Genomic DNA, 560673 nt, shown 5'->3' on the forward strand with positions numbered 1-560673 from the left:
ACCCTGACTCAGACTTCATTTCTCCTGGGTCCTCCCAATGTGAGGCCCATTTTACAAGTGAGTTCATTGCCTTAAATAAGATACCACAGCACCGTGGTACTAAAGTTGATGCATCTGATTCCAGGCCCTGTTTCCCTAAGACTCTGTGTCCTCCTGGTCACGCAATGATCCTTGACCTCGGAGTTAGGTTCTGTTACTGTCTCCATTTTGCAGATGAAGAAACTGAGGCTCCAGGGGAAAGAATTTGCTCCAAGTTATCCAGTAGTGGTAAAGCTACTTTAGAACCGGGTCTGTCTGCCATTGTGTACAGGAACAAACAGAGGCTCAGAGAAAGAACCTGCCATGGTCACACAGCAGTTGGTGGCTACCTAGGCCAGGGGTTGCTCCACCCTCATGTGACAGGCCACTCTCTGCCTTTTCTCAGGCCCACGAGTCCCAGTCAGAAGCCACAAACAGCAGGAATGCTGGGGTGGGGGTGGGGGGGCGGGTTGAGACGGGGGTGAGCTTGACCATGGGTGAGGCACTGCCCTGAGCTGACACTGTTTCCCCAACCACCCCAAACAGTCCTCTTGGATACCTTAGTGTCCAGCAGGAGTGCTTGGCCCAGACTCAGTCCCTGCACATGGTCCAGAGGGGAGACAGACCCTCAGATGGGCAGTGACCCAGAGAGATGACATCATGGGGGCCCAGAGGCAGGTCCTCATTAGATGAATATTTAACTGAGTACCTATCATGTGCTACACTGTAGATGCTGAGACACAGCAGGAACCAAACACATAGAAAATGCTGCCCTTAAGAGGCCTGCATGTTAGTGATAGCGAGAAATAAAATAAATGTTTAAAATTACTTGGCATATTAAATTTAAACCCACAATGAGATACCACTACACACCCACCAGAATAGGTAAAATTAAAACACCTGGCAATACCAAATGTTGGTAAGGATGCAGAGCAAGTGGAACTCCCATATACTGTTGATAGGAATCTAAAAATGGAACCACCACTTTGGAAAAACGTGGTAATTTCTTATAAAACTACACACACACCTACCCCATGACCCAGCAATTCCACTACTAGATATTTGTCCAAGTGAAACAAAATGAATATGTCTGTACAAAGACCTTTACAAGAATGTTCATAGCAGCTTTATTCACAATCCCCCAAAACTGGAAACAGTCCAGGTATCCATCAATAGACGAAGGATAATCAAACTGTGGTACATCCATCCAACAGAACCTACTCGGCAATGCAGAGAAATGGTCTACTGATAGCTGCCACAACACGGATGAACCTCAAAAACTGTGTTGAGGGAAAGAAGCCAGATGCAAAAGAATACGTACTGTATGATCCCATTTATAGGAAGTTCTGGACCAGGTCAGACTAATCTATGGTGACACACACAGAATCGTGGCTAACTCTGGAGGTGGGATGGAGATGCACTGGGAAGGGGCAGGAGGGAACTTTCAAAAGAGCTGAGAGTTATGTTCTGTATCTTGATAGGGGTTTAGGTTACACAGGTGTGTGTACTTATTGAAACTTATCAACTGCATACTTAAAATCTGTTTCATTATAGGTAACTTTTATCCCCTGAAAGACAAACAAACGAAAACAAATATTGATATAAATATTGTCAAGGGTTTAGGGATAAAGTGAACTTATGTCTGCAACTTACTAGGTTTCCCCCATTTTACTGATAGAATTGACATATAACATTATGTTAGCTTCAGGTGTACAACATAATGTTTCAATATTTGTACATATTGCAAAATGATCACAACACATCTAGTTAACATCCATGACCATACATAGTTACAAATTTTTTTTTCTTGTTATGAGAACTTTTACAATCTACTCTTAGCAACTTTCAAATGTACACTATGGCATTATTAACCATAGTCACCATACTGCACATTATATCCCCATGACTTATTTTATAATTGGAAATTTGGCGTCCTTCATTTGGTCCACACACTACCCCCCAGCTCTAGCAACCACCAATCTGTTCTCTGTATCTCTGAGCTCAGTTTTGGGGGTTTTTTTAGATCCCATATGTAAATGGTCCATGGAGATCATGTTCCATCCCTGTTGTTTCAAATGGCAAGATTTCTTTCTTTTTTATGAACAAAGAATATTCATTCATGGAATAATATTCCATTGTTGAGATATATATATATATATAGATAGATAGATAGATAGATAGATAACACTTTCTTTATCTACTCATCTATCAACAGACACTTAGGTTGTTTCCATATCTTGGCTATTGTAAATAATGCTGCAATGAGCATGAGGGTGCATATATTTTTTTGAATTAGTGTTTTTATTTTCTTCAGATATATACCCAGAAGTGGAATTGCTGGATCATATGTTGGTTCTATTTTTAATTTTTTGAGGAACTCCATACTGTTTTCCATAGTGGCTGCATCAATTTACCTTCCCACCAACAGTGCACAAGGGTTTCCTTTTTCCACATCCTTGCCAACACTTTTTATTTCTTGTCTTTTCAACAAGAGCCATTCTAACAGGTGTGAGGTGATATTTCATTGTAGTTTTGATTTGCATTTCCCTGATGATTAGTGATGTTGAGCACCTTTTCATATACCTGTTGGCCATCTGTATGTTGTCTTTGGAAAAATGTCTATTTAGATCCTCTGCCCATTTTTTAATGAGATTGTTTAGTTTTTTGCTATTGAGTTGTATGGGCTCTTCATATATTTTGGAAATTAACCCCTTATCGGATATATGATTTGCAAATATTTTCTCCCATTCAGTAGGTTGCCTTTTCATTTTGTTAATGGTTTCCTTTGCTGTGCAGAAGCTTTTTAGTTTGATGTAGTCCCACTTGTGTATTTTTGCTTTCGTTGCCTTTGCTTTTGGTGTCAAATCCAAAAAATCATTGCCAAGACCGACTTCAATGTTTAAGGAGTTTCATGGTTTCAGGACTTATGTTCAAATCTTTAATCTATTTTGAGTTGATTTCTGTGTATGGTGTAACATAGTGGTCCGGTTTTATTCTTTTGCATGTGGCTGTCAGTTTTCCAAACACATTTACTGAAGAGATTCCTATCCCCATTATGTCTTCTTGGCTCCTTTGTTGTAAATTAGTTGACCATATACATGTGGGTTTATTTCTGGGCTCTCTGTTCTGTTCCATTGATCTATGTGTCTGTTTATATGCCAATACCATACTGTTTTGATTACTATAGCTTTGTAACATAGTTTGAAATCAGGAAGTGTGATGACTCCAGCTTTGTTCTCCTTTCTCAAGATTGATTTGGATATTCACAGTCTTTTGTGGTTTCATACAAATTTTAGGATTGTTTGTTCTATTCTGTGAAAAATGCCATGGGAATTTTAACAAATTGCATTGAATCTGTAGATTGCTTTGGGTAGTATGGTCATTTTAACAATATTAATTCTTCCGATCCCTGAGCACAGAATAGCTTTCCATTTATTTGTGTCTTCTTCCATTTCTTTCATCAGTGTCTTATAGTTTTCAGTGTACAAGTCTTTCACCTCCTTTGTTAAATTTATTCATAAGTATTTTATTCTTATTGATGCAATTTTAAATGGAATTGTTTTCATAATTTCTCTTTCTGATAGTTATTATTGTTTAGAAATGCAACAGACTTTTGTATGTTGGCTTTGTATCCTGCAACTTTACTGAATTAGTTCTAAATTTTTTGGTGTAAGTCTTCAGGATTTTCTAAATATAATATCATGTCATCTGCAAACAGTGACAGTTTCACTTCTTCCTTTCCAATTTGAATGCCTTTTATTTCTTTCTCTTGTCTAATTGCTCTGGCTAGGACTGCCTATACTATGTTGAATAAAAGTGGCAAGAGTGGGCATCCTTGTCTTGTTCCTGATCCTAGAGGAAAAGCTTTCAGCTTTTCACCCTTGAGTATGATGCTAGCTGTGGGCTTGTCATATATGGCCTTTGTTATGTTGAGGTACGTTCCCTCTATACCCACTTTGTTGAGAGTTTTATCATAAATGGATGTTGGATTGCAACTTAGTCTGAAAAGCATCAAAAAGATAAAAATGATGGCTAGACAGATGGACAGATAGTGATCAAGCAAATGGAACAAGTGTTAAGTGTAGAATATAAACTGGTGGGTATATGGGTGGTCATTTCAAGCTTTCTGTATGCTTGAAAGTTTTCATAATAAAATGCTTAGAAAAATTATATAGCATATTAGAAGGTAATAACCGGTCTGGCAAAACATTAAGCAAGGCGTTGGGAGAGAGGATAGAGTGACTAGGGAGGGGGCTGCAATATTAAATAAGACCATACGGATGGCCTCCCTAAGGAGAACTTGGAAATGAGAGTGTGAGCCACGTAGAGATCTTGAGGAAGAATGTTCCAGACAAAGGAAACGGTAAGTACAGAAAGGCCCTGGGGCACAAGCATGTCTGGGATTCCCAGAATAGCAAGGAGACCAGTGTAGCTGAAGCTTAGGGGGCGAGGGTGAGTATAGATGAGGCCAGGGGAGCAGCTGGGAGCCAGACAGCCCAGGCCTCATGGGCCGCTGTTCAGTCTTTAACTTCTGCTTTGAATGAGTAGGGCGCAAGAATAGCATGACCCAACTCCTGTGTGCACAGGCTCGCGCGTCAGTTTAGTAGATCGAACTGAAGCAGGCAAGGCCAAAGCAAGATGATAGCAGTAGTCCAGCAAGAGATGGTGGTGGCTCTGGCCTGAGGGGCAGGGGTGGAAGTGGTAAGAAGTGGTCAGATTCTAGAGATATTTTGAATGTGGAACCAATAGGATTTGGTCATGGATTGGATGCGGGGGGTTGGGGGGGGGGGGAAGAAAGGAGTCAAAGATGATGGATGGGGGCAGGGAAGATTACAATTGCAGTACATTTTAGGGGAAGATCACGGGTTCATTTTAGGCAGGTCAAGTTTGAGATGTCTGCTGGACTTGAAGTTGAGACATGGAGTAGGCCAGGCCTTTGGAGTGACGGGGGAGAGGAGGAAGTAATGAGGAGATAAACCAGAGGACTAGAGGAGGAGTGTCAGCCCTGCTGACTGGTCAGGTAAAAGAAAGAGTGAGCACAGACTTTGGGATTGGGGGATGGGCCCCTCCCCCACTATAACCTCAGCACAGGGCTTAGTCTGACAAAAGAGAGGTGTAACCATTTCCCCAAGGCCAGGGCTGACCTGGTTCTTACAGCTGTTCTTAAAGGTTCTGATCACACTCAACCTCATGCCACTTTGTGAGATTTCTCCCTTTTGACACACACACAGCTCTAGATCAAGAGTCAGCAAACTAAGGCCCTCAGGCCAAATCTGTCTGTTTTGGCAAATAAAGTTTTACTAAGACTCAGCCATGTCCACTAGGGTTGTCTAAGGCTGCTTCCACCTAAGACAGAACTGAGTAATTGCCAGAGACCACATGGCCTGCAAAGTCGAAAACATTTACTATCTGGCCTTTTAAAGGGAAAGCTTGCCGACCCCTTCTCTCCCTCCTTCACTAGAACAGGTGCTGTTCTGTTATAGGAATACACAAAATATTTAATAAGACATTTAGGTGGGTCCCAATTTTTGGCTATTTTGAAAAGGCTCCAATAAACATATTTAACAGTGTTTCCTTGGGCTCATGTGCACACCCGCAAGTGAAATTCCTGGTTTGTAGGACACGGGCATCTTCAGTTTGGAGAGATTTTCCAAAATTGCTCTCCATTGTGGCTGAAATGATTTACACTCCCATTTGCACTATAAAGAGTTCCCCTTTTCCCATATTCCTCTAAAACTTGGTATCATGTACTATCAGACTATTAGTTAGCAATCTTTTATTGTTTGCAGATTTTTTTGGGTTTTCTGGCTGTGAAGGATAGTTTTGCTCCTTTCTTTTCCTTGTCTTGGTGCTCTGGCTGGAACCTCCAAACACTATTTCATTTTGTTTGATCACAAAATTCAAAATTTTGTTCCTGGCTTTAAAGGGAATCATGCTTAACATTTTACCCTATATTATATAAGTATGGTGTTTAACCATTAAGTATAATGTTTCCTGCGGGTTTGGGTTTTTTTATTTCGGGAGAACTCACCTAGAAAATCATCTGGCCTATTTGGTTTTTTGAGGTACATGGCTATTCAGTTTGTCTATTTTTTTTTAAATTAGTTTTGGCAAGTTGTCTTTTTCTAGAAAATTGTCCATTTCATCTAAGTTTTAAATTCAGTGGCATAAAGTTTATAATCTTATTTTTGTCATTTCTACATCTGTAATTATGTCTCTTTTGTACACTAACGTTTATTTTATTGGTCTTTTCAAAGATCCAACTTTGTTTTATGGTCCATACTAGTGTTTTTTTCTGTCATCAATATCTACTCTTCATTATTCTCTTCCTTCCGCTTTCTTTGGGTTTACAGTTATTTTAAAAATTCTTTTGACATTCAAATTTTCCATGTTTCTTCTTACTTAACTAAAAAGGCTGTAAATCTTTTTTTTTTTTAAGATTTTATTTTTCCTTTTTCTCCCCAAAGCCCTCTGGTACATAGTTGCATATATTTTTAGTTGTGGGTCCTTCTAGTTGTGGCATGTGGGGCGCAGCCTCAGCATGGCTGGATGAGCGGTGCCATGTCCACGCCCAGGATCCGAACTGGTAAAACACTGGGCCACTGAAGCGGAACACGTGAATTTAACCACTCGGCCACGGGACCAGCCCCAAGGCTATAAATCTTCTAAATGCTGCTTTAGTTGCCCCCCTCCCTGAGTTTTTATGTGTATTCTCATTTTCAGTTTGATCTAAATAGTCTTCATTTCCATATGATTTCATCTTTGAGTAAAATGTTTTTTACAAGTATGTTTAAATGTTCAAACATTTGGAGTTTACTTGGCTCTTGTCTGTGGTCAGAGAATATGGTCTGGATGAAATTGACTATTTGACATCTGTTGAGATTTGACTTGGGGTCTAGAAGGTCATTTTGTAAATGTTTCTTGTGTACCTGAAAGTAATGATATTAGGTTCAGGGTTCTATCAGGGTCCATTGATCAGGATTATTAACAGGATTAAAATCATCTATATCCTTTTTTGGGGGTGTTTGGTCTATAAGGTACTGAAAGAGGTCTTAAATCTCCCACTATGATGAAATATTTAGGCATTTCTCCTTGTACCCTTGTCACTTCTGCTTTATACATTTTCAGCCTTTTTTTTTTTTTTTTAGCCTCTAATATAGAAGTTATAGCTTCCTTTACCCCTAATAGTGTCTTCTGCCCTAAAGCCTATTTTGTCTGATTTTGCTATAGATATATCTTTTGGTTAGTTTTTCCCTAGTATATCTTTTTCTTTCTTTTTACTTTTGGTGCCCTTTGGTTTTAAAATGCCCTCTTGTAAACAGCATAGAGGTGCATTTTATTTTTCTTGGCCAATCTGATCATTTGTTTTAATAGGTGAACGTAAAGCACATTTTCTCCCTCTGGTTTTGTACCATTTATCTACTTCTTACTTTGCTTCCTTTTTCTCCTTTCCTGCCTTCTATTCTAATATCCTTTACTAACCTTTTCTCTTTCTTGCACTGGCAGTTATACTTTCTATTTGTAATCTTTTAATGATCCCTCTTAAGTCTTTGAAATACATACTTGACTTTACAAAGGCCAACAATTATCAATATCTTTATCCTCCCCTCAAGTAAACCAAGCTGCTTAGAACTGACTCCCCTCTCCAGTCTTACTGTTACTGTCTTCCAGGGGCCTGGTTTTGGACTCCACAAATCATCACTCTTCACGTTCCAATGAAGTGCCTGTTTAGATCTCCTTTTACGTTTATCAGTTTAGTTGCTCACCATTTTTCCATCTAATTTCTTCTTTTTGGAGTTCTGTAACTTTACTACAAAGTGCCTAGATACCGATTTTATTTTTATTTATCCTGCTCTGGATTTTATGAGAATCCTCGTCTTTAATCAATTTAGAAGCTCCTCAGGAACTGCCTCTCCCACAGTCTCTTCTCTCCTTCTGGAACTCTGATTGGCCCTGTGAGTTCTTTTCACTTTACCATTCCTGTCACTCCCTCTTTTATACGTTTCACCACCTTGTCACTCTGGTTAATTGCTTCTAATCTATCCTCCAGCTCAGTGATTTTCTCTTCTGCTGGGTCTAATCTGCTTTCTTGCCTTATCCTTTGAGACTTTAATTTCAATAGCTCTATTTTTCAATTCTAGAAATTCCCTTCTAAAACCTGTGTTCCTTTTTAGTGCCTTGCTCTTTCACGTTTTAATCCCCGCTACCCTACCTTCTTCCTTCTCTAACATAAGCTCCACGAAGGCGAGGAGGACTTTTGGTTCACTGCTGTCATCCCCAGTGCCTCCTACCGTCCCTGGAACAGACTCAGAGCGCGCGCTGTCAGATGAATTTAGTGACAGCGGGAACAGAAGGATGCTGAGCCGCAAGCTGGGTGGACTCTCCCCACCGCTGGAGCTGGGAGCCCGCTCGCCCAACGGCTCGCCGGCTTTCCAGCCTCCGCTCAGTCCCGGCCTGGGTAGAAGGGACGCGCAGGCCATGACGTCAAGGGACTGTGACGCCTGAAAGCCCCCGCCCCTCCGCGGCGCGGGGTCGGGAATCCAGGCTCTGCGCCCTGACATCACGGTCCGGGCGGGCGGGTTTTGCGTCGGCCCAATAGGAGCGGCGCGCCGGCCTCCCCTTTAAGGAATGTTGTGACCTGACGTCACCCGGGCTAGTTACCTCCCCGAGCCGCCGCCGCCGCCGGGCTCAGCGCGAGCCCAGAGCCCTTGAGTGCGAGGCGCGGAGCCCCCGGAGCCCCCGAACCGCAGCCACATCCCCGAGCCGCGCGCCCCGGAGCCCCGGCCTGCGCGCCCCGCCGGGCCGGCGCGATGCCCTCCGACCGGCCTTTCAAGCAACGGCGGAGCTTCGGTGAGGCCCGGAGGGCGATGTGCGAGCGCGGGGTGGGGGCGCTGGGGTGGTGGGGGAGGGCGACCGACCCGACTGCTGTAGGTGACGTCAGCCCCATGACGTCAGGCTCCGGCCGCCCCCTGGGCTGGGAGGCAGGGTCAGGCCTGGGCCCAGGCCTCCGCCTCCCAACCTGGTTCTGTGCCGGGGCTGGGGGGCCGACTGCCCGGGGGGCGGGGGCTGTGGGGAGGCGGGGCGGGGCCTCACCGCACGACCGCTGTCCGCAGCCGACCGCTGTAAGGAGGTGCAGCAGATCCGCGACCAGCACCCCAGCAAGATCCCGGTGAGTCCCACCGCCCCCTCCCATCCCTGCTCAGCCCCAGGCCCCGTGCCCCACCTCAGGCTGACGCGTCCCACCCCACCCTGCTCCCAGGTGATCATCGAGCGCTACAAGGGTGAGAAACAGCTGCCCGTTCTGGACAAGACCAAGTTCCTGGTCCCGGACCATGTCAACATGAGCGAGTTGGTCAAGATCATCCGGTGCGCGGGCAGCAGCTGTCAGAGGGGAACTTGGGTCCTGCTGGGGTCGGGCAGGGGGCTGGGTCCTTCTGAGAAGGTTGGGAAAGGTCAAGGTCAGGGCTGGGGTCAGCGTCAGGTAAGAGCCTCTAGAAGGGGCTGGGATGGCGAGGCGGGTCAGGGCTACACCGGCCTAGCAGCCAGGCCGCTCACAGTCGGCATGCCCTCCTGCCCACCTCAGGCGTCGCCTGCAGCTGAACCCCACGCAGGCCTTCTTCCTGCTGGTGAACCAGCACAGCATGGTGAGCGTGTCCACACCCATCGCCGACATCTATGAGCAGGAGAAGGATGATGACGGCTTCCTCTACATGGTCTACGCCTCCCAGGAAACCTTCGGCTTCTGAGCTCGCAGTAGGGGGGGTTGGCCTGGGAGTGGGGGGCCCTGTCAGGCTCTGCCCAGGTAGCACCTGGCTCCTGAAGCGAGCTGCCTCTGCCCCTGCTGGGCTGGGCAGGGATGCGCCTCCTAGCCAGGGGCACCAACCATGCCTACTCTGCCCCTGGGTGGATCCTGGGCTAGTCATGTTAGGATTGCTCCTCTGGGTGCTGGCTGGGATGGGGGAGGGTGGGGAGCAACCCCCAGCACCCCTGCTGTGTGGTTTGTCTTTTTTTTAGGCCCCTGCCTGTCTGCCCATCTGTCCCTCCCCAACCTGAGGCACTACCCCCTGCCTGGACCCGCCCACCCCTGAAGGACTGGCCCCTGGCTCACCCGTCTTGACATGGTGTATGGATCTGTGGTTATTGTCCCTCTGCAGAATAAAGATTGCTCAGGCCTGCCTGGCCCTTTGCCTCTGGTTGCGTGGGGACTGGGGAGGGCTGCTGATGGGGCTGTCCCACATCATTCTTAGCTCGCCAGTACACAGACTTGAGTTTTGTGGACTCAGGGCTCCTTCTGGAAACTGACACCAGTGTGTGGTGTACCACAGCCATATTAGGGGCCAAGTCTACCCTTCCAGAGTACAGTGTGGTCCCAGAGTAGACTTCTTCATAACAAAAAACATTTATTAAGTAGCCACAAGCTAACAAACCCTGCTCACCTGCTTCTTCCCCTTTCCTGCCTGGGAGGGGGCTCCTTGGTGTGCAGAGTCACAAAGAGGGGGTCCAAGTGGAAGTGCTCCTGGCTACTCCCCACAGGCCTTGATGCCAGCCTTGGCTCCCCTCTGGTGCCGGAGATTCATGACCCTGGACTTGAAGAAGCTCATCTGCCCGAGGACTCGCCTGATGGCAGCTCTGGCTGGAGGGCTTGGCCCAGCTTCGGGCCTTTCACCCCCTGAAGTCTGTGCAGCCCTGTGCCCAGCCAGGCCTACTTGAGCACAAGCATGGCCTCCGTGCCGTCCTTGGCTGTCAAGTAGAGACCATGTGTGAGGTAGTACTCCCGCCGCAGGAAGGCGTAGAAGTAATCGGAGATGAGCAGGATCTGGGCAGAGAGAGAGGGTATGAGAAGCTTTGAGGTACCTCTGCCTAAACCCTGGGTCCCTGAGGGGCAAGGCAGGTGTTGGGGAGAGCCTGCCCAGGGACCCGCACCTCAGAGCCACACTTGACCCTGCAAGGACTCACTAGCACTTGTACTGCCCTCCCTCCCCTACCATGGTCTACACCTCCAACCCAAGTCCTGCCCTCTGAACTCCAAACTGGTGCCCCTCCACCCCAACCAAGCCCCTTGTCAAACCTGCTTCTCCCACTGGAAACCTATGCCCCATTTTCTGTCCAGGTGTTCAGGCCACAGAATCAACTGACACTTCTTCCATACACAAAGCCACCACGTCCTGTCAGTTCTACCTCCTAAACTCTCAACTCCACTCATTTCTATCCATCCCCACAGCTACCACCATGGACAAAGCTACTGTCATCTGAACAACAGCAGTCTCTTCTCTGGGCTCCCTGCTCTCACCCCCCACCCCAGTGTTTTCCCTAGCAGCTGGAGAGCTTTTCAAACAAATCTGGTCCTGTTACTTCCCTGTTTAAAGTCCTCTAAAGGCTTCCTACGGCTCTTAGGGTGAAGATCCCTCCCTGAGACTCCCAGGCCTTGCACCTGGTCCCTGCCCATGGACGTGCACCACCCTCTCCCCTACTCCACCTCACTGGGCTCTAGCCACACTGGCCTTTTCCCTCCCGCTGCAGGATCTTTGCTGTTTCCTCTGCCTGGGATAGTCTCTCCCCTTTCATTTAGTCAACATTTGCTTGCCATTCAGGTCTCAGAAAGGATCATTTCCTGAGAGAAGCCCTCTCTTACCCCTCAGATTGGGTCTTGGCCCCATTAACCTCTATTTGGTAGCACAAACTCATCCAAATTGCAGTTTTACATTCATCTGTGTGACTGCCTGATGACTGTGGCTTCTCCCCTGGACTGGACAGGATCCCTGAGTGGTTCTGCCACCATGGTATCTATGCCCAGCTCAGTCTGTTTTTCCCATCTGGGCCACAGAATCCAAAGGACCCTAGCAGCCCAGCCCACCTTCCCTCTCACTGAGTTCCAGAGGGCAGCAGGGATTTGCCAAGGTCCCCCACATGATGGACCTGCAGTCTTACACTCCCATTCATCCCAAGCTCCCAAGACCTCCATCCAGTGCCTGGAGCAGGAAGGGTATGGCCCAGCCCCACTGAAGGATGAGGAGAGAGGGGCTCACCACTGCAGACACCACCAGCTCTCAGGCACTTAAAGGCCTCTCCGACTGTCATCACCAACACCTCTCGGCACAGATGGGGAGACAGAAGCCCAGAGCAGGGGGAGCACCTGGCTAGGGTCTTGGAGCAGACCAGAGGTTGAGCTGAGCCTGGGATCTCGACTCCCAGAACCCTGTCCTGGGCAGTCTCTCTCACACAGTCTTCCCTCTTTCAGAGGGAAGCCCCTAGCTGGTTTCAGGCTGGCTGAGACAACCTCTTCTGACCCTGAGGTTTTCCATTTGGGCTGGGAAGGAGAGCACAGAGTGGCCTGGAGGAGGAGCTCAGGACCAACACCAGTGATGGCCCCTTGACAAGGACACCACAAGAGTCCATCTGGAAGGCTTGATGATCCCCATCTTACAGATGAGGAAATTGAGGTTCAAGGAGTTCAGCACGTGGACTAAGGCTATATTGGGAGAACTGGACTAGTGGCCATGACCTTGCAAGGCCATGCACAGGGGGCCCAGTCTGCCAAAGGGCACAGAACTCGGCCACTGACAGTATCAGTAGAGCAGACCGAGACCAGGGAGCCCCTGAGGCATTGCCCCACAGCTGCCCGTGGGAGGCGGCTATCACAGCAAAGCCTGCAGCCCCTTTCTCACCCACGCCAAAGATGCCCAGTCTGGGGAGTGGGAGCCTGGAGCCATGGCTGAGCGGGTGGGGGCTCATCTCCGAGCCCGGTCAGATGAGGGGCAGGTGCAAAGTCACAATTCACAACAAAATAAAATGAGCCAACTCCCATGTAACACACAATCAGCTGGACAAGTAGTAGAAAGTCAAAATACTAGGTATTAGGTTGAACCATATGAAATTGCCATTTTTGTAGATCAAAAATGGTTGAGTATTGACAATTTCATATGGTTCAATCTAATATAAAATGGAAAAAAATACAAATAGTAGATTAGGCATGTTATTTAGAAGTACTAGAACAACAACTCTAAGACTTTAGGGAGATATTCTTTTTCTTTATAAGCCTTAACTTTGTAAATTATGTACATGTATTACATTTATTAAAAAATCCAATTAAAAACAATCAGCCAATAAATGATTGAATAAATAAATGGGGGAGAATTTCTTTTGGAATCCTTACAGAAGAATTCCAAATAATATATGTAGATAATCCCCTCCAGGAGGTGGAGCTTAATTCTTGCCTGCTCCCTACCTCCCGCCCACCCTGGGCTCGACTTAAGGGACTCACTTCCAAAGAACCAAGCAGAGAAAGAGAAAATCATAGCTCTACACTGGAGAAGCCCGGCAAACACTCTCTTAACCAGAGGATGAAGGGTAACATTAGCATGAACTCATGTGGCTAACTAGCATGTACTTCCTGAGCGTTCCAAAAACCCAAAACCCGGTCTCATGATGAGAAAAACATTAGACAAACCCAAAATGGGGACACTCTACAGGACACCTGGACAGGGCTCCTCCAGACTCTCCAGGCCATGAGAAATTAGAAAGACTGAGAAAGCAAGCAGAGGACACAGGGGAGACATGACAACTAAATGGAATGTGGTGCCCTGGACTGGATCCTGAAAGAGAAAGAAGACATTACAGGGAAAACTGGTGAAATCCACATCAAGTCTGGAGTTTATTTAATAGTAATGTGTCAGGGTCAGTTTCTTGGTTTTGACAAATGGTACCAAGGTAATATAAGATGTTAACAATGCAGGAAACTGGGTGTGGGGCATATGGGAACTCTGTACTATCTAAAATTATTCCAAAATTTAAAAGTTTTTAAAAAAGCAATGCACTCTTATTATATGCAACAACATGGATGAACCTCCAAAAGGTTTTGCTGAGTGAAAGGCGGCTTTGGGAAATGTACATGTAAGATTTGTGTTTTTCATTGCATGTAAATTTCACATAAGAAAAATATAAATAAGTATTGAGTTCTGGTTAATGATATACATGCTGAAATATTTAGCAGGAAATGTACTGATGTCTGCACTTCACTTTGAAATACATTAAAAAAATAAGATGGATTGAGGGATGGGTACTTTGTGATCACACAAGTACAGTAAAATGTTAACGGTAGAGTCTAGGTGGTAAGTATGTGGGTGTTCAATGTTAAATCTTTCAACTTTGCTGTCTGTGTGAAAATTTTCATAATAAAGTGTCAGGAGAGGGTGGCGTGGAGGGAAAGAGCCCTGTGTGCTGGCTTGGTCTGTTTGGAACCGAAGGTCACTAGTCCTCAGTGGTTGAACTGGTCCTGTCCCCAGGGAAACGGCATCTTGTGGATACCGGGCTGGCCCAGAGGCGTGGCTCTTTCAGAGGAAAGCCCCTAGCTGGTTCCAGGCTGGCTGAGACAAACTTTTCTGACCCTGAGGCTTTCCATTTGGGCTGAGGAGAGGGGATTTCCCAGAGGTCCTGGGATTTAACCAACACAGCAGCTGCAGACCCAGGGTCCTGTGCCCAGTCTGGGCAAGGGAAGTTGGACAAGGGGCAGTGGAAATAGCATAGGTGAGGTAGTGGCTGTGTGACCCTGTGTAAGTCACTTCCCCCTCCCTAAGCCACATTTTCCTTACCCATAAAATGAGTGGTAAACTCTAGTTTATTACTCACAATGGTGGCTCCCTTAGTCCCTGCTCTGTCCCTCTCTGCTTTCAGAGACCTGAAGAGCAGTGTGTTCTTTAAAGTTGCTCTCACTAACTGTGGCTGAGCCCCTCAGCCTCTCTCCTGTCATCGACCACCAAGTCCTGCCAATTCCCCTCCTCAGACGTCCCACTCAGCTCCCTTTTCTCCCTCCCACTGCCATCTCTTGCTGGGAGGCCTCACTCATCCCTCCTGGCCCCCAGCAGTCAGTTATGTGACCTCTGAAGTGAAGTCATTTCCCGTTGGCCTACCAAATGGAGTGACATCTGCTCCAGCTCTGTGGCTCCAGACCCAGCACAGGGCTGGCGCTCTGAGTAGTTCGCCAGTCCCCACCCCCTTGGCACTGCCCCAGTGAGGGTTCAGTTGGACCACATTCCTCTCATTGGCAGCCAGAAGGCTCCAAGACTCCCCTTTTGGCCACAATGAAGATATAATGGAGCAGCTGATAAAAGGGTGGCCAGGGACAGAGAGGCATAGATCAGAAGTGGAATGAAACAGTCAGAATACGCTCCATTACAGGGTGGGATAGAAGAGACAGAGAAAACAACATCTGAGTATCTGCCCTGGGCCAGGCCCTTTAATGAAAAGCATATCATTGAGTCTTCACGACACCCTGGGGTAGGGTTTATAAGCCTCACTTAGAGATGAGCCAATGCAGAGGTTAAGAGTCCTGCCCAGGGTCACAAGAGAATAAGCGGAGCGTTGGGCTGCAGTGCCCATCCTGCCTGTCTGAGGCCCAAACCCCAGTCCTTCCTGTCACCCTACAACTCCTCTCAGTTAAAGATGCTGGGAGGTGGGGGTGCAAGGGGCTGCGTGCACACGTGCCGAGTTCTGCCACAGATCCATGCTAACGCTTTGTATACACTAACACTCCTGTCAAGGCTGTACTCCCCAGTTCACAGCTCTATCCCTTAGCCAAGATGAGAGAGAGTTTTGTGGGAAAAGGCAAAACAAGCATCTCAGATATCTGAGCCAGTGAAGGCCGTGAATTCAGTGCGTCTAGAAGCTGCGGGGCTCAGGACAGCAGACACAGCCAACACTGAGCTCTGGGCTGCAGATTTCTGGAGAAACAGATGCCGTCACCCCAGGCATGTCCTAGGTCCCCAGGTCTCTTGCTTGTGTTGGAGATGCTGACACTTGACAGCCAGCTCGCACTTGGGGGAACTCATGTGTAGTCACCATTGGCAAAGTACAGCGTCCTCTGCCCATGCTGCCTGGGGATCTAGGAAACTGGGAGCAAGAGGGACTGACAGCCGACTTGGGGAGCTGGACAGGGCTTTGGCGTGCCAAACTCACAGGCTGAATGGACACAGCACGGAGGAGACGGCTGAAGAACAGAGCTCCAGCCTCCAGCTCTAAAGAGGCAAAACAACAGGCAAATCTCTGGAACTGCACCTCGGGGTCTGGACGGTCACAAGGCAAGATCAAAGCCAGCTATGACGGCAATTATCTATGTGGCTCTTTTCAATTCATAGACGTTTTCCTCACCCAACTCCATACCGAGTCCTTAGGATCACCCTGCTAAGGCTGAGGAAACCGAGGCTACCACCCCCTCTTGCCAGGTTTCAACAGCCTCCTCCCTGGCGCTCGAGATCCCAGCTCACAGCCCTCACCTCTTCCCTTCCTGGCAGAGGGAGGTTTCCAGAGCATGAATCTGATCACAGTTGTCCTCAGCTTAAAACCAAAAGCTCAGCCTGGTCCTCAGCATAACGAGGCCCATGCAGGCCATGTGGCTCTGACCATCACTGTCCTGAAATGGCCTCATTTCCTATCAGGTAGCATGTGCCAGTTCTACAGAATGACCTTCCACACTCGCTCACTCGCTTTCTCTCACCCCCAGGTCTCACTGAGAACCTGGTTAGATCCTACGTCCCTCTGGCTCCACTTACAGGCTGCCTCCCCCAGAGGCTTCTGCATTTACCCCATGCACAGCACCACCATGCTGCCTGGCCCTACCTGTTTCCTTCTCTCTTCCACAGAATGTGGGCTCCTTGGAAGCAGGGCTGTGTCTCATTGAGCCCTAGCAGAGTGCCTGGCACATAGCAGGCATCTAATTAATATTTGCAAATAAATAAATTAGGCTCAAGGAGTTATGTGACTTGCTTAAGGCCAGTGAGCCAGGACACATGGGACTGGGAGTCGCTGTGGAGTTCGGGTCTCCAAAGCCCAGGCCTTCCTGCTGGCCTTGTCCCCCTGTATTTAACCCGGCTTTTCTTGTCACTCTGGCTGTGGGGGGAGGAGAGGGGTGGAGAAGGGCCTATGAGAGACAAGCTTGGGATGCTGAGCACTGAGCTCAAGGTTTGAGGATAGGAGAGACAAAGGAGTGAACTAATAAGACCTTGACAAAATGCCACCGGTTAAGGAAAAGCAAAGGAAATATGTAAACCCAGTTGGACAAGGACAAGGGGTCCAACCTGGGTCACAGGCACCTCACTTCAGGAAAAACAAATCTTTCCACACACAGACCCACGACTTTGAAGCCAGGCCACAGACAACCCACGGAAATAAACCTGAAATGGGCCCCTATCTGTCCAGAAATGGGGGCTATAAACCTCTCCAGCACTGACGATCTGCCCAACATGTCCCCAAATATTTCCTCACTAGTCCTATTCCCCAGAATGACACATCCGGCCAGTTGACAGGCAATTTCAGGAGAGAAGACCGTGGTTTCATTAGTGCTGGAATGAAAAAGCAAGTCCTGAGCAGGACCCAACATGCCAGAGAGTTGGTGCCCAGAGCCCAGGGCTCCAGGCCTCCCTGGAGACAGAAAGCAGAATGGCCAAAGCAGGGCCAGCCCAGGATCTACAGTCTGCAGCATAAGGAGGGGAGTCAGGGCTGGCCTCCCACAGCGAAGAGGTAGCAGCTTGTGGAGTATTCCAGGCCCTGCTGGGGAGGGCAGACGGAGGGTCTCCAGGGAGTCCGTTTTGGACACAGACACAGAGGAGGAATGGGGCTCTCAGCACCAGCCACAGGGGTAGGAGGAGAAGGGGGCTCTGGCTCTGATCACATGGGAACCCAGCAGGACCTGCCACAGGCCCAGCTCTGACCAAAACAGACACTGGAACTGGGAGGTTAGGGTATACAAGGTTATGTGAAATCACTGCTCATAAAATGTGGTTTCTGATCCCAGCTCATTTCATTTATTCATCAATAGACAGTCGCTGAATATTCTTCTTGGTGCTGGGGACGGTCGTGAACAAAACAGACCTGGGGCTGCCCTAAGGGAACCCACAGTCTACTGCGAGGACGTGATAAACAAGGGCACGAACAAACAGACCACTGTACAGCTGTGTGACTTGCAAGCCTCAGCTTCCTCATTCTATCATGAGATGACAATAATAATGCCTCCATCAAAGGGCTGCCATGGGGATTAAGTGAATTCTTTATCATAATAAAAAAAATAGGCAAACATCTTAAAGGGCTGTCAGTAGCTCTTTCCATCAAGTGCGGTGAGCCCACACAGGTGGGACGCAATAAAGAGCTCGCTCTCTCACGTATGGACAAGGAAAGGTCACCAAGGTGTTTCATTAAAAGAAAAAAAGTCAGACTTTCATTGTGATGCCAACAATAAAACATACACACAAATAAAACTCTTTCTCCATGAGCATATGAGTAAATGTAAACGCGCAGGGAAAGGTCCAGAAGGCTGCACAAGCACATGATCCAGAAGATTAAAGGGATCATATGGGCCTGGTCCTTAGGAAGCTCTCTTTAAAAATGAGCCACTATTAATTATAATTTTAGGGAAATATTGCTGTATGTTCCCTGTTTTTAAGTTGAATGGGGGTGAGTAGGACATCTTACTATACTCTTTAAAAAAGCTAAATTTAAACCCAATCCTTTTTAATTATATGCAATCCTTGATGACCATTTTTCTTCTGCTGGTCACTGACTTGCAGAGGAAAAAAGGTTTAAAAAAAAAAGAGGAGTGGGATTGTTCTCTTTCCCTCGGTTTCCGGGACTGAATGTTTCCCTGGGAATTTGCTCTGGGTGTTTGAACAGCGTGTTGCTCGTGCTTTTTCCCATGTCAACATCTGAATAACGGCAACAGGACCCACACATGACGTCCAACCCTCTCAACCCTCTGAGAGGTGGGGTTTTCATCCCCGTTTTCAAGAAAACTGCAACCCAGAGAAGTTCAATCACCTGCTGAAGGTCACACGGTGAGGAAGTGGAGGGGCCCTCAATAACCAATCTCAATCCTGCCTTCTCTCTCTCCAACGTGTGTGTGACACTCCCCCCCCCCCCCCATGCACCTATGGATGGTTTACTGTTGTCATTTCCTGGTTACTGACTCTGAGGCACAATTATAATTAGCAAATGATCCATGCCACATGTTGAAAAATACTTAATAGCCCCGGGGAAAGGATGAGGCCTAAGTCACTGGCTTACTTGCTGGTATAACTAATAATCTACCAATAATTTGTTCTATAATAAGGTATGGCACTGCCCAACTCAAACAGAGCAGGACTTAAAATCTACAGGTCAAGATGTTCTCTACATTCAGCTGATTTAGCAAGGATGGGCCCGGCTCTGGATACCTGCTGAAAAGCCATACTCATCTGGTGTCCAGGACAGCTCTGAGCTGTCTTGCCCAGGGATGGATGAATGAGGACCAAGTGGCTATAAAGCACCATCCCAGCTAGAAGAGCTGGCTGTGGGACTGAGAACACTTCCCAAATGCCACACATCTCAATGGCAGTGCGGACTATAGGTCAAAAAGAAGCAGGGGCTGGCTTGGGCTGTGGAGGACATGCGGGGTTTCACTGGCCACAGAGACCAGGTTCTAACAAAAGTTGGAGAAGGGTTGGGGACAGAACTGTCACTCACTGACCTTAGCCAGTAGGGGTGACTTGGCCCCCCATCCTGCCTACCTTCAAAACCATCTCCCTTCCCCTCTTACTCTCCAAGTCTGAAAGGCCCAGCTCCTACTCCTCATTCCCTAGGGCTTTTCCTGACCACTCACAAAAGGCAAGGTGACCTCATTCCCTCTAGATTCCTCCAGCGGTTACTCTCTGCACATCTGGCCATTAGTCACATGATGTTCTCCCTGGCCATCTTTGGTCCATTCATTCATTCAACAAATATTTGCTAAACAACTGCTCTGTGCCAAGCACAGATCTGGTAGTTAGGGACCCTACAGCAGGTAGGACAGGCAGATCTCTGCCTTCATGAAGCACACAGGCTAGTGGGAGAAGTAAAGAGAGAAGTAAGTAAACAATCTAAAGTTACGAACTGGGTAAGTGCTATGAAGGAAACAAATAGAGGGCTAAGAAAGGGACAGTGAGGCAGGGGAATCTCATGGAAGACTTCTTTGAGGAGGTGACATTTAACTTCCTGAAATTCTAAATGTCTCATATTTGCACTCTGGCTCCCAACAGGTGTGAGGGCAGGGGCAGTATAACCCTCATGAGGGGGGACACTCTTCTGCTTCAGTCAATGCTCCAGCATAGTGATATGACTTGAGTGACTGCCTGGTGAGTAAATGCCCCCATCTGACACACCCCTTTAGTGATCTGGCAGTGACAGTCACAAAGCCCAAAGCCAGCAGTCCCAGGAAGCATTTGACCTGACAGAGTTGTCTCTGGCTCAGAGCCACAGAGTCCAGACCCGAGGAGGCCGATGACACAGGCGTGCTGGATGCCTGAACAAGCTGCCAGCTTATGGGCACTTGGACCACTGCTTGGAGGCCTGGAGGTTGGTATGACCTGTCGGAAGGGCAACTTGGCAATATCTGCCAAAATGTACAAGCAGAAAATCCCACCACCTGAAATGTATCCTAAGAAAATACTGGCATGTGTATACAAGAGCATATGGAGGGACACACAAGGCTCTTCCATTTATAACAGCAAAACAACCAGAAGCAACCTTAACGTCCATCAATAGGGGCTTGGCTAGTCAAATAAATTACAACACATCCTACGATGGGACATCAGAGCTATTAAACAAATGGTCTCAAGATGAGATCACTAAGTGAAAAACAGCAGAGTAGGATGTCTTCTTCTTCTTCTTTTTTTTTTTTGGTGAGGAAGATTGGCCCTGAGCTAACATCTGTTGCCAATCTTCCTCTTTTTGCTTGAGGAAGATTGTCATTGAGCTAGCATCAGTGCTAATCTTCCTCTATTTTTGTATGTGGGACACTGCCACAGCATGGCTTGATGAGTGGTATGTAGGTCCATGCTCAGGATCTGAACCTGCAAACCCTGGGCCGCCAAGCAGAGTGTGTGAACTTAACCACTAAGCCATCAGGCTGGCACTCGTTTTTTATAAAGGACTATTTTTGTTGTTGTTGTTGTTGAGGGAAGATTCGCCCTGAGCTAAGATCCATGCTGATTTTCCTCTATTTTTTAGTATACAGGCCGCCAGCACAGCATGGCCACTAACAGAAGGGTGTAGATCCACACCTGGGAACTGAACCCTGGCTGCTGAAGTGGAATGTGCCAAAGTTAACCACTAGGCCACGAGGGCTGGCCCTGTCATTTCTTTATATAAATAAAAAAGCTATTTATGAGTGCATATGTATTTAGAGCTGTCTGTAAATGCACAGAGGAAGTCTGCAAAGACACACACCAAACTGATCCCAACGACCACATCTGTACTAGGTGGGAAGGGATGGGGGCCTAAGTGGAGCTTTGATTTTCATTCCTTATGCTTCTATTTTGTTTGACTTCTTTTTCCTAGCAATAATGAATTCATGTGTTACTTGTATGACTAAAAATACATTTTAAAAAGAGATTCAGAAAAAAAGTAAAAGACAATGCCAACAGTTAGGCTACTTTTTCTCTATAGCTCAGCCACTAACACACTCCGTCTTCTCGGCCTTTGGTTCCCACTCCCAGCCCCATTCTCCTTTTCCAAACAATTCAGTTTCTCCTGCCTTAGATGGCACCTGACCATTTGCAAACATCTCCCATGCTGTTTACAGAGATCCTTTGCTCATAAAGGCAGCCATATAAAAAACCTGCTATCTGGCCAGTTCCATGAATGCTTCATAATCACTGCAATTGTACTCCTGACCCACACTTGACACTCATGGCCTGACAACAGGCTGTGGACTATTTCAGTGGGGCTCGCCAACCTCCTCAGAGGCCAAGGGCAAGCCCAATGCCTTCACATGCCAGTCACCACTTTCAAGGGAAAAGGGGATTTCAGCAATAGAGAACAATCTTTTGGACTCCTTCAAGATACTAAGTTGAATCCTGCAGGTTTCTGTTTGCATGGAACACAGGTAGGAGGTGCTGAGCATCCACCATCAATAACCCCTGTGTGGTCAGGGAATAGACCCTCTAGCTTGGTCCCACCCAGGTTACAGGGCCCTGCATCTCTCTTCCTGCTATTCACAAACCAAGATAAATAGCTGGACTGGACATTAATTGTCCAGAAATGTCCATGCAGGAAATACCAGACCCATCATTCATTGAAAAAGCCCTATCTCGCTGCTTCTTTCCCAGCAACTAACCCTGGAGGCAAGACTCTCCCTGGGGATTATGGCTGGCATCACTACTCTTTCCAGCTAGCCTTGCTTCCCATACAGTCCATTACGCACAGGAAATGCCAGGCTGTGCCAACAGCAATTGAAATGGTAAACAGGACAAGTGATTCTCATAAGACCTCGACAATGAGGACAGAGCTGACCTGAGAGAACGTAGCAGAGGGGACGAGGAAAGTCTGCTAGACCACCTGCAACAGAATCTCTGGGAGAGGAATCAGGGAATCTACTTTTTTTTTTTAAACAAAGTCATGTAATTTTAACAGTCACAACATTAACTACAGGATTTAAAACATATTAACAGGGAATCTGGATTTTTAACACCCTCCCCCTAGTGATTCTGATGCTGAGAACCAGTGCTCTATGGTACCAAGGGAGAGGCTCTCCCGGGGTCAGAGGAAGGTTGGAGCTCCTTGCAGGTACTTCTCATTCTGTGACCCCCTCCCCACATGCCAGCCTTCTCTCCACTACTCCCAGCTGTCTAATTTGCACTCCAGACTTACCCAAAGGCTAGACCAAACTATTTCTCATCTCCCTGCCTTTGCTCCTGCAGTGCAGTTGGCAGTGTCTCCTCCCCTTGCTGCCCTCCCCGCCGCCACAGGGTGCACTCACTCTAGGTGCCACACAGCCCAGACACTGTTCCAGAAAGAGGGTGGCCTCAGAAACTGAGCCTTCCCTGAATTTGGTTCTTGGTTTCTCCAATGACCTTGGGCAAGAGACAACCTCTGTGAACCTCGGTTCCCATTTGTAAAACATGGCTAACACTGTCTCACAAGCTTGCTGTGAGAATTCAGTGAGGTGATGGCTCAGTACGGTGCCCAATAAACTGTTAGCCAAATTCAGTTTTCCCCGCTGCTCTTACTTCTCTACCTGACTGAGAGCTACTTGAGTGGAGGAATTGTCCCTTTAGTCATGTTCGAACACCTATTTTGCAGAACCCAGGGCCTAAGTCGAAAGTCTGAGGCTACGAAAAGAATCCCTGTCTCCATGCTGTCCTTGACTCTTACCTGCCCAACGTTGAAGGTCAGTGTGATGGCATAAAAGAAATTGGAGTTGGCACTTCCTGCATAAATCCAGAGGTGCCACAGGACAGGGAAGAGCAGGGAGCAGACGATAATGATGCAGGCAAGGACAAAGATGTTTCGCAGAACTGCAAAAACAGATGGTCATAGTTAGCCCAATGCTGATTCTCTTTGAGACCCTTTCTTGCTGTGATGGCCCCACATGATGGAGAGGCCCAGGGAGAGCCTGGTGTAGCTCAAAGGCAGAGCCCCTACCCCCATACTCAGATGCACCAGGGTGTCAAGGGGAAAACCTGAGACCCTTGGCAATGGCTCCCCATGCCCAAAGCTAGTGGGAGGTCCTAGATTTGGACTCTGTATCTCCCACTGTGGCCTTGGCTGGCCAAAGATGGCAATGCTGTGAATGCCTCTGGGCACTGCAATGGGGGCATTTTAGCAAGACACTGCCCTCTACCCTCTAACCTCGGAGTGTCCAAGAGTAACTCCTCCCCTTTCCCCAAGCAGGGTGCTGCTTGGCCACCTCAGATCATGGATGGGAATGGCAGCATGAACTCACGCACATTAGGGCCCCCCAGTGAGTCTCTGCAGTGCCACAGCCCCAGGTCTGAGGAACAAGTTTTCCATTCTCCTTAATTCATGTCTGAGGTCCCCTGCCTTGCTCTTCAAATGTCCCTCACTCTTCCTTAGATGATTTAAAAATCTTTTTGACACCCTCCTTCTCTAATATCACTCCCCACTCACACAGGGAATGTGGAATCCCACCGGGGAGAAAGCTCTCCCTGAGGCCCCAGGGAGGACCTGCTACACAGCGTGGCCCACGGGCAGGCAGCCGGAGTGCAGCTGAGGGGAAGGCAGCACATGGTGGGGCACAGACGTGGCCTCAGAGAGACCCTGGTTAAAATCTCTACTGTGCCAGCAAGGTTCTCTGAGTCTCAGCTTCCCCATCTCTAAAATAGGGCTACAATGCCTATTTCATAGGAGTGTTACATGAATTAAACAAGATGTATGAAAAACCTCACACAGATGTATTACAGATGTGTGTTTTCAACTGCTGCTGTAACAAGTTACCACAAACTTAGTGGCTTAAACAATATAATTTATTATCTTACAGTTCTGGAGGTCAGAAGTCCAAAATGGGTCTCACATGCTAAAATCAAGGTATTTGCAGGGCTGCATCCCTCGGGAGGCCCTGCGGGAGAATCCGTTTGCTCACCTTTGCAGCATGTAGAGGCTGCCTGCATTCTTGACTCATGACCCCCTTCCATCTTCAACCAGCAATGTCAATTAGGTCCTTCTCACTCTGACCTCCTCTTTCACCTCCCTCTTCCACTTTCTTTTTTAAAGTAGACTCTAGTTTTTCGAGCAGTTTTAGGTTCACAGAAAAATTCAGCGGAAGGTACAGAGACTTCCCATAACCACCTGTCCCCACCTCTTCCACTTCTAAGGGCCTCTGCGATTACACTGGGCCCACTGGATAACCCAGGATAATCTCCCCACCTGAAGGTCATTTTGCCATGTAAGGTGATACTTCACAGGTTCTGGGCATTATGATGTGACCATCTTTGGGATGGCGAGGAGAGGCATTATTCCGCCTACCACATGGTGCTATTTTTTCCCCCTTTTAATTCAACAGCTTCTATCTGACAATAGGATTATCTGCTATTTTCATTTCTTTCTTTACACTTTATTGTATTTTTTTTAAGATTTAAAAAATTTTTCCTTTTTCTCCCCAAATCCCCCAGGTACATAGTTGTATATTTTTAGTTGTGGGTCCCTCTAGTTGTGGCATGTGGGATGCCCCCTCAGCATGGCTTGATGAGTGGTGCCATGTCCACGCCCAGGATCCAAACAGGTGAAACCCGGGGCCGCCGAAGCAGAGCGTGAAAACCACCACTTGGCCACGGGGCCAGCCCCTAAACTTTATTGTATTTTTAAATAAGCTAATAAATACTATTTAAAATACATTAATTAAAAGAATACCTTTTTAAGAAAAATTTAGCACTGGGTCTGGGTCCCAGCAGACACTTTATGAATAGAAGTTCCCTTCCTCCCTCTGATCCTGACCTTCAGGAAATCCCTTCTCCTATCAGAGTTTTGAGAGATTTAAGCGATGGGGAAACTCCCGGACCTTAAGGCCACTTGTCTCATTTGTACGACGACTTGGTTGAAATGCTATACAGGGGGCTCATGCATTGGAAGGAGGACTGCATCACACACACTATTCTCAATTCTGGTTGTAAAATAAAATCACTTGGGGAGCACCACCCAGACTAAGGAAATCAGAGTCTCTAGAGGTGGTGCCCAGGTGGCTACATGAGTTTCTAAAAGCTTCCCCAGTGATTCCAATAGGCAGCCAAGGGTACAACCCACTGGGTTACAGCTGTAGATCCTCGCCAAATAAGAGGCCAGACCAGTCTGCAACAGAGATTCCACTGGTCTTCAGAGTTCTTGTTAAAGCTGAATGTTTTCAACTTAAGATTCGTTCCTTTTTTTTTTAAAGATTGGCACCTGAGCTAACAACTGTTGCCAATCTTCTTCTTTTTTTTAATTCTTCTCCCCAGAGCCCCCCCAGTACACAGTTGTAGATTCTAGTTGTGAGTGCCTCTGGTTGTGCTGTGTGGCATGCTGCCTCAGCGTCACCCAATGAGCAGTCTGCACCCGGGATTTGAACCGGTGAAACCGTGGGCCACCGAAGCAGAGTACACGAACTTAACCACTCAACCACAGGGCCAGCCCCTAAGATTCATTCTCTATTGAGAAATGATAGGTGTCTTTTTGTTGCTGGTTGTTGTTAAAAAGTCCTTTCTTTTACAAAATGGGGACAAATGGCTGGTAGTTGATTGTTTCAATGTCTTCAGCAAAACAAAAAGTTTGGCAATTCTGCCACTAGAATTTTTTGAAATGCTAGTGGTCTAGGAAAGCCCACAATTTGGAAACACTGGGCTGGAGGGCTTGCAAGGTCCTCTTTTCCAATCTGAAATTTCCACGATTCTAGGTTTTCAAAGATGAGATTAAAACTCTGACTCAAGCCAGCCTGAGACCGATCTGGGAAGCCTTGTCCTTGCAAAAGGGATTTTGCACTGAGAATTATTATTATTAAATAATGTTACAACCTCAAGAAAAGAGAACAAATCTATTTCCCATTCCTCCACTCTAACATCACTATTTACATTTCTCAGTGGTTCTTTCTGATCCCCTGGAAATTATTTGCTGAAAAGAATATACACTATTCCTAAAATAAAACTCTTGCGCCTGACAGCCTAGGTTGGTCTTTGTTCCGTGCCTCTAGCCACTTTGGATTTCAGACCAGGTGATAAGAAGGTGAGCAAGTGCACAGAGACTGAGAGAGGCTCACAGCAGCTCCAGGGTGCAATCACGAAGAACGCAAAGATACATTCCCATGTGCCTGAGGAACGTCCCCAATGTCCAGTTGGCTTCTGGCCGGTGGTGACCTTTGCAGGACTTGAGAGCTGCTACTCACTCTTGCTGGCCGACAGGCCAGAGGATTAAAGCTATACGCCAGAACAGATGGAGCTAGGGAGCCGGGGCACAGGACAGCTTGTTCCAGGCACCAGGAGGTGTCAGAGATGTCAGAGATGACCAGGGCCTAATGAGACGAAAGGGTTCACCCTTCACCAGACTTGCTAGGCCAAATGGAATCAGATTCCCCACTATGTTCACTGGGTGGCTTACCCAATCTCTGGCTCCACTAACGACAAACTGAAACTTCAGGCAAGTCACCTTACCTCTCTGAGCCTCAGGCATTCAGAAATAAAATTCCAGTTGCAGAATTCAGTCTCATCGAGAGGGGCAGGGACACAGAGGGGATTTAGGGACTTCAAAGGTTGTGACAACGTTCCCTTTCTTAAACTAGGTGCTAGGTACATGGCAATTTATTGTATTATTATTCTTTAAAATGTATATATTTTTTTATCAATTTTTTAATCTTTATACAACAGTTAATAAAAGCAAAATAAAACACACAAAATCCAGCCCTTTGGTAACTGGCTCTTTCAGCTGGACCACTTCGGGTTGGCACCGGTTCTGCCAGCAGGCTGTTCCCTAACACCGCAATTGTGTGTCTGTATGACTCATCCTGGCCCCAAACATCACAGAGTCACGGCGTCTGGGGCCCTTACTCAGGGAAGGGCCCACGTGCCTCTTCCCATCCCCACTGAACAGGATAGGAAAACAAAAAGGTGAATGTGTGAGCAGGCATGTTATCACCAGTAACTAATGTTTAAACTGAATTCTTAACCCCATGAAAAGTCTGAATATATTCAACCCAGACTTAAATACTTCTAAAGAGTCTCTAGTCATAGGTCTACAGGACTAGGCTGAAGACGCTCCTGGCTGAATTAATGACTCACAGTTGTCATGTCCCAAATAAACACTCTGAGCATGAGTATTCCCTGCCACAGGAGCGGGGCATCACGGGGTGGCAGCCAATGCTCTGTGCAGGACCTTGAGACGAGCTGAGTTTGCCCAGCCAGCCGGCAACAGCACCTATTAAGTCATCCAGGTCTCTGGAAAGCCCAACCATACTTCTTGTGCCTCATCACCCCAGAGGGCATAAAATAGCTTAATAGCTTAAGTCTTGAAAAATATGTTTATTCTAATGACTCTGAACAACTCTGGCTACCAAGCCTGAAGCTTTCATCGTGACACCATGCAGGAGACCCCCTGCACAATTCTGACTGACAATAACTGCAGCGCTACTTACATTTATTCTCTCTCGCACTTAAAACACCCATGAAAGATATTCTCCCCATTTGAAAGATTAAAAAATAGGAGGCTCAGAAAGGTTAAATGATTTGCCTAAAAACCTGTGGCTAATAATGGGAAAGCCAGGGTTCAGACTCAGGTCAGTCTGGCTCCAGACTGTGTCCAGCAATATGGGATGAAGGATATTACCCGAGGGAGAGAGATGCCCTACGTGGGATAGACAGCTAAGAAAAAACAACTCTACCTTTCAGGAAAGATGGTCAATGTCCCCAAGACCCACCCTGCCACAAACTGGGGTATGTTCACATTTGGTGGCCTCGTGACTTGTCACTGCCACTCTGCCAAGGGGCCCCAAGCTGACTCTGAGCCTGCTGGACTGGGTGATTCTTGTCTGTGCAATGAGGATGTCACTTCCTCCTCCCAGTCAGGCTGGATTCATCACTGCCCTGCCAGGCCATCACCTGTAAGATTGGCCTGCCCACTCAGCTGTTTACCTTCACTCAGAGGCCCACTCCTACAGGTAGGTTTCTTTCTGGCAGCTGGTCAGTTTCACTTCCTGGTTGACACCCAGACAGCCCAAAACAACAACAAAGACTCATTCCTCTGAAGCCTGCCCTCCCTGAGTTCTTTCCTGACACCTTGCTGTGCACTCACTATAGGCGAGGAAAGTTCAACAGCTCCCTTCCCATTTTAGTGACAGAATCAAGTGGTGTTGGGCCACTGACATTGCCTCTTTATTAGGGAGGTTTAAAAAAACCCATCCACAAACATCTGCCGAGTTGTTCTGTGTGTCAGGTTTGATCCTGGTTGTTGGGGACACAAAGGCAAGTGAGTCATGAGCCTACCCTAAGGGAGCTCACAAACACTGCAAAGAACCCACAGAGAAGGCGAAGAGCCCAACCGAGGGAAACACTGGGGGCCTGGGAAGCACAGCTCGATCACCACCAGGCCGTCTTCTGAGGAGGGGATGGTTAGAGTGTGAAGGGTCTTCAGACAGGTCTGCAGGAGGTATAGTGTTGCCCCCCTGTCTTCTATGGACCTTTGGGTGCAGCACTGGGAACTGGGTTAAAGTCCAGGTCCAGCAGTGCACTGTCCAATACAGTAGCCTCTAGCCATGTGTGGCTTCCTAAATTTAAATTAATTTAAATCAAAAATTCAGCTTCTCAGTCACACTAATGGCTACTCTATTGGACTGTGCAGATATAGGACATTTCCATCATTACAGAGTCTTATCGGACAGCACTGGTAGAGGCTCACAGATCTGGATTCCAATACCAGCCCTTCCACCGACCAGTCAGGTGACCTTGAACACATGGCTCTACCTTTCTCTACCTCAGTTTTCTCATCTGTAAAATGGCATACTTTCCTCAAAGGCTGGTGTGAAGATACAATGAGCTAATGCATGTAGTGTTCTTAGAGCCACAGTGACCAGGTACGCAGTTAGTGCTCAATAAACGGTAGTTATTTTCATTATCATCACTAGCCCATAGCACCTAGGAGGCAGATATAATACCTCCTGTCACTGCCTCTCTCCTGGTGCTGCTAGCACCACAGGTGTCCAGCAAATGCCTATAAATTCCTTTTTCCCTAGCTGTTTCATCCAGGGGCCTGGCTGACACAAATCTGCCACCAGGGGGTTAGAGGCAAGAGTACTTACATCTGTAGAGATGGTTCCACACAGGGAAGAAGGCCATGTAGAGGGCCACATCCCCCACCGTCGGGTAGGACTTGAAGATAGAGATGATAGCAATCTGGATGAACATGAAGAAGATAGGGTGCTCCCTGTTGTAGGGCAGGGCAGACAGACAGACAGAGAAAGATCAGTCAGGAACCAGGCCCACCCCAGAGACTCCTGACCCCATCCCTCAAACCCAAAAATACTCTCCAGGGGACTTCAGGCTCTGCTGCCCATGAGACATGGGGCCAAGCCAAGTAGCAAAGCAGAAAACTATGGGGACCCAGCGATGCCCAGAGGTGGTAAGGAGGGCCCAGCAAACACAAGAGAAACAGCCCACAGAGACATTTCCCATCAACCCCCTCCTCTAGCTCCAGGCCTGCCCCCAGGAGCCACCGAGGAAGAAAACAAATGAAGTCAGCTTCTTTATGACTAGGCTTAAATGACTGCTTGTCAGAGTAATGAGGCAGCCTCCCTTGCCAGAGGCCCCTCTGACAACTGGACCCAGGACTTGAAGTGTCTCCTTGCTGATGTTTTTTTCTCTGACAATAGGGTCAGTGGGGTCTATGATGAGCTCCTTTCCAGAAAAACTGAGAGCTGCATGCAGCTTTTCAGCTCTTAAGGGCTGGAATTGGAATTCTTGTTACCTTAAACTAGTAACAGTGGCTACCATTTCCTGACCCTCACTCTGTCCTAGGTTCTGTGTTAGTCTCTCTTCTTGCATCATTGCATGAGATCCTCACTACACCCCAACTACCCCGCGAGGTAGGCAGTACTGTCATCTGCACTTTGCAGATGAGGCAATGAGGTTCAGAGAAGTGAGTTAGTAAGCAATGGAGTTGTTTGTCTCCAGAACTCCTAAGCACCGCCAATACTGTTCTGAGTGCCTAGCATGATCACAGCTCTGATCAGGGAGGCCGGACAGAGCTCAGTCTCCAGCGCTCCTCCGAGAGCGGACCAAGTGCTAAAGGGAAGCCAACAGGAAGAGGCCAGATCTACACCTTCCTCAGCTATACCTAAACAACATGCACATGACCTACTTCTGCACAGTACCTGGATGCCCAACTCATGAAGGTTTTCTTCATAGGTTAACGGCATTGTCTTGCAGGTCAAAGGTCAGGGTGACTCAATGGGTATAAATCTGAGATGTGAGAAAAATAGATACACACCCAAACACTCTAGCACTACTACACTGCAAACGCCTCAGAAATGCAGCATGGCAAAGGCACGCAGTCCTGTAGCCTCTAAGAAGGGTCCAGTTAACTAACTGAGCATCTTCCTAAAGACAATCTAAGTCATTTGCTTTGGGCTTTTCAGGTAGCTGGTAACAGCTGCAACACTTCTATGAAAAGGTCAGTGAAAACGAAGTGCCAATAAACATGGAGCCCAGAACCTCCTGCAACACTGCCTGGGGAGAGGTGGCCCAAAGGGCCGTGTTCCCACAAAGCTGGCACTGGAAGCAAACAGTGCAGGCACTGGAGAGTTAGAGGAACTTCATATCCAGGCACAGGAGGGAAGCAGAGGGGGAGGTCAGGTATCTTCATATCCTCTGTCCCCACAACTCTGAGGCCCTTGCCTGGGGAGGGAGGGGGTGTCACATGATGGTGGTGCTATTGTCTACACAGGAGCTATCTGTGGCCTTTCACATGCAGACACTGGAAACTGCTGGAAAGCTAGCTATACAGAGTGAGGAAAGATGCTGTGGGCTCCCTGCTTCTCTCAGCCCAGTGGCTAGGCCTGACCAGAACGAGGGCTGGGAATGTGGACCACAGACAGCCAGAGAGCTCAGCTGGGCAAGGCTGCCAAGGTTCTGGAGCCTGCCAGGCCAAGGAAAGATGATTTTCTGTCAGACGCCAGGCCAAGGCTGTGTCATCGGAAGAAAGCATCAGCTCCGAGCTTTTACAGAATGGGAACGAGGTGCACTGGTTCACTGGCCACAGAGAAAGGCAGAAAGGTTAGCGCAGAGAACTCGAGCTATTGAAATCTAAATCAAACTCTCTTCCAGCTTCCCTGGACCATCCAGGCATATCTGTACCTGTCAGGGCCTGTTTTCCCTTCTCAGAAGCAAGGATAATAGAACCATTTCCAGGGGCTACTACAAGTTATCTCTATCAGAAGCGTGGCATAGCGCAGAGGGCTAAGCATAGATTCTGGGGCCAGACAAACCTGGGTCTGAATCTCCACCTCCATTGCTTACTAGCTGTTTGACTTTGGGGAAATCATTCCACCTCTCTGAACATCAATTTCTTCAACTATAAAATGAGAGTGATGAGAGTAAAATAATGCCTACTGGAAGGGTTAGGTATGAATACATTTCAGGAAGCTTACAAAGTTGTCTGGGATGGAGCCAGGCTCAACACATGTTAGCTCTCTTATACTGCAGAAGAGAGCTCTACAGACAGCCCTTTTGAGGGAAATTGATCAGAAGATTAAACAGAGGGGCAGGTAGACAGCCTTCCAACTAACACATCCTGAGTCCCCTTGGGCAAACTGTCACTGGGCTGCTGACAGCGGACACCCAACAAGATCCACTTTTTCCAAAGACAGGCCCCAACTCCAACCGCTGCTCTTACCCAAAATAGTTTGAGTGGGCTCAGCAGCAGTGTGGGCACAAGTACCCCAAAGTGAGGCCAGGGGAAATATCAGCGTGCTCCAAAGCACCCTCCCTACAGCCTGCACTCATGTGTGACTCCGTTGCTGGCTATGGCCACTGGCACCTGAGGCAAGTGAGGGGCAGGGTTCCCTGGGCCAAGATGGCATAAACCTGACAGCAGATGCCCCCAGTTTGAAGGGCACCTGTAAAGCTACAAACGGCTCTGTGGACAAGGAAGCAGCAGGTCCAACCACTTACTTTAGCTTTATGGCTAAGGGGATGGTGTAGAAGAAGACGTTGATCTGAAACACACACACAAAGAAGAGGCTGAAGTGCTCAAACATCTCCGCAAAGAAGTACCAGAAAAGACCAATGTTTGGAGTGAGATCTGGAACAGAAAGTCTGGAATAAAGAAAACAAAAGGAGAGAAAAAAAGAGAGGGAAGTTATAAATCATCTGCTTTGATCTGATTTTCTCCCGAAGACTGTGGTCACTACGGGGCAGCCAAGGATGATCCCCCAGAGAGGCATGTGAGGGATGTGAGGGGCTCTCCAGTACCCTGGATACAGGTAACTAGCAAAAACAAGGGGAAGAGACACAGAGAATGGTAACCCATAATAAACATTAGCCGAGCCAAACTCTGACATGCCTCAAAGATCTGAAATGAGGCAGAGATTCACGCTAGAAATCAAAAGACCAGACCCTCTTTTACTGCCTAAGACATATACATTTAAAATTAGGAAATAGTACTGTAACAGGAAGAATGGGTTTAAATAAACAATATCTATTTGGGACTTTCCAAAGACTTGCCTCGAGGAACAAGCTCAAAGATTCTGCTCCTCCCCATTCTTGCTCCACATCCCCACAGCAAGAGCCAGAAGACTGAGCACCTGACACTGCAGTGAGACTTCTGGGGGCTTGAGGAACAAGCAGTAGGTTCTGGCTAGGATCTCAGACCTCATTTGAGAAAAAAGAGTTTAACTGGAAAACTTTTTGTCTAGCTGTATCAAATAAAGTTTGGCTACAATTCTGACATCTAAAAATTTACATTATTTTTTATTTAAAAAATATGGAGTTTAAACTGATGTCAATTCACAATTTAAAAAGGGAACAAACGGAGAAGGGAGAAACAGGCAATGGCTCATGGTCAGATTTCAGTGACCAATGCCTCCACCCAGGGCGAGTCTTTGCCTCCTGGTGTAACTACATTCCCTTTTCTGTGAAATGAAGTGAAGAACACAACCTATGGCCCAGCAGAAAACTAGGAAAAGCTTTTTACCAGACATTACGAACTCCTACCCAAGGCAGAGCATGAAGAGCTGAAAGTTACTTGGTCATTGTTATGCTCAGCCAAAATTTAACAGAAATTGGGGGTCCAGAATCAAAAAGGGGATCTGCCACTCCAGCTTCCTTCCCCACCCTGACAGGTCTGTCTATCACCCCACTGGGCTGTGAGTTCCCTGAGGCTTGCACAGTGACCATCCCCCTCAGCATACCACACAGAGAGCATCTAGAAATGTCTGCAGAATTCACACTGCAAACCCATTTCAATTTTCTCTAAAAGTTTGACACATGACAGGTGGCTTTATGTTAAAACTGTCAGAGACCCTCTTGCAGTAGAGGAATATATCCATTCCTGTTTGGGACTGAACCAAAACCTCTCAGGCAGCGGCTGGTAGGCACTTTGGATGTTCCTAGAGAGTGCTCTTTAATCTCACTAGTGCAAAGGTAGTCTCTAAACCAGTGGTTCTCAAAGTGTGTTCCCTGGACCAGCAGCATCAGCATCACCAGAAAACTTTTAGAAATGCAAATTCTTGGTCCGTACCCCACACTTTCTTAATCAAAAATTCAAGAGGTGGGGCCCAGCAATCTGGGTGTTAACAAGCCGTGCATGTGATTCTGATGCACACTAAAATTTGAGGACCACTGTGTCTAGATGCTTCCCTGTGGTCGCTGGCCCTGATTCCAGCTGGAGCTGTGAAAACAAAATTAGTTTCCAAAGTTTTCTAATGAGGTCATTACTTACATGAAGCCATATACTGCAGGGATGAAATCCCAGGAGCTAAGAAGGAAGAAGGAGAGGCAAACAATTACCACTAGGCTTCCCATGTACATCATGGCATACTCCCAAAAGAAGATCCAAAAGGCTTTGCTCTTCACTTTCACAGGTATGTACTGCCGCTAGGAGAGAAGGCAAAATGGTACATTTAGGGACGTCAAGATAGAGAGCAGTCATCAACTTAAACTTCAAGATCCCTCCTGCAAAACATAGGACGCAGAAAAGTTGAAAATCAAAGGACTGAAAAGATATGCTAGATAAACACTAACCAAAAGAAAACTAGTTTGGTTACACTGTTATCAGATAAAATAGAATTTAATGAAAAAAGTCTTGCAGAGATAAAGATGCTCCATAATGATAAAGAGTTCAATTCATCCAGAAGACATAACAGTTCTAAACTTGTATGTATCTAATAACACAGTCTCAAAATACATAAAACGAATATGAACAGAGCTACCAAGGAAAAAACAGACAAATCCATCATCTCTAGTAACTGACGGATCAAACAGGGAAAAATCAGCAACCAAGTAGGAAATACGAATAGCATACTTGATAAGTTTGATCTCATAAAATCTTATAAAACATAATATATGAAACAGTGCACCTAATAACTGGAGAATTCACATTCATTTTAAGTATTTTGGGGGCATTTATAAAAACTTACCACACATCTAAATCAGGTCATAAAGCAACATCAACAAACTTCAAGGAGTCTATATCATACAAACCCCATTCTCTGACCATAAGGCAATTTATCAAAATCACTAATAAAAAGATAACCTAAAAATACATTAAGAAAACTTTAAACCTTTTTCCAAATATGTCAGAAGCCTAATAAAAAATGATAATAGAAAATTTTGATGTTAGAAATTAATGGTTACAAAATACCTCATATCACTATTTGTGTAATGTAGATAAAAGAGTACTCTGAGGGAAAAATACAGCCTTATAAACTTATATTTGAAAAGAAGACTGAAAATAAATAAGCTAAACATCTGTTTTAAGATATTAGAACAACAGAATAAACCCCAAAAGAAGGAAGGAAATAATAAAAGAGGAGAATTTGTTGAAATGGAAAACAAAGTCACCATAACAGGAAGCAAAAAAGCCAAAAGCTGGCTCTTAGAAATGACTACAGAGATTGCTGAGTCTCTGAGAAGACTGGTCAAGAAAAAAGAGAAGGGGCCAGTCCCGTGGTGCAGTGGTTAAGGTCAGTGTGCTCTTCTTTGGTGGTCCGGTGTTCGTGGGTTCGGGTCCGGGGCACAGACCTACACCACTTGTCAGCCATACTGTGGCAGCCACCCACATGCAAAATAGAGGAAGACTGGCACAGATGTTAGCTCATGGCTAACCTTCCTCAAAGCCAAAAACAAGAGGAAGATTGGCAACAGACATTAGCTCAGGGTGACTCTTCCTCAGCAAAATAAGTAAGTAAGTAAATAAATAGAAAGAGAATAAATAATATTAAGAATATAAAAGGGGACATAACTAAGGAAGCATCAGGGTTAAGAAATACAATAAAAAACTTACGCCAATGTGTTTAAAAAACTGAGGTGAAATGGAAACATTCTATGAAAAATATAATTTAAATGATTCAATTAAAATGCCAGTGTCATAAAAAAAACAGTAAAAGGTGGAGATCAAAGGAGATGACAATGAAATATAATACATGATCCTTGACTGGATCCTGAACCCCACCTCTCCCCTAAAATGCTATAAAGGTCATGTATATATTGGGGAATTTGCATTTGGAGTGTATACATTAGATAATATTAATCTATGAAAGTTAAACTTCTTGGGTGTGCATTAATAGTATTGTGGTTATGTGGAAAATGCTCTATTTCTTAAGAGTTACCTGCTGACTATTTATGGTTGATATGTCTTATTGTCTGTAACTTCCTTGCAAATGAGTCAGGAAAAAAAAGAAAAAAATCTATATATCTACATAGATATTGGGCCAGCCCTAGTGGCCTAGTGGTTAAGTTCGGCATGCTCTGCTTTGGCAGCCTGGGTGCAGACCTACACCACTCTGTTAGTGGCCATGCTGTGCTGGTGGCCCACATACTAAAAAGTAGAAGAACACTGGCATGGATTTTGGCTCAGGGCGAATCTTCCTTAGCAAAAAAAAAGGTATCATTATATTAGTTTCTAACTTGTCTGAAAGTATGAAATAAAAAGTTAGGGGGAAAAAACTAATTCAAGAAGAAATAGAAAATTTGAATGGTCCTGTAATCATTTAAGAAATCAAATTAGTAATGAAAACTTTTCCCATAAAGAAAAGAGCAGGCCCAGCCAGTTTTACAGGAAAGTTCTACCAACATTTAAGAAGCAGGTGAGTCTAATCTTACATTAACTCTTACACAGCAAATATTATAAGCTTGATACCAAAACCACTTACCAACACAAATACAAAAATGAAAAATGAAATATTATCTAATATAATTCAGCAACACAAGATCATGATAAAGTTGGGTTATGACCAGCTTGGGTTTATTCCAAAAATTCAAGGTTAGTTCAACATAAGAAAAGCTATTATATATGTATCATAAACAGCTTAAAGAAATCATTAGTTTCTAGATGTATGCAGCAACTAGTCATGATAAAAACAACAAACAATAAAAGAATTCAGTGAAGTAGCAGGATATAAAATTAATATACAAATAGTCTTCAGATGCACAAATAGGAAACAATTAGAGGACACAATGGTACAGAAAACCACACTGACAATAACACCAAGGAAAATAAAACTTAGAAGTAAATTTAACAGGAAATGTGTATAATCTATTAAAGGAAATTTTAAAACACTCCTGAAAGACACTAAAGTAGACTTGGACAAATGGATAGATATCCTCTGTTCTTGTTTAGGATGATTCAGCATTATACAGACGTCAGTTGCTAAATTAATTTATGAATTCAATGCAATAATGCAATCTAATTACAATGCAAGCTATTTTATGGAATTATACAAGATGACATTAAAGTTCATAAGGAAAAACAAAGCTGAAAGAATAGCTAGGAAAGCAGTGATAAGGAAAGATCATGAAGGGGAGACTGGCACTATCTGACGTTGAAATATACTATAAAACCCCTATAATTAGAACAATACAATACTGGCACATAAACAGACAAGTAGACTTCTGGAATAAAACAGAAAGTCCACCATTGGACCAGAATCCTTACGGAAATTTGGTGCATGACAAAGGTGGCACATCACTAGGCTAAAGAGGGCTTTTTAATAAATGGTGCCGGGCAGCTAGGTAACCATTTGGAAAAAGAAAAAATCAGATCTATGTCTCACACCATTCATAAGGAATTAAACCCCAAATGAATTAGAGATATAAATATTTTTTTAAATGAAACCATGAAGTACTAGAAAAAAAATAGTAAATTCCTCTTTAACTTTGAATGTAGGGAAAAGCTCAAAATCCAGAAGCATTAAAAGAAAAGACTGATTAAATTTGATTACATAAAAACAAAAAGTTTTGCATAACAAAAAACCTATAAATAAAACGAAAATATATGTCCACACAAAAACTTGTATGCAAATGTTCTCAGCAGCATTATTCATAATAACCAAAGAGCTGAAACAACCTAAATACCTATCAATTGGTGAAAGGATAAATGAAATATGGTATATCCATACAATGGAATATTATTTGGCAATAAAAAAGAATACAGTACTAACACATGCTACAACATGGATGAACCTTGAAAACATCATGCTAAGTGAAAGAAGCATGGGTATTATAACAATAAGCATACCTAACACCCTTGGTTTCTAAATAGCATTCTCCAATAAAAGGAACCAGGAGTCCTTGAAGAAGTATTTGATTCCCGGGATGGGGCATGGAAAATACAAGATGAGCCTGAAATATCTTGTGGTACCAGAAAGAAAGAAAAGGCTCAAAACAGATGGGGCTTGTCAAAAGAACACAGGAGCCAATCAGAAGGAGCTCCTAACGGTCAAAGCCATAAAAGTTTGAGTAATACGCTAATAATAACATGGGATTCTTTTTAGGTGAAATCCACATAACATATACTTAACTATTTTAAAGTGTGCAATTCAGTGAACCATTCTGGTCATGTATAACTCATAGGTTCTTTAACAGTTGTCTTGAAAGAAGTTTGAGGTAGATGACGGTTAGCGCCTCCAATACAATCTCGCCGCAAAGAAAGCAAGTTCCAGACCACATTCTGGCACACTTAGTGACGTTTATTAAACAAATATTCATCAGCAAGCAGCACAAAACAGTTCACACAAACTATTCTAGAGCTTGATTAAGTTCCAGCTCTCTCCTTTTAGCTGTTCCAGTCACTACTTGCAAGAAAGGTTCACTCAAGGGAGAAGTGACAATATCCGAAAGGCAATGTTCTCTTGCCCTTGGAGTCACGTCAGGCAACCAGAAATCCTCCTAACTGAAGGCTAGACCAAGGATCAGTTAGAAATTAAGCCTTAGGCACCATCTCCAAGGGAAAAAGTTACAGGCCTTCCTAGATTCTTATTTCCTCTTCATGAAGTATGGGAAGAGTCTCTAAACTATTTTAGTCAATTCCACTTCTTTTGGATACTTCAGTTTCACCAATGAGAGCCTACTTCTAATATTCATTTTGTCATAAGACGCTAATCTCACCAATAAAAATCCAATCTGCTTCTGACATTCACTATGCTAAACAGCAAAGGCATGGATCAAGCTATACAGAGCTGAAGCAGAGATGGTAGCCATCTATGGAGTATGGCCTTTCTGATATAAAGCTAGGTGACCACCATGGAGTGTGGCCACTTCATTACAGTACTCACTGCCCCTTGAGTTGAGGCTGAAACTAACTGACACATATATAATATCAGATAGTCTATGCAGAAGTATTTTAAAATAAATTATAGACATCATAACTCCCTGGTAAAGACTTTAAGGAGAATAGGTCAGTCAAGAGATTGAGATTAGAGATAACATTACTGCTAACAGATATGAGGGGAAAGGAACCTGATCAACCCTATGGCTCCTCTCTAAACTTGCACCCACATAGCTCTACTCTTACCTCTCTTTAAAACTGTGCTGTCCCCTAGCCACATGTGGCTATTTAAATTAATGGAAATTAATTAAAATACAAAATTCAGTTCCTCAGTCTCACTAGCACACTTCAAGTTCTCAATAGCCACATGTGGCTTGTGACTACTGTATTGATAATATACAGATATAGAACATTTCCATCAACACAAAAAGTTCTATTGACAATGCTGCTCTAAAAGAACAAAGTTTCAAGAGAATAGTACATTTCTGGGGATGGAAAATAATTCAACAAAGAGGAGGCACCCCACAGATAAATTCAAAGAGGAAGGCACTTAGGTTCTGAGTTCCCTTCTAGAGTTCTACCTGCCTTTGATCATGTTGATCTCTCCTTCCTGAAAAATACTGCCATCTAGCATGGAAGGAAGGGGGGGAGGGAGGGAGGGGAGGCAGGGAACCACAGCCTAGGGGAGGAGAAAGAAAAACCTTGAAAGTAACCAGTCTGTTTTGTTTTGTTTTCCCCTTCCTCCTGACTAATGATATTTAAAAAGAAACTCGGGGAGAAATGAAAAAGACAGGCATGAAGCACTGAATCAGGCCGACTGTTCAAAGCAGCTCTCTTAGGAGTGTCCTAAGCACACCAGGAGATGAGGCTTCACTCTTCCCAAATCACTTCAGCAGAGCCAGCCCGGTGGCCCACTGGTTAAGGTTCTGAGGGCTCCACTTCAGCAGCCCGCGTTTGCGGGTTCAGACAGATCCCGGGTGCAGACCTACTCCACTTGTCAGCCATGCTGTGGAGGCATCCCACATACAAAGTAGAGGAAGATTGGCAACGGACGTTAGTTCAGGGACAATCTTCCTCAAACACAGACACACACAAAATCCCATTAGCAGCCCCCAAGTTTTGGTTTGCTACCATGTTCTTGGAGCTTTATTGGACCAAAATAGTGTTTCTGTCAAAGTTTGAGTGGAAAATGACTTTTTCTTTTCCCTGGCAAATTTGTGGTTATAAAATGTGACTAAATTTTAGTATAATTTTTGTTTTTAAGAATTGGTCTTGGAGTCAGGTTTGCTTTTGGAAACAGAGCTCTGAAAATATAACGTGGAATATTTACTGAGTCTACCTATAAAAACCAGACTTGCACTGAATCTTTCAGGACTACTCCTGTTACATAAAGTGAGGCACGCTTGAAATTGTTAAAAAAAAAGAAACTCAAGCAATCCTTTGATGGCTTGTTTATTTACAAACCCTAGAGCCAAACTTAATCTAGAAGTCCATATTGCAAATTTCCCAGTGAACAGATAAGTATTCATTTTATCTACCTCTTTTACTCAATAGCAAATGCTGACTTAAAATTAAAAGTATGTAAGTAGAAGAGCTGGAAGAATGGTGCCTTAAACATTTTGATCAATTCTTTAAGCTTTTTTTTGTAAAATAAAATACAGAAAATGACATAAGACAAATATGTAGCTTAGTGAATGGTTATAAGGCAAATATCCTTATAATCACTACCTGGGACAAAAGAAAGGAATTTCCAGCAACTCCCCAAGTCTCTCTCTCTGCCCTATCCCAACCACAATCCCCTTTTCCCTCCAAAGTAACCATTTATCCTGGCTTTTATGGCAATCACTTCCTTGCATTTCTCCATGGTTTCCCACCTAAATGTGCAGCCCATTAGACCATAGTTTAAGTCTTGACAATTAAAAAAAAATTTGATTCAACTTTCTCCACCCTACCCTACTCCCACCCATCATGGCTTTTTTTCCCCTTACAATTAATCTGTTGAAGAACTCGACAGTATTTAACTTACAGAACCTCCCACAATCGGGTTTTGCTAATTATATCCTTTGTCTTCAATATTTCTTGCAAATTGGCAGTTGGATTCAGAGGCTGCAATTTTGGATTTGGTCCCTTTGGCAAAACTTTGGAGGCAGTGTGTTCTTTCATCAGGAGGCATGATTTTTGTTTGTTTTTGAAATTAGTTGCTATTACTGCTCACTGCCTAGATCAACTGGGGTTGCAAAATGATGCTATCCTATCATTTTGTTTTCATTCGTAAACTGGAATAATTTTATAAAGAGATGCTTCCCCTCATCTACCATATGGTTATCTAGTGGTGCGGGAAAGGCAGGACAAATGCTTAATTTTTTCCTTTTATTTATCCAGTTTTCAAGATAACGAATTGGTTCCCTGTCAATTCTCGTAATTTGAACAATTACGTTTCTTTTTAAATATCATTATGAATGCTGAGACTTAAATATATTTATAGGTTTCAATCCACTGCAATTCTTACTCTAATGAAGCTCTAACTGTCCATCTTTGGTCAGTGGGAGCCTCTTCAAGTTGGATCCTGAGTCCTTTTGAGATGACCCTAGTAGCCTTTGATAACTTCCTTGTCATCTGGTGTCACAATGTTCCAGGATCATCCTATACATTTCCTGCCCTAAACCTAGCATCAGCCATTTCTCTAAGAAACCTCAGTTTCTTTCAATGGGTAAATGATATTTTAAGATCACAGCCTGGGCCCCAAGGATGCTCTCTGATACTGGGTTGGTCAAAGTTTCTAGATCTTTTAGTGGACATAAACAGAAACACACATACATACATATTCAAATACCTATAGGGGCCAGGCAGGTAACAAATGAGTAATGTGTGATAGAGATGAAGCACAGGGATTGTGGTAAACCGAAGAGGGTATGCCCTGTCTAAAGGAGCCAGATCTTCCAATTTTTCAAAAGAAGCCAGAAATATAAATTTTTAACATGAATTTTCAAACTGTTGACAACTAATTTAATAGAATTAAACACTAGGGTCAAATAAATCACATCTGTTGGCCAGATGTCGTCCATGGGCTATGTGTACTCTCAATTGGAAAAATTTAACCAGTAGTTTATAAACCTGAAGTCACATCATTGCTAATATACAAAAATATTTAGGGAAATAGAATTCTCAGACTGCTTCAGGAAAAGCCAAACTATAGTAAGGAAGGAGAGCAATGTATAATTATTTCCCTCCCCCCAACTCTCTAAAATACTAGGGAGAAAAGCATTTTCTATATAGAAACCATCTTCTTTCTAGGACAGGGTGTGAAAAGGAAAAAGTTATCAGAATAAACTCTTAAAGAAACTCTTTCAATAAAGGCTTAAAGAAAGAAACTCTCTCAATAAAGGGTTAAAGAAAGAAACTCTTAACAAAAGTTTTTATACCTAAGTTCTTGGAGTCTCAGGATGAGACCCATTGCAAATGCATATCATGCCCTTATCCTCATTTTTACCTGTTCTAAAATGAAAGGAAGCTAACAGCATTTCCGCCTCTGCCTTGGCCCCCTCCTGGAAACAGCAGAGACAACAGAATGCAGCTGGGGAAAGAAAAAGATGTGAAAATTCTAAATAAGGCCCCAAGGAAGGTGTGGGGAAGGCCCAGTTATCAAGAAAGACCGAGTTGGATTTGGCTCCTTTGGGGCAAGCTAGTATCATGTGACTTGCCCCAAGCTCCAGAAAGTATAGAAATTACAGGGTTAACCTTTTCAGTTCAAAGACAAGAGAAGGTCAGATTGGACCAAAACAAACACCAGAAGAGCACTAACAAGGTATTTTCCCCCGGTTTCTGTTACTGTCTTTCAAAGAAAATAAGGACCTCAAACCATCTAAAGGGCTCCAAGCCTTTAGGAATCCCAAGCAAAAGGAAGGAGGAAACTAGAAACTTCCCTGGCAGCACCACGAGCCTCCCTCCACCAGCCTCATAGCTTCAGCCTCAAGGTCCTGTGCACTTGGGGTATTCTTCACTGTAGCCTCATGGTCTTGTGCATGTTAGGGCTATTTTATTCTGCATGTTATCAGATCATAACATTTTAAGCTTCTTTCTAATTAAGAGTAAAGTTGGGGGAGGGGACCAGATGGGCTCAAACTACCGTTCTCATAAGTGACTCACCAGGGAGCCAGATGCAGCATGCCCTGCCTTTGATCCTGAAGCCTTCCTGTGTCTCATGTAGGAAAGAGAAAAACAGCTTTGCCTCTGGCACTGATCAGACAGTAGCTTGTCCACCACCTGCCTTTTATACCCTCTAGAAATTCCACCACAGGCAGGTTTGTAACGTCAGAGGAGGAAGTACGAACTAACTTTTAAGTTCCTCTGACTCTAGAAAATGAATTATTTTATTTTCCCCTCAAGACTCCACGTACCTCCAGACTTGTGACCATATCCTTTCTATGAACATTTGAATACTAACAACCACAGCTAGTATCTACTGAGCTCTTTTCATAGTCTGTTCTAAATACTTGACATATATTAACTCTTTGCAGTAGCTATTGTCTTATCCCCATTTTATTTATTTTTTTTTTGAGGAAGATTAGCCCTGAGCTAACATCTGCCAATCCTCCTCTTTTTTCTGAGAAAGACTGGCCCTGAGCTAACATCTGTGCCTATCTTCCTCTACTTTTATATGTGGGACGCCTACCACAGCATGGCTTGCCACGTGGTGCCATGTCCGCACCCGGGATCCGAACCAGCGAATACCCTGGGCTGCCGAAGCAGAATATGTGCACTTAACCGCTAAACCACCAGGCCGTCCCCTCTTATCCCCATTTTAAAGATGAGGAAATTGAGGCATAGAGAAGTTAAGTAGTCATTTGCCCAGGGTCACAAAGCTAATAACTAGCCAAGCCAAGACAACTTCAGAGCCTATATTCTATTTCCTTTCTTTTTATTATAAAATTTTTCAAACACACAGAAAAGTTGAAAGAATAATACAATAATCAACCATAGATTTCTTGCCTAGAATAAATGTTAACACTTTCCCATATTTTTTATCTGTTTGTATAAATTTTCCTGTGTGCATAAACTTTCTACATATGATGACACTTCTCCCCAAAACACTTCCATGTGCAACAACTAAAAATAAAGACATTCTCCTATATACGATGATACTATTATCACATCCAAGAACTTAATTCTCTATCATCTTCTAATATGGAATCTATCTTCGAAACATTCTAAATCTCTCCTAAACATCCTTTATAGCTGTTTTTTCCAAACCAGAATCCAATCAAGCTTCACTCATTCCATTAGGTTATTATGTCTCTTTAGCTTAGAACAGTCCCTCCACTTTTTCTTTTTCATGACTTTTTAAAGAGAACCAGACCAGCTGTCATATAGACCGTCCTACCTCCTGGTTGTTTTATTGTTTCCTCATGGTGTCATTTATCTCGTTCCTTTGCTCCTGTACTTCCTAATAACTGGAAGTCAGACCCAAAGCTTAATTAAGGTCAACATTTTGGGTAAGATTACTCTGGAGTTGATGTGTACTTTGCACTGCGTCATCATCATGTCAGACTGCTCCACTGCAAGTTGTGCTGAGTTGGATTACTTGGTTAAGGTGGTGACTGCCAGAGCACTCCTTTGTAAAGACAGACTTTCCCGGGGCCGGCCTGGTGGTGCAGCAGTTAAGTTCGCAGGTTCTGCTTCTCGGCGGCCCGGGGTTTGCTGGTTGGGATCCCGGGTATGGACATGGCACCACTTGGCATGCCATGCTGTGGTAGCGTCCCACATATAAAAGTAGAGGAAGATGGGCACAGATGTTAGCTCAGGGCCAGGCTTACTCAGCAAAAAGAGGAGGACTGGCAGTAGGTAGCTCAGGGCTAATCTTCCTCAAAAAAAAAAAAGACAGACTTCCCTTTGCTATTAGCAAAGAATTTAGAGGTGGGAGGAGGGGTAATATTTTGGCACCATGCAAATGCAAATATCCTGTTCTTTCAAAACCTTTCACCTAATGATTTTAGCATCCATTCATGATCTTTGCTAGATATAATAATTTCACTGGTGATTTGCTATTCTGTCACTCCTTCTACATTTATAAGCTGGCATTTTTCTGTAAAAAAGAGCTTTCCTTCTTCACCTATGGAAGAAGTCTGGCTCCTTTTTAAAAGGCAGGGTGATAGCTTAGTTCTTTCCTTTTAATTATTGAGTTTTCAGAGTAAGAAATTGGTAACAAAGCCATCTAATGATAGCATATGTATTTTTTTTCTCTCCTCACCCCTTTTCTGAGCATCACTATGGACACATGGATTATTTATTCAGTGTTTTCTAATTACTTGTAGTCGTTATGCTTTTGATGCTCAGAATGTCCTCAATTTAGCCAACAGGGGCCCCTCTGGGCTGGTTCCATTGTTCTTTTGACATAGTACCATTAGTCTTCGAGGACTGCTTTGTTTCCATCTTAACAAGACATCCCGGTCAAGCCTGTGCTCTTCTGTACTGCACTATACAGCCTTTCCTAGAGGGAAGAATGTGCCCACGGAGGGCTCGAAAAAACTCTGAGGAAAATATAATGTCAAGAGCAGATGTATCACTTCCTTGTGGTTATCAAATCCATTTTGATTTAGGGGTTCAAAGGATTTTTAAGATTTTCAGGTCCAGCTACCTGTGCTGATGCTTACAGCTTTGCTAAGACTCCCCAACAAATGGCCATTCGGCCAGCAGGCTAAACAGTGTGAATCACAGGGAACTTACCTCACTCCCATGCTGTCACAGAACTGCCTTAGACTGAGCTGCTTGTATCTCCCACCACTAGTTCTCGCTTCTCTCCTTGGAGCCCACAGATCTCTGAGAAACTCAGCCCTAAAGGATAATTTCCTTTTCTGTTCCCTCTCTCATATTTACACAGGTGGGTTTATTTCCTGGATGGGACTAGACTGATTTTCCAAATGCCCTACCATGACTCACAAGACCCTACTGCCTTTCAGGCCACTTCATATACTTACATAAAAACACACAAATACAGTATGGGCTGGGATTTTAATTTCTTTTTTTTAAATTAAAAAAAAAATTTTTTTTTTATTTTTACCTTTTTGCTGAGGAAGATAAGCCCTGAACTAACATCTGCTGGCAATCGTCCTCTTTTTTTTTTTTTCGCTCGAGGAAGATTAGCCCTGAGCTAACATCCATGTCCATCTTCCTCGACTTTATATGTGGGTCACCTGCCACAGTATGGCTGACGAGTGGTTTACGTCCGCACCTGGGATCTGAACCGGTGAACTCAGACTACTGAAGAAGAGCACGCCAAACTTAACCACTACTCCAGGGGGCCGGCCCTTGGGATTTTAATTTCTATATAAACAAGATCCTTAAGTTCATCTCGAACTCTTCCCAGTCCTGTTCCCCACATATAGATAACTGCCAAGCACAGCCTATTCTACCTCCTGGAATTCTGAATCTAGTCTCTCCTCTCTCCATTTCCCCTGACACTGGTTTGGGCTCCCACTCAACCCCTCTGACTCGATCTAATATGATGGTCTAACCTTTCCCCACCTTAGCTCCTCCTCACTCTGATCCACCCCACAGGCTGCCGCCAGAGCAGTCCTCCTGCTCAACAACCTTCAATTGCTTTACAGCTGCAGAGTCCAGCATGGTGCCAAGCACACTGGAGGTGCTCAGTAATTACTGGTAGAGGGAGGGACTGACTAAAACAACTGGCTAAGCTGCTTGATTTCATGACTCAGTTGTACTGCCCACTGTCATCAGGAGGAAATTTCTTGAGTTTTAAACAAAAGCTATTTTACAAAAAGCAGTATTTAGAAATGAGCTTCACAAAACATTTTTAAATTTGTGGTTACTTCATGTGTATCAATAAATATATTTTAATAGTATTTATTTGATAAATAACTGCACAAAACACTCTGGTTGCATACATTCTCCCTAGTGCTCAGACTTTCAAGGAATAAACTGTAAATATGAAGTAAGAAAGAAAAAACAAACAGCATATTGTTATGTGGAAAAATGCTTAGATTCATCAAGAATCTGGAAAGAAAATCAAAGCAAAATAACTTCACGGTATGATGATACATTTATTAAACAAGCAATCAGAAATCAAATTTGAAAAGCCAGTGTTGGCAGCCTGGGAGGAAGTTCACTTCGCTTTAGACACTGATGATGGCACTGCAAATTGGCTCAGGCTTCTGGTGAACAATCGGGTCTTGCATAACAACTATAAAACTTCTCACACCTTTGGGTTCAATGATTCACAAGGAGGAATATACCTTAAGGAAGTAACTCTTTAAAGAAAAACAAATTTCTACACTATTTATATTAGTGACAACTAGGGCATATCTCAAATACCCTAAATAGGAGAAAGACCAAGCTAACCATTTATTACTGTGTATATCAACACCAAGATATATTACAAAGTCACTGAAAATGACAAGCACGTGACCTATTTCAATAAATGGAGGTATACACTTGGTTTGAGCAACAGGGTCTATAATTAAGAACAAGAGCTCTGAAATCAGACATTTCTTGGTTTGAATCCTGGCACTGCCACCTGTACGCTGTCAAGAAATGTTTCTCTTCTAAGAATGGATTTACCACGTGGCAGTTTTTTGCTCTTGAAGAGATGTATGTATTTTTATTTGAGTAGAAAAGAGAGATGGTTAGAGACCAGGCTCTTGCATCAGACTGCCTGAGTTCAGATCTCAGCCCTGTCACTTGCTGGCCCTGTGACCTTCGGCAAGTGACTAAACCACTTAACATTCCAGCTGCAATTCATGTGTCTAAGATGGCTAATATTAGACTGATACATGGCTAATAATATGACCCACCCCATAAGGTTCTTACGAGGTTGAAATGAGGTGATGCCTGTAGAGTGCTTAGCATTGTGCCTGACATGTAGTAAGTTCTCAGTAAATGTCACCAATTTGTATCCTTCAATTAATATTTATTAATCACCCACTATGGTCCAAGCATTGTATCAGGTGCACCCAGGACATTTAATCCCTACAAGAATCTTACAAAGTGAATGTTATTATACAGAAAATTTAAAAAAATAGGCTCAGGGTTGGGGGAGGTGTCTATGTATATTAGGTGTGAAAAAGAGAATGCAAGATGGTTGGTAGTTCCCAACTACAAATATGTAAAATGAAATACACTTATACATTTGCAATGATATGCACAATTAGAACTTAACGATCATTAAGTCCATTTTGTTTAAAGTTAGTCAAGTTTCTTTGTTTGTGTTTTTAATTAGAAGCAAGCAAGTATGAGTTGGGGACCCAGTGCCATTGCTTTTATTAACCCGTGCCCTTCCTTCCCCCAAGCAGGGACCATGCCTGGTTTTAAATGTCACTTGAGTGCTGGCTTACCTGAGAGCAAGTGCTTACCTGGAGGAGATAGAGGAGTCCTGGGACAAACAAGGTGAGTGGGTACAGAGACTGGTATGTTGCTAAGGCAAGAAAAATAGCACTGAGGAAGGCACTACCTGTAAAAAGAAATAAATGTATGGAATAATCCAGCCTCATCAATCAGGATTAGACTCAGCAAGTCCCCAAAACAAGAAACTTTCCAGAACTGCTCAAACAATCACCTGCCAAATGTCTACCAGTACACAAGGTGCTAAGCAAATGCACACAGAGTGAGAGCTTCTTGGCTTGATTTCTAATGAAAGGAAAGCAAGGAAGTCAAAACCATTTACTTTTGGCAACCTGAGACACTCCAGGTATATTTCTTGAAAAACTTTCAGACATGGAAAGATTTTTCAAAACTTCAGCCCAAAGATGAATAAAGGGATCAAGTCTATTGGCATCCAGGCCTATTTAACTTATTAATTGATATAGCCTACAAGTTATTGCTTATGCTATTCAGAGCTGTGAAACTTATCCCTTTGCATGTTGCCACACTCCATCACTATTTTTATAACATTCCTTCCCTAGGTACTCTTTAGGTTATATATTTATTATTTTTTTCAAATTAAAGCATATTAATTTTTATTAATAATGCATGTCCCCATTCTTTATATAAAATTGACCACTACAGAATCATTAAACATGATGTTATAAAGAATTTGCAATGACGTTGAAAGATGCTTATAGCATCCTATTAAGTGAAGGTTATAAAAGACATATATACTATGATCCATTTAAAAATATATGCAAACACATTTCTTAAAAAAGACTAAAAGGTTAGGCCAGAAAATTCACAGTGGTTATCTCTGGGTGGTGAGATTATGGATGATTTTTCATTTTTGCTTCTCTGTATTTTCTAAACTTTCTATAGTGAACATGGTTTGTTTTCATCATAAAAAAAAACCTGATTTATATTTTTTAAAAAATAGCCACTCCCCCAGAGCAATCAGGCAAGAAAAAGGAATAAAAGGAATCCAAATAGGGAGGGAAGAAGTGAAACTCTCGCTGTTTGCAGACGACATGATCTTATATATAGAAAACCCCAAAGAATCCATCGGAAAACTGTTAGAAGTAATCAACAACTACAGCAAAGTGGCAGGGTATAAAATCAACTTGCATAAATCAGTAGCATTTCTATACTCCAGTAATGAACCAACAGAAAAAGAACTCAAGAATACAATACCATTCACAATCACAACAAAAAGAATAAAATACCTTGGGGTAAATTTAACTAAGGAAGTGAAGGACCTATATAATGAAAATTACAAGGCCTTTCTGAGAGAATTGGATGATGACATAAGGAGATGGAAAGACATTCCATGTACATGGATTGGAAGAATAAACATAGTTAAAATGTCCATTCTACCTAAAGCAATCTACAGATTCAACGCCATCCCAATCAGAATCTCAATGACATTCTTTACAGAATTAGAACAAAGAATCCTAAAATTCATATGGGGCAACAAAAGACCCCGAATTGCTAAAGCAATCCTGAGAAAAAAGAACAAAACGGGAGGCATCACAATCCCTGACTTCAAAACATACTACAAAGCTACAGTAATCAAAACAGCATGGTACTGGTACAAAAACAGGTGCACAGATCAATGGAACAAAATTGAAAGCCCAGAAATAAAACCACACATCTATGGACAGCTTATCTTTGACAAAGGAGCTGAGGGCATACAATGGAGAAAAGAAAGTCTTTTCAACAAATGGTGCTGGGAAAACTGGAAAGCCACATGTAAAAGAATGAAAATTGACCATTCTTTTTCACCATTCACCAAAATAAACTCAAAATGGATTAAAGACCTAAAGGTGAGACCTGAAACCATAAGGCTTCTAGAAGAAAACGTAGGCAGTACACTCTTTGACATCAGTATTAAAAGGATCTTTTCGGACACCATGCCTTCTCAGAGAAGGGAAACAATAGAAAGAATAAACAAATGGGACTTCATCAGATTAAAGAGCTTTTTCAAGGCAAATGAAAACAGGATTGAAACAAAAAAACAACCCACTAACTGGGAAAAAATATTTGCAAGTCATATATCTGACAAAGGCTTAATATCCTTAATATATAAAGAACTCTCGCAACTCAATCACAAAACATCAAACAACCCAATCAAAAAATGGGCTGGAGACATGAACAGACATTTCTCCAAAGAAGATATACTGATGGCCAATAGGCACATGAAAAGATGCTCATCGTCGCTGATCATCAGGGAAATGCAAATCAAAACTACACTAAGATATCACCTTACACCCGTTAGAATGACAAAAATATCTAAAACTAATAGCAACAAATGTTGGAGAGGTTGCGGAGAAAAAGGAACCCTCATACACTGCTGGTGGGAATGCAAACTGGTGCAGCCACTATGGAAAACAGTATGGAGATTCCTCAAAAAACTAAAAATAGAACTACCATACGATCCAGCCATCCCACTACTGGGTATTTATCCAAAGAGCCTGAAGTCAGCAATCCCAAAAGTCCTGTGCACCCCAATGTTTATTGCAGCACTGTTTACAATAGCCAAGACGTGCAAGCAACCTAAGTGCCCATCAACAGATGAATGGATAAAGAAGATGTGGTACATATATACAATGGAATACTACTCAGCTGCAAAACAGAACAAAATCATTCCATTTGCAATAACATGGATGGACCTTGAGAGAATTATGTTAAGTGAAATAAGCCAGCAAGAGAAAGATAATCTGTGTATGACTCCACTCATATGAGGAATTTAAAACTATGGACCAAGAACAGTTTAGTGGATACCAGGCGAAAGGTGGGGTGGGGGGTGGGCACAAAGGGTGAAGTGGTGCACCTACAACATGACTGACAAACATTAATGTACAATTGAAATTTCACAAGATTGTAACCTATCAATAATTCAATAAAAAAAAAAACTGAAAAAAAAAAATAGCCACTCCCTTTCAAATGGCATAAGACAATGAAGTAACCTAAAAGCAAGTACCTTAAAAGCAAGGCTAGAGAACCCTAGTTTACAACAGAGGTTTCAAAGTGGCCCAGAATTAGGGTGCAATTGATGATCCAAGGCGGGTGTCTTACAACGGTAGTGTTTCATAAAATGGCAGTACCCATGGTCACTCTTATTAATGTGGGGTCAACTGTTTACCAAAAATAACAGACATCCTCTCAATAATGTTTCATAAAAGGAGGAACTAGTCACTCCACTCAGTCCAAGGAATTTTACCCTCTCCCAGCTCAGCTCCAGAGACAACAGAAGGAGATGTTCCATAGGATCACTTGCCCACCAAAATGGTCTATATACTTGAAACATCTAAGAGCCTTCTTAGAAGAAGGAGGGTCATGAATATGACTACTTCATAGGACATGGAGTGGAACGGAAAGAACTTTGAGTGTTCCATCCCTCAAACCAAGGAAACTCACCAGCTAGGAATAATTCATGGTTGAAAGAAAGTGGAAAGAAGGCAGAGAAAGGAGGAAGCTGGAAGTAAAAGACCAAGGACAGAATTCTATGGGGTGGGCTGTCTTGCCATGTTGATTACTACCAGGCATGATGTCCTATAGCCAGGGTACTTGTAAACATGACTGAGCAGGGACAGGGTCATGCCAAGCCAAGCTGATCCACCAGCAGAGGCCCCCACACACCTGCTGAGCTGCAGACACCTATAACCAGAACCAGGTCAACTCTGAGATAGGGAGATGGCAGTGGTGGGAAAGCAGCTGTTCTGGAGCCCAACAGCTAGGGTGGGCTCAGGAGTCCTTGACTTGGCCAAAAATCTGAATGACATTTTGTGGAAAACTGGCTAAGAGAGGTAAAAACTGCAAAGAATTTTTAAAGTTAACATGGCTTTCCACAGATACTGGGTGTGGGAGAGAAAGGAGGCCCATGTGTCTATTACCAGAGGAGGGAGGCTAATGTTCTGCCTCCATCCATTCTTAAAAATGTGGTGAAAACAAACACATGACTTTCACCTCTCTTCCCCAGGAGACACCAGGGAGTGAAATAAACATAGCCACCTTCTGCCCTAATTGCCTGAGATCAGCAATTACTCGTCAGGAGTAGCTGACTATTTATAAGGCCCAAGAGAGAAGAAAGGGCTCATTAGCCTAATAGAATGGACTTGTGAGTTTTAGAATACTTGTTCCCAAGATGAGGAAGAAGCAGTCTGCCTGCCTTGGATGGAATCATTAGGAAGGAAAAATTCCTTTCTGCTATTCTCTCTGTCAGTAAATGGCATTAATATGCCCCTGGACACCCCAGCTGTGCTTTCACCCTCTTCCTCCACACTCCTTACACCAGTCACATGCTCTGTTGATCCACCTCTGAAGCATTCGTCACTGCAGTTCTCACTCTCACCAAGAGTTTCAGCAGCCTCTTCCTTCTCCTCCTCAATGGTCTCCCCAAACCCCTCCCATCTAGTCCATTCTCCACAAAAGCACCAGAAGGATCCTTCTAAAACAGTTTAGATTGTGACAAGGTCCTCTTTAAAGACTTCTGATGGTTCTATTTCATCTATCAAATTAAGTCCAAACTCCAAAAGCAAACAAGACCCTTCACAATCTGGGTCTTTTTTCTCCAGCCTCACCTCTTACCACTCTGCTACACATACCCTGTCCCCCAGCTATATTGGATCATTCCCTCGTTTTTGAAAACATCATGCCCTTTCATTCTTCCATGTCTGTTCTCAGGCTATTCATCCTGTCTAAGCTGTCCTTCTCTGCCGGCTTTGTAGTAGAGACCCACCCTTCAGTGGCCAGGTCTCATGTCACTTCCTCCATGAGGCCTAAGCAGAGTTGATAACAATAGTGATTAGAGCTACATTTATCGATCACATACTAGGTACAAGGGACCTATCCTCTGTATCCTCTGCATCAAGAACAGTGCCTGACTCAAAAAAGGCCCCCATTAAATATCACAACAACCTCGTGAAAGCTCTATTCTTTACCCATTTTTATTCTATCCATTTTACAGATGAAGAAACCAAGGCACAGAAACAGAAAGGTTAAGTAATGTACCCAAACCCACTCTGCTGATTCCAGTGCCTATTCTCTTAACTCATTCAATACTGATACTGTCTTATAATAATTTGCTAATGTTTCTCTCTCTCCCCATTTGTCCATGAGTTTCTCAAGGGCAATAATCCTCTCTTAACTTTGAATCTCTACCACCTGGCATACGTGTGAATGAATGAATGAATATCATTCAGTGATACATATTAAATTCTTTAAAAAACGCAAGCATATTAAAGGAAACCAATGTTCTTTTTTTAATTGAGATATAATTGACATATAACATTATATTAGTTTAAGGTGCACAACATACTGATTTGATATTTGTATATACTGCTAAATGATCACCATAATAAGTCTAGTTGAAACCAATGTTACTGAGGAAGGAAAACTTATGAAGTATAAAACACAGGGTAATGAAACATGGGCAAAGCACAAAATAAATCTGACTCTTGAAAAAAACAGAACCTGCAGCATAGCAGCTGAGGACTTGTTATGGCAGGGGGCCGGGCACAGAGAATGCTCTCTGTGGAGTACACTATCCTCGGATGGCTGAGGCCTGCAGTCCGGGGGCAGAAACATAGTGCTCCAACAGTCAGGAGCCTGGTATGTGGGATGCTGGGGCAGGTGTGGATGGAGCACATGCACAGTCTGATCAAAAGTGAGGGGGAGTATGGAGGCACACAAGACACTCAGAGAGGGCTGAGATGTTTGGAAAAAAGCTAGAAGGGGCAAGAAGAATGGGTTAGGAAGGCAGAAGGAGGATGATATATGCTTGGGGCAGAGTCAGGGGAGATAAAGAAAAGTAAAAGGTGGCTTCAAATATTTTAGACAAACTGTTCAATAAGCAAACATTTCTGGAGTGCCCGCTCTATGCCAAGTCTGTGCTGGGTGCCAAGGAGACTGGTGACTCAGACAGTCTCTGTCCTCAGGGAGCTCCCGGTAAACAACGACAAAACACAGGAGGAAAGTACAAAGGAAGCATACCTGGCCCATTAGGGCAGGCTGACAGCTGAGTTATGAACAATGAGGAGGTAAGCCAGCAGTCCAAAGGAACAGCATGTACACAGGCAGGAAGGTGAGAGAGAGAATGGTGTGCTGGGGGTGGGGGGCTGGGAACTGTAATTAGCTCAACATGGCAAAAACAGGGTGAGAATTAGGAGGAATGACTAGAAGAGGGCACAGAAGGGGCTCTTGCGGATGTTGGTAACATTCTGTTTCGTTCTTTCTTTCTTTCTTTTTTGGTGAGGAAGATTCACTCTGAGCTAACATCTGTTGCCAATCTTCCTCTTTTTTTTTGCTTGAGTAAGATTAGCCCTAAGCTAACATCTGTGCCAATCTTCCTCTACTTTATATGTGGGTTGCTGCCACAGCATGGCTTGACAGTGGTGTAGGTCTCAGCCCAGGATCTGAACCCACAAACCTGGCCCACCAAAGCGGAGTGCAATGGACTTAACCTCTATGCCACAGGGCCAGCACCAGCATTGTGTTTCTTAATTTGTGTGCTGGTTACTCAAAACCAAACAAATGGTTTTGGTTACAAGACCAAAACAAATTAACATTTTGTGAAAATTCATTGGACTATCCACGAATGATTTGTGCATCTGTATATATGTTATACTTCAAATAAAAAGCAATCTACAGCTACACATAAAAGAATGAAACTACACTGCTATCTTACATCATACAAAAAATTAACTCAAAATAGTTTAAAGACTTAAATGTAAAACCTGAAACCATAAAACTTCTAAAAGAAAACATAGGCAGTACGATCTTTGACATTGATCCTAGCAATATCTTTTCGGATATGTCTCTTCAGGCGAGGAAACCAAAAGCAAAAATAAACAAATGGGACTACATCTAACTGAAAAGCTTCTGCACAACAAAGGAAATCGTAACAAAATGAAAAGACAACCTACCAAATGGGAGAAGATATTTGGAAATCATATATCTGATAAGGGGTTAACATCCAAAACAAAAAAAGAACTCATACAATTCAACGACAAAAAAACACAATTCAGTTAAAAGAAAGGCAGAGGATCTAAACAGACATTTTTCCAAAGAACACATAAAGATAGCCAACAGGCACACAAAAAGATGTTCAACACGACTAGTTATTGAGGAAACGCAAATCAAAACCACAATGAGATATCACCTCACACCTATTAGAATAACTATTATCAAAAAGAAAAGAAATAACAAGCGTAGAAAATGATGCGGAGAAAAGGGAATCCTCATACACCTTTGGTGGGAATGTAAATTGGTGTAGCCACTTTGGAAAACAGTATGGAGATTCCTCAAAAAATTAAGAATAGAACTACCATATGATCCAGTTATTCCACTTCTGGGTATTTACCCAAAGAATAGAAAACACTAATTCGAAAAGACATCTGCTCCCCTATTTCACTGCAGCATCATAAACAATAGCCAAGACATGGAAACAACCTAAGTGCCCCTTGACAGAAGAATGGATAAAGAAGATGTGGTGTATAGATATATACAATGGAATACTATTCGGCTATAAAAAAGATGAAATCTTGCCATTTGCAACAACGTAGCTGGACCTTGAGAGTACTACGCTAAGTGAAATAAGTCAGACAGAGGAAGATGAATACAGTATGACTTAACTCATATGTGGAATATAAAAAACAAAACAAAATAAAAACAAATGAACAAATTCATAGAAGCAGACAACAGACTGGTAGTTACCAGAGGGGTAGGGGGCTGGGAGTGGGCAAAATGGGTAAAGGGGGTCAACTGTATGGTGACGAATGGAAACTAGACTTTGGTGGTGAGCATGCTGTAGTATATACAGATGTCAAATTATAATATTGTACAACTGAAACTTACATAATGTTATAAACCAATGTTACCTCAAAAAAATTATAATCTAAAAAGTCTCTGCAAGCAGGTATGTAGGGGTCATATGATGGAGGGCTTAGCTTGCACAGTCATCCAAAAACATCTACCCACAGGCCTAGGTATGACATTTCAAATAATGCCTGAAATGGCAGCCTCATTTGGGCAAGAGGTAGAGCATACTCCTCATCTAACCAGGAGGAAGTATGCCAAGAGGACTCTGAGTTTTACCAAAAAAAGATGTAACCTACCTTTTATCTGCTAGTAGAGCCCAGATACTCACACGCTAAGTTTTCTGTACAAGCCCCAGTCTTCAGCCTTATCACGAGACCATTAAAGTAAATCAATCAAATGTATACATTCACTGGCTATAGTATCAGGGAATTTCATCATCTACCCAATCTAGCTTTGAATATGTTTTCCAACTGTCTATTTGTGTCAGGGTAGGGGCCAAAACAAGCCTAGGCAGGACCTGGGGTAACACTCTGCCTCCAGGGACTGCACCTTGAAGTGATCTGGGCCTGGGTGGGTGGCATAGCTACAGGATAGAGTAGGAATGCAGATGAGGTGGGGCCGTGAATGCTTGTTCAACATCTATATTTCAAGTGGAATGAGCAGAGGCTAGGTCATAGACAGTGACCTGTGCTGAGACAAGCAGTGGGACAGAGTGGAATGTGGTCAAAAGGACTCAGGTCCTAAAGGACACTCAGAAGAGAAAGTTGCGCTAGGGCCTGAGCAACAAGCAAGATTGCTGGGGAGGAGGAGATGATGCTGGGGCCTGGCCCAATGTACTACACTCCTTGCCAAGTGCTCTTTTAACAAGGCAGGCTCTCTCAGACTAGTCCATCCATATCAACGATAATGATGATAATTTACTGAGCACATTCTCTGTTCCAGCCAGGACTGCAAGCACTTTAGACATATTTAAGTCATTTAGTCCCTCCAATAACTCCATAAAGTGGGTACTATTACTATCCCCATTTTACAGATACGGAAACGGAAGGACAGAGAGTTTATTTGCCTAGGGTCACAAAACCAGTGAATAACAGTAATAGGATGTGAACCCAGACAGTCTCATTCCAGACCCTGTACTCTTTTATCTGCATCACTACGCTACCTTCTTGATGTCAATCTTTGGCTGTGCCATAAAAATCACAATAAGCAGAGCGACTATTTGTTGAGCGGGTTCTGCTAAGGAAGCATACTAAGCATTTTATAGTTCTCATTTTCCTCCACTAATCCACGAGGTAGATATTATCTCTGTGATCAAACTGAAGCTCTTGAGGCTGTGTGATTTGCATGAGGCTACAGAACTGGTAACCTGAACTGGCAGGTTTTGAAGCTGGGTTGATCTAATGAAACCCCAGGCTGCTTGGTCCTAGTGTCCTTGGGTCCTTGTCCTCTACAACTCTCTTCAAGGGCAGGGCTTTACCCTAGAGGAACCCGATATGAAGTGATGGGCTCATCAGGCCTCAGGATCATCACTCTGACATTGCTCTTCTAGGACTGGGTGCCAAGAAGAAAACTTCTCATTCTAACCTTCTCCTAGTCGTCCCCAGACGGCTCAGGGAGACCCCATCAATCCTGAGGGATCTTTTAAAAAGGAGGATATTATTGAGAGTGACAAGCAGTACCACCATTTATTGAGCACTTAGTACATGACCCTACACCATGCTAAGTGTTTTACATGCACCATCTCATCCATTCTTTATATTCACCCTATGCAGCAGGGACTGTTTCAATCCTCATGTTACAGATAAGGAAACTGAGGCCCAGAACAGTTACGTGACTTGCTCAAGGTGATAGAGCCAGGAAATGGTGGAGCCGGGATTAGCTACCCGATCTGTCTGACATCAGAGCAGCCTGAGCTCTTAATCACTCTGGACTGCCTCTGATAGTACTGGGATCCTTCTTTTTCCATGGGAAGCAAGTCCTGTCACTCAGGCCTCTTTTGATGGAAGAAGAGGAGTTGGAAGGGTCCTTAGGTGGCAAAACTCAAAAATTCCTACTCTGGGACATCTCATTGTTGACAAACACCAACAGTGAACAAGCAGGAGTACCTATTAACATCTGTTTGTTTTCCTTTTTAAAGCCTAATGAAGACTACTTCACAGGGATGGAATATTTTAATTAGCTCACTGAAAGGCAGAGTACCCCTTGACCAAAGCACCAACCTTTGAAGTGAAACCCAAGCTACCCCACTAAACTAAAATCAACCCTGCCCACAGACCTGTGTTTCCTGGCCAACACCCCAACAAGGACATTACAAAACAATGGCCTGGGCCTTGTCCTGGCATGCAGCTCTCAGTGTGTCCCAGGCAACCCTCGGCTGCCACAGAGGAAGCCAAGGGAGAGTAAGTAGAAGGAGTCAAGGGGACAAAGCAAACAAAGCCACTCCCTCCTGTGGGGCACCTGCTCCATGGAAGTCTGGGGAGAGAGTTGCCAGGTTTACTTCCGCTGTCCCTATCTTTTTATTAAGCAAGTTAATTTATTTTTAATTATGTGCTCATTGAAGAAAATTTGGGAAAAAAACAAATATGAAAAGGAAAGATGGGGCTGGCCCAGTGGCACAGCGGTTAAGTGCACACGTTCCACTTCAGTGGCCCGGGGTTCACAGGTTCGGATCCCGGATGAGGTCATGGCACCGCTTGGCAAGCCACGCTGTGGTATGTGTCCCACATATAAAGTAGAGGAAGATGGACACGGATGTTAGCTCAGGGCCAGTCTTCCTCAGCAAAAAGAGGAGGATTGGCAGCAGATGTTAGCTCAGGGCTAATCTTCCTCAAAAAGAAAAAAAAAATCGAAAAGGAAAGAAAAATCACTCATGAACTCACTCTACAGAAACAAGTATTACTCTTTTGGAATCTATTTTCTATCTAATTTTACTGTTTTAACATAGTTCAGACTACATTTTATTAAAATATACAATTTTGTATTCTGCTTTACAAATGTATTCTCACATAATTTACAATTATTTTTAAACATCATGTGCATGGGTAAACTGTATTTTATTTAACGACATGGGCAAACCATGTTTTACTTAGCCATTCCTCTCTCTATTTTGAAGTATTTTCCGATTTTTCTGGTCATTATAATAATCCTGCAATTAATGACTTTGCACCATAAAGTTTTGTCTGTATTTCTGCATTACTTTAGGATGAGTTCTCAAAAGTAGAATTAATCAAAAGTACAAACATTTTAAGACTACTGCCAAACTGCTTCCCAAGAGGACTGTACTCATTGATAAGTCGACTTGCCATGGGGGGAATACCTATTTGATAGAACCTTTGCCAGCACTGAGATTTATCTTCTAAAATCTTTGCCAATCTAACAGGGGGAAAAAAAAAACCATTTCTTTGTTATTTCAGTTTGCTTTTCTTTAATGATTATCTATGTAGTTGAATATTTTTTCATATATTTTAGTCATTTATATTCCTTCCTTTGTGAATTCTTCCAACTGTTTTCTTCTTTAAATAAAAAGTGAATTATTCCCTTATTAATTTTATTAAATATCTAATTATGTGGTACAAATGTCAAATGTAGAAATAGGACTTGCAGATTTCATAACTGAACTAACTTTACTGTATACACTATTAGTAGGGATTACTAATACACTCCAAGAGTTAGAGTAGTTCAGAGACCTAACTAAAACAGAATTCTTCAAATATTTTAATAGATTAGAAATGTAATTTGCGATGGTCTCTATTTACAGGTGTCAACAATGAAACATAACTTACATGTCCAGCAAAAGTGAAAGCCTGGGACCCCATGACAAATATACCTGAGGAATGGAAGTGGAGGTGGGGCAAGGTGATGAAAGACTTACTTCTCATTTTATATGTTTGAATTTCTTTCATTCTTACCAAGTACTTGAACTACTCCTAAAATTAAGAAAAATTAAATTTAGATTTAAAGAAACTGACAAATATGTGACCAATGTCATACATGATTCACATGAAATAAGTGATAAGAGTTCAACAAAATTGTGTGTATAACATTACAAAAATGTCTATGAATTTATTCGACAGAAATCTAGAATAATATAATAATAAAAACATTTGCCCTGTGGAACCAAAAACAACGTAGCTGCAAAAGAGATACACATAACTTCTTTACATGTTTTTCCCCTAAACAAAACCTCTCCATTGATTAAAGGGTTGTACAAAAGATGTTTTTAAAATGGCACACTTCGTTTTTGTGTGAGATGCCTACTGCACACACCTTCAGAGGCCATGTCTTCAGTCTTTCTATCTTTGTGCCCAGCCGTTTTAAAGGTGACATTTCCAAAGGCCAATACTCATAGTTCCTCTGCCAGGCTGCAGCATATATTTCTTTATTTTAATAGACACCTTGATAAATCAGTCTACCTGAGCCTGCTACTCTGGAAATACAGACTGAGGCAGGGAGTATTCTCAGACGGCAAAGAGTCTTTACTATTTCAGAGTTGTTTCTGATGAAATGATCACAATCTTCAGAAAAAGACAATTCGGTTTATGCAATATCTAGTCATTTTAAGTAACCTGATAATAAGTTAAGCTAAAGGGTCTACAGAAAGACCACCCACAGCCACTCTAAGAGAAACAACGTCTAATGAAGACCTAAATCATTCCCATGTGCCACTCTAAACTGTAAGTAAAAGGTTCTATGTATGACTTTTGATTCTTTATTTCCCGAGTGTGCAAACTATTCAGCAACAATTTAGGGAAATAAGAACTTTCATACAACTTCTTACGGGAGTATAAATTGGTAAAACGCTTAAAGGCAATTTAGCAAAAAATTTCAGTAATCTTAAAGAAGGTGCACACCCAGTGTCACAATAATTCTATTTCTAGGACTTTACTGTAAGAAAATAACTGGGGGCCGGCCCCATGGCCAAGTGGTTAAGTTCACGCACTCCGCTGCAGTGGCCCAGGGTTTCGCTGGTTCGGATCCTGGGTGCGGACATGGCACCACTCATCAGGCCATGGTGAGGCGGTGTCCCACATGCCACAACTAGAAGGACCCACAACTAAAATATACAGCTATGTACTGGGGGGATTTGGGGAGAAAAAGCAGAAAAAATAAAATGAAGATTAGCAACCATTGTTAGCTCAGGTGCCAATCTTTAAAAACAAAAAAAAAAAGAAAAAAGAAAACTGAACATGGGTGTGAAAATTACTGTATATTACAAAATTAATTGTAGTATTATTTTAATAGCTTAAAACTGGAAAATTACCTAAATATTTAACAGTAGAAGTTGGTTAAAGAACTTCTCTACATTCATCCATACAACAGAATAGTATGCAACCATTTAAAATGATAGACTAGGGGCCGGCCTGGTGGCGTAGTGGTTGAGTTCACATGTTCCACTTCAGTGGCCTAGAGCTCACAGGTTCGGATCCCAGGCATGGACCCAGCACCGCTCATCAAGCAACACTGTGGCAGCATCCCACGTAACACAGAGGAAGATTGGTATAGATGTTAGCTCAGCAACAATCTTCCTCAAGCAAAAAGAGGAAGATTGGCAACAGATGTTAGTCCAGGGCCAATCTTCCTCACAAAAAAAAAAAAAAATAAAATAAAATGACAAACTAGATGTTTACTGATATATGTGGTAGACTGTATTATTGGCCCCAATTCTCCACCCCTCCCTATGTCTACACCCTTTGCCATGTAACTTTGCAGTACCCTCCCATTGTGGACAGGATGGAAGTCTCCACCCCTGGCCTCAGCCATGTGTTATGTTTTGATCAGTGGGATTCTAGGACATGTGATGCAACCAGAAACTTCAAAAGCGCATGCCTGATTGGGCTTACTCAGAGTTGTACCTCTGCCATCGCTATGAGAAGAACATGGCTAAATTCGTCTCCTGGTCCAGGAGGATGACAGACTTGTGGAAAGGAGCCCACCCTAGATTAGCCAACTCCTGCCAGCCACTGTTGCATGAATGAGCCCCAATAAAACCAACAAGCTGCCTAGCCACCTAGATCAGCTGACTTACATAAGCCAAGTAAATGTTTATTGTTCTTTTAAGCCTCTAAGTTTTGGAGCGGTTTGTTAAATAACATTTTTGTGGCAATAGTTATTGATATAATATTTAAAAGCCTGAAAGAAAAATGGGGGGGGGGGGGGCGCAATCTGGAAATACATACCCCAAATGCTAATAAACTTCCAGTTAAAAATGGTAGATTAATCACATGTGTATCATCTCTTCCTCCAAAACCTCACTAAAATGACAATAAAGGAATAAAACTGGTCTTAAACCACAAAGAACAGGACAGGAGATTATAGCAAAATAAATTTTAACACAATAGTAGAAACATAAAGCAGATGGAAGAGGGGTAAATGACTTAGCAATATGGAAGAAATTACAGCTCAATGGCCTCCAGAAAGGAATACCAATAAAAATCAGGCCAACTCACCACAAAGAGCTTCTGAGAAATTTAGCACCTTGAAGGCATCAGGTACTGTGGAAGGTGGGGGTAAGGTACAGAGATGAAAAGCAAGCTACAAGTTTGTATTCAGACCAGTCAGAACCTCAGGTCTCATCTCAACCATGTGCAGCCAGGTGACTACCCCTGGATACCCCATCCTTACAACTTTCTACTCCATCCCCAGAGACTACAGTTTTGAAGAAAATTAAAGAGGCACAGGTCTAGGGGATACTAAGCCCAGTAATGGGCTGAAGAAAAGTGTGAGCTGAAAAGTAATGAGATTAAATAAATGTTAGTGCCTCACTCTTAAATAACAGACAGCCAAGGATCAGCACAAATAAGAGAAAAATCTTCCCATATAAAAGATAGAGCCCAAAACAAACAGGAAAAAAAAGCGGGGGGGAACCAGGAAGATAAAGAGACTATACTTAGAACAGATGGAAACTGAAAAAAAATACTCAGAGTAATAAGAAAGGACATTGTGGTAATAAAATAATAATAGGATGTATCAAAGAAACAACTGGAGACCCAGAAAGAACTTAAAAATATAATATAAAAGTAAAAAATTCAGGGGCCAGCCCAGTGGCACAGCAGTTAAGTGCACACGTTCCGCTGTGGTAGCCTGGGATTCACTGGTTCAGATCCCGGGTGCGGACATGGCACCACTCGGCAAGCCATGCTGTGGTATGCATCCCACATAAAAGGTGGAGGAAGATGGGCATGGATGTTAGCTCAGGACCAGGTTTCCTCGGCAGAAGGAGGAGAATTGGCAGCAGATGTTAGCTCAGGGCTAATCTTCCCCAAAAAAATAAAAATAAAGAAAACAAAAATAAAAAATTCAATGAAAGGGTTGGAAGATAAAAACAATGAAATATTCCAGAAAAAGTAAAAAAGATGGAAAAATAAATAGAAAATAAAATATGCAAATCAGATCAATCAAGAAAGTCCAATATCTAATGTATGTCCCAAACAAGAAGACAGAGAAAAGAGAATTTGAAAAATAGTACAGAAACACTTTCCAGAACTAAAGGACTCTAGTCTCTCTATTAAAAGTGCCTACCAAGTGTCCAGCATAATGAATGAAACAAAGACTCAGGTCAAGACACAGCATCACAAAATTTCAAAACACTGAGGATAAAAAAATCCTAAATCTTTCAGAGAGAAAAATTAGGTTACACATAATGGCATCAAACTGCTCAATAGCAACCAGGATGCTAGCAGACCATGAAGCACTGCCTTCAAAATTTTGAAGAAAATTTTGAAGAAAAAGTTTTTCCAGTCTAGAATTATATACCTTGCCCCAACTATTAATTTGGTGCTAAACGGGAACAAAGACTTTTTTCAGACCTGGAATGACTCATAATACATATCTCATACACATATCTAATGTATGTCCCAAACAAGAAGACAGAGAAAAGAGAATACACTCTTTCTTAGAAAACTACTAAAGTAAGTACTTTAGCAAAACAGAGGAAAGAAATGAATAAAGGAGAGAAGGAACCCAGGAAAGAAGGCATACAACACAGGAGAATTATAAACGGAAGTCCCAGCATGACAGCTTTGCACCAGGCCCAGACAACAACCAGCACAGACTGGGTCAGGAAGGAGGATGCGTGAGGGAGGTCTCCAGAAAAATAATGGAACTGATAGACTATTTGATGAATTTAAGCATTTGTTAAAAACTATTGTTAGGCAACTGACAGATCTACAGCAGAGCAACTGGGGGAAAAATACTGGTTGGTACAAAGCCTAAGAAAAAAACCAAACAAGCAAAATAAAAAAGACAATTATTAACCCTGGGAAAAATAAAAGGTTGTAGAAGAAAGAAAAAGTAATCATAGTTGCTACTTTGCCCAGTAGTGAATAATACATACATAGTGTCATAAAATATAGGTACTGACTACTGATTTAATCAAAACCGTGACTTGACTTCTCTAGGAAACTTGGGTAAAGGGAAGTGAAGATATGGGTACAAAAGAGCTAAATCTTTATCTCCCGTAATGGAAATGCAATAGATAATGTTTAAAATTTATAATTCATGAAATAGCAATATGAAGTCTTATTTAGAAATATGGAAATAAATACTAGCAAAAGCCAGAAAGTAGTTCTTTTGGAGAAGTTGAACGAGGGCTGGGAAGACAGAGGCAGAAGGCTGCCATTCTCACTATAAGCCTTTGTTTGTTTGTTTGTTTGTTTGAACTATATTAATAGTGACTCTCTGAGTGGTAGAATTTCAGGATGTTTTAATTAATTTTTTTCTCTTGTCTTAGCTAAATTTCCTATAATAAACATATTACTACTGTAATTTTAAAAAATGTTTTTAAGTGTTACATTGGTTTTTTAAAAAATCTACAGCATAAAGTTTTACAAAACCCTACACAAATCAGGGACTGCGTTTTGTACCTTCCTTTGGGGCCTTACCTTTTATCGTAGTCAAAATGAAGAAAGCAATGAGGGTGTTGTTGATGGCACAGGTAGACTTGGCAACACAAGACAAGACCGTGTAGGGATTTAAGAGATAGCTGGGGAAAAACACACATATTTGTTATTAGTAATCCTGGTCAAAGGACCAGGGAGTCCAGGCCACCACAGTCAGGAAGTTCAAGAGATTTACTAGAAGCATACTCAAGGGAAGCCAACTTCTTAGAAATGAGTTCTCCTACATAAAAGAGAATGGAGTTGGGTTGAGGCCAATGAGTAAAAGACACTGAACATTCACTGCCTACTCTGTGCTATGCATTTCATGAAAAACCGTCATATTTAATCATCACAGAGATCCTGTAAACTAGCAATAACATGATTCCCGTTCTGCAGATGAGGAAACTGCGACTCACTGGTTAAGGAATTTGCCAAGGTTTCACAAGTTAATAAATACATCCCAAATCAGGCTTTTCTGGCTTTAAAACCAATGTTCTTTCTACTACTAGAGACTTCAAAAATGATGAAAATTCTACCAATTCCCACAGAGTCATATATTTTAAGAATGGCTACAGTTGGCTCTGAAAACCAGGAAAGTGCTTTTTCCTCAATCAGGTTTCTAAACTCTGACAGAGGCTACTCCCATTCGAGAGGTCAGAGTAGCTTAGGTTTAGCCCTTTTGGTAGTCAAGCTGCATCTACCATGCCAGACCCCAAGGACAGAATAAGTACCTGCTGAATTCAGCAAGTTAGCTGCCATAGAACTTCACAGGACATCTTGAACTTCCACTGGGAATGAATGAAGCTGAAACACCTAGTCTTTTCCTCAAGTAGGAAGGAATTGACTGAGAAAATGAATTTGAAATGCTAAGTAGGAAAATCTTATATAGTCATAATGGATTATTATTTGTATTTATTTCTATCCTGCTTCCACAAAAGATGTGAGGCAGCTCAAATGAGAACAGATGAAAAATAACAGCAGAACAAAAAGAGAAATAAAGAATCTAGACCAGGGAAAACATAAATAAAAGGAAAAACTAAAGGCCACAGAAAGAAGACCAAATGGATCTTCCACAGCATTGTTATAATCAGCTTCAAATCTGGCTCTGAGTTTCCTGGCAGACAAAGTGAAAAGGGAAACCAGTTACATAATTCTGATTATCAGATAGGAAGAAATATACCAGTGTCTCAGGGAGAGATTATAATTATTATTCACAAAGAAAGACCTTAAATTCAATACCTCCCAGGGCTGTAAGATTAGCAGTTCTAAAGCCAAAGGCCCAGAAATTGTTGGTGTTTTCTTTTCAGCAATTACAGAAAGGCTTGTTACACAACCCTTTAAAGAAATGGCTGCTGCTATTACAAAACTACCCCCAAGAGACATATGAGTCCATAAGGGATTCATAATGTTGCTAACCCTCTGGTTCTATTATTTCCACCAATATTTCTGAAATACATAGATAGGAACTGATACCTCAAAATTGTTTGGTGAGAGGGGGAAAAAAGCTATTTGTAAATAGCAGGTGTTATTCAAGAAGCAGCTGCATAGCCACCTATCTGGAATACTGAATGGGAGATTCACACACAAAGCAGAGGGTTGAATAAACTGTCCTCATAAGCCTCCTTCTAATTCTGAAGTTCTAAAGTCATGTTTTTCCACAAGGAAACTTGTCTGTCCTGTTTACTGCATATCCCTAGAAATTAGTATATTATTAATATTTAATGACTATGAGTTGACCAAATAATTATTTACATTTACCTATCTGAGGAATACAAACAGGAATAACCTGAAAGAATTAAACTTACTGGCAGCACTGAGTATTCATAGGGAATTTTTTCATAGAGCCTCAACAAGTTTCAATCTCCCATACTGGTCACCTAGCTAGGATGGGTCTGTTTGGCACTTTACTTTAGTTTCTGAACCACAAAGGGGGACTAAATCATACATAAAACATAGGAGCTGCTTGAAAGAACAGCCACATAAAGATCAGAATTTTATTCAATCCATATATCACAACTGAAGAACTTCTTTTTAGAAACGCTGGTTACAAGTAGGCTGGAGCCCAGATCAGCATCGAGGGAAAAAGCCTTTGTGAAGGGCTGATTGTGCATGTCCCTGTGTGGGGCTTTGTCCCAACAGAAACAGAATGGCTCTGTCTCTTTTGCTGGCCAGAACCCCAGTTGTGCAACAGAACTACAGCAAATACTTGATGACTAAGACTGCAAATCTCCAAAAATACAACAAACAACATGAGAAAGTCTCATCAGATTTTCCTCGCATTCGCTGGCACTGAGCCCTGTTTTGTCAGAGAATACTTACAACAGGGCCACTTTCAGAGGGATGTAACGCATTTCCATAGGGGTTCGGATGAGTTCGGCCACATCTGGGGCATACTGGTCTAGTTCTAGGAGGAGTTTCTGCTTTTTAAACTGGAAAAAAATGACAAAACACATGAAACAAATTACTTCCCATTGCTTTTAGAATGAAGACAAAGTCCTGCCAAGGCCCACGTGGCCAGACCTGGCCTGGCCCCACCTCTCCCAGCTCATCTCACACCCACTCTCCTCACTTCTCACTTTCTGGGTTCGAGCGCTACAAACATGCCGCGTCCCTCCTGCTCCCAGGACTTTGCGTCTAACCTGAAACAACCTCTTCTCTTTCCCTTGTTAACTCCCATATAGTCTTTAGATCTCAGTTACATCATCACTTCCCAGGAAGGCACACTCAGCCCCCACCCCTCCCCTGGGTAAAGTCTCCCCATAATATACATTCTTTCACAGCACTGTCCACAATTACAACTTTTTAACTTATTTATGTGACCAATACTTGTCTTCCTCACTAGACTATGACTTCCATGAGGACAGGGACCATGTTATTTGCTGATACCTGGCACAGTGAGCAAACAATAAATATTTGCTGGATAAGTGGCAAAGTTCTTAGCCATTTTGAAGAGTTATCATCAGGGGCCTAAGGACTCCAAAGTTCAATCAGCAAAGTGAAATATTTTCATGCAAAGTAGAATGATCCCCTGAATGTCATAGTACCCTGGGTTCTCTTCTGAGCTCTCGTTTCAAGCTTTTGACTTCCACAGAGGAAGTGGGCAATGGGCATGATAAGAAGGAAGGGGAGGGCTGGGTATGGCTGGACAGCTGGACAGTTAAGAGGGAGTGAGATGGGGTGGAAAGCTCTTGCCTTCCCCTGATTTGTCCTAACAAGTTCATGGGTGTGTTCCAGAATGAAAAAACGTTAGGCAATCCTATAAGCAAACATGGGTCAGAATATAGATGGGAAAAGCTTCTGAACCCAAAATGGGTAGCCCTGCTTATTTAATGATCAGAGAATCTTATTTAGACAGTATAAAATCAACACTGCGCCCTATTATAAAACAGAGTAATTCGGGGAAACCAAAGTAGCAAGTGCTTAACTATTTGTGTGTGATTAAAGATTTAATGATGAAAAAAGCAGATGACAACAGAACATATAGTGCATTGCACTATTTACATAAAGTTAAAAGCAAGCAAAATAATATTATATGTAATTTAGGGATATTTACAAATGTAGTAAAAGTTAAGGTCATGTGTGGGAATGATAAGCTGGTGAGAGGGGGAATAAGGAGATGAAACTGTCAGAGAGGCAACTATATGTGGAATGTTTTATTTTTTAAGCTGAAATAGGTTCACAGTATGTATTATTCTTTATATATTTTTGCATGTCTTAGGTATTGCAGAATTTTAAAAAAATTTAAATTAAAAAAAAAATTTTTAAAGAACCATCTTTCAGTTTCAAAGAAAATCAAGGAGTCATCACCAGAATACAGGTAACCCCAGATTTCTTGTATAGGTTTAGGTAGAGGCTTAATCAGAAAAGCTGAACAAACTTCAAAAACCTCCCTTTGAGCATCTCTGAGAGTCCAAGTGGTGGGAATTATCATCAGTGAGATTTATGCTGCCATTCACAGCTGGGATTGTTTAACTAAAAGGACAAAGTATAAACTAAGGTGCTTTTATCAGAGAGAAGGGGGCTAGCTCCGCAAACAAAGCACTTAGTGAGGACAGCTGCAGCAGCGGTAGAAGCATGGAGGCCCCACTAGCTAAGGGGTCTGGAGGGTGAGATCCACAAAGAAGGCTGCTAAAAGGAAACAGGGAGTTCATCCCCGAGCAGCCAGAGAGACAGGTGGGAATGCAGACTCAATCCCCAGGCTGGCAGCCAGCCAGCAGGACTACAGTAAGAGACGGAGGCAACTAAAGAGGGATGTGTAGACCCTGGGCAAAGGTGACACTGTGCCAGCAGTGAAAGAAAAGTACTTCCTCATAACCTCAATCTTCCAAAATACTTTAAATCAGAAAGATTTTATGAAAGGAGTGTCTCCAGGAGAGAAGGACAGTCAGGGCAACAATCTTGATTCTCTGCTACCTCTCTTTTTGTCTCCCCTAATCTCACCAGCACAGCTGCCATAATGCCCGGCCTCACAGGCTCAACACTGACTCAGCTCCCCTAAGCATAGGCAAAATCCCTTTAAAAATTCCCACTGCATCCAGTTAGAGACAGGAAAGTGGCTAAAAATCTGAGGAAAATTAAACACACGCAGGCACACATCAAGAAAATATTAGAAGTATAAAAATAAATGAGGTTAAGGAGTACAACTTAAAATCCAAAGACAAGTATTTCTAGATATATTCAGCAGCCTTGACAATGACGAGACTTAAAGCCATCACAGGAGAGCTTAAAAGTGACTTAAAGGGTAATTACTTGGATGTTACCTTTGTGATCGTTAATCAGCTTGTACACAGATGCTTATATGCTTTTCCATGTGTGCTATATTTCAGTAGAAATTTTTGAATTAAAAAAAGTCTCTGGAGTGGAGTTTTCCCTCCCTTTTATCCCCCCCCATGCAGCCCTTTCCTTATCCCTTGCAAGATTTGGTTTTTCAAGGACATAATTCTCCTACTTCAAATAAAGAGCTTTTTCTAATCACTGAAATTGTGTCTACACCCATTTGCATCCTCAAAACCTATGGTGCCAGGGTGAGGGTGGAGGGGGTGAACACTCCCCCACCTCCGCATCTCCAACTGTTAGCCTCAGCACTTGCCAAATTCAGGAGCCTATCCTCCAAATTCATAAACCTCTAATCACATTAAGGGGATACAGGTTTTTATCACTCCCAGTCAAACTACCTGCAGCTTTACAAGACGAATTCTGAATCCAAATAGGAAGCACAAACTCAGATAAGGACAGACTAGACTTGGTTGCTTTTGTCAAGTGAGGTACAGGTAAAATGTCCTGAGAATCAACAGGTCAAAATCAATCAGCATTCATATTCCACAGGCTAAGACCTGGAGAGGAGGTGGGGATGCAGTCTCCTCTCTGCACCATAGTTTTCCAGGATGTATTTGCGTGTAGACACACTTTCACTAGCAGGGATGAAAAGTCTCAAATGCCAGCAAGACTGACATGCTTCCAGACTATATGATATGGGCCCATTCTGACCAAGTGGGAAAGATTCTGAGGAAGATCTGCTGATATTCTGTTTAAATCAATAGTGGTGTATTAGCATCATCAAAATCTGCCATTTAGAAAGAGTTAGTTTTCGACACAGTGTAAATAAAACTCTTATTCTGACCAAGAAACCTTAGGTTCCAATAGGCTGAATTCTGAGGATGGAAAAACAAAACTATGCCAAATTTTAATTCAGTCTTAACAGAATTCAGTGATAACAGAATATTTTGGTATGCTAAAAAACAGAGTATTGACAACAGCTCATTTGGTTTTCTCTCGCTCTTTAAGTCACACAAAGAATAAAACAAAAATCTCTATGTTTCCATATAAACTCAGAAATAACTAAGAAATGAATTAAGATGATTGGTGCTGTAAATTAAAGGTATCTCTCCTATTGACACTGAAGCCTCACTTTGTTAGGAAACTAACTGAAACCTAGCTGCATTACGCCCTCATAAGCTTCCCCCACCATTAATAGTTGTTTTAACTGGAGTATATTTGTGATGTTTTTATGACAGTTGAACAGAAAAAAAAAATTGAGTACACACGAGGTTAGCATCTTTAATCAACTTTCATTAAAACACATTTCAGTTTTAAATCTTGGTCGAGAAGATCTGGCTGCTTGTGTTCTTAACGAAAGCTACCAATCCCCCTTAGATATTCACATATGCCATGTATATATACACACACATATATGTGCACCCCCACACACGCACACACACACATTAGTGGGTACAGACATGGATCTATTTTTTCCTCCAGTGTTTTATATTGAAAAATTTCAAACTACAGAGAAGTTAAAAGAACAATTCAATAAAACACCTAGATCCATCAATTGTTAACATTTTGCCACATTTTCTTTATCTCTACACACATACACAAACATGCACACTTTTCATTCTGAGCCATTTAAAAGTAAGCTGCAGATATCATAAAAATCACCCCAAAATATTTTAGCATACAACTTCAAAGAACAAAGATTGTGGTTTACATATACAATCTATCTTGGAGAAGAAAATAACCAATGCTAATTTATCTCTGAATTCCTTTGTTTATGAATCTCATGCCCAGTTATTTCATCTCTGGCCTTCTAGGGAATCCTGTTAAAGCATTTCACCTCAGCCCCTAAAATTCTCTTTTCTTTTCTCTTTCAGCTTTCTTGAAATATAATTGACATATAACATTGTGTAAGTTGAAAGTGTACAATGTGACGATTTGATATACATATATATTGCAAAATGGTTACCACAATAAGGTTAGTTAATGCATCCATCACCTTACGTAATTATCTTTTGTGCGTGTGTATGGTGAGAGCATTTACGATCTACTCTCTCAGCAACTTTCAAAGACACAATACAATATTATTAACTAGAGTCACTATGCTGTATATTAGATCGCTAGAACTTACTCATCTTAATAATTGGAAGTTTGTACCCTTGACCAACATCTCCCCATTTCCCCCACCCCCGGCCCCCGGCAATAATCAATCTACTCTGTGTTTCTATGAATTTGACTTTTTTAGAGTCCACATATAAGTTAGATCCTGCAGTATTTGTTTCTCTCTATCTGACTTATTTCACTACGCATAATGCCCTCAAGGTTCATCTTGTCACAAATGCTGCATTAGTTTAAGATGTATACTCCCTGGTCTTAGCAATACTAAATCTCTAAAATGTAGTTTTTAATCCTTTAGGGGATGAATCAAGGACTCTTTGAGCACTGATAACAACCATGGACTACTTGGAAAAAATGACATATGCACATACACATACAATTTTCTATACCATTTCAAGTTTTTATAGACCTGTTAAGGCTATAAATGGACCCCAAGCTAGTAACCCTCAGTCTAGATATTTTAAAAATCCTTTGGAGGTCTAAAATTCTAGAATTCACCTTTGTTCGAATTCAGTTTTATTTGTTACTGATGACCAGTGCCACAGAATGGCAGACTGCTATTTCTGGTTCTATTACTTGGTAACAGACGTGAAAATGAACTACAAACAGATAACATGAATAGGATGCAGCCTTCTCTCACCCCAGTCTAAATCCTCTCAGTGGCTCCCAGCCAGTCAAGTAGGACTGCAGCCAATTTTTTAAATAACATGGATAGTACACATGGTTAATCTATTAACTCTCTCAGAACCCAGGAAAATGAGAATGGCCCCACTATACAATTCCCTTTGGCTATTACGTATGGATTAAAACTAAAGTTTACATCAATACTTTCAACAGGCATTTAATACATGCCAAATTTTCCAGAGTGCTCTCTGCAGGGAAACAGAAACTACATTAGGAATCCAATTTTACTTCGGATAGGCATAACACGGTGAGTTAAAAGCTGTATTCTTTTCCCTTTGGAAAGAAAACTAGTGAAAGGAATGGAAGATTTTTAAGGGTGCTCATTAATATAGGTGTAGTTCAATGCCATTTGTTCTAGAAAGCCTGAACTTGCACAGTGAGTGGATATCAAGCTACATAGATTAAGCTGATCTTTTGCGTGTGTGTGTGTGAGGAAGATTGGCCCTGAGCTAACATCTGTTGCCAATCTTCCTCCTTTGTTTTTATTCCCCAAAGCCACAGTACATTGTTGTCTATCCTAGTTGCAAGTTATTCTGGTTCTTCTATGCGGGATGCTGCCATAGCATGGCCTGACAAATGGTGTGTAGGCCTGGGCCCAGGAACCCTGGGCAGCCAAAGCAGAGCACATGAACTTAACCACTTGGCCATGGGGCCAGCCCCTAAGCTGACCTTTCTGTATCTATTAGTAAAGCTGTCTTGCAGGTTTGGGTTTGGCCATTCCAGGGCTGGCTGAACAAGCCAGAAGTTTCACTCCCACTTCTTAGTATTTTAAAACAGTTGGATACTTAAGTCATGACCTTTGATTCTTTGTAACAACAGAGACCAGCAGGCTACCAAATTCCATCAGTTTTGTCCCACCCACTGGCTACTCACCACAACTTTATTGAAGTCCTGAATTGCAAAATACAGGGCAATGGCAGTGAGTGCATCAGTTATCTGTCAAGAGAAAGAGAAACAACAGGAAATGAAATGAACCTAATTAGTGTAGGAGTAATGGAATGCTGCCAGGGCCTGAAGTTTTTGGATGGTGACAGACTATCCAGTACTAAACTCTAACAGTCGGGCAGAACCTCAACCCTCACTTTGACTACCCAAAGATAAAGCCTTTTCAGGGAGGTCTGACTGGAAAACCCTGAGGATTAGGATTCATCTAGATTTACACCAGTTCGTCGTTCCACATCTGTTCTGTAAATTGCAGGTTACTTAAGTTTTCTGTAAAATGGGAATAATACTCACTGCTTTGGAGGCCTGACATATGTCAAGTGCCTCGCACACAGTAAATCCTCAATAAACAGCAGCCATTATAATTATTAAGGAAGGCCTCAGTGGACCTCCTACTTGACCTAGATTATGAACCCTAGATTATGCAAGTGTTTCAAATTACTACGTCCTCAAAACAGCCCTGTCATCTCAATTTTGAAGGTTCTTGCCCCTGAAAGTCTCATCAGGCCCAAGTCCTCTTCACAGAATCTCTTGGCAGAATGCTTAGAAAATTCAGGATGCCCTCTCCACTGGCACCACAATTAAAGTCACTCATAGAATCCTGGAGCTAGAAAATTCAACACTACACAGTCTATACATCAAAACTTAAAAGTATAAGGAACTGGAGCTGCTCAGATGTCAGAGACTACTCCTCACACTTCTATAATGCTATCACAGTTCCATGAATTCAAATTAAAGATAAGTTTTTGCTTTTATAGTCTGAGAAACTCCTGAGCGTCTAAAATAGATTTTATTCTTAAAAACAAAAAGATAAAAGACTGTAACATTAAGAATATATACATATTGATTTTATGTGGGAGGTTACTTACCATAAATACCAATTCCGCATAGTCAATCAGGAAATGAAAGAGGTATATTATTAATGGAGTCTGTGGGAAAAAAGGGAAACAAACAAATTAAGTTAAATCTTATCATTACCAGTTCCCAGATGAGGGATGGAGAGGAGGCTAGTCCGTTAGCAAAAGTCTCTTTCTTTCCTAGAATACCATTCTCTGCTAGTTGGACAGGGTGTGTAGGAGGGAGAATAATTTAGTATCGCTGGATCACTTTGTTTCACTGCACTATCTGCTGAATTAAGTAAACAGAATAAACAAAATCAGATATGCATTAAATATCTGTTGAAGAACCGTTAACGCACTCAAGGTCTGAGATGAATTTTAGTCCTATGACAGACATAATAGTCAAGGGGAACTCCATAGTGGACCAAGATTGCTGAACTCATAAAATAAACTGGGAAATGTTTCCCCTTCTTCTGTTTTCTGAGACATTTTATACGATGAATGTCATTTCTTCCTCAAAGAGTTGGGAAAATTCATTCACTGTGAAGCCCTCTCAGCCTGGGTTTTCTTTGAGAGAAGATTTTTTATTACAGATTCAATTTCTTTCACTATTCAGATTTGCTATTTTTTCTTTGCCAGTTTAGGTAAGTTGTGGTTTTCTAGAAATTTATTCATTTCCTATAAAGTTTCAAATTTTTTAGCACAAATTTGTTTATAATATTTTATTTTTTAGTGTCTGTAGGAACTATAGTGATGTTCCCTTTCATTCCCAATATTGGTAATTTGTACCTTCCCTTTTTTTATCTTGACAAATTTTGCCAGAGATTTCTTAATTTTATTACTCTTTCAAAGAACCAACTTTGAGCTTTGCTGATTATTATACTTTTGTTTTCTTTTTTTTTAAGATTTTACTTTTTTCCCTTTTTCTCCCCAAAGCCCCCCAGTACATAGTTGTATATTCTTCGTTGTGGGTCCTTCTAGTTGTGGCACGTGGGACGCTGCCTCAGCGTGGTTTGATGAGCAGTGCCATGTCCGCGCCCAGGATTCGAACCAAGGAAACACTGGGCCGCCTGCAGCGGAGCGCATGAACCCAACCACTCGGCCACGGGGCCAGCCCCTATACTTTTGTTTTCTATTTCATTAATTTCTGAACTTTACAATACAATATACAATTCTTCTTTCAACCTTTTCTGGGGATAATTGTTTTTTCTTTTTCTAATCATACCTAAATCAGTGATTTTCAGTCTTTCTTCTTTCCAAATATATTCACTTAAGACAATTATTTTTCCTCTGAGTATGGTTTTAGCTGCATCACACAAGTTTTGATATGTTGTTTCTTCAAAATCACTCAGTTCATTTATTTTATTTATTTATTTATTTATTCTGAGGAAGATTAGCCCTGAGCTAACTACTGCCAGTCCTCTTCTTTTTGCTGAGGAAGACTGGCCCTGAGCTAACATCTGTGCCCATCTTCCTCTACTTTCTATGTGGGACGCTACCACAGCATGGCGTGCCAAGCGGTGCCATGTCAGCACCCGCGATCCGAGCTGGTGAACCCCGGGCTGCTGGGAAGTGGAACATGTGAACTTAACCACTGCACCACCAGGCCGGCCCCCATCAGGTTCAAGATATTACATTTCCACTGAGATTTCTTCTTTAATTAAGACTACTTTAAAATGTAGTGTTTAATTTCCAATTATTTGTAAGTTTTCTTTTTATTTTTTCTATTTATTTGTAAATTTTTATTTATTTGTAAGTTTTATTTCTGTAATTTATTTCTAGCTTAACTCTACTGTGGTCATAGAAAATACTCGGTATGATTTCAATCATTTAAAATGTGGGGAGACATGGGGCCGGCCCTATGGCCAAGTGGTTAAGTTCGCACACTCTGCTGTGGCGGCCCAGGGTTTCACTGGTTCGGATCCTGTGTGCAGACATGGCAGCACTCATCAGGCCACGCTGAGGCAGCATCCCACATGTCACAACTAGAAGGACCCACAACTAAAAATATACAACTATGTACTGGGGGCCTTTGGGGAGAAAAAGGAAAAATAAAATCTTTAAAAAAATAAAAAACAAAATAAAATGTGTTGAGACTTGCTTTATGGGCCATCATATGGTCAGTTTTGGTAAATGCTCCATGTACACTTAAAAAGAATGTGCATACTACAACAACATGGATGGACCTTGAGGGTATTATGTTGAGTGAAATAAGCCAGACAGAGAAAGACGACCTCTGTATGACTCCACTCATAGGTGGTAGTTAACATATAGACAAAGAGAACTGATCGGTGGTTACCAGGGGAAAGTGGGGGGGTGGGGGGAGGGCACAAAGGGTGAAGTGGTGCACCTACAACATGACTAATAAAAATGTACAACTGTAATTTCACAAGGTTGTTAACTATCATAATCTTAATTTAAAAAAAGAATGTGCATACTAACATTTACGGGTGTAACATTCTATATATGACATTTACATTAAGTATGTTAATGATTTATTCAAATCTATACCCTTATTGATTTTTTGGTCTGTTAGTTGTATCAGTGACTGAAAACGGTTTGTTAAAAACCTCCCTCTATGACTGTGGATTTGTCTCTTTTTCCTTTTAGTTATCTCATTTTGGCTTTATATATTTTAAAGCTATGTAGTTAGATGCATTTATATGTAGAATTACTATATCTTCACAGTTAATTGATGTATTATCATCATAAAATAATCCTCTTTACCTCAAGTAAAATTTGTTACCTTAAAGTCTTCTTTACCTATTGTTAGTATAGCTACACCAGCTTCTTTGGATTAATGTTTGCATGATATATCTTTTCCTATATTTTTTCTTTCTACTTTTTTTGTGTTCTTGTATGTAAGATGTGTTTCTTAAAAGCAACATATAATTATTTTTCTTTAACCCAATCTGACAATTGTTATCTTTTATTTGGATTTTTAGTCTATTTACAGTTAATATAATTACTGACACATTTGTGTTTAAGTTTATGATCTTACTATTTCACTTTACATTTGTCCATTTTCTCTATACTATATTCTCTCCCTTCTTGCTTGATTCTGCATTATTTTTTATTATTCCATTTTCCCCTCTATTAGCTTGTTGGTTATACATTTAGCTACTATTTTTTAGTAATTAACTTACAGATTATGACACACATCTTTGACTTCAGAGTATAATAAAAATGATTACTTTTACCACTTTCTAGACAACATAAGGACCTTTGAGCACTAACTCCATATAGCTACTCCCAGCCTTTTCTGTTATTGTTGTTATAGCTTTAATTATACATATATTTTAAATCCACAAGACATTATCATTATTGTTTTATATAGTCAATATTTATTTAGATTTACCCATTTATTTACCTTTTTCACTGTTATTTATTCCTTCCTATATTCCATGACATTGTGGAGGATCATAATCCTTCTGCCTTTTGTATTTTTTTAAATGCAAGTCTGCTGGCAGCAAATTCAATTTTTATTTGCCTGGAAATGTCTTTATTTTGGCTTCAATTCTGAGAGATATTTTCACTTAGTATAGAATTCTGTGTTGGCAGATGTTTTCTTTCTGGGTTCCGCCATTTTTGTTGAAAAGTTAGTTTCCATCTTACATTTCTTCAAAGATAATTACCCCCTTTTAGCTGTTTTTAATCTATCTTTGGTTTTGAGAAGTTTTCTTATGATGTACGTTTTTCTTTTTTCTTTTTTTTTAAAGCTTTTATTTATTTTTTGCTGAGGAAGATTCTCCTTGAGCTAACATCCATGCCAATCTTCCTCTATTTTTCAGTATGTGGGCCACCAGCACAGCATGTCCGCTAACAGAGCCATATAGGTCTACATCTGGGAAGTGAACCCAGGCCACTGAAGTGGAGCATGCTGAACTTAACCACTAGGCCACCAGGGGTGGCCTCTGTATGTTTTTCTTTGAATTTATCCTGCTTGGGTTTATAGAGTTTCTTGAATTGTAATATTTCATAAATTTTGAAAAAATTTTCAGCCACAAATCTCTTCAAATATTGTTTTTGCCTCATTATGTCTCTTCTCCCATTCTGGAACTCCATGTATATGTATGTTAAACCTTTTTATTGTATCTCATAGATCTCTTAATTTTTTCTATGTTTTCTATCCTTTTCTCTCCAAGCTGCAGTCTGGATATTTTCTACAGACCTATCTTCCAGATCACTAATCCTCTCTTTAGCATTGTGTAGTCTGCTGTTAAACCTGTCTATCTCATTCTTAATTTGTTATTATGTTTTCTAGTTCTAGAATTTATATTTGATTCATTTTTACATATTCCAGTTCCCTGGTGAAATTCTCTATATTGTCACCTATCTTTTTTAACATGTTAATCATTGTTCAGTTTTCTTTTTTTTTGTGCTGAGGAAGATTTGCTCTGAGCTAACATCTGTTGCCAATCTTCCTCTTTTTGTATGTGAGCTGCAGCAACAGGATGACCACTGACAGATGAGTGGCATAGGTCCTTGCTCAGGAATGAAACCCAGGCCACCGAAGTGGAGTGCACTGAACTTAACCACTAGGTCTCCAGGGCTGGTCCTATTCACAGTTTTGGGTTTTTTTAAAAGATTTTATTTTTCCTTTTTCTCCCCAAAGCCCCCCGGTACATAGTTGTATATTTTCAGTTGTGGGTTTTTCTAGTTGCGGCATGTGGGATGCTGCCTCAGCATGGCCTGATGAGCAGTGCCATGTTCGCGCCCAGGATCTGAACCAGCAAAACCCTGGGTCACCAAACCAGAGAACGCAAACTTAAACACTCGGCCACAGGGCCGGCCCCTATTCACAGTTTGTTTGTTTGTTTTTAAAGATTTTATTTTTTTCCTTTTTCTCCCCAAAGCCCCCCGGTACATAGTTGTATATTCTTCGTTGTGGGTCCTTCTAGTTGTGGCATGTGGGACGCTGCCTCAGCATGGTCTGATGAGCAGTGCCGTGTCCGTGCCCAGGATTCGAACCAACGAAACACTGGGCTGCCTGCAGCGGAGCGTGCAAACCCAACCACTCGGCCACGGGGCCAGCCCCCTATTCACAGTTTTTTAAAGTCCAAGTTTGATAACTCCAATGTCTGGATTACCTGTGAATCTGTTTTTATTGGCTTTTTTTTTTTTCCTGAGGAAGATTTGCCCTGAGCTAACATCTGTTGCCAATCTTCTTCTTTTTGTATGTGAGCCACTGTAACAGCATTACCACTGACAGATGACTGGTATAGGTTCACACCTGGGAACCAAACCCAGGCAACTAAAGTGGAGCACGCTGAACTTAACCACTAGGCCACCAGGGCTGGCCCTTTAGTGCCTATTTTTATCTGTCTTTTATTATGAGTGGTAATTTTTTATTGAATAATGGACATCGTGTATGAAAAATAGTAGAGGTTCTGGATGAAGCTATTTTCTTCCAGAAAGGATTTCTTGAAGCTTCTGGTAAGCAATTAGAACAGAATTGTTTCACTTTAATCTATTAGGGGTTTAGCTAATTAGAAGCTGGATTCAGTCTTTGTTAAGATAGTCTATATGCGATCTACTTTTATTCCTGGAGAGCAGTCTTTCAGAAGACCCAACTAGAAGCCAAGTCCTTTACCAGAGCCCTGCCACCTCAGTTGTCCATGCACTCGAATTTGTATTTCCCCAGCACCATGACACTGCCAATAGCTCTGCTCAGCTCCTTAGCCTCTTACCAGCCAATTTCTGTTCTCTTTCTCTGCCTCTCAGCCTGTGCCACTTACACATTGGTAAATGCATCAAGCAGAAAGCAGCTGAGACTGTTAGCCTCTCTTTCTACACTTTCCTATCTGGGATCTCAGCCCCTCAAGTCCTGGCTATCTTGGTACTTTCCAGTGACATTTTTTGTATTCATCCTGCTTTGCTAGTTGTTCTAGGCAGGAGGGTTGGTCTGTTGTTACAAGCCAGTTCGCCAAGATAGCCAGAAGGAAAGTGCATGACTCGGTTTTAGTGAGCCCATGCTGGTGTCTCAAGAGCACCTCTTCCCAACTCCTAACCACATGCAAAAATGTGTCCTACAATATTGTAAAGGTCATTGACAAGCTTCTTAGTAAGAATAAGCTGGCATGGTAGAAAGAACAAGGTTTTGGGATCAGACTCAGGTTTAAAACTAGGTTCTACCTATGTATCTCTGGGCAAGTTGTTTTGCCCTCTAAGCCTTAGTTTCCTCAACTATAAAATAAGAATAGTTACCTATTTCATAGGGTTCTTGGGAGGATTAAGTGATAATAAGCACAAAGTATTTAGCACAGTGCCTAGCACACAGTAAACCTCAATATATTAGCTACCTGAGACCAACTTTTTAACTCTTTTTATAAACAGGGGCATCAGCTTTGCCTTTCAAAGTTCTAAAAGGATTAAATTTGTACAACTATCTAGTAATAGATTCTTTTTTGCATTTATCTTTGTCAGTAAGAAGTAGTAACTTGATATTTATATTACCAATAGCCTGCTTTTTTCAAAGTGTTTTGATGCTTCAGATAGTTTAGAATGGCACTAAATAGGTCTCAGAAATGACAGAACAAACAGTTCTCAAAAAGCCTATCAGTGAATGGGCTGATTTCCATAATGAACTAACATGTACACAGTAGTTAATTGCATATCATGCTATTACAGAACGTTACACACTGAATATAATTTGTCTTTATGCTACGTCTCCATTTGGATGACCACGCCTAGTCAGGGTAGGGTATCTATGGATAAACTCACAATTTTACTACCAGTACTTGGGTAAACACGGAAACAGAAACATCTGTTGAAGGCAGTCATAAAATCTAACCTGTGGTTGCTAAATTCCTCTTTCCTCTCTTGTGCAGAATTTTCTTCTCCACTTTCTCTAAGAACTAGATAATAAAATCTGCTGACGATTAAGAAACAATGCAAAGTAATGATGAACTTTCTCTTCAAAAGAGTTCTTTCATTTGGCTTGACATCATCTTATTTCTTTATATTTTATTACTCAGAGAAACCATATTAAAATATAGGTAGCTCTTGATTTATGAACGCCTAGCTTACAAACAAATTAGCTCATATTCAGGAATGGGGAACAAGAGACTCTTGAGTTTGAAGTCCTTGTCACTGTTTTCAGGGGAAGCAAGTGTTCTTGCCTCTTAATCCAGAGTTCTTAAAGGTTAACAGTCCTAAAGGGGTTATCTTCTACAGGTATAGAAAGTTAACATGCTTTTGGTAGCTAGAAATTACTACCTCATGCCTTTATCCCCCTTTACACACACACACACGTGCACAAGATGAGGAGTGAGAATGTGTTCTAGGCTCCTTCATTGTATCCAGGATGCATTTTCCCAAAGAAACAACATTTTAAACAATGGTGAAGTGATTAGATATGGCTCTTCCATTTATTCATTCAATATATTCTTTCTGCAAGGACTATTTCACATCTTCCCCTCTCCTCAACTTCCAACTTTCCTCCCTGCTTCTCACTTTCAGCCAACAACCGCATTTCTTACCTCACTGAGAAAACAGAAGCAATGAGAATCACCTTTCCCAGTACCTAGCTGACCAACTTTCTCTTATTAACAACAGATGAGCTTCCTTTCTTCCTATCTAAAAGCCAAATCCTCCCCCATCCCACAACTAGAAGGATCTGCAACTAAGATATACAACTATGTACCAGGGCGGGGTTTGGGAAATAAAGCAGAAAAATAAATAAATAAAAATTAAAAAATGAAAAATAAATAAGATAAAATAAAAGACAAATCCTGGGGCCTGCCCAGTGGTGCAGAGGTTAAGTGCGCATGTTCTGCTTCGGCAGCCCAGGGTTCACCCATTTGGATCCCGGGTGGGGACATGGCACCGCTTGGCATGCCATGCTGCGGTAGGTGTCCCAAGTATAAAATAGAGGAAGATGGGCATGGATGTTAGCTCAGGGCCAGTCTTCCTCAGCAAAAAGAGGAGTTAGCTCAGGGCTGATCTTCCTCAAAAAAATAATAATAATAATAATAATAATAAATAAAGTCCTACATAATCTAGCCCCTACCTTCTTCTCACAGCTTATCTCTATTAGTCACCTCTTTGCTCATTCTGCCTTAGCAACACTGGCCATCTTTCTGCAACTCACAAATGCAAAGCTCATTCCCAAATCAGGGCCATCATATGGATTGCTAGCTTCATTTAGATCTCTTATTCAAATTTCACTTCCTCAGAGTGCCTTCCCTGAACACACGATCTAAAATAGCGACACACACAACTGTCACTCTTTATTCCTTTACCCAGTTTTATTTTTGTACATGTACTTACCACTTAACTAAAGTCTCATTTTTTTAAGCTTCAGCTTTACAGAGGTATAACTGGTATAAGATAAGCTGCACATTTTTGAAGTGTATAATTTGGTCAATTTTGACCTATTATACATCCATGAAACTATCACCACCATGAAGAAAGTGAACATACACACCATTCCCAAAAGTTTATCAATTTTACTGTTCACTCCAAAGAACCAACTTTGTTTCAGTGATTTTCACTATTGTTTTTCTGTTTTTCATTTGTTTCTGCTCAGATTTTTATTTCTTTTATTCTGCTTACTTTGAATTTATCTTTGTTTTCTAGTTTCTTAAGGCAGAAACCAAAGTCATCAATTTGAGACCTTTCTTCTTTTCTTATATAGGCATTCAACACCATAAAGGTCCCCTAAGTGCTGCTTTAGCGACATCCCACATATTTTGATAGGTTATGTTTTCATTTTCACTCAGTTCAAAATACTTTCTAATTTCCCTTCTGATTTCTTCTTTGATCCATGGGTTATTTAGGAATATGTTACTCAGTTTTCAAATATTTGGGGATTTTCCAGATATCTTTCTGGTATCTTTTTTTTTTTTTATTGAGTTGATAGGTTACAAACTTGTAAAATTTCAGTTGTACATTATTGACTGTCAGTTGTGTTGCAGGTGTACCACTCCACCCCCTGTGCCCACCCCCCACCCCACCTTTCCCCTGGTAGCCACCAATCTGTTCTCTCTATCTACATTTTAAATTCCTCATATGAGTGGAGTCATACAGAGATTGTCCTTCTCTAACTGGCTTATTTCACTTAACATAATTCCCTCAAAGTCCATCCATGTTATTGCAAATGGAATGATTTTGTTCTGTTTTACCTACGTCTTCTTTATCCATTCATCTGTTGATGGGCACTTAGGTTGCTTCCATGTCTCGGCTATTGTAAATAATGCTGCAATAAACATTGGGGTGCATAGAACTTTAGGAATTGCTGACTTCAAGCTCTTTGGATAGATACCCAGTAGTGGAATACCTGGGTCGTATGGTAGTTCTATTTTTAATTTTCTGAGGAATCTCCATACTGTTTTCCATAGTGGCTGCACCAGTTTGCATTCCCACCAGCAGTGTATGAGAGTTCCTTTTTCTCCACAACCTCTCCAACATTTGTTGCTATTAGTTTTAGATATTTTTGTCATTCTAATGGGTGTAAGGTGATATCTTAGTGTAGTTTTGATTTGCATTTCCCTGATGATCAGCGATAATGAGCATCTTTTCATGTGCCTATTGGCCATCTGTATATCTTCTTTGGAGAAATGTCTGTTCACATGTCTCCAGACCATTTTTTGATCGGGTTGTTTGATTTTTTGTTGTTGAGTTGTGTGAGTTCTTTATACATTATGGATATTAAGCCTTTGTCAGATATATGACTTGCAAATATTTTTTCCCAGTTAGTGGGTTGTTTTTTTGTTTCAATCCTGTTTTCATTTGCCTTGAAGAAGCTCTTTAGTCTGATGAAGTCCCATTTGTTAATTCTTTCTATTGTTTTCCTTCTCTGAGAAGACATGGTGTCCGAAAAGATCCTTTTAATACTGATGTCAAAGAGTGTACTGCCTACGTTTTCTTCTAGAAGCCTTATGGTTTCAGGTCTCACCTTTAGGTCTTTGATTCATTTTGAATTTATTTTGGTGAATGGTGAGAAAGAATGGTCAATTTTCATTCTTTTACATGTGGCTTTCCAGTTTTCCCAGCACCATTTGTTGAAAAGACTTTCTTTTCTGCATTGTATGCCCTCAGCTCCTTTGTTGAAGATTAGCTGTCCACAGATGTGTGGTTTTATTTCTGGGCTTTCAATTCTGTTCCATTGATCTGTGCACCTGTTTTTGTACCAGTACCATGCTGTTTTGATTACTGTAGCTTTGTAGTATGTTTTGAAGTCAGGGATTGTGATGCCTCCAGCTGTGTTCTTTTTTCTCAGGATTGCTTTAGAAATTCAGGGTCTTGTGTTGCCCCATATGAATTTTAGGATTCTTTGTTCTGATTCTGTAAAGAATGTCATTGAGATTCTGATTGGGATAGCATTGAATCTGTAGATTGCTTTAGGTAGAATGGACATTTTAACTACGTTTATTCTTCCAATCCATGTACATGGAATGTCTTTCCATCTCCTTATGTCATCATCCAATTCTCTGAGAAAGGCCTTGTAATTTTCATTGTATAGGTCCTTCACTGCCTTAGTTAAATTTATCCCGAGGTATTTTATTCTTTTTGTTGTGATTGTGAATGGTATTGTGTTCTTGAGTTCTTTTTCTGTTAGCTCTTTATTAGAATATAGAAATGCTACTGATTTATGCAAATTGATTTTATACCCTGCAACTTTGCTGTAGTTGTTGATTACTTCTAAGAGTTTTCCAATGGATTCTTTGGGGTTTTCTATATATAAGATCATGTCGTCTGCAAACAGCAAGAGTTTCACTTCTTCCCTCCCTATTTGGATTCCTTTTATTCCTTTTGCTTGCCTGATTGCTCTAGTCAGGACCTCCAGTACTATGTTAAATAAGAGTGGTGGTAGAGGGCATCCTTTTCTCGTTCCTGTTTTCAAGGGGATGGCACTCAGTTTTTGCCCATTGAGTATGATGTTGGCTGTGGGTTTGTCATATATGGCCTTTATTATGTTGAGGTAGTCCCCTTCTATGCCCATTTTGTTCAGAGTTTTTATCATAAATGGCTGTTGGATCTTGTCAAATGCTTTCTCTGCATCTATTGAGATGATCATGTGGTTTTTATTCCTCAGTTTGTTGATGTGGTGTATCACGTTGATTGATTTGCGGATGTTGAACCATCCCTGTGTCCCTGGTATGAATCCCACTTGATCATGATGTATGATCCTTTTGATGAGTTGCTGAATTCTGGTTGCCAAAATTTTGTTGAGAATTTTTGCATCTATGTTCATCAGCGATATTGGCCTGCAGTTCTCTTTTTTCATGGTGTCCTTGTCAGGCTTTGGTATCAGCGTGATGTTGGCCTCCTAGAATGTGTTAGGAAGTGTTCCATCCTCCCTAACTTTTTGGAATAGCTTGAAAAGGATAGGTATTAAATCCTCTCTGAAAGTTTGGTAGAATTCCCCAGGAAAGCCATCTGGTCCTGGGGTTTTATTCTTTGGGATGTTTTTGATTGCTGTTTCAATCTCTTTCCTTGTGATTGGTCTGTTCAAATTGTCTGCTTCTTCTTGAGTGAGCTTTGGGAGATTGTAGGAGTCCCAGAATTTATCCATTTCCTCCAGGTTATCCATTTTGTTGGCATATAATTTTTCATAGTATTCTCTTATAATCCATTGTATTTCTGCAGTCTGTTGTTATTTCTTCTCTTTAATTTCTGATTTTGTTTATTTGAGCTTTCTCCCTTTTTTTCTTTGCAAGTCTGGCTAGGGGTTTGTCAATTTTATTTATCTTCTCAAAGAACCAGCTCTTTGTTTCATTGATCCTTTCTACCACCTTTTTCATTTCAAAAGCATTTATTTCTGCTCTGATTTTTATTATTTCTCTCCTTCTGCTGACTTTGGGCTTTGTTTGTTCTTCTTTCTCTAATTCAGTTAGGTGTAGTTTAAGATTGCTTATTTGGGATTTTTCTTGTTTGTTAAGATGTGTCTGTATTGCAATGAATTTTCCTCTTAATACAGCTTTTGCTGTATCCCATATGAGTTGGTATGGCATGTTATCATTTTCATTTGTCTCCAGGTATTTTTTTATTTCTTCTTTAATTTCTTCAATGATCCATTGCTTGTTCAGTAGCGTATTGTTTACTCTCCACATCCTTGTCCCTTTCTCAGCTTTTTTCTTGTAATTAATTTCTAGCCTTATAGCATTATGATCGGAGAAGACGCTTGTTATTATTTCAATTTTTTTAAATTTGTAGAGGTTTGCCTTGTTTCCCAACATATGGTCTATCCTTGAGAATGTTCCATGTGCACTTGAGAAGAATGTGTATTCTGCTGTTTTAGGATGAAGCATTCTATAAATGTCTATTAAGTCCACTTGTTTTAGTTTTTCATTTAGCTCCACTATTTCCTTGTTGATTTTCTGTCTGGATGATCGGTCCATTGATGTGAGTGGGGTGTTGAGGTCCCCTGCTATTATTGTGTTGTTTTTAACATCTTCCTTTAGGTCTGTTAATAGTTGCTTTAGGAACTTTGGTGCTCCTGTGTTGGGTGCATAGATATTTATAAGCATTATTTCTTCTTGAGGAAGTGTCCCTTTGATCATTATATATTGTCCCTCTGTGTCTCTCTTTACCTGCCTTATTTTGAAATCTGTTTTGTCTGAATAAGTATTGCAACAGCTGCTTTCTTTTGCTTGCTATTAGCTTGAAGTATTGTCTTCCACCCCTTCACTCTGAGCCTGTGTTTGTCCTTGGGGCTGAGGTGTGTTTCCTAGAGGCAACAAATTGTTGCATCTTGTTCTTTAATCCATTTTGCTACTCTGTGTCTTTTTATTGGAGAGTTCAATCCGTTTACATTGAGGGTGATTATTGTCTGGTAACAATTTTTTATTTAATTCCACTGTGGTCAGAGAATATATTTTGTATGACTTCAATCCTTTTAAATTTATTGAATCTTGTTTTATGGCCCAGAATACGGTCTATCTTGCAAATGTTCCATGTATATTTGAAAAGCTTATGTGTTTTGCTGTTGTTGGATGAATGTTCTATAAATGTCAATGAGATCAAGGTGGTTGATAGTGTTATTCAAGTCTTCTATATCCTTGTTATTTTCTGTCCACTTGTTCTATCAATCACTGAGAAAGGGATATTGAAATCTCTGATTCTAATTATGAATTTGCCTGTTTCTCCTTGCAGCTCTATTGGTCTTCATATATTTTGAAACTCTGTTGTTAGGTACATAAACATTTAGAATTATTTTGTTCTCTTGATGAACTGACAGCTTTATTATGATGAAATGACCTTCCTTATCCTTGGTGATATTCTTTGCTCTGAAACCTGTTTCTTTTTTACTAACTTACTGTCTGTTTCTCTGAGAAATATACGTACCATGGGGCCAGGGACTGTACCTTGTTCTGTATCCCTAGTGCCTTGCAGCATAGCTGGCATTTGGTACCTACTTAACAAATTTTTATTAAAAAAAAGAGAGAAGAAAGGGAGGGACTGGAATACACAGGCAGATATAGAGCTAGGCACTAGGAATAAGTGATGAAAAGGTGCCAATACTTGTTCTGAGGAGCATATATCATAATGGATAAAACAAGTACAGAGGCAATTTCAAGAGTGTGATATGACCCATGAAAAGGATAAGCACAAGATGCTTTGAAGATACAGGAGGAACACCTAACCTAATCTAAGGTGATGAGGGATGGCTTCCTGGAAGAGGTAAAACTTAAGCTAATATCTGAACAGTAGAACCAACAACAAAAAGAGGGAAGAATGGAACTCCGTAAGGAGATGATAGGAGCAAACACACAAAGGTAATAGAAAATATGGTGCTGAAGCATAATGAAAGTATGTCAGAACTCTCTCATGGGGAAAACATACTGCCCAAGGTCCACAGCACACTAAGCCTTCATGGCTAATGGGCTACTCTTTGGTATGCCCACACAATCTGTTCTCAGTAATTGAATTGTGTGCTTATTAAGAGTCTCATAAATTACTCCCAACCTGTTTCTGCTGGTAGTTCTTGTTACTGTCCTTCAATTAGATAGTAATACAAAGATAATGAAATATCAATGCAAAAGACAGTTGTTATCACCATGAAAACTAAGTTGAAAGCTTTCAAAAAACTTTCAAAAAACTTTTTCAAAAAAGCTTTCAAAAAACTAGATAACCAAAAAAAGACTGTTCTCAAAGTAGGTATGAGGGAGACAACTGTAAAAATTAGGGACTAAATTATCAAATTAGAAGACTTCTACTTTTTTTCTTTTTTGAGAAGATTAGTCCTGAGCTAACTACTGCCAATCCTCCTCTTTTTGCTGAGGAAGACTGGCCCTGAGCTAACATCCATGCCCATCTTCCTCTACTTTATACGTGAGTTGCCTACCACAGCATGGCTTGCCCAGCAGTGCCATGTCCACACTCGGGATCTGAACCGGCAAACCCCAGGCCGCCGAAGCAGAACGTGCGAACTTAATCACTGTGCCACCGGGCCGGCCCCAGAAGACTTCTACTTTAAAATGAGATGGGCAATAAGAATTGGAAGGGGAGATGGGGCTGGCCCCGTGGCCGAGTGGTTAAGTTCGCGCGCTCCGCTGCAGGCGGCCCAGTGTTTCGTTGGTTCGAATCCTGGGCGCGGACATGGCACTGCTCATCAGACCACGCTGAGGCAGCGTCCCACATGCCACAACTAGAAGAATCCACAACGAAGAATACACAACTATGTACCGGGGGGCATTGGGGAGAAAAAGGAAAAAATAAAATCTTTAAAAAAAAAAAAAAAAAAAAAGAATTGGAAGGGGAGAATGGGAAGAAATGTGGTTGATGTGGTGAGCAGGGCCCACAGGGCTTTATACCTCCTAATCTAATGTGTTTGGATTTTATCCTGAGGTCAGTGGCAAGCATTCAAAGGGACTGAGCAGGACAGTGACAAAACCAGATTCACATTTCAGAAAGATGGCTCTGAGCAAAGTAAGGAGTAAAGGGGCAAGACAGAATGCAGAAAGAACTGGCAGGAAGCTGTTGCAGTAACCCAAGAAAGAGATGATGGTGACCTAAGAGTGATTTTATTATTCTTAAGAACTAATTTTATGAGTTAAAAAGGCTTTTGTGGGCTTTCTAAGAAACCAACATTGCCGCCACAGTTTTCATGGAAAAGCATGTCCCAAAGAACCAATTACATGCCAATTAGCATTCATGGACTGGGAACTGTTTACAATTTATTTGCCATTAAAAATGGTAACTTTTACAGAAGTCTCATCTGCTTCCCCAAATTACAATCTTAATCTGGATCCTTTCCACTGCAATTGTGAAATTTCCTTCTTATGTGAAGGACATCTAAAAAAGGGCTGTTTCTAAATATGATTTTCAAAATTAGATCTTTTTAAATGTTCATACTAAACAAAGGTTAGGCTTTGGTATCTGTGACTATAAATTACTCTTAGTACCCAGAAAAGAAAACAAGAACACTTACTTCATGAAATACTGCTCCAGAATATGGCGACACTCCCAAGTCCAACAGTGAGAGGCCTTCAACCACTGAAAAGTAAGACATCCAAGTTCACTCTTACTTTAAAGACATATGCAGATGGCCATAAACCAAAGTGTTAGATACTGCCAGGACCAACAAAGGCCTTACAGTTTATCTAACCTCTCTACCTCATCCCCAGGAAGTGGCTTTAACTGTTGATTTGAACATTTCAGATAATGGGAAACTTTCTTCCATACACAGTATCCCTTTCCATTGTAAGGCAGCACTCATTATGAGTAGGATCATGGATTGGATCTTGGACCAGAAAAAAGACAGTGGAACAACTGGAAAAATCCTAATAAGGTCTGTAGTTAATAGTACTGTTATCAATGTTAATTTTCTGGTGTAAGTCATTGTACTATGGTTATATAGGATGTTATTAGAAGAAGGTGGGTGAAGGGTAAACAGGAACTCTATTTACTATGTTCGCAACTGTTTTGAAAATCTAAAATTATTTGAAAATTTAAAGTTAAAATAAAAAAGTATACTACAGAAATATATTTACTGAAGGAAAGATGTCCACGAAATACTCTTAAATGAAAAGCAGGTCATAATACAGCATGTAAAACATGATGGAATGCGGCTGGCCTGGGGTGCAGCGGTTAAGTTTGCACATTCTGCTTCAGCGGCCCGGGGTTCGCCAATTCGAATCCTGGGTGTGGACCTACGCACTGCTTGTTAAGCTATGCTGTGGCAGGCCTCCCACATAAAATAGAGGAAGATGGGCACAGATGCAAAAAGAGGTTTGGTGGCAGATGTTAGCTCAGGGCTAATCTTCCTCAAAAAGACCAGAAAAATCACTGAATTTTATTTTAAATATTTGTAAGCATTTATTCATTTAATTATTTGAGAGAGAACGAATATGTGTTAATGAGAAATGTCTCAAAATAGACATAAAACATAAACATTAAATAAAATAAATAAACATAAACAAAAAATGTCAACAGTGACCATCTCTGGGTGATAAGATTACAGAAGATGTTTAGTTTCTTTTATCTTTTCTTCGTTTTCTCAACCTTTAGCAGTGAGCATGTATTATTTTATAATTATTAAAAAGAAATAGGAAAATTAATTTTAAAAGAAAGTGAGTGACAAAGGACAAGAAAAAAGATAAAGCCACAAAAACCTAAAAAGTGTAAAAGCTTATAAATGCAAAAAATATCTCAGAAATATACAGAAGAAACTGTTCCCTCCAGCAAGAGAGCTAGGTGGTTATAGGAAAGTGGTGGAAAGTCACCTTTAAATTATATAGCCTTTTGCACCTTTGATTTTTGATGAGTGACTGAATTACCAACTCAAAAATTTTTTTTAAAAAAATCAAAGTTACAAAGCTTGCTCAAAATAAACTATATATTTGTAATGAGTGGGCCATAAATATGGCTTTAAACTTTATAGAGCTACCTTAGAAGTAAACCTAATCAGTTACACAATTCATGGTGGCTATAAAATAAAACATGGCCCATTGCTCCAGACAATTGTGCTGGTCCTTATACTAGAATCAGAAAGAAACTCCCCTCAAGGAGCCACATCAAGAAGCTGCAGTGTGACACAACCATTAAACTCTCCACTCTAAAAGTTCTACCAGAGACCCAAGGAGATGATTCATCAGGCCACTTCACAAAGCAGCTCTGAGTCTAAGCCAATGGCATCCTACCACAGAGCAGTAAAAGCAACTCTACAGAGGACCAGTAAGATGCTGTCCAGGAACATCACTCTCTACTGGTTTGATCCAGAGGGAGAGTCTTGATTTTAATAGCTAGAGGAACAGACTGCACACCTTTCAGGCAATTGTCTAAAATACAGTTTCTCTCAGATACGCTTTTGCTAGATATTGTACACCGTTGAATTCGTTAATGTGTTCTCTGGCAAGTGGCTGGAATGTGGTCTCACATTCCACATTACTTAATAGATAATTGATCCGGGGGAAGAGTCAACCTCATGTAAAAACATTTTTGCAAAACCCAAAAACCATCATTTACTACTACCATCTATAACATTAAAAAGTATAGGAGGAGCATAAGCTCACAATATTTTTACTTGAATACGTTTAGCTTTATGATAAACTTCTCACAATGTTCTTTTCTTGGTGCACATGATTGAAAACTCTGGCATGGTCTGCAGGGCCTTTGGGGACATCTGAGCTATAGAGTACCAAAATCTTCTAGACTATAATAGTGAAGCCACTCTATGTATAAAAGAATAATCAGGGCCCCCAAATTCTACTATATATAATAACGTTCTAATAATATTTTGCTGGAGACATTTTAATGTAGGTTTCACAAAATGCCTGTTTGGGGAAAAAAACAAACCAAAAAACCCCTCAATTTAAAAAAAACAAAGAATCCATAGCTTTAAGCCATTCTTTTTCCTAGAGTACCCCCACCCCAAAATAAAACCTGTGAAAAGTACACCAGAGCAACTGAACAACATTTCTGCCTCACGAGACTATTATCCAATAATTAATGGGGTTTTAAAAAGTTTTTTGCTGAGGAAGACTGGCCTTAAGCTAACATCTTTGCCAATCTTTCCTCTTTTTGCTTGAGGAAGATTGTCCCTGAGCTAACACCTGTGCCAGTCTTTCTGTATTTTGTATGTGGGATGCTGCCACAGCATGCTTGATGAGCGGAGTATAGGACCATGCCCAGGATCTGAACCAACCAACCCCAGGCCGCCAAAGTGAAACACGTGAACTCAACCACTATGCCACTAGGCTGGCCCCAATTAATGGTTTAGAATAGTTGACCATAGGGGCCGGACCAGTAGCACAGTGGTTAAGTTCAAAGGTTCCACTTCGGTGGCCCAGGGTTCACCGGTTCGGATCCCAAGTGCGGACATGGCACCGCTTGGCAAGCCATGCTGTGGTAGGCATCCCACATACTAAAAAAAAAAAAAAAGTAGAGGAAAATGGGCACAGACGTTAGCTCAGAGCCAGTATTCCTCAGCAAAAAGGGGAGGATTGGCAGCAGATGTTAGCTCAGGGCTAATCTTCCTAAAAAAAAAAAAAGAATACTTGACCATAAAAGCTAATTAATGATGACCAACAATTCTAAAACATGTTGTTTTTTTTTTATAAAGTCTCTCAACTCTTAACTGATAAATCCTACGGAGCAAGAATTCTTAGTTACCTTGATGTACCTTTCCTATGGATGATAACAAAAGCATATCATCTAGTATAAGACAAACAATGTCTTTCAGCTTCCGATATCAAGAAGGGCATGCATTAAACTTTTTCAAAAGAAGTAGTATTCTTATATTTCTAGCCCAGAGGTCCCAAGAAACAGTATCATCCCAGTAGCAATGAACACATCTAGCACCCAGATCCTGGTTTCTAAACAACATTCTCCAATAAAAGAAATCAGGGCTCCTGGAGAAGCGGCTGATTCCAGGGATGGCGCAAGGTAAATATAAGATACGCCTGGAGCATCTTGTGATTCCAGAAACTAATGAAGTGCTTAAAAAAAAAGAAGTTGGGAGGGAGGTATGTCAAAAGGACAAAGGAGTCAACCTGAAAGGGGTCCCAATGAAATAGTTTGAGTAATAAAATAAACACCCATGAGTCCATACTGATATAAATAAATGACTGAACAAATAAATAAATAAGAAAGGACAACTCTTGCTTATAGAAGAATTCCAATTAATAAATGAGAAGGAATGAAGAAAATAGAAAAGTCACCATTAAAACACCACAGTAATGACTGCAGCAAGCAAGATCAACCTATAAATGCAAAAAGCAGTAGGCAAAAACTTAAAGAGAAACAGGATATTTACAGACCCCAAAGTATATCCCTCAAATGTTTACTAATTAAAAAGGGAAAATAGTAATTTTACAGTGGAGAAACCAGGCAGATACTACCTTAACCAAGAGATTAAGATTAACATCACCGGGGGGCCGGCCCCGTGGCTGAGTGGTTAAGTTCGTGCGCCCTGCTTTGGTGGCCCAGGGTTTCACCAGTTTGAATCCTGGGCACAGACATGGCACTGCTCATCAAGCCGTGCTGAGGCAGCATCCATGTACCACAACTAGAAGGACCCACAACTAAATATACACAATTAGGCACCAGGGGGCTTTGGGGAGAAAAAGGAAAAATAAAATCTTTAAAAAAAAAAAAAAAGATTAACATCACCAGTAATAAGACTTTTCAATGGGCTGCACCCCCGGTCCAATGCATCGAGAGGGTCACATCACTTCAGTGGGATTCTTCCCCCAAATCCATTACCTCAATCTAACTATGAGAAAACATTAGACAAACCCAAACTGAGGGACATTCTACAAAATACCTGACCAGTACACTTCAAAAGTGTCAAGGTCATAAAAGACAAGGAAAAGCTAAGGAACCATCACAGATTGGAGAAGAATAAGGAAACACAACAACTAAATACAATATAGGATCCTGAATCAAATCCTGGAATAGAAATAAAACAGTGGAAAAAATGGGAAAATCTGAATAACAACTATAGTTTAGTTAATGGTATTTTATCAATGTTATTCTCTTAGTTTTGATCACTGTACCATGATTATGCAGGATGTTAACATTTGGGGAAGGTGGGTGAAGGGTTTACAGGATCTCTTTGTACTATCTTTGCAAATATTCTGTAAGTCTAAAATCATTTCAAATAAAAAGCTAAAAAAGAAAAGGAGGCCAGCCCTGTGGCCAAGTGGTTGAGTTCATGCACTCCGCTTTGGCAGCCCAGAGTTTCACCTGTTGGGTTCCTGGGCGTGGAACTAGCACCACTCATCAAGCCATGCTGAGGCGGTGTCCCACATGGCAGAACTAGAAGGACCTACAACTAGAATATACAACTATGTACCGGTGGGGATTTGGGGAGAAAAAGCAAAAAAAAGACAAAGAAGATTGGCAACAGTTGTTAGCTCAGGTGCCAATCTTTAAAAAAATAAATAAATAAAATAAAATCGTCAAAGCCATAGTGAATTGCCACATACCACACTATTCCAAGTGTTAGTCTTAAAATATGATCATAAAAAAATAAAAGCTAAAAAAAACAAACAAAAAAGTACTGGTATCCAGTCTCTGGATCCAGCTGCCAATTTGCAGGAAATACAGAGGACACAAGAACATTTTATACTGTCCGATGAATACACAATCATGAAAATCCAAACTATGGGAAACTCTACAGGTCAAACAGTCTGGGTTCACCAGATAAGTAAAACAGAAAAGGATGGGATAAACAGGGACCTTAAAGATTAAGGGAGACTTAAAAGACATATAAAAACTTTTTTTAGGGGCTGGCCTCGTGGCTGAGGTGGCAGCTCACATGCCACAACGAGAAGGACCCACGACTAAAAAATATATATAACTATGTACTGGGGAGATTTGGGGAGAAAACGCAGAAAAAAAACCCAAAAACTTTTTTAAGGGCAGGACTAAGCTATAGTGTCTAGGGATGCTCATTTGGCTAATAAAACAAAAAAAAATGCAAAGATGTCATTATTACAAAAGTCAGGATAATGGTTCCTTATGAAGGGGGTAAGGGAACTATGATTGAGATGGGGCATATGGAAAAGTTTAACAATAAAAGGTTTTTGTTCTTTTATGTAGTGCTATCAGGAGTGTTCCTCCTGACCCTGACTCTCATAGCTGCACAGGAGGTGGGTTTCTAAAAAAGCCCAAACTAATAGCTTGGGATCTACCCTCAACTCAAGAAGCTAAGCCCATACTAACTTCTAATCTTTAGGTCAAAGGCTGAGGAAATGCCAAAGTATCACAGAAAGGTTCCAAAATGATTCCTGATGGATTTCTACACAAGATAGTATACAGTAAACTCTGGTGGAACAACCATGCCTAAAGATTGCTAGCTAGTCACATAAAACATTATCAACTATGTGTCTTTGGGCAGGTGACAACCTCTCTTTGCTTAAATTTTCTCATCTATAAAATCAAGTTAACAATAGTATTTATATCACAGGGCCATAGTAGAGATTAAATTAGTTTTTTAACATACCTAAAGTGCCTGGAACAGTGCCTGGCATGTAGAAAGCATTACAGCATTGTTAATTATTACTATTTTTACTGGACAGAAAAGCACATGCTTATATTTTGTCAAGTAGGAAATCTGTATACATTTTAATTAGACTATCAAACTGATGGGTCTGTAGAAATGAGTGACACAAAAAAGATCTCTTCCTATCATAATGGATATCTGTTATTTTCACCGCCCAACATCAATTTCCCCCTCTTCTGGTAAGAGCACTCTAGTTTTCCTATGGAATACCTCCCTCTTCCATGGTTTGGGAGGTTGCCCCCTCTCCAAAGAGGAAGATATAGATACATGACCCAGACTGACCACAGTTATTGATTTAAGAATTGGTGTATTACCCAAATAAGTTCAATGTGGCTCAATTCCAAGGCTTTTGTTGTGCTTATTAAGAAGAGTCACCCTCTTTCCACTGGACTTGACACCGTGAGCATTTAAAAGGTGGAGGCTATTAGTGGCTAATCTTGCCAATACCTGGGAAGAGCCTTCCTGAATGCAGTCAATGCTAAGATGGAAAAAGAATTAATCCTGAGGAAATCATTGAGTCTCTGGATCCAGCTAGGCCTGAAGTCAGGACCTACCCTTGGATAGTTCCATTATGTAGGCCAATAAGCTCACTTTTTATTATAATTTGGACAGTTTGAGTTGGATTCTGTCATCTTCACATAAAAAAATTGACAACCCATTTAAAACCCTTCGGATATTTGGAGACAAGAACCATCCCCTCCAAGTGTACAACTTCTCACTTATTCCCATGGAAAATCAGTCCATGATTACAGCCAATCAAAATCTATTTGGATCCAAGGCCCTTCATCCAAAGAACTGGTCACTCAAAAAACTCAAAATGTCATGTGAAACCAGAAGGACTCCTACTTCAATATTTTTAAATGTCTGCCTTTTAGAATTTAACACAATCATCTGCTTTTTAAAATATCCCATCTTAAAATATACCTTGAAGACAAGTGATACTTATAGACGTTGTACCCCTCTCTCCCAAATGGGACAAATAGTTATCCTGACTTAACCAGATCCAGGTGGGTGATTACCACATCGCTCTCTCTAGCTGAAACTGGCTCCCAAGCTCCAGGCCTAAACCTTTGAATATCATACTATCACCTTATACACACAGCAAACGCTCACTGCTGTCCTTTCTGACTCATCTATTTCAGCCAATATCACCACTGTTCTCCCTATTATTTAAACTCAAAATATTAAAATTAGTCATTTTAGCTTTGATTATTGTACTAAGAGCTTCAACATGGATTATCTTATTTAATGGGGTATATATTATAACTTCATATTTTACAGATAAGAAAACTGATGTTAGAGGTCACATAGATAGTGAGTGGCAGAGGCAGAGAAAGATTCAAGCCCATTTTGAGATCCCAGACCCTGTGCTCTTAATCACTGTCCCACATTGCCTTATCTTTGGATCCTTTACCCTGTCTATCCTATAAGTAACCAGATCTTAGGTTTTCTTTTTTTCAGTACTTATTCAACAGTAACTATACAACTACTCTATGCCAGGCACAAAGGATTCAGGAATGAATAAAACAGTCCTGGGCTTCATGGAGCTCACAGTACAGTGGAGAAACTGGATATGAACAAATATGATATAAAATAAGAAATGCTCTTAATAGAGGTATGTATAACGTGCTAAGACAACAGAAGAAGGAAGGCCTAATACTGTCTTGTGTTTTCTAGTATCCAGAAGAAAGCAGGAACCAAGTGGCTTCAACAAACAATTCAGTTTGTTCAACAAATAATTCTATGCAAATATTATACGCAAAGATATCAAGTCTAAGCTCTCACCATCACACATATGAATTACTACTACCTTTATTACCATTTGTTAACTGGGAAACTTGGCGAAATTACTTAACTCCTCTAAATTTCAGTTTCATCATCTGTAAAATGGGGAAAATAGCACCATCTAACACACAAAAAAACTGGAGGACAGGGGCCAGCCTAGTGGCGCAGCAGTTAAGTGCGCATGTTCTGCTTCGGTGGCCTGGGGTTTGCCGGTTTGGATCCCGGGTGCGGACATGGCATGGCTTGGCACGCCATGCTGTGGTAGGCATCCCACATATAAAGTAGGGGAAGATGGGCACGAATGTTAGCTCAGGGCCAGTCTTCCTCAGCAAAAGGAGGAGGATTGACAGCAGATGTTAGCTCAGGGCTAATCTTCCTCAAAAAAGAAAAAAGAAAAACTGGAGGATAAAATGAGATTTACCACAGTCTCTGATACATAGTAAGTATTTTTAGAAATTTTAGTGCTAATTACTCACAAAACACCCATTCATCATGCCATTCCCCATTGCAAAATGTCTACGGGATAATATCAAAACTCTAGCATTTAAAGTTCAAGGACACAAAGGGGACTTTTGGGGTGCTGGGAATGTTCTGTTTCTTGATCTGCATGCTGGCTCCATGGGTACACACAGTTTGTGAAAATTCACTGAGCTCTACACTTATTATACATGCATGGTATATTTATTGTACTTCAGTAAAAAAGCTTTTAAAAAAATCTTCAAACTTTGGCCCTAACCTAACCCCCCCCTCCATTACTCCCTACTTTGGACATTTCATACCCTTCAATATTTCTTGATCCTGTTTACCTTCTGCTACCTGGAACTCCTCTTTCTCTAATCTCGCTTTCCAAACTCTACATCCTTCAAGAGTTAGCTCAAATCCCTCATCCTTAGGAAACAGGAAAAGAAAAGGACACTTTCTTCAGGGTCAGAACTCCAAGGAACGAGATGTACACAGGAAGTACACTTTTCACACATGATTATAACTGTCTCTCTCTCCCACAAGCCTGTGGATCTTTCAGCCCAAACTCTTGTCTCATTGTAAGCGCTGGTATAAAACAATGTTTGAGGAAGGAGGTAAAGAAGAAGAAACAGCGGGAAAAGCTGCACTGCAAGTCCTAGACTGAGAACAGGCGTCTAAACACAGTCACACCCTCTCCTCGCTTAGTCCAGATTAGTCCCCTCACTCGAGCCCCCGACTCACACACCATCCTACACCCCAGAGAGCACCACTTGCGACCCCGGAGCAAATCCCAATCCCCTCCACAAATCCCACTCCACCCACAACGCCCTTTTCTTATCCCGACCCTTCCTCGGACCACGCCCCTCGGCTCAGGACCGGAGTGGGACACACCCCCTCAGATCCCCGCCCCTCGGGCGATGGGGCCCGCAGGGCCCAAATCGCTCGACACGGTCCCACGCCCCCTCCCCTCAGCAGCCCCGCCCTCAGGCCCCGCCCTCTCTGAGCACGCCAGAGCGGTCAGTTCCCTCAGAATCTTGAGTTTGCGGCTACTACCCGCGCCTTCCATTCACGTAAGCCCAGAGAGCACGGGCGGAGCCTAGCCGCCTGCTTGAGCCAGTGACCTCACCTCTCTTCCAAGAGCTCAGTGGGGACACCACCTCCACGCGCTCGGAGATGAACTCGGCCAGACTGGAGCGGAACAAGGCCGCCCGCACGGTCACGGCCACCACCAGCACCAGGGCCAAGGGAGCCGCCATGATAGCTGGGGCGGGCGCGCAGGCCAGGAGGGAAAGGCGAAGCGGAAGAGCCTCGCGACCTGTGCGCCACCCTCTGTAGTTCCAAGCGCCGGCGCGCCTCGCTGCTGTCCCTGGAGCTGCCAGACTAAGGACTACCACTCCCAGTAAGCCTTGCGGCGAAACCAGGCGGAACGACGGAAAGCAAGGCGTCTCAAACTTGTTGCAAAAGGTTGGGTGACGCGTCCTAGATAGCAGGTGAGTTGTAAAAGCGCTCAGGGGCTGAAGTCTTGCTGACATTTGACAAGTGAAGGTAGTTATCTTCCTAGGATTGTGAGCGAGTTTTAAAAAGATGTTAATTTTACTCTTGTGTGTATGTTTTTAATGTTAAGGTATTTCCCTTTTATGTTTTTAAAGTGTTAAATATGTACTCGTTTAATTTGTTCTACAGTTGTTTATTGAACGCCAACTATATTCCAGGCAGTATACTGGGTTCTGAGGGTACATTTTGGAGTAGTAAACAGATTTATTAGCTCGGCGGCCTTGAACAGGTTGCTTAACCCTTCTGTGCCTCAGGTCCCTTATCTGAATATGTGCTTGCTGGTTGTTGGCTCGTACAGGCTCACTAGAAACGATAGAGGAATGCTTAGGAATTTTGCCAGTCGCTTTTAAACGCAGCCATTATCAAAAATTAAATTATTTAAACTTACAATTAAATACGTTATATTAAAAACAAAGTAATAAATACTCAAAGCTCATCATTTCCTAATTATTTTACTACACTTTTATCTGTGCTCTTGAGGTTATTTACCACTGCTATAAGACTATGGCAAAGACTGTATAATGGTGTGCTACTGCCCTTCACTTCTCAAATCGGCTTTCAGTGACGTCAGGTTGGTAGCTTGAAATCCCTCCCCATGGGAATGTTTACACCACAGAAATCAGCAAACACTACAAATCAGGGTTTTGGAGTTTGGAGAGCCCATTGATAAACATTAAGTAGCACGCCACTTCATTAGTTAGTGTATGAAAAGTGCTTATGGTGAGTGCTTAAATATTAGCTATAAAAATTAAATAAATATATAAGGAGATTTCAGATCTGTGAATAAAATGAAACAGGTTGCATGATCAGGAATAACTTGGGGGAAGAGCGGTAGTAACACTGGAGAGGGTGGTCAAGGAAGACTTCAGGAAGAGGTGACATTTGAGCTGAGATTAAAAGATGAGAAACTAACCACAGCTTCCAACCAAAAGGAATAGACTCCGAGTCAGGAAATAGCAGGGTGTGTTTGAGAAAGGAAACAAATATGATCCAAGTGGAGAGAGTAGTAGAAGTTGTGGGTGGAGAGGCAGATAGTGGCTAATCAGGTAGGGACCTGTTCTCCATGGTTGGGGATTTGAGCTTTATTGAAAGTGCAATCCCTGTGCCACTGGAGCATTTTAAGCCAGAAAGTGATGTGGTCAGGTGTTCATTTTTAACAGATCACTATATCCCCAGGAACTATGCTGGGTGTTTGAGAATATTGGAGTGACAAAGTTGCACCCCCTGCCTTTATGGAACTTGGAGAATAGTTGAAGAGATGTGATAGTCTTAAGAATAACACAAATAAAACTAAAATCACAAATCATGGTGAGAGAAGGAAAAAGGGGAGGAGGATGGTAGGAGAATGTGAAAATCAGCTCTGGACCTGATAGCATTCTTGACCAGTGGGAGGGGCAGGTCTCCCTTGGGAGAGAGGATAATGAAGGAATAGAGAGAGGCGCTCTCATCCTTTGAGCTCTGCTCTGCCGAGCACTGTGCCATACTTTTTTTGTTTGTTTGTTTTGAGGAAGATTAGCTCTGAGCTAACATCTGCCGCCAATCCTCTTCTTTTTACTGAGGAAGCCTGGCCCTGAGCTAACGTCCGTGCCCATCTACCTGTACTTTATATGTGGGACGCCTACCACAGCATGGCTTGACGAGCGGTGCCATGTCCACACCCAGGATCCAAACTGGCAAACTCCTGGCCGCGGAAGCGGGACATGCGAACTTAATCGCTGCACCACTAGGCCGGCCTGGAACCTGTATTCTTAATCTCTCCAGTTTATTCTGTTGCTGGTGGTTTAGGAGCCATACTTTGAAAAACATTACCCTGAAGGCATAGGTATCCAGTAGTTTATGCAACAAAAAGACGAAAATAGTAATAATAGCTAGCAAGTATTGAGTGCTTACAATGTGTTAAGTATTATTTTAAGTGCTTTACATGTTTTAGTCTCTCTTAATATATATACTATTACAGGTACTATAATTTCCCCATCACCACATACACATAAAGAAACTGAGGCAGAAACAGATTTAGTAATTTGTCTAAAGTCCCACAGCTAGTAAATGACATAACCAGGATCTGAATGTTAGCTGCAGACATTATGGTTAAGCTGCTCTGCCTGAGAAAATGAGAGGAATTTGGGTTGGGTTGGATTGAGTTGGGTTGGGTTGTTTTGTTGTTGTAGCTAAGAAGGAAGGGTAGAGAACTAAAAGGAGGGAGATAATAAAGGAGCAAGCCAGGTGATTTCTCTCCTGAGAAGCCAGAGATTCCAGATGGTAAGTGGGTTGTCTAGGAGGAAGAAATTGAGGCTCTGAGATATTAAGTAACCGGCTTTAAGCCACAAACCTGGGTAGTTTTTCCTTTAGCATTTATTGAACACCTACCATTGCCACGTCCTGCACTAGGCTGTGGAGATACAGTCTATCCAGCACATTTGTTTTATTCCAAATAGCAAACTGATTCTGGCCATCTTTAACACAAAGGAAACTAACTAGGAGGCTATGAGGGAGCTTACAGCGCCAAAGAGAAGTCTGAGGAACCAGACTTGGAATAGTGATGACCCAGGTCGGCAACAACACAGGGCCTGGGTGGCAGGAACTACCTGTCAAGTCAACCAGGTACCACCGCTGGAATGAGTGAACTCCAGCCAGTTTTTAATGGCCTTGCCTCATGCCATTCAGTAGTCAAAGTTCTTGGAAAGAGCATGAGATTGGTTGAGATGAGGTCCCCTACCTGCCTCTTGGCTGTGTGTAGGGCAGCAAGAGAAGAGGATCTGTGAGTAGTCGGATGATGAATTTACTATGCTTGCCTTAGGGCAGAACACCCTGAAGGCCATTGAGTGAAGTCATTTGAGTGAAGGCAAAGGGTGATTGGATGCTGGATGGGGAAAAAGGGCAAATATCCACTAACAGTGATGAGAAAGATACAGTCCCTCCCATATTGGAGTTTATAGTCTAGCAGGAAGTTACACAAAATAGAAGTGAGCAGACAAATAAAATAGATGTTGTGATTAGCCCTATGAGGGCAACAGACCAGAAGCAATGATAATGAATAATGGAGGATCTACTATAGACTGGATTGGGTAATCAAGTAAAGTCTGTCTGAGGAGGTGATGTTTAAGCTGAGACCTAAAGGATGAGAAGGAGCCAATGATGTAAAGAATTGGCAATGGTGAATGGCGAGTATGGGGAGGGGGTAATTGAGGTTACCATGAACTTGCAGTGAGGGAGGCCAGTGTGGAATGAAGTGAGCAAGAGGTGAGACTTGCAGAAGTAGGCAAGGGTCAAGTGGCCTTTGTAGACCACGATGCAAAGTTGGATTTTTATTCTAAGAGCAATGGGAAGTCCACTAAAGGGTTTCGAGTAGAGTTAGAACATGATCACAATTTAGATTTAAAAAATTCCCCTCTGGCTCCTGGGTGAGTAATGGATTGGAGGAAGCGAGGGTGGCAGCAGGGAGACCAGTCAGCCAGGTGAGAGAAGATGGTGGCTTGGACCAGGGTGGTAGAGAGAAGTGGGTGGATTCAAGAGATATTTTGGAGGTAGCATTGATCAAATGCTTCCTGAATCCCCCTATATCTTGTCCCTGGTACTCAGACCCTGGCTCCTGTAAAGGTCTGATGGACAGTTCTCTGAGACTTTCACTAACAGACATTTGACAGACAGAAACTTAGAGCAACAATCTCAGGTTGACAAGTATACAAAATCTTTAAACACAGCTCAAGGCTTTTTTCCTTCCTGGCTTCCACCATTATGAATGACACAAGTAACCAGCCAGGCAAGGAAGTTCATGACATAGCAACTGTTTCTGCCTAAACAAATAGTCATAGAGGTCCTTCCTTCACCCTGGGAAAGCAACAGTACCTAAGCCAGAAATTCTTGAAAAACTAACCAAAACGTATGAGAATACACCAGATAATTATCTTTGTCTACAGATTTGAACCCACTTTGGCAATGGCAAAACAACAGACTTTTAAAAAATTTACAATTCCTTGGATTATGCAAAGAGAAATCAACCCAAACATAGATTTGCAAGATTTGGCCTGGGTGAGAAGGAAAGAACTCAAGAAAATCAGCAAAAGAAACACGAGAACAGAGTGAAAAAAGTCAGGGTTGCTATAATAGCAAAAAGAAGGATTAAAGATACAGCTTTGGCTTGATCTGTACAGGTTTTTCACCAGAAGACAATAAACTTTTAAAATAAACAGTAACATCTCAACAAATGGGGGTGAGTGGAAGGCAGTGTCATGTAGGGAAAAATAATTAAAGGCATCCTTAAGATTGAAAAAGTAGGAAAGGGCTGATCTAGTTCACTGTACAGATTGGGAAACTATGGCCCAGAGAAGAGCAGTGCCTGGCCCAGGGTCACACAGCAAGTCAGTGGTGGCACTAGACCCAGAAACTAGGTTTGTCATCATCTGTCTCCTACACCAGCTATCTCTTGTTCTTGGGCTGGGTTTCCGGTGAGGCCCACTGGGAGACTCATACCAGCTCCTTCCTCGGCTCTAGGACCCAGATATTGTAAGGACCCAAAAGGAACCAGAGATCTGGCCTTACCTAATGCCTGAGGAAAGGTTTCCGGGACCCTGTGCCTCCAGCTCTCTCAATTTCCTTCCTGTCCCCTACCCACAAAGGCCCACCGTTGCATAAGCCATCCTGTTAGGAAAACAAGACCAAGATGTAAACCAGGCCTACAACCTGAAGGCTAAAGATTGGCTCCCCCTCCCCAGCCTCCTCTCTCTGAACCCTTCTCCCTCCTCCAGAGCCACACCCTCCACAACTATGCCTCCAGAACCCTCATGCCCTCCCCACAAATACACATAAACTTCCCTGCTCTGGAAAAGGAGACAAGTGTAGTGGGCTTTGTTTATTGCTTCCTGGCATTCATTCTCCCCTTCCTAGTAGGACCCTGAATTCTCAGCCATGTGTTTTGGGTGGAGTTTTTTGTTTTTTTTTTTAAGATTTTATTTTTTTCCTTTTTCTCCCCAAAGCCCCCCGGTACATAGTTGTATATTCTTCGTTGTGGGTCCTTCTAGTTGTGGCATGTGGGACGCTGCCTCAGCATGGTTTGATGAGCAGTGCCATGTCCGCGCCCAGGATTCAAATCAACGAAACACTGGGCCGCCTGCAGCGGAGCGCGCGAACTTAACCACTCGGCCACGGGACCAGCCCCTTGAGTGGAATTGACTTCAACCCCATTTCCAGGAATGGGCCCTAAATGGCTTAAATTAATCAATACATTCCAAATCCCTAGCCACGGTGATTGGTTCAGGGATGAGCAAACCAGGTCAATCAGAGCCAACAACACTCAATTCTAGAATTTTGGATTGAGCCATTTGGGGAAATGGGCCTTTCCTTTTCTTTCTACTAGGTTGGAGCTTGGAAGCACCCAGACCTAGGAGCAGCTGGTAGCTTATACGTACAAGACAAGATAAGGCAAGGCCAACGCCAAGGCCTAATTGATTCTATTGGTAAAGATACAATAAGCCACTTTTCAATTTAAGCAGTTTGTTACTTACATAGACAGCAAGAAGAACAAGCCAGCTCCCTGTGATCCTTGTTCCACACACCGAAAAGGATGGCACTGAAACAAAAGGGGCTGAATAATTGCAACACGAGTTGTGGGTACCCTGTTAAAGAGGAGCCAGTTCTAGACTGCAGTAAACAGGTTTTATGTTCTGTAGCTCCATCATGAGTAGGGTGGGGCAGAAAGTCTTTTAATCAGAAACTGGGAAGCAATAAAACTGTCTCATGACAGTCTCCCAGGGGAGATAGGAAGGCAAGTAGAAAATAGCCTCAATGCCTTACAAGCCTCCCATCTTCTCATGTTCTCGGATGATCACAAGGCATTCTGCCAAGGCTCAGATAAGCTTTTCAAACCTTTGCGTGTGTGGCCTGTATGAACGAATATATGCAGAGTCACCAGGGTGCCAAGGCAGAGCTGTTCCCCTACATTGTCATGTGGTCACAAAGAGACAGCCTGTCAAGAATTAAGCCAACTTCCAGGAAGTGTTTTGGGGAAATTAGAAAAGATTGGATCTTAGTTCCATTATTGAAGCCACTAGATCAAGCCTTGCCTGAAGGTAATTATTGCTAAACATTTCAATCAAATTCCTTTTCTAGTTTAATCCAGTTTGAGTTGGGTCTTAGTTACTTGCAACCAAAAGCTCTTAACCAATACAACAGGAGATGGAACTCAGCCTCCCAAAGGACTCTCATATACTTTCGTAGTTTCAATTATTGTTTATATATTGATGACTCTCAGATATTTATTTCCAGCCCAGATTTCTCTTGTTGAGATTCAGACATATGATCAAACTACCTCCTAGACGTCACCACCAGGGATATCCCAAAGTCACGTTAAACTCCAAATGTCTAAAACTCAGCTCATGATCTTCCTTCCAACAACTTACTCTTCCTCCTTAATTGCTTATCCCTGTGAATGGCACCACCAGTCTTTCAGTTGCTCAGCCAAAGACCTGGAAATCAGCCCTAACACCTCCCACTTACTCTTCCCTTGTATACAATCCACTTTCAAGCTTTGACCTAAATATCAGGCAAATCCACCTACTCCTCTGCATCTTCACTGCCACCACCCTGGTCTAAGCCACCAGCATTTCGCACCTACGTGTCTGCTATACTCTCCTGACTGGTCTCCTGCTGCCACCCTCCATTCTCCAACCCGTTCTCCATGCCTGACACCCATTGTTGAATGAATGAATGAATGAACAAATATCATTAACCTCTCACTAAAAACCCTTCATGGCTTTCCTTTGTACTTAGTTTAAGAACCAAAGTCCCTAAGATGGCTCAACAGGACCAGCATGATCTATCCCCTACCTTCCTCCCTAAGATGGCTCAACAGGACCAGCATGATCTATCCCCTACCTTCCTCCCTTCCTTCATCCCCTACTTTTCTGCACTATTTGCACCTGAGGAAGTAAACTATCAATAGTCATTCGCTTGGTACATTCTACTTTGTACGCCCCACCTGCTACCTCCAACAGCACCTGTCCTCACTGGGCAAAGTCCTACTTCTCCTTCAAGGCCCATTCTTAAAATTCCTTTCTTTTCTTTTCTTTCCTTTCCTTTTTTTTTTTTTTTTTTTTTTTTGAGGAAGATTAGCCCTGAGCTAACTGCTGCCAGTCCCCCTCTTTGTGCCGAGGAAGACTGGCCCTGAGCTAACATCTGTGCCCATCTTCCTCTACTTTATATGTGGGATGCCCGCCACAGCATGGCTTGACAAGTGGTGCCATGTCCACACCCACCATCGGAACTGGCAAACCCCAGGCCGCTGAAGTGGAATGTGTGAACTGAACTGCTGTGCCACCGGGCTGGCCCCTAAAATTCCTTTCTTTATGAAGACTTTGATTCCATCAGGGAGTCTGTTCTTTCTCTATGCTCCCCAAACCCTCAGCAGCTGCCTCTAACCTGCACTTAGTAATCTCTATCTGATAATTCTGTTATCTGAAGTTCTTGGGAGTCTGATTCCTCTGTTTGTTGTGTCTACTGAAGCTTACTCATGGTGGATTGTTTCCTTGTGTACTTCATCAGTTGCTTCCTTGTGGATTATTAGCTAATGTTTGGAAGAGCCTTATATATTGGAATTCTGTGTAGCCTACAATGGGGGGATGGGGAGATCCAGAGAGGATTTGCATTTGCTTCTGCTAGGCATCTAAGAGATGGTTTTGGAATAGGTCTCCTTTTATGTTAATTTCTCCGCCCTGTGGGTTCCCAGCTGTGCAGCTGATATAAATACGAACCCAAGACTCGAGGGCAGGCATGTGGTTTCTAATTCTCAGGAGGTAGTTTCTTTTCTCCGCCCAGAGACCGGGTCAAGATGGACGCATATCCTTTTTGTCTCCTTTGCTAGTAGTCAGATGTTTGTTTTTCCCTAGTCTACTGTTTCATTGGGTGTAGCCCTTAAAGGGTCCTAGATTCATCAAGGGTCTCAGTTCCAACCCCTAACTTCATGTAAGCCCAAGCCTTTATCTCCCCAAATGTCTGTTAAAACCCAAAGTGTTGCAGGTTCGGTTGTACCTTTAAAAGGATGTTTGTTGTTTTTATTTCCAGCATTTTCATGTGTTACGTAGCAGGAAGTTCCAGATATTGTCAGAACAGGAAGTCCAACTCAATACTTAGTAGATAAAATTGTCACTGTCTGTTTACTTGTCTATTTTCTTCAGGAGTATCAAGCTCTGGGAGGTCAGGGACTAGGTCTGACTCATCTCTGGGTCAAGACACCAGCCCAAGACCTGGCACACAGTAAATAGTGCATTTCTTGATACCAGACCTTCACTCAAACACCTCTAGTGTTGGCAGACTCACTTTCTCCCAAAGTAGCCTTTCCTTTGGAGAGGGTTGTGTTACCTGGGTGACTGCCTGGCTCCTGGGGGACAGCCTGCCCCTCATTTGTGTTCATCCTTCCCAACACTCAACTTGTCTACTCAGATTCTGCAGAGCGGGGCTCAGGGCCTGGATGATCTCAGTAATAACTGGGACTTTGAGCTTTAATTCAGGAGAAAGTACATGGGTCAATTCTAGGTGTAAACCTAAAGCTCTCATGCACCATTGGTAGAAGTTTGGATGGGCACAATATTTTGAGAGTGCAATTTGACACCATCTATTGAAATTTGAAATATGTATACTTGCAGTTCACTTCTCTGAATCTATTCTATTCATACAAGAATAGTTAGTGTAGCATTGTTTGTGGCACAAAAAATTGAAAACCACCCAAATGTCCATCAATAAGTGATCAACTAAATAAGCTATCTACAGTCATACAATGGGAAATTGTAAGACTTTTTTTTTTTTTTTGGTGAGTAAGATTGGCCCTGAGCTAACATCTGTGCCAACCTTCCTCTGTTTTGTATGTGGGACACTGCCATAGCATGGCTTGATGAGCAATGTGTAGGTCCGTGCCTGGGAGCCGAACCTGCGAACCCCGGGCAGCTGAAGCTAAGTGGAGCGCAGGAACTTAACCGCTATGCCACTGAGCCAGCTCCAGTATTTTTTTTTTTTTTTAGGAAGATTAGCCCTGAGCTAACTGCTGCCAATCCTCCCCTTTTTGCTGAGGAAGACTGGCCCTGAGCTAACATCTGTGCCCATCTTCCTTTGCTTTATATGTGGGATGCGGGCCACAGCATGGCTTGACAAGTGTGCTATGTCTGCACCCAGGATCCAACCATTGAACCCCGGGCTGCCGAAGCGGAACATGCAAACTTAACTGCTGTGCCACTGGGCCGGCCCCTCCAGTTTTTTTTTTTGATGAGGTAGATCTACGTGTATTGGCGTAGGTAGAACTCCAAGTCATATTGTTCAGTGAAAAATGTGAGTCTGCGGGGTGGTGTATATGATATATTTATGTAGAACCAAACAAACCTACAAACAGTATAAATTGGTACATCCTGAAGGCTGTTTGGCAATATCTATCAACTTTAAAAATGCTATTTAAACTTTTAAAATAACCTCAACTGACTAATCTCCACTAATAGATATTCATCTCACAAATAAATTTGCGAAATTATAGATGAAAATATTAATTGCAGCATTGTTTGTAATAATAACATTTTGGACACAGCCTTTCTTTCCCTAGGGGGCTGGATAAATATCATGCATAAATGGGATAAATGCATAAATGGGATACTATGCAAATGTGAAAAAGAATGAGGCTGCTTTCCATACTGATAAGGGTGGTAAGATAAACTGTAGAGTGAAAAAAACAAGGTATAGAACAGTGTCTCTCTGTGAAACGTACATATATGTATATATACATTGGGTTTTAAAGGCTCAGAATATCTCTGGGAGGAATCACAGGAAACTGGAACTGAAGGTGGTCTCCAAGGAGACCAGGTGGCTGGGAACAGGGGAGTGAGGGCCACTTGATTTCCACTGTGGTCCCTATTGAACCTTTGGAATTTTGAACTATCTCCTTGTAATTAAGTAATAGAAATTTTAAAGTATAATTCTAAAACTAGAAGCAAAAAGCCCTGTGAAACAAAACCCTTTCTATATGTATGTACATATGTTGTGTACAAAAAGGAAAGGAGGATACACTCCAAATTAGGGGCAGTTGTGGAAGATCCCTGGGATTGGACAAGGGGTGATCAAGGGTGACGTTGATTTCATTTTGATTGTTTGAATTTTATGTTTGTAATTTTTAAAAAATTAGGAATTTGGGGCTGGCCCGGTGACGCAGCAGCTAAGTTTGCATGTTCCAGTTCGTTGGCCTGGGGCTTGCCAGTTCAGATCCCGGGTACAGACCTATGTGCTGCTTGTCAAGCCATGCTGTGGCAGGAGTCCCATATATAAAGCAGAGGAAGATGGGCACAGATGTTAACTCAGGGCCAGTCTTCCTCAGCAAAAAGAGGAGGATTGGTGGCAGATGTTAGCTCAGGGCTAATCTTCCTCAAAAAAAAAAAAAAAAATTAGGAAGGTTACTTGGATTTTATACAATATTTATGTAAACTGTTGCATCTTTTAAATTATGTTTTAATTTTTAAAAATAGACTTCAGGTGGCTAGAATACAACCACTCCAGGCAAAAGAGTGAGGCTGACCCTCTTCCTTCTGAGAGAAGGATTCATGTCATGCCCTTTGTTCCACCTGCCTTCCCCAAGGACACCCTGGCTCAGAAAGAGGCACCTAGGCTACTCGGGGCATCATTCCAAAGAGCCTCGCCTGTCACCTTTCACCCACTTAGCTCCCTGTCCCCAGTGTTCTGGGCTGAGAACCAGAGCCGATTGACCATGGGGTTGTGTTTCCACAGGGCCTATCAATGTGAGGTCGAGTAGGGCCAGCCCAGGAAAACTGGGTCATCTGCTCCGACCTCCACTTCTCTGTCCTTCCCCTTCAATGCCCCGCCACCCTTTCCCCACCTCCCAATCTGTGTTTCTCTCTCAGTCTATTCAGTGGAGAGAAGTCATCTGAAAAGCCCATTCGACTAGATGTATGGGGATTTAGTGTTCCCCGCTCTTGACTAGTTATATTTGAGGAGGCATCTAAAGGGGCAGTGCTTAACTGTGAGGAAGGACGCGATAATGGTGGAATTTCTAGCACCAGTGAGGATCCTGAGGCAAAAGGGCCTTGCTTTCCCTCATAAGTCATGTTGCTAGGCAATGCCATATAGCACTTAAGAGCTGGATGGGCTTTCAAGCCAGGCTGACAGGATTCATATCCCACTCTTTTACTTAGTAGCCGGCAAACCTTGGGCAGGTAACTCAAACTCTCTGAACCTCAGTTTCCAAACCTACAAGATGGGGATATTACGAGAAGCTCACTTACAGGACCTTTGTGAAGCTGCAATGAGATATTACATGAAAACATAGAAACGTAGAAAGCAATCAATAAATGTTAGCCATGATTACTATTACTTGTACAAATACTTTTTTTTAAAGGAAAGAGCTAAAAAGCTTTGAAGGCCCCTGCAGAAGAAATATTAAATCTGGCAAGTCAATAAGTCACCTGGATATAGAGCAAAGAGGTATTAGTCACCAACTTTCTTTCTTTCTTTCTTTCACCAGCATTCTAATCCAACCCAAGTCAGGAACAGCTGTCATGACAGAAGAAGTTTTTGAGCAAAAGTCTAAGGAAAATGATGTTCTGACCAAAATCTTGACAACTTCATTTGAAAGATGGAAAACATCTGACCTGGGGTTATGAACTGCTGAGCTTGCCTTGCTCACATGAATTGGTCAATGTTGATTTTGTGTATGTAGGTCAGTGGTCACATTGTATTTTCTCAACTAAATTGAGTAAGTATATTTCAATGTTGCCTTTTTTTTCTTCTTAAGGCAACTTTGAGGTATAATGAGTTTTGACAAATATATTCACTCATGTAAACAATCACACAATCCAAATATAGAACATTTCTATCGCTCCAGAGAGTTCCCTCGTTCCCCTCTATAGTCAGTCCTTCCACTCATCCCCAGGCAGCTGTTGATCTGCTGTCAGTGTACATTACTTTTGCCTGTTCTAGAAGTTCACAAAAATGGCATCATATGGCATGTACTCTTTTGCGTCTGCTTGCTTCTGTTCAGCGTGGTATTTTGAGGTTCATCCATATTTGTTGCCGGTATTAGTAGTTTACTCCATTTTTATTGCTGAATAGTAGTCCATTCGATGAATATAACACAATTCTGTTAACTTTATATACTAGATTTTGAGAGAATAAAGGTTGGCTGAGTTTAGACTCTAGAAGGAGAGGGGGAAGAGGTAGGAGCTGGAAATCAAAGCCTCAAGTTCGTGTTCTGTCCTTTCCCTCATGCATTCTGTTACCCTGGGCAAGTCCTTCCCACTCATCCGGGTTTCCGTCTCCTCAAATGTAAACTCAGGGCACTAGATGATCTCTAGATAATCATTCCTTGCAGTTCCATTACAGGGGGAAGGGTTTCTTTCTCTACAAAAGGCACATTTTTTAAGGCTCACAGGTAAGGTTCTGCCCCCAGGAGCTTAGAGTAGACCCAGTGAATTCCTCTGGCAGAAAGGGATGGCAAACTCCACAGAAACCAGATAAGCAAATTGAGAGTAAGCAGGGAGGCCCCTGGCAAGTCCGGGAATTGATCAATAAATATTTACACGCTATTCAGAGCTTCTATCCCTGGATTTTCTGCCAAAAGCTCTTGGTGGTAAACTCTTGGCTGGAATCAAGGGAGTCAGGCCAGGAGGATTTTTATGGAGTAGGAGGGATTCTGAGAAACTCAGAGAGCAGGCCATAGTGAAGGGCTGAGGCTGCCACTCGGCCTAGAGGGTAGGGTGGGTAGAACCAAGGGAAAGGGCAGCAGGAAGAGCTTGATCCAGGGAATGGATCAGAATCTTTCAGAGACACCATTGAGTCCAAACGCTCCCATAACCCAGATAAACCCCAGGGCCCCACATGGCTCAGGCTTAGCACCTTCAATGTCACATTCAAGAACTGTAGTATAAAGGGCAAATTGGAGGAGATCATATATACATATACATACTTGTATATGCAGAGAATATTTATGACAATTCACACAAGAAACTGGTAGCAGCATTTGCCCCTGGGGAGTGGAAATTGATTGGAGGGTACAGGGGATGGAAATGGGAAGGAAACCTATATCCTTTTGTTCTCTGGGATTTTGAATCATATGCATTTTAACCTATTCAAAAATGAATAAAAATGTACTAAATCCAAGAACAATAGTCCAACTCCAAAAACTAATTTAAAATGAATCTAATATTTGTAACTCTTGAAAAACATCAAAGGGTCTCTAATCCATGTCAACACTCTTTAGAATCTCCTTTGTTCTCACTAATCCTTTCACGCCCCACTGCTGCCTCTCAGTGTCCCTCACTCACCAAACTTGTCACTGTCCATCAAAAACTGTCCCTAGGGGCCAGCCTGGTGGCGCAGTAGTTAAGTGCACACGTTCCACTTCGGCAGCCTGGGGTTCGCCACTTCAGATCCTGGGTGGGGACATGGCACCATTTGGCAAGTCATGCTGTGGTAGGCGTCCCACATACAAAGTAGAGGAAGATGGGCACGGATGTTAGCTCAGGGCCAGTCTTCCTCAGGAAAAAGAGGAGGATTGGCAACGGATGTTAGCTCAGGCTAACCTTCTCAAAAAACAACAACAAAATACTGTCCCTCTAGGCCTTTTCCCCCAAGCCTAGCTTTTTTTCTTTCCTTCCCTCTTTCCTCTCACCTCTCCATCCTGTCTCTGTCACCCTGTTATCCAAGTTCTATATCTCCAAAGCCTAGAAAGCAGTCAGACAAGACAAAGTTCTCCTTAGAAAAGCTCTCCTTAGGGGCAGAAAAAAGGTGAGCAGGCAAAGGAGTCGCCATCATGCCCCCATTGTATAGACAGAGAAACAGAGGCCCACGGAGGGACATAGTCACATAGCAAGTCAGAAGCAGAGCCAAGGCAAGGGTGCAGGGCTCCTGATTTGAAATCATATTTCAGGCCTTTCAACCCCTTTGCCCCAAGCTTCTATTCATCCTTCCAAGCCTAGCTAAGGTGTCTTCTCTTCCAGGAAGCCTTCCTTGAATCTTTTTTTGTGGAGGGAGAGGTTACTTCTTCCCAAAGAGATCTTGGAGAGCTTCCTGGAGGAAGTGCTATCCCTCGACTTCAACTATATGACTTTGGCAAAAGAAAAAATGATATTTCCCAGTTATAACACTATTTACTATGCTTCACAGAACTATTTGCCCTAAGACAAAATGTACTACAGTATGTTAGTAACTCAAGCTGCCTCAATTTTCATGCAAGAAACTTTCTTTGACATGTGTGTAGTAGTTTTCCATTGCTGTGTAATAAACCTCCACAAACTTAGGTGCTCAAGATATACCATTTATTAGCTCACAGTTCTATAAATCAGAAGTCCAGGCACAGCTCCTCTGGGTTCTTTGCTCAGGGACCCACAAGGCTGAAATCAAGGTGTTGGCCAGCTGTGTCCTCATCTGGAGACTCAACCTGGGAAAGATTGGCTTCCAGGCTCCCTCAGGTTGTTGGCAGAATTCATTTTCTTGCGGCCATATTACTGAGATCCCCATTTTCTTGTTCTCTGTCGGTCAGGGAGCACTTTCAGCTGCTGCTGCTGCTGCTTTTTTTTTTTGCTGAGGAAGATTTGCCCTGAGCTAACAACTGCTGCCAATCTTCCTCTTCTTTTGCTTGAGGAAGATTAGCCCTGAGCTAACATCTGTGCCAATCTTCCTCTATTTTGTATGTGGGTCACCACCACAGCATGGCTGACAAGTGGTGTAGGTCTGCACCCAGTATAGAAACCTGCGAACCTGGGCCACCAAAGCAGAGCATGCCGAACTTAACCACTGCGCCACAGGGCCGGCCCCACACACTTAGCTTCTAGAGGCCCTCCTTGGGTCCTTGCCATGTGGCCATCTGCACAACATGGCAGTTTGTCCCTTTAAGGCCAACATGGGAATGCCTGCTGCTCCAGAAAATGATTTAATGTTGGGTAAAAATGCTGTACATTTTTCACACATAGGCTTTATCATTTTTATGCTATTTATTATTGACATACAATATTTATTATGCACATACAATATTTCTATACAGTTGAATATATAGAAACGTGCACAGACACTTAATAGCACTGTGATCTTGAGCCTCAGCAACCTGAGCCTCAATTGCCTCATCTGTAAAATGGGGATAACAACAATGTCCATCTTGGAGAGTTACAGGCACATCATAAATGCTCAATAAATATAAGCTGCTGATTATATTAGTCCTGAAGACTAGAGAGGGTCTAGACACAGGGAGATTAAGTGAGTGAAGGATGGGGTTCCCTAGGAGGAAGAAAGTACAAGAGCAAAATCCTGGAAGCAGGAAAGCTGGTGGTGGTTTGGAGTGTGATCATTGGTAGAGGGGGTGTGTGTGTTGACAGAGAATGCCAAAAGCTTGGGTGGGGGCAGCTTCAAGCACAGCACTTACTGAATGCTTACTGTGTACCAGGTACATGAGAGGGGGCCTGGCCAGTAGTAGTATTTTCAGCCTGAAGGTGGTGGGGAGCCAAGGAAGAGCAGAGATCAGGAAAGGGCAGCGGTCTGAGCTTCAGGGAGTCCATTTGCGCTACAACAGTGGCTGGTCCAGCACGAGGGAAACTCACTGTCCACGCTCTCCTCTCCAGTCTCAAAGCTTGAGGGATGCAACCATTTTCCTTTAAAAGTTCGAAACGTGGGGATTCATGCAGGACACTCACAGCAGAGCAGCTCACTCGGGTACTTGTTCATACTCACAAACATACCCACATGTTTATCACATGGAGCCCCAAAGTCACCACCCCACCCTCACACCATGGGCAAATGGACTAAAACTAAGCTAGGCATTTGGCTTCCTGCACTCATCTCCTCTTCCTGAAATGAATCCTGTCCTGACCATCACCTCCTCATGGTCAGGGGCATTAAGCACAGTTCACCCAAACAAACTCGGATGCCTGGAGGTTGGGGCTGGAGGTACTATTTAGGAAGCACAGAACCAGCCATTTTGCAGATAGGGAAACTGAGGCTCAGACAAAGAAAGTGACTTGCCCAGGGCCAGGCAGTGAGGCCAGGATTGATAGAACCAGGATTGAAATCTGGATTTACTGACAGTCAGACAAGGGTCTCTTTCATGGTGTATACGCATGCCCCCCAACCCCCACCCCCACCGTTATCCTCAATTCAGGCATCTCTGGGTTGAACAACAAAGCTTTTTGAATAGGAATTCAGGAGCTATGGCCCCTTGTTAATGTATAAACCCATCTCTTGGGGGAATTTGGGGATCGTGTCTGCCCTAGTTGGCTTTACCAATGAAATTTCTTCCCCTCTCTGTCTCAGTTTCTTCATCAATAAAATGGGAAGAATAATATTACCTACTACATACATTATGGGATTGTTGTGAAGACTAAATGAGTTATCAACACAGGTAAGCACTTAGAATAGTACCTGGCATATAGAAATCTCAATAGTTTCTTCACTAAAATTATTTGTTTAACTCTAGATCTAGGGCTAGTGGGGGGTAGGAGGAGAGCTCTGCTTCCAGAGTGATCAGAACTTGCTGGTTTTGACTCAGATTCCAAGCTACCCACTGGGCTTCATCTCAGCCTTGCCCTCTAGCTTAGGGGCTAAAGGGGAGGGGGGGGTGGTGAGACAGTTCTCCAGCAGGTTCATACCTTCAAGTACACGGAAGGCCTGTGAGGGACACACCCAGGCTGACACATCTTTACCCTTTGAAGTGGGGGGCCCCAAGTCATCGGGGAGCCCCCAGGGTTTGGTGAGGCCAAGCCCAAGTCCCAGACAGGAATAGAAGGGTGACCTCTTGACCTCCAATCCTGGGAGCCATAAAATTGGGCAAGTGCTTACATCTGGGCAGGGATTGGATGGATTAACCCCATGGATGTGAGCTCATGAGCACATGGGTGTATATTTGTACATGGATGCCTTCATGTGTATGCATAGATGTCCATGCATATCCATGTGTGTACATAGGAGTGGCATCCTATGTCTGATTGGAAATGGGATTCTAGGATTACCCCCAGTATGGTGCCCACTGCCCCTTTTTACAGCCCCCAGGTCCAGGCCAAGGTCCCAGAATACTAAGCCCGCTCCCCAGGACCAGGGTCAGTAGATGGCTCTGCTACTCTATAATCCTAAGCACGTACCTTGACCTCCCTCTGCCTCAGTTTCTCTACCTATAAAGTGAGGAGTTTGGATGAATTGAGGTCTAGGTCTTCTCCAGCCCTGATAATAAATCTCTGCAGTGTAGAGGGATGGGTCCCCAGGGTTTCAGGAAGGGACTCCACTGGGCTCCAGCCCCCTACTTCCATAGGTACCTCTGACTCTACAGAGAAATGGAAGACTGGGATCTGACCTAGCAGTCTGTACATGGGGTTCAGCTAAGGCTGGGAGCAGAATCCAGGTCATTTAGGGTATCAGAGTTTATGTCAGGAGCCCCCATCCCTGGGCTCAGGGAACCAGAACTCTATGTCCAATAAAAAACCTCCTGTCCCAGGATAGAGGGTCCAGCTGTCAACTCTTGTACAAGCCAACCTTCTTGAGCTGTAACTGCTGATTTGATTAGAGTCTACTCGCTATCAGGCCCAGCAGGCTGGGTGGGGGAGTATATGGACAAAGATTCTGCCCTTGGGATGCCAACTATCCACTTGGGAAGACACATACACACCCACAATTGGTCATCTTCATTTACTGTTTATTGAATAAATAAATGACTGTCCATCAAGATAGCTCTGGACACATGGCTGGGGACAGGGAAGGCTACCTAGAAGAAGGGGTGAGTAGAATCTTGAAGACAGGAAAGATCTGAATTCACAAAGGCCTGAAGAGGGCTTTCCAGGCGGGGGAAAGAGCTTGAGCAAAAGTGTGGATGTGGGAGAGTGTTGAAGGGGCAAAGAGGAGTTTGACCTTAGCACAAGGTGCATGTGGGAGAAGAAGGGAAGATGAAACTGGAGAGAACTGGGGCTGCGTCATGGAAGGCCATGAATGCTGTGTGAGGAGTGTGGTACTTTGGGAGACACAGAAGGTTTTAAGCAGACAAGTGGTGTGACAGGAGAGGTGTATTAATGATTATACAGTTAAGTCAGCAAAGAGGTCAAGAGAGGGTAGCAGGAAGCAAATGTGATGGGCATAGGCTCAGGGTTGCATGAAATGAGGACACTTTAGGGACACCATTCCAAAACACTGCTCTCTCCTCCCCCGAGCAGCCTCTGGATATTATTTCCCGTCTCCTTCTCCTAGCTGCTAGGGCTGAGGAGTCCCTCTGGGGTTTCAGACTAGGCTGGGACAGGATTTTGTCACCAAAGCATGAAGCTCTGGCCTACCTCACTCCCTGTCTCCTGTTGGGCCAGATGGGCAGTTCTCAGACCCACCCTCACCAGTCCTGCTGTACTGAGACAGGACTCAGAACCTCTGAGATTCTGAGGATGTATATTTGTGGCCTCTCCCTGGGCATTTCCCAGGCCACTGGGGGAGCTGGGGGTTTAGAGCATGGGATTGGCAGAATCCTGACAGCAGAGTGTTTGAAAGAAGCTCTAGAAGGAAGCTTGGATATGTTAAGTTTGACAGAAAAGGAAATTGAGGCCCAGAGAGGTAAGACGACTTTCTTGAGGTCACATAGCAAGTTTGGGGCAGTCAGGACTGGGCCCAGGTCCCCCTGGGGGTGCTGAAGCACTCTGGGATTTAGGCAATCTGGTGCATGTAGAGTAGAGAGGGCTGGGGCCAGGAACTATGGGTTCAAATCCTGGCTCTGCCATTTACTATAGCTTTGTGACATTAGGAAGTCACTTAGGCTCTCTGAGTCTGTTTCCTTAACTGGAAAATGGAGATAATACTCACTTTTGGGGGTTGTTGTGAAGATCAAGACACATAAAACATGGGGCCGGCCTGTGGCTGAGTGGTTAAGTTGGTGCACACCACTTGGGCAGACTGGGGTTTCGCTGGTTTGGATCCTGGGCACCGGCACAGCACCGCTCATCAGGCCATGCTGAGGTGGCGTCCCACATAGCACAGCCAGAAGGACCTAGATCTAGAATATACAACTATGTACTGGGGGCTTTGGGAAGAAGAAGAAGAGAAAAAAAGGAAGATTGGCAACACATGTTAGCTCAGGTGCCAATCTTTAAAAAAAAAACCAACCACATATAAAGTGCTATAGCACAGTGTCTGGTACTGGGTAACTTCAATAAATGTCCGTTAGTGGTCTGGCTGCGGCAATAGTAGGTACTCAATAAATGTTGAATGCATTATTGAATATGAATCCACATACTAACAGTGAGATTTGTGATCCTCAGTTTCCCCGTGTGAAAATCGAGACTAATAACTGATCCCTGTCCTGTCACTTTTCTGTCCAGCCCCGGTAGCAACGTGGATCAAATAAGGTGTGTAAATATTCCAGTACAGAACGGTCTCTAGGTCAATGTTTATTCAGCCCAAAGCAATTCCTCTCCACGTCCTACTCTGCAAAATTTCCCGTCAGCCTAACCAACTCTACATATCCAGGTGCTCCCGCGGAACCAGGAAAAAGGGATGTCGCTCACCTCTCAAGTCTGCCTAGCTAAGGAAAAATAGGGTGGGAAAGCAGAGAACGTGTTGGGGGTGAGGAGGTGAGAGAGAAAAAGGAGGGAGAGCAGGGAGAAAGGAGGTGCGTGGACGTGGTGTGGAGTTGAGAAAAGGGTACAGACTGGGGTACTTGGATATAGGATGACGGTGAAAGGATATGGGGGGACAGTGGGAGAGGTGAGGGAGCTGGGATATGTGGAGGGAGTGCAGGAAGATGGGGATCCCGTGGGAAGGAGTGGGGACGCTCCTCACTGAGAGGTCTGGGGGTCGCCCTGGGGCAGGGGGTCCAAGCTCCCAGCAGTCGCCTCTCGCGGCGGTCCCCGGAGGCTCGGAGCCGGGCTCCGGGGCAGGAGCCACTAGCCGGCGAACCGTGGATGGGGCAGGGAGGGGGGATCCGCAGCCTGGGATTGGCCGCCGCTCCGCCGGCCGGTGACGCGGGGCGGGCGGGCCCCTTTGTGACGTCACAATCAGCTGTTTGAACGTTCCAATTTGTGCAGTGAGCCCAGCAGCAGCCGCTGCACAGACTCAAAGCCCGGCGGGCGAGCGCAGCAGCCCGGAGCGTCCGGCCCGCAGCCCCGCCGCCTCCCCGCCCAGCCCCCGCGATGCGCCCCGGCCTGTGATCAGCCGCCGATCCTGGGACGCTCCGCCGCACAACTACCTCAGCGCCACCCTTCCCGCCGCCCCGCCCTCGCCCTCGCCCCCAGGTGAGTCCGGAGCAGCTCCGGCCGGGGGGGGGCTCCCCGCGCCCCGGGACACGCCCCGCGCCCCCTGCTCCCGGGTCTTTGTCTGTTTTTGCCGGCGGCCGCCGAGGCTGCGTTCGGGTCTCCCGATTGGCTGCCGCACGCCGGTAGACCATGACGTCTCCCTATTTGCATATGACATTGAGACGTCACCAAGGCCGGCACCGCCTTCCTTCCCCCCTCCCCGCTCGGGTCGCTTGTCCTCCGGTGACCCGGTGGGCGCTGGGTCGGGGCTGGGCCCTTGGGTGAGGGACGCTGAAAGGCAGCGGGACTGGAGGGGCCTTGGCAGTTTCCTTGGCTACTTCAGCGGCTGGGGCAGGTCTCTGATCCCCTGGTTTCTCCTTGCGACTTGAGAGGGGTTCGGGCGGCGCTGCTGGGTCTAGGTTGAGGGGGTTGTCCCGAGTTCAGGGGCGGCTTGGAGCTTCAGCTCCGAGGTCTTTGGGGGAGCGCCAGATGGTGGTGGAATCCCCTTCCTCGGGCTCCCGGCTCTGCACCGCCGGGACTAACATAATAACATCCTCCTAATCCCTGACATGTGTGCAGCGCCTTAGCTAATATCACTCCCAGCCCCAAAAGGAGGAGTCTTAGACCTCATTTCATGGAAGGGGAAACTGAGGCCCAGAGAGAAGTGGCTTACTCGAGGTCATGCATCCAATTAGAGTTATAACTACTGAGTGAGTGACAGATGCATTAGCCACAGGCACATACCTACTAGGAGCTCAACACTAGTAACAAGTTACAAATCCTTGTCCACTGGGGACTCTACTTTGGGCTCAACATCATCCAAATTTGATAGGGCTGGTAGGTCTCCTCACTCCTGGATCTTTTTCCAGGTCTGGAGACTGGGTCCCCTTTTGTGGCCCTGATCCTAACTCTGTACCTTGGAGTCCCAGAGCCCAATAAAATTGCTGCCTCCCAGCTGTTTTGACCACAGGAAGGTGAGTCACTGGTTGCATCAGGGTGTCTCCAGGGCTGATGTAGGAGTGGGGTGGGAGGTACAAGTTCCCTTCTGTTTGGCTGTTCATCACCTCCCTGACCCCCAGGGTTGTCAGCTAGGAAGGACTGAACTGGCCTAGTGATGGTGTTTACAAGGCTTGTGCTGCCCCTCTCTCTGCTCACAGAGGGCCCAGAGAAGGAGTAGGAGAAAGAGAGCTTCTGACTTCCCCAGTGGATGGGCCCAGAGGCTAGACGAGGAGCCCCATCCCAGCCTGGGTTTTGCTCAAAGATGGGTTGAGGTAGTGGTGGCTTGGGGCTCAAGTGCTATTCCGGGCACGACTGCTGTAGTTATTAAAGGGAATGGTTCTCCCTGGAGCAGAGCTGGGAATGTGAGAACCAGGAAGCTGGCAGGGCTGGGAAAGAAAATCTGAGAGGCTCCCCCAGTGGTCATGAGTGGGCAGGCCCTGGCTGGCTGGTGCTGCTGTTACTCCTGGCTCTGTGGATGACTTGCTGTGTGACCTCAGGCAGGAAGCTTCCCCCCACTGAGCCTCCCTTACCTCAATCTGTAATTTGAGGAGGCCTGGAGAGGCTCTGGCACACAGTGGGTACTCTGGTAAGTGCATTATGAATCTTGGTGCCAGGAACCCCAGACCCTTTATAAAAGGGGTGGGCAGAGGGGCTCTGTGGGGGGGTCAGTAACTTGATCAAGGTCTGATTGCTGTCTGACCTCCTTATCTCCCCTGCATCATTATATTTTGGGGGATTGTTTGCTGAGGCTTTCCTGACTGTGTACACTCAGGACTGGATTCTCAGTGACCTGGGGCTAGGCCTGCTCTGCCACCATCTAGCTGTTTGTCTTTGGACAGACTTATATCCTCTGATCTGAAGTTGTAAAGTGGGCCGGGTGAATATCATGGTCCCTGAAAACAGCTCTTGACTTCCCTTTCATCTTCTCAATGAAGTAGTAGGTCCGTGGAAGGAGGCTGTGCCTCAACAAGTCCTCAAACTTCCCTTCCTTCAGGAGAGGCCAAGCTTGCTGGATTTTTGGTAACTGAGTCACTAACTCCTGTGGCTACAGATGGGTTGGGATGTGTGGCATGTGCTGGGCAGGCACTAGTTGGGGGTGGCCCAAACTTCCCTAATCCCTGTAGATCTGCCACCAGGGCCAGCACCGTGGGAGTGCTTCCTTCTGGAGTCCACTGTGGTTCTGCAAGTGTGGAAATACTCTCAGGGTATGGAGGTTAGGTGATTCTGTGTCAAGTGTGAAAACATTCCCAGGGAATGAGAGAGGTAGCAATGAGCATAGAAATACCTGAGGTGGGTTAGCATTAAGAGTAGAATGCCTCCAGGGAATGGAAGTGTGGACAAGCCCCCCAGGAGTTCTATAGGAAGGGTGGAAACATCCCTAGAGGAAGGTGACAAGGGGCTCAGTAGCAAAACTGTCAATCATCTTCAGGGGACAGATGTGGAGGGCCAAGCTTTAGGGACATCCAGGGGGTCTGGCCAGGAGCTCCTAGCCCAGGTCTAGTCCTGTGCTAGGCTGTGAGGTGGGGAGAGGGGCAGATCGAGAGCCACCTTCTTAGTGTCTCCATGGAGCAGGGGGTCTCCTTACTCATCTTCACCCAGGGAAGGGCTGATTGAGGGTTTAAGTCCTGGTCCAACCCTCAGTGCTCATCCTTAAGGGCTCCTAGGGTCTGATAGCTCCCTCCCTCCCTCATCACCTCCCACTGACCTGCTGTCTCCCTGGGGCCAGGCAACCTGATCCTCCTCCCAGCCAGGATGCTGCCCTTGAGCAGGAGTTTACGACTAGGGGGGCAGAGGGGGAAGGGCCTGTGGGAATAGGATCTTTGAACTTTGTCTGTCAGACATGACTGAGGGCTTTGCGATCACATGGTGAGACGGTAGCAGTTCTGTGGGATTTCTGCTAGGCAGCACTTTTCAAACCACCCAGGCTCGAGTAGTGGTTCTAATCTCTGGGGTCAAGGACTGCTGTTTAGGAAATCATGATGAAAACCATGGTCCTTCTTTGCATAACAATACACAGGGACAATGGCCTCTCGCCACCAGGTTAAAAATGCCTAATCCAGACAGACATCCAGCTATGGATTATAGTGGTTATGGCTGCTGCCTCTAGAATCTGACTGCATGGGTTCAAATCCTACCTCTGTATCTTACTAGCTGTGAGACTTTGGGCAAGTTACCTTACCTCTCTGAGACTCAGTTTCTTTATCTGTAAAAGAGAGATAATAATTATACTCACTTCCTAGAGTTGTTGTGAGGATTACATGGGGTAATATAGGTAAAGCGATTAGTATAGTACCTGGCACATGAATGTTCGCTGTATTATGATAATGATGATAAATAATCACAATATTGGGCAATTTCTTTCTTGCTTGGATAACTCCTATTTACCCTTCAAGGTCCAGCTTGGATGCCCAATCCTCTGGAAACCTTCCCTGACAGAGTCTGGTCATATATATCACTCCTTCCATGTCCCTAGAGCATGGAATAATATTAATAACTAGTTGATTAGTTTACTGACTTCTTACTCTGAGTCCAGGTACTATTCTAAGCACTTTGTGTTTAGCTTATTTAATTCTTATAAGGACCCAGAGGAGGGTACCATTATCATTGCCATGTGACAGACGAGAAATCTAAAGCACAGATAAGTTAAATAACTTCCTAAGGCCACATAGAAAACAGAAAAGCCTGAGGGCAGGCTTAGCTACCAGAAAGTGCATAGGTGGCAAAGCGTCCCCACACGTCCCTGCTGTACTCTTGTCACTGCTCTGGGGGCTGGGGGTGGTATCCGGAAGTCAGGAGTGGGGGTAAACTTCAGTCAGTGGTGGCCCTGACTACTCTCTACACCTCCCAGGTTTCTGCACTGCCATAGGGCGCCCCCCTGAGGCCGCTTCACTTCCCCACCATGTTCCAGCGCCTCACTAGCCTTTTCTTCAGCAACCCCCAGCCCACTGAGGACCCTGACTGCCCCGGAGCCTTCGTCTCCGAGGAGGATGAAGTGGATGGCTGGCTCATCATTGACTTGCCGGGTGAGGCCTGAGTCAGGGACCAGGACTCTGACTCCTGGGTCTGTGAAGTAAGGGCAGGTGGCCGAGCAGCAAAGGGGAAGGGAGCTGCTTGGGGATTGGGGAGTTCCCTCAGGCCTACTGGGCAATCTGGGGCTGAGGCAGTGACACTGGAGGTGGGGTAACAGGGTCCCATCCCATGCAAGCCGGGGGATCTCTGGGCGGCACAGTGTTGGGACCCACACTTCACGTACCCTCGGGAAGCAGGTCGAGACTCCTGGCCTGTGGGTGCCCCTTGGGCGCAGCGGGCAGAGCAGCGGGTCTGACTAACGATACTCTTTCTCTCCCCGCCCCCCTGTGTCCGGTGTGTGTGTGTCCCTCCCCGCTGCACCCCCTCCTCCATATGGCTCCCCCTCCCGCACTCCATAGACAGCTACGCGGCTCCACCCAGCCCTGGGGCCGCCCCTGCCCCCGCAGGCCGCCCTCCGCCCGCGCCCTCCTTGATGGACGAGAGCTGGTTTGTTACCCCTCCCGCCTGTTTTACTGCAGAGGGTCCCGGACTTGGGCCCGCCCGCCTCCAGAGCAGCCCCCTGGAGGACCTCCTCATCGAGCACCCCAGCATGTCCGTTTACGTCACCGGCAGCACCATAGTGCTGGAGCCCGGGCCCCCTTCCCCGCACCCCGACGCTGCCCTGCCTGACGGTGATCTTAGCGATGGGTGAGCCGGCCGGGGGCGGAGCCTGGAGGCCTAGAGAGGCGTATCTCGGAGGCGCGGGTCCTGCCCCGCACTGAGGGGGCGGGACCCTCAGGGGCGTCTCTTAGTGGCAAAGGGCGGGCCTATGGCCAGGGACAGGGCTGGGAGCGGGGGACTGGGGCGGGGCTCTGAGCTACTGAGAGGCGTGGCTTCGTGGCTGGGGCGGGGTTTGGGGGAGAGGCAGTTGAGAGGCTTGGGATGGGTTTGGAGGCTGGAGGAAGGAAGCCAGAGCGTCGAGGGGGTCGGGTTTCTAGAGGCTTGTACAAAAGGCAAGAAGAGCGGAGGCTTCCCTGGGGTCTGGCTTACCTGTGGCCAGGGCTAGGAGGAAGGGCCGGCGCGCTATGAATAGAGACTGGCACTGCTCCAGGCGAGGGTGCGGGGACAGGGTGGGAGGCTCCAGTGCTCTTCTCCGCCCTCCGACTGTCTGGCTCTGACCGAGCCCTGCTTTGTCCCCGCAGGGAGTTGGCGCCTGCCCGCCGAGAGACCCGGGCCCTGCACCACGCCGCCGCCCCTCTGCCGGCGCGGGCTGCGCTGCTGGAGAAGGGGGGCCAGGCGCGGCGGCTGCAGCGGGCCCGGCAGCGGGCCGAGCGCCACGCGCTGAGCGCCAAGGTGGTGCAACGGCAGAACCGCGCCCGCGAGAGCCGCCCGCGCCGCCCCAAGCACCAGGGCAGCTTCGTCTACCAGCCGTGCCAGCGCCAGTTCAACTACTGAGCGTCCGCTGGCCGCACCACAGCCCCCTCGCCGACGCCTGACCCCTGTCGGGCCCCTCCGCCGCAGCCAGTGCGCTGCTCGAGGGGCGCCCGAGGCCCGCCTCAGGCTGGACATCACAACCTTCCTCTTTCTTAAGTGTGTGAGGTGGGGTGATAGCCCCCCTCTCCCTCAATGTCCCCACCTCTGATCCTCTAATCTGCCTCTGAATCCCCCCCTGTCTTTCACCCTTCCTCCTCTGGCCGCCATGCCCAGCATCTAATCCTCCATTTCCCCTACCCCGACACTCCATTCTTCCTTCTCTGGTCCGCGTCCCGCATCCCGCATCCCGCCCTCTGCCCTGACATTCCCCTTCATCCTTGCCCCCTAGTCCTCTACCTCTGGCCCACTCCTGATTCTCAGTCTTTCTTCCAGTCCCAGATCTGGCTCATTCCCTACCTTCAACTCCCACTTTACGAGCCACACCCTATCTCATGTTTGGCACTACACTCATTCCTTCTCCCTTATTATTCATTCCCAGTAATTCCCTCCCAAATGGGGGGGGGGGGGGCGGGGGGCGGGGAGGAGAGACACTGAAACTAAAGGGTTCTGCCTTTAGTCTCCCCCTTCCCTCTCCCCTGGGGGCTGGGCTCCTTGGAGTTGCTTAGGCATGAAAAGGTGATGTACGTGGAAGAGGTCTGTGAGATGTGAGCTAGAGGGAGAAGGTGGAGGGAATCAAGGGAAAGAGACAGCCTACTGGAGAGGTAGACAGGACAGACAGGTTGAGAAGCTATAAGGAGCAGGGCACCATGGGAGCTGGCACTGTGCTTGCTCAGAGAGGCCAAACTCTGCTCTCAGGCTGAAGCCTAGAGTCTACCCCCACTTCCCTTTCCTATAATTCCACCTCCCAAATCTCTTCCTGAAATCCAACCCTCTGCAGGCCCTTGAGTCTGAAGGGCTTAGTTAGTATCTTGCTGCCCCATCCACAACATGTCATCCCAGGAGTAGAGGCTGGGCAAGGCCCTGCCATCCTGGCCATCTGTTCACATGCCCAAGGTGCTAGAACTAGCTTAGGAGAGATGCAGGTCAGAGGGCTTCTAGGCAGGGGAAGTGCACACCCCAGAGTAAGAATGCAGAGGAATGATGCTGTGGAGGTGAAGCCATCCCAAGACTGACAGCTCAGTCTTCATCTTGCTCTAGCCTTGTATTTCACACCCTGCCCAGGATGGCTAATAAACATTCTTGGGTAGGAGGCCAGGAGCCCCACTGTCCCAATCCCCAAATAGTCCTTATCCAGGTTCAGGGCCTTCAGGGGCCTCTGCTCATTTTCTCCCTCAGGGCTCTCTTCCTTTCTACGCTGTGGGAGAAATGGGTGCCCTATAGTTCCCCTCCCCTCCCCCTCCAGTAAGTACTTGGAGAAGGGAACCCGAATCCCTGGGTGAGACAGAGGGGTCGGGGCAGCCAGCTTTCCCCTTCTCATGGTGAGACTGAATTTTGGGCTCAGACACCAGCAACAGCCTCTTGGGATGCCCGGAGTTGCTTCCCTTTTCCTCTTTCTAACAGTCCTTTTCTAGTGTGTGCTCTTCTTCCCTGAAACTTTTAAGATTTCCTGTTACATACTAACATAAGTCTTCCCCCTCACCCCAATTCCAGGTTTCCAGCTGCCTTCCCTGACCCTAGAGCCCCAAGCCTCATGTGGGGTGTGTGGGCAAGGCAGGGGGTAGCCCCATGAATACTGGGATGGGGACAGAGGAAGCCCTGTTGGAGTCTCCTATGCAAGGGAGTAAGCCAAATTTACACTAAAAGCAGATCAAAGTCCCCACACCAGTCCACTAGGGTCCCAGTAGCTGACAACCTTGCTCCTCTCCCCAAGGTTCTCCTTCAGCTAGGACCTAGTCACTTTTATTCTTCCAGCCAACCCTTGGTCGTTTCACAGCCAGCTTAAGGTCTTCAGCACTTCCAAGAACTGAAACTCCCTCCAATTCTTCCTGCCTATTCCTTTACTGCCAGCTTGGGCCTAGGCTCAGTCCTGGGCAGTGCCCAGGATCCTTCTGGTGCAGGAAGAGTGAGACATAGTGCATTTGGCTCAAATTTCAAAGGGCCTCTCCCTTACCCATATTTCTGGAGTCTCCTGTAGTTCTAGAACCCTCCAATCTCATCACCAGGCTAGTTGCAAGGCTCATGTTTTTGTACTTTCCTATAGATTCTGTAGCATTGAGTGTGGCAGTATTTTAATTGTGTATAGATTTCTAAGAACCAACACTACTCAGTCTCCTGCTAGTCTGACTCCTGAAGCATCAGAACTTGTCATACTGTACTGACTGTGTATGTGCCTTTCACCTTGAGCATGCTTCAGGATATATTTTTTTAAACCACAGAACTTGAATACATGAGGGAACCAGAATTCACAAAGTCCTATGCAACCTTAGACAGGAGGGGGTTAGAGAGTCTGTCTTGACTGATGTTTTCAGAGACCCTGGAGAAGTCTGTTCCAGTTTGTGAGTATTAGTTAATGTCAATACTACCAGCACTTTGCCAAAACTGAGTATGTCAGAGGGACTCCTGTTTCTAGAAAGAGTCCCAATTACATCAAAGGGCAACTTAGAGTAATTCCCCAATCTGTCTGAGTGCTCTCTTCAAGCTGGGTGTCACTTTTCAGCCTTTGCCAGTCTGGCCCCAGCAGGGTAACACGTGTGTATGAATGCAGTTTGCTGATGTTCTGGAGTATGCCTGCTCCCCAGCCCCCACCTGGAACCCTGATGAATTTGTTCTGACCCATAATGTCTTAGGTGAAACGAGGACCCCACCAGAGCTCTTGGATGCCTCCTCAGATCCATGTGGCTTTATGTGAGGGAACTGAATGCAGACATACCTTAGCCCCTTATATTTTCCCTCTTGCCCTGCCACGTAGTTCCAAATGGAACCAACAAGTTGAGTGCATCCCTCTTGGGTGTTTTGTGTTGAGATTGGCTGAAATGAGGAGACTCTGGTTGACCGTGTTGTGACATGTCAACAGACTCAAGGACACAACCACCTCGACTTGGTCATGTGGCATGCCTGTGTATGTGTGTAACAGGATTCTGATTGTTAAACTGTAATGTTATCCTCTATGGGAGAAAAAAATTAATATAAAGAAAAATAAAAATCTATTTAAAGCACATTATGCTTTCTGTTTGAGTAGAGCTGAAGTAGAAGCATGCTGCAATGTCAAGCATAGTACTGGCATAGGGTAGTATTATTAGGCTGGCTTTGGTTCTGGTTGTGTGTGTCATACAGGGAAGGAAAAGGGTAGATAAGCTTGCTGGGAACAAAGGCAGACAATGTTGGGTCTGACTCATAAATAACTACTTTTAGAGGATCCTTATAAGACATATGTACACTAAGACAGTTGAAATAGAGATGAGAATAAGAGCATGACAGAATCACCGACTCATCCTTTTTGTCTCACGCATTGGGTTATGGCAAGGGCAGAGTCACTGCAGGGGAAGGGATGGAATATATATCCAGCTGTAGGAGACGCTGCAGAAAGCTGACGCCCAGACAAAGACAGGGCCCCAAATGTTGGAGTCCCCTGAAGTTTCGGGAGGGGAGTAGGGGCAGAAGCAGCTGGTTTGGAGACTACAAATTTTTAGGTAAGAATTGAGCCAGGAAAGGGAAAAAACCTGGTCATGTTGATGAGAAGTCACCCTTAAGCCTGATGCAGATGAGAAACAGGGCAGCCAAAGAGTGGAATATAGTGGACATCTCTGAAGTACAGAACACAAAATGACCGCTTCTATTTGGGAACTACCCCCTCTAACCACAGAACTGGACTGAAGGTGGAAAGCTGACTTAAACTGGGCTAGATTCTTGATGCTGTTACAAAGAATCTTGCTGGTCAGTCTGGGCTTATCTCCTGAATGGAGGTGTAAACACAGTTGTTTTGGAGCAACCCATCACATGCATGGAGAAGCAGAAATATGAGGTGGAAAAAAAGTGCTATTTGGGTTGCTGATGGCTTCCAGTCCCTAGAAAATCCTGGGTGGCCTTTGATCCTCTCTAAGTTGATTCTGTTATCTGCAGCAAAAGAAATTTGACTAATGTATACCAAAGTGCCCAGTAGACTGCTGAAAAGGGCTAGTTTCTTTAAAGCCAAGAATGAGTTGAGTGAACAAACGTGCATTTTTCTCAACTTGCCAGGTGCATCTCAGGTGCAATGAGGACAAGACGGGATTCTAATTCACAAAGAAGGCTGTTCCTATTCATTTATGGTCCAAAGAGCGAGCTTGCTCACCCAATGATCCCTTACCAATAACATAACGTTTATGTTCTAGGACAAAGACATTTATTTAACACATTCAGTATTTCACATTGTACAAACCCTTAGATTCTCTTTATTCACTGGTCCATTTCTACAACAAATACATCCAAAACACTATATAATAAAATTATTTACAACATTTCCAAATGAGAAGATTCCTTTTGCTCCCACTACTGCTATTCACACACAGTACTTCCACAGCACAATACATCATTAGAAGATCTAAAAATGCTCACCCTGTACTCTAGGCTGCTTAGGAAATGTGAAAACTAATAACATAATCGCATTAGCTCCTCTCAATACATGGTAACATTTTAGAAACCTTGAACTTCATCTTGCAACACCAAGGGGGTTCAACAACTCTGCTTTCCCCATTGCACTTTACGAAACAGGTTGCAGGGACTAGGAAAAGGGCCACATTGTTAAAATGACTAACTGTACAGAAATGGATTTTAAAAAGTCACAGCTCAAAATTGCTCTTTGTAAAATTCACACACATTTACAAGTATCAAGTCGCTGTCCAGCTTGTTTACTTGGACTTTCTTCGCTTGGATTGCACCGCACTGGTTATGTCTGTGGGGGAAAGGAAGGACATGTTCAGCTGAGGCAACTCCTTGCAGCAATGCCTTTTAGATAGTCCACAAGAACCACGGCTGACCTAAGGAGAGCCCTATTGGACTCTGCATCAGTCTCCAGGCCTCAGAAGGGGCACTCAGTATGGAGAGGTTATCAGGCTTCTGCGGGAAGAAGGTATGGCCCTGTACATGAGGGCCTACGATCGGGGAAATGTGATACAGGTGGTGAGAGGTGAAGTGCACATACCCGGCTGAAAAAGTGGGAGGGGAGAGCTTCTTTAGCTGGGCAGTTGACACCACAATCTCTATCACCAGTTCCTAGTACCCGATGAAATGATGGATAGACTGACAGTGCTTTTGGTGAGAAATCAAGAGTGATGGCTACCAGGAAGTGAATAAATTGTGCCAGAGTGCAAAAAACCAGCCTGTGGATCCTTTTTGAAGCCAGGCCATTGTGTTGCTGTAAGGAACTCTTTGCCATGCTACAAAGTCTCTAAATAACATGACTGCGACCCTTGGTCAAGTGTCTACTGTAGCTTAGCCCGGTATATCAAGGCTGTGGATACATGCAGGCATTGAAGCAATTCAGAGCAAGCTACAGCCAGCTCTGAGCCCAGGTGAGCCTGAGGGCTTCATGGAAGAGGTGGGAACTAAGTGTGTTTTAATTACTCTAATTCCTCTTGTATTTTCATTGTCTTAATCAACTTAATCTTATCCCGTATTTAAACCATGGTTCTCAAAAACTTTTCCACAGAAACATCTTCTGCAGCAGAGTACAAGGAATAGCTTGAAGCTCTCCAAATGTAAATATTTCCTTAAAATCTCATACTGATCTTAAAAATTCACCCTCATTCTTCCTGCTGCTCCACAGTAGATATTTTGGTTTTAATATGAAAACAGTGTTTTTTTCTTCTTCTTCTTCTCCTCAAAGCTCCCCAGTATATAGTTGTATATTCTAGTTGTGAGTGACTCTGGTTGTGCTATGTGGGATGGCACCTCAGCATGGCCTGATGAGCGGTGCCATGTCCGTGCCCAGGATTCAAACCAGTGAAACCCTGGGCCACCAAAGCGGAGAGCGTGCACGAACTTAACCACTCGGGCACAGGACCGGCCCCCACAGTGTTTTAAAATTACTTTCCATCATGGGGGCCAGCCCCGTGGCGCAGTGGTTAAGTTCGCACGTTCTGCTTCTCAGCGGCCCAGGGTTCGCCGGTTAGGATCCCAGGTGTGGACATGGCACAGCTTGGCAAGCCATGCTGTGGTAGGCGTCCCACATGTAAAGCAGAGGAAGATAGGCACCGATGTTAACTCAGGGCCAGTCTTCCTCAGCAAAAAGAGGAGGATTGGCAGTAGTTAGTTCAGGGCTAATCTTCCTCCAAAAAAAAAAAAAATTACGTCCCATTAGGAGAAAAAAATGTTTTCTAACACATTAATGTGTAAGATAAATCAGACCTATCCATTTCTGGAAACTAGGCTGAATTTTCTGATGATGCATTCTATGTTCAATGTTCTAAGCAATTTTTCTTCTCTCTTTTGTATCATAAGTATTTTGAGAGCCCAGACTCAAAATGTAGATGCAAAAAGAAAAATTTTACTGCTCTACTAGCTACAGGAATTACTAAGAAGTGAGGCCTTGATGACTTTTCAAGAAGTGACCTGTACAATGTTTCTGAGCTTCTACTAGTGGAAATTTCAATATGCTTATCTTCTTGTTGAGAGGACATACTGCTTGTGCCATGTGGTAGAATCAGTCTCTCTGATTTACTCATTAGTCTTCTGCTACTCAGAGGGTAGTTAATCTGACAGGATGTTGATAACGGTGTTCTTTATTTTAATTCCATATAAATAAACTAAGAGTCTTATACAGCCCACAACTCCCCATAATTAACTCTTTACGTCTAACTCTCAAGCTGCATTTTCACTGTAGCAAATCTGTCATTTGCAGTAAAACTATATATAGAATTTTGACTGAGAGTTCATCCTTAGAAAAATAACTGTTAATAGGTCAACTTTGGGAACTTCTCCTTTGTTGTGATAGGAAGGATCAAGTGGGCTGAGAAACACATATATGGCTGCAAAAAGAGGTGGGGAGTCGGGGGAACAAGCAACCTCAGGCTCTTCCCCCCTCCTTCCTTGCTTGTTCCCATCTGTCACTGCTCCAAAGCACCCAATAATCTGGCAGGCTGCCTCTGCTTCTGCGGATGAATCAACGAGTGGGGCCATGAGTAAACAAGTGATTTATGCTAGACACTGCAAAAAAATAATCTTTTAGATACCAGTGGGAGGTAGGAGTGGTGGTGTAGGGTGTACTTTTATATTTCTATGAGGGAAAAAACCATATCAACCTGATTTTGAAATGTCTTGTCACTTTCCCTGGATAAATCTAGCCCATCTGGGTCACAGAGCAAAGTCACTTTTGATGTCTTTATAAATATGTCTGAAAAAATGAGTTTTTTGTTTTTATGGTTCAATTTTATACTTCCTCCAAAATGTTACCACTCCACTGAACACATTGAGAATCCAGAGACAAACTCTTTAAGGTAAGGAATTCTAGGGAAGTAATATAGTGGCTGATAGAACATTCAGGGTATACTTCAGGCCTGTTCCTAAAGGCTGCCTAGCTTATCTGACTATGCATAATCCCACTCCCAAGCCCCCATAATAACACCATACTGGGAAAAAAAAATCACATATTGTTGAAAAATTCTCAGTTTTTTATTTTATTTTATTTTGAGGAAGATTAGCCCTGAGCTAACTGCTGCCAATCCTCCTCTTTTTGCTGAGGAAGACTGGCCCTGAGCTAACATCCGTGCCCATCTTCCTCTACTTTATACGTGGGACGCCTGCCACAGCATGGTGTGCCAAGCGGTGCCATGTCCTCACCCGGGATCCGAACCGGCGAACCCCAGCCCGCCGAAGCAGAACGTGTGCACTTTACCACTGTGCCACCAGGCCGGCCCCAATTCTCAGTTTTTTAAACCATCAAGGATTTTACAAATTAATGTCTTCACGGATATACAAACAGTCCAAAGACTAATAGTGTAGTTACATCATTTATATTAATATTTTAGAACAAACTATATGGTAAAGAACTGGGTCAATAGTCTTTCAGGTGGTGGTCCACGTATGTCCTTGGGGAACATTTAAATTTATAATTTGATAAGGGCATTTTTTCAGCCTGGTTGCCTCAGGTTGACTTTAAGCAAATTTGGTCAAATCTATAGTATAAGGTTCTATTAAATCTTCTAGTATCTTCCTTTACCTTCCGAGGAATTTAAAAAATTGACCTTGACCTTGCTCACTTCATTGTGCTTTCTACTCTATTACTTCTAGCCAGAATTTCTATTTAATTGTAAAGAAGTCTGGAAATTTCCTTTCAAAATTTGCATGGTAGGCTTGTAAATAATGCTACAAGAGTGCAGTTTCAGACAGTTATTATTCAGGGTTCTCCCATAAGATGTATGTAATTGTGCTCATTTGCCTTTCCACAAGAATAAGACTTCTGTTTTAAGTATATCTGTATACTGTTTTTTTTTTAAAGATTTTATTTTTTTCCTTTTTCTCCCCAAAGCCCCTAGTACATAGTTGTATATTCTTCGTTGTGGGTCCTTCTAGTTGTGGCATGTGGGACACTGCCTCAGCATGGTTTGATGAGCGGTGCCATGTCCGCGCCCAGGATTCGAACCAACAAAACACTGGGCTGCCTGCAGTGGAGCGCGCGAACTTAACCACTCGGCCACGGGGCCAGCCCCTGTATACTCTTGTTTTTTGACTGTTGCTTCTCAAGGCACTGGCTGTGGGCAGGGTAGAGCTATCACCCCACTTTGCTGTCAGAGGCATCTTAGGGCACCCTAGGGACACCGACTGCTGCTGCTGATTACAGGTTGCTCTGAACTTCCCTTCTATTAGCATATCTTCCCTGGTTTCAAACTTACACATTGAACTTCATGTTTTAAACTACGGATCCTTTTTCCCAGTTGAAAATATAACGACTATTATAAATATGAGAGTGAATAAAGAATAACAAGAGAAACTAGAAAAATCATTTCTGTTTTAATAGGGAACTCATCCTCTCAGGAAGCAGAACTACTCATTTGCATATTTGTAAACAACACATCTGATCAAGTGCAATTTTAAGAAGATATTCACTGATTTGTGGGAGCCAATTTCTGTGTCTGTAATTAAAAGTGTGTGTGGGGGACCCAACCAACCCAAAACAAAACAACAGATTGCAGGGGCGGGCCTGGTGGTGCAGTGGTTAAGTGTGCATGCTCCACTTCGGTGGCCCAGGGTTCGCCGGTTCAGATCCCGGGTGCGGACATGGCACCACTTGTCAGGCCATGCTGTGGTAGGCATCCCACATATAAAGTAGAGGAAGATGGGCATGGATGTTAGCTCAGGGCCAGTCTTCCTCAGCAAAAAGAGGAGGATTGGCAGCAGATGTTAGCTCAGGGCTAATCTTCCTCAAAAAAAAAAACCCAACAGATTGCAGTGACCCATCAACCATGTCGGCCTCTCTGGACTTGCCCAGAAATCATCTAGCCCACCTGCTCCAACTGGCAGTCTAGCAGGCCTTGGCCAGCATGACGTAAGCAAACTCTGTTCTCACAGCAGGAGCATGATTAATGTCACTGGTTCCCCAACAATACAAAAGTAGCAATACTTTTCATTATATACTCTTATTATACTTCTCAGCTTTCAAGATTCTCATGGAAAAAAAGAATGTTTTTGATTTTGTTTGTGCATATATGATCAAAATCTTATGAGTGCAAAACGGCAAAACCTTTTTCCTCCCTCAAAACTTTAAGAAGTACTGAAGCAGGAAGATGTTTCAGGTGCCCAGCTTGACATATGTCTCCAAGTTTGAGGTGCATAAATTTTAGAAACTAGGCTGATGTTTTGTAATCACTCCCTGGGTATGAGTTGAAATACAATCACTGAAGTTATTTTATGACTTTGGCTCACTTTTTGGATACAACATAGCAGGCCAAATAATATGCATATTTATTCTTTATTTTGGACCCAAGAGGTCTAACACTTAAAAACTAAAACAGCTATAGCACTCATTTCTGATTTAAAAGGTAACATACCCTAGGACAGTTAAGGACTGACAGCCTGAGGGCTTGAGGCTAATGTGGAGATCTATACATGACTGTGATTCCTGGGCTCTGGCCAGAGCTCTGCCATCCTCTAGGAAGACACTTACCCAGCACCCCTCCATGCAAGATCACAAAGCCTGGGAGTCATTATTTCCTCTCCTAAGTCAGTTGCTAAGACTGAAAGTGTAGATGGGGCAGGCCTTCCAACATGACCACCACCACCTGGGACAATGTCCAGTTTAAGTATACAGGTCTATTCCCCAGCCTCCTCCTAAAATAGGTTCCAGCTTTCCATCTTTTCTTGGCTGGCAGTTCACTACAGAGTGGCTCTAATTTGGGCATCTCTTCTAACTATCCCAGCTGTTCCTTAGATGAATTCTTTCTGGTGCACTGTAAATGACACCTTTAGTATCTTGAGGCTCTGGGCTCAGGCCAAGTTTCCAAAAATCTGGTGTGTCACATCTCTAAAGGCCAACGCTTTTTTACTGTTTGAAAGGTAAATAAACAGAAGCCTAGAAGACCTTGATCCTTTGGGAAAGTGAGGGGCTAAGAGAATACAGAGGATTGAGGGGAAGCAGAATTTCCCATAGAACTCCAGGAATCTTCCCTTTTGTTCTCCAGGTTTAGTACTCAATATATTGAAAGGTGTGCTCCTTCCAAACAAGTTTCTACCTAGGAGATGATTCCCAGAGACGAGGAAGAAGTTGTTGGTTTCATTTCTTTATCCAAGGAGGGGATACCTAAGAGGACCCTCCCTGTGGTGTACATGGTACGCCTGCAGAGGAAAGAAGGCCCCTCTCAACTTCTCCCCTCACTCTCTGGTGGGCTGAGGTAAGGTGACTTCTACACCTCTGCTTTACCAATGTATGATCTACGGACTGTGGCCTACTCCCAAGGGCTCTTGTGAGGCATCATGAAATTCCTGCCCAGAAACATGACCTGCCAACGACAGCTGAGTTCTCAGATCAGTGTCTGGTGTCTAGTGTTGGTGCACCCACAACCTGCCCTGGTCCTTCAGGCTGGTGTCCCAAGTGGTACTTGACTGTGTGTCTCAGCAGCCCTGCTGATATCAGGCACTTTGCCAGGATCCCAGCCCTTGCCCAATCTGAGCTATTCAAGCTCAGCACATTTCCTGAGAGGATGAAGTATCATACCCTTCTTCAGATCTGGGCCTTTGCATATGCTGTACCTTTTGCCTAGAAACTCCATTCAACCCTCATAGCGTGGATAACGCCTCCTCATTCTTTAGGTCTCAGCTTAAACATCATTTTGTCCAGAAAGCTTTGGCAGAGGAGCAAAGCATCCCAGCTATATGCTCCTACAGTACCATGTAATTTTGCTACCATAGCTTTAACATTTAACACTGTATTAGAGTCTGTTCTTCCGGCTAGCACGTAATTGAGGTGATGAAGACAGAGACTCTATCTATCTTTCCACTATTGTATCCCCAGAGCCTGGCATGTAGTAAGTACTTAATAAATAGTTGATAGATGGTTATTAATTTAATAATTATTGATTATATACCTCTTTGTATTGGGCATCATTCTAGGCATCAGAGATACAGTGGTGAGCAACACCAGACAGCTCCTGCTCTAATAGATGTCTATGTTAATTACCTATCACATATGTAGAGATAAAGCTACAAACGTGGTGTTATGAAGGAGAACACGATGCTATGATTTCTCATAGCAGTGACAACGAAGCTAAGTAGGGAGAGTAGAAAGTTAATGAAGTGCAGAGAGGAAGAAAGAGGGAAGAAAGCTTCCTGCAACAGGCATAACATATATAGGCTTGTGATAAGAGGGATGAGGATGGCATGTCTGAGTTGCTGAGGGAAGTCAGATGAGGCTTGGAGAGGGTGGCAGGGCCAGACCACATAAAATCCTGTGGTCCATGTTGATGCTTTTAGAGTTTAACCCTAATTACAATGGCAAATCATTGAGTTTTAAGCTAGGACAATAGTGAAGATGGGGAAAAACGCATGAATTTGGGCCATCTGAGATAAAATCAGCAGCTTTTTGTGATGGATTAGATGTGAGGGTAAGGGACAGAGGTGCCAAGGAGGACTTGCCCAATGGACAGATGGTGGTGCCATTCACTGAGATGGGGAACGATGGTGAGGACCACATACTGGGGGTGAAAAATCACAAGTCTAATTTCAGACATGTTGAGTTTGAGGTCCTCTTAAGGATGTACATGCAGTTGTCTAAGATCTCTAGAGGTCTGTACTAAAAATACAAATTCAGGAGTCATCTGTGAAAGGCTGTAATTAAATAACGGGGGCATGAATAAGATCAGTTAGGGAGAAAATATAAGTTGAAGAGAAAGGGCAACTCAGGATTGAAGTTTGAGGAAAGCCAACGTCTAATGGCTGGGTACAGAGACTGAGAAGGAACAGCCAGAAAATTATGGAGAGTTCTAGGTTACAGAAGCCAAGGGCAGGTTAATTCAAAAAGGAGATGGCAGTCAATAAAGAAGAGAAAACTGGTAGTGTAAGGTTCTTGAGAAGGTCACAGAAGGTGGGATCAAAGGCACAAGTGGGGGAACTGGCCTTAGACTTGAAGAGGGACAGCTGCTCTGTTATAGTGGGAGCAAAGGAGGACACTGGTAGATTTATGTCTTGGTAGTGAGAGTTGAGGGAGTTCTATTTTCTCTGTGAAGAGGTGAGAGTCTCTGCTGAGAGAGAGGCAAGAAAAGAGGGTCAGGGGGTTTAAAAAGAATAGAGAATGGGAAGAAGAGTTGACCACAGAAACACGTCTTCTCCTGCTGTGATAAGGATCCTATTCTTCTATTTGACCCACAAATAGCACCCACATCCCACTGCTAACCTTTAGTAGAGCTGGAGGCTGAAGCAGGCCGAGAGGATCGCTTACGATGTCCATTTTCCACACTTTCAGAAGCGGCAGTTGGCTCTTCAGTTCGGGAGTTTCTTCGGCTTGGGGTTTTTGACTTTTCAATTATCTCTTTGGGCTCACTGCTGACAGAGGGAAGCACAAAGTATCCAAGGAGGTGAGAGAACCAAGTCACAAAAAAAGGGCTTTTCAGATAGAGTTTCATTTATAAGGCAGCAGATTAAGAACTACATAGTTATTCTGGAGAGAAAATATTCCACCCTGGGACAATGAGCACAATTAACTGTCTACATAACTGACAATTTAAAAGTGAGTCTAGTTTGTTTCAATAGTAAAAATAAAATACTAAAGCATAACGCTGGTGAAATTGTGGAAAAACAGGTAGAAAACATTAAGAACTTGGACCAAAACTCCCAAACTTCCTCACCTGTCTTCCTAAGATAATAATATTCCCATTCAAAAATTAACAGTACCTAAAATCTAGGAAATTACTAACATATGCTGACATTTACTATGAGCCTGGTATAGTCAGATAATGGCATGATACAAGTCACATTATAGAACATACATGGGAATATATTCACAATACACTGCTGGGTATATTGATTGCCCCTACCTCGATCCCCTTTTTTTAGTATGTAAAGATTTAAACTGGTAACATCCAGTATTGTTGAGGGCATAGGGGCAAAAACTCCTGATGGAGTGTAAACTGTGTAATCCAATGGTTCTCAACAGGAGGCAGTTTTACCTTGTAGGGGACATTTAGCAATATCCAGAGACAGTTTTGATTGTCATGACTAGGGGTGAGGGATGCTACTTGCATCTTTTGGGTAGAGGTCAGGGAAGCTACTAAACATTCCATAATGCATAAGACAGCCTCCCCCACCCCCCAAAAAGAATTATTTGATCCAAACTATCAATAATGCTGAGGCTGTGAAACAGTGGTGTGATCCTCTGGCTCAGCAATTTCACTTCTAGGTGCCTAAGAAAACAAATCTTTTCACAGAGCTCTAATTACACACAAGGATGTCAAAGCATTTTATTTTTACTAATCAAGACAGACCTAAATGCTTAACGATAGTAGATAAGTTAACTAAATCGTGGCACATCCATATGCAGTGATGAAAAAAATCATGTTACATAAGGGTATTTAATGATAAAAACTGTTGATGAGACATTGTGGGAAAAAAGTTACCAACATTATGAATAGTATAATCCCATTTTCATTACAATATATGAGTGTATATGTAACCACAAATGAATGAATGAGTGTGAGATATATATGTATGTGTATAATGTACAGTGTTTACATATAGATATAACACTGTATCTAGTGTTCACATATAAAACATTCCATCTCTATCTGTACATATGCTCTGTGAAAAGGACCAGAAGAAGATCAACTAAAATATACACAGTGAATATTGTTGAGTCACAGGAATACTGGTTTACTGGTGAGTAATTTTCTTCTTTGTAATTCTCTGATCTGAATTTCAAGTTTTCTTTTTTTTAAAACTTAATTTTAGTGAGGTAAGATTGGTTTATAACATTATATAAATTTCAGGTATACATCATTATAAACTTTTGTGTAGGCCACATCATGTTCACCACCCAAAGTCTAGTTGCCATCTGTCACTGTACACATGTGGCCTTTCACCCCTTTTGCCCTTCTCCTTCTCCCTCTGGTAACCACCAATTTATTCTCTGTCTATGTGTTTGTTTCTTGTTGCTGTTGTTTTATCTTCCACACGAGTGAAATCATATGGTATTTATCTACAGATGATATTTCTAGAGAGGTAACAATGTAGTAAAGACTAGACTAGCTATTGCTGGTTTTGAAGATGAAGTGGGCCATGAGCCAAAAAATGTTGGAAGCCTCTAAAAGCTGGAGAAGTCAAGTTTTCTTTAATAAATTTCTTACTACTTTCATGGTTCAAAAAATGCATGTTAAAATCATTAGGAAAAAAAGAAGCTGATTAAACTTGCTTGTAAGGCATGGAACTGAAACAAAAGTAACGCAACAAAACAAGAAAACAACTGGTCAAAGTGATGCCTCTTCTGGGAAGTCTTCCATGACCTCACTCCCTAAGTGGAGTTGTCTCTTCTGTCTTTTGGGTTCACAGTCTGTATCTGGCGTTCTAGAGCACCCATCAGACTGTACAGCATGTTTTATTTTAATATCTTGTGCTTCCACTAGATTGTGAGCTCTTTAAGGGCATGAACCATGGCCTGACTATCAACTATCCCTACTCCTCCACTGCTCACTCATGCCAGAGGAGCCTTTGCTACTGGCACTATGGCTGGGAATCTGGCCACACTGTTCATTACCCTAGCTTTATGTCTACCAAATACCCAATAAACCAAGGCAAGTCAAGGAGAGGTGAGACAGGAGCTGGGGTGGATTTACGAGTCAGGGGGATTTACACATCCTTTTAGAGGTGGTGAGGATGGCTTTCTGGCTAGGAGCCCAGAAAATGGTCAAAGCTTCTGAGGAAGTAAGATTCCTAATGAAGGTACCTCTTTCTCCTGGCAAAACAAAAGCCACAGCAATACTGTCCTGCTATTTATATGGTCAATGCTCAGGCAGGTCTGGAAACAAACACCCACAGGGTATTTTTGGTCTGATTATCTTCCTTCTCTAGCCACATAGTTGTATATGCTTGAGAAATGCAAATGAATTCAAATATTAGCCCAATCCAAATAAAACTAGACAGGCAGAGTAGTGTAGTAGGAATAACAATGAATTTGGAGTCAGAAGAACAGGGGTCAAGTCTTAGCTATGCATTTACTGGCCATGATATTTAATTTTCTCTATGCTTTCTTATTTTATTTTTGCTGAGGAAGATTAGCCCTGACCTAACACCTGTGCCAACCTTCCTCTACTTTATATGTGGGTTGCAGCCACAGCATGGCTGACAAGTGGTGTAGGTCTGCGCCTGGGATCTGAACCTGTGAACCCAGGCTGCCAAAGTGGAACGTGCCGTACTTAACTATTACGCCACAGGGCCAGCCCCTCCATGCTTCAGATTCTTGTTCTATAAATCCCCATCTTTTGTGCCACAATACGTTAAGTGTAAGGGCTCTGGAGTCAGAAGGTCTGGGTTTGAATCTCACCTTCACTATTTATTAAATCTGTGGTTTTAGGCAATTTAGTTAACCTCTGTGAGCTTTAGGTTCCTTATCTGTAAGACAGAATTTACTTTCCTAATAGATACTGTGAAAATTAAACGACATAATACATCTAGGGGACTTGGAGGCCAGCACATGGCATGCAATAGCATTCAAATAAACGTTGGCTATTATTACCACCTCACAGGGCTGAAAGAGGATTAAATGAGAAAATGACTGTGAAGGTATTTTACAAACTAAGTTGATGTACAAATATGATAAATTCTTTAAAATGTTATCTAGTGCATTCCTACACTAAAAAAGGAATGACTTTTGGAAAATAATACTACTCTTCTCCTTGGGGCAAATGAGGCTGAAGCCACAGTTCTATTTATATTTTGTTAGGTTATGTGGGGCAGCATAGTATAACAGAAAAGGTGTGGTTTTTGGCATGAGACCCTGCCTGTCTTTCTCTCTCACTTGCCTTGAGGATCAAACAGATACACTTCAGAAGGTATTGCAAGGACTACTATTAATGACAATAAGAGCAACAGCTCCTATATTGAACATTTACTATTTTCTCACTATACTGAGTGCTGAACATGTTATCTCATTGTTTTCAAAACCACCACAAAATGGTAGAAACTCAGCCACCAAGTTTTATTCAGAAATGTTACCTCTGAGGGCTTAGGACTCATGACAGCTCCCTGCTTCAGCAGGAAAAACAGACTGGTAGAAAGAGTGAAGGGAAAGGACAAGGTGAGGAGAGGTTTAAAGGCTGAGAAAGCTGACACTCTTCAAATAGGCTTATGCCGTATTCATGCTAATTCTGCAGAAATGATCATCTTACCTTTGTCCAGAGACTATGGCAGCATTTGCCTCGAGTTCTGTAAAAAATACAAAGGACAGAAATGAGATGTGGGAGCTTCTGGTGTACAGGTCCACAGGAAGAAGCTAGGTGTCTACACAAACTCTGAATGCCCTATTTAGGCTAACGTGTCTCCACACCCAGGAAGATCCTCACCCTACATGGTATAGAGACAGAGTTGGCACGGACACAACTCAGTTGTCTGGGGCATAAGACACTTACTCAGTCTATTTTTATTTCTACTCTGCACTGTGAAATAATCCTGTTTGGATCAACAGAACTAAATTCACACTGCCTGGTTCATATTTCACCCAGCTATAACTAGGTTATTAAAATAAACCTCTTCCTCTCATATAGAAGAGATTGTTTTCATTCTTAGAATATCTCCACCCTCTTGACATTATTTTTTTAAAGACAGTAATCTTCAAACATGTCTTAAACATATATTTAGGATGCATTCTCCTCCGAAGGACTTCCTCATTAAGTTTTAGAGGGCAGACTGCTTTGCTTTGAGATGTCGCCTACAGACCCTGTTATGTTCTCTCTTTTGCAACTTCCCAGCAATGCCGTCTAAGAAAGCAAAATCTCAGTAATTTGTCTAGCAGGGTTTTGCTTAAATGAGCATCCTATGGGTTTACTAGGCACTTCTTTCTCAGCAACAACAGAAAAAATCTTCTTCCTCCATTATATATCTTTAGGTAGTTCCATCTTTTCCAAAAGACCTTCCCTGATGCACCAGATAGCAGTGATCTCTCCTGCCTCTGGCCTACCACAGCCCTGTGCCTGTACCTGTCCCCACTTTTAGGGAATTCAACACCTTAGACTCAGTGTACATGTCTAACCTACCCTACTGATTACACGGTAACCTCCTTGAAGGCAGTGAAGTCAGAGTGTCTTGGTTAAAAGTTTGACCTCATTGTTAGTCAGGTGACCTTGGGGAAATTACTTGACCTATCTGTGCTCAAAGCTGCATCTAAAAAATGGGGATAACCACTTTACCCACTTCGAAGTTAAGAAGATTAAGTGAAATAACATAAAAAATTTAGCACAGGGGCCAGCCCCGTGGCTGAGTGGTTGGGTTCGCGCGTTCTGCTTCGGTGACCCAGGGTTTCACCAGTTTGAGTCCTGGGCGCGGACATGGCACTGCTCATCTAGCCATGCTGAGGCGGCATCCAACAGGCCACAACTAGAGGGACCCACAACTAAAAATACACAACTATGTGCTGGGAGCCTTTGGGGAGAAAAAGGAAAAATAAAATCTTAAAAAAAAAAAAAATTAGTACAGCACCTGGTGCTCAGTAGGAACTCAATGTTAGCTATTATTATGATTGCTATGATGTGCACATTGATGCAGCCTTCCTGTGAGGAGGCTGGACCACTCTGCCTTCAATGTAAGATGCCGGCAGAAAAGAATACTTGCTTCTCACTTGCTATTTAGCTTCCCACATCTAACTCATAAAACCTGGAAACCCCTTCGCAAGAAACAGATACCAGCTCACTGAGTCTCTGCTGCCTTGCTGGCTCTGCTGGAGCAAAGAAACTCAGGTAATATGTGCTCAAAAATGAAAAGGGCTCAAGTCAAAAGAGACTGATAACAAAAAAATCTTGATTAGTTTGCTCTTTTGAACAAAATTCAATGCTTTTGAAAATTTTAACACTATCACAGCCAATTCGTATAAAGGAATTTGGTGAGGGCAATTAGTGACGTAGGGGGTATTTTAAGGAGATTCACTTAAGCCAAACTTTTTAAAGGAACAGGACTCTTCGGCCAACTATGCTGAGAAGGAGGACATATGAGATGGTAAAGCCCATTTTCTGGAGAAAGGAGCTGGGGCAGGAAATGGAATTCCACTCCCCCTTCTAGTTGTTCCTTTTCTCACCAAAAATGAGTTTTACCATCTGATCCTTTCTCTGAATAATTTGCTCCATGCTCCCCTTCTCAGATACTAGCACGATGTCAGGCATCATGTGAGCAGTTGGTAGCAAAGGAAGAATCTGGGTAGCTGAAATGGTTTTTGCTTATCCATTTTTTCCAGAGGACTGTTTTTACCCAAAAAATGTGTCGTGGAAAGTACTATCCATCACACAGGACACAGCACCCTGAAGCAGGTTTTAAAATAATCACAAGTTATACCTTACTTTTATGGCTTAGACTCACAAAATTAAATACGGTTGTACTGTTGGTTTTTTTCTTACTAATTTTGTCAACTGTGTGAATTGTACTGTCAGTGAGATTCTAACTTCCTTGTGGAAAGCAGTCATGCCTTGCTTTTTTTTTGTACCCTTCAATGACCTACAATGACAAAGAGCCAGGCAAGACTAAACTGTAACATATCTATGATATTTATCTGCTTTAGCAGTTTAATTTATGAAGGCAGCGTGCTGTTATTTGCCATCAAGATCCTCATGTGCTCAGAGCTGACCCAGCATCCTACAGCAGTTACTTGTCAGATTACCATGGACTCCATCTTTCAGAAACACCATCCCTAGTGCTATTTACAATATCTTGGTCATGGGAAGAAACTGAATGCCATCCAGAGATGACTGAAATGACTCTAACTCCCTGGAGGGACAGCTGCCTCACTGTAGCAGAGGTTCTCAGAACAAGCCTCCACTCCTGTCATAATGCAATTATTATCTTGGTGCAGTAACGCTTGCCACTCCAGTGAGTTATCATATACTAGTCAGTCAGCTGCCAGCTATGGGTGCCAGGGTCATGGAACAGGGCAAACTCTGCAATGGAAACCATCCACGGCTGGGTGGTAGACAGACAATGGGCACCGAGATGCCCTTCTTGAGTTCCCTGGCTGACACTAGGAATGTGTAAGAAGCAAGCTAGTCAGGGGGAAAATAACCTCAAATAGTACTGCACAAGCTCTGCCACTCAACTGAAGTCTGCGCTGAAGCAAATAGGTAAGACGGTTTCAGCCACTTCCCGGCACACTGAGGACAGCAGTAGTTCCTTCACATTTAACCCATTCCACTCTGAGAAGTTTTTCTAAAGTGTGCCTTACCTGGTCTGGCAACAGACCCCTGCAGTGCTGTAGCTGGAGTTTCCTTTGGGACTAAACTCTGTGAAGGGGCTAAGACAAGAAAAAAAATACAGGCCTTTTACTTTCTTTTCTAAACAAAACAGAAAGCATTGACTGAATCAAGGGCTAAGTAACTGGTGAAATACACATACTCTTAGAGAGTAGTACTTAAATTTGGCTTTGAAAGTACATTTCAAAACTTTTGATTTAAAAATTATCTATTATAACACTTAGTGAGAAAGAATACCACTAGGGATACTTGTTTCTCCTTTTTGTGTGTACAAAAATCAAGGAAGGAGGTAGCCATGAGGACAACAGCACCTGTAATTTTTGCTTCTTGGGGTCAAGTGCTGTCCAGTACTCTAAAAAATCCCAAAGCATACCTTAGTAGGCAACCCAAACCACTTTCGGAGGAACAATTACACAGTTGACCTTAGCGTTTAAAAAACTATGTCTCATCCCTCCAAAGACTAGTCCTTGAGACCTAAAATGAAGCATAATTTATTTTGTACTTTTCTACAGCACCTGGCAAGAGTGATGGACATAAAGCAGGTATATAATTCACACTTAATGAATAAATAAATTCAATATGTTACTTAACAAACAGTTACCAAGGGGTAAGGCACTTACTAGGGACAAGGCACTGTGCCAAGCACCCTTAGAGATCAAATCACATCCTTCTTTCCCATCAGGAACTCAGTCTAGTATTAAAGATAAGATATGGTATAACACATATGGTACACTGGAGTGCACTGTGATGTTATATGAAGGAGATTCGTAAGGTATCAAGTGTTACAGGACTCCAAAACAAGGGAGAACAATTCTAGGTTAAGAAATCTGAAGGTACATTAAAGGGAGAAACATCAGAATTAGGCTTTGAAGGACAGAGAGAACTTAGGCTCTTGAAGAGGAATGGAATAGAATACACAATGTACTCCAGAATGGAAACTTATTGGATCACACAGTAAGGATTAAGGACACAGATATGCCACAATCACTCAAGGGTATGTCCTCCCATCTTGACACTTCAGTCTAACATGCTAAATCAACTGTGCAAAAGTAAGTTTTACCCTCTTGAGGAGATTATGAATTTTGTAGGTTTCTCTCCATGTGTAGTCAATAATCCATTTGTGTTAAGAATTTATTTTGGATGCATATCTGATAAAGCGTAAAATGATATTTAACTTCTACTTTTTTTAACTCCAGTACTGGTTTTTCACATTTTCAAGGTAAAAGTACAGCAGCCCTTGAAAAAGAATGGAATTATCTTAACTAAAACTGAGAATTTTTTCCAACTGTTGGTTCATCTCCCCAAGTCTCACATATTTCTCTAGGATTATATACATCCAGAAAAAAATATTTTTGAATTGCTTCATCATTTTTCTCTTGGTACCTGAGGGGAAGGTTCTCTGAAAGGAAGTAGAGTGGAAACATTTAATAGCAGAGAGTATTATTTTAGTCACATCAGGTTTCTTTTTAATTCTTAGGGCTCACCTACATCAACACAACTGGAACAACAAACCTAAAGCACCCAGCTCTGTGAAGCCTGTCTGCTGCAAGGGCAGTGAACTCCTTGAGGGCCTTTATCCCTTCCTGTATCTCTAGCATTCAAGTGAAGAGGCAGAGAGAAGGGAAATTAACCTTTCCAGAGTTCTGTGTGAGGCAGCGTGTGGCCACTTTACGGTAAGCTCGCTCACTGAATCTTCATATAAATTCTGGGAGATAGGAATTACAATCTCCATTTTACAGGTGAAGTACATGGCTTACGAGAGGTTAAAGACTTTATCCAACTGTGATTGATAACCAGTGGAGCTAGAATTTGAACTCTGATCTTACCCGGAAGCTTGTGTTCTTTCTGCCCCTCCTCCTGGGTGCTTACCACTCAGTGGTAGGCACTGGAAGCATTTTAGCTGCATAAACAAGATAGGCACTATTAACTGGCCTAGGATATAGCAAAGGTCCTTCCCAGCTTTGGCAGTGTGTGACTGATCCCATTCTAGGGAAACAGAACTTCTGTACCATTTAAGCCTCACAGAAGGAAGAACGTGAGTGTGAAGGCGTAAGGGAAGGAAGGGAGGAGTAAGGACACCTACGCTCCATCAGTAGCCCACCTTAACAGTACAAGGAAACAATCTGAACCACACATACATGAATGGAATGGTGTAATTCACAGAAAGACTGCATCAAAAAGAAACTGGTAATAACAAACTTTTACCATTTGTTGAACGATTACAACATTCTAGTCCTGTGCTAAGCATGTTATATGCATTATCTCATTGAATTCTTACAACCACTATTGAACTCATATTACAAAGGAGGAAACTGAAGTTTGGAGTAGCTAAGTAACTTGCCTAAGTCCATACAGCTGGTAAATGCTGGTGCTGTGATATCAACCCAAGTCTATCTGTCTCTCAACCACTTTGCTCCTCCAGTGTCTATTATCATGAAACCTGGTTTTCTGGAAAGCTCTCCTCTGGAGTAGCCAGTCAGTATGGAAGAGTCCCTGGGATAGAGTACAATGAGGAAGGGGCTATGAGAACCCTGCTCTGAACTGTTGAGAGCAAGTCTTTGTCATGGTGAGGAGAACCTGCAGAAGCTGCTGTTCACATTTAAGAGACAATGTCAAACTGTAGGTTCATAGTATAGACTTTGAACAAATACTGAACTTCTCTGAGCTTCAATCTTCTCACCCATAGAATGGGGTTAGGGCTACCTGATATGGTTGGTATGAAGATGATGTAAAATAACATATGTAAAAATGCTTACTTGTAAAATGAAAAACTTTATATAAATGAAAGGTGTATCACTTCAGGACCTGAGGGAGAACCATGTTAATGAATGTAAACTTAATATGAGATTTTAAAAGTATATTTCCCAGTGTACTTCCAATAAACAAAACTACTACTATTGCCATTTAGCCCATTCTTCTTCCTCCAAGTAGAAAAGGAGCCATGCTTTCTCTTGTGGGATAGGTCATCAAAAAACTGACATTAGGAGATGATGCCAGGCCCCGAGTACATACCTATGCTGGGCAGAAGCTCTGGATGGGATCCCACCTTCTCCTCCACTAGGCCACCCGCAAGTGGCTCAGATGCTATGCCAACATGATTGTTTTTTGTGGTCGGCGCCGCGGAGATGAGCTCAGAGGGTACCAGAGTGGTTACTATTGAGCGTACACTGGTGGGGAGAGTACCGCCAGGTAAGCTGGGTCCTGCTGAGGTGGAGCCCGGGCCCACAGGGCTAGAGGTCATTTTTAGCAGAGTGGGTGCTGGGGGTGTTGGGGTTTTACTGTCCAGCTCTGTGGATAATTGCTCTGTTCCCATGAGCCCTGGAGCTGTGGTCTCTAGCCCTTGGCCTTCAGTCTCTCCATCTGCACCATATTGCTCTTCCCCTTTCTCAAGAGAGCCTGTAACTTTCTTACACGCCTTGGTCAGCAAAATCTGGCCGATTTTGTCCACTTTTCCTTTGCCCTTACTAGATGAGACTGGGCTTCGCCGGTTGACAGAGGAGCCTGGACTATTAGTCAAAAGGGGAGAAACCATTGTGGTTGACTGTGAAGAGGGCAGAGTGCTCTGATCTGCTGAGGTGCTCACCTGAGGACTGACCTCATCTGGATTCAATTCTTTCACTTGCTGGACAGGGGGATGAGGAGGGACAACTGGAGAAGTTGTACAAGGAGGGGAAGGAAGCTGGACAGGGGTGGCTCGTGAATTAAGGACCAGGGGTCGACCTGTCTGTATGTTTGGAGCAGGACTACTGGAGGGGACATTAGGTGGTACAGGAGCAGAAGAAAACTTTATGTTCTGAGGTATGTGTAAAGGGCCAACAACTGCAACAGAGGGAGGCATCAAGCCAGAGCTGGTTGTCAGTGGGGCTGCAGGAATTGTGCTTGGCTGTGATCCTTTCATTACCTGAATTATTGAGGATGAATTGATAAAGACAGGTGTAATAAACTGAGGCCGGGCATTAGACTGAGCAGCTGACTGTCCCTCAGAAACCATAACCTTGCTACCCACATTGGGCATTGTGACGACTGTTGACATTAATGCAGACTGCAGGTGAGTTGGCAGAGCTGCTGATGTGTTAGCTGAAGTTGTGATGGGATTGGAAGTTACGAAAACAGTTATCTGATTTGGGGGCAAGGGAGTAGAAATGGAGGAAGAGCTGACAGGTCTTGGCATTACTGGAGGGATGCTTGGTGCAACATTAGAACTGACCTCACTCAATTCTGGATGCACAAGGGTTGAACACGGCTCATTACTGTGAGGTAAATTTAGGGAATTAGAGGGTTCTTTAGAAGAAGACGGATCCTGCAGTGTGGGAATGACAGATGCTTTTTTCAGGTCTTCCCCAGAAACTATTGGAGGTGTTACTTCCAAATCTGTAAGCCCAGGAGGTTTAATGGTCACATTAGGAGCTCCGGAGTTGTCAAGAAGTTGACTTAACGATGTTGGTGCTTCCCTCATAGCAGGAGACACCAAATTTTTGTTCTCTTCGACACCTGTAAGTTTGTTAGGATCCGAAGGTTGATCCTTTTTGGATTGATCTTCAGGGATAACCATTTTAACTTCTTGAGCAGGGACTGCTTTTAGCTCAATGTTTACCTGCTCCTTCCTACCCTGGGAATTCTGGCAATCGCTGTCCTGAGGCACATTCAAGCTCTCCTTGTTATCCTCAAGAACACCTCCCACTGCAGCCACAGGCATGGTAGGATTCTGAGGATTCAGCCCACAGTTGTTAGGGAAGCTCCCAGGTACAGGGGGATTGGCCAAGGGAGTAGGACTGACCAATACGTTTCTTGGCAACTCCACGTTCTGCAACAGGGCTGCATTTGTTTGAGAGGCCAGGGTAAGTTTAGGGGCTTTTGAATTTTGTCTCCCAGGACTTGGGGTAGTTTTCCTACTGGAACCAGGACTAGACCTGCGACTGTTGCTTGGACTTGCCCGTTTTGTTGCTCCAGTATTAGACTGCTTTCCGGAATTCACCACCACAGAATCTAATTTGTGAGTTTGTGGGGCAGCAAAATTGGAAGGATTATTCATGGTAAGATTTGAAGGTGCTTGCCCGATGGCCTTCAAGGTTGTTGGATTTAAGCCCTGTTGATCAAAGCCTCTGTTTAAATTTGGCCTAGGAGGTAAAGGAATATTAATCTGTGGGGGGAAGAGTCCTGCTATGGAGGCATTGAGTCTTTCTGGTGATAGACTGATTTCTGAAGGTTCTGTGCTGGGTGGGCGGTTGTTAGGTGTCTGAGGATAATAGGGCCTGGGGCTGGCTCTGTTTGGTGTTTTAGGCCTAGATGTTTGGGTTGGAGCAGCCACATTTGGAAAGTGGTGGCCATGAGAGCTGGGCAGAGAATTTACAGAGGGTTGCTGGGGAGTTGCACCTTGAGTTGCTGAAAGGGGTGATGGTCCAGGTTTTGGCCCTGTCATCATTAACTGATTCTGGGAAACCACTAAATGTGAAGGCATGTTATTTGGGCCTCCTGACACAGATGGTACTTCACTGCCACTCGCTTCAGGGAGTGAGGACATCTCTCCCAGTGGTGAGCTGGAAGGATTCTGGGGGTTCTCTTGGTATATCATTTTCCTTGAATTGCTTCCCAAAGGAGTATTCACAGGCATTGGCATTCTTTGTTTATCAGGTGACGGCGGCACAGAGGCAGGTGCTTGCAAACTGACCATGACAGGCACACTGCCACTCTGTTGCATGGGCATTCTTTGGGAATCTGGGTTCAGGGGGCCCCTTGGGGGATGAACATTTTGGGAGACTGGAAGCCTAACTGATTTGGGGTCCTGTTGCATCATAAGCATCATCATCATTTGTTGCTGCTGCTGCTGTTGTTGCTGCTGCTGAGACTGTGGTTGATTGGGAGGTGGTGGCTGCTGCTGCTGCGGTGGCAGTTGTGGTTGTGGTTGCTGCTGTGGTGGCTGTGGTGGGGGTGCCACATGCTGCATGAGCTGAGGAGGCATCTGCTGATGTGGCCTCTGTTCAACTGGTTGAGAAGGATAACCTAAAACGAGCCCCCAAAATCAGGGAAGTTAGATTTTCAGCAAAAAAGCTTTGCTACCTTTAGAGTATAGCCAAGCAATACTCATCTAGGTGGCACAGACTGTGCACAAACAGCTCAGGCATGCCTGCTCCCAGGGGGGAAGGGGCAGCCCCTCATTATTTGACATAAGCAGATGCTTAAGCAAAAACTGCTTGAGGAAGCAAAAAGCAAAGCATCAAGAACCTGGAGCTCCTCAGTCTTCAGGGTCTGAATGAGATATTACTGTACTAAGACTCTAACAGATAGACACTGTGCTATGTACTGAAAATGGCCAAGTTTATACCAGCCAAAGGTTCAGATGAAATGAGAAAAACTCCATCACCAGCAAGAAACTGACCACCCAGCACTGGGGTCTCATTCAGGCATAATAAATATTTCACTGTACTCGTGAATGAAGTAAAGCATTTAGGATTCACTTTTTCTGTTAGCAAAGATTAATTTTTTTAAGACTTGGTTTTGTTGAAAACACGAGCATTGAAGACAGGCTTTTTATTCTTTCAACAGAAGTAAAAAATAAATTCTAGGGTTTAATTCCTTAAGAAAGAGAGATTTAAAATTACTCCAATCCATTGGCTACACACACCATGCTGCATCCTTCAGGGGATGCAAGTGGATGCATCACCTGCATTCAGCTTGAGGCAATCCAATTGAATTAAACTGCCTCTCCAATGTAAACCAGTTTAATAAATAGTAGGAGCTAATGAGCTGATGTACACATTGTAAATAAAATGAAGTTTTTATGGCTACACTGAAGTTTTTATGGATATTAATTTCCATTTACTTTCTTACATGTAAAATTGTATTTGGATAAATATTTTCTATGAATCCACAGTTGGAGAATAAGTAAGCCAGAAGCAGAGCCCTCAGGAATAAAAAATAATTTCAGGAAAAGAACTCTGAGGGACAATATCTTACAGATTTGCAGAAGGCAACATCTCAAACGATTCTTTCTTTTGTGAAGATTTTACTTGGCATTTTAGAACTCAAACCTTATACAATCAGTGGAAAGGATGGAAAGATCATTAAATTAACCAAGAATAAAGGTGGTTCAGTAGGAAAAAGTGGGCATATAGCTGGGATACAATTTTATAAACTAGATTTATTCCATCGTTGCATGAAAAGTACATTAGAAAAGTTTTAAAGATAAAACATACCAAAGAGAGCAGAATAGACATTACAGCAACCTTTTGAAAGTAACAGTTAAAGGCATGGTTGCCATAAAGGTTCCAGAAGCTGGAGGTAGCGGTCCAAAGGGCACTAATGATAAGAAGACAGACTGGGGTTACCGTGACAGAATGGTGGTAAGGGAGAGCCAGGACACACACAGTGCCTATAACATTATGAAAAAACAAATTTATTAATCAAGGGATGCAAACTCATAAGCCTTCAGGGGCCAGGCTGGTAGCAAAGAAGAGAAGTGGGCTGGTATAAGACAGTAGTAGTCCTGTGGACATAGCCAAACTGTAGTGGATGCTCTGTCCAAAGGCATTTAAGTTCAGGTTTTTGTTTGGTTTAAGACACTGCATGACAATTCAAACACATTATAGGCCAAATTCAGCCTGTAGGATCCCAGTTTGCAAACTGCAGAAGGGAAGCAATAATGTGCAAGGGCCCCTGGGATTCATATAAGAAAAATTCAGATGTGTCGGAGTGAAGAAGGTACCTCCCAGTTCATAATGCCTTCTGGACATACCCGCCAGAGACTGGTGACCTCCCAGCCTCAATTGCGCTGCTGCCAACTCACTGATAGGAACTGTAGTGTGCCCGAACAATTTTTAAAATAACACAAAGTACTGACATCATGATGGGTTTACCGTTTTTTTTTTGATTCACTTTTAAAATACACAAATTAAGGGTGGATTAAAGTTTATCCCTAAAATAACATCACTCTCACTTACATGCCAAAAAGGAGGTGGAATAACTTGTGAGGAAGAAACAAAACATAATACTTTATACACACAGGGGAAAGTGGCCTAACTGTGACAGGCTTGTGTGTCTTGAACTGTGTCACAGGTGAATAAGGTTACAAATCTTGGCTCAGGCCAAGAGTAACCTGGTATAGAGACATTGTGGCACCTGGCCTTAGTTCTGTAATACCTAGGGTGGAATGAATGAATTTTAGGAGCTTTTTCCTTCCCAATATAATTTTTCAACACTTAGAGGATAATATTATTTTATAAGCAGAGAGGAGTACAACATAGGGAGCTTCAACAATATTGGTCCTATTTATTATTAAGCTGGGTGGTAGGTACATGAGTGTCTCTTTTATGATTCTTTATGTATTTTTTATGTTTAAAGACTCATAATAAAACTTTTTTTAAAAAATATTATTTATACCCTGTTTTCTGCTTTGAGAAAGCCCCAGTAGGAAAGGCTGCAGGTAAGGCAGGCAAGCAGGATTAGAGCGAAAGCATCTTTCCATTTAATCTTATTCCATTTTGATACCAACAAGAACCTTGACACTGATAAGAATAAAGAGGCATTTGACATTTCAGTCTGATTTTATGAGGACTTAAAGTAAGGAAGACTAATTTGAGCAGAATATATATATGTGTATATATATATACACACACACACACACACACACATACATCCCTTCAGAAGTTATATTTGAAATTTTTAACAATATCAAGGCAAAGTTTCCAAATATTAGACACATTAAATTGCTAAAGTAGCCTCGTTAGGAAACAAAATAAAATACCACTGTATCCTTGAAGAGAAGCTTTATAATGCATATAAACAATGACAAGTGTATAATCTTTAGCTAACATTTTATCACCTGGTGGTCTGTTTGAAAATTCTGGCAGTTTAGGGCCTGAGCTGTCCAAGTTAATTCCTTGTTCTCCAGGCAATGGCTGCTGATCGGCCTCCTCCAGACCAGCTGGGCGAGTATCTGGGGTGCTAAAAAATAAATTACACATTTGAGAGCAAGTTGTATAGTTTACACACCAAAACTTAGCTTAACCCCTCCCCTATTTCTGAAGAACTAAAATCTACTTGCATTCTCATCTTACCATTACTTACATCTCTCTAGTTTGATAAAATATTCAATATTTGGCATAAAAATAATCTAGAAATTTCATTAAATGTTGAAATCCACTTAATCTAATAGCATGGCTATTTATTCAAAGTGTTTTTTACAAATTTCTGATACAATGATTTTCATGTAATCATCCATCCCTTAGATGTTTTAAGATCTGATCATAGTTTGGGCTATCAATATTATAAAGCACTGTTTCTGTGAAACCACACTATCTTTGGTGTAGCTATCAAATTCAACCAGGGAGTCTAGACTGTTTCTTTCTTGTGGATATTACAGTGATAGCTCCAACAATTCACAAAACTTTGCAAGAAGTTGTAGGTTGCCTGATGAAAATGGTATTCAGAGAACAAAGAAAGATGGAGAATACCAGAAAAACCTAATTAATTTTGTTGCAGAATAAGTATTTGCAGACAACCCCAAAGCTTTCATTTTTACCTGGGTGTATCTTAGAATTTTTAGTGGGGAAGAAAAAGGAAGAAAACATTATCTAACAGCCATATTCCGCCATATTCCCAAAGAACCAGAATGCTCACATCCCTCATTTTGTTTGTAATCTTACTCCTAGCTGCACCTTTCTTTCCTACCTTTAGTTTCCCTTTGCCCTAATCTTGGTCACCTACTTTTAGACAGTATTTTATCTCATCATTTTCTATGTAGTTTCATAAGCCTTACCTTAATCCATTTAAAAAGCCATACCACAGGGAAATTTAGAACCTGAAGCAGGTCCTTAGCACATCCAGATGCCTATATCGATTTGCTCCTTATATGACTTCCCTCTCACTTCAAATTATAGGCAAGGATTCTGTGGTTTTCTTTACTTTCAAGAACTATACTGCTAAAAAAATCTCAGATATCTGGTGCAGCCACCTCATGTTATGGATGAGAAAACAAAGACCCAGAGAGGTATAAGAGATATGCCACAGGTTCCACAGTGAACTAGTGTTAGAGCTAGGAGCAGGTGCTCTTCCTATCAAACCTACTCTCTCCCTTTCCTACAAGCCTTGATACTATATAAGGCCCTTTAAACAATCTGTAGCCTCAACAAGTAAGCAATCTCCCTCAGGGTTAGGGAAGACAGCAAAAATACATACTAACGGTAACTGAATAACCTTGCAATTATACTCCTAAACTACTGGGAGGAATGCATATCACCACGAAAAATGTTATTCCCACAGGTTGATGGCAAAGAATTTAACTTAGAAAGAGCTACTGCAAAAATCAGATAATTAAAGGGCTTATTCAGTCTAAATTCAGGACATTATAGGTGGTTAATTATAGTTATTGACTTTTAATGTATAAGATTCAAGAAGCAGTAACTGAGTATGATATAATATTAGAGTACAATCAAAGAAATGTTGTGGGAAGGCTGGGAGAAAGGTAGTTGGTTTTGTTTTGAACATTTATGCTTGCTTAACTAAAGCTCCCCTATTCTTTTCTATAGTTGTAGCAATTTATTTCAATTAACCCCTTTTACATTCATTAGTTACTATTCTCTGTTAATAAATGTCTCTGAATTCCAGTTTTATGATTAAAGGCAGAAAATCCAGTTCAATCAATACTCCTTCTGGAAATATTTTATCAAAGCCCAAAACATGACTTAAATTAACACTTAGCTTCAGGAAATGAAATATTTAATTGCCCTTCCTGCTGTGATCTTGCAAAAGAACTCACCTGGAGAGCCTTTACTGAAAGGGTAACTGATTTAAAAGATCCAATCATCTGAGCATGAGGTTTTAAGCTTCTAGGGATGATAAAGAGCCTTTAAAGGAAAGGCACCCGTACAAAAAACCATTTCTATTTGAGAGACAGCAGGGAGTCTCTATCAGCAGTTTTCATTTCCAAAACACATTTTGTCTTCTCTGGTTCCCCAATGGCCACTATAAGCCTGAAGTGCTTTGCGGAGTTGCACTGTGGTAGCACAGGCTACTATTCAGGCTCTCAGTGCCACAACCCCCGAGACTACAGACATAAGAGACATATATCAGTCAATTGCAATGTATAAACCTTGTTTGGATCCTTATTTGAACAAACTGTAAAAAAAGTTAATTTGAGATAATCAGGGAAATTTGAACACTGTCTGGAAATGTGAGAATATGAAGTAAGAATTTTTCTAGGTGTACTAATGGTATTGTGTGCTCTCAAAAAACCAAACTGTTCTTATCTTTCAGAAGTACATACTGAAATATTTAAAGTGAATTTGCTTTAAAATAATCAAGAGGATAACAGTGACAGCCTGGGTGAAGGCAAGATAGGCTATGAGTTGATAATTATTAAACCAGGTGGATAGCATTATACTATTGTAACTTTATATATGTTTAAAATTTTCCATCCAAAAATGTTGTCCACATAGAAATAAATGAATAACATTTGAGCCAAAACTATAACAACCTACTTTAGATCCTGCTGACTATTTTTCTTCTTCCGAGGGGGTTTCTTCTTCTTCGGTTTATTTGCGTTGGTATTATTTTGTTTATTGTTTACCCCAAAATGGCCTGCAGAGATGTCACTCTGCAATAAGTTGACCAACAATGGGCTTGTTAGCGTGACATCCTTATTGACCGGGAAGCCTGGATTCTGACCACAGGACATCTGATTTCCATTGGGTGCTCCACTGAAAGGTGCATTGAAAGGCATCCCATGGCCTGAGAAGTGGTTTCCCGAGGCATTGTTTCCCTGCATGGCCTGCACGTGGGGGGGGACGATGTTGGTTTGTTGCATGCTAACGTCTGGTATCATCTGAGACAAGCTGACATCATTATTTGCTGTAGTAGCAGGATCACCATGCTGCTGGGCCATGTGTGGACTGGGCCCTGGTGGCCGCAAGACCTGCCCCTGGATCCCCATAACCTGAGATGGACTGTTGTTCACAGGCCCTTGCTGGGGCAGCATCTGTCCTGACATCTGTCCCGTAAACTGCACCATGTTTCCTTGCATGTTTGGAGTTGGTCCCCTCATTATCTGTGCTGGTCCCGGCATGACATTGGATTGGTTCTGAGTGTTAAACTGTTGCTTATTCCCCTGCATCTGATTGGTCATGATCTGTTCTATCATTGGGTTCTGTTGGAGCAATACTTGGCCCTGAGGCCCCATCATCTGGTTATGTGGCGCCATCATTTGTGCGCCCTGCTGGGGAAGCATCTGCTTGGGTGGGGTCATCCTTTGGGGCGAGGGCCCAAGATTTTGGCTCTGAGGGTTCACCATCATCTGGCCCTGTGGCATAAGCTGGGCCCTTGAAAGGATCATAGGGTTCTGAGGGTTCAAGGTTCCTTGTTGCTGGACCATCTGCCCCTGGGAGGGCACGATCTGCTGGTGCATGCTCATCAGCTGAGATGGTGGGCCCTGCTGGGGCTGGCCTTGCATGTTGCCCAGGTTCACCTGAGGAACCCCAGAACTACCAGCCTGCTGGTTGTTCATGTTGCCATGAATTCCCATGAGGCTGGGCTGCATCATATTTGGTGGCCCATGGGACACCTGCATCTGGTTTTGAGGAGGACCAGCTCCTTGACCACCTTAAAAAAAAAAAAGGCACAGTTTCAGAAAGAAATACTATTATCTTATTGGTATTAAGATACTAAAATTACTTTAATTAGAAAAGCACCCACCACCCATATATCCACTGACCAACATAAACAAATGTACTGTGCTTGACATACTTTCTGTGGGTTTTTTAAAATATGGAGATGTGACTGTGAGAAAATTGTTTACATTCTTGATGACCATATAATAGAGAATGAGAAACTGTTTCTTCATTCCTATTTGGTAACTTAAAGACAACATTTTGAAGATCAATAAAGTTTACCTTCTTTCAGATTAAATAAAGAGAAAGGCAGCATCTCATTGTTTAAAAACGACTTGTAGCTACCTTAAGATGAAGAAAATTAATGAAAAGGACGGTAGGCTAATGAAATAAGCTCTACTTTAGAGGAGGTGAAGGAAACAAAGAATGTGATGGATCTTCTTAGGAAAACCTCAACAAGCTGAGAAGACATTTAAAAATGCTTCTTGGAAAACTAATAATGACTCTCAAAGGTTATGTGTGTGCTATCTGGATGCTGCACTTTAAAGAAAAGAACACCTAATACTTCCTAAAGATAGGTCTCCTCTGCCCCAATGTGGTTGAAAACCATATAATACTGATCTGGAAGCTGAGCCTCTGCTGGGAGTAAACTGATAGACAACCCAGAAGCTGCGGACAAAGGATAGTTAACAAGGGATGTTAAAACTGCAGTGAACCTCCCCTGTGGCAGTCCCTGGTGGACTACATGGGACATGTTCTATTCTTCCCAGTTATTTCTAATTTAGACAAAGGACACTGCCTGGCTTGCAGTGTTTACTTATGGCTGAGTCTTTGGGATTTTCCTAGAGCTACTTGCATTACCTCCCCCTTTTTACTGAATAACCATTCTAGCTTATTTTATCTCTGTTTTATTTTTCACTTTTAAATGGGAACTAGAAAGTGGCAACCACAATGAAGTTATAAGGCTAGTCTATGCCCTAGCCAGGGAGGCAAGGGACAAAATGTCCCTTGTTCACACTATCCGGAGTTTTTTTAAACCAGCCTTATAAACCCTTAACTTGAACTCCATGACCACTATATACTAGACTCTATATACTCTAAATATACCACTGTATATTCATTCAATCAAAAATTTATTTATTGAGTACCTAATATGTATAAGGCACTTTTGGTGCTGCAGTATTAGCAATAAATAAGATAGATCAAACCCCTGACTCCGTGGAGTCTAGTTGGAAAGAGACAATAACAAACAGACAAGTATTTTTCAGAAGGAAGTTAAAGCTAACAAGAGAAATAAAGTAGGGTAAGAGAACAGAAAATGACAGACAAGAGTAGAGCTATCTTAGATGGGATAAATGGGGAAATCAAAATAATATGTGCATGTGGAAGGCACCATATAAAAATACAAACTAGCTGTGCTTTGGGGAGGAACTATGAATGGTTTTATCACTGTTTTAAAACTTCTTATAGAAAACATGAAGTCACATAACTCAGGAATGAAGTGTTGCATTAGCAGACAGGGAAAATCAAGCAGTTTGTCCTATCCTTCTCTCACCCTTCAGGGGGTCGTTTACATTTTTTTTTTATTATTAATTAGGATTTTTCTTGTTCCTTAGCGATTTACAATTAAAGTTGGAACCACATAACTAAATTAAGTCCAAGCAGGGATGGGAATTCAGAAAATATTTGCGCTACCTCAGTCCAAGATGCCTGAATGAGAAAGCGTAAGAGGATTAGTCACATGGTACCCAAGCAACCAGAAACATGAGGTTTGGGCTTATACAATATTGCTTTACAAATATTTTTCAGCCATCTGCTCTATCCTATTCCTCCTCCAAAATTTCTTCTTATATACAATACACTGTTGGCATTAAATCTGTACTGACTGAAGGCTGGTGTTCAAACACCACAATGTAAACCAGAATTCAGATACTCGGCATAAACAAAGCTAACATGTACTATATAGAGATTTAAAAAACTGTAGTTGTCCAAAATGCCATATGCCTCCATGCCTTTTTTCCTATAGTTCCCTTTGCCAGAAACACCTATTGCCCTTTTATGAACTCAGGGGTCAGAAAACTATGTCCCATGGGCCAAATCAAGCCCCTTGCCAGCTTGTAAATAAACAGTGTTTGGACTATTGCCATGCTCATTTGTTTACCTATTGTCTGTGGCTACTTTTGCACTATAACAGCAGAGTTAAATAGTGGCAACAGAGATCATATAACCTGCAAAGCCTAAAATATTTATTATCTGGTCCTTTACAGAAAAAAAATTGAGGACCCCTGCCCTAACTGAAGTTTCACCTCCTTTCTTTAGGTGTTTCCAGGTTCCTGAGACATTTTACTTACTTTTGAAATATCAGTTATTACTCTGAAAGAATACTTACGGGTTTGAAATTAAGCAGAGGGACCAGGACTTACATTTATCTGTATCTCTTTGTCGCCTATCACGGTTTCTACCACACAATGCTCAGTAAATGCTCGCTGAATAAATCACAGAAAACAAACCTGCATGCTGGACGTTTTGATTTGCTTGCAGCTGAGGGGCTCCTGAATTCCCAGGGGTGGTTGCTGTGGTCGAAGGCACCTGACCTTGCATAAAGTTCGGATTGGCCTGTCCTGCTGAGAAGCCAGGTGGGAGGCGTTTAGGCATTCCTTAATAGAAAACAATGAGTAAGGCAGTTACCTAGAAAATTTATACTCTTGCTTAGATGTGGAATGAATAAGGAAGGATGAGCTGCATGAAGTCTTCACTGGCTTAGCTCTCTCTGTCACACTGGTAGGATCTTTAATAATAAGGTTGGGAAAGATGGTTAAAAAAATCAACACAATCTCTTACATGAGCATTGTCAAAATGAAAAAGAAATACTAAAAAATTTACGCTTAGAACATGCCAAGGAAAAGATGGCAATCTGCTCCCTAAATGTGATCTGAGGCCACGTCACAGCAAGGTTTAGGGCTCACTTTTCTCTGTAATACAATGGACCCCCAAACTTTACATACTTTAACACAGGCACCAAAGGAATACACTAAATTCTCTCATATTCAAACAGATTGATAAGAAATACTACAAAACAAAGAGCTGGGTCCTGATATTAAGGATAGGTGATTTTTTTCCATTGAGGGAAATGGACAACCACCTCCAAAATTTACCCCCAATATTGTGCTTGTCTCTTTGGAAGAGACAGGAGATTAGAAACAATTCAGAAGAACTTCAAAGCGAAGATATATTAAATTTACCATTACAACTTCCCCTCATAAAGTTTGCTGCAATTCTGACAGCTATGGTACCAAAAACTGTGCTCTAATGGAATCTTACTGAAGTGTTACTTCCTTTTATAGGAAAGTTTATTTCAGAAAACAAATCTGTAAGAAGGAGAATCTCAGAACCCACTCATTGTTTATAATGTAGGCCTTGATGTGGCCAGATCACCTAGGCGAGCACATCATCTGCTCTATGAAAGCATCAAGACCTAAAGCTCACTTAAAAATTTTTTGTGTTAGTCCATTTATTTTTTTAAGGGCCAAATTTTCAATGTCCTGAAAAATGCTTTGTAGACAAATATGCATTTGTCTTTTCTTTAGCAGTGACACGTCCCCATTTGCAAGCTTCCATTGTAATCAAATCAGTAATCACATTTGCGGGGGGACTACCCAGCTTCCACTGATCCAGGACTAGATGCCTAGAACAGTGAAGTTTGGAGCTGAAGCATTCTTGCATTTTCTAAAAACTTCTTAGGATTCAAATATCAGAGCCTGCATGTCAGTAAAATTAATTACAAGAGAGTGAAAAGACTGATGAGCAACTTAATTTCACCAGAAACCATGGGAACATGCCTTTGCTATGTTGCACTAAAGATGCAAGGTTTTTTTCTGAGTAGGCAATGGGTGTCTTTTGGTGGGGGTTATGTTTATCAGATGACAGTATTACTGACACTCTCTATACCTTACTGAAAAGCTCCAAGCACATTCATGTGCACTAGATCAATGATTAATAAGAATAAATAATAAACATGGAGATGGATAAGTTTTACTGTAATCGTTTTACCTCTCACACATTAAGCTCCATTGCTTTTTCTTCATACAAGAGGCACCTTACAAAATAAATAAATAAATCTCCTTTAGGTATAACTGGTGGAATTCCCTCTCTAAGGAGCAGGCATTGACATTATAAAACTATAAAAGTCAATGATTTCTGAACTTATTCCCCTTTAATACTGTAATCAAATTTAACAAATACCATGCTTATTATTTTACTAACTAGGATTATCAAAATAGAAAACTACAAGGGCCTTTTTCCCAATAAGACCCTGCATTTATCTTTTCATTTTTGCTCTATTGCATAATCTTAAATTTTTTCAACAGCTGAGCAGTTAAGTTGTTAATAAAATGCATTTTTCTTCTGGACATTTTAATTACTAGTACAAGATCAAGCAAAAGTAATTTGAAAAACAAATGAACATCTCTATATTGAATTTTACCTGCACTTTTATCCAGAGGGCTAGCTTAAATGTAACCAGTAAGATGCTGCGTAATATATCAAGTTAATAATGGATCAAGTTAACTAAGTTATATCAAATGTCACCACTATATCCACAAAACCAAATAATCACATCCTTATTGCACTCCCTCCATTAACTCTAAAAATTGAAGTTCTACTAAGATCTATCTCCAGTAAATCTATCAACACAAACAGCTTCAGTGTTCCTCACCTCCTAGGCCTGGATGTAAACTCTGTGGCCCCTGGTTTGGTGGTTGCTGCTGCATCACCATGAAGTTAGGTGGCACGTTTCCCTGTTGAACCATAGGATTCCGACCCGGAGAGCTGACGGGCTGCTGAAATCCCTGGGGAAGTGGGTTATTTTGAGGTGGCCTTGGTCCCATCTGCTGCTGAGTTTGGTTAACCGTTGGGGAGGATGCAGGGGATCCCTGCTGGAAGGAGGAGGGTGAGGAGGCAGGAGACTTGTTGGTGAGGTGGGGCTGCTGCAGGGGGGTTGGGACCCTGGAGGGCCCTCCCTGCAAGCTCTTCATCTGAGGAGCTGTGAACTGGCCTGGGTTGCTCATTTGAGCAAAGTTTGTATGGGCTTGTGAGGCTTGCTGGCTGCCAAAGGGATATGGAGGGGGAGGGTGGGAAGGTGTCTGTACCGTGGCTAAGGATGGTCTTGCCTGGAGTTGCTGTTGCATTGGACCAGGCAAGGGAGCCTTCTTCCACCCTTGGTTTGCAGTCATTGTGCCCAGAGAACCCTGGGCTGGAGGAGGCTGAAGGGCTCCGGAAGGCAGCTGGTTCCAGCCTGGAGGAACAGGCACCTGAGTTGGGGCAGTAAACTGGGGTCGAATTCCCTGTGGCTGTTGCTGCTGATGTTGCTGTGGGGGTCTTGCCTGCAACTGTTGCTGCTGCTGCTGCTGCTGCTGCTGCTGCTGTTGTTGTTGTTGTTGCTGCTGCTGCTGCAGCTGGGGAAAATTAGCTGGGTTCATTTGTCTGTTCACAGGGACAGGCTGCATTGGGTGGTGTGGGGGAGCTAAAGATCCTGAGGGATGACTCTGCTGCTGTATATGGAGCCCAGAAAGGAGTGGATCCATTGCATCTGTTTAAAGACAGTCAACAAAGCAATAATTAACTTACTGCAACCTAGGTCCTAAAGCAGTAGTCTTGGCAATTCTGCAAATATAGAATAAAATCTGCTGGTACCATTCAAGGAAATGTTCATGAGTACCTTTTATAAGCAAAGCAACATACCAAGATGATAGAAAGATGGGTCTTGTCTAAAAAGAGCTTATGGTTCAAAAGTAGATACAAGAGATAAACACAAAATGTGGAGAGTGATATTTTCCAAAGCATATTCTGGGGAGCTATGTTTATTAGTGTTATTAAGAAAACAGAGTAAAACAAAACGTAGTCAATTAGGTTTAGGAAACCCTGGGCCTAACAACATTAGATAGGTTTCTTCACTGAAGGACTTTCAGTGCCTCCAATATGTTCATTTTGAATCTCCAGGAGATTCAAAAGATAAAGTATGATGTATATACCAAATTTACTTGACTACAGAATTTTCCATTGTAGGGTGTCTTGCAGGGCTAAGTAGGCCAAGGAACAGATTTTTAGGAACATTGGGATAAAACTGCTAAGAGAATAATGAGAAATTCTGAGAAGGAAACGATGACTTTTAACTTGAGTAAATTAGGGTAGATTTGTGAAGAAGGTTGCATTTAAGTTGGGCAGTTAGGAATTTGGCATCAGAGAGAGCTGAATTTTCTAATGATCTGTACAGGGAGTCCCAGCCTCTTCAATCCTCAAAGACTGGAGGTCATTACCTGACTGAGAAGCTGGGCGAGGAGTCCTGGGCTGCAGCTCTGAATTAGGGCCTGGTGCCATCATGGAAGATGACACGTTTCCACCCTGGGGTATCATAACAGTGGCAGGGCTGGTCATCCTTATTAATCCTACAGAAAAAAAAAAAAAATCCCTAGAATAGACTCCTGGAATTGGTACAATGTTTGTTTTTAATAAAATATTTCAAGAATATGAAAAGGCATAGAAAATTTCTGTACCCATCACTTTGTTTAAATCTAAAAGTTTTAGGGGTCATCCTGTGGCTGAGTGGTTAAGTTCACATGCTCCACTTCGGTGGCCCAGAGTTCCGCTGGTTTGGATCCTGGGTGCAGACATGGACCGCCCATCAAGCCATGTTGAGGTAGCGTCCCATATAGCACAACCAGAAGGGCCTACAACTAGAATATACAACTATGTACTCTGGGGCTTTGGGGAGAAGAAGAAGAAAAAAAAAGAAGATTGGCAACAGATGTTAGCTCAGATGCCAATCTTTAAAAAACAAAAAACTAAAAGTTTTGCCTAATCTCCATCAGATAACAAATGTAGACACACCAGAAGCCTGCTCCCCCTTCTCAATCTTATTTCATTCCCTTCCTTTTATCTTATAATTGAGGTTAACAGTTCCACACATACTTATTTATCTTTTCTACTTATGTAGGTAAACTGCATCACATTTTTCGTATGCATTTGATCTTGTACAAGTGGCACCATACTGTATTTTTCTTCAGTTTCGTTTTTCACTTAATATTATTTTTTGAGATTCATTCATCTTGACTGCTATAACAGTGCTCCATTTTTATGGAACCCACACATCCATTCTTCTGCTGATGAATATTAAGGGTGCCTGCCTCCAACTTTTCATCCTTAGAATTTTCCAATGTCATGTTTTTGTCATGTGTTCTTGCGGACATGTTAGAGTGTCTTTAGACTATATGCTTAGAATTACTATGTTTCAAAGTACAAGCATCTTCAGTTTTACTAGATATTAGTAAACTGCTCTCAAAAGTGGTCATACCAACTTGCAGTCTGATAACTCTTCTTGCTCCAAATCTAATTTCTGATACTGTTAGATTTTTTAGGATTCAGCATCTATGTTAATAAGTGAAAATAGCCTATAATTATCCTTTTTTCCTGTTCCTTACAAATTAAAGATCAAGATTAAAATAACTTCAAAATGAGTTGGAAAGCATCTTTCCTCTTTTTCAATGCTCTGGAAGAATATGCGTATCTGTTCTTTAAACACTTAGTAAAACTCACCCGTAAAACCATCTGGGCCTATTGGCTATACTAACTGATTCATAGGGAGACAGATTTTTAATTATTTCAATTTCTTAAGTAGTTACAGATTTGTCAAGTTTCTGATGTCTTATTAAGTCAATTTTGGTTAAATTATATTTTCAAGAAAACTGTTACTTTGCCAATGCTTTAAAATTTATTAGCAGTTATTCATGGGATACTCTTTTTATCTATTCTTTTTTTAAATTGAGATATAATTCACATACTACAAAATACACCCTTTTAAAATGTACACTCTTTTTCATTCTTCACATTGTTTGTGACTCTCTTTTTTTACTGGTCTTACCAGCTTCATCAATTTTAGTTATCTTTTGAAAGAAACATCTTTTGGTTTTGCTGGTCTGTTCTGTTTTCTTTTTTCAATTTATACTTTACTTATCTCTACTCTTATTTCCTTCCTTCTAAATTACTACTCTCTTGTTCTTTTTCTCAATTCTGAAGTCAGACACTTAGCTTAGCTTGTTAATTTTCAGTTTATGTTCTGCTCTAATATAAGTATCTAAGGGCTTAAATTTTCTTCCAAGTGCTGTATTAACAACATCTCACAAATTTTGATATGTACTATTCTCATTATCCCATTCTAAATATTTTCTGGCACATTTGTATGGTGACAGATGGGAACTAGACTTTTGCTGGTGAACATGATGTACTCTATACAGAAGTTGAAATATAATGATGTATACCTGAAATTTATATGTTATAAACCAATGTTACCTCAATAAAAAACAAACATTTCCTAATGTCCATCATAACTACTTTTTAAAAAAAATCACTGGGTATTTAGAATATATTTTTAAATTTCTAAAAATATGGGATATTTTGGTTAGGTTTTGTTTTTTTTTTTGCCACTGATTTAATTACACTGTGGTCAGAGGCCATGATCTGTGTGATACTAATATTTGATATTTACTGAAACTTGCTTTGGGAATAACACATCGTCAATTTGTATAAATGTTCCATTCATGCTCAAAAAGATTAAGAATTCTTGAATTATTAGCGCATAATTTCTCTATATATCTATTATATCAAACTATTTTAATTATATTATTCAAGGTTTTTTTATCCTTACTAATTTTTTATAAGCTCAATCCATCAATTACTAACAGAGATATGTTAAAAATCTCCCCTAAGATTTGTATCTCCATGTAATTCTGTCCATTTTTGTCTCACATATTTTGAGGGTAGGTTATTAAGTATGTACATAAAAGTTTAGCTCTCTTCCTGGTGAATTTTTCCTTTTACTTCATAGAGTGGCCCTATGTAGCCCTCAGTAATGCTTTTTATCTTGAATTCTGTTCTAATAAAAATATTGTTATACCCCCTTTTCTCAGTTAATATTCACCTGGATTATCTATGAACTGAGTCCTTATATTTTATGTGTTTCCTGTAAGAGTACATAGCTAAATCAGAGATTATTATTCAATCTGATTAATCACTTTTTTAATCAGTGTTCATAATCCATTTACCTTTATTGTTAATTACTGGCATATTTTTAATTTATCTTATTGTTTTGTAACACCGCTTTTTATTCTTCTTTTTCTATGCTTTTTCCTGTTTTTCTGTGCTGTTTTCCTATTTTTCCTGAATTTTATTGGATTGATTTTTTCATCATGCCCTTCCTTTCTACTCCTCCACTACTAATTCAGAAGTTATACATTCTATTTCTATTATTTTAGTGATATCTTTAAAATATCAACAGACATACATGACAAAGTCTAAAGAAAATATATAATCTTTATTATTATTAAATAAGTCAGTGCTGGTTTAGATTTACTCCATGTTTACCAATTATTTAGCTCACTATTCCTTCTTACATGTTACTTCTTCCATCTTAGGTTCAATTTTCTTCTTCCTGAAGTACATCCTTGAGCAGTTCACTTAGCAAGGGTCTGTTAATGGTAAATTCTCTAAGTCTCTTTAAAAAGGTCTTTATTTCATACCACTCTTTTTTGTATGTGTGAGGAAGATTGTCCCTGAGCTAATATCTGTGCCTCTCTTCCCCTATTTTGTATGTGGGATGCCACCACAGAATGGCTTGATGAGCAATGTGTAGGTTGGCACCTGGGATCCAAACCTGCAAACCCCAGGCTGCCGAAGTAGAGTGCACGAACTTAACCACTATGCCCCTGGGCTTGCCCTTCATACCACTCTTAATAGTATAGCTAGGTTGTCAATTATTTTCTCATCACTTTGAAAATATTATTCCAATGTTTCCTGGCTTCCAATGTTGCTCTTGAGAATCAGCTGTGGTCTGATAGTCTTTCCTACGTAAATAATTGGTTTTTTGTTTCGAGTTGCTTTTAACATTCCCTTTGTTTTCCATGTTCTATAGTTTTACAATTTTGTGTCTAGATGTGAATTAATTTTTATTTATAGTGCTTAGGATTACTGGGCTTCTGAATCTGAAGACTCATGTCTTTTATCAATTCTGAAAAAATTTCAGCCTTTTCTCTTAGACTATCATCTCTTCTCAATTTCTTGACCTTCTTTTTCTAGAACTCTTTTCAGACATATGTTAAACTTTCTTATTTTACCCTTCACATCTCTTGACCTCTTTCATATTTCCATTTCTTTACTTCTTCTCTGCTGCATTCTGGGTAATTTCTTCAAATTCACTTTCCAATTTGGCCGTCTAATTTGCTGAATGTTACTCACTTCAATAAATTTTTAATTTCTGTAAGTTCTGTTTTTATTCCCCCAAATTCTCTATGTTTTGATAGTGTCTTGTTCTCTTCTTATGATTTTCATAATTTTAAACACCCTGATATTTCTATTATCTAGAATTCTGAAGGGAGGGAGTCTAATTGTAAATTTCATAAATTTGGAGAATAAGCTCATTTATAGTAGGCTTTAACTATGAGAAGTCTGCAATGGCTTGGGTTGAGAATGTGCCACTCCAAAGTTTCAACAATTATTACCAGTCTAGAACCATTTAATGACTTAGCTTGGCTCTTCCTGGGTCACTTCAATAATATATTAAATGTCCACCATGCAAGAGGGTAGAAAAGACAATTCCACAACCACCACTTCCCCCACCTCTCAACTAGAGAGCTCAGGCCAAGAGAGACAAGTTTTCTGTCTCCTTGTGCCAGAGGGTGAAAATTTTCTAATCTATTCTCACTGAAAATTCTGGTTTTGTGAGTGATTCTGAATTATAACTTTCTTCTTTATATGGACCCAAGGCAAGGTTACATATTTTATCCTTTCCTGGTCATTAAAACTCAAATCCTTTGGCGCCTACAGAATCTCATTTATTTACTGCTATTTCAATTTTCATCTTTGACTTCTTTTTTGCCCTGGGGATTTTCCTTACTTTCTTACAAGCTCAGCTGTGCATTAAATGTTATATTTTATCCAGCATTTTTAAGTTTTTTGTAGATAGAGAGGGCAATAAGGTAAATGTTTATTTGCTGAAAATGGATGTGTTTCTCAGGAATCCCATACTATTTTTCAAATAGGGTAATTAGACAGTAGTCCTTAGGAGATAAGAAAAAACAGGTTTTACTCTCTAAAATGAGTTTTCTTTCTCCAGAAATGTTCAAGTACATGTTCACTACACTACTCAGTAGTGATAATATAAAATACATTCCAGCACTATGTGAGAATTGGACTAGATCCATGGGGGGCAATTTTGTCCTCCAGGGTACATCTGACAATGTCTGCAGACGTTTTTGTTTGGCACAAAGTGGGGGAAAGGGTGGTGGTGCTACTGGCATTTGTAGGTAGAGGCCAGGCATGCTGCTAAACATCCCACAATGCACAGGACGGCTCTCCAAAGCAAAAAATTATTGGCCTGAAACATCAACAGTGATGAAGTTGAGAAACTATGACTAAATGACTACTATAGTAAAGTACAGTCCCACTAATCTTGGGACTCTATAAGGCTACAAAAAAAAAAGACTATGGATTTGGTTTTAATTATAAAAGAGTTTTACTTGTAAGTCAACTTTCTGTTGCCAATGCTAAGAGAAGAAAGTAGTGCTAAGAATAATTGACAATCTAAGACATTCTACACACACAATTCCAAAGTCATTTATTATTGTTTTAGAGGATAGTTAAGGCCTCTTTCCCTAGAAAAATTTCTGTTTAGTTTAACCTACTATTAAATTTTGTTTGCATCCATCGTTGTAACCGACAACAGAGAAAATATTTCTAAAGTATGTTTGGCGGTAAAGAAAGATACCTGGGGGTTAAAATGTTACTGTGGCTATAGATCCATTATTTTTGAAACTATACACTGCATATATTTATCACAGTGTCCTTCATTAAATACCAGTCTAACCCAATTCCAACCTAAAACTTTCATGTTTCCTATGTTGATAATGAACTATATCACTATAATTTACACTCACTTCCCAGAGACGCTTAGTGTATATGCCTGCTATTTGCCAGATGCTAGCCTAGGAGAGCTTGCAATTAGTGTGCTGATATCAGTTTAACAGAGTCCTAACATTTTAAGGCTGGAAGGGATCTATAGCATTGTTTCCAGGACATAACTAAATATGTTTACAGGCAACTAAGGCCAGTAAATATTAAGTCATTTGTCCAGGAGCTGAGACTAGAACCAGATTTCCTGACTCTCATCCTAGGTCTATTCATTCTTTCACTAACTATATGCAAGTGGGTTAGGCCCTTCCCACTCTCCTTCTGGCCCTGGTTCTTCAGTAGTGGCAACAGTGTCACCAATACTCTCTCATCAAGCTGCCTTTAACACCAAATGCTCAAACTTCTGTGAAACACTTTATCTGCTTACTCCCTACTATAGATACCAGGTTGGGTATTTTACATCTACTATGTGGTACTCCACAATAGCCCAACAGCACAGGTCCTGACATATAATAGGAACTCAGTAAATGTTTGCTTCAATGGCTCAGGGCTCATCCATTTTCAAGCATGAGCTCAAAATATTTTAGGCATTATTATTTCATTTTATCAGTGAAGAAACTTGCTCAGAGAGGCACAGTGACTAGCTTAAGGTAACCAGTAAATGGCAGTGCCAGGATGAAAACCTAGTTCCAATTCTATACAGCCAAGTCTTCAGCTACAGTTCAGAGCAATGGCTTTATAAATTGAGCTTCTCCATTCTGTTGCGTTTCTTCAACAGCTACTGTGGTGGGTGCGGAGGTGAATGATTGGGTATAGTTTCAGGTGCTAACTCTGCTTCAACCACAGCAGCTGTACCTCCCTGCTTTATTTGAATAAAAGGTCCTGCAGCAGAAAAAGTTTGAAAGCCACTAGTGTATTGAAAAGAGCATTGAGCTGGGGTTAGATCTGTGATATTAGCCTACTGTTACTTGCCTCTGGCAAACTGCCTCCTTTCTGTCAGCTCCACAGCTTCCTTAGCTTTAAATGACAGAGACAACTCAATTCTAATGTTCTATGCTTCAAAGAATATTGAATTCAATCGACAGAGAAGAAATGTCAGGATTACTAGAAAAATTAGCAAATAATTTATAACTCTCTCAAATTCTAAATACATAAAAACACATATTTCCCCCATACTTCTACAGATTCCACATAAGCACGCAAGAACTCTCAGCTCACAGATTCTCAGCCTTGGAGAAAGTGAAAGTTGGAAAGCTACATTCTCCATTATGCTATAAACACCTGAAGGGAGAAAATGTTTTATTCCTTTCTACTTCCAACCCTTAGCCTAGGTCCTGTCATACAACAAGAACTCAGCAAATGTTTGCTGCATGGCTCAGTGCTTTAAGCAGGAGCCCAAAAGACTGCAAAGACTATATGCTTCATCCTCTGTGATTCTAGCCTCCCAAGAGTGATTCACATTTTGCTTTCCTGAAACAGTAAACAGAGACGTGCCAGGAACCCCCAACTATCTTGCAGAACCCAAATGATCATACATTAGGAAATAAAGCCAAAGGAAAGTAGCAAAATGTTATGCAATTGAGTGTGAGATCTCACCTGGACCACCTGCCATGGGAAACCCTGGCTCCATTCTAACTGAATTTCCGGCTCCTATGGGTCCATTCATTCTTACATCTTGGCTTCGGTTCTGAGCCAAAGCCAGGTTGATAGCACCTTCCCCTGAAAATGACAGACAGGTAATAAAAAGGAAATCATCAGAATAAGATGCAAATTTTGTTTAAAAACAGGTACACAAAAGCTTTAGTTTTCAGTGTTTTTGAAGAATTACGGTATGTTTACCACCACAAAAAGGGCAGGTTCAATACTATATGGGTCTTTCTTCAAATTCATTTGAGTAGGTTTACTTCCATGAGGCACAAGAGAACGTAATTCTCACAATATAGCAGATAGGCAATCATTAATGATATGTCGCATCAGTAGAGAGCTAGAAACTCAATATTTACTTTCAACCAGCTCATCAAGCGTGTGTGTGTGGGGGCGGGGGATGTCTATGTGCGTGACAACAAAGAAAACTCTCAAAATCCTAGACTATCTTTTGGGAATTTACAGTCAGAAGGTAGAGATATAAGTAGGCTTAATGGAGAAAGAACATATGATGATATGGGGACATTGTAACACTTGTGAGCAAAACATAAATAGATATCTAGCAGAGAAATTCATGCAATGGAGAGTAGACAGGTTGCTACTAATCTACTGCTAAGACGTCTGATGAAAAGACCAACATTTGTATTGGGTTTTTAAAAGTTACAAAATTTTATCTCATTTGAACCTCTCAATAGCCTAGTAGGTAATGTCACTAGAAGTGTTCCACTTGAGTAGACCCTAAACTTAGAGGCAACTTAAATTTTACTTGGTCTAATGATAAAAGTTCTCTGAAACAAGTTTTGGGGTGCTCCCTGCACTTAATCCAAAATTTTGACTACTGTTACTCTGGAAGACAGCACCACCTTGTGGACAGATTTTTAGCCTGTGGCCTGAGGAGTTGAAAGGCTGCATTCATTGGAGTTCTTCCTTACTGTGGGGTCCTGCTTTACAGAGTCAGATGATAAAGCAGAAAGCTAATGAGGGCACAACAGTTACCTCTGTCTTGTCACTGCTCTAGGTCAGCTTTCTGTACTAAGTATTTTAAATAGGCAGGTAGTTTGTTATAGGGAACAAACATCCTGCCAGCGAGGAATCAATCACCAGGGGCCATAAGATGCTCTAAGTTGCCTATGGGAGTCAGGAGTAAAGAGAAAGAGAATACAGATCTTGAGGGTTTCCACTAAAAGGAAGGAACTATTAAGATATCAAACTTGCTAAGACATTCTAACCACAAAGAGTATTATATCAGATCATGTCACTTCTCTGCTTAAAACTGCTCCATTGTTTCCCAATGTTTTAGAAATAAAAGCCAAACTCCTTAAAAGAGTACACAAAGCCTCAAATTTGTCTATCTAGCCCAGGGCTGTTCAACAGAAATAATACAAGCCACACACGTAAATTTAAATTTTCTAGAAGCTGCAGTAAAAAGGTAAAAAGAAACAAGTGAAATTAATTGTAATACATTTTATTTAACCCAGTATAGCCAATATATTATTTCAACATATAATTAATATAAAAATTATTAATGAGATACTTTACATTCCTTTTGGGGACCGCTAAGTCTTCAAAATCCAGTATGTATACTTACAGTGCATGCCAGTTTGGACTAGCCACATTTCCAGCGCTCAACAGCCACATATGGCTGCTGGCTACCATCTTGTGACCCTTGCCTATCTCTCTAATCTCAACTCACACTATTTTCTCCTTCAAGAACAAAGATTCAGCCTCAGTGGAATTTTTTTAAGTTTTTTAGGCAGACAAAGCTGCTTCTTACCTCAAAGCCTTTGCATGTGTTATTCCCTCTGCCTAGAACAGTTCTCTTGCACTCTTCACATAAGCCAACTTCTCAATTTTCATGTACTCTTCTTTTTGGGGGAGGGGGGGCCAGTCATACTGTCTTACAACGTCATGTAAATTTCAGGTGTATCTAATTATATTTCAGTTTCCATATAGATTGCATCATGTTTACCACCAATAGTCCAGTTTTTATCCATCACCATACACATGTGCCCTTTACCTCTTTTGCCCTCCCCACATCCCCCCTCCTCTGGTAGCTACTAATCTATTCTCCTTATCTATCTTCCACGTATGAGTGAAATCATACAGTGTTTGTCTTTCTCTGACTTATTTTCCTCAGCATGATAACCTCAAGGTCCAATCATGTTGTCGCAAATGACGCAATTTTGTCTTTTTTTATGGCTGAGTAAAAGACTGCTGGATATATATACCACACCTTCTTTATCCATTCATCTGTTGATGGCCACTTGGGTTGCTTCCACTTCTTGGCTATTGTTAATACTCTGATGAACATAGGGGTGCATCTATCTTTTTGAATTGTTGATTTCATGTTCTTTGGATGAATACCCAGCAGTGGGATAGCTGGATCATACGGTATTTCTATTTTTAATTTTTTGAGAAATCTCCATACTGTTTTCCACAGTGGCTGCATCAGTTTGCACTCCCACCAGCAGTGTAGGAGGGTTCCCTATTCTCCACATCCTCTCCAACACTTGTTATTTCTTGTCTTGTTAATTATCCATTCTGATGGGTGTGAGGTGATATCTCATTGTAGTTTTGATTTGCATTTACCTAATAATTAGTGATGTTGAGCATCTTTTCCATGTGCTTCTAGGCCGTCTGTCTCTCTTCTCTGGAAAAATGTCTGTTCATATCCTCTGCCCATTTTTTGACTAGGTTATTCACTTCTTTGTTGTTGAGCTGTATGAGTTCTCTATATATTTTGGAAACTAACTGGTTGTCAGATATATGATTTGTAATCTTTTCTCCCAGTTGGTGCATTGTTTTTTTATTTTGTTGATGGTTTCCTTTGCTATGCAGAAGATTTTTAGTCTGATATAGTCCCATTTGTTTATTTTTTTCCTGAGGAAGGTTTGCTCCAAGCTAACGTCTGTGGCCAATCTTCCTCTTTTTGCTTGAGGAAGATCTGCCCTGAGCTAACATCTGTATCAATCTTCTCCTATTTTGTACGTGGGTCACCAGCACAGCATGGCCACCAATGAGTGGTACAGGTCCTTTCATGCCCGGGAACTGAACCTGGGTCACCAAAGTGGAGCGCACCAAACTTAACCACTAAGTGACAGAGTCGACCCTGTTTATTTTTTCTTTTGTTTCCCTTGCATGAGTAGACATGGTATTCGAAAAGATACTGCTAAGACCAATGTCAAAGAGTGTACTGTCTACATTTTGTTCTAAGAGTTTTATGGTTTCAGGTCTCACATTCAAGTCTTTAATTCATTTTTTTTTTAAAGATTTTATTTTTTTCCCTTTTCTCCCCAAAGCCCCCCAGTACATAGTTGTATATTCTTCGTTGTGGGTCCTTCTAGTTGTGGCATGTGGGACACTGCCTCAGCGTGGTTTGATGAGCAGTGCCATGTCCGCGCCCAGGATTTGAACCAACGAAACACTGGGCCGCCTGCAGCGGGGCGCATGAACTTAACCACTTGGCCATGGGGCCAGCCCCTCAAGTCTTTAATTCATTTTGAGTTAATTTTTATGTATGGTGTAAGATAATGGTTTACTTTCATTCTTTTGCGTGTGGCTGTTCAGTTTTCCCAACACCATTTCTTGAAGAGACTTTTTTTTTTAAAGATTTTATTTTTCCTTTTTCTCCCCAAAGCCCCCCCAGTACATAGTTGTGTATTTTTAGTTGTAGGTCCTTCCAGCTGTGGCATGTGGGATGCTGCCTAAGCATGGCTTGATGAGTGGTGCCATGTCCGTGCCCAGGATGTGAACCAGTGAAACCTTAGGCCACCAAAGCAGAGTACGTGAACTTAACCAGTGGGCCACAGGGCCGGCTCCTTGAAGAGACTTTCTTTTCACCATTATATGTTCTTGGCTTCTTTGTCAATGATTAGCTGTCCATAGATGTGTGCTTTTATTTCTGGGCTTTCAATTCTGTTCCACTGATGTGTGTGTCTGTTTTTGTGCCAGTACTGTTAAATTAAAACATGCTATTTTAATTACTATAGCTTTGTAGTATATTTTGAAGTAAGGGAGGGTGATACCTTCAGCTTTGTTGTGTTTTCCCAGGATTGCTTTAGCTATTTGGGGTCTTTTATTGTTCCATATAAATTTTAGGATTCTTTGTTTTATTTCCGTGAAGAAATGTCATTCTGTTTGGGATTGCACTGAATCTGTAGGTTGCTTTAGGTAATGTGGACATTTTAACTATGTTTATTCTTCCAATCTATGAGCATGGAATATCTTTCCATTTGTTTGTGTCTTCTCTGATTTCTTTCAATAATGTCTTATAATTTTCATTGTACATGTATTTCACCTGCTTGGTTAAATTTATTTCTAGATATTTGATTCTTTTGTTGCGATTGTAAATGGGATTGTATTTTGACTTCTCTTTCTGCTAGTTCGTTGTTAGCGTTTAGAAATGTAACTGATTTTTGTATGTGGGTTTTGTACCCTGCAACTTTACTGTATTTGTTGATTATTTCTAATAGTTCTTTGGTGAATTCTTTAGGGTTTTCTATACGTGGAATCATGTCACCTGTAAATAGTGACTGTTTCCCTTCTGCCTTTCCAATTTGGATCCCTTTTATTTCTTGTTCTTGCCTAATTGCTCTGGCTAAAACTTTCAGCACTATGTTGAATAAGAGTGGCGAGAGTTGGCATCCTTGTCTTGTTCCTGTTCTCAAAGGGATGGCTTTCCATTTTTTACCATTTAGTAAGATGGCTGTGGGTTTGTCATATAAGGCCTTCATTATCTTGAGGTACTTTCCTTCTGTACCCATTTTATCGAGGATTTTTATCATAAATGGTTGTTGGAGCTTGTCAAATGCTTTCTCTGCATCCAAATGTTTTCCCTGCATCTATTGAGATTATCATGGGATTTTTATTCTTTATTTTGTTAATGTGGTGTATCACAGTGATTGATTTGCAGATGCTGAACCATCCCTGCATCCCTGTAATAAATCCCACTTCATTGTAGTGTATGATTCTTTTAATGTATTGTTGCATTTGATTCGCTAATATTTTGTTGTTGATTTTTGCATCTATCTTCATCAGTGATATTAGTCTTCAAGTTTCCTTTTTTGTGTTGTTCTTATCTGGTTTTGGTATCAGGGTAATGCTGGCCCCACAGAATGAATTCAGAAGCATCCCATGCTCTTCAATATCTCAGGATAGTTTGAGAAGGACACGTATTTAATCATCTTTGAATTATTTGGTAGAAGTCACCAGAGAAGCCTTCTGGTCCTGGACTTTTGTTTTTTTGGAGGTTTATGATTACTGTTTCAATCTCTACTTGTGATTGGTCTATTCAGATTCTCTATTTCTTCTTGATTCAGTTTTGGGAGGTTGTATGAGTCTAAGAATTTATGCATTTCTTCTAGGTTACCCAATTTGTTGGCATATAGCTTTTCATAGTATTCTCTTATAATCCTTTGCATTTCTGTGATATCTGTTGTAATTTCTCCTCTTTCATTTCTGATTTTGAGTCTTCTTTCTTTTTTTCTTAGTGAGTCTGCCTAAGGGTTTGTCAATTTTATTTATCTTCTCAAAAGTACCAGCTCTTAGTTTCATGGATCCTTTCTATTGATTTTTAGTCTCTATTTAATTTATTTCTATCCTGATTTTTTATTATTTCCCTCCTTCTGTTGACTTTTGGCTTTCTCTGTTTTTTTTTTTCTAGTTCTGTTAGATGTAGTTTAAGATTATTTATTCAAGACTTTTCTTGTTTGTTGAGACAGGCCTGTACTGCTATAAATTTCCCTCTTAGTACTGCTTTTGCTGCATCCCATAACAGCTGGTATGTTGTGTTATCATTTTCATTTGTCTCCAGGCATTTTTTGATCTCTCCTTTGATTTCTTCGTTGATCCAATGGTTGTTCAGTGGCATGTTGTTTAGTCTCCACATATATGTGACTTTCCCAGCTTTTTTCTTGTAGTTGATTTCTAGTTTCATACCATTGTGACGGGAAAAGATGCTTGATATGATTTCAATCTTCTTAAATTGAGGCTTGCTTTGATTCCCAGCATGTGATCCATCTTCGAGAATTTTCCAATGTGCACTTGAGAAGAATGTATATTCTGTTGTTTTTGGATAGAATGTTCTACATTTATCTATTAAGTTTCATTTAAGTCCATTGTTTCCTTGTTGACTTTCTGTCTGGATGATCTATCTATTGACGTAAGTGGGGTGTTAAGGTCCCCTACTATTATTGTGTTGCTGTCAATTTCTCCCTTTAGGTCTTTTAATAGTTGCTTTATATACTTTGGTGCTTCTGTGTTAGGTGCATATATATTCATAAGTGTTATGTTTTCTTGTTGGAATGTCCCCCTTTTATCATTATATAACGCCCATCTTTGTCTCTTGTCATCTTTTTTATCTTCAAGTCTGTTTTGTCTGATATAAGTACAGCTACACCAGCTTTCTTTTGCTTGCCACTTGCCTGGAGTATTGTCTTCCATCCCTTCACTCTGAGCCTGAGATTGTCTTTAGAGCTGTGTTTCCTGGAGGCAGCATATTTTTGGGTCTTGTTTTTTAATCCAGCCAGCCACTCTGTCTCTTTTGATTGGTGAATTTAATCCACTTACATTTAAGTGATTATTGATATGTGAGGGCCTAATACTGCCATTTTATCTATTGTTTTCCAGTTGTTCTGTATTTCCATTGTTTCTTTTTCCTTGTATTTCTGCCTGCCATTTCAGTTTGGCAGTTTTCTGTGATGCTTTTCTCTATTTCCTCTTTATTTATGCTTTGTGACTCTGCTCTGATCTTTTGTTTTGTCGTTACTATGAGGTTTGAGCATAAGATCTCATAGGTGAGACAGACCTTTTTCTGATAGCCATTTCATCCATTTCTTCTTCCTCTTCTATATTTTTGTTGTCATAAATTCTTCTTTTTGTGTTGTGAACTAACTATATTGGTTATAGTTATTTTTGATGCTTTCTCTCTTTTATAATTAAGTTTTACTAACCTATTCTGATATATAGCTGCAATTTTCTGACTATGTCTATCTCCTTGCTCAAGGTTTTGTAAACCTCTGGTTTTTAGTTTCAGATGGGAGGGCTCCTTTCAACATTTCTTGTAAGGCAGGTCTAGTGATAATGAACTCCCTCAGCTTTTGTTTGTCTCAGAAAGTTTTTATTTCTCTGTCATAGTTTCACTGGATAGAGTATTCTTGGCTGCCAGCTTTTATTTTTCAGTATTTTGAATATATCATTCTACTCTCTCCTAGCCTGAAAGGTTTCTGCTGAGAAATCCACTGGAAGCCTGATGGGGATTCCTTTGTAGGTTATTTTCTTCTGTCTTGCTGCCCTTAATGTTTTCTTTGTCATTGACTTTTGACAGTTTTAACATTATACACCTTGGAGAAGGTGTTTTTGCATTGAGGTAATGAGTTCTATTAGCTTCATGTATTTGCATGTCCAGTTCAGGTTTGGGAAGTTCTCGGCTATCATTTCTTTGAACAAGCTCTCTGCTCCTTTCTCCCTCTCTTTTCCTTCTGGGATACCTATGATCCTTACATTACTTTTCCTAACTGAGTTGGGTATTTCTCAAAGAATTTCTCCATCTTTTAAAAATCTCAGTTCCCTCTCCTCCTTCACCTGACTCATTTCTAGGTTTCTATCCTCAAGCTAATTCTCTCCTCCATATGTCTGCTCTATTTTTTATGCTTTCTATATTATTTTTCATCTTATTTATTTTGTTCTTCATCTCTATAGTTTGTTTGGCTTTTTTCTAGATTTTCAGTCTCTCTGGCAAAGTAATCCTTCTGTTCATTAATTCTGTTCCTGAGCTCATTGAACTGTCTTTCTGTGTTTCCTGGTAACTCACTGAGTTTCTTTATGACAGCTATTTTGAATTCTCTGTCAGTCAGATTGTAGTCTTCTGTGACTTCAAGTTTGGTTTCTGGAGAGCTGTCCTCCTCCTGTTCTACCGTGTTGCTGTAGTTCTTCATGGTGTTTAATGAACTGACCATCTGCTGATGCATTTGCGATAGTAACCACCTTTTTTATTTGGATACAGCTTTGATCACTTTGGTTCTGCGCTGCTTCTGATTGTTTCTGAGAGCCTACACTTTCCTCTCTCCACTGCCTCTGCCAGGGGCATTGTCAGTGCCTTCCTTGTGCCACTTGTGCCTGTGAGGCTGCTGGTACCTTCATTTTAGTCTCAAGTGTCGCCACTGGGGTAACCAAGCTGTGAGCACTTCTACTGCTTCCAGGGTCACCTCGGTCTTGTGTTCTTCCAGTGGCTCTCCATAGGCTTGGATGCTGCTGCCCCATGCACCACCTGTGCTGTTCCTGGATTGTCTAGGGGTGCTAGTTGTACCAGTGCCAGGGGTATTGGGTTTACAGGTGTCTCTGTCACTGCCAGGGGCCTGGGGACCTGAAGAATTGTGCACAGCCCCTGCTGTTGGTGGAGCTTTGTGTTGGGGATGCTGCCACTGGGGGCTGGGGCACTGATTCTGCTGTAGTTTCTGGAGCCTCTGGTTGCAAGTTCCACCTGCCACTGCTTGGGGGGAGCAGGGGCTAAGCAGGAAGAGGTTTTTGTTGCTGCTTAATATGCAGCCTTTGGTCTCTAACGCTAGCCGATGTGTGCCCCACCCAAGCTGGGAAAAGCCAAGTTTTGTATACTATCCCCACCGTTGGAAGGACCTGGCCACTGCTGGGGGAGGTGGAGGAGGCATGCACGCTGAATCTGCTGGGAGCCGGGCAAGGAGCAATCCAATCTTCCCTCTGTCCCCACCGGGACTGCTCACAGGCGCGCAGGCTAAGTCCTCTAGGAGACTGGCAGGTAGTGAGCCAGCCCACCTTCTCTGTCCCTGCCAGGACTACTGGCAGGTCACTTTTCATGTACTCTTAAGTGTCACATGCCCAAAAGGCCTCCTCCAACCCTCTTATCCAAGGTTAGGTCACCCTTAACGGTAAATCTTGTTATTTTTTCAGAGCACATCCCATGTAATTACTTATTCATTCATTTGTTTTCTTGTCTACCTCCCCCATCACTATAAACGGGTAACCGTAAGTCTGCTCCAGTTCCTCTATATCTGTTGTCCCAGGATAGTTATTAATAGCACCCTTTTACTCCTAATTTAGATGATAAGTTACATGGCTATCTTGATTATATCCTTTATACATAGAACAGTGCCCGGTACTTGGTAGGTACTCATTAGCTGTTTATTGAATATATGATGAATAGTCATCTTATAACCTTACAAAGAATTATAGGCATTTTTCTATATTATAAATGCATTCCTGGAAAACCTAACATTCTGTAAAACCTTACACTGAAAATAAGAGGTTTCATAGGAAAAACAGTTTTGAGGCAAACTCAAAACCTATGCAGCTTTGTAACCAGAACTCTTAACAAAAACACTAATTGTGGAGGCAACACACCAAAAACACTAGAGTGGAAATGCCTGGTTAAAGGTGCTGAGATTGGAGCTCTGAGGCAGTGGGGCTGCCATGAAGGCAGGCACAGGAGGAAGTGAAACTTGTCATAAGCCAAGACCCATGCAAGTCTAAGGGTGCACTTCTGGGGAAGGTGCCAGAGTACTATAAGTCCTCATTCTTAACTTTCTTAAAATAAAGCTGAAAGGACTCCCACCTATGCAGCAGCTGATCTAAAGGCTTTTTTTTTTTTTCTTGTGGTAATTATCCTTCTGTTCCCACTATTTCAGCTCCCCTTGCCTAGGAAAAATCACATATGAATAAACACTATTTCCACATCATACTGCTATTATTCCCCTATTTGCCAACTGCATATAAGCTAACTGGTGTTAAAGAAACCCACGTAGAGAACACTACTGACTCCAAAACTTGCCTATTAGGGGTTGGCAAACTATGGCCTGTGGGCCAAATCTAGCTTGCTGCCTGTTTATTTAAATAAAGTATTATTGGAACACAGGCATGTTCATTCATTTACATGTTGCCTGTGGCTATTTTTCTGCTACAATGGTAGAGTTGAGTTGTGACAGAGATCTTATGGCCCACAAAGCCAAAAAAATTTATTCTCTGGTCCTTTACAGGAAACGTTTGCAGATTCCTGCTTTAAATCACCATGAATTTACAGAGAGGTCACAAAATGTCCTCAAAAAATCTGTCTCCCCAACTCCCTGACTAAAACTCAAAAAAGGAAGGGTACAGAGAGTATTCTTCAATGGAGAATAGACTGCTGGGGGAACAGCCTGTCCCTGCACCCCTGCAGCAGACGCCATGACAGTGGCAACATCTCCTCTTATAATATATGAAGGCATGAGCCTGTCACCCGTTTCACAAAAGCAACAGCTGCTGCCACCACTTGTACTTCTGCCTGAATTCCCAGGGAGTGTGGAGAGAGAAAAGCAGATCACCTGGGACATCTAAGTGTATCTTAAAAGTTAAAGAGCTCTTTTCTCTAATGTAGTAATTACTGCCACATGTGAATTTCATAATTTCTTGAAATACGTGTAATCCATTTTGCTGCCTTGCTGGTACTTATGTTTTAATTTATGGCTATAACAATAAAGGGGAGCCAGCATCTTACCCTTTTAAGAACTTGTAGGAAGTAGGTCTCATCAAGAGAAGAAATTGGTGTTTCCTTTCTCCAGTGGAAAACATCACCTCTTACGGTTCCAAAGCCCTTTTAACTCAGGTAAATAAGTAACAGAGACTATAAAACGTTTGGGGTTTTTAAGAAACCCCTTATGTGTTTCTCATAAGAGAACACCTGTTCTTATGTGCTTATAAAGTATAATTAACCTATAAAGTGTTATTATATACAATAGGTGACTTCCACTCTTCCCAAAAGTTCAACTTATATCATATAGATTGCTGTGAATTAATTTTACTTTTCTGAGTCCCTTGAGAAAATCCAACATTTTTCAAAATAAATTGGTTATTGTAAGCCATTATTCCCTCATTTGTCAAATGATGGAATTGACCCCATTTCTCAATCTACATATAACCCTCTCTAAATAATCTTTATTTGTCTGTTGGTATTGCTCCTTCTGGAGGAGAGCAACCTAAAATCCTAACTGCACAAAATGTGTCTCACCCCTATATACCAAATCTTGGCTCCTGAGGTTTTATGGAACATTCAGGTTGTAAGTAAGCAGAGAGTCAGGAGGCCTAGGCCCATCAGTGGAAGGGAAGGCTGGAATCGCTGGTTGCCACCTTGTATGCATCAACACAGGAAGGAAAGAGAGGGTTTTAGTTCACTGGGCACCCAGAGACAGAACCTCCTTTGTGCTCCCCCACACGTGGTACTTACATCTCTCACAGGTTTGTCGCCCTCACCATGCTCATGAGTTTCTTTTGAGTTCATAATGGCAAGGATCATATTGTATTTATCATTGTATTCTGAGTGCTGAAGCAAAGTGGTGCTATTATATATGTGCTTCCCTTACTCTCATTTAACATATGTTTACTAAAGAACATGTATAGGCAAGCAGAGATACAAGAATGTGCAAAACAAGACATGGTCCCTGCCCTACGAGAGCTTTCTTGCAGTCTATGGAACAAAACAATAATCAAATAATTGCTCTAATCAACGTGTTAGATAAATATCTGAGGGGAAAAAAACCAGACTTTTGTGAGAGCACAAAACAAAGGACTCTGACTTAGTCAAGGAGTTCAGAAAATACACCCTCAAGAAGATTTAAGCTGACTACTGAAGACTGAGTAGGTGTTAACTGATGGAAGGGGGAATGGCAGGGGACAATATTCCAACCACACCCATGCAAAGGACCTGTGCCAAGAGGAAGAAATGCATATTCAAAGAACCAAAAGAAAGCTGTAGAGGCTGGAACATTGACAGAAAGGAGGAGAGTTGTACAAGATAAGGCTGGATGAGAAAGGGAGAGGTCAGATCATGTGAGGCCGGAGGTCATGATAAGGAGTTTGGTCTTTATTCTGTGAACAATAGCAAGTCATAAACAGGGGTTTTAGGGGGTGTGTGTGTGTGTGTGTGTGTAGCATATTTTCATTTTGAAAAGATTACTCTGGCAAAATACTTGAAAAATGAATACTACTACAAAAGGATTGTTCAGGCCCTCCTAATCTGCTAGATGAATAAAGAAATAAATACTACAGCTTATTTGGTGGAAGGAAGCAATTGAAATTAGATACTTTTTAAAAGACAAATCAGTTCCTGGTCAGAGTGCCAGTAAAATCAAAGTGTGACAGACTGATAGCCAAAATCAGCCAAGGGAATGCAGTCCAAGGCTACAAATGCTGAAGCATCAGGACCCCATCAGAGCCTCAATCCCTCTTCACCCTAAGGTGCTGCAATGTGAAGCAGAGGCTATGAGTTACTAGGCATTCTGAAACATAAGAGGAGAAGAACAGACAAAGCAAGACAGAAAAGCATCCTACATTCTACTATTCTTATTATTTGGGTTCAGATGGGCACCTTCAATCTGAACGGAGAGAATCCCCAGATCCCGAAGCTGCTGGTTGTTGCTCTGAGCTAGGATCCGTAGCCGCTCCGCTGCTTCCCGGGGGATGTTGAATGTTACACGCACGCTGTTCCAGGGTTCCACCTTCTGTACCTTTAGCTTGCTGGATTCTTGGTCATGAAAGAAAGAGAATAATATTAGTAATCTCTTAGTTACCAGAAGACACAGAATGAATAACAACAACAAAAATTAAAAGAATAAGGCAGAGCACCAGCTTGGAGTAGCTGAGAGAACTCGCTTTGGCATTACATAGACCTCAAATCTAATCCCAACTTTACCACTTAGCATCTTGGTGACCATGAATAAGCTGTTTAACCTTTCTGAAACTTAACCTTTCTCTTCTCTAAAACCATGAAAAAACTACTTCATGAGACTGTGAGTGCTAAACGAGATAATATATGCCAAAAACCTAGCAGAGGACCTGATACACTGTAGACACTGGATAAATGGAAAGCAGTAAGATGGAGTAAGGAATGTAAGAGAGAGAGATAAGTTTAAATTAATAGAATAATGTATACTTCTGGACTCAGTTCAATGTATGTGAACTGAGAAGCTGAAAACACTTAAGTCTCACATTTTAAGTGAAATTCTATAAAAATTCAATTGTCAGATATGTCAATTGTAGGATATTAGGGAATCTGCAGCTACAATCCACCAAACTTACTTAAAGAAAGAGCACTAAAAAGGAAAATAAATTTACTTATAAAATGTTAAGCAGTTTTATCTCTTCAAATGAAATATTTGAAATTTTAATACTCATATTTAAATATTCACTACGCATCTCTGCGGAAGATATAAGTCAGGAAGCAAACATTTCCCATGTCCTATAAATGCTTCAATTGAAGGAGAGCTTAAGCCTGGATTCATGTCTGTGATTTTTAAATCCTTTCCTACTTTAAGCAAGAGTAGAATTTCCACTGAAGCACACCAAACTGAGGGGAAAAAGAACACAAATTTGACAAGTAAGCTTCAGTTAGGATATGAAAACATTACGTTTCAACAAGTCTGAAAAGTCAGTGCAAACTTCAGGATGTTTTTAAAAGAAGATACAAAAGTTAATTGAAGAGTTAGTGTTGTTTGTAATCATATTTTTCAGATAGAAAGCAAATCTCAGGTCCAGTTAGCTGATAAAAAAAACTTTTTTTCAACAACCCCAGACAAAATAATTTTCCCTTTTGTTACAAACTCAACTAGATTAAATCTTTTGTATCCTTTATTCAGTTATACATTCCAATATCAAGGAAATGGTCATATAAGCATATCTGTTCTCAAAATAAGAAATATCTATGGAGAGGGCAAAGTGCCTACTTATTGCCGAAAGCCCCTTCCAGTCCAAAAACATTATACATTGAAGATTAACCTATCCAGACATGGAGTTCACTTGCTCTAACGTGGAAGAAAGAGACCACTTACTAACAGTAGTGAGATAATATAATCAAAGAAATTTAGAAAGGACCAAGTTTATTTTACAGGTCAGGAACCTGAAGCCCAGAAAGCCTAAGTGCTTTGCCCAGAATCCTGTGGCTACCTAGCAACATCAGAGATAGCATTAAAGTCCAGCTCTGATTCTTAAGTCAGTTTCCTTTCCATGACACTTATGCCTCTAAAGAGCAAAAGGCAGGAAGCTTGGGATCCTGGTTCCACAGAGTATAGATGCTACAGGGCTTCTTCCCAATCTGAAGAGTACTGGAATCTTGTATATGGTCTAGACAAATATGAAATTTGCTTATGGCATATTACCTACTTGTGAAAAAAATCCTTGTCTATAACACAGCTATATATTATCAAAAGTTCTTTTAACTTCCATCATATTTGATAAGATTTGACTTAAAATACTTTTTGGACCAAGAATATAATCTGATAACACCATTAAGTCTAGGTTTAATAATTTATTTAAAAGCCATAAATAGACTGATTCAGCAATTTAAAAACAAGAAGAAATGTGACTAATTAAGAGTAGTGAACAATTTCAAGCCCAGCTAGGCCCTTACAATATGATACATTATGACTATGATTACCACAACAATGATGATGATAACCACAACTTTAACACATAAAATTATCTAATACTACGCTAAATAATCCCTAACCATAAAGAAGTCTTATACAATGCAGTAAAAAAGCCCTTGAAAACAATGACAGCTTTCCTCCTGACATTAAATCTCGAAGAAAAAACCCTCAAAACCTAAAAAAGCTAACTAGCACCTGATCAAATCAGGTTTTGTGATAAAAGGATAAAATCTAGGCCTTGTACTACGTCTGAAGGGATTAGATAATTGTGCTAACTAGAAAAGATGGAGAATATCTAAACAATGTTCAAAAACACAAATGCCCAAAAGTCCAAGACAGGCAATCTAAATGTGCGAAGAGGCCAGATGGGAAATGAGGTGAGGGTCTGCCTTCAGTGGCAGCTGCTACTCAGCACTATCTGGGACAGACGAAGAGCTCGATGTTATCAGATCTTTCCATTTTTAAAGACAAATCCAAAATCTGGAGTTTTTATGTAAAATATCTAAATTTTTAAAGCATTGGCAATGAAATTCAAACATTAAAAAAACCAAACAACTAAAGCAGACCAGACACATGGCTGCAAGCTGGATCCAGCAGGCTATCAGTTAATAATCTCTGACCTAAAATTTAAGAGAACTGGGGCCAGCCTGGTGGTGCAGCGGTTAAGTTCCCACCTTCCGCTTCGGCGGCCTGGGGTTCACCAGATCAGATCCCGGGTGTGGACATGGCATCACTTGGCACACCATGCTGTGGTAGGCGTCCCACATATAAAGTAAAGGAAGGTGGGCATGGATGTTAGCTCAGGGCCAGTCTTCCTCAGCAAAAAGAGGAGGACAGGCAGCAGTTAGCTCAGGGCTAATCTTCCTCAAAAAAAAAAAAAAATTAAAATTTAAGAGAACAAATTTCAAGTCCACTTTAAGTAGAACCATGGAATAAAAGCGTTTCGTAAGCTGTAAGGGGCCTTAAAGATCCAGTCTAACCTCTTTATTTTACAGGTAAGGAAAACGAAGACCAGAGAGTTAAAAACAATAAATACATTTGGGTCTTGAGAATTACTCCTATCCACTAGAGCAGATTATTTAAAGATTACTGTGTCAAGCAATACTTTATGTTCAATTTCTCCAGGTACTTAAAAGAAACACAACAGCATTTCTATTTTAAAAAATCCTAAAATTCCAACTTTGCAATTAAAATCAGCCTTTTAACCCAGTATAGCAAAGTTTTACTTTGTAAAACTCAAGATAACCATAGAAGGGCAAACTCTTCAAAAAGAGTAACAAAAGAAGGAAAAAATAATTAAAGCAAATTACCCATGTGTAACAAATTGGGCACATTCTCCAATATTGTGTCCAATTTCCATTTGAAGTCTTTATCATCTATATTTCCTTTGAAGGCCACAAAGATTGTGGAATCCTCCAAAATACTATCGCTTTTTGTGTCATCATCTTCTAGTCCAGAATCAAAATCCATCTCTGAGTCTTCCACTGTTGATGAACATAAGGAAGTATAGATGTCTTCTAAGTTTGGAAGGTCATCCAAAACCATGGTGGATATTATTCCAGAAGCATATATTCCAAGTGGACAGTAAGAAAACCTTGAGAAGATACAAAAAGCATTATAATGCATAATTATACAATCAATAATGTATAATCCATAGTTCTGTGAACTGTAATTTATTTGTCAAGTAATAAGGAAATAGCCTAATAATTAAGAAATACAGAGAGAATAAACTATTTTAATTAAGATATTCTATAATAATTAGTTCTTAAAGATACTAGAAATTTTTTAAAAAGCACCAGTTTTAAATAAAATTCCTTTTATTATGGTATAATGCTTATATCTATTATGTTTTATGCTACCTTTTGTAAGCCTAGACTATGGGGAGGAGGGGAAGAGATCACAAGAAAATAAAACAAGTATTTTCTGAGAATTAATTTACATAAGGCTTTAGTTGACCCCACAGAACAAGGGGCTCTCCAAGACTCCCCTTACTTCTGTCCTGACAAAGCTTCACAGGAGCCAAGGTTTCTAAAGCCCTCCTCCTTCTCTAACCTGCAAAGCACAACTTGACCCAACTAAAAGCATTGTGGAGGACTATTGAAAATCCTCAAGTCTTTCATGAGGACCATTTTAAACAACTTTTAAAGGGTTATTAATAGTGGTATGGCTGAAAATAATCAGAAACAAAGCAAACATTTAAAACTACTTTTATGAAAGGGAAATAGGTGGTTAACACACGTTTGCAGAGGCAAAGAAATATATTTAGGACAGGACTAAATTACTTTTTAACTTTTAGATCTAGAGAAGTCACATTTTCTGCTACTTTCAGTTATTTTGCCTACCTAAGAGTGCACATGTCAAAGATCACACCATGTGGCCATTTCCTCCACTAGCTTTGGGACTGAAGATCAGATACTTAATCCAAAAGAGAATGAATGAACATTAATTTTTGGTATTTGTGTTAAGCAAGAATGGTGTGGAAACATAAGAACCTCACAAAAATTTTCTAATTTTAAAAAAGTCCCTACATAAAATATAATTACAATTATGTTGTTTTTTAAAAAATGGATAAGAAAAAAGGACTGTAAATAAATCCACTAAAATGCAAACAATGACTCTGCTAGGTTGGTAAAATTGCTGGTAAGTTTTCTTTTGCTATTTTCCAAGTATGCTATAAGTCATTAGGGAAATACAAAACTAAATATGCTGTAATATAGTTATATTACTTGCATAAATGGAAAAAAAATCAACTTTAAAAAATGGTTTAACTTTTCTTTTTTAAATAGTCACTAAACTTCAACACCAAAGCCTCTCCAAAAACAATCTAAGTAATCTTAGGGGGAAAAAATTCCTCGGTTATAAATAAATATGGAAAAAAGCTTTTATACTTGAGCAGATAACCTTTTTTTTTTTTTTAGAGATTTTATTTTTCCTTTTTCTCCTAAAGCCCCCTAATACACAGCTGTGTATTTTTAGTTGTGGGTCCCTCTAGTTGTGGCATGTGGGACGCCGCCTCAGCATGGCTTGATGAGCAGTGCCATGTCCACACCCAGGATCCAAACCGGCAAAACCCTGGGCCAGCAAAGCGGAGCGCGCAAACTTAACCACTTGGCCACGCGGCTGGCCCCATGAGCAGATAACCTCACAGTCTGGCAATGATAACCTTTTCTAGTACTGTGACTGCTACAAAAGAACAGTGTGATTTGGGTGGTTAAGAAACAACAGCATTCAGAAAATCCGTTATAAGTATCACTGCCTTTAGTCAATTGCCATCTGCATTTTACAGATTTTAAAGAACTTTAGACGTAAATAAACAAAACTAAAACATTTTTAGGACTTAAAATCTGCTTCCCAGCAGGAATAAGATTGCTGAAACTGCCTGAAAAACTATAGCTATTTAGCAGCTGTTCCAAAGTTGGAACAACTGCAAGAAGAGAATTTAAAATTTAAAATATGTTTTCCAAAAGAATCTTTAACTGGAAAGAAGGAAACCAACTAAAAAACCTGGACTTTGGTAGTCTTCTAAATAGGTCGTTGGTCATGCCATGAAGGCTGTGCATCCAGATTTGGAAAACCCTCTACTGACAGACACAACAAGTCAGCTAATTCAAACTCAGGTATTAGCAGCTTAACAGTACTATGGGTACTACATAGGTGCTTAAAAAACCAAGAAATTGAAAGTCAGTCTATGAGAAAAATTGCTGGCCTTCTCTTCAAAAAAGTTTTTAAAGAAACTTATAGACAACATATTCACCGAGATAATGTCCACTTAAAATCTAGTCTTTAATAAAGAATTTATTATCAAGATAACTGACTAATCCTTGAGTAAATGCAGTTCAGTGAACTACTCTTGGAGAGAGAAAACACATTACAGTTGACTAGGTCAAGAAAGTCATTTGCTGGGGCAGGCCTGGTGGCTGAGTGGTTAAGTTCCCATGCTCCACTTCGGCGACCCCGGGTTTCCACCGGTTCGGATCCTGAGCATGGACCTAGCACCGCTCATCAAGCCATGCTGAGGCAGTGTCCCACACAGCAGAACTAGAAGGACCTACAGCTAGAATATACAACTACGTACTGGGGTGCTTTGGGGAGAAGGAGGGGAAAAAAAAAAAAGATTGGCAACAGATGTTAACTCAGGGCCAATCTTAAAAAGAAAAAAAAAACCCAAGAAAGTCATTTGCTCACTTATGGTCATCTATCATAAAAGAGCAGGTGCTGTCTCTCTGGGTTTGATAAGATTAACCACAGGTTATCTTGTAATGTTCCAGATTACATATGGATTTCACTTCTTATTGGGGCTCTTTTGATTTATTCTACCTTTCCAATCTATTTCCAATGAAATAGATTTCCAAATGAAATCATTTCAGAGTAAATATTTCAGGGTAGCCAAAGAGCTCTAGTTGATGAAGGAAAGCTCTTTTTTATAGAACAATGCCAACTTAAATGTAAAAAGAAAGATATCATTAGAAAAATCACAATTTTGCAATCGCTAATAATTCAGGCAACCATCAGTAATAAGGATAAAACATTATGTGAAAAATTGACAGACAACTGGATATTCACATGATGTGAAAGTATCATCCCAGATATTTGTTGCTTAGCAAAGGGAAAACTAACTTCACAGTGGAAGGATCTGACTATCACTACCTGAATTCAATGATCCAACCTTAGCATCATTAACAGAAAAACAACCAGAAATTAGGTACAATATTAACTCCACCTATGAAATATTCTTGTCAAAAATGCTGAACCTGAATCTAAGAAGTTTTTAACAGGAGACAGAGGAACAACTTAAACACCACCACGAAGAAATAACTGGACCAATCTAGAGGATTTCTACAGCCAATTGGCTTGGCCTCTTCAATAACTCTGGTCAGGGGGAAGAAAAAGGTGGGTAAAACTGTTCTCCATTAGAAGAAATTTAAGACACTTAAAAATCTAATGCAGTGTATGGTCCTTTATTGGGTCTTGGTTTGGAAAAAAGATGCAAAGCACATTTTTTAGGATAATTAGGGAATTATTGTTAATTTTCTTAGATGTGATAGTAATGGCGTTGTGGTTATACATGTCAATGTTCCCACTGTTTCTTAAGAGATGCATACTGAAGCATTTAGGGGTGAAATGTCATGATGTCTGTAATTGACTTAAAATAATTCAGGAAAAAAACAGATTAAGCAAATATGACAAAATGTTAATGATGGTTAAATATAAGTGATGGGTATATCGGTGTTCATTATACTTCTATTTGTACTATAATTTTACATTGTTTGAAATTGTTCATATTAAAAAGTTAACAGGATCAAGTGGGATTTATTCCAGGGAAGCAGGGATGGTTCAGCATCTGCAAATCAATCAATGTGATACACCACATTAACAAAATGAAGAATAAAAATCACATAATCATCTCAATAGATAGAGAGAAAGCATCTGACAAGATCCAACGTCCATTTATGATAAAACCCTCAATAAAATGTGTATAAAAGGAAAGTACCTCTATATAATAAAGGCCATATATGACAAACCCACAGCCAACATCCTCCTCAACAGTGAAAAAGTGAAAGCCATCCCTCTGAGAACAGGAAAAAGACAAGGTTGCCCAGTCTCACCATTCTTATTCAACATAGTACTGGAAGTTTTAGCCAGAGCAATTAGGCAAGAAAAAGAAATAAAAGGGATCCAAATTGGAAAGGCAGATGGAAAACAGTCACTATTTGTGGATGACATGATTCTATTCATAGAAAACCCTAAAGAATCCACCAAAAAACTATTAGAAATAATCAACAAATACAGAAAAGTTGCAGGGTACAAAACCAACATAAAAAAATCAGTTGTATTTCTATATACTAATAACAAATTAGCAGAAAAAGAAATCAAGAATACAATCCCATTTACAATCGCAACAAAAAGAATCAAATACCTAGGAATAAATTTAACCATGGAGATGAAAGACCTATACAGTGAAAACTGTAAGACATTATTGAAATAAATCAAAGAAGATATAAACAAATGGAAAGATACTCCATGCTCATGGATTAGAAGAACAAAAAATATAAGTTAAAATATTCACCTTACCTAAAGCAACCTACAGATTCAATCCCAATCAGAATCCCAATCCATTCTTCGTGGAAACAGAACAAAGAATCCTAAAATTTATATGGAACAACATAAGACCCTGAATAGCCAAAACAAACCTGATAAAAAAGAACAAAGTTGGAAGTGCCACACTCCTTGAATTCAAAATATACTACAAAGTTATAGTAATTAAAACAGCATGGTATTGGCACAAAAACAGACACACACATTAATGGAACAGAATTGAAAGCCCAGAAATAAAACCACACATCTATGGACAGCTAATGTTTGACAAAGGAGCCAAGAACATACAATGGAAAAAGGAAAGGCTCTTCAAGAAAAGGTGCTGGGAAAACTGGACAGGCACATGCAAAAGAACGAAAGTAAACCATAATCTTACACAATACAAAAAAATTAACTCAAAATGGATTAAAGAGTTGAATGTAAGACCTGAAACCATAAAACTCCTAGAAGAAAATGCAGGCGCACACTCTCTGACGTGAGTCTTAGCAGTATCTTTTCAAATACCATGTCTACTCAGGCAAGGGAAACAAAAGAAAAAATAAACAAATGGGACCACATCAGACTGAAAAGCTTCTGCATAGCAAAGGAAACCATCAACAAAACGAAAAAACAACCCACCAACTGGGAGAAAATATTTGCAAATCATACATCCAGTCAGGGGTTAATCTCCAAAATATATAAAGAACTCATACAACTCAACAACAAAAAAAGAAAAACCCAATCAAAAAATGGGCAGTGGATATGAACAGATATTTTTCCAGAGAAGATATACAGATGGCCAACAGGAACATTAAGATGTTTTACATCACTAATTATTAGGGAAATGCAAATAAAAATTACAGAAAGATATCACCTCACATCCATCAGAATGGCTATAATTAACAAGACAAGAAATAATAAGTGTTGGAGGGGTTGTGGAGAAATGGGAACTCCCATATACTGCTGGTGGGAAAGCAAACTGCTGCTGCCACTATGGAAAACAGTAGGCAGATTTCTCAAAAAATTAAAAATAGAAATACCATATGATCCAGCTACCCCACCACTATTTGTCAAAGAACATAAAATCAACAATTCAAAAAAATTTATGCACACCTATGTTCTTCCCAGTGTTATTCATGATAACCAAAACATAGAAGCAACCCAAATACCCATCAACAGATGAATGGATAAAGAAGATGTGGTATATATACACAAAAGTCTATTACTCATCCATAAAAAAAGACAAAATTGTGCCATTTATGATAACATGGATGGACCTTGAGGGTATTATGCTAAGCAAAATAAGTCAGACAGAGAAAGACAAATACCATATGCTTTCACTCATATGTGGAAGATAAACACATACACAGATAAGGAGAACAAATTAGTGATTACCAGAGGAAAAGGGGATGAGGGGAAGATGAAAGGGTTAAAGGAGTATATATGTATGGTAATGGATTAAAAACTAGACTATCTGTGGTGAACATGATGTAGTCTATACAGAAACTGAAATATAGTTATGTACACCTGCAATTTATATAATGTTATAAGCTAATATGATCTCAATAAAAAAAAAAGTTAAAAAAAAAAAAAAAGAAAGAAAAAGCAAGCATATCAGCAACATAGCATTGCTCCAAGGTAAAACTCCAGCAGACATCAGGAAGGCTTAGAAGCTTACTTATGAACATCTTTCAAATCACAGTAGGACTAAAAATACACAAACAGGGGACAGCCCCATAGCCTAGTGGTTAAGTTTGGCATACTCTGCTTCAGTGGCCCAGGTTCAGTTCCCGGGAGCGGACCTACATCATTCATCTGTGGCCATGCTACGGCAGTGACCCACATACAAAACACAGCAAGATTAGCAGAGATGTTAGCAAAGAGTGAATCTTCCTCAAGCAAAAAGAAAAAGAGGAAGATTGGCAACAGATGGTAGCTCAGGGTGAATCTTCCTCAGCAAAAATAAATAAACAAACATATAACCATACAATAAATATATTTAAATATATATTTATTTATAAATATATAAATTTGTATATCATATATATATTCAGCTACCTACACCAGTCCTTTCTCTTCAGATTTAAATATATAAATATATATGTAAGATATATAAATATATACAGATCCTTCTCGACTTATGATGGAGTTACACCCCAATAAACCCAGCCTAAGTTGAAAATATTGTAAGTTGAAAATGTATTTAATACACCTAACCTACTGAACATTGTAGCTTAGCCTAGCCTGACTTAAATGTGCTCAGAACACTTACATTAGCCTACAGTTGGGCAAAATCATTTAAAGCAAAGCCTAGAATAAAGTGTTGACTATCTCATGTAATTTACTGAATACTGGACTGAAAGTGAAAAACAGAATGGCTGTATGGGTACAGAATGGTTGTAAATATATCAGTTGTTTACCCTCATGATTGCGTGGCTGACTAGGAGCTACAGTCACTGCCACTGTCCAGTATCAGGAGAGAAGAGCATATTGCATATCACTAGCCTGGGAAAAGATCAAAACTCAAAGTATGGTTTCTTTGAATTTAATATAAATATATATTTATATATAATATATAAAAACTATAATACATTAAATTTATAATAAACTTATAAATATATAAATTATATTTATATAAATATTTAAATATATAAATCTGAAGAGAAAGGACTGGTGCAGGTAGCTGAATAATGGGTAGAAGACTGTCACAGGCTATTCAGATTATCTGTCTTGGCTGCCATTTAAGCAAAAGGCAAGACAGTGTTATCTACATCAGAAATCACAAACTCACATACCTACAGGGGTCAGGCAAGTAAAACAAATAAGAGAACAACACTGGATACTGAATGCATTTGCACATACGTAGGAACGGTCTGGGCAATGGGAAACTTGCATACCCTTCTACGCTGAGCAGCCACTACTTTGCTCCAGCTTACGACTTTGTTTTTGGAGGGATGGGATGAGTTGTGCAGGCCCAGGAATAAGAGATACTCTGAATTTTAAGAAAAGACTAAAATCCATATATTTAGTGAAATCTCCAGATTCTGAAATAGATTCACATTTTTGGAAAATACTCTATGGGCAAAATGAAACACATTGCAGTTGCATATGGCCCACACGGCATCAGTTTTCAATTTCTAATTAAGTCTGACAATCCGGGTAAGACTCACATGACTGATCAGTACAACACGAGGCCCAAGTCAACTATGCTAGGTTTGGTGTGTGCTGGAGGAGATCAAATATTTAAAATGCATTTAAATGTTATGATCTGCCTCTTCAGAGGTCTGTGGACTCCCTGAGAGAAAGAAAAAGGGACGAAGGTCTTAACTCAGAGGAAGAGAAGGCACTCAACTTAGTGAAGTTTCAGTTTCATTAAATATGCTGATGTCTCCCAGAACTGCCTGAAGGACTATCTTCTTCAACAAAATGCCAAATGATGAAGGCAACAGAATTTTTTATTTGCTGTATAACTTTGGTAGAGTCATTCCATTGCTTGGAATTAAGTTGAGCTGTATCCACTCTCTCACATAAGATTTCACTCACCAAAATGTCTTTCTTAATTTTTATCATTTATCCAGGTAATCTTCTAAGTCCAAACAAGCTGGCATTTTTAGGGCCTGTATTTCAAGGTAGCAGCCAGATAAAAATTCTAAAAAAAAAGGAAAAATAAAGTTACAATACTATACAGAAATTACAGAGGTGATCTATCCTTGCAACAGAAATCAATGCAAATATCACAAGTTATAAAATCAACTTAGACATCTGCAGACTTAAAAATCAGTTTTCATTATGTCTAGAAAGAATATCTTTTTTCTAAGATCTTAAACCACTTATCAACAAGCATTCAGAGAGTACAGAAGCAAAATTCAGGGACATATACCAGCTTCACTGAAGAATCATAAAACTGGGAGCTTAAGCCTTAGAGCCCTCCATATATATACCTTTATGTCAAATTAAAATGAATTAACATCATGCTGCCCTGTTGGCAGATACTTGGAACCAAAACCAAAATATTTTGTACACACACTAAATACAAGACCCCTTTCTTCTAAGAGATTTCAAAATTCATTGAAAATTCATTCATCAAGTATAGATTTAATTTACCTGTTTTATCTATAATATATAGACATTTTATTTTTCATCAAATTTTCAATTTAAGTTCTAAAGTATTCTTAAATGTACATATAGAAATTATAAATGAAAAGAGCCTAATTTTGGCATGCTTCAGAAAAAATTTCCTACTTAAAAGACATCGTAGACTGATATTATTAACTTGGCTATTATAGTTTCACATTATTGCCAAATATTGATTTTATAAATCTCAAAATTTTAGATGGATATATGTACTAGGTATTAATAAATAATTATTAGGGAAAAAACTATCCCTTAATTTTTTTTAATTCAAGAAAACGCCAATTTTTTTAAGTCTCCATGAAATATTAATAAAAATTAACCTTTAAGAAAGGCCATAAAGACTATATCAATAAACCCAAAAAGTAACAATAGGATAGTCAAATACCCTGATGCCAACGCACTGAAATTATAAATCTAAGATAAAATCAGGAAACAAAGGCCTTTCTGCCTTACAACAACAACAAAACCCTTGCACTGGGGTTAAAAAAGAAATCGAAATTGCAAAATTTCTAGAAAATTATACCTAGGAAAATACTACATATTGGAACCTAAAGAATACAGCCAAACAGTAAAGAAGAAAATTCACAGCCATAAATACCTACCCCAGAAAAAAAAGAGAAAGAAATGAGTTAAACATCTGATTCAAAAAGTTAGGAAAAAATCCAATAAAGTGAACTGAAAGAAAGCAAAACTAAAGAATTAATACAGATAAAAGCAGAAATTAATCAGAAAACAGAAAAACAGCAGAATTAGTAAATCCAACAATTGGTACACTGGGGGAAAAATCAATAAAATAGTTAAACCACTACTTAATCTACTAAGTAAAAAGGAAGAAAGTCCAAATATATAAAATAAAAAGGAAGCCATAGAAACAAAGGAAATTAAAGGACCATAGAGACACATCTATGTAAATATGATGCCCCCAAAAGTACCACACACAGATTTAATGGAAACACTATTAATCTTTTAGAGAGCAAATAAGTCTAGTGATCTGAAACTGTTCTTTTTGAATGCAAAAGAAACAAAAAAACTTTCCACAAAAAGAAAGAGAACATCCCAATTCTCCTTATGAAGCACATATAACATGAATATCAAATGCTGATACAAACTGCAGGCAGAAAGCTACAGATCAATCTCTCCTATATTGCTCAATCTCTCTTACACTGATGCAAGATTCTAAATCAAACTTTAAATAGAATACAACAGTACATTAAAAGAATAATAATGCATCATGATCAAGTGGAATCTGTTCTAGGAATGCAAGGAAGGCTCAGTATCAGTAAAGTAAGGTATGAAGTCATCTGATCATCACCACAGATATTAAAAAGTCATTTGATAAAATGCAACAACCCTTCTTGTTTTTTTGTTTTTTGTGGGTTTTTTGGGTAAAGATTTTATTTTTCCTTTTTCTCCCAAAGCCCCCTGGTACATAGTTGTGTGTTTTTAGTTGTGGGTCCTTCTAGGTGTGGCATGTGGGACGCCGCCTCAGCATGGCTTGATGAACAGTGCCATGTCCATGCCCAGGATCCGAACCGGGGAAACCCTGGGCCGCCAAAGCGGAGCACGCAAACTTAACTACTCGGCCATGGGCTGGCCCCAACAACAACCCTTCTTGATTAAAAAAACAAAACAAAAAAAACCTCAAACAGGACTATACAACATTTCCTTAACATGACAAAACATATCTCTTCAGCCCAACAGTCAGCAGCTTGCTTAATGGGGCAAGACTAGAGGTATTTGTCACCTACAGTTGGGAAGAAGATAGATACCTATGATGTATCACTAAATATTACACTAGAGGTATAAAGTCAGTGAAATTAAACAAGAGTAACAAAGGTATAAAAATTGGAAAGAAGGATGTAAAACTACCACTATTTGCAGATGATATAATTGTGTTCTTGAAAATCTTAGAAAATCAACCAGGAAAACAGCAAAATTAAGAAAATTCAGGGGCCGGCTCCGTGGCGGAGTGGTTAAGTTCGCGCGCTCCGCTGCGGCGGCCCAGGGTTTGGATCCTGGGCGCGGACATGGCACCGCTCGTCAGGCCACGTTAAGACGGCGTCCCACATCCCATAACTAGAAGGACCTGCAACTAAGATATACAACTGTGTGCAGCGGGGATTTGGGGAGATAAAGCAGAAAAAAAAAAAAGATTGGCAACAGTTGTTAGCCCAGGTGCCAATCTTAAAAAAAAAAAAAAGAAAATTCAGCAAAGTAGTATGGTACAAAATTAATATACAGAAAACAATAGCTTTTATTACATATGCAATCAATCAGCAGTAGGTGGAAAAAAGATCTCATTTACAATAGCAACAAAGAAGATTAAATATCGAGGAGCGAATTAAAAAGAAATGTAGAGCTATAAGAAGAAAATTTAAAAACACTAATGAAGTATACAAATACAAAAAAAAACCTGAACAAATAGAATGACACACCAAATTCTTGGAGAAAAAGATTCATAAATATCCATTCTCCCTCATTTATAACTTAACAATCTCAATAAAAATGCCAACTTCTTTTTTTAAATAGATAAGCTTACTCTAAAATTCATATGGAAACAAGTAAGAAGAGTCTGGAAAACTCTGAAAAATAAGAGTAGTGAAAGGGATGAGTCCTATGAGATGTCAAAACATAAAGTCTCAATAATTAAAGCTGTGTAGTACTGGCATATATGAGAAACCAATGGAACAGATCAGAAATTCCAAAAACTGATCGAAACGTATATGAAATTTTAGTGTCTCATTAAAGGTGGGGAAAAATGGATTTTTCACTAATTGGGACTTAGGTAGCCATCTAGGAAAAAAAATAAGATTAGAGCTATACCTCATATTGAGATAACTCCAAATGGACCCCAAACTTTAATGTAACAAATGAAACCCTACAAGTATTAAATGAAAGTACAGAAGAAATGTTCATAACCTTGGAGTGGAAAGATTTTTCTAACTATGATCCAAAATCTAAAGCCATAAAAGACAAGACTGATAAATTCAAATACATAAAAGTCAAAGAATTCTGCAAGGCAAAAAAAACACCATAAGTAAAAAAGGGAAAAAAAGACAAAGTAAGAAAAAATATTTGCAACTGTATCATGGATAAAAGAGCAAATCTCCAACATATAAACATATTATAGAAAAAAACATATTTATAGGTGTGTGTATGTATATGTCTGTATATATATAGATATATAAAATAAAACAATTTGGACAAATTATTATGTCCAAAAATGGATATAGGATATCATCAGAAAATTCACAGAAAAGGAACTACAAATGAACTTTAAATATATGAAAAGATGTTCAACCTACTATGTAAGAAGAAAAAAATTTTTTTCACTCATCAGATTAGCAAAAATCCAAAAATGTGATAACATATTGTCTTGGCAAAGTACGGGAAAAAAGGTATTCTCATTCATTGCTAGCAGTAGTGCAAACTGCTGTAACATCAGCAATTAAGTAAGATCTGTCAAAATTACAATTATATATACCATTCACCCAGCAATCTCACTTCTGCCTGGTGATCCTTACAGATACACCTGCCCCCATACAGCAGGACATATATACAAGGTTATTCACTAAAGTATTGTTTGTAATAGCAAGATAGGAAATTATCCAGATGTACATCAACAGAGATTGATTAAATTAAGTGTGTCCAATAAAAGTGAAATGCAGACAGAATAAGGATGCTTGCTATGTACTCATATGGAAAGATGTCCGAGATGTACTGTTGAGTGGAAAAAACAGGGAGTAAAACAAGGACCACAGTATGCTACTTTCTGTGGGAAAAGAGGAGAAAAAATATTTTATATATGCTAGTATTATAGTAGTCTAGAAAGAAATACAAGAAACCATTAAAAATGGTTATCTTCAAGGTAAACTTTAAAAAAATCATGTTATACCAGAAGGCAAAGAAGTACTCAGACCAATGGGGAGCATGTCACAAGGACACAGAAGCCAGTCTGAATGGTTTCCTACCGGCAAATTTGAGTATCAAAAATAATAATGACTAAAGTTGATAATAATATGAATAAATAAGAATCCATGAATCCATAGTAATAGCTCAAAGAGAGAGAGAGAGTATAAAAAAGGCTGTCATCTGCCACCACTTGAGATGACTACTACATCAACTCCTCACTCTAAAGATTGACAATTAAAGAGAAAGAATTAAGCAATTTACTTTGTCTTTTTAGAAGGGTTCATCCTCAGTAGAGAGGGAAAGCTCTCCTTTACAGAAGAATCCCAGTTAATAAATGTAGAAGAAAAGGAAGAATTTTTAAAAATCACCATTTTGCAACCTCCAATGAAATAAATGATTCTGGCAAAGATGATCAAAGGATGCTAAAAATCATTTGGTGAAAACTGCTGGGGCACAGAAGATTCCCACGGTGCCAAAGGATTATTCCACAGATTACTTCCTAATTGCAAAGAGAAAAACGAGTACATTTGCATTGGAGATATCTAACAGTCACCAGCTTAACCCAGTGATCAAACTCAGCAACAATTAGAATGAGATCTGTCATTTATGCCTCCTGATGTGATGTAACCTGAAGTCCAAGGCATCATCTGTGCTGCGTTATTACCAAAAATGTCTAAACAAGTCTTTAAACCTAATTTCTCCCTTATAGGAAATTCAGGGGATAGAGCAACAAGAAAAATTACAACAGAAATTTTTACAAGAAAAAAATTAGAAGTAGTAGTAATTGATCACATGAAGAAATAATCATATCTAGAATGTGGGACTTGCTATCACAAAACTGATCTGACCTCTTCAAAACCCAAAATCTTGGGGGAAAGATTAGGGGTAGGATATAGTTCTAGATTAAAAAAGACTGAAGAGACATAACAACCAAATGCAATGCACGAACATTACTTAGACCTGTTTTGAATAAAACAGCTATAAAATAATTTTTAGATAGTTAGGAAAAACTGAATGTGAAGTGAGTAACAGAAGATACTAGGGCATTAAAAAATTTTTTCTTGTGGACCATCCCGGTGGTGTGGTGGTTAAGTTCGTGCACTCTGCTTCGGCAGCCCTGGTTTCACAGGTTTGGATCCTGGGTTTGGATCCTGGGTGCGGACCTAGCACCACTTGTCAAGCCACACTGTGGTGGCATTCCACATAAAATAGAGGAAGATGGGCACAGATGTTAGCTCAGGGCCAATCTTCCTCATACACACACAAAATTTTTCTTGGGTGTGGTAATGTTATTTGTGATTATGTAGAGAATGCCCTTATTCTTAGGAGACACATGCTGAAATATTTAGGGATAAAGTGTCATAATGTCTGCAACTTATTTTCAAAGTATTCAGCAAAGACAGACTGGTAGATAGACAGATGATACAGTAAAATATCATTATATTATTTTCTCAACTTTTCTGTATATTTGAAATTTTTCAAATCAAAAAGTTGCGGGGGAGGGTAGTATAAATAAGACCCACGGGAGCTGAGGGTGGGATCAAGACTTCTCACTGTATATCTGTTTTATAATGTTTTGATTTTTGAACCATGTAAATGTACTATCTATTGAAAACAAAAGCCAGCTAACTACCACCCTCTTAAACCCTTAGCAGTAATTATAATATTTCTACCCTTAGCCCATCGCAGACATGCAACAACAAAAATATCCTCTGCTTTCTATCTCCTTGTCTTGAGGGGAGCTCCTCTGACCATATTTCCCCCATGAGTCGTCTGCCAGTAAGATAAGAACCTGGACCACATCATTACCAGGTACTGAGCCACTGCTACCACCTCCAAAAATATTCCCTTAGGCTAGTCTCCCACACTTGTCCCCCAACCCTGTCACACCCCACCCTCCCTTACCTCCACACTCTGTTGTTCACACAAACACTGTTCCTCCCCATTCACTCCCCTCCCATCCCACAGTTGGCTCCTTCAACAATGCTCTTATCAGTATCATGGTCTCCCTTGCTCACCTATTCTTCAGGTACACAAAGTTCACCAGCTGCCTCTCCCTCACCCACTCTGGCTCACAAACTTGAAGTTTAAGAGCTAGAAAGGAATTTACAAATAATTAGTCTAACTCCTCCACTCTCAAAGAAACCTAGACAGTGGTATTGTGGCTTGACTGCAGTTACAGACTAAGATTGCGGCAGGATCAGGACTAAATCTTGACTAGCCTCAAGTTCAGTGCTCCTTCCACCATATACCAAACTTTCTTCTCACCAGGGTGACTCTGCCCAACTCATACACAGTGCACAATTAGTGGGAACATCAGAATCAAGCGATCCAGTCTATTTCAGGCCAATACTCACTAATTAGAACTGCCCTAACTACTCCAAAATGACTGAGGTCAGAATACCTGAGATCAAACGAGTATATGCTTTGAAAGAACAGTGGCTCTCAACTTTGGCTACACATTGTAATTATTTGGGAAACTTTTAAAAATAATAATGCCTGGGTCATACTAGGTCTGTCCTGTGGCCTGAGCCTTGAGTATTTAAACACTATCCAGGTGGTTCTAATATGCAGCCAAAGTTTAGAACCACACTTTTCACACATTATTTAATTTGCCTTTAGATGAGGTAACCGAGTCCGGTAGGGAATGTGGCTTAAGAATTTGCCCCAAGAAAGCAATGAAGAAGAAACAAAAGCTTTTTCTTTTCTTTTGCTTATTATAAACTTTGGTTGTTTCTTTAAAATTTTTTGTTTTTAACATAAGTGATATAAGATTGTACTGTTGGTGAAAAAATCAAAGAAAACATACGGAATCTAAAAGTGAACTATACCACCCTGAGTTCCAGCTTGTTTTCTTCTATGTCTGTGACCTTGGAGTCTCTTAAACCCTTCTTAGCTTCCATGTTATCATGTAGAAAATGAGGGGCTAACATACTTTCCAGATGTAGGGACACTATGACTATTTTAAACCTTGGCTATTTGGCTTTGGTGTTATATTTCCCCGAGAAACTGGAAATCATTTGGTGCAAGATCTTTAACTCTTCCTTCTTCCACTAGTGGTTGTTCTCTACTCTTCTTTCATCTTCCTCCTTTCAAAAAGTTAACCCAAAGCTGGGAGTTAAAATGGAGGGGACCTGACAATGCCTGGTTCATTTCTATCATCACCTTCACCCTGATTTTTCATTGGTATGCTTTAGGAAACACTGAGAGTCAAAGTTATTAACAGCATTGGAAACTAGGACTGCTGCTCAAAGAACTCTTGGACTCATACATGACTTTTCTGTCAAAGAGCAGAAATGGGGCTTGAGATACAACCATACAGTGGGGCCAGCCCAGTGGCTCAGCAGTTAAGTGCGCACGTTGCGCTTCGGTGGCCCGGGGTTCGCCAGTTTGGATCCCAGGTGCGGACATGGCACTACTTGGCAAGCCATGCTGTGGTAGGTGTCCCACATATAAAGTAGAGGAAGATGGGCACGGATGTTAGCTCAGGGCCAGTCTTTCTCAGCAAAAAGAGGAGGATTGGCAGCAGATATTAGCTCAGGGCTAATCTTCCTCAAACAACAACAACAACAATACAGCCAGGCAGAACAGAAATCAGGCTGGCCTCAGATTTCTGCTTTGCGAGACCAGAAGACAATGGCAAAGTAATAAAGAATTAGGAGTGGAAAATAATGTGACCTAATAATTCTGCCTCCTCCCTGGCCAAGTTATCACTCAGTGTAAAATCAACATAAAGATATTTTCAGATGAAAGTATACCAATCAAGTACTTTTCAAAAAAATATTATCTGAATAATAATTAACCAAAACAAAAGACCTTGAGAATAGGAAGAAAGAGATGAAATCAGTTAAACATAGGGCTAAATTTAAATAATTGTTATAAATACGATTAGCACCAAATGCTACTTTTAAAAAGTAATTTGTGAAAAGGAAGATCTATAAGGTACAAAATAAAGATGAACTATTATTAGCCATCATCATCATCATGAGTACTATGAAGAATTTTGCTAATATGTTCTATCATTAATTTAATGAGTTAAACCCCCTATTAAGAGAGTTTTAGACTAGGTCAAGGAGCACTGTTCTATTCTAGATATCTCATATAATGGGAACCACACAATAGTGGTCTTTTGTGACCGCCTTCTTTCACTTAGCATAATTTTTTCAAGGTGTTGTAGCAAATAACAATATTTCATTTTTTAAATTACCAAATAATATCCCTTTGAATGGAAATATCACAATTTATTTACCTATTCATTCATCAGCTGAGAGATATTTGGGTTGTTTCCACTTTTCACTATTATGAAAAATGCTTCTATGAATATTTGTGTACAAGTTTTTGTGTGGACATATGTTTTCCTTTCTCCTGGGTGAATATATATATATATATATATATATATACACACACACTCGCCTGGGTAATATACATCTAGTATATACAATATAGCTGGGTAATATGTTATCTCTCTAGTTAACCTTCTGAGAAATTGCCAGACTATTTTCCAAAGCAGTCACCATTTTACATTCCCACAAGCAGTGTATAAGGGTTCCAATTTCTCTACATCCCCAGCCACACTTGTTATTATCTTTCTGATTATGGCCATGCTAGTGGGTGTGAAGTGGTATCTCATTGTGGTTTTGATTTGCATTTCCCGACAGCTAATGGTGTTGAGCATATTTTCATATGTTTATCGGCCAGTGGCATAATTTCTTTGGAGAAATATCTATTCAAATCCGTTGCCAATTTTTTTTTTAGATTTTATTTTTTTCCTTTTTCTCCCCAAAGCCCCCTGGTACATAGTTGTATATACTTCGTTGTGGGTCCTTCTAGCTGTGGCATGTGGGATGCTGCCCCAGCGTGGTTTAGATGAGCAGTGCCATGTCCTCGCCCAGGATTTGAACCAACGAAAGGCTGGGCCACCTGCAGCAGAGTGCGCGAACTTAACTACTCGGCCACGGGGCCAGCCCCTCCTTTGCCAATTTTTTAATTGGGATATTTGTCTTTATCATTGAGTTGTAGGAGTTCTTGATATATTTTAGATACAAATCCCTTATCAGATATATGATTTGCAAATACTGTCTTTCATCTTGTGGGTTGTTGTGGGTGATTTTTCTTTTTATTTATTTCACATCTATGAATAAATGTTGTGCCCTATTTCTTGGGGGGTGATTTTGTTTCATAGTTTGGGACAAATTGGTTGAACATTTGGAAAAATTTTTATTAAATTTTCACTTCACAATTGTCTTAGTCTGTTTGAGCTGCTATAACAAAATACCACAGACCTGGTGGCTTGTAAACAACAAAAATTTATTTCTCACAGTTTTGGAGGCTGAGAAGTCCAAGATCACTGTGCCAGTATGGTCAGGTTCTGGTAAAGATGCTCTTCTAAGATGTAGACTGTTGACTTTTTGCTGTGTTCTCACATGGTGGAAGGGGCTAGGGAGCTCTTTGTGTTTTCTCTTCTAAGAGCACTAATCCCATTCATGAGGACTCCACTCGCAAGACCTAAGCACCTCCCAAAAGGCCCACCTCCTAATACCATCACATTGGACAATAGGATTTCAACATATGAATTTGGGGGGGGGGGGCAAACTTTCAGACCATAGCAACAATGTGTACTCAAAAATTCTGGCTAATGAGTTAAACTTAAATAAAAAAATAAAATCATAATACTACAATCATATACTGGTTACATATTCAAACATATTGATCAGGACCAGCCCGGTGGCATAGTAGATAAGTTTGCAGGTTCTGCTTCAGCAGCCCAAGGTTCATGGGTTCAGATCTTGGGCGTGGACTTACACACTTCTCCTCAAGCCATGCTGTGGCAATGTCCCACACACAAAATAGAGGAAGATTGGCACAGATGTTTGCTCAGGGACAATCTTCCTCATCAAAAAACAAAAACAAACATACTTATCAGCTCATGAACTGAAAAGCTAAAGCAAAATATAGATTTCATTATATAATTACATTATTATTTTGCAGGTCAAAGTAGACAGGAGTAAAAGGCAAAATACATGTTCAGGATTATATTTGTAAATAACAAAAGGTTAACAAACTTAATATTTAAAGCACTGTTAAAAATTAAGGAAAACATCATCCCAACAGAAAAACTGACCCCCAAAATAGACAATTCATAAAATCAGAAATAAAGATCATCAATAAATAAATGAAACGTCTGTTACGTTTCATAAGTAATAAAGAAGAACAAAATGAAATATGCCTTTCTTCCAACATCAAGCTGGCAAAGATTCTTAAAACAAAATACTCAATTGTGGCAAAGGTATAATGAAATGGATTAACATTCACATTTTTCTTAAAACTGTTCATCTCCTTAACATCTTAACATCTAGGACTCTAATCTAATGAAATAATCAAAGATGTGGTTAGGGGGTGATGTCAGCATCATGGCAGAGTGAGGTCTCTCAGAAATCTTCCCCTCCAATATACAATGAAAAAACATTCATACTCCAACAGAGGACATCCAAACTCAACACAAAAAATGTTGGAGAGATCCATGCAGCCATACACCAGAGGGCAGAGAGGCTGGAGCCCCCCTCGGACGTGGAACAGGGTAAGAGAAATCTTTGCTCCCTCCCCTAAAGACTGTGATCTGGATGCGGGAGGCCTCCTAGAAGGACGGGACGTTTGTTTTCAGGGACATCAAGGACTCCCTAGGGCCCTTGCAGCCTAGAGGGAAGCCCTCTACCATGACAAAAGCTTTTGCAAGGGGTGACCTCATCAAACCAACATCCCAGGAGAGCAGAGGGAGAAAACTCCAAGAGCACGCAGGAGAAAGTGCCCCTCCACCCAGCCGCTCAGGCGGCTCTAACCCCTAGGATTTCACCTGAAAGCAGATGGCTCAGAATATGGGACTCTTGACCCCTACCCAGTGGCGATAGGTGGTAACTGCGACCTAATAATGCCAGGATGTGAAAAAACAGAGCCTCTGGCAATATCAAACACTCTATTAGATCTCCAGATCAGAGAGAAAATGACAAGTACCCAGAAATCAGTCCTGAGGATGCAGGAATATGTAATCTAAATGACAAAGCATTCAAAACAGCTATCATCAAAAAACTCAATGACATAAAAGAGAATGCAGAGAAACAATTCAATGAGTTCAGGAGTTACTTCACACAAGAGATTGAAACTATAAAGAAGAATCAATCAGAAATATTAGAGATGAAAGACACAATGGAAGAGATAAAACAAAATATGGATTCCCTGAACACTCGAGCAGACACCACAGAGGAGCGTATCAGCATAATCGAAGATAGACATGTTAAAATGATCCAGATAGAGGAGAGAGAACTAAAACTAAAACCAAATGAAGAAAGTCTCCAAGAAATAGCCAACTCAATTAGGAAATGCAACATAAGAACTATAGGTATTCAAGAAGGAGAAGAGAAGGAGAACGGAGTAGAAAGATTGTTCAAAGAAATAATAGCAGAGAATTTCCAAAACCTGGGGAAGGAAATACATGTGGAAGAGGCTGCCAGATCTCCTAAACATGTCAATGTAAAAAGACCTACTGCAAGGGATATAGTAGTGAAATTGGTAAAAGAGAATGACAAAGAAAGAATATTAAGGGCAGCAAGGCAGAAGAAAATAACGTACAAAGGAACCCCCATCAGGTTTTCAGTGCATTTCTCTGCAGAAACCTTACAGACTAGGAGAAACTGGAATGACACATTCAAATCATTGAAGGACAAAAACTTTCAGCCAAGAATACTCTATCCAGCGAAAATAGCCTTCAGATATGATGGAGAAATAAAAACTTTCCCAGACAAACATAAGCTAAGAGAGTTCGTAGCTGTGATACACAGCCCCCCCGCCCCCAGAAATCCTCAAGAAGGCATTCATACCTGAAAAAGAAAAAAAAAGGGAGAAAAGGGTTACAAAGCATGGAGTAAGGAGTTAAATAGGTAGACAGAATCAGAGCAGGATAGCAAATACTCAAGTATAGCATTAAAGACAAAGGGAAGGGAAACACCAAAAACAAAGATAATCTTGTCATTTTAACCACAAACTCATAACACAAGAATGGAATAAGATGTGAGAAAAATGACTGAGGAGGGGAAGAAGAAAGAGATTGAATCGGTTTAGTCTAAGGAAATAGGAGGCCATCAGAAAAGGGACTATCTTATCCATGAGATCTTGAATACAAACCTCAGGATAACCACTAAACAAAAAAGCAGAACAGAGACACAAATAATAAATAAGGAGAAAACAAAGAAACACAACATAAAACACTACATAACTCGACTGGTAGACCAAAATACACAAGACAAAAAACAAAGGAAATGCAGGAGAACAGGAAAATGAGTGATAAAATGACAGCATTAAACCCTCATATATCGATAATCACCATAAACGTAAATGGGTTGAATTCTCCAATCAAAAGACACAGAATGACAAGATGGATTAAAGAACAAGACCCAACAATACGCTGCCTCCAGGAAACACATCTCAGCTCCAGTGACAAACACCGGCTCAGAGTGAAGGGGTGACAGATGATACTCCAAACTAATGGCAAACAAAAGAAAGGTGTTGCAATACTTAGACAAAGTAGACTTCAGAATAAGACAAGCAAAGAGAGTGTGGCAGGCCCCATGGCCGAGTGGTTAAGTTCGAGTGCTCTGCTTTTGCAGCCCAGGGTTTCACCGGTTCAGATCCTGGGCACAGACATGGTAGCACTCCTCAAGCTATGCTGAGGTGGCATCCCACATACCACAACTAGAAGGACCCACAACTAAAAATATACAACTATGTACCAGGGGACTTTGGGGAGAAAAAGGAAAAATAAAATCTTTAAAAAGAAAAATCCTCAACAAAATATTGGCAACCCATATACAGCAATACATCAAAAAGATCATACATCATGATCAAGTGGGGTTTATTCCAAGGACACAGGGATGGTTTAACATCTGCAAATCAATCAATGTGATATACCACATTAACAAAATGAGGAATAAAACCCACATGATCATCTCAACAGATGCAGAGAAAGCATTTGAGAAGAACCAACAGCCATTTATGATAAAAACTCTTAACAAAATGGAGATAGAAGGAAATTACCTCAACATAATAAAGGCCATATATGACAAGCCCATAGCTAACATCATACTCAATGAGGAAAAACTGAACGCCATCCCTCTGAGAACAGGAACAAGACAAGGATGCCCACTATCACTACTCTTACTCAACATAATTCTGGACGTTTTGGCCAGAGGAATTAGGCAAGAGAAAGGAATAAAAGGAATCCAAATAGGGAGTGAAGAAGTGAAACTCTCACTGTTTGCAGATGACATGATCTTATATATAGAAAACCCTAGAGAATCCATCAGAAAACTGTTGGAAATAATTAACAACTACAGTAAAGCTGTGGGGTACAAAATCAACTTACAAAATCAGTTGCATTTCTGTACTCTAATAACGAACTTACAGAAAGAGAACTCAAGAATACAATTCCATTTACAATTGCAAAAAATAGTCTAAGGTACCTAGGAATAAATTTAACTAAGGAGGCAAAGTACTTATACAATGAAAACGATAAGACATTATTTAAGAAAAAGATAATGACATAAAGAGATGGAAAGAGATTCCATGCACATGGATTGGAAGAATAAACATAGTTAAAAATGTCCATACTACTCAAAGCAATCTATAGATTCAATGCAATCCCAATCAGAATTCCAATGACACTCTTCACAGAAATAGAGCAAAGAATCCTAAAATTCATTTGGGGGAACCAAAGACCCTGAATTGCTAAAGCAATACTGAGAAAAAAGAATAAAGCTGGAGGCATCACAATCCCTGACATCAAAATGCATTACACAGCCACAGTAATCAAAACAGCATGGTACTGGTACAAAAACAGGCACACAGATCAGTGGAACAGAACTGAAAGCCCAGAAATAAAACTGCACATATGTGGATAGCTAATCTTTCACAAAGGTGCCAAAAACATACAATGGAGAAAAGACAGTTTCTTCAATAAATGGTGTTGAGAAAACTAGACAGCCACATGCAAAAGAATGAAAGTAGACCATTATCTAATGCCATGCACAAAAATAAACTCAAAATGGATCAAAGACTTGAAGATAAGTGCTGAAACCATACAACTCCTGGAAGATAATATCAGTAGTACACTCTTTGACATCAAATTTAAGAGGATCTTTTCGAATACCATGTCTTCTCAGACAAGGGAAACAAAAAATAAACAAGTGAGAGTTCATCAGACTAATGAACTTCCACAGGGCAAAAGAAACTAGGATCAAAATTAAAAGACAACCACCAATTGGGAGAAAATTTTTGTAAATCATATACCCGATAAGGGATTAATCTCCATACTATATAAGGAACTCACACAACTGAACAACAAACAAATAAACAGCCCAATCAAAAAATGGGCAGAGGATACAAACAGACATTTTTCCAAAAAAGATATAGATGGCCAATAAACACATGAAAAGATGTTCAACATCACTAATCATCAGGGAAATGCAAATCAAAACTACTAAGATACCACCTTACACCTGTTAAAATGGCTATAACCACTAAGACTAAAAATAATAAATGTTAGGGTGTGGAGAGAAGGGAACCCTCATCCACTGCTGGTGGGAATGCAAACTGATGCAGCCACTCTGGAAAACAATATGGAGATTCCTCAAAAAACTAAAAATAGAACTACCATACGATCCAGCTATCCCACTACTGGCTATCTACCCAAACAACTTGAAATCAACAATCCAAAGTAACACATGCACCCCTACATTCATCACAGCACTATTCACAACAGCCAAGACAAGGAAACTATCCAAGTGCCCATCGACTGATGATTAGATAAAGAAGATGTGGTATATATATACAATACAATGCTACTCAGCCAGAAAAAAAGATGAATTCATCCTACTTGCAATAACATGGAAAGACCTGGAGGGAATTATGCTTAGTGAAATAAGCCAGACTGAGAACGACAAACACCAGATGATTTCACTCATATGTGGAATATAAACAAGCACATAGACAAAGAAAACAGTTCAGTGGTTACCAGGGGAAGGGGGTAAGGGGGTGGACACAGGGGGTGAAGGGGAGCACCTACGTGGTGACAGACAAGAAATAATGTACAACTGAAATTTCACGATGTAAACTATTATGACCTCAAATTTAAAAAAAATACACACACACACAAAATACATGATTAAAAATTTATATACAAAGATGTTCATCAAAATATTATTAACAGTAAAAAATGGGAAGCTAGCTCATGGTTCAACAATAACAGAAGTGGGTAAACAATTTAAATGTACTTGAATATTGCTTCTGCATTAAAATTCATGTTTCCAAAAATATTTAACATCATTAGAAATGCTCATATTTTAAAAAGTATATAAAACTGTATTCATTATTTCAATTTTCTTATTGTGTCTGTATATTTATACATACATAGGGAAAAAGCCAAAGGAAACTCAAAAATAAGACAAACCACCCAACTAAAAATGGGCAATAGATTTTTTTGTGGGGCGCAAAAGACTTGAAAGACACTTTACAGTAAGCACATGAAAAGATGCTCAACATTATCAATCAGGAAAATGGAAATTAAAGCCACAAAGAAATAACACACCTACCATAATGGCTAAAATTAAAAAATATCAAATGTAGGCAAGGATGTAGAGCAACTGGAATTCTCATATTGGCGGGAATGTAAAAAGGTACAATTTGTCAGCTTCTTATAAAGTTAAGTATATACTTACCATAGGACCCAGAAATCTCACTCCTAGGTATTTACCCCAAATAAATGAAAACATGTCTACACAAAGACTTGCCTATGAAAGTTAACAGCAACTCTATTTATAATAGCCTCAAACTGAAAGTAATCTGGAAACAACCTAAATGTCCATCAATTAGTAAATGGATAAATTGTAGTATATCCCTACAATAGAATACTGCCCAACAATAAAAAGGATCAACTATTAAAAGTTCTTAACCAGTGGAAGGAGAAGATTTTGTCCCCAAGGGGACATCTGGTAATGTCTGGAGACATTTTTGATTCTTCCAACCGGGAAGGAGAGTGCCAATAACATCTAGTGGATAGAAGTCAGGGACGCTGCTAAATATCTTACAAAGCACAGGACAGTCTCCAAAACAAATTATCCAGCCCAAAATGTCCTCAGTGCCAAAGTTGAAAAACTCTGAATTACTATATATCCAACAACATGGATGAATCTCAAAAACTTCATGGTGATCAAAAGGATCCAGACATTTCTATGCCATTCTAGAACAGGCAAAACTAACCTCAGTAATAGAAACCAGATGTGTACTTGCCTGGAACTAGGGTGGGGATTAATTACAAAGGGGCCAATGTACCTTTGGAGTTAAAATGTTCTATATTTTGATTGTGGGGATATACACATCTGCCAGAATGAAAACTGTACACTTAAAATGAGTGCACTTTACTGTATGTAAATTATACAAACAAGACTGGTAAAAAATAAACTGTTGAAGCTGGGTGAAAGGTACACGGCGGTTCAGGATAGTATTCTACTTTTGTATCTGTCTCAATTTCCGTAACAAAATGTTTTTAAAAAATACATGTATAAACACAAAATGATTCAGGGAGAGGCCTTATTTGAATTTGTCAAAAAAAATACTCAAGATTAAAATCTCACTGTGGGAATGACCTTTACATCTCTGTTCTTGAAGGGGAGAGAGGGTGATGTGAAAGAGAGAGGGAAGAAAGAGATACAGTTTGATAGGGGGAAGGTAAAGAAAATTTCACAAGCTCCTTTCTCACCCCCTGTAATGTGCTACCTAGTCCCAGCCTGGCACTAAGCCATACCTTCTGTGATACATGGACTTCTAAGATGACCATCAATCATTCCAGCCTTCTGATATTCACGACCTTGTGTATTATCCTCCCTCCTGAGTGTGGGCTGGCCTAGTGACTTGCTTCTAACCAACAGAACATGGGAAGGGAATGGGATGTCACTTTCATGATTAGGTTATAAAAGATTGTGACTTCCATCTCCCTAGAAAACTCTCTCTATTGCCTTCTCAGCTTGCCATGTTGGAGAGGCCAGATGGCAAGGAACTGAGAGCAGCCTCCAGCAAACAGCAAGTAAAAAATCAAGGCCCTTAACACATCCCTTGAGGAAGTAAATTCTGCCAACAACCAAGTGAGCTTGGAAGCAGTTCCTTCTTCAGTCAAGCATTGAGATGAGATTTCAGCCTGTTTGACTGCTGCCGATAAGAGACCCTGAAACAGATGACCCACCTAAGCTGTGCCCAGATTCCTGACCCATGGAAACCGTGCCATAATAAACGCATATTGTTTTAAGTTGCTAAATTTCTGGTAATTTGTTATGCAACAATAGATAACTAACACACCCTCTTTGGAAATCCTGCTGAATATTCACCTCCTTTAAAACTGTCTCGCAGTTTCTTGAATAGTTAGATACACCATACAACCCAGCAATCCCACTGCGAGGGATTTACCAAAAAATAAATGAAAACATGTCTACACAAAGACTTGTACAAAAATGTTTATAGCAGCTTTATTCACAATCATCAAAACTGGAAACAACCCAAATGTCCATTACAGGTGAATGGATAGACAAATATGTTATATTCACATAACAAAACACTACTTGGCATTAAAAAGGAATGAACTACTGATACATGAAATAACATGGATAAATATCAAAATCATTGTGCTGAGTGAAAGAAGTTAGACACAAAAGAGGACATAATGTATGAACGTGTTCATATAAAATTGTAGAAAATGCAAAGCGTGGTGGTGCTGCGAGGGACAGACTGCAAAGGAGCATAAGGAAACTTTTTAGGGAGATGAAAATTTTCTGTATCTTGGTTGTGGAGGCTGTTTCATAATAAATACTATAAACCAATAAATAAATCTGTCAAAACTCATCGAAACATGTTTCACTTATAAATGGATACAGTTTATTGTATGTAAATTATACCTCATTAAACTGACCCAAAAATCACATTGTCAAGCCTTCTTTAATTACATCAAATGCAGCTGATTCCATTATTCTATCTCAGTCCTCAAACAGTATTCTGTAGACAAATTACCCAAACTGCAGAGAATCCAGGGCTTCTTAAATTCTACAGTAGCTAAAACTCACCCAACGCTGTTATGCACCAGGCACCGTTCTAAGCGCTTTGCGTTATTAACTCAGTTAGCCCCCAACAACCTCATGAAATAGATTCTATTACCCCCATTTTACAAATGAGGAAACTGAGGCACAGAGAAGTACTTGCTTCCGGTCACACAGCTAGTAAGTGACAAAGTCATGACTCAAGCCCAGGCAGTCAGATTCTAGGGGCTGGGCTCTTTACTACCACCCCACTGCTTATCTCAGACCACTGGTAAATGCATACTCTCAGCTTACTAGAGACTGACAGGCTCATTCACTCATTCAACAAATATTTAAGCTTGCAATATATGCCAGGTATTGTTCTAAACGCTAAAGAGAGAACGGTGAAGAAAATATAGACACGTACCTGTTTTTATGGAGCTTACATTCTAGTAAGAACTTAGGTTTAAAGTGCAAGATTCTTAAATCAAAATAGTCATCCCCTTATTTATATATTTATCCAAATATTTATGCAAAACAAAGTCAAAAGTTGCCCAGTGGCCAGATCTGCTTAAATCAGTTAGAGCAGTGGTTCCCAAACTAGTCTGCACTTTAGAATCACCTAGGGATCTTTTAAAAATTCTAAAGCCCAGACCATACCCCCAGACCAATTAAATCACAATCTAAGTAGGGGGAAGGGAGGGACACAAGGCATCAGTAGTTTGCCGGGTTCCATAGGTGATTCCAATGTGAAGAAGACAAGTTTGGGAAATCACTGAACTAGAGTTTTTATCTATCTGAATAATGATAAAGTTCATTCATGGTGACATAGAAATAAGTAGATGAATGAGAAAAAAACTATATACACTTGCCCTTTTCTGAATCAGAGACTTGCAAGGTAGCTTTGTTTTTTTCCCAATGTTCTGAATTCTGAGAACATCAGAAAGTGGGCCAAATAATTATTTTCCTTCTTGGATTTATCCATGCCTCCATTACTCTCCAGGATCATGGACAACTGAGATATTCACCTTTTCATCTTTTATTGGTACTTTCCATGTGACCAATAAAGAATTCTTCCATATTACATATATCCAATATAACTGATAAAGACATGACTCAACTGCTTTTCTATTGAGCAGATCTTATTTAATTCAGTCGCTTTGGGTCCAATCCACATGCCAAATGCAGTTTGCCAAAGTAAAATGTCCTATGGACAGTGAGATCAAAATGCCTTTTTTCTTAAAAAGTAAAGTCTATTTCTAATTCAATCCTTTGCTTAAGTTGAAACTAAGTCTTTTACAAATCAAATTTGCATTTGTATTCTACAGAATCAACAGACCTGTTTAAGAACTCTGACCACTCTCAGAAAAGAGTTAGAAGCTCAGTAGGACCCCTCTCCATTCCATCCAGCACCTAAGCAGAAAGGAAAAAGGGCAAAAAGGAAGAAGAGAAACATCAGAAGAAAAGACTAGATATATTACCTCAATAAACTTATTCGAAGTAAATTTTTGTGACTGGCCAAATTTGTCCTCTCTACCTTTCTTTCTGCTAATTTCACTCTAGAAAGAGTTGTAAAAGACATGAGATTATCTAGTCTTAAACCCAGTGGTTTTTTTTAACAAGGAAAGCTTATGATAATCACTAAGGAAGCTTTTTCAAAATACATTAGAAGTGGTTACACAGGGTGTTCATTTTATAACTCATTATCTTTATGACTTGTGCACTTTGCATAATGTGTGTTATACTCCAATTGACAAATATTAAAAAACAGATATATGTGTCCTAGGCAGAACCCCTGAAGGATTCTAATTAAGTAGGGAGCAGAAACAGAGTTCCACCGAGGTTACAAGATTTGCCCTAGGTCACACGTATAGTTAGCTATAGACTTAGTCCTTCCTGTCACTTTCGTACTCTTCCTGTAATAAAACTGTAAATATGCTAATATTATATTTTTTAACATTTACTCTCCTACTTATACTCTGAAAAAAATTTTATTACAAACGACAACTGCAAAAAACAAAAAAGCAAACAAATAAATGGAAAACACAGATGTCCTGGGTTCACAACTGTGCACCATTGCAGCTGCTGCATCATCCACATAAGGAAATTAAATAAAGCCTAATGTCCATGCAAAGATTCCCTAACTTTGGTATCCATTTTTTATAATGTTTTCAATACAGACAAATGTCAAATGACGAGCAGTAAAATCAACTGAGTACATCCTGAGAATAGACTAGCATTATTTGTGATAACAAAACACAGGGTGACAGAATGGAAAGAGAGCTAGGCTGAACATGGCAGGGTGAGTATACCCTCAGTTCTAGTCATGATCTTCCAATAAAGATGTTGTATGATTTGGGGCAGGACACAATCTCTCTGGCCTAAGATTCCTAAATTATAAAATAAGAGGATGAATCACTAAAAGCCAGAGCTAAATAAAATCTCAGGCACCTTCTCGGTTTAAGAAAACTCAAGGACTATTTATCAAGAAATTTAATTATTATTCTATATGCTTTCACTTTACCTCTATTGAAATGTTTTAAGCAGCTTTGTAAAACAAGAATCCTAGAATTCCTATGGTATCTGCCTCAAAAGCACAAGCTTATTTTTCAGCTTGTGCCACAGACAAATCTCCTAGATTTATTGTCTAGGTGCAAAACCTCTTCCTCCAAAGACAGCTAATAATAACATTCTCAATACTTTACCATCACCCTGAGAATCTTTTGCATCAGTTTTTTTTAAAATGGAAAATATGTGTATAGAAGTCCCTCATAATTTCTAATCTCCTGTAATTTGAATACTTTCAATGGATGCATTTGTTCAACCACTCTTTACCAACTGCCTACTTTGTACCAGGCACTCTGCTATGCACTTTCCTGCTCCTAAGGTTACTACATAAGAAACAAAAAATTTGTGGAATGGGTAATTTAAATAACATTTTCATGAATGCCTAAATCATACAGAACTTAAAAAATTAAGTTGGCGTTTTAACCATATAGCCTTAAATGTTTCAGGATAATTTACAAGGCATTTAAAAGTGAATAAACAGCTAAATATGAACTGTCAAAGACCACTGTCATGGCACGACTAACATAGGAATCAATTCCATCCTCCCTACACTCTCTCATGAGGTTCTTATAAAAGTATTACATGCTTCCTGTTCCCAAGTCCAGGGCTCCAAGGGAAAATTTATGCAAACCTGCAGGCAAATCACAGAAACTTAGTGCCCTGAAAGAATCAAGAGAATGCCTGTCAAGGAGCTTGGCATTTCAATACTGTAACAGCCCTGGTTTGCTCTTGGTAGGGATAACAGACAATTTAAGAGACTACAGAATATTAACATTAACTTTTAAATTTCAACCCTGACATTTTAGTATAAGAAACAAAAGATTAATTAATGAAATATGAAATTTGAGATGATTATTATTTTTTTTAAGGAAGATTAGCCCTGAGCTAACTACTGCTGATCCTCCTCTTTTTGCTGAGGAAGACTGGCCCTGAGCTAACATCCATCCCCATCTTCCTCTACCTTTATATGTGGGACGCCTACCACAGCATGGCTTTTGCCAAGCAGTGCCATGTCTGCACCCAGGATCGAACTGGCAAACCCCGGGCCGCTGAGAAGCAGAATGTGCGAACTTAACCACTGGGCCACCGGGCCGGCCCATGAAATTTGAGATTCTTAAAACTACTCATTCTAACACAGATATATAGAGTTAATAATGTAATCTAGCACATTATAAACCAACAGAGTAAATCAGAAGCTCCACGAGATTTTTTCCATCTTGTTAGATACCACACGGTAGGTGGATAAAGTCAAATGTAGAGAAAAACTACTTTATACATCATGTTCTAATTATGAACACGACCATGTTCTTTCAATCATAATCAAGCTACAGTCAAAAAGCAATACAAAGTTTGGAGTACCAGTCTTTTAATCCATGCTCTAAATATACAAATGACATTGAGAAGTTGACCAAATCCTACAATCTAGGGATCAACAAAAAATCCCCTAAAAATAAGGATGAGAATCTGAGCAGAGTAAGAACTAAAGCCCCTGGAAATCATCTGGTCCAATACTCTCATGGAAAAGATAGAAAAATTAAGGCCCGAGCGAATAATTTGTTCAAAGCTTCTTAGTGTTAGGGAAGTCTTTCATTTCATATGTGACACTTCTTTGCAAATTAAATACTTCATTTTAAAAGCACTAGAAAAGTATGTTATATAATGATAATGAATGTTGTCTTGCAATAAGACAATGATGGAAGACAAATTTAAAGAACAATGGCTTTCTTCCTCTATTAAGCTTCCAACAAGAGTTAAATCGTGACATCTGGGCTGTAAGTTAGAGAAGTCCTTGGATCATCATTCTAAGAGTCTGCGAGTGTTTCTTCTTCTGCATGGTCTTAATATATTCATAATGACAGTGTTGGCAGGTTTTCTTTTTTTTTGCTTTATGCACTTATAATTGTCACTTTTTAAATCAAACACTGAAGTCCTAAGACCAGCTTTCAAGTCCTGTAGCCACCATTCACCATTACTGATGAACACGATGAATACATTTAGGAAACCTGCAGACAGAACTGTATTAGGTGAATACACTAATATTTTCAAACACAGGTATAGCATTCAAACTTACTTAAAACAACTAAAAATGCACTTTCTTCAAAGTTCAAAAGAGATTATTTAAAAATTAGAAAATCTAATACTATGCTTATCCCCAAACAATGAAGAGAGAATTTTTTGATCAGAAGAGGAAATTCAATGGCAAGATAAACAAGTTCACTTACATTAAAAAAATAAATACATAAGTCTCTGCCCAAATTGCAAAAAAAGAGAAAACAAAACTAAGGTTAAAATTAATAACAATAAAACAAAATAAAGAAATAAAACTTAGAAGAATTATTAACTTCAGTGGGGTGGTGATAAGCAAGACATGAACCCAGAAGTCATAAAGAAAAAGATCAACAGACATGATTAGATGAAAATTAAAATAGTCTTGAGCCGGCCTGTGGCCTAGTGGTAAAGTTTGGTACACTCCGCTCCAGCGGCCTGGATTCAGTTCCTGAGCATGGACCTATGCCACTTGTCAAGCCATGCTGTGGCAACAACCCACATACAAAATAGAGGAAGACTGGCACACATGTTAGCTCAGGGTGAATCTTCCTCAGCAAAAAAATAATTGAAATAGTCTATATGTCAAAAGAAACCGCAAAGTCAAAAGCCAAACGATAGATTGGGAAAATACATTTGCACCATGAGACAAAAAAGCGGTTAATATCCCAAATACACAAAAGCACCTACAAATTGATTAAAAAGTAAAAAATTAACAACCCAAGAGAAAAATAAGTAAAGGATTAGAAAAGTCGATTTGCAGAATAGGGAATGCAAATATCCAATGAATGTATGCAACTTATTAATGGTCAAGGAAATGAAAATTAAAATAAGAAAACACTTTTCACCTAGCTGATTGGCAAAAACTAAAAAGATGCCTATTATCCAGTGCCAGTGGGAATAAGAACTGCAACAACCTTTATGGAAAACAACCTGGCAGTTCATAATACTGAAATAAGCTTATCTTTTAATCCATATTTGGGAATATATCCTACAGAAGTAAAAGCTCTATTTCTTAAAGGTATATGCACAAGGATGTTACTGTTTGTAACGGGGGAAAAAAAATCAGAAACAGCCTGAATGCCCAGTGAGAGAAACCTATGTAAATGGACTATTATGCAGCAAGAAAAAAACTGAATTAGATATCTGTTTAATGATATAGAAGAAAACATATGATACCCTATAAAGTAAAAAAACAGAAGTTGTAGAATAATGTGTATGGCATCATGAGAATCATAAAACACAGAAAATAAATCACTATGTACATCTGCGTTTCTAAGAGCATAGAGAAAAATATGGAAAAATCACACTAAGCTATTACATTTGGGTAGTTTGGAGGATAGGAACTGGAGAGGAGGAGATGGTTGGCTTTTCTGCATGCACCTCAAATGATGGTCAACTTATTTCCATTAGCCTGTACTGCTTTTGTGGTTTGAAAGGAAAATCTATCTGAGTATACTAGAACAGAAAAGAAATGGAATAAGAAAAAAATCTATACCAAGAATGACAGAAAAACTAAGTTATTTAAAATTAATAAAGAATTGGTGTATAAAAGACAGCCAGAAACATTCAGAGGACAAGGAATAAAAATAAATTCTGGGTGCTTTTTTTTTTGAGGAAGATTAGCCCTGAGCTAACATCTGCTGCCAATCCTCCTCTTTTTGCTGAGGAAGACTGGCCCTGAGCTAACGTCTGTGCCCATCTTCCTCTACTTTATATGTGGGACGCCTACCACAGCATGGTGTGCCAAGCGGTGCCATGTCCGCACCCAGGATCCAAACCGGAGAACTCCAGGCCGCCGAGAAGCAAAAGGTGCAAACTAAATCACTGCGTTACCAGGCCGGCCCCTGGGTGCTTTTTATGTGGGCATGTAAAACAACTTCTACGAATTCAATATTTACCTCTACTTCAAAAAGAAAAATAAAAGAAGTTTTTGATTCAACTGTTCTATGTTTTTTAGGCTTATCTGCTTAGAATGGTTTTTTAAAAAAGCAAATACAACTCATCATGAAATTCTGTCAAATTCCCCCATTATATATTCTCAATCTGTATCTTTTTTTGGTAAAATTATATTTGATTTTACCTATATTTTGAAACTTGAAATTTATCTTTTATAACAATGCAGCATTCTTTGTTACACATAAAATTTTTAAATGCATAGTACAAACTTAAAAGGAAAATACCAAATTTACACTGAACAAATTATCAAATGATATGCAAATTAGTTTAAACAAGATTGAAAAAAATGCTCACCACTGATAAGAATAAAAAACATATTTGCTAGTCACAAAGTAAAAAAAATGCAACTTCACTATGGAGAGATCTGGCAGTCATAATCTTAACCCTGTGATCGAAGTTATCACCAATATTGAGACAACCAGACATTTATGTACCTCGTGATATGAGGCAATGTGAAGAATAAGTACTTTTGCCCAAATGTTTAACTAGAATCTAATCAAGCCTTTACAATCTAATTCTTTAGAATCTAATCAAGTCTTTCAACCTTCCAGTTTAGGGACATACAAGGAATAAAACAATCAGATAAATCCAGAATCTGGGCTATTCAACAAGAAAACTACTCTAGGGGCCATTCCATGGCTGAGTGGTTAAAGTTCCACGAGCTCTGCTTTGGTGGCCTGGGTTTGCAGGTTTGAATCCCAGGTGGACCTAGTCCACTCATCAGCCATGCTGTGGAGGCATCCCACATACAAAAAATGGAGGAACAATGGCACAGATGTTAGCTCACGGCTAATCTTCCTCAAGCAAAAAAAAGAAGAAGATTGGCAATGGATGTTAGCTCAGGGTGAATCTACCTCACCAAAAACCAACCAAACAAACTGCTCTGGTTTAAACAAATCAATGCCATGGGAAAAAAAAGGTGAGGGAGTAGACATGAAAATTGTTCTAGGTTAAAAAGACCATAAAAATAATAACATGCAAATGCAACGCATGGTCCTTAATTTGATTCCACTTCAAACAAGTCAGCTATAAAAGTCATCTTGGAGACAACTGGAAAACTTAAATACACCACTTAATGTTAGATAATATCAAGCAATTATTGATAATTCTGTTAGATGTGATAATGGCATTATGATTATAAAGGAGAACCTCCTTATGTGTAAGAGATGCATGCTAAAGTATTTAAAGGCATAGTATCATGATGTCTTTATTTTGAAAAGGTTTAACATAATAAGTATATTACTAAGCAATGGCAACATGATGAATATAGATGGTGGGCATAAGGGTGTTCACTGTACTGTTTCTGGGGGCTTTTTTGGGATATGTTCAAAATTTTTCATAATAAAACATTAAAAATATCAAAAAAATCCATAAAACCGTGAGGTACCACTATTAAAATGGAAGAAAAAAATTATAAAATCCAACATTAACTACTGGCTAGTGGGAATATAAACTAGTAGTTGTTCTAAAAACACAACATGGCTAAAAAGTGATACCCTCAGACCTAACTGAATCATTTTAGGCAATATATTCTAAGAAACAGTTGGGGGAGAAATTTATAAAAAGATGTCATAGCGGTATAACTTAGAATTGCAAACCAAAAATAAAAACAAACTGGAAATCACCCAAATGCCAAATACTAGAGTATTTAAACTTTGGTCACTATGCATTCATTAAAAATGATAACTATACAGACAAGTGGAAAAGTGCGTCAATATATTGCCATTTGAAAAGGATACAAAAAATTGTATGAATTAAACTTGTAAAGATTATAAGCATATGATAATGACTAGGAAGTTAGGTGTTTATTTCTCTGTAATATTTAAATACAATTTAAAACATTTCATGAGGACATACGCTCTTAGAGAAAATATGAACAATGCAAATATAGAATGAGGAAGAAGTGCCTAGGCACAAATAAGGAAAAGCACCTGAGGACTACCGTTGACCACAATTTGAGTGAGTATTCACAATTTGCATATAGTCCTATTGTGGACAAAAGTCAACATAACCATCATTAAAAGGACACAGAAAAAGAACATGTCATTGGCTTAGACAGTGCATAATCTTCCTCAATTCTTTCCATTAGTCAGATGTTTCAAAAAGAAACTGAAATCAGAGTTCAGAGAAAAACCAAGGGGTAAAAAATAGGATGGAAAAGAGGTGATTCTGGAGAAAGATATGAAAGAAAATGAAGAATAATATGATTATTACTACTGAAATCCATGGAGAGGCTTTGGAATAGAGACCATGAAAAGTTGCTCGATCTCAACGCCACAGATGACTCACCAAGAAGCTAATAAAACCCACAAAGTTTGTTGTTGTGGAGTTTTGGTTTTTTTTATATAAGAAGGATTTCTTGACTGGTGAAAAGTTACTGGCATAGGCAAATGAGGGAAGCTGGGTGTGTTAAATCATCGACCAACTGTTTTCTTCAGGGTGTCTACTTATCCATGATCAACTAATCACAGAATCTCCCTAAAGCTTGAATTAGTTATCCACCATTTCGAAATTCTGCAGTGCCATCCTGTTTCCACACACTACCCACTCAGCAACACTTAAATGTCCTAGTTCTGGCACATAGGGCCCCAACAAACTACTCTGGCCGTTATCTCCCCACAACTCTTGTGCATGACAGCAAACCAGACTTCTCACTATTTCATTCCTTATGCTTTCCTTACGTCCATGATTCCCTTGGTTCTTCTCTCAACTTAATTCGTTGCAATCTTATCTTTCCTTTTATTTAGTAAATTCTAATTTAATACCTCTGTATCATTTCTGTATCATGCCACCTGTTATGGGTTGAACTGTGTCCCCCAAAAGTCTTAACCCCCAGTATCACAGAATGTGACCTGATTTGGAAATAGGGTCACTGCAGATGTAATTAGGTAAGATGAGGTCTTAACTCATCTTAAGTGGGGTAGACCCTGAATCCAACATGACTGGTGTCAGAAGAACAGGCAAATTTGTACACTGAGATACACAGGGAGACTGCTTTGCGACAACAGAGGCAGAGACTGGAGTGATGCAGCTGCAAACCAAGAAATGCCAAGAACTGGTGGAAGCTAGAAAGAGGCAAGGAAGGATTCTACCCAAAGTCTCAGAAAGAATACAGGCCTGCTGACACCTTGAATTCAGGTTCTAGACTCAAGAACTGTGAGAGAATAAATTTTGTTTTAAGTCACCCAGTTTGCAGTAGTTTGTTACAGCAGCTCTAGGAACGTAACACACCATATTTTCCATGAAGCCTTCCCTGATCCTCCAAGTGGAAGTGATCTCTCTTCTAAATTCCCATAGCACTATCTCATTTAAAAGACAGTTTTCCCTCTTTTTATTTATGTTCACATCACTTCCCCAGATGAATTCGTTTCCTGAAAGGCAGAAACTAATTACTCACCAACTGTACAGACCTCTCAACACTGGTAGGCAGTCAACATACACTGACTATAATAATCAAAGTTTTCTCCATACTTAATTATTCCAATCTGCATGCTTCTGAATGAGTCATCTCCACACCCACTGAAGAGTTACACACAACCTAAAAGAACTCAGTTGAAGGCTCATTTTCTTTAGGAAGCATTCCTAGATTCAAATTTACTTATACTAGTTACAGCAATATATTTCACAGTGATATATGCGTGTTTGTATATACACAAACAGTACTGCTGTTAACTAATATCCACAATGGGGAAGAATGTTTATTTAACAAATTCATTATTTAGGGTCTATTGGTCTGTCTCTTATTAAGTGTAGTCAGATCCTTGTTTACCTAAAACTCTTCCCACCTTTACTGGTATACAGCAGTTAACCACAGTGTCTTTGAATTTCTACAAGTGTTTGAATTTCTTAATTCTATATATTATAGAAGGGACACAGCCTTATTTCCACATAACATTTAAAATTATGGTAAGGGACTTAACCTAATGAACAATTTCCCTGAGTAAAATCCAAAACAGGAACCTGATTCACAAATTTGCAACTATTTCTTCCTGTGAAAGACTGCTGCTGTCTGGTCTTTAGAAAATGTACATAAATGGTACTACGGAACTAATATTAAACAGGTTCAATATCAGTAAAGGAGCTGATGAATGGGAACTTTTGTGGCCTCTGTGTGTGTTCTGGGGGGGAGTTTGCAGCTGGTTAATGCTAAATACAAACCTAAATACCTATTTAAAGTATGAACGCCCTCTGAATTTGGTGTTCATTAATATTATTAACTGAAATAGTTTTTTTCCAGCTTTATTGAGATATAATTGACATATAACATTGTGTAAGTTTAAGGTGTACAACAAGATGGATATGCAAATATATCGCAAAGTGATTACCACAATAAAGTTAGTTAACATATCCATCACCTCATACAATTACCATTTTTGTGTGTATGTGATGAGAACATTTAAGATTTACTCTCCCAGCAACTTTCAAGTATATAATACAGTATTGTTAACTAGTCACCATGCTGTACATTAGAACCTTAGAACTTATTCATCTTATAACTGGAAGTTTATACCCTCTGACCAACATCTCCCCATTTCGCCTACCTCCCAGATCCTGGCAACCACCAATCTATTCTCTCTTTCTATGAGTTTGGCTTTTTAACTAACATAGTTAATATTAACTGATCATTAATATTCTAACTGACATAGAATATACAACTCTTCAGAAGATAAAGAAGACGCGGTTCTGGTCTTTTGCTTTATAGGATTTATATATAAAATATAGCTTATTACCAAATTCTAGGGCTGCATTACTCCCTTCAACAAAGCCATAGTACTCCCTTTATGTACATATCTCTATATACCCCTAATCATTTATTAATTAACTCAGCAAATGTTTACTGAGCTCCTAGGCAGCCACCTAAGTCCTTTCTAGAACAAGGTGAAGTAAAAAAAGATTAAAATTAAAAAACATAATAAATGTGCCAGACAACACAATAGGTAGACATTGAAGCCAAAGGGAAGAAGAAAGTGACAGACACAGGCCCAGCCCTGAAGGAGCACTCAATATAGTGAGGAAGGAGAGTAAACTAGCTCCATGTCTCTCCTTTCTTCCCATGTTGTTCTTACACTTCATGAGCAGGCTTACTTTCTTAATGTATAGCTCTCATTATGTCACCATAAGGCTAAAAACTTTTGATGACTCCTCATTACTTAGTCAATCAAGTCCAAACTTCCCAGCTTGGAAATAAAAAGAATTCAAAGTCTTCCATGATTCAGTTTTACAGTATGCAGAGACTAAGAACACAGGGTTTGGAATTAGACTGCCTGGACTCAAACTCTTTCTCCATTATCGTTAGCTCTATTCCTCAGTTTCTTTATCTATAAAAAGGGATAAAAAATAAAGAGGCAGCCCTGATGGCCTCGCAGTTAAAGTTTAGCATGCTCCACTTCAGTGGCCCGGGTTCGGTTCCCAGGTGTGGAATCATACCACTCGTCTGTCAGTAGCCATGCTGTGGCAGCAGCTCACATAGAAGAACTACAAGAATTTACAACTATACACAACTATGTACTGGGGCTTTTGAGGGAAGAAAAAGAAGAGAAAGGAAGAAGATTGGCAACAGATGTTAGCTTAGGGCAAATCTTTCCCTGCAAAAAAAAAAAAAGAGAGAAGGGATAGGGGCTGGGCCCATGGCCTAGGGGTTAAGTCTTTGGCATACTCCACTTCAGCAGCCCAGGTTCACTTTCCAGGCATGGACCTACACCATTCATTGGCAGCCATGTTGTGGCAGCGACCCACATACAAAATAGAGGAAGATTGGCACAGGTGTTAGCTCAGGGCAAATCTTCCTCAGCAATAAATAAATAAATAATCCTATTTTTAAAAAATAGTGCCTATCTCACAGGGTTGTTGTAAGGATTAAATGAAATACTACTTATAAAATACTTGGCACATTATCTGGCAAATAGTATGCAGGCAAAAAATGTGAGCTACTACAATAATTATTATTGCTGTTGTTGTTCAATCTCTATTTCTAGCCTTAATTCCAACAACCGCCTTGTAACAATCCTGTTCTCCAGCCAAAATGGACTCTACTATCTCCTAAACACCCACCTGTACAATCATGCTTTCACTCAGCTGGAAAATACTGCCTCATCTCTAAGTATTAAGATCCTAACTATTTTTGGCAGCCCCACTCAATGGTCACCTCTTTCAGGTACCATTCTCTGATATCTCAGCTCCATCACACATTACATATACCTCACATGACACTTAAACCCTGGCTAGATTCATCTTTGTATCCTGTAGAGTTCTAGCCCAATGTACATAGTAGGTCCCAACAAATATATGACAAATGAATGAATTCCTATATTTCCTCTCTCTCAACTACTCTCTTGGAGAATAGCTCTAAATCACACGTAAAAAGACCTCTTCTGTAATATTTCATAAGGCTGGCCAACTAGTTTTTGTTTCTATCACCAATGTGGTAACTTCTAATGTCCCAGCACATAGTAGATGCCTAAATCTTCAGTGATCTGAACTGAATTTCGTCTCATGTTTTAATTTCAATTATCATTTTATTCATTATAATCAACTATGACTCAGCCTTAGAAATAAATTTTAGTTTTTACCTGCTTATAAACTCATCTGTCAATTTCTGGCTATCTTGACCCTATCCCAATATGTCTACTTGACAGCCCAGGTTCAACTCCCTGGCGTGGACTGACACCACTCGTTGGCAGCCATGCTGTGGCAGTGACCCACACACAAAATAGAGGAAGACTGGCACAACATGTTAGCTCAGGGCAAATCTTCCTCAGCAATAAACTTAAAAAATAAATAAATAAAAAGAAAATCCTATTTTTTAAAAATGGTTTAAAAGAGAGATTGGTTTAGGAGAGATACTGGTTTAGGAGAGATAATATTTAAAACCTCAGTAAAGTAAGAACCAGAAAATCAAATGCCTATAGGGCAACAAAAGTAAATAAGCGAAGCAAGAGAGTAGTGAGAACCACACAGAGAACTAGGAAGCACACATCCCAGCTAAAAGCTATTGTACTGCTATGAGAGAATATGGGCTTGGTGTTGACAGATCTTCCAATATTTCACAGTAAGTGAGAAACTCAGAAATTTGTGTAAACTTTTAAGACATTAAAAATATTGTCTGAGCCAAACAAAACATGTCTGCAGGTCAAATCCAACTACAGGCTGCCAGTTTGCATCCTTTGCTACAGAAGTTCTCTGCAAAAGAAGTGATGGGGTGGAAGGAGTTCCACTGCAGCAGACAGTCTAAGGCAGCATCTAAAATCAAGCAGCAACTTGGAAGCATCTCCTGCAACACTTAGCCTAGCTCTCAATCAATCTGTTTTGACCTGAAAACCAAATTAACTCTACAGTTGTGTTGACCATACTGAGCCTCTACTTTGTGCCTCGTGCTGAGAATCAGAAATGAACAAGAGTGCTAAATAACAGCTGACATTATTGAGCATTTTCTAGGTGCCACACTCTTTTACTCAAGTTAGATGAATTAACTCAATCCTCGCAACAACTCTATGAGATAGATATTATTATTTTTATTTTAAAGATGAGGAAACTGAGGCACAAAACGGTTATGGAACTTGTCCAAGGTCACACAATTAGCAAGGAGCAGACCTGGAATCGGCACCTTCGATAGACTCCACCAGAAAGAACTCACAACTTGAAAATAAATGCCATTCAATAAACGGTACTGGGATAGTTAATTATACATAGGAAAAAAATAAAATGGGACCTTACCTCTCACCAGACACAAGAGTCAATTCTAGATAGATTAGAGATCTAAACATCAAAGGCAAAGAAGTAGAGATTCAAGAAGATAATATAAAGAATAACTTCAAAATCCTGGGGGAGAAGCTTGATAAATTTCACTTTATTAAAATTCAAAACTTCTTTTCAACAAAAGACAAAGAAATTAAAAAGATTAGCAACAAACTGGGAAATATCTGTATATACGTATAACCAATAAAGGATTAATAATCTGAAAATAAAGAAATCTTTGGGAAAAAACAACCCAAAAGAAAAATGGCAAAACAAGCCCCAGCACGGTCTAAGCTGTGAAAACCTGGCCTTACCACAGGTGCCACACAGCAGACCCCAGAACAGTAGATCTTGGCATCACTGACCAACATAAAATATTCAGGGGTCTATGTCATGTTGCAGGTGCATACAGCATGCGGGACCCAGCTAGGACAGAGTCAAGATGATTATTCTCTATCATGTTGGAACTGGACGGTAAATCAGAAGCCAAACATCCAATATTCAGACACATAGATGATCAATTGGCAAATGTTTTTGGTAAAGGGCCAGATAGTAAATATTTCCAGTTTTATGAGCTACATATTCTCTGTCACAACTACTCAACTCTGCCATTAGTAGAAAGAAAAGAGCCAAAGACAAGATGTAAATGAATGAGTGTACCTGTGTTGCAATAAAACTTTATTTACATAAATAGGGGGTGGGCCAGATTTGACTCATGGCCATAGTATCCAAACGTTACATAGTTATGACTTTTCCTACACTCTAGGAATACTTTCCAGGTCTTTCCCTACCTTTTATGTCTGCTGATACTTACCTCTGATTTCCTTAAGCAAAAACTATACCACACTTGACAGTATTGCAATGGTTTCCAAAAGTCTATTACTCTACCAAAAAATATCTTCTCCTTTATTATCTGTGACAATTCTCACATTTTCCTTTCACTTTTGTTAAACTTCTTTGACAGCTACCATCCCAAACTAGAAATCTAAAAAATTCCCTCTCTCTCTCTCATCATTCACAATGTCAGTTATATTAATACCTGAAAAGCCTAACTGTTCAATAGTCACAGCCTCTGCCTTAGTTCAGGCCCTCATTAATTCGTCCCTACTCTCCAGTCCACCCTTCTTCCAAAGAACTTCAATTTATCTACTAAAAACTAAACCTCACCATACATCAACTCCTTGAAAACCTTGAATACCTTCCTATCAGTTAATGATTCAGTCAAAACTCCTTAGCAAGGTCTTTCACAACCAGGTTCCACACAACCTTCCCAATCTCATCTCTGATCACTCTTTTCACGCGCGCACGCACACACACACGCTCCAGTCACATTCAATTACATTCCCTGAAAATGCATGCCTTTACCTGGAAAGCTCTTCTCTCCAATCTACACCTAGCAAACTCCTCTGCCTTTCAGAATGCATCTCAAGTGTCACCCCTTCACAAAACCTTCCCATTCCTAGAGCAAAGACATGCCCACCTCTGTATCCTTAGAACCCTTGATAACTCTCCTTTGGCATTTTCCATCCTGAACTATCACTGTTTACATGTCCACGTCTCTTATGAGACTGAATATCCAAAGCGAAACCTGCCATAAAGACTTTGAACCCCCAGATCCTAGCATAATACTTGACATGCAGTAGATGTCTTAGCGCAGAGTAAATATCTGTTAAATGGAAGACACGCTTGGCGGTAGGAGTAGGATTTCTTAACCTGGGATTCAAAGACAGGAGTCCACAGAATTCGGGGTGGGGGAGAGGGGGTCCATAAACTTGGAAAAAAAATTACCTCTTTATTTTCACTAACCTCTAACTGAAAGTTACCATTTTCTTCAAATATGAATGTAGGCAACAAACCATTCTAGTATTAGCAGTATCTGTGACTCTGTCACAATAATCACAGATATCTTTATATTATACTACAGTTGATGCAGATTATCTTAAAATATTATTTATGCTCATCGCATCTTTAAAATTGTACTTATTAGACCCATCGCTAAATCTGATTTCTTATTGTGCTGATAAAGAAGTATGTCTATATTACTGTATTACAATTTGTATATTTTGGTAACTGTATTTCAATATAATTGGTTTTCTTTGTAATCCAGTGTATTTTGTTTCACACAATTAAAAATATTCTGAGAGGCCCATAAGCTTCTCTAGATGCTAAAGGGCCCCATGGCACAGACACGGTTAGGCCTTCCTGCATTAGAAAGATCCAGAACAAATGGATCATGTTGCTGTATATATGTATGGCATATACGTATTGAATATACTGTATACTGAACCTTATTGCTATGAAGTTCTCATAACCTTTTTGTTGAAAGTCCTTTTTGATTATATGGGAGTCCTGGAACTACTATATCATGACTGATTTGCAGTTTCCCTCAGAATTCTCCCATTAGCCCATATGAACTTTGAACTCTTCTCTATGATGATCAAACTTCAATTAAAGTTTGATCATGATAGAGATCTTGCGTCTCTATCATTGTACACTGTTATCTCTCTAGCTTTTTGTGTCCCTTTGCTGTATAGTAAACACCTAGAAGAGAAGGGGCATCTTTTAAAACTCTAGAAAGTGAGAAGTCACAAGGGTCCTGAAGATAATTTCTTTGCACAAATGGAGGTGAGCTAGAAATTATCAAATAGCTGGTTACCTATACTTTTTTGTTTCCCCCTTAGTCTTTGTACTGACAAACTTATTACAAAAACAAAATAATTAATAGTTCTTTGATATATGCTACCAAGCTTGACTTCTTAACACTTTTTTCCGGTTAGCAAATTGCTCTAGGGCAGTGTATGGAATGAGGAGGCAGCAGACCTGAGTTAGAATACCTGCTCTGCCACTAACTTGTAAGATCTTGAAAAGTCAACTTTTCCTTTCTAGGTCTCAACCAAAATCACTACACAATCTGAAATTGTTACATGATCTCTAAGACCCTTGTAGTTTTTATACATTTATTTCTCTTCATCATTCTTACTGGCTTCAACAACGCCTTTCTGATGACCTCCCCAGGTGACCCTGCTCTTAAAACAGTGGGCTGTCCCCTTCCTGGGAAGACACCTTGGGTCACCGCCCACAAACAGCCCAGTCCCTCCTTTTAAAGACACACAAACTCCCTAAGTTGATGGAGGCGCTCTCTCTTCTTGCCAATCAGTTCCACTCTCTGCACCCCTTTTGCTGACCAGCTCCTGCATCCAAACCTCAGTCCCCCTTTTCCCTCCTCCTCTTCAAAGCCTTCCTTTTTTCTGTTGCTGTCCCCAGTAGGGACTGGAGGATCCTGGGGGCACATATGTCCTCAGTCCCTTGGGAGTTATACGGACTTGCAATCTAGCCTGCGACTCCGACGACTGCCCCAATCTGATACCTGCGTCGGTACCTAAAGGGCCCCCATTTCTAATCAATACCCTCCCCCCAACCACCAAAGAGCTGTCCCAGCCCTGACAGCTTGAGCGTGGGTCCCACGCCCCTCCGGGTCCTACCTGCCTTGGGGTCCTGAACACCGCCCACTGCCTAACCCAGCTCCAGGTCCTGGTCCCCCAGCCCCATGGACCCAGATCACGGTTCCGTTTGGACCCAGTGTCCCTTCTCCGCGACCCCCGCCACGACCCCACGTCCGGCTCCCGCCAGTACCTAGGGCCTGGAGCACCACCCCATGCAGACCCCGGCCGGCCTTGCACTCCCTCAGCGCCCCAGACCCCGCGTCCCGCACCCTCCCCAACCCTGGCCGGGCCCCGGCTCCCTCCAGCGCCCCCGCCCGCAGGCCCCGGGCCCGCTCCCCAACATGGCGACGGGGACACGAGCGCGGCGGGCGGGGCGGCTCCGGGCCGGGCCCGCACTGGGGCCGTGCTCCACGGTCGGCCGGCGCCATTTTCCCGCGCCGGGCCCGGGCGGCACCTCCTTCCAGCGGAGCCAGCCAGGCTGAGACCGTGGACGGCCGGCGGGCCCACCCCTTACGGGCCCGCGTCGCCGTCACCTCACCTGAGCGCGGCCCCAGCCCTCCCGGGCGGGCCTCGGAGAGCCGGCCGGGGCCGTGCGTGCCCGCGGCCCTCCGTGTGTCTGTCCGTCCGTCCTCGCGTGCGCCCGTCTGTCCGGCCGTCGGCACCCGGCCGCCCGCAGCCCGACCCGGCAGGGCCTCGGGGAGCCGGCGGGGAGGGGGATGGGCCGGACCGGGCCGGGGAGGGAGGGGGAGGGAGGGAGAGAGGGAGGGAGCGCGGGAGGGGCGGGGCGGGGCGGATCCAGGGGGCGGGGCCCTGGGTCACGTGACCAAACGTCCCCGGGAGCGCGGGGCCGAGCGCGCGCCCGCTCACTTGGACGCAGAGCGGTTAGTACCGGCGTCCAGTGGATCTCTGTATGCTTCCTAGCACTGTGATATCGTCAGTCACTTCTATCCCCACTTCGGAAGCTCTTCACGGCTCTATAGGAGCCCTCTGGCTGAGTGTCCTTGGGCGAGTCAACTCTCCAAGCTTCAGTTTACCCGTCTGAAATATGGGAATAATAATAGTGCTTTGTGAAGAGGAAATGATGGCATGGAAAGCGCTTGACACAGAGCCTGACAAATAGTGTCTAATAACGTTAATGGTGATAAAGATAGCCTTTATTATTAAGTCCTTCTCTACTTTTCCCATTACCAGCACGCTAGGAAGTTCAGTAGGTGCTCAATAAATATAATTCTTGCGTGAACAAGGGAGTACGGCCCCTCCCCTCTCCCCAAATGTGGGGAAGCTTCCCCGGCACTCGACTTGATACCTGTCATACAGGCCAGGATTCAGATCTGGCTTTCACTCTTGATAGCTGTGTGATTTTCTTTTGCCTCTGAACCTCAACTTCCTCACCTGTAAAATGGGAGTTAATGGTCTGTTGGGAGCATCACAGAAGATAGAAGATGAGCAGGTGGATTGTAAACTGCCCAGCTCAGGCATACTGGTCTCATCTAAAAAAAGGAGTCTAGAGTCCTTTACTTCCATAAATATTGAGCACACACTGGGTGCTTGGACTTGTGCAGTAGCATCCATGGCCGTTTCACATCCTTCCTGGTTCTCTCCGATCTATTCTTCACCCTGCTGTCAGAGTAATGATTCTAAGTCAGAAATCTGGTTATGTCCCTCTTCTATTTAAAACTATTTGATGGCTCCACATTGCTCTTAAGACAAAGGCCAAATAAATCTCTTACTGTTGCCCCTCCCACATCTCCAGACTTGTTTCAGGGCCCTTTTCGCCTCTCTCGGGGCTGTAACTACAGTCATCTTTTTCATATATTATACTTCCTCCCTTCTCAGGATGCTTGCACATGCTGATCCCTCTGCCTGAAATGCTCTCTTCCCTTAGAGATAACTCAACAGCCTCCAGATCCCAGCTCCAACATGAATACCCCAAGGACACCCTCTTCCACCTCTCCTCAGGCAGGCTCTCTTACTTGTTCTCAACAGGAGGCGTTAGGTTGTTTACTCCCTATCTTTGCCACTAGATTGTGGACTCCATAAGGAAGGAGAATTTATCCATCTTGTTCGCCGCTGTTTCCTCAGCACATAGCACAGTGCCTGGCACAGAGTAGGTGCCCAGTAAGTATTTGTTGTGTCTGTGAATCCTTGGCACTGTGCTGGGTGCTGGGTCCAAAAGGGCAGAGAAAAATTAAGAGAACCACAGGCGGCCACAAGGGGGCACCTCAGACCTTTGAGCCTATGAAATTGACACCAAAAGGATTTACTAGAGGGGAAGAAAAGGTTTTTTTTAAAGCTTTTTCTTTTAACTTTTAAAAAGTGAGGCATAATTTACATATTGAAAAATGCAAACATCTTAAGTGCATATCTAATAAATGTTTACCTATGTTCTTGTGTTACCACCTGCCAGATCAAGTTACAGAGCTATCAAACCAGAAAGTTTCTTTTTGTCTCCTGACGCATGTCCCCTCACAGTCAGTACTTGCTCTCCCAGAGGTAACCACTATTCTGACTTCTAGCACCATAGATCAACTTTGACAGTTCTTGAACTTCATGTAAATATATAAGCATATATTCTTGTATTAGCCTGAAAATCTGATATACCCAAAGAATGACTCATAGGATAATGATCCAATTAATGAATTATTTGATTAATTAATTAATCTGAAAGACTGAATGAGAAACTCTGTTTATTTCATCCTGCAGAGACAAGGGTCCTGCCAGCCATCCCAGAGGCTGAGATGACATATCCACACACCTCCAAGGCTCACAAAAATTTCTAGAGATGAGAAAGCTCTGAAAGATTCTAGAAACTCAACAACAACAAAAATCCAATTTAAAAATGGAGAAAAGACTTGAATAGACATTTCTCCAGAGAAGACATACAGATGATCAATAAGCACATGAAAAGACATTCAACATCACTAGTCATTAGGGCAATGCAAATCAAAACCACAATGAGAGCATTTCATATCCATTAGGATAGCTATTATATTTTAAAAAACACACACACATAAAATCACCAGTGTTGGTGTGAGGATATGGAGTAATTGGAACCTTTATGCATTGCTGGTGGGAATATAAATGGTGCACCAGCTGTGGAAAACAGTTTAGTGCCTCCTCAAAAGGTTAAACATAGAATTACCATCTGATCCAGCAGTTCCACTTCTGGATATTTACCCCAAAAAAGTAGAAGCAGGGACTCGAAGTGTTATTTGTATGCCCATGTTCCTAGCAGCATTATTCACCATAGCCAAAACATGGAAGCAACCCAAGTGTATATAGACAGATGCATGGATAAACAAAATGTAGTGTATATATACAACGGAATATTATTCAACCTTAGAAAGGAAGGACACCCTGACACAGGCTACAACATGGACGAAGCTTGAAGACTCTATGCTAAGTAAAATAAGCCAGTCACAAAAGGACAAATATGATATGATTCCTCTTATATGAGTTTCCTAGAGTAGTCCAATTCACAGAGACAGAAAGTAGAATAGTGATTGCCAAGGGCTAGAGGGAGGGAGGAATGGAAAGCTACTGTTTGATGGGTACAGAGTTTCAGCTGGAGACGATGAAAAAGTTTTGGAGATAGATAGTAGTGATGGTTGTATAACAATGTGAATATACTTAATGCCACAGAGCTGTACACTTAAAAAGGGCTAAAATGGCAAACTTCATGTTATGCATATTTTACCACTGTCAACCTACAAAAACAGAAACCAATTTAAGAGACAAAGCATTTATTTGGGATCAAAGAATTGCAATTCGGGGAGCACAGATTCAGATAGAAACCCAAATAGCATCCCAGTGACAGGAGAGGGGCTTAGGGTTTTTATGGGAAAAGAGAGGATGAGGTGAGTTGTCTTAAAGAAAGGTTCATTGGTGCTAGATGAGGTGAGACTAGGTTTGTACTTCATAGATTGGCCTGAGGGTCAATCATCAAGCAAAAGTCTACACCGGTACTTCATTATTTGGTTAGTGATCTGGTTATTAGCAAAGTCCAGTTCCATCAGTCCTTATAGACAGGATATTCTTGTCCTTACTGACTTCTTGGAATGTTGGCAGTTTGGTCCAGTTTGGAAGATAAAACAAGACATGCAAGGCAATTCCTCTGACATGGCTCCTCTGGCTCTATTTTAATACCACTCCACTCATGTCATCTTGCACACCACAATTTAAAAAAAAAATGCCAGAACCTGAGCCACCATCCTCATTTTTTCACCTTATTATCCATGTCCTTACCCAAAAGGTCACAGATTTTCCTGGGATTAGCAAGGATGCAGGGAGCTTGGAGACAGGGGCCCGCTTGGACACGTACACATCTTGTGGGTGAAAATAGCAGGAGCACAGGCAACACAAATATTTGTTGCCCACAGGAAGGCAGCAAAGGAACAGAAACAGGACAAGAACTGGCACTAAGTCCAGCATAGCGATTATGAGGTTGGGGTCTGAAGCCAAGATACTCAAGTTCAGATTCTACGTCTGCCATTTATTAGCTATGTGACCTTGGGGAAAATCCACTTCGTTCTTACACAGATGAGGAAACTGAGACCAAAAGGAGAAAAATGACTTGTCCGGCAGGGTCCAAAGTACTTTCTCCTTTGTTTGTTTTTAAATCCTTACATGGTTTTCATTTTGTTTCGTGTCCCTAATATACTGTAAGCTCCCCAAAGAAGGTATTTTTGTAATATTATCACTTGTAATACAACCTAACTTTTCAGTGCTTCAGTTGCCTCATCCGTAAGGTGCTGATGATAATAAGGGCACCTTCCAGAGGAGGATTAGTTAAATGAATTAGTAGGGAATTAAGTGAATTGGTAGATATAAAATGTTTAGAAGAGTACCTAGCACTTATGAAGACTCAATAAGCAGCAGGTTAACACAGGCCTGTGAAGAGGTTCTCAGGCTGTTTCACAGAATATTTTGAGCAAGAAAAACAGTCCTAAGACATTCATGATTGTTATGGATCCAGAATTTGGTTAAAAAAAAAAAAGAAGAAGAAAATCAGTTGTTCTTTGATATGAACAATAATATTAGCATTTACTGAACTTCTGCTTTCATGTTTGTCCAAATGGGCTTAAGCTTTGCAGTGATAAGACTGATTGTGAATACTTGAACCATGTCTTTAAGAACAGCATCAGACAGGAAAAAAGAAAGTAAGAACAAAACCATCTAGAGAGCATCAACATTCTACTGTCTGTGGGGTTCATCACAATAGTGCCAAACAAGGTTACCACATTTAGTTGGCAAGTTGTGTCTTGCAGGAGGACATCACCTCTAGGTGGGCACTGTTCACTGGTAGACGATGCAATTTATAACTTCGTTGTGACAATTTACCACTAGATGGCAGTAAAGTGCCTCATTATTACAAAATCAGGTCACAATTTTCAGACAACAGGAAATAAAGTGCCTTGAAGAGGGGACACTTCTGCTTTGTATAAAGGCTTAATATGGACAAGCAATGGCTTGCTTTTAGGAAAAAAGATTGAAAAATAGAAATAGAGTGATAACTACACAACTGAAAAAAATTGAAGAGTATCAAGGAATGACCAAAAAGAAAAAAAAAGGAGAAATATTCTTAGGACTTAAAAATGTGCGTTCAAAAATATTCTGAAATTTTAAAATTTTTTATTGGAGTATAACATAAACACATAAAATTACACAAATCATAAGGGTAAATAAAGCCTGATGAATTTTCACAAAGTGAACATCTAACCAACACAAATTAAGAAATGGAACATTACCAGCTCCACAAAAGCCTCTTTATGCTCCCTTTCCAGTCATTACCAAGACTCCTGAGAGTAAACAGTATCCTGACTTCTAACTCCGTAGATTAGGCTCCCCAGGTATTAACTTTATGTGAATGGAATCATACAGAATGTATTCTTTTGAGTCTGGCTTCTTTTGCTCAATTTTATGTTCTGGAGATTCATTTATATTGTTGCATGTAGTTGTAGCTTGTTCCTTTTCATTGCTGTGTAGCATTTCATTATTTGAATATATCACAATTTATCCATTTTACTGCTGAGGCGCATTTAGGTTTCCACTTTAGGTCTAGTTTTAACAGTACTACTGTGAACATTCTTGTACAGATCTTTGGATGAACATTACAATGCTGGGTCATAGGGTTTGCATATCAGAGTATGTCAGCTCTAGTTGATATTGCCAAATCCCATGTCTTTTTTTTTTGGACAGCCTTATTGAGATATAATTCACATACCATACAATTCACTCAAAGTATGTAATTCAATGGTTTTTGATATAGTCACAGATAGGTGCAACCATCACCACAGTCAATTTTTTAGAATATTTCCGTCACCTCAAAGAGAAACTGCACTCTTTAAATATTGCCCTCCTCCCAACCCCTCATTCTCTCATCCCTAAATAACTACTAATTTGCTTTCTGTCTCTATAGATTTGCCTATTCTGGATATTTCATATACATGGAATCACACAATACATGACCTTTTGTGTCTAGCTTCTTTCACTTCACGTACTGTCTTCAAGGTTCATCTGTGTTGTAGCATGTGTAAGTATTTTGTTCCTTTTAATGGCTGAATAACATTCCATTTTACAAATATACCATATTTTGTTTATCCACTCATCCATTGATGGACCTTTGGGTTGTTTTCACCTTTTGGTTTTTTTGTGGTTGTTGTTGTTTTGTTTTTTTAAAGATTTAATTTTTTCCTTTTTCTCCCCAAAGCCCCCCCGGTACACATAGTTGTATATTCTTTGTTGTGAGTCTTTCTAGTTGTGGCATGTGGGACGCTGCCTCAGCGTGGTTTGATGAGCAGCGCCATGTCTGCACCCAGGATTCGAACCAACGAAACACTGGGCCGCCTGCAGCAGAGCGCGTGAACTTAACCACTCAGCCATGGGGCCAGCCCCTCACCTTTTGGTTTTTGTGAACAGTGCTGCTATGATCATTTATGTTCGAGTTTTTGTTTGAACACCTGTTTTCAGCCCTTTGGGGTATCTATCTGGAAGTGGAATTGCTGGGTCATATGCTAATTCTATGTTTATCTTATTAAAGAAATGATAAAAATGATTAAAAATGTAATGATTTAATGATAAAAATCACTTAAAATGATTTTTAAAATTATTATTATAGGGGCTGGCCCATCAGTGCAGCAGTTAAGTGCACATGTTCTGCTTCGGTGGCCCAGGGTTTGCTGGTTCGGATCCTGATTGCGGATATGGCACCACTTGGCAAGCCACGCTGTGGTAGGTGTCCCACATATAAAGTGGAGGAAGATGGGCAAGGATGTTAGCTCAGGGCAAGTCTTCCTCAGCAAAAAGAGGAGGATTGGTGGCAGATGTTAGCTCAGAGCTAATCTTCCTCAAAAAAAAAAAAATTATTATTATAGCCAACCTAGTGGGTGTGAAGTGGTATCTCGTGTTTTTGATCTACATTTCCCTAGTGACTTATGATATTGAACTTATGATATCAGAGACTTATTGGCAATTTGTATACCTTCTTTGGAGAAACGTCTATATAAGTCCTTTGCCCATAATTTAATTGTGCTGTTGAACTGTAAGTGTTCTCTATATTTTCTGGGTACTAGACCCTTGCCAGATTTGTGATTACAAATATTTTTCTCGTTTTTGGGGTTGTCTTTTCACTCTCTTGATAGTGTCCTTTGATGCACAAAAGTTTTCAATTTTGATGCAGTCCATTTCATCTAGTTTTTCTTTTGTTGCTGGTGCTTCCTTTGGTGTCATATCTAAGAAACCATTGCCAAATCCAAAGTCATGAGAATTTACTCCTATGTTTCTTTCTAAGAGTTTTATAGTTTTACTCTTACATTTAGGTCTTTGATCCATTGTGAGTTACTTTTTGTACATGGTGTGGGTAACAGTCAAACTTCATTCTTTTGTATGTGGATGTACAGTTGTACCAGCACCATTTGTTGAAGAGACTACTTTTTTCTCTCAGTGATCTTGGCACCCTTGTCAAAAATCAATTGATCATAGATATATGGGTTTATTTCTGGATTCTCAATTCTGTTCCATTGATATGTTTATCCTTATGCCAATATTATACTATAATCAAAAATATCCAATTTAAGAAGCAAGTAGTTACAGCTTTGAGTTATTTGAGGCCTGAGGGAATATCATGAAAACTAAATTTCCAAGCTTCTTATTTCTTCATTTCATAGTCAGCAAAAGTTAGGTTCTCAATGCAAGGTGAATTTTGTTTTCTATGGTAGATCCAGGTAGTACAATCTAAATAAAGTAAAAGTGATTACGAATTTAAAGTCCAGGAGAGCAAGGACCTTGTCTGTCTTGTTCATCAGTGTCCCCATTGCTTCGGTCAGTGCATGGCATGGAGTAGACACTTAAGAAAATATTTGTGGAATAAAATATGGTATTTCACGTGCTGAGCAATGAAACAGATTTTCCTAGATATCAGAATTTTGTTTTAATATATAAGAATTGTTCCAGTGAAGAAATCTTTATTCAAAGCTGTCATTATTTGTATATTTAAGAAAGGAAATGATCCCAAGGAGCCATGTGATGCCCCCAAAGCATGCTGAATGGAAGGTCCTGTAACTCCACAGAGTCTAGGAGAGTTGGTACGACCACAGACATGGCTCAAGCACCTAAAGCTGTCAGAGCAAGGATATTCAAAGTTGCATTGGAAACCACCCAAATATCCACTAATAGGAAACTGGTTAAATCCTTCAATGAACTATGATACATCATTATAAATAATTAGGTAGATCCATATATATTGATATTGACATGAAAAAATGCCCACGTTATATTGGTAGTAAAGTAATGCTATAAGTAAAAAAAAAAAGGGAGGGTGTTATAGACAGTGTGAATAATATAATCCCATTTTTATTTTTAAATGGAATGTTATAGCTACATAAAAAAGGAGTTAGAGGAGTATATACTACATTATTGATAGTGAGATTTTTCGAAAGTTGAGATTTTGAGGTCATGGATCATCTACATTATATATTTATGTAATGTTTGATATTTAAATAACTGTTACATCTGTAACCACATAAAATAATAAAGTTTGTTTGTTTTTGAGGAAGATTAGCCCTGAGCTGACTGCTGCCAATCCTCCTCTTTTTGCCAAGGAAGACTGGCCCTGAGCCAACATCCATGCCCATCCTCCTCTACTTTATACGTGGGATGCCTACCGCTGCATGGCTTTTGCCAAGCGGTGCCATGTCCGCACCTGGGATCCGAACCGGTGAACCCTGGGCTGCCAAAAAGCAGAACGTGCGAACCCAACCGCTGCACCACCAGGCCAGCCCTAAAGTTTGTTTTTTTTTTTTAAAGAAGAGAGGGACATGATCTTTGGAGTCAAACAGACTACTTTTGAATTATGGATCTGCCAACTATTAACTGGGTGTCCTTAATCAAGTTAGTTCACGTATCTGAACCACAATTTCCCCATGCATAAATTGGAGAAATTAATACCAGCTTCATAAGCTTCATAAGGATGTTCTATCTACCTCATCAGTTTCCTCTCATACCATTGTCCTCTCAGTATGCTATAGAATAGGGGTCAGCAAACAACTGCCCTTAGGCCATATTGGGCCCTGTTTTTGTTAAATGAGGTTTTCTGGAAACACAGACACAGCCATTTATTTACATATTGTTTGTGGCTGCCTTTGTAACAGCAAAGTTGAGTATTTACTACAAGGACCATATGGCCTCAAAGCACGAAATATTTACTGTATGGCCGTTCCAGGAAAAATTTGTCAATCTCTGCTCTAGGAAGAATACACTGGCATTTTTCCACCTCCTAAAACGTAACACATTCCTTCTCATCACAGGACCTTTGCACATATTGTTCCCTTTAGCTAAAATGACATTCCCACAGCCCCCATCTAATCTTTTTCTGTGAATCCTACTCATCCTCATCACCTCCTTGGGGAGGACTTTGCTGATCCCATCGCACCTGTGAACTAGATGAACTTTTCTGCTCATAGCATCCCTTATAGAGCTTATCATGATGGCAATTACCTAATTATCTGTGTCCTTATTTCTTTAAGGTTTGATTCCCCTGTAGACTGTAAATCCATAAAAGATTGTCTGTCTTGTTCATTGCTGAATCTCTAGTGCCTAGCAAAGTACCTGGAACATAATGGCTGGATATGTGCATGCATGAATGACATAGTCTCTAAAAGGTATTTATCGTCTGACGTATACTATATACACAGTATACTCTGTAACAAATAGTTCACCTAGTAGATGTGCAAGTGGTTTAAAGCACAGTTTAGGAGTTGGACATTCTGAGATGGAATTCTACTTCTTCCATTTAATACATGAGGAACCTTAGACAAGTCCCTTAACCTCTTTTTGCCAATTTCTCATCTGTAAAAGGGGAATAATATTAGTACCTTTCTCATGAGGTTTGTAATGAAGATTAAATAAGATTATCCACGTAAAGTGTTTAGCATAGAGCTTGGCACACTTTAAGTGTTCAAAAATGCTATCTGTAATTATAATTATTCTTCTTATTTATTTTTATTAATGAAACTCTTGGATAGATGGCAGATATTATTACAACCCCCACAAAGTTGACACCTGCTTGTGCTGGAGTCAGGGCTACTGGGACAGGGTGAGCCAACACCTCCTCTCTCACTTCCACTCCCAACACAGCCAAACACAAAAGAAGCCAGAGCCATGGTTAAGCAATATTCTTTCTTTAATTCCCCTTTGCAAATGGAAGCCCCTGAGCTGGTCCCCACCCCCACCCCTACCTCATACCCTGGGGCTCCCCAGATGCAAGGCCCCCGCCTCAAGCTGGAGGGAGAGCACTCTCTCCCCAGGATGGTCCATTAAAAAAAATCCTAGTCATTTAAGAAATGAGGCTGGGGACAGGAGAAGGGAGCTGGAAGATGAGGCCAAGGTCAGGCCAGACTGGAGATGCTGGGGTTGTGAGGACCCTTGAGAAGGATTTGCAAGCACATCCCTAAGCTCAGGGCCAGCGTGGCTGAGGGAAAGGAGGCAGACAGACAGATAGTCTGACTCCTCAAGGTCCCGCCTGCCTGGTTGTGGACACTGACATTCACCACCACCACTACCACCACTACCACCACCACCAGCCTCCAGATGGAGAATTTTCCAGTTACTCTGGGATAGGGTTTGCTAAGCATCCCCTCTGGCCCCTGAGCTGGGGCATCCCTGGGGTCCACCTGAGACCAAACCTGGGAGAAGGAGGGACTCTAGGAACATGCAAAGGGGGGGAGCAGAGACTCCCACCCCACCCCACTGCTCTACAGGATGGTGGCTCCAGCTGCATCTGGGCTCCGAGGATCCTTCACACCGATGATGAAGTTGTTGGTTCTCCGGCTGCCATGGACCCAGGATAAGACATCTACCTTCTCCACATGGTGACCCCTGGCTTCCAGGAACTCAATCTCTTCCTCTGTGAACTCACCTGAAAACCATCCCCCAAATTATACACATTCAGAGTGTTCCCAGCACTTGTTAGGAGTCCTTTGGTCAGACCTGAGTCCTGGTCCTGGGTGCTCCACTGAGGAGCTGTATGACCTTGGGCAAATTGCTTTACCTCTCTGAGCCTCAGTCTCCTCATGTATAAAATGGGGGTTATACAAGAACCTAGTATAAGAAGTTGTTGCAGGGATTAAAGACAATAATACACAGAAAGCACCGAGCTCAAAGCCTTGCATACAGTAAGTTATCAATAATATACGATCATTCTTAATATTAGAAAAAGGGCTTTGGGGTCTTATCGCTGAAGCTGCAATCCTTACTTGCCAGGATTACTGCACAGCCCACTAACTGGTCCTTCTGCTTCCAATCCTGCCTTCCTTACAGCTTATTCATACAGCAGCCAAAGGGATCCTTATAAACCATTAGTCAGACCATGTCACTTCCCCCACTCAAAACCCTCTGATATCTTTGATGACTCTTAGAATAAAATCCAAAGTCCTTACCATGGCTCCTAAGGTCACACATCATCTGGTATCTTGCTACCTCTCTAAACTTGTCTCATCACTTTCTTCCACTCTCTCCCTTGCTTAACTCTGCTCTAGCCTCCTTGCTGTCCCTCAAGTAGGCCAAACATGCTCCTACCTCAGGGCCTTTGCATTTGCTGTTCTCTCTGCCTGGAATGCTCTCCTCCTAGACAGTCTCAAACTGGCTCCCTGACTTCATTCCAGTCTTCAGAGAGAACTTCCCTGACCACTATCTAAAACAGCAGCCCCTGTTATCCTTACCTTGCTTTGTTTTCTTTCAAAGTACTTAACGCTACCTGTGTTTGTTTATTTATTTAGTGTGTCTCCCTCTGCTAGACTATAAGCTTTTTTTTTGAGGAAGATTAGTCCTTAGCTAACTGCCAATCCTCCTCTTTTTGCTGAGGAAGATTGGCCCTAAGCTAACATCCATGCCCACCTTCCTCTATTTTATATGTGGCACACCTGCCACAGCATGGCTTGATAAGTGGTGCGTAGGTCCATGCCTAGCATCAGGACTAGCGAACTCTGGGCCGCCAAAGGGGAGCACACAAACTTAACCGCTGCGCCACGGGCCGGCCCTTAGATTATAAGCTTTTTGAAGGCAGGAATGTTGTCTTGTTCACTATTGATCCCCAGTTCCTAGAACAGGGTGAGGACATAGTAAGTGAGGCAAGTATTTAGCGGATAAATGAACACATCCCCATCCTCTTGCATAAATTCAGGTCCTCATCATCTCTTGCCTGAACCATTATCCCAAGTGCTTCCTGTATTTCCCCTGCTTAAGTTCTCCTTCTTTCAATCCACCTCCCCTACATGAAACAAATCAGGTCATATCCCTCCCCTACTCAGTTGGATAAAGTCCACCCTTCTTAACACAACCACCATGATAAACCCTGCAATCTCATTTCCCACTTCTCCTCAACAAAGATGTGGTCTTATTTCGCTAAATGGGGTGATTTGGTAGTTCTTGAGATAAAGGCACAAGAATAGCATTAAATCACCGAGTTGGAAATGTATTCGCTTTGTGGTTCACTTTCAATCCGTTCGATAATAGTAAGGACTAAGTTTCGGTCTGGTCTCTAACATTTCTAATCTTTAACAGAGACAGCAGACTTCAGAGCCTTCTGGGAGCAACACTGTCTAACTAAAACCTAAAAACATTTGATTTTTTTATAGCTACTTATTATCTATTTAATGGCAAATTATGCTGTTTTTCCATTTGTGATTATAAGATTTACTTTTAAAATACATTTAGATTAAAAAGGAAGTCCATTTAGAGGCACACATTACGTAAATAATGGTTTAGATGGTGTGCAAATGTGGCAAAAGTCAGGAAGGTGCTGGATAAATTCTGAGGTTTGGGAAACAATGTCTCTAGTCCAGCTGGACTCCTGGCTGCTCTCTGAGCCATTCTTTCTGGCTTTTGCCTAGGCTGTTCCCCTTGTCCAGAACATTCTTTACCTCCATGTGCCAAATTCCTGCTCATACTTCAAGGCCAGCCAGTTGTCACCTCCTCCATTGAGCTTCCCAGAGCCCTCAGGTGGATAACTTTCCCTTCGCCAAGCCTCCTCTCCTCATATCCCTGTGTTAGACTGTGAGCCCCTCAGAGAAAGGCTAGGATGAGCCGCCCCCCTCCAAATAACTTAGCACAGAGCCTCACATTCAATAGAGACCAAAAGATATTAGTTGAGCAAAATCCTTTTTGCTGAGGAAGATTCACCCTGAGCTGACATCTGTTGCCAATTTTCGTCTTTTTGTATGTTAGCCACCACCACAGCAGGGCCACTGAGAGACAAGCGGTACTGTAGGTCCACAGCTGGACACCGAGTCCAGGCTGCCGAAGTTGAGCACACTAAACCTAATCACTAGGCCACCAGGGCTGGCCTGCACAATTCATTTTTAAGGACTTAGCCTCATCATCCATCAGCTGGGATCCAAAGTGTCACTGGCCAACTACAGAGTGTGACTGCTGAGGATGTAGGTCTGTGGCTTCTAACATGCTTCAGTCCAAGAGATATCAAGAGCCATACAGTAAAGAATTGAGTCTTCGGTATCAGTCAAGTATATGTTCTAATTGCAGTTCTGCCATTTACTGGTTGATCTTTGACTACTTTATAACCTCGGTGGGTGTCAGTTTCTTTATCTGTAAAATGGGGAGAACAATACTGAGCAAGCAAGGACCATGTCTCATTCAATTCTGTATCCCCTGTGGACTAGCATAATACGTTGTCTATTGTAATAAAAACTCCTCAAAGGTGCACATACTTTCCCAGTTACGAAGTTAAGCTCCGTCCAAAATTAAGTACTTGTCCTTGTTAGAGGAAAGTCCTTCTCCTCACCATAATCTATAAGGTCCGTGATCTGGCCCCTGCCAGCCTCTCTGATCTCATCTCACTCTCACTCACCCTGGTCTCATTTCCACTCCCAAAACACGCCAAGCCCATTCCTGCCCTGAGTTCTTTGCATTTGTTCCCTTGGCCTACAAAGCCTTCCCCAGTTTTTTGCATGGTGGGCTCTTTCTCACTCTTCAGATCTCAGTTTAAATGTCACCAAAAAGAAGCCTTCCCCAGTCATCAAGTCAGTCCTATGCATCATCCTGCTTTATTGCTCTGCAGATCATTTCTTTTATTTTCTCCTACTTCTTTCTTTATTTTCCTGTCTGCCTGTAAATGTGGTATCCTCAGCAACTAGGATAATGCCTAGTTCACAGGAGGTATTCAATGCAAATTGCTGAATGAATGGTTTGCAAAATGAACAACTATATCTTATTTTACAAATGAGAAAAACAAGGCTCAGAGTGGAGACATGAATTTCCCAAGGCCACGCAGCAAGGAAATGGCAGGACTGGTTCCAATCCCCAGATCTTTCACTGTTCCAATAGGAGTTGGTTGAAAGAAATCGAACTTTCACTGGCAGGGAGTTGATGCTGGTTGAGGCAGGGGCACCCTAGGGAGGAGCCCCTTTCTCCGCCCGGCCCTGTGCCCACCCCATGGGGATCTCTGCTCTGCACTCACTGTCCACCTGCAGGAGGTTGGACTGCAGGTCCGGGTGCAGGCGGCCACGGGCCAGGCTGTCACTCAGGTTCCGGTTTAAGGTCAGGACATTCAGCAGAACCTGTGGGCAGCCAAGGGGCAGAAGTCAGGGCTGTCCCAGAGGTAGGGGTTCAGGACTCTGTAGCCCTTACCCATGGTCCAGATTCTTTAGTCTTTAGAACCCTTATACGAGGGGTGTCATCCGAGCCTCTCAACAGCTCAAGACAGGCAAGCCTGTGATGACTGTCCTCACTTCACAGAGGGGAAACCGAGGGCCAGAGAACTAAAGTGATTCACTCCAGAGTTTAGAGTGAGCCAGGAAAGCGGCACCACTAGCATACAGTCTCCTTTAATCCATTCCAGGGCTCTCCTCCCTCCTGCCTGACCAGGTCAGGGTTAATAGCTGGGGGTGGTCCAGGGTACAATGTGGGGACTTGTAGCTTAGTGGTTAGGACGATGGGTAGGCTCTGGAACCAAACTGCCTGCCCATTCTCAATTCTACTGGCCCTGCGATTTCCCCTGCAACCTGGGAAGACAGGGAGCTTCAGGGCTCCCTTTTTGCTAAGAAACAGAGCAATCCATGTCCCCAGTGCCGAGCATGGGCCTGGCACAAAGCAGCCTCAGCCCATGTTTGCTGAGAGGATGAGAACAGGCCAGAGGCATAAGAGGCACCGGCAGCCCAGGCCACAGTTTGGCTCCCGGCCACAAAAGGCCTCCTAAGGCGGAAACTTCACCTGGGTCAGGCCGCTGAGGCCCCGGGCAGCTCCATTGGCTCCCAGGGCGAGGTAGGTCCCACAGAGCCCCTCCGCTGGCCGGACCACAGTGGGCAGCAGGAAAGACAATGGCCGCTTCCCTGGCTGCACCGAGTTCTCCTATTGTCAGAGGATAGAAAACACAAGGGAGATAAGAGGTGGGGCGAGACAGGAAAGGGCTACCCCATCACTCTTCCAACCTCTCTCTCTAGCGTCTTCCATAGGCCCAGTTTTCATGGGAGATGAGCCCCTTCCTAAGCCACAGTTTGCTGTCTGTGAAATAGGCAGGGTCCCTGGATAACTGGGGTGGAGAGTTGACCCACCAAGCTATGGGGCTGCTATGGGGCTACCATGGGTGGCAGGAGAGGGGACCAAGACAAGAAAGATGGCTATGGGGAAGAACAGGATAATCCCCACGCTGGTCACCTCTATCTGTCTTTGTCCTGCTGGGGCCCTGGCTTGCAGGGTGTAGAGTACTGGCCTCCAAGTAGACAATAACTCCTATCTCTCTCCTTGGGTCTCCCTTTAGTGCCACAAAATAGGGCTGAGCCCCATCAGCTGAGCATCACACAGTCATAGACTACTAATGCTATAAAATGCCCAAAGCATCAAATGGGAGTCAATTATCCCCAATGCCCCAACTGAGGCCCAGAGAGGGGGTCAAGACTTTCCCCAGGTCACACAGTGAGACAGCGATAGAATGGGACAAGGTTTCTTTGGACCCGCCAGGCTCCAAGCCCCAGACTTGAGCTGAGGATGAAGTGGACAACTTGTTTAAGTTCCTTTTCTTTATAATAGAACTTGCTAGAGGAACTAGGGAGGGAGGGGCAGCCATACTTCCTAGCCTCAAGGTCCCCAGGGGAAAAGGAAAGCAAGGCCCTACCAGGCTGGGCGCGGAGTGGTTAGCAGTCCTGTTGGGCCAGGAGAAGTCCAACATCTGGCTGTTGAGCAGGATCCCTGAGGGGGTGATGAGGCCGCTGCCAAAGGGTCGGTTCAGGGAGCTGCAGGCCGAGGTTGGAGCCAGGTGAGTGTCAAGGCAGCCCTCACTCTCATCCAACTCCCACCTCCTTCCTTGTCCAGATGATCCCTTGTGCCAGGTTCTGAGTCTGAGCTGGCATACCTGACCATGGCCACAATGAAGTCATCAGGGCCCATGATCAGCACCTGGGCAGCAGTGGGAGCCCCGTCCAGCTCGTAGACAGGCAGGAGGGGGGCAGGGGCCGCCTGGGAGTCATTGATGTGGCCCCGGAGGTAGGCAGCCTCCACCTTGCTGAAAAGACAAGGGGTAGGAGGTGAACACACAACAGGCTCTCATTATGCCCCACTTACCACACTTTGTGATGTCTGTTTGTGCAATTATCTGATTAACATCCACCTCCTGCACTGAACGACTAGGTCTATGAGAGCAGAAGCTCACTTGTTCCCAGCAAATAGGAAATATCTAGGAAATAGTTGCTGAGCAGAACAAATTTATTCAGGTGTTATTCAGATTCACTTCTAGAGCCAATTTTTAATTTATTTTATGTTTAAATCAAGAATTTTTTAGTTACTTGATTTTACTCAATTCTTTCTATAAAGTAGCTAGGACATAGTAGATGCTCAGAAAACACTTGTTTGGAATGAACAAATTGAATTCATTTAACTTAATGTTTGTAGTCCAGAACTAAAGTTTTATTAAGAGTTTAGTCAAGGGAGGGTTTTGTATACAGGGATCTTTACTTGCTATTAGAATTATTTTTTTAAGTCACAGGAGGACTTGGCACATAGTAAGTGCTTAATAACTATTTATTGGATGAATTAGTTGAATGAATTTAATATAGGGGGGTGTGTGTGTGTGTTTCAGAGCTAAATTTGTATTGATCTTGAAAACAACATGCAATTCTCCAGACTTCTTAAAGTTCAACTGAGGGTTTCTTACCTAATAACTCTTAGTTCAGTTACTCTAATTGATTAGAGAATGACAAGTTACCAAGGATTACTGAAGACATTCACTCCATTTCCAACCACAAAGGCTGGTGACCACACAGAGAAGGCACAGAGGGCTTTGTTTCATGTGGTTTGGATCAGTGGGTTGCGGGGGAGGCTTGGTTTTTAGCCTTCATCCGTGGGGCCTTGAGCTGGTTATCGTTTTCAGTTGCTTCATTTGTGCTTTTCAATTATAAGCTTCTCATTTAGTCTCAACATTTCCAACTTAATTCATAGAGGGTTGTTTGAGTAGCAATATAAATTTGCATTAACTCTATTTTTGGCTTCTGATTTTTCCTTAGCTGGCCTTTAAGACAGTTATAGGAGCAGTTAAATAGTAACCATTCTTACACTTATTGCCAATTAATAATAATAATGATATTGGTTGAACACTTATTATGTGCCAGACAATGTCCTAAGTGCTTTGGATGCATTTAGTCCTCACCATGACCTCTTGAGGCTGGCACCATTATTGTCAAGCCCCCTTGCAAAAACTGAGACTTAGAGAGTAAAAATGACTTGCCCAGGCTGCACAGCTAGTGGATGGTGAAGCTGGGATTTGAAATGAGTCAGTCTGACCAGAGTCCACAGTCTTCCTACTGTGTTATGTTGCTAATGTAGATACAGTAAAATCAAAATCCCAACCACCTCCAGTATTTGCTTGGAGACTGTTATTATTGATATTACACTTTCTTTTCCCACTCAAAAGGGGAAACAGATGGGTCCATATAGGAGTCAAAAAAATTTGAGAGCCAGGTGAAGTTGACCAACTCATTGTACAAATGGGGAAATTGAGATACAAGGAGAGGCAACCACTGTGGCACACTGTGAGTTGGGGCTGAGTTGAAATTGACTTGGGACTTCAGGCTTTATTGTTCCACTAGCTGCTTTTCACCTGTTCTTTCCCCCATATCCTGCACCACCTCTGCAGTCCCCAGGGTCTTGCCCTAGGACCCACCTGAGCATGTCATCCATGCTCTCGGTGATGGTAGAATCGTAGACGGGATCTCCCAGTCTGCTGGCCAGGGCTAATGCGATCTTCAGGGTCTAAAAACAGAGCTGGGGTGTGGAAGAGGCTGCCAGGCCCCTCCCAGCACCCACACCCAGGATCCTCATGTGTGAGAAGACTTGGAGGTGACTTAGTCCTGCACCACGGCAGCACCCCATCCCCTCACTTCCAGTGTCCCCAGACCCAGGGTAGGGTGGAGGAATCAGCTTTACCTCTGCCACCCAGTGAAGAGCCTGTTCCCGGGACACCAGGCTGGTTAGATTGAAGCCCTCGAGGATGTTGAGAGCACTGATGAGGGCAGGGCCCGTGTGCGGGGGTGGGGGACTGAGAACTAGGTGGCCTGAAAGGACAGGAAATGAGAGATGGCAGGGGAGGGGTCAAGGCATCTCTACATCCCACCATCACACAGACTGAGACCATTGCACTGGACTCCCTCATCAGATAGGGAAACTGCACTGAGAGGCAAAGTGTTGAGAGGCAAAGGGACCCACCCAAGTTCATATGCAGAGTCAAGGGCAGGGCCAGGACTCAACCCAGAAAACTGGCCTTTAGTGTCCTCTTCCATGTGAGGAAACTAAGGCTCAAGAGGATCGTGAATTGCCCAGAGTCACACTGCAGTCCATTGGCAGAGCAGAGACAGGTGTCAAGATGTCCAGATTCCTGGTCCACCATGTGCCTTTCAGCTCCTCCCACAGACCAGCATACTTTTCAAGGCCCCTGATGGTCCCACCCAGAAAATTTCTTGGGAGCAGCAACCTCCTCTTTCTATTTGAGGCCCCTGTTATTAGATGTTTGGACATCAAAGGAATAATAATAATACCCGACACATAACACTAACATTAATTAATTCATTTAATCCTCACAATGGGTACTGTTATAATCCCCATTTTACAGGTGAGGAAACTGAGGCACAGAGAGGCAGCTAGTCCAAGGTTACAGGAGGCAAAGGGAACCCAGAGTACTCAAGGTACTGGCATTGCCAAGAGAACCCAGGCTAGGAAAGGGAGATGGAAAATCAAGTACACACTGAGTGTTTTTGAAATCAAATACATTCAGTGCCCACTCTGATCAGGGCAACTCTAACATCATATCTCATCAAATCCTCATGGGTACCCTGAGAGGCAGGTACTATTATTATCTCATTTTAAGGAGGGAACCAGGGCTCAGAGTGGGAAGTAATTTGTTCAAGGTGAATGGCACAGCTAGTACTCAAACCCAAGTCTTCCTGGCTCCAAAGCTATGCTTTTCCTCTGTTCCATATACCACCACCTCTGGCAGAGGAATCAGGCTGGAGATTGAGGCCTGGAAACCTGAACTCAGAGGTGGCTTCTCCTGGGGCTTGAGGTGATTTGGGCCTCCAAGAGGGGAGGGAACCGGAGAATCTTCTGAGGGACCCTGGAAGCTACCATTTTGGGTTCAGCAAACATGGATTTCAACCATGTCATAAGCTTGGCTTTCTGGGTTCCTCATTGATTCTGAGTTTGGCAGGTTAAGTTCCATTCCCTCTCTGGGCCTCAGTTTCCTTTTGGCACAATGAGCGGCGGGTCTATGACTGTCTTGAAAGGTTTGCTCTAACCTGAAGCTTAGATGGACTTTGGTCTTACAAATTCTTCTTAGGAAGTACAGAGCAGTGAGAGTGGGGCTGAGGAGGGGGCTGAGGAAACACAGTGCCCAAATCAAGAAAATTTATGGCCAGAACCCCAATTTCCAGGACTGAGTCTTTGACCAGACCTCCCTCCCCATATCCTAAATACTGGGGGAGCTGACCCCATGACTATTTCAGAAGGTAGGCTGGCTCTGGCTTGCTTCAACAATTGGCTGCCCAGGCAGCTCATTGCCTCACTTTCTCTCCTGTGAAATGGGGAGGAGTCTCTAGGCCAAAAGGATGTGGCCATGGACTGGGAGGCTTTTCTTGAGTGGGGACCCTGGGAGATAGGGGAGAGGTCACCTCTGTACACGCCACACACGGGCTTCTCCACGAGGGCACTGTAGTTGCTGAAGTCCTCCTCAGTTATGACACCCCCTGCGTGCTGAGCCTGGAGGGGAGAGAATGACCCCACCACTGCTGTGAGCCACAGACCACACTCTGAGCATGTGGTACAATAGGGCTTGGCCTATTGTATACATTTGGATCACAGACAGATCAGATGTTTATCATTTTTGTGCCTTCTGCAACTCCCATTATAGCCTTTAAGGACCCCATCAGCCCTGGATACTCCAGAAAAAAGGAATAGGGAAAAGCACTAACACCGAGCACCTACTATGAGCCTGACATTGCACTGGGTACATTCTATGAATGACTTAATAGAATTCATAGGGTTTTCAAGGCCCTTGGTGATCTGGCCCCTGCCTACCTCTCCTACCTCGTATCCTGCTATTCCCCAATGAACTCTGTACTGCCACCCAGAGTGACCTGCAGTTCCTAAACTCATGACTCCGTGTCCTTGCATGTACTGCTCTCTCTGCCTATATAAAAGGAAGATTTTCCACTTATAGCAGCACTTGCCTATACGATATCAAAACTGAATTCTGCATTTCTCTACAACCAACTAAAGCCACTCTAAAACCATGAACTCTGGATGACCCTGGTAAGAATGACCCTTACTAGATGTAACCAAGCACTCTATTGACCAATGAACCAATCTTGTACAAACTGATGGGCTCATTCCATCCTATCCAGCACACTAATTTTCAATCATAAATTAGCACAGCTACTAGGAATGTTCTCCCTTTTTTTAGTATTTTTTAGTACTTGAAACCCCTGACTTTTAATCTACCCTCAGTGAACTACACATTGAATTTTTTGGCTGGTGTGTGTTCCTTTATCTGACAAGTTAATAAACTCAACTCTGGGTTTTTTTTCTTTTAAAGCTCTGATGGAATTTGTTAGCATCTCCTTCATCCCCTTCTCCACCTGCAGGAGAGGATACATGACCCAGGTCTGGCTAATCAGAGCATTCCTTTTCCATGCCACAGGGATTGGTTTGGGAATAGTCATGAGAACTATGACAGGCTCACGAATATAACCTTGAGGCTTTTGCTGGAACTACTGGAATGAGTAATGCTCTTTCTTTAGGATGGCTTTCTGGAAGGATGGCTGGTAGGGAGCAGGTGTGGAAAGGATCTGACAGAGAGTGAATTCAAACAGAGGGAGGTAGAGTCATGAGACAGAAAGAGAGACAGACAAAGTCCTGACAATGTGATTGGAGCCCCTGGACCCACCAGATCTAAAGCCAGTACTCTGCTGGCCCTTCCAGTTAAGCCCATATCCATATCTATCACCATATCCATACCTCCAGTGCCCAGCACAGGGTCTGGCACAGAGCAGGCACTTGTGAGTGTAGAATGAATGACAGACCTATTTAATTCCCACAACTGTATGGCAGAGATAGATATAATCATCTCCAATGAACAGATGGGAGAACCACTGAGTTGGTCTGTGTATCCTTATCTTGAACATAATTATCCGTTAGGAGTTTTGAACTATTGGCAACAGTTCTCAGAACTCATTACTGTCTCAGACCAAGACTCTTTGGGGTTGGTTGGTAAGCCCTTTTATCAATCTTCCCAGTCCAGATGGTCACCAGTGAAGGAGGTGTTTTCCCTAGTCCTAGAAAACTCAAGGGCAGGGTGGGATTGTGGACTTGGAGAAGCTACAGCTGATTCTGGGTCTCTGCCAGGCCTGGGAGGGACAGGACAGGCCCCTGGACAGGTTGGCACCAGCCCTGGTGAGCCCAAAGGTACTTTTCTCAATCAAGACAGAACAGTTCCATCACCCCAGGAGGTTCTCTGCACTGCATCCCAGTCAACCCCTCCCTTCTCCAATAACCACTGATCTGCTTTCCATCTCCAGAGGTTAGTTTTGTCTATTCTAGAATTTCAAGTAAGTAGAATCTCCAGTAAATATATGTTAAAAGAAAGACAGGGAAGGAAGGGGGAAGAGGACGTCCCTGCAGTAGGGTCCTTCAGGGCATGGGGGCTCCCTACACGCTCACCTCAGCCACCATCTCTAGCGTGAGGTTGCCACCGGCGTAGAAGGCAGCAGGGCCGGAGGTGCCGAGTGTATCCAGCACCGAGGCCAGGTCAGGCCGACGCAGCAGTGAACCAGGTAGTGGCGGGTGGCCTGAAGGCAGGAACATCTCTTGGAAGCGCTCCGAAGCATTGGGAGGTGGCTGTTCAGCCAGGGCGCGGGCTGCGGGCAGAGGGGAGGCTGGGCATGGGGGTGACAGGACTGGACTGGAGGGCTGAGATGCGCAATAGGTGGGGTGGATGACGGCTGAGTGGTGGGCCCTAAGGGCCCTGGCCCCCCAGGAGCCTATTATGGGGGAGGCAGGGGTGTATATGGGCCCCTCCCAGATCCCCTCATTTGAGGCTGCCTCCTGGTGGGTAACAGTGATGGTGGGATAGGGTGGTAAGGGGATCTGAGGAGCAAACTGGAAGAGAGGGCTTTCTGGCCTGGGCCCCAAATCTCAGAGGTTCCCTCTCCCCTCTCCATCAACCTCATGCCTTTCCCCCGACCCCCAGGCCCCACTGACCTAGATCATGGGTCACGTTGAAGCCATCTTGGGCCACAGCTGCTGCGAAGGCCAGGACTTGGGACCATGGCAGCCTGGGGGGGCCGGAGAGCAGGGGGTGGAGGAGGTCCTGGGGGAAGGAGGAGGGGTCTTGGGGGGAGGGGGGTTCCTAGGAAGGAGATTCCTGGCAAGGGAAGGGGATATTAGCCGGGGGGTGGAGAGTTGGGAAGGGAAGAATCCAGGAAGACAGGAGAAGGCCACCCAAGGAGGGGTACAGGCAGGGGCCCCTGGTCCCTAAGGGGAGGGTCTTTACCTGCCATAGAGCTGGTGAGCTTCGTGTAGCCCCTTCACCATTCCGGGGACCCCCACCAAGAGCCCAGGCTGGGCAAGGCGGGCAGGCGAGGGAGAGAGGAGACCAGGTCACTGGAAGGGGGGGGCTGGGCTGAACTCTGCAGAGCCCCAAGCCAGGGATGGGGGGCTGGCACAGGGGAGAGACACAGGCCAAGTATCCCAGAGGAGGGACAAGTAGTCCCCAGCAGGCATCCCTCCCATCTCCCTGACTTCCTATCAGCAAATGCAGAAAGGCCTCCTTTATCTATCACAGTTGAGGGATTTATAAATTAAGCAAACTCTTTTAAGAGCCAAGGCATAACCAATTTAGATGGAAACCTGTCTACATTGGATTATACCTACGCCTGCCTTTTAAAATAGAGCACAAGGGACTTTCATTTAACCTTTTCGTTATCACACCACCATTACTCCTGAGCTGTGATAAGCCACGTTTGGCTTTTACCACTGTACTAAATATCTACTTTTCCAAGTTATTCTATTTCTTCCTTTGCTCTCAGTGGATAGTGGGTTTGCCTCGAGCAGTTCCTCTCTAATATTATGTTGTGGGCTGGAAAAGTTACAGTCAACAGGCTCAGAGTGAGATGTGTGTTTTAGTGCAGCTACTTCACGACATCTCAGGCTGCTCAGCAGCCTGTTTTCCTCCTTCCTACGTGCCAGATAGGCAAGGTTGCCAGAGAGGTAAGGTGTTGCTGTCATTGCCTGTTATCAACCGTCCAGACTTTGTGGTTCATTATTTATTTTGGGGGCTACCTGTCTCCTTCATAGCCTAAGACCATCCTGCTTAACTCTTCTCCTCACCTCCATAGTAAATACTCAGCAAAGTAATGCTTGGGTTAGTAAAAGGGCAGTGAAGGGAGATACCCCTGGACCCTCTTTTCTCACCAGGGCCCCCACCTTGGTCTCCCAGGATCTCTGCAAGGCCTCTTCCCTGAGAGCCCCTGGTGCAGACTCCCGGAAATCAATTAGGTGGCTCTCATTTCGTCGGATGTCATGTATCAGCATCACGCCCCCACTGGGAGAGAGACAGAAAGGGGAGGTTGATAATATGTTACCCCTCTGAACAATTAACCTGCCACCCCTGAACTCCCAACAGTGATGGCTGTAGGCTCAGTTTGTCATCACAGCTCCGTTCCCAGCAGTGATTCAGAGAGTCAGCCACCTTATGAGGGTAGAGAGTGAAATCGAGAGGGTTGGGGACCCAGAGTTCATGGACCTCTTCCAGCCTGTCACTGGAGACTTTAATCCCTAATTAGGGAAAACCCAGAGACTGGGAAAGCAGGATGTTCTGCCCCCACCCCCGCAAGACCATAGCTGGACTGCTGCCAGCTTCCTGCACCTGCTGCCTTGATATGCCCCCGCTCCCTCTCCCAGGACTGAAATTATATAAGGACAGACTGTGCAAAACCAAAAGGGGAATTTCTTTGGTAGGGCCTAGAGGGCTGGTCTTGCAGGAGCCAAGATATGGACTTCGTCTGCTTGTCCCTTTTCTGTGGCTTGTTTCCATCCGAGATGGGGGTTGCATCTTAGATGGTTGGTCTGTGGCCAAGTAACATAATAAGGAAAGCAGGACAGATAAACAGTAGGGAATGGTGGATACTATGGCAAAGTGGACAGCACAAGCCCCATCATGGGAAGCAACTTCTATTCAGCACCAGATAACTGCAGCCATGTGGGAATGTGGAATGAGACCAGTGTTACCGGGTCTCTCCAGGTTCAAGAGATGTTAGAAATCTGGATTTTCATGGAAGTTCTCAACTTTTTAACACTAGCAAACAAACTTTTAAAAATTTAAGTGTGCAAACCAAACCAATCTGTGCGCTGGGTATAGCCCCATGGGTGGCCAGTTTGTAACCTCCGTTTTAACAGTTCTTTGCCTGGAGTGTATTTTTGGAGGATATAGGGTCCAAAGCTTTCATCAGACTCACGGGGATTTGTTGTAGAGATTTGTAAACCCTAAAAGTTTAAGTATCATTGCCCTAATGACCCTATACCCCCAACTTTGCACCTCCCTTTACAGTTTACAAAATCCTTTTCCCAGTTAAAAAAAAAAAAAAAGCTTCTGAAAACAACTCCTCTGACTCCACATAAAGAAAAAGGAGTGAAATTGGGTGTAGAAAGAGAAAATGCAAGGAGTTGAGGCCCAGCTGCCCCTCTCTCAAACTTAGAGTCCTCCCCATGGACACAGACCAGGACACAGAAGTAGGCCTGGGGGACCTCAACCTCCACAGCCGGGAACTCCTTACCCGCCCAGGCCAGAGCTGTGTGGTGCCACAATCCCCAAACACAGGGCTGCTGCCACAGCCGCATCCACAGAAGATCCTTGTTTACCGAGCACTTCGATGCCGAGTGATGTGCAACGGGCCGCATCGGTCACCACGGCACCCTGGTGGAAGATCTGGGAGGGGAAAGGGGACTAAGTTGGGGCAGGAGGAGGCCCCTGTTAAACCCAGAACCTCCACAGGGGACGGGGGTGGCAGCCCTGCCGTCTTGTCCTCTCGACTCTCCCCTACGACTATTCCCTCATTACCCCAAATGCTCCTACCTGATCGGGCCCTTCCTCGCCCACGTCACCGCCCTCTCCCCTTTCCATTTCCTGGCCCCTCTCCCTCCCTCAGCCATTCCCCAATTCCCACGGTCTCCTCAAGCTCTTCCTTGCTTCCTCCTCCCCCCCTCACCTGAGGGTCCCCGAAGTAGATCTGCATGACGAGCGCCACAGTGACACCCGTGGCAAAGGTGAGGCAGGCTGTGACGATGACCGTGAGCCCGTCCTGGCGGCAGGAGCACTCCGCCGCTGCCGCGGAGAACGGGTCTTTGCGCGTCTCCCTCAAAGGCGACCCGTCCTGGCTGCCCATCTCCGAGGAGGACGACGGCAGCCGCTGCAGCCTTGCCGACTTCAGGAAGGAGTCCGGGTCTGCGGGCGGCTAGGGGTCGGTCTGGGTGCCTGTTACCTGGCCCTGCCCGCCCTCCAGGCAGGGCTATTCCGGGTCCCCCCCTCCCCCCACCCCTGTCAAACAAACCCCCCTCAACAGCACTGCTCACCTTTCAGCGTCTCCCGACACACCCCAGGGCATCGGGCTGGGAAGACAGGGACGCCCAGCTGGGCAGCAGGGCCAGCTGGATTCCCGCCCCAAGGCCAATTTTCCCGGGACCCAGGACCCAGGGCTGAGAACACTTCCTGGAGAGGCGGGAGTTGGACCCTCCCTGGAAACCAGATCCTGCCCTAGCTGGGGCCCCAGCCTTCTGTGCAAGGAGGCAGCTACCTAAACTAAGCGGACAGTCTCTGGCTTCCAACCTTCCTTGGGTTATCCATTCATTCATTCAACAAATACGGAGGGCCTGCCATGTGTCTGGCTCTATGCTAGACGCTAGGGAAAAGGAACAGACAGTTCCTGCCCCCGTGGGGTTCACAGACCAGTGGAAGAAAAAGGTAATGAACAAGTAAACAGATAAATCATTACAAGTTGTGGCAGGTGCTATGAAGAAAAAGAAGAATGAAATGATGGAGAATGACAGTGTGAATTGGGGGCTGCTTAGCTGGGGAAATGAGGCAAGGCTTCTTAGTGGAGGTGACTTTTAAAGCTAAGAACTAAGGGATGAGAAGGAGACAGCCACATGTCGAGCAAGGGGTAAGTGAGTAGAGTGTTCCAAAAAGAAGAAACAGCAGGTGTAAAGGCCATAATGTAGGAATGAGCTTGGTGCATTAGAAAAAAAATAACCAAGCCTGAGTGGTGCTGGTGTAGCGAACAAGGGGAAAGAGCAGTGGGAATGAGGCAAGGCCAGATGCACTGGGCCCCGTGGGCCTAGTGAGAAGCTTGGATTTTACCCTAAGAGCCAGGGGAAGCCACTGGAGAGTTTTAAGCAAGAAGTTGAAGCCATCTGTTTTGTGTTTTAAAAAGATCCCTCTGGTTGCTATCTGGAGAATGGATCTGAGGATGTAAGAGTGCACGCAGGGGAGACCTGAAGCCTCTTTCTTGCTGTGTGACTATGGACAAGTCACTTCAAGTCATGAGCTTCACTTTCCTCACCCTAATAATGGAGCTAATCCCTAACTGGCCAGATGGGTACAAGGACTCCATGAGGCGATGTATACTGGGCACCCTGTAGGTGTGCACTCAAAGTTATTTCCATTCCTTTTCCACCTTGGCCAGAGCTGAGACACTCTTCCATCTTAAAATTTCCCTCCTCTAGGTTATCTTAGCCTTGAAACTAGGTCTCTGAATGGCCTAAAGGTCCTGGCTGTTTGTGAACAGTAAAGAAATAGCCTGGTAACTTGACCTTAATGTACTCACAATGTGTTTTTAAAAGTTCATTCATTCCATAAATATTTTTTGAGCACCTGCTGCTATGCGCTAAGAGTATAACCTCTTTAAAAGTCTGTGGGATAATATTAAAAATTGACTGTTATGTTTTCCTATTTAAAATACTATGTGGTTCACCAATGCCAACATCATAAAAATCCAAGTTCCTTGACCCTCGATGATACACACTCCCCTCTTTTGTCTAAATAAGAAATCATAATGTCCATATATATGGATAAAATGCTGATATATGCAAGAAATCTTCAGAAATTATTTAAGGTGCTTACTTTTGGGAAAAGATATTGAAGATGGGAATGAGATGGGGTGGGAAAACTTTTTGTTTGAAATTTTTACTACTTATATATATGTCTTTTGTTTTTTTTAAGTTTTCTTTTTGGTGAGGAAGATTCGCCCTGAGCTAACATCTGTGCCAATCTTCCTCTATTTTGTATGTGGGTAGTTGCCACAGCATGACCACCAATGAGTGGTGTAGGTCTGGGCCTGGGATCCAAACCTGGGCTGCTGAAGTGAAGCACAACAAACTCAACCACTAGGCCACGGGGTTAGCCCCAATACATATATTTTTAAATAAAAAGGACAAATCGTGGGGAGCTATGAATGGAGAAGGGGACTTTCACTTTTCCTCGCTTTTTTTTCTTTTTTTTTACCATGCACATGTAATTTGTTTTTAAACTTTTGTTTAAAAAAAGAAACTTGTGTTCTGGAAGCCTCCTTCAGTTGATCATGCTTGCTTCTAACCCTCACCACCAGCAACACAAAGTCTGTAAATAAAACTAGAATTCATTCAGCAAACAGAGGTTAAATACCTACTGTGGGCACAGAACTCTCCTTGGCCTCTAGAGGTTTCAAAAGAAGTACAGGAAATGGTTTTGAACTTATATTTATTGATGCTGACTATATACCAGGTACTTTACATTCATTCCCTCATTGAAGTATTCCCATAACTTTATGAGATAGGCCTACTCTGTCCATTTTTAGATGAGGAAACTGGGGCTGAGAAAGGTGATAATTGCCTGCTTTAGATCGTAAGATGAATAAAGGGCAGAACCAAGAGTCTATGTAACTTGAAAACCTCCTTTCCATAGCTCCACATGGCATCAGGAGCTATTTCCACCCTCAAAAACCAAACTTACAAGCTAATTCTAGTTGATATTTCCAGCTACTTGTCCTTCAATCTGTTTTCTCCAATCAGATATGAAGAACCAGGAAGTGAAGGTCATATGGCCCCAGGAGAGTAGGATGTATTCAAGACTTTTTATTCCACCGATCAATAATTAAGTTATTCATTTATTTAACAAAAATATTTACTGAGTACCCTACTGTGTAAGTGCTGAGAAAATAATACCTTTGATTTTACTGATATGTAAGAGCAACAGCAGGACACTGGGAAAAGGTTAGTTCGGGATCAGAAGAAAAGTCTTTTGGGAGAAAGATGATGAGTTTAATTTTGGCTATTCTGAATTTGTGGGACACCAGCAGGAGTTGTCTGGAGGCTGCTGGCCTAGAAGGCATCTAATCTTTATCTGCTTAGACAACATTCCTCATTCAGTTTTCTTGTAGAGAACACTATCTCCCCTCTCATTCTTCATTCTCTCATTCCTGACCAGAGTAAGTATATGACCTAGGCCTAACCAATGAGAACAGGCACCTCTATATAGTGATTTGTTCAGGGACAGGCACATGACCAGCACCAGGTCAATGAGACTCAAACTTTGTTCTTTTGCTAGAACTATTGGAAAAGAGAAAGGCTTTCTTTCTGTCTAGGTTGCTAAGGTGATAAGATGTAAGCCTGTTGTTGCTGGGGGCATCTTTCCCCCATAAGATAGGAGGCTTTCTGAAGATGAAGCCCATAAAAAGGAAGGCAAAGCAAAAGATGGAGAAAAGCCAATTCCTTTTTAGGCACCTCGATACAGCTACGCCTGAAGCCCCACATCCCTGAACTTTTCAGTAATGCTATCGAATAAAACTCTCTTTTTAGATATAGCTCAGTTTTAGCCGAGTTTATGACAAAAGAACCCTGAACAGAGTTGACTTGGCAAGTCTAGAGCTCAGGAGAGAGAGCTTAGCAGGAGACTGAGGTTATCCCTGGCTTGCTTACTCCCTTAAGGGGAGAATCACTGAAGATTTTTGAATGAGGCAGTGGCATGATCAGAAGTGCAGGCTGTGGATGGATTGGGATTAAGGGGGTGAGGGAGAGGCAAGAGGCAGGAAGAGTACTAGAAGCCTATGGGTGATAAAGGTAAGAGAGGATGATGGCTTAGTCTACAGTGGTGATCACAGAGATGGTGAGATGGAATTTGAAAGATACTTAGGAAGGAGAGACAGAGCATCTGATCCTAGTCTGGAAGTAAGAAGAAGGAGGGGAATCATGGGTGGCTCTTGGTCTTCTACCTTGGAGACTGGATGAATGGCAGTGTCATTAATTGAGAATGACACTGGGGGAAGAACAGGTATATGGGGAGGAGATGATGAGTTCAGCAGAGAACATCCTGAAAGTAAGGCATCTGCAAGACATCTAGAAGCAGATGCCTGGGAGAGAGAGGAACATGTAGGTCTGGAGCTCAGAAGAGAGGAAAGAAAGTACTTCCCTAGCCTTGGAGTGGTTACCATCTAGCTCTGTTTTCCACAGAGCCTGCTGCAGGGTGCCTGGCATTTGGTTCTGGGGAATGGCAGGCTAGAGGCTAGCTGGGCACAACCAAGGTCCTGGATAAGAGGATGGGACAGTGCCACTAGGAAGAACCACCAGGTTGAGAATATAGGAGGCCGTCTTAGACAACGGGCTGGTCCAGCTGGGCCAAAGGAGCCTTGGGGCTTGGAAGTAGTGCTGGGAGAGATGGCATTGAAATGACTACATAGGTATGATGGCAAGGTTCTTGGAACCTTAGTGTACAACCTTGGCATTAGGTACAGGTTCCTAGAAACTCAGCTGACCAAGGTCTCTGCTGGATTTTTGTACAGCTGAGGGCAGAGCTTGTGTTAACTCCCCAAGGTACTCTCTGAGGTTTGTGAACTTCCTTCCCTGCCATTCTTTCATCCTGAGATCTTCTCTCTCATTCGTTTATTCATTCAACATTTTTTATTGAGTGCTTAGCACTGTGCGGGATGGTAGAGAAAGGACAGTGAACAAAACAGTCATGACCTCACCCTCATAGGACTTACAGACATGGAATAATCACATGATTGCACAAATAAACACAAGTTTTGATAAATGCTAAAACATTTATAGGGGACAAGGAGAAAACATGTCAGGGTTTCCAATCTCTAGGTTAGGAGAGAGAGGCATTCCCAGTTGAGCTGAAAGAAGAAACTAAGGCCCAGATCAGGGTAGCTGTGCCCATTGTCACACAGTGAGTTAGGGCAGTGCTGGGACCAGAAGTGGCACTTCTGACCCCTGAAAGGACTTGGTTTCAGGCTGGTATCCACCAGGCTACATATTCCCACTTCTCTCTCTTGCCTCCTGATTCCAGGGCTACTCCCTCTGGAAAAGTAGTTCTGATCTGCAGCTTTGACATGCGATGCCCATAAACCTCCCCACTCTTCCCTTGCTCCTCCTTCCAGGTAGGGTACAGTCTAGTCAGCTTGGCAGGGGCTGCTGGTCAAGGCCAGAAGACTGGAAAGTTGTGGAGGGGGAAAGAATTTGGGATTGTCAGGCTGGAAATAGCTACAGAAGGGCCAGGCTAGAGAGGGCTGGGCCAGAGAAACAGATCTGCCAGGCTAGTAAGGGATAGAGCTCAAGTGTAGGCACTGGGAGCAAGAGAGAGTGAAACAGAAGGATGCTCTAATGCCAGGAAGTGACGTTGAGGGAAAGAGGGATGGAGGATGGAGGATGAAGAATGGAGGGGAGGATACTGCTGGACCACATGGATAGCAGAGGGAGCACTAGGGAAGAAATGCTCAGAGAGCTCTTGGCCCTCAGGTCTCCCTCAAGCCCTGTCTCCTCCCTCTCTACTCCCACACCTTGCAGTCCCTGCAGAGGACCGAGGAGAACACAGTAAAATTCTGGAGCCTGCATCCTAGGGGGCAGGGTACCTTACTAATATCCTGGCCTGATCTATGGCTCCTCTATGGCTCCGGGAGGGGTGAGGTAATCCACAGGACAGCTAAGGCACTCTGTCCCCAAGGACTTTGAGAGGTCATGCAGTCCATCCCCCTGTCTCCCAATAGCCATCACTCACAAACAGATGGGAATCATATTCTCTTTACCCCTCCCTGGACATGAAGAGATTCTCAGCTTCTCCCCATGGTCTCTCCTTCCCACAATCCCTGGCTGTGGGGAAGTTCTTCTCAAGACCTAGCCTCTATCCATCCTGCTGCAGTCCTATCCTGCTCTCTGTCACTAGAAAAGGCCTCTTCTGAGTGGTCACAGCTGTTCCTTAAGATCTTCCCTCCAACATTCCTTCTTTATTAGTTGGTTCTTCCCAAGCAGTAACCCCAATCCCTCCTACTGCAGTCCTTGGCATGTTCTCCCTTGTCGCATCCTAAGCCTCCAAGGCAGAAATACATTCCCAACCCCACCAGATAATTAACAGAGACAAGGGAGGAGAAGGGAGAGGTTCAGGAGGAAGGGGATGAATTAGGGAGATGGAGGGTGGAGGTGATGCTCCGCGCAGATGAAGGAGGACCGGGGACGTCCCAGGGGACAGGGACGGAGCCAGCGGGCCTCACCGGTATCGGGGTCTCCCAGGAAGGCATCCTCGTCCTTGCGGCCCCTCAGAGGGGCCGCGGGCGCCGGCTCATCCTCCGGTAGCCGCGGGAAGCTGGTGATGCTCATGTAGTCCACGGGCGAGTAGGCGCCCAGGGCGCTCTCCTGACTGGCCTCGTTCTCCGCCGCCATCCTCGCCCGCGCCCCCCAGCAGCGCAGCGCTTGCCGGAAGTGGTGCGGCGGGGGCGAGGGAGGGGGGAGTTGGAGAGGGCGGGGCCTGGGCTCTTGGGCCGCCGGGAGGGGGCGCCTCACCCCACCCTAGCGAGTGTCCGGGTCTGACTCGCCCCTGCCTGCTTAGCGCTGTCAGCCTGCAGTGGGTGCGCGGGTGGGGGTGGGTGTGGATGGAAAGGCTGGAGGGCAGGTCGGGGTCGCGCAGTGGGGGGTAAAAGGAGAAGAGCGCGCTGCAAGAGCAACCGTAGTGACCCGGGGCACCTTATGCAGCCCAGGGGACAAACCTCTTCCTCCTTCCAGTTTGAGCTAGAATCCTCCTCAGACCTCAGACCCCCTCCTTGGCCCACAGACTCTTCCACTGACCGCAAACCTTTCCTCGACCCCAGATCCTCTCTCTGATCCCAAATTTCTTGGACCCCAGACCCCTCTTTCGACTTCAGACTCTGACTTCACCTCCCACCCTCAGAACCTGCTTCCTCCTCAGACTGCTTCTTCACTTCAATACCTCTCCTCGAACGTCAGATCCCACCCTGGACCTCTGACTCATCTGACTCATCTGACTCCTCTTTCCATCAAAACCCCTTCTTGGACCCCTGACCTATCAGCATAGGACGGTGAGTCCAAATTTGAGCATGTGTTAGAATCTTTAAAAGCAGATTCCCAGATTCCACACTAGAGATCATGATTTAGTAGGCTAGGATGGGGTGGGGGGGAGGGCAGTCTCTGGAACCTGAATATTTACCATTATTTTAAGAGTTTTTGATGTAGTTCTGGAAAGGACACTTTGAGAAAGAAATAATGGTGGTGATGGTATGGCAGGAGTGGGTGGGATGGAAAAAGGTAAAAGGGTAGTGAGTGGGGAGTGTGTCTCTGGTAGTCTAGGTCTCTGAGTTCTATTCCCTGTGCCACTTAGAAACTGTGTGATCTTGGGCAAGATACTTAATCTCCTTGAGTATCGGTTTCCTCATTTGTAAAATAGAGAGAATAATAGTATCCATCTCAGAGGGTTGTTGTGGGGATTAAATAACACGTGGAAAGCTCTTAGTATAGGGCTTGATACCTACTCACTAAATGCCACAATCATTATTATCATTATTATTATTTCCTTAATCTCGTGGATTCTCATCTGGTCCAACCTGATCCATCTTCCTCCCACTCTGAGGAATTCCAACTACACTATAGCTTGCACTACTACTCCATCTCCAAACATGGGGAGGGGTTCCCTCTCTTATGAGACCTCTTGTCCAAATTTCCATTGCATAGTCCACAGGCAGAGAGAGGGGGCTGGTAAAGCTCCAGGTATATATCTCCTTCTCCAACCCCAGGCTCCAGGCCCAGAGATGACCTGGACTGCTGGAAAATCTGCTATGGGCCTAGCAGCTGCAGAGACACCTGTAGACAGGAGGGGGCAGCAGTGTGTTGGGAACAGCTCTACTGCTTGGGAGAAGGGCTGGGGAGAAGGGAGAGGGGGGTAGGGCTGCCCAGAGCTGTGTGTGTGAGGTGGGAAGAAGACCATCAGTATGTGGGACTGTGTGCCCATTTTGTGTGTTTTCTTCCCCACAGAGAGGTTCCTATCTTAGTGAGGTCCGTAGGGCTTATTATGCTTCAATGAAGTCTGATCACCCAAGTAGGGCCTGTCACAACAAAATGAGGTCTGTGCCCCTTCATGGTGTCCATTCCCTCAGTGTAGTGAGAGGGTCCTCAGTGGGGTTTGAGTCCTTTCAGTGGGGTTGACGTCTCTTAGGAAAGTATAAACCTTCTGTATCTCCTGGGAGGAAGTCCATGTCCCCTCAGTAGGGTCAGTGACCTTCAATGCCATTCATGTCTTATTAGCAGGGTCCACAACCCTTCAGTGAAATGTGAGACGTCTCAGCAAGATCTGTGCTCCCTTAGTGAAGTCCATGTGCCTTTAGTGAAGTGTGTGTCCCTTCAGTGTGGTTAATACCTCCTCACTGGGGTCCATGTCCACTCCATGGGGTCCATACCCCTTCAATGAGCCCGGAGACCATCCCCTCAGGACTGGGTTGACTCTGGATCATATGTCTGACCATGGGGAGATTTTTTTTTTCAGTTTAGGGTGTGCTGGGCTTGTGGTTAGCTGAACAACGAAACAAGGGAGCAGGTGGGAAGGGAGTCTAGGCCAGATGGGGCCACAAGCCCTGTGTAGACTTCTGAAGGTGTGGGCTTTCTGCTTCAGGCCTCAGAATCACTCTTGGAGTTAGATATTTAAGGATCCTTCCTGCCTTGACAGCCATTCTGTGAACTCATGGATGGGGTGGGCCCCTTCTTGGTGGCAAGAGCAGATGGGAGATAGAGGGTCCTGCCTGGCCTCTCATTTCTGGAGTGGAAGGGATAAAGGGAAGCCAGAGGTAATTGAGCCCAGGTGTGGCAGGTGGGAGGGGTCTCTTGGTGAAGTAAAGAGACTGGGAAGGAAAGAAGAGTATGAATGATTCTTCCTGTTTGCATAGACTTTGATATTTACATAATCCTTACAGCCTGATGAGATAAAAAGACCTGGAATCGGGAGACCTAGGTTTGGCCCTAACTTGGTGGTTGTTTGCTTTGTGACCTTGCACAAATTTTCTCCTTTCCCTGAGTTTACCATTTGTGCAGTGAGGAGGTGGGTTTATTAGCAAAGACCTGAAGGCTCCTCCTAGTCTTCACTTAATAAGTCTTATACTCGAGCTCTGGAGGGAGAGGGAAGACATATGCTCGGGGGTGGGAGAAAATCTGAGCTGGGCCCAAGATTAGCAGAGAGGAGGTCCTGTCCCCAGGCCATGCCCTCAAAGTCCACGGGAGGAGTTTTTCCTAAGGACAAAGGTGAGAGGTTTACTCAGAATGGAAGGATAGTTCCTAGAGGGGAAGAGTCTGAAAAGAACCCTACTCCATCTGGCTTTCCAACTCGGTGGGGTGACAGGTTTGTGCAATCAGACCACGGGGTGGTTCCGCGATGGGCCTGACCCAACTCTTCTCATCGAGCCAGCTCTTTCCTGCTCGAGACCCCACCCCACCCTGGTCACTCCATGGTCCTGCCTCCTCTCCTGTCACATCCAGCCCCGCCACTCCCCGTCACTCCATGGGCCCACCTCCTCTCCTGTCACGCCTGGCCCCGCCCCTTCTGCTTTCCCTCTAACGGCCCCTCCCGTTCCGCAAGTCAGCTGGGCCCCTACGCGCCAGGCAATGCTCGACTTTTTCCTATCTGTGTCTTTGCTAACCTTGGTCCCGCCCCGACCGGGCATGGCCCCGCCCCTCCTGCCCACCGAGACCTGACTAAGCTCCGCCCCTACCCGCCCCTGAGGCCCCGCCCCTCGGCCGGCCTGTTTTCCCCGCCTGTGCACCCGCCGCAACCGCAAAGGCGGCTGCTGTGCAGGTCAACTCGACGCGATGGGGCTTCCCGAGGAGCGGGGCCGGAGCGGCGGCGGCGGCGGCGGCGGTGGCAGCGGGGCCCGGGAGGAAGCGGGAGCCCGGAGCCGGGGGCGGCGCTGGTCTCCGCCGCCGGAGGTCAGCCGTTCGGCGCACGTCCCCTCGTTGCAGCGCTACCGACAGCTGCACCAGCGCTCTGTGGAGGAGCCGCGAGGTGAGGCCGGGCCTGGGGGCTCAGCGCGGAGGGGAGGAGAGCTTCCAGCGGAGCGAGGAGTCGCCGGCCTCCCCTGAGGAGACAGGGGTTCCCTGGGGGAGTTGAGTCCTTGAGGAAGTGGAGGTTCGGCGAGGGAAGAATCGCCGTTCTTTGAGGAGAGGGAAAAGGGGTGCTGGAGGAGATGGGGGTTCTCGGAGGAGGAGGCTCCTGTGAGGAGACGAGGGTCCCTAGGAGCTGCGGAGTTCCCTGACCACTTGGGGGTTTCATGGCACGTGGTTGCCGTGAGGAAGTGGGGCTTCCGTGGGGGAGAGTAGAAGTTTCATGAGAAGAGAAGGAGAGTTCCTAAGGTGAAAACAGGGGTTCCCAGGGGCGAGGGGGCGCCCTGAGGGCAGGAGGGCCGCCAGAAGAACTTTCTCTGCCCCCTTGTGCACCGACTCAGCCGCTGCCTCCCGACACCTTTAGCCAGTGAATTCGTCTCCACTGTTGAGGGGCAGCAGCCGGTCTAGTCCCCATCCTGGGGTCCCCACAATTAGTAATGGAGTCCCAGATCTTTTTTTTCTTACTGTTTCAATTTTTTTTTTGCCTGGGAAACATTGGCCCTGAGCTAACATCTGTTGTTGCCAATCTTCCTCTCTCTCTTTTTTTTCTCCCCAAAGTCCCAGTACATAGTTGTATATTCTGGTAGTAAGTCCTTCTAGTTCTGCTGTGTGAGCCCCTGCCACAGCATGGCTATTGACAGGCAACGGTGTGTTTCTGCACCTGGGCACCCAACCCGGCAGTTGAAGCAGAGCCCTAAACTTTAACCTATAGGCCTCAGGGCTGGCTCCCAGATCTATTTTTAACATTTCACAAGTCCCAATGGAAATTACCCAGTATAAGACTGAACAAGTCACTAAAATGTTTTTTTTTTAATTTAATCTGGGATTGTAATAACTCAGAAATTCTGATAGATAGTTCCTTGTCTTTAAGAATATGCAAGGAAAATTCCCTACACTTGGGGGGCCAGCACGTGGCCTAGTGGTGCCCAGGTTTGGTTTGTCAGGGACCTATACCACTTGTTGGTGGCCATGCTATGGCAAAGACCCATGTACAAAATAGAGGAACATTGGCAACAGATGTTAGCTCAGGGCGAATCTTCCTCACCAAAAAAAAAAAAGCAAAAACCCGTACCATTACCCTCAGACTGAGTAAGGGGTCGAAACTGTACCTAGTTTGGAAGGCAGCATGATGTTTGCCAGTGGGACAAGCACAGGCCATTAATCAAACCCAGAAAGGTATAGATTTAGATCCTGGCTCTACCACTCATTTACTGTGCAGTCTTAGGCAGATTTTAAAAGCTGCCTGAGATTCTTTTTCTTCATTTATGAGATAGGGATAATAATACTTGCCTCGTAGCTTTGTATGATGACTAACGGAATCAGTAAAGTGTGCCTTATAGTGTTGCACAGCAGGCATTTAATATATGGTGATTAGTAACAATAAGAACAACGTGGATGAAGCAATTACTAAGTAATGCAAGACAGGATTGAATCAAGTATACAATGGTTGATTGCTGCAGGCAGTTTCCAAGTATGAGTCCTCAGGTCTCTTTTCCCTCTCTTCCCTCTGTATTTTCTCCTGTCATGAGTTCATCTGTTTCCCAGGGGTGAACTATTACTGCCACAATAATAACTCCTATCTATATATTTAGCTCTGTACCCAGGATTTCAATTATGCTCTGGTCCTAAATTTCATTGATCTGTAGACCATTTTATTCACACGCCTTGATGTTATATCATATTTAACATGACTGTGGCTGGGATTTACCAATTTTCTCTCCCAAACCCTCCCTCATCCTTAATTTTCTAATCCCTGTCAATGGCACCATTCCCAAACTGTAAACCTCTTTCATCATTCTTTCCTCTAATAAGATCTATCTATCATTTATAGATGATCTATAATAATAAGATATGATCTATAGTAATATGATCTAGCTATGATTTAAGATCATTTGTAGATAGATCTTATCTGTATATCTTATTATGTATAGATTGCTTACTGCTTACTAATCACAAATAATCCTGTTTGGTTTAATGTACAGACTGTTATCATCTCCATTTTACAGAGAAGGAAACTGAGGCTCAGAGACGTTAACTTGCACAAGGTCACAAAGCTACTTAGCAGTGGAGCTGGAATTTGAACCGAGGTAGTCTTCACTGAAGAACCTATACTCCTAATAGCTGTGCTGTTCCTCTTCCCTGACCCTGCAGTCTGCCTTTCATCAAATTCTGTCAAATACTCTGCAAATTTCTCTCAGATTACGTTTTCTTCCATTCTCACAGACGCTTTTAACTCAAGGAAGCAGCCTCTCTAATTGGTTCCCTAGTCTCATCAATCTTCAATCGCTCTGGTAGATTTACCTAAACACTATTAGATTGATATTCTGGAAACACTGCTTTCATATGTTACTTCAGAAACTTGCAGTAGTTCCCTATTTCCTCCAGTTTCAAATAAAAATCCTGCCTTTCTTTCCAGTCTCTGGATAAGTACCCCACCCCACCTTTCTATCCTTATCTGCTGCTCCTCTCTACCACACCTCTCATTCTAGACAGGTCATTCTCACTGATATACTGGAAATGCAGAAGTCCCTTTCCCACCTGCTTGCCTTTGCCCCTTTCCTTCTGCTCCTCTCTACCTAGTCAAACCCCACCAATTCCACAGAGCGTTCCCTGATCATCCCAGTCATGCTCATCTTTCCCTCTTCTGAACTTCTTTAGTACTTAGAATGTGTGCCAACAAAGCATCTCAATTTCAACACCTCCACCAAAAAAAACCCGAAAAACAAAACAAAGTGATCATAAAACTCAGGTTTTCTTCACTCCTTGTTGATGGACATAAATGTGGTTTATAAATAGTTTTACATAATCTATGCCCACTATTGTCACTTAAAAATATTTTTGAGTAGACACACATACTTAATGTAGTTGTAACAACATGGACTTTAGAGTCAGATCTGATTTTGTATTCTGGTTTCTAGCCACGTGGTCCTTAGGAGAGTTTCCTGAGCTTCAGTTTTCTCAACTATAAAATTAGGATAATTAACGTGTATTTCATAGGGCCATATAAAGATTACATGAGATTAGCTCAGTCCCTGGGACATGAAAGGCATTCACTAAAATGCCAGTTGTGTTTGCTTTCTCTTTAATGGTATTTAGTATTCTATTGTATTACTACTAGCATTACAATATTATTAGTACTAGTTTTCATCAGTTTTTTTATTGTTGGGCTTTTGAGTTGTTTCCAGTTTCACTATTTTTTAATTTTCTTTTTCTTTTATTTGAGGAAGATTAGCCCTGAGCGAACATCTGCTACCAATCCTCCTCTTTTTGCTAAGGAGGACTGGCCCTGAGCTAACATCCGTGCCCATCTTCTCTACTTTATATGTGGGACACCTGCCACAGCATGGCCCAACAAGTGGTGCACAGGTCCACACCCGGGATCCGAACCTGTGAACCCTGGGCCGCCGAAACGGAACGTGCAAATTTAACCGCTGTGCCACGGGGCTGGCCCCTCCAATTTCACTTTTATAAATAGTGTTGCTATAAACATCTCTTTAGTAATCTTTTTTTTTCCTTTGGGATTATTTTCTTGGTATAGGTTCCCCAAAGCTGAATTAGCACATGAAAGGGTATAAAAAATTTATGGCTCTTGTCAGGCATTGTCCTGCTATCCACTAAGATTGTGTTGATTTCTTATAATGCCATTATTATATAAAAATATCTGTTTTTCCAGGGCCACTTAGGCATTGGCTTTAATCTTTCTTTTAATCTTTGCTAGTTTCATCTTTCACCTAGTTTGCTAGGTGTATAATGGCACCTTGGGGTTGATTTAATTTGGATTTCTTTAATTGATTGCAATGTGATTTAGCTTTCAATTATATTCTGTTTTGTATATTGAAAAATATTTCATGTGTTAATCTTATCTCTCCAACTAGATTGTATCAACTAAATCATGTAATCTTGAGCAAGTCACTTTACCTCTATGAATTTGGTTTCTTATCAGTAAAATGAGGAGGTGATAATCTCGAAAGTTCCTTCCATTGTTATGGTTCTAAGGGTCTCTCTCCCCTCTAGCTGCTGATCCAGTACTGAGAATATCCTAAGTACTCGGCAGTTGCATGTTTATCTGCTGAGTACGTTTTCTCCACTTTAGCCAGGCACATATTTCAAGACTGTAAATCTGATCATGTCCCTCTGCTGCTTGAAATTCTGCAATGACTTTCCATTGCTCTTAGGACAAATACCAAATTCCTTATCATTCCCAGAAGGATTGCATGATCTGCCCAGTTTATGCATCAGTTCCTGCTATTCTTCCTCTTATTTTCAGTGCTTCAGCCTCAAGCGCTAACATATACCCTTGGTTCCTTCCTATCCCGTAGTACTCTCTTTCCTGGTAGGGGAGTGGAGAAAAACTCCTATTCATCTCTCAGATTTTAGCAAAAATATCTTTCTCAGGAAAGTCCAAATCTTGAGTTAGTAACTGTGTAACCTTGGGCAAGTTATTTAACCTCTCTGAATCTTGATTTTCAAATCAATAAAATGAGAGTAAACATAAAGCCTACCTCCTAGGATTGTGGTAAGGCCTAAATGAGATAATACATATAAAGAGTTTAAAGCAACATCTGGCACAGAGCACGTAACACTTGGGCAAGTAATAGTAGGGGAAAGAGCTGCTCCCTAAATAATTACTAGAGTGAATGAACAAATTAAGAGATAGAAATGGTCATGGAAGGCTCTGTGTGTAAATTATTTCTTCCTTTCACTAATTAATTCATTAAAAAATTTGCTTATTGCTTACAATGTGCTAGGCCTTATGATAGACATAGGCTATGATTTGAATAGATGGTGAAAAATGGAGTGGTAGTTTTGAGTAGGGAAGGCAGAAATTTGAATCAAGATTCAGCTCAGGGGAATAGAAGGTGAGTTGGGAGAGTGGTGAGTGATAAGATTAGACAGGTAGAGGAGAGACCCAGGTGATGGGTCCCAGAGTACAGGGCAGAGAAGTTGTGAGTTGGTTCTGTGCATAGACTGGTAAGCCATCTGAAGATAAATATTTCTGAGAAGCTTAGTGATGTCTTTGCTTCCCCTTCTGTTGCAGAGTTTTGGGGAGACATTGCCAAGGAGTTTTATTGGAAGACCCCATGTCCTGGCCCATTCCTCCAGTACAACTTTGATGTGACTAAAGGGAAAATCTTCATTGAGTGGATGAAAGGAGCAACAACAAACATCTGCTACAATGTGCTGGATCGAATTGTCCATGAGAAAAAACTTGGCGATAAAGTTGCTTTTTACTGGTAAAAACATCTATCTTATAGTCTGTGATAGATAAAAAGAAACCCTTCACATTTAAATAGTGTTTCATAGTTCACAAACTACTTTAAAATCCATTAACTCATTTGATGCTTGCAACAACCCAGTAGAGTAAGCAGAGTATTGTTAACTTAATGTCTCAAGTGAGGAAAAATACCTCAAGAAGGTTAAATGGCTTTATGTCACATAAATAATATGTGAGAGAACTGACATCCAACTCTAGTGTTCTTGGCTTGTAGTTGGAGAGGAAAGAGGGGAGAGGGTAAATGGAAGAGAATAGGAATGAGTAGCTTGGCTTTCTTATTCTTGCTTTGGGAGGAAAATGGGTATTGGGTTTTTCACTACCACCACCACTGTTAGCATCATTGCCTTTTACTGAGCTGTATACCAGACACTGTGCTCAAGTGCTTAACAAATATTATCTCATTTGATGCTCACAACAACTAAGATTGCACTATTTATTTTCCTCATTTTACATCTGTGATAACTGAAATTCTAAGACGTTAAGTGACTTTTCTGAAGTCGTACAGCTGGCAAGAAGCAGAGCTGAGATTCAAACTCAGGTAGTATAATTCCAGAGCTTACACTCTTAACCCTGACACTACGTATACTATCCCTCTGATTCCTTACACTAGCCTCTCAACAGCTTTGCAAAATGGGTTTCCTTAGCTCCATTTTACAGGTGAAGAAATGAAGCACAGAAGGGTTACAGAATGAGTAAGGTAGAGCCAGGATTCAAACCTAAGTCTGTCTGACTCCTTGTTTGTAATGCTAGGCTGTGCTGCCTCCCCAGTGGGAATTTTCTAACACCCCTTCCTCCTGGCAACATAGCTCTATAGGAGGTATTAATATACTGAACCCAAATAGGACCTTGAAGTTTCAGATATTGGGTGTTGCTTCTGCCACCATGCATGAGCATTCTGAGAATTTGATCCTATTTCTTTTTAAGTGGGCCAATAGGAGCAGTTTGGATGTTTTATGGAAGAGTTAAATTCATGCTCATTCAAAATTTGCCCAATTATGACATATTAAGAAGAAGCCTAACCTGAGAGAGAGGAAATTTAGGCTGTCATTTCAACTGTGCCATTCACTTGCTATGTAACTGCAGGCAAGGTATTTAACTCTCTGTGAGTCAATTTCCTCTTCCATAAAATGGGGATAATAATTCTCCCTAGATTGTTAGGAGAACCAAATGAGACAATGTTGTGAAAGTATTTATTTATTGGAAAACACTATACAAATGTGAAACATTGCCATTGTTCAATTTGAGATCACTTTGCCACTGAAACTCATGGTCTATATGTCTGTTGGAACTTTCTTTAGCTCCTGCCCTGGGACTTTATGCTTGAGCTCCAGCGAATACCTGGGCCCACCTCCTAGGTTCCTTAGGGATCAGAAAACCTTTACAGATCTGCAAAGGAGATTTGTTCCCTGGTTTGAAAATAATTCAGGTACATGATGAAAGACTGAGAAAACACAGGCGAGAGTTGTTCAATCATTAGAGATTGCTGCAGAACTCTGAGAGGCCCTTCTTTCTAGTTCCCCTACTGTCCACACCTGAACAGGCTTTAGAGAGCCTCTCTTTCCTCATTTGTAAAATGAGGGGAGTAGAATAGACCAGTGTCATCCAAAGGATGCTCTAGGAACTACTAGTTACTAGAGATATTAGTAGGGGCTTCTTAATTCATGAAACAAATGAGTCTGGGAAACAGTACATAATAAATTGCCTTTTGTGGGATTCCTAATGTATGCTAACGTAGTAAAGTCTCCAAGAAGTCCTATGGTAAAGACATCTGATTAATTTTGTTTAACATGGGATTCCAAAATTTATTTGAGCCCCAAACACTTTTTGCAGCAGTCGTTAACATCATAAAAAGCAGTATTCCATGGAACACCAATTTGGGAAACACTGGATTAGATAATCTCTAAACTTACTTCTAGTACAATATTCTGCAACTTCATAACAAGCCATACTCACTCCATTTTTACAGTGGTCAACCAACTGACAAGAATTTTTAAAGATACTGGGTGCTCATCCCTATATTAGGTGTAATGGATACAAGGGTAGAGGAATGGGAGACAAGTTCCACAGAGGTCATTATTATTCAATTCTTTTGTTTACAGTAAAGCAAAAGTAAGCTACAAATAAATAAGAAAGTAAAGTGCAGATACGCCAGATTTATGGTTACTTTCCTTTGTTTTTTTTTTTTTTTTAAAGATTTTATTTTTTTCCTTTTTCTCCCCCCGGTACATACTTGTATATTCTTCATTGTGGGTCCTTCTAGTTTTGGCATGTGGGACACTGCCTCAGCGTGGTTTGATGAGCAGTGCCATGTCCGCACCCAGGATTCGAACCAACGAAACACTGGGCTGCCTGCAGCGGAGCGTGCGAACTTAACCACTCAGCCACGGGTCCAGCCCCTCCCTTTGTTTTTTTTGAACAGATGTTTTATTGAACATAAAATCCATAAATAGATCCTCACAAATGTGGCCAATTGATATTTTATTGTGGTAAAATACACATAAAGTTCGTCACCTGAACACTTTTAAAGTGTACAATTCAGAAGAATTTAGCTCATTTGCCAATTGATTTTTGACAAAGGTGCAAAGAGAATTCCATACAGAACAGATTGTCTTTTCCATTTGTTTTTAAATAAGATGCTTATACTACTATTTCGTCATCTTTTTTGTTTTTTAGAAAGTATTGACTTCCTATTATGATAGATGAGAATTTAATTCTTGTATACGCCTCCAACTTCTTTCTCTCGTCTTCCCAATATAATTATAGCTCTGTTTTTTAGTTAATTTAGAATCAGTGTTTATGTAAGAGTAATATATTATGATTGCATTTCCTTTTATGTATAGATTTTTGTTTTCTCTGAAACATTGCCTGCAATTTTTCTTGCACTATTTGCCTTTATCATAAATTCAATATTTCACAAACTGTCCATCATACCATTTATTCTGTGAAGTCCTCCTTTTCCCCCAAAGTCCTTTGTCTTGGAGCCCACCTTCTTCCTGCTCTAATTTTTATTGGTGTTTTTAAAAATGACATTTTTCAGTGATTTGCTCTGGTTGATATACTTCTTATGAGCCACAGTATGACTTTCTTTTCAACCTAAACCGTGTCATTTAGATAGCTGTAGTGGCCTTAGCAAACCACATTTGTAGCTCAGTCCATGTTTTGAGGCGTATCTTCTACATGTACTGAAATAGTCCACAAAGTAAATAGTGCTCTTAGGAAAGTTCTCCAGTTAGCCAGAACAGAACCATAGTAAGGAAGAATTCGACCTTTTACTTTTGGCTTGACACACTGTAAATGTTCATGGAATAATAGTATTTTTAGAACTTGAAGTGATTGTTTAGAGTCCATTCAGGCCAACTCTCTTTACAGATGGGTAGATTAAGGGCCAGGGAGGCTAAGTGATTTGCTTAAGGGTCATATACCTGCTTGGAGACAGAGCTGAGACTAATCTCCAGATATCCTCACTCCTAGTCAACTACTCTTTTCACCACATGATACTACTTCATTATTCTAGTTGTCCAACACTTGACTGTGAAGTTGAAAAGAGAAATTAGCTATATTAGCCATTAAAAATATCAGATAAAATGTGTTGTCAGGTTTAAATGGCCCAGACTTTGGTCTCGTGGAATTTACATTCTATTTGGGAAAACCAAATAAGCTTGTATAAAACAGCCTGAAAGCAAGTATGGGCCAAACTGCAAAGAGCCACTTACGCAAATAGTTCATAGAAGGGAGAAAGCATTGTAGGGAGGCAGTATAACAAAAATTAGAATAGGTTTTGGTGTCAAACTAACCTAATCTGAGTCCTGTTTCTGCCACTAACTAGCTATATGATTTTGTACAAGTTACTTCATGTCTTTGAACTTCAGTTTTCTCAACTGTAAAATGTGGCTAAAAATAGTTTTTATCTCATGGAGTTGTCAATTGAAGAGGATTGAATAGGATAACAAATCCGTGTGTCCAATTCCTGGCACATTGAAAGCACTCAATAAATATTAGCCACCATTATTATTATATCGGGACAGTGAGAAGACCAAGTCTGTCTGGAGTAAAGGGTTTATACGGGGAACAATTTATTCATTCAATAAATACTTAATGAGAACTTATTATGTACCAGGCACTATTCTGAACAAAGAAAGTCCCTGATCTCATAGAGGTTATATTCCAGCTTGAGGAGACAGATGATAAACAAACAAACTAATAAATACATGACAAGTAGTGATAAGTGCTATAGAAAAATACAGAGCACTGTAAGAGAAAAGAGAATGATAATGAAAAGTGGGGATTGATAAGGGAAGAACTCCCTGATAAAGGTGACATTTGAGCAGAGATATGAAGGAAATGGAGCGTGCCATGTAGATAAGTTGGGTTGGGAAGGGGAAATATTCCAGGTGCATGGAAGAGCTAATGCAAAGACCCTGAGGTGGGCGTGTGCTGCTGCCTGATGTGTTTGAAGACCAGCTAGGAAGTTAGTGTAGCCGAAACAGTGTGCACTAGAGAAAGAGAGAGTAGTAGGGAATGAGGTCAGCAGGGCACTAGATCGTGTAGAACCTTGAAAGTCAATATAGACTTTTTTGAGTTTTATTCACAGTGAAATAGGGAACCACTGGACAATCTTGAGCATAGGAGTGACAATGATTTGACTTTTACTTAGTATCTGTCTTTTGTGTGGAGGATAGACTGCAGAAGGGCAAGAGTAGAAGCAGGGAGACAAATTAGGAGGCTATTATAGAAATCCAGGTATGCAGTGATGGTGATTTAGACCATAGTAGTAGCTTGAACATGGTTAGAAGTGGTCAAAATCTGGAACTATTTTGAGTGAAGAGCTCGTGGAATTTGCTGACTTGGATTGGATGTGGCAAGTGAGAGAAGGAGCAATCAAGGTTGTCTTCAACAGTGGCTAAGGTCCAGGAATGGGAGATCTTGACTATTTTTAGAGACATATGAAAGGATTTTATGCAGGGGAATGATGTTCTCACAGTTTGGCTTAAGAAGATTAATCTGGATACATATGGATGTGGGAGTGTGAAGCCAGAGAGCTGGGAGTTTGTTATTCAGGGTAGAGATGCCTGAACTGGGATACTGCTGGTGGGAAAGGAATGGAAAGATGAAATTTTAGAGTAATTTAGAGGAAAGAAGCCAACATTGGTAATTGGATGTGTAGATGGTGGGGAGAAAGTGAGAAAGAATCAAGGGTCCTCTTAGTCTATGTAACACATTACCTCTTTCAAAGGCACATGTTCATCTGGTTCAAGGGCTTATAATTTGTCCTCCAAACAAAACTTTGGTTTCACCCATGCACTCTTCCCCCTAGTGTGGCAGGTAGAGGCATTAATGGGGATTTATGTGTATATGTGTGAGAAGATGATCAGTGACAAAGTTACTAGAATCGTCATTCAGGGAGAGAAAGGCAGTGAGGGATATTAGGGGTAGCTCACGGAGTGAGGGCTGGCTAGTTGAAGGGACACTGGGTGACAGTAGGGGGTTTGGGGAATTAGTTAACGAGTTTATGGGGAAAGGGTGGAAAGAGTGGTTGATGGCTATTATTCTGGTGATATATAGCAGCTGCTCAATATCGAGGTTCTCGGAGAGGACCCCAGTCTCCAAAGCCCAATAAATTTGGTGTAGTCCATTCCTTCCACTGTTTGCTTTGGATTGCTTATGGCTGTCCTTATCTCTGCCCCATCTCACCCCTCATCCTCAGCTGAAATCACCTGGTCTCTCCACAGGCTCTGGCTTTCATTCAATTCTTCCTTAGAAACTGGAGCTTCTGAGAAGCAGGTGACTTATCTTAGGATGGAAGCTCTGCTCTCAGGATCCCCGTATGCCTCTGAGTATGAATTCCAGAGTGTGATATTTAGAACTTTCCAGATCCCTGTAGATTATGTGTGAGTGTGTGTATTTGAGAAGGTAGGGATGGTTGGGAAGGTGAGACAAGCCCACGTTCTGACAAGGAGAAGACTGTCAAGGTGACATGAGCCCTAAAGTGTGTTGTCCTAGCATTCGTGACCAAGAACTCTGTTAATTATCTAGGTCCTGTCTTGAAGTTTATTTCAATGATATGGGAAGGGAGGAACTTTTTGTCCTTCATCTATATCTTCACTGGTTTCACAACAGTATATTTACTGATTAAAATGCTTGGTATGGAAAAACACTCATTTGAGAAAGAAGATGGCCTTCTTCTTCTCAGACCATTCTCAGGCTTCAGACCATTCTCTTCCCGTCTCTGAGCCTCCCCTTTGTGAGAGTGGTGGGAGATGAACTACAGATACACTGCAAGGTCCCTTCCAGGTCTGATATTTCAGGATTCTATGATTGTGTCTGAAGAGGAAATGGTTTTAGAAGTTGTGTTGCAATCTGCAGTGATTTTATGGCACTCAGTAGGCAGGCTGGGTTTCTGTTGACATAGTGAAAGAAAGAGAGGATTTTAGATTTGGGGTGAAGGAGCTGAGGAAGAGTCTGTTTCCCTTGCCTGGGAGCAGTACTGTCGCTGGTATGATGGGAGATATGTGGGAAATAACTGTTGCTGGGAACAGTCTTTCTCCATTTGAATCAGGTGGGCAGATTATGAAGCAGGGCTGGAGGATTTCGTGTCTAAGGTGGATCTCTAATCTGCTTCTCTCATTTCTTCCTGAGTTTCGTGACCGTTGATGCCTTTAAGAACCCCTGCCTAAAGTGGTAACTCCAACTCACTAGTCACTTTTTGAAAGTAGGTGGGATATGAATAATAAATGTATAATAATAATAATATTATATATTAATATATTATTATATATACTAACATATGTAATAATAAGTATATAATAAATGGGGACTGTCTTGAAGCCTGATTCAGTGTCCTGAGCTCCATGTCAGCTACTTGAGTTTGTGTCTGGGCTGACTTCTTATACTCATGTGTTCAGTAAATACTTAAGGAGGAGAATGACTTTAGATAATCCCTTTTCTGAGCCTTCTTTTTTCCCACCTGTAAACTGTGGTTGGTGAACAGGATACTTGCTAAAGTTACTTCTGGCAGTGACATTCAGAATAGTTGTCACAACTGTAAGGAACTGCAGTGACAGGCAGCTGGGAGAGGTTGAGGGAAGGGGAAGAATCCAGTACCAGCCTGCTGACCTTTGAAGATAGCAAATAGTCAGGTAGGAGCGTGAGTTCTTGCCTTAGGAAGCCTCACAGTTATAGCAGTAATTACAGAAGGCACAGAGCCAAGGATGGGCCTTCCCCCTTTCCCTAGATTTGGGATGGGAGAGACTGGGCCCTAGTAATGATCCCCACTTTCTGATACTTTGAACCTCTATCTGAGAATTTGAGACTCTCAGTTCTAGTCCTTTAAAGTCATTTGGTCCGCTTCCTATACAAAGCGGAAATTGTAGTCCCAATATCTCCATCCCCAACAATCTCCGTAAGTGATCATTCTGATTCTAGAGCACTACCAAGATGACAGAGTTCATTCACTACCTGTCCCATTGTTGAGCAGCTCTGTTACCACATTCTTAGATATATTGCCTCACTAGAACTTTCTCCGCATTCTGTCCTCTTCCCTTGGTCTTAGTTTTATGTTCTGGGACCACATAGAATGATCTTTTTTTTCCCATAAGACATCCCTTCAGATATTTGAGGACAGTTATTATATCCCTTTGCTAGGCTGAATGCAGAATTATAGAAATTTAAATCTAGAAGATGCCATTAAGATCATTTAGTTCAGTAATTTTCAATTTTTTTTAAAGTATTAGAATCCTTTTATTCAAATAAAATTAACAGGAGTAGGCTCTGGACTCTGCTTGGATTTCAGTCCCTACTCTAACACTTATTAGTTGGGCAAGTTGCCTCACCTCTTTAAACCTCAGTTTTCCCATCTGTAAAATGGAAATAATAATAGTTCCTATGACATAGATTGTTGTGAGGAGTATGGAATAATTTGCATAAAGGGCTTAGTGCTTTGCAAACAATGTGTTCGCTATTTTTTTTTTTTTTTTGAGGAAGATTAGCCCTGAGCTAACTACTGCCAATCCTCCTCTTTTTGCTGAGGAAGACTGGCCCTGAGCTAACATCCGTCCCCATCTTCCTCTGCTTGATGCGTGGGATGCCTACCACAGCATGGCTTTTGCCAAGTGGTGCCATGTCCGCACCCGGGATCTGAACCAGCGAACCCCGGGCCGCCGAGAAGCAGAATGTGCGAACTTAACTGTTGCACCACTAGGCCAGCCCCTGTGTTCGCTATTTTTATTGTTATGCCAAAGCCCCATACCTAAAACAGGTAAGAGCAGCGCTGATCTGGTTGAAGCATGGATGGGAGGACCGGAGCCCCATTCAGTTGGCTTCTTCACTTTGTCACTGTGGTCCCTATGAGGTATGTGTGTGAGATCTCTAGGGATTTACAAAACTTATTTTGAAAACCCCTGATCTAGTCCAGTGTTCTTGTGTTATGGATGAAGACATACTGAGTTCACATTCCCAGGTCCTTGTATGCTGTGGTTTCGTCATCCTTCATCATCCATGTCAGTCTCCTCTAGACATACTCTAGTTGGTTAATATCTCATTAACTATTCTAGATATGGTCTGCCTTAGACAGGGAACTATTACCATTCTTTGCTCTGACTGTACATATCTAAGAGTACATTAGCCCCATTGACAGCCACACTTTACCACTCAACTTACAATCTCCCATAATACCTAAGGCTTTTCTGTTTATTCTAATAATAAACTATATCTCCTCTGTGCTGTACTTGTATATTTGTTCCCTTGTTTTTTTGAACCTGGGTATGGCTCATAACAACACTTGACAGATGAGGAACTTGAGGCTCAGAGAGTGGAAGTGACTTGGTCAGAGTCACATAGCAGTTGTAACTTGTTCTGGACAGATAACGCTTACATTCTTACACTGTGCTTCTATTTAGCTTCTTTGACAATTTGTCGCTTGTCTAGTAAATAGTTTACTTAGAGGGTTTAGGGCTGGCTTTAGAAATGTTGACTATAATTTATAATTATAGTTTATAAGCCTAAAGACATTAAAGGGCAAACCTCAAAGAAATAATATCCTTTCCTGTGCTCATTCATCCATTCATTAAACAATTTTTTTTACTGAATATCTACTATATATAGTCTGTATACTACTTGGAGAATAGTGGGTGGGGACTATGGGGCAATAGCAAGGGGCCCAGTAAGGGGTCACTGACAATAGTTCAGGCAAGATATGATAAGAGGGATAATGGTAGAGGTCGTGAAGAGTGGTCAGATTTTGGAATATTTTGAAGGCAGAGCCAATAGGATTTGCTGATAAACTTGATGTGGGGTATAAGAGAATGGAGTCAAAAATATCTCAAAGATTTTTTGGGGGGCCGGCCCAGTGGCGCAGTGGTTAACTGCGCATGTTCTGCTTCTCGCTGCCCGGGGTTCGCCAGTTCGGATCCTGGGTGCGGACATGGCACTGCTTGGCACACCATGCTGTGCTAGGTGTCCCACATATAAAGTAGAGGAAGATGGGCACGGATGTTAGCTCAGGGCCAGTCTTCCTCAGCAAAAAGAGGAGGATTGGCAGCAGTTAGCTCAGGGCTAGTCTTCCAAAATAAAATATATATATAGATATATATTTTTTTTTTTCGTCTGAGCAACTGGAAAATGGAATTTCCATTAGTTGAGTTGGAAAAGAAACTGGAAAGAGAAGCTTTTGCGAAGGATCATACACAGAGGTATAAAATTGCAGTTGTGACAAGTGCTAGGGAGCCAATGATGTATTTCTAAATAGAGGTATGACATATCAGTTACATTTTGAAAAGATCACTCTCTTGATCAGTTATATACTTAAAAAAACAAGAAGCCTAGCCTGAGGGTCTGCAGGCAGAGATCCTAACCATTGCTTTGTGACCTTAGATAAGTGATGACACCCTTCTGAGCCTCAGTTTCCCAACCTTGCAAATGGAGATAGCAATCTTGTCCTGCCAATCTCAAAAGATTGCTATGAGGATTAGCTAAGATGAAAGATGAGAAAACTCACTGAAAAGATTTATTACTGTGAGGTGCTGCTAATACCCATACATATCACACATGTCCAAGGGCTTTGTTAGGTAGAGGGACTCAAGACTGGCAGCCACATATGACTTTTCTATCCTTTCCAAAATGCCCTTCTTTCCTCTGATGAACACTTAGCCTCTTTTTTCAAACTTGGCTCAAAATCTGTAATTTCTAGGAAGTGTTTCATGATTGAGCACACAAGTTATTTATTTTTCCATTCCTTTGGTAATTTCCTATTCCTGCATTTTCTTTTCTCTTTGATCACTGTTCCCAAGATGGACCTTAGGTGGTGGGTGGTTTAGATCTTTCTAATTAAAGATTTTAAGCTTATGAAAGTAAGGTCTAGCTTCTTATTCCCTTCCTTTTGTGATATGGCAAGGAGTAGGCACTGATTGTCAGGTGGCCATTTTGGCAAAGATCTTCCATTTCCATTCCTCCATGGTGTGGGATTTTAGTAGGTAAAAAGTTTTGAGGTAGAGGAGGGGCCTTTGGTCTGGGAGCATCTCTGGCTTTTCTTTACCTACAGAATAAAATTTAAACTAAGCATTTGGGACCCTATATATGAGTCCTCCCTACTCTGTATTATCAATCTTTAATTTAAAGTTTTGAAACATTCTTAAATTTATGGAAGAGTTACAAGTACAGCTGTTTCTCAGTTACCGGGGCCTGCGCTTAGGTACAGACGGGAGAGTAGAGCCAACATGCCAGTTGGGCCAGGAGCTGGGTTTTTCGTAAAATCTATGTGACCCCACAGAGACCCTACAAGAAATTCCGCCTGGACCAAGAGATGAAGCTGATCAGCGAATACGGTCTCTGGAACAAACGTTTGGTCTGGAGGGTCAACTTTACTCTGGCCAAGATCTGTAAGGCTCCCTGTGAGCTGCTGATGCAAGCTTCTGTTGAAGGCAACACCCTGCTACGGTGACTCGTCTGCATCCCGGTGCTTGGCAAGGGCGAGATGAAGCTGGATTACATCCTGGGCCTGAAGATCAAGGATTTTTTGGAGAGGTCCTTAGGCTTGGCTTGTCCAAGTCCACCCACCACATCGAGTGTTGGTCTGCCAGTGCCGTATCAGGGTCTGCAAGCAGGTGGTAAACATCCAGTTCTTCACTGTCCACCTGGACTCCCAGAAGCACATTTATCGACTCCTCCCTCTGCCCTCCACACTGGGAGGCCTCATGAAGAGGAAGAACACCAAGAGAGGCTAGGGTGGGGCTAGAGCTGGCAAAGAAGAGAGGAGGACTAAGCCCGCCTATCTCTTCCTGGACTGGTGGATCGTCTAATTTTCCAGTCAGATAATAAAACAGGATCAGCGCTTTAAAGAAAAAAGACAAGTTGCAAGTACAATACAAATAGCTTTTTTTCCTGAACCATTTGAGAGTAGGCTGCAGACCCCTGAATACTTCAGTGTGTACTGTATTTCCAACAAAGACTTTCTCCTATATAACTATAATACAACTATCAAAATCAGGAAATCAATATTAATACATCACTGCCATTGAATCCTCAGACTCCACTGGTTTTGCCAATTGTCCCAATAATGTCCTTTATAACAGAATGATCCAGTTCAGAATCACACATGACATGTAGTTGTCATGTCTTTTTAGTCTCCTTCAGTCTAGAATAGTTCCTTAGTCTTTACTTGACTTTTATGGCCTGACATTCTATCTTTTTAATCTTACAGCCAACAAAATGCAGCTAAGGTCTAAACTGAATTGGTTGCTATTTCGTTTTATATCAATGATGGAGATTTTTAAAAATTGCATGAATATTTCAGCATGGAATCCCAAAGAGTTGCCAATTTAAAATTTCATGAAGTAAGGATATTTTTGCAACTGCAAATATCAACTTCTGTCACTATCACTGAATTAAAAATAAAGATAATTTAACTGCACAAGAACAGGCAGGACAGGGGCCCTCCTGGTGGCGCAAAGGTTAAAATCATGTATTCTGCTTCTGCGGCCCAGGTTCCCTGATTCGGATCCTGGTGCGGACCTATGCACTGCTTATCAAGCCATGCTGTGGCAGGCATCCCACATATAAAGTAGAGGAAGATGGGCACAGATGTTAGCTCAGGGCCAATCTTCCTCAGCAAAAAGAACAAGGATTGGTGGTGGATGTTAGCTCAGGGCTAATCTTTCTCAAAAAATAAAAAATAAAAAAAAGAATAGGCAGGACATAATAGCATAAAATATAGTCCTTTATATAAAATAAATTTGGCTTTATGAAAAAACGCCACAGATATATGAAAAATTATTTAGGATTGGCATTGGCCTATAGACTGGCCTGTGCTTTTCAGCTTCTGCATCTAAGCTAACATTGTTCCCCTCTCCCTGAACTGGTCTGTGTTCCTTATCTGGGCCAGTCTAAATCCTGCTGCTGCTTTTTTTTTTTTTTTTGAAGGAGATTAGTCCTGAGCTAACTACTGCCAGTCTTCCTCTTTTTGCTGAGGAAGACTGGCCCTGAGTTAGCATCCATGCCCATCTTCCTCTATTTTATACGTGGGACGCCTACCACAGCATGGCTTTTGCCAAGGGGTGCCATGTCCACACCTGGGATCCAAACTGGTAAACCCTGGGTCACTGAGAAGCGGAACGTGCGAACACTGCGCCACTGGGCCGGCCCCAAAATCCTGCTTATTCTTTAAGAACCATTTGAAATGCCATCTTCTTTGTGAAGGTTTTCCTAATTCTCACTTTCCAACACTCTTGCTCTCAGCTAGGATGAATAATAAAATCCAGACCTAGAAAGCACATTTAATGAAATATTCTCCTCACTTACAGCTGAGGCCCAGAGAAATGAAATAATTTGTAAAAGGTCTCATGTGAGAAATAGCAAAGCTTGACCTGAAATCCAGTCTTTCTGACTTCCAATCCAGAGCTCTTTCCCTGTCCATTCATTTCCCTGTCATTACAGCATTCCAGCCTCAGGGGCTGAGAGAGCATCAGCTGGAACTAAAGGTGGCCCTAGAAAACATGTGTATGGTGATGTGTGGCAACTAGACCTGCAGTGGTGAACACAAGATAGATTATACAAAAGTTGAAATCTAATGATGTACACTTGAAAATTTATATAATGTCATAAACCAATGTGACCTCAATAAAAAAGAAAAAGAAAAAAAAAAAGTTGCCCTAGAGGAACAGCATAGCTGAGGTGGATCAGTTAAGGTAGGGCCAGATTCTGGAGGAATCCGGGACACAGGGTCATACTGTATGACCTTGATGCATTAGGGAGCTTGGAAGTTCAAAACAGAAAGGACAAAAGAATATTATAGAACTTTAGACCTAGAAGGGCCTCAGACATCTGTTATGGCTTTTGGGACATAAGGCTTTGAGAACAGCCCTCATCTAAGGTTCTAAGGTCTGGTCCATTTATTAAAAGCCTTATGGTTTTACTAGCTGGGAGAGTCATTATTTTATTTAAATAAAATAAATAAGACCCTGAAGATCTTTACCCTGGAACACATGACAGACTTGTTTTTGCAGGAAACATTTCTATAGCATATCAACACCTGCATTTCTGAAAATGATTTTTGATTAGGTGCCCTTTTTTTTTTTTCCTTTAGGAAGATTAGCCCTGAGCTAACGTCTGCTGCCAATCCTCCTCTTTTTGCTGAGGAAGACTGGCCCTGAGCTAACATCCATGCCCATCTTTCTCTACTGTATATGTGGGACGCCTACCACAGCATGGCTTGCCAAGTGGTGCCATGTCTGCACCCGGGATTTGAACCAGTGAACCCAGGGCCACTGAAGCGGAACGTACGCACTTAACTGCTGTGCCACTGGGCTGGCCCCAGGGGGCTCATTTTTGAAACAGGTGTTTGTTTCTCTTTTTTTTTGTTGAGGAAGATTGGCAACAGATGTTAGCTCAGGGTGAGAAAGATTGGCCCTGCGCTAACATCTGTGGCAATCTTCCTCTATTTTGATTGTGGGACACCGCTACAGCATGGCTTGATGAGCGGTGCATAGGTTCGTGCCTGGGGATCCAAACCCACAAGTCGTGGGCCGATGAAGTGGAGCACTCAAACTTAACCGCTACGCCACTGGGCTGGCCCAAGTGTTTGTTTCTTTTTGACCATGATGTTTTAATACATGGAAATCTATCCAAATGAACAGTCACACAGGCCTCTTGTTGAACTTTAGTTTCAACTACACTTGAGGATGACGGTCTTATCTATTTTAAGTCAGAGAATGCAAGTGTGACATCCAAAACTGATAGAAACCTAATTTTATGTGTATGGATAGCCATGCTCTCTAGACAACCCACTAGCTTCTAGCAGTAAGTTTTTTGTTGTTATTGTTAGATTTTGTCTTTTTTAAAAATTGTGTTAAAATACATATAACATAAAATTTACATGTTAACCATTTTTAAGTGTGCAGTTCAGTGGTTTAAAATACATTCACACTGTTGTGTAACCATCACCACCATCTATCTCCAGAACTCTTCTCATCTTGTAAATCTGAAATTCTCTACTTATATTTTTTATTTTCCGTCTCCCCAAACCCCCCAGTACATAGCTGTACATTCCAGTTGTAGGTCCTTCTAGTTCTGCCATGTGGGACAGTGCCTCAGCATGGCTTGATGAAGTGCTACATCTGCGCCCAGGATCCAAACTGACGAAACCCTGGGCCACTAAAGCAGAGCATGTGAATAACCACTTGGCCATGGGGCCAGCCCTGAAATTCTATACCTATTAAGCAATAAGTCCCCATTCTCCCCTCCCCCTAGCCCCTGGCAACCATCACTTCACTTTCTGTCTCTATGATTTTGACTACTCCATGTACCTCATATAAATGGAATCATACAATATTTATCATTTTGTGACTGGCTTATTTTGCTTAGCATAGTATCCTCAAGGTTCATCCATGTTGTAGCACATATCAGAATTTCCTTTTTAAGGTTGCATAATATTCCACTATTTGTCTAAACCACATTTTGCTTATCCCTTCATCGGTCGATGGACACTTGGGTTACTTCCATGTTTTAGCTATTGTGAATAATGCTGCTATGAACGAATGTACAAATATCTCTTCGAGACTCTGCTCGCAATTCTTTTGGGTATATACCTCAAAGTAGGATGCTGGGTCATACAATAATTTTATTTTTAATTTTTTCAGGAACCTCCATACTGTTTTCCATAGCACTGCACCATTTTACATTCTCACCAACAGTACACAAGGGTTCCAATTTCTCCACATCCTCACTAACACTTGTTGTTTCCTGTTTGTTTTTTTTTTAAAGATTTTACTGTTTTCCTTTTTCTCCCCAAAGCCCCCCGGTACATAGTTGTATATTCTTCATTGTGGGTCCTTCTAGTTGTGGCATGTGGGACGCCACCTCAGTGTGGTTTGATGAGCAGTGCCATGTATGTGCCCAGAATTTGAACCAACGAAACACTGGGCCGCCTGCAGCGGAGCACGCAAACTTAACCACTTGGCCACGGGGCCAGCCCCGTTTTCTGTTTTTTTCATAGTAACCATCCTAATGAATATTTTTGATTTGCATTTCCCTAATGATTAGCAAAGTTGAGCATCTTTTCATGTGCTTATTGGCCATTCATATATCTTCTTTGGAGAAATGTCTATTCAGGTCTTTGGCCTTATTTTTTGTGTGTGTGAGGAAGATTGGCCCTGAGCTAACATCTGTTGCCAATCTTCCTCTTTTCACTTGAGGAAAATTGTTGCTGAGCTAACATTTGTGCTAATCTTCCTCTATTTTATGTGGGATGCCACCACAGCGTGGCTTGATGAGTGTTGCTAGGTTCACACCCAGGGTCCTAACCTGCAAGCCCTGGGCCACCGAATCGGAATACGCAGACTTAACTGCTGTGCCACCAGGCCAGCCCCAAATCTTTGGCCATTTTTGAATTGGGTTGGTTGGGTTTTTTTAAGGAAGGTTGGCCCTGAGCTAACATCTATGCCCATCTTCCCCTATTTTGTATGTGGGACACCTGCCACAGCATAGCTTGATAAGCGGTATGTAGGTCCACACCTGGCATCCAAACTGGCAAACCCCAGGCTCCCAAAGCAGAGTGCACGAACTTAACCACTACGTCACTGGGTTGGCCCCTGGTTGTTTTTTTGTTGTTGAGTTTTAGGAGTTCTCTGTGTATTCTGGATATTAATCCCTTATGAGATATATGATTTGCACATATTTTTTCTCATTCTGTGGGTTGCCCTTTTACTCTGTGGATAGTATCTTTTGATGTACAAAATTTTTAATTTTCGTGAAGTCCAATTTGTCTGTTTTTTCTTTTGTTACCTGTGTCTTTGGTGTCATATCAAAGAAATCATTGCCAAATCCAATGTTGTAAAGCTTTTGTCCTAGGTTTTCCTCTAGGACTTTATTGTATTAGGTCTTACATTTAGGTCCTTGATCCATTTTGTGTTAATTTTTGTATATGCTGTTAGGTAAGGGTCCAGCTTATGGATAGCCATGCTCCAAGAACAATCCACTAGCTTCTAGCAGTAGGTTTTTTTTTTTAAGATTTTATTTTTCTTTTTTCTCCCCAAAGCCCCCTGGTACATAGTTGTATATTTTAGTCGTGGGTCCTTCTAGTTGTGGCATGTGGGATGCCACCTCAGCATGGCTTGATGAGCAGTGTCATGTCCATACCCAGGAGTCGAACTGGGGAAACCCTGGGTCCCCGAAGCAGAGCATGTGAACTTAACCACTCTGCCATGGGGCCAGCCCTAGCAGTAGGTTTTTTAAAAATCATTTTTATAGATATTTATAATACTAGGTGCTTAGGATATACCAATAAACAAGAGAAATCTGGTCCTTGTCCTCATGGGACTCGCAGTCTATTGGGGACAAGGTTTTTACCTGTGAGCTGGAATTTTATTTAGGAAAGAAACGTTGGGGACGGTGTGTTTTCCTTATTTCTAGGGAGGGGGTATGTGTCTCTAGGAGCAAAGGGATGTACAAGTGCTCCTGTGACACTTGAGCACTGCCAAGTACTGTGAACGTAGACATATGCCGACTTCCTTGCCTGAGGTTTTGGGACTTTCAAGAAGTTCTGAGGATATTGATGAGATTGTGGTTGGTATGGTCTTGACCACAGGCTAAAGCTCAAAGTATATGGGAATCTCCTCCTCTGCTTCTCACAGTGCTCCTGGAGATTCTTAGGAGAAAAGCTTTTCCATGTTCATTTAGGTATGCTCCAAATTGGTACAGTGGAACAAACACTAGCCTGGATTCAGAAACCTGGGACCTAGTTTCAGGTTTGTCCTTACCCCACTCCTCGCCCCCCCTACCATGTGGCAAGCCACTTCCTCTGAATTTCTTGTATCTTTAAAATAGAGATAATAATATCTGCTCTACCTACAGCTAAAGTAGCTGTGAGGATCAGGTGAGGGAATATCCTCTAAAGCGGTTTTGTACTGTACTCGTGGAAGGAATTAGCTGGATTCTTATTTGATCTACACAAAAACCATGTGAGGCAGGCATGTCCGGTTTCATTACTTTTATTTGGTCTCTACCTCAGCTAAGTTTGTTCTTTTGTACCCCCATGTAAGTAAAACCTCTTGTCTCTGAAACTGACTTTTAGGGCCCATTCTCCTGCCTCTGAAAGGGAGAAATGAGAATCAAGGAGTCTAAGACACATTAGAGATTATCCAGTCTAACACCAACCTTCCTCCTCCTCCTGACTCCCTCCTCCCATCATATACTTTACAGAGAAAGAAACTGAGGCTAGAGAAAGGGGAAAATTTGTGCAAATTCATACACTGAATTAGGGGTAAACAATAAATCTAGGTCTGGTGACTCCAAATAATTACCTGAGGATCTTGTTAATAATCCCAATTCCTAGACCCCATCCCGCCTATTGAATCAGAATCTCCAAAGGATAAGACTTCTGACTTGTATTTTTATAACCTCCTCAGATGATTCTTATGTGGTGGGCAATGGCAGGGTACCTTTAAAAAATAATTATTTAGATCAGTAGTCTTAACTTTTAAAATCACATACCTACAAGAATTTTGAAAAATTATGTAACTCTCCACACATTTTAAAGTTCACACTTAAACATTTTATCATAAGATTAAATAATTGCAGGAATCTAATTTCCAATGTATTTTATGTTGTATACATGTATATATTTTATATATCTCTTTCACAACCTTGGAACTGCAAATTTAGCTCATATAATTTATAGAAAATGTCTACCATATAACCTAATTTGCACAGCCAGTTCTCACTGTAAACATAATCAGCTGAATGAGATTTACTCTCTGTTAGAAAATGCCTAACTTCTTTTTCAATTAAAATAAATACGTCAGTTTATCACCCTGTGATAACTATTTAACTTCTGAATTACAATTCTAAGAGAAATAAGGCAAATGGTTTGTCATGAGTTTGTCACCTGGATGAATTAAGATGTTACTCCTTTCAATATTGATTTCTTACAGGAGCTCTCTGATTTGCTTACTTGGGGCTCTCCCCCTGAAGTTATACTTCTCAAATTGTCCCTTTGTGTGGCACTCTGGAAGTTTTTTTTACCCTATCATTATACAGGCATATTAAGATTTGGGATAAGAGAGAGAGATGGCATTTTTTTTTTACAAAGTGAGAGAAGAGTATTTGTGAAAGAGGAAGTGGGAAAGGAGAACCAACACAGACAGATCAATTGTTAGAAAAGATTACTTACAGAAGTTGAGAATCTGGACACTTATTCTCTTAAAACTTTTCCTGCGCAGGTACCCGCAGGAATAGAGTACCCTAGCTTGAAAATTAATTATTTAAACTATGCTATCTACCTAAATAACAAAGAACCATTGTAACGAATATTTTTGCATGTGTCTGTTATACTCGGGAGACCTGATGTACATGTAAAATGGTGACTCTGGCTCTTCTTCCTGCTTTCTTTTTCTGCTCCAGGCATATTCCTGTTTTAGGCAGCATGCCAATGCTGTGATAATAAAAGATCTGAGAGGGCTGCCCTCATTCACTTGTTTTGGGTAAGGCTAGCATGTGGCACATGATGGTAGGAACGAGTGTGTATGATTTCCCTCTTGTAAGTAGGCAAAAAGGTAGTGGGAAAGGGATTGCCTTCAGTACTGGCCCAGTCTGCCTGCTTCACAGAGAAGAGGTGCAGAATCCAACTGGCTGGCATCAAAGCCACCTTGGCCAAAGGGAGCAGGCACAAGGTCCCTGGATCAAGGCCTGAAAATAGCTGACAGGAGGACAGGGTGCAATAATAGTCCAGATTGCAAAGCACAAGTCCCGTAGCCTTAGCCTCAGATCCAGGGGCTTCTTCCAGTCTCTCCCATGGCATAGAGTCCAGGACAGAGCCCAGGGTAGGGGCTCAAGAAACTCTCCTTTTTTTTTGCAGGGAAAGATTCGCCCTGAGCTAACATCTGTTGCCAGTTTTCCTCTTTTTTTTCCTCTCTTCAAAGACCCAGTGCATGGTTGTATATTCTGGTTGTAAGTCCTTCTACTTCTTCTACGTGAGCTGCCTCCACAACATGGCAACTGACAGATGGGTGGTGTGGTTCCACAACTGGGAGGTGAACCCGGACCATCGAAGCAGTGAGAGCGCTGAACTTTAACCACTAGACCATCAGGGCTGGCTCAAGAAACTCTTCTTGATATGTCTCCAAATCTATTCTACAAGTTTTAAACACTCTTTTCCTCTTGTATCTACCATTTCCCCCTGCCTGTCTAGCATCTGTCTTCTTTGTTTGTATCCTCTATAATCCTCTCTTTCCTTCCATGCTTTCTCACTCTGATCAGCCTGGATCTGGCTGGTCCTAAGAGCAGAGAAGTTTGTTCATTCATTCATTCTTTTATCCATTCATTTCATAATTCTGTATTAAGTTTCTACTGTGTGTAAAACTTTGTGCTAGGCACTGAGGAGGAAACAGATGAAAAGATATCCTGTTTGCCTTTAAGGAACTAACAATCCAGTGAGGGAAACAGATGTATACATATGACTAGAATGCTAAAAATAAAATAACTAAGTGTCAAGTCTTCAGGCAAATAGGAAGTGATAATATGAATGAATGAATAAATGAATGAATGAACAGTATGAATGACTGAATAGTGGTAACAGACAATCTTTTTGGAAAGGAAGATTGTAAAGATGTCTTTTTTTCCCAAATTAATCTATATGTTTATTGCAATTCCAATCAAAATCACAAGCTTTTTAAAATTTGAGCTATAGTTCATACCATACAATTTACCCATTTAAAGTGTGCAATTCAATGATTTTTGTTATATTCACAGAGTTAGGCAACCATCATCAAAATCAATTTTAGAACACTTTCACCACTCCAAAAAGAAACCCCATATTCATTAGCAGTCACTCCTCATTTTCCTCCAACTTTTCCCCACCTCAGTCCTAGGCAACCACTAATCTACTTTCTGTCTCTATGGCTTTGCCTATTCTGGACATTTCATATAAATGGAATCATACAATATGTGGCCTTCTGTGTTTAGCTTCTTTCACTTAGCATAATCTTCTCAAGGTTCATCCATGTTATAGCATGTATCAGCACTTCATTCCTTTTTATGCTGAATAATATTCCGTTATATGGATATACCACATTTTGTTTATCCTTTCTTCAAATGATGGGCATTTGGGTTGTTTTCACTTTTTGGTATTATGAATAATGCTGCTATGAACATTTGTATATGAGTTTTGTATGGATGTATGTTTTCAATTCTCTTGGGTGATTACAGCTGCACTAAAATCCATCCTGTGGTGGACTTCAACCCCACAGTTCTCAGGACTCCTGCACTTTGATCTTCTTCCTTATGCTAATTCTGGCTTTGGAAAAAACATCTCCCTTTTGGAGGCCATGTCATTTAGGAGGAGAATGCCCTGAACTAGAGACATCTAGACTCTAGTACTAGCCACAGGTGACTTATTTAAAATAATTAAAATTAAATACAATTAAAAATTCCTCTGCCACATTTCAAGTGTTCAACAGCTGTATATGTGGCTTGTGGCTACCATACTGGATAGCACTGCTTTAGAATAATGCTGCTACTAATGTGCTAAGTAACCTCGAGCCATCCCTTCCCATCTGTGCATTCTGTTTCTTATCTGTAAATAAGGGTGATGGACATCAAAAACTCTGTTTTCCTCTGGCGTTCTAAGTGATTTGTGATTCAGTCTTTGGGGTGTGCATCCTCCCACCTCCTCCTTCAGCTGTTCTCCCTCCTCACCATGACTAGGCCAAGAATACCCAGAGGGAACATTAGGCTGCTAATTGGTCAAGTTATGTTGCTCCCACTCCCTGTTCCCTTGATAAAAGGGAAAGTGACTTGAGGGTATACTTACATCTGGGTGCCTCACATTTGTGCATGTTTTATGGATCATAGCACACATTATTTCTTAATTTTACAGAATCAAAGAATCTCAAAGTTGGAAGGGCCTTAAAGGTCATCTCAAACTTCAGTGAACATGAATCACATGGGTTGCTTATAAAATGAAAATTCAAAGGACCCCAATTCCTGGAGAATGATTTAGTACGTGTCAGGGTTTCCATGGCCCAGCCTGCACAATCCTATGCTGTAGCTTTGTGGGGCGGGACCTTGGAATTTGCATAATTAACACTGTTTGACCACTTTGAGACACAGTGGTCTTGCTTGGTACTAACCATGTTGTGGAGTCTGCTCTTCAGTATCCCTGCAAATCTCAGGTTCTACATGATATCTTCAGAGTTAGGGAGCTCCCGAAGGAGTAGCTTCCATCGTTGGACAGCTCTGACAGAAAGGCTTTCCTTAGGTTGGACTCTCACATTTGCCCTAGCTCTTCCATTTATAGTTACATAACACTAGTCTGCTTCTTTCTTATAATAATCCTTCAAGTTCATTCACTTATTCAGCAAGTATTTATTGAGCACCGACTATATACAAGGTTCTTTGCAAGGCACTGGGGATTCAGCAGTGAACAAGACCAAACTGGTCTCTGCCTTCAGAAGACTTATAGTCTAGTAGGGGAGACAGCCAATTAGCAATAAATAAATAAATAATAAAAGAATTATAGCTTGAGGAAAATGCTATAAAAAAATAAATAGTGTTGTGATGAAGAATGTCAGGAAGAGCTGATGCTACTTAAGGTGGTCAGGGAATGCTTCACTAGGGAAGTGATATTTAAATTGAGATCAGAAACATGAGGAAAAGCAAACCATTCAAAGAGTTGGGGAAAGATAGTAAAAGAACATGGCATGCACTATCAGGCAGAAGACTAATGTGTTTGAAGCCTATTAAGCAGAATGGGACAATGGCACAAGAGTTGGAGAGGAAACAAGGCATAGTAGAAGTTTGGATTTTCTTCTATATGCAATGAAAGCCACTAAAGGGTTTTAAGCAGGAGATGATGTAGCTTGGTCTATGTTTTAAATAGATCATTCTGGATTGGAAGGGGGCAAGAGTGAAGTGTGAGACCAGTTTGGGGCCATTGTGGTCATCCAGGCAAGAGATGACGGTGGCTTGAATTAGGCAACAAAGATACATATATTTGAGACTTGCTATCATGTCTCTTGATATCGTCTCTTCTCCAGGCTAAACAGCTGAGTTCAGTGTTCCTCTCATAATAAGTTTGACTCATCTTCTCATCTGGGTATTTCTTCTCTGGAAGGCCTAACCCACCAGGTTAGATCCTGCCCTCTGATACTTCTGTGAAAAATCCAGTTTTCCTCATTTATTTTTTTCCTCAGCTGTTTCCTCCTATCCTGTGCCTTACTTTTCTGCGAGTTTAGGGAACTAAAATCTCCAATCAAATTACTATCCCTCTCATGTAAAGCGGGGAGCCCCAGTCTTGCCTGTCATTAATCAGTTATCAGTTTTTCAATGATTTGACCATGAACCTTAAGTATTTATTATGCCAACTGTGCTTAGAGGAGACAGAGAAGAAGACATGATCCCTCCAAGAGCCCGGGGTGTAATGGGAAAGATAAGGCCCCAATAGATGTAATGCAAGGTAGAACCAATAGAGCAAAAAGAAAGCGAGATAAAGGGCCTTGAGAGGAAGAGGGAACTTTCAGCTTTCGAGTAGGTGGGGAAAAAGAGAAACCAGGGAAGACTTCATGGAAGATGTTCATTTGGAGCACCTGGGCCCTGGGGGGGGGGGTGCTCTTTTATATGGAGTGCTCAAGGATGACCTCACTGAGAAACCAACATTTGAGCAATAACTCAAAGATAGGGAATAAGCCATGTAGCTATCTAGGAGAAGAATGCTCCAAGTAGAGGGCAAAAGTTCTGAGGTTAAGTGTGCTTGGTGTTTTTGCCAAACAGTTAGGTCATGTGGCTGGAGCAGAGGCAGAGGGAGAGGACGAGAGAATAAGAATATATGAGAACAGAAAAGTAATTGAGGGTCTAGATCGTACAGGAACTATCAGGCCATTGTGAGGACTTTTACTTTTATTCAAAATGATAGGGGAAAATGTCTGAGCATTTTGAGCAGAGGAGTGACATGGTCTGACTTATCTAATGGTGATTTTGGACTAGGATGGTAGAAGTAGATGTGAAGAGTAGTCTAATTCTAAATATATATATATATATATAGAATCAATAATGGATTACAGTAAATTTGGAGAGTGTAAGAGCAAGGTAGTTGAAGTCTTCCTAGAGGAAGAAGATGAGACCGTAAACCCTGGGTTGTCCCATACCATATACCGTCCAGGTTAAAGGGAAGTAGTTTGGTCTACACCAAGGGTTCCTAATCAGTAGCCCACCAGCTAAATCTCTCTTTAATAGTTTTGTTTGCCCACAGTGTTTAAAACTTTTAAAAATTAGTTGTCAACACTTAAAAATTCAGAAATAGATTCTAGGCCTCTTTAAGAAAAACTGAAAAAAATGGTAACTGAGCCCTTATTCCCCGAGGGCAAAAGTTGGCAGGAGTTAAGTTTAAGTACTAGATGCCTCCTTTTGCCAGAGCATGTATTCTCCAGTTTTCCAGTTCCTGCACCTCTCTATTTTCCCCCTAAAACTGAAACTAAGTGTCATTGCAGTATGGCTCTTTTCTTATGGAAAAGTTAAGAGAAAAGTGAACTATTTCTTGACTCTATTGAATTTTTCTTTCACATGGTTCACTTGACTCATTTATGTTACCTGCCCGGACCCCGTCAATTTTTGAGTTTGCAGCTCTCAGTGTAGAGGAAAGAAGCCTGGACCCTGAGTCCTGGTCCCTGCTCTGCCACACCCTATCCTGTGACCTCAAGCACAGCAAATGGCCTCTTTTGATCTCTTTGGAGTCAGGAGACTAAATTGGATATTCTTTTAAAAACTGTAACAACTTAGAGTGCTTGGAATTTTGCAGTAGATGGTACTCTGTTCCCTCCCCCATTGCAACCAGCCAAGGGCCCCCTCCTGGTGTGTATGTCAGAGAAAGAAGACACTGGAAGGAGTAAGGTACCTATATCAATAATGTATAACTTGAGCTCCAGAGCCAGGGAGAGGAATGTACACTGTGTGGTTTTTGTGCATATATGTAACTGCAAGTGGGCTCAAGTATGCTGTTCTCGTATAGGTTTGTGCTTATCTGTTCCTGTGCCCCTTCTATGTATCCGGCTCTATTCTAGGTGCTAGGGATGTAGCATTGAACAAGACAGAGAAGGTCTCTGTTATCATGGAGCTTATATTCCAGTGAAAGACACAGATAATATACAGTAAATAAAATACATGAGATAAATTTCAAATGATTCTGGAGGGTCAAACTGTGCACATAGGTGGATATATAAATGCAGTGCATATACTTGTAGATGGACCCATGTTTGAGTCTTGGGTCCATATAGTTATACTTATTTGTGCCTATGTGTGCAAATGGGCAGCTTTTATGCCTACAATATTTTGTGTTTTAGTATATGTGATTTTATGCATGTGAATGCACACAAGTGAGGTGGTACGTGGAGACATGAGTGCATGAGTGCATGGTTATAATGCCAGCATTTAGCTGTAACTGGAGATGTTCTGAAGTTCCTGTGGCACTCATCAGTGGGCCAGTTAAGGAAATGGCATTTTATGCCTCTGGCATTCAGGGCCCTTTGCCAGCTTCCTCTCTCCCTGTTCCTTCCCACTTTAGAGAGCTCTCTGCGCTTGGCTCCTCTCAGCCCTAGGAGGGCTAAGCCAAGGAAAGGATAGTAACTGACTCATTGAGCCAAGAACTGGAAAGAAGCTGATAATCTGTGTAACCTCCAAAAGTCTGGCTTCCCTACTAGTCCCTGTCCTTTACACTATGAGGGGAAAGAGTCCTGACTTGAAATTAGAGGACCTGAGGATCTATTCTTGGCTCTGCCACTTATTATTGTGTGACCTTGGCCAAGCTACTACATCTCTCGGGGTTTTAGTTACTTCCTTCATAAGTACTCTGGGTAGTAAGGAAGGAGGGGGAGCGCAATGACCTGTAGTAGTTAGGGAGGGCTGTAAGGCTGGTGCCTGAAGGAGGAGGGAAGGCATTCTGAGAAGGGGCAATGGCATGATCAAAAGTGTGGAGGCAGGCTTTGTGTGTAAGGGAAGCCAGGAGGAACCCACTTAGAAAAAAATTTAAACTTCTTACCCTTGCCTACAAGGCCTTATATGATCTGGCTGCTGCCTACCTCTCATTCTTACCTTCCTTCTTGTTTACTATGCTCCAGCCATACTGTCTTCCTTTCTGTTCATTGAATAGGCCAAGCTCTTTACCACCTCAGTGCCTTTCCAGTGTTCTCTCTGCACAGGATACTCTTCCCAAGAATTCCTATAGTTGCCTACTTCTCATTACTCAGGTCTTAGCTCAAATATCACCTCCCCAAGGAGAGACCTTCCCTGACCATCTTATTTAAAGAAGTCATCCTCTAGTGTCTATAGATATTTAAAATGCACATACACTTTGACCTAACAATTTCACTCGTAGTAATTCATCCTACAGAGATATTTGCAAGTGAGTAAAATTACATATGAATAAAGATATTTATTGAAGCATTTATTTGTTAAGTAAATTATAGCATGTATAAACAATGGAACCATTATGCAGATGACAAAGAAAAGGAAACAGCACTATAAGTCTTGATGGAGAATGATATCAAGGTGTATTGTTAAATTTAAAAAAAGCAAGATGATCAAGCTCTATACTTAAGATTTATGGAGTTTATTGGATGTATATTATACTCAATAAAAAATATACAGAATAGTGTGTATTGTATGTCATCATGTGTTTAGAAAAAATGAGAATATGTAAACATAAATGCATGTATATATATGCTTGTCTAATAGGCCTGTCCTGTAGTTGAGTAGCTCTTTCCCACCTCTGTCCACCTGGGCTTATTTGGGGACTGTGAGGTGCTTATCTCTCTTCTGAGCAGCATTAAAATTCAATTTTTTAAATTCAATTTTTAAATTTCCATCTTCCGTGATATCCCAAAGACCTTATGAAAGATGCTAACAGTGTAGCCTTCTTCCAAAGTGATTATCTTGGTCACTCCGCACTAGTTCAGTTACCCTACACCCTCCATCCTACTAGGAGTGGCCCTGTTTGCATATTGTCTATTTCTGGAAAGTTGCACAACATTGTAGTAACAGTTGTTGCCGGTAGGCAGGGTGATTGGGGAATAAGGGTGGGAGGGACACTTCTTATTACATATCTTTTCATGCAGTGCCATTTTTATGTATTAGTAATTCAAAAAATAATAAAATTGAAAAAAAAAACACTGAGGGGAATGTTCTTATAGTTAAGTCTTTATATACTGTCATGAAAGTTCCTTAAGATGTCCCTTTTTTTTTTTCTCTGAGGAAGATTCACCCTGAGCCAACATCTGTGCCAATATTCCTCCATTTTGTATGTAGTCGCTACCACAGCATGGCCACTGACGAGTGGTGTAGGTCCGCACCGGGAACTAAACCCAGGCCACCAAAGCAGAGTGTGCCAAACCCAACCATGAGGCCACAGGGCTGGCCCCAAGGTGTCTTTTTAAAAAGTGTTTCTCCTCTGTCATTCATGATTATATCATTCTTTATCTCCTTCATAATACTTATCATAATCTGAAATTATCTTGGTTGTATTTGTTACTTGTGTATTTCCTGCACTATCATTGGAATATAAGCTCCATGTTGTCAGGGATCTTGCTTATCTTGTTCATCAGTGCCTTATTTCTATACATGTATAGAGCACATAGTAGTTGTTGAATAAGCAAATGAACAAATGAAGGAATGACTGAAGGAAACCAGCCTGAAGCCTGAGGAGGAGTGCGAGGCAAGGCCGAGGAGGTAGACAGAAATCAGCTGATAGAGGGTGGTGACTTGGGTACAAGTGATCTAGAGAGCCCCCTTTGAATAATACCAATGCAGCCTTGACACTGTGCTTAGGAAGAATCACATCTGTGATATCATTTCTCCTTAACACATCCCTAGGATGGAAGAGAAGGGTCCGTCATCCCATTTTATCAACCTAAATGAGGCTCAGAGATGGACACTGCATTTTCCAATGACACACAGCTTGTGTATAAAGAATACTTTGAAAGGCCAAAAGTATCTGGTCGGCTCAAGGTGTGGTGGCAGATGGCAAATGACCTTCACAGGACATTTCCAGGCCTTGGTGTTACTGAATGGATTTTATGACTCTTCCTATTTGTTGTTTGGGGAAGAAGTTATACTCCTTAATGACTGGTTCTTTCTGATGTATCTCAGGGAGGGCAATGAGCCAGAGGAGACCACCCAGATCACATACCGTGAACTTTTGGTCCAAGTGTGTCAGTTCAGCAATGTTCTCCGAAAACAGGGTGAGTGTTGGGATATGAGAAGGGGACTGGAGGGTCTGGCCTTGGGGTATCTGAGGACTTGGGGAAGGTAGATAAGGAATGAAAGGATTCTGGTAACAGGGGAACAGAAAAGGTCAGCTGGGAGGGTGGTAGCTGGATGAGAGGGAGCGAGTAGCAGCAGGAAGGGTCCATGGTCGATGGTCTGTGTCCTTTACCTGCAGGCATTCGGAAGGGTGACCGAGTGGCCATCTACATGCCCATGATACTGGAGCTTGTGGTGGCCATGCTGGCGTGTGCCCGCCTTGGGGCTCTGCACTCCATTGTGGTAGGAATTTGGGCTGGAAAAAGGGGCCTGGTGGGGGATGGGGCTCTGGAGAAGTAGGTTGGGCCTGGATGATGGAGGATCTTAAGAACCAGACTAAGGAGTTTAGAATGTTTGTGTCATAGGTTCCATATCAGTTACCCAGTTTCTTCTAGGACCCTGGCTTAGAGACCCTGAAGGTTTTATGAGTGACTCCTTTCCTTGTTCATGCAATCCCTGGGTCTTCCTCTCCTTCAGTCTTTCTTCCCTTTCCTAGTTTGCAGGCTTCTCTGCAGAGTCTCTGTGTGAACGGATTCTGGATTCCAGCTGCAGCCTTCTCATCACTACAGGTGACTAATTCTCTCACCCCTTCTCCAGAACCCCCACACCGCAAGTCTTGATCTCCAATCAGCTAGTTGGTATTTGGGACTGCTCAGCATAGAGGGTAGGAACTGCTTACCCTTTTTCTCCTGGTTGCACCTTGGTTGAGCTTCTGTCAGCTCAAATCAGCTAGAAGAACCAGAGTCAAGAGACCTACTCAGGAAGGGCTCCATGAATATTGTGCTCACTAGGGTTAAGGGGCTAGGAGTGTGGTGACTTCCTAAGGCCTGGAATGTCTGTTGCTCCCCAAAGATGCCTTCTACAGGGGGGAAAAGCTTGTGAACCTGAAGGAGCTGGCTGACGAGGCCCTGGAGAAATGTCGGGAAAAGTAAGTGTGTTTGGCTGGTTGGGTAATGCTCTGGGTTAACTGGACCTTTCCCCAGTGCCAAGTTCCCTTTGTCCCCCCTACCATAGATGGACATGGGCGGGTCCTGCCAAATTCTCTCTTGAGCCAACCAGCCCACCACTTCAGGCTTTTCTTTCCTCCAGGGGTTTCCCAGTGATATGCTGCATTGTGGTCAAGCACCTGGGGCGGGAAGAGCTGGGCACAGGTGACTCTCCCAGTCAGTCTCCCCCAATTAAGAGGCCATGCCGGGATATACAGGTGAGTCTGTTACTGCTGTGCCCTCCTCTGGGCTCAAATTGGCTCCCTCTTCCTTCCCAGGAAGTTCCTGATGTCTTTCTTTGCTTCCTGAATGCTGAGGATCTGGGAGCAATCCCAGGAATGCCTCCTCTGGCAGGGCTGGCTGGGAGTTGGGGGACTTTGACCTTGAATGTAGATAGGAAGCCCCTTGCCTTGGGAACTTAGTGTGAGAGATTGTGAGGGAGACTCCCGTGTTGGTTAAGGTATCTTGATAGGCACAAGGGACCCTCAGGGCTTGGACTTGGATTAGAAATGGGCTGACCTGGGTGACTATATGTAGTCATCTTGATTACCGGGTTGTAATCTTCATTACTGGGCTACCTGTGTATTCCCACCATGGAAGGTCCAGGATTTTGGCCCTCAAGATATGGGCCCTTGTTAGCTTTAGATCCAGTGCTCCTGGTGGAAATAGTGGAAAAGCCCAATGGTGGCCTCCCGGTCAAACAGGCATGAGAATGAAAGCTCCAGCATCCAGAAGGACAGTGTTCCTGAGCTTCTGTGACATAAGGAGCCTTGAGTAGTCTTAGGGCTAGAGAAGCTGACGGGAGACCCCAGTCGGCATTAGGGGTTCTGAGTGTACAGGGGCTGGGAATAGGATCAGGAAAATGGAGGCTGGGACGACCAGTGAGAAGGGAGCCTGAGGGAAAGGAGGCAACCAGAGGTTTGGGGCACACTGACTCTTCCATCCCACTCCCCTACACTCAGACCCTGCTCACTTCCCTTTCCGTGGGCTCTTGACAGGGTAAGCCGAAAGAGAAACCCACGCGCATCTGGCCCCAGGTATCCTCCTCTGCCATGGGCACTGCTTCCCTGTTTGCTTGACAGTGTGTCCAACTGCTCTTTGCCTGTTTTCCCCATTGTGGTGGCTGCCAGACCTAACCCCCTTCTCTCTGTTCCTGGGTCCTTTGCCATCTAAGTCACTCTAAAGGGTAGTGAAACCTAATGCCTGTTGCTACCTCTCTGAACTGGCATAGATTGTAGATCTCAGAGAGGTAGCAACAGACATCACATTTCATTCCTGCTGTTGCTCAGGACCTTTGTGGAGAGAGGACCAAGAAACCTGTCAGAAAGTTTTTACTGTGTGCTTAGCTGGGGTGGAGCCAGGAGAGACAGGAGGAAGAGCAGGCAGAGGAGGTACAGACCTTGACTTTGGAAATGCACCATGAAGTTGGGGAGTTAGATGTGTATTACAAATGAAAACCTAAGTTTTATATAGGACAGCAGAGAAGATTCCTAAATACGTTTATATACTACTTTGGGATTTATAAACTACATATGAACTCTGATATAATTAAGTGCTAAATTGAAGAAAAGTTACATTGCACGTGGTTCTAAGAAGGGAGATCCCCAAGAAGGGACTCAAAACAGATTAGTATAGAGGAGAGACTGGGCTTGGAATCCAGAGACCAATTTTTACCTGTATGACCTTGAATAAGTCACCTCTTCTCTCTGGGTTTCAGTTTCCTTGTTAGTAATAGAGAGATGATAATATATGCTTAAAAGGAAACCACTTCCTTCACCAAAACAAACCATAAAATCCACTATTCCTCTGAGTTTTACCACCCTCCATAGGGTGTCTTACTCTAAATCTGCTAGGATTAACCTCTTAGGCTAATGGTAATTATAATCCCCTTTTCGTTATTCTCATTAGCGTGATGGAGACAGATCTGATTCCCAGGAGACACTGCTTTCCTTTTAAAACTCAGACAGGGACCTAAGACTTTTCTCTTGAAAGAAGTAACAAACTTAGTGGTTAGAGTGTAGGCAATGGACCCAGACTACTTGGGTTCAATTCCTAGCTCTGTCAACTGCTGCTGTGGGAGCTTGGGCAAGTTACTTAAGTTCTCTTGCCTCAGTTTCCCCTCTGTAAAGTAAAGATAATAATTGTACCTACCTGATAGGGTTTTGTCAATATAGTAAAGTGTTCGGCACGTAGTAACTACACCATAAATGTTATCTTTTATTACTTTTAACATAGGAGACAGATTGGCATTTTTAAAAGGGAAACCAGAAAAGAAATAGAATCGTGTAATTCTTAATACCGGAGACTCTTGGGCCACAAGCTCCTGGATTTTTGTTTCCTGGAGGTAAAAGCAATCAGTTACCAAAAAAACAAAGACCATAAAAATAGGCTTACAAAGTCTAGGTTTGTTGGTCTGAGAATTGCAATCAAAGCTGCAGAAATCTTGTCAGAGCTCCAGACCCCCTTAGGCTATCTTAAAATAGCTCTACCTTCTTAAGCTATCTTCAAGGGAGAATCTGGCACATTTGCAGGTGTCCTGTTCAACCATATCACCTATGAGCTTCCTCAAGTTCTTCTCTCACACGTGGCAGCTGTCCTCCCTGAGGCTATCCTGGTTCAAGGACAAAGGCCAACTTCTCAACTCTCATTTCAGAAAATTAAAACCTTTTCCTGGTTCAGAGCTCTGGGCCCTCACAGGCACACACCTAATTCACAATCAAAGTTTGCACCACTAATTAAGCTCACCCTGCTTCCTGGTGCTGGTTATTGGTGCCACACCTGGAGTACTCCCCACCCTTCTTACCCACACACCCACAGAGGAAACAGTTTTACAAGATTACGGGAGTTCCCTCATTGCCACGGTGTAACTATGCCTTGCCCTTACATATACCTACTGCCTTTTCTATGACGATTCACACCAGTGCTATAGACCAGCACCATTTGCCCAAAGCAATATTGACATACTTCTGCTTAAATACATTAATGCCCTCATCTCAAGTAGATCATTTGGCAGGAAAAAAAAAGTGTCCACGTGACAATGTGTGTGTAGATCCATATGGCTATTCCACTAAAAAATAGGGTGTATTTTTATGTTTTCTAGCTGTGGGCAGCTTCTCTCTCTTCTTTCTTTTTCTTCTTTTTATTTTTAATGGTGCCTCACTTGACCTGGGCTAGTCATTCTTCTGATGCTTACGCGCCAGAAACTTAAAATTCTCTAGGGTAAGGAGCAGATAATACAGAAAGAGGGGTGTGGTTGGAGAGTTATTTCATAAGGTATGTGTCTAACACTTTGGGTTTTTTTTTATTTGTTTGGTTGTTTTATGAGAAAGATTAGCCCTGAGCTAACATCTGCCACCAGTCCTCTTTTTTGGCTGAGGAAGACTGGCCCTGAGCTAACATCCGTGCCCATCTTCCTGTACTTTATATGTGGGACGCCTGCCACAGCATAGCTTGACAAGCATTGCATAGGTCTGCACCCAGGATCCAGGCTGGCGAACCCCGGGCCACCGAGGCAGAGCATGCGAACTTAACCGCTGCACCACCCACCCAGCCCCCTCACTTTGGGGTTTTTTTAACCAAAGATGCACACAATAAATTAGCATATAGCCATATAATGGGAATAAGATGTTTCTCTTACACTATAATGTCTACCTGCCAGCCAGGGCCATTGAACATACAAGAAGCTAATGAATGTAAAAGGGCTTTGTGACAGCTAAAGCAAACCCCAAACAGTTCCCATCATCACACCCTTAAATTCATCTCCCAGGGGAGTTCAGTGGAACTGAACTAGCTTCTATGCTTCCTGACATTCATCAGTCTTCCCTACCCCCCAGGACAATCCAAGGCTTAATGTTTACTAGGTAGTACCTTTCTTTTTTGATGTTCTCCAAATCCTGTGAGACCATTAGGGCAAGAATGACTATCCTTGGGGTGGGCCCAGTGGCACAGCGATTAAGTTCACATGTTCTGCTTCCGCAGCCTGGGGTTTGCTGGTTCAGATCCCAGGTGCGGACCTATACATCGCTTGTCAAGCCATGCTGTGGCAGGCGTCCCACATATAAAGTAAAGGAAAATGGGCATGGATGTTAGCTCAGGGCCAGTCTTCCTCAGCAAAAAAGAGGAGGATTGGTGGCAGATGTTAGCTCAGGGCTAATCTTCCTCAAAAAAAGAATGACTATCCTCATTTTAAAAAGAAGTGAATTGAGGTAAAGTGACTTACCCAAGGTCATATATAGCTAGGAAGTAGCAGAACTGGGATTGAAATCCAGTGAACTTGTCCAGTTTTTGGACAAATTCAGGGACTCCAACTTCACTTGGCAAAGAGTAGAGTCAGAAAACTGGTTGTTCAAAGAGGTGATATAACCAGCAAAGTAAACCAGTTTCAAGGAGAGTTTAGAAAGATTTCAGGATGACAGACCCAGAAGTAGTTGTGAAAGGCACTCCAATATAGGGGGACATCTCTCTACTGGGAGAAATCCACCTTGGTCCTTCTCCACTGACGTAAAGCAAGGCTTCCTGCTGAATGGAACTCAAGCAGATATTTTTATGGGAAACCCATTGGTACCAGTGGTGTAAAGGCAGGGGCAGAGCTAGGGTAGGAACCTCCAGATGTGGATGAGGTCTGGACATGCAGGAAAAGGTGCTTGGACCAAGATCTGTTGACTTCTTTTGCTACTAACAGGGCCAGGTGCCCACCTCACCTGCAGGCTCTGACTAATTTTGCATTTCTGAATTGTGTGGTGTTTGCATCCCTGCTGATGAGCCACTAGTCCCATAAGTACATATGTGTGTATGCAGGCCTGTGTGTGCATATTCATTCATCCAACAAAAATTTACTGAGTGCCTTTTGAGTGCCAGGCATTTTGTTAGGTGTTGGGGATATAGGAAAAAAATAAAAGACACATGCCACTGCACTCATAGAGATCACTATCTAGTTGGGAAGACAGTAATCAAGCAAACAACTAAATAAAACAACTGGAAATATGTTCTGTGTGGGAAAGCAATATGGTGCTGTGATCAAGAATAATAGTGAGGATGGGAGTGGGAATCTACCAGATGCTGTTCAGGGAAAGCCTTTCCAAGAAGGTGACATTTAAGCTTAGAATTGAAGGATGAGAAAAGAACAACCAAAGGACCCTCCTCAGTCTGAATCCAGGTGAGGGGAGCTCTGCAGCAGGGTGCTGGGACTACCCAGAAAGCCTGCTATTCTGTTTTCGTTCTCTCTGCCCCATTCCACCCTTTCCAGGGTCCTCCTTCCTCCCAGCACTTCCGTCAGGAGTCCCATCCCAGCCCCTCCAGGTGCCAGGGAGGAGTTTCTCCTGACCCCATCTTGAGCTGTTGAGTTCTTCCCTGCCCATTCTTGTCTTCCTCCCCCTGCAGATCTCCTGGAACCAGGGGGTTGACTTTTGGTGGCATGAACTCATGAAAGAGGCAGGGGATGAGTGTGAGCCTGAGTGGTGTGATGCTGAGGACCCACTCTTCATCCTGTACACCAGTGGCTCCACAGGCAAACCCAAGGCAAGTATGTGTGTTTGTGTACTGTGTAGGGGTGAGAAATGAGTTTCTGAGGAAGCATGTAATGACATGAATTTTACTCTGCAACCCTGAGTTTCAGAAAAGTCACATTACCTTTTCTAAATCAAATTAAGACATAAATCCTTAATCACTAGATGGTGAGGCCCAGGATGAGACAGTTCAGGTGGGGACTTTCATGGTGCCCAGAAAAAGAGAAAAGGATCAGTCCATTGGTTAACATTGATGTCCCTTGCTCATGCTCACATGGTTTGATTGAAGGAAAGGTGCCATGTCAACTCAAGGCCAAGGGTAGGCACAAGGAGTCCTTTGTATTCCTAGACTATAGCTCTTAGAGTTCAGTTCCTTCCACATGCGACACTATTAACATCTAGACCCTCCTAGGGCACAGTGTGGGAGCCATAAACACTTAAGAAAACTCTTGACTCCTCCATTGACTTGAAAGATATATTACTCTACCTTCCACTCACTGCACCCCTAAATTCTTCTCTCCACTTGCTTTGGAATATCCCTCATTGGGCCTTTAGAAACACAATTTTGGCCTCTCTTTCCTTGAGGTGGGGTATTGATGGAGTAAGCAAAGAAGATTCTTTTTTTTTTTTCCATTCCCACTCTGTCAATGTATAATTGAGTGTGTGTGTGCAAATACATAACAAAGACACTATTAGATGTGAGTGTCCTAGAAGTGTTTGTGCGTGAGAGTGATGTGGGTGGCTCAGAAATACCATCTTAGGGTATGGGTGTGAATGATGGACTGACTATACATGTGTGTGAGTGTGAGATGGGAACATGGAGAAAAGTGGATGGAAGGGAGACGGATGTTACAAAAGGGGTGCTGGCAGGGCCAGAATCCCTGAGGAAGATCTTCCTCTAGCTCTGCCCAGCCTGCATCTGGTGGTCAGTGGGGGTGAGACCAAGGCCCCAACCTGAGGTCCTATTTTTCCCCAGGGTGTGGTACACACAGTTGGGGGCTACATGCTCTATGTGGCCACAACCTTCAAGTACGTGTTTGACTTCCACGCGGAGGATGTGTTCTGGTGCACAGCAGACATTGGCTGGATCACTGGCCATTCCTATGTCACCTATGGGCCACTGGCCAACGGTGCTACCAGTGTTTTGGTAAGAAGGGAACTGGGACCCATGGCTGCCTGGCCTACTTAGGGGATAGACAAGATGATCCTGGGTGACTACCTCCCAAGGCCACTTGGTCTAGAGGCAGGGGGACTTACATAATGACCTGTTTCCTAGAGAAAGAGGAGTTCTGAGAGGGTTGTGTATCATGATTGGGAAGGTCTCTTGGATTGTCTGGTAAGGGAATGAAGACACTGGTTTGTCAGAAAGGGCAAGATACTGAGCCTGAGGGTACAGGAGGGGAATGGAGGAACTATTGGGAAGGACCGGGAATGACCAGCCTTCACTGGGGTCAGTTTGAGGGGATCCCCACATACCCGGATGTGAGCCGCCTGTGGAGTATCGTGGACAAGTACAAGGTGACCAAGTTCTACACAGCACCCACAGCTATCCGCCTGCTCATGAAGTTTGGAGATGAGCCTGTCACCAAGTGAGACCCCTCCCCAGCTGCTGCCCCATGGGTGTCCCTCAGAGCTGGGTGCTGGCCTTTTTGCACAGTCTTTTCCATTCCATTGTTCCAACTCCCAGGCCTGGAATAGGGGAGGGGGCAGGAGAAGAGCCTGGGCATGTCTTCCTGGTTCCCAGTGGTTCTCAGAGCCTTCCTCTCTTTCCACTCCCCTGCCCAAGGCATAGCCGGGCATCCTTACAGGTGCTAGGCACAGTGGGTGAACCAATCAACCCTGAGGCCTGGCTTTGGTACCACCAGGTGGTAGGTGCCCAGCGCTGCCCTATCGTGGACACCTTCTGGCAGACAGAGACAGTGAGTAAGGGGTTCAGAAGGATGGGGCTCAGGGACAGTATAGGAAGACTGACTCAAATTTCTGATCTCTGACTTCCACAGGGTGGCCATATGCTGACACCCCTCCCTGGTGCCACACCAATGAAGCCTGGTTCTGCTGTGAGTGAGGCTCCCTTGGCTGGTCCTGGCCTAGGCAGTAGTAGAGTCTTGGGGCATTTGGCCTAGGTAGAGGGTGGGGGACTGGACTGATATGTGTGAGGAATTTGAAGCTCTAGGGCTCCTTGGGAGAGGTAGAGAGTTGAGTCAGAGTTGCCTCATTCCTCTCCTTGGATCCTGTCTCCTGTTTGCTTCTAGACCTTCCCGTTCTTTGGTGTAGCTCCTGCAATCCTGAATGAGTCTGGGGAAGAGCTGGAAGGTGAAGCTGAAGGTTATCTGGTGAGGCCCTGGCCCTTGGGGGTTTTTGAGGAGGAGGTGGGAAGGGTCCACCAAGGGGTACTGTACTTGTTTCAGAGTTTAGAACCTAATCTCTCCTGGTAGCTGCTTGTGGCAAAAATTCAAGGGTTGAAGGTTATCGTCTGGTCTGCGGAGAGACCCTGGGGGGAATCCTTCAGATACTTTGCCTGCCTCTCTGCGTCTTGGCCCATGTGGCTCTTAAGGGCTCTGCTCAAAGATTCCTGATGGTGCCTTTTTGGGTCTGGAAGACATAGTCCCAACTCTTCCTTTGCAAACATTCTAGTGTGAAAGGAGGCTTCATAAACATAGTGGAAAATCATAATAGGCTCTGGAGTCAACCTGCCTGGGTTCAAATCCTGGCTCTGCCTCTTCTGTGACCTCATGTAAGTTACCTAACCCCTCTGAACCTAAATTTTCTCATTTATAAAATAGAGTTATAATAGTACCTTTGTCTCCTAAAATTAGATAATCCATGTGAAGGGTTTGGCACAGAACCTAACAGTTAGTGCTTGATAAATGTTAGTTGTTGTTGTGATTGTTATATTAGTACTTATAAAGAGATCATCAGTTCCCACCCTCCACCCCACTTCATTTTTACTGATAGTAAGTTAGTAACAATGGCAGGACTTGAATCCAGGCCTTCTGACGCTTAGCCTAGAATTCCATCCATCCCATCAGTCTGCTGCCATAGGACATTATTGATTGGGGCAATAACTATTTACTAATGTGTAGGTCCGATATTTTTATATGACTATTTTCATTTGCATCAAACTGGATCTGCTTTCCTGAAGGATTACCCAAAAGGAGACAAACTTACTAAATGCTTATCACTAATAGAATATTGTGCTAGGCAACTTCCACATAATATTAATTCTCACAATCACTTTGGGAGGTAGAGATGATTTTCTCTGGTTTACAGATGAAAATTCTGAAGCTCAGAGAGGTAAAGTTACTTACCTGAGGTCACACAGCTAGTAAGTGGCAGAGCTTGGATTCCAAGGCTAGATTGTTTATCTCCAAGGCCTGTACTTTGTCTTACTTTTCAGGAATGGCATTCAGGCCATTTCTCCTCAGTTTGAGAAAAGCTCTGATTGTCTTCCAGTGAGACAGCATAGAGGATGTAACTACTGTGCCTTCCTCACTCCTCAGGTGTTCAAGCAGCCCTGGCCAGGAATCATGCGCACAGTCTATGGGAACCATGAACGCTTTGAGACCACCTACTTTAAGAAGTTTCCTGGCTACTATGTGACAGGAGATGGTGAGCCTTGGCTAGCTCCTTCCCACACCTTTCACCAAGACACGTACTTTCCCCTTTCATTTTCAAGAAGAGTTGGCTAGGGGTGAAGAAAAACAGAGAGGGGAACGTCCTATGTGTCCTGTGTGTCAGTGTCTAATATCCAGCAGAGCTACAGAGAAGACTGTAAGAGAAGAAATGAGTGTTGCAAGAAGGGCTCAGCATAGTGCCATCTGAGATTTGATGTATGAGGAAAAAGGTTCTTGTTTCTATTGCTCCTGTGCTAAAAGAGATGGGGCATATGGCAGTGTGTATCACTGTCATGTGTGTCCGCATGTCTGGTGTCTGTGTTTGCCCATGGCCCATCCACCAATCCATTCATTCATTAATATTTATTGAATGCCTATTACATCCAGGTACTGATCTAAGCACAGGGGATATTACCATGAATAAGGTAGACAAGGGTCTTTGCTCTCATGGGGCTTACATTCAAGAGACAATAAACAGCAAACAAGTAAATAAGCTTATCTTAGGTAGTGATAAGTGCTGTGAAGAAAAATAAACAGAGTAATGGGATAAAGAGTGTCTGCAGGGATGGCTACCATACATGAGATGACAGAAGTCTTCTTTGAAGTGACTTTTGACCAGAAGAGTGAGAAGGAGCCAGGCATAGGAATATATGGAGTAAGAGTGAGTGTTCTGTGCAGAGACACAAACTTGAAATATCTGAGGAACAGACTGAAGCCTGTGTGGCTGGAGTGCAGTGAGCAAAGGGAAGAATGTTACATGAAGTTGGAGAGGTAGATAATATAGGGCCTTGTGGGCCATGGTAAGGAGTTTGGATTTTATCCAGTGTACAATGGGAGACCTTTAGGGGTTTTAAGCAGAGAAGTGATAACTGATTTACTCTTTAGAAAATAACTTTGCCTTATTTATTTATATTCCATCACTTCTGCCAAATTCTATTGACCATACAGACTAACCCTAGCACAATGAGAAAGACGACTATACAAGGTTACGAATACTAGGAGTTGGAGATCAGTGTGGCCATCTGGGAGCCTGGCTACCACAATGGGCAAGAAGAGAAGCAGGAATACTTGTTAGGAGGCTATTGCCGTGGGTGTGGAAGTCTGGTAAATGGATCATGTGGATCATGTATCCTACTGTGGGGTATTTATTATGTTGTACATTTCTTCTCTTCCCAGGCTGCCGGCGAGATCAGGATGGCTATTACTGGATCACTGGCAGAATTGATGACATGCTGAATGTATCTGGTGAGGGCCAGGGACCATTTTCCCTTATTAGCCCTGTTCTCCCAGCAACTCCTAGCCAAAGCCTTCCAAGAGAGCCAGGGTGTCCTGTGGCCAGACCATACTTGGAGTGAGGCATTCAGTTCTAGGCCCAGGTTTTGGAGGAAGAGTGATAAACAGTGGAATGTGCCTAGAGGAGGGAAACTGGTATGGTGGGGCAACTGTTATGTTGAGCTATGAATGAAGGGCCTTCCCCATTTGACCAGACCAGGACTGCCCTGTAGGCACAGATGGAACAGGGGTCAAGGCAGAGGCTGGGATCTCTCTCATGGCACTTCCTTTCCCTTGACAAGGACACCTGCTGAGCACGGCCGAAGTGGAATCAGCACTTGTGGAACATGAGGCTGTTGCCGAGGCAGCCGTAGTCAGCCACCCTCATCCTGTGAAGGGCGAATGCCTCTACTGTTTTGTCACTCTGTGTGATGGCCACACCTTTAGCCCCACCCTCACAGAGGAGCTCAAGAAGCAGAGTAAGGAAGCCTCCCTGGGCAGGGGCTGCAGGGTCTGTCCTGATGGTCCAGTTACCACAGCAGGTTGGGTGGGGGTGCTGGAGTGAGCTGCTTCCCAAACCACAAACAGATCCCAGGGGGCCTTGGGGCTGATTGTCCTCTTCCCAGTCAGTCTCCACTAGTCTCTCCACCAGGAAAATAATGGCTGACATTTATAGAATCCTTTCTCTCTGCTATCATTGAGCTAAGTAATTTAAATGCATTAATCCATTTAATCCCTATAATCAAGATCTAAGAAATAGATCTTATTTTTATCTTCCTTCTAAAGATGCAGAAATTGAGGCTCAGAGAAGTTAAATCACTTGCCCAAGGCCACACTGCTAGTAAAGTGGGATTTCAACTCAAGCAGGCCATTCTAGAGCTTGAGTTCCATGAAAGTAGATTAAGATAAAATAATAGTAAGTAAAGAGACAGTGTGTTAAAAAGAAAGACAGACAGGCAGTGAGCCTGAGACTAATTCTGTGGCTAGGGACTTGAAAGGGAAATGAGTGGGGAACAAAGCTATCTGTACCTTGGATTTTGGGAGCCTAGCTAAGGGTACTGAAGAAATGCTTAATGATTTGTTGGTTACAGTTAGAGAAAAGATTGGCCCCATTGCCACACCGGATTACATCCAGAATGCACCTGGCTTGCCTAAAACCCGCTCAGGTATGTTCAGAGGCCCCAAGGGTTTGGGAAAGGGATTGGCCAAAGCCCAGTGGTTGTGGAATGTGTGTGGATGGAAGCCTTTGGCAGGGCTGGAGGGGGTCAGTGCTGTCACCAGGTAACCAGAAGCCTGTGGTCTCCCAGGGAAAATCATGAGGCGGGTGCTTCGGAAGATCGCTCAGAATGACCATGACCTGGGGGACATGTCTACTGTGGCTGATCCATCTGTCATCCGCCAGCTCTTCACTCACCGCTGCCTGACCATCCAGTGAACAAGATCCTGCCTTTACTCAGGATTCTCCCTGCTTGGCTTTCCAAAGTTTTGCCCACCCTCCCTGTCCCTATCCAGGAGCTCTGAGGGCCAGTGCTGACCCATACCACCTCCCTCGACCAACTGTCTGAGACCAAGGACCAGCTTTGCCCCTGGGAGGAGGCAACTTACTGTGACTTCCAGGCAGATGGGACAGGACCCAGTTCAGACTCAGGTTGCTGTGCCCCTAGACTGCAAAGAGCCCTTGGAGCCCAGAATAGGGACCTGAAGGTCACGTTCCCAACACAAGTTAAATGTTCAGAGGGCAAGTTGAGGGCCTAGACTGAAAAAGGGAGGCAGCTCTGTAATCCTATGTCACCTCTCAGGAAGCACCAGTACTTATCTTGGACATGCACTTGCTCTTAGAAATGCCTGTTTGTGAGTCCTGGAACAATTGATTATTATTTTTTTAAACACTTTGCTGCTTCTGTTCTGGATCTGAATTCCCTTTTGTGCCAGGTGGCAGTGCTTGTCTGCCCATTTGCTCCAAGAGCTATGCAGGCAGGCTCAGTTTCCAGATCATCTGCTGCTTTGCAGGAGTAAATATGTTTTGTTCGTAGGGCCAGAGGAGCCTGTCTTCCTTGTCCTCTGTTCCCACCCTCCCCAAAAGAAGAGTACTGCCCATGAGGGACACTCTCAGATGAAACTCTCTCTTCTTGCCCCGGTCATGCTCAAGCTCTGTGGTTGTAGGAATAAAGTCTGTGACCTCAAGAAGGCAGTGACTTGTTTTGTTAGGTATCTTACAGGCTGTATACTTGCTAGCTGCTCTGATTTGTGTCAGGGCTGGGAAGGGGAGTGGTTTTACCCAGGAATACCCCAATATCCTCTTTCTAGAACTTTTGGTTTGGGTGGAGCCAGACAGGGTTTCACACATAGGCCCTTTGACAAGCTCCTGAGCTAAGCAGGAAAGCAACTGAAGCCAGTTCACATTTGTGATGTCCCATCATGGTTGCCCTCCCTCCCCAGCTGCTGCCAGGAACCCTCTTTTCTCCCTATGATCCTGTGGGAGCATTACTGAATGACTAAGGATTAGAACTTCAGGGTCCTATCCATAGAGTCTGGGGCTAGGGAGACTCTAATTATAGCCAAGTCACTGCCCCTGCTCCAATCCACCTTAAGTGGGCTGACCCAGATTATAGCTTCTCCCTCCCCTAAATGCACAGAACAAGGAATCACAGAGTCAGCAATGTAGTTTTATTTAAGGCAGAGGTGGGGAAAGGCTATGCCCCTCCACTCCCCTCCTCCTACCCCTCAGTCCTATTCCAAGTCAGACAGTGGAACCTACTGAAAAGGCTGAAGAGGAGCTGACTGGAGGGTGGCAGGGTTATGAACCCTTACCTCAGATCAACTTCCCTCCAGCTGTACCCACATCCCCTGAGGATTTAGGGGCCTCTAAATCTCACCTAAGGGAAACACAGCTTTGCTGGTTCTCAGATGGGAGAGCTGGGGGAAGGTACCCAGCATTCACCTCCATGAAGACCGTGGAGATCTCTAGAAGAGACCTGCCCTCCCAAGGTTTGGGGAGGGCAGCCCCTCATGAGGGTTAGGAGAGGAATGACAAGTAGGAATAGAAGGCCTCTTGAGCGAAGTTCCAGAAGGCCTGGCTGTGCCCTCACACAGGGTATGGGTTGTCTAGGACTGCCACTCCTGCTGCCACACCACCATCTGCATGCACGATGGCTTTGGTTCGAAGCAGGTGTCCCACGTGCTTGTTCATCACCAATGTCTTTCCCTGCCTATAGAAATGAGGGCAGAAGACACACAACTCCGTCACCTGGACTCAGCCCCCAAACCCAGGACTTTCCCTGGTCCCAGCTGAGCAATGGGTGACTGACTACACCTAGAATGTGCTAGGATTTTAGAATCAGATTTGGGTTTGCATCCTAGCTTGGAAATTACTAACTTTGTGTCTTTGAGCAAGTCACTCAGCCTTTCTAAATATCAATTTCCTCAACTTAAAATAGGGATAATAAGGGCCGGCCCTGTGGCTGAGTGGTTAAGTTCGCACGCTCTGTTTTGGTGGCCGAGGGTTTCACTAGTTTGGATCCTGGGCGTGGACCTAGCACCGCTCATCAGGCCATGCTGAAGTGGCGTCTCACATAGCACAGCCAGAAGGACCTACAACTAGAATATACAACTATGTACTGGGGGGCTTTTGGGAGAAGAAGAAGAAAAAAAGGAAGATTGGCAATAGATGTTAGCTCAGGTGCCAATCTTTGAAAAAAAAAAAAGAATAAAATAGGGATAATACCTCTCACTTTACAAGATGGTCACAAGGATTAAATAAAGCAGGAAAAGCACTTAGCATGATGCCAGGCTCACATTTCATGTTCTGTAGCTGTAAATTTCCTTCTTTACATCTTTCTCAAGATGGCTGTGGTATGGGGGGGTGGGAGTTGGGGAGGAAGCGGCAGGGAGAGATGCTGCAAGTGGTTAGAGGGGAAGACTAGAGAGAGAGCAGGCTCTGGTGGGGAGCACGGTAGGATCTGGTATTCCTACCTTGCCCTGACTTTGGAGTGAGTCTTTTGCAGAGAGTGGTATGAGGGACCAGGAACTGTTCCTTACAAATTCCCAAGTCTTCCTCTCTTCCTGATACTTTAGTGCTCAAACCCAAACCCAGGAGCCACTCAGCTTTTCTTTTCTTTTTTTTTTTGTTTAAAGATTTTATTTTATTTTCCTTTTTCTCTCAAAGCTCCCTGGTACATAGTGGTGTAGTGTTTAGTTGTGGGTCCTTCTAGTTGTGGCATGTGGAACGCCACCTCAGCATGGCTTGATGAGCTGTGCCATGTCCGCGCCCAGGATTCGAACTGGTGAAACCCTGGGCCACCGAAGCAGAGTGTGTGAACTTAACCACTCAGCCATGGGGCTGGCCCCTGACTCAGCTTTTCAAAGCTACTGAGTATCCTCTAGTTGGCCCATCCCACCTTTCCTCAGAATCCCTGGTGGCCTGGGAGCTGGACCCAAACTCTCTTCTTCCCTGGGGTCTCCTTCTAGTCCAGGATTATTTTCTCATCCATCTTGATATTACTTGGAATTTCCTTTATAGTTGCAAAGCACTTCTCATCTGGGCTTCATTCGATAGCCCTGTGAGGTGGGCAGGTCTTGGGTCTTTGCCCTCATTTACGAGATAAGGAAACAGGTAACAGCTAGGGATTGGCAGACCTGAGAATGAAGCCCAGGACTCCTGCTCCCTGTCCAGTGCTCCCTCTGGGCTCACTTGGCTGGCCCTCTGGCAAGGAGGAGCCCCTCCTGACTGGCTCACCTGACATAGACCCCGAAGATGCCCAGCTCTGAGATGCACTGGTCCACTCGGGTAGGGCTGCCAGGACGTAGCAAGCAATTCCCAAAAGGCTCAGGTTCGATCTTCTCCATGAGGATGTAGGAGGCCCTCTCCTCGCTGTCCTTCAGCTGCTCCAGGGCCTGCACCATCTCCTCCCCATATAGGTTGTTACCTGCAATTCCACTGGCCAGTCACTCTGGACCCTCTACCCACCTTCTCCACCCTGTGCCCCCCTCTTCTTGGGCTAGGTGGGCAAGTCAGCAGCCTCAGTTCCTGACATCAGCTCAGTGAAGCCAGGGCAGGCCTGGCTCCAAGAAGGGAATGTCACCTTAATAGGAGAGCCCTTACTCACACAAGCGAACACACCTTCCACCATACCACCCTGCCCTGGATCTCCTCCTGCCTGTCTATAGCTGTTCCTTCTCAGCCTCCCTGACTGGCTCCTGCCCCTCTTAAATGTTAGGATTCCCAAGGAATCAGTCCTCCACCCTTGCTTTCTTCTCCATGTACACACTTTTTTCAGGGATATCTCTTCCAAGGCTCCATCTATATCCTGTAACTTGTTAACTCCCAACTCTTAACTCTAGCACCCTGCTCTAGACATCGCATGGATACACCATGGGCCCCCAAAACAAACTCAACATGTTCAAACAGAACTCATTACTTCTGTCTGAACTTGCCTCTCTCCTGGACCTTCCTATTCCCAATCAGGTGAAAGCCATCCCTGAGTCATATTTAACTCCTCCCTCTCCATTACCTGTCACTAACTGGGACATATCTCTTCAGTCTGTACTCCACTCTGTCATGGCCCTAGTCCAGGCCTCTACATTGCTCTTCTGGACAACTATACCAGCCTCCTCTAGGGTATCTCTGCTACCAATGTCTCCCCTCATTCCAGGACATGCTCTATCATGGCTGAAACATGGATCCTGGATCAATTGTGTGTCCCTTCCTTCCTTAACTCTCTAATGGCTTCCCACTACCTTAGGATAAAATCCAATTTCCTACATATATTCAACGTCCTTTATAATCAAGTCTCAACCATCTGTTCCAGCCCAAATCCCCGCCTCCTCCTATATTCCACACTGCACTCCAGCCTCACCAGTTACTCAATCTCCAAACGTACCAGACTTTCATGGGTCAGTGCTTTTGCTTGAGGTTGCTCCTTCTATATGGAATGCTCTTCCCCCTTTTCCACCTGGGAAACTCTTACCTATCCCTTAAGACCAAGATCAAAAAATCATATCTTCTGGGTCTGTGAGGCAGACATGACCCCTGCCCTCAAGGAGTTCAAATGAGGCAAGAAGACATCCAACCTTCTGATATGCCCCATCCCACTTCCCCACAATCCATCCTCAGGCACCTCACACTAAATTTGTCCAAACCCTCCAGTGCTGTTTAATCAGATTTCTCTGTGTTCCACAGGTCTCCTGGGACACTGTCCAAGGTGAGGGCCTGTGTCAGTTCTCCTTGTATTCCCCCAGAGCCTGGGACTGCCCATAGTAAGTGCTGGTTAGCACTAGTGACAGCCTGCTAGCACCCTTTCACTGAATAGCCCTGCAAAGGGGGAAACCACCTACCTCCACCCTCTCTCTGGGGCTTTAGCACAAACCGGCTGGGAGCAGCAAGGGCCTTAGCGATGGCCTGATCCCCTTCTTCACCCTGGCAGGAGGCAAGAAAGCAGTCACCAGCAGTTTTAGTCCAAAGAGGCAGGAGCTGAGGTCCTGCTGGGTGTGCAGAGCACCACCAGAGGAAGAGTAGGATGAGGAAGAGCTGTAAGCCCTCTTAGCCTAGATGCTACTATCTGGATGTGAACCCCAAATAACCCTGCAGCAGCAAGTACAATGAGAACAAGCTTTCTCTGGCAACAGTTCAGGGTTCTACAGCAGGAGGCCTGGAAAACAGGTACAGATATTGCTGTTCTTGCTGTCTGCCTCAGCCCCTTCCCCTGGTTACCATCCTCATCTCTACGTTTGCTGAGATTCAAGCTCCCCTCCCCATGGCTCTAGGCATTCTCACAGAACATCAGTGACCCAAGTCCAGCCTAGAGCCAGCTCCAGCCTCCTCAATACACTGGGCTGTGGGTCCCTACCACCTGGGAGGGCTGTGGTAAGAGAAATAGGCTGCCCACACACCATATCCAGTGAGTAGAGGCCAGCAAAGGTGGCACGGAGGCGGGCCACAGCCTGAGGCTGGCCAGGAAGCAACACCTCCAGCATGCCCACTCTGCTCAGCTCCTGCTGCACCTTCTTAGTCCCAGCCAGCTGAGTGGCAATGTCTGGGCACTTGACAGCACATGACCTCTCCAGCAGCAGGCGTGCTTCCCAGTTCTGCAGAGAGAAGAAAACAAAAGGAATTCTTCTTTATTTCACTTCAGCTGAACTTTACTGAGCATTCATCAGGTGCCAGGTATCCTGCTTTCTATCCTCACATTCATTATCTCCCAGGGTCATTGCAACATCCTTGTGAGGCAGGTGTGGCCCCTCTCAATCTACAGGATTCTTGCCCTCAGGGAGCTCACCATCTAGCACAATGATACATGACTGTAAGTGAAAGGGAAAATGACAAAAGGTGTAAGGGTGTAGAAAAATAGACGAGGAGGTTAGAAATGGGTAGGGCACTTGTTTGTGAGCTCAGCTTCCTACTGTACTCCAAATAAAATCCAAACTCCTTACCACAGCCTGCAAGACCCTGCAGGATTACCTCCTGTCTCCTTTTCAACGTCATTCCATGCCATCCCTCCATCTCACTCCCATATTCTAGCCACACAGGCCTGTCAGTCCTCAAACACACAAACATCATCCCACCTCAGGGAATGATGCTTTCCTTCTGCCTAGAATTCTTTTCCTTTTGGCTTTCCCAATGGATGGTTGGATCCTTTTCATTCTTAAGTCTTGGCTCAAAGTCACCTTCTCAAACCACCCTATTTAATGTGGGTTTCCCCATGATTCTCTATTTTTTCACTCTGTTGTTTCATTCAAAGCGTTTCTCCCAACTAGGGAAAAAAACATTTTTTTTCTATTTCTGTGTACTTTCTGATGCCCATCTCCCTTACCAAACTGTGAGCTCCATGAGGAATGGACCCTTGTCTGTCTCGTTTCCTGTTGTATCTCCAGTGTCCAACACAGTGCCTGGAGCTTTGTATGTGCTTAATAAATATTATTGTTGTTTAATGAGGTGAAATCTGAGTGGACAGGTAGAACCTGACAGGTGAGACTCAACAGGGAAGAGGTACCCTGGTTAACAGAATAATATGAGCAAAGGCCTGCAGGTGGGTAAGCACAGGATGAATGTCTGGTGTGCCAGGAGTTTAAGGTGTGAGAGGCAAGGAAACAGCAGAGGGTCATGCCTTCCAGCTCTAGTCCCCATTCTCAGGCACTGGGGGGACAGTCTGTCCTTGACTCCAGACCACATCAAACTGCCCACAGTATGATCAAGCCTATGGCCTGAGGAGCAATGCCCCCTCCTCATCCTACCTCCGCCTCTGTCTGTGCCTTCCTTCCATTGACACAATCAGTCCACCTGCAGCACCTTTGTCTGGTCTTCACCAACAAGCCCAGCCACCTAACTACTAGGCTGGTGTCCAGGTAGAGTTATAGGTGCCCAGAATATCAGAGATAAACCCAGAGAAGTACTCCATTATGTTCGAAGTGGGGAAGCAAAACTCAGAAAAGGGCAGGGGCTTGCCCAGGGTCACCTAGCAAGACACTAAGCCTCGCAGATTTATCTCCATGTTCTAAGTCTGGTCTGAGTTTCTCAGTTCCCTAAAAATGTCCTCTTCCTTATGCACTAATTTCCTTCCTTGTTAGCTCAACCTCTTCTCTCTTTTTAAACTTTTCTTTGGCCCCTTTCCCCAAACTCCCTGTCCTGGAACCTGGATCCACTTTCCCAATGGACAGTTTCTCTCTTTTCCAGTCAGCAGGTTCCCACCACTGCTAACCACTTTCTAGACGAAAGGACCGTCTATAGAGCTGCCACCTCTGTGGAGCTGCATTTATAGAGCTGGGCCTTAGGGAGAATCCTATATTCAAAGAATTACAGATCTGGAAGGAGCTACCTCAATTTTCTACTGTAGGTCCCTCAGCTTACAGAAACTGAGCCCAGAAAGGACCAGGGACCTGCCCATGGTCTCACACAGGCAGAGCCAAAGGCTCATGACCCCAGCCCACTGCTCATGGTATTTTCTAATTTCCTCCTTTACCTTCTCTCAACTGAAAGCAGGGCTTCTTAGCCTCTCCATGCTATGGATTAGGGGCAGGGTGAGAAGAATGATATACTTGCAATGCCATTGGACTGCGAGTCAGAAAGACTTGGAACTCCCTGTGGGACCTTAGACAAGCCCCTGCATCTCTCCAAACTTTAGTTTCTCCAGCTGTATAATGGGGATAATTATATGCCTCAAAGGGTGGTCATAAGGATTAAATGAAATAATGGAGGTGGAAAGTAATTTTGAAACTACATGGTAGGATAGCAAGATAAGGTGTGTCATTAAAATGAAAGGACAGGTGATAAAAACTTTCTGATGCAGATAAAAGAAAGGTAAGAGTTGGCAGGAAAGAAATGGTCAGTGGCATGATGGAACTGGTTTGCATGAGCTGACTGTAACCATCTCTTCCCAACTCTGTGTTCAGAGATGTTAACTGGGTAGCTTGAAATTGGCCATGATGGGAATAGTTACACCATAGAAAGTAGCAAATGCTACAAATTGAGGCTTCCCCTGACGCAAGAAAGATGATTTTTAAGCATTTAACAACATATCTCTAGAAACAGTGTGAATGGCTAAAGCACCGTGGATTCCTGAGGATTCAGATTCTAGAAGACAGTGTGTTTGTAGAGAGTGAAAGGTAGCAAAAAGTCTGTGGGAGGATAGGCAGTTCCAGCAGCAAGTTCCCTGAGGAAGAACTGAAGCCAGGGCTCAGGGAAAAACCCAGGTTGTTTTGACACCCCAGCTGGGTCTCTGAGGAATGATGGTGGGTCCCAGGAGGCAAAGAATGGTCTAACAAAAAATACCAACCTGTTGACTGTACTGACTTGGCATGTAGCCATCCCGGAAGTAAACAACAGCAACTTCCTGGCCATCCCTAGAGCACAGGATGGAAAAAGCTGTTGTGTTAAATTATAACTGATGTATTCAGTGGTTCACTCTATTTTAGAGTACATCAAAATGAGTTTGGCTTCTTTGAAAGTCAGTCCACAGGGGTAGCTTGGACAAGGGTTCACTGGAAGCAGTGAAAGTAGATACCCACACCACCACTGTTTCCACTAAAAACATGGAGGTGTACAGTAAAGAATGCTTTAGAATATTCTAGATCTAGGCATTCTAGGAAGGCCAGAGGTAAATAAGAAGGCAACCAGAATCAAATTAGGTAAATTGAAAAAAAGAGTAGGCTCAAAATTACCAAGCAGCAGAATCACATTGCTGTGCTTAGCAAAATATACTTGTACTCACACTGCTTAAAGTAACTGAAAACAGGCCAAGATTTTTAAAAACAGCAGAGGTGAGGGTGGGGAGATGCAAAATTGTGAATCTAGTTAAGACACAGACTGTCTTTTTTAACTCCTTCCCCTTTTCTTTGATTTATTTCATATTGTATGCTTTATCTGGAAAGTACATTAATAACTTTGTGTTGTTACATTAAAAGCACATTTTAAAAATAGTAAGTGGTATTGTGAAATTTCATGGAGGTTCTTAATTTTAAGACTCACAAAGTTCTAAATATGTGTTGTGCAAGCAGTGCTACCCAAATATGTGGTACTAAAGTCACCAGTGGTGGCCCCTGGAGGGAAGCACAGGGCCTGGCTTGGAACACAAATCCAGGCTCCTTGAGGTCTTGCCTGAGCTCAGAGAGCAGCTCCCATATCAATCACAGAATGAGCCGGCTACTCCTCTTCGTCTCTGACTGCCCAGCCTCTCTGACTCGACCAGACACCGAGAGGGGCAAAAAAACATTTGGGAGCCTGGGGACATATGAAAACCAAAGTTGTTTTAAGAAGGCCCTTATCCAGAATGTCAGTAGCTCTGATACAACCCTTTGGAAGCAGAACTCGGCTAGCCTTCTTCAGAATTTCCTGGGATGATGGGATATTTCAGAGTTCACCCCTAAAATTCAGAGAGAAGGAAGCCCTCATCATATCTCCCAGAAGAAAGGATCGTTTGGGAGGATGTTTCTTAAACCAGCGCTCTATTGGATCCTTGGGGAATGCTCCCTGAACACTTACATAAACAGCCTTCGGTCTTGGTCCAGAGATCCCTTTTCAAAGACATCTTCAAACCTTCGCCGGATTACATGGATATTCCTTGGAAAGATAGGCAAGGGTCAGAGGGAGTGGATAGTCTGTTCTGAGTGGCTCTCCCCAATCCTGGGGCTACATCTGGAGGTCTCCCCTTCTTTACTTACCTGGCCAGTAGCTCATTCTCTATGGCACGCTGGTCAAATATGTTCCTTTCCTTCTCTTGTGCAATCAGTAGCACCAGAGCACTGGGGAAAGAGCACAAGTGGTCCAAGCTGGCTACAAAGCTTGTCCTCCCTCTGACTCACCCACTTCAGGAATGAGAATGAGAACACATCTTCCCTGAAAGAGCAAATTGTTCTCTCAGCTCAGGTCTGCCCCAGGCATAGACACCTGAAGCTACAACATGTTATTTCCCAAAAATAGGAAAATTGAAAAAAATGAAAATGTCTCTGCCTCTTCTCCAGTAGGTAGACAAAATATTATAATTTTCTGTGCAAATTAAAATTTAGATTTAAAACCATCTCAAAAAGCTAAGAGGACTTTTTCTTAGAACTTAACATAATGATTCTAAAATCTTTCTGGAAGAATAAACAGGTAAGAATACTTAAAAATATTTTGTAAAAGAACAATGCTGGGAGTTAGGGGCTGATGACCCTATTACTCGATTGTAAAGCATATAATAAAAGAATGTGTGGTTCTTGCATGAAACATTAGAATAGCTCATTAGAACACCTACAGAAACTCTATAGAGCCAACTATAAATAAGGCACTATCTCTTGGGGCCTCCCAACATTTCTGTGATGTACCCAGGGTCACGTTTGGTCCTACAGTACTAATGGGATCACTGTGGCTTACTTGGTCTCTTCCTCTCTGCTTATCCACATGTTTCTTAAAGAAGCAGGAGCTCAAGAACTCCAGGAAAAGCTAATGTCAGAGAACTGTTTGGCTGCCAACGAAGCTATCTTCAGTTGTCAAAGACAGGTCCAGTCCCCCACCACACTCTCTTAGAGCCAACGCTCAGCAGTACTAAACTCCGTTTTTGCTGTAGCTGTACTGCTCAGTGCCAGTGGCTTCTTGCTGAGACTCCTAGATGGCCAGACTTTGGCTTAGAATTCCAAGTGTGGATTCCTGACCTCCTATACTTTGCCTCTTGTCTGTTTGTCTCTGCTTCTCCCTACCTCAGCTGAATCTCTTGGACTACACTGTGCCTGACTCCTTTCCCCTTAGCCGAAATACAGATTCTAGCATGCCCTCTCTCCTGGCCTGTTTGAAATCTTTTGAGGTCAGACATGACATTAAGCTGACTCTTGACTTGAGTTGGGAATCTGAGAGCCAAGCTAGAAATGGTGCTCTCACAAGCCATCTTGCCATGAGAGAGTCCCGGGGGCCAGTGGTCTTGCTCTTCACTTTATAGCCTCATCTGCTCTGCTCGTGGGCGGGAAGGTGGCACCTGGCCCAGGCTGGCCTTCCTCCAAGAAACTGTGGAGGAGGGTGGCTGTTGGCTGTAGGTTGAAGTGGAGCGGCACGCCCTGGTTAAGTAAGTCAGCCTGCCTCCTGCCAAATCATCGGAGCTAGACTCGGAAAAGGGATTCTACCTCCTCCTGTCTGTACTTCTGGGCAGTCTGTCGGGAGCAGGACTAGCAACATTCTCAGCTAAGAAAGGTAAAGTGGCAATAGCATGCTGGCTAGGAGAGGACTCCTGAGTCCCACTCTCAGCTCTGCCAGTGACTTGTGGTATGTCCTTGGGCAAGTCAGGGCCTTTCCTCGGGCCTCGATTTTCCCATCTATAAAATAAGGGTGTTAAATAGATCATAGTTCCCAACCTTTTATACCAAGAATCCCCTTTTCTTAACCCTACTCATTCCAACCACAGACACTATATTTTGAGAGTCTGAATAAATGTCTTAATTGAAATGATAATTCATTTTCCAGGCTTCCTTTAAAAAATGCTTAAGAAGTATGAGCTAATTTCTGAAAATTCATCTGCTCTACAAATTGTTCTGCCTTCGTTTTTCAATATATGGGACCATTCAATCTATGAGACCTTAGTTTTTCTACGGGATCATTCCTCGTGGAAGCAGAAGAGTGTAGTAAGGAGAACACAGGCTTTAGAGGCAGAGAGACATGAATTCTAAACTTACCAGCTGTGTGACTTTGGGCAAGTTATTCAACTTCTCTGAGCTCTCAGTTTGCTCTTGTGTAAAATAAAACTAGTGCTCCTTAAATAGTAGCCATTATTGTTATAATTATTCAAAATAACACATAATGATCCTCATCAAGTGTTTTAAAGCATTTTTCAAACCCAGGATTTCATTTAATTCTCATTACCACTCTTTTAGGTATTATTACTCTCATTTTACAAATGAGGAAACTAACATTCAGAGAAAAGAACAAACTTAATGAAGGTCATGTGCTGGGTCAGTAGAAGTGCCTGTTTGATTCTCAGAATGAAGGAAGCCAGTACTGGCTCAGGTGTCCCGCAGCTCTTACCCACCAGCACCTAATTCTGGGCACATGAGTCTTTTCTTTGCATGTTATTCACAGCCTGGCAGGAGAAACCCTTTGCAGTGTTTGTCCACCAGCAGTTCCCCAGCTGACCCATCTCCTGGCTTTACTCTCTTAAAATATGACCCATCTGAGTTCTACTTGACAAAACGTTCGTCCGATGACTTCTAAATGCTCAGAGTCTGAGGTTTCTTGAGTCTTGGTGAGGCTTAGCAAGCCCAGAGAGGCTCTCTGGGAGGCAATAAAGTAATTAAGAATGCAGGTTCTGGAGGAAGGTGGACTCTGGGCTCTCTCACCAACTCACCACTTGACCTCGAACAATTCACTTCACTTCTCTAAACCTCAGTTTCCTCATCTGTAAAATGGGGGATATGAATAGTACCTATCTTGGAGTGGTCGATATAAGGATTCAATGAGATCTTGTATGAAAAGCGCTTAGCACAAAGTGTGGCACTAGTAAGAGCTCATTAAGGGCTATGTTAGCATTGCAATGACTTGGTACAGTGGCCCCTCACTTATCCAGGAGTCACTTACCTAGCATCATCACACATCTGGAAGATGGCTGAGAAATAGGAAGGAAGCAAAAAAATGCCTCTAAGCAGTTAAAACAGACACTACAAAATCCCTAAATCAAAGCTTATGCATTTACTCATCAGAGGCCCTCACACTCATTAGACCCAATCAAAACAACCCAGGTCATTTGCTTTCCCAAACCACAGCAAATCAGAAAGGAGGTATAGGGATGGGAGTGGAGCATTCCAATTCAAGGACACTGACAGCAGTAAGAAGAGTGAGCTGATAGAAAAACTATGAAGAAAAATAATGAGAACTTAAATCCTAACAGTTGGGCCCATTAGTGCAGGAAAATAGCCTCACATGCCTCTCTCTCGGTAACACCTCTTCATTACATCAAATGCAATCACTGACATTCATAATGATGACCTCTAGCCAACAAGAAAAGATTATAGTCAGTATCTCTTATTTAAGAAGGAAGCCCAAAATGCCATTAAAATAATTTTGACACTTCAAAGTGTAAGATTCTTTTCCTAAAAAAATTCACTCATTCCCCAATATGTCAGGCAAAGAAGTTGCTGCACCCACAAATGCTGAATCCAAAGCAGGATTCTGCTGACACTTTTTCTCCCTCTTACTTGGCTGAGCCGTAGAGCTCCCAGGCTTTTGCGATCCCCAGGGCCAGTCCCTCGCTGGGATTATTGGAGAGGATCTTGGCAGCTTCTTTGGTTTTACTCAGGACATTGAGAACATGTCTGTTGGAAGAGAGATGTCTGTTCATAACTGGATGGACCTGGAAGACTCCTCTGCCTGTGACTCACAGACATAGGAACATCACTTTGAGAATCAGCTGACCACTAAAAAGCATCTTACCATCACGTTCCTATAGGATCCACCACAGCCTGGAATATGCTGGGCTGCCCTAACTCTGGCCCCTGGTGTACATGCCCTGAGGAGCCTTGAGACCCTTTGCTTCCACTCCACACCAGCCTCCCAATGAGCTGGAACCCCTTTCCCTGAGCCCGAGGTGCTGTCTGGAATCCTGCTGCAGACCATCTGGAATCAGAGCAACCCGGAGCATCACCGCTAGCTAGAAGTGCATGCTACTAGGGTCCAGCCCTCAGATAGGAAGCCCTTGAATTCTTCTCTACCTTGGATTCTGACCTCCTTTCAGGCCTTCAAACACGTAAGCTTTTTTTCACCCGAGGACCCTCGCAGATACTGTTCCCTCTGCTGGAATACTAACTTGTACAATGAGGTGGCAGGACTAGATGAACTGTGAGGTTCCTTTTCTCTCTGACACACCAAGAACTAATTACAAGTGGAAACTGTGCTATGGTGGGGAAACACATGACCCAGGGCCCAGGAAGGCATGGGTAGAGTTGGAGATCCCTGCCCTGCCCTGTGATTGTAGGCTCATCAGGCTGTCATCCCACCGGTATGCCCAGGGCTGCTCAAGGGACCCACCGGTGCACAGCTGGGGTCCGGGAGGCCAGGCCGCCAAAGCTGGCAGAGATGGTGTTGATTTCAATCTGTTTCAGGGCTGGGGAGCCATCTGCGTTGTGCTGGAACATGTAGTCTGAGCGATTCAGGCCCAGGAACACAGTCTGTGGGGAAAACTGAAAGCTGAGGACATTTGCCCAGGGGCTGACTCTGAGGGCCTATCTGGAGCATCTAGGTACCGTGAACTCTATGGAGAGAGTAGAGGCACCAGCTAACGCTCTCAGACCCAGTGAATCATTCTTTTGGTCATCTCAGGATTGGCCACTGATATACAAACCCAGTGGGGACCAATCAGAGGCAGATTCCCATGAGCCCAGGGCCTGGGCCAAATTCTTCTGGCAAAAAAACCCAAAAAACGAAAAAAGAGATGGGAGGGGCAGGTTCCAGACTGGGGTGGAATAGGAAATGGTTACCTGGGCAATGCCCTCTTTTAGGACTTGCTTGTGGATGTCAAAGAGACGAGCAGTATAGTCATCCCTTTTGATGGTGCTGGAGGAGGAAACAGAACATTTTCCAGGCTACAGGGAACCTCGAAAGCAAAGGCGTCTCACCCCTGTCCCTTGACTCCTGAATTCTCTCTGGGTCTACTGGCCAACACTTGAACACCCACACCAACCTGTTAGAGGACAGTGGTTTACAACTCAGCTCTAGAGCCAGATGACCTGGGTTCAAATCCCAATTCTACTACTCCCTACTAGGCAACCTCAGAGAATCATTTCACCTCTCTGTGTCTCAGTTTGCTCATCTGTAAAATGAAGAAGAAAATAATTATATTTATATCACAGAGTTCTGGTGAAGAGTAAATGAGATATTGCATGCACAGAACTGAACATAGTGTCTGGTCCTAAGAAGCACTCCAAAATGGCATGTGATATAACCATTTTATACTTGAACAGCTCTGATGGTTGGGAAGCTTTCTGGTTGCCCTGACATTAACTCTCTGTAGCTTCCCTTACACTCAGGGACCTCCTAGGACAAGTCCTCTCTGCCTCTTCCACACCAGCCTCAGAGACTAGAAGGCAGCAGTTATGCCCTGTGCCCCGAAAGATTTTTCTGACTCAAACCAAATATCCTATTATTTTCTTCAACCAGTCCCCATATGATGTGATTTCCTCAGGGAAGCTTCCCTCTCTGGGTCAGGTCTCCCTGTTATGTGGTGTCACAGCACTGCTTGCAGAAGCAATTTTCCATTTTATTTGCCTGATGACTAGTGTCGTCTCTCCTATTTGACAATAAACCACAGGAGGGTGAGAATCGTGTCTGTGCTAGGTCATCATCATGACCCAGTGTGCTGCTGTGACATGTGGCATGAAGTAGGGGCCCATCCAGTATGATTATCTGGAGCCTCAGGAAGAGGCACCCACAGGTAACTAATGCCACACTTGTTGTCTCTCAAGATTCAGGGGGGTCTCTGCATGCCTGCTCAAGCCTGACCTGTAGGCTCCCTTTGTTACAGGGACCCCAGTGAGCCCACATAGCTCAGGCCTGCCATAAAGTTCCTCTGCTCTCCAGCCAGCTCTCTCCTGAGGCCTTTCCCAGCCCTTGGTGAGGAGGAGAGTCCCCAGCTGGGCTTCAGCCTTCAGGAAAGTTGAGACACATTTTCCCTTTTCTAAAGAGGTGCTCAAGGGACCCGCCCAGTGGCGTAGCACTTAAGTTTGCGTGCTCTGCTTTGGCAGCCCAGGTTTGGCCGGTTTGGATCCCAGGTGCGGACCTATGTACCGCCCATCAAGCCATGCTGTGGCAGACATCCCACATATAAAGTAGAGGAAGATGGGCATGGATGTTAGCTCAGGGCTAATCTTCCTCAAGAAAAACAAATAAATAAATAGAGAGGTGCTCCCATTCAACTCCAGACGCTAGGCTGCTATTCTAGCATACGTGATCCTGGGAGTCTTCTTCCTTACAAGCTAGAGTTTGCATGTATTTCAGATGAGAGGGGAACAAGGAAGGCAGGGGTTGCAGAGAGGGGCTGCAGGGAAGGTCTCCCACATAACTGCATCTTTAGGGTAAGGGTCAGAAATCAGGATGCTCATATTTCCCACAATCCAGAATTACAGGTACAAAAGCTATGCCCATCCCAAGAAAGATCTAGGGAAAGGTAGTGGTATGGTTTATATATTCATGACTTACTGGGTTTTTAGCTCCAAGTCAATGGTTTGCAAACTGCTTACCATTACCCTTCTCATTCACCCTCACACCAATCTGCACATTTTATAAAGATTTTGTCTCTAACAAAATAATTGTTTTTTCTTGAAAAATTAATCAGGCATGCAATTATATATATGTCTAGTCTCTCTCGATATATATATACACACACATATACGCAAATATATATATCTCTATATATTTAATTCTAAAGTAAAGAAATTCCCCTTGCCCCGGGGCCTGAAGAGAAAAAAAGATCAAGGGAAAAGAGACAGAGAAGGGTGGATGGAGTGAGCCATTTCAGGGGTTCTGTATCCTCGTCCCCTTGTACAGTGGGGCCAGCTATACTCATCCCACCCAGAGATGAGAGGCCTGACTGACAAGAAAGGGTCAAGGAGAAGAAGTAGAAAACCTGACTTTAAACCCAATAACCTCCCCTGCCCTCTGTTTTCTCTGAAACTAGGCAGATCTTCCCTAATTCCAAATGGAAATTTCAGTCTTCAAAGCAGGGGGTCTCGGATCAGAGAATCACAGAAATGTCACTGTTAGAAGGGACCTTAGATTTAGGCCAACCTCCCCATTTTACAGATGATGAAATTGAGGCCCAGAGAAATAAAGGGACTTCCTTGAGGCCATATAAATAAGTGGTAGAGCCAGGATTAGAAACCCGCTCCCCTGACTTCTACTCCTTTTTATTTCTCCTGTGATACCTGTCCCCGACCTCACCAAGTCAGCTGCCAGAGCAACACCTCATAGCTCCCCAGTCTTTCAGTCCCTCGGTTCTAGCAGCTCCCAGCCCCCCATTGCCCCACTGCCCGGTACCTGGAGAGAGTTTGCTCCAGAAAGGCAGCATTCTGGCTGACAGCATCCACCAGCAAGTTGAAGTCCATCTGCACAGCATAGGCCTGCTCCAGCAGGGCACTGGGGACCAGTGAAGGGAAGAGCGTGAAGGGGGCATAGCTCACCACCTGATTAGGGAGAGAGAGTGGGCAGGGGTAAAACACCTATGAATGGGTTGTCTTCCTGCAAATGTAACCCCACGGAGAGTGTGGCCTACATTTAGTGGGGACTGCAAACTGCAGAATAGGGACTACCTCTGGGAAAGGAGGGAGGAGAACAGGATGAGGAAGAGGTACAAAGAGAACTTCTAGACTCTGTAATATTGTATCCTCTACATAAAAAAATGGCAGAAGCAAAACGGCCAAAACAAAGACAAACAAACACAAAAAATTATTGAGCAGTTACTGTGTGCAAGGCACCGTTTTAAATACTTACATGGATCCATCATTTAACCCTATGAGGAAGATACTATTATTATGTATACTTAATATATCGATAAGGGAACTGAGTCTCAGAGCAGTTAAGCAACATGTCTAAAATTATATAAAGCTGTTAAGTGGCACTGGGATTTGAATCAGGATGGTTACTAAACCACACACACACGTACACACAGACACTCTGCTCCTAGCCAGTTGATATCCAAGCCCAGGGCCCTCCCCATGACAGAAACTCACACCCTTGTCCCTTGCCTTCTGATTGGGAGAGAGGGAGAGTCCTGCTGGTAGGGCTGCAGCAGAAGTGAACTCTGGCCCCCAGAGTAGAAGCCGGGAGTGGTCTCCCCGCAGTGTTGGAGATGGTGACTCAGGTTGCCAAGCTTTGAGTTCAGCTGCATTCTGAGTTCTGTGGACTTTGGCAGAGCCAGGAAACCCAAATACCATCTAGGACACTGTTTTTAGAAGAGGATAATGCATTCTGAGATTCCCAACAACAAAAGAAATAGAACTTGGGTAAGTGATTATAAGATGATCTTGTGACTTGTATTATGGAGCATTCCTGACTTTAACCTCTCAGTTAATATCAGTTTGTCATTATGGTAGTACAAGTTTATGGTGCTCAAACTTGGCATTTATATATTTATTTTAGGAATACTATTATTTTGAATAGATAATACAAACACATGACACAAAATTCAAGAGACAGAAGGATACATAGTGAAAAGTATGTCTCACTCCCACCCTGGTCCCAATGACCCAGTTCTCTTCCCCAGAGGCAAATGGTATACTAATGTCTCACATATCCTTCTAGACTAATCTAATGTATATGTATACATACATATTTTCTCTTTTTTTACACACCTAGAAGCATACGATACATACTTTTATGTATTAATATTTCAGAGACACTTATAAACAGGTATATATATTATCTATATAAAAATTTATAAATATTTTAGAGACATTTTCATATATGTTCAAATAGAGCACTCTCATTATTTTTAATGGCTGTATAGTATTCCACTCTTTGGATACACCATAATTTATTGAATCTAGCCGTCTATTATGAACATTTAGGTGGTTTTCTTCCCCCCATTATAAGCACTGCTTCAATGAATATTCTAGAACATACATTCTAGGTATTGCGAGTGAGAAGGTCTATACATTGTAAATTTTTAAAAGCAGCAATGTCAGGTAATTAGGGTAAATCTAATTAGAATTTTGGTAGATAATTCCCAAATTGACATCCTCAGCATCTATTTTAAGACAAAACTGAGGAAGGATATTTGTAAGAGTAAGGTTTTTTCAGCTTGAAGTCTTTATGAATTAGAGTGGGAATTACCGCAGATTATGTAAGGGGTGACCTAATACCCTGAGTGCATGTGTGATGACTACAGGGTCATTTCCTCGGCTTTAAAACTCAGAACTCTGCTCTTCCAACAAGACCCATTTGGCCTGAAAAACTCCCAAAGAGTTTTCTGCTAAGGCTTCACTCTGCCTCTGTCCCCACGACTCCTTATGCCCACTTGACTTCGGGATCAACAGTATACAGCTGTTCTCTGCTGTCCATAGGCTGAAGGCTGAAACACAGTCTTCCACTTGTGATAAGACACAGACAACAGAAATATTCTTTTACTATACGAAAAACTACAGCACATGCGTAACAATAAATACTCTGCTTCCCAGTCAGGAAAACAACAGAGAATGATGGGAAGGAGCAAGAACTCCCATCTCACCTAAAGGGGGCAGCCAGAACTCCACTCTAGCCAACTGTTGCCATGCAGGAAAGTGGGCTAGGGTTGCTGCTGATCTGATTTTTCAAGACCAGCTGGGTATCCAGATTTGATTTTTTTAAAGATTTTATTTTTTCCCTTTTTATCCCCAAAGCCCCCCGGTACACAGTACATAGTTGTATATTCTTCGTTGTGGGTCCTTCTGGTTGTGGCATGTGGGATACTGCCTCAACGTGGCTGGATGAGAGGTGCCATGTCCACGCCCAGGATTCGAACCCACGAAACACTGGGCCTCCTGCAGCAGAGCACGCAAACTTAACCACTCGGCCACTGGGCCAACCCCCAGATTATTTTTTAATTTCATGATTAAAAAAAATAGTTGGCTCTGATTTTTTAAAGACACTTTGGTGAAAAAACTTAACAACGCTTGTCTCTGAGGGAAACCATGGCTGGAGCAAGGAGACTTATTCTAAAGTGAATACCCTTTTGAATTCTGACACCTGTTCATGTATTAAAAAAAATAAATTAACTCCCTAAACGCTGCAGGAGCCAACTATTCAGTCACACATGGCTGGTGTGTAGCCCTGATCTATATAGAATAAAGTTCACATTCTTCTTTCACGCGTATCCAAAGTCTCTTGGCTGTCTGGTTTGGGCCTGCCTTCTTTCCCACTGTATCCATTTATATGCCCCGCATTCAGCTGCATTCTCTTGAAAATTCTTCTCCTTTTCCTGCTTTGGGGTCTCTGCTATACTTTTCCTTTGCCCTCTTTGTCTTCTAAGGTCTAGTTCAATGATCTAGTGCCACTAATGAATTGCTCCTTCTTTCAGGTGTCCTATACAGTATCCTGTGAGAGGCAGTCAAGCATGGAATTCCAGAGCATGAACTCAGGAGGCAAACTCCTTGGGTCTGAATGATGCCTCTGTCGATTATACCACCAATTAAATGACCTCAGACAAGTTACTTAACTTCCCTGGCCTTGGTTTCCTCATCTCTGAAGTGGTGAGGATTAAATGAGTTAGTAATCCCAAAGTATTTAGAAGAGTGCCTGGCACATAGCAAATGCTCAATAAATGATAACTAATGTTTTGCAGCAGGATGTCCATGTTTCCTTATAGAACTGACATTATTTAATTTTGTCTTGTGGTACATTGTCCAACTAGACCATGAGCTCCAGAGGAGACCAGGGCCTCTGGCTGCCTCACCCGTGTATCCTCAGTACCTAGAATGGCCTGGCATAGAAGAGGCACCTAGTGAAGATTTGGAATGAAATCTCACACACACACACACACACACTGCCTGTCTTTTTTTCCGGATTGGGAATATCATTGAGGGCTGTACTTTTTCTAGGCTCCATCAGCTTCCAGAAAGACCAAGTGTTGGACCTTCACACCATATTTGTTGATCAACAGAAGAAGTAAAATCTTGGAAGAGAACACACTTCATCCTGGGTTCAGACGAGCAGTTCAAAAAATCTAAATCTAAGGTCCACAAACCAAACAATTATACTCCCAAAGCCAGAGGCAGACCTTCCACAGCATCAGCCTACTTAGGGAAGAGCCATTCTCATTCACTCGGATCTCAGGAAACATTTATTGAGTCTGGAATCTCCACCAGGGGTCTGAGCACATGGAGACAAAACAGATGTAGCTTAGTAAAAAAAGATGGTGGCAGCTCTTTAGTTACTAATATGGATAATCATAAGGTATACTGTTAAGCAAAATAAATGCAAGGCACAGAAGAGCTTGTCTAGTATGCCTCTTTGTGTAAAAAGTGGGAAAAAGGAATATATACATATTTTCTTGTTATGAATAAACTATTTGAAAGAATAAATATTTTATTTATAAAACACAGGTGACCTTAAGGGCAGGAGAACTGGGTGGCTAGGGAACGTGGAAGAGAGGGTTAAACCATTAACTCTTAGACTCTGAATTTTGAACCATGAAAATGTCTTACCTAGTCACAAGATAAAAGCTTATTTATTTATTTATTTATTATTTTGAGGAAGATTAGCCCTGAGCTAACATCTGCTGCCCATCCTCCTCTTTTTGCTGAGGAAGACTGACCCTGAGCTAACATCCGTGCCCATCTTCCTCCACTTTATATGTGGGATGCCTACCACAGCATGGCTTGCCAAGCGGTGCCATGTCCTCACCCGGGATCCGAACCAGCAAACCCCAAGCCGCAAAAGCGGAATGTGTGCACTTAACCGCTGTGCCACCAGGCTGGCCCCAACAGGTTTTTTTTTTTTTAAGAATGAGGCTTTTAAAAGATGTGGTTTGGACTTAGCGGTTCTACTTTTATATATCAACCCTAGAGAAACACGCATACAGGTGCCCAAATAGGCATGTACATGGATGTTCCCTGGAGTGCTATTTGTAGTCATAAAACATTAGAATTCACCTAAATAGCCATCCGTAGAGGAAAGTTAAACTGTGATCCATCCACACCTGGAATACTATGCATCAGAATGAAGCTGACCCTAATGGAGGAGTTGGAAAGATAGCTTGTTAAAGGAAAAACAAACAAAACCACATATATATGTATATAAAGGCACAGAGAAAGACCTGAAAGGATACACCATAAACAAATTACAGAGAAGGTAGTATAAATAGTGGGTCTTAAAAAATAACAGCTCACTGGGCAAAGTGCTTCACGTGAATTATTTTCTAATTCTCTTACCAACTCAAGGAGGTAGGTCCCGTTATTATCCCTTTTTTATACTTGAAGAAACTGCAGCTGAGAAAGGTTAAGTAACTTGCTTATATCACACTTCAAATCCCAGACTTAAATTTGATGACTCTAGTATGCTGCTTTTTACTTCACATACTTCTAGAAATCAATTTTAGTTATTGAAAAAAATAAAGCAAAAGAGACACGGTCTCTGACCCAAAGGAGCTGCCTCCAGCCTGGCAGAGGCCAGATAATGGGCTGTAGGATCCAAAGCAGTGTGGTCAGTGCTGTGGGGAGAGACCAGGGGCTTACGTTCGAGGAGCTGGGCTCCTGTGAGGTCCTCAGCAACACTCCCTCAGCCAGGGCCCGGTCCACAGCCTGCCGTGCCAGCTCCTCCAGCTGCCGCTCATCCTGTAAGAGGCTCCCCCAGCCAGTGGCCATCCCAACCTGCAACAGAAGGAGAAGGGAGAGCTTGGTGACAGATGGCCTAGGGCCTGCAACCAGTGAAAATGGTAGTGTGGTATAGGAGAGCGAACACTGGCTAGTAGTTCCTAACAACTTCCATGAGCACAAAACAGAAAGCCTGATAAAGCATTTCCAATACTACTCTCTCTTTTGATTCCTAGTACACCGATGGCATTATTCTCACAGTAAGGAAGCAGAGGCTCAGAGAGGTGAAATGACTGGCCGAAGGTAATGACTGGTAGAACCCGGACTTGAACCCAGGCCTCTGGACTCCCAGCCCAATGCTTTTCATTGGAGAAAGAGGCACTAACGTCATATGTGATTGGGGGCAAGTTCCTTCCCCTCCCAGAGCTGCAGATAACCTCCCTGTGAAACAAGGGGGATGGGGTAGACCAGTGGTTTCCAAACCTGGCTGAATACTCTAGGGAACCTGGGAAAAAACATAGATTCCTGGGCCTTACTCAGAGATTCAAGAGATCTGAAGGGAAGGAGAAGATGAAGCCCTGTATTTTTAACAGATTTTCCTGGGATGGGAACCACTGCAATAGATTATTAATTTCTCTTCTAGTTCCAACAAACCTTGTTGGCAGATCTCAAATAAATTACGTGGCGGGGTGTGGGGTGGTGGTTAAAGAGCCCTTTGTGGAATACTATGAAATACAGATAAGGGGAACTCCTCCCTGATACTAACTGAAGCAAACTTACCAGCAGGAAATGATTACACTCCTTGTATGGACATCTATCATCACAGCACCAAAAGACAGAAAATATTTTTGAGAAATCACATTAGCAGGATAGAAAGAACTGAAACCCAAGTGCCTAGTGGGACAGAAGTTCAACTGACTGCCCAGAGACACACAGAGGTGAACCAACTCACAGCTTGATACTCATTCATTTTGTAGCAGCCCCAGTGGTTGAAGAACATCTGGATAAAAATCTGGAAACGTTGTTCATTAATTCTGTCCTGCCTATTGTCATTTGATTTGAGGAACAGAACATGGTTGCCCAGCTCAGCGGCCCCCAGGAAGAGAGCTAGAGAACGACAAGTAACCTCTTATCACATTCAGCTCCATGACCCTCTCCCCATGACAGAACTGGTGCTAGACCAACTATGAAAGTCTGCTAGCCTCAGCACAATGTTTTGAAAGAATGAGCATGTGATTTCAAGAGGGTCCTGACAACATCTCTGTTGGGTAAGATAGAAAAGGGCAGTCAGAGCAGAGATCAGTCAGTCAGACCTAGGTTTGAATCCATAATAATGTAACTTCCTTTAAAAATAAGATTGGCGTGCGGATTAAATGAGAAAAATCTGTGTGCAGTTCCTTAGCAGTATTCGGAACTCTATACATGAGAGCTTTTTTGGCTGTACCCACATCACAGGTGGGAGACTTGTCAGAGGTCATACACCAGCCAGGTAGCAGAGCCAGGACTAGAACCTGTGACTCTGACATTCAAGCAATTAGCCCTCACCTCTCCACAACTCTAGGCTTCCAACATCTCTGCCTGCTGTTGTGCTTTTGTTTAGTTGGTAAACAATGATTGGCGTTTAACGCCAGTCACTTGACTAGGTAATGAGGATACCAAGAAAGATAAGACATAAAATAATCGCTATGAAAAGTACTAATTGGGCCGTTTGTTTTTCTCATTCTATAGTTTCAATTCTTCTTGTAGCTTTGTTTTGCTGATGACACTCAAATCTCTACCTTTACAGAAGTGCTTTCCTGACCTTCAAATTAGAATATCCAACTTCACTGGGAATCTCCACACAACCACTATAGAATTTGCTGTTGTCTCCCCACAAATCTGCTCCTCCTCTGATGAACCCCACCCAGGCACCAAAGCCTTGTATGTACTTCTCTCCTACACCCCATTATCCTCCAATCCTGAGGATTGTTTCTAAATATAAGGTACTTTGAATTCCTTGATTTCTCTCCATCTCCACTGTTAGGATCCTAGCTCCAGCTACCATCATCTCTTCCCTGGGCATTAAACAGATTCAGAGAGAGGTATACTCAGCGACCAGGATACACCAGCCTCTTTCGGGCTTCCAGGCTTTGGCACGTACTGCTTGCTGTCTCTCTTTGGAACACTCTCCGCCACCCTTGATCAGCGTTCATGACTTAGTTTCCGAAGCCGTCCCTGTTCTCCGCCCAGGGCTTATACAGCCCATTCTTTCCCCCGGACCGTAGGAACAGTGTCTGTCTTGATCACTTCTCTACCTCTAGCGCCTACTACTGTATTCAACATATGTTAAATGAATGAATGATGAATGAATGACAGCCTGGGGCCAGATCACCAAAAGCCTGAAAACGCCCACAAGGAAACCAGTCGAACTTTATCCCAAGGGCGAGGCCAGTGCCTGCGTGGGGCCCGTGCCAACAACACGTTCTCCTGTCCAGGCTTGCCTCACTTCACTGGCCCGCTCGCTCCCACTCTGGACAAAGTTTGCTCCTATCGCTCCCAGTTTTTTTAAAAAACTCTAGCTCTAGTTTCACCGGGACCGCGTCCCCGACAGCAGCCCGATCTGGAGTCAGGAGATCTGGGGAATCTGGGATGGACACGCACCAGCCCAACCTCCTCAGTGGGCACCAGTTTCCCCGTCCCTGCCACAGGATTGAGCAGCAAGATCTCCCGGCCTCCGGGTTCCAATCACTGGCCAGACCCCTCCCTCACATGCTTCCTCCCGAGGAAACATGACCCTTGCCGGCCGCCGTTGCCGCGCCCCAACCTACTCTTTCGTCGTCCGGCCGCACACCGTACTCAGGCCCCTCACGCCGTTATCCGAGGCCCAGGGGGCGGGGCCTCGGTGCAACCCAATGCGCTTGCGCGGGCCGCAAACGATCAGGTCAGGGGCGGAGACCAGTGCCTGTGGAGCTGGACGGCGGCCGGGAAGGGGCAGTCCGTGGGAGGGCTGCGTTGGAGTTAGGGTTGCATCGGCTAGACGCAGGCGGACAGGACCTTGGGAAGGAGGGGAGGAGCAGGGTGGGTCCGCTGGGAGGTACGGGTTTGCGTAGCTCGTGGGTGTCAGAGCTGGTGACGTCCAGTGTAAGATGGGAAAACTGATGCCCAGAATGTCACTCCTTCGATAGTCACTCCGATGGTCACTACTTCGGGGACACAGTTGATGGGGCCAGGTGTGGTAAGAGAGGCCCAGAGAGGGGCAGGGACCGGCGCAGGGTCCCATAGCACGTTCAGGGCTGAGCCGCTGTTGGAACCCAGGCTTCTGTTTTCTACCCTGCCGGGCCCCAGAAAAGGCCGCCTGATTTCTCTAGCCCCGGAACAGCGGCAGGAAAAGCCTTAGAGACGAAAGGAAAGCCTTTTCATTTTTCCAGCACTTTTTAAGTTACGAACGTTTGAGGGTGACCCAGTGTTTTTCAAAATGTCCACTATCATTTATATCAGAATCTGGGGCAGTTTTTTTTTAATGCAGATTCTTGATCCCTACCCCCGCCTTACTCCTTGGCAGCCCCCGAATTCTGTAACCGTCTCTTCTCTCTGGGTTGTAATAGGATTCTTCTCAATCTGAAGCTCCTGATATGAATTTTAGTTGAACTGAATTCATCAGTCCAGGCTGTGGGCAATTAACCATGAGTAAGACAGAACCCCTGCTTTCACGTCTGATTAAGGAGGTGGACAGGCAAACAGTGCTTTTCTGGGGAGTCAGGGAATCAGGCTTTTGGAGTCTTGAAGGATGGGTGGGAATGTGTAAGCAGTGAGGAAGTAGGGGTGGAGGTGAGAGGCAGGAATAGGAACAGTGTTCCAAATAGCAGGAACAGAAACAGCAAAGGCATGTAATTCTGAGTGTGGCTAGGCTTGTTTTAGAGACAGTGAGGAGTTTGGTTTAGATACTGAGGCGGGTCTGGGAGTCGCAGCAGGCTGTTGGGAGCTCAGTCTTGGAGAGGGAGCCTTGAATACTGGGTTAAGGAGTTTGGCATTTGTCCAATGAGCAATGGGGAGCTGCCTAAGGTTTTAAGTGGGGGGAGAGAGAAGGTCTGTTTTGTGTGTTAGGTGCTGGTCACAATGTGGCAAATGGTTTGGAAGTGGGGAGACTAGGCCAGAGAGAGATCTCAGAGGGAGTTGGTATGAGATGATGAAGCTTGAGCCGGGGCCATGGGTGAGGAGATGGAGAGAAGGTGACAGATTAAAGAGATAGGAAGGAGAACAACTGATTATAAATCAGTGGCCCGAACCAGAGGCCAGGATGCTTCCAACTCCTTAAACAAAGCATTTACATTGTCAATTTACAATTGTCATTACATTTACGGACAAACTGAGCCCTCCAATCTTGTTGGAGGGAGGGAAGGAATAAGTGGTTATTGCCACAATGGTATTTCCATCATGTCCTTCTTTGTCTGCTTTTGTACCTGAGGGAGAGCCTGAAGCAGCAGTTACTATAATAGCCCCAGGTGGCAGGAAAAGCCCACTGTGTTACCAGAAGCAAAGGAAACTATTTCCACTGTAGCATGAAATTAAAAACAAAAAATCATGACCCAGAGTTCTCTGTGCAGGTTCCCCTCTTCCAAGATGTTGCCAAATGGCATATATCAGTGTCTATTGGTGAGATTTGGGTAGGATTCCAGACCTTAACAGCCTTTTGGTTGAGTCCGCTCACATTGTGGCAGGTAAGGTTTTTCTATTCCCATTTTTAGTGGGGCAGCAGAGCCTCAAAAGTTACATGACTTATCCAAGGGCACTCAGCTTGTAGTGGGGCTGGGAGTTAGGGGTTCTTGGCCAAGAGTCTTTCCAGCGAGGCTTTGCCCTTCTTGCTCTCTCTGCCCAGATGTTTTTCCCCTAAATCTGAGCATGACTGGCTCCTTCTTGTCATTCAGATGTTTCCTCTTCAGATGCCGTCCCCACCCCATCAATCTATATCACATTATCCTATGTATTTTCTTAATAGCATCTTTTAGTATCTGAAATTATTAATTTTATTCATCTGATATTTCCCTCCACTAGAGCGTGAGCTCCATGAAAACAGGGACAATATCTGTCTTGTTCAACACTTCACCCCCAGCACCTGAAATGGTGCCTGCCTGCCACATAGTGGTGCTCAATAATATTTGCTGAATGATGGAAATAAGCTGCGTAGGGAGGAAGGGAAGGAAACCAACCTTAGGTGAAAGCTTAGGATGTTTCAGGTACTTCTCATAAACTACCTCATTTAATTTCCTCACAGCTTTTCAAGGTAGGTACTGTATCTCCATTGGGTGGATAAGAAAACATGCTAAGTGAGGTCAAGTCAGTAGTTGGTTACTTTTCTGGCCATAGACTCCTTTAAAAATCTCCATTAGACACAACTGTTTTGCAAACCGTGTGGAGGAATTGAGAGACTTAGGACCCACTCAGGGATCCGAGATCAAGGAACCCAGGATTAGGGGATTTGCCTGAGGTCTCTCTGGTCCAAAGCTGGTTCCTCACTCTGTGGCAAGTATAGATTCCATTTAGTGGACTACTGGGAACCTGCTGAAGATTCTGGAGCAGGAGATTATGATGCACTGAGCCTTTGAGGTCTCAGACCTGGGTTCAAATTCTGACTCCACATACTAGCAGTGTGACTATGGGCAAGTCTTCTCACCTCTCTGAACCCCACTTCCCCTGCTTTCAAAATGGAACCTGTTTTTTTCCTAATGGTAATCTTTATTGGTCCGCTCACTAAGTGCCGGGTACTTGGCGAATAGCTTTGCAGTTATTATCTCACTTTTCACCACAACCCTGTGAGGTCAGTATTGTTATCATCTCCATTTTACAGCTCGGATGTGGATGCTTGAAGAGGTGTCCTGACTTGCCAAAGATCACACAGTGTGGCACTGTTAGCCATTGTGCTTCCACTCACACACTTTGGGATGCTCCATGAGCTCGGCCTTCTCAAAGCTGACTTGAATCCGTTGCAGTCTCCGTTCTTGGTTTGTGGGAACATTTGAGTTTGAATTAGATGAAAAAAGACAATGAGGGCTGCACTCAGCGTGGAGGCCAATCCTTTAACGCTGTATGTCGCCTTTCCCCCTGTGAGGGCCTCTTGATTGGGACATCTCTGTGGTCCCAGGGTCTGCATCGCACGTGGTCTGCATCTCTTTTTAGCAATGACATAATGACATCACCCTGCCTGGTATTTATGAGGCTGTCTCCACCTGGGTGGTGGCTATTGCTTGGCCACTCAGAGTGGAATTTCTGTGTCTTCCAGCCTCTAGCACAGGACTGGCTCAGCAGCGCTGCTCAGGAAATGCCTGTGGAATAAAAGTGAGGTCTATCCCATGTGTTGAGGGTTTAATGCATGCCAGGCCCGTCCAGGACAGTTCATATGTGTTATCTCATTGACACCACCAGGGTAATCCTGGGAGGGAGAAGTTACTGTCCCTATTTCGCTGAGAAGAAACAGAGACTCAGTTGGGCTTTGCTTTAGGCCCACTTGCGGTGATTGAGGGCACTGACTCCAGGGCCTGTGCTCTCATCGTGCTTGGAGAACTCTTGAAGCTGTGGGCTGATAAAGGGGAGACATACTCCTCAGCCCCCAGGAACCTCGGAGACTTTGTAGTCCAGCTCTTAGTTCATCCATGAGGAAACAGAAGCCCAGAAAGAAGAGATGACTGACTGACTGACTTACATTCCCTCTTTCCACTTAGTACTTAGCCACGTACTTTGGGGCAGGATGGGATCTGATTTTACTCAACATTACACCACCCAGGTAGCCCAGTGCCTGATCCACTTGACACTCAGTAAATACTTTTAAGTTTTATTTAATATGAAAACTTTGAGGCATAACGATTAGTGTAACAAACATCCATATACCCACCACGCAGCTTACAAAATGAAACATTGCTAACGTAGCAGAAGGCTCTTGTATGCCCCTCCCCAACGTACCACTTCCCTGAGGTAAAGACTCTTCTGAATTTGGTGTTTATTATTCGTATACAGTTTTGTTTTTTTGAAGATTAACCCTGAGCTAACATCTGCCGCCAATCCTCCTTTTTTGCTGAGGAAGACTGGCCCTGAGCTAACATGTGTGCCCATCTTCCTCTACTCTATATGTGGGACGCCTGCCACAGCATGGCTTGACAAGTGGTACGTAGGTCCACACCCCCGATCCAAACCGGCAAACCCTGGACTGCCAAAGCAGAATGTGTGAACTTAACTGCTGTGCCACTGGTCCGGTCCCCCTATGCATTTTTTTATTGTGATACAATTCATATACCATAAAATTCAACATTTTTAAGTATACAATTCAGTGATTTTTAGTATATTCACGTGATTGCGCGACCATCACGACTGTCTAATTCCAGAACATTTTCATCACCCAAAAAGAAACCGCATACCTCTTAGTGGTCACTCCCCCATTCCTCCTTCTCTCCAGCCCCTGGCAACCACTAATTTGCTGTCTGTCTCTATCGATTTGCCTATTCTGGACATTTCATATAAGTGGAATCATAAAATACATGGCCTTTGTGTCTGGCTTCTTTCACTTAGCATAATGGTTTCAAAGTTCATCCATGTTGTAGCATGTGTCAGTATTTCATTCCTTTTTATGACTGCATATTATTCCATTGTGTGGATACACCACATTTTGTTCATCCATCGGTTGATGGACATTTGGGTTGTTTCCACTATGTGCTATCATAAATAATGCTGCTATGAACATTCATCTACAATTTTTTGTGTGGATGTATGTTTTCAATTCTCTTGGGTGTACACCTAGGAATGGACTTGCTGGGTCATATGGAACTCTATGTTTAACTTTTTGAGGAATTGTCGGACTGTTTCCCAAAGCACTATTTTACATTCCCACCAGCAATGTATGAGAGTTCCAATCTTTACATTCTCATCAACACTTGTTATTGTCTGTCTGTTTTATTAGGGCCACTCTAGTGAGTATGAAGTGGTATCTCACTGTGGTTTCAACTTGGATTCCCCTAATGACTAATGATGTTGATCACGTTTTCATATGCTGATTGGCCATTTGTATATCTTCTTTGGAGAAATGTCTATTCAGATATTTTACTCATTTTTAAATTGGGTTATTTGTCTTTTTATTGTTGAGTTATAAGAATTCTTTATATACTCTGGGTACCAGACCCTTACCAGATATATGATATGCACATAGTTTCTCCCATTCTGTGAGTTGTCTTTTCAGTTTCTTGATAGTGTCCTTTGGAGCACAAATGTTTTTAATTTTGATGGAAGTCCAATTCATCTTTTGTTTTTCCTTTGGTTGCCTGTGCCTTGAGTGTCATGTCTAAGAAACTGTTACCTAATCCAAAATCATGAAGATTGACACCTGTGTTGTCTTCTAAGAGTTTTTTTCTTAAAGATTGGCACCTGAGTTAACATCTGTTGCCAATCTTCTTTTTTTTCTTCTTCTTCTTCTCCCCAAAGCCCCCCAGTACATGGTTGTATATTCTAGTTGCAGGTCCATCTGGTTGTGCTGTGTGGGACACCGCCTCAGCATGGCCTGATGAACGGTGCCATGTCTGCACCCAGGATCTGAACGAGTGCAGCCGGCCCCCCTTTCTAAGAGTTTTATAGCTTTTGCTCTTACATTTAGGTCTTTGATTTATTTTGAGTTAATTTTTGTATGTATGTGTGTATGGTTTGAGGAAGGTCTTATGCATTTTTTATCCTTTTACTAGGTGTGTGTTTCTAAACAATATATGATAATATTTTTTTCTGTTTTTTTTACTTTAAATAACATTGCATATTTTCGTGTGCAATTTTTCCATTCAGCCTTATGTAAGGAGAGTCATCCATATTGATAAGGGTAACTCTACTTCATTCATATTCACTTCTCTATAGGTTTCATTGCATAAAAATACCACATTTCACTTACCATTTCTCTTGTGAATGGTCCTTTGGGTTGTCTCTAGTATTTTGCTATTACAAATGGTAAAAGTCTAAAATGTGCCTTCTTGTGCAGTGTGTTGAAGGTCATGAGCATATTCAGATTTACTAGGTAATACAAAATTTCTCTCCTAACTGACTTTGCAAATTTGCGCTCCTGCCAATAATGTTCTTCATCCTCACCAAGATTCAGTATTGTCAGGCTTTTTGGTTTTGCCAGTCTAGTGGGTGTGAAATGATATCTCATTGGGATTTCCCAGAATAATAGCAAAGTTTATTTTTCAGTAAATATTTGCATGATTGGATGGATGGATTTGTGAAAGCAGAATGGATGTAGCTCTTTGATGAGGAGACGACCCTTTACTCTGTCTGTGGCTAGAAGATGGCAGGACTCTGGGCATAGACTGTGCTGGCTGTTTGTAGGGAGACCCTGGAGCTAGGAAGTGTTGGGCAAGACGGACAGCTTTATATATGGGAGAACGCAGTTGTCACCTTGAAACCAGTGATGGGAGCCTTTCCCCAGGGAGAGGCTAGAGTCCTGCCTTTCCATCTCCCCAAACTTTCACCAAGAAGGAATGGGGCTGGAGAGAGACAAGCCAGAAGAGAATTGTGTAAGGTTGAGAATGGGGTCCCACGATCTTAGGAATTACCCTTTTGGGGGACCTTCGCATTGTTTCTGTATTGGTGGTATGTATTTCCCTTGTTTATTCTGCTAAGTTTAGAGATGATAATAAGAAAAAGAACAGTAACAATCTTGTATTGAACACTTAAGTGCGAGACATTGCACGTTTTCTTTTTTATAAGTATTCTCTCATTTCATTCTCTATGAAATCGGTGCTGTTATTATTCCTGCTTTACAGATGAGGAACAGAAGACCAAAGAGACAATTACATACTATATGATTTCATTTGTATATATATAGCATTTTTGAATTGACAATTTTAGAAATAGAGGACAGATTGAAGGTTGCCAGGGGTTAAGGATGGGAGGGAGAAGGGTGTGGTTATAAAAGGGCAGCACCTTTTTGATATTGCAACTGTCCAGTATCTTGACCATGGTGGTGGGCCCATGAACCTATCTGGGTGATAAAATTGTATAGAACTTAATACAGGGGCCTGCCTGGTGGCACAGTGGTTAAGTTCGTGGACTTCACTTCGGTGGCCCAGGGTTGGCCAGTTTGGAGCCTGGATACGGGCCTATGCACTCATCAAACCATGCTGAGCTGGCATCCCACATATAAAGTGGAGGAAGATGGGCACAGATGTTAGCACCGGGGCAATATTCCTCAGTAAAAAAAAGAGGAAGATGGGCAGTGGATATTAGCTCAGGGCAAATCTTCCTCAAAAAAAAAAAATTTTTAAAGGGGCCAGCCCCATGGCCAAGTGGTTAAGTTCATGCACTCTACTTCAGCAGCCCAGGGTTTCACCAGTTTGGATCCTGGGTGCAGACCTAGCACCACTCATCAAGCCATGCTGAGGTGGCGTCCCACATAGTACAGCCAAAAGGACCTACAACTAGAATATACAACTATGGACTGGGAGGCTTTGGGGAGAAGAAGAAAAAATAAATAAAAATAAGATTGGCAACAGATGTTTGCTCAGGTGCCAATCTTTAAAAAAAAATTTTTTAAAGAACTTAGTACATATACACACACAAGTATATGTAAAACTGGGAAAATCTGGATAAGCTTGGGGGATTGTATCCATGTCACTACAGGGGATCTTTCTGTATTATTTCTTATAACTGCTTGTGAATATATAGTTATATCAAAAATTTCAATTAAAAATGAAATTTAAGGCCTAAAGCATTATGTAGGACAATAGAAATATTTGTAATAACAACATTTACAACCCATAAAAAATATTCCTGAGGGCTGTGTTCGAGGAGGTCTCTTGACCTTAAGTTAGCCAAGTCCAGCTTCGCAGAGAGGTGGGCGGTATCCACTGGGATGTGGGAGAGTGCAGGGTCACCCCGAACACCTCAAGAGACCCAGGGTAGACTCCTTGGGTTGGTTTCTGAGCTTAACTCTTTGAGCCTCTCTCTGCCCTTCACTTCCCAAGCTGGCTGGCCGTGATCGCAAGGGCAAAAGCAGAGCCATAACTTACCCTACCCTCCCACTCCACCTCTAATTGGTCTTTTGAGAAGGACAGACATTCTTCCCTTATTCCCCACTCCACTAGGTGGCACTTAGCCTGGGAGGCTCTGTGTCAATTGTTAAGAACTGTCTGTACCTCGGTGCCTGTCTCCTCCACCAGGCAGACTGCTGGACCTAAAGAGCAAGCCCCAAACCGGTTCCAATCTGGGAGGCATCAGAGAGTGTTTGTTGAACTCAACTAAATAGGAAGATGACACAAGCTGGGACAAGCCTGTCCTGATCCTGAGACCCCAGGGAGGGCCTGGGCTGTGGCACAGGATTTTGAGGGTGGGGTGGCTGTGGCCTTATAAGATCCTGGGACTTTCCTCCCACATGGTAGGCCCACCAGGCTGTCTCTTCCAGAATGTTGGCTGCCCTGGGAACTACCTCAAATTCCACCCCCAGAGAGGCAGACCCAAGGCTTCCCCACCGTGCTACCCTAACATACACATAGCCACAGGACTTGCGTTTTCACATTGTGGACCTCTTACCATAGGCTAAGCACTTTGGTTCATTTATTTCTCTCAGCAGCATTATAAGGCAGGTACTCTTTGAATATCCATTTTCAGAGAAGGAACCTAAGGCTCAGAGAGGTTAAGTAACTCGCTCAGTTTCACTTAGCTTGTAAATGGCATAGCAAGGATTTGAAGAGGCAATCCTAACATGTGCCCAACCTAGGTCCAACCTAGTCCCTGCAGGTGCAAAGATGAAAAAGAAACATTGCCTGCTCTTATGGGGCTAATGATACTATCACCAGACGTTTTATAGTGCGTATATATCAGGCACAGGCGAAGCTCTGTATACATTATTTCACTGACTCCGCATAACCACCCAATAGAATAAGGTTATACCCATTTTATGATGGACATTGAAGCTCTAAGAGGAAGAGAGACCTGCTCAAGGTCACATAGCAAGGAAGGGGCAGAGCTGGACAGACCCTCTTTTGCTGTCTCTTCCCCAGACCTCCTATTTTTGGCTTCCTCCCTCCCTCCATGCACTGGCCGTCCCAAGCCCCCTCCCTGCTACTGCCTTCCTCTCACCCCAGCTTCCCTGGCTAGCCCATGTCCATAGCCCTCACCTCTTTCATTCATATTCTGAGCATAGTTTGGAGCCTGCGATTGGGCCAGACTATCTGGATGGTGACCCTAAGGAGGATACCCTATACCCTAGGGTGTCCTTCAGCCCTTCCTATTCCACCCAGCTGCCTGGCAAGGGGAGTCTTAGAGGGACCCACCACCCAACCCTTTTACCTACTTGTGGCCAGAATGTGTGTGGCTCATGCAGTGCAGAGGATAGAGCCAGCAGGAGACCCATACCTGGCAGGCCAGCGCTCCAGGGGCTGGAGGCAGCACTGGGCCTCTCAGGGCTGGGAGGTTCTGGAAGCTGATATGAGCAGCAGCAACTGCTGGCATTATCTGGACTCTAAGAATAGCTTGGGCTGAAGAGCTGGGAGCTGGAGCCAGGGAAGAGGGCAGGAGCCTGTTTCCAGAACCCCTGCTGCTTGGCCTAGAAACTGGGAAGCCTCCCTTCTGGCTTACCACTAGCTCTGGGATGGTTTTGCATGGACACATCTTGTCTGCTATTGGGCTGGAGGAAAGAGGTTGTCCCAGGGACTCAGACCCAGGGCTGAGGGCAGTGAGCCCACACGCTGAGGATCAGTCCTTACCTAGGCTCTCCCTTCTGGCCCAGAGTAGGGGTTCGCTTTTTCAAGGATCATGTTGGAAGTGACCCTTATTTATTTAGCAAACACTTAAGAAATAGATAATACATACACATGATTCAAAATTGAAAAGTATAAAAGGGAATACAAGGAAAAAAATCAGTCTCCCTCCCTTCCATAGCCCCCAGACACCTACTCCCCTCTGCAGACACAACCACTCTTAACGGCTTCTTGTTACTGCCTTCCAAAGGTGGTCCCTCCAGAGGTAAGCACGTAACTACACAACTCTTCTTTCGCCCCGTTTTACATGGTGATAAGATATCCCATACATTCTTCTGCGCACTTTTTTTATCTTGGAAATAACAGTAATTTGTTGAGTCTTCACTACATGCCAGGCACTATTCTAAGCACTTCAGATGTTTTAACTCATATAATGCACATCAGAATCCTATGTGGTAGGTATTTTTTATGAATCTCCATTGTTAGGAGATTAAGTAATTTTCCCAGATTTCATAGTTGGTAATTGGCACAGCCAGGATTTGATCCCGGGAATTCTGCCTTTAGATAAGGTGTTCTTTGTCACTAATCTATACTGCTGCTCATGTTTGAGTCATACCACTACATAGCACGCCCTCACTCTTCCTAAAGGCCAAGGTAAGAAATGTATATTGAACACTTGCCATAGCCAGGCTCATGCTGGGATATAGCCAAGAATAAGAAAGGTCTCTGCCCTCATGGAATTGGCATCGTAGTGCCCATGAGTGTCTGTCAACCAAAGCAGGAGGAGGGAAACCCACATGTCGCTACACTTATGTGCCCATGAACAAATCTTCTGTTCATACACACGTTGTTCCCTCATTCACTGGTCCTTTGCTCACACAGCCTCTGAGCTGGAAGGCCTTAGAGCCCATAGCTATAGGTGGGAACATGGAGGTCCAGACAGAGTTAGGCACTTACAAGAGATCACGATGTGGCCCTCGTGTGCCTCATCCCATGCCCCCTGGGATCCATTTCAGCAGGGCTGGTGGGGGCTGTCTTTAATCCAGGGCCTAAACATTGTTTGAAGTTGGGAACAATTGAAGGGCAAGAGAGCTATAGATAGATCCACAGCTGCTATCACCTGTTCCAGCCTGGGCACTGGGCCCAAGCATTGTCTACATGGGGGCACGCTACCAGCGAGGGCCCACTCGAGGTGGGAGGTTGGCCCAGCCCAGCTTAGCTCAGAGAGACTGAGTCAGAGACCAAGACAGAGAAATACTGGGTCATGGAGGGCAGAGAGAGACAGGGTGACACAGGAAGACCAAGACCCTTGAAGATACAAGGGACTCCCACCTAATGCCAAAAACACTGAGACTGGTTGGGGGTAAGGGCAGAGACAGAAAGGTGTTGAGATAGTGAGGGCCTAAGACAAAGGTTGAACTTGAGGATGCAGTGAATCAGACACCTAGACCAGAGCCCGTGCTGGGGTCCAGACCACTCCAGTCTAGCACAGGTCTTTCCATCCACTCCATCTCGGGGAGGGCTATACATGCACATTTCTCTCTGGAGCAGCCACGTCCTAGATTCTTCTGAGGGCAGTCTGGGGTACTCTTGGGAGTGTTCTGGTGAGGCCCCTAGGGTCTTTGAAAGGGAGAGGTTGTGCTGCTGGGTCTAGTCATAGCTTTGATTCACTACGTGACCTTGGGCAAGGACCTGCCTATTCCTCTGTGCCTCAGTTTCTCCAATTGTTCAATAAGAGAATTGGTTAGCCTGATCACTAAAGGGCCCTTTCATCCTGTGATGCCTGTCAGGACATTTCCCTTCATGGGTCTAACCTCCCTCCCTCTTGCTACATCTGAGGCCACAGTCCCCTCCTTTGTTTGCCCTTCGTGAGGATGGGGGAACAGCTGGTTCCTCACGCCCTCCCCCTAGTAACCTTTCAGCTACAAATCCATGCTGAGGCATCTCTCCTCCGGATAAACAGCCTTGATGCCTTTTGGCTGCCCTCATCCTATTTTCTGCTTGAAGCATCAGAGCTGGGGCCCACTCGGGCCCTCAGCAGCTGCGCAGGGCCCAAGGATAGGGACAAGCCTTGGACAAGGAGGGCCCCCACCACCCCCAGAGTGCCAGGGTAGAGGGCCCCTCTATGGGCCTCACCACCTCGAATTTGGAAAGTTATGGTAGCCGCCTCCTAAATAAGTCTTCCTGCCACCGGTCTCGCCCCTTCAGTCCATCCTCCACACCAGCTGCCACAGGGATCTTGTGAACACATAAATCTGACCACATTGTCAAATGCCCTTGCTCAGAGCCCTTTGATGAAAAAAATAAAATAAAAATGCCTTTGATGGCTCCCCAGCTCCTGCAGGATAAAGCACCAAATCCTAATCTGGCTTTTGAAGCCCTTCGTAGTCCAGTCCCAACTTCTCCGTCCAGCCTCAACTCCCTTTCTGCCCCCTGTGGCCCAACCTCAGCCCATGTGGCTGCTCCGGGCTTGGAGCTCGGGTTCATGCTCTCCATCCCCTCTCCTCTACCTTCCTGCCTCTCCCTGTGCAGGCCCCTCCTCTCTCACCTATATGCCTGCAGCCTCCTCACTGCTTGGCCTGCAGCACCTCTTGTCCCTTCCAGCCTCCATGTGGCAGCCAAAGTGATCATTAGTAAACTTCTGACCACTTACTCTCCTGCCCTAACAGCTTCCCGTCACACTTACAATAAAGTCCAAAGGCCTTTCCAACTCCTACAAAACTCTCAGGGACCCGCGCCTGCCTACCTGCCTGTCTAACCTCACCTTGTAAAACCCTCCCCTTTGTTCCCGCCTCAGATGCAGTAGCATTGTGACAGGGCCTCCGACACACCAAGCTACTTTCTGCCTCTTGGCTTTTGTCTTTACTGTTCCTTCTGCTTGGGATATTCTTCCCCTGGCCGCTCCTTCTCATCCTTCAGCTCTCACCTTAAATGTCACTTCTTCAGAGAGGCCCCCTGACTAACCTAATAGAGTACGTCCCCATTTCCCTCCACAGCATTACTCTGTTTAGTCCTTTTTTAGCATGTGCCACAATCTTTAATCACCTTAAAAACCATATTTGCTAGTTTATTTACTGCTGCTCTATGAAGGAAGGGACCTTGTTGTCATGCCCTTTTCCTTGCCAGTCCTGGTAGCAAATTTGCTTTTATCCTTCAAACTCTTCCATTCTGACATCTTTCCTTTCCTAGACAATGAGTGTCTTGTTCCATCCTGGACATAGATTAGAAGCTGTCGGATGTGTGTTGAATTGAATTCATGTGTCCCTCCGAGCTGAAGAAGCATTTTAACAGAGTCCTTAAGTGTCTTTATCCAAAGAAGGACTTCAAAGGCACTGGAGTGCACTGGTGGCAGATATGTTTTGGGCTGGGGCTGGTTCCCAAATCACATCTTCTCTGCCTACCTGCCTGCCCCCCCTTAATTTCTCCAATACTCAGTTTCCTGACTTGCGTCTTGAGCTAGAAGAGGAGAGGCCAGAGGGACTGTGGCCCCTTTGGGCTTTGACCCATCAGCTCATTGCCCATGGAAATCTCCCCAGAATAGCCCCGGCTCGGCAGCTGCCTCCAGGTCTGGCTGCTGCTAAGCTGTGGACTCCAGGACTCGTGGAACTACTGATCTGAGGCCTTTGGTGGAGAGGAGCTGGGACACCTGGACCCTGGTGTCCCGCTTGGCTCCAGCCCCCTACATCCTAAGACTTCCCATCTCTGTCTTTGGCCACTTTACCCTCCACCCTGGATCCTGCCCCTTCCCTCCAACTCTGTTCCCAGGTAGGCCCAAGGTTCTCGGGCTCTGCCTTGAGACCCCTCAAGGGTTCTCCAAGGGTACCTCACCTTGTAAAACCCTCCCCTTTGTTCCCGCCTCAGATGCAGTAGCATTGTGACAGGGTCTCCGACACACCAAGCTACTTTCTGCCTCTTGGCTTTTGTCTTTACTGTTCCTTCTGCTTGGGATAGGCAGGGTTCGGCCAAGAGCATTTCAGTCTTTGAGGGCAGTGACAGGCTTGTCCAGAGCCGCCTGGGTCTAAGGGCCCGGGAACGCTGAGGCCCTGAAAGCTCCCTAAGACCCAGCCCTCCCTGATAGCCCATCCCAGCACTGTCAGTGCCTTAAGTCCCTTTAAGATTGTGGTTCTTCGAGTGATTTCTGGAGAGAGTCCCTCTAGCCCAGGAGGGTGGACACACTACCCAGGAGGGTGGAGAGCCAGCCACCCTCATGCTGGTCCTGATTGAAGTTGCTTTCTCCTTTCCTGGTTTTCACGTGCTGGAGTAGAGAGCTCTCCTTGGGAGTGGGATCCTGGAGTCTGGCCTGGGCCTCCCTCTATCCGCATCAGGGCCTCAGTGTCCTCAGCTAAGCTGAGGGCCTGGATGAGATGATCTCCCTTCCAGCCCTGATGCTCCTGATTCCTAAAACCCTGGGAGTCTTAAAAAAAAAAATGGAAGGAGAAATATAAAAGATACAGGAAAAGAGAGTAATTAACAAACCATTGTACACATTTTGCGTATATATTTGCTTCAAGTCTTTTGCCCCAGGATTCTAGCGCTTCGGGGTTCTAATGACCCCAGATTCCAACACCCAGGATTCTAAACTGGGAGGCACATATGTCTTGGCTCTGTACTCATAACATTGGGAAGAGAAGAACGACTTTGGACTGTGTGCAGTGGCTACTCAGTGGGTAGGTTAGTCGGGGTGAGAAGGTGGCTATCAAGAAACAAAGCTTCCAGAGGTTCTAAAATCCTGGAATGCTAGAGTCCTAAAGTTGGAGCAGATCTCAGAGCTTGTCCAGTCCAAAGCCTCAAGCCCTGTGCAATCTCTGCTTGACTTTTCCTTGCTGTTATCAGGCTCACCTTCTTCCAGGGCATCCTCTTTCATTGCTGACTGGCTCAGAGTGTGAAAAATCCTTTTTTGGGTGTGCATCCAAACTCAGCTTCCTTGTAACTGCCCCATTGGTTTGCTCCTGAGGCCACACAAGTCACGTGGGCTCCCTCTGCTCCAGGACTGCTCTTCAGGCACATGACTGTACCGCTTTGTGCCATGTGGCACGTGACATAGTCGTGTGCCACAAAACAACGTTTTGGTCAACAATGAACCACATATACGATGGTGGGTCCCATAAGATTAGTCCCATATGGCCTAGGTATGTAATAGGTTATACTATGTAGGTTTGTGTAAGTATACTCTATGATGTACACACAACAACAAAATTGCCTAACCATGCATTTCTCAGAACGTATCCCTGTCATTAAGCGACCCGTGACTGTATTTGAAGTTGGTACCTGAAGTCCTTGCAGATTGCAGCATTTCTTGCATCTCTTGGGTGCCTCTTGGGTTTCTTTGTTGCTTCGTCGCGTTTGTCTGTGAGCTCATCTCAGCAGGAAGGTGTTCCCTGGGTAGTAGAAGCAAACTTACAGGGCAGCTCTAGACTCATGTCTTTTGGTTCGTTTCTCAGCCCCAGGTTTATACACTGAGCAGGTAATTCTAGAATTCTGACTCACATTATATTTGGTACAGGCTAGGCTAGTTGGAGGTTCTGATTCTCTGGGCTAATTCTATTGCTTGGACCCTAGGCAACAAGCCCTGCCTTCTGAGCATCTTTGAATAGTGGGCAGAGTTTTCCCCACCCCTTGAGCTTTCCATAAGTTGCTCAGGCCCACCTTCTTAGCCTCTGACCCCAAACGGAGATTAAAACCCTATAATCTAAACTATCTACCAAGTTTGGTTCATCCTCCTACTCAACAAGTATTTATTGACTTTCTACTATGTGCAGGTACTCTGCAAGGTGCTAGGGACTAGACCAAGCTCTTGCCCTTTAGTGGAATAAGGCAGACAAGAGACAACCTATTTTCTATGAAGAGAATTAACACACAATGATGTTGGAGGCTGGCGCCGTGGCGTAGTGGTTAAGTTTGCATACTCTGCTTTGGCAGCTGGGGGTTCACAGGTTTGGATACTGGGCATGGACCTAGACACTGCTCATCAAGCCATGCTGTGGCGGTGTCCCACATACAAAATAGAGGAAGATGGGCCCAGATGTTAGCTCAGGGCCAATCTTCCTCACCAAAAAAAAAAAGGAAAAAAAAAGAATGTTGTTCAAGCAGAAGAAAATCCAGAGGGAAACTCAAAAATGCAGGAAGAACAACAATAATAAAAAATGTTAAAAAACCCCACCACAATGATGTTCTCTCAAATATAATGTGGAGAGAGAGAAGAAAGATTCCATTCATTTAAATTTCGAAAACTAATCCGTGACATTAGACGTCAGGATAGTAGGTGAGGGAGTGGTGACTGAAAGAGGGAGTGAGGAGGATGATAGCAATTTCATTTTATTGAACAGCGTGTTTATTTGTGAAAATTCATCAGACTATGAGAATATTACTGCAGCCCTGATTATAACGGCATAAAGTCTGAGAACAATCTAAATGTCCACCCAAAGGAGACCTGTATCATTTCATAACATGACAAAATAACTGTAGAATAAATTTAATATGTGTAGGATAAATGGTCTGGGCATTCGTAATTCTGATAGATATTGCCAAATTTGGCCATGTATTTTTAATAAAGTTTTCCTGTAACATACATATAGTAAGTGCACACATCTTAAGCGTACAGCTCAGTTAGTTTTACAGAGTGAACATACCCGTGTAACCACCGCTCAGCTTGGTCCAGTCATGTGTCGCTTAATGACGGATTATGTTCTGAGAAATGCAGCATTAGGCAATTTTGTGATTGTGTGAACATCACAGAGTGCACTTACACAAACCTAGATGGTATAGCCTACCACACACCTGGGCTGTATGGTACTAATTTTATGGGACCACCATCGCATATGTGGTCCACTGTTGACCGAAACATCGTTGTGCAGCACATGACTATGTATAGGCTCCCAGCGTTCCAGAGGCTTCTCTTGTGCCCCCTCTATCATTACCCTCCCTCAAAGGACCACTCTTCCATTCTTATCATCATATGTTAAGTTTGCCTCTTTTGAACTATATATGGTTGAAAATGTATCTTTGAAATTATTTTTACATATTTTATAGAATATAGACACGTCTGTGTTTTTGGAATTGGCAGCCCATTGGTACAGAAGGTTTCTCTGTGTGAGCGCAGCCTGACGTCTGGCTGGAATCTTGACCTGGACCTCTGCAGCTCTACGTGTCCAGTGTCTAAGTTTCCAGGATCCTTTGACTCTCTGACTCTGAAATTCTGTGGCATCACCAGAGCTTGAATGAGGTGATGGACAGGAGAGCCTGAAAGTGTCCTGACACATTCTGAAGCCCATATCAGGCAGACTGAGTGCCAGCACCCCCAACTCCTGTTGAGAGTTGGCTAAGAGTGGGAAATTGGCTTCCTGTGAATCTTGAATGTCAGGGTATGAAGGTGCTCCTGGTTGGTCTAAATTTCCTCAATTTAATTCTTCTTCAGCCAAATCTTTCTTTTATGCCTATGCTCCCAGGTCTGGTTTTCTTCAGACCTGATTGCCTCAGGGGATCCCTGAGAGAGATAGGGACAGAGGTGGGGGAAAGAGACAGCATCCAGGTGCTTGGAGAGGGATGTCTCACTCTCTGCTTCTTTGACCTGGTCTCTGCCACTGCTGATCTGTGAGATGTGGCCAGTGCTTTCCTTTTCCTGGGCCTCAGTTTCCCTGGATGTATAAAGAGGGTTGGACCAAATAGTCCCAGAGGGCATTCTATGGTTCCCCATCTTGGAGTCCCCTTGCTCTCCATTTCTAGGGGTGTCGGTCTTTTTCTGGGTGTATCAGACTCCCTGTGACTCAGTTTCTCTCTCAAGTTCCTCAGTCTTCCCAAATCTCTCACTGCTTTGTCCCTGTGCCTGTCAGTCTCTGAATCCCAGCCTCCCTGTCTCTCAGTGGAGTGTCTCTCTCCGCCTTTGTGATCCCCTGACAATGGGAGGTAAAAATAGCCCAGGGGCCGTGCTGGTGGAGATAAAAGGGAATTTGCCTTTTGTGTCCTGTAGCCAGGCTGGGGGGGCTGTGACACGTGGAGATTGCTGACATAGCTCTCCTCCGCTGACCTTGACAGCGACAATAAAAGGGGTAGCCCAGCTCCCAGCCCTCACCGTGGTGCTGAGGTGGGTGACCAGGGCTAGGGTTGGAGCTGAAGGGAGGGCAAGTGGATGGGTAGGTAAGGGTGCCTGTGGGTGGGCATAAGTCTCTCCGTGTCTGTAGGAGAGGATGCTTGGGTGTTTGAGAATATGCATGGGGGTTTTGGGGGCTCACTAGGGAGGCTGGGGTAGGGAGCCCCAGGAAATCACCTAATTAGGCCTTGTGGGTTGTTGGATCATACTCCAGTTTGGGGCCCTTGGTCCCTCAGTTCTTCCGTCACTGCCATCTTCCAGTGCCTGCTGCCTTGGACCGCCTTGAACCTCCAAGATTTTTAGTCCTTCATCTTCCACCTCTCGTTGCCACTGCCATGATGGATGTGAGTGAACTCGGGGAGTCTGCCCGCTACCTCCGCCAGAGCTACCCTGAGCTGATGAAGGTGCACTCTGTCCTGTGGGATGGTAAGTAAAGGCAGAGGGGGCACAGACACAAGGAAGCCATTATGGACTCAGACCAGGAGTGGGGAGGGGTGGTACTGAGTTTGGGGATGAAGGATTACTCTGGGACAGCTTTAGCCCTGGACCTTTCCCTCAGAGTCTGGGACCTTGAGGCTAAATTCCCAGGGACCCTGTGTGTGTGTGTGAGCAAGCCTCAGTTTGCTCCTCTGTAAAATGGGACAATATCACCTGCCCTCCAGAGCTGCACTCCGTGGCTGGAGCCTTAGGCCTCTGAGATGAGAGTGACTGGTATGTGTGCAGGCTGCCTCCACGTGTCCGTAAAACCTGTGCTGGAGTTATTTTTAGTGCTTTCCATAGAGCCAAAGCTTCTGTTTATTAGGGACAGGAATAAAGACTACTATTTGTGAGCTGGTTTGCTCATAGGACAATAATAACAATAGGCAGTGTGTATCAAGTGCTCATTGTGTGCCAGGCCTAGAGCAGATGACTTTCCATGCATCATCTCAACAACCTGGGGAGGTAGGGAGCAGGGCCAGCTTCAGGAGTGTGCAAGCTCTGCAGTTGCACAGTGCACCACACTTAGAAGGGTCTCATGCTTGATTTAACACTCTGCTATCATCATCTTGAAACTTTTAATAATTTTTTTTAACAAGAGGGCCTGCAAGTTATGCAGCTGGTCCTGACTAGGGCACTTGGCTATAAGTGGCAGGACAGGGAACAGAGCCTGGCAATCTGCAGCCTGAGTCTGTGCCTTTAACCACCGTGAAATATGGGCTCTGGGGCCAGCTGGTCAGGCAGGAAGGAGCACAGGACAGAGTTAGGAGACCTAGGTTTGAGGCTTCAGTGAAATGGGGGAGGCGGAACCCCCTGACAATTATGTGCCTAATGTTGAGGGCTGCTCCATATGGGACCTCAGGAGATGCCCATAACATTTTGCCTTTGAGGGAACATCCCCACAAAGAACGAGGGATTTTTCTGAGGTCACAGGGCAAATATGACAGAAGCAGGAATCTGAACTCAAGCGTGTAATCCAGGGCGTGAGGAATTGTTATCAGGGAATCCTCTGAAGAGATCTCCAGGGACCCTCCCAGGTCTCCAGGGACCCTCCCAGGAGCCCCGGTCTGGAAGGATCTTCTCTAGATACTCCTGCATTCTGATAGAGGGGCTCCTGGGAGGGGCACAGCTCTATGGACATGGCTTGGGAACCCCAGCTGGGCTACCAACTCCTGGATCTGCCTCAGCCACTCTCAAAGCCCCCATGTTCTCCCCTAAATCCAGGGAAGAAGCGGGTGTGGGTACCTGATGAACAGGATGCCTACGTGGAGGCCGAGGTCAAGTCTGAGGCTACCGGGGGCAGAGTCAACGTAGAGACCAAAGACCAGAAGGTTTGGCTCTCCCTTTTCCTGGGATTAGCTCCTCTGCCCCGCAGGGTGCAGCTCCTGGCCAGCGCACTCTGGATGAAAGGGGGTCTGGGAGAGTACAGGGGCGTTAGTCGTTAGTCGGTTCCTGCCTGGCCGCCACCCCACGATACGGCCTCCCCGGCAGGTACTGACGGTGCGTGAAGCCGAACTGCAGCCCATGAACCCGCCCCGCTTCGACTTGCTAGAGGACATGGCCATGATGACGCACCTCAACGAGGCATCGGTGCTGCACAACCTGCGCCAGCGTTATGCTCGCTGGATGATCTATGTGAGCCACGGCCGGGGAGGGGCCACGGGCGGGGCGGGGCTGTGCGCGGTGGGGGCGGGACCATAGCTTCAGGGGCGGGGCTAGAGGAAGAGCCACGGGGAAAGGGCGGGGCTGTGTGCAGTGGGGGGCGTGGCTAGAGGTGGGGCAGGGTGATGTCGTGGGGCTGTGGAGGCGGGGTCGCGGGCTGGAGGTTTGGGTATGGCTTGGCACGTTATGTGGCTCCTTGGGGAATATTGCAAAGGTCACCTTTTGTGAGGAGTGGGGCCTGGATCTCCAAAAACTCACCCATCAACTGTCTCCTCAGACATACTCGGGGCTCTTCTGTGTCACCATCAACCCCTACAAATGGCTCCCAGTCTACACGGCCTCCGTGGTGGCCGCTTACAAGGGAAAGCGCCGCTCGGAGGCTCCGCCCCACATCTATGCGGTGGCAGATAACGCCTACAATGACATGCTGCGCAGTAAGGGCCGCCTTGACTCCTCTCCCCAACCCAACCCTCTAGGGAGGCCTCTGTGAAGGACCCCCTTCCCTCCACTTGCCCTGCCCTCCTTCTCATGCTGCTGGACACTTTAGCAAAGCCATTCTGTCTCTCCAAATGGGAGCTGGCCTGCAGTCTGGAGGGTCCCAGCTAGTCCTTCCCATTTCTGGTCCCCGGGGGTGGAGGGGCTGCCCCCGTGTCATGGATACCCAAGGTGTACCACTTGTGGCAAGTCCCTCACCTTGGCTAACTTCTCTATCCCCTCTCCTTTCCTCCAGACCGAGAGAACCAGTCCATGCTGATCACGTGAGTGTGGGGCTCTGGGGACGGGGTGGGAAGTGCTGGCCATCTGGCAGGAAGGGAGTAGAATTAAAATCATTTCCAGGGTTGATTCTAGAGTACTCAGGGCAGGGCTTTTACCACCTGGAGCTGGTGTCCCAGCTGAAGCTAAATTAGACCATTTTCTCTGCCCCCATCCTGGGCATGTGCGTTATAGGTGATGGGCAGGGAAGGGATACCCAAGCAGAGTGATGGCCAGCCCTGCTACCCTCTCTCCCAGGGCCTGGAATCTTCTTCCACCTTTTGATCTTTTGGGAGTTCTGATTCTGGCTCAAGGGGAGGGGGGAGATTCCTTTCCCTTTCCTCCTTCTTACCATCTCCTTATCTCTGAATCTTGTTTCTGATCCTTTGTTTGCCCCCATGGGAAAGTGGTAGAATTCTTACATGGCAAGTTCACGCCCCGCCAAGCCAATATGGACATTGTGTGTGAGTGTGTGCATGCAGCCTGGTGCAAGAGCAAGGCCTTCGAAACCAGAAAGACTTGGGTTAAGGTTCTCCTGTGGCCACTTCCTGCTGGCATCGGGCCTCTGAGTTTCATCAGTCAAAACAGAACAATCCTACACACCTACCACATAGAGCTATAGGAATCAGCGAGTTAATGTACGTGCCTGGCACACAGCAGGGACAGGCACATAACTTCTCTGAGCCTCATTTCCGCATCCGTAAAATGGGAGCGCTAATGGCGCCTGCCTTATAGGGTTTCTAAGGCTTCAATGAGCCCACACGGCGTCTGGCACTAAATTAGTGCTCAGTAAACGATCAGGTGTGTTCTCATCTCACAGGGATGGTCTACATTGGCTTGCTTTGTAAACAGCTCAACACCTCTGAGCGCTAATCTATCTCTCGGGGGTTTTGAGTTGGGGGTCCTGAGTTGGGAGCTGGGTGGGGGGAGGGCAGAGGGGCCCTGCTCAGATGGTGGGGTGTTGGGGAATGGGAGGAATTAGAGTGGCCAGATGGGCATTGGTGACTCATGTTTGTGTCGTCCAAGCGGAGAGTCGGGGGCCGGTAAGACGGTTAACACCAAGCGGGTCATTCAGTACTTTGCCATCGTCGCTGCCCTGGGAGACGGGCCGGGCAAGAAGGCCGTAAGACTCGCCCACGCGGGCGCCGCTCCCTGCTGCTTCTCACTGTTTTTCTTTTCTTTCTCTTTTTTTTTTTTTTTCTTTTTAAAATGTTGATTCCCCAGAGCCTCCAGCCCTGCCTGAGCCTCCTACCCTGGTGGGGGACTCTGGCCTGAGCAAGGCTTGACCAGAGAGGCTGTGGCCACCTCTGCCACACTGTGTGACCAGTTCCGGGCCTGCCTCAATGTTCCCATCTCTAACACAGAGGGTGGGACCACATTGCTATTCCTACACTTTTAATGTAACTTTCCCTTCCATCATGACCTTCGAATCTTGAAAATGTTTACCAAATAGGCTGCTTTTACTAAGAAATGATTGTTTTCTTGGTTTATCGTGCAGCAAAGACTCATTTCTGCTGTCAGTCAAACAAGCAGGCTTATGCAGGGTTTAGCCAGAGCCAAGGGCACTTGGCATTCCTAATGGCTAGGTTAGGGGGGCAGTTTTGCACCCGATGGTTTCTGTACCATTTTTAAAAATTTCTGAAACAATGGGAGCCCAGTATTTTCTTTTGTTTTTGTTTTTGAGGCACAACATTCATTCCCAGCCCCAGGGCTAGTTGTTCAGAGCTCCGTGTATGCCCCCCCAAACACCCCAAAATTGGCTGCCTTTTCTCTCCAGAAGCCCAAGGCCTCCTCCCACACAGTCCCCTCTCCTGGGCCTGTTGAGCCTTGCTTTATTCTGGGGCATTTTTCTTTTTTCTTTTTCTTTTCTTTTTTCCACTGTACATTTTTGTTTCTTTTTGCCTTTTCCTTTTTCCCCATTTGATTTTCTTGGTTTTTGATTTTTATTTCAGTTTTGGTTTTTTGTTGTGGTGGTGGTTGTTTTTGTTGTTTTGTTTTGTTTTTGCTGTTGACTTTTGGGCACTTTTTCCTCCTTCCCCTCCCTATCCCATTTTCCAAACCCCTAAATAGTCTATGAGGATGCTGCAGAAAGTTGGGGCTAGTCCAGTAACAGGAATGGAGGGCAGGGAGAGGCCAGAGCTGGCAGGGAGGCCCCTGGGCAGAATGGAGCCCTGCATTGTGGAGTCCCAGGGGGTGTCAGGCAAGGGAAGGAGAGAGACAGCCTGGCCCACAGGGACCATGGGTGCTGGAACTTAAAAGCCTTATTACCCTCCCTCCTCTTGGTTCCAAATATGACCACACCTGCCAGAAAGAGCCCTGTTCCAAAGCGCTGGACTTGAGCGTGTGAGGTGGCACTTGGGGGAGGGGGCTCCTGCCATTTCTCTCCTGCGTCCCTCCCCCAGAAATATCTATGAGGGTATTTTTAAGTCTTGGGCTCCCTGGAGGTGCATGACAAACCATCTCCTGGTGGCACAGCACCTGTCACTCCAGGATCCCTTCCTTCCTTTCTCTCCCAGGCTGCTGCCAGCCAGCGTAGGGAAGAGAAGGAAAGGAAAATGGAGGGAAGACAATGATGAGGCTAGGAGAGGAATGGGGGTGCTCCTCTGGATTCAGAAAGTCCCTCTAGATGAGACATTTGGGTGGCTTTGGGTGCCGTGGGAGGCAAGATGCCTGGGCTCAGTGCCTACTCTGCCCCCAACTTGCTGTGTGGCCCTGAGCAGACCACTTCCCTTCTCTAAGTCTAGTTTCCTTATTCACAAATAAGGACTAATAATATGCACCTGGCAGGGCCATTTTGAATAATAGTAGGTGTACATTTCACAATGAAGACACACCTAATCACAGTACCAAGGAGAAGTGTGAAGGGCTGTCACAGAGGGAGGTGAGGGGTAAGAAAGGTCAAGTGGGAAGAAGTCTCTTCCAGCCTCAGAGCATCAGGGAAGCCTTCCTAGAGGAGGGGGCATTTGAGGTCAGAAGGGGAGTAAATTTTAGTCAGGAATCTCTGGGTTTGGGGCAAGGGCCACTTCCTGGTGTGTGGGAAATGAAGAGATAGGGAGAGGCCAGAGACAGAGCTGGGGGAGGGGAAGGGCTATGAGGAGGAGACCCCTGGATGCAGCCCCCTACCTCGAGCCCCTGACTAGGGCCATGCTTGCTCCTACTTTCCAGCATTTCTCCTAACAGTCCTGCGAGGGTCAGGCATGGGGAGTGGGGTGCGGGGCTACACATTTGGGTGACTAACGTTTACTGTCCTGCTAACTATTGCCCCCACCTTGCCCCCGGCCTGGTGAGACCTCACACCCTCTGATGTTGTCTTCCTTCTCCCCCTAGCAATTTCTGGCTACGAAGACGGGGGTAAGTATGGGGCCATGTGAGCGGGGCAGGCAACGGCTGTGAGGTCCTGGGGAACCCCCTTCCCCTTCCCGAACAGAGTTGTCTGGGATGGGCTGATACCCAGGACCATGGGCTGCTCTCGTCTCCCAGTGAGTGAGCACCAGGGCTGACAGCCCCCTCACCTGCCACCACCAGGGTACCCTCGAGGATCAAATCATCGAGGCGAACCCTGCCATGGAGGCTTTTGGCAACGCCAAGACCCTGCGGAATGACAACTCATCCCGTTTTGTGAGTGGCCCCGTAGGGAGAGGTGGGCGGGGCCGAGCCGGGTCAGCCGCAGGGAGACGTAGGTGGTGGAAGCCTTCAGCGAAAAGGGCAGCGCTGGCTGAGCCCTCTGACTGAGGCTACTCCTCTGCCCGCAGGGCAAGTTCATCCGCATTCACTTTGGTCCCTCTGGGAAGCTGGCATCTGCCGATATTGACAGCTGTGAGTCTGGGAGAGGGTGGGCGAGGGCAGGGCCTGGGGACAGAGGCCTAGGCCTGAGTCTTTCCACTCAGGCTGGGCATCCATCATCAAGTCCTTGGGGCTCCTGCCTGTTCCAGGCACTTCTCTCCATCCTCTGGCCACTGCCCAGCTCAGGCCACCTCACCTCTCACCTGGAACAGTCCACCAGCCTCCACGTGGTCTCCCAGCCTCCATTTCTCTGCTTGATCTTCCAGCCAGGGTGATCTTTTCATGGATACTAATGTGACCACATCACATTCCAGCTTAAAAACCTTTTCTAGATCTCATCACCTTAAGCTGGAGACCCAAATCCTTATTTGTCCAGTCAGGCTCCTCATGATTGGGCCCTTACCCCATCCCAGCTTTTCTCTGGCCCTGACAGGGCAGGCCTCTGCCCTTCCTGCCCCAGCCTCATCTCTAAACTCAAGTCCCCATCCTTCCTGGAAGCTTCTCCTAACACCTCTCTGGGGTTGTTCCCCATCCCGCCTGACCTACCCCTGCTGCACAGACACCAGGTGCCCAGGCTGCATGCACAGAGAGGCCGCTGCTCTGACCACTCCCCACCTTGGGATGCATGGCCAGATACTGATGGATAAGCACAGGCATGTAGTGATGGACAGGGAACATTATAATTCACGCCCTGACTAACCATGTGCAGACACTCGGAAACTTTGCTCCACGCACACACCGTCACACCAGCACTGCTCTGGAGGAAGGGAGTGTGGTCCATGGATGAAGGAATGAAAGCATAGATGAAGGAAAGGACAAATGAAGACCCCTCACACACACACACCCACATACAGAGACACCTGGACAGACAGACAGACACACACACATTCCCGCACTGTGACACGTGCACCAATGGAGAGACACCCTTCAGCACATGCTGGCACGTATGTGGACACAGCGCCTCTACACACACCCCTGCCCCTCGCTGGTACCTTCTCCCTGCCCCCTCAACCCTATTGGGGTGACCCACTCTGGGGAGGTGCAGGGGACGGTAGGCCAGCGCCTCCCTTTCTCCTAGATCTCCTGGAAAAGTCGCGGGTGATCTTCCAGCTGCCCGGTGAGCGCAGCTACCATGTCTACTACCAGATCCTCTCGGGGAAGAAGCCAGAGCTGCAGGGTGAGGGCCAGGGGTGGCTGGGCGGGAGTGGGGCTGCCTGGTGTCTTCTTGGCTCCATCAGACCAGGCCCTGGGATGTCTCTTGCCTCACTGTTCTGGAGTCTGTGACATCCTTCTTTCCTGGGGACTCAGAGCCCCTTCTGTCCCTCTACTCCCTTGGGACTTCTGGTTATTGCCGAGCCTTCTCCTCTCATGCTAGGGAATAGGGCCTTTAGCACCATTGTCCTGGCAAGGTTGTTCCTCCTGCTGTCTTGAGACTAGAGAGGCCCCATCCAGCACCAAAGAAGGAGCAATGACTCTGTCTAGGCCAAGCTCCCCTCTCTTGCAAGCCCTTCAACGGCAGAGTCTGGCCAGAGGGGTGGCCATGAGCAATGGTCGAGGGATAAGTGAGACATAGGGACTGGGGCTCATTCCTCAGGGAACCATAAAGAAAGAGGATCCATGGGCATGAGGGTGGAGGTGAAAAACTCAGGCTACAGAGAAGTCCTAGGAGGGCCCTAGACTCTCCTGCCAGGCTGGTCCCCAGGACACACCATGCAGGGATGGGAGGAGGAGGGTAGCTGGGTAAACACAGCTGGACCTGCCCTTCTCTGCTCCGTGTCCCCCAGACATGCTGCTTCTGTCTATGAACCCCTACGACTACCACTTCTGTAGCCAGGGCGTCATCACCGTGGACAACATGGATGATGGGGAGGAGCTCATGGCCACTGACGTATGTCTGTGGTGGGAGGGGAGCAGAGTGGGGTGCCTGCAGTGTGGGGATGTGTGAAGCTGGATGGAGAGCAGGGAGCAGTTTCAGTGCCCCTTGCTTGGCTGACCCTTGGTGGGGCCCCGATTTCTCTGATCCCGCTGTCCCCCACCGCAGCATGCCATGGACATCCTGGGCTTCAGCGTGGATGAGAAGTGTGCCTGCTATAAGATTGTGGGTGCCCTCCTGCATTTCGGCAACATGAAGTTCAAGCAGAAGCAGCGGGAGGAGCAGGCTGAGGCCGATGGCACTGAGAGTGAGGGGCCCCACCTTGGCCCAACCTGGTCATCATCTTGACCCTGATACCAACGTCCTGTCCATGACTATTAACCTTAACCCTTGTTCACAACCTTTGACCTCAGTCTTACCTGGCCCTGATGTAAGCCTTGGCTTCTCAACTCCAGACCCTTACCCTCCTGAGCCATACAATTTGCAGGCCCTGAACTTGACCTCTCCCAACCTCCCTCTCCTAACCCCAGGCTGAGGCCAGTAGAGCCCCCAAGTGTCTGTATTCTTGACCTCCTCCTTCTTATCCCACCTGTGTGCCCTGTCAGGTGCTGACAAGGCTGCCTACCTGATGGGGGTCAGCAGTGGAGACCTCCTCAAAGGCCTTCTGCACCCCCGAGTGCGTGTGGGGAACGAGTACGTGACCAAGGGCCAGAGTGTGGAGCAGGTGAGCTGCTCGCAGACCAGGGTGCACCTGGGGACAGCCAGGGCAGGGTGCTCTCCTTGCCAGGTCCCAGCCCAGCCTCCCCACCTCTCCAGGTGGTGTTTGCCGTGGGGGCTCTGGCGAAGGCCACTTATGACCGGCTCTTCCGGTGGCTTGTGTCTCGGATCAACCAGACACTGGACACAAAGCTGCCCCGTCAGTTCTTCATCGGGGTCCTGGACATCGCTGGTTTTGAAATCTTCGAGGTGAGAGCAGGCCCACACCCCCAGGCTCTGTTCTTTCCCGGGTGGAGGACCACGGATGGGTGGGGGCAGGAGCAAACTCTTGCACGGGCCTCCCTTTCCTCATTCACAAGGAGGCCTGCTGAGCCCAGCGCCTCCCCCTGCAGTTCAACAGCTTCGAGCAGCTGTGCATCAACTTCACCAACGAGAAGCTGCAACAGTTCTTCAACCAGCACATGTTCGTGCTGGAGCAGGAGGAGTACAAGCGGGAGGGCATCGACTGGGTCTTCATCGACTTCGGCCTGGACCTGCAGCCCTGCATCGACCTCATCGAGAAGGTGGGGCCCGGGGCAAGGTCACTGCAAGGAAGGGAGGGTGGGTGCAGTGAGGGAGCAGGAGTGAATGTGCTTGTATGCGAGCGAGTGTGTGGAAGCATGCACGTAGGTGTGTGATTGTGAATGTGAGTGTGGCTGTGACCGCGTCTGTCTGCACGTGTATGAATGGGAATGTGTGCATGTACGTGAATGTGCGTTGGTGAGTATCTGTGAGCAGTGTGTGTGTGTGTGTGTGTCCCAGCACTGTTGACAATGGCCCCTCATGGGTGCGTGTGATTTTGCAGTTCACAAGGCCTTACTGCAGCCACAGTTTCATTGGACCCTGAGAACTGCTCTGGGAGTGGTCAGGGAAGGGCATGTTTGCTTATTTGTGTATTTGATTATGAAACATTACATATATTGCTCCATTGTACAAAGACTGGAAGAAAGAAATATCAAAGAAAATTTGAAGAATCAGAAGTAAAGGGGAAAAAAATGTTTCCCTCAATTCTACCACAAGCTGTATTTTGGCACTTTGGTTAGTTTCCTCCAAATCCTTTATCTTGGGCATCCATTTTCTCTTCTAAGACACAGACTCCTTCCTCATCTTTCTCTCTGAAATGTATTTTAACATTGAACATTGTTGAGGAAGGCACAATGGATCAGCATATGCTTTTCATGCATTTCTGTAACCTCCTGTTATTGGACATTTAGGGGATCGACAGTTTTTTGCTTTGATAGCAGCACTGAAAGTCTTTATTTCCCCATTTTGCAGGTTAGGAAGTTGAGGCTTAGAGAGGTCTCAGGGCCCCACAACTAGTAAGTGAGGAAGCCAGAATTTGAACTCAGCTACTTTTGTTGACTGTACCACGTGTAAGTGTGTGTGTGAGACCATGGATGCCGGGGGGTGAGTGGGTACAGAGATGCCAGTGTGAGTTTGCACGCTTCTTATAAGCACAGAGGACAACTCGGAGCTGTGAATCGTGCAGAAGGGGGTTAGAAGCCAAGCCACAAACTTCTCTTTCTCTCTTAGAAGACAGGGCTCCTGGGCACAAGTCTGGTTTCCGTCCTTCCTGGCAAATGGCTGATGTTGGGGAGTCTGGGAAGGCTCCCAGAGGGAGGGGCTCTGGGAAATGAGGGTCCAGCCCAGCCAGGGTAGGTTGGCTTGATGGAGGCCCCTCAAGTTTGTTCCCTGTCCCCAGCCACTGGGCATCCTATCCATCCTGGAGGAGGAGTGCATGTTCCCCAAGGCCTCAGATGCCAGCTTCCGGGCCAAGCTCTATGATAACCACGCGGGGAAGTCACCCAATTTCCAGCAACCACGGCCTGACAAGAAGCGCAAATACCAGGCCCACTTTGAGGTGGTCCACTATGCGGGCGTGGTAGGTGCCTGTTGGAACCCCAGCTCTTGATCACTCTCTTCCCTCCTCTGGGTTCCCCCACCTTGGCTCAGCACGTCCTTGGTCTCTGGCAGGTGCCTTATAGCATTGTGGGCTGGTTGGAGAAAAACAAGGATCCACTGAATGAGACGGTGGTCCCCATCTTTCAAAAATCACAGAACAAGCTCTTGGCTACACTCTACGAGAACTATGCAGGCTCCTGCTCCAGTGAGTACTGAGGGACAAGATTCTATAGGGGACTCTCAGAGTGACGTCCCCTGGAGTGACTGGTCCCATGTCTCTCCTAGCCGAGCCCCCCAAGTCTGGGGTAAAAGAGAAGCGTAAGAAGGCAGCATCATTCCAGACGGTGTCCCAGCTGCACAAGGTGAGGCCCAGTCTGGGCCCCGAGCAGGCCCTCACCCCACCAACCTCCAACCCCATCCCTGGCTCCCTGTTCTGTCCCCTGCACCCTGGGCGGGCGGCTGTTAAGACTTGCAGTGATGTTTAACTCCTCTCCACGTGAACATCACAGCAAGTCTGTGCTGCTTCCCGTCCCCATGCTGCCTGGGCAGGGTTTGGCAGGGATGGAGTGGGAGCCACAGGGGCCTGTGGGAGGGATGGGGATTGGGTGAGGGGATGAAGACTTTGGTGACGGTGGCGGGGCCAAGTCAAGCAGAAGAGGGCAAAGTGTCACAAGGAACAGAGTGAAGGACAGACGTACCGAGGCTCACTTAGGCACCTAGCTCGCCCGTCCCCATCCCTAACGGGCTGATCCACTGCGGTTTCCAATTCTGCTTCTCTGCCTTCTTGTGCCTTCCCCCCTCTTCCCACCCCCAGGAGAACCTCAACAAGCTGATGACCAACCTGCGGGCCACACAGCCCCACTTCGTCCGTTGCATTGTCCCCAATGAGAACAAGACCCCAGGTAGTCACCTCAGGGCTGGGTTGGTAGGGTGGGGAGACAGTGGAGGGAGGGGACAGGGCAGACAAGAAGCTGGGTCTTCCTCCTCCACAGGGCCTGCACAGCCTCAAAGTAAGCCCTGCGTCTGGACTATTGGTCTTTCTCCAGGGCGTGAAGTGTGTCTGTTGACCTCTAACCTTTTCCTCTAACCCTCACCATGTCCAGGAGTCATGGATGCCTTCTTGGTGCTACACCAGCTGCGCTGCAATGGAGTTCTGGAGGGGATCCGGATCTGCCGCCAAGGATTCCCCAACAGGCTGCTCTATACCGACTTCAGGCAGCGGTGGGTGTCTCCCGCTCCTCCCCAGCTCCCTCCCCAGAGCCACCTTCTCCTCTGCCCTCCACCCAGGTGGAGGCAGCAGCCTGAGGAGGTGGGAAAGGCACACATTTTAGAGCCAAACAGACAGAAACCTCAATCACAGAGGGGGATGCAGGGGGACTGGTGGCAGAGGCGGGGTGGTGATGACTGACGGACCCTGGGCAGGCATCCCAGTGGGATGTGGTGGTGTCTGAGACCCGGGGATGGCCGGGAGGAGAAGTGAACAGGCTCGGGGTAAATATTGGACGTGCAGCCACAGGTCTTGCTGATGAATTGGATACAAAATAAGAAAGAAAAGACAAGGGTGACTCCCAGGTGTTTGGCCTGAGCAGCTGGGGAGTTGGTGGTAGATTTACTGAGAGACCAAGATAGGATTTTTTTATTTTGGGGGGGATGGGGGAAGAGTGGATTGAGTACTTTGAACATGTCAACTCTGAAATGTCCCTAGCAGATATCCTAGAAGGGAAGTCGAGGGGAAGACTGGACTTGTTAGTCTGGAGCTCAGGGGGCAGGCAGAGTTGGACACAGATGTGGGCGCTGAACGAGGGTTCACGTGGACTAGACTTTGTATAATGTCTGGCACCTAGTGGGCACCAGTCAGTGCTATTAGCTGCCTCACCCCCATTCCCTTTATAGGTTTGCTTTTGTCAGGCTACAGGCGTCCATAGTTCCCTCCCCTTCCAGAAGTAACTGGTCATCCACACTGACCGTTATACACGTCTGTGCAAATACTGTACACATGGGCGCACAGGTGCCCCCATTCTGTGAATTTGTTTTTTCGCATAAGAGAAAGAGATTGCTCCTTATCAACAGACATAAGTCTGCATCATCATCTTTTTTAAAATTTTTTTATCTTTTTAGAGCAGTTTTAGGTTCACAGCAAAATTAAGGGGAAGGTACAGAGATTTCCTGTATACCCACTACCCCCGCCACACACAAAGCCTCCCCCATTATCAACATCCCTCCTCAAAGTGGGACATTCATTACAGTCGATGAACCTACAGTGACACATCATAATCAGCAAAGTCCATAGTTTACATTACGGTTCGCTCTCGGTGATGTCCGTTCTGTGGTTTTGGGTAAATGTTTTCTGACGTGCAGCATCATCCACCTTGTTTTGGCAGTAAAATATCCCACGGTCTCGTAAATGTGCTGTGATAATCAGGCCCCTGGAGGGGTGACTTTTGTGTTTCTAGGGTTTTGCCTTCACTGTGTGGCCATGCCCACCTGACCCGCATGGCCCTGTACACATGTGCCACTGTGTCCGCTTTAGAAGTGAACATGCGGGAACCCTTGCTCTTGTTGATTAGAATTCTCTCCCAAATGTTTCTTCAGTTTGTGATATGCTATATACCATATCACCTTCTTTATATTTTTTGCCTTCTCAAAAAAAATTAAATTAAAAAATTACAAATTAAAAAATTATAAAAGTGCTGCATGCCTTTTGTAAATACTGCAGCTTCTTAAAGAACTTAACTACTGAATGCATGTAAATGCAACCCAAGGTTTTAAAGCAGAGTACACGCAACCCCCAGTGTTATGACATGCCTCTGCCAGCTTGCTCAGTGCACGCCCCTCTGGGGCCTCTGCTTCAGCCTCTGAGAGGCCCAGGAATATTTCCCTGCTACCTCTTCCAGCCTCCTCAGCCCTTGACACCCCGCCCAATGCCCTCCTCACCAGCCCTTCCCTGCTTTTGCAGGTACCGCATCCTGAACCCCAGCGCCATCCCGGATGACACCTTCATGGACAGCAGGAAGGCCACAGAGAAGCTGCTGGGCTCGCTGGACATCGACCACACTCAGTACCAGTTCGGACACACCAAGGTCAGGGCACCCGGGAGTTAGGGCTGACCTAGGTATGGGTGGTCACACTGGACAGGGGACATGTGGGTGGTTGGCAGTTACACCTCACTCCCCTGCCCAGGTGTTCTTCAAGGCTGGGCTTCTAGGCATCTTGGAGGAGCTTCGGGACCAGCGTTTGGCCAAGGTTTTGACGCTGCTGCAGGCGCGGAGCAGGGGCCGCCTCATGCGCCTTGAGTACCAGCACCTGCTTGGAGGCAGGTGGGTGTGGGAAGGGAGTAGGGGACAGGGTTAGGGGTGTAGCCACTGTCCCTCGGCTCTCAGTACCACTAGGCTCTCAGAACCCTGTCATACTGTTCTGTGGGTCAGAGCATCCCCTATGGCTGATTAGGGGTGTCTCTGAAGGGGGAAGGTTCTGTTTTGTGCCCCTCAACCCCCAGCTTCCATTTCTTCACCTCCAAAATTAGGGTAAGAGACTCTGTCTCTCCACTCCAGGCCACCCCAGAGTGTGGTCCAGAGTGGTAATAATGGCACCTAGTGTCTTCCAAGACTCCTAAGTGCTAGGCCCTGCGCAAGGTGCTTTATTTGCATTATCTTGGTTAAAGTACAGGCCAGTGCTAAGAGGCAGAGGCTGCGCTTATCTGTGTCAGAGAGACACACTCACGCTGGCTACGGGGGGGGCGGTGAGGGAGAGTTGCGGGGGGTGGGGGAGGCGGGGATGTGAGCCCAGGCAGTCTGACCCCAGGGCCCAGTGGCTTTACCACTCCTGGTATTGTCAGGACAATTGCAAGGGCCAACAGGACATTCATGAGTGCCCACCCTGGAGGCAGACCTGTGTAACCCTGGGCCTCTCCCTGGATCTCATCTATAAAGCAGAGGCATTAGGACCTACTTGAGAGGGCTGTTGGGAGGATCAAATGAGACAACACACTGAAGTGCTTAGTGCAATGCCTGGCCCGGGGTGGGTGCTCAGGGCACATCACGGCTCTTACTATGAAGGGGCAGCACTGAGCCTGCTGGTCACCTCTGGCTGCCCCTCCCCAGGGATGCCCTGTTCACCATCCAGTGGAACATCCGTGCCTTCAATGCTGTCAAGAATTGGTCATGGATGAAGCTCTTTTTCAAGATGAAGCCGCTGTTACGCTCAGCGCAGGCTGAAGAGGAGCTGGCGGCCCTGCGGGCTGAGCTGCGGGGGCTGCGAGGGGCGCTGGCTACTGCTGAGGCCAAGCGCCAGGAGCTGGAGGAGACGCACGTCACTGTCACCCAGGAGAAGAATGACCTGGCCTTGCAGCTGCAGGCAGTGAGTAGGGGAGGGGAAGGAGGGCAGGGTGTCCCTCAGTGACCTGGTGCCCCTGGCATCCCCAGAGAACCCCAGGCTGCTCTGAGGAAATACCCCAACCAGACCCCTGGCTAGGATGGAACTAGCATGCTCTGGGTGCCAATGCCTTGCCTGGATCTTTCTTTCTCTTCCAGAGGTGCCACAAGATGAGGTCTGTGAGCTCGTGTTCATGCTCAGCCTCTCATGGTCCCAACCTCCCCACCCACAGACTTAGTCTGTCTAGGTGTCCTAGTGCTGCCACCCCCTGTGCTGCCAGGGCTTCCCACCACAGCTGAAGTAGAGCCCCATCTCCCCAGCTCTCCCAGTCATGCCGTCCCTGAGACAGACCCAGGCTCCCTTATCTGATTAAGGGCCATGGGAACCCAGGTGGCAGGTAGCATAATAACCAGATGGCAGTGATCAAGGGCCCGGCATGTCCCCAAGTCCACAGAGCCATTCTTTCCTTCAGCAAATACCTTTACCTGTGTACCAGGCCCCCCTGGTAGCTCTGGAGATACATTGGTGGGAAGACAGAGACAGGCCTGTGGTCACAAAACTCACTCTCTAGGGCAGGAGACAGTTATGCAGCCAGGTGGTGAAGTGGGAGAGAACACCAGAGCCCTCCATGGCCGCGCAGGACCCCCCAGAAGAACTCAGCCCAGTGTGGGCATTGCTGGCAGCTGGTTTTGCTCCTAGAGCCCTTGTTGGGGCATCAGTCTGGGTTGCCTCCAGCCTGTCTAATGTTCCCCTCTTGCCGCCCCATCCATCCCTCTACCTGAGCCCTTATCCCACCACAGCTGAGCCCATTCAAGGCCAAAAGTGGGTCACAGGCATTCCTTGGTCCCAGAGCCCAGCGGAGCATGGGTGTCAAACCTTTGCATGGACGAATGAATGTTCCTCTCCAGGGCCTGGCCTGGTATCCCTCAGCTGGTTTACCTGGACCTGCCTTAACTTTGCCTCATTCCCTGTGTCCTCCTCCAGGAACAGGACAACTTGGCGGATGCTGAGGAGCGCTGCCACTTGCTCATTAAGTCCAAGGTGCAGCTGGAGGCGAAGGTGAAGGAGCTGAGCGAGCGGCTGGAGGACGAGGAGGAGGTGAATGCTGACCTGGCTGCCCGCCGGCGCAAGCTGGAAGACGAGTGCACGGAGCTCAAGAAGGACATTGATGACCTGGAACTGACACTGGCCAAGGCTGAGAAGGAGAAGCAAGCCACGGAGAATAAGGTGTGGGCCAGGCCAGCTGTAGGGAAAGGCCCAGAGCCTAGGGGCCAGCTTTGGGGCCAGGCAGCTGCAGGTCCCACTTCTGGTTCTGCCAGGCCCCTGCTGTGTGGCCTTGGGCAAGTTTCTTCCTCTCTAGGGGCCTCAATTTCCTCATCTGTCAATGGGGTTCATAGCAGCACGTATCTCATGAGGTAGGTGAGGATTCAGTGTGTAGCTGGCCTTTGCCAGCACTCTGCACAGGGCCAGCGCATAGCAAGTGCTCAGGAAATGCTAGTGAGTGTCATCCATCCTGGAGTGCAAGCCCCTTGAAGGCAGGAACCCCACTTCCCCAGCTCTGCATTGCCCAGGAGCCTTCACCTGCCTCCTTCTATCACTGAATCCTTATGACAGCCCCATGTCGTTCAAAGGACCAGGAGTATTGACTCCACTATACAGGAGGGGAAAGCGAGGCTTGCGGGGGGATGTGGGGTGGGGAGGTGGGAGGAGCTGCTTATTTAGGTTCTCACAGGTGCTCACTGAGGAAGCCAGGACTAGGAAATATCTATCTGGAACACCTGTTGATACCAAAAATAGCTGGTATCTATTGATCTCTCATTCTGAGCCAGGCACCATGCACAGCACTTTGTGAGCATTTGCTCACTAATCCCACAAAATAACTCGAGGAGGACGGTATTATCATCCTAGGGATGAAGAAATTGAGGCTCAGAGTGAATCGACTTGCCTGAGGTCCCCTAGCAGGAAGGGGCAGTTGCTGTGACCTGGTGTGGTTGGCTGCTCAGACCAGAGTGCAGGAGAGACATCCCCATGGTGACTTTGGCCCTGGCACAGGTGAAGAACCTGACAGAGGAGATGGCAGCACTGGATGAGTCGGTGGCCCGGCTGACCAAGGAGAAGAAGGCATTGCAGGAGGCCCACCAGCAGGCCCTGGGCGACCTGCAGGCCGAGGAGGACCGTGTGAGCGCACTGGCTAAGGCCAAGCTCCGGCTGGAGCAGCAGGTGGAAGACGTGAGTCAGGCCCACAGCAGAGGGCTGTGCAGAGGGGCTGGGCCAGCCAGGACAGTGGCTGAGCCAGCCCACCCTGTCCTGCTCCACAGCTGGAGTGCTCCCTGGAGCAGGAGAAGAAGCTGCGCATGGACATGGAGCGGGCCAAACGCAAGCTCGAGGGTGACCTGAAGCTGACACAGGAGTCGGTGACAGATGCTGCCCAGGACAAGCAGCAGCTGGAGGAGAAGCTCAAGAAGTAGGTATGGGGCAGGCAGTAGACCTGACCCCCTGGCCAGCAGGTGGCCTCGTGAGCCTGCACCCCATGCCTTATTCCCTCCGGACTCCAGTCAGTTCCCCATTACTGCAGAAGTTTAAAAGGGAGGGTTGAGAGAGGGGCTCACTAGGGTGCAGGGCGTAGTGTCCTGCCCTCCCTGGACCAAGGGACCCTGACTGGCCTCTGGGGCCGGGGCTTGAGAGGGAACACAGGGTGAGGTCACTCAGGGCTAGCTCTGGGTGCAGAGTGCCTCAGGCAGGGGGTGTGCTGGGGGCGGGTACTGGGGACCCAGGCAGGTTAATGGAAGTTAGGACCAGGGCTGCCTCATGCCCCCCTCCCGTGACTCCAGGAAGGACTCAGAGTTGAGTCAGCTGAACCTGCGGGTGGAGGACGAGCAGCTCCTTGGGGCTCAGCTGCAGAAGAAGATCAAGGAGCTGCAGGTGTGTGGGGGATGAGGGCAGGCGGGGACTGGGGTCAGAGCCCACAGAGGGGACAGCTGCCGCCCACCCATCCCTAGGCTCGGGCAGAGGAGCTGGAAGAGGAGCTGGAGGCGGAGCGGGCAGCCCGGGCCCGTGTGGAGAAGCAGCGGGCAGAGGCAGCCCGGGAGCTGGAGGAGCTGAGCGAGCGGCTGGAGGAGGCCGGTGGCGCATCTGCGGGGCAGCGCGAGGGCTGCCGCAAGCGTGAGGCAGAGCTGGGGCGGCTGCGGCGGGAGCTGGAGGAGGCGGCGCTGCGGCACGAGGCCACAGTGGCTGCCCTGCGGCGCAAGCAGGCAGAGAGCGCGGCCGAGCTGGGTGAGCAGGTGGACAGTCTGCAGCGGGTGCGGCAGAAGCTGGAAAAGGAGAAGAGTGAGCTCCGCATGGAGGTGGATGATCTGGGTGCCAGTGTTGAGACTCTGGCCCGTGGCAAGGTGTCTGCCTCCTTCCTCACCCTGACCTCTGACCCGACTCCAGCATCCTATTCTGACCCCTAGCTCAGATCCTGTACTCATCATAACTCTAAACCAATACTGACTCCAGTAGCCGACCCCTGACCACCCCATACCAATCTGACCCCACACTAGTCTTGACCCTGTACCTGATCCTGAGCACTGACCTATTCATCTGGCACCCAACCCCAACCCCACACCAATCCTGACCTCAAACCCTGGCTCCTAATCTCTATGCCCTGACTCCAGGTCATTTTTGACCCAGCATCCAGTTCCAACTTCTCAGTCTTTGACCTCTGTACTCTGACCTAATACCTGTCCTGACTCTGTTCCTGTCCTAAATCCCAGCACCCAGTCTTGACTCCTGACTTTTGTACCACCTAATCCTGACAGCTGACCTCTGACCACTGTCCCAAGCTGACTTCAGACTTTAGCATCCTAACCTCACTGGCCTTGGGTCTAGTCATCTCATTTCTGATGCCCACCTTTTAAACCATAGTCCAGCAGTAGAATCTCTGACCCTGAACTTGGGCCTCGCTCTCCCTTTGATTCCTGGGCACATGTCTAGCCTTCTAGTTCCCAACCTCGGGGCCCAGTCTCTATGGCAGCCCTAGATCCTGCCCTGTGATTCACAAACTTGTTCTGACTCCTGACCCCGGATCCCAGGCCAGTGCAGAGAAGCTGTGCCGGGCCTACGAGGATCAGCTGAGTGAGGCCAAAATCAAGGTGGAGGAGCTGCAGCGGCAGCTGGCAGATGCGAGCACCCAGCGTGGGCGGCTGCAGACCGAGAGTGGTGAGGCCAGGGGCTAGCTGGGGCACACGGGGGCCTTGGTGCTGCCCCTTGGCCGCCTGACATGCGAGCTCACCCCTTGGCCTGCAGGGGAGCTGAGCCGCCTGCTAGAGGAGAAAGAGTCTCTGATTAGCCAGCTGAGCCGTGGGAAGGCCTCAGCCACCCAGAGCCTGGAGGAACTGCGGAGGCAGCTGGAAGAGGAGAGCAAGGTGGGCTGGCCACTGGCTGCCACAGAGTAGGCAGGGTGGGGACTGGGGCCACCGGCCAGATGCTGAGGTCACTGGGGTCCCTGCAGGCCAAGAGTGCGCTGGCCCATGCCATGCAGGCTTTGCGGCATGACTGCGACCTCCTGCGGGAGCAGCACGAGGAGGAGGCCGAGGCCCAGGCTGAGCTGCAGCGGCTGCTGTCCAAGGCCAACGCCGAGGTGGCCCAATGGAGGAGCAAGTATGAGGCAGATGCCATCCAGAGGACCGAGGAGCTGGAGGAGGCCAAGTGAGTGCCTTGCTGGCCAGGCCATTACCACACAGGGTGATATCTGCACTTCTGAGCGGTTGGCTGGAAGGGAGACGCGGGGGCCATTCTTCTGCCAGCCTCCCTCAGCTACACAGTCCATACCCTGTCTGCCCCCGTGGCCTAGAAAGAAGCTGGCACTGCGGCTACAGGAGGCAGAGGAGGGAGTAGAGGCTGCTCACGCCAAGTGTTCGTCGCTGGAGAAGGCCAAGCTGCGGCTGCAGACAGAGTCGGAGGATGTGACCCTGGAGCTGGAGCGGGCGACCTCAGCGGCTGCTGCACTGGACAAGAAGCAGCGGCACTTGGAGCGGGCGCTGGAGGAGCGGCGGCGGCAGGAGGAAGAGACGCAGCGGGAGCTGGAAGCGGCCCAGAGGGAGGCCCGCAGCCTGGGCACCGAGCTCTTCCGGCTGCGGCACAGCCACGAGGAGGCTCTTGAGGCCCTGGAGACACTCAAGCGGGAGAACAAGAACCTGCAGGGTATGACCCACCCCAGGGTCAGAGAGCTGGTCTGGGGTCATTGGGAGCAACTTGGAGTCACAAAGAGGGCCCTGGTGGGGTCACCCTGGAATAAGGAGTAAATGAAGTGACCTGGGTTGGAGCATGAGCCATAGGGGTGGCCCCTCAGTGCCCTGTCCACTCTACAGAGGAGATCAGTGACCTCACAGACCAGGTCAGCCTCAGTGGGAAGGGCATCCAGGAGCTGGAGAAAGCCAAGAAGGCGCTGGAAGGGGAGAAGAGTGAGCTCCAGGCTGCACTGGAGGAAGCTGAGGTCAGAAGCGGGCCACAGGGGTGGGATAGACACTGACCCGCTGTTTCCCTGGCCTCCCCTCACCCTTAACACAAGCTCATGGCCCCCACGGCTGTACTGCCTGCTCTGCACCCCAGGGGGCCCTGGAGCTGGAGGAGACCAAGACTCTGCGGATCCAGCTGGAGCTATCCCAGGTTAAGGCTGAAGTGGATCGGAAGCTGGCAGAGAAAGACGAGGAGTGCACTAACCTGAGGTGCGGGGTGGGGCCATCCCTCCTCCCCAGGCTAACACAGCCCCTCCCATCCCAACCACCTGAGAGTAGCAGAAAGGAAGGGAGGCAATGTTTGTGGAGCCCCGTCGTGCACATGGACTGGACACCTAGTTTGTCCCTCCTACATGATTTTCTCAGGTCGGCATTGCTGTCTACAGTCTAGAGGTGAACCTCAGAGAGGCTAAAGGACTTGCCCAAGGTTGCACAGTTGGGGTAGAGCCAGAGTTCAGCACGTCTGTCTGCTCTGGAGCCTCACTCTTGTCCATGAACTTGCCCTGATGGGCAACAGGCAATCACAAGGAGCTTTAAACGAGGGAGGGATGAGTCACTTATTCCTCAAATGGGTTCACGTCTCCAACGTTCCCTGGCTGGTTGTAAGAGCAGGTATGGTGTCTGTGCCCACCCTTCTCTAAGGCCACGACCCCTCCTTTCATCCCTCCCTCTCACAGGCGCAACCACCAGCGGGCAGTGGAGTCCCTGCAGGCCTCCCTGGATGCAGAGACACGGGCCCGCAATGAGGCCCTGCGGCTCAAGAAGAAGATGGAAGGCGACCTCAATGACCTGGAGCTGCAGCTGGGCCATGCCACTCGCCAGGCCATGGAGGCACAGGCAGCCACGCGGCTGCTGCAAGCCCAACTCAAGGAGGAGCAGGCAGGGAGGGACGAGGAGCAGCGGTTAGTGGCTGAGCTCCGCGAGCAGGCACAGGCCCTGGAACGGCGGGCTGCGTTGCTGGCTGGGGAGCTGGAAGAGCTGCGGGCTGCCCTGGAGCAGGGAGAGCGCAGCCGGCGGCTGGCAGAACAGGAGCTGCTAGAGGCCACGGAGCGCCTCAACCTCCTGCATTCACAGGTGGGGACAGGGGCTACACAGGGATGTGTGGGGCGGTGGCCTGCTGGCTGGCTCTGAGGCTCTGCTTACCCCCAGAACACAGGCCTGCTGAACCAGAAAAAGAAGCTGGAGGTGGATTTGTCCCAGCTGAGTGGGGAGGTGGAAGAGGCTGCCCAGGAGAGGCGGGAAGCCGAGGAGAAGGCCAAAAAGGCCATCACCGATGTGAGACTGGGCTGGGGCTGTGGGGGGCCTGGAGGAGAGCCCAAAGGGACTTTCACCTCCTGACCGTGCCACCTCCACTCCTGCAGGCGGCCATGATGGCCGAGGAGCTAAAGAAGGAGCAGGACACAAGTGCACACCTGGAACGGATGAAGAAGACGCTGGAGCAGACGGTGCGGGAGCTACAGGCACGGCTTGAGGAGGCGGAACAAGCCGCCCTCCGTGGCGGGAAGAAGCAGGTGCAGAAGCTGGAGGCCAAGGTGTGTGTGGTCCTCCCAGTCCTTTCCCCTGCAGGGTGGCAGGCCTGAGGGCAGGCTTGAGGCATCAGGCCCATCCCTGGCTGCTCACAGGTGCGGGAGCTGGAGGCCGAGCTGGACGCAGAGCAGAAGAAGCATGCCGAGGCCCTCAAGGGGGTGCGGAAACATGAGCGCCGGGTCAAGGAGCTTGCGTACCAGGTGGGGGACTAGGTCTGCCTTGAGGGGCAGCCCTGGAGCTGGCCTGGTCCAGGCAAAACCTGAGTCCCCTTTGCCTGCCCAGGCCGAGGAGGACAGGAAGAACTTGGCTCGCATGCAGGACTTGGTGGACAAGCTGCAGAGCAAGGTCAAGAGCTACAAACGCCAGTTTGAGGAGGCGGTGAGTGCACGGGGGTCTGGGCACCTGGGGCCTAGTACTGGTCAGGATGCCTGAGGTAACCCAGCTTCAACAGCTGGCCCCAGGCTCTGCAGCCAGGTGAGACACCAGCAGCAAACGGCCCTGCTCCATCTCTGGGCCATGGTTTCCCCACTCTTGGTTTTGTGCATAGGCAGACTGCCCCTAAAGGGCAGTGACCCCACTGTCCCAGCAGGAAGAGAGACAAGTTTCTAACAGCTTCAGTAAGAGATGAGACCTAGCTGTCTCTGAAGGGACCCCATATGCTTTCCCCTGACGGGCCAGCTGTGGCACACAGGCAACTCTGGAAGGAGTGTCTCAACCCCTCCTTCCTGCCGTGGTTACTGGTGAGGGGGGAGAAGGGCCACGGCAGGTGGGAGAATTGACGACCTGGAGAAGGCAGCTCCCTTCTGGGGATGGGATGAGGACAAGACTGACTCTCAGTTACCAAAGGGTGATCAGGCCTGCCTGTGCCCCCAGGAGCAGCAGGCCAACACTAACCTGGCCAAGTATCGCAAGGCCCAGCATGAGCTGGACGATGCAGAGGAGCGGGCAGACATGGCAGAAACTCAGGCCAACAAGCTGCGGGCACGGACCCGGGATGCCCTAGGCCCCAAGGTGAGGGGTGGTGTGGGGCAGCACCCTGCCGTCTGTGTCGGGGTGGTGGGGAGGTGGGTGGTGCAGCTCATTCCACCCCCTCCTCCCCTTAGCACAAGGAGTGATGCCCGAGGCCCTGGGCTCTGAAGAGGGATGCCTGCTGTTTGCCCCTCACCTGCCTTCAGCTGAGGCTGCCCCACCCGATCCTGTCGTCTCTTCCTCTCCATCTGCTGAGCCTCAGCAGTCCCAAGCCCTGCTACACCCTGAATAAATGCCAGGTCTGCAGTTCCAGCCGGTTTCCTCCTCATTCTTTGGGATTGGGGAGAGGAGCACGTGGTCCCATAGAGAAAAGTGAGGTCCACATCAGTCATTTAAAATAAAGTTCTTTAATAGTCTCCATTTAATTGGTTTATTTGTTGTTAATAAATTGGCAACACAAGGAGGGGCCAAGGGTGTGCTCTCAGCCAGGCTCCTGTGTGTGTGGGCTCAGGCAGGAGACGCTGCCCTGGGGTAAGGGTGGGGAGGGGCACAGCTACCCTGTGCCCCAAGGGATGGATGGAAAAGGCCCCCCACTTCTGGGGGAACCCCCTGGGAAGAACACAGCGGCCAATGAGCAAACAGAACCAGAGGAGTTAAAGGAAAACGAGGGAGGGAGGATAGGAGGGGCAGACGGGCAGGCTTGGGGGAAGGTAGCATTCTCTGGTATCCCCCACCCCTGCCCAGGGCTCAGAAGCCTTTGCCTGGGTCCAAAGGCCAGGGCAAGCTTGGCTCACAGATTAGGGGAGGGTGCCCATATCTCCCTCCCCACCCCAGGACTGACAGCCAAGAGACTGGGCAGGAGCTCAGACAGAGCTATTTTTAAAAGTCCCCTTACCTCTGGGTGGGCCAGAGCCCCAGGGTTCTGAAGGAAGGGTGGGTGTAGTGCCCCTGTCCTCAACATAGGGATCTTGAGGGAACTGAGGTTCCCCCAATGCCCTGGGGCCCTTAGACCCAGGGGCCAAGGGCTTCTAGACGCTCCCTCCCTCCAAGCCTGTACCTTAAGACCTGGGGCAGGCAGAGAGCAGCAGGGAGGCAGGGGAAGGGTGGGGACAGGCCAGGGCGTGTGGCACGCATACCCACGCTCACCCGCTCTAGCCCTGGCCCAGCAGCCTCCCGAGGCCTGGCCCAAGGTCACTCCTCGGTGAAGTCCCTGTCTATGTCCATGTAGGGCTCCTCAATGTAGCTGACAAGGGCAGAGGGTGACTGGCGGTCTGGGTTCAACAGGATGGACACAGTCTCTTTCCAGTATGAGAAGCTGATGCAGGAGCTCTGGGCAAAGAGAGAGGGGCTAGGGGGCGCCTGGAGGACCCAGGTCGAGCCCAGCACCCCGCGGGGAGGGCCTTGGTAAGGGGATAAAAAGCCGCCTGCCACATGGCCCAGGCAGGGACCACGCACCCTGGATGCCCCTCTGAGGGGCCCTGGGTCTGCGTGCCCGCTGCCCACCCACCACTCACTCAAGGGTGGGGCACTCACGTTCTCCAGGCAGGTGCTGTCTTTGTCCTTGTGCAAGTAATGCTGCTGCCAGAAGCGGAGCAGGTTGTGGAAGTTGTTGAGCAGGAAGCCAGGATACTTCTTGCTGTGTTCCATCCGCTGCAGCAGCCGTAGGTACAGGGGCAGCCGCTCTTTCCGTCGGGCCAGCATCAGGATCACCAGGCTGGTGTTGAGGCAGCTGACATTCTCCTGCAAGGCCCCAGGCCATCCGAGTTAGGTGCATGCCAGTAGCTCCAGCGGCCCCTGGTGGACCTGGGGTGCCACTAGGTAGGGAGGAGGGTATCCCAGGCCCAGACTCTGCAGGGCCCTAGCAGGGTCCACAGGCCATGCCCTGAGCTGCCCCTGCACACATCTGAGGACTGAGGACAGGAATGACACCAGTACTGCCAGCATCCTTCCCCAAGTACCTTCCTGGTCCCTCTCACACCCACCACCCTCAGTCTAGAGTCTACTCCTTCTCCAGAACCAGCTCCTCCTAGGAGAGCCTCCCTCTCCCCGGGACAGGGCAGGGTACACATGTCAGATGCAGTTCTCTAACTTTCATTCAGCAGTAGACTGGGGTGCTGTTTGGAGGGAAGAGGCTCAGTCTGTTTTGTTCACTGTGCATCCTCAGCCCAGGGCTTCGCCTCAGTAAACATTTGTTAGATGAAGGAACAAAAGAACCACCTCTGAGAGCTTTGGTATTACCCCCATTTTAGAAGAGTGCTGTGAACCTCGGAGAAGGGACGACTGCACAGTTATTTACTTAGGGAGGAGGGAGTCAACATCAGGTCCAACCTCAAAGCCTGCACAGCAGGCAGGGCACAGAGAGCACTGAACTGGGAGCCAGAACCCAGTGCCAATCCCAACTCTGCCTTGATATGTGTGCGACCTCAGAGACTTGCTCCCTCGTCAGGTGCCATCTGTAAAATGGGGCACGGATCCCTTATTGGCAAAAGTCCTCAAAATAGCTGGGAGGGTTTCCTTGGAACCAAGAGATGGGTGTCAAGAGATGCACTTCTGGGATGAAGGAGAGATCAACTCTGTTGGGTTCTGGGAAGAGGGAACCTGTTTCCAATTTCCCTTCCCTATTCACGTCCGCAAGGCTCTCACCTGGGTCAGCGTCTGCACGTGGATGATGTTAATGAGGCGGAAGAGGAAGGACATCTGCGTGGGCACCTGGGATATGTAGGCAAGCAGGCGGCACTCGGATAGGACTTCGGCAACTGGGGGCAGAGAGGCAGAAGTGTGAACAGCAGGCTCAAAAGCTCATCAGTGGCTCAGGCCTAGAGGCCTCCTACCCAAGCTTCTGGGCAGGCCCCCCTTGGGTTCTGACTCTGAAGCTGGGAGCCCCCACTATCAAAACAAGTACAGAAAAAGTGGACTGCAGAAGGAACACATCTCCAGCCATTCTGCCACCTAGGCTCAGCTTGCCTTCTCCTTAGAGCCCCCACTGGTTCACCCCACCTTTTCCTTCAGTCCTGCCCAGGGACCACCTCTCCGAGGCTCTCCCCCAAGCTTCATCACCTATGTCCCTCTCATCCAGGCAATTCCAGGCCAGGAGAGGAGGGGTGTTTTTTGCATTTTGCTGGCAAAAATGGTTTTTTACCTTTATTAAAATGTACATGCTCATTAAAGGAAGCATGGGTGACAGAGAAAAGCAAAAGCAGCAAAGAAAACCACTTGGAGAGCTACCACCTTGACTCCAGCCACGTGGTCATTTCGTGCAGCTACTTCCAGCCATTTTTCTCTCTTTGCTAAAGGCTGCGTGTGGGATGGATTCGCCTTGGCATTACAGCTTTTTCTTACCTTTCATGTCCACCTGGTTTTCAAATCGGTCCAGTGACAGAGTGACACAGCGTACCAGCATGTTGGAGTCCACCAGCGAGCTGTTAATTTGCTTCAGGAACACCTGGAACTAGAGCAAAGCCCAAGCTCAGACCGCAAGTGGTGGGCTCCTGGCTGGCAATGGCCACGGCCCAGGGCGGGCAATCACTGCAAGGGGCACTGATCTGCCCCGACTGAGCTCTTACCAATAGCAAGACCAAGGCTCAGGCAAGTTGGGTGACCTGCACTTACAACCTGCTAATAAGCAGCTCTAGCAAGAACTCAACACAGACCTTCTGACACCATGGCCAGTGTCCTTTTGCAATGAAGGGTGCCAGACTGCTCTCATTTTTACTTCAACCAGTCTGAGCTGGGTTTCTGTCACACACACACACCCTGTGAACCTAACATACCAGGCCCAGTCCCGTCCTTCTTGGCCTCATCATGGCACCCACCATACTGCTAATGAACGTTTGCTGAAGACTGCCCACTGACTGCCCAGTATTCTCCAATTTAACACCAGCACCTGAAGACTGGCAAGGTCCAGGGCTTCAAGATAACTTCCGGACAGTGCAGTGAACCCTGTGGAGCCCTGGCTTAGTCTTACCTTTGCATCAGTGTTGATGTATTTATTGAATCTCTTGAATGCATCAACGTTGAACTTCATCAGCTCCCCCAGGAGGTCAAAGTAACTCTGGAGCACATCCCTCGACTTGCACTCACTATCCACAATGCAGTACAGGATGTGCTGGGGGTGGGAGAAGACAGGGTAAAGGAAGGAGAGTGGCTGAGCCCTGGGGCCAACAAGCAGCTGTGGCTGCTGCCCCCAGGCTGTGCTCATCTAAGCTGCCCCTCCTGCCTTCCACCAGGGCCTGGAATGTAGCTCAGACCACATGACGTTTGGTTTAAGCAAGCATCCAGGTCAACAGAACCTGCACCCCTGTCTAGAATCTCATCTGAGGATGCTGGTGGCTCCAAGGGCAGGGCCAGGCTTGAAATACCTCACTAGAAGGTAGCGGCAAGTTGGGGTATGTAGTCATGACCTCTCTTGTTTGCCCAAGGCTCAGATCTAAAGCCTCTGACCTGCTTTGTGGTTACCAAGACGGCCAGAGCTCTCCAGCTCACAGGTGAGGGGAGCTGTCTCCCGATGTAACATCGGCCACTGCCGGAGAACTGAGGCCATTTACGTAGATGAAGCACAGGATTTAAGGGAACGGGACACATTTTGACCCCACGGTTTGTCTCTATGCTTATGAATGAAAAAGTTTACACTGAAATGAATGAACTTTTATCAAGAACATAAAGCCAATTTAACCCTTTATCTGATAGTTTTCTACGATAAACTTTCCATGTTGCATTTTCCTGAAGTTTTATAATGATTTGAATCAATTCTTTTCCTTATGGATTTTACAATTCATGGGTCAGTTTTTTCTTTGCATCCCTTTTTTTTTAAGCCAACTATAGCTTTGGTCATTTTGTTCCCCCACTTTTGTAAGTTTTGCTATTTCTGAAGGCCACTTTTTAATAAAGGGAAATTAACTTTTAGTTAGTAGCAAAATATCCTGAGGGTCAAAAGGCCTTGCTGGGTAACTCTTTAGACTCCTACACTCCTCTATGGCCACCTCCCAAATCCCTCCGCACCCACGGGGAACCCAGAATTGTCGATTCAGGGGAAATACTAGGGCAATCTGCACTGACATTTTAAAATAAAAAGATCTAGTCTGCTTCTCACCAGGTGTCTAGGTTTCAGGACAGGAAAGCAATGCATGGGGCTGACGGGAGAATGGGACACCCAACACCCTGGTTCCTCCAGGCCATTACCTCCAGAAGGCCTCGCTTCAGCAGGAACATCTGGTCAGCATAGGAGGTGGTCCCTCGGAGGAAACTCTCCACAGCCCGGGCTTGCCAAAACCTGCGACCCAAATGTTGACCCCTGGCCCAGGTGGCTAAGGCTGCCCTCTTTTGGCCCATGCTCCATTCACCCATGTTTGCTGCCTTTTCTATTCAACAGACACTTACTGAACATCTACCAGGCATCAGGCCTCATGGTGGGCTGTGGGGACACAGCAAGAGTCCCCCTCCTAACAGAGCTGACAGCTCAGTGGGGAACAGTCCTCTATTTGGTTCTGTCTGGAAGGAGTTATGTCTCAAAGAAGGTGGCAACTAGGATCAAAGGGCTGGCCCCAGTGAGACACATGTGAAAATGAACTCTAGGCTTTGCCCCTTCAGAAGAACAGAAGGATATGGAAGAGAGGGGCTAGGAATGCATGAAGGAATTGGATGGATGTGTGTGAATGGGCCACTGAGCTCACTTCTGATGGGCTGTCCTAGAGAAGAGATGGCTGATGTTGACTGAGTGGTCCCAGAGGGCAGAGCTGGGATCCATGAGCGGGAGGCTGGACAAGGCAGGCTGAGTTGACAGGGGCACATTTGGGCAAGGAGCCTATTGACAACTCACACTCGGCCCTGATGGAATGCCTCCCTTACCACTACTCCTGTCCACAGCCTTCGAGACTCATGTTTAGATGAGTTTAAGGAACTCTGAGAAGCCCTCCCTGTCCATGCCCACCCCACCAGCCCCCAGCTGGGGAAGGGGCATTCCTTTGCTCCCACAGCTCCTGGGGCAGGTCCTGGCTCCATTTCTTTCCACATTGCATTGAAACAGGTTTATTTTCATGCTTTTTTCCCACAATCCAGGGGACTCCATGTGGGCAGGGACTATATCTCCTATTTTTCTTCCACCTGTCCAGTGCCAGCACAGAATAGGTGGTTGGTGAATGCTTGGTCAATTTCTGAAATACAATGCTGGCAAAGCAGAAGCTAACACATACCTGCTAAGTCAACAAAAGGGAAGACGGCAGCCAAATCCCCTCGCCCCCACAGTAACCAGACAGCCAGGGTGGAAGATGGTGACTACAGGAGGTATTTCTAACCACTTGAGAAACACCCAGCTCCTGGGCCCCTCCGGAGTGGCTGGTGCCTGTCCCCAGACCTACCTGAAAGATGACTCGGCTGGCTCCTTCTTCATGACCTGTAGCAGACGAGTTAATAAGCCTCTTTTCCCGTCACACACCAAACTCCTGAAATAAAACAGACAGGGATACTAGCGGCTGATAGGGGCTAAAGTTCCACTTGGCTGAAGGACTGTTATTTTGGGGTCCTGGGGCTGGGTCTCTCTGCTGTCTTAGGTGGGTGAAAAAACACGGGGACATTTCCAAGCCAGCAGGATGTCCTCCTGCTCTACCCAGGCCCAGAGCACCCCAAAGACTCCTGAATCTTAGAACTGAATAGCCAAGTGCATTCACGCTGCGTCTTAGGCTAGTCTTCCCTTCCCAGACCCAATGGCAAGTGATCAGAGGCCGGAAACATATCCAGAATCAGAAAAAAGACTCAGAACTGCTGGAGGGAGAGCTATTTACACCAAAAGTGAGTTTGAAACACCATGACAGAGTTTACCAAATGGGGTGAAGTCTCTGCCAACAGGCTGAGGCACGGAGTATCCTGGGTCCCAGGTTCAGCTCCAGCTGGCCTTGGACAAGTACCCGTGCCTCTGGGCCTCAGCTTCCTGGTCTTGATGAGGAAATGACTTAGGCTGCATCATGAGGGAGAGAGGGCCAGGCAGGCCAGATTTCTGGCCCTTAAACTCCCTTTTCAAATAGAACAGCTCTACTTTTATCCACTACAGACATTGGGGCACGATTTCACTTGAACGATGAGTTCTGCAGCCTTTAAAAAACAAAAAAAGCCTGGGGAATTGTGACTCTTGTTGCCGGATACAGTCCTCCCTGCCCTGACTGCCGTGAGCCTGTGACCTTCTTCAGAAGGTAGGGCAAACATAACCCAGCTAATGGGACTTGGCAAAAGGCAAGAAAGGAGCATGTCAGCAAAGATGAGTGACGAGGGGGCAGGGCACATATGACCTTTGGCAGGTGACCTCTCCGAGCCCCTGCTCCCTCATCTGTGAAGTGGCGGTCATGATGGCACTTCCCTCCTAAGACTGCTGTGGGGCTCCGATGAGACAACACAGGTGACGTTAGGACAGTCCCTGACACACAGGCGCCCTCAGGACATTGGAGCTACATATGAGTGAGACAGGACAAGTACTCACACCTGTGTACACCCATCTGCGAGCCCTGGGGCATGCAGGCAGCAATGCTCACCCCGCCCATGCTCACCTGTCAGTGTTGAGGACAGCTTCCACCTCGGGGATGTTGGCCTTGAGAGAGATGGCACTGAGTTCGTTCAGCTCCTGGTTGTTGAGCAGCAGGTATTTGTTCCTGAAACAAATGGGTGTGAGAGGCTAAAGGACAAGAACCAGGACTGCTGGGTCAGTACTGGGCTAGTTCCCTGCCCATTCCTGTGAAGAGAACCTGAGAATCCCCAGGAACCCTCCCCTGTCACTGCTTACCCCAGAGCCAGCATTCTGCAGGAGGGCACACGGGCTCTCAGGCGATGGGCCCCAACCCCAGCCTATGCCTGCCACAGTCACCAAGAGCACCTTCCCTGAGCATCTCCAGGCCTTTCTTTTGTCACTGAACATTTCTTTTTGATTTCTCAAAGGCACTTCCAACTCAGTGATGTCCAAATCAAACTTGTCATTTTACTTCTTAAACCTGATCCTATTCCAGCATTCCCACTAGGAGCCCTGAGTTGGCTGTGACACTCCCTCCTTCACCTTTCACATCCAGGCCTTCCATCACCCAAGCCATGCGGACAGAAGCAGCTTCCCAAATGGCCTCCCCCCAGCAAGCGATTCCATACACAGCTCTCAGAGTGATCTTCAGAAAACAGGAATCTGATCATAACAGGTCACTCACCTGTTCAAAATACTCCTAGTTTTGCAACGCTTCAGAATATATAAAATCCAAGCCAGTGGACATGACTCATAGGCCCTGTGGCCAGGCTACCAACCACCTTTGCAGCCTCACCCTGAGCCAAGCCCCTGTCACTCGCATCATCGGCCACACTGGCCTTCCTGAAGAGACCGTGCTTCCTCCTACAGGGGCCTCTGCCCACATCATGGCTTCTAGCTAGAACACTCACCCTCTCACTCCTCCCTTCGACCCAATTTACTACTTCCAACCCTTCAGGGCTCAGCTGACAAGTTACCTCTGAAGGGAAGAGCTCCTGACCACTCTCGGGCAAGGTCAGGATCTTGTCAAATGATTTCTCACAGAACCACACTCTTTTCCTCCAGAATACTATCTCCATTTGTCACTGTACATTCAATGGTCTAATTCTCTGACTAATGTCCCTCTCCCCTCCGGAACCGTACCCTTCACGAGAGCATGGCTGTTTTCATTCATTGCTGTCTCCCCAGAGTCTAGCACAGTGCCTGGCACACACAAGTGCTCAGATTTAAGAGTCTGATGAAAGCTAGGGACCCATTTCCTCAGGGAAAAAAGTGCACATTCAGAACACACTGGTGCTGTTCAGAGGGTTCACATACTTCTGGAGCTTAAGGCCTTCAGACAGAGAACCTCTCAAAGAGGATGGTCAACATGATCAACATGATCCAGACGAAAGTTGCAAGGTGAAGGGCCTTGGGACCACATTTGTCCTGAGGCATGTTCCGTTAGTTTAGACAATGTTTCAGAAGAATTTAAACCACATTTAAAAATCAGAACCTTTCACATAAATGTTAATTTCGGGCTTTCCCAGAAGCCATGCAACAGTGGGCCCAGCTTCCTGTACACCAACCGTTGGCAAAAGCTGAGCAGTGGTTGCCTGTGTGTTCTAGCTCATCAAGGTCCCCACCACACTGTCTCTCCAGTACTAAGGTCAAGGGTCAACTGCCATTCACCCCTCCTCTGCACTGTTTTCATTACAGCAGAGAATCATTCTCCCACACATTCTCTATCAAAGGTTTAAAAAAAAAAAAAAAAAAAAAAAAGGAGGGCAGAATGTGTTTCAAGGAAAATGGGAGAGAGCACATGTCCTTGTGCTGGTGAAGCATATTCCATCTATTCAGTAAGCAAATACTCAGCCCACTCTGCCCATCTGAGGTTCCTGCTGGCCCCTGTGAATAGCCAACTGTCTGCTCCTGGTTCAGAGGGACCGACTGTTGAGAGATGTATTGACTCCAAGGGTAATAAGGGCCAGTAACCTCCGGACTCACTTCCTAGGGTGGCTGTGAGGGCTAAGGGAAAGCTCAGCATTGTGCCCGGCATAAAGGAAGGGCAGCCACATGTGGTAACACTGAGGTGACAGTAGCTCTCACAGCTCCCAGGTCCTCCTCCTGAGCTGAGGTCAGCGATGGGATAAAGAGAGGAGAGAAGACAGCGCAACAACTCTCCTTCCAGGGACGGCTTGTACTTACTCGTGGTGGTCACTGAAACTCTGGAGAAGCCTCAAAAACTGTATCTTCAAGGTGATGTCCTAAAATACATGTGCATCCTTGACGTTAGAACCATAGTCACAATGTTCCAAAAGAACACAATGCTCTGGTGAGAGCCTGGGCGTGTCACTTTGCTTCTCTGAGCCTCTGTCCTCATGTACAATGAGGACTTTTCTTTAGTAAAAAAACCCTCTGTTGACTTCCACATCTGGCCAACAGCAGATTAAGCTAATGTGGACCATTCCTGCTAAAAATACCCCAACATACTTGATAAAAAATAACCAAAATTCTTTTAAATGTCTAAGGCTAAGTTCTTAAAAAGAAACAGAAATCCATAGGAATCAGAAATGAAAAAGAACTGCGTTCCGAGCAATGAGCACAAGAGCTGAAGGTCTGCAGCTCCAGGTGGGGTGGAGAAGTGGAAACGAGACTTATTCATGCCAGGGCTTCAGTTTTAGTGCCCTGCAGGGACCAGATAGAACCTTGGGCCTGTGTAATGCCTGGCGAGTGTATATATTTGCTGAAAGAAGGGCTAGAAAAACCCCACCAACCAGCCCAGGGAGCTGGCAAAGAAGCCTGTCTCTGCCAGGGTGCTGCTGGTGGTGGAGGGGAGCCCCCAGGAGGAGGAGGACCCTGGGCTCACACTACCAGAGCAGTAGGGCCAAGACACTCAGCATGAAAACTGGCCCTGGAACATCGTAGCCCCTGCCTGAAATACCTGGCAAACAAAAGCAAAGCACTCTGTAGAAACACCTCCAGAGCCCAGGCTACAGAGGTACTCAGGGAAAACAAGCTGCCTGAAGGAGACCTCTCCATAAACATTACAGAACACGAGGCAACACTCCACCCCGAGCTGAGTGTGAAGACTCAGACGCAACTATTAGTACCATGAGCAATCCGAAAGAGCCCATGATAAAGTATGTTAAAAGAGATAAAACGCAATAGAAAACAAAACATTAATATAATGAATAAAGACTAAGTAGTTTTTGACAAAGAGCCAGACAAAATGTCTAGAAATACGGAATATATTCACTTGAAATTAAAAACTCAAATGGATGAGTGAAAGGCAAACCTGACAAGGCCAAAGAGAAACACAGTAACCTGGAAGATAAGGCACTGGGGAAAGCCCCCAGAAGGTAGCACAGAGACCAGGGAGGATGGTTGTGCGGCACTTTAAGGTCCAAGAGCACTTTCCCCATCACGCTGGTGGCCGAGCCTCTGCATGGCCCATGAGGCCAGCAGTCAAGGGAAGGTGATCTTCCTTTTGCAAGAAACAGAGGCTCAAAGATTCAGTGACTTGTTCAAGCTCTCCCAACAAGCTGAGTGGCACCACAGGCCTCCTGACTCCCAGCTCAGTGCTCTCTCTAGGGCATGGTGAGAGAGACCAGGTGGAGGTGAGCCCTTGATCCCTTAAAAAAAGCAAGCATCATAAAGCCTTTTCTGGATGCAGACCATTGGCGGTGCGTGATTCTAGAAGGCAAAACTACTGTCAGTGGGTGTGCATCACAATGGGGTAGAGTACAGAATGAGGAAAAAATTGCTGCTAGGTAATGGAATGGCCCTGCCTCAGTGGAAGTGAGCTCTCCATCCCAGAAATGTACAAAGGGAAGCTGGTTGGAGGGCCTCAAAAGGGATTTCTGCATGGGTAGAGGGGTGGGGTCAGATCCTTCCTCAAGGCAGCTTCTAATGACAGGCTTATATAGGCTATGACTTCCAGTTTCTGTACTCTCAAAGGAGGAGATATCAAAGGCTCAACAGCAGGTCTTGAAACAACTACTCCTAGTAAGTAAGGCCCATCTGTTGCCAGGGTCCCTTGCTCACCGGGCTACAGTCACAGTTCTGGTTGTGACCGTGGAGAACAAGGGCAGACGCTGAATGCTTCCTCCAAATCAGCTTGTCAAACAAATTATTGAGTCCAGGGATCAGCTTGAACTCTGCGATCATTCTGTGAACCTGGATACAGGGGTACAAAGGCAAAAATATTAAGACAAATGTGCTGTGAAGATCTAGCAAAGCCTCATGCTCAGCACATACAATACCAACCTTCAGGATGAAGAAGGCAACAGTTAGTAGAGACTGTTGAGATTTACAGAAAACATCCACACTTACTCTGCTCCTCACTACCTCTCCCATTCCACACAAAGATACTTTTAAACTCTGCTCATTAATCCTCACAACAACCCTACTCACACTCTACAGCAGGTCCTTTTTTAAGAATATGAGTTTTGGTTTCTGCTAGCCCTGGGTTTGACTATTGGTGCCACCATGTACAAACTTTGTAACCTTAAAATCCTTAACCTTTCTAGTTTGTTCCCTCCTCAAACCATTAAAATAAAAACACCCCTCATGCTTCACAGTAGGATAAATTTCAACTGGAGGCATGATAAAAATATTTTAAAAAGAAACTAAAGATCCTAGAAAAATCTATGTGAAGTTTTTTTTTAAATTATCAAACAGTGAGAAAGACTTTCTCAAGTTTTATACTAAACCTAGAAGCCAAAAGGGAATATTGTTGAATTCGACCACATAAACCTTTTAAAATTCTCCATGGCAAAACTCACAATAAGCAAAGTCACAAGTCAAATATGACAAATGGAGAACATATTCGCAATCTTGTGTCACTGGCAAAAAGCTAATTTCCTCTATAAGGAATCCTACAAATTTCTTAAACAAAAAGACTAACCCTACAGAAAAAAAGTGGGCAAAGGATATAGACAAGATATAGACAGGAAAATATAAAAGGTTCTTCAATATATGGAAAGTGCTCAGCCTCACTTATAATACTGAAAGAAATTCAGATCATTTTTCACTTTTTCAGATTGGCAAAGAAGAAAAAGTTTTATAATACTGTGTTGATGAGCTGGGCCTCAGGCACACTCACTCATATGCTGCTGGTGGGAGGCCATATTGGTACTACTTGTAGAAGGAAGATAGTTTGGCAGTATCTCTAAAAATCACAAATGCGTATTCCTTTTGACCAGCAATTCTACTTTTAGGAATTTATTCTCAGACAGATCCATATAAATACTAAATGACATATGTACAAAGTTACTCACGGCAGCATTAGCTGTAATACCAAAAAAACAGACATAACCTATACTTCCATCAACGGGGATTGGTTGCATAAATTATAGTGCACTCATTCAATGGGATATGAGGCACAAGTAAAAAAGAATCAAGGTCTTTTATGTGTACAACTGAAAATTCACCAAGACATATTAAGAAAACAAGTGTGTATATGCTATATTACTGATTGTGTTAAGAAAACAAGACAGGAATATATTTGCTTTTATAAGGATAAAATGTCTCTAGAAGGATACTTTAATAACTTAGAATTAGATGCTTCATGGAAGAACCAGAATGTTCAGGATCAGAGGGGAGAAAGGCTTCACTGATACTTATTTATATCTCCTAACATAGAACCATGTGAATTATTTATCTATTAAAAAACGATTTTTTACATAACATAAAACAAAGCTATCACTACCTCTTCTCAGGGCTGTTGTAAGGATAAAGTCAGAAAATGTAAGTAAAGTCCTCAGCACAGCACCAGTGCTCATTAATTTCCATTTTACAAAGGGAAAGGGAAGTTCAGCAGGACCGATTTGGGCAAGGCGGTGGTGGAAATGTCACCCTAACTCAGGTGTTCTGATCCTAAAGCCTGCCCCTTTCCAGACCACCAAAGGCATGAAATTATCTTGGGAGACCAGAACTTGACAAAGCTGTGACTCTGGGCAATGTTCTTTGAGCCCAAGTCCCTTGATGGAAAATGAGGGGTAATGAAGCTGGTGAAAGGACTCAATGAGGTAATGTGGAGAAAGCTCAGGGCCTGATTGACAGAAAGTGCTGGGAAAAAATGAGTACTGTATTGATTATTTTCATTAGCACCACAGGCACAGAACTTATGACATTTGGGGATCGTTTTCAGTCTAGTGATTTCAATTTAGCCAAGACTGGTCAGAGAACTTGGCCCAAATGCACACCAATAAGGCCATTCTAAGGAGAAGCCTTCCGGGAGACCCAGCCAGGGAAACATTCTTCCCTTGCTACCCGAGTCAAGGCGGGTCTGCTGATCCAGGTCCCCACAGTGCCTGGCATACAGTAGAAACACAGTAAATGCAGACTGTGCAAATGAGGACGTGCCAGCATAACACTGGTTCTCAGTTAGGCAGGATTCTGAGGCCAACCAGTAGTCCCTCCCAAGGAAGCAGCAGCTGTCATCACACAGTTGAACTAAAGAACAAAATTCGTAGAAACTAGGTAACATAAAGGCCCAGGGAGCAGGGAACTGTTGTGGAGGGGACAGAAAGAAGAGTCAGGGCAGCAGAGTTTAAATCCTGGCTCTACGGAGGCCTGGAGACTGAGAACACAGCCCTTTTTGTACCTTGGTTTTGGTTTTCTCAAGCACCAGGTGAGGGGAGAAGGGGGTCACCACCTACTGTATAAAATACCAAATACCCCAAAATTCAAATACGAATAACTGTGAAAATGCCTCAAAAAAGTAAAAGTACTCAACACATGTAAGACATCACAATGATTATTTTTTATAACAAATATATTCCATGTTGAAGGAAGGAGCCCCAACACTGGACATCTCATCCAGTGTGCTGCTTTTAAATACCAACCATATGCTGACGACCCCCAAAGTTATACTTCCAGCCTTGACCTCTCCCTTAACTCCAGGTGCAGGTAATGCAAGTGCCAATTCTAACAGACACCTCGACCCTAACTTATTCAAACTGAACTCCTCACCTTCCTCCCTAAGCCTCCCCCTCCATTCCTTACTTACCAGTCTTAACCATCTCAATAAATGGCAAATCCATCCTCCAACCTGCTTAGGCCAAGAACCTGGGAAGGAGTTAAGGAAGCTATCCTTAATTCCTTTCTTATGCCCCATCCAAACTATCAGCAAATCGCATCTCTTCTACCTGCAAATATCCAGAATGCAAGCACTTCTCACCACACCCACCATCAACATGCTGGTCCTAGCCACTATCATCTCTTTCACACAGCAGCCAGAGGGGTGACTTCCCATTTCGCTCTGAGTAAACACCAAGGTCCTTAAAATAGCCTATGAAAGCCTGATGGGATCTGGGTCCCTGCGACCCCTCAGGCCTCCTCTCCTTGCTGCTTGCTTCAGTCCATCCCCCCAGCTTCCTTACTGTTCCACCAATCCGCCAGGCACACTCCCACCTCAGGGGCTTGCTCACCTCCACCTTGCCTCAGGGATCAGCAGGCCTGGCTACCTCACTTTCTTCAGGACACTGCCACGCCAGATGTCATCTTTGCACTGAGTCTTTTCCCTGGCTACCCTATCTAAAACTGCTCCTCACTCGTAAAATGGGATAACTGCACCTATCTCACACAGAGCTCTGTGAGAGTCCAGCGTCGGACTCAAAAAGGTGCTTAAGAACTGCTGAGCTCCTAGCCTCCCCTCCCCTTTATTACCCCTCCCCTATGCCTAGGAGAGGGCTACTTCTCCCCTATCTTGAAGAGGAGAGCTGCATACTTCCAGAGCCCTCCTTCTCCTTTTGTAGGTTATGGGCCCCTGCTCCTCCCTCCTGGAACTGCTTCAAGGCTCAGGGAACTCCAGCAAGTCGCCTAGTTTTCAAAACTTGACATAGCTCTGGGCTCTGGCCCACCATCCTGGGCCCCCATCAGACTGGCAACTCCTTCACTGCATCCACAAGGCAGTCATCTTGCCAGACACTGACTCTTTAATTCTTCACATGAACAAGGTCAGGCAACATGGCTAAGCTCCCCACTCCGGCCCTGGGCACCAATGCTCTGCCTAGAAATGATGCCTGGAGCAAAGTACAGTGGAAAGACCATAAGCTCTGGAATCAAGACTGATTTCCTGATGTGTAAAATAGGGGTAAGGAAAACAACCCCCATGCTTTGCTGGGCTGGAGAGACAGCTACTCTGAGAGGCGACCTAATGGAGTACTTGGCACACCACAAGCGCCCAGGAAGCATTTGCTCCGGGTTCCCCCTGTTCTGAGATGTGGGGGAGGGGCCCACCTGGTTTCGCTGACGCCCCATCAGCAGCACGCAGAGGACATACAGCACTTCCAGTTTGTACATGATCTCATGCATAATCTTCATTGACTGAGGCAGCTGGGTCCTAGTTGAAGTGTGAGGCAGGCCATTCTCCTCAGAAGCCCCTGGAGGAGGGAATACAATGGAGGCTGAGACAGCCACCAGGAGAAAGGGTTGAGTCACTGCTAGTGAGGAAAGACTACCTTCTCTGAGGGTTGAGGAAAACCCTCAAACCTGCTCTGAACAGACTTGTGGTAACAGAGCCATTGGACTGGGCCCTGAGCCCATGACAGAGACTTTGAAAGCCACGAAACTCCTCTAGGCCCTCAGGAACCAAGCAAACTTAGAAACTTAGAAAAAGTGACTCTGCACATCAGAAGAAAAAAAAAATTTTCTGACTAAATATGGTGAGAGATGTTAACTAGACATATTGTGGTGATCTTTTTGCAATTTATACAAATATCGAATCATTATGTTGTACACCTGAAGCTAATGTTGTATGTCAATTATACCTCAGTAAAAAAAAAAGAAAAACTGACTCTGCAGTTCTATTCTTTCTCATCAACTTTAACATAGTAAAAATATTCTGACACAGTGAAGTAGTAATGTGATCCATTCCTTCTCCCCATATTCCTCTCCCTTTCTACCATCAGACCTTACCCTCCACCCTAAAAAGTCCCCAGATAGACATCTAGCACAAATTGTGTCAAACTCTCTTCAGGTCACAAAAGACTCTGACTACTTGGTCCCTCTGCCTAGATTCCACGAGAAGGCACTGCTGCAAGACTGAGAGGGATCCTTTTTGAAGACTTTTCCCCCCATTTTTCAAAGAACCACCATCTAAAGTTTTCTAAGGTTCAGCTTTCTAAGGCAGACTGGGCATCACGATTGCTATTAGTGATACAGATGAACATATTATCTACTGGCAGATTTTCATTTTACCCAATTTCATTATTAGTAACAACAGAAGCTGCTAAGTGATATTTAGGGGACACTTGATATGTGCCAGGCATCATGTTTTGGGTTTTAGGTAAACAATCTCATTATTCCACTACCAAGTTAAAAACTTCTCAGTGGGTCATGTGAGCCACAGTGGCGTGTACTCTTGAGAAGCCAGTAGAGCAAAGCGATGAAGACCGAGGGCTCTGGAACTACAACTTGCTGGCTGTGTGACACGGGGCAAGTCACCTTCTCACTAGGCCTGAGACTGTTCTGTAAAATGGGAGTAACAGTAGTACTAGAGTGGATGGCTAGGGTGACTGCGAGGAACAAATGAGAACACAAGAAAAGCCCAGCAACTGATTCTTGAGAAGCCTCACTGTTAGGTTCCTATTATTTTAAATGGGTGCTGGTCAGAGTCAGGAGACCTTAGGAGTTATTTCCCCTTAGTTTTCCTAAATTTTAAGGTAAAAGGATGAATCAGCAACTACTAAGGTCCCTTCAAGCTCCTAAGGGAACTGTTATCCTAGAGGCCTTTCGAGAAGGCCAGAAAAACTATACGGTACAGGGCAATAGTTATCAAATCTATTTAAGTAAGGTGCTTGCAGAGGTCATGGTGATATCACAACATAAGGACCTGACTCCACCCTACAAATTAGAACTGTTTTTTCCAGCCATGTTATGTCACTAATATAAAGTCACAACCCTGGAAGGAGCCCAGCTGCTGAATGAACCATGACTGAGAGGCAGCGTGGCAGTTGTTAAGAGCACAGACTCTGGAGCCAGACTTCTGGGTCTGAGCCCCAGCTCTACCATTCACTAGCTGAGCGGCCTTGGGTAAATTTGCTTGTGTTGCTATGCTTCAGTATCCATCCTGACTTGCAAAACAGGAATAATGGCAATAGTACCTATCTCTTACCAAGGTTGCAAATATTTAAGGATTTAATATACTGAAGACTGCTTAAAACAATGCCTGGCACATGTAAGCAACATGTAAGTATATGTTAAATACAAGTAAAAAATTAACTCTTGAGTTTTTCTGGCAATGCTTGCCTGCTACTTGTCTTCTTTTTAATTTGCAAGCTCTTAATGGCAACTAAAGTAGCAGCGGGCAAAGACTTAAGAAAAGTTTACTGGAGAAAATATAATTGAGAAAATTCTACCTCAAAAAACACAGAAGCAGGTGCAGGGCATGGCACACAAGCCCTCCTCAGTATAAATGTCTGTGGAGAAAGACACAGGCAGCTCGGACTCCTCCCTAAATCTGCCAATCTTTGGTGCCCAGTTTGCACAGGCCTGACAAACTCTCTGGGATAAATATTTTCAAGAAATACAGTTCTCAAAGCAATAGCCAGAGCTTAGCAACAAGGTAATTCCCAAGGAGGACGATGGGAAAACTAGCTTAAGAGGTCTGCGCTTCCCTCCAAATCTCTTTAGTTCCACAAAACATTACCGTGGTCATCACCCTCCATATGTCTGTACTGCATTCTGGGGCATACCCATTCATTTAAAAAAAAAAAAAACAGATTTGAGCTGTAATTCACATACCATACAATTCACTCATTTAAAGTGTACAATTGAGTGGTTCTTACTATCTTCACAGAGTTGTGCAGCCATCACCACAACCAGTTTTAGAGCATTTTTATCACCCCAAAAAGAACTCCTATACTCATCAGCAGCCACTCCCCATTTCCCACCGAACTCCTCAACCTAGACATCCACTAAATGGCTTTCTATCTACAGAATTGCATATTTAGGACATTTCATATAAACGGAATAACAAAATATGTGGTCTTTTGTGTCTAGCTTCTTTCACTTAGCACAATGTTTTCGAGATTCATTCAGGTTGTAGCATACATCAGTACTTCATTTTTTAAATTGCTGAATACTATTCTATTGTATGAATATACCACACACTGTTATCCATTCATCAGATGATAGAATTTGGGTCGTTTCTATATTTTGGCTATTACAAATTTGTTGCAATGAACATTCGTGTGTAGGTTTTTGTGTAAACATATGTTTTCATTATTCCTGGGTACATACCTAGGAGTGGAATTTCTGGGTCATATGGTAACTCTATGTTTAACTTTTTGAGAACTGTTTGAAAATTGCCAGACTGTTTTCCAAAGTGGCTGCACCATTTTTCATGCCCACCAACAGGGAATGAGGGTTCTGAATTCTCCACAACCTTGCTATCTTTTCAATGATAAACATCCCAGGGGGTGTGAAGTGGTATCCGATTGTGGTTTGGGTTTTCATTTCCCTGATGGCTAATGATGTTGAGCATCTTTTCATGTGTTTATTGGCTATTTGTATATCTTCTTTGAAGAGTGTCTATTCAGATCCTTTGCCCATAATCTGAAATGGGTTATCTTTTTATTATTGAGCTGTAGGAATTCTTTATACATCCTAGATTCGAGTCTCTTCTTAGATATATGATTTGCAAAAATGTTCTCCTTCACCCCCTAAAAACATCCTTCCATTCTGTCAGTTGTCTTTTCATTTTCTTGATGTTTTTGAAGCACAAAATGTTTTAATTTTAATAAAGTCCCAGTTATCTATTTTCAGTTTGGTTGCCTGTATTTTAGGTATCATCTGAGAAACCAGTGCCAACTGCAAGGTCACAAAGATTTAGCCCGATGTTTTCTTCTAAGGGTTTTATAGGTTTAGCTCCTACATTTAGGTCTTTGATCCTTTTGAGTTCATATTTATATATGATCTAGGGGGGTATCTAACTTCATTCTTTTGCATGTGGATATCTAATGGTCCCAGCGCCATTTGTTAAAAAGACTATTGTTTCTCCAGTTGAATGGTCTTGGCACTCTTGTTGAAAATCAAGTGACCATGTAAGTCAGAGATTATTTCTCAACTCTCAGTTTATTTCATTGTGTATGTCTCTCCTTATGATAGTAGCACACTGTCTTGATTGCTGTAGCTTTGTGGTAAGTTCTAAAATTACAAAGTGTGAGTCTTCCAACTTTATTCTTCTTTTTCAAGATTTCTTCAGTATTCTGGGTCCCTTGCATTTCCATGTGAATTTTAGGAGCAGCTACTCTATTTCTGTAAAGAAACCAGTTTGGATTTTGACAGGGATTGTACTCAAACTGTATACAGATGTGTAGATCAAGATGTGAAATACTGCTACCTTAACAATACTGAGTCTTCTGATCCATGAACACAAGATGTCTTTCATGGAGATGTCTTTACACTGATTATGTTCTCTTTAATTTCTTTCAAATAATAATGTTTTATAATTTTCAGACTATAAGTTTTGCATTTTTTGTTAAATTTATCCCTAAGTATTTTATTCTTTTTGATTCTCTTATAAAACAAATTTTTTTAAATTTCATTTTTGATTTGTTGATTGCTACTATATAGAATGAATTTTGTATATTGGTCTTCTATCCTGAAACTTTGTTGAACTCATTTATTAGTGGTTTTTTAGTGGATTCCTTAGGTTTTTCTCTATATAAGACCATGCCATCTGTCTATAGAGATATAACTGTTATATCTTTACTTCTTCCTAATATGGATGCCTTTTATTTCTTTTTTCTTGCCTAATTGCCTAGCCAGAATCTCCAGTACAATGTTGAATAGAAATGGAAGGGGCAGGCATCCTTGTCTTGTTTCTTAATCTTAGTGAGGGAAGAGCTTTCAGTCTTTGGCATTAAGCACCTTAGCTGTGGGTTTTTTGCAGATGCCCTTTAACAGGTTGAGGAAGTTCCTTTCTATGTCTAGTCTGAGTGTTTTTATCATGAAGGGGTGTTAGATTTTAACTAATGCCTTTTCTGCACCTATTGAAATGATCATGTAAGTTTTTGTCATTTGTTCTATTGATATGGTGTATTACATTAATTGATTGATTTTCATATATTTAACCAACCTTGCATAAATCTCACTTAGACATGTATATATACTTTTTTTCTTTCAGATTGACATCTGAGTTAACATCTGTTGCCAATCTGCTTTTTTTTCCTTCTTCTTTTCCCCAAAGTCCCCCAGTACACAGCTGCATATTCTAGTTGTGAGTGCCTCTGGCTGTGCTATGTGGGATGCCGCCTCAGCATGGCTGGATGAGTGGTGCCATGTCCACGCCCAGGATCCAAACTGGCAAAACCCTGGGGCACCGAAGCGGAGCATGTGAACTAACCACTCAGCAAGCTGGCCCCTTACATATATATACTTGGTCAGGCGTATAATCCTTCTTGTATGTTGCTGTATTTGGTTTGCTACTATTTTGTTGAGAATTTTTACATTTATATTATTAAGAATACTGGTTTTTAAGAGTCTTTTTTATCTTTGTAAGGTTGGTTGTAATGTATTCTTTCATTCCTGATTTTAGTAATCTGAATATTCTCTCTTTTTTGCTTGGTCAGTGTACTTAAAAGTTTGTCAATTTTGTTGGTCTTTCAAAGAACCAACTTTTGGTTTTGTGGATTTTCTCTATTGTTTTTCTATTCTCTATTTCATTAATTTCCACTCCAATCTTATTATACCTTTCAACCTGCTAGCTTTGGGAATATACAGTTTGGTCTTCTTTTTTCAATGACATAAAGTGAAAGGTTAAGTTACTGATCAGAGATCTTTAAGGTAGGCATTTATAGTTATAAATTTCTCTCTACACACACTTGCTGCATTCCCTGAATATGGTGTGTTGTGTCTTCGTTTTTACTTATCTCAACATATCTCCTAATTTCCTTTGTGATTTTTGTCTTTGAACCACTGGTTATTTAGAAGTGGACTGCTTAATTTCCACATATTGTGAATTTCTTAAATTTCTTTCTGCTATTAATTTCTAATATCTCTCTACTGTGACTAGAGTACACAGTTTGTATAATTTTAATTCTTTTAACTTTACTGAGGATTTTTTACAGCTTAGCATATGGACTATCCTGGAGAACACTCCATGTGCACTTCAGAAGAGGGGACATCCTGCAGTTGTTGAGTAGAGCGTTCCATACATAACTGTTAAGTCTAGTTCGTTTATAGTGTTCTTCAAGTCTCTTATTTCCTTGTTGATCTTCTGTACAGTTGTTCTATCCATTATTGAAAGTGGGATATTAAAGTCTCCAACTATTATTATTGAACTGTTATTTCTCTCTTCAAATCTGTTAGTTTTTGCTTCATTTATTTCTTTTTGGCTCTGTTGTTAGATGCATATATAACTGTTATATCTTCTTGACAAAATGTCCCTTTTTATCTCTGACAGCATTTTTAAAGTGTCTTTAGTACAGCCACTCCAGCTTTCTTATGGTTGCTCTTCCTATAATACATCTTTTTCTATACTTTACTTCCTTTCTATCTTTAATAGAAAGTGTGTCTCCTGTAAGCTGTATATAATTGGATCTTTTTAAAACTCCAATATGACAATCTGTTTTTTGAATGAATTGTTTAATCCATTCACATTTAATGGTGTTATTGACAAAGTTGGACTTATTTCTGCCTTTTTACTTTTCGTCTTCTATATATCTCATGTGTTTAATTTCTCCATGTCTCCTTTAATGCCTTCTTTTGCACTGAGTGAATATTTTCTAGTATAACATTATTTTTAAAGTCCCTTTCTTAGCAGTTGCTACAGGGCTCGCCATATACATCTTGACAGATCTTTCTCAGATTCACACTGACTTAACCCCAGAGTCCTACAGCTCTATACCCTCTTCCCCCTTTTGGTGCTGTTATTGTTATGCATACATCTACATATGTTAACAACCCAACAATACAATATATTGTACTATAATACACTGTATATATACTGTTATATGTTACAATGTTATACTTATTACTTTATATAATTTTATGTCTGTCAAAGAAGCTGAGAAAAGAAAGGAGAACAAGTAAATATTTACAGAGTTTATTTTATTGATCTCTCATTTACCATTTTGGTTCTCTTCACTGATTCCTGTCCATTTGAGTTACCATCTGGTATAACTTCCTTACTCCAATACAACTTTGGTCCCATCCACTTTTTCTGTGCTGTTATTATCAAATATATTACATTTCTATATGTTACAGGTTCAACAACATAATTATAAACATAAGGTTTTACACAACTGCTCTTTAAATTAGTTAAGAAAAGGAGAAGAAATATGCATTTATACTGTCTTTTATAATTATATAATTACCTTTACTGACGTTCTTTGTTTTTTCATGTGGATTTAAATTACCATCTGAAGTCACTTGCTTTCAGCCTGAAGAACTCCCTTTGATATTTCTCATAAGGCAGGTCTGTTAGTAATGAATTCTCTAAGTTTTTATTTATCTAGAAATGTCTTTATTTCACCTCCATTTCTGAAAGTTTTGCTGGATATAATTCTTGGTTGAGTTTTTTCCTTCAGCACTTGGAATATGTCATCTCACTGCCTTCTGGCTTCTATTATTTCCGATAAGAAGTCAGCTATTAATCTTGCTGGAATACTGGAACATGGTAAGTTGTTTTTCTCTTGACACCTTCAAGATTTTCTGCTTGTGTTTCAGCATTTTTATTATGATGTGTCTGGGTGTAAATTTCTGAGTATATCCTACTTGCAGTACTTTGAGCTTCTCAGATGTGTATATTAATGCTTTTCATCAAATCTGGGAAGTTTTCAGCCATTACTTCTTTGAATATTTTTCCTGCTTTCAGTGAATTTTTCATTCCAGTTATACTTTTTAGCTCTAGAACTTCCATTAGGCTTTTTTTTATTATCTCCTCTTTATTGATATTCTCTATTTGATCATCATAGGTTCCTGTAATTCTTTGAGCAGTTTCCTTCAGTTCTTTGACAATACTCATGATGGCTGCTTTGAAGTTTCTGTTAATCTGGTATCTGGGCCCTCTGACAGGCAATTTCTGTTGTCTGCTTTCTTCTGTGTAGGGGTCATACTTTGTTTCTTTGCACCCCATAATTTGCTAAAAACTGGATATTTTAGGTAAATATTGTAGCAACTCTGGATACTGATCCCCCTTCCTCTCCTTCAGGGCTTGGTATTATTTAGTTTTGTTTGTTTACTGATCTGGCTAACCTATTTCAATAAAGTCTGTTTCTCCACGTACTGATGAGCCCTTTGGCGAGCACCTCAGAGAGTGAGGCCATGTGCATGAGCAGTCTCCCTGGATGACACTGTTTTAACACGGCTCTCTTTGGCTCTTTCCCTGATCTCTCTGTTAAGCTTTCTGCCTCATTTGGCATAAAACTCAGCTGTCAGGCTCCACTAACTGCTGGCTGAATGCTCTACTGCTTTTTTGTTTTTTTTCTGCTTTATCTTCCCAAACCCCCCATACATAGTTGTATATCTTAGTTGCAGGCCCTTCTAGTTGTGGGATGTGGGACGCTGCCTCAACATGGCCTGAGGAGCAGTGCCATGTCCGCGCCCAGGATCCGAACCCTGGGCCACTGCAGCGGAGCGCGCGAACTTAACCACTCAGCCACGGAGCCAGCCCCTCTACTGTTTTATTGACATTGCTTGGAAGCATAAACTGCTTGAAAGTCTGATTCAATTAAATTCGGGCAGGGCTGGGTTTTGAGGGTGAGGTTGCTTCTGATCTCAGAAGAGCTCTTCTTAGCTGTTTCCCTGCTTCTTGCTGGTGAACTACCCGGCCTATGGTTCAGCTTTTTGTGCTCCCTTGAGAGCTAACACCCTTCTGTTATTTGCTTACCACCAAAATCTACAGTGTTTTTGAGAATGCCCTTAGGCTTGAACTTCCCTACCTTCTATTACCTCTCCTTCTGGCAAAATCTCAGTGCCACTACTCTGAGCAGAGTTGGTAGCCTCTAGTCTTCTCAGTTCGCATCTCCCTGCATGGAACCTCTGTCCTACAAGTGAGCTGGGGCAAGGGCAATAGGGACCATAGAATTCTTGGCCTGCTGGGCCTTGGGTAGAGTTTCCATACTATAAGTTTAGTATGGAGGTAGGTGGAGGAAAGGAGCACCTGGCATTACGTGAATTAAGTGAAGTAAAGTCAGACCTAGACAGAAAAATACTGTATTTATCACTTATATGTGGAATCTATAAAACCCAAACTTCGAGAAACAGCGTAGAGTGGTGTCACCAGGGGTTGGGAGTGGGGAAAATGGGGAAATAATTAGTTAAAGGGTACAAATTTCCAGTTATAAGATTAACAAATTCTGGGGATCCAACATACAGCATGGTGATTATAGCTAATATTTGACTGATGCTAAGAGAGCAGATCTTAAATGTTCTTACCATAAGAAAGAAATGATAATTATGTGGTAAGATGGAGGTGTTAGCTAATGCTAAGATGGTAATCATTTTGCAGTATACAAATGTATCAAATCAACATGCTATACACTTCAAACTTACACAACGTTATAAATCAATTATATCTCAATAATGTCGGGAGAAAAAAAACAAGAAAGGAGTCCCTGACCTCTTGGTTATACCTATCAAGAATTTAGCCTTTTTGGGGCCAGCCTGGTGGCGTAGCAGTTAAGTTCACGTGCTCCACTTTGGTGGCCTGGGGCTCACAGGTTTGGATCCCAGGCATGGACCTTAGCACTGCTTATCAAGCCATGCTGTGGCAGGCATCCCACATATAAAGTAGAGGAAGACGGGCACAGATATCAGCTCAGGGCCAATCTTCATCAAAAAAAAAAAAAAAAAAAAAGAATTTAGCCTCTTCAACTCAAAGCTGGAGGGGATGAGAAAAGCTGGTGGCCTGCTGCACTCTCAATGAGATACCATATTCCCTGTCTGGGAGTTACAGGGAGAGGGAGCCACACCTGCCTTTTGGGCCACACCTGCCCAGAGTGGAACTTCCATCAAGCGGAACTTCCAATGTCACAGACTCTCACTGTTCTCATTGAATTTCAGTAAATTTTCTTGAAGAAATGTTTCTTCATTTGCTGTATGCTCTTAGAACAACTTACAGACTCCACATGGATGGTTTTTGTTGTTTTTGTTTATAGCTTCACTGGGGAGCAGGTCCGCAGAGCTCTGCACACACTGCCATCCTGGAAACAGAACTCCTCCCTTCACTTTTATTTGCATGATTACAGCGAGAAATCCTGGGTTTATACAATCTGACCCTATCCTGCTAGCCAGAGTCAACTGCTTCAGGGTTGAGCACCCCACCCAAGATGAGCCAGAGTCCTTCACCAGGAAACTAGAGCTGAGATTAGGAGTCTGTTCACTTATTAGACAGCCTACTCACCAGGACAGAGAGAAGACTAAAGACCCATACAGAAAGAAGACGACAGAGAGAAAGAACTCTCTGGGTTCCTAAGAATGCTCTGGTTATTGGTTCCAGTCAGTCCCTCCTCCCTGCAATCAGGTCCACTTTGATTGAGTTCAAAGAGGTTTCTGTCACTAGCTATCAGAAGTGTCTTAACTGTCATGATCTAGAACTATCCTGGGGAAAAGTTTACTTTGAGTAAATTTCAATTAATCCTCCTTGGAAAAGAGGTCAAGAATGGATGCAGGAGCTCAAGGGAAAGCTCCCCATCTCTCAGAAGACCCACCCAAGTACCTTGATTGTGCTCAGATTCCTCATTAGCCACTCGCATCAGGGCATCCAGCACCAAAGCATTGTCTAGCCATGTGTACCACTCCTCCAACTCCTGAAGAAAGCTGGCTGTGCCTGTTGACTCTGACACCTTTCGAGTCGCCAGCTTGCAAAGCCGCTCAACAAAGCCAGGGATGCTAAGAAGGGCCGCTGTCAAGGAGAAAACAAGAGAGACTTTTCAAAACAGAGATCAGCTCTAAAGTCCTCAACAAACAGCCTGATCCTTACCTGCATAATAGGAATGATTCTTATTCTAATAGCAAATAGTCAGAGCTTCCCTTTAAAATGAAATGCCAGGCCAAGGTAAAAGAGTAATTAAGTTATAGAAAGAAGTTCAATTTTAGCAGGTGCAGGGAAAGAGGTTTCCTTATATTTACTGGTGAGAATATAAACTGGAATAACTTTTATGTCTTAAATCTGTGCCTCTTTGAGCCAAGAGGTTCATTTCTGGGAATTTCCCATGAGGAAATAACCAATAATATATACAAAGATATCTTTAAAAAGATGGTCACTGATGTGGTTTCTATAATAGCAAAAGGTGGAGATAACTACATGGTGGTATTAATAGCATAATGATTAAATACAATATATTCAATAAAATGGAACACAACACAGACACTAAGAATGATGACACATACAACTTTATAAAGTGACTTTAAAAAGATGTTCAAATTTACTTGTTAAAGAAAAAAATTACTAAACAATATTGGTTTAAGCCCATTTTCTTCAAAAATTTGCTTTTTTAAATATGCACATAATATACACATAAAGAATGGAAGGAGGGCCAGCCCAGTGGCATAGCGGTTAAGTTTGCAAGCTCCGCTTTGGCAGCCCGGGGTTTGTGGGTTCAGATCCCAGGCATGACTTACCCACTGCTAATCAAACCATGCTGTGGAGGTGTCCCACATACAAAATAGAGGAAGACTGGCACAGATGTTAGCTCAGTGACAATCTTCAAGCAAAAAGAGGAAGATTGGCAACAGATGTTAGTTCAAGGCCAATGTTCCTCACTAAAAAAATTAAAAAATAAATAAAGAATGGAAGGACATATACCAAGGTATTTACTGTGGTTGTTCCTGAATAAGAGAGGATGTAAGTGCTCCTTTTAAAATAACTTATCTACAGTTTGATTTTCCTGTAACAAACATGTACTGGCAGGAAAAAAGAACTCTTTTTTTCTTTTTTAGGTAAAGAAACTGAATAATTACCCAACTCCTATCTCCACGAATCCCATTTTACAATAATGAGTCAGATGGAAATTATGATCAGCATAAGAGAACATAATACACTCTGGAGGCAGGGAAATCCAGATTCAAATCTTGGCTCCATCACTTAACCTTCTTTAAAATAAGGGCTAATGTCTCTACACATTTGCCTGTATGTGCATTAAATCTTCCTGGAAGGACAGAAAACAGCAGCGGTTGCCAAAGGCAAAGAGAATTAGGACACTGGGAATAAGAGAGGGAGGGAGACTCTTCAGCAAACACTTTTTTGAATCTGTAGATTTTTTTTGAACCATGTGAACCTATCATCTAATCAAAAATTAACTAACTAGATATTTCATAATATCAAGATACTACTATTAATTTTGAGTGAGTTTAATATGGTATTGGAATTACATTTAAAAAGAATCATTATCTTGTAGAAACACTGAAATATATATAGGTAAAATTTTATGATATCTGGGATTTGCTTCAAAATAATCCAAAATGAGGTAGGGAGGAGTGAGGAGGGGTAAAGATAAAGAGAGGCCATCAGCTGACAATTGTTGAAGCAAGGTGATGGGTAAATGGGGCTCATTATAGTGTTTTATGTGTCATATATATATATGTCTCTACTGTAACATGTGTGAAGTTTCCCATAATGAAAAATTTTCAAGGAAAACTCAAAAGAATATAATATTAAAGAAAATTCTTTGTTTTTTTGTGAGGAAGAGTGGCCTTGAACTAACATCTTTTGCCAATCTTCCTCTTTTTGCTTGAGGAAGATTGTTGCTGAGCTAACATCTGTACCAATTTTCCTCTATTTTATGCGGGATGCTGCCACAGTGTGGCTGACGAGCGGTGCTAGGTCTGTGCCCAAGCTCTAACCCTGCAAACCCCAGGCCGCTGAAGTGGAGTGCACAAACTTAACCACTATGCCACCAGGCTGGCACCAAGAAAATTCTTTAAAAGTAAAATAAGGACCGGCCTGGTGGCACAGCAGTTAAGTTCGCACGTTCTGATTCAGTGGCCCGAGGTTCACCGGTTCGGATCCTGGGTGTGGACCTATGGGCTGCTTGTCAGGCCATGCTGTGATAGGCGTCCAACATATAAAGTAGAGGAAGATGGGCACGGATGTTGGTTCAGGGCCAGTCTTCCTCAGCAAAAAAGAGGAGGATTGCTGGCAGATGTTAGCTCAGGACTAATCTTCCTCAAAAAAAAAAAATCAATAAAATAAAACAAAGGAATTAGTCAGGAGGATTATATGAAGTCATACAAATTCAGTCCCAGCACAGAGCTTGACAAATAATCTTAGCCCCCTTTCCATCCTTTATAAATTAGTTAGTAACTATAAAATAATGTTTGACCTCAGTCAAATCAAAGAAAGCTAATTAAAACTACATTAATATTAACTTTTCCTCAAAAAGTCAAACAGAATTACCATATGACCCAGCAATTCCATTCCTAAGTATATATCCAAGAGAACTGAAAACAGGTGCTCAAACAAATACATGTACAGACATGTCCATAGCAGCACTATTCACAATAGCCAAAAAGGAGAAAAAAAACCCAACATCCATCAACGGATGAACGGATAAACAAACTGTACTATACATACAATGAATATTATTCAGCCATGTAAAGGAATCAAACACTGACATGCTACAGCGTGGATCGACCTCAAAAACATCAGGCCAAGTGAAAGAAGCACGATACATGATACAAAAGGTCACATATTGTACAATTCCATTTATAAGAAATATCCAGAAGACAGAATCCACAGACAGAAAGCAGGTGGGTTACCAGGAGCTGCAGGGATGGGGAATAACCGCCTAACGTAAATGGAGCTCCCTCTGAGGGTGATGAACATGTTCCTGGGACTAGATGAAGCTGGCGGGTGCACAAATTGTAAATGTACTAAATGGAACTGAACTGTTCACTTAAATGGTTAATTTTGTTATGTGACTTTCACATCAATTAAAAAAACCACTGAGACAGCTTTTGGGTTTTTTGGTTTCTTCTGAGATACCATTTTTTACTTATCAGCTCGACAAACACCATGAAGTTTAAAAAGGCCCTGTACTGGCAAGTGTGTACAGGGTGGGAAGATGAACTAGTAATTTCTCTGGAGGGTTAATCTGTCAACATCTATCAAAGCTTAAAAGGCAAATATCCAGCATATTGTATTCTATACAAAAGGTTGTTTTTTGTAGGCACAAAGACTTGAAATAAACCAAATTTTCATCAATAGGAGACTGGTTAAATAAATTATGGTACACACATACACTGGAATACTACGTAGTTGTAAAAAGGAATCAGATAATTCTATATGTACTGGAATGGAATGCTTTACAAGATAAAGTTAAGTGAAAAAAGCTGTGGGGAGAATGGTGCCTATTTACATCACCATCTGTACAAACAGGGATGAGCCCATCTCTCTCTCTCCCTCCTCCACCCCCATGATTGGGCATGTACAGAATAGCTCTGGAGGGACACATGAGAAAAAGGTAACAGGCTGCATGGGGCGGGGAACAGACTTTGTACTGTACACCTCCTGTTCCTTTTGTACTTTTTGAATTTTTAAAACACCTTAGATATGTATTACTTTTTCCCAAAAATAAGTAAATAAAAGAGTTTGGATTCTACATGAAAATCTTCACAAAGCTAGATTTTTATTTTCACGCCTCTTTTCTCCAGGGTAAACAGCTCCAGTTTAACTGTTCCTCACAGGACAGTTCCTAAGACTCAGTGTGCCCACCCTGCACACTTAAACACAGCCCTTCAGATGGGACCTGGCCAGCATTCAGAGTTCAGGGACTGACTGTCACCACCCCAGAGATTCCTGAGCTTTCGTGAGTCACTCATCTCTTGAACAGCTGATGAAGCTATGGATTCTCTCCCCTCCAAAAACATCACTGGCCCAATTACACTCATCAGCTTATATACAATCTCAGGGAACTGGCACACCAGCATCATACAGTCTTTGTAATTCTCAAAGCCTTATCAGTAGCTAACACATACTGTTGGTTAATGTTAGTTTAACACTAGTTGACAACTAAAACACCTAAACTTCTGAGAATGTCTACAAAAGCCTCTTCTCTCCTCATATTAATACATCAGTATTTCCAAAATACTCATGTAAATTCTCCTCTCACAGTTTAAGCTCTGCTTTCCGGCTTTCTCAGATGATTCTGAATTCCATCCTAGCTCATGTGTTGCATAAATCAGCCCCTCTCAGCTTGGTGTCACCTATAAATTGATAATTATCTGGTCTGTGGCTTCATCTAAATCTCTAAAATCTTGAATGATTTTTTCTCTCCAGATAGAACAATCTGTTCCCATCTGAACTGACAGAAGGGACAACTGGCAGTTCTGAGAAGCCCAAAAAGGCTCTGACATTTTTATTATCTGAGCTCCAGGAAGATAGTATAAATCATCATTTCACTGGGCAAGAAAACTAGTTCACAGCCACAGTTGATTAAAAACAAAACATTTTGGCAACATCCTACACACTTTAGCTTTCCATACTGTTATGGACTGAATTGTTCCCTCCCCCTCAAATTCATACGTTGAAGCCCTAACCCACCACATGACTGTATTTGAAGACAGAGCCTTTAGGGAGGTAATTAAATGAGGTCAAAAGAGTGGGACTCTAAGCCAATAGGACTGGTGTCCTTACACAAGAGGAAGAGATCTCTCTTCTCTCTCTGTGCATACATAGAGGAAGGCCATGTGCAGACACAGTGAGAAGGCAGTTGTCTGCAAACTAGGAAGAGGCGCATCATTAGAAACCAATGCTGATGGCACTTTACCTTGGATGTCCAGCCTCCAGAACTGTGAGAAAATGAATTTCTATTATTTAAGCCACCCAGTCTGTGGTGTCTTGTTACGGCAGCCCGAGATGACTACTACACATACCTCTATTTAGAAGTATTCAGTACTAGAGTTCAATTAAATAATGACAACATTGAGGACTAAGATCTTTCTCATCTACTAGTCACTTAGTTACGTTCACCTTGGCCTTCCCAGGGCATTTGACCAGAGAAAAATGTGTGTGGGGTGGGGGTGGGGAGGCAGGGAGATAGGAATTATGTTCAGAGTTGAGAAGGGTCAGATCCTGTACAATGTCATGTACCTATTTAATAAAGCTTCAACCTAAGATATAAGCAAATATCACATGTAGATTATCATGGTTAGCCACACAGGTATAAAAGTGAACCTAGACACTTTATAAAGACTTTCTTTTTTTAATCTCCCAAATCAAGGAAAACTGGGCTTGAGATTAACTCTCAGTTAATTTAAAAAACCAACTGACTAGACCACCTCATTCCCCAAGAAAGAGAGGTAATGCTGGTTTTACTTAAGGATTAAAATAATCTGCCAGATCAGATTCCTTACATGAAAAACTAAAAGAGCAAAGTTATTTCGTGCCTCAGCACACAGGTATCCAATACTGAACCTTTATGACCCTCAGTTTCCTAAGCTGTGCAATGGGGATTCTAATCTCTTTCATAGGGCTGCTTGGAGGATTAAATAAAATCACTTCTAGGTAAAGTAGTTAGCTCAAAGTTTGCCATACAGCAGGAGCTTAACAAATGTGAGCTTTTGTTAGTGTATATGTATGTGTGTGTTTAAATCAGCTTCGAGGTTAATTTACTTATAATAAAATTCACGCTTTTTTAAGAACGTATATCTTATGATTTACTAAAATGAGTACTCAAAAGTCTTAGGAAAGGAGGAAGGTGAAACAAAAGCCTACAGAGACCAAGGAAGGCCTTGGATCTACGGACTCAGGAAGAAAAACAAGCCTGGAGGGAGAAACACTAACCTAGGATCCAGAGAGTTCACATACTTCTGTTTTTACATGTGACTAAAACGTGTAAAATCATATTCTCCAATAACCTGCAAATACAGTTATGACCATCTGGTGTTCATAACTAAAACTAGGAAGTTAACAGTTAATGGAGGACTCATATTCAGTATTTAGAAGGGAGGCTGCTGTGTAGCACCTAGCATTCTGCAGAGCTAGGCCTGGGAAGGCACACGTCCAGTCAACTGGACTTTAGAAACAAAGTACTGTTTTTGAAGCATCATTGGGGCTGCCATAGGACGGTCATGGCTTTCTACTGCTGCTTTTTAATGATAAATTTTTATTATTTCACCTTGGTTATTTGGTCAACCCTAAGGTACACAGTGATATGTTTTTGTAGCCTGTAAATGTTCAAGAACTAGCTTTTAAGATACTAAATGTTTTAGTTCAAATACGGATCATTTATACTCTTATAACCAAAACAGATACATGCCAAATTTCCCCAAAATCTGCTTAGGCTAGAATACTTTATCAATAGAAAAGAGTCCTTTTGCTACCAAAAAGTAATAGCTGGGGTAGATGGGTTAAAATAAGATTTTATTTAAATAACTAATATACTCACATAGTTCTAAAATCAAACAATTTATAAAATAATACACTAAGAAGTCCCACTTCCACAGCTGTCAGCTGCCCAGTTTCCAGCCATCTCCCAAGAGGTAAACCACTTTAGGTTTCTTCTGTATACTTTCAGTTTCTTTATGCACACTGTCTATGAGCAAACAAATACATTTGATCTGACTCCCCCCTCCTGCCTTAATACAAAAAGCATCATACTATACACACAGTTCTGCATTTCCCTTTTACCATTAATATACCCTGGAGATCTTTCTATATCAGTACATAGAGATCTTCATTCAATTTTCTTAAAAGCTATACAGTTTTTCATTATATAAATATTCTATAAATTAGTCTCTTGTTGAACATTTAGGTTGTTCCTAGTCTTTTGCTGTTACAATGTTGCCATGAATAATCTTGAATATACATCATATCCTATATATCTATAGGATAAAAGCCTAGAAGAGGCTGAGTGGATCAAAAGGTACACGTATATGTAATTCTGATAAACAATGGTTCTCAATTTTTTTGAGGTTCTGGACCTACCCAAAATCTGATGAAGGCTATGGACTTGGTCCCCCAAAATAATGAAGAGAGACACACACACAAATTTTACGTACTCTAAGTAGACCCTAGGAGCCCTCACATGAATTAATATAGAGAGATATTGAAAGAGCTACATGATTTAGGAAGGGGTCTCAGAGTGACAATCTCAAAATTCTGAGAACTTAGAGACTTTACCTTGGTTGATTTCAGCTGCAGAAGGCCCCAAGCTTAAGCTCTTCTTCTGCTGAGCATTTTTGGCAAGAAGTGTGTGCTTGTCATCATTCCCTGTATCCATCTCTGAAATGGTGACAGCCAGAATCCGGCAGAAATTAGCAAGCTGCTGCTGATCGAAATTGGATACTAAAGAACTCAGATTGGGGACTTCATCTAGTCGGATCATTTCCTATAGAAGACACAAATAAAACAATCCCCACACTCAGTTCACTCGAGAGTGGATGTGCCCCTCTTGCATTCCCCTAAGAATGAGGCTTGGTAGCTAGACCACTTAGGTTCAAATCCCAGCTCTGCAAATTGCAGCTGTGCAAATTTAGGTAAACTATGGAACCTTTCTAAGTCTCTGCTAAACTGTCAAATGGGACTAACCTACCTCTTAGGATTGGTCTGAGGATTAAATCCTTTGAGTATCACCGTTCTTATTCTACACATTTGCTCAGTGGCTCATTTTGCCTACTAAAAAAAGAAAGAAATGTCTACCACTCATTATCAACCATAAGTTGCCAATCTTGCTACAGATGTTTTCTTTTTAAGAAATGAAATATTTCAAATACAGCTGAAGGCCCCTATGCAACTGCATTCCCTTCTCTCTCCTCAGACGTAACCAGTATTTTGAACTTTGTGTTTATTATTCCTACGCATGTTTTTACACTTACGAATATTTTCATAAAAATACATGGTATTGTTCTGCATGCACAGTGTGAATGATATATTACACCTTACTTTTCAGTCAACACTGAGATTCAACTACACTGATACAAGTAGCTCTAGTTCATTCATTTTTCAGTTTTACTCCCCAATTTATTTAATCATTCTCCTTTTTATATATACATTTAGGCAGACTACAATTTTTCACTATTCGACAACATTGCGATAAACATTCCTATAGGTGTGTCTCCTTGTGCACATGCACATGTAACCAACTATCTAGAGTAAGTGATAGCAGGTATTGTTGCCTTTTTCTTAACTTTAATAGAAATATTTCCAAAGTTTCAACATTAAGTTTGATGTTTGCTGTAAATTTTAACAGATGTCCTATATCAAGTTAAGGAATTTTCCTTCTATTCCTAGCTTTTATCATGAATGAGTATTGAATGTTATGAAATGCTTTTTATTTGGTTATATTCTCATTTTTTTCTTGCTTAAAATCTGCAAATGTTGTGTATTATACAAGCTTCTCTCCTTTTGAAACTTACTTATATTCCTCAAATAATACTTGCTACCTTTCATCCCACTAATTTACTTAACTTCCACTGGACTGAGTATTTCTCTACCACTGCACATATCACATGATCTTGTAATTATCTGTTCCGGCATCTATTTCCCAAATAAACTAACACTGCCTTGAGGGAGGGGTGTGTCTTACCTACCCTCCAGAGCCTCAATGCATACGACCTGGTAGCGAGAGTTAGTAAATGTGTACTGGACAAGTGAATGATTCCGAGAAGCCCTCATGAATCCCACTCCTATTTCTGGTCATGGAGGACAGGAGTTGCTGTGGAGGGGGTATTTGGAGGCAGCTTCTTCCAAGTTTACCTTCCCCAGTACACAACAAATGTTAGCTATTGTTATTGGAAACTGACTTTCAGCTCAGCAGTTCCTCTAGCCCAGTCTAACTTAGTGTATGGGTCACAAACCAGGTCCCACCACCCTCCAAGCCCACTTCTTTGTGTTATATTTTAATTTCTATTAAATATTTGATACATACAACATGTTATAAAGCATAACAAAGTGAATGTGTGTGCCTTTCCTATCACATCTCCCAGCCTCTCTGCCAGACGTAACCACTTTCCTGAATTTTATTATTGCTTTGCCATTAAAAAAAAAAGTTTTATATGTATGATTTGAGGTTTTGTGGGTTTTTCTGAGGAAGATTAGCCCTGAGCTAACATCTGCGGCCAATCCTCTTTTTTTGCTGAGGAAGACCAGCCCTGAGCTAACATCTGTGCCCATCTTCTTCTACTTTATATGTGGGACGCCTGCCACAGCATGGCTTGACAAGTGGCGTGTAGGTCTGCACCCGGGATCTGAACTGGTGAACCCCAGGTTACCACAGAATGTGTGAATTCAACCACTGTGCCACCAGGCTGGCCCCATGAGTTGGCTTATTTTTGAACTTTATAAAACTGATATATTATATACAGTCTTCTGCAACTGACTTCTATCAATTAATTTCTATGACTCAGCTATATTGTTGCCTACAGCAACAGTTCGTTCATTTCCACTACTTTTCAACATTCCAATGAGTGACTAGAGTACATTTATCCATTCCATTGTTGATAGACTGTAGACGTGGTTTAGGTTTTTTGCTCTAAAACAATAACGCTATAACTGTTCTTATGTGTTTCTTGATGCACATGTGCAGAAAAGTTTTTCTGGGGCAGTGGCTTCTAAACCATTCTGACAATGTCCAAGAAGAGGGAATAAATTTTCCATCACAGCTCATTAACCACACATAAGTGAATGTATAAATATGAAACAAAAACTTAAACAACACCCTTTATCTTTTCTATTTAGGTGGTAGACCCACTGAATTGATTTCACGACCCCTTGGCTTCTATTTAGTATTTTCCTTTCTAAGAATCACTGTTCTGGGATTGACATTCCCCATGAGTGTGCCTGGGTACAGGTCATAGGTGACCCAGGCCACAATACTGATGCCTTGGCCCTCAGAGCAGTGCTTCCCTAGATGGTGGGTCACAGAGTATGCACATGTTCAACTAGGGGGGAAAAAAGATAAATATATTCTGCTGATATAAAAAGGTATCAGCAGTATATAAGTATTTCCAGTGATATACATTCTTACTAACATTTGCATGCTCTCTATTTCTTACATGGTCTTGATTTACATTTCCCTGATTATCAATGAAGTTAAGCATCTTATCTTATATTGATGGACTAATTGTTTCTCTTCTGTGAAATGCTGCTCATATCACTGTTCATTTTTCTACTTGGCTATTTGTCTTTTTCTTGCTGATTTATAAGAATTCTTGATAAATTCTGAAAACCAATCCTTTGTTAATTGTATGGGTTGCAATTACCTTCTCCTAGTTTGTGACTTGGGTTCCCACTTTCTTAACGGATCCATCCCCCTTTCAAAATGCACCACGGTATCCATAATGTTTAGGACAATGCAGCACTATTTTTGGCAACAGAGAAAGGAGTGAGAGGGAGTGACAGGGCATGAGGGACAAGTGGGAAAAGTTATGAAAGAGCAATCCTAGACTCAGACTGCCAGGGCATCTGGAGTTTCTGCCCTGGAAGCTCCCTCTCACACACTGGCTGGAACATAAAATTACTAGAAAAATAACAAAGCTTTTTTATCAAAGGACACAAAGGGTCTGTCTGGGACCCGCACACATCTCCAATGTGTCCCTACAGACAATGGGCCACTTGTGCATCTTCTGCCTGGACGATGCGAAAGTGCAGCAGAAAGGCAGAAATGAAAGCTAGGGTCACCACAATGCACGTGGGTACCCTTTGCCATGCAACAGCAACTCTAAGAGGCTGTTCCTGCCTCCTCAGTAGTGAGAGGAAGAAATCTGCTAACCTGCAACCAACATGGAGGCACGGGACAAGGACTGGAGAAGTAAGCTCCAGGTACTAACAAGCATTACACTAAAAATCTAATAGAGTGATTTTCTAACAGAGGTCTATGGATGTGATTTTTGGGGGTGAGTTCTCAATGATAAATTTTTAATTTAGTGTTTTCATTTTAATCGTAGCTGTTTTCTTTAAAAGCATATTCTGGATCATGTGAATGTCCATCTTATGACCCAGTGGCAGGATTTCAGTGCTCATATTTGTATCTCCTATGTTGGTGTCCTTTAACTGCTGAAGACTAAGAAAAAAATAGAAGTGAACTTAATAAGTGAAAAAACAGGAAAAAAATAGAGGTGAAAAAACAGAGGTGAACTTTAATAAGTGAAAGTCAAACATCACCACCAAGGGGAACATATCCCAATGAATGAAGGTTTCACAGCAGTTCAAATACAGGAAAGTGATAGGAGAATGGCGTCATCACACAGCATACAGTAGTATAGGTATGCTAAAAAGATCTTTCATCATAAAGATTAGAGAGGGGCAATTTGATTTTGGTGAAGTAACATTAGCCATCACATTAAATTCACAGAGTCAATTTGAACTTTTGACTTTTATAATTAGTTTGATTTCAATTTACATATTTTTTAGGCTTTAAATTCATGTAAGACCCATTAGTATAAGGAGTATAACCTAGTTTTATACTTGAATATATTTAAGTAATACAAAAAAATAATTAAAGTTAACACTAGGAGTATGGAAGAATTTTTCTTTTAAAAGAACTCTGTACATTATTCAGGTTTGAGGATATGTCTGAGACATCCTCCCCCATCTGCTCATCCACCTGCTGGAGGAAATAGCTCACCTTTTTAACACCCAAAATATCTTCAATAAGGGTTGCTGTTTGTAAGAATGTCTTCTTACTCGTCATTAGTGTAAACAGGAAGATCACAAAATCATTCTTCTCTGCTAAACGCTTTGTAACTCCTTCCGTCTATCACAAGGGAGAAGGAGAGAAAAGGCAGAATAGGTTATGACCACAAAATAAAAAAGGAAGAGCAAGATATCCATTCCAGACACTGGAAAAGCAACTCTACGCTACATCAGAAATTCTTGGCTGAGGCCTTAAATCCCTAAAACCACATACAAAACATTACGTGAAAAGGCATTTTTCTGGGGAGGGTTTTTTTTTTCATGATATTCATCATAGGTTCTTGATCTAGTATCTAAATCAGGAGCTACAAACTAGCATCCAGTAGGCCAAGTTTTATTTGACCAGCAGTACCTTTTAAACTTCGAATTTAAATGTCTTTAGGCAGGACATGCTTATTCCAGGTTAGTCACAATTTGCACAAGTCCCCACTCTAACACAGACAACTTCAAACGTTTCTTGTTTTCTGCCAGATCCCTGGAGGCACTGGTGTTTTCGACTCTAAAAGCCATAGGTTCTCCACTGAACCTGGAATTAAGCCAGATCAGCACAGACTTGTACTACACCATCCTATGTTTTTTATATTTGTTTCTTCTTCTTTTTTACTGAACTATGTTTTTTTTTTCTTTTTTTGATGAGGTAGATTCACCCTGAGCTAACATCCACTGCCGATCCTGCTCTTCTTTTGCCTGAGGAAGACTAGCCCTGAGCTAACATCTGCGCCAATTCTCCTCCATTTTTTTGTATGTAGGATGCCTCCACAGCATGGCTGACGAGTGAAGTAGGTCCACGCTTGGGATCTGAACACACAAAGCTGGGCCGCCAAAGCGGAACACACCTAACTTTAACCACTCAGCCAGAGGGTAGCCCCCTGAACTATGTTTTACTGGAATAGCAATGATTAACATTAGGTATCATTATTAACAAACAGTCTCATAAAACTAATGACTATATGGAAGTTGCCAATAATGGAGTCATTACATCATACATTATCTTTCTTTATATATGGACAATTTCTTACTGGACTTAGTTGCAAAAAAAAAATTGTACATTACCTGAATAATCAGTTTATTTTTTTCTTATAGGTCTGCCTGTGCCTATCTGTGCCACTAGCTACATGTGGCTATTGAGCACTTGAAACATGCCTAGTCTGAATGGAGATGTGCTCCGACTAAAAAACACACTGGATTTTGAAAGCTTAGTACAAAAAACGAACATAAATATCTCATTAATAACTACTTACGTTGTTTACATGTTGAAATAATATTGTTGACATACAGCAGTCCCCCCCTTATCCTTGGGGGGGATATATTCCAAGACCCCCAGTAGATACCTGAAACTGCAGCTAGTACTGAACTCTATATATATACATGTCTTTTCCTATACATTCATACCTATGAGAAAGTTTAATTCACAAATTAGGCACAGTAAGAGATTAACAGTAACTAATAATAAAATAGAACAATTATAACGATATATAGCAATAAAAGTTACTCTAGAGCTTAGCAACCTCAGCATAACATTCTTTTTTTTTCGTTATTAAGTTGAGAACTTTCACCTTTTCACTTAAAGAAAGCACTTTACGGCTTCTCTTTGGCATATCTGAATTGCCAGCATCACTACCCTTACACTTTGGGGCCATTACCAAGTAAAATAAGGGTTACTTGAACACAAGCACTGCGATACCGCCACAGTCAATCTGATAACTGAGAGGGCTACTAAGTGACTAACAGGCAGGGAGTGCATACAGCATGGATACGCTGGACAAAGGGATAATTCGTGTCCCAGGCAGGACAGAGCGAGACGGCGTGCGATACAAAACTTACGAATTATTTATTTCTGGAATTCTCCATTTAATATTTTCACATCACAGATGACCATGGGTAACTCATGGGAAAGTAACACCACAATAAGGGGGGACTAAATGTACTGTGTTAAATAACATATATTATTAAAATTAACTTCACTTATTTTTTCCTACTTCTTTTCTTACTTTCTAAAATAATGTCACTACAGAAAATTTAAAAAACTTAAGTGGTTTGCATTACATTTCTACTGCACAGCACTCTTACAGATGTTCAACTGTATAAGTATTGAAACATATTTCCCTATTTGTGTTGGTTGCTAGGAAGCTTAAACCCAAATCTATGCCCCATCCATAGTACAGACGATTTTACAGCCAGCCCAATTCCTGGATGCATGTTATGCCTTCATTTTGTTTTACCCTTTTCTTTCTTACCTACTTCTAAATTTATGATCTTGGTAGACTGTATGCGCTCCTACAAGATGCCTGAAATCTCTTTTTGAATGAGGCAAGAAATGAAACGCAATTAAATGTTCCATTGCACTTTCACAGCATACAGATTTCACTTCTACAACAGCATTTGTTTCATTCTGCTCTGTATTATGACTCAGTGTTTACAGTTTACCATGAGTTCCTAAAAGACAGGTACTGTGCCTTACAAAAACTAACATTTGTATATTGCTTTGCAAAGTGCCTTCACATCTATCATCTCATTTAGTCTCACAACAATACGATGATGTTAGTATGATTACTAAAACTCAGGGAGGTGAATTAATAAGCACTAAGCCAAGAGCCCGAACCCAAAATCAAGTTCTAGCACTAAGTGATCCATTCTTTTCTTTGTACCAAATTGCTTCTTTTATTCATAATTCTTTCTCACTTAGTGGTCAACCTAGTAGAGTGTCCTGCTCAATATATGGATGGGGCTTCGGTTTTTGTTTTGTTTCCTAACAAGGAAAATTAAGGAATAGGCATAATGAGGTTAAAAGGAATCTTAAAGGTCATAGACACTTTTCCAATGCTTGTATTCATTTGACAAGTAATTGTTCAAGTCTCTGCTTGGACACCCCCAGGGCTAAAGGAGTTCAGTACCTGCTGAAGTAGCCCTGGCTCATAACAATTACTATGACATTCTGCCACACCATAATTTCTACCATTTGGTCCTGGTTCTCAGCACAAATAAAATAGGTTCAATACTCCAATTTCTGAAGATAGCTCTCATGTTTACCACCCCCACTCAAATCTTCCCTTTTCAAGCATAGCAGATGTGGTGGGCACTTAAATGGGGCCCCAATAGCAGGAGTACTTACACAGACACAGGTATTATACAGGATGCTCAAACAGTCCTTGGACATTTCATCACTTACTGAAAGTGAAGGGAATAATCAGTTATTATTCTCATTGAGAATACAGTGTAACAGAATTAAAATGTTTGAACATAAGAACTACTCCTCATAATCCCCTCCAAGACAATTATTTTCCTTGTAGCATACCTGCTTCCAGTCCTTGTTTACCACAGATTTTCATGGTACCCATCAGAACCTACAAACCAATTTGTACACTGCTTTTGGGTTTGAATATAGTAACCATTTTCTTATAATGCTCCCTAGTCTTCATAATTTCAACCTGTTGTGGTATCATCACTTAATAAGCCATGTTCCCTTTATAACTTCCTTAGAATATATCCAGGGTTTTTGTTTTAGTTTTTTTGCTATTTAAGTAGACTAAAAATACACAATTTAATATATATGTGTGTAGCCTTTTTATGCTTGTGCTGAACTGGTTCCTCACGATTCATTTCCAAAAGCAGAACTACTAGAACCCAAAGTATAAGCATCTTAACTGCTCATTAGAAATTTCCAATGAAAGTTCTACTAGCAGCAAACAAGGGTATCATTTTTACTACAGATTCACTGAGTGTTTTTTTGTTTTGTTGTTCATGTTGAGGAAATGGCGCTTTTTTTTTTTAACTTTTTATTAAGATTATGATAGTTTGAGGAAATGGCTTTTATAACGCCTGACCTATTAACTCCAATAAAGAACAAGCTACTTCTCTGTGAGTAGGAACAGGAGACTACCGCAAAACAGAAACTAAATTTTCATGACCTAAAAACTAGGAGATGATAAAACTGAGTATGAGCCACGGACAAAGCGTTTCTCTGGCATTACTTTTATTTTTAAAAACTGTTTCCCTTGACCCCTCTGCTGCCATAAACTCTTAAAATGTTAGGTCTCCCTCCAAGACTCCAATGGGCAGCTGTGCCGAGCCAGCTTGACCAGAAGGGTTATGATATGATCTTAAGAAAACGCACATGTCCTGTATCCCTCATCACTACCTTTCAATCTATTGGGGCTTTTCGGTTTATTTCATGACTTCAGAGCAAGCCAGAACACTAGATCAGTTTATCTCAGTATTTCTAGACCTTTAATCTTCAAAGGGAATTAGAGTTCACTCATTCATCAAATACTTATTCAGTACCTACTCCAGAGCAGAGACAGAGCAGATACAGTAGATATAGTGGTTAGCCAAAAAAAAAGACAGCCTCAGACCTCATGGAACTTATAAATCTAGTGGAAGGAAGAGAGAATAAATAAGCACACCAACAGGTAATTACAAGATGCTACTTGCTATCGGGGTAGATAGAGAACATGAAGAACCAATTTAGAGTGCAAGGCTGAGACATCAAATATGAATACAAAAACTTTTAACCACTTCTGCACATACAAATGAGGCCGTATATAGTTTGTCATATTGATATTAGGAGGAAAATTTTTTTAATTAAAAAAAATATATGTAGGGGGCTGGCCCAGTGGCACAGAGGTTAAGTTCACACGTTCGCTTTGGTGGCCTGGGGTTCACCAGGTTTGGATCCCAGGTGCGGACATGGCACCGCTTGGCAAGCGATGCTGTGGTAGGCGTCCCACATATAAAGCAGAGGAAGATGGGTACGGATGTTAGCTCAGGGCCAGTCTTCCTCAACCAAAAGAGGAGGATTGGTGGCAAATGTTAGCTCAGGGCTAATCTCCCCTCAAAACAAAACAAAACAAAACAAAACAAAAATATATATATATATATATATACACACACATGTGGTATTTGTAGAAGGGCATTAATCAAATGTCAGTTTAAGTGATCTCTTGCTTTTAATGCCAAAGCAAAGTGTACTTACTCTGTTTTTCTAAATTAAGTATTGAATACCTAAAAATAATATTTGTTATATGCATAAGTTATAAAAAAGAACAACAGAATAATACCCATATACCCACCACCCAGCTTAACAAATAATGTGCTACCAAAACACTTTGACTTTTTACCATATACACTCTGGTAACGACTGAACTTTTTACAAAGAGCTTATGTCACCTTTATAACAACAAATAGCTTTTTAAGAAAATAAACAAATTATCTTATCAGGTTATTCCTTACTCCCTCAATTAACTATATATGAGAAATAAGAATTTCCAAAGAAAACATAAAAGCTGGACCCAAGGACTATTAGAAACTAAAAAGATGCAATTTTTTTTAGCCCAGTGGTTGTCACACTTTTTCTTTTAAAGCAACAGATCTGTATTTCTATGTAGTATAAAATGAATAAAGAGAGCTGCTTAGTTGGGAGTGGAGAGCACATCCTGCAGCTGAATATAAGGCATGTTCTCATTGTTAAAAGTCAGGAAGGAAAAGAAGAGAAACTCTTGGGAATTACCATTATACTAGTAGGTTTGGAAATGAGGACCAGTGGCTGACAAACATACTTACTTTTCAATTTCTGTCCCCGAATAGAGATTGTAGGCCTCATAAGAATTTCTACAAGGAGCTATTAAAAAAAAAATTGGATAAAATCTTCAAAATTAATTCAAAGCACAATTTATAAAACAATCTTTGCCATGAGAACTCATGGCCCAAGTATGTGTCATATTACTACAAGAACCTCTTGTTCCCAACACAGGCAGAAGGCAGTGAGCTTCAGGGGAATGAGCACTGTACCACTAGTCACCCATTATGCGAACTTGGGCAAGTCAATGTCCTTCCATGGCCTCAGCTTTCTCATTTTTAAAAATAAGCATGTTAGACTGGGTAATCCCTGGGATCTAACGTGGCTTTAATTTTTTAAAAGCTGCGGAACATCATCGCTATGATTCCTCTTTTGCTTAAAGAACATTTATGCTGTTTTATAAACATAAGTTTATAAAAAGAATCTCAAAATGATTTCTACAGGGATTGGGGATGATATGCACTCATTTTTCATTTTACATACTTTTATTACAACACATCATTTTGCTTAAACTATTTACAATAAGTATGCATTTAAAAAACCATTCTGGGGGGCCAGCCTGGGGGTGCAGCGATTAAGTTTGCACATTCCGCTTCAGTGGCCCGGGGTTTACCAGTTCAGATCCTGGATGCAGACCTACACATCGCTTGTCAAGCCATGCTGTGGCAGGCATACCACATATAAAGTAGACAATGCTCTTCAAAAGAAGCGTCCCGCTTTTCACAATCATCTAAGAAAGGTACAAGGTGCTCAACTGAATAAATATTATATTTAAAATAAATTCACTTCAAATGGAAGATGGACTATGTCAATGAATAAATCAAAAGTCCTTGAATGGCAAGCTATGAATTACACCTGGCCCACAGACATATTTCATTTGGTCCACAACTACTGAAAAGCTAAGAGATTTTACGTGAGAATGTAGATTTCCCACATCCTTCAAGGTAATAGTCAATGGGAGTGGAAGAGTCATTTCCCCACAAAAGCAGAAATGCAGCACACTCTCCAGTTTTTCACAGTCTCTACAGTCATTTAATTTATGTAGATCATCTTACTCTGGCCTGCTTCACTTCAGTAAGTTACCTACTTGACCTTGTAGGTATCTGACTTTACAAACTCTAGGACACATTCTTCACTGTCATGTTAGGGGTTGGTCAAGCTGACAAGGAGTGGTTTAGCTATTGGGTTGGCCAATTATTCCAATTCAGTTGAACTTTGGGCAGCATAGTGAACAGAAGGTTACTTTGGGGCCTTGCTGGTTATTGATAGAGGAAGAAATAAAGAGCTCTGTCTGAAAAATGCTTTCAGGAGTAAGATGACAAGAGAGTTTAGCAAGAACAAAAGGACCCAACTAAAGGTTAGGGACGAGCAAAATGACCTGAGCAAAATGACCCAAGCAAGAGCCCATATTTATGAACAGCCTGAGATCCTGGAAAAGCTAATCTAACTCAAAACAGGAGAGAAAACTTCCACAAAATCAAGAACCACTGATCCAAAGATGTCCTAAGATGGGACAGGCACCTACAACAGAAAATCGTATTTTCACTGCAAAGAGACATCAGGCTAGAGACACACATTATTCTTTTTCCTCCCATAAACATATTGGTTTCTGATTAGTAAATTCCTTGATGAACAATTCAGAAGTGAAGGGTCTCTCAGGCTGGCCAGTAAGTAAATGCTATAGGATCATTGGGACTGCTGAGCTGAGCAACAATTAAGGAATAAAGGCTACAGTTAATGCTATGGGTGAAAATGTTTAACACTCAATCTTTGCTTTTGTGGAAAATGGCATCTTTAAGGAAATGAAATGTTTTTTAAATTGAAGTATAACATGATACAGCAAAGAGTATAAATTGCAAATGCACAGCTGCAGTTTTTATAAAGTAAACATTGTTTCTGTACAACCACCACCCAGATAAAGATACAAAATAACAACACGCTAAACGCCTCTCTCATGCTCTGTCCCAGTAATGGGGGTAAAGACAGATATCTGGGCGAAAAAAGGTAGGATCTCAGTCCCTCACTCACTACATTAAAATACATTTTGAATGGTGCAAAAATTTAAACATATATGATAAAAACTTTAAAATATTAGAAGGAAATAGAGACACAGTTTATGATCCAACAGTGAAAAAGCAAGAAACAAAACTCTGAAGCCATAAAAGTAAAGACTGATCAATCTGACAACCTAAAAAGTAAACCTTTCTGGGGACCCGCCCCGTGGCCGAGTGGTTAAATTTTCATGCTCCACTTCAGTGGCGCAGAGTTTCACCGATTCGGATCCTGGGCACCGACATGGCACCGCTCATCAAGCCATGCTGAGGCAGCATCCCACATGCCACAACTACAAGGACCCACAACTAAAATATACAACTACCTACTGGGGGGATTTGGGGAGAAAAAGCAATAAAAAAAAAAAGAAGATTGGCAACAGTTGTTAGCTCAGGTGCCAATCTTTAAAAAAAAAAAAGAAGAAACCTTTCTGCATGTAAAAGTACCATAAACAACATCAAAATTCAATTTTCAAACTACGAAAAAAACCCACATAAGACAAAGGACCTTTAAAAATTGGGTGCTTACAAATTGTTACAGTCTGAATGTTTGTGTCCTCTCAAAATTTGTATGTTAAATCTTAATGTCCAATGTAATGGCATTAGGAAGTGGGGCCTTTGGAGGCGATTAGGTTATGAGGGCAGAACCCTCATGAATGAGATTATGCCCTTATAAAAGAGGCTCCAGAGAGATCCCTAGCCCCTTCCACCATGTGAGGACACAGTAACAAGCTGGCAGTCTGCAACCTGGAAGAGGGCCTTTATCAGACACCGAAACCGCCAGTGCCATGATCTTGGCCTTCCTAGGCTCCAGAACTATGAGAAATATATTTCTGTTGTTCATAAACTACCCAGTCTGTGATATTTCATTATAGCAGCCCAAACGAACTAAGAAAATCAGTAAGATAAAGGTCTAATAGAAATAAGCAAACAGAAAAGGATGCAAAAGCCACTAACAGACAATTAGCAGAAAAGGAACTACTTGTAAACACATTAAAAGATAGTCAATCTCACTCATGGAAGGATGCAAATTTGAAAAACTATTAAGAGAATATATAAAGAACTCAAACTCATAAATGTATAAGAATAGATAAAGAACTCTTAAAACTCAATAAAAAGATAATCTAATTGAAAAATGGAAAAAGAAGATAGACATTTTTCCAAGGAAGATAATACAAATGACCTATAAGCACGTACAAAGATGCTCAACACCATTAGCTAACAGAAAAATGCGAATCAAAACCACAATGAAGGGTCAGCCCGGTGGTGCAGCAGTTAAGTTCACATGCTCTGCTTTGGGGTCTGCTGGTTCAGATCCTGGGCGTGGACCTATGCACCACTTATCAAGCCATGCTGTAGCAGGTGTCCCACATATAAAATAAAGAAAGATGGGCAGAGATGTTAGCTCAGGGCCAATCTTCCTCAGCAAAAAGAGAGGAAGATTGACAGCGGATGTTAGTTCAGGGCTAATCTTCCTCAAAAAAAAAAAAAAAGACATCCACAACGAGATACCACTTCACACTCACTAGGATGGCTAAAACCAAAAACACAGATAATAGCAAGTGTTGATGAGGATGTGGAAAAATTATAACTTAAACACTACTGATGGGCATGTAAAATAGTGCAGCTGCTGTGGAAAACAGCCTGATGGGTCCTCAAAGGATTAAACATAACAGTTACCATATGACCCAGCAATCCCACTCCTAGGTATATATCCAAGATTAATGACAACATATATTTGCATAGAAACTTGTACATAAGTTTTAAGACCAACATTATTCATAATAGCCAAAAGGTAGAAACAACCCAAATGTTCATTAATGAATAGATATACAAAATGTGGTATATCCATACAATGGAATATTACTCAACCATAAAAAGGAATAAAGTACTGATATATGCTACAACATGGATGAACCTTGAAAACATTAAGCTAAGTAAAAGAAGCCAGTATCAAAAGACCACATATTATACATGATTCCATTCATACAAAATGTCCAGAACAGGGATACCTTTACAGAGAGAAAGCAGAGTAAGTTGCCTATGATGAGGTTGGAGGTTGGAGGAATAGGGGAGTGATAGCTAAAACACAGAGAGTTTCCTTTTGGGGTGATAAAAATGTTCTAAAACTGACAGTGGTGATGGTGCACATATCTAAGAATACAATAAAAACCACTGAATTGTATACTTTAAATGGGTGAATTTTATGGTATGTGAACTATATCTTAATAAAGCTGTTATAAAACTATGAAGAAATATTTTCCTCATATTTGCGTCACAAATATTTAAAATATTTAACATATACTGTTTGGTAATGGAGGCTACTGGGTGCTGGTAATGTTCTATTTTGTGATTTGGGTGGGAGTGACAAAGGTGAACTTATTTTGTGGTAATTATTGGTGTACTTTTCTGTATGCAAGTTATACTTCAATAACAAAGTCCATACAAACACACATATACACACTGTTGCTGATGGTGTGGATAAAAAGACACTTACACTTTGTTATTGGGGATGTAGGTTGATAAAATCTCTTAAGTATATAAATTGACAGGTTTATAAACAATAAAAGACACCTGTGCTCTGATCCCAAAGGTATATACTCACACGTACAAAAATCTTTAATGCAATGTTGGTTGTGATAGGAAAGGTGTGAGAAAACTAAATGCCCATCGACTGGGTAAATAAATCATGGTATAATTACACCAGGGAATACTATATAGCTGTTTAAAACAATAAGGCAGATTTACATGTACTGAAAAGAATCTATTTCAAAGCTAGAGAATTACATGGACAAAGCAATGTACAGAGCAGTGTACCTGTATATATGGTATGCCATCTTTATGTGGGGTGAAAATAAACCTAAGCGGGGGCAGTGGGAGTTACTTACATACATACATATACTACCACATAACATCTCTGGAAGGACACAGAGTAAATTAGTAATCACAGCTGCCTGTGAGGAGGGGACACAGGGAAGTGGGAGACACACCTTTCACTTTTTGCCTTAAAAAAAAAAGTGGATATATTATCGCTTCAAATGAATCAGTTCTTCAAATTAAAACCGATGGCTTCAACACAGGTGAGTGCCAGTGAGCTTCTAAAGATTAAAATTCTGAAATCTTTACTATAAATTCTGAAATGTTTCCTGTCTCCCATTTTAAGAGTTAAATTCTCAAGCCATTAAGTAGTAGTAATAATAATAAACAAGTACTTACATCAACACCTCCAAACAAGTCAAAAATATAAGTATTTGGATAAGTGGTTTCTTGGGTAAGTTTCCTCTCTTCAGTAACAAATGCCATAGCCTCCATGGAGAGAAGAGGAGAAATTTCCTAGTTTCAAACAAGTATACAGAGCGACATTCAGTTTTAGTATCCAACTGTAGCAAACCAGACACCAAAACATTAGTTTGCATTTTAGTAACGACTTGAATTCCCATGAGCCCAAAGACAGCCCCCAATGAACCATAACAGAAACAAAATAATAATCTTACAGAAAACCTGATATGATAATAAAAGTTGTAGTAAAAGTAGTAATAGTAATTTATTTAACGCTTATTATGTACCAGGCACAGTGCTAAGTACTTCATGTATTACTTCTTTTAATCCTCACAGCCCTATAATAGTAACTTATTCCAATTTTATAGATAAGGAAGCTAAGGCACAAAGAAGTTATCAATGTCACATAGCTGGTAAGTGACACAGCCAGGATTTAAACGTAGGAAGTGTGGCTCCAGAGTCTCTGCTTACAGAAGAAAGCAGAACTATTTTGGGTGAAAACAGGGACCAGAGTAGGAAGAATCCAGGATCCTACTCATTATGCTCTCTCCTCAGGAACCTTGAGGGAAGACAGAACACAACGGGCTAGAGCAAGGGTTCCCACACAGTGATGAGCATCGGAATCACCTGAAGGACTTGTTAAAACCCAGTCTGCTGGGTCCTACCCGCAGAGTTTCTGATTCAATAGGTCTTGGGTGGGGCCTGAGAATGTGCATTTATAACAAGTTCCCAAGTAATGCTGATGATGCTGGTTCAGGTACCACACATTAAGAAAAAGCAGAACTCTCTCTATAGATAGCCTGTTATATGCCAGGCACTGGGCTTTTATACTTTAGCCCATTTAATCCTTAAAATAATTCCATGAAGTGAGTATAGTTCTACCCATTTTACAGGTGTAAAAGATCACAAAGTTGCCTGGGGTCACATAATTAATAAGTGACTAAACTACTCTCTCTGGGTCTCATTTTTCTCATCTACAAAACTAGGATGTAATCCTGCTGCCAACACAGTACAGTGAAAGCTGGCCTTAGAAGACAGACAAATCTGGGCTCATCATATATTAGCCACAAGGCTTTGGGCCGATTATTGCTGAGTCTTGGTTTTCTCAACTGAAAAAGAGAATGTAGAAGATATCCGGATTTGCCTGCCCATATCTCTTTTCCTCTTCAGGTAACAGCCTTATTTCCTTAGGAGAAAGGCCCCTCCCCACTTTCTACATGGTTCTGCTGGGGCTGCCAACAAGCACCTCAATCCTGGCCCCAGGCACAGGTGATTAAGCCTAGCCAACAGTCTCTCATCCCCCTCACTTCAGTGGAAGACCCAAGTTGTAGAAATGTCATCCTAAAGCTGTGATCAGTGGAAGAACATGAGGCCACACACAGATGTCAAGATGAGAAATGGACAGCCTAACTCTCTTCAGCCCCTGAATTCATCTGTGCTTTCCAGGTAAGTGAGACAACAAAGGATCTTTCTGCTAGCCTGAGTGGGTCACTTTCACCTGCAATCAAAGTATTCTGGACTAATACAAATAAATATACCACCCATTTCAGAGTTACCATAAAAATTAAATATGCCTGGTACACAGTAAGTTTCAAATAAGTATTTGCTGGATGAACAAAGAAATGATGACCACACAGCAAGCACTCACAAATACTCATTTCCTTCTTTTTTCTACCCCCATCTCAGAGATTTTACAGGAACCAAATGAAACAATGCATAATTCTTTATAAAGTGCTTTCAAACAAGTGTAAGAGTATAATTATTTCTATTCTAATCAGACTGTGAGAAGATCAAGAATACAAAACATTTTTTATTAAATAAACTTTTGAGAATGATTTTCGATCTATAAAAAGCTGCATTGGGGTGGGCCCTGAGGCCGAGTGGTTAAGTTCGTGTGCTCCGCTTCGGCTGCCCAGGGTTTTGCCAGTTCGGATCCTGAGCACAGACATGGCATCACTCATCAAGCCATGCTGAGGCGGCGTCCCACATGCCACAACTAGAAGGACCCAGAGCTAAAAATATACAACTATGTACCAGGGGGCTTTAGGGAGAAAAAGGAAAAATTTAAAATCTTAAAAAAAAAAAAAAGCTGCATAGACAAAACATCCCTTCTTACAGGTAAAGATTCAGCTTATTTGATGCCTATTATATTTTAGAATGACTTATTTTTGATATAATAATCAAAACTTCACCTCTATATCACGTCTTTTTATGATCAAATATAAGTTGCATGGGTTTTAACTGCAGCTAGAGCTGGTAATCTAAATTCAAATTTGGATCCACCTCCCCAAGCCAAAGTCTGGACATGGTAACCCCAGACCTACTGAATCAGAAACTCTAGGGGTGGGGCCCAGCATGCTGTGTTTTAACAAGCCTTCCAGGTGATTCTGATACACACTCAAGTTTGAGAACCGCTGCCCTAGCATGTCTCCTCACTCTTTCCAGCCCTCTCCCAACCATCAAGCCCAGTCCCTTCATCTTCTTACGTTAGTCATAATTATCAACAACCACAAGGCTACTTCCATGAACCAGCAATATAAGACCTTTTAAACGCTGCTCAAAAAGAATGTCATCCCAATCCCAGGGCACAGTGTTGACCTCCTAAATTAAGCAAGCACTGCCACAAAACAAGCATGAATAAAGCCCAGAAGGACATACACAGGTAACTTAATAGTGATTAAATCTGGGTGGTGGGATTGTAGGTGATTTTTTTCTTCTTTGCGCTTTTTCTGAACTTCCCAAATTTTCAACAGCTTATGCAATAAAAACAGGCTATTTTAAAAAGTAGACTAAAGAAGAAAAAAAACCAGGTATCTTGTGACACCTGGAGCCCCTGAATGCAGCCTCTTGAAGGCCCCTAAGAGTTACCTTGAGGATGTTTTGGCACTCAACGAAGTCACTGTGGAGGTGGCTGGTTGCATACAGCTTAAGGAGCAGCTGAGGAATTCCACTCCATTTGGATTGTTTGTCCCTCTCTGTCAAAAAAGTCTCAGTGAACTGTGAGTCAGAAGAAAAAGAGAACAGAGGAACATTTTACTGGTGAGGAAAGAACTACTGGCATATATGGCAAAGGCGAGCAGCTCCAAACCTACCGAGGACAAATAATTCAAAGGTCTCTTTCTAGAAACCTTCACAAGCTCCCCAACAGCCTATAAGCTAATAGTCCAACTCCTTGCCTTGTGATACAACACCCTTGCTATTCTATCACCATTTTCCTCTCTATCTTCACACTCTAGGCTCAAAATGCATATGTTCTCTCTCTATGCCTCCCTGCACATGTTCTTCCCCTGCCTAAAATGTCTTCTCCCTGTCTTTTCTATCTGGAAAGCTCCTTTTGTTTCTTCAAAATGCAAGCCAAACAACCAAAAATTTTCCTTGATGGGCCTTCCCCTCTCTCCTTTCTAAGTGCATAGGTGCCCCTTCTCTGGGGCCTTATCTAACATATATCCTATTGTATCAATAACTGGTTCATTTGTCCCCTTCTTCTGTAGATCTCAAGCTCCTGCAGAGTAGGTACAAGGTTGTGTTTATCACGAATGCCTTCTTTCTCTCAAAGAATGCTAAGCACACAGCAGGGACTCAGTAAATGTTTGAAGGCATGAGCAATAGCCTTCTAGTCTAATGAGAGGATCATTAATCAATTACGGCACAGTTTCCACTAACACTTTTGGGACATACCATTCCCAGGGGCCACATGTGAATTATTTTCATGTACACTTGTCCCTCAATCAGATCAAAAGCTCCTTGTAACTATTATTACAGGACATACCGGTCTTCAATAATGTCTTAGTCTATCCTGATGCATTATCTGTCCTATGATCTTGTACAAGTCCCATTATCCTTCTCAGCTTGTTTTCTTAGATTGTAAAAATAAGATAATACCGGGGTAACATGAGGCAGTGAGATGTTTGTGAGAGTGATTTGTATTAGGGTGGACCATATGAAATTACCATTTCTGTAGGTCAAAAATAATGAGTATCAGCCATTTCCTATCGTTCAAGCAAGCTCAAACCAAGGCAAGCCCAAAAACAATGGAAAAACATCTGTCCTTTCCTTGAAAGGAAAAAAAAGAAAACAAACATGGTTTTATGGGACTTAGCAAAAGGAGTGGTACAAATTTTAGCTGTAAACATTTATATTAAAAAAGGAGAGAGATCTCAGATCAATTACCTAAACTTCCACTGTAAGAAACTAGACAAAGGAGTAAACCAAACCCAAAGCAAGCACTAGGAAATATAGATTACTGTGAAAATCAATGATATAGACAACAGAACAGGAGAAAAATCAACAAAATTAAAAGTTGGTTCTTTGAAAAGATCAACGAAATTGAAAACTTCAGTTATACTGACCAACTTACACTGACCCAAATGACTAAATTCAGGAATGAAACAGGGGACATTACTACCAACCTTACAGAAACAAATTGGTTTACAAGGGAGTACTAGGAACAACTGTATGCCAACAAACTACATAACCTAGACGAAAGGGACAAATTCCTAGAAAGATACAAACAAAAGAAACTGACTCAAGAAGAAATAGAACATCTGACAGATCTACAACAATTAAAGAGATCAAATTAGTGATTTAATAAAAAGGAAAGAAAGAAATAAGGAAAAGCCCAAGTCCAGAGGCTTCACTGGTAATTCTACCAAACACTTAAAGAGAAATTAACAATACTTCACAGACTCTTCCATAAAATAGAAGAGGAGGGAACACTTTCCAACTCATTCTGTGAGTTACCCACTCTATTATCACCCTGATACCAAAACCAGACAAAGACATCACAAGAAAACTACAGACCAGTATCTCTGATGAATACAGACACAAAAATCCCCAGAATATTAGTAGCAAACCAAATCCAACCACACCTACAATGGATTATACACTAAGACCAAGTGAGATGTATCCCAAGAATACAAGGTTGTTCAGCGTGTGAAAATGAATCAAGTTAATCAACCTGATAAAAGGTGTTTACAAAAATCCACAGCTATCATCATAATTAACAGTGAAAGCCTGAATGCTTTCCCACTAAGATCAAGAAAAAGACAAGGATGTTGATCTTCACCACTACTACTTATATTGTACTAGAGATTCTAGTCAGAGCAATCAGGCAACAAAACAAAACAAAACACCCCAAACCAGAAATAAAGCATATAAAGAAATAAAGAAATAAAGCAGAAATAAAGCAGATAAAGGCATACAGATTGAAAAGGAAGAAATACAACTATCTCTATTTGCAGATGCCATGATCTTGTACATAGAGTATATTAAGGTACCCACAAAAACACTATTAGAGTTAATAAATGAGTTCAGCAAGGCTGCAGGATACAAAATCAGTATAGAGAAATCAGCTTAATTTCTATACACTTGCAACAAACAATCCAAAAATGAAATTAAGAAAACAATCCCATTTATGAGATCAAAAAGGAATAAATTTAACAAAAGGAATATAAGACTTGTACAATGAAACTACAAAACATCACTGAAAGAAATTAAAGAAGGCCTAAATAAATGGAAAGTCATCCACCTTCATAGACTGGAAGACTTAGTATTGCTAAAATGGCAATATTCCCCATATTGATTCAATGTAGTTCCTATAAAAATCCCAGCTGGCTTAAATGCAGAAATTAACAAGCTGATCCTAAAATTTAAATGGAAACACGAGAGACGGAGCATAGTCAAAATAATATCGAAAGAGAAGAACAAAGTTGGAAGAATCACACTTCCTGATTTCCAAATTTATTACAAGTTTATAATAAGCAAGACTGGCATAAGAATAGACATCTAGATCAAAGGAATAGTACTGAGATTCCAAAAATAAACCCTCACATTGATGGTCAACTGATTTTTGACAACAGTATCAACACAATTCAATGAGAAAAAAAAAGTCTTTTCAACAAATGTCGCTGGGACAACTGGCATTCATAAGCAAAAGAATGAAGATGAACTCCTTCTTCACACCATACACAAAAATTAACTCAAAATGGGTCATGTAAAAGTGAAAACTATAAAACTCTTAGAAGAAAACAGGTATAAATTTCATAACCTTAGATTAGGTAATGGTTTCTTATATCTGACATCTAAAGCACAAGCAAGCAAAAGAAAAACAGATAAATTCAGCTTCATCAATATCAAAAATTTTGTGCTTCAAAGGACACTATCAAGAAAGTGAAAAGACAATCCAAGGAATGAGAGAAAATATTTGTAAATCATCCATCTGATAAGGGTCTAGGATCCAGCAATATAAAGAACTCTCAAAATCAACAATAAACAGACAAATAACCCAACTATAAAATGAGTAATGGGCTAAAAATCAAACACTGTAAGAGAAATGAAGAACATCTCTGATAGCTCATCAGTAGACTGGACATGGCCGAGGAATCATTGATCTTGAAGATATGTCAACAGAAACTTCCAAACTGAAATACAAAGAGAAAAAAATGAAAAAAAAAACAAAAACAGAATATCTAAGAACTGTGAGACAATTATAAAAAGTGTATTGTGTAATTGGAATACTAGAAGAAGAAAAAAGAGAAAAAAATATTTGAAATAATAATAGCTGAGAATTTTCCAAAATTAATGACAGACACCAAACCACAGATCCAGGACACTCAGAAAACACCAAGCAGGATAAATATCAAAAAATCTACACCTATACATAACATACCCAAACTCAGAAAACCAAAGACAAAGAGAAAAACCTTGAAAGACGTCAGAGAGGGAAAAAAACTCTCTAAGCCATTATATCAGACTTCTCATCAAACATCATGCAAGCAAGAAGAGAGCAGAGTGAAATATTTTAAACAGCTGAAAAACAGAAACTAGTTACCAACCTAGAATTCTGTATCCAGTGAAATTATCCTTCAAAAATGAAGGAGAAATAAAGACTTTCTCAGATGAACAAAAACTGAGGGAATTTTAGCCTGCAGAGCTGCCCTACAAGAAATGTTAAAAGTTCTTCAGAGAGAAGGAAAATGATATGGATCAGAAATCCAGATATACATATACAGCATCAAAGAAGGAATAAACACACATAAAATAACAATCTTTTACTTTTCTTAACCTGAATGAATTTAACAGATAACCATTCAAAGCAGTATAGTAACAATATGTTGAGTGATTACAGCATATGGCTAGGTGAAAAGAACGACAGCAATGTTATAAGGAATGGGAAGGAGGAATTGGGAATACTCTGTTATAAGGTACTTATACCACCCATGAAGTAGCAGTGTTACTGAAAGTGGACTTAGATTCATTGTAAATACATATTGCAAACTCTAGGACCAACACTAAAAATGTTTTTAAAAGAAGTTTAATTGATACACTAAGAGATATAATAGAATCATATAAAATGCTCAAACCCAGAGAACACAGAAAAAGGGGAAGATAAAAAAGAAACAAAGAACAAATTATCAAGTAGGAAACAGTTAGACACATGGTAAATATTAATCCACCTATATCAATAATCACTGTAATGACCTAAATACACCAAATAAAAGATAGAGACTGTTAAAGTGGATTAAAAAAAAAGACCCTACTACATGTTGTCTAAAAGAAACACACTTTAAATATAAAGATATATATGGGTTAAAAGGGGTAAAGATAAACCATGTTAACATTAATCAAAAGAAAGCTGGAGTAGTTATATTAATCTCAGACAAGGCAGACTTCAGAAAAAGGCAAAGTGTCAAGAATAAAGAGGGTCACTGCATAATAATGAAGAGGTCAGTTCTCCAAGAAAACAACAATCCTTAATGTGTATGCACATAACGACAGCACATCAAAATATATGAGGCAACAGCTGACAGAACTGCAAGAAGAAATAGACAAATCCCTCTTTATAGTTAGATTTCGACACACCTCTAATAGGCAGAAAATCAGTAAGGACATAGTGACCTGAAATGCACTGTCAATCAACTAGATATAAGTGACATTTACAGAATATTTCATTCAGTGGCAGAATACATATTCTTCTCAAGCTCCCATGGAACATTCAGCAAGACAGACCACATTCTGGGCCATAAAACATATCTTAACAAATTTAAAAGAATAGAAATCATACAAACTATGGTCTCAGACCACAATGGAATTAAACTAGAAATTGATAGCAGAAAGATAGTTGGAAATCCCAAAATATTTGGTGATTAAACAGCACACTTCTAAATAACATATGGGTCAAAGAAGTCTCAGAGAAAAAGTATTTTGAACTAAATAAAAATGAAAATACCACTTATCAAAATCTGTGGGATGCAGTAAAAGCAGTGCTTAGAGGGAAATTTATAGTATTGAATGCATATATTAGAAAAGAAAACCTAAAATCAATAATTTAAGCTCTCACCTTAGTAAACTAACCATAGCAATTTAAGCAGAAGAAAAGAAATAATAAAAAGTAGAGCAGAAATCATTGATATCGAAAACAGGAAATCCCTAGAGAAAATTAACAAAACCAAAAGCCAATTCTTTCAAAAGATCAATAAAATTGATAAACCTCTAGCCAAGCTAATCAAGGAAAAAAGAGAACAGACACTAATCACTAATATCAGAGATGTAAGAGAGGTAACACCTATGTCCATAGCAGCATTATTGACTATAGCAAAAAAGTGGAAACAACCTAAGCATCCTCAGCTTATGAATGGATAAACAAAATGTGGTATACACATACAGTGGAATATTTTTCAGCTTTAAAAAGGAAAGAAATGTTGACATGTACTACAACATGCATGAACCTTGAGGACATTATGCTACATGAAATAAGCCAGTCACAAAAAGACAAATACCGTACCATCCCACTTATATGCAGTTCCTAGAGCAGTCAAATTCATAGAGACAGAAAGTAGAATGGTGGTGCCAGGACCTGGGGGCGGGGGAGCAGGGAATGGGGAGTTGTTGTTTAACAGGTACACAGTTTCAGTTTTCCAAGAAGAAGAGTTCTAGAGACTGGTTGTATAACAATATGAACGTACTTAACAGTACTGTACACCTAAAAATGATTAAGATGGTAAATTCACATTATGTATATTTTACCACAATTTAAAATAAAAGAACTATAAGAGGGGTCATCCTTACTGATCCCTTAAACACTGAAAGGATAATAAAGGAACATTATTAACAACTACATGCCCACAAATTTGATTACTTAAACAGACCATTCCTTGAAAGACACAAACTGTCAAAACTCACCTAAGGACAAACAGATGTGCTAATAAGCCTGTATCTATTAAAGAAACTGGGCAAAGCCTCTGAATATACACTTTTTTGAGGAAGATATATGGATGGCCAATAAGAACACGAAAATATGCTAAACATCACCAGCCATCAGGGAAATGCAAATCAAATCCAAAATAAGAGGCCACTTCAAACCCACTAGGAAGGTTATAATTAAAACACAGATAATAAGAAGTACTGATGAGGATATGGAGAAATTGGACTCCTCATACATGGAGGAATGTAAAATGAGAATGTAAAATGGTGCAGCCACTTTGGGAAGAAGAGGCTGGTGTTTCTCAAAAAGTTAAACAGAGAATTACCATATGACCCAGCAATCCCACTCCTGGGTAGAGGGCCAAAAAAATAAAAACATATGTCCACACAAAAACTTGTACACAAACATTCATAGCAGCATTATTCATAATAACCCAAAAGTGAAAAAAACCCAATGTCTACCAACTAATGAATGGATAATATGTAATATATACCCATATAATGGAAAATTATTTGGCAATAAAAAGGACAACGTACTGATACTTGCTACAAATAGACAAATCTTAAGAATCTTATGCTTAGTGAAAGAAGTCATCCACAAAAGGCCCCATATTGTTTGACTCTATTAATATGAAGTGTCCAGAATAGGTAAATCCATAAAGGCAGAAAGTAGATGAGGAACTGCCTAGGGTTGAGAGAGGGTAGGGGGTGGTGGGTATTGGGGAGTGTCTACTAATGGGTATGGGGTTTCTTTTGGGGGTGATGAAATGTTCTAAAATTTATTGTGGGGGTCGCTGCATAACTTCGTGTACACAGTAAAAATTACTGACTTGTACACTTTAAATGGGTGACGTGTAGTATGTGAATTATATCTCAATAAAGCTGTTAAAAAAATTAATTATGGACATAAAGGAACTCTTAAAACAATCATGGTGATGGTCACCTAACTATAAATTTGCTAAAAATCACTGAATTGGATACTTCAATGGGTAAATTTTACAGTAAATCAATTATACCTCAATAAAGCTGTTTTTTAAAAAAGGAACATTAAGAAAATAAAAAGAAAAGAAAGAAGAGAAAAGGGAACAGAGAACAGGGAGGACATTTAAAAAGCAAATACTATATTAAGCAGGTATATTTAACCGCCCAAATATTAGTTATTACATTAAATGTAAAAGTACTAAATGCCGCAATTAAAAGACAAAGTGTGTTATACTGCTTACCAGAGAAACATCTTATAGAAAGGCTGAAAGTAAAAGAATGGGAAACAATACACAATGTAAACACACACTAAAAGAAGGGTGGCGTAAGTGTATTAAAATCAGCATAAGAGACTTATGGCAAAAAGCATTAACAGAGGTAAAGACACTTTATAAGGTAAAAAGGTGGACCAGGACAATGTGACAGTTCTAAATTTGAATGTACCTAATAAACAGCTTCAACATATATAAAGCAAAAATTGACAGGGCTAAAAAGAGAAAAAGACAAACCCAGAATCATAGAAGATGTTTATAACTTCTCTCAGAAACTGATATATGTAGACAAAAAATTAGTAAGGATATAGAATATTTTAACACAATTAAACAAAAAACACATCTACAGCACTACATCTAATAACTAATCTCTATACATTTTTTGCAAGTATACAGAGAACATTTATAAAATGATCAGCTGCTAGGCCATAGAGCAAATTTCAACACATTTAAAAGAACTGAAATACAGACTATGTTTTCTGACCACAGTGCAATTAACCTAAAATCTGTAACAGAAAGATAACTATAAAACTCCCATGTCTGGAAACTAAGAAATATACTTCTGGGCCAGCCCTGTGGCCTAGTGGTTAAATTTGGCGTGCTCTGCTTTGGTGGCCCAGGTTTGTGTGTTCAGACCTGAGGCATGGACCTATACCACTCATTAGCCACGCTGTAGCAGTGACCCACATATAAAGTAGAGGAAAACTGGCACGATGTCAGCTCAGGGCTAATCTTTCTCAGCAATAAAAAAAAGAAAAAGGGGGGGTGAAGGGGAGCACTTATGTGGTGACAGGCAAGAAATACATACAACTGAAATCTCTCATCGATGTAAACTATTATGAACTCAATAAAAAAAAAACTTCTAAAAAATGCATAGGTCAAAGAAGAAATCCAAGTAGAAATTTGTAAACATTCTGAAATAAATGAGAATGAAAATACTTCTATTAAAACCTGTAGGGTGCAACTAAAGCTATGACTAGTGGCCAGATAAACCTGATACTAAAACCTGTTGAAAGGAAAATTATAGGCCATTCTCACTCATGAACAAAGAAAAAAAAATCCTAATAAAAAAAATTAGTGACAAGTCAGCCCAGTGGCACAGTGGTTAAGTTTGCCTGTTCTGTTTCAGCAGTCTGGGGTTCGCGGGTTTGGATCCTGGGCACGGACCTACACACCACTCATCAAGCCATGCTGCAGCAGTGTCCCACATACAAAATAGAGGAAGACTGGAACAGATGTTAGCTCAGCAACAATCTTCCTCAAGCAAAAAGAGGAAGATTGGCAACAGATGTTAGCTCAAGGCCAATCTTCACACACTCACACACACACACACACACACACACTCACAAGTCAAATACCAAGGAATAAATCTAACAAAACTTATGCAAGACTACTACATAAAATACTATAAAACACTATCAAGAGAGATTAAGGAAGACCAACCAAAGAAAAAGAGGGAGAGAAGAAGGGGGAGAGAGAACGAATGTATTGTATTCAATAGATTGAATGCAATCCCAATTAAAATTCTGTTGTAAAAATGTACAAGCTCATTCTGAAATGTATATGGAAATGACGAAGAGCCAAGAAGAGCCAAGGAAATCTTGAAGATAACTAAGTAGGAGAAACTACTCCTACTCAATATACTAGAGCCAAGTCAACACATATAAAGTTAGAGAAAACAAGACAATGTGCTATCAGCATAAGGATAAATGGATAGACCAGTGAAACAGAACAGGCATGAAAACAGACACTACAGAGCACTGGGGGATAAAAGAGACTTTTCAATAAATTCAACTTTGTTGGGTCAACTGGATGTCTCTATGGAAAAGCTCACACCACACCCAAAAATAAATTCCAAGTGGCACATACACTTAAAGGTAAAAGGCCACACAATAAAGCTTTTAGAAGACAAACAGAATATCTTCATGACCTTAGGGTAGGTAAAGATTTCTTAGACAGAATACAAAAAGCACTAACCATAAAGGAAAATAGTGATATTGTGAGTTGTAGAACAGTGAGTTGTACTAAAATTAAGCACTTCCGTTCATCAAAAGATCTTTTTAGAGACTAAAAAGGTAAGCCACCAAATGAGAGAAAATATTTGCAAAACATCATTACAAAGGGCTCACATCCAGGAAATGGAGAGAACTTCAATAAAAAAAGAAAAAAGAAAAAACCCAACAGAAAAATGTGCAAAAGATTTAAACAGGCAATCCACAAAAGAAGATGTCCAAATGGCCAATACACTTCTGAAAAGGTGCTCAACCTCATTAGTCATCAGGGAAACACAAACTAAAACCATAATGAGACACCACTGCACACACATTAGAATGGCCAAAATTAAAATGACTAACAACATCATGGGTTAGCGAGAACATGGAACAACAGGAACTCTCATACACTGCTGGTGGGAGCGTAAATTAGTACCACCACTCAGGAAACTTGCTCAGTAATAGCTACTGATGCTGAACCTATGTATATCCTATAAACCCAGCAATTCTACTTCTAAGTATATACCCAAAAGACATTGTGTGGAAATACATCAGGAGACATGTACAAGAATGTTCATATAAGCATTATTCATAATTGTCCACAACTGGGAAGATCCCAGTCATCCAAAATAGAATGAAGTGTGGTTTGTTAATATAACAGAATACTATACAGCAATGAAAATGAATGAACTACAGCTTCACCATCATCATGGATGAATCTAAGTGTTAACTGAAGGAAGGCAGACTCAGTACATACCGTTTGATTCTATTTCTCTAAAAGCATAAAAGCTAGCACAACCAAACGCATGTTAGAAGTCAGGCTAGTAATTTTATTTGGACAAGAGGAAGAGTAGAGTGGTTGACAGGGGATACAGAGGTGACCTGGTGGCTGCTAATTAGTTGATGGTTTTGTTATTGTTCATTGAGCTATACATTTATTTTCTGTGCATTTTTATTTGTTTGTTCTATTTCAACACAAAGTTTTTTTAAAGGCCTCAAACAAAATAATCTATATGTACTGATTATGGAAGGACCTCTAAGATACATTTTTAAGTGAAAAAAGCTAGATGCACAACAGTGTGTATAGTACAATACCAGTTGTGTGAGGAAAAAAGATACACAGACACATTTGCTTTTCTAAATTCAGAATGTGTCTAGAGGGATACACAAGAAATCAATAACCATAGTTACCTCTGGGAGTAGAAGTGGAGGGTGCTAGTAAAGGTGGCAGTGGGCTTTTTGCAAGGGAGACTTACTTTTCTCTGTAACCCTTTTGCATATGTGCATTTTCTATTCAAAACACATATTACCTCTGGTGAGGAGGGACTGACGTGAAAGGGGCACTAACTGTATTGGTAATTTCTTAAGTTTGACAGTGGGTGCACAGTTATTGTGGTAATACTGTGGTATTACTGATTACAGTTTTTCTGTTTTATTTTCTTGTGAGGAAGATTGGCCCTGAGCTAACATCTGTTGCTAATCTTCCTCTTTTTTTGCTTTTTGCTTGAGGAAGATTGTCCCTGAGCTAACATCCATGCCAATCTTCCTCTATTTTGCACATGGGTCACCGCCACAGCATGGCTTAGTGAAAGGTGTGTAGGTCTGTGTCCAGGATCCAAACCCCCTAAACCCTGGGCCGCCAAAGCAGAGCACACAAACTTAACCACTATGCCACCAGGCTGGCCCCTATTACGGCTTTTTTTTTTAGGTCAAATATTTAATAATAAACTTTTTTTAAAAAAACATGTTGCTGCACAACGGCACACCGTGGAGGTTCAATAAACGTTCACTACCTTCCACACCCTATTCCCAACATATCTAAACTTGTCTCCCACCTACCTCCCATACAGGCATTTCACTTTCTCTCCCCAGTCCTTTTTTTTTTTTTTTTTTTTTTGCTGCTGCTTCTTCTCCCCAAAGCCCCTTAGTACATAGTTGTATATTCTAGTTGTAGATCCTTCTAGTTCTGCTATGTGGGACGCCACCTCAGCACGGCTTGACAAGCAGTGCTAGGTCTGCGCCCAGGATCCAAAACTGGCAAAACCCCAGGCCGCTGAAGCGCAGTGCATGAACTGAACCACTTGGCCACAGGGCTGGCCCCTCTCCAGTCTTCTAATGGCCGCTTATGAGGACTTTCTTAGCAGTGTTCTTAGTGCCAGAAATATCTCTGCTACTCTGTTCAAATTCTACTCATTCTCGAGAACCAACTCAAGTCTCACCAATTTCATGAAGCTCTCTAAAACAATCACAGCCCAAACTTCATAGGAGAGAAAATGTCTCTTAAAAATAGGAAGACGCTAAGAGAACATTTAGTGCAAACATTTTGCAGAGAGGGTTAATGTCAGAGGATAGACATGACTTTTTTATAGTCATTATATATTTTAATGTATATCTACACAAAGTGACCATGGAATAACATCATTAAAAATTTAAGGGAAAATAACTTCCAAATTAGAATTCTATACCCAGCTAAATGAAATAGAAAAGTCTAAGAATAAAAGACATTTTCAGACATGCAAGCTTAAAAAAAATGTTACCTCCCATGTACTCTGTCTTAAGAGGCTACTAGACAAGGTACTCCCCCAAGAAAAAGGAAGACAGGATTCAGGAACAAAGGATCTAAAACACGAGAAAAAGAAGTAAAATTCTCTGAATTTGATGAAGGGAAACCCCAAGAATTCATCTGTACAGCTGTCCTAGCAACTAACTAGTCCAAACTGGAGGAGGATGGAGAGTTCCAAGGATTTCTTTTTCAAAAAAAGAGGAAAAAGAAAAGAAAAATAATAATAAAAAAAGAGGAGTTTTAGAATTTGAGAATAAATTGTAAGGACACAAAAAGCAAAGCAAATTTTAAAAGAATGATTATTCTAGTGGAAGAAGCCAGGCTCAAAAGGCTATATACAGCATGATTCCATTCCTATGACAGTCTGTAAAAGGGCATGAGAAAGGACAGAAGACGACCAGTGGCCAGAGGACGGGGTGAGGAAGGGGTGGATTTTATGAAGGGACTTTCTATATCCTGACTGTAGTGGTGGTCACACAACTGCATGTGTCTGTCAAAACTCACAGAACTATACACTAAAAATGGTGATTTCTACTACATTTCTATTTATATTTCAATTTAAAAAATAAGGGGTATACGGTAGTTTTTAACTCTAAGAGAAAAAATTATACAAAACAAATATAATTGTATACTATATGGTTTTGCCATAAACAATTATAGCATTACCACCATCATAATGTAAATACCACCAACAGACAAAACTGTGATATAACTACATTAAGAGAATGATGGAGACAAAGTATGTGACATAGGGTGCTGTGAATTAAATCCTAATCTTTTGGAAGAGGAAGAAAACAGACAACATCTAAAATTGAAAAGTCAAGGAACAGCCTTACAAGCACATTATTTAGAAATACTGGCTCTCTTGTCTCCTGGACCCTTCCCCTGCAACAGAAACAGTTACAGTTTCCGACAGCGGTTGCCTGGGAAGGGGCGAATCTGTGGGTGAAAAGTGGGGCAGGGCTCTGCTGTTTTTTGTTACAAGGCTCACAATACTCAGATTCTCCCAATCATATTCCAAATATTCAGCTTCACAAGAAATTTCTTTTACTACCTCTACATTGTCTTACAAGGCATTTAGTCTCCTTTAAAAATAATCATTGGGATTTGTTTTCCTTGTGAACAGCTGAGTACTGTGATGAAAGAGGCCCCATCCAGTCATCTTCAAAGTTGAATTACTGGCAGGTGTTGTATAGGTTTTTCCTCTTGGAGTACTTGTGGTTTGACAGTTTATAGCAGTGATAATCTCTTACATCATGCCACCTAAGCTATCAACCTGTTTAGTGAATACGACATTTCCAGACATTTCCAGTTTTTATCGGTTGTCTTCACTGCTCTTCTTTTTAAATAATTAAAGACTGAATTCCATAAACATAAATGTATACCTTATTTGTTAGTCCTAAGATATCTAATGCCTCAAAATACTATATTAAGTGCAGGTAAATAGTTGTGTTAAAGAATAATTAATGAAGATTAAACACCTTGTTAGGTTATTCTGATAACAAACATTAACCAATGAATACTAGTTTCTACTTTAACAGGATTTGTTTTTTTCAATATAATTAAGACTGAATTTTATGATTTGTAAATTCATAAACTTCCTGTTAAAATCAATGGTATTCACATTTTTTAAGAGAATTTATCCTATCCAGGGTTTTTTCAGTATCAAATTACTCTTGACAGGCAAGGGAAGACTGTATTTGACTTAAACCCCTAGGTTTCACAAATACTCATGCTTAGAATGAGACTAAAACAAGTAATGCCTACTGAAATTTAAAAATAAATACAAAGGAAGGGTCAAATCTAAAGAAAAACTATGAAGTAACACTCAGGTAGAATTCAGATATGTCAGTAGTCATGAAGGAAGCAATGACTGGCATTTGGGAAACAAAATGAGGATGCCATAACCTAGCTTGTCCCCATATGGCCAAACCGAAGCAACATCTCTAGGGGTGGTGGGTCATGACCCGTGTGAGTTACTGTGCCCTGAGCCTAGGGTTTTCCTAGTCTATCCCTTCCCCTCAACTCCTACTGATCATGCAGGGCCTTGTGTACCCATGGTAAGGAATCAGAATTTGATTCTAACTGCAGTGGGATGCCACTGAAGAGTTTTAAACAAGAGATTATGAGACCTGATTTGCTTTAAGGATCAAATGTGCTGATAAATGTGAACAGGCTCTGTAAACACCAGCGTCATACCAGTATATTTTATGATCTTGACACAGGGCAAACTGAAACGGAGAGATGAAAATACAGCACACTAAAATCCAAGTAGGACGGGCCCATTCTAAATCATGTGGCCCAGGGGCCGGCCCCGTGGCCAAGTGGTTGAGTTCACGCACTTCGCTTCGGCAGCCCAGGGTTCAGATCCTGGGCGCAGACATGGCACCGCTCATTAGGCCATGTTGAGGCAGCGTCCCACATGCCATAGCTAGAAGGACCCGCAACTAGAATGTGCAGCTATGTACTGGGGGGATCTGGGGAGAAAAAAAGTAGGGGGAAAAAAAAGAGGATTGGTAACAGTTGTTAGCTCAGGTACGAATCTTTAAAAAAAATTAAAAATAAATAAATCATGTGGCCCGGAGTCTTCTCCCAGGCTTCTCTTAAGTCCCATTTAGAGAAATGGGGAAGACTTCAGGAAGATGAGGTTTGGTGGAAGATGAATCAAGAATTTTATTTGACATATTAAGTTTGAGATGCTCATTAGACATCTAAGCTGAGAAGCTTTTGGATATACCCATCTGGAGCTAAAGGGAGAAATCAGGATGGAAGCATAGATTTAGGACCCATGAGAATATAGAGTGGTTACTAAAAACAATACTAACCTTTATAGCATCTTACTATGTTTTAGACACCATTTTAAGTGCTTTATGTGCATACTCACTTGGCCCTTACCACAATCTTAGCAAGTTAGTTCCCATGACTATCCCTATTTTACAAATGAAGAAACTAAGGCATAAAGAGATTAACTTGCCCAAAGGCACAAAGAAAGTGCACCAGAGGTGGGATTCAAACCTAGGTGATCTGACTCCAGAACTCTTTAAAGCCAAAGGTCCGTGTGGGAGTAGAGAGAGGACTGAGGAGGCGGCGAACTGATCCCTCACATACAGTATTTCAATTCAAACAACTTCCTGAGTCCTGAGTATCAAGTGCCCGGCACAGTTTCAGACTCTGTAGACACAAAGAAAAATAAGACAAAGTCCTTCAAGAAGTCCAGCCTAATAACTATGAGCTTATAGCAACTATTTACTAAACATCTACTATGTGCCAAACTTTAATCAAGCTTTTTAGACATTATTACTTCACTTAATCTTCCTAAGAGCCCTATGAGGTAGATATTATTATTTCCATTTTAGAAATGAGGAAACTGAGGTTCAAAAAGGTTAAATAATGTAACCTAGGTCACTCAGCTAGTGACAGAATGATGGTTCAATCCAGGTCCATCTTACTTCAAAATCTGGTCTTTTCCAAGGAAATCTTATTACATGCTACAACACAGATGAAACTTGAGGATGATACACTAAGTGAAATAAGCCAGTCACAAAAAGACAAATACTGTATCATTCCACTTATAGGAGGTATCAAAGTAGTCAAATTCACAGAAACAGAAAGTAGAACAGTGGTTACCATGGGCTGGGGGAAGGGGTCAAAAGGGGAGGTGTTGTTTAACAGATACAAAGTTTTAGATTTGCAAGATGAGAAAGTTCTGGAGATCTGTTTCACAACAATGTGAATATACTTAACACTACTGAATTGTACACTCAAAAATGGTTAAGATGGTAAATTTCGGGTTATATGTTTACTACAACTTAAAAAAAAATTTTTTAATCTGGTTTTTCCCAGTATACCACATGCCATAATGGATATGCTTACTGTGCTATGGAAATACCTGTAAGGAAATAATTTATTCTGTAACATGGGGAAGGTCGGGGAGGCAGTGGTGGCAAGGAAGAGATCAAGGAAAGTTACCAAGAAAGGACATAGTTGAAAGATGAAGGTCTCCACTTTATCCTCACTATAGTTCTGGGATGGAATCTCCATCTCAACCTCTGAAATAGCTCCCACGCCTGTATACAACTATTGATTACCACAAGAACCAGCCTAAACCAGGCTCAGGAATATTCCAGCACTCTTCTATTGGGTGAGCTTGTCCAGTCTCCTCTCATTCCAAGTCATCCAGCACTGGAAACAAATTAAGAGTCCTAAACTGCCTCAGTCATTATGCTAAAGAACTTGTGGCTTCCTAGTGCCCTCAGAACATAGAGGATTATCAAGACGGGTGTTTAGGCAGATTACCTACCCTTTCTGAGCCTGTTTCCTCATTTCTGTTAAGAGATGAATCCTGACACTTAATTCAAAAGATTGAGCATTAAATAAAGACATGGTATACTTTGCATAATGCTTGACCCAAAGTATATCCTCAGTAAAAGTGAGTTACTTCCCTTTCAGCCTGTCCCTACGCACTCAACTCAGTATGGTATTTTGGCTTAAAGAAGGATAGCGCAAGTATTTCCAGGATCTCAAGGCAGATAGAGAAGAATGCAAGCGGGAAAGGGTTACTCATCTATGGTTATCTGATGTCCAGGGAAACACTGCTCACCCAGAACTGCTTTTTCATCTGTAATCCTCCACAACACAGACCACTTGGTCTTTATCTTTTATTCTGTCCTTTCAATCATATGAGAAATAGTGAAGTGGTTCAAAATTAAGTTTACATATATATAATGTTATACTACAAAAAATCTCACTCCCATTCTTTCCCCCATCTACTCAATTCCCACCCTACTCCGAATAACCACTTCATTAATTTCTTGGGTCTCCTTCTAAAGCTACTTTATGCAAAAGCTGCCTTTAAATTAAGCTAATGTTTTACAGGTGTTTTTGCAACATAAGTTCTGGGAACATGGAGGCAAAGGGGGAGGAGCAAGGAGCCTAGGTCTTATTCATCCTGCTTTACCCTAAAGCAGTGTCCTTCATTCAGTCAAAAAAATACTAATCACATATTGGGTGCCTGTTATAAGCCAAATACTAAGTATAGCATTTATACCAACTGATTACCCTTCAACCTTTACTACGCACCAGAAATGCATTTAACACTTTACACAATTGTCTCCTCTAATCCTCACAACACCTTAAGAGGTAGGTTACTAATTATCATCGCCGTTTTACACATGAGGAAACTGAGGCACAGCAGGGTAACTTGCCTAAGCAAAAAGAGAGCAGGGCTTTGAACCCAGACCTGACTCCAGAGTCCTCGCTCTTAACTGTGACGCTCTACATTGGCAAAACAGACAGTCCTTGCACCCGTTGGAGCCCAGCCTAAAGTGGAATACAAGCGAAAAAAAGAGCAGACAACAAAGAAATATGTAATTACAGGCTAAGAAAGTAATGTAAAGGAAACGAATTCAGGGCTGTGACTGAATAACAATGGGGACCTACTTTAGAGTGGAGGGGATGTCAAGGAAAGGCCTAAGAGAATGACATTTATGATAGGCTGGGGAACCTTTCGGGGACTGCGATGTGACCCACCGCCCAATTCACGGGGGCGAAACTCGAGGCCGGTAGAGGCTAAAGCAAACTCGCCCAGGGTCCCCCAGACGTGTAGACGTGGCGCAGGGAAGGGAGGATCCAGGAGTTGGGCCCAGGGCTCGTACACGCCATCAGTGCCCGATGCAGGCCAACTCTGCTGGGCCCCTAACCGAGGGCCCCTAGCCAGCCGCTGCCCACGGCCCCGCCGCGGCTGACAGCGTCCGGACTGCCCACAGGGAGTCCCAGCGGCGGGCCAAGAGAGGACGGGCCCGTACTGCGGCGGCCTCGAAAGGCCTCTTCCCCGGCCCCTCGCCAGCTCCCGCCCGGTCGGCCCCGCCCCGCCCCTCCGGGCCGGCTTCGTACCTGCACGGCCCGGACCAGGCCCCGGCCGGTCAGCTGGCCCTGCCGCAGCTGCAGCAGAATGTTACCGGGCCGCGGCCGGCCGCCCCATCCGCCCCAAGCCGCCACGGTTGCCGCCGCCTGTCGCCCTCGGCCGGCCCCAGACTCAGCAGGCGCCGGCGCCGCCGCCATGTCTCCTCGTCCGACAAACAGGAAGCAAGCAGCCCCGGGGCCGCGGAGATTTCTACGGGGCGGCGGAGGGGTCGTCGCAGCGCCCCCAGCGGGCCGACGGAGGAGGCACAAGCCGCGTGGCAGGGGCCGTGCGCGCCGCGGGGGCTACTGGGAAATGTAGTCAGGCTGGGCAGGTGCGAAAGAGATGTGTGGCGTTTCCTGCGCCTCTTGTGTTTTGGGCCCCTCGGTCCTGCATTTAGGCGAGGTCCCTCGGGGTCGAAGACAAGTTCCTCCGTGCGCACCCTCCCATTTCTTGCCTCTTTGGAGAGGTTACAGCCAAGCTACTAGGAAAAGATCTTGGGCTCCAGGCCAGGAATCAGGCCGCCTCTCTCTCCGCCCCTGACTCGCTGCGGACCTCGACTGCCTGCCCGCCCTCAATTTCCTCGTTAGTTCATTCAATCAATAGTTCCTGGGAGCCTATTTAGCCAGTAAATAGTTCCTAGGGGCCTGCTCTGCTCCCGGCACCAAACAGGTCACTGGGAATACAATGGTGAGCAGAACAGACTAACTAGGTCCCTGTTTTGGAATGCAGGTTACAAGGGAAGACAGCAAATCCACGCACAGATAAACGCACAATAAGGAGCTGGGCAGGTTGTGTAGCTGGATAAGTGGTTGTGAAGTTAAATGAAATAAAGGAAGGGAAAGGGATTGGTAAATTGTGACATTTTATTCTGTCAAGGGAACCTTGTCCTAATTTCTCCCTACCAGATAGTTGTGTTATCTCTACTCTGAGTCCACGTAATCATTCTTTTGGCAAACTTCTGCAGCAGAATCGCTCGTCTCCTCACCTTTTCCCCTGGAGGGGCATGGGGGGGGGGCGGGGGGAGGTGTCTTGTAACATAAATGAAAGAGGAGTGCTGGGTGTGATGCAATAAGGAATGGTAGAGATTGTGACTCATAATTTATAGCTCAAACCAGAACACTTTTAAGAATGAAAAGATGCTATTAATAAATACACTGGGACAGCAGACATATAGGGGGACTGTCCCCAGCAAACTTGGCTTATGGTCAACATCCTCATGCCCATCTAAAAGGAGTGGTCTCTACTTGCCTCCAGTAGATTGTTGCTGGATCTTCTAGTTATGCCAGAAAAGCCACAAATCTGGAATTTTATGTGAATTCCCCAATTTTGAAAACTCCATGGGCCACATAAAACCCTGTCTGTTTGTGATCCCTGGAACAGGGAAACCAGGAACAGATCCAAGTATACATGAAAGTTTAGCATGTGGCAAGGGAGATACTTCAAATCAATGGAGAAAGAAAAAAAGTTGGGTCTTTAACTTCACACCAAAAGCTAAGCTGAATCTCAGACATATTAAAAGCTATATATAACAAAATCAAAGTATAATTCTAAAATTGGATTGTGGTGATAGTTATACAACTCTAAGTTGGATTGGATTGTACACTCAAAATGGGTGAATTTTATGATATGTAAATGATACCTCAATAAAGTTGTTAAAAATCAAAGTGTAAAAATATTAGAAGTGAAGTCTATGAGAATATTTTTATGGTTTGGGGATAAAAAAGTTCTGCTCAGTCATAAAACTCAGAATCACGAATAGGAAAAGACTGACAAGTTTGACCTCAATAACATTAAAACCTTCTGTACAGACACTATAAACAACCATAAAAAGCAAGTGATATTTGGGGAAAGAGTCAATATCCAGAATTTATGAAGAACTTAGTGTACCCTCTGCCTGAAGTTCTCATCCCCAGGAAGCTCTCTGAATGGCTTGCTTCCTCATGGACTCCAGGTTTCTGTTCAAGGAGAGACCTTCCCTGACCATCCATATAAAACAGCATTCCTTATATTCTCCATCTTATTAGCTGTTTTGTTTATTTCTATAGCACTAGCTCCACCTGACATATAATTGTTTACTTTCTGCATCCCTCCCCCTGACTAGAGTATAATTTTGGTCTGTTTTGTTCATTGCTGCATTCATCTCCAAGACCTAGAATAGTACCTGACACATAGTAGGTAGGTAATCAAATATTTATTTATTGGCTTAATGAATTAATGAACAGATGCATGAACTTTTACAAAAATATAAGGAAAAACCAAATAACACAATAGAAAAATAGGTAGAAAGGAGAAGGCAATTCACAGAAGAAAAATAAATGGCCATTAACTGTGTAAAAAGATGCCCCTCCTCAGTTGTACTAATAGAATGCTGATGGTGAAAATATAAATTGATATATCTTTCTGGAAAGCAATTTTTTTTCTTTGGTGAGGAAGATTCTCTCTGAGCCAACATCTGTTGTCAATCTTCCTCATTTTTTGCTTGAGGAAGATACAGATCTGTGTCAATCCTCCTCTCTTTTTTATGTGGATCACCACCACAGCCTGGCTTGACAAGTGGTGTAGGTCCACGTCTGGGATCTGAACCAGCGAACCCGGGCCGCTGAAGCGGAGTGCACCAGAGTTAACAACAGGGCTGTCCCCTGGAAAGCAATTTTTTAGCAATATGAATTGTCATAAAGAAATCCAAACATTTTGACTCAATCATTACTCCTTTAGGAATCTCTCCTAATGATATTATTTGATATGATGATAATTTACATACAAAAATGCTTATTATTGTATTATTTGTGATAGCAAAAACAGAAATAATATAACCATAAAATAGGATCATAGTTAAATAAATTCTGGTATTTCAATAAAATGGAATACTTGAGCCATTGAATATCATTATTTACAAAATAAAATAAAATACTAAGATTTCAAATAAAATTAAACACACATTCTTTGATCTGCATCTAGGAATTTATGTTTTAGCAACAACTAAACAAGTATACCAAGATGTATTACTAAAATATCCAGCAAGGTATTTATATATCAAAATGTTATAAACAATCTAAATAGCCATCAATAGGTTACTGGTTAAATGAACCATGGTTCATTGATACAGTAGAGTACCATGCAGTCACTAAAAGGAATAGATACACACACTGACATGGGAAGATGCTCATGACACAGTTAACTTAAAAAAGCTTATGCAAGACCAATATGTATCATGTAGTCCCATTTGTGTAAAAAATTATCTACTTATATAAATTTATATATGTATACACTACAAAATCTGGAAGATTATGTATAAAACAGTTAAAAGCAATTACCACTAGGGAATGAAATTAGGAGGTAGGGAAAGAAAGTTCATTTTCCTAAATTTTACACTATTATTTGCAATTTATTCTAAGCATACATAACTTTAATAATTTAAAATTAAAATGTTTTAAAAATTATATAGCTATAACTGGACAGGAAGATGCTCACCACACATTGTTGAAAGAAAAATAAAGCAAATTATAAAGGAATAGGTATATTAGGATCCCATTAACGTATAATTAGACATTCCTACTCTATATGGTTATGCACAGAATTACCCGAAAGAAACATCATCAAAAATGTCAACTGTGGCTATCACAATGTACGTAGATTTCAGGTGATTTTTTTTTTAACAATTGGCTACTGAGCTAACATCTGTTGCCAATCTTCTTTTTTTCTTCTTCTTCTTCTCCCCAGAGACCCCCAGTAGGTAGTTGTATATTCTAGTTGTAGGTCCCTCTGGTTGTGGCATGTGGGATGCTGCCTCAGCACGGCTTGATGAGCGGTGCTAGGTCTGCGCCCAGGATCCAAACTGGTGAAACCCCAGACTGCCGAAGCGGAGCATGTAAACTTAACCACTCAGCCACAGGGCTGGCCTCTCAGGTGATTTTTTAATTTTATTAATATTTTTCATTATTTTTTATATAGGCCATGTATCACTTTTACACTCGGGAAAAAAAAGAGAAATTTCACAGTTCAAATGGCCCTTCAAGTTTCCCTTGGCACTTATCACACTGGGGACAAGTCTTCCCACCTCAGCTTTCACCCAACTACAAATGTCACTTTCCATTCCTAAATTTGTACTTTCCTCAATCCAGCCTGGCCCAGACAGTCCCCAAAGCTGGCTATTCACTGAGTCAAAACCGATCACATCAAATTCAGTCCTTAAGGTCAATGTGTGACTAGGAATTAAGGAAACAGGTTTCCAGAAACCTCTGGATAAAGGCACCTTTTCCCACTTCATGTCTGTTCTGCGGGCCTTTTCCATAGAAAGCAGATGAATGTCTTGCACCACCAGAGGGCGGAGTACCCTTCCATAAGAGGCCCCTTGACGTCAATTTGGGTCAGTGTTAGAAAAAATGAAGCTCCTAAACTGGTTAATTTTTTCTTCACAATAATCCCAAATGGCTTAACCGAACATGCTGATGTTACTCAGAGACTATCACTTCTCATAAATGAGCTACCAAACTCATCTCACTTGGGCAGATGAATTTTCTGGGGAAATTTTTTTTTAATCATATTTTTTAATCACAAAGATGTCATTTTAATTAAAGCAACTGGCACGGTTATATTCAGACCATCGAAACAGCTGTCCCATGTAACCACACATCATCCTGTGGTGTTATGTCAGATGATCATATTTTTCACATTACATTTCCAATGTACAAACTCAAGGATTTGTATCAAAAATGTTTGTTGAGTGCCGTCTTATGTGCCAGGCACTGTTGAGGGGTTTCTGGGTGCTATACAGTGCTAAATAAAAGAAACAAAGTCCCTGTCCTCATGGAGCTTATAGGTTTGTGTAAGACCCACCCTTTTTTGAGCACTTACCATTGGCCAAGTACTTTATTTGCACTATCTTATTTTATCTCAGCTTTTTTGGGGAAAATTTTCAAATCTACAGAAAAGTTGAAAGAACAATACTATGAACACACATATATCCTTTGCTTAGACTCGCCAATTTATTTTACCTATATCTATTCTTTCTCTCTCTCTCTCTCCCATCTATTTACATACATATACATACATCTACATATATGCATACCTATATCACATTTTTACTAAACCATTTGAAAGCAAATTACAGATATCATAACACTTCACCCCAATATTTCAGCACGTATCTCCCAAGAATAAGGACATGCTCCTAATAACCATGACACCATCACACCCAAGAATTTTAAGGTTGATATAATATTATTTTATAGTCCATATTCAAATGTCTGCAATTGCCCTAGCATATCCCTTATAGCCTGTTTTCCCCCTAATCTAGGATTCAATCAAGGATTATATATTGCTTTTGAATGCCATGTCTCTTTAGTTTCTTTTAATCTAGAAGATCCCCTCATCTTTTTTTTCATGGCATTGACAGTTTTTAAGAGTCTGAGACAACTTTGCTGAATGCTCTACCATCTGGATCTTGTCTATTTTCTCAAGATTAGACTAGGGCTCAAGTCTTTTAGCAAGAATACTACTTAGGTGATGGTACATCTTTCCCATTGTCTCACATCAGGAGGAAATAATGTAAATTTATCCCATTGTTGATAATGCCAAGTTTGATCTCATGGCTAATGTGGTCTTTATTGGAAAGGTATCTTTTCCCCTTTATAATGAATAAGTAATTGTGGTCTTCTATACTGAAAATGTCTTGTTCTCCAATTACATTTCACTCCATAGTTTTTAGCATTGTCTGATCATCCCTACCTGGATTATTACGCTAGTGGTTGCAAAACAGTGATTTTCTAATTTTATCATTTCTTCCCCTTTTATTAGATTATATTCTCCTGAAAAAAAGAAGCTCCTCCCTTTTTTATCTGGGGGGTATCACCATGGATTCATGGATTCTTTTCTATTTAATGTGTTATAACCCATTACTGTTTTTACTCTGTTTTCCTTTGGTTTGTTAGGTTATCATTTACATACAGTGAAATGCATAGATCTTAAATGCTTAATTTGATGAATTTACTATCTGCAGGCACTGTCCTAGGAATTAGGAATACATCTGTGAATAAGCCAGAGTCTAGTGGAGGAAGACAGATAGATAAGCAATTACAATCTTGGCTCCAATCCACAAAAGCTTCATAATCTTGAACAACTTCCTTAACTTTCTGAAGCCTCAACTTGCTTACGTGTAAATGGAGAAAATAACAGCACCAACCTCAATGGATCGTTCTGAGTTGTATATGAGATAATAGATATAAAGCACTTAACAAAGGACCTGGCACAAAGTAAGCACTAAAAAACATTAGCTATTATTACACTGTTTTTATCACATAGGTTTTCTGCTCAAGAATATGAAAAATTAAACAGCTTTAAACTGGCATTTTTAAGACTCTACACAACTCAGCTCTACCCCTAAGTACTCAAGTCAAATTCCCACAGTTCCTCCACGTGTCCTCCTGGCGGATGGGATCCTTAGAGATCCCCCGTCATGCTAAAGGTGAGGTCTCCCACCTTCTGCACATCCCACATTTCCTTTAAGACCAAGTTCCTGCCCCTTTCAGAACTCTGGGAGCACTTCTGGTCAGACTGTCACAACTTAACCGTTGCTCACAAACCTATTTTTAGTATTGTTCTGTAATTAGTTCTAGTGGTTTCTTTCCTTCCTAGGTAAAGTGCATCTGATAGAAAGATAAGGCAACCAGATTACTTTTTTCCTCCTTTTAACACAAAGCCTTGTTTCCTTGAATGGGATAATTATTCCAATAAAGTTGCAAAGGTTCGATCCCTTTTTGAAATTCTTCTTTGGAAATAATCCAAAAAAAATGTATTTTAAAAAGAAAGAAGAATCTAAGTAAAAGCCACTGCCTCTGAGTCTTTACTACAATTCTTTGGAACCTCCTCACAGGTGGCAAATTCGAATTTGCTGGTAGATTCGTCTTACAAAACAACCCAAAGTCCTTCTGAGTGGAGCCTGGTGAATAAGTAGATGATTAATAACATTTTTCTGGGGTTTTTAAAAAACTTTTTTTTGGAGTAATTTTAGATGCACAAAAGAGTCCCAAGGACAGCACAGGCAGTTCCCTTACGCCTGTCACCCGGCTTGCCCTCATATTAACGTCTTACATAACCATCATTTTTCTGTTGGTTTTTTTTTTTTTTAAAGATTTTTTATTTTTTCCTTTTTCTCCCCAAAGCCCCCTGGTACATACTTGTATATTCTTCGTTGTGGGTTCTTCTAGTTGTGGCATGTGGGACGCTGCCTCAGCGTGGTCCGATGAGCAGTGCCATGTCTGCGCCCAGGATTCGAACTAACGAAACACTGGGCCGCCTGCAGCAGAGCGCACGAACTTAACCACTCGGCCACGGGGCCAGCCCCTTCTGTTGGTTTTTTTAAAGCTGCAGTAAGAAAAATCCCAGATTGACTATTGTACTGCAATCCTAGAAAGCAATCAATCAAATTAGAACAAACTCTATGAAAAAAAAAAAGAATAGATTCCAACCAAGAATTAACATCAAAAACTGAAAAAAGGGAACATCATTTCAGATTCTTCAGCATTAAGAAGATCATAAGAGGATCTAAGGAACAATTTTATCTCTACACATTTGAAAATTTCGATGTAATGGACCCCATTTTTGGAAAAAAACTCATATACCTAAATGGACATAAGAAATAACAGAAAATTGGAATAATCCTATAACTATTAAAGAAACTGAATCAATCATTTAAAAACCTTCCCACAGGAAAATGAACAGACATTTCTCCAAAGAAGATATACAGATGGCCAATAGGCACATGAAAAGATGCTCACCATCACTGATCATCACGGAAATGCAAATCAAAACTATACTAAGATATCACCTTACACCTGTTAGAATGGCTAAAATAACCAACACAAAAAATAACAAATGTTGGAGAGGTTATGGAGAAAAAGGAACCCTCATACACTGCTGGTGGGAATGCAAACTGGTGTAGCCACTATGGAAAACAGTGTGGAGATTTCTCAAAAAATTAAAAATAGAAATACCATATGACCCAGCCATCCCACTACTGGGTATCTATCCAAAGAACTTGAAACCAGCAATTCAAAGAGACCCATGCACCCCTATGTTCACTGCAGCAGTATTCACAATAGCCAAGACATGGAAGCAACCTAAGTACCCATTGACTGATGATTGGATAAAGAAGATATGGTATATACATACAATGGAATACTACTCAGCCATAAAAAAGGATAAAATCGTCCCATTCACAACAACATGGATGGACCTTGAGGGTATTATGTTAAGTGAAATAAGCCAGATAGAGAAAGACAATCTCTGTATGACTCCACTCATATGTGGAAGTTAAACACGGGGACAAAGAGAACAGATTAGTGGTTACCAGGGGAAAGTGGGGTTGGAGGGTGGGCACAAAGAGTGAAATGGTGCACCTATAATATGACTGACAAATAATAATGTACAACTGAAATTTCACAAGGCTATAAACTATCATAACCTCAATAAAAAATAAAAAAATTAAAATTAAAAAAATGTTCCCATGGGGGCCAGTCCCATGGCATAGTGGTTAAGTTTGGTGTGCTCTGCTTCAGCAGCCCAGGTTCACAAGTTCGGATCCCAGGTGCAGACCTACACCACCTGTCAGCCATGCTGTGACTGCGACCCACATATAAAGTGGAGGAAGACTGGCAGAGATGTTAGCTCAGGGCTAACCTTCCTCAGCAAAAATAAACTTTCCCACAAAGAAAACTCCAGTCCCAAATGGCTGTGAAATCTACCAAACTTTTAACAAAGAAATAATACCAACAATACACAATTTCTTCCAAAGACCAGAAAAAGAGGTAACATTCCCCAGTTGACATTACAAGGCCAGTATAACACTAATACCAACTCAGGAGATGAGGTGCAACGAAAATTTCTAATTTTAGGGGGCCGGCACCTTGGCCGAGTGGTTAAGTTCGTGCACTCTGCTTCAGCAGCCCAGGGTTTCGCCAGTTCAAACCCTGTGCGTGGACCTGGCACTGCTCATCCCACATGCCGCATCTGAGGCAGCATCCCACGTGCCACAGCTAGAAGGACCCACAACTAAAACTACACAAGTATGTACCAGGGGTGCTTTGGGAGAAAAATAAACTCTTTAAAAATATATTTTTTAAAATTTTCTAATTTTATTTCATTTAATTCAAACTGATTTTATTAATAAGTTCTCATCAATTTGTTGCAATGATTTTGGGAATACCTAGTAGCCTGGTTCTCAAACTTGAGCTTAAGTCAGAATTGCCTGGCAGGCTTGTTAAAACGCTTGTTGCTGGCCCCACACCCAGAGTTTCTGATTCAGAAGGTATGGGGTGGGGCCCCGAGAATTTGTATTTGCAACGAGTTCTCTGGTGGTGCTGATGCTGCTGGACCAGGGACCACATTCGAGAACCACGAATCCAGAGGCATATATACTGAAATCTTGCTTGCCATAGCAGTAATGTCATTTGAAATGCTTGGATAGGCTTGAAATGTTACAACGGTTTTCCCAAAAAGTTTCTAATTTAATTCTCTAAGAATGTTAGAAAACATATCAAATAGACCAACATTGTTACTCAAAAACAACTTTGAAAACATTTTCCAAACAACATTGCTTTTCAGCTAGAAAAAAATGAATTTCATCCTTGTATTCTTATAACCTGCTGTGGGCTTACCTTCCTTTAAGACAACCAACTACCTTTGATATGATAAACTAAGTGTTGTGGTCAGCTCTAACCCCTGAAAAAGGGTTTTCAAGCAATTGGCTATTTTGTCAGTTTCCTTTAATAAAATTAACAACTTTCACTGGTTTTTTTTAACACATACATGAATTTCAGCAGGATCTGTGCTTTCCAAAGACTACAACATATAAAAGAGGATGCCAAATAACATTGTTTTTAGATCCTTCTAACAATCTTTAAATAACTTTGCTATATTTTCATTTTTCCAGACTAATTTATATTGACTGAAATTGCACTTGTCAAATTCTATAAACATTTTAATCCAGCATTGTGTAAGGAGGTTAACCAAACACATAACAAACCCTCCTTAAAATGGTCTTACCATTTGTATCAGACATTAAGTGTTTTGCAATTTTCAACTTGTCTTTCTCAAACCGGATCACAAAATCTATACCAGATTGTAACAGCATCATAAGCCTTGTTTCTAAAGTTCTGCAACAGTACAGATTTAAGGAGAAATCATATTATTGCTAAGATATATTTTTATCAATGAATTTACCATAAAAACTGTACACACCAAAATACAGCAGTTTTCTCTTTGGGCACATAATATGCAACCCAATACAATGATAATAAGGCTTTCTCATTGACAGCTACATCATGACTCAGAAAATTTGCCAATCATACTATATATATTTTTCTTTTTTTGAAAATATTCAAGGAATTGACTAATTCAGCACATCATATTTCCAAGTATCTTTTTAATTTTGATGGCTTTTAGCTTTCACTTGCAAGATTCTAATTACAAGTAATACATTAGTATATGTCATTTTGTTGGTTTTGCACATTTGATAAAACCATATTTTTAAAAGCTGTCTCCCATATACTCTTTCTTTTCAAAGAGGCGCAAATGAAGTCACTGTCTGCTGATTAACATCAATACTTTCCCCAGTATCACTATTCACTATTTTCACCTTCTCATTCTTGTTTTTCTGGCATTAAAACAATCTACTTAAGGGCAATTTGAACTAATTTATTTAAGATGCTACATTTGTCATACACTCAAAATTTGCCTGATTATGCACTTTCTGAAAAAACACATTGCAAATTCCTAACCAAAACTCAGTTGAAAGTCATGACAATGTTACCAAAAATGAACAAAATTTGCCCACATTTTACTTCACAACTAACTTCAAATGATGTTGAGGGGTCAGGCCGGTGGCACAGCAATTAAGCTGGCATGTTCCACTTCGGCGGCCCGGGGTTCACCGGTTCAGATCCTGGGTACGGACATGGCACCGCTTGGCGAGCCATGCTGTGGCAGGCATCCCACACAGAAAGTAGAGGAAGATGGGCATGGATGTTAGCTCAGGGCCAGTCTTCCTCAGCAAAAAGGGGAGGATGGGCAGCATATGTTAGCTCAGGGCTAATCTTCCTCAAAAAAAAATAAAACGATGTTGATATAAAATTAAAACAATACTCGATTCTCCCATTATAGGGTGATGGTCATATTGACAGTCACATACCAGAAAATCAAATCAGATGCAAGTGCACTGAATCAAACAGTCTGCTCTTAGCCACTATGCATATTTTTCACATCCCCCTCTGTCTCCCACAACATGATGCAATTAGGCTTAGTATTGTGCCAACGTCCTTGGTTTCTGCCAAGGATCCACATGATGCACTCTAATGCTTTCTAATCCATTCTATTTCATTATTTAGGGGCCAGCCCAGTGGTGTAGTAGTTAAGTTTGCATGCTCTGCTTCGGTGGCCTGGGGTTCACAGGTTCAGATCCTGGGTGCAGACCTACACACCACTCATCAAGCCATACTGTGGCAGTGTCCCACATAGAAAACAGAGAAAGATTGGCACAGATGATAGCTCAGGGCCAATCTTCCTCGCCAAAAAAAAAGTTAGTTGTGAAGGCCAGCCTCAGTGGCCTAGTGGTTAAGTTTGGCATGCTCTGCTTCAGTGGCCCACTCATGCCACTTCAGCTTTGGTTCCTGGGCACAGACCTACACCACACATCTGTCAGTAGCCAGGCTGTGGTGGCAGCTCACATACAAAAAGAGGAGGATTGGCAGTGGATGTTAGCTCAGGGCAAATCTTCCTCAGCAAAAATAAATAAACAAAGTCCCATGCACCCCTATGTTCATCGCAGCATTATTTACAATAGCCAAGATGTGGAACCAACCTAAGTGCCCAGCAACTGATGATTGGATAAAGAAGATATGGTATATATACACAATGGAATATTACTCAGCCATAAAAAAGGCCAAAATCGTCCCATTCGCAACAACATGGATGGACCTTGAGGGTATTATGTTAAGCGAAATAAGCCAGACAGAGAAAGATGAACTCTGTATGACTCCACTCATAGGTGGAAGTTAACATATAGACAAGGAGAACTGATCGGTGGTTACCAGGGGGAAGCGGGGAGGGGAGGGCACAAAGGGTGGAGTGGTGTACCCACAACATGACTAACAATAATGTACAACTGAAATTTCACAAGGTTATAAACTCTCATAATCTTAATAAAAATAAAATAAAATAAAATAAATAAACAAAATAAATGAAAGTAAAAAGTAAAAAGTTAGTTGTGATACACTAAATTTACTTCTTAACCCTCTAAAGGGTCATAAGCCAAGTCTCAAAAACATTGCTCTAAGGCACTAAACTGTTAATACAGCAAGAAAGTTTGTTTAAAAAAATATATAAACAGAATAGCTTACCTCTCTGCATGCAGAATGTTTCCTTTGGTAAATTTATTTTCCAAGAATGGATTTAGACCACACTGTGCCTACAAATGCTGCTGCTTCATGAGGGGAGATGGGTGTTCTTTTTCTTTTCCTTTTTTTTTTTGCCTGTATATTGAGATATAATTCATATGCCACAAAATTCACCCTATTAAAGTGTACAGCTCAGGGGTTTTTAGTATATCCACAAAGTTGTGTAACCATCATCACTATCTAATTCTAGAACATTTTCATCACCTGCCAAAAAAACCAACCTATACCCATTAGAAGAAACTCCCTATTTCCCCTCCCCTGGTCCCTGGCAACTACCAATTTACTTTCTGTCTCTAAGGACTTGTCTATGCTAGATGCTTCATGTAAAAGGAATAATACAGTATGAAGTCTTTTGTGTCTGGCTTCTTCCACTTAGCATATATTTTCAAAGTTTACCCATGTTGTAGTATTTATCAGCATTTCATTCCTTTTTGTGCTGAATAATATTCCACTGTATGGATATACCACATTTTGTTTACCCATTTGTCAGTTAATGGACATTAGGGTTTTTTCCGCCTTTGGCTCTTATGAATTACACTGCTACGAACATTGGCGTACAATTTTGTGTGGACACATGTTTTCGTTTCTCTTGGGTATATATATACCTAGGAGTGGAATTAGTGGGTCATATAGTTATTCTATGTTTAACTTTTTGAGGAACTGCCAAACTATCTTCCAAACCACCTGCCCCATTTTACATTCCCACCACCAACGAATGAAGGTTCCAAATTCTCCACATCCTGGATAACCTGTGTTTGTCCATCTTTTTTATTATAGCCATCGGCAATGAAGCGAATGTTTATGTCCTCCCAAAATTCATATGCTGAAATCCTAACACCCAAGGTGATGGCATTAGGAGGTGGGGCCTTTGGTAGGTGATTAGGTCATGAAGATGGAGCCCTCATGAATGGGATTAGTACCCTTATAAAAGAGACCCCAGAGAGATCCCTCATCCCTTCTGACACGTGGGGTTACGGTGAAAAGACAGCTACCTAGGAAGCAGGCTCTCACCAGACATGGAATCTGCCGGCACTTGATCTTGGACTTCCCAGCCTCCAGAACTGTGAGAAATACATTTCTGTTGTCTATAAGCCACTCAGTTTATGGCATTTTGTTATAGCAGCCCAAGCAGACTAAGACACCAACATAGTGGGGGTGAAGTGGTATCTCATTGTGGTTTTGATTTGCATTTCCCTAGTGACTAACGATGTTGATGTTTCATGTGTCTATTGGCCATCTGTATACTTCTTTGGAGAAACGTCTACTTATCTCCTTTGCCCATTTTTTGATTGGGTTGGCTTTTTATGGTTGAGTTCTAAGAGTTCTTTATATATTCTGGATACTAGACTCTCATCAGATATTTGATTTGCAAATATTTTCTTCCATTCTGTGGGTTGTCTTTTCATTTTATTGATAGTGTCCTTTGAAGCACAAAAGTGTTCAATTTTGAGGAAGTCCAATTTATCTGCTTTTCTTTGTTTACATGTGCTGTAGGTGTCTTCTAAGAAACCATTATCTAGTCCAAGGTCACAAAGATTTACGCCTTTGTTTTCTTCTAAGAATTTTATAGTTTTAGCTCCTATTTAAATCTTTGATTCATTGAGTTGATTTTTTTATATTGCATGAAATAGAGGTTCACAATCTTTCTTTTGCAGATAGATATCCTGTTGTCCCCACAACGTTTCTTAAAAATGTTCCCCATTGGACTCCCTTGGCACCTTTTCCAAAACTCAATTGACCGTAAATATAACAGTTTATTTCTGGACTTTCAGTTCTATTCCATTAATTTATGTCTATCCTTATGTCAGTACTACACTCTCTTGATTATTGAAGCTTTATATTAAGTTTTGAAATCAGGATGTGTGAATCCTCCAGCTTTGTTCTTCTTTTTCAAAATTGTTTTGGCTATTCTGGGTCCCTTGAATTTTCATATTAACTTTAGGGTCAAGTTGTCAATTTCTCTAAAAAAACAGCAGCTGGAATTTTGATAGAGATTGTGAAGTCAGTACCTGAGGGTTACTGTAGATACTAAGAACATGATTGCCTTTTGACCTTGTTCCCCAACACAGACATAGACGAATCTTGTCAATTTGCTGTTTTCTTGTTGAACTTGCGGAGGAAGGATTTGTGAGTTTGTTTAGCAGAAGAAAGAGAATGCCTTAGGGGAGGATGCAATCACCAGATCCTGCCCTGAGGCCCGGGAGTCAGACTGCCCAGGGGCTTATCTGGAGTGATCCCTTTGTTTCTCCAAAGCTCCTCCTGCCAAGCCCCTTAGCTCTATAAAACTCCCTGCTTTCTGTTCTTGGGAAGGCAGATTTGAGCAAACCCAGGCTCCTGCCTTCTTGTTTGGGCCAATTTGAATAAATCTTCTCTATCGCCAAGCACTGATGTCTCAGGGTTTGGCTTGCTGTGCATTGGGCACAGGAACTTGAGATTAAGAGGTCTGGTATCAGTTGCATTGAATCTGTAGGTCAATTTGGGTCGTAATGCCATCTTAACAATATTATGTCTTCTAATCCATGAACATGGAAATATTTTTCCATTTACTTTTGAAAAATTTCTAACAATATTTTATAGTTTTCAGTGCATAATCCTCCAGTCTTTCTTTTGTTAAATTTACTCCCAAGTAACTTATTCTTTTCTATCTTATTGTAAAAGGAATTGTTTTCTTAATTTCACTTCTGGATTGTTAATTGCAAATGTATAGAAATAAACTGATTTTTGTGTATTAATCTTGTATCCTGCAATCTTGCTGATCTAATGTATTTCTCTTATTTGGGAGGAGTGTAAAGATAATGATTAACTTGACTTTAAATTAAGAACATGTACCAGTCATAATAGTCTCTAGGTTTATCAAGTAGGCACCTGGCAGGAAATAGACAGCTCATTCAAATTAGGAACATTAGAGGAGAGTTTAATAAAAAGACTATTTACAAAGGTATGGGCAGAGGGCAGAACCACAAGGGATAATTCAGTAGTCTGGGACTAGTAATAGCACTGCCATTACTGTTCCTAGCCTGAAGGGAACAAGGAAATGGAAAGGTTACCATTACCTGAAGAGAGAGTTGAGACAGTGACCTTCAACTGAAAACACTAGCCAGACTGAAGCAATCCTGCCAGAAGGGAGCCATGGGAATAAATATCATGACCTCATTCTATTTTCTCTCTCCAATCTCCTGCCTAGATGCTGCATTGGTTGGACCCAATTGCAAGCCAGAGAGCAAGTGAGCCCATTGATGCAGTTTATACACAACTACAGGAGTAGAGGACAAGTCACTCTCTCGGTATGAAAACGGTAGAGAGTACATCCAGTGGGGCAAATGGAAGATATCCTACACACTAGCACAGCAACAAGAAATTCCCCCAGAATCACTATAAGAAAGTACAAGGAGGGAAACAATAAAATAAAAGCCAAAATGAGGACAATAGAAAATAAACATAACAATTGAAAGCAACAACCAAGTCAAAAGTTTGTTCTTGAAAAAAGAATAAGAGGGAGAAGATCCAAGATGGCGCCGTGAGTAGTCCTCTTTGTCTCTCGCCCTTCGAGTCTACAATTATTTGGACACTTATCGCTTGACAAAGGATATCCAGACAGCATCTCAGGACGTCTGAGACACCCACGCGACTATACATCGGAAGGCGGACGGACTTTCCTCCGGGAGGATGGGGAAATAGGTGAAAACTCTCCGACCCCGACAGGCAGCCTAGTACCCGCAAGCGGCTTTCTTCCAACAGACGCCCCCAGAGGATCCACATACATCTAGGGCAGGAGCGAGAACACAACAGAGGAGCGACGGTGGAAACAGGTGACCAGAACCCTACCTAAACCCCCCGCAATTACTCCTAAACGCAGAGGGAAACTTTGGAGTTGCACACCTGAGCCCGCGGGGAGAGTCTCTCCCCACCATTGGCGGGGAGACCCAGCCTGGTGCTCGGGGCGCCCGGAGGGTCCCAGAGAGAGTCACGGAGGGTACGGAGGTCTCCCAGCTGCCGTTGCCTGCCCCGTGGGACTAGGGATTGCCGGAAATCTCGGAGAGGACCGGGGCTGGGGGAACTTTCAAAGGCCGGTTCTGCAACCTGGAGGGGAAGCGCCAGAGCTCCGCCTGGGCAGCAGACAAAACTCTCTGTCTGCCATTAGCAGAGGGGCCACGCTGAGCATTCACGGCTCCGGGAGAGGCCCGGAGAGAAGCCCAGAGGGCGGGGCGACTCCCAGCTGCTGTTGCCCGCCCCGTGGGGCTAGGGATTGCCAGAGATCTCGGAGAGGACCGGGGCGGGGGGAACTTTCAAAGGCCGGTTCTGCGACCCGGAGGGGAAGCGCCGGAGTTCCGCCAGGCAGCAGACAAAACTCTCTGTCTGCCATTACCAGAGGGGCCACGTCCAGCATTCAGGGCTCCCGGGAGAGGCCCGGAGAGAAGCCCAGAGGGCGGGGCGACCCCCAGCTGCCGTTGCCCGCCCCGTGAGACTAGGGATTGCCGGAGATCTCGGAGAGGACTGGGGCTGGAGAGAGTTCCAGAGACCCAGCTTAGTAGCCTAGGGGGAAACCCTACAGGCTCACAGCAGCCTTAGGGAAAGCCTCTGCACAGCACCAGTAGAAGGCACCCAGCCGCCAGCCACAAGGCTGGAAGACCCCAGGGCAAAAGCAGCATAGCTAGGTGTACTAACCACAGACTGTAGAAGATGCCAATAGCTCTCCTGCGACCCATAGAGGACAAGTGAGATTCGGTGGGTGCCGACAGCAACGGAGCGACAAATATAAGTGATCCCACCCCTGGCCGCTGGAAAAGCCCATAACACCGTTGCAGACCCCAAGGAGAGAGCACATCTAGGTGGGCTGCAACAGTAGGCACCTGCAGCCTGAAGCCCCCCTGTGACGGCCCCCACGGCAGAGGAGGGAATCCAAAGGGCCACTGTGGCTACGAAGAGGGGCCCAGGGCCAGTTAGCAACTATGGACAGGGTTCCTGGTTGGTGAAGTATAAACAGCTGCTCCCCCCACCACAGCAGCTGTAACAAGTGAAAGGAGCAACTAAACTCTATCTCCATGCGGAGGCACAAATCAACAACATCAAGCAATATGAAAAAATACATTAAATCTCCAGAACAGAAAGAAAGTAACAAATACACAGAAAACAATCCCAAAGAAAATGAGATATATAACCTAAATGATGATGACTTCAAAACAGCCATCATTAAGATTCTCAATGAGTTAAGAGAGAATTCTGACCGTCAACTCAACGAGTTCAGGAGCTATGTCACAAAAGAGTTTGATACGATAAAGAAGAACCAAACAGAAATATTGGAAATGAAGAACACAATAGAGGAGATTAAGAAAAATCTAGATGCTCTGAACAGTAGGGCCGATAATATGGAGGAAAGAATTAGCAATTTGGAAGATGGCAATATAGAATTGTTGCAGGCAGAGGAGGAGAGAGAAGCAAGACTTAAAAGAAATGAAGAAACTCTCCGAGAATTATCAGACACAATTAGGAGATGCAACGTAAGGATTATAGGTATACCAGAGGGAGAAGAGAAGGAGAAAGGGGCAGAAAGCCTATTCAAAGAAATAATGGCTGAGAACTTCCCAAATCTGGTGAGGGAGATGGATCTTCAGGTGACAGAAGCCAATAGCTCTCCAAACTTTATCAATGCAAGAAGACCAACTCCACGGCATATAGTAGTGAAGCTAGCAAAAGTCAACGACAAGGAGAAAATATTAAGGACAGCCAGGCAAAAGAAACTAACCTACAAAGGAACCCCCATCAGGCTATCAGCAGATTTCTCAGCAGAAACTTTACAGGCTAGAAGAGAGTGGAATGATATATTCAAAAATCTGAAGGACAAAAACCTACAGCCGAGAATTCTCTACCCAGCGAAAATATCCTTCAAATACGATGGAGAAATAAAAACTTTCCCAGATAAACAAAAATTAAGGGAGTTCATTGCCACAAAACCTCCTCTTCAGGAAATCCTCAGGAAAACCCTCATTCCTGAAAAATCCAAAAAAGGAAAGGGGCTACAAAACCAAGAGCAGAGGAGATAAGTAGAACGACAACAACAGAGAGTAGCAGCTCTACATCAGAACAGATTAAACCATGGGACGAGAAACAAAGGAAACTGAAGAAAACCGGAAAACAAGACACAAAATGGTAGTGGTAGGCCCCCACGTCTCAATAATCACTCTAAATGTAAATGGATTGAACTCCCCAATCAAAAGACACAGAGTGGCAGGATGGATCAAAGAACAAGATCCAACAATATGCTGCCTCCAGGAAACACACCTCAGCCCCAAAGACAAACACAGACTCAGAGTGAAGGGATGGAGAACAATACTCCAAGCTAATAATGAACAAAAGAAAGCAGGTGTCGCTATACTAATATCAGACAAGGTAGATTTCAAAGCAAAACAGATAAAGAAAGATAAAGAGGGACAGTATATAATGATAAAAGGGACTCTCCACCAAGAAGACATAACACTTATAAATATATACGCACCCAACACAGGAGCACCAAAATTTGTAAAGCAACTCTTAATAGAACTAAAAGAAGACATCAACAACAATACAATAATAGTAGGGGACCTCAACACACCATTAACACCAATGGACAGAACATCCAGACAGAAAATCAACAAGGAAATAATAGAATTAAATGAAAAATTAGACCAGATGGACTTAATAGATATATATAGAACACTTCATCCAAAAACAGCAGGTTACACATTCTTCTCAAGTGCACATGGAACATTCTCAAGGATTGACCATATTTTGGGAACCAAAGCAAACATCAATAAATACAAGAGAGTTGAAATAATATCAAGCATCTTTTCTGATCATAACGCTATTAAACTAGAAATCAACTACAAGAAAAAAGCAGAGAAAGGTGCAAAAATGTGGAGACTAAACAACACGCTTCTCAACAAACAATGGATCATTGAAGAAATTAAAGAAGAAATTAAATATTATCTGGAGACAAATGAAAATGAGAACACGACATACCAAATCATTTGGGATGCAGCAAAAGCAGTCCTAAGAGGGAAATTCATCGCAATACAGGCTCACCTCACTAAACAAGAAAAAGCTCACGTAAGCAACCTCAAACGACACCTAAGAGAACTAGAAAAAGAAGAACAAACAAAGCCCAGAGTCAGTAGAAGGAGGGAAATAATAAAAATAAGAGCAGAAATAAACGATATTGAAACAAAAAAGACAATAGAAAGGATCAATGAAACAAAGAGTTGGTTCTTCGAAAGAATTAACAAAATTGACAAACCCCTAGCCAGACTCACCAAGAAAAGAAGAGAGAAATCGCAAATTAATAAAATCAGGAATGACAGAGGAGAAATCACAACAGATACCAATGAAATACAAGAGATCATAAGAGAATACTATGAAAAACTATATGCCAACAAATTGAACAACCTGGAAGAAATGGACAAATTCCTAGACTCCTACAATCTCCCCAAACTGAATCAGGAAGAAATGGAGAATCTGAATAGACCAATCACAAGTAAGGAAATAGAAACGGTAATCAAAAACCTCCCCAAAAACAAGAGTCCAGGACCAGACGGCTTCTCTGGAGAATTCTACCAAACATTCAAAGAAGACTTAATACCTATTCTCCTCAAACTGTTCCAGAAAATTGAGAAAGATGGAGAACTCCCTAACACATTCTATGAAGCCAACATCACTCTGATCCCCAAACCTGACAAGGACAACACAAAGAAGGAGAACTACGGGCCGATATCACTGATGAACATAGATGCAAAAATCCTCAACAAAATTTTGGCAAACCGATTACAGCAATACATCAAAAAGATTATACACCATGATCAAGTGGGATTTATACCAGGGACACAGGGATGGTTCAACATCTGCAAGTCAATCAACGTGATACACTACATCAACAAAATGAAAAACAAAAACCACATGATCATCTCAATAGATGCAGAGAAAGCATTCGACAAGATCCAACACCCATTTATGATAAAAACCCTCAGTAAAATGGGTATAGAAGGTAAGTATCTCAACATAATAAAGGCCATATATGATAGACCCACAGCCAACATCATACTCAATGGACAAAAGCTGAAAGCCATCCCTCTGAGGACAGGAACAAGACAAGGGTGCCCACTTTCACCACTCCTATTCAACATAGTACTGGAGGTGCTGGCCAGAGCAATTCGGCAGGAAAAAGAAATAAAAGGAATCCAAATAGGTAACGAAGAAGTAAAACTCTCGTTGTTTGCAGACGACATGATCTTATACATAGAAAACCCCAAAGAATCCACAGAAAAACTATTAGAAATAATCAACAACTACAGCAAAGTAGCAGGGTATAAAATTAACGTGCATAAATCAGTAGCATTTCTATACACTAACAATAAACTAACAGAAAAAGAACTCAAGAACTCTATCCCATTCACAATCGCAACGAAAAGAATAAAATACCTTGGGATAAACTTAACCAAGGAAGTGAAGGATCTATACAATGAAAACTACAAGACTTTCTTGAAAGAAATAGGCGATGACATAAAGAGATGGAAAAACATTCCTTGCACATGGATTGGAAGAATAAACATAGTTAAAATGTCCATACTACCTAAAGCAATATACAGATTCAATGCTATCCCAATCAGAATCCCAAGAACATTCTTCACAGAAATTGAACAAACAATCCTAAAATTCATATGGGGGAACAAAAGACCGTGAATTGCTAAAGCAATCCTGAGCAAGAAAAACAAGGCCGGCGGAATCACAATCCCCGATTTCAAAACATACTACAAAGCTACAGTGATCAAAACAGCATGGTACTGGTACAAAAACAGGTCCACAGATCAATGGAACAGAATTGAAAGCCCAGAGATAAAACCACACATCTATGGACAGCTAATCTTCGACAAAGGAGCAGAGGGCCTACAATGGAGAAAAGAAAGTCTCTTCAACAAATGGTGCTGGGAAAACTGGACAGCCACATGCAAAAGATTGAAAATTGACCATTCTTTTTCACCACACACCAAAATAAACTCAAAATGGATCAAAGACCTAAAGATTAGGCCTGAGACAATAAGTCTTTTGGAAGAGAATATAGGCAGTACACTCTTTGACATCAGTTTCAAAAGAATCTTTTCGGACACTGTAACTCCTCAGTTGAGGGAAACAATAGAAAGAATAAACAAATGGGACTTCATCAGACTAAAGAGCTTCTTCAAGGCAAGGGAAAACAGGATTGAAACAAAAAAACAGCTCACTAATTGGGAAAAAATATTTACAAGCCACTTATCCGACAAAGGGTTAATCTCCATAATATACAAAGAACTCACACTGCTTAACAACAAAAAAACAAACAACCCGATCAAAAAATGGGCAGAGGACATGAACAGATATTTCTCAAAAGAAGATATGAATATGGCCAATAGACACATGAAAAGATGTTCATCATCGCTAATCATCAGGGAAATGCAAATCAAAATTACACTAAGATATCACCTTACCCCCGTTAGATTGGCAAAAACATCCAAAACCAAGAACGACAAATGTTGGAGAGGTTGTGGAGAAAGAGGAACCCTCATACACTGTTGGTGGGAATGCAAACTGGTACAGCCACTATGGAAAACAGTATGGAGATTTCTCAAAAAGTTAAAAATAGAAATACCCTATGACCCAGCCATCCCATTACTGGGTATCTATCCTAAGAACCTGATATCAGATATCTCAAGAATCCATTGCACCCCTATGTTCATCGCAGCATTATTTACAATAGCCAAGACGTGGAACCAGCCTACATGCCCAGAAACTGATGATTGGATAAAGAAGATGTGGTATATATACACAATGGAATACTACTCAGCCATAAAAAAAGACGAAATTGGCCCATTCACAACAACGTGGATGGACCTCGAGGGCATTATGTTAAGCGAAATAAGTCAGTCAGAGAAAGACGAACTCTATATGACTCCACTCATAGGTGGAAATTAGTATATTGAGAAGGAGATCTGATCGGTGGTTACCAGGGAAAAGGGGGGGTGGGGGGAGGGTACGGAGGGGGAAGTGGTGTACCCACAACATGACTAACAAAAATGTACAACTGAAATCTCACAAGGTTGTAATCTATCATAACATTAATAAAAGAAAAAAAGAAAAAAGAATAAGAAAAATTAAAAATCTCTGGCAAGATGAATCAAGTAAAAAGAAGGTATGGATAATTAACATTAGGAATAAAAAAGAGAAGAACTTTATGCCAATAAATTCCTACAAAAATACAACTTTCTAAGTTGGGGAAGAGATTGGGATTTAGGAAAGGACTTCCCTTCCTCTCTCTGGCCTAGACTCTAAGGTGTTGACTGATGATCAAGGGTGTCTGTGAGTGTGGGGGTGAGCTGGCCTCCGCCACTAAGAAGCCCTGCATAATGAATGGAGTGGACTGTGGCTCTAAGAGCAACCATAGCTCACAGCTGATGGTAATTCTTAGTTTCTAGATGCTGTAATTTCCTCAGCTTTCAGTCAAATCTTGTTAAAAGTAATAGCAATTCTCATCTGTGCTATGGGGAATTAAGAGTAGGTGTGGGTCCCCATTTGAGGCAAAGTAACAAAAGGGAGAGTGAAACCGGCAAACAGCCATTGATGATTAAGTATCTAGGTACTAAAGTTTTTTCCTTTTTGCAATTACTGATTATAGCTTTTAGCTGTTTAACCCACCCATTGTTAACTGTGCTGTTTAGGTAATATGCTATCTGACTCCCACTAGGCTCCTATAGATAACATCTTCCTGGAGCCTGGGTCACCATGGGAATGGGTGTGTGAGCTGTTTTTCAGGAATTAGAACTCCTTGTCCACTTCAGGCCGGTTGAGACCACCAACTCATCAACTGGGCCCACACAGATGTCCAACAGGTGACCTTCTGACGTCAACGGGCTAAAAACTCCACCCTCAGATCATGCTAACGCCTCCATTTTGTGAACACGGGTCCTAGAAGAGGCACGGGGTCTGACTACGCTTGCGCAGATCATCAATTACCTGACCTCTCCTCACCTTCAGTCACCTCTCTCCACATTTCAGACCACCTTGCCCCCTATCCTATAAATATCCCTGAGTCCCTATTTTCGGGGAAGTGAATTTGAGGCTCATGCTCTCACTTACTCACGTGGCTGCCTTGTGAGTAAACTCTCTCTCTGTTGCAATCTTGTCGTCTCGGTGTTTGGCTTTCTGGGCGGTGGGCAAAAACAAACCCGGTTCAGTAACAAGAGCAGTAGGTATCCCTGCCTCTCAAGGTGGCCACAGAAGCTTGCCCTGGAACTGCAGAAAATGATCAGCAATTGAATTAACGAAGGTTTATGGGCAAGGATGAGGTTGGCAGGTAAAACCAGACAAGCTCCTGATTAAAACTCATCTCCTCAGCTATTTAGAGAAATGGTGGGTTCAGGGATGGGACATCTTGTTATACCAGAAAGCAAGGAAGCTATCAAAGATGACTGGGGTTGTATAAACAGGACTCAAGAGCTAAAATTGAAGAGAGGCTTCCACTGGCCAGAAATGGGACAATGTGAGCTTTGATAAGGATAATAATTTCAGTGGACTGAAAACCATCAAAGGTGTTTAAATCCAAGAGTTGACAGTACTTTAAAAAACAAAACAAACTTCATTGTCACGTTTGGAGGATGCTAGGGAATCTACTCATTATATCGAAAACTGGTAAATAAAGGGAAAGAATCAAGTATTTTTTGTGACTCTCCTGGATGAACTATACCTCAAGGTACCCACATAGTTGATGAGGGGAAATCTTTCTTTAGGTAAGTATTCTAGCCAAATAAAAACATCACTATTTTGTAACCCCTATTAAAATGATGAGTCTAGGTGACGGTCAACAAATGGCTGATAGTAACAGACACTAGACATATATGCCTCCTGATTGAAGTATACACCACTTATGAACTATTCTTGCAAAATAAAAACAAAATGTTAAAATCTGAACCTGGTGAAGCCTCTAGATCTTACTATCAATTTACCAAAACCAAAACAAAACAGTGATACATATTAAACACCACCACAGGGATGCAATTAGCAAAACCCATGATATGGGAAACTTTGTAGGACAAACAACCTAGTTTTTTCAACAAATTGCAATGAAAATAAGAAAGAGTTCAAGAGAATGAAAGACAACTCAGACTGGGAGAAAATATTTACAAGATATAGATAAAGGACTGTTATCCAAAATATACAAAGAACAGTTAAAACTCAACAATAAAAAACGAACAGCTCAATTTAAAAATAGGCCAAAGACCTTAACAGATACCTCACCAAAGAAGATACACAGATGGAAAATAAGCACATGAAAAGATGCTCCACATTAGATATCATCAGGGAAATGCAAATTAAAACAAGATACCACTATACTCCTATTAGAATGGCCAAAATCCACAACACTGACACCACCAAATGCTGATGAGGTCATAGAGCAACGAGAACTCTCATACGTTCCTGGGGCCCGGCCCGGGGCGGGCAGTTCAAAGGGTAGAGCCACTCTGGAAAACAGTTTGGTGGTTTCTGACAAAACTAAACATACTCTTAGCATACTATCCAGCAATCACACTCCTTGGTATTTACCCACAGAAACTGAAAGCTTAAGTCCACACAAAAACCTGCACACAGACATTTATAGCAGCTTTATTCGTAATTGCCAAACTTGGAAGCAAACCAGATGTCCTTCAGTAGAAGGGTTCAATAAACTGGTACATCCAGACAAGGTACCAAAAAAATCAGCTATCAAGCCACGAAAAGACATGGAGGAATCTTAAATGCATATGACTAAGAAGCCAATCTGAAAAGACTACATACTGTAGGATATTTTGAGAAGGGCAAAATTATGGAGACAGTAAAAAGATCAGTGACTGCCATGGATGGGAGGAACGAATGAACAGGCAGAGCACAGAAGATTTTTACATCAGTGAAACTACTCTGTATGAGAGTATAACGGTGGAGACATGCCATTATACATTTGTCATGGAATGTACAACACCAAGAGTAAACCCTAATGTAAACTATGGACTTCAAGTGCTAATGATGTGTTCATATAGGTTCATCAATTGTAACAGGGTACCACTCTGGTGGGGGATGCTGATAATGGAGGAAGCCATGCATGTGGGGGGGCAGGGAGTATATGGGAAATCTCTGTACCTTCTGCTCAACACTGATGTGAACCTAAAACTCCCTAAAATACAAAGCCTACTAAAATAAATAAATTCAGTTCCTCAATCACACAGCCACATTTCTGGGTTCAACAGTCTCACGTAGCTAGTGGCTACTCTATCGGATGGTGTAATAGTTCTGATAGTTCTATTAGAACGTTTCCATCATCCCAGAAAGCTCTGTTGGAAAGCACTGTTCTATATGTTGATTTTAATGGTGGTTACATGGGTGTCTGAGTTTGCCAAAACTCATGAGAAATGTATACTTAAAGTGGGTGCAGCTTATTGTATGTAAATTATATCTCAACAAAATTGATTTTGAAAAAAATAAGAGAATGTCTATTAGAAGACACTTCAGAGATATATCATCTAATTGCAAATATATGAAACCTTTTTGGATCCTGATTCAAACAAACTATATTTATAAAACAATAAAAAAAAGAACATTAATTGGATACTTGAAGATATTAAGGAATAATTGTTTATAGATGTGTTTTGGAGATGCATTCTGAAATACTTATGGATGAAATATGAGATTTGGGATTTCCTTCTAAATTATCTAACGTGAATATAAACGAAATAAGGTTGGCCGTGAGTTGACACATCTTTGAAGCTGGGTTTGTTGAAGCCGGGTGATGAGTACTATTAGGGATTATTATCCTGTTCTCTCTACTCTTGTTTATTGTAAATTTTCCATAATCAAAAGTTTAAAAACTCACTTCCTCAGAGGCCTTCCCTGACCACCCTATCAGGTGTAAATGACCTCTCCCCATTATTTTCTAGCACAACATCCTGTTTTCTTCATAGCACTTATCACAATGTTATTTTATATATCTACTAGTTTATTTCTCCTTGCTAGAATTTGGTTTCCACGAGAATAAAAACCCTTTGCCTTATTCACCACTGAACTGTAGGGCTGGGGCTGGCACATAAAGGTGTTTAATAAATCTCTGTTGCATGGAAGGATAAGAGAATAAATGGGCAGACCAAAGGGCAGAAGCCCAGGCTAGAGTAAGAACTAACAAATAAATACATTTACAACCACGCCCTCCCCAAAGATACCAGAAAAGGCAACCCTTGAAAGGAAGAGAGATTCAACTATGAACCCCCGGGTCTTTGGCGCCAGCTGGCTTTGGGTTTAGCTGTTTCTCCAACTGTATGAGAAAAATAAACTAGATTCACAATTGCTTTTAGCCATGAATGCTTTCTTTGAATGAAATTTCCTGAAACAACCCAATACACAAAATAGAAAAACATGATAGTCAAAAGCAGATTTATTGTCATAGTTTAGTTTCAAAAACAAACAAACTCATCCAGTGGTTATGAGGAATCTAGGAAAACCTGTCCCAGTAACGCCAGCTTAGCGGTAAAGGGCTGACTAGGGCAGCTGAGAAGAGGCATTTTCTGCTTGGCAGGCTTCTTCTCCCCTGTCCGGTCATGGTTTTCAGGTGAGGAGAATCTTCCTGTTGGGGGTTCCCAGGGCCCCGAGCTCACAGTTTTTCTCTGAAATCTTGACCTATTCCGTTTGAGAGAGTAGAATTCCCTCATCAAGGCTTCCACTTCCCACTGCTCTTCCTTCAGCCTCCGGCAACAGTGCAGGGCAGCAGGGTCGATGGGGTGCGCTTCCGTGTTGAAGATGTAACCCCCGGCCCCCAGGATGCACTCCCCATAGGGGGTTATCACCTCATCGAAGGTGGAGCCGTTGTTGTGAATGAAGTTGGTTGGGTCAAACAGAAGGTAGAGGTATTTCACGGTCTCGGCCAGGAAGAAAGACTCCATGCGGTTGTCAAGCTTGTGGTCTCGCAGATCTTTGATCTGCCACGTGGGAGAGGGAAGAGTGTCAGAACAGTGTCACAGTGCAGCTGAAAGGGTCAGGGGACCCTGTCAGGAATTCCTGCTCTGCCACTAAGCAGCTGAGGGCCTTTGGACAAACCACTTAACTTTTCAGAGCTTTGCCCTTTTCCAAGCCCCCACAGACTCTCGCCTGGATTATCATAACTTCCAACTGGGCTTCCTGCTTCCATCCTTACTCTAAAGTATATTTATATCATAAGTCCTACCTGTCACTGCTCCACTGAAAGCCCTCTGATGACATGTCATTTCATGTAGAGTAAAAACCAAAGTCCTTATCATGACCCAACAGGTCCCCTGTGGTCTGGTCACTGCTTCCTCCCTGACCTCATCTCCTATCACTCTCTTTCTTGCTCCTGCAGGTCCAAGCATATGGCTTCTCTGTTCTGTGAGCAAGCAAGCACATTGCCACCCCAGGTTCTTGGCATTTGGTGTCTTTTCAGCCTGAAGCACTCTCAGACAGCCCCATAGGTTGCTCCTTCTCTTCCTTCAGGTCTTTGCTCCAACGCTGCCTCATCAGAAGGGTCTTCCCTGACCTCCCTATATGACATGGCAATCTCCTGTCCCCTTTATCCTACCTTTTGGTGACTATAAACAGAGATCTAATCATCCTTTTTAATGACACTGTAAAAATGGAGCATCATTTACTCAGCTAATTCTCCCTTGATGGCCATTAAGGTGATTACCAAGTGCTTGCTATTGTGAACAACTAATTAGGAGGCTTTGAAGAAAAATTCATACTGAGTTTACAGCATAAGCCGAGTAAGTCTCCTGGCTATAAACATTTATTTTAGCTTCTCAGAATTAGCAATATATTTTCTTACACAAAACTAACTCTCAGTGGGTATATATTTCACACAAGAAATATGACTAAAACATGGACTTGATGAACCAAGAATTACTGTTCTCTTGCCTGTTTGTCAAAGGCCAAGGAATCATACGCCTATTCCCATCATTCGTCTTGGAAGATCTCCAAAGGGCTTCATTTTCATGGAAATAAGTCAAGCATTCCTAAGAAGGCCTCAATGGGCTTATCCACTTTGGCTTTCCACAAAATACATCATATTAGAAACTAAAACATATCATTGCTTTATTTTTCCCCTAGACATACAGGTCTTTTCTTTAACATGTTCTACTTGTAGAATATAATCACATTACAAAATTTTGAAAAAGAAGGCTTTCTGTTTGTTTGTTTGTTAATCCCATACCCTAAAAAACCTCTGTAGGCTTTTTGGCAAATTTTTTCTAGACTATTTTCTTAAACATCTGATTTTCACATGACTGTAATGATTGATTATTTACAGCTTGCGTGCTTGGGTCCTCTAAGGATGTGACATGGCTCTCACCCTTGACCCTTTCAATCCATTCTCCACAGGGAAGCCAGGGGGATGTTTCTAAAATACAAATTAGGGGCCGGCCCAGTGGCATAGTGGTTAAGTTCGCGTGCTCCACTTCAGCAGGCCAGGGTTCATGGGTTTAGATCCCAGGTGTGGACCTACACAGTGCTCATCAAGCCATGCTGTGGCAGCGTCCCACATACAAAATAGAGGAAGGCTGGCACAGATGTTAGCACAGGGCCAATCTTCCTCAGCCAAAAAAAAAAGTAAAATACAAATTAGATCACGTCACTGCTCTGATGGAAATCCTACCAAGGCTTCTCATTTCAAGCAAAACAAAAATCTTAACTCTTCCCCATGGCTTATATAAAGCCCTATGTGACCTAGCCCCTGCCTCCTCTGGGACTTTCCTCCTTCCACTTTCCTCCTTTGCTCACTCCTCTCCAGCCATACTGGCTTTCTTTCTGTCTCCCAGATACATGTTCATTGTTTTTCCTACTAAGATGTCAGCTCCGGAATTTGGTCTTTCTTCATTGCTATAACCCTTGGCCTAGCATAGTGCCTGGCTCATGAAAGACATTCAATAAGGATCTGTGAGACTAGTAGGGCTGTTTCACTAAGGATCCTCACATTTGAATATAAGGCTATGGGACTCTGTATTTCCCCACTAGAATCCATTTTATAGGCCTTTTCACAAAACTCATGCTTGCAAAGTAGTCTATTTAGACAGCTAAAGGGAGAATGCCAAGGGCATGGAGACAAGACCCCTGGAACTAATCCTAGCTCCACCTCTACTAGCTATGTGACCTTTTAGCAAATCTGTTAGCTTCTCTGTTCTTCAGTCTCACCACCTATAAAATAAAGGCACTACATACATCTTAAGGTCCCGTCCAGTGCTAATATTCCAGAGGCTCTTTAGCAGCAGGGGGAGACATTTCCCAATTCTTGGGCCCGTGGAAACACTCACTGTTGCAAATCCGCACTCGACTTTGCTGATTTTTTCAATGGATTCCACAGCATCTCTTCCGAGTTCTAAGAGGGTAGGATCCCCCGTGGCACGGTAGAGGTACATTGCGCTCTCAATGAGTTCTGAAAAGTCCAAAGCAGACCCTGCTCACCCAGTGGCTGGGCAGGGAGGGCTCGGAGTCTGCTCAGGGCGGTGAGAGTCTCCTCCCCTCCATACCTTGCCCACAGGGCCCCAACAAGGAGGAATGTGGGACAACTCACTCAACAGTGAGTTTTCAGAACCAACATACCCAAAGCTTGGAGCTTAGTGGAGACCGGTATTAAAACAGACCATGGACTCTCATCCCAAGGGAGAGACAAGTAGCCAGGCTCTGGAATAGGGGAGGTGGCAGAGGCTGCTGTCTGTCTCCCAAGATCTGTTCCCTCTTCTTCCTTAGTAAGAGAATCCCTCACTTTAGCCAAGCACATGATTGCCTAGACTAACAACTATTCCCAGCAACCAGGTGTGGGACTAAGGTCCCAGACACCATAGAGAGCCAGATAAGGCCAGAACATGAGAGAGAAATAAATGTCTATCTTAATTAAGCTACCACTTTTTTTCTGTCACTCACAGTCTAATCTAATCCTAAAAATTAAGAGTTTTAGCCTGTCACTATAAGGCCCTTTCCGAGATGGGATGGACAAAAAGATGAAGGTTAAGATATTCAAGAGCCAGTCTTCAATCTAACAAAGATGTAGCCATGAGTTCACTGTGCCCAGAACAAGGCAACAGTCCTGCCCTGTTCTGCACCACAAGAGGAATCTGATATTCAGACATGGGCCCCATCTTAAGATTAATATTAGCCAACAGGAGTTGGTCCAGATAAGAATATTTATTCTGGAGAAAAGAAAACCCAGGAAAATGCGTTCATTGCTTTCAAATATCTGAAGAGCTGTTGTGGAAAAGAAGGGTTTGACTTCGAGGGTGGCCCCAGTGGGCGGAAGCTGCAGCTCAACAGACTTTTCTGCTTCTTCACCTATCTTTTCTCAGAGGGAACTCCTCCTCCTCTCCCTGTGCCTCTCTCTCCTCCTGATCTTCTCCTTCCCTGTTTCCTCTTGGACCTTGATCAGCACTTTGCTCTCTTTTGATTTATTACTGCAAACTCTATTTCTTATTTTTGGAGAAAAGATCTCTGTCTGCCTCTGGACAATTGCTAATCTAATTGCTCATATTCTAAAACACAGATTGGGGCACATTTACTGGTAGGTGAACACACTGTGCGTGTTCAAAGACAGAGAAGTTGGTACTCTCCTGGGAAGTCTCTCCTTCTGCTTCTAGCGGCTGGCTGGATCAGTGCACCCAGAGCCAGCCACCTTGTTTTCTCTTCCTCACACATGGGCCTACACATGCTAATAACTACTTAAATTTCCTATATATCCGGCCAACTCCCTCAAAGAGGATGACAGCCCAAGTTTTAGATTTGGACTTAGGAGGAGGTACAGGCCCCCAGAGGCCTTTAGGCTAGGCTCTGTGCTTCAATACTGATGATCATACACACGTACCAGGGCATAGGGCACTGGCCAATCTAATTATAGAGGAATAGCTTATCTTCCATTTGCTATTGTTTGGGGATAGGAAGGGTGACTGGACTAAGGCAATACTGAATTCCTGGCTGTAGTGCCTTCTTTCCACTGATGCCTTCCTGCCAGCCTATCCTGCAAATGGAAGAGGTTGCCTCTGTAAGTAGTGAGCTCCCTGTCACCGACGGTAACTGAGCAAAGACCAGATTACTACTTGACAGGGCTCCTAGAGGGTGATTTCAATTAGAAGACCTCTCAGTTTCCCTCTAACCCTGAGATTGCACAAGCCTAACTCTAACATTTAGTCCCAAACTCTGATCTTCATCTTATCTATTGATAACACCGGATATGATACCTTCTGAGAGTGTTCTCTTAAAAAAAATGCCATGAGAAATACCAAAAACGGCAGCCTCTAAGGAGTCAAAAGTGACTAATTTGCTCTTTCCAGTTGCTGTTTTACTCCTTCTTCTGTTCCTCTTCCACAACTCCTACACAATCACTTGGGTTAGAGGAGGCAGGAAATGGGGTAGAGGAGGGCGGAACAGGCGGAAGCCCCTAGAAGGCCGGTCCCGAAGCTCAAAGGCATTCAGGTGGGAAGGTGTGAAGAGTCGAAGACAATGGTAAAGTAACCTATTTTGGGGTAGGGGTGACTGTGTGCTGACTAAGCTTCCTTCCTCTGTCCCCCATCCCTTCCCCTCCTCACAGTGTTTAATTTCCCTGCAGTGAATCAGAAGATCACAGCTAGAAAGGAACTTGACATTTATCTAGTGTGTAGTCCTTTCCTTCTTGGCGTCTTGATTTCTGAGCAGCAAATGGGGAGGTGGACGGGACCACATGATTCATTCCTAAATTCCATTCCAAAGTTCCAACATTCCATACTACAGAAGCATAATTTATCTGACCCATTGACTTATGAGGTTTGCCTACACTTCTGAAATCCTGATAGCAGGAACTCAAAAGGAGTCAACTGGCTTTTCCATCTCACTCACTTGCCCAAGTTTGAAGGAGAATTGGGTTCCAGTCCCAGCTCCTATACTTAACAGCCTTGGGCAAGCCATTTCAACCCACTAGGCCTCAGTTTCTTAATCTGAAAACATGGTGATAAATAATTCCTAGCAGGAAAACCACCCAGAGCCACTGGAAGAATCAGATGGAAAAAATGGACCTGCGAGTACTTGTGAGGCACAGACCCTTGTAGAGACATGAGAGTTTGGGGTTTAGAGAACCAGGGCCTGATGGCCAGAGATGCTGCTCACCCGGCCGAAGTGGGTAACCCTCTCGCTTCTCCACTGTGTATCCCTGAGGAATGTTGTAGAATTCTGGGAGCCCCCCAAACTGCTTCCAGACAGTGTAGTAGTTGAGGAAGGTCCTCATGGCGTTGTCAATGTCCCCAATGAGGCTCTGCAGGAGAGAAGTGGTTGTCAGCCAGGCAGCCACCAGGCTAAAACACAACCTCAGGGAAAAGAGAAAGCAAAGGCTTTGGAGCCAAAAAGCCCTGCCATCAAACACTGAGTCAGCCCTTTGCTCACTGTGTTGCCTTCAACCGATACTTAACTTCTCTGAGCCTCATCTGTAAGAGGGACAGAGGTTGTACACAAAGTCCCTGGTCCAGTATGTGCTCAGTCAATGCTGGCTGCTAACAGTTTTTAAATAGGGAAGTTAGCCGTCTGGTTCAAAATTCTAAGAATAGGAAAAAGGTTGATTTACTAAGTCTCATGCCCGCCCTATACCCTAGCAGATAACCATTTTGTACTAGTTTGTAAACATAAGCAAATATGTATGAGTATATATTATTTTCCCCACATTAAATATGGCTTATTAAATATACGGTTCTGCAGTTTCCTTTATTCATTTAACAATATATCTTGACTTTTCCATGTAAGCACATAAAGAGCTCCCTCCTCCTATTTATACAGCTGTATAGTACTCCATTGCTTAAATCATAATTTAATTAGTTTCCTAATAATGGCCAGTTGGCTTGGTTGCAATCTTTTGCTATTTGCTATATCAATGCTGCAATAAATAACCCTGTACCTATGTCACCTCAAACATATGCAAAGTGTACCTGTAAGATAAATTTCCAGAATTAGGATTGTTGGATCAGAGGATATATGCATTTGTAATTTTACTAGCTGTTGATAAGTAGCTATTAATATTATTATAACAACATGGAAACAGCTGACCTTCTTGACATCTCTAGTGGATGTCTCAGCAATAGAACAAACCTGACATTTCCCAAACAAAATTCTTGGTTCTCTCACTTCCCCACAAAGTTGCCTCCCTACTCTCCGCCTCTCTTCCTTCTTAGTAAATGGAACTACTATTCACCAAGTTACTCTGGCCAGAAACCTGGTGACTCATTCTTGACTCCTCCCTTTCCCCCTACCCCATATCCATTCCATCAGCAATTCCTGTCAATTCCATCTCTAAAACATCAAGCTTTTTCTTCCTTTATCTCCAGAGCCACCACCTGGTCTGGTCACCAGCATCTCATATTGAGATGACTTCAAAGGCTTCCTCGTTGGTCCCACCACTTGTCTTCTCCAGTCCACCTTCCCCAAGGCAGCCAGAGGTAACCATCTTACCACAGACACCAGACCTCAGGGCTTCCCACGGGCTCAGCATAAAGTCAAGACAACTCACCATGGCCCTCAAGGCCCTGCACAGTCTGGTCACTGCTAGCCTTCCATTAACTGACCTCTCCTTTCCCTGGACTGTGGCCATACTGCTTTTCTTTGTTTCTGATAAACACCCAACTCTTTCCTGCCTTAGGATCTTCACACATGATGTTTCCTCTGCCTAGAACATCATCTCACACCCCTACTTCTTCAAGTACCAGCTTTAATGTCACCACTTCTAAGAGGCCTTCTTGTCTAAAGTAGGTCCCGATCCAAAATTCTCTGTTTTAGTCTCCTACTTGTTTCCTTCATTGCAACTTAGTATTTTACATATTTGTCTAAGTTTTTCTTTGTGTCTCGTCCTCTATAAACTTCATGAGGACAGGGCTAGAACAGAGCAGGCATTCAAATATTTGTTGAGTAAATGAATGAACAAATTTAACATCTTGAAGTCTCTTTTCTTCATTTATGAAACAACAGTTACACCTCAGTGTGTTGTGGTGATTCTCTATAAAGTGCCTGGCACATAAATCGTTCTTTCTTAAATATTTAACATATCATCTCTATGTGCCAGACAGACTGCCAGGCACTGAAGAGATGCTCAATAAATGTTAGCTATTGGTTTGATCATAACTTCACAGAGAAATAACCCAGGACCCCTTCTCAAACCAGGAAAAGTGCCACACACAAAGCACACAAATCCTATACAAACCGAGGTGGCAAAGCGGTATAAACATACAAAGCAATACTATTCCTCCCTTAAAAAGGAAAGAAATTCTGACACTCTACAACATGCACAAACTTTGAGGACATTATGCTAAGTGAAATAAGCCAGGCACAAAAAGACAAACACTATGTGATTCCACCTATGTGAGGTATTTAGAGTAGTCAGAATCATAAAGACAAAAAGTAGAATGGTGGTTGCCAGGGACTGGGGGCGGGGGGAAAATGGAGAGTTCTGGTTTAATAGGCATAGAGTTTCAGTTTTACAAGATGAGAAGAGTTATGGGGGTGAATGGTGGTGACGGCTGCACGACAATGTGAATGTATTTAATACCACTGAACCGTATAGTTAAAAATGGTGGAGATGGTAAACTTTATGTTATGTGTATTTTACCACAATAAAAAATACAATCATTTATTTGTTCCTCCATTATTGGGCATTTAGGTCATTTCTAGCTCTTCTTTGTCATGAACTTTGCTGCTAGGGATATCTCTATACAGGTTGCATCTTTCCCTCTTGAATTCCCTTCGTGGGGAATACACACAGAAATGGAATTATGCAAAGTCAAAAGGTGTGATCAGTTGTAGGACTGGGTTGTACAAGAAGGTTTTTCAAGAGGAATGTAGTCACAAACAATTTCAAGGAAATAGATTTCCAGATCCTCAACTTTCCTAAAATGGAACTGCCTGAAAAGATGCTTCTAACACCAAGGCAGGCTGTCCATTCTCACAGTCTCTTTCACAAACGCCCTTCTGCCATTTCAAAAGCAAGGTGTACCTACCAACAATCTTTAACCTTACTATGGACATTGTTCTGGGGTATAAAAACTTCCTGAGCACCAAACTAGGTCAAATTTTAAACATTAGTGTAGGTGTTGAGAAAAATGAGTGACTCTAACTACTGAGTAACAAATCCTTTTGTATATCAGATAGTTTCCAATTCTCTGCTTTCAAAAACTTGAAAGAGGAACAGGTCTAGTTGTTAGCAGAGAGCTCATTAAAAATAATCTTTACTTACAAATATGATACACAATCATGCACCAGGGCTTTGGGGAGGAAAAAGAAAATTTTTGATGACAGGTCCTTATGTGAATTTTTTTTACCATATACAGGCTGAACCATATAATATTGCCATATTTGTAGGTCAAAAACAGTTGCTAGGGCTGGCCCCATGGCTGAGTGGTTAAGTTCACACACTACACTGCAGGGGCCCGAGGTTTCACCGGTTCGAATCTTTGGCATGGACATGGCACCACTTCTCAGGCCATGCTGAGGAGCATCCCACGTGCCACAACTAGAGGGACCCACAACTAAGAATATACAACTATGTACCGGGGGATTTTGGGGAGAAAAAGGAAAAAATTAAATCTTAAAAAAAACAACAGTTGAATGCTGGCAATTTTATATGGTTCAGTCTATTAACTAAATGATTTCAAAGAACTAAATGATACTGCAATAATCACACTCCTCCTATCTCCATATACTAATTTATGTGTATAAGGCTCCTCAGCACTTACATCTAAAAAATGAAAAGCAGGAATAAAATTGATGCTTCCTGATACCCCATTTTAGCAATATGTATTATTCACACACAAATACACAAACTACTTAAAAATAAGAAAGCCCCAAAAATCTCACTAAGAAAGGCATTTCCAATAAAATTGCTTTTAGGTTTTACAATTATTTTTCAAAAATTGTAAGCTATTAATGTTGTTTTAATCGTTTACATATTAATGAGAAATAAATCCAGAAGAAAACGAATACTCAGAGCATATGGTCACAGGAAATTTTAAAATATTTTTAAATTCTTTACAGTTCACAAGTTCTTTACAGTCACAAATGATAGGGTATCAGTAAATTTTTTTAAGCATAAAATATAGTAGGATAAAATTCTGTTGGGGGGAGTAGAATGGAAATATGAGTTTGAGGAGAAAAAGGAATGGTACGCAACTATTTAAACTCATAAGATTAAAAACATGCAGGTGGCTCTACAGTTTTTCAAAATTCTTTTAGGGGACACTCAAGTAATAAAATTTGAAGCTCTTAGAGGAGTTGGACCAATATTTAATATTACCAACAAGTTCTCTCTGAGCCTGTTTCCCATCTGTAAAATAAGAGGGCTGGCCAAAAGTATATAATGGGGAACTAGTTAAGTAAATTGCAATATATCTATTCAGTGGAATATATGCAGCTGTTTAAAAAAAAGTAAAACTGATCTATGTGTATCAATAAAAAATGATCTTTAAGACATAGTGAAAAAGAATATGTATATGTTCCTATCTACATAAAGAAAAAAGGAGGCTATAAATATAAAATATTTATGTACATGGATTTCTGGAAAGATACACAGAAAACTGATAATAGGCACTGGATTGGGGAGAGAGTCTGAGGGTAGGGGGCTTGAGAGTTACTTTTCATTACACTCCCTTGTGTACTTTTTAAATTTACCACCATTTACATGTTATTACCTTTTCTTAAAATGAAAAAAAAAGAGAACAAGTTTATGAACATATTTTGGTACATCTATGGGATAGATAAGATAGACTCTAAGATCCCTTCCAGCTGCAACTCCACCAGACTGTGTAATGGAAAAACATCATAACGGGAGGCAAAGCAGCCCCAGCTGCTTTCGTGCCCTTTCTCAGGCCCGCTGTCAAGAATGAGGAGATTTGACAGAAATGGCCACTGGAGAAATAGTTGTTGCCAACGGCTGTTACTACCCAGACTGGAAAGACACTGTCTATTTTAAGCGGTACAATACTCTGTAGCAAACTGGAAGCTCAGTTCCTGACACTTTAAAGCTCCCCTTGGAAAATTCAGTTTGGTAGAATCTTAAATCTGTCTAATTCACTCTAAGTCTCTCTTCTATCTCCAACCTGGGCCTCCAAAAAACGTACTCAAGCAATGAAAGTACCTTATTTGACTTATAAATCAGAATGAGCTGGCTGTGCCAGTTCCATAGAAAAATGACCACTCTCTCTAATCGTTCCTACCTGAAGACCAGGCCAGTAGGCCTCCAAGGACTGGAATACTGGCATGGACACAGTCCCTTTGTACATCTGCACCCACAGGTACCAGTCATCGAAGCGGGTGTAATTCCGAATGGCTTTGTTATACTCTGCAGTGGAGATGGGATAATGAACATGTCAGTGATTAGGGAGACAAAAGGCAGTGTCGGCAACAGAAGCATGGACTTAAACTTTTGAAAGATGATATGATGGCCTGGCCTCAAAGCAGACTAGGCTGCAACGAGGCACAGAGGAAGGAGGGTTCTGGAATCAAATTTCTAGGCTCAAATTCTAGCTCTAGCTTTACCACTTGTTAGCTGTGACCTTGGGCAAGCTTTTCCCTCCTGAGCCTCAGTCTTAGTATCTATAAAGCGGGGTAAGTGATGTTATATACTTCATGGGATTGTTCAGTCACTGACCCACTCAACAATATTCACTGAGGACCTCCTAGGTGCCAGGAAGCTAGGGGGTGGTAAACAAGTCAAAATCCAGCCCTCAGGGAGCTTACATTCTGGTGGAACTTCAGCTTATATCCCCCCCACTCTGAACTGTAAAGCCATGAGGGCCAGGACTTTGTTTTGTTTCTTGCAGAAAGTGCCTAATAAATATGTACAATAAATAGTAGCTGAATGAATGAAGTACCAAATATACATGCAAATGAGACAATCTCAAATAGCGTTGTAAGGATTAAATGAAACAGTCTATGTTCAGTGCTTGGCACATCAATGGTACTCAGTAAATACCTGCTGAATAAATGAATGGTAGATATAGCAATTATTATTATTAGGTAGAAAACAATTCCTCAATATGATTTTTACTAGTGTCTAAGGTCCTGGAGAGTAAAATGTTTTTATTCAACAGGTTAATCTACCACCTACCTACCTCATGCAAAGCATTGTGGGAAATACAAAGCTGAATAAGGCATGGATGCTGCACTCAATGGGTAGAGCTGTAACTGTGGATGACAGCTGACTGCAAGAAAGATGTTGATGGCCCTAAATTCTGAGGAAGGATTAAGTTACTTCCTGGGCAAGGTAATATCTAAGCTGGGCCTTGAAGGGTGAATAGAACTTGGACACATAAAGATAGGTATTCATAAAAAAAGGTATTCTAGGAAGAGGAAACACCACATGCAATGGCCAAGAGATAAGAAATCTAGGGCCGTGTAAAGAATGCAGCATGGTTCAGTTGGCTCTTGCAAGAAGGCATGAAGAGGTGTAGTGGGTATCAAGTGGGTAGTGTAAGTCCATGGTGGCTTTGAATGCAGACTCAGGTATGCAGAACTGGGTCTGTTGGTACTTGGGAGCAACTGGATGTTTATAAATAACCACACGTCAGTAGGAAAAATCATGGGGAAAGCCCCCTTACTCTGCCCTTTTTACCTAGAAACATTGCCATGAGCTTCTTATCCTGAAGCAGGATGGCTCCTTTCACCAGGTACTCAAAGTAGGAGTCCACGCCAGCACCGATGCCTGCGTCCTGGGCCACCCACTTGCCAGTGAGCACATCAATGTGGTTGCCAACCTGGGAGAGAGACACGTAGTTCCAAAGAAGGGCCTAAGACCAAACAAGGATCTTCCCACACTCCAGAATGCCTAGTGAGAGGCAAGGCAGGCACCCCAGTACTTCCTGGGAGACATGCAGGCTATCGAGGTACAGAGTTGAGGGGGCAAGGCTGGATCATGGCCAACTCTCCTGCATATCTGCACAGTGGAGATGCATCTCATGCATATTTATGAGGACTTAATTATACACATTGGGTAAAAAATGAAAAAGAACAATGATTTGGAGTGTTTATGCCCTGCCTAGAGTGACTGTGATCTGGAAGATGAGAACTTGCTATTCCCAAAATCTGTTTCAGACTTCTTGGCACTCTGCATGTGATTCCAGTGTCTAAAGACACAAGACATGCTCGACATATTTCCATAAACCAAGTCAGGAAGGACATCCAGGAAACTGATAGAGTGGCTGCTTGTAAGGAGAGCAACTGGGTGGCTGGGGGACAGGGGTCAGAGGAGACTTCACAGACGTCACTGGGTACTTCTTGTATCCTTTGACTTATGAACCGTGTGACCTGGAAAATCATTTAAATATAGATTTTAAAAGATTGAAATGAAGAGATACACTGTTTCTGTAACTCAGACTCTGATGGAAACTGATAGCTTCATCTGGTACTCGATCAAGGAAACAGCTAACTGTTTTGTGCTAGTTTGAGTTCCCCAAGGAACAGATCCTCAGTAAGGAAGACTGCAAGTAGGTGATTTGGAAGGCAAGTCCTGGAAACACCCACAGAGGAGCGGAAAGTGAGGAGGAGGAAGGGAGGCAGCCCATAAAGGGTGTGCTGTCAGGCAAGTTACAACTGTAGGAACTGGAGCTCAACCCTGCCGGGCAGCTCTGGGAGTCAGTGGAGAGCATAAGCCTCGGCATTGTCCCATCCAAGGGATGGGGAACTGGGGTGATTGTCCACAAACTCCCATCAGTATCAGTCACTGATTGAGAACTGCTCCAGGGGAGCATTAAGTCCTGATACTTCCAGCTGAGGGCAAGCAGAGCAGGATCCAGGCACCAGAAAAGGCCCGCAGGCAAAGAGACACGGGGGATGGGGGTCAGAAGACAGGCCAGTGTGCATGGGAATGGTAGGGGCTGAGAGGATACAGGCTGGGCACCCACAGAGTCCACCATGGTTCCAGCGCTGGAGACTTACAAGGGGGTTACTATAGGTCTCCAGAGTGGAACCTTCTTAAGGGATTTTCAAGGATTCCTCACAAGGGTTTCACTTTTCAAGCTGACTTAGAACCACATTTGCATAAAATGTGCCTTCACCTGCATCACTTTCAGACAACACAGTCTTTCTAAGTGATAATGATTCAGCAAAGGACATATTAATACGTCAACATTACTGCTGAAGTAACTGAGGATCAGAGTTTGGGTGACTTGCCCAGGGTCACATAGTTTCATCATAGCCAGGCCAGGGCTCAAACCCAGGTCTGACTAATTTTAGTGCTATTTCCTGGACAGTTTTGGCTCAGTTATTGTTAGTTTCACTGGATTATCCAGTTTAGGAGCTGAAACCAAACTTAGAGATCATCTGGCCCAAAGTGCATCACATTTCTATGGGTTTATACGTATTGGAGAGGAAAGGGAAGCTCTGTGGTCACATAAGTTTGGGAAATGTTGAGTTAAACAAAGTTAAATAGGCTTATTTATCATAGGACTTCATAACCTTTAACCTGCTCATGTTCATTATGCCTGTCGAACAGAAGGATATTATACATAGTACTCTCCCAATTTAATTGACCAGGAATCATTTTTTCATGGAACAGCTACTCAACAATCTCTCAGAACTGGTCTTCCATAAATCACAGTTTTACAAACAAAAATAGTAAAAATGAGGGCCAGTTGGACTGATGATCTAAGGTCACTGAGTGAGTCAGGGGTATGAAGCATATGACCTACTCCCCAGAAATCAGAGAAGCTCAAGGAGTCAAAGCCTAACACAGCTCCTTTCCCCTGCCAGAGGAGGTGCTTTCATGCTCTCTTCCCTTCTGTGCCAAAACATGAATTGGAGGCTTGTTCTACTTTTGGTGTCATGAGCCTAAGTCCTGGACCCTTCCTGAGGTCACCCTCAGTTTCCTTTGGCTGAACTGCAACTTGTTGCTCAGAGCCCCTAGCCTCGTAAGCAGGCGCCAAGGTGGCTGACTTGACTCAGACAGGAAGGGCATCAGCAGACCTACCAGCCCAATATCTGACCGGCTCTCCCAGAGGCGCATCAAGGCCACTCTAGCCACATCTTCAAACACGGGGTCACCAGTGAGGCTGCTCAGGGTGGCAAATTCGACAATGAAGGTCCCGATCCCTGCTGTACAGGTGACAGGGGTCTCTCCTGGGTTCACGCCATGAAGCAGGTTCACTGTTCCATACGGCATGCCAGTAGGGGTCTGAAAGGCTGAACAATCGCAAAATTATGACCCTAGATAGGAGCACGGAGGTAAGAATGGTTCAATACAGGCCCAAAGCCTTAGGCCTTGGCTAGCACTTCCCTGTTTACCTCCTGGGTGATCCAGGAGAGAGCCAGAGAAGGATAAATGTCACAACTGGAGGGCCCTCAGTGGCCACCTAACCCAGATGCTGTCAGACACTGCTCCACATGAGCCTCCAGCTCTTACCCATGATGAGGAGGAGAGCAGTGGGCTGCGCTCCATGTTGTCACACTCCACATATGCTCGCTTTAGCTAGAGCCAATCTACTTTTATTTATTTTACACCATGCCTTCCGAGGCCAGGCAGGTAACTTAGCGTGAGGCAGGCGGGGTTTAAGCCATAGGGAGTGGCAGGGCATGCGGCACACTGAAGAGCATGCTCCATTAAGAGCCATTCATATATTTTTTAACTTTTTTCTTTCAATTTTATGGAGATATAATTGACATACAGCAATGTATAATTTTAAAGTGTACAGCATAATAACATGAATTAATATATTGTGAAATGATTACCACAATAAGTTTAGTTAACATCTATCATCTCATATAGATACAAAAACAAAAAAAGCTTTTTTTCTTGTGATGAGAACTTTTGGGATCTACTCTCTTAGCAACTTTCCAACACATCATACAGCAGTGTTAACTATAGTTATCACGTTGTACATTACATCTCCAGTACTTATTTATAACTAAAAGTTTGTACCTTTTGACCACCTTCATCCAATTCCCCTCATATACGTGTTTACACACCCCAAACAAATGAAACATATGTGTAGACCCTAAACAGTCCCAGAAGAGCTAGTTGGAGATTCCTGCTTTAAATAAAGAATTTGGGGGCTAAATTTTTTTTTTAAAAAAAAGGACATAAACCACTAATGTGGTCCAAGCTTCAATTTACAGGGAGGAAAAGTTACACTTGTAAAGAAGTGACTCAAAGGTCACACACAGAGGGCAAACAGAGCTGGGATGGGAAGGCCTGCCACGCACCCATTCCCTTTCCCCCCTCCCCACAAGCCCAATGATCTGCCTACCCCATGCCAGTGCCTTCCGATTCAAGGCAAGGAACTAGATAACCAGCTCGAGTCAGAGATTTCCTCTCCAGGCCAAAAGGTCAAACAACCCTGAGCAGCCTGTGCGTCACCAAACTGTGAAAAAAGTTGTCAAAACTTCCAAGAGCCATAAGGTCCAGCAAGTTTGCTGTAGAGGAGAAACTTCCTATGTGGCAGGCACAAGTGACAAGCAAGGAGAATGCAAGTCACAGCCAAGAAGGGCTCAAAGGAATATTTCAGAAAAGTCAGGCAGTGTTAAAAAGAGAGAGTGACAAAATGCTATTACTTGACCTGAATGGTAGATACACTGGTGCTGGATCCAATATGCAATTTTCAATATGTATATTTCTCAATACAAAATTTTTTAAATGACAGAAGCAAAGAAGGGAGAAACCAGGCAGAGTTTCCTCTATGGATGAGTCACACAGGACATGATGTCTGTAAGGAGACGCTCAGGCCATGAGCAATGAGACCTGAATCCAGCTTGCTCACTCTCCTCAGCTCTTCCCCAAGGATGAGAGGCAAGTACGGCGTGAAAGGGAGAAGCGAGATGGCCGAGGGGCTGGTGGAAAGCATAGTGTGACGTGTTTGGGTGTGAACAGCCCTCAGAGCCACCACCACACCCTGAAGAGAACACAGTGTCCAGTCGCTGCTTCCGAGCCCAGCTACTGCCCCACCAGACAAACACACTGAGGCTTGGCCTGTAGCCCTGGACACAGCTCAGCTACAAAATAAGTCCCTCTCATTTCAGTGGTGTTTGAGATTCTCTAAGCACTCTCTCCTCTCTGACCTCATTTTACACCTCCCAAAAACCCAGTGTGGCGGGGAGGCAGGAATTATGATTCTCACTTGATAGATGGGAAAACTGAATCAAGGAGGGGAAGAGTGGCTTGGTCAAGATATTGGCTGGCAGAGCCAAGTCTAGAACGTGGGGCTCCTCATACTCAGACCAAGGCTCTTGTCTGGAACCCTTTTATTCCAGCAGCGAGTGGGCCCCAGAGTGGGAGAAAGGGCTCATTCAAATAAGGGCAAGGGCCTTCTACCATCAGGCTAGCCTTCAGCCCTCCCCTGCAAACAGTCATGAGGTCAGCTCATCTACCATGGGCCAGGGCCCCAGCAAGCCCCCCAAATGCCCATGGCTCTCCTGATTTCCATGGTGGGCACCTGGAGGTAGAAATATTAAGTGCTTGGGAGAGGAAATAATTCAGCATTGCCACTCTTGTCTCCAGCAAGAAAAGTAGGACCTATCAGACTTCATCTCTCCCCCATCTCAGTGTGGGTCTTACCTGGGAGGAGTTTTCGGGCTGCCTCCTCAGCCATCCTCAGGAGAGGTCCAGAGCAGGGCCATCCAGCCTCCACTTCCACCCCAGCCTTCTTTGATAGCAGGTGGGCAGACAGAAGTCCTCCTACCACTACAGACAGTACAAAAAGCAACTGTCAGAGTTCCAAGGACCAGTCTTTCCCTTGGGCAAATTAAACCTAAACACTCTGTCAGGCAGTTCACTGGCAAGGGAATACAGCCATGTAGTGAAAGAAGAGTCCCTTAATCCCACATATTGGTATAGCATTGAGTTTACAAAGATTTTTCTCTTAGTAGGTCACAAAAACAACAGTTATCATATTTTTTTTAGTCCCTACTGCATACCAAACGCTAGGTAATACTGTCCCCTCTTCAGAGGAAGATACTGAAGTTCAGAGAGGTAAAGTAACTTGCCCTGGGTTACCCGTCTAGTAGGTGGTAGGGCCAGGTCTCTCTGACTCTGAAGCCCATGCTCATTCCACTCGGTCACTCTGTCTCCTAATCCCCCTAAGACTTGGGGGCATGGAGCAGGCAGAGTAGTTATTACCTTCATTTTATTAATTTATCTATTTCAATTTATTATGTAATATTTAGGACTTATAAAAAGACACAAAGGCTCTGTATCCGGAAATATGGCTAAATAGATACCCTGAATGGCCCTCTCACTGAAAACAACTGCTGACTTTGAGCTTCAGTCTTCCCTTCCTCCTGGCAGAGGGGAAATAGGAGACAACGGCGGGACCTACCCAAAGTGGGGAGTCTAATGAAAAGATCCCTACATAAAATTGGGATCTGAAAGAATTATATACTCTGTGTAAGGATGAATTAAAAATAAACCCTGCACATCTCCCCTAATGTAGAATAAGGAAAACTGCATTACTCAAATCTTGATGTCAAGTAAAGGGAAGAAAAAAACTTCCCTGAGAATTAGTAACTACAAGCTGGTACTCACTAAATTTTACAGCCTGACTTCACACTAACTGGGTAGTCTAGAAAGCCTCAACTCTTTAGCATAAATTGGTTTTTGGTACGTAATGCCTCCAGCCACATGGCAGAAATAAAGACTATATCTGGAAGAACCCAGCTTCAGCCCAGGCCTCCAAGAATCCCATGGGTAAAGTCTAGGGAATGACGGTACATTAAACAATAAATAAATCACAAGACATACAAAGAAACAAAGCATTTTGAATAAAGGCAGATAAAAGAAAGGTCAGAATATATGAGTAAGCAGTAAGAAGTTACAAAAATGACCACATCTACATGGGTATGTTTAATAGCAGATAAGATATATCCGAAGAGAGAATTAGTAGACTTGAAGACAGATCCAAAAAAATTATCCAAAATGCAACATAAAGAGAAAATGATTTTTTTTTTAAATATAGAAGGAAAAAAAAAGTAAAAATACAGACGGGAGTTGGAGGATACAGTAAGAATGTGTAACATACATCTGATTGGAGTGCTAAAAAGAGAAGAGGGAGAAAATGGGGGAGAGGCAATATTTGAAGAGAAAATAGTTACAAACTTTCTAAAACTAACGAATGACAGCAATTTTCAGATCCAGGAATCCTAAGCAAAATAAGAAAAAGAAATCCACATTTACACAAATCCCAGTAAAACTGCAGAACACCAAAGGAAAAAAAAGATTTCAAAAGCAGTCAGAGTCCATGTAATAATGATTGTTAAAGCTGGGTGATAGGTAAATCTACTTCATTATACTATTTTCTCTACTTTTACGTAATTTTGAAAATTTCTATAATAAAAAGTTTTTAAAAGGAGGGGCAGCCAGTGTAAATAAAACAGATTATCTACAAAGAAATAACAATTAGATTGACAGATCACTTCTTAACAGTGACAATGAAATCAGAAGCAATGGGAAAATTTCATCAATGCACTAAGAGAAAATAACTATCAACCTAGAACCATGAGCCCAGAAAATATACTCCCCAAATGACAAACAAAAGCAGTGTGATAAAGACATTTTCATACAAACAAAAGCTGAGAAAGTTTGCCCAGAACACACCTGCACTAAAGATCATTCTAAAAAAAGCTCTTCAGATAGAAGGGAAGGGATCACAGACGTAAGGTCTGAGACACGAAAGAAAAGATGGTCAAAAAAGTGGTAAATATATGAGCCAATCTCACACTTCAACTGTATAGAACAACAATAATGTACGGAGGGCCCAAAGCAAAGAACTAAATACACAGCTGTGGCAGATAGGTCAGCACGTCCTCAGAGCCAGGTTTCATATTATTCATGAGCAGAATAAAGATCTTCATTAATTTTAGACTTTGATAAGTTACATTTGTTAAACGTTCTAGGAAAACTATTTAAAAAGCTAGATACTGTGCATACCTTCTGAATTAGCAAAAGAAAATGGGATGAGGAAAACAAATCAACCTTAAAGAAAACATGAAAAAGGAGAGAGAAAAAGAACATAGAGAAAATGGGACAAATAACACAAAATGATACAATAGAAATGGAGGCTAATATATCAGTAATTATAGAAAATGTAAATGGACCAAATACTTCAGTCAAAAGAAAGATTATCAGCATGAATAAACAAGTGAAATATAATATGTAATTTTAAAAAGATACATTTAATCATAAAAATACAGAAAGATTGAAAGCAAAAGGGTAGAAAAAGATATACTGGGCAAATGCCAAGCAAAAGAAAGCTGGTATAAGTATATTCATATCAGACACAAATGTATAAAGACAGCCTTAATTTAGAGATGACCAAGCAAGCTCAGAAGTTGTGTGACACAGCAATGAGGATGGCCTCAAACTGAGGTCTGATTCCTAAACCAAGATTTTATACCATGCTGTCTGTTTGTTCCTTAATCTTTCTAAAAATTTTACTTATCATATATCTGCAATACAAGTTTCATTGCAAAAAACATTCAAAATAAAGACGAGCAAAATAAGAGAGAAAAAACATAACTCTGCCATCTCGATGTGACAGATGTTAAGCCGCTAGCTGTCTAGAGGTTAGCTGCACATACAGGCTACGCCAGCTCCTTAAGAACCATTGGAAACCTGCTAAAAATGTTGATTCTAGGACCGAACTCAGAGACCCCAATTCATTAGGTTTAGAGTGGAGTCTAGACATTTGAACTTTTTAAAAGGTCCCAAGTGGTTCTGATGGGCAGCCAGGTTTGGAAACTAATAGCCTAGACTTGCACTGTGTAATAGAGTAATCATTAACCACATGTCACTATTCAAACTTATATTCATTAAAATTAAATGAAATTAAAAATGCAATTCCTCAGTTGCAGTAGACACATTTCAAATGTTCAATAGCCACATGTAACTAGTGGCTACTGTATCGGACAACACAGATATACAACACTTCCATCATCGCAGAAAGTTCTATTGGACAGTGCTTCCTAGACAATAAACTCCAAGAAGGCAGGGATTGCATCCTTCTTGTTCATGGCTGGATGCCTAGCACCAAATAGATGTTAAGTCCGTGAGTAATTCTGGCATGTTTCTTTCCAATCTTTTCTCTGTCCTCTGCTCACTTTCATGTCTGAAACTGATGAGGATGCTGAGACTTCCCCACCCCACCCTCCAGGGAAGAAGAACTCTGTCAGTCACTGGTTTAGCCAAGCGTCCTGGCAGGGTTGGCCCTTTAGATCCTATTTACCACCTCCTCGTTGACACAGAGGCAAAAATTCCACACTCTCTTTTCTTCCAAAGCCCCTGGAAGGCAGCCCTCACCTCGGATGTTGGTTTCAAACACAGAGGCATTCACATCAATATCAAAGTCCACGTTGTCCTGCAGCACCTCAACCACTCTTTGGAATTCTGAAACATTCCCCAAAATCTGGAAGGGAAGACAGACATGACAGTGAGGCTCTCACAGGCTTGAAGGTGCTGAAGATGCTGGATTCAAGAGTCTGGGATCCTATGCTGGCATGGCCCTCACTTAGTCAACTTAAGACCTGCAGTTTCTTTCCTATGACTGATGACAGGAGAAGAAAACCCTGAGAGCTAGAAATCACCTAGAGACCCAATATCAAGAGACTGGTTGAGTAAATTCTTCGGTGCCAATTCAAGAGTCATTATGTACCCATTTAAACGGAAACATACAAAGACTGTAGACTGAGAAATCCTAGTTTGACATTTGCAGTGGATATCTGTCATTTTTAACTTCTCTTGTCACATTCATCCTTGTGGAAAACATTCCAGGCTAGTTGGCCCAACACTGATTTCCAATCTTTACCCTTGTAGCCTCCTACAATAGAGGGTGGAAATCCAGATGCTTGATTTCTCAGCCTTCTTTGCTGATGGAGGTGATTGTGTTACCCAGTTAATTCTGAGCCTTGAGAAGTCTACTGGGAGCACTTTTAGGAAAGCTTCTGTTTTCCTAATAAAAAGGGACAGACACAGATGGCATGGTTTTTACTCTTCCTCTTTCTGCTTTGAAAGCCGACTTGATTTCTGGAGCTATGGCGGCCGTATTAGACCATGAGGTACTAAGCATACAAATGAAAGCCAATACACGAATGATGGTAAAATAGACAGATACAAAGAGCGTGGGTCTCTGATGGCACAATTGAGCAGCTGACCCAACGCCAGAAATTACAGACTTTCTTTCACTTGAGAAAATGAAACCTTCTTTGTTTAAACCATCAACCAAATGCAGGCCTGATATCTTTTATTCTGATAATAATGCCCCAATTTCCTCTTGAGGTGTCACCCTTCTTCCACAGTCACTCCTGTATTTTGGGAGCGGCTGATCCCACTCCCTCAGCTGCAAGAATGGGCACTTGATCCATTCTTGGACCAGCCAGTGTACTGTATCCTTTGGCCAAGCAATGGCTTCAGGGACAGGTGTGTGACCCAAGCCAGATCAATGAGACTCAGTCCCTGGAATGAATGGAAAAGGGCTGATTCTTTCCACAAACAGGTTACTAAATGAGTGGGATGCAAGTGTGGAGCTACTGTTGGCTACCCTGCCAGCTTAAGGAGAGCCTGAGAACACAGTCAGCAAAGAAGGCAGAGATAAGGGATGGAGAGATTCCTGATGACATTGTTAGTATGCCTGGATCCAGCTGGGTCTGAGGCCAGTCTTTATCTGGACTTTTTAGTTATCTGATCAGTAAATTTCCTTCCTGCTTAAATCAGTTTGAACTGGGTCTCTGTCACTTGCAACCAAAACAATCCTGACTATCTCAGTATTCAAGGCCCTCTATGACTTGGAGCCAACCTGCCTTTCTGACCATGTCTCTCACTGTTCATCTAACCTATTCTCATTCACTTCAGTAAACTTTGACCCACTATTCCCCAATTTCCTGCCTTCAGACATGTTCTTCCCTCTGCCAGAAATCATTCCCTCCTGTGTCTCCCCATTTCCAAATCCAACCTATCTTCAATTGTCTAAATGTCGCCTTGTCCAGGAAGCCTTTGATTCCTCCAGCTGAAATTAACCTTTCCCTCCTTTAAAACACTCCAGCAACTTCATCCACACAACTCCTAGGGCACCTATTTCTTTCTACAATAAGAGAATTTTTGCCTGGGCAGGAGCCTCATTCATTCCCGCACTTCCCTAGAGTGCCGAGCACAGCCCATTAAGCAATTACTCAATAAATGTTTGTTGAATGATTACATGAATCTTTTCCACATCGCAGCTAGTGATCTTCTCAAAACAGAAATCTCATCATTTCCTGCCTCTACTTGAGAAATGCCAGTGGCTTTCCATTGCTCTCAAATTAAAGATAAAAATCCTTAACATAGTGAACAAGGGCTTGCATCATCTAGTCCCATTTATCCCTCCAGCTCCACTTCACTTCTTCCTTTTCGTTCTCCACATCCCAGACACACTGGCCTTCCTTTAATTCACTGCACTTGCCATGCTCTTTCCTGCCACAAGGCCTTTGCACAAGCTGTTCCCTCTGCTTAGAACACTCTTTCCTCCCCTACTTCCCTAGTCAACACTTGCATCTCCTTCAGATCCCAACTTAAGTGTCATTTCATTACCTTAGGGAAGTCCTCCTCAGTCTAGGCGGGGTTCCTTTGTTATACCCACTCATAGAACCATGTTCCTTTCCCACAGAGCACTCACCTCAATTTGTAATTATACATTCTTTGGGGTTATCCTTTGTCTCCCTCCCTCACTAAAATCATAAACTCCAGGAAAGCAGGGACTGTCTGTTTAAATCCACCATTATAACTCTAGAGTTTAGCACTGTGCTTGCTGCGCTTGGTGCACGGTTGGCTCTCAACAAACATGTGATGAATGGACAAGTATATATGAATTTACATTAAGCAAAACAAAACCAAAAAAAGCTAAATTATATCTACATAGTGATCACGATCATGTAAATACAATCAATAAATAAAAATGAGAAGGGGTGACAGACAAGTAGAAATAGTGAAATGGGGGAAAGTTGTTATATCCTCCCTTGTGGCCTTTTTCAAGATGATGGTTAAGGCTTGGAGTCATTCAGAGTTGAGTTCAAGTCCCAGTTCTGCCATTTCATGGATGCGTACCCTCGCCAAGTCATTTCACTAAGTATTAGATTTCTCAGCTGTAGGAAGGAGTAAAGGTACTTACCTCATGGAGGTGTGGGAAGGATTAAACAATACATGAAAAGTACACATAACACACTAACTAGTTACTGCTATTATTTTTATCACTGAACATGTCCATTAGAATGTAAGCCTCTGAAAACAAGGAGGGTATCAAAGTCTCTGATCCCCCACAGAGTCATACAGGCCTATCACAGTTCTGTGTTCCTAACAGGTCCTCTATAAACATCTGCTGAACAAATGAACCTGAATAAGTTTGGAGTTTGTTCTCCTCTATCTAGCAGGGCAACCAGAATCTAACGGTTCAGAAACATGAGACGAAAATAAAAGGCCAAGGTGAAGAATTCATTTTTTACCCACAGCCAAGCTGTCAAAAGAGGAAGGATGTTGTTTATGCAATGGTAGAGAGGAAAAGAAACAGATGAGACACTTACCAGCAAGGTATCCAGAGCATCAATTAGAGTCAGAGAAAAACTGTAAAAGGACAGAAATTCCAGCTTCTTAGTAAGAAAATCAAACACCAGATATTAAGGCTGCCCCAGATCAGATATCCCAAAAACTCGTAAGTGAGGCACAGTGATGCCTCCACCCATCCCACCTCCAGACACAACAAAGAAGCTACAGCGAAAATTGCCAGGAACCTCTGACCCATTTAAAGCACCTGGGATACGGGGCTGATGTCGCTCAACTGTAGTTAAACTCGTCACCCATATTCCCTGGCATTCTCCTCTGCCATAGGGAGGCAGTATAGGATTGTAGCTAAGAGCACAGGCTTTTCCACATCTAGGAATTCACCTAACCGTGCACAGAGCTATATGCTTGAGAATGTTCTTGGTGGTATTGTTTAGAACAGCAAAAAGCTAGAAATAACCCAAATGTACACCAGGTGAAGAGTGATTAACTGAACTGTAGTACACGCAAACAATGCCAAACTATGAAATTGTCAAAAAGAGTATCAAGAGTTCTCTGGGCTAATGTTAAGATATTCAAATAATACTGTTAAATGAAAAAGACAAGGAACAGAATAGCCAGTGTAGTATGTTTCTATTTGCATTTCCAAAAAGAGACATATAGACAGAAAGCAGATTAGCACTAGTTTGGGCCAGTGGTGGTGGAGGGATTAACTATTACAGGGCACAAGGGAACTTTTTAGGGTGACAGAAATGTCCTATATCTTGACTGTGATAGTGATTATCATGGACTTAAAATGCATGTATTTTATCATATGCAAGTTATGCCTTTAAAAAGTTAATTTAGGGGCTGGCCCAGTGGTGCAGGGGTTAAGTTCACACATTCTGCTTTAGCAGTCTGGGGTTCACTGGTTTGGATCCCAGGTGCAGACCTAGGCACTGCTTATCAAGCCATGCTGTGGCAGGTGTCCCACATATAAAGTAGAGGAAGATGGGCACAGATGTTAGCTCAGGGCCAGTCTTCCTCAGCAAAAAGAGGAGGATTGGCAGCAGATGTTAGCTCAGGGCTAATCTTCCTCACACACACAAAAAAGTTAATTTAAAAAGATACACATATATATACCTATATGATGGGATAAACAAAAATATTTCTAGAAGGATACACAAAAGAGTTAACAGTGCTTGGAGTTCTAGGGTATGGGAGATATTTATTGTGTATGATTTTGTACTACTTGAATTTGCCATTTGCTTGTATCACTTTTTTTCAATTAAAAAATGAAAACCAGCACAAATTTTTTTGAGTGTACTTAACTTCTCCAGTCCTTAGCATACTCATTTGTAAAATGGAGATAACAACACAACTCCTAGGGGTGTTAAGAGAATTAAATAAGATGACACAAGTAAAATGTTCAGCAGGGTGTTTAATCAATGTCCGCTTCAGCTAAATGCAATGATTCTTCACTAGCTCAGCATGGAACAGACAAAGACTTCCATCTCACAGATTTTCATTCTAGTGGAAGCCAAAAAGACAAACTAGCAGATAAATGGATAAGATAGTATCAGAGAGTGAGAAAGGTTATGGAAAAAAATAGAAGAGTGATTTGTGAGAGTGACCTGAAGGGGTGGGTAGTTAGGGTAGTTGATGCTGAAGTGACATTTTGAGCTGAGATCTCATGAAGGTGGTAAGTTGCTGGTAACTGTTGTGGCTGGAGCCCAGAAGTCCAGTCCACCAGGCTGACCCAGAGCTTTTTCCACTGCGGGATCCAAATTTCCAGGACGCCGGGTGGATCCTGGTGGTGCTGGCCTGAATTGGGGGGAATGCAGCCTCGCCCTGACCAGGAGCTTTTCCGGAACCAGTGAAGACACCATGAAGCCACCAGCCCCAGCAGACCCGCCCGCCTAGGACCGGACTGCCAGACCCCGGCCGCCCCCTTGCTCCTCCGCTCGCACTACCTGCCCCAGGTGTCGTGCCCGTCACAGGTGAGAGGTCGCAGCTCGTCGTAGGGAAAGGCATTCTCCAGATAGCTGTCGTAGGCGTGGTAGAACATGGCCTTGACTCGCTCCCTGGTGCGAGGTACGAGAAATAAGGCAAGGGGCCAGAAAACGAAACCAGGCAGGGGAAAAGACAAAAAAATGGGGCAGAAAATGGGAATCACTACCTGATTTCTGCCAGGAGCCCAGTGGTGGGGTCCAAGCAGGTCAGGGTGGGGGTCCTGGGATGGAGGGAAAGGGAAGGGACCTGGTCTGCGCTTCCCCTTCCCCAACTATGGAAGGGTGGGGAGCCTGACCCCCTTCACCTGTAGTGGGCGGGGTCGGGCGCGGTGCCGTCGGGGCCTGGCGCACCATGGTGCAGGGGCAGGAGCGCGCACAGCAGGCCGAGCGGGACGAGCAGCCGGAAAAGCATAGAGCTCGTGTCCTGTCAGCGCCGCCGCCACAGCAGCAGCCACCGCCACCCGCTCATCCTGGCAGCCTCGGCTGGTTCTTCCGGGAATCGGAGCCACTGCGCCTGCGCGCTGACGAATCAGTCACTCACTTCCGAACTACAAGCTGCAGAATGCAGTGGGCGGCGGAACCCAGTCAAAGAGCATCTTGGGATAAATACTCTTTGAAGCGGAGATGAACGTGTCTTAAAGACAGTGGCTCTTACAGCTACTATTATTAACGTTTAGTAAGGGCATTTTTTGAGCACCTGTGTACTAAGCCTGTATGGAGCACTTTACGTTGTCTTTTTTTTTTCTTAACCACCTTATTAGGCACGAAGGCAGGGACCAACAGGGACTCGATATTTGTTGAGTGGATGTGTATGTAAAGATGGATAAAGAATGTTCACCCTTTTCCATTATTAGGCATATTGAGTTTCCTAAACCAGTTCCCTGCTGATTGTGTAAGGTAAAACTTCCATTTATTTGTCCAAAGCTGCCACTCTCAAGATTTTCAGAAATCCCTTCAGTTCCAGGAAATCATGAATTTTTGATAATCCTCTCCTCCCATTTGGAGTGTGGTCACATCATCATGGTCTCTTCAGTCTCCATCTCAACGCAGAAGCGTACCCCTCTGGATTCCCTGGACTATCCCAGTGGCTTGCAGCCCCTTGTGGAATCCCAGGTGAGAAGAAAGACTCTGGAGCACTTATAGCTCTGAGTAGGTTTGGGTCCCATTTTTCCATTTTCCTTCTTGCAAGTTTCCAGAGTTTGATCAGCACTTTAGACCATAGCAACACCCATGACTTTGGGCAGTGTGACGTGCAGTAGAATCAAACATGGATTTGAAGTGAGACCCGGACTTGAATCTCAACTTTACCACTTAAAGCCTCTATATGAGACCCTGGGCAACCCCTCCCCTTCTCTGGATCTGTAAAATGAGGAGTTTGAACAAATGGATCTCTGAGACTGTTTTAACTTGCGCTTTCAATGATGTAGCATTGGCCATCCTCTTCCCTTTGCTGAAAAAGTCAGGTGGAAGTGGCAACTCAGTTCCTTGAGCTGGAATGAAGGCAAGTTTGGGCTCCTTTGGTCCAGCATCCTTGAAAATATCCCTCAGATAAATGTCCCGAAATGCCATCAGTTGATATGAGAATTAAAACACTAACTTTACCCAGTGAGCTTGAGGTAGCACAGTACAGAGGTCAAAAGTATGGGCTTTAGATGTGAGCAGACCTGAGTTGGAATACAAGTTCCATCACCTATTAGGAGTATGGCCTCACCAGTTTTTCTTCTGAGTCTCGTTATACTCATCTGTAAAGTAAGAATAATATTAGTACCTACCTAATAGGATTATGAGGATTCAGTGAGCTATTGCATGTAAAGCGCTTGTCATAGTGCCTGGCAGAGGAAACTCATAAAATATTACGCTGTTTTTGGAAACTCTTCTTGCATGTTTTGGAAACTCTTCTTGGAAGTGTCAGATGGAAGGGAAAGGAGATGACAGTAAACTGAGACATGGATGACAACCCAGGGATACTGTATTAGCTTCCTGTGACTACTGTAACAAATTACACGCATTTGGTGGCTTAAAGCAACAAAAATTTATTCTCTCACAGGCCTCGAGGCCAGAAGTCTGAAATCAGTTTCAGTGGACTGAAATCAGGATGTTGGCAGGGCCATCCTCCCTCTGGAGGCTCGAGTGGAGAACCAGCTCCTTGCCTCTCCAGCCTCTCCTGAAGAAGGAATGTTGCTAGCATTCCTTGGCCTGTATCCATATCGCTCCAATCTCTGCCTCCATCTTCACATGGCCCATCGCCTCTGTGGGTGTGTGTCACATCTCCCTCTGCCTGTCTCTTATAAGGACACTTGCGTTTGCATTCTGACTCCACCTGGATAACATAGGATAATCTCCCATGTCAAGACCCTTTTCCAAATAGGGTAACATTTACAGATCGCAGGCATTAGGACCTAATTCTCTTTAGGGGCCATTTTTCAGCCTAGCACAGTACTAAGCACTTTTCAGGTCTGGGCCTTTCCTTGCTATGAAGTTCACCCAGACCTAATCATCCTTCTCCGTATAAGTCCTGCAGCTTATCCTTTTGTCTCCCGTTCAAAACTCCAGTGTGGATAAAATGTTTGCAGGGAGAGTGGAGCCAAGTTGCCTGGAATGATATGTCTCTTTTTATGAGCAGGATTGAAATACTCATAATTTTTCTTTGTTTCCTTTTTCTAGCTTGATGACAAGGTGCATTTTCCACACTGTCACAGAACAAATACAACCATGACTTATATTTTCACAATTTATGTGATTGAGTTCATGGTTCTGTCATAGAAAGAAAACCATTTTTCTTTTCACCCTCTGGAAAGCATTAGGACTCTTTCTTCCTAGCCTTACATCTCACTCTATGATCATCATATTGGATTCTAGAAGGTTGTAGTCCACCAGAGAAGTGTCAGGCTTGAACATTTACTTGTAAAGAGACTCAGGGTAATTTGCCTACCATCTCTAAACCTTAATTTCCTGATTTGAAGTGTAGAAATTGACAATGCCATAAAGGAATTCTGGGGATTAAATGGGATAGTGGTGAAAATTCTCAGCGCAGTGACTGGCACATATTAATTTCTTAATAAATATTCTCTCCCTGCCCCCTTTTTTTTCTTTAAAAAAAAGGGAGGGTGTATTTATTAGCTTCATTTATTAAGCATCTTCCCCTAATAATCCAAGATGTTATAGGCAGTAATTCTGGGCCTCAAGAGTTTGAAGCACAGTGCTGGGCATACAATGACGATTCCAAAGTAATCAAGTCATAGTCCTTTCCCTTTAAGTGCTTGCAATTTTGATAGGAAAGAAAGATGTCTTTTGGAGCCTACTTGGAATCATAGAATGTTCTAGTCTTCCTGTGGGTGGATAGAGTTTGGAGGATGCTCAGATCCCATCAATACCCAAGGTCAATATTCTTAGATTCCGTGCTGAGTGGAACAAGCCTTGGATTAGTGGTCGAAGCCCTTGGTTCTATTATTGGTTTAGCCACTGTCTCTGTGTGATCTTAGGCAAGTCACTTTCCCCTTTGGGGATTCAGTTTACATATCTGGAAAATGAGAGAATGAGACTACGTCTCAGCACAAGGAAAATACTAACCGATTCATACAGAGTTATTGCAAGAAATAAGAAAACAGATTCAACATACATCGACTGCAGAAAATTTTCCCCCAGTAATAATCATGAGGCAGAATAAAACAGTAGGATAACATTCCAAATGAAATTTGACTATTTACCAACTGAATAATAATCATAATAATGCTAATAAGAAAATGGCTGAAATGTATGGAGAACAGCAAGCGTTTATGTAGCATCCACTATGTTCCAGGCACTGCTCTTAGTAGTTTACGTGCATCAACACCATTAATTCTTACCACAACCCTCTGAGACAGAATTATTATTATCACTATTTCACAGATTTAAAAAATTGAAGCAAAGATTTTAAAACCTGCAGAAAAGTTTATTAACAACCAATGTCTTACATGGAATGAGTAGTAGAGCCAAGATTTGGACCCAGAGAGTCTATACTCTACTGCACTTATGAAATTAATGACAATTGCATAAATAAAAGGGAAAGGCCAATACAGAATAAAAAAGTGAGAGCTGATTGCCATGTCTTCTAGCTTTAGCTTTATGGGATTCTAAGCTCAACATCCCCTTTCTTTTTGCTAGAAAGTCAGAGTAGACTGTTCAATTCCCTGAAGCCAGAAGCCAAGCCATTTTAGTTCTCCTTCAGCCCAGTACTCTTGATCACTTTTAGCACAGAAGTATCTCGGAATTCCTTTTCTACCATCTGGAGGCCATGTGGTTCAAGTGGATTCTTCCAGTTGCCAGAGCAGAGATTGCGTACTACATACTTTTGGACTGCCAAGAAATAACTTGTTTATTCCTGGGAAATTTCTCACCTGTTGCTTTGTAGAAATGCTTGAATTTCCTCTGTCCCCAGTATGTGTAAACATTTAGAGCAATGCCTCCTTGGTCAGAGCCCCAGAACAAGTTTTGTAACACTCATGTTCCAAGTGAACTCGGACCTGTGGCTAAATCTGCATAGAGAAACCTAGCCATCCTAGTTGTATTTAGGCAAAAAGTACAGAATCAAGAAGTGACCACAGATGCCCTCCTAGTCTGGTCAGCCGCAGGCTCTGAGCCAGATTACAATCTTTGAGATCTCAAACCCTGAAAATGGTACCCATCCCACATGTGCAATTAAAAAAAAATAATGATCCTATATGATTAAAAAAAATGGAGGCAATAGCCAAAAGGAGGAAGCACGACAAGTTTCCATCAATGGATGAATGGATGAAAAAATGTAATGTAAATACAACAGAATATTATTCAGCCTTAAGAAGGAAGGAATTTCTGATGCGTTGCTACAACACGCATGAACCTTGAGGATATTAGGCTAAGTAAAATAAGAATAAATATTGTATCATACCACTTATATGAGGTACCCAGAGTAGTCAAATTCATAGAGACAGAAAGTAGAATGGTGGTTACCAGGGGCTGAAGGGAGACGAGAATGGAGAGTTATTGTTGAATGGGTACAGAGTTTCCATTTGGGAAGATGAAAAAGTTCTGGAGATGGATGGTGGTGATGGTTGCACAACAATGTGAATGTACTTAACACCACTGAACTTTACACTGAAAGTGGTTAAGATGGTAAATTTTACATAATATGGATTTTACCACAATTTTTAAAAATTAAAAAATGGGAAAAAATTAATGGATAGTGAGCCAACAAATTTCTGATTTTTTCCATGCTGTCTACTTCACTGCCTTTCTGGAAATAGCCAGTTCTTTCAGAGAAAATACGTTCTTATTGAGGGGGTGGGTGCCTGCTTTGCTGATGTCCAAAGTAGATACTTTCTCTCCCTATTTGCTGATACAGAATTAGCCTCATGCCACCCCAGGCTGAGGGAAGGAAGAGCACAGGTGTCCTACGGGGTTCCCCCCTCAGCCTACCAGCCCCGTAGCCCCCAAACTCTGCTGCTGGAGAGAAAGAAAACTCTACTAGAACGGACATCCTCTCAGCAAACATTTATTGAGAGTCTTACACTGTAATAGTGATACTAGTATCTATTAAATTAAACTTACTAGTCTTAAGAAAAGCTATCCAAAACATGTTACTTTTTGTGTGTTAAAGTTAAAGTAAAAAGATGATCGTGTGACCTTTTGATGTCATAATAAAGCATTGACTAGCAGGTCCACTTAAGGATCATCTCCCTCTGAAGAAAAATTGAACATTATTTACACAATTGACTAGGGCCCAGACATTTTACAATTCTGTAAAGTAATAAGGTATGATGATTTTCTTTTCTGTCTGGTAGAGAAGGTAACCCTAAAGGTTTTATTACCCTGTAGGACATCAATCCATTTTATAATAATTTAGCAATCTCATTTCAATATTTTCTTTTCTTTTCTTTTCTTTTGAGGAAGATTAGCCCTGAGCTAACATCTGCTGCCAATCCTCCTCTTTTTGCTGAGGAAGACTGGCCCTGAGCTAACATCCGTGCCCGTCTTTCTCTACTTTCTATATGGGACGCCTGCCACAGCATGGCTTGCCAAGCGGTGCCATGTCTGCACCTGGGATCCAAACCGGTGAACCCCGGGCCACCGAAGCAGAACGTGCACACTTAACCACTGCACCACCAGGCTGGCCCCTCATTTCAATATTTTCTTTTTCATTGACCATAAAAACTCCAGTTCAGGGGATGGCCCAGTGGCATAGTGGTTAAATTCAGAGTGCTCCACTTCTGCAGCCCGGGTTCATGGGTTCAGATCCTGGGTTGCGACCTACACACTGCCCATCAGCCATGTTGTGGTGGTGACCCACATTCAAACTAGAGGAAGACTGGCACAGATGTTAGCTCAGGGCTAATCTTCCTCAAGCAAAAAAAGAGGAAGACTGGCAACAGATGTTAGCTCAGGGCGAACCTTCCTCATCTTCCCAGTTTTTATATTCTGTTTTGGACTGGCTTTGTCATCCTGCTAGTCTCCTTATTAATGAGTTAAATGAAACTTTGACCCATGCTCACTGTCTATTTGTATGAGAATAATGTTTTTAACATACTGAGAATTATCCTTGGCACTAAGTGTCAGACCCTGGGTTAAGTAATTCACAAGCCCACAATGCCCCTTTGAGATAGTTTCTATTTTATCCCTATTTTCCAGATGAGAAAGCTGAGGCACAAAAAATACAAAACAATTTTTTCAGTTCCAATTGCGTGCCAGGCACTTTGCTAGTCACAATTTTCTCTCCTTCCCTGAACATCCTATTTATTTATTCATTCACCCATAAACACGTATTGAGCACTTACTGTGTGCCAGATACTCTGCTAGGCTGGTGATAGAGAAATGTTAAAACACATTCCCTGCCCTCACAGCTTTTGGTGTGGGAGGACAGATGCTTAAACGGACAATTATCATGGGAAGAAGTAAGGGCTATGAAGAGGGGAAGGAGAGGGCTGTAGTAGAAGAGGGAATATCTAACCCAGACTTGTGAGCATGAAGTCAGGGAGGTCTTCCTGGAGTAGGTGACGCCTATTTTAATAGGTGTTAGATGAGTCAAAGAAGGGGGTGAGAATCATCTCAAGATGAAGTCTCAGTTCCCAGCGCAGTATGGCAGACTCTTCATCAGACTCCTGCTTACGCCTTCACATCACTTCTCCCTCCTCACCGTCTGTTCTGTTTTTGCTATACTTAAGTACTACCAATTTCTCAGATATTTTATACTCTTTCTCCTCTCACATTCTTTTGCACCTTCCTCTCCCTCTGTCTGAAATAACTTATCCCCTCGCCTTCTGCCCTACGCCCATTCCCACCCCTCACTTGTCCTGCAGGACCAGCTTAGGCATCACTACCTCTGAGAAGTCTTCTCTGACCCCAGGTTAAGTTAGAGGACTCTGCTCTCCCCAGGTGGCCCCCATGCTCCCCAACCCCAGTCCTCCACCTCTCTGGCCCTCTATCTTAATGCCTATCATACTGTATTATCACATGTCTCTCCCCTCCTTGATCATCTGCTTCCTAAGAAGGGATCTCATCTGCTTCAGGTCCCAGCAAATAGTAAGTGCTCAATAAATGCCCACTGAATAAAAGAATGAAGCAGCATATGAACAGCTCTAGAGGAAATAAAAACAGGAGAAAAGAGAGCTCTCAGAAACTATTAGAAATAACTTGTGAGCAGTCCACAGTAGCAGAAGCACAGAGTGTAGTGGCAATTGCTATGGACTAAGCTAATGAAAATGGTATGCCCAGAGCTGTACTAAGTGATTGACTTATATTATCTCATTTCATTCTCACAACAACTCCATAAGGCAGGTACTATTGTTCTTCCTGTTTTACTGATGGGCTCAAAGAGGCCACGTGGCACGCCCTAAATCCAATGGCTACCAAGTAGCAGAGCTGAGATGTGAACCCAGGTGGCTTTACCCCAGAGCCCGTGGCCTTGTCCTCTGTGTTACTATCTATATCACCTCCACTCTGGGTCCTAGGTGGAGGAAGTGGGCTAAGAAGAGAGCACAAAGATGCCCCTAGGAGTTTACAGTCCAGGAGAGAAGACAGGGGATAGAACACAGCAATATAACTACAGTGGGAGGCAAAGTTCTGTTGGTTTCGGGAGAAGAGTGTGAGGTCCCTTCTCGCTGGAGGCGTCTAGGAAGGCCTTTCCAAAGGAGGCGGTACCTGATGAAGAGTAGAATGTATGTAAAAAGGACAATGCCTCAGGGAGAAGTTGTTTATCTCAGCAATGCAAGGCTAGATTAACACCAGAAACAATGCATTTGCCACATTAACAAATTAAAGATGAAAAGTCACATGATCATCTCACTAGATAATGACAAAGAATTTGAAAAACTCAAAACATTCGTGATAAAAACTCAGCAAACTAGGAATAAAAAACTAGGAATAAATAATCCAATAAAGGGTATCTATTTTTTTAAAAAATACAGCAAACATCATATTTAATGGTAAAAACATTGAAAGCTTTCCTTTTTAAATCAGGAAAATGACATGAATACTCTCTTATATCTTCTATCATCATTTCTATTTAACATTGATACTAGCGGTCATAGCCAGAACAGTAAGTTGAGAAAAAGAAACTGTATAAAAGTTAGAAAAGAAGAAATAAAACTGTCACTATCTACTAGTGACATGATTATGCATATAGAAAATCCAAAAGAAACTATAAATAATTATTGGAATAAATAAAAGAGTTTATTAAGGTTTCTAGATACAAAATCAACCTGATGAAATGATTCTAAAATTTATGTATAGAAGTTCAGTATACGAAAACAGCCAAGACACTCTTGAAGAACAAAGTGGGAAGACTTAATTTACAAGATATGAAGATGCATTAGAAAACTATACGGGCCGGCCCGGTGGTGTGGTAGCTTTGTTCGCATGTCCCGCTTCTCAGGGGCCCGGGGTTCGCCGGTTCAGATCCCCGGTGTGGACATGGCACTGCTTGGCAAGCCATGCTGTGGTAGGCGTCCCACATATAAAGTAGAGGAAGATGGGCACGGATGTTAGCTCAGGGCCAGTCTTCCTCAGCAAAAAGAGGAGGACTGGCAGTAGTTAGCTCAGGGCTAATCTTCCTCAAAAAAAAAAAGGAAAACTATACTAATTGAGATAATGTGGCGTTAGTGCAAGGAGGAAAAAAAAAAGCCATTGAGACCAAATGGACACATTTACTGTAAGTCAGAGATGTCACTGCAAATCAGTACTGAAGGGCAGACTTTCCATAAGTGGTGCTGGAACAATCAGATATCTACACAAAAGAAACAAATCTTGACCTCCACTTCCCACCATACACCTGACGGTAAAAGACAAAACTATAAAAATTTTGAAAATAAATAGGAGAATATCTTCATGATGCCAGGGTAGGGAAGAATTTCTTAAACAAAGTACAAAAAGCATGAACTAATGGAAAAGATTGATAAAGTTGACCTGGAAATTAGAAACTTCTGTTTATCTAAGGACAAGATAAAGAAATTGAAAGGAACATTTGCGTGCTCTGTGTTCAGGAAACCAGGAGGAGCAGATTTGGTTGAGACTGGAATGCATGGAAAGATAGGGCTGGAAAGAGAGGCAGGAGCCAAGACAGGAATACCAGGCTCCCACCGCTTACTGGGCAGGCCAGGGCTAGAAGCATCCTGACTTTATGGGACTTCTTGACATGTTCCCAAAATTGGGGTGTGTTAGTGTCTACAGCAGAAAATCTGGTTGACTCATATCTGTTCCTTTGCCTCCCCTTCAGGAAACCATACTTAACATCTACCCTCCATTCTTCCTGCTGCAGGGTCAGTTCTGTTTGCTGCCCCCAAAGCCAAGCTCCTTTTTTTTCCTCTCCCACCCACTGAATACGTACTGTGTTCTGGCACTTTGTCTGAGTCATCTCATTTATCCTCATAGGATGGTCTAATAGTTAAGAATGCATGTTTTAGAGTCCAGCTCACCTGGGTTTGAGTCCCAGCTCTGTCTTTTGCTAGTTGCGTGTCTTCGAGCAGGTCCATTCACTGTTCTGTGCCTCTGTGTCCTCATCTGTAAAAAGGGAATAATGGCTGTTTCTTCATACTTTTCATAGGGCACTAATGAGAATAAAACATATGCACTGTGCTGGCTTAATACACTGCCTAGCACACTGTAATCTCTCAATACATGTTATTGTTCTTATTCCACATCCTAATGGGGGGGGGGGTGACCTCTTCAAGGCCCTCACTGCACTGTTAGCTGAATTGGGCCTGATTGGTAAAACCTCCTCTCTTCAGTAGCTCACAGGGGAGGGAGAGGGCTGGTCCTCTGAAGTCTAGCTGGGCACACTGCCAGCCCCTGGCTCAGCCCAGCTCCTGGCGGGGCCTCTCCTCACCCACTGGAGCTACACCAGCACTGGCCCCGCTCAGCTTCCTGTCTCCCTTATCTTCCCCCACCATGTACTCTCTGAGGTGGGAAATGCCACCACTTGCTTCCTTCACTTCCCTTTGCTCAGTGGGAACCTCATTCTTTAGGCCTCAGTCAAATACAGCTGCTGGCCCTGCACCCACTCTGCTCTGCGGTTTTCTGCCTCTCAGCCACCCAGGCCAGATGCAGCATAGGCTCTGGCTCCAACCACAGCATTTCCCTTCTCTTCCCCACCCCCAATTCTGGGTTTAGAAGGGGAAAAGGGGACACATCTGAAGCTGCCCCATTCACCAGCTTCCCTACTCCTCATACTCTTTTTGCGCTCCCTGTACCCAATCCCATATCCCCATCCTCTTTGAATTCAAATGCCTGCTCTTCACTTCCAAGCTGTGTGATCTTGGGCAAATTACTTAGCTCTTCTGGGCTTTAATCATCTCATCTGTACCATGGAGACAATGAGGCTAGTGCTATGGGCCCCAGAGGAAATGATAAATATAAAGCCCTAGCACAGAGTGTTAATTTTTGGCATGTTTTATATATAACGTAAATATTCAAGCATGTTGGAAGTATGTGTTCAAAAATGTATTGACAGAGAGTAATCCCCCAAAATATTTGAGATACTATGTGGTGGTTAAATTCACAAACTTTGGCATCAGAGAGACATGGGTTTAAATTATAGCTTTTGCTGTGTGACCTCAGGTCAGTCACTTACCCTCTCAGAGCCTCAGTCTCTTTATTAGTAAAATGATGTTAACAAAACCCACCTTGTAGGACTCACATACGGATAAAGCAAGATTATTTATTTAAAGAATTTAACACTGTTCCTAGCCACAACCAATGTTACCAATAATAATAATTGTTGTCTCTGCTATTTAAATTTCGGGGCACTGGTGTGTGAAGAGGGTGCTTGGGAAATAGCTGCTGCTGTTGCCACCTCTCCATGACAGATCTTAGCTAGTGGGAAAGACCCCTCTGCAATCAGCTCTGTGGATGGTGGTGGGGACCCACTTTAACCCCAGGGGCCCAGGCCCTACCTACTTTGATTGAAGACTGACAGCACTCAATTCCAAATTGATTCAATTATATACTTTGTTACCCTCCATCCCAAAGCACCCTTCAAACCCTCAAGCGAAAAAAAAAGGCAAAGCGAAAAGATGCACAAACTCACTAGGAATCAGATAAAGCAAAGCAAAACCAAAATGAAGTGCCATTTCACACGCAACCACCTGAGAATGCCAAGGGTTGGCAAGGATGTGGAGTGAGGGATCTCTCACGCGCCGCTGGGAATGTAGATTGGCCCAACCTCTTTGTAAAACAGTTTGGCAATATCTATTCCACTCCCAGGTTGGCACCTCCAAAAACTCTCCCACATATGCACAAGAAAACACGGACAAGAACATTCATATCAGCATTGTTTGTAATAGCGAAAAACTGGGGGAAAAACTTTACTGTCTAACAACAGGAAAATGGATAAATAAATTGCAGTATATTCATAAAATGGCATTTTATAAAGCAGTGGAAATTAACGGACCCACACATAGCAACATGGGTGAATCTTGTTAATATGTTAGGTGGAAAAAGCAAGTTTCAGAGGAATACATGCACTTAAATCCCATTTATATAAAGCTCAAAATGTGCAAAATACTGCTATATATTGCTTACGGATATATACATATGTAGTGTAAGTATATAGAAATGGAAGGAAAGGAAAATAGCAAATTCCAACTAGTGGTTACTTTGAGGGGCCGGGCCGGAGTGAGAGAGACATGGCTGAAGAGGACTGCACTGGGGGCTTCAATTATATTGATATTTTCTTTCTTATGCTGGGTGGCAGGGACATGTATGTTTCTAATAAACTTCTTCAAGCATGAAATAATTCTTTAAATATGAAATATTTCATAATAATCTTTTATAAAAGGCAAGACAATGTAATAGGCAGTGATTTAAGTCCTTCCACTTTTCCTGAGTCCCAGTCCAGGGAAACAAGGCCCCCATTCTTCTTCCAACTAGACCATTTTGGTGAGCTGGAAAAAGATTTTAATGCTATTTCTTAGCTAGTTTGCAACAGCTGAGAGCTGAGCATGGACATTCATCAGAGAATGGGAACCTCGTGGGTGTCCAGGGTTTGGCCCAACGCCATATGATATCAACTCTTCCTTCAAGGAACAGTATATAAAATAAAAACTTAAACCCCCCCCTCAGCCATTTACCTAATCCCATTCCCCAGGAGCAATCTCTATTGACAGTACCTTCCAGGTATTCTTCCTATGTATATACAAATACACAGATAAATAAAGGTTTTTTTAAATATGAGAATGGACTTATATATGGATTACTTGTATAGAAGTAAAATTTTTAAATTAAAAATCGATGGAATTATACTATATGTATTGTTCCACACTGTCTTTTTTCACTTGTCAATGTCTCATGTCAATATATAAGCTCACTCTCTTTTACCATAGTATTACTTAAACTTTTATGTTTAATCCAACCAGAAATATATGATCACACATAGATGTAAAAACTTCAAACAATACAGAGTGATAAAACCCTTCACGAAATAGAGTGATAAAGCCTTTCACAAGATTGCCACCCCTAACACACACACACACACACATTTGTATACACTCTTAATCTCAGATCTTTCCCTGGAGATAAACCACTACTATATTTGATGTACATCCTTCCAGATTCATTTACTCCCATAAAGAAATATGTTGTTTAGTTGTTGTGTGTGTGGTTGACATATAAATGGTTCTAAATTATACATAATGTTCTGCAACTTACTCTTGGAGAGGTATGCACATCGTAACTCTCATTCAGTGACCCATTTAGCTGATATTTATTATTTATTTATTACCATATTTACTATGTGTACTATTCTAGACACAGTAGTGAACAAGACGGACAGTGTCTACTCTCACGGAGCTTACGTTGTGGTGGGGCATTCAGACGATAAACGTAAATGAATAGGTAATATAATTTCAGGTAGTAATAGGATGAAAAGAGAGTGGGGGTTGGGCAGTGGAGGGCTATTTTTTTAACTGCATAGTATTCTGCAGCATGGATTATCATAGTTTAGGGGATTCACTTTCAGATTTTTCTACTTGCTTCCTAGAATAAGAGTACCTCTTACACTGCTATCCAAAACCCATCATAGAAACACAAATGCACAAAACCGAAACACACACATATACAACTGAACAAATATTTTATGAAATAATCCTTACCCCTATTAAGGGTGATGAACTAAAAATTTTTGTTCTGCTCTATTTCATTAAAAAAAAAACCTGCTAATCATGGCCTACTAAATTGTTTTCGCTGTCCACTAATAGATTGTGATCTCAGTTTGAAAAGTATTGCTTCACTGAGATTTAGATTGTTCATAATTCTCCCCTATTACAAACAATGCTGCAGTGAGCTGCTTTATGCTCATTCTGGGACTATTTCTGAGAACAAGATCCCTGATTGTGTAATTAGTATTTACTGAAAATTCTGATAAAAGCATGCTGGAAAACTGAATTCTAATCTCGGATCCGTTACCACCATGATGTATAAACTTTGCGCAAGTCTCTGCACCTCTCCTGGCCTCGGTTTGTTTTTTCGTTTTTTTTTTTTTTTTTGAAAGATTGGCACCTGCACTAACATCTGTTGCCAATCTTCTTCTTTTTTTTTTTCCTTCCTCTCCCCAAAGGCCCCCAGTACATCGTTGTATATTCTAGATGTGAGTGCCTCTGGTTGTGCTCTGTGGAACCCGCCTCAGCGTGGCCTGATGAACCCAGGATCCAAACCGGTGAAACCCCGAAGCAGAGCGTGAGAACTTAGCCACTCGGCCACGGGGCGGGCCCCTGGGCCTCAGTTTTCCCATCAGGAGTCTGCTGATACTACACCCTAGAGCCTGCTCTAAGTTTAAAGCCAATGCCCCACCCCCTGACTCAGCGAGGGCAGGACTTCTCTCCAAGCCCTTCTCCCCCTTTTCCGCTCCCTGTTCCTCGGAAGCGGCCCTGGGAAAAGGGAGAAGGCAGGTCTGGACAGAAGGGCGCGCTGCAGGGCGGGGCAGGAGGGCAGAGGGAGGCCAGCCCCCTAGTAGGAAATGAGACAGGGTAAGAACAACACTTTATAAGCCTGATGTCCTCTTCCTCCTCCGATCCCCTGGCCACCTTCCAGCCTCCTCCTTTTAGCCTCCTCCCCTCCCAGACAGTCCTCAGTTCTTTCTCCCCTAGGCTGCAGCTGGCCGCAGCCTCCAATCGGCCAGAGCCAGGAACCCAGGTGGGATCAAGAATCTCAGACCCAGGATGTTGACAACATTGTTGCCACTGCTGCCTCTACTGCTCCTGCCGGGCTGGGCCCTCTGCAGCCAGGAAGCCTCAGACGGTGAGTGGAGGGCAGCTCTCCTGCCTCGGGGCGGTTCTGGAGACTCTCAGCCTGTCTGCGTACATGGGCAAGACCAGAGGACCTTGTCCCACAGTGTCTGTCTGCGGCCGGCTGGATCTCTCTGTAGGGCAGGCAGGGTCCTGGGGACTGGATGTGTCCCAAAGCCAAGGCGAGGGAGTACAGCTCAGCCCACGGGAACGGGGGAGATGGAGGACGCTGGGGGGAAACAGGACTGGAAAAATAGGAAAGGGATGGGTAGAAAGGGTTAGGGAATTATCCTCGGGAGAGGGGAGAGATGGGGAGAAGTCTGGAAAGGGAGAGCTCTCTCCTTTCCAGGTGGATGGAGGGTGATGGTGGATGAAGGTGAGTCTAGGGAAGATGAGATGAGAGATGGAAGGAATGGGAAGAGACCGGAAGACTTGGGGAAAGACTGAGGCTGAGATATGTGAGGCAGGAAGGTGAAGGAAGGTGAGGTAGAGAAGGTGAAGACAGACTGGGGGCAGCTGGTGAGGTGAAATTCAGGAGAAAGAGAAGATGAGCTCAACGGGAGAACTCAGAGGGGTCAGGCTGCCTGAAGTGGCTCCATTTCAGCAGGGAAGGGGCATTATTGCCTGGCATTGTAATTGCTCAGGGGCCTTCTCTCCCCTCTCCCCTAATCTCTATAGCTTCAGTCAGAGAGGGAGCAAATAATAACGAATATACAGTCAGTACTCACTATGGCTAATACATGTATTGATTCACTTAATCCCACAGAATCTCTCCAAGGTGGATAATATTATCTCCATCTCTCAGAGGAGGAGAGTGGGGCACAGAGCAGTTAAGAACTTTGTCTAGGGTTAACCACATAGACATGCTTATTCACACCTGCAGACAGAGAGCACAACTTCTCCAATGCTAACGTGGACAAGACACACCCCCCCACACATTTACAACCCCAGACTCACTCCTTCCTCAAAGATTCTCTGGGTACCAACTCTGTGCCAGGCTCTTACTGGGTGTAGGAGGCAGAGATAACCAGATATGATTCTATAGCCCAGAGGAGCCCAGTGTAGCCTGTGTGTTTGGAGACAGTTATATAGAATCTGGGATCACTGAAACAGACCCACTGTGTCTGGGAGGGTAAAGAGGAGAGGCATCAGGAAAACTTCTCCAAGGAGAGGGCAGCTAAACTGGGTCTTGAAGCATGAAGAGAAGTTTGCCAGGAGGCAAAGCAACCCACACATGCTATTCACATGTCAGCCAAAAGGAAGCATGAGGAACTCCGAGTAGTTGGATATATTTAAGCACAGAAAAGAGGCTGAAAAAAGCAGGTGGGTCCTGGTCTCTGGCAGCCTTGAATGCCAGGCTAAAGACTTTGGACTTGATTCTGTGGACAGATACCCTATGGTGAGGCAGTACAGCTGAGTAGCTAAAAGTGCTGGACTGGGACTGGCCTGCCTTCAAACCTTGGCTCTCCCATACCATTTGAGCCTGTTTCCCATATGGACTGGTGTTAATAATAGTCGCCGCTGCATTAATCTAATGGGAGGAAGGTACAAATAAGATAAAGTATGTAAAGTACAGTGCCCAGCTCATAATAAGCACTTAATAGCTATTAGCTATTATTATTATTATTATGGATAGGGGAGTGTGTCACTGGAAGATTTTAAACAGGAGAAGGACATAATCTTATTTCTGGGTCAGGTAGAGGTCAGATTAGAAGGTGTGAAACTGAAAAATGAGGGCAGGGGGATGAGGAAGGAAGTTACTACCCCAGTCCAGATGAGAACCTATGAGGCCTGAAATAGGGACACGGCAGAGGAGACAGGGAACAGGAGATGCAATTGGAATTTTACTGTAGGTCAAGATTTGTTAACCAACCGGAAATGTGGGGGAAGGGGGGAGAGAGAGAAAGCAGATTAGGGCGGCTCTTCCACTGACTGTTTGGATTACCATGGAGCAAGTGGCTTCCACTCTTCTGGCCTCAGTTTCCTGATCTGTAAAAGGAAGATAATAATCCCTGTACTGCCATCCTGGCAGGGCTGCTGTGAGCATCAAACGGGAGGAAGCGTGGGAGGACACTTTGTAGTTAGGAAGGGCTGAGAAGGTGGGCAGCCGGCCTCTGGGTAGGGGGTTATTATCTCTGGCTACACGCCGACCCCTCCCACGCCGGCCAGGCCTAACGCACTGACTCCTGCCCCCAGGCCCTCGGAACCTCCACATGCTCCAGATCTCCTACTTTCTCGACCCCGATCAAGTGTGGCACCAGGGGAACGCATCGCTGGGGGGGCTGCAGACGCACATGCTGGAAGGCCCGGGCACCAACGTCACGATCCTCCAGCTGCAGCCCTTGCAGGACCCCGAGAGCTGGGCGCTCACAGAGAAGAGGCTGCAGCTCTACCTGAGCCACTTCTCCGGCTTCGTGCAGCTGGTGCACCGGGAGCGGCACGTGGCCTGTGAGTGGAGCGCACCCCGGGAGCCTGGCCTGGGCGGCGCTGGTCAGGGCAGGTGGCAGGCGTGGCCCGTGGGTGAGATATGACAGGGGCGGGCCTGTGGGGAAATGAGGTCAGGGAGGGGGTCTTGTGGATGGGCCTGGCACCGTGGGCCTGGTCTTGTGTGAGCGGGCTGCGGAGCCCAGCGGCGGCAGGGCGCCTACTTTTGCTGATTGCTGGGTGGGAGGTTGAGGCTGGAGAGGAGTGGGTGTCCTAGTTGACGGGCCCTCTGTCAGGCTCTCTTCCTGCTGGCGTGATCTCGGGGTAGATTGTTTTGGAAGGCCCTGTCCCTGATTCTCCCTGAACCCTGAAAGTTCACTTCCCCCTGGTGGATATCCCCGCACACCTAGCAGCCTCTCCACACACCCCCCTGACTCTGAACCCCATCCACAGTTCCTCTGACCATTCGCTGCTTCCTGGGCTGTGAACTGCCTCCTGAGAGCTCTCAAGCCCATGTCTTCTTCGAAGTGGCTGTGAATGGAAGCTCCTTTGTGAGTTTCCAACCAAAGACAGCCTCATGGGTGGCAGGGTCCCAGGCACCCTCCAAAGTGGTCACCTACACCCTGCAGAAGCTCAACACCTTCAATCAGACGAGCTATGAACTGCTGGAATTCCTGCAGGACACCTGTGTGCAGTATGTGCAGGAACACCTCGCCGTGAAGAACTTGAAAGGTATGACGGGATTGGAGAGGGGCCTGTGTTGGGTGGGTTCCAAGCAAATGGATGGATACCTTGAGCAATAGGAGGCCCAGGACTTGGGGTTTGGGTCAGAGTACACACAGCTGAAGTCAGTTGGTGAATTAGTCTCCTTCCTTTGGGGCTGAAATCCCTTGAGGTTTGACTCAAACCATGGACTTCTTGGGGGTATGTTCTTCAGGCTAACTCTTTGCATATTCTACAGGGAGCCAAACAGGCCGCTCCTACACTTCGCTGGTCCTAGGCGTCCTGGTGGGCAGTTTCATCATCGCTGGTGTGGCTGTAGGCATCTTCCTGTGCACAGGTGGACGGCGGTGTTAATTACTCTCCAGCCGCCTCTGAAAAAGGGCTGGACCGATGGGGGCTGGCAAAGGAAGATCGCAGCTCACTGCAAAACCAGACTCCCCATCTGGGACATTATATACCAGCACATTTGGAGTGGCAACTCCTTTCTTCTCCCAGATCTGTCCACCAAGAGTTTGGGGGAAGGGAGGTGAGGAAGCTAGGTAGACAGAGTACTTGGTTTGCTAAGAACCTAAGAACTTGCACGCTTTGCTGAATTGGTCTGAGAAGTGAATGCTTATCTCTTTGTGGAAAACAGATGATGGAGTTGGGGCAGGGGAATCTATGGCCTTCTGTCCAAAGACAGAATCACCTGAGGCATTCAAAACACATAACCAAATAAAACAAGTCATCCACAACCAAAATAAACAATTCAGTGCTTCCAGGTGTGTCCGACTTGGGAAGGGATACTGGTAAAAGAGAGGTAGAAAGAAATAACCAGAGAAATGATGGAAGTGTAAAATCCAAGTCATATGGGGGCCAGGAGTTATTAATCAATTAACAATAATAATAAATTCCTTACTTATGTATAAGGCATTGTTATTTCCTCTACTTTGTAAAACTTCTGGAAAAGTAGACTATACCCTTTATTTCTCATCTCCTCTTCACTCTTCAACCCACTGCAGTGTGACTTCTCTAGAAACTGCTCTAAGATCATCAATGACTGCTAATTGTGAAACCTTCATCTTCTATGATATCTGCAACATATCACTTTGTGGACTAGAACTCTCTTTTTACTCCAACTTCTGTGATGCTATACTTCTAATTTTTAGAAACTATTCTGGCCCCTCAGTCAATCCCTTTGCCTATGTCATCTTATTAAATTCACCTTGGAAATGTTGACTTCCTTAGAATTCCGTTTTTTGGCTTCTTTTGTTCCCCTTTAAACTGTACCCTTTCTGGGTGACCTACTAACTTCCATGGCTTCAAATGCCGTCTATCTTTGGTGATTTCCAAGGGGAAGCAATAGAATCTTGTTTTTAAAAGCATCAGACAGACTCAAGTTTTACTTCTTTGAGCCAGGCATTTAACTTCTTCAAGTCTCAGTTTCTTCATAAGCAAAAGGTATAATAAAATATATAAAAAGGGTATAATAAAAAGAACACCTACCTCATAGAGGCATTATGAGTATTAAATAAGATAATATATATAATATAATATATGCATACTCAATAAATATAGCACTTGCTGCTGACCTCCAGACTCCCCCATTTGCATTGATTCTTGAAAATCATCTCTATCTTAATGTTTTGCAGACATTTCAGAGTCAAGATGTTCAAAATTACATTCCTTATCTTTCTCCCCAAATCTGTCCTCTCTCTTGTGTTGTTTAGTATCAGTTAAACAGAATTACCATCAAATCATATCAATATAGAGACCTCAGTGTTAATGTTTATTTACTCCCTCTTCATCCCCACCTACAAAGTACGATATCTATAGAATCCATTCCCTCCTATCCACTCCATTGCTTTTGTTCAAGATATCATAATTAATCTATTTTTCTGTGCCACCCAGTTCTATCTTCAAAGAAAGACTTGCTGTTGAGCTACAGGGAGTACAGCCAACAGATAACCTCTAGCTGCTTCAGTTCCTTCAGTGTCCGCCTCACCTGCCAGGAACAGTCCTGAACAAGGTCACGCTCATCCTGGGGCTGTCTTCATCCAGTGACTGAGCAAAGCAGGAGTATAAACATTCACCATGCTGGCCCACTGCAGGGCAATTCTGATGAGCAATATTCACTCCAGAGCTCCTTGCCAGGTTGGCTAGGTCTTTGTCAGATCTACATTGCAGTTTGACTTCTCCCTCTACTCAATCCCTCTTTCCTCCCCCCAGTTAATATCTTGCACCTCAAACTCTGTCTCAGCATCTGCTTCCAGAAAACCCGACCTATGACTGACAATCTGTCTCTCTCTCCAAATTGAGAGCTTTTCTCAGTCTTTTGTCTGGACCATGGCAACGGCCTCCTCCTAATTGTTCTCCTAGCCTCTAATTTCTCTGAGTTCTAATTCATCCTCATCTAATACATGGCAATAAAAAAAATAGATCTGATCATGTCATTGTTCTGTTTTTTAAGTTTCCCATCTTACTGAGCTAAATTCAGAATCCTCAAAATGACAGAATACAACAGTAGTAACACAGAAGTTTACAAAGAGAAAAGTGAAAGACCCCTGCTTTCTCCTCCGCACTAAACCCTTACCCCAAAGGGTTGCCAAGATTCTTAGTTGCAAGCAATAGAAAGCAATTTTGCCAACATAAGGGGGAAATAAATATATGGGAAGGTTATCAAATAATCCTCAGAGGTGATGAGAAGCTCAGCTAATCATGCTCAGAAAATAGATCCGGGGATCACAGCCAAAGTCATAACACAGGAATGGTCTAGTTAAGGATACCACAGCTGGAACCACCATCTCCATCACCACTGCATGCCGCCATCTTAAATGAATTCTACCCTTTCCCGTGTCTTTACACTATTTGTTCAAGATTGAAAGTCCTGGTAGGGGCATCCAAAAGACCAAATCTAGCTCATTTGCCTTTGCCTTAGCTGCAAGGGGGGAGAAAGGAAACCTTTAGGTATCTTTGGCTTCTCTTGTGGGAGGTGGGACCCTGTCTCCCATTAAGATTCACACAGAGAAAGAGGTTTCAGATGTTGAGAAACCAAAACGAAAAACAAAACCCTAAAAATATTCACTATATCTCTTACTATCAATTTATTTACTCATTCAGTAAACATTTATCAGTAACTTCAATGTACAAGGTATTATTCCATGTACATTGGAAGTACAAAATGATTAAAACAGGTCCTTCTCGAGGAGCTCATTATTTACTGGGGAAAGTAAAACATATACAAATGAGAATAATACAAGACAGGATATCCTAAAAAGTGAAAGAAACATATAAATAAAAATGTTGTGTTGTGATTTACTGTCGTAGCTATCATTTACATATTGCTTTATCGTTCTTCGAATGCTTTAATTTGCATTTATCATTTAGTGCTCGCTGAGATCTTCTAACATAGGTGTTCTCCTCATTTCAGATTAGGAAACATGATTAGTGAAGATAGTAAACAAAACAAAGTAAGTGGCAGAGCCAGGATTCAAACCCATGCCTTTGTGTCCTAGAATTTATGCTTTTTCTCCTCTACTAAAACTAAGAGAATCAGAGGAATCTGAGGGGGAAATGGGATTTGTGGATGGGTAAGCTGTAACCATGCCCAGATAGGAAACATAGAAGAGCTTAAGTAATGGCACAGAGGTAGGAAAAAGCAGAGTAAATTTTAGGAAGGATAACTAGCCCCATGTGATTGGACAATAGAGGAATGGTGGGAAATGAGACTGGAAAGTAAGCTGGAGTTTCAGCATTGGACCTCTAGAGCCCCGTGAAGGAGTGTGTTCTTTACATGGTAAAAAAAAAAAAAAACTAGGAAATTTTTGAAGGTTGGTGGACAGAAAGCTGCTGAACTCTTCTTTCCCCTTTCAGCTGCATTGTAAAAATGTAAAAATGGGGCTTCAAACAGGTTGAGACCTACCCTCTCTCAAGGAGAGGATGGAAAGAAGCCAGTCTGGAGAAGAGTGAAATCTTGGAGTGTGAGCCAGATGTACTCAGGCTCTGAGAATTATGCCCTTTCTTCTTTTTTTTTTTAAAGATTGGCACCTGAGCTAACAACTGTTACCAATCTTCTTTTCTTTTCTGCTTTTTTTTTTCTCCCCAAATCCCCCCCAGCACATAGTTGTGTAGCTTTTTTTAGTTGTAGGTCCTTCTAGTTGTGGCACATGGGATGTCGCCTCAACGTGACCTGAGAAGTGGTGCCATGTCTGCGCCCAGGATCTGAACCAGCAAAACCCTGGGCCGCGGGAAGCAGAGCGCACGAAATTAACCACTCAGCCACAGGGCGGTCCCCACGCCCTTTCATCAGTGCTGCCACTGCGATAGTTCAGGCCCTCACCAGCTCTAACCTGACTACTAGAATCAGGTCTTACTCATTTTTAGTTGCCATCAGAATGCTGTTTCTAAAACATGCCAATCTTTTGCTCAGAAGGCATTAGTTCTTCCACTGTCCATAGGACAAAATCCAAACTGCTTACTGTGGAGTTCAAGACCCTCCACAATCCAGCGCCAGACTGTCTTTCCTCTAGCTTCATCTTCAACTCCTCTGTCTTAGTGCGTTCAGGCCGACATGACAAAAATATCATAGACTGGGTGGCTTAAACAACAAACATTGATTTCTCACAGTTCTGGAGGCTGGGAATTCCAAGTTCAAGGTGCTGGCATATTTAGTGTCTGCTGAGAAGAGTCCTAATCCCATTTATGAGTGTTCTACTCTCATGACCTAATTGCCTCCCACAGGCTGCACCTCCAGATACTGTCACATAGGAGATTCGGCTTCAACATATGAATGGGGGAGGGGACAAACATTCAGTCTATAGTACCTCCTCCTCTCTTTTCTCTTTTTTTTTTTAAAGATTTTATTTTTTCCTTTTTCTCCCCAAAGCCGCCCAGTACATAGTTGTATATTCTTCGTTGTGAGTCCTTCTAGTTGTGGCATGTGGGACGCTGCTTCAGCGTGGTTTGATGAGCAGTGCCATGTCTGCGCCCAGGATTCGAACCAACGAAACACTGGGCCGCCTGCAGCGGAGCGCGTGAACTTAACCACTTGGCCACAGGGCCAGCCCCATCCTTTTTTTTTTTTTTTTTTTTTTTTTTGAGGATGATTAGCCCTGAGCTAACATCTGCCGCCAATCCTCCTCTTTTTGCTGAGGAAGCCTGGCTCTGAGCTCACATCCTTGCCCATCTTCCTCTACTTTATATGTGGGACGCCTACCATAGCATGGCTTGCCAAGTGGTGCCATGTCTGTACCTGGGATCTGAACTGGCAAACCCCGGGCCGCTGAAGCAAAACGTGCGCACTTAACCACTGCACCACCAGGCCAGCCCTGCCCTCCTCCTCTCTCAATCTACCTTTTAGCCCCTCCAAACCACTGCCGTTTTCTCAAAATACCCTGTCCTTTCTGGTCATGCCATTTCATGTCATATTCTTTTCTCTCCCTAGCAAACTCCTATTCATCTTTTGAAACCTAGCTCAAATGTCCTCTGTGAAGCTATCCATGATTCTCCTATACGTAGTTATTTATTCTCTCCTCTGTACTCCCAAAGCATGTTTTACAATCCTTATTAGAACACTGTCACCTTGTAGTGTAATAATTTCTGTCTTCTATTCTGGAATGTGAGCTCTTCGAAAGGTAAAAATTGTATCACCTAATCCAGGACCAGTACAAAGTAGCCGCTTGATATAATTGGAATGAATTAATATTGTGGGCATTGCCCAGGCATCCTCCTTCCTATGCTAAGTTCAGTAGTAGGTATTCAACAAATATGTTTGACAAAATGAATTAGTATTTGAAGGAATGAATGTGGCCTGAATTGTAGTTTTGACTCTGCTATTGTCTAGCTGTGTGATTTGTACAGTCACTTCACCTCACTGATTCTGTTTTCTCATCTATAAAATGAGAAAAGAAATCTATGGCCTGCTTATTTTATATTGCTGTTATAAGGATAACAAAAGACAATGGATATGAAAGCAATTTAACCACTGCAAAGCACTGTACATGTATAAGAGGTTATTGTTATTATTAAAAAGCAATAGCTAGGGCTGGCCTGGTGACGTAGTGGTTAGGTTTGCATGCTCTGCTTTGGCAGCACAGGGTTTGCGGGTTCAGATCCCAGGTGCAGACCTACACACTGCTCATCAAGCCATAATGTGGCAGCATTCCACGCACAAAACAGAGGAAGACTGGCACAGATGTTAGCTCAGGGACAGTCTTCCTCAAACAAAATGAGGAAGATTGGTATCAGATGTTAACTCAGGGTCAATCTTTCAAAAAAACAAAAAGAAGGGAAAACAATAAGACAGCTGGAGTGGCTAAACAAATATCAGACAAATTCGACTTTAAGACAAAAAGAGTTATGAGATAATGAAGGACATTTTATAATGAGGAAAGGGTCAATCCATCAGGAAACTGTAACAATTATAAACATATATGACCTAACAACGAAGCCTAAAAAATACATAAAGCGAAAGTGACACAATTGAAGAGAGAAATACGCAATTCAGCAATACTAGCTGGAGACTTCAATAGCCCATTTTTGATAATGGCAGAAAATCAATAATGACACAGAAGACTCAAACAACACTATCAACCAACTAGACCTAATACACATCTATGGAACACTCCATCCAACAACAGCAGAATGCATAAGCTTCCTAAGCACACCTGCACCTTTTTCAAGGACAGATCATATGTTAGGCCATGAAACAAGTCTCGGTAACTTAAAAGGAAATCATTTAAGGCATGTTCTCTGACCACAGTAGAATTAAATTAGAAATCAACAACGGAGGAAATTTGGAAAATTCACAAATATGTGTGTAAACAACACATTCCTAAATAAACAATAGGTCAAAGAAAAAAAATCACTAGGTAAATTAGAAAGTCCCTTGAGGTGAATGAAAACAAAAACACAACATATCAAAACTTATAGGATATAGCTAGATTAGTTAGAGATAGGGGAAAATATAGCTGTAACTGCCTATATTAAAAAAGAAGAAATATCTCAAACCAGTAACCTAACTTTCCACCTAAAGAAGCTAGAAAAAGAGGAGCAATCTAAATGCAAATCAAGCAGAAGGGAAGTGATAAGGATTACAGCAGGCAAATGAAATAGAGACTAGAAAAACAATAAAGAAAATCATCAAAACCAAAAGTTGGTTCTTCAAAAAGATCAACAAAATCGACAAAACTTTAGCTAGACTTATCAAGAAAAAAGAGAGAAGGTCAAATTACAAAAATTATTACAGAAATAAAAATGATTATAAGGAATACTATAAACAACTGTATGCCAACGAATTAGATAACTTGGATGAAATGGACAAATTCCTAGAAAGACACAAATCAGAAGAAATAGAAAATCTAAATAGACCTATAACAAGTAAAGAAATTGAATTAGTAATTTTAAAACTTCCCACAGACACATGTAAAAGAATGAAAATAGACCATTCTCTTACACCATTCACAAAAATAAACTCAAAATGGATCAAAGACTTAAAGGTAATACCTGAAACCATAAGACTTCTAGAAGAAAATATACGCAGTACACTCTTTGACATCAGTCTTAAAAGGATCTTTTCGGACACCATGTCTCCTTGGACAAGGGAAACAATAGAAAGAATAAACAAGTGGGATTTCATCAGACTAAAGAGCTTCTACAAGGTAAGAGAAAACAGGATTGAAATGAAAAGACAACCCACCAACTGGGAAAAAATATTTGCAAATCATATATCTGACAAAGGGTTAATCTCCATAATATATAAAGAACTCACACAACTCAACAACAAAAAATCAAACAACTTGATCAAAAAATGGGCAGGGGATATGAACAGACATTTCTCCAAAGAAGACATATGGATGGCCAATAGGCACATGAAAAGATGCTCACCATCACTGATCATCAGGGAAATGCAAATCAAAACTACACTAAGATATCACCTTACACCCGTTAGAATGGCTCTAATAACCAAGACAAAAAATATCAAATGTTGGAAAGGGTATGGAGAAAAAGGGACCCTCATACACTGCTGGTGGAAATGCAAACTGGTGCAGCCACTATGGAACACAGTATGGAGATTTCTCAAAAAATTAAAAATAGAAATACCATATGACCCAGCCATCCCACTACTGAGTATCTATCCAAAGAACTTGAAATCAGCAATTCAAAGAGACTCATGTACCCCTATGTTCACTGTAGCCTTATTCACAATAGCCAACACATGGAAGCAACCTAAGTGCCCATTGACTGATGACTGGATAAAGAAGATATGGTATATACATACAATGGAATACTAACTACTCAGCCATAAAAATGATAAAATCATCCCATTCACAACAACATGGATGGACCTCTAGGGTATTATGTTAAGCAAAATAAGCCAGTTAGAGAAAGACAAACTCTGTATGATTCCACTCATATGTGGAAGATAAACAAACACATGGACAAAGAGAACACATTAGTGGTTACCAGGGGAAGAGGAGTCGGGGATGCGCACAAAGGGTGAAGGGGTACACCTGTAAGAGACTGACAAATAATAAGGTACAACTGAAGTTTCACAATGTTGTAAACTATCATAACCTCAATAAAAAAAATAAATAATTTTTTTTTTTTAATTTTTAAGTGAAAAAAAATGCTTCCCACCAAGAAAAGCCTAGACCCAAATTACTTCACTGGTGAACTCCACTTCATTTAAAGAAGAATTAACATCAATTCTTGATAAACTCTTTCAAAAAAGGGAAGAGGAATGAATGCTTTCCAGGTCATTCTATGAAGTTAGTATTACCAGATAGCAACATCACAAGACAACTACAATGATCTCTTGTGAATATTGTTGGGGATTGGAATTGGCCACCCCAAAATGTGTCTCTCTGGTGTGAGGATTATTTTGGTCTGGTTACTTTTAAAAACTCCAGACATGAGAGAAACTCTGGAATGTAGAATTTGCTTACCCTTTGTAAGTGATATTTACATTTATAAGGGAAATCTCCATCTGTAAGAGTGTCTCCCTCTCTGTACCAGGAAGAAGGGGGGATGACCTTGTGTCTAAAAACTCTTATCAATGTGGAAGGCAAAGATTTAAATCTACATAATAACCTTACTCTTGTTTACTGTGCTTTTCTGGTAATCTCTCATAACTGACTCCCCCCACCCACCCTCAACATCCTCCTTTGCCTTTAGCTGAGGATAGTATTTAAGATAAGAAGCTCCACCATTTTGATGAGTTGCTTGGTTTTCCTGAGTCTCTCCCACGTATACATGTTATAAAGCTTTGTATAATTTTCTCCTGTTATTCTGTCTCATATGAATTTAATTCGTATCCCAGCCAAAAGGACCTAGAGTGGGTAGAGGAAATGTCTTCCTCCCCGACAATATAGACTCAAAATCCTCAACAAAATACTAGCAAATTGAATCCAGCAACATATAAAAAGGATTATACATCATGATCAAGTGAGATTTATCCCAGGGAGGCAAAGTTGGTTCAATATATGAAAATCAATCAATGTAATACAATATATCAATAAAATAAAGGACAAAATCCACATAATCATCTCAATAGATACAGAAAAAGCATTTGATAAAATCCAACACCCTGTCCTGATAAAAACACTCAACAGACTAGGAATAGAAGGAACTTGTTCAGCCTGATAAAGGTTATATACAAAAAAATAAAATCCCAGCTAATAATACACTTAATTATGAAAGACTGAAACTTTCGCCCTAAAATCAGAAACAAAACAAGGATTTCTGACCTTCCTACTTCTATTCAACATTATATTATAGATTCCAGCCTGAGCAATGAGGAAACAAAAAGGAATAAAAGGCATCTGGATTGGAAAGAAGGAAGTAGAAGTAAATCTATTCAGAAATGACATGATCTTATATATAGAAAATCCTAAGGAATCTACCAAAAAAACTGTTAGAGCTAATAAACAAGTTTAGCAAGGTTGCAGGATACAAGATCACTATATAAAAATCAGTTGTATTTCTATGCACTAGCAATAAACAGTCCAATAATGAAATTAAGAAGAGATCTCCATTTACAATAGCATGAAAAAAATAAATTTAACAAAAGAAGTGAAAGATGCTTACACTGAAAACTATAAATCCTTATTGAGAGAAATTAAAGAAGGGCTAAATAAGTGGAAAAAATCCTGTATTCATTGATCCAAGACTTAATACGTTAAGACAGCAAAGCTCCCCAAACTAATCTACAGATTCAATGCAATCCCCATGAACATCCCAGCTGCCCTTTTTGCAGAGATTGATAAGCTGATCCTAAAATTCATATGGAAGCACAAGGGACCCAGAATACCTCCCAAAAAACCTTTGGAAAAAAGTTGAGGGGCTGGCCCTGTGGCCGAGTGGTTAAGTTCCTCATGCTCTGCTTCAGTGGCCCAGGGTTTCACCGGTTTGGATCCTGGGCATGGACATGGCACCGCTCATCAAGCCATGCTGAGGTGGCATCCCACATGTCACAACTAGAGGGACCCATAACTGAAAATATGCAACTATGTACTGGGGGACTTTGGGGAGAAAAAGGAAAAATAAAATCTTTAAAAAAATTTGAGAACTCATACTTTTGGATTTTAAAACTTACTACAAAGCTATAGTGATCAATTCAGTGTTTTACTGACATAAGCACAGACATATAGATCAATGGAATAGGACTGAGACTCCAGAAATAAACTCTTACATTTGTGGTCAGTTTTCTACAGGATGCTAAGACAATTTAATGGGGAAGGAACAATCTTTTCAACAAATGGCGCTGGGACAACTGGATATCAACATACAAAAGCATGAAGGTGGAATCCCAAACTCACACTATACACACAAATTAACTCAAAATGTATCAAAGATCTAAATCTAAGATCTATAGCCATAAAACTCTTAGAAGAAAACATAGGTGTAAATATTGGCCTTAGATTAGGCAATGGTTTCTTAGATATAATACAAAAAAGCACATGCAACAAAAGAAAAAAAATAGATAAATTGGACTTCATTCATCAAAATAAAATACTTTTGTGCTTCACAGGACACTATCAATAAAGAGAAAAGATGCACAATTCTAAAAAATTTTTTAAAACATTGAATTGTGTACTTTAAATGGATGAATTTTATCATCTGTTAATTATATCTCAATAAAAATGTTACAAAATGGCTACAATAAAATAAACTTGAACATGAAAAAAGAAAGCAATAGCCACTTAAATCAGTGGGCAGCAATGAATGTTAACAATTGTTTAAAAAAAAGAGAGAGAGCGCCTCTGAGTTAGGTGAGGGGAGGTTAATTCTCTCTTTGTGTTTCTCAATCCACAGTCTGATCAATCTTCCTCTAAATCCACAGGAGAATAAGGCGGTAGAATTATAAAATGTTAGAGCTTAATGCTCTTGTACTGATGATGAAACTGAAGCTGGGAGAGACTAAGCGGCTTGTCCGAGGTTCCACAGTTAGCTGGTATAAGAACCGGAACTAGAACTTGGGACTTCTGACTTCCGATCCTGAGCTATCGCTGCCACACCATGCTGTGAGAGGTGGCAGGAGTCATAGGTTGTAGAGGTCATGGGATTACTTGCAAGGATTTTCTGAAAGTTCATGTCCACATTCAAAAGCAGAAGAGGTAAAAAGTCAGGAAAACAGTGGCATGAGTAACTTTGACCTTCTGGGGAGAAGATATTATTCTCATTTCCAGGAGGTTCTATGCAGAGTGGAGAGTGAATAGAAGGTTCATCTGCCTGTGCTTACGCATGTGAATATTGGTTCATAGCTGTGTGACCTTGGATAAGTCAGTGCCCCTCTCTGAAAGGGAGTTTATAATTTCTAAGATACCTTCCAGCTATGATAACTAGGATTCTAAGTTCCTAAGTCCAGACAGCTGGCATTTGGGCAACTGTCAGAGTCCTGGAAGTCCCATTCTTCATCTCAGCACAATCTCAGAATGTTTGGCTTAGGCCTGTCCCCCGACAGCCAGACTATTGGAGGCCCATTTGGAGTTTACACAAAAAATAAACAAATCTGGAATAAATTTAAACAAGTGAGTCCCCAGCATATTCTGAAAGCCTCCTTCTGGGTGGCTTGGCTTATCGTATTCCCCTGCCTTTTAATTCAGTTCAACATGTATGTCTTGATTTTATGCCTCCTGCCAGGTGGTCTGAGGTTTAGGTTTCTGTACCCCATTCTTCCAATTCAGCCAACTGTTGCTGGGGCCTATTTGATGCAAAGCATTGTGCTAACTGCTCTCAGGGATGCAGAAATAAGTAAAATATGATCCCTGTCCAGGAGCTCATTGTTTAGAGGGAGAGGCACACAAAACAACTCATTTTAACACAGAAGGAATGAAACAGGTCCAAAGTAATTATAAGCTATGTACTCAGGGAAAGGGATCAGAGAAAGCTACACAGAGGCCATAGATATCATCTTTTCGATGTTCAACATCACTAATTATTAGGGAAATAGAAATCAAGACTATAATGAGATATCAACTCTCACCCATCAGAATGGCTGTAATTAACAAGACAAGAAATAACAAGTGTTGGAGAGGGTGTGGAGAAAAGGGAACGCTCATACACTGCTGGTGGGAGTGCAAACTGGTGCAGCCACCATGCAAAACAGTACGGAGATTCCTCAGAAAATTAAGAATAGTACTACCATATGATCCAGTTAATCCACCACTGGGTATTTATCCAAAGAATATGAAAGCATGAATGTGTCAAGACATATGGACCCCTATGTTCATCGCAGCATTATTCACAATAGCCAAGACTTGGAAGAAACCTAGGTACCATCAAGGGACAAACGTATAAAGAAGATGTAGTATATATACACAATGGAATACTACTTGGCCATAAACAAGGATGAAATCTTGCCATTTGTGACAATATGGATGAACCTCGAGGGTATTATGCTAAGCGAAATGAGGCAGAGTGAGAAAGTCAAATACTGTATGATCTCACTCATAAATAGAAGATAAAAACAACAACAACAAACAAACAAACACAGAGATTGGATTGATGGTTACTTGAGGGGAACCGAGGAGGGAGGAGGGCGAAGGGGGTGATTAGGCACATGTGTGTGGTGATGGATTAGGTTTTGGGTGGTGAACATGATGCAATCTACACAGAAATCGAAATATAATGAATGATGTACACCTGAAATTTATATAATGTTATAAACCAATGTTATCTCAGTTAAAAGAAAATAAACCCCTTTGGGACAAAAAAACAGATATCTTTTCATGAAGAAAGAGAATTTCACTAGATGAAGAGGGGAAAGATGTTTTTCCCTTCTCAGGCTAAGATCTTTGAGGGCAGAAATTAAATCTTATTTATCAACATTTTCCTGACACCCAGCATAATACCTAACACAAAGAAAGACCCTAACACATGTTTGTTCAGTGAATGACTAATGAGTAGAGTATGTACTGACATAGCAGCACAAAGGCAAAGAGGGTGAAAGTTCACCTTATGTTTGGGGAATGGCAAATAGTCTGATGTGGCTGGTGCAAACATAGCTTATGTAAGGAAATGTGATGGGAGATAAAATTGAGACATTTGGGTATCAGATTAAGAATGCCATGCTAGGAAGTAATACCTAATTCTATAAGCAGTAGTTAACTATTTCCTCCTCTAGGGAAATAATACCCTTGCTCATCTTTGTATCCTTAGTATCTAGGACAGTGCCAGGGAATTAGAAGACAGACAACAAGTGGCTGCCTGAATGAATGAATTGAAGATTTTTGATAAAGGAAGTTATTTCAGCCAATCTTCAGCTTACTTTATTAATAATAACCCCTCACTTTTATATACAAAACTTTATAGTTACAGAAACACTTTTATTCTATTATCTCATTAAAAATGTTGTTGATCCACCCAACAAATTAATTAGGAAAGAAGGGCAGATATTATTATTCTCATTTCCGGGAAGATGTTATTATTCTCATTTCCAGTGTGCAGAAATCAAAACTCTACTTCCTCCAACATCCCTTCTTATACCCGAAGGACTGGTGCATGAGTCTCTGCATGTGAGAGGCCTCTCCGGAGCAGCCTGAGCCTTGCTCCATGCTCACCATACTCCAGGCTTCTCCATAGCCCCCAGAGAGATCCAACTCTACAATGCAGGGATATTTTCCTGATTACTTAGTGGAGAGCCTGGTAAACAGTTCATCATACCCCTACACAGCAGAAACTTAATCAAATTCTTTACATATTTCTATTCTTTTGCCTAAGACTCCTCTCCCTAGCCATCAACTCATCTCTCTTCTTTCTCTTTCCTCTCACAGCCTCGCAGCCCCTTCCCGCCAAAACAAACAAAAGCAAAATCCTTTATTTTTTCAAGCCTGCAATTTTTCAGCATGTGTATTCCTTTCTGCAAAACAAAATTCCTGTCGGGGTTTTTTGTTTTTTGATTTCCTTAAGCATACCCCGTGGTGTCTCATTTCACCCAGTTACAGGTGGAAAGGGGATGAGATTTGGTCTGGAACTCTCGAGAAAAGATTAGTGAATAAGAAGTCACAGAAAAATAAGTGTTAGTTCAATATAACTGTCTAACAGAGCAATCCAATGATGGAGCTGGCTGCTTCACAAAGTAGTGAACTCCCCATTACTGGAGGTATTCAAGCAGGTCAGGGTCAAGTTCTTACCTCCAAAATCACATGTGATAGCCCTGCCTATTTTTGAAGACAGTGATCCTGTTCCCTCAAATCTTTCCACTAAGTTAAATATCTCAAGTTCCTTATGTAATGTCTTTTCAGCATCCCAGTATTGTTCTTCTGGACTTACCACAATTTGTTAACTTATCACGCATTTATTCAAAAAATATTTATTGAGTGTCTACTATGGTTCAGATACCATTTGGGGAGCTGTAAATATAGCAGTGAAAAACACAATGTCCCTGTACTCAGAGAACTTACTGTCTACTGCAAGAGACAGATAATAATCAAGTAAATTTTTTAAAATGTCAGTGATAATAAGTTCAAGGTAGAAAAATAAAGGAGGTGAGGGATAAAAATAAAGGGATAATGAGTGCAGGGGTTGGTGAGATGCTGTTTTATGCAGCACAGTCAGGGGAGGCCTCTAAATAAGATGACAGTGGAGCAGATTGCTGAAGGAAGTAAAAGGATGAGCTATGAGAGGCTATGGGCAGAACAGTCTAATCTAAGCAGACAGAACAGTGCAAAAGACCTGAGGAGTCAGCTTGGTTTATCTGATGAACAACAAGGAGGCCAGTTTATCTGGAGTGGTGTGGGCAAAGGGGAGAGAAGTAGCAGGAGGAAAGCCATGTAGGGCCTTGCAGGTCAATCATAACTACATTGATTTTTATTCTGAGTGAGAGGGGAAGCCATAGGAGACTTTTGAGAAGAGGAGTGACATGATCTGACTTTTGTTTGAAGAGTATCATTATGACTACAATGAGGGAAATAGAACTGAGGGGGCAAAGACACACTCAGGGAGCACCAAGGACACACACACTCCTGCTAGCAGGCTATTATAATAATGAGTGAAAAATGATGGTGGCATGGACCAGGGTGTTAGCAGGAGAGATGGTGAAAGTACTTTGATGTTGGACACATTATGGAGATAGAGCTGATAGAATTTGCTGACAGGTCAGATGGGGGTATGAGAGAAATAGAGGAATAAAAAATGACTCTGAGACATGCAACTTAAAGCCACGATATGATGCCACTACTTAGCCACCAGAATAGTTAAAAAGAAAATGACAGACTAGGAAAGGAGAGAGGGAAAGACAGTATTGGCGAGGATATAGAACTCTAATACACTACTGTGGGTAATGTGACTAATAGAACCACTTTGGAAAACTGATAATATCTACAAAAGCTGAATATATGCCCCTAGGTATATACCTAATGGAAATGCTTACATATATTCACTGAAAAACATATATATGTTTGGTCATAGCAGTATTATCTATAATAGTCCCAAACTGGAAACTACTCAAACACCCATCAAGAATAGAATGATTGAGGGGCCAGTCTGGTGGCATAGTGGTTAAGTTCACCAGCTCCACTTCGGTGGCCCAGAGTTTGTAGGTTCAGATCTCAGGCGCAGACCTAGCACCACTTGTCAAGCCATGCTGTGGTGGCATCCCACATAAAATAGAGGAAGATTGGCACAGATGTTAGCTCAGTGACAATCTTCCTCACACACACACACACACACACACACACACAAAGAATAGAATGATTGAACAAATTATACTATATTTACATAATAGAATATACAGCAATGAGAACGGACAAACTTAAATTGCATTTTTAATATGAATTAATCTCACAAATTAATTAATGTTGAGCAAAGAAAGCAAGACACAAAAAAGTGTATACTATATGGTTCCGTTTACATAAATTTCAAAGATACACAGAACTAACCTATGGTGTTGTAGGAAGTCAGGATATTGGTTCTCCTTGGGGAGCTAGTGATTAGAAGGGAGACATGAGGGCTTCTGGGGTAATGGTCTGCTTCTTGATCCAAGTGTTGACCATATAAATGTGCTCACTTTGTGAAAATTCATTGAGTCATACACTTATAATTTGTGCACTGTTCTGTACCGGTATCATGTTTCAATAAAGTTTACATTAAAAAGGAATGACTCTGAGCTTTTTGGTCTGGACAACTGGCAGCTAAAGTTGTCAGTTATCGAAAGGGGGAAGCTACAGGGGAAGCAGGTTTGGGTGGGAAATAATATGTACATCAGTTTTGCACATATTAAGTTTGATACTTAAAAAGATACATATTAGTATCTTATTGATACTTATTAGTATTTCCATCCAAGTGGAAATGCTGATAGACAGTTGGTACACAAGTCTGAAGTACAGAGAAGTCTAGGCTGGAGACCTAAATCTGGGAGCTCACTCTATAGATGGTACACAAATCCAGGGAGCTGAATGGGATCACCTATAGTGTAGACAGAGAACACACCTGAGGACTAAACCCTGGGGTATTCCAACATCTACGGATTAGAGATTGAGGAGAAACCAGCAAAGAAAACCAAGAAGTTGCCAGTGAGCTATGAAGAGAACTGAGAGAGTGGCATCTCAGAAGCCAGGTGAAGAAAGTTTCCAAGAGGCAAGTGATCAGCTGCAACAGATGCTCGTGGTAGGTGGAGTCAGGGAAGGAGTGAGAACTGATACTTGATGGACGTCACTGGGGACCTTGATAAGAGCAGCTTTGGTGCTGTAGTGGGGACAAAAGCCTAACTGGAGTGGGATTAAGAAAGAATGTGGAGAAACTAATTTGAGACAATGAGTATAAATAACTCTTTTGAGGAGTTTGGCTTGCCTTATAGGGGAGCAGAGAAGTAGGGTATAAAATAGAGTATTAATTAAGATATTAAGGGAAGTGTGAGATTAAATATCTAAAGGGGGTGATGGGGTTAAGAGGTTTTTTTTCCTTTAAGAAGGTAGATAATATGGCATGTTTGTACACTTAAAGGAATAATCAATAGGGAGGGAAAATTTGATGATGCAGGAAAAAAAGAGGACAGTTCCCAAAGTGATGTCCTTGAGGAGGCGAGAGAGGATGGAATCTAAGGCACAAGTGGAGAAGCTGACTTAGCTGGGAGCATGGACAGTCCATTCATAGTAGCTGCAAGGGAGACAGCATATGGGTAGAGATGCAAACAGGTGAGTAGATGTGGAAACTATCTTCTAATGGTTTCTGTTTTCTCAGAGAATTAGGAAGCATGATTTTCAGCTGAGAGGAAGAGGGACATGATGGTGATGGTTTGGAAAGAGAGGTGTGAAATAGTCATCTTGGAGATAGGGAGAGTGAAAGTGAGTCTCAGACCTGGACAATGGTTCTGTAGGTAGCAGTGGATAAGTGCATCATATTTTCCCAATGAAACTATTACTTTCTGGGTTTTGTGTACAGTATTTTCTTTCCATCAGTACAGCTGAACATGTCATTAACCAAAATATCTGTTTTTTACTTCTGGTGCTGGCAAGATAGAGTAAACCCCAGCCAGCCCTGATGGCCTAGTGGTTAAAGTTCTGTGCACTCTGCTTCAGCGGCCTGAGTTCAATTCTGGGCATGGAACCATGCCACTCGCCTGTCAGTAGCCATGCTGTGGTGGCAGCTCACACAGAAGAATGAGAAGACAACTACACACAACATACACAACTATACACAACTATGTACTGGGGCTGTGGGGTGGGGGAAAAGGAAAAAAGAAGGAGGATGGCAACATCCTTGGTAACAGATGTTAGTTTAAGGCAAAACTTCCAAAAAAAAAACACATTTAAAAAAAATGAATAGAGTAAACCCATTATAGCCTCTCTCTCTCACTGATTGCAACTAAAATGTCTGACCAAAATACAAAACAAAACAAAAACTACCTAAGACTCTGAAAAGTTAACAACAGCAGGCAGATTGGGAGGCATGTCAAAACTTGAAGAATACCCACTATGGCAGTGGTGAATTTCCTGGTGATGTTTTTTTCTCCTCTATCCCCTGCCTTTCACCCAAGGGTGTGCCAAATCTGGGAACTGTGCAATAGGTGCAGACAACAAACGCTAAGAAAACCCCATCTTTCTGTCCCGAGGATTGGAAAAAGAGGCCCTTGTGAGCTGGAGAGTGTGAGAGAATGCCTATTTTTTTTCTCTCCCTGTCCTGACCCAAGGCCACCCCCAATTGTGGAACTGCATTGCCGTCGGGGGTGGTGTTTCAGCACGGTTACCGAAAACTCTCTCTCTAAATAGAGGAACTGGAAAAGGGGGCCACAAGAGAGAACACTGAGGTCCATCACAGGACGAGAGGGGAAGGGAGGGGAGCCTTTACTGTGGTTTCTGAGGAAAGAGATAGGCCAGACAGTGTAAACAGGATTGACTAGTTTGAATAATTTCAGAGGCTCTGAGATGTGGGGGGCCTGAGGTGATTAGGGCAGTGGAATAGAGACCCAGATGTCATTGGGAGGTAGGGGCTCAGGACTTGTTAATTTGCACATGAAAGGGACAAAGGCAGGAGAGTCATTTCCTATCTCTAGGACTTGGCTGACCCCGGAGGAGCAGTCCTCCCTGGTCAGCAAGGCCCCAAATGTCAAAGCACCAAATATAGAAACTAGAAAATGTGATTAATATAGTAGAGATTGTGAAGTGAAGCCCCCTTTTTTTCTCCCTTTCTCTTTTCTCTTGCCACTTCACTCCAGAGGTGGGCTAAGTCACATGGAACTGTGTGACAGCATGAAAGGCTAAATCTCTAAGAGAACCCTATCTTTCTAGACAGAGGGATCAGAAAAAGGGGCCTGTGGGAGACAAAGAATACGGGAGAAATCCCAGGGAGAAGAGAGCTGTGTGTAAACCAACAGAGATCCTGGGCCTGTCCCCAAGTTGCAGAACACACCCCTAGAAGTTCAGTACGAGCTTTGGGAACTGAACTATAACAGAAACCACCACCTGAGTCCCAGACTAACCCCTAAGTGGCACATGAGAGGGTCAAATCCAAACAGCAGAGAAAACTCTGAAAATGAACCGATATTGGAACCACGACCCACAGAAGGTGAGACAGAACTTGTAGTCCGAACCTGATTGAGTTGATTGCCTGCTGAGATAAAAATAGTCAACACCCAGAGGAACTTAACAGGACTCAGAGTCTCACAATATAATATTCAAGATGGCCAGGATACAATCCAAAACTACCTAACATACCAAGAACCAGAAAAATCTAATCATCTTCAAGGGAAAGGAAAAAAACCAGATGCTAATCCTAAAATGACCCAGATGCTGGAATTATCTGACAAAGACTTTAAAGCAGATATTATAACCATCTTCCATGAGGTAAAAGTAACCACCATTAAAATGAATGGAGAGGAGGAAGTTCTCAGCAGAGAAACAGAAATTATAAAAAAAGAACCAAATGGAAATTATATGAAGTAAAAACATTGACTGGAGGGGCTGTTAATAAAATGGAGATGACAGAGGAGTGAATCAGTGAACTTGAGAAAGACCAGTAACAATTATTCAGTATGAAGATCACAGAGGAAAAAAAGCTTTTAAAAATAAACAGAGTTTGAGGCAGCCTTGATGGCCCCGTGGTTAAAGTTCAGCGTGCTCTGCTTTGGCAGCCCGAGCCCAGTTTCCAGGCATGGAACCACACCACTCATCTGTCAGTAGCCATGCTGTGATGGCAGCTCACACAGAAGAACCAGAAGGACTTACAACTAAAACGTACAACTGTGTACTGGGGCTTTGGGGAGGAGAAAAAAAAAAAAGGAGAGGAAGATTGGCAACAGATGTTAGTTCAGAGAGAATTTTTCCCAGCAAATAACATAAAATAAAATAAATAAACAGAGTTTCAGGACCTGTGGGACAATAGTAAAGAAAATTGAATTTCTAGTTTAAAACCTTCCAATGAAGAAAATTCCAGGCCCAGATGGTTTCACTGGCAAATTCTGCCAAACATTTAAACAGGAAATAATACCAATTCCACATAATCTCTTCCAGAAAATAGAAAAGGAGGGACAATTTGCAACTCATTTTATGAGGTCACCATTATCCTGATACCAAAATGAAGAAAAGACATTACAAGAAAACTACAGACCAATATTCCACATGAAAATAGACCCAAAAATCTTCAATAAACTATTAGCAAGTAGAATCCAGAAACATATAAAAAAGATAATACTTCACTACCAAGTGGGGATTATCCCAGGTAATTCAATGCTGGTGCAACATTAAAAAAAAAATCAATGAATGTAATTCACCATATTGACAGACTAAATAAGAAAAAACAGGCAATCTCAATTGACGAAGAAAATACATTACGGAATTTAACATCTGTTCATAATAAAATCTCTTAGCAAACTAGGAACAGAAGGAAACTTTCCTAACCTAAAAAAACGGCATCTACAAAAAGCACATTATACTTAATGAGGAAACACTAAATGTTTTCTCCCTAAACTGGGAACGTAGCAAGGATGTTCACTCTTGCCACTCCTATTCAACATCATCCAGAAATTTCTAACCAATGTAATAAGGCAAGGAAAAAAAACTATATGGATTGGAAAGGAAGAAATGAAACTGCCTCTATTAGTAGCCGACATGATTGTCTATGTAAAAAATTCTATAAAATCTACAAAAAAATTCCTAGAACTAATTAATGAATTTGGCAAAATCACAGGATACAAAGTCATAACATAAAAAGCAATTGCATTTCTTTTTATTTTTTTTTTCCTTTTTCTCCCCAAAGCCCCCCCCCCCACCCCCACCCCCGAACATAGTTGTATATTCTTCGTTGTGGGTTCTTCTAGTTGGGGCATGTGGGACGCTGCCTCAGCGTGGTTTGATGAGCAGTGTCATGTCTGCGCCCAGGATTCGAACCAACGAAACACTGGGCTGCCTGCAGCGGAGCGCGTGAACTTAACCACTCGGCCACGGGGCCAGCCCTGCAATTGCATTTCTATATACTGGCAACAAGCTTGGAAAACAAAATTAAATAAACAATATTATTTACAATTGCACCAAAATAATGAAATACTTAGGGATAAATATAACAAAATGTATGATGGATCTTTATGCTGAAAACTATAACACTGGTGAAGGAAATGAAAGATGACCTAAACAAATGGAGCAATGTAACATGATCACTGATTGGAAGGCTCAATTCTGTTAAGATGTCAATTCCCACCAAATTGATGTATAGATTCAGTACAATCCCAATAAAAATCCTAGTGGTATTTTCTGTAGATATCAATATTTATATAGAAAGACAAAGGAACTAGAAAGCTAAAACAGAGCAGTGTTGGAGAACTCACCTTGTCTGATTTCAAGACTTACTATACCACTGCACTAATAAAGACTGTGGTATTGGCAAAAAGAGAGATGTGTGGATCAATAGAACAGAATGAGAGTCCAGAAATAGATTGACACAAATATGGCCAATTGATATTTTTACAAAAGTGCAAAGGCAATTCAATGGAGAAAGACTGTCTTTTCAACAAATGATGCTGGAAAAATTGGACATTCATATGCAAAATTTAAAACTTAATCTATACTTTACACTTTCCATTTAAAAAATTTAATTGAAATGGATCATAGATCTAAATGTATACCTATGAAACTTTTAGAAGAAAGCAAAGGAGAAAAACCTTTGTCACCTTGTCAGACAGAGTTCTTAAATGTAACAGTAAAGCAAAATTTATCAAGGGAAAACTTGATGCATTGGACTTCATCAAAATTAAAATTTTTTTTCTTTGAAAGACATTGTTTTGGGATGAAAACACAAGCAACAACCTAGGAGAAAATATTGGCAAATCATATGTCTAACAAAAGGACTTCAATCCAGAATTTATAAAGAACTCTGAAAACTCAGTAAATAAGGGAGGCCAGCCTGGTGGTGTAGTGGTTAAGTTTTCGAGCTCTGCTTTGGCTGCCCAGGGTTCGCAGGTTTGGATCCTAGGCGTGGACTTAGCACCACTGGTCAAGCCACACTGTGGCAGGATCCCACATAAAACAGAGAAAGATTGGCACAGATGTTAGCATAGCAACAATCTTCCTCAAGCAAAACGAGGAAGATTGGCAACAGATGTTAGCTCAGGGCTAATCTTCCTCACACACACACACACACAAAAACCCCTCAGTAAATAAGAAAATGAACAATTCAAGAAAAGATGGGCAAAAGATCTGAATGGACACTTCATCAAAGAAGATATATGGCAAATAAGCATGTGAAAAGATACTCAGATAAGAACAACAACAATGACAAAATGGTAATATGTGAGGATAAGGATGTGTTAACTAACCTTATTAAGGTAAACACTTTGCAATATATATGTGTATCAAATCATCACATCATATACCTTAAACTTACACAATGCTATGTCAATTATATCTCAATAAAGCTGAAAAGAAAAGATACTCAACATCATTAGTCATTAGGGAAATGCAAATTAAAACCAAAATGAAATACAAGTATATAAAGTTAAGAAAAAACCTGACAATACCAATTGCTGGTCAGGATGAAGAGCAGCTGGAACTCTGATCCACTGCTGGTGGGAATGCAAAATGATACAGCCACTCTCTCAGTTTCTAATAAAGTTAAACATACACTTACCATATGACCCAACAATCTCTCCCAGAAATTTGCCGAAGTGAAATGAAAATTTATGTTCACACAAAAACTGTATCTGAATGTTTACTCAAATTGTCAAAGCTGGAAACAACCCAAATGATCCTCAACTGGGAAATGGATTAACAAACTGTGGTATATCCAACAATGGAATATTACTCAGTAATAAGAAAAGGAATGAACTGTTGATACACAGAACAATGTGGATGAATCTTAAATCCATTATGCCAAGTGAAAGAAATCAAATTCAAATGCCTACATACTGTATGATTCCATTTATGTGACATTCTGCCTATTCAGGCAAAACTATAAGGATAGAGAACAAAGTGTTGCCAGGGCTTAAGGGGAAAGTTTCGAGTACAAAGGGCTAACACACATGAATTTTTAGGGATTGATGAACCATTCTGTATTTTGATTGTGGTGGTTACCTGACACTGTATTTGTCAAAACACACAGAACTATACACCAAAAAATAAATTTTACTGATGTAAATTACAATTCAATTATATATATGTATATATAGAGAGAGATATATACATCATATGCATGTATATATATATATATATATATATATATATATATATATGAGTTTCTTAAAGTTTTTCTCCTCATATTACTATCAAGTTACATCTCACAGAGTCTGTATTTGTACAATTATTTTTCTTGAGCCCAAGATTAGGACTGCCTTAATCGCTGTTAACTTCCATTTCCTCTCATTTCACAGAACCCAAACCTTCATCATTTGGACTCATGAAAAATGGCACGAGTGGAGCCACATTAAAATAGAGCCAGAAGGGTAGCCCAGTGGCATAGTGGTTAAGTTCACATGCTCTGCTTTGGTGGCCCAGACTTGTAGGTTTGGATCCTGGTGGGGACATATGCATCACTCATCAAGCCATGCTGTGGCAGCATCCTACATATAAAATAGAGGAAGATGGGCATGGATGTTAGCTCAGGGCCAGTCTTCCTCTGCAAAAAAAAAAAAAAAAAAAGAGCCAGAGCAGCCATGTAAGAGGAATTGCCTTGCATGTCTTGTTTTCTTTATCTTCCAAACTGGACCAAACCACCAACATTCCAATAAGTCAGTAAGGACAAGAATATCCTGTCTCTAAGGACTAATGGAACAGGACTTTGCTGCTGACTGCATTGCTAACCAATCAATGAAATACCAGTGTAGCCTTTTGCCTGATGATCTAACCTCAAGCCAATCTGTGAAGTACAGACCTAGCCTTACTTCATCCAGCACCAATGAACTCTTCTTTAATACAACTCACCTTATCCTTGCTTTTCCCCATAAAAACCCTACATCCCTCTTCTGTAGTCAGGAGACTATTTGGGTTTCTACCTGAGTCTGTGCTGAATTGCAATCTACCTGAATTGCAATTCTTTGATCCCAAATAAATGCTTTGCCTCTTTAACTGGTTTCTGTTTTTGTAGGTTGACAGAATGTATACTTTTTGAGTAGGTTATCCTTTTTTCTCAAAAAGGCCCAACTCCTATTATCAGGAGTGGTAAAATAATACCCTCTCTGCCATTTTAGCACTTTAGCAGGGATGCATTTATCAGGTTACCTAGCTGTCGTTGTGGATGGCAGTGAGCAGGTCTCTGAGGGTCCAGGGCACAAACAGATGTGCTTTGACGGGAGGAAAGGGAAAGGCCTGCAGCAGAGCACAGCCATAGGGCACTAGAGGCTAGAGGCAGAGGTGGGAGGGCAGGGATCAGAGAGCAGAGACGAGAGCATGCCAAGGACACACTGCTAACTTCACAGCTTCGCTTCCAGTGGCTCTGGACTTAGGCCAGCCTTGAGCTTTCATTTCCTCTCTTCCGAATCTGTCAAGTCTCTACTCGCATTTGTTCTACAGTGTAACCAAATCTTCTTCCTCTATCCCCACTTATTTAACAAATATTTATCATAACTGGCTCTAGTAACACTCCTCTGTTTGTACAGCACTAAAGCTCTTTTATATCTGCTTATCTCTTTTGATCCAAGGGAAAGAGAATTAGCCCTGATTTCCAGAGAAGGAAATAGTCTCAGAAATGTTAAGTGATTTACCCAAGGTCACCCTTTTAATACTGAGTCCTGGATTCTTTCTATTATCTATACTCTGCTGCCCCCTACTGTGCAAATAGCATTAGATACTAAATTGCAGACAATACATAGTTGCTACAATCTTGAGTGTTTATGTTTGTTAATTTAATAAATATTTATTGAGATCCTACTCTGTGCTAGGAAAAATACAGGCATGGTCCTTGTTATCATGAAGCTTATGATGTAGAGAGGGAGATAGAATTCACAAATAATTACTTAACTACAATTTGGATAAGTACTATGAAGTACAAGGTGCTACATGAGGGTACAGAATAGGAGTATGTAGTCTAATCTGGAGGCTTAGGGAAATCTTGCATGAAGTGGAATCCACAGGAATAGATTTTTTTTTTTGAGGGAGATTAGCCCTGAGCTAACATCTGCCACCGATCCTCCTCTTTTTGCTGAGGAAGACTGGCCCTGAGCTAACATCCATGCCCATCTTCCTCTACTTTATATGTGGGACGCCTGCCACAGCATGGCTTGACAAGCGGTGCATAGGTCCGCACCCAGGACCCGAACCAGCAAACCCTGGGTCTTCAAAGTAGAACATGGGAACTTAACTGCTGCATCACTGGGCTGGCCCCAGGAATAGATTATTTATTGAATATGGAAGAGGTTAAGGAGCTATCAAGGATGCCTCCCAGGTCTGTGGCAGGAACTGGGCAGATGGAGTATGGTTACTAAGTTGGGGAAGGCTTGAGGAGGACGAGATTTTGAATGGGAAGAACACGAGCCTGGCTTTGATCGTTCCCAGTTGGCGGTTTGGAAACCCTGTGAGGCATTCAGGTATAGATGTGGAATAAACAACTGGATTTAGGAATTCAGGAGCAAGGTCTGGGCTAAAGAGAGAAATTTGGGAGTTGCTCATATGCAGATGGTTGAAATGGCGGTAATGGATGAAATCTCTTCGTAAGAAAAGAACAGAAAGAGAAGAGGGCTTATAACTGCCCTGAGAAACTCCTGAATTTAAAAGGTCAGTTGGAAGAGATGGAACTAGAAAAGGAAAGTTGGAACGAGGGCCAGAGAGGTAGGGAGGAAAATCAGGAGAGGGTGACAGTGCCAAAGCCAAAGGAAGGTGTGTTACAAGAGGGAGACTGGTCAGCTGTGACGGAAGCTGTGAAGAAATCAAGTAAAAGCTGTTTACCTGGCCAGCCTGAGGTTCAGTTTCAGAAGCCTAGAGGTTGAGAGGACCAGGCCAGGACCCACTAGAAAACCCTCCAGAGACTACCAGTGTGTTGTCTTAGACCAATGGTCTTCATGCTTTTTCTCACATACCACCCAAAATAGTTTTGATAAATTATGTCACTCCATAATTAAAGGATATTTCCCTGAAGCTAATTTTTTAAAATTTTTATTGCAGTAATATTGGATTATAACATTATGTAACTTTCAGGTGTGCATCATAATATATTTCAAATTCTGTGTAGATTACATCCTGCTCACCCCCCCCCAAAGACTAATTACAATCCATTACCACACACATGTGTCTAATCACCCCCTTCACCCTCTCCCCTCCCCCCTTCCCCTTTGGTAATCACTAATCCAATCTCTGTTGCTATGTGTTTGTTTGTTGTTGTTTTTATCTTCTACTCATGAGTGAGATCATACGGTATTTGACTTTCTCCCTCTAACTTATTTCACTTAGCATAATGCACTCAAGGCCCATCCAGGTTGTCACAAATGGCTGGATTTCATCATTTCTTATGGCTGAGCAGTATTCCATTGTATATATATACCACATCTTCTTTATCCATTCATCCCTCAATGGGCACCTACATTGCTTCCAAGTCTTAGCTAATGTGATGAACATAGGGATGCATGTATCTTTATGCATTTGTATTTTCAAGTTCTTTGGATAAATGCCCAGCAGTGGAATAGCTGGATCATATAGTAGATCTATTCTTAATTTTCTGAGGAAACTCCATACTGTTTTCCATAGTGGCTGCACCAGCTTGCGGTCCCGCCAGCAGTGTATGGGAGTTCCCTTCTCTCCATATCCTCTCCAACACTTATTATTTCCTGTCTTGTTAATTATAACCATTCTGACCCGAGTGAGGTGCTATCTCATTGTAGTTTTGATTTGAATTTCCCTGACAGTTCATAATGTTGAATATCTTTTCATGTGCCTATTGGCCATCTGTATATTTTCTTTGGAGAAATCTCTGTTCAGATCTTTTGCCCATTTTTTAATTGGGTTGTTGGTTTTTTTGTTGTTGAGACATATGAGTTCTTTGTATATTTTGGATATTAACCCCTTATCTGATATATAAGGTTTGAAAATATCTTCTCCCAATTGTTAGGTTATCTTTTCACTTTGTTGATGGTTTCCTTTGCTGTGCAGAAGCTTTTTAGTTCGATGTAGTCCCATTTGTTTATTTTTTCTATTGTTTCCCTTGCCTGGTTAGACATGGTATTTGAAAAAACACTGTTAAGACCGACGTCAAAGAGTGTACTGCATGTGTTTTCTTCCAGACGTTTTATGGTTTCAGGTCTTACATTCAGGTCTTTAATCCATTTTGAGTTGATTTTGGCGCATGGTGTAAGATGGCCTACTTTCATTCTTTTGTATGTGGCTGTCCAGTTTTCCCAACACCATTTATTGAAGAGACTCTCCTTTCTCCCATTGTATGCTCTTGGCTCCCTTGTCGGAAATTAGCTGTCCTATATATGTGGATTTATTTCTGGGCTCTTAATTCTGTTCCATTGATCTCTGTGTCTGTTTTTGTGTCAGTACCATGCTGTTTTGGTTACTATAGCATTGTAGTATATTTTAAAATCAGGGATTGTGATACCTCCAGCTTTGTTCTTTTTCCTCAGGATTCCTTTGGCTATTCGGGGTCTTTTGTTGTTCCATATAAATTTTAGGCTTCTTTGTCCCATTTCTGTGAAAAATGTTGTTGGAACTTTGATAGGGATTGCATTGAATCTATAGATTGCTCTAGGAAGTATGGACATTTTAACTATGTTAATTCTCCCAATCCAAGAGCACGGAATATCTTTCCATTTCTTTGTATCTTCTTCAATTTCTTTCAACGTTTCATAGTTTTCAGTGTAGAGATCCTACACCTCTTTGGTTAAGTTTATTCCTAGGTATTTCATTCTTTTTGTTGCAATTGTACATGGAACTGTATTCTTAATTTCTCTTTCTGCTACTTTGTTGTTAGTGCGTAGAAGTTCAACTCATTTTTGTATGTTGATTTTGTATCCTGCAACTTGACTGTATTCATTTATTATTTCTAAAAGTTTTTTAGTGGATTCTTTAGGGTTTTCTATGTATAAAATCATGTTGTCTGCAAATAGTGAGTTTCACTTGTTTTCCAATTTGGATCCCTTTTATTTCTTTTTCTTGCCTGATTGCTCTGGCTAGGACTTCCAATACTATGTTAAATAAGAGTGGTGAAAGTGGGCATCCGTGTCTGGTTCCTCTTTTTAGAGGGATAGCTTTCAGTTTTTCTCCATTGAGTATGATATTAGCTGTGGGTTTGTCATATATGGCCTTTATTGTGTTGACGTATTTTCCTTCTATACCCATTTTATTTAGAGTTTTTATCATAAAGTGATGCTGTATCTTGTCAAATGCTTTCTCTGCATCTATTGACATGATCTTGTGATTTTTATTCTTCCTTTTGTTAATGTGGTATATCACATTGATTGATTTGTGTATGTTGACCCATCCCTGTATCCCTAGAATAAATCCCACTTTATCATGGTGTATGATCTTTTTAATATATTGTTGTATTCAATTTGCTAGTATTTTGTTGACGACTTTTGCATCGATGTTCATCAGTGATATTGGTCTGTAATTTTCTTTCTTTGTGTTGCCTTTGTCTGGTTTCGGTATCAAGATAATGTTGGGAATAAAACCCCAGGACCAGATGGCTTCCCTGGGGAATTCTACCAAACTTTCAGAGAGGATTTAATACCTATCCTTTTCAAGCTATTCCAAAAACTTAGGGAGGATGGAACACTTCCTAACACATTCTAGGAGGCCAACATCATGCTGATACCAAAGCCAGACAAGGATGCCACGAAAAAAGAGAACTACAGGCCAATATCACTGATGAACATAGATGCAAAAATTCTAAACAAAATTTTGGCCACCAGAATTCAGCAATTCATCAAAAGGATGATACATCATGATCAAGTGGGATTCATACCAGGGACACAGGGATGGTTCAACATCCGCAAATCAATCAACGTGATACACCACATCAACAAACTGAGGAATAAAAACCACATTATCATCTCAATAGATGTAGAGAAAGCATTTGACAAGATCCAACAGCCATTTATGATAAAAACTCTGAACAAAATGGCCATAGAATGGAACTACCTCAACATAATAAAGGTCATATATGACAAGCCCACAGCCAACATCATACTCAATGGGCAAAAACTGAGTGTCAACCCCCTGAAAACAGGAATGAGACAAGGATGCCCTTTATCACCACTCTTATTTAACATAGTACTGGAGGTCCTGGCCAGAGCAATCAGGCAAGATAAAGGAATAAAAGGAATCCAAATAAGGAGGGAAGAAGTGAAACTCTCGCTGTTTGCAGACGACATGATCTTATATACAGAAAACCCCAAAGATAATGTTGGCTTCATAGAATGAGTTAGGAAGCTTCCCCTCCTCTTCAGTTTTTTGGAAGAGGTTGAGAAGGATAGCTATTAAGTCTTCTTTGAATGTTTGGTAGAATTCACCAGGGAAGTCATCTATCTGGTCCTGGACTTTTATTTTTTGGGAGGTTTTTGATTACTGTTTCGATCTCCTTACTGGTGATTGGTCTATTCAAATTCTCTACTTCTTGATTCAGAAACTGATAGTTTTAGTTGTTCCTTTGTCACCTCCAGGATTTTGCATTTCTCTTATACCATATTAAGCTTCAGGGTGGGCCGGGGATATACCTTGCTTATGAAGACTAGCAGAACTACAATTATGAAGGAAAAGCCAGCTTGGAGTCTCAACTCCAGAAACTTTCTCAGGCAGAATACATATGAAAGTTGAGGATCTGGAAATAAATTCCCTTAAAAATATCAATGCACGAGTACCTCTTAGGAAGTCTTTGTGTATCATGGGGTATTGCATACCCCTATTTGAAAGACAGTGTTGCAAAGGATTAAACGCAGTCTCAAACTACAGGCAAGTTCCTGGAACCTGGCACTGACTGATGGGGCCAGCTGGCCCTGATGAAGTCAGACCCCTATTTTAAATGTCTGAAGGGTATAAGAAGATTCAGAGGCAGGTGTGGGTGGTTTGGGAGGCTTTCAGGTTTGAGCATCTCCCACCACTCCAGGGGACCATCTGAAACTGTATCATTGGCTCTTAGGAGCAAGAGTCAGCCATCAGGACCTGCAGGCCTCAGTGAAATCAGAGTCCAATCAGATTTAGCAACATGAAGGTGAGGTGTAACTGTGAAGCAAGATGCCTGATTATTTAGCACACTCATAAAATCTTATCCACTCCAACTCATTCATTCTCTCAACTCCCACGTGCTAGGCAACGTGTGAGGTGATAGGGTTACCAAGTAAAGCATAAGCCATCAGCCAAGGCCTTGAGAAGCTCAGGGGGAGAGACTTTTAAACAAATACTCATAGTACATTGTGATAAAGCGTTCATAAAGCTATGTGCAAGAGTGAGGGGCGCACTGAAGAATGAATGACTCGGGTGAGAAGGTTCAAGGAAAACTTCCCAAGGCAGGTCACATTTGAGTTATTTCTTGATAGGCATGTAGTACATCATAAGAAAAAGATATAGTGGTAGAAAGATGTTCCAGGCAGAGGGAGCAGCAGGCCACTTTCACATCCACTCAAGGTTACTCAAGGGACAGAGGTGGCTTTGTGGGGGTGCAACCTCTGCACTTGCACAAGGACTTAGAAGGGTCCCATACTTGCTTCCATGCTCTGCTGTCACCATCTTGGAATTCTTAATATTTTTTTTAAACAAAGGGCCCTGCATTTTCATTTTGCACCAGGCCCTACAGATTATGTAGCGGGTCCTGCAAGGGAGCAAAATGAAAGTAGGCAAACCTGTCGGCAAGCAATTTCTGCAGTCCGAGTAAGAGATAATGAGGGGGCTACATTAAGGTCTTGTCTTTACAGTAATACAGCTCCATGTGGTTCTCTTCAAGACCTACGTAGTGCTCCTCTGCTTAGATGTAGCAGGTTCCCCAACTGGAAAATATTTAGGTTTGTTTTGATCTTTTGTAATTACAAAGAATGCTGCAATGAATAATTTTGTACATTTATCTTTGTACATATGTAAAGATTATCTATCTAGATAAATTCTCAAAATTAATGGGTCAAAGGTATGTTCATTTTCAAGTTTGATAGGCGTTTCTAATTCGTGCTGCAAGAGAGTATACCAATTTATATCCTTCCAATGGTACTTTCATCATGCCCTCTTTAACACTCTGTGATATCTGACTTTTTGATATTTTCAGTCTCATAGGTGAGAAAGCAGTAGCTCATTGTTCTAATTTGCCTTTCTTTAATTACAAATGAGGTTGGTCATTAAAAAAAAGATTATGAGTCCACTCATATTTTTGTTTATGTGAAGTCCATTTTGTCCTTTGCCATTTTGGAGTTGTGTTATAGGTCTTTTTTTATTGGTTTCTAAGAGCTGTCTTACGTTAAGAAAACTAATAATAAATATTTTACCTAGTTTATTTATTTTTTTTAATTCATTTCTGGGTATTTTTGTTTTCGTTTTTGTTTTGCTATGCAGATGAATTTTTGAAACTGCCCCCCTAAGTGCAGGGTTTTGCTTATACTGTGTTACAATAGATGCCCTCTTCAGGGAATGGCCTGTAGAGGCTATTGTACTTACTTTGAAAAAAGTTCAACTTGTATTTATTTAGTTTTTGAATAGAAAACCTATCTACATAGTTAAAACGTCAAAGGACACAAAAAGATGTACAGTGAAAAATCTCCCTGTCACCCTGTCCTCAAGCCACATAGCTCCCCTCCAGGAAGGCAATCACTGTCATCAGTGCCCTGGGTATCCTCCCATATTTTACATGTAAACAACCAAGTGCATACACGCACACACACACACACGTTCTTTTTTCCCATTATTACACAAATAGTAACATCCTGTATCCAGTATTCTGCACCTTGCTTTTTTTCATTTAACATTACATTTTGGAAATAATCTCCTAACAGTTCATAAAGTACTTCCTCATTTTTAAAATATGACCATATAGTGTTCCACTGAGTGCATATCACTTTGAATATGTTCCTAAGGGAAAAATCTAAGAGGAAAATACCCCCAAGTCATTTGAGACTGGATCTTGAGACAGAGGCGGGGGATTGAACCGGGACCTCTCTACATCCTGAACGATGGGACCCTCTCCTTCTTCCATGCCTTTATCCCTTATTTTCTTTCAATTAAATCTTCACACAGTCTTCCAATGCTTATAACTTTTGCACACATGTGTAGTCATGTTCAGCGTATATGCCATATAAAACAACTAGTTTAAAAACCCTTACTTGTGTATATAGGCTCGTCTCAAATGCTACTTTCTTTTTGAAGGCTTCCTTGATCTCCCCGGTTTCCCCCAGCCAGAGTCACCACCCCCACCTGTGAAATCCTAAAGGACGTTGTAATGTATTACTGTTCTTTGTCACATCTGATATGTGCTCAAGTCTTAGCCCTTTCACCTGAAGACTGTCCCACTCGCCATGGAACCTTCCAGAGCAGCTGCCGAGTACTGTTTATAGAATTTTTGAGGTAATTAATGAATGAACAAAGGTACAAGGAGTTAAGGACATAAGCTTTAGTGTCAGACACTTGGGTTTTATTTCTGGTTTTGCTGTTTTCCAGGTGTGTCATTGGGTAAATGACTTCTCTCACCCTCTCCTTAGAATCCACCTCGTGAGATAGTTGTGAGGATTAAGTGATGGAACGTAGATAATTGCCTTGCACATAACAAGCCCTCAGTAAATATTAGCTGCTGCAATGGTAATTCAGAGGAAGGAGAGAAGGCAGGGAAACTTCCTCATCTGGATTGTGCTCTCCAGCTTCCCATCTATATTTCCTTTCAGATCCCAAATAAGAACTTCACTCTTCTCTATTCTTCTATTGCCTTTTTGTCTTTATCTTTTGCATAATCGTGTCTGGCTTCAGGCCTAGGGCCCTCCAGCACCAAGAGCTGCCCAGTGCTGCAGAGTCTTGTGACCACTCAACCGTTTCCTTCCATTATAAGAAGCAAGGATCTCTATCCTGTGGTTGAGCTAGCAAGTTAGTTTCTTCCTACGCAATGTTAAAGAAAAAAAATATTCAATGGCATTTGTTAAAGCCGGTAAAGAAGACTTTATTCACAGGAAGGGGACTATCAAGATAGGCATAGGGACCACTGTGATGGAGTTTTGCAGCGGGGGAGAGAAACGGGGCTCAGCTATGAATACAGCCTAGGCAAATGGGATTTCATGGTGATGGAGCAGCGTGAGGGTCAGTGGGTGGAAAATCACTAAGCAGAAACATCAGGAGTAAAGGGGATTCTGGCTAAATGCACCTAACAGAATTCTTGCTGAAGACAGGCCAGGGTAATCAGACATTACTTGGGTGATGGCAGAGGATGAGGGACCCACTCAGATATTGAGGGTGATCAGGTATTGAGGGTGGGAGGTTCCGGGTAAACTGACTTAGCAGGGTTTTTGCTAAAACTAGATTTTACAAGGAAGTGCACAGATGGGCCTAGGAGAAGGTTAAGGAGCTGACTAAAATTTGGTCAAGAGAAGAATCTTTGTCATCAAATTGAAGGCATTCTGATATCTGCAATGAGAAGCAAATGTGATCTAGGGAAAAAAAATTCCATGGGAGCATAAAGAGCACAGTGTCTTAGAACTTCCGAAGCTTTCGTTCAGTTCTCAACTTTACTTGCCTCATTGCAACAGCCTCATAACCCATCTCCCTCTTACATCAAGGACTGCTGTGAGGAAAGCATCTAGCACAGTGTGGACAAAAAGTAACCAATAGCTGCAAGTTCCCCCTCTAATCTCTTCTCCACAATGGCACCAAATTTGTACTCCTAAAAGTCCTCTTCCTTCCTCTTACCATGGATGGATTATCCAAGCACATAGCCAAGCTCTCCACCTGTACACTTGCGTATTCAAGGACACTGCTCCAGCAATTCTCTCCTGCAGCATCAATTTTTCCCTCTCTACTGGATCATTCTCAGTCAGCATGTAGACTTTATTTTTCCCATCTTGAAAACAAACAAAAACAAATACTGTAACCCTCTTTTGACTCCACTTTCTCCTCCAGCTGCCGCATTTTCTCCTCCCCTTTTAGCAAAACTCTTTGAAAAAGGTATATATACTCAACATTTTCAATTCCTCTCCTATCCTCTCTTGAACTCACTCCAATCAGATTTTTGTCCCCTATACGCCACTAAAACGGCTCTTCTTAAGATCACCAGTACCTCCACATTAGTTAATCCAATTACCATTTCTTAGTTTTCGTATGATTTGATCTGTAAGCAGCATTTAACACAGTTGATTACTCTTTCATCCTTAAAATACTTTCTTCATTTGACTTCCAGGATTTCTCACTTTCCTGGTTTTCTTCTTTGTTCCTTTTTCTCAGTGTCTTTTGCTAATTCTTCTTCATTTTCCCAACCCCTAAATATTAGAGTTGCCCCAGGATCGAGTCATCGGAGCTGTTTCCTTTTCTACCTACACTCATTTCCTGAGAAATTTCTTCTTGTCCCTCAGGTTTTAAATACTATCTTTATTCTGAGAGCCTTCAAATTCATATTCCAGTCTAGACGTCTTTCCTGAACTCAGACCCACATATGAAACAGCTTACTTGCCGCATCCACTGGGTGTTTAATAGACATCTCCCAATTAATACATCCAAAACCAAGCTCTTGATAATTCTCTTCAAACCTGCCCCTCCTGCAGCCTTCTTTGTGTCAGTTAATGGCACCTCCATTCTTACAGTTACTCAGGTCAAAAGTCTAGTGTAATTTGACTCTTCTCTTTTTCTCATACCTCATATCCAATCCATTGCCACATTTTGTCAACTCTACTTTCAAAATCTATTGAGAATCCAACTATCTCTCATGATCCCCACTGGGACCCTGGTCCAAACACCATCATCTTGCACCTGGATTATAGCAAGAGCCTCCTATCTGGCCTTTCTATTTATAGCCTTTTGACCTGTTATCAACACAGCAACCAAAGTGATTCTGTTAAAGGTAAGTCAGAAGATATATTTTTGGGCTGGCCCCATGGCTGAGTGGTTGGGTTCACGTGCTCCGCTTCAGTGGCCCAGGGTTTCACAGGTTCCAGTCGTGGGCACAGACATGGCACCACTCATCAGGCCATGGTGGGGCAGCGTCCCACACAGCACAACCAGAAGGACCTACAACCAAACATACAACTATGTACCAGGGGGCTTTGGGGAGAAGAAGAAAGAAAAAAAGAAGATTAGCAACAGATGTTAGCTCAGGTGCCAATCCTGAAGAAGAAGAAGAAAAGAAGAGGAGGAGAAAGAGGAAGAGGAGGAGGAAGAGGAGGAATAAGAAGGAGAAGAGGAAGAGGAAGAGGAAGAGGAAGAAGAAGAAGAAGAAGAAGAAGAAGAAGAAGAAGAAGAAGAAGAGAAGAAGAAGAAGGTGAAGAAGAAATCTTTTCTAGTCTCAAAAACTTCCATCGGCTTTTTGTCTCAGGTAGAGCGCCCTCCCCTTCATAACTCTCATCTCCTAATTCTCTCCCTCTTCTTCCACTCCAACCACACTGGCTTCCATGTTGTTTCTCAAACTTGCCAGGCATGCTCTTGTCTCAAAATTTTTTCACTTGCTGTGTCCTCTGCCTGAATCGATTTCTCCCAGCTATCTGGATGGTCCACTCCCTTGTTCTTTCAGGTCTTTACTGAAAACTCTCCTTCTTACTGAGGCCTTCCCTGGCCACTCTATCCAAAATTTCACAGACACACACATATACACACACACCTTTCAGCTTTCATATCCTAGTTCCCTACTTTTCTCCACAGCTACTACTGTCTAATACACTATATATATTAATTATTTTGTTGCTGTCTATCACACCCAGTATAAGTCCCATGAGAGCAGAGAGTTTGCTTTGATTTGTTCACTGCTGTATCCTAGCACGTAGAATAGTGCCAGGCACATAGTAGGTGTTTTAAAAAATATTTGTTGAAATGTTATCATGTCACTCCTTTATTCAAAACCCTTCAGTGATGTCTTACTGCCTAGAATAGGGTTCTCAAAACTTTTGGTCTCAGGATCCCCTTCACGTTGTTAAAAATTATCGAGGACTCCCAAGAGCTTTCATTTGTGTGGATTATATCCATTGATAGTTATCACACTAGAAACTAAAGCTGAGAAATTTAAAAATATATACATATTGGTTCATTTAAAATAATAATAATAAACCTGTTAACATAAATTACATTTTTATGAAAAATAACTCTATTTTCCAAAACAAACAAACAAAAATTTGGTGAGAAGAGTAGCATTGTTTTACATGTATGAAAATCTGTTTAGGGGCTGGCCCCGTGGCCGAGTGGTTAAGTTCGCGCGCTCCGCTGCAGGCGGCCCAGTGTTTCGTTGGTTCGAATCCTGGGCGCGGACATGGCACTGCTCATCAAACCACGCTGAGGCAGCGTCCCACATGCCACAACTAGAAGGACCCACAACGAAGAATATACAACTATGTACTGGGGGGCTTTGGGGAGAAAAAGGAAAAAAATACAATTTAGTTGTATTCTCATACCTGCTTCTGCAGTCAATCTGTTGTGACATGTCCTGAAGCCTCTGGACAACCACACAGTACACACACGAGAGAATGAGAGTTAAAAAGAAAAATAATGTCTTAGTATTATTATGAAAATCATTTTGATCTCACAAACCCCTTGAAAGCAGACCACATTTTGAGAACCACTGGCCTAGAACATAAAGTCCAAACTCCTTAGCATGGCCTTCATATGTATCTGTGCCTTTGTATACACAGTTCGCTTCCCACTCCACATAGTAAATTCCTGCTGGTCATTCAAGGCCCATCTCACCTCCTGCTATCTCTAGACAGTTGTTCCCTCCTCTCTACTCCAATATTTTTCTTTTCTCTCTTATAGCACATATTGTGTTATCTTCTTGCTATCTATGTGTCTATCTCCCCAATTGACTATCTTTCTACAGGTAGCAACCATAAGTTAATCTTCTTTCTATCCCCAGCCCAGCTAGCATCAAAAAGATATTTAATAAATGTCTATTGGATGAAGAAATAAGAGAAGAGGTAAAGGGAAGAGAAGGCCCTACTTTCTCTGCAGCGAACTCTGGCACTGATATAATTCTTCTTGATAAAATTATCAATATCAAAGTTTTCCTAACGTCTGCTCAGTTAACTATACAGTTTACAAAGTGGATCCCAACCATTCATGTGGTCTTCCTCATGAAGTGGAGAAGGCACTTTATTTCACAAGTGAGGAAACCAAGACTCAAAGAGATGAAACAACTTGCCCAAAGGCGCACTCCAAATTAGCGACAGCCAATATTTGAATCCAGGTATCTGACTCTAAGTCCAGTGCTTTTTCCATGAACAAAAGGAAAAGAGAAGTCAGTGCCCTGGTAATTCCATCTTAGGGTGTTACTCTGAAGCCTTCTAAACCTCCTCTTTGGCTGGCTTACAATGGTCTCTGGACCTTCCCAACTAGGGACTTAACCTTAGGCATACGCTTTATAAGCATCCATTTGCTTATACCAGCATCTTTCTTCTTTATCATTCATCACCTGCTGTCACCCACATCCACCATACTTGGTAGTTGGCTCACAGACCACTTTAGCCCCATATCATCATTAGCAGTTCAATGAGCATTTGGCATTAGGAGTAAGGAGATGAATAAGACAGATCTTGTCCTTAAGAAGCTCAGTCCAGTCTGTTCCCTTTCACTCCTTGAATGTACTATTTCCTCCTTCTGGAATATACCCACTTCCAAATCTTCCAAATTTGGGAAGTTCGTTACTCTTTCCTCAATATTTCCATAACACTTTGTTCCCATCTCTGTCATAATTTATCACGTAACCACAATGACTTGCTTCAGTCTCCATCTCCCTACTAGACCATGGGCAGCTCAATTCAACAGTTTGTATGCAGTCTTCAATCTCTGTGATCTCCCTAACACTGTCAACTCTCGCCCTCTCCTTGAAACACTCCTCCCCTTTCCCATATACCCCACAACTCTGATTCCTCAGTCTTTTTGGCCACTCTTGAAAATGAATATGTATGTCTCAACATGGAGCCCTCAGTCTTTTGCTCTTTTCTTCTCCAGTATTCCAGTCTCAACTATCATGCTGACCTGAAAGTTTCTAAAATATCCATTTTCCACCCTCTTCTGAACTTATTCCTATACCCATCTCAGGGATCTTGTGGTTACCTCAATCTCAGCAAGCCAAAAACCAAACTCCTACTCACCTCCCTCAAGCCACTTTCTCCCATGACAACTCCATTTCTATGAAAATACTACCATCCATCTTCCTGGACTTGCCATTACACCAAATTCCTTTCCTTCTTCTTCTTTGCCCAATGTCTCTTAAATCTGTCTCTTTGTCTCCCCATCCTAGAAGAAATGGGTTCTGAGGTCAGACTGCTCCAGGTCTTCCACTTATGAATCATATGAATTTGGCCAACTTATTCAGAGCTTCCACCTGCTTATCCTAAATTGGGTGTAATAATAGCATCTATTTCATAGGGTTTACTTATCAGGATTAAATGAACTATAATGAAATAAAGGGCTTAGCCCAATGCTTGATACATAGTAGACGTCCACTAAGTGTTAATTATTATTGTTATCATTAGTTCCTTGCAGTAGTCTCCCAACTTATCTCTCTGCCTCCTCTGGTCATTATCCTGTACACTGGGAGGGGAACTAATATTGAACATCTATTAAGTGCCAAGCACTTCATCCTCACGGCAACCTTATACAGTAAGACCAGCATCATTTCATAAGAATGGAACAGAGCCAAGACTTGACTTTAAAGCCTGTTCCCTTTCCACACCTCCAAATTACCAGGGAACCATAAAACACCATTTTCCATACACCAACCTGCTCCAAAAAACCT

The 560673-nt window shown here is 42.7% G+C and overlaps 11 protein-coding genes, 3 long non-coding RNA genes and 1 other non-coding gene across 108 annotated transcripts; 7 read left to right on the forward strand and 8 right to left on the reverse strand.

Moving 5' to 3' along the window:
• The first annotated feature begins 7170 nt into the window (after positions 1-7170).
• MAP1LC3A (microtubule associated protein 1 light chain 3 alpha) lies at positions 7171-10199 on the forward strand. Its single transcript, XM_023626429.2, has 5 exons — positions 7171-8868; positions 9132-9187; positions 9278-9384; positions 9602-9771; positions 10033-10199. The coding sequence occupies exons 1-4, from the start codon at positions 8829-8831 to the stop codon at positions 9762-9764; spliced, it is 366 nt and encodes a 121-aa protein (XP_023482197.1). The 5' UTR covers positions 7171-8828; the 3' UTR covers positions 9765-9771; positions 10033-10199.
• A 199-nt stretch (positions 10200-10398) lies between these two features.
• Positions 10399-125300, reverse strand: PIGU (phosphatidylinositol glycan anchor biosynthesis class U). 6 transcript variants are annotated; one of them, XM_070247369.1, is made up of 15 exons: positions 124988-125275; positions 123108-123131; positions 105212-105276; positions 104250-104348; positions 89832-89896; positions 74486-74545; positions 73548-73610; positions 67419-67528; positions 65103-65203; positions 48393-48490; positions 34204-34358; positions 32436-32579; positions 29567-29691; positions 23170-23312; positions 10399-10834 (listed from the first exon to the last, which is right to left on the reverse strand). In XM_070247369.1, exons 6-15 carry the CDS (start codon positions 74486-74488, stop codon positions 10721-10723), a joined length of 1056 nt encoding a protein of 351 aa, XP_070103470.1. In that variant the 5' UTR covers positions 74489-74545; positions 89832-89896; positions 104250-104348; positions 105212-105276; positions 123108-123131; positions 124988-125275; the 3' UTR covers positions 10399-10720. The 6 variants fall into 6 exon arrangements, with proteins under 6 accessions (XP_070103470.1, XP_070103468.1, XP_070103471.1 ...); XM_070247367.1 differs by having other exon boundaries at positions 105212-105291; positions 124988-125273; XM_070247370.1 differs by lacking the exon at positions 123108-123131 and having other exon boundaries at positions 124988-125300.
• On the forward strand, positions 58658-60181 carry LOC138920151 (uncharacterized). The gene is made up of 2 exons (XR_011430868.1): positions 58658-58934; positions 59981-60181. It is a non-coding gene; the product is annotated as an uncharacterized lncRNA (long non-coding RNA).
• TP53INP2 (tumor protein p53 inducible nuclear protein 2) lies at positions 99484-128526 on the forward strand. 33 transcript variants are annotated; one of them, XM_023626416.2, is made up of 9 exons: positions 99506-99646; positions 111214-111444; positions 115989-116076; positions 119018-119044; positions 119723-119929; positions 120799-120903; positions 123777-123951; positions 124357-124645; positions 125140-128526. In XM_023626416.2, the coding sequence occupies exons 7-9, from the start codon at positions 123828-123830 to the stop codon at positions 125390-125392; spliced, it is 666 nt and encodes a 221-aa protein (XP_023482184.1). In that variant the 5' UTR covers positions 99506-99646; positions 111214-111444; positions 115989-116076; positions 119018-119044; positions 119723-119929; positions 120799-120903; positions 123777-123827; the 3' UTR covers positions 125393-128526. The 33 variants fall into 33 exon arrangements, with proteins under 33 accessions (XP_070103495.1, XP_023482184.1, XP_070103491.1 ...); XM_070247390.1 differs by lacking the exon at positions 119018-119044 and adding an exon at positions 121864-121948; XM_070247391.1 differs by lacking the exon at positions 119018-119044 and adding an exon at positions 121867-121948.
• A 1143-nt stretch (positions 128527-129669) lies between these two features.
• On the reverse strand, positions 129670-232621 carry NCOA6 (nuclear receptor coactivator 6). 33 transcript variants are annotated; one of them, XM_070247360.1, is made up of 18 exons: positions 232348-232621; positions 215399-215472; positions 201973-202048; positions 195452-195557; positions 187144-187427; positions 183778-183933; positions 171363-171485; positions 164126-164254; positions 162959-163398; positions 162526-162658; positions 160322-160468; positions 156687-157803; positions 154031-154152; positions 148225-151212; positions 145185-145253; positions 142153-142189; positions 138171-138319; positions 129670-130241 (listed from the first exon to the last, which is right to left on the reverse strand). In XM_070247360.1, exons 5-18 carry the CDS (start codon positions 187376-187378, stop codon positions 130198-130200), a joined length of 5889 nt encoding a protein of 1962 aa, XP_070103461.1. In that variant the 5' UTR covers positions 187379-187427; positions 195452-195557; positions 201973-202048; positions 215399-215472; positions 232348-232621; the 3' UTR covers positions 129670-130197. The 33 variants fall into 33 exon arrangements, with proteins under 33 accessions (XP_070103461.1, XP_070103460.1, XP_070103443.1 ...); XM_070247359.1 differs by lacking the exon at positions 201973-202048 and adding an exon at positions 191906-191976 and having other exon boundaries at positions 232348-232485; XM_070247342.1 differs by adding an exon at positions 191906-191976 and having other exon boundaries at positions 162526-163398; positions 232348-232485.
• Positions 232622-242464: 9843 nt separating this feature from the next.
• On the reverse strand, positions 242465-264722 carry GGT7 (gamma-glutamyltransferase 7). 6 transcript variants are annotated; one of them, XM_001501318.6, is made up of 15 exons: positions 264371-264722; positions 258062-258297; positions 257630-257781; positions 256281-256398; positions 255349-255416; positions 255057-255130; positions 254517-254713; positions 252470-252557; positions 250734-250861; positions 250471-250559; positions 248668-248817; positions 248431-248548; positions 247530-247667; positions 246778-246877; positions 242465-243222 (listed from the first exon to the last, which is right to left on the reverse strand). In XM_001501318.6, exons 1-15 carry the CDS (start codon positions 264537-264539, stop codon positions 243059-243061), a joined length of 1989 nt encoding a protein of 662 aa, XP_001501368.2. In that variant the 5' UTR covers positions 264540-264722; the 3' UTR covers positions 242465-243058. The 6 variants fall into 6 exon arrangements, with proteins under 6 accessions (XP_001501368.2, XP_023482205.1, XP_023482206.1 ...); XM_023626437.2 differs by having other exon boundaries at positions 255057-255165; positions 255349-255513; positions 264371-264589; XM_023626438.2 differs by having other exon boundaries at positions 256269-256398; positions 264371-264589.
• ACSS2 (acyl-CoA synthetase short chain family member 2) lies at positions 264601-314856 on the forward strand. Of its 4 annotated transcripts, none has more exons than XM_070247406.1 (19): positions 264627-265192; positions 273292-273487; positions 301144-301235; positions 301436-301539; positions 301793-301865; positions 302149-302224; positions 302386-302500; positions 303281-303319; positions 307662-307799; positions 308763-308933; positions 309242-309375; positions 309573-309705; positions 309787-309843; positions 310039-310119; positions 311287-311395; positions 312577-312645; positions 312975-313151; positions 313764-313838; positions 313980-314856. In XM_070247406.1, the coding sequence occupies exons 2-19, from the start codon at positions 273399-273401 to the stop codon at positions 314105-314107; spliced, it is 1860 nt and encodes a 619-aa protein (XP_070103507.1). In that variant the 5' UTR covers positions 264627-265192; positions 273292-273398; the 3' UTR covers positions 314108-314856. The 4 variants fall into 4 exon arrangements, with proteins under 4 accessions (XP_070103508.1, XP_070103507.1, XP_001501391.1 ...); XM_003363913.5 differs by lacking the exon at positions 264627-265192 and adding an exon at positions 267886-268155; XM_070247407.1 differs by lacking the exon at positions 303281-303319 and having other exon boundaries at positions 264601-265192.
• Positions 314857-315317: 461 nt separating this feature from the next.
• Positions 315318-339339, reverse strand: GSS (glutathione synthetase). 3 transcript variants are annotated; one of them, XM_001499181.7, is made up of 13 exons: positions 339204-339339; positions 336319-336453; positions 331148-331293; positions 328594-328669; positions 328145-328284; positions 327316-327432; positions 323824-323904; positions 323645-323722; positions 322440-322506; positions 319561-319755; positions 319006-319087; positions 317408-317597; positions 315318-315881 (listed from the first exon to the last, which is right to left on the reverse strand). In XM_001499181.7, the coding sequence occupies exons 2-13, from the start codon at positions 336445-336447 to the stop codon at positions 315758-315760; spliced, it is 1425 nt and encodes a 474-aa protein (XP_001499231.2). In that variant the 5' UTR covers positions 336448-336453; positions 339204-339339; the 3' UTR covers positions 315318-315757. The 3 variants fall into 3 exon arrangements, with proteins under 3 accessions (XP_001499231.2, XP_005604648.1, XP_014590608.1); XM_005604591.4 differs by having other exon boundaries at positions 339037-339227; XM_014735122.3 differs by lacking the exon at positions 339204-339339 and adding an exon at positions 338537-338697.
• Positions 339340-339552: 213 nt separating this feature from the next.
• MYH7B (myosin heavy chain 7B) lies at positions 339553-381171 on the forward strand. 5 transcript variants are annotated; one of them, XM_014735123.3, is made up of 42 exons: positions 339553-339610; positions 357442-357606; positions 358882-358988; positions 359149-359292; positions 359597-359753; positions 360050-360077; positions 361099-361195; positions 363400-363423; positions 363598-363690; positions 363825-363888; positions 364934-365032; positions 365640-365743; positions 365897-366035; positions 366334-366452; positions 366545-366694; positions 366838-367008; positions 368187-368366; positions 368459-368591; positions 368672-368748; positions 369201-369288; positions 369490-369607; positions 371343-371466; positions 371567-371703; positions 372487-372742; positions 373742-373984; positions 374810-374986; positions 375076-375221; positions 375589-375679; positions 375757-376146; positions 376831-376957; positions 377045-377163; positions 377250-377446; positions 377592-377941; positions 378109-378233; positions 378350-378465; positions 378933-379329; positions 379405-379530; positions 379617-379787; positions 379878-379982; positions 380065-380160; positions 380656-380793; positions 380886-381171. In XM_014735123.3, the coding sequence occupies exons 2-42, from the start codon at positions 357516-357518 to the stop codon at positions 380895-380897; spliced, it is 5826 nt and encodes a 1941-aa protein (XP_014590609.2). In that variant the 5' UTR covers positions 339553-339610; positions 357442-357515; the 3' UTR covers positions 380898-381171. The 5 variants fall into 5 exon arrangements, with proteins under 5 accessions (XP_014590609.2, XP_070103501.1, XP_070103503.1 ...); XM_070247400.1 differs by lacking the exon at positions 339553-339610 and adding an exon at positions 357059-357174; XM_070247402.1 differs by lacking the exons at positions 339553-339610; positions 361099-361195 and having other exon boundaries at positions 357393-357606.
• MIR499 (microRNA mir-499) lies at positions 368816-368938 on the forward strand. The gene has a single exon (NR_032986.1). It is a non-coding gene; the product is annotated as a microRNA mir-499 (primary transcript).
• On the reverse strand, positions 370476-374914 carry LOC138920152 (uncharacterized). The gene is made up of 2 exons (XR_011430869.1): positions 374703-374914; positions 370476-373952 (listed from the first exon to the last, which is right to left on the reverse strand). It is a non-coding gene; the product is annotated as an uncharacterized lncRNA (long non-coding RNA).
• Positions 381143-451306, reverse strand: TRPC4AP (transient receptor potential cation channel subfamily C member 4 associated protein). 4 transcript variants are annotated; one of them, XM_070247405.1, is made up of 20 exons: positions 449926-450040; positions 447737-447892; positions 432582-432710; positions 429651-429767; positions 424368-424425; positions 421921-421976; positions 418741-418869; positions 414297-414504; positions 406893-407078; positions 396467-396609; positions 392267-392398; positions 390428-390486; positions 388284-388385; positions 387105-387188; positions 385930-386020; positions 384716-384856; positions 384091-384199; positions 383395-383507; positions 382285-382491; positions 381143-382080 (listed from the first exon to the last, which is right to left on the reverse strand). In XM_070247405.1, exons 4-20 carry the CDS (start codon positions 429744-429746, stop codon positions 381943-381945), a joined length of 2052 nt encoding a protein of 683 aa, XP_070103506.1. In that variant the 5' UTR covers positions 429747-429767; positions 432582-432710; positions 447737-447892; positions 449926-450040; the 3' UTR covers positions 381143-381942. The 4 variants fall into 4 exon arrangements, with proteins under 4 accessions (XP_070103506.1, XP_070103505.1, XP_023482202.1 ...); XM_070247404.1 differs by having other exon boundaries at positions 396467-396633; XM_023626434.2 differs by lacking the exons at positions 447737-447892; positions 449926-450040 and adding an exon at positions 450614-451306 and having other exon boundaries at positions 396467-396633.
• A 1489-nt stretch (positions 451307-452795) lies between these two features.
• Positions 452796-462961, reverse strand: LOC138920153 (uncharacterized). Its single transcript, XR_011430870.1, has 2 exons — positions 460665-462961; positions 452796-457985 (listed from the first exon to the last, which is right to left on the reverse strand). It is a non-coding gene; the product is annotated as an uncharacterized lncRNA (long non-coding RNA).
• Positions 462962-477509: 14548 nt separating this feature from the next.
• On the reverse strand, positions 477510-504157 carry EDEM2 (ER degradation enhancing alpha-mannosidase like protein 2). Of its 2 annotated transcripts, none has more exons than XM_001501429.7 (11): positions 503887-504157; positions 503543-503653; positions 501614-501653; positions 498366-498471; positions 494631-494756; positions 492051-492262; positions 489699-489840; positions 488302-488426; positions 483224-483368; positions 480409-480530; positions 477510-478068 (listed from the first exon to the last, which is right to left on the reverse strand). In XM_001501429.7, exons 1-11 carry the CDS (start codon positions 503991-503993, stop codon positions 477574-477576), a joined length of 1731 nt encoding a protein of 576 aa, XP_001501479.1. In that variant the 5' UTR covers positions 503994-504157; the 3' UTR covers positions 477510-477573. The 2 variants fall into 2 exon arrangements, with proteins under 2 accessions (XP_001501479.1, XP_023482213.1); XM_023626445.2 differs by having other exon boundaries at positions 503749-504112.
• Positions 503274-523878, forward strand: PROCR (protein C receptor). 7 transcript variants are annotated; one of them, XM_070247410.1, is made up of 7 exons: positions 503274-503569; positions 504540-504694; positions 517641-517739; positions 518170-518320; positions 520504-520755; positions 521185-521463; positions 521693-523878. In XM_070247410.1, exons 2-7 carry the CDS (start codon positions 504602-504604, stop codon positions 521806-521808), a joined length of 990 nt encoding a protein of 329 aa, XP_070103511.1. In that variant the 5' UTR covers positions 503274-503569; positions 504540-504601; the 3' UTR covers positions 521809-523878. The 7 variants fall into 7 exon arrangements, with proteins under 7 accessions (XP_070103511.1, XP_070103512.1, XP_005604651.1 ...); XM_070247409.1 differs by having other exon boundaries at positions 503375-503569; positions 504506-504694; XM_070247412.1 differs by having other exon boundaries at positions 503436-503569; positions 504506-504694; positions 517641-517759.
• The last annotated feature ends 36795 nt before the right edge of the window (positions 523879-560673 follow it).

This window comes from Equus caballus, chromosome 22, assembly GCF_041296265.1.
Source record: "Equus caballus isolate H_3958 breed thoroughbred chromosome 22, TB-T2T, whole genome shotgun sequence".
Taxonomy (NCBI): domain Eukaryota; kingdom Metazoa; phylum Chordata; class Mammalia; order Perissodactyla; family Equidae; genus Equus; species Equus caballus.

Bases quoted from the DNA above. Each gene is read 5' to 3' on its own strand.
- MAP1LC3A (XM_023626429.2), top strand. From the start codon at position 8,829: ATGCCCTCCGACCGGCCTTTCAAGCAACGGCGGAGCTTCG. The intron at 8,869-9,131 runs GTGAGGCCCGGA...CGCTGTCCGCAG, and splicing joins CAAGCAACGGCGGAGCTTCG to CCGACCGCTGTAAGGAGGTG. The intron at 9,385-9,601 runs GTGCGCGGGCAG...TGCCCACCTCAG, and splicing joins GAGTTGGTCAAGATCATCCG to GCGTCGCCTGCAGCTGAACC.
- PIGU (XM_001501271.6), bottom strand. From the start codon at position 99,412: ATGGCGGCTCCCTTGGCCCTGGTGCTGGTGGTGGCCGTGACCGTGCGG. The intron at 65,204-67,418 runs GTAAGTATTCTC...GTTTTTCCCCAG, and splicing joins CCTCTGAAAGTGGCCCTGTT to CTATCTCTTAAATCCCTACA. The intron at 23,313-29,566 runs GTAAGTACTCTT...CTGTTTTTGCAG, and splicing joins GTGGAACCATCTCTACAGAT to TTCTGCGAAACATCTTTGTC.
- TP53INP2 (XM_070247394.1), top strand. From the start codon at position 123,828: ATGTTCCAGCGCCTCACTAGCCTTTTCTTCAGCAACCCCCAGCCCACT. The intron at 123,952-124,356 runs GTGAGGCCTGAG...CGCACTCCATAG, and splicing joins GCTCATCATTGACTTGCCGG to ACAGCTACGCGGCTCCACCC. The intron at 124,646-125,139 runs GTGAGCCGGCCG...TTGTCCCCGCAG, and splicing joins GACGGTGATCTTAGCGATGG to GGAGTTGGCGCCTGCCCGCC.
- NCOA6 (XM_070247339.1), bottom strand. From the start codon at position 195,478: ATGATAAAAATTAAGAAAGACATTTTG. The intron at 157,804-160,321 runs GTTTGTTTTCTG...TTTTTTTTTAAG, and splicing joins TCAAAACGTCCAGCATGCAG to GTGGTCAAGGAGCTGGTCCT. The intron at 130,242-138,170 runs GTTAGCAGTGGG...TTTCCCCCACAG, and splicing joins AGCCTCCAGCTCTACTAAAG to ACATAACCAGTGCGGTGCAA.
- GGT7 (XM_023626437.2), bottom strand. From the start codon at position 264,539: ATGGCGGCGGAGAACGAGGCCAGTCAGGAGAGCGCCCTGGGCGCCTAC. The intron at 254,714-255,056 runs GTCAGTGGGGCC...CTCTGCCCGCAG, and splicing joins CAACGTGACCCATGATCTAG to CCCGCGCCCTGGCTGAACAG. The intron at 252,558-254,516 runs GTGAGCGTGTAG...TCTCCCCTCCAG, and splicing joins CGCTAGAGATGGTGGCTGAG to GCTCAGCACGCAGGGGGTGT.
- ACSS2 (XM_003363913.5), top strand. From the start codon at position 267,963: ATGGGGCTTCCCGAGGAGCGGGGCCGGAGCGGCGGCGGCGGCGGCGGC. The intron at 268,156-273,291 runs GTGAGGCCGGGC...CTTCTGTTGCAG, and splicing joins CTCTGTGGAGGAGCCGCGAG to AGTTTTGGGGAGACATTGCC. The intron at 311,396-312,576 runs GTGAGCCTTGGC...TTCTCTTCCCAG, and splicing joins CTACTATGTGACAGGAGATG to GCTGCCGGCGAGATCAGGAT.
- GSS (XM_001499181.7), bottom strand. From the start codon at position 336,447: ATGGCCACTGGCTGGGGGAGCCTCTTACAGGATGAGCGGCAGCTGGAG. The intron at 328,670-331,147 runs GTACCGGGCAGT...TTCCTCCTCCAG, and splicing joins CTGGAGCAAACTCTCTCCAG to CACCATCAAAAGGGATGACT. The intron at 319,756-322,439 runs GTTGGTATTTTT...TTCTCTCTGCAG, and splicing joins CAAGTCAGTACAGTCAACAG to AACTGGGAAGCACGCCTGCT.
- MYH7B (XM_014735123.3), top strand. From the start codon at position 357,516: ATGATGGATGTGAGTGAACTCGGGGAGTCTGCCCGCTACCTCCGCCAG. The intron at 359,293-359,596 runs GTGAGCCACGGC...CTGTCTCCTCAG, and splicing joins ATGCTCGCTGGATGATCTAT to ACATACTCGGGGCTCTTCTG. The intron at 368,592-368,671 runs GTGAGTACTGAG...TGTCTCTCCTAG, and splicing joins CTATGCAGGCTCCTGCTCCA to CCGAGCCCCCCAAGTCTGGG.
- TRPC4AP (XM_023626434.2), bottom strand. From the start codon at position 450,781: ATGGCGGCGGCGCCGGCGCCTGCTGAGTCTGGGGCCGGCCGAGGGCGA. The intron at 388,386-390,427 runs GTAAGTACAAGC...CATTTGTTTCAG, and splicing joins AGTTTCAGTGACCACCACGA to GAACAAATACCTGCTGCTCA. The intron at 387,189-388,283 runs GTGAGCATGGGC...GTTTTATTTCAG, and splicing joins GCTGTCCTCAACACTGACAG to GAGTTTGGTGTGTGACGGGA.
- EDEM2 (XM_001501429.7), bottom strand. From the start codon at position 503,993: ATGCTTTTCCGGCTGCTCGTCCCGCTCGGCCTGCTGTGCGCGCTCCTG. The intron at 489,841-492,050 runs GTAGGTCTGCTG...TCTCTCTCCCAG, and splicing joins GCCGGTCAGATATTGGGCTG to GTTGGCAACCACATTGATGT. The intron at 480,531-483,223 runs GTGAGCAGCATC...TGGACTTTTCAG, and splicing joins GGGTTACCCACTTCGGCCGG to AACTCATTGAGAGCGCAATG.
- PROCR (XM_070247410.1), top strand. From the start codon at position 504,602: ATGGTCTCTTCAGTCTCCATCTCAACGCAGAAGCGTACCCCTCTGGAT. The intron at 517,740-518,169 runs GTGAAACCCCGA...TTTCTCCCCTAG, and splicing joins TGAACCCAGGATCCAAACCG to GCTGCAGCTGGCCGCAGCCT. The intron at 521,464-521,692 runs GTATGACGGGAT...CATATTCTACAG, and splicing joins CGCCGTGAAGAACTTGAAAG to GGAGCCAAACAGGCCGCTCC.